General features: G+C 49.5%; 4 protein-coding genes and 5 long non-coding RNA genes across 34 annotated transcripts; 3 read left to right on the top strand and 6 right to left on the bottom strand.

Annotated features, from left to right (window-relative positions):
- Positions 1-51,516: 51,516 nt before the first annotated feature.
- On the bottom strand, positions 51,517-56,559 carry LOC125755994 (uncharacterized). Of its 2 annotated transcripts, XR_007413725.1 has the most exons (4): positions 56,439-56,559; positions 55,886-56,102; positions 55,534-55,647; positions 51,517-54,614 (listed from the first exon to the last, which is right to left on the bottom strand). It is a non-coding gene; the product is annotated as an uncharacterized LOC125755994 (long non-coding RNA). The 2 variants fall into 2 exon arrangements; XR_007413726.1 differs by lacking the exon at positions 55,534-55,647 and having other exon boundaries at positions 51,518-54,614.
- Positions 56,007-133,896, top strand: MPPED1 (metallophosphoesterase domain containing 1). 3 transcript variants are annotated; one of them, XM_025457228.3, is made up of 7 exons: positions 56,007-56,137; positions 69,430-69,725; positions 77,830-78,011; positions 107,598-107,823; positions 127,505-127,620; positions 129,422-129,535; positions 131,501-133,896. In XM_025457228.3, exons 1-7 carry the CDS (start codon positions 56,111-56,113, stop codon positions 131,617-131,619), a joined length of 1,080 nt encoding a protein of 359 aa, XP_025313013.1. In that variant the 5' UTR covers positions 56,007-56,110; the 3' UTR covers positions 131,620-133,896. The 3 variants fall into 3 exon arrangements, with proteins under 3 accessions (XP_025313013.1, XP_025313032.1, XP_025313023.1); XM_025457247.3 differs by lacking the exon at positions 56,007-56,137 and adding an exon at positions 56,695-56,711; XM_025457238.3 differs by lacking the exon at positions 56,007-56,137 and adding an exon at positions 57,184-57,310.
- Positions 61,850-65,934, bottom strand: LOC112666394 (uncharacterized). Its single transcript, XR_003140838.3, has 3 exons — positions 65,697-65,934; positions 65,136-65,223; positions 61,850-62,122 (listed from the first exon to the last, which is right to left on the bottom strand). It is a non-coding gene; the product is annotated as an uncharacterized LOC112666394 (long non-coding RNA).
- An 11,485-nt stretch (positions 133,897-145,381) lies between the features above and the next one.
- On the bottom strand, positions 145,382-379,673 carry EFCAB6 (EF-hand calcium binding domain 6). Of its 7 annotated transcripts, none has more exons than XM_049115749.1 (33): positions 379,542-379,673; positions 377,810-378,001; positions 371,603-371,694; positions 359,867-360,015; positions 352,027-352,238; positions 341,975-342,063; positions 335,306-335,372; positions 317,218-317,354; positions 312,854-312,966; positions 303,492-303,616; positions 297,088-297,236; positions 276,266-276,376; positions 273,655-273,760; positions 267,703-267,870; positions 263,820-263,879; positions 263,568-263,728; positions 258,030-258,203; positions 255,961-256,129; positions 235,108-235,222; positions 232,557-232,690; positions 226,759-226,991; positions 215,879-215,975; positions 210,812-210,930; positions 201,472-201,666; positions 197,273-197,428; positions 190,921-191,116; positions 187,533-187,724; positions 164,145-164,375; positions 155,641-155,871; positions 152,936-153,104; positions 151,767-151,951; positions 148,166-148,315; positions 145,382-145,819 (listed from the first exon to the last, which is right to left on the bottom strand). In XM_049115749.1, the coding sequence occupies exons 3-33, from the start codon at positions 371,671-371,673 to the stop codon at positions 145,697-145,699; spliced, it is 4,587 nt and encodes a 1,528-aa protein (XP_048971706.1). In that variant the 5' UTR covers positions 371,674-371,694; positions 377,810-378,001; positions 379,542-379,673; the 3' UTR covers positions 145,382-145,696. The 7 variants fall into 7 exon arrangements, with proteins under 7 accessions (XP_048971706.1, XP_035577658.2, XP_035577659.2 ...); XM_035721765.2 differs by having other exon boundaries at positions 148,166-148,278; XM_035721766.2 differs by lacking the exon at positions 155,641-155,871.
- On the top strand, positions 206,322-243,651 carry LOC112666369 (uncharacterized). 13 transcript variants are annotated; one of them, XR_007413718.1, is made up of 9 exons: positions 206,322-206,686; positions 207,381-207,447; positions 208,253-208,434; positions 226,812-226,903; positions 227,388-227,569; positions 236,200-236,296; positions 236,379-236,457; positions 240,397-240,454; positions 241,907-242,240. It is a non-coding gene; the product is annotated as an uncharacterized LOC112666369 (long non-coding RNA). The 13 variants fall into 13 exon arrangements; XR_007413721.1 differs by lacking the exon at positions 241,907-242,240 and adding an exon at positions 242,354-243,651 and having other exon boundaries at positions 236,200-236,457; XR_004819301.2 differs by lacking the exons at positions 236,379-236,457; positions 241,907-242,240 and adding an exon at positions 242,354-243,650.
- LOC125755993 (uncharacterized) lies at positions 379,581-380,937 on the top strand. Of its 2 annotated transcripts, none has more exons than XR_007413724.1 (2): positions 379,581-379,721; positions 380,820-380,937. It is a non-coding gene; the product is annotated as an uncharacterized LOC125755993 (long non-coding RNA). The 2 variants fall into 2 exon arrangements; XR_007413723.1 differs by lacking the exon at positions 379,581-379,721 and adding an exon at positions 379,853-380,171.
- Positions 380,938-386,528: 5,591 nt separating this feature from the next.
- On the bottom strand, positions 386,529-391,156 carry LOC112666339 (uncharacterized). Its single transcript, XR_003140820.3, has 3 exons — positions 389,329-391,156; positions 388,304-388,339; positions 386,529-388,190 (listed from the first exon to the last, which is right to left on the bottom strand). It is a non-coding gene; the product is annotated as an uncharacterized LOC112666339 (long non-coding RNA).
- Positions 391,157-394,389: 3,233 nt separating this feature from the next.
- On the bottom strand, positions 394,390-427,903 carry SULT4A1 (sulfotransferase family 4A member 1). 2 transcript variants are annotated; one of them, XR_003140819.3, is made up of 8 exons: positions 427,682-427,903; positions 410,468-410,598; positions 409,175-409,255; positions 408,285-408,411; positions 404,163-404,257; positions 398,617-398,755; positions 397,345-397,477; positions 394,390-395,934 (listed from the first exon to the last, which is right to left on the bottom strand). XR_003140819.3 is itself a non-coding variant. In XM_025457098.3 (7 exons), exons 1-7 carry the CDS (start codon positions 427,848-427,850, stop codon positions 395,822-395,824), a joined length of 855 nt encoding a protein of 284 aa, XP_025312883.1. In that variant the 5' UTR covers positions 427,851-427,903; the 3' UTR covers positions 394,390-395,821. The 2 variants fall into 2 exon arrangements, 1 of the variants encoding a protein (XP_025312883.1); XM_025457098.3 differs by lacking the exon at positions 397,345-397,477.
- Positions 427,904-435,874: 7,971 nt separating this feature from the next.
- PNPLA5 (patatin like phospholipase domain containing 5) lies at positions 435,875-448,333 on the bottom strand. 3 transcript variants are annotated; one of them, XM_025457064.3, is made up of 9 exons: positions 448,042-448,333; positions 447,457-447,689; positions 445,753-445,818; positions 445,278-445,487; positions 443,566-443,626; positions 442,090-442,275; positions 439,989-440,121; positions 437,672-437,788; positions 435,875-437,059 (listed from the first exon to the last, which is right to left on the bottom strand). In XM_025457064.3, the coding sequence occupies exons 1-9, from the start codon at positions 448,232-448,234 to the stop codon at positions 436,975-436,977; spliced, it is 1,284 nt and encodes a 427-aa protein (XP_025312849.1). In that variant the 5' UTR covers positions 448,235-448,333; the 3' UTR covers positions 435,875-436,974. The 3 variants fall into 3 exon arrangements, with proteins under 3 accessions (XP_025312849.1, XP_025312860.1, XP_025312870.1); XM_025457075.3 differs by lacking the exon at positions 442,090-442,275; XM_025457085.3 differs by lacking the exon at positions 445,278-445,487.
- Positions 448,334-480,027: the final 31,694 nt, after the last annotated feature.

The raw sequence follows: 480,027 nt of genomic DNA, 5'->3' as shown, positions 1-480,027 counted from the left end.
CCCCGTTTGGCTCATGGCTTTGGAGAGTAAATCCAGCTACTCACTTTCTCCTGGCCATCTCCATCCTCTGTGCCCCATAGGGAAGCTGGTCAGACCACCATCCTCAGTGGCTCTGAGTGGGTGAGACCTGAGATTCTTTGGCCCTCATGATCCCTCACATGGGTACTAGTTCAGCTTTGAGATCTGGAATTTATTAGTTGATAGATCTGTCTCCTCCTTAGGTCAAGATAAGCAGGTTAGTTAGACTTTCCTGGTCATCTAGTGTCCTTTCCAGATCCAAGACCCAACTGTGAACAGGTGACTCAGGATGGGCCAGTCCTTGTATCCCATGCCCCCAGCCACATAATTGGTCTGGTCAAGGACTTGTGACTAAGCCAAGACAATCACAGTCCTTCTCTGGGAGTCTCTACATGGGCTGGTGGATGTGTCTACTTCCTATGTGGGGATGGAGCAGTAAGGATGGGTGTCCAGCACTGCTGGTCACTGTGGTTCTGCCATGGGGTAGACAGCTGGCCTGAGAGAATGGATCCACCAGAGGAGAGAGATGAGGAGGGAAAGAAAAGAGAGAGAGCAGAGAAGGAGAGAGGAGGGGAATGGAGGGACCCAACAGTATTTGAGGCCCTGGTTGAGTCATCCCTTCTGCTCTTAAGACAATTGTGTTGGTTTCTGTCTCTTGAAGCCAAAAGAGTCCTGCTTAATCAATGCATGGGGGTTGGAATGGACACCATTGACAAATGACACATCCAGGCACTGCTCTGAACACTTGACATGTATTAATTCATGTAATTCCACAATCACCAGATGAGGTAAGGGCTATTATCTTCATTTGCTGGTGTGGAGTGTAGCCCAGAGAGGTTAAGTCACTTGCCCAAGGCCACACAGAAATGAATAAATGGATGAATGAATGAATGAATGAATGAAAGAATTAGTGAGTGGGAAATGTTGCCCTTGGTCACCCAGTCAATAAGAATCAGGATGAGAGGAAGCTGTGGGCTCCTGATTCCCTGTCCAGGGTTCCTTGGCCCCCCCTCTGACCTATAATCTTAGATGATCAGTGGTAGAGTAGAGGGAAGAGCAGGGCATTGGCAGATCAGGACCTGAATCCATGCTCTGTCGGTTACTTGCTGTGTGGCCTTGAGTAAGCCACAGCACCTCTCTGTGACTATCTTCATTGGCAAAACCAAGGATACCTACCTCACAGAGTAGGCTTGAGAAGCTCCTAAGATCACGCTCAAAGTCCCAGGTACAGAGTCGGTATTGAACACACAGTGGCCAGATAGTCCAGTCATTCAGAGGTTGCTTACTGAACACTTGCTTGGTGCCAGACACTGTTCTCGGTCTTGGGAACACAGCAGTGAGCAGGCCAGGCTGGATGCCTGCCCTCATGGAGCTCACCATCCGTGTGAAGGAGGCAGACAACAAGAAACCAGAAACCAGAAAAACCTAAGATAGTGATGAGGGCTTTGCGGAGAGCTGAGGCCAGGTGGTGGGATACAGCTGACAGTGGGGTGGGTGCACTGTAGGCAGTCAGGGGGGCAGTCAGCGAAGCTCTTTCCCAGGAGCTGATATGAGGACCTAGATCTCAAAAGGAGTCACTATGTCAGGATGAGAAGTCTGTCTCAGAAAGTCATGGAGTGGACTTGATATTTAAATTCTCTTAGAATTAATTAATTAATTAATTAATTAATTTAAAGATTTTATTTATTTATTCATGAGAGACAGAGAGAGAGAGGCTCCCATGCAGGTAGCCCAATACAGGACTCGATCCTGGGCCTTCAGGATCACACCCTGAGCAGAAGGCAGATGCTTAACCACTGAGCAAACCAGGCGTCCCAGGATTTTTTTTTTTTTTTAAATTACAATGGAGCTCCCTCTGAGTCCCTGACCAGGATGACCTGCCAGCAATATTTAAACAGCATTGTGGGAGAGGTGCAGGGTTGGGAATGCTTCAGATGCAGGCACGAGTGTGTTCTCACCACATGCCTGGCAAAGAGCTGATTTGCACAGGAACAAACTTTTACCTAAAATTAACACTTTTTTCATGTTAAGAGTTATATCTGTTCAATGCAGGAAAGACCCAGAGAGGATGATAATTAATCTTTTGCTCGATTCCTTTCAGTCCTTTTTCTGTGGGCATTTAAAAACATTTAAAAAACAAAATTAAGATCATGTTACACATACAGCATATTTTTCTGACCCCTGTGTTTGTTTTAAAAATTTAAAAAGATTTTATTTATTTATTCATGAGAGACAGAGAGAGAGAGAGAGAGAGAGAGAGAGAGAGAGAGGCAGAGACACAGGCAGAGGGAGAAGCAGCCTCCATGCAGGGAGCCCGATGTGGGACTCGATCCTGGGCCTCCAGGATCACGCACGCCCTGGGCTGAAGGCAGACCCCCAACCACTGAGTCACCGGGCGTCCCTGTTTTAAATTTTTATTCAAATTATTTTTATACAGGCATACTTTACCTAAAAGAAAATGTGCCGGTTTAAGTGCATGGTTTGTTGAGTTAAAATTTTTTTTGTAGTGAAATATACATAACATAAAATTTACCATTTCGACCATTTTTAATTTTGCAGTTCAGTGTCGTTAAGTGTATTTACCTTGTGCAACCCTCATCAACATCTATCTCCAGAACTTTTTCATCTTCTTCAAATCTGTCTCCATTAAACACTAACTTCCCATTCTCCCCTCTCCCTGGACCCCGACACCCACCACCTACTTTCTGTCTCTATGATTTTGGTCCCTCATGTAAGTGGAATCATTCAATACTGGTCCTTTTGTGTCTGGCATTTTTTACTTAGCATAAGTTTTCAAGATTCATCTGTATTGTATTATGATCAGAATTTTATTCCTTTTTAAGGCTGAATGATTTTTTTTTCCCATATAGATAGCACATTTTGTTTACCTGTTCTTCTGTGGCTAGACATTTGGGATGTTTCTACTTTTGACTACCATGAATAATGCTGCTATGAACATAGATGTGCAAATATTGGTTTGGGTCCCTGTTTTCAGCTCTTCCGGAGATTTACCTAGAAGTGGAATTGCTGGATCATATGGTAATGCTATGTTTAATTTTCGAGAAACTGCCAGAATATCCCACAGACGCTGCTCCATTCAGTGAGTTTTGATGAACGTACACACCTGTGTAATTTCCACCACAATCAAAATAAAGAACATTTACCACATTCCCCAAATCCCTACTTGCCCTTCCCATCGATTGCCCTAACCCCCTGACTCAGGCAACCCCACAGCTCTGATGTCTTTGACTATGGATTAGTCTCACCTGTTCTAGAACTTTGTAAAAATGGAATTGTGCACAGGAGGTACTCTCTCGTCAGACTTCTTTTGCTCAGCATGTTTTCTCAGTTTCATTCCACACACAAGGTTTACAACCTGTTGTCTCTCATTTCATCCAGAATCATGAGCATTAAAACTGGCTAAATAGTATTCTGTTGCAAGGATGCACCATACTAGGCCGGTTTAAGCTGATTCCAATTGCTTGCTGTTATAAGCAACACTGAGTGGAGCATCCTTGTACCTAAGTCTTTGCCTGTGTCTCTGATCATTACTCTGAAATAAACCTGGAAGTGGAATAACTGGGTAGAAGGGAATCAACAGATTTTGTCTCCTTATATCTATTGCCAATTTACTTCTCAGAAAGGTGTTACCATGACCTGCCAATTTTCACCTCCTCAGTGTCTCTTGAACCTGTGGACCCCTCTCCATATCTTCAATCTCTTCTGTCCTTTGGGGTCACTGCCCAACACTCTTCCCTGGGCTGCTGCCCAAGATGCTACCTGCCTGAGCTGTAAGCAACCCTCAAAACCCAAGACCATACAGTTCTCCAAGGAAGAAAAACCATCAGGAAGCCTGACAAGAGCCTCATCGCTGCGGAAAGAGTAGGATCCTTAATTCTAGGTACAGAGCGAGGACCCCATTGGTGAATTAGGGGATCACTAGTCCCCTTCTCTCCCTTCTGACAAGCAGTGCCCAGCAATGGTCTAGCAGAGGAGGCCCAGAGAGTATGTCTCTGGACTCCCCTCAAACATTTTCTTTGGGCTGATTGGTGGCAGCGGTGATATATGGTCAGGAGGCATTGATGCTGGTCAGCGACATCCCAGGGTGGGTCTCCTAAGGTCCAAAAAGAAGTCAAGGGCTCTCCATCCAGAGACCTACAGCTTTCCCACCCTCGGGGCTCTCACCCCGGTTGACTATTTAATGACAGGTGCTAGCCCTTCTCTGGTCCCAGACCTGGTCTAGTTCAATTCAAGAATGTCCCTAACACAAAGGAGGAGGGGCTTGTGTGACCACGATAAAGGTCTCCCACAACCACCCACGCCGGGCTGCAGATGGCTGCGACCGCCCATGTACAATGAGCCATTATGGCATTCTTGCCTGGCAGCCTTATCTCTCAGGAATGTTGGGGGAGTGAAGAAAATTGGCCTGAGAGGCCTTGACCAGGGGACCTGGGCTCTCTGGCTCTGCCCCCAAGGTCAGCTGAGCTCTTTGGTAACTAGTCTCACAGGGCAGGTCATGCTGATAGTGACAATGGGCGTTTGTGCAGGACTTTACAGCTTACCAGACTCATTCACACCCATCATCTTGTTTGATCCTCATAGTCAAAGGCTGAGATCAGGCGTTTCATAACCTCCATTTTGCAGATGGAGAAACTAAGTCCAAGAAAATTAAGTACCTGCCTCACTGCCACCGCCCCCAACCCCAAGCTGTGCTAGTCCTATCTAAATTGTTAGAAAAAGAGCTACTCAGTTATGCTAGTGCTCAACAGAGATGGAGGAAGATGCCTTTCATTTGGAAAGAAAGGATGCCTGATGCTAGAGACACAGGAAGAGATATGGCCTCTGCTCTGATCAGCTCAGGCTGGAGAGGGAGGCTCTGGCACGTGAATGTTGCAGGAAGCAGCCAAGACTCCAGCCAGAGGGCCCTGCTTCCCAAATCCACCCTTGCTACTCTCTGCTATACTGTAGGTCTCTTGCAATGGGCCGGTTGAACGGTTTTAGACGGGGATGGAAACAACTATGTAACTGACTGTGTGCCCTCAAGGAAATTCCTTAGCCTCTCTGAACTTCAGCTTCACCATATGTGAAGCGAGAATAAAAAGCTCTCATCACGGGGGTCCAGTGAGGGAGAGACGAGATGACACATATAAAGTTCCTGGCATGGTTGTTGGCATACAGCTGGCACTCAATAAATACTAATATAAATTTTAGATAGGCTAGAGTGCCAAGAAACATATGTAAAGAAGAGTAGGGGGGGTGCCAATCTGGGTCGGATGAGGAGCATGGCTTGCAGATGAGGAGCACGGTTGCAAGTAACAGAATGTTAGTCTGGATAACTTACAGTACACGAGACCTATTGCAAGAAGGGGGGCACCTTTGAAAAATAAGCGGCGACCTAAAACACAGGCCTCAGAAGGAACAGGATGAGGCAGCTTAAGGGTTCAGGCAGCAGGAACTAGGGCCATGCTCTCCAGCCCAGGATGAACTGGCTTCAGAGATCTCTGCCTTTGTGTCAAGATTCAGGTTCCCAGGAGTGAGTCTAGAGGGTGAAGCTGGGGCCACGTGCCCATCTTGGGCACGGTGGGCTGGAAGCCTTGTCTGATGAACTCACCAGACTGCAGGTTGTAGGAGGCTGGGGAGTTTCCAAAGGGGCACCGCAGATATCTGCTCTAGGAGAGAAGTAAGGAGAAAAAAACCCAACCTGTGCTGAGAACCTACTGTGTGCCTCCAGGAGGGCTGTTTGGAGGAGGTGGCATTGACACTAGGCCTTGGACAGTGGGGAGAACGCTACCCATGAAGGGTGTCGGGAAAGGAAAAGGGAAGCTGTCTTCTTCCTCTCAAGAAGGACCTGCTGAAGGACGCCACCTCCTTTGAGCCTAGGGGACAGTGGCATTTTTGGCAGTCCATTTCTGGTCAAACCAGGGACTGGGCTTTACTTTCCTTTTTGGGTTTTTGGTGCTAGATAATCAGTCCAGTGAGATTGATTTCAATTCTTTCCAATTTCTTCCAGTGAGAAGAAAGTCACATCCTCAAACCACTACTATGAAATCACTGTGCTTTTGTTTGGGAGACGTTCTATTAGAATGACATGCAATCAGTCATTCAACACACGTTTACCAAGTACCCACAGTTTTTGCTGAGCTGAGCAGAGCTGAGCTATGCTGAGCACTGTTCTTGGCACAGTTTCTGTCCTGTGGGACTTCAGACTCCAGTCAGGGACAGAAATAAGTAGATAGTTACCTCTGAGAGAGATACTTGGGGCTTGTCCAAGGGGCAGTTTTAAGGTAGAGGAGGGAGGTACCAAATCAGCAGGCCTGGTAGGATGGGGAAGAGGGCATGTGTGAGGGTAAAATTTCACCAAAGAGGTAATTCGGGTTCTGTAGGATGAATAGGAGTTCGGCAGGTGGCTGGTGACTGAAGAGCATTCCAAACGGAGGAACAGGTGCAAAACATCCTGAGAAAGAGACAACTGCACATATTTCTGTAGGCCTAGAGGCAAAGGCGTGGACAAGGAAGGCCACTCTGGTCTGATTTCATCCTGAAGGTGGTGGGGGGCTATGGGAGGGCTCTAGGCAAGGGAATGGCCTGGCAGATTTGTGTTCTGGAAAGATCCCTCTGGCCTGGGTAGGATGCTGTGAATAGGGTTAAGGCATTTGTTTAACCCTATCCTGAGTCTTCTTTGCAGGTGGTTCTCTCTGAAAGCAAAAGCCCGCTACTCTGGGGAGTCCAGGGGCAGATCCCCTTGGGAACTACCTCACTTTAATCACATCTTGCCTTCTTGGAGAATCGCCCCAGCTGTCAGCCTTTATTAAGGGCTCTAGGAGATCCTGCAGCAGAGATGTCCTATGCTTTTGCTTCATATTGATTTGACCACATTCCCTCACCTCCTTTATTTTAAACATGAGGCACCTATTAAGCTTCTTCGGGACATTTTTTAAAGAACAGCATAGGCCCTTTTTGACCACAAGGGTTTGAAAAAACTGGTTTCAAGTAAACTTTGGGGTCCTCACCACTGTGGACCTTGGAGCCTCTAGATCCCCAGTTGTTCTTTGCCTTTTGGCAATAAGAATCCAATCCAGGGGCTCCATTTTGAACCCAGAGGAAGGGCTAGGAAAATCCGGTAAAGGCTGGAGCTGGTCACCTTTCCAGCTGCTACCATTCACCAAATTCTCCATACCCCCAGCTGGTCACAACCTCACTTCCGTCCTTAAACACCCTTGCCACAAGGTGTGACTATCTCCATTTCCTAGATGGTTAAACTGAGGCCCAGAGAAGCTAAGTGGACATGGCCAAGGTGTTTTAGGGTAAAAACACTGCAGGGTGCGTACCCAGGAGCAAACATGGGTGGACACTTAAACTATTCTTTAGCTAACAGGGTAAAGAATTTGGAAATGTGAAGTTGAGTGCGGGAAGGGGATGGAGCTCAGACCCATCCCAAGCTTCCAGGTGGCCAAGAGAATGAATTCTTGAGGGACCAGAGTAAATGTGCAAATGTGAATTGGCAATTTACAGAGGAGGAATTTCTAAAGCAGAGGGTACTGCTGGAGAAAAAGAAGTCTGGCTCCACTCCCATCAAAGGGGTCACTAGGTCAAGGGGATTGGCAAAAAAGACAAAGGTCAATAACACCCAGTGCTGAAGAGGTTTTTGGGAGACGGGCAGTCCAGAACACTGCTATGGGAGGTAAATTGGAGCAGCATTCATGGAGGGCTTAGCTCCTTCCTCATCTCTAAGGTGGGGGATTGACTGGGAGGGCACACAAAGGAGACTCCTGGGGGTGTTGGAAGTGTTTTATGTCTTGGTCTGGGTGAGATCACGCACATATATACCTGTGTAAAATGTACAGAACTGAATAGTTAAGATTAGCATGTATTGTGCAAATTCATCCAACTGTTGTTAAAAAGGAAAAAATAAAATGCAACAACCTTTGAGACAACAGTTGCACATCCAGGAATCTACAGAAATACTTGCTATAAGATAAAGAAAACTGGAAAACGATCTAAACAGTTTTCAGTCCGGAAATGGCTGAGTAAATCATAACACGGACACAACGGAATATTAATATGCAACCATTGAAAAGCTTCTGGAGAAAACGTTCCTGCTACACTGTAACAAAAGCAAGTTTAAAAACAGGATCGGCTTGGGGAGCTGTGTTTGCAAAAGCACAATTAAAAATCAGCTCTCTGCCTGTGTGTGCCTAAAGAAGTCTCAAAAGAAGAAGAAGAAGAAGTCTCAAAAAGCGACATCTGAACGTTAAACAGCAGTTTCTAACACACTCCAGGGTTAGAAGGGCCCCAGTGGGAACTTTTACTCTCAGCTGTGTACCCATACCTATCATGGAAGAGTCCTGCAATCGCCATTCCTTGCTTTTGCGATCAACAACCAAAAACTCGTAACAATAAAATGAATCTGTAGAGATGCCCGGCACATAGTAGGTGCTCAGAGTCTTTGCTGAAGACAGGGATTCAACTGTGGGCTCTAGGGTCTCATCCCTCAGTTGGGGGTGCGCTGCGGGTGGGCCACACATGATCATGACTGGGTCTGGATCCCTCCCCTGGAGGGCTCTGGGGGTGGGGCGACTGGAGGGGTTGGGGGGCTTGGATGCTTCTGGAATGGATGCTACAGAAGCTGGAAGCTGGTGGTCGCATTTCCCTGGGGGGATGGCTTTCAGGCCAGAGCTCTGTTTGGTTGGTCCCAAGTTTTATTTGTGGGGAGATTAAGGAAAAATAAAGCATTTAAAGCAACTCAGCCCTCCTTTCTGTCCACGGAGGGTGAAGGGTGGGGGTGGGGGCGCTGCGGAATCGCGCCCCAGGGGGCACAGAAGCGGATTCGGTGCAAGGGTCCTCGCAGCCTCCGCCGCCCCCACCCCCACCCCGCCCAGCCGAAGACTTTTTTGAAGTTGATCAATGAAACCTGTTTTATTTACGGGCCCGTTGGGGCAGGGTGGAGGGGTGAGGGGGTGGGGGGTGGAGGGGGGGTGGGGGTGCTCCCCGAGGCTCTCGCTCCGGGCGCATAAAGGAAGAGTGGGCGGACTCGGGGCTGCTAGAGAATGGAGGGAAAATCAGAGTTTCGTCTGCTCCCTGGAAAAGAAAGGGGGAGAGGGGAGGAGGAGGAGAGGCGAAATCGTGGATTTGTTCAATAAAGAGCCCGCGGAGGGAGAGGGCCGCTCAATCCTCTTAGTCCAGACAATGTAGGGCCCGGGCCCGCGGATTCCACCTCGGGATGGAAGGGCCACGGGCTGTTTAAATTGCTACTTAGGTTTCCAGCTGTTTTACCAGTGATTTGCCCAACTTAATAGCTCTTTAAGGCTTTAAACAAGAAAATAGCTCTTCTCACGACTCAAAGGAGCGGCCCTGGTTAGTTCAGACGGCGCCCATTGTCTGAGGCTTAACCTTTCCCTGGGCCCGGCCCCTCCCCCTCGGCCCAGACTTTGTCCGGCGCTCCGAGACTATTTATCCTTTTAACATGCTGGTTTTCTGGGCCTCCGTCCAGAGGACTTCTAAATAAGCACTCATTTGAGGGGACCGCCTGTCTGCGGCCTTTGAGCTTCCCCCAACAAATTCATAACAAATAGTGAGGATAATGATTAGGGCCGTAGCGCCTGCTTTGCGAGCACCTACTGTGCGCCAGACCTCGGGCGCAGCGTGTTTCTTCATGCATCCCACTTCGTTCTCAAACTTGTCTGGGCAGGAGGTGGGTACTCTGCACCGACGGCTGTCTTATGGATGGGGAAGCCGAGGCACAGGAGAAGGAATCACAGCAGGGTCAGGGCTGGTCTGATCTCCAGGCGTCAGACTCTTCATCAGCACCCTGCTGCCGGTTAGCCCTGGAAGCTTGGCCCGGGGCAGAGGGGACTCTTGGGGGTGTGGGGGTCAGGCCTGGTGCCTCTGACCATGGGCACTTAGGGGCGGCTGTGGGGCCCAGTTTCCAGGGAGGCTGGAAGTGGGGGAGGGGCGGAGTGGGCAGGAGAGGAGGGGACCATCCGGAAGGTGGGGGGGGGAGGGGTCTGACCTCAAGGGCCTGTGTCCAGAACCTGTCTTTAACTGCGTGAAACCAAGTCTCCATCTACCACGATTTGACTCTAATGTGCTATAAACAGCAGTTGTTTCTCCCATCACGAAAGCCATACGCATTCATTGTGAATGTGAGCTACCAGCATCATCATCACCATCCCTGTTATCATGATGGAGATCCTTGCACCTAAGGGCATTTCGGCGTGCTGTGTTTCCTTCAGTCCTATATTTCACATGTGTATACATAATCTTGATTGCAATTACACTATGCCCTACTTTGGATATGTATGCTTTTTATTTTTTTTCTTGAAGATTCACCAAGCCAGAAAGCTTTGATGAAGACTTGTCGATACTCCCTGTTGACCCTATGCCCTTTGCTTCTTACACCAGATTATACACTGTAGATTATGTGCAAGGGCTTATAATTGTGTAAAGGAAGTTATTAGAGAAGGACGGGAGACCTTTACAGGTGAACAAAACATAGAGGAAGAAAAGCACCCAGATAAGGTGCGCGTTCAAATCTCAGTTGTTTGGAAGAGGAGACTGTATCTGGCCAAACCATAGGGGGAGGTGGGGCTGGAGTCTGGAGCCTCAAGGCCAGAATCAGTCCAAGGCCTTAGCTTTACTCCTGCAGGCAGTGGGGAGCCATGGACGATTTCTGAGCAAGGGCTATGAGCAGATCAGTGCTGGATGGCCCATACCTAAGATACCAAGAGAGGCGCCTGGGTGGCTCAGATGGTTAAGTGTCTGACTTCAGCTCAGGTTGTGACTCTGAGGTCCTGGGATCTAGCCCAGCTCAGCAGAGATCCTGTTTCTTCCTTGCCCCTCCCACTCCCCTCCCCTCTGCTCCTGTGCTCTCTCTCTCTGTCTCTGTCTCTCAATAAATAATAAAATAAGATCTTTTAGAAAAAAGTATATGTATAAAAAAAGCATTCAAAGCAACTCAGCCCTCCTTTCTGTCCACGGAGGGTGAAGACACCAAGAAAGGCAACCCTGGGGTCCAGCCTGCCTCTTGGCAGAAAAACATCCACTTCTCCAACAGAGTGGAAATTGGCTTCCCGACCTCCCTTGGCCACAGCTGGGGAGTGAGACCCAGCCCTGTCTTCCCCGGGGTTGGGCCATGCTGGAGGCCCCTGTGAGACTGTGTCTCTGGTGTGTAGGAGAGAGGGGTGCACAGAGATCGCTTCTCATCGGCCCCTGCCACTGCAGACTCTCATAGATCAGATCGATTCGCTGTCATTTGGTGAGTAGGTTTAAAAAGGGTCATTCTCTTTCTGTCCTCTTATTTGACAGATGAGGAAACCGAGGCCCAGAGTGGGGAGGGGGCATGTCAAGTATAGCATGGTAGGTAAGTGACAAAGGCAGAACTGGGAAAATTTTCTTACATTTGTACATTTGTACCACAGTTTGTAATACCCATTCATTCCTATCCTGCTCCTCTCGTACTTTTCTTCTTCTTTTTTTTTTTTTTGTAACACACTTAACAAAACAATGTAAATATTCTAATTCTTGGTGTCGGAGAAGGTACAGGGACACAATCGTTCTCACACACAATTGGCTAGAGGATAAATTGCTGTAACCTTGCGGGGAAGGCAATTTGGTAACATATATCAATGTTTTAACGCAAAGCTCCATCACCGAGCAGTATCACTGCCAGTAATTGTTCCCACAAATATATTCATATATGTATGCAAAAATGTCTGTACAAGGATGTTCATCACGGTGCTGCTTTTTATACCTAAAACTTGGGGGAGGGGACCCAGCAACTCTAAATGACTATAAATGAAGAGTGGGAGGCACCTGGGTGGCTTAGGTCATGATCCTGGGGTCTTGGGATCGAGTCCCGCATCAGGCTCCCTGCATGGAGCCAGCTTCTTCCTCTGCCTGTGTCTCTGCCTCTCTCTCTATGTGTCTCTCATGAATAAATAAATAAAATCTTTAAAAAATGTTTTAAAAATGAGAACTGGTTAAATAAATTTTGCTATGTCCAACCATGAAGTATTACACAGCCATGAAAAGGAGTCGACTAGACCAATTTGTATTTCCACTAACAGTGTTTCAGAATGAGTATTTCTCCAGGAGCGTGAGTGTTTTCAATCTTCTAAGTCTTGGTTAATTTGACAGGTTAAAGAAAAAAGTGGGGATCCCTGGGTGGCGCAGTGGTTTGGCGCCTGCCTTTGGCCCAGGGCACGATCCTGGAGACCCGGGATCGAATCCCACGTCGGGCTCCCTGCATGGAGCCTGCTTCTCCCTCTGCCTGTGTCTCTGCCTCTCTCTCTCTCTGTGTGTGACTATCATAAATAAATAAAAATTAAAAAAAATATTTAAAAAAAAAAAGAATAAAGTGTCCTATCATTTTTTGCATGTTTATTAATTATGAGGTTGAACATTTTTCATATAGCTGTTGCTCATTTTAAATCTTTTTTCTGGGGATTTCCTTTTCATATATAGCTTTTGCTCCTTTTTCCTGCTAGGTTTTGAGTCTTTTCCTCACTGATATGAGCATTTTCTAAATTAAAGCAATTAATCCCATGAAATGTCACTTCGTGTGTAGCTTGTGTCATGGTTTTATTTATACTTTTTTTTCTTCACTCAGAAACTTAAAATTTTTATGTCGTCTTACTCTTTTAATTTTGATTTAAAGATTTTATTTATTTATTCATATCCACCCAGGGGTTCCCCCCCCCCCATCATTTTGAAGCCTGGAAGAAAGCTGGTCAATATTCAATTATATTTTTGGTCAGCCTTTTTAGAATTTGATTTGCTTTATAGATAATTTACTCATCAGTATATGTGAAAATGGGTTTAAACTTATATTTTTCCTTACATGGTCTCCCAACTGTCTTTATTCAATATTCCTTCCGTTGGTCATTAGCTGGAGAAGACACTGTTATCATGGTCTGAGCTAATTTTATGTAGGAAAGATTCTCTGCTCTCTCTCTGCTCTCCATTAATCATGCATTTTAATATTGGAGAGGGCTTATCCTCATCTTTTTGAAAATAATCTTTGGATTTCTCACTCATTTATTTCCTCAAATGAAGTTTATTAGGCCTCTGGGTATCCTGCTTAGAAAGATCTTTTTCCCCCTAAGATTATAAATAACTTCACCTATGTTTTCTTTTAGAGCTTTTACGGTTTGATTTTTTTGTGTGTGGTTTAAATCTTGAATTCATGTGGAATTTATTTTGGTATAAGGGGTGAGGTAGGGATTCAATTTAATTTTTTCCATATGGTCGACTACCAGTTATCTCAATGCCCTGCTTTGACTAATATACCTCTTCTCTCTGATATGAAATGCCTCCTTTTCTCCCCACATGCTGAATTCCCACATGTTTCCACAGATTTCTGTTCTCTGGGCTGGACTGAGTGTCTATTTCTCTCCCAGTACTAAACTTTAAAAATTATTGTACTCTCATAATATGTTTTAACATCTGGTGAAGCCAGTCCTGCTTCATTACTTTTGTTTTTCCTTAGAATTTCCCTGGCTAGTCTCACATGTTTATTTTTCCAGATGAAATTTGGTATCATTTTGTCAAGTTCCACAAAATAAAAGAGAATAAAAACCCAGTTGATATAAGGATTTTCTTATTAATGAGCATAGTTTTATTATAGGTTATTTTTATTAATCCTTTGCCATTCACTTGGTTGTCAGCCTGTTTTTCTCCCTGTCAATTTTTCTCCAATTATTTTAATATAGTCAACCCCATTTTCCTTTCCCTTTTGAAAAAATCTCCTTAAAAATTTTAAAGCTTGGAAACATCCCATTCCTCCAGAGATGTGGTCAATATTCACTTATATTTTTGGCCAGTTTTCCTAAGATTTGATTTGCTTTATAAACCATTTCTATTTTCAGCACATGTGAAAGATGGGAGGCCTGAGTCTAAACTTATGTTTTTTCTGTGCTGCCCCTTCATGGTTCCTTGTCTCCCAAAGACAACGTTATTGAATATTAAATTCTTTTACGTGATAGGGTTCTCCGTCTCCATTCTGTCCCATCCATGCCTGCTCTGAAATTTAATCCAGGGATTAATCATCAATTCTAGCATCTGAGAGGGCTGATTGCTTGTGTTTCTCAAAATATTCTTTGGATTTCTCACCCTTCTATTTCCCAAAATACGCCAGCCTGCGTGATTCATTTGGCCCCACGAGAACCCTGTGAAATCAGCAAGAACCATTAATTCCTCCAGCCGTGCGTCCGCTCTGGGCTGCTGGGCTAGGGGACAGACCAGGTGACATGGTTGTCATAGCTCTGAGGGAACAAAAGCGTTCCTTGAGGATCTGAAATTCCCCCCAGGAAGGGACTTGTCTGGTCAGCAGCAACTTTGGTTGTTGAGTTTGACACAAACAGGAAGAGAGTGGGGATGTGCTGCAGCCAGCATCCGATCCTCAGCCTCGGATGATCAGGGGCTGTCACCTGCGAATCTTCAGTAAGAGCTGCCACCCACAGCTGTGAGTCAGCGTAGGGCGTCAGAGAGGCAGACAGGGAGCCCCATCTGGGCTGGAGCGAGGGTGCGAGGTGGGCTGAGGTCCCCGCACCCTGGAGGCAGCCCCCCACCCTCAGGGACGGATTCGACTTTGTCTGTGTGACCGCAGGTGCTGGGGGTGTCTCCCCAGGGCCCAGAGCATCAGCCTGTGTCCCTGTCATCACGGGGGTGGCGATAGCCCTTGGCAGCAGGGCTTAGGGAGCTTGGTTCTGAGATGAGGGGCCAGGCCCAGGATCCCTGTGAGGATTGATCCTTCATTAGCAATTGCCATCAATATGTCAATACCAGCAGCCCCTGAATGAGCTGGACGGTCGGTGCAGATGGGGTCTCAGCAGACCATTACCTGCCAGGACCTTCACCCAATCTGGGGCCATTAACTCTTTGGGGGAAACGGACCGGATGGTGCTGGAGGGTCAGAGGGGTGGCTACCAGGTCACAGGCAGAGTCAGAGGGGACAGGAGAAATAAAGGGATACTTCCCTCCCCAGTCCTCCCCCAGGCCCCGCCCCGGAGGGCCGCTCTGTCTAGGATCTGGGAGACGTTGTTTATTTCTCTTCTTTATTTTTAGCTTTTATTTTGATCAAACTTCTACAGGCAAGGAGTTCTACAAGGTTTGCGAAGAAAAACAGCAAGTGTCCTGCCTCTGTCCCCCACTCTCCCATATGCCCTCCTGGAGGCAACTATCGCGCCTCCTTTATTTTGGCTGTCAGCCTTAGCAGCTGGCTTCTCCCCCTGGAAGGTGAAGACTTTGCCGTTCCCTGCCTCACCCCTCCCCGCACACACCTGCCCAAGCACCTGCCCGCAGACTGTCAGCGCGCTGCTCGCCTCTGTGTCCCATAATTTTTTTTTTGGTAAAGATTTATTTATTTATTTATTTATTTATTTATGAGAGAGAGAGAGAGAGAGGCAGAGACACAGGAGGAGGGAGAAGCAGGCTCCATGCCAGGAGCCCGACGTGGGACCCGATCCCCGGACTCCAGGATCGCGCCCTAGACCAAAGGTAGGGCCACCCAGGGATCCCCTGTGTCCCGTAATTAAGAGCCTGCATCCCCAGCCGCCTTCCCGGGATCCAGTCCTCCTCCCGCCACTTGCTAGCTGTGGGATCCTGGACAAGTTACTCGACATCTGGATTGATGGGGGTGCATCTTGAGGAGCTGGAACTTTCCATGAGTGAATTCACGTAAAATACTTGCTTCAAATAGGGTCTGATAGACAAGGCGCTCCATAGTGTTAAGAGGAGAAGGCTGGATCGATGACACAACCTCTCTGCACAGTGGTCTCCCTGACCCAGCTAATAATTGTCTTGTTCCTCCTTTGCTTGGTTTTCTCTTTCCTCCTCCTCCTCCTCCTCATCCTTCTCCTCCTCCTCCTCTTCTTCTTCCTCTTCTTCTTCTTCTTCTTCTTCTTCTTCTTCTTCTTCTTCTTCTTCTTCTATTTATTTATTCATGAAAGACACACAGAGAGAGGCAGAGACACAGGGAGAGGGAGAAGCAGGCTCCCTGTGGGGAGCCCGATGCAGGACTCGATCCCAGGGCCACTTGGATCACGACCTGAGCCAAAGGCAGAGATTCAGCCACTGAGCCACCCAGGCGCCCTAGTTTCCTCTTTCTTGATTTATCCCCTCCTCCAGTAATCTCCTGAGGAAGGAAGAGTATAAGGGAAGTGCGATTGATTCTCATTTTTCTGAGCAGTCATTTTAATATAGTCACCAGACAATTGACTCAGCCTATATGGAGCCATCACTCCTGGGGGAAATACAGGGTCAGGTTCCTAAATGTCCGTGGTCATACCATTTTCATCCACCGATCAATGACTAACCTTGTTTTATACATGTTTTATGTGAACTTTCTGTCTGAAGACCACTTAACTAATAGATGTTGTAATTCATTAACATTGAACTCATGGCCAACAGCCACTACACACCACGTCCAAATGAAGCATGTCTAACACACTTATTTTTTCTATAAGGCATGTCACTGTCTTCTTGTGCTTAGAAACACTGGACAACTTTTTAGCACTATGCTTGGGACCATTTTAAACAGCAATATCACCAACAAAAAGCCAAAAAATGTGAAATGTTGCGTTTAACAGACTGCAAAAGGACACTTATTTATGATCTGAGGGCTGGAGCAGAGTGTCACTGGAGGTGGCTCATTTTTTTTTTCTTTTGCCACTCTGTGCCCATCTACAAATGACCACAAATGCACCATGAATATCGATTCTGAGGTTACAGCAATTTTTTTAGTGAGTAGGTGAATTTGCAAAATTAGGAATCTGTGAATAATGAGGGTCAACTGTAAATGTCTCAAGACCTCACATACTAAAAATATCTTCATTCTATCCTCACACGGGATTAATAGCTTGTCTGGGGAAAGAAATCTAGCTTGGAAATACTTATCCCTCAGCACTTTGCAGGCATTGCTCCTGTGCCTGCTGGCAGCCTCTGTTGTCAAGAAGTCCAAGGCTTTTCCTGACCCTCATGGGTGGCCCTTTGCCTCTCCCTGGAAGCTTGTGCTTTGCTCCAGCGTCTCAAGTTTTCACGATGATGTGCCCTGGTATAGATTTCTTTTTATGCTTTGCCCAGAGGGGTACTTGATGGGTCCTTGCAATCTATACATTTAGGTTCTTTTGTTTTGAAAAGTTTCCCAAATTGTTGACGAATTCCTTCCCTCCATCTCCTGTGGTCTGTCTTTCTGGAACTTATTTTAATTGGATGTCATACCTCTTGCTCCATTTTTTTCCTCCTATATTATGAGTCAGGATTCTTCAGAGAAAGACAACCAACCTATATCCGTATCTGTACCTATACCTACACCTAGATCCTACTGGTTCTATATCCTACCATCTATATCTATCTATATATTATTGGTTCCCTCTCTCTCTATCTAATCTATCTTTACTTACTAAATTATGGAGGCCGAGAAGTCCTGTAACCCGCCGTCTGCCTGCTGGAGATCCAGGCAGGCCAATACTGTAGTTTCAGAATCCGATGGTATAAGTTCTAGTCTGAGGGCAGGAAGTCTGTGCCTCAAGGCAAGTCATCAGCCAGAGAGAGTGTCTTCACTCCTTCCTCCACTTTTCTGCTCCATTCAGGCCCTCAACGGACTGGGGACACCCACCCACACTGGGGAGGGCTGTCTGCTTTATTCAATCTACTGATTCCCATGCTTTTCGTATCTGGAAACACCCTCGCAGATGCAGAAATAATGTTTCGCCAAATATGGGGTCTGCTGTGGTCCAGGCAAGTTAACATACAATTCACTATCACACCTCCTATATTTCATCCTTGTCCTTTGCTCTACTTTCTGGAAAATTTCTTCAAATGTATAATCCAACTCTTCTACTGGGTATTTACACCTGTACTACATTTAAATCTAGGGGCTTTTTAAAATTGAAGTAACATGTTCCATGTTCCACGAGTTTCAGGTATACAGCATAGTGATGGACAAGTCTGTACATTTTTTAAAAGATTTTGTTTATTTATTCATAGAGACACACAGACAGAGGGGCAGAGACACAGACAGAGGGAGAAGCAGGCTCCATGCAGGGAGCCCGACATGGGACTAGATCCCCTGGGTCTCCAGGATCACACCCCAGGCTGCAGGCGGTGCTAAACTGCTATGCCACCAGGGCTGCCCGACAAGTCTGTACATTATGTTAGGCTCGTCACAAGTCACAGCCTGGTACAGCCTGTCCCCAAGCCTTTTGGGGATTTGTGATTAAGTCCAGTTGGCCTTCACTTTCATCACCATTGTTTGGAAAAGTCCCTTTACCGTTCTTTTCATAGGGGTTTGGGAGAGAAAAAGTAGATATAGGGATTGTTGGATTCGCCACCTCTACTGAAAGCCCAGTTTATTTCTTTAATTGTGTGTTTGGCTCATTTGCTGTGAATTTCCTCAGGATAAGGAGTGGGTCCAGTTCATTTCCAGGTCCCCTGAGTAAGCATAGGACCTAGCATCAGTACATACTAGTTTGATGTTTTAGAAGAGAAAAGCAGAGTTAGCCTGCTCATGAGATCTCAAGCCAGGAGATCTGAGTTCAAACCCCAGTTCTGCTACGGACTTGGTGGAATTGAACAAGTCATTTTATTTCTCTGTGCCTCAGTTTCTCCATCAGCAAAATGGGTATACCTAGGCTGCCTCATGAAGTTGATATAAAAGAGAAGCAAGAAGAGCTGTATGTGAGCTCTGAGTGAGCATCAAATCACTTTGGAAGTTAGTTAATGGTAGTACTAAAAGTAGGATGATAGCATTAGAAACGAGCAATAGTGAGGGAGTACCGGATGAAGTCAGGAGAGCTGAGCCCCATGTGGGGAAGAGAGATTACTTAAAAATAAAATATTTTTTAAAAATGCAGCTTCTGTCATACAAGGAGCACTTACTATGCTCTAGGAATTTGCTAAACACTGTGATTAGTGTATAATGACATGTATAATTTTATTTGATTGTTACAACAATCTTACGAGGTAGGTTTATTGGCATCACCTCTGTTTTATGTTCAGAAAGTGGAGACCCCAGGTGAGCGATCAGCCCAGGTCAGGATGCTGGGCAGAGGTGGGGAGCAGCTTTGTCTGACTCACTAGCTGGCCTCTCTCCTCTGAGCTTTGCTGGCGTTGGGGCCTTTGGGGCTTGTTTCGTTTCTGTGTCTTGTGACTCTTCATGGGCCCTGAGGCCACATGTCCAGGGACTGAGAGGCCACCTCCGATTATAACTTGGGAAAGTTTCCTTTCTGACCCTTATTTTCACTGGTTTTATATCACAAGTGTTTTAAGGTGTTTTTTTTTTTTTGTAAAGTTAAAATACACTTTCACAAGGTTGGCGGATCTGATGCAGACTTTTAGACACTGTTTGGCTTGGCACAGCTTCCAAACGTCTCCCAGCCACTGTTGCTCCATATTTCTTTTTGCCAGGACCAAGATCAGAAATAACTCAACTGTGAAAAAAATATATAAGCTTGCCAACAGCCCCTGAAGAAGATGAATTGCTGGTGGGTTATTTTTCCCCCTTGAGTCAGAAGTGTGAAGGTAGGTGGGAGAAGGAGCAAGGCTTTGAAAGACCTGTGTATATTTAGGTACCAGGATTAGTTCCATTTTAAGAAAGATGAGCTCTGTCAGACAGTCCAGCTTATTGTCTGCCAGGCCCCTGATGCCCGTCAGCCGGGCCTTCTGGTTGGGGCTGCTGCGGTCCACAGGCCCCAAATTTGGTTGGTGTGATTCCAACTGGCAAGAGGTATTTTCATTTTGTGGCATTAAAACTTATTATTTTGCTGGTCAATTTTGAAGCTTTCTGTGACCATATCCTGCTTGAAATGTGGTCCTCTGGACCAAGGTGGAGCTGTGATTAGCAGTGAGTGACGTACAGACATCCTGCACAAATGCCATCCTTTCTCCCAGCATGCCAGGAGACTATAAGACGGGCCTAGGCCACCGGTTGTACTTGCATAGCTGGAGCAGATTAGACATCATAATGAGGACTCATTTATTGGTTGTCCAACTACCTGCACACATTTCTCAGGAGCCTTCACTAGTTCATTGTCCACACCAGGAGGGAGAACTCTGAACTTCCCTTCCTCTCAGCCCTCGAGGAGCCCATGGGCTTGTGTGGAACATAGCAACAACAAACCCACTGATAATTACAGTGTGACATTGTGTTAGAAGAACAGACTGAAGGCGAATTCTGGAAAGTTCTCAGAAAGAACTTCTGTTTCTGGCACTCTGCCAGGTTAGATACCTTTTGCAACTCCCCTGATTATAATTAACACATTGGATAAAATATATTTTTAAAGATTTTATTTATTTATTTGAGAGAGACAGAATGCACAAGGCGAGAGGGGTAGAGAAGGAGAAGATTCTCTGCTGAGCAGGGAGTCCTATGGAGGGCTCAATCCCAGAGTTCCTGAGATCATGACCTGAGCCGAAGGCAGATGCCTAACCAACTGAGCCACCCAGGCGCCCCAAAATATTTTTAACATTTATTTATTTATTTATTTATTTACGATAGATTTACTTATTTATTTATGATAGATTTATTTATTTATTTATTTATTTATTTATTTATTTATTTATTTATGATAGACATGGGTGGGGGGCGGGGACACAGGCAGAGGGAGAAGCAGGCTCCATGCAGGAAGCCTGATGTGGGACTCGATCCCGGGTCTCCAGGATCACACCCTGTGCTGAAGGTGGTGCTAAACCACTGTGCCACCAGGGCTGCCCAACTTTTTTTTTTTTTTTTTTAAACATGGCTGAGTTGATATGGACGTAAGTAAATGATAAATCTCCAAAACAAAGTGAGGCTGGGAGCTTTTACCTCCTGTCTCTGTAGTTGTGTGCGATGCAAGGAACATGAGGTGAACACTGGGCACCTCTCAACAGGAGGACCCACTAGAAGACCTCTTAGAGCTGGAGTCCAGAAGGACCACATCCAGAATAGAGGAAAGAAGGTAAAAGTAAAACCTCGCTTTGCGGAACACAACAAAAAGAAAACTGCCTCTTCTGACCTTGACATTGAGTTGAGAGAAAAAATAGCTCTCTGGAGAATTTGTAATCACAAACTGGCCCTCCCGTGATTTTCAGTTTGAAGTCACACTACTTGTGTGGTTCAAACAAAGCCAAGCAGAGAATTTAATTTAAAGGGGCCCTGCCTGGTGGTGCCTCCAGTCAACTGGTAGAGGCGGATCCTAAATCTCTCTTGAGGAATTCAACTACACGTCAGCCTTATAGAATATCCACAAATAAAGCTCCAAAGAAAAAGGAACAGTGAAAAACAGTAGGCTTCCCAAGGAGACGAAGAAAGCAGCAGAAATAAGAGACAGTAGAAATAGATCCTTAAAGCATTTAGATTTGAAATGATCATGTGCAAACTACACACAAGTTTAAAAGAACTATTTTTGTGTTCTTAAGGAAATAAATGAGAAGTTTGAAAATATGAACAGGGAATAAGAGACTGTAATGAACAGCCCAATTTGGAAAAAGAACCAAAGAAAACTTACAGAGATAAGAAATAGAATGCTTAGAATTTGAAACTCAATGGACAGATTGGGCAGCAGATGAGGTGCAGCCAAAAAGAGGATTAGTAAACTAGAAGAGCCAAGGGAACTATCCAGAAGAATAGAGAGGGCCTGATGTACATCTATTCAGAGTTCTAGGACATAGTAGAATAGGACAACAGGCTGTACGTAGAGATAATGCTTGATAACTTTGTTGAAATGTTGTAGATACCAAACCTCAGATCCAGAAGTCCACGAATTACGCATAAGGTAAATAAAAAGAAAGTCATATGTAGACACAACAGTAAATTGTGGCACTTCAAGGAAAAAGGGAAGATTTAAAAGCATCAGAGAAAACAAGATTTTCACCAAAGGGTCAATAATTAGATTTGCAGCCGATTTCTCACTATCATCAATAGAACCCAGGAGGCAGTGGAATGATATCTTCACTGTGGTGAGAAAAAAAATACCTGTCATGTTAGAGCTCTATACCGTCCTTCAGGAGTGCGAGTATAATAGAGAAGTATTCAGACAAATAAGAACTATGAGATTTTACCACTGAAGGATCCTTCCAAGAGAAAATTTGAAATCAAATGTACTTCGGGCAGAATAAAGATTATTACAGAGAAAAGGCCAAATATGTAAGGAAAAATGGCAAAGATACTGGAGAATATTTGGAGGGAGGGAAACTAAGAAAAATATGGATGGTATGACTCCACAATAATAAAGTCTAATTTATGGGAGGAAAATACAGGCTAGTACTAAAATACTGGATGACACCATGTAATTTTGGAGGAAGTAGTCAAAATTAAGATTTTCAAGTCCCATTATTTGGGAGGAGGGCAACTATACTGATTAAATGTAGACTTCTTTAACTGCTTAGTGTTAAAATAGCTAGGAGAAGCACAAATAACTAGTCATTGGATGTGTAATGACTGAACAGAGAGAAAAATGAGCAGGAGAAAAATAAGATAAAAATCGTAAATGATTGAAAGGAAGGTGAGAAAGGGGCCTGGGGGTGGTGGTGGCAGGGAATGTTAGAATGAACGGAAAATACATGATAAGACCACAGAAATTTTTTTAAATTTTTTTAAGACCACAGAAATTAATCTAGATTTATAGTCTCAGTAATATACATGGAAAGACTAAACTCCTCAGTGAAGAGATGACTGTCAGACTGGCTTTGTAAAATATCTAGGTTATGTTCTATTTATGAGAGACGTATCTCAACCTTGAGGACCCAGAGCTGTTGAAGGTCCGAGTGCAAAGAAATATCCTAAGCAAATACTAACTCAAAGGAAATTGCTGTGGTTGTATCCATGTGAGATAAAAGTAGACTTGGGTGTCCGGTGGCTTAGTCAGTTGAGTGTCTGGCTCTTGATTTAGGCTCAGGTTATAATGTCAGAGTCATGAGATCAAGCCCCACATCGGCTCCAAGCTCAGTGCAGAGTTTGGTTGTCCCTCTCCCTCTGTTCCTCTCCCTGCCCTTTCTCTCAAATAAATAAGTAAATAAAATCTTTAGAAAAAAGGTAAAAGTAGACTTTAAGAGAGAAGAGCATTATTAGTGATAAGATAGTCATTAGACAATGATGGAAGGTTCAAATCAACCAGAGGACAATTATCATAGCTGCAAGAAATATAAATAAAAATGGAAAGAATAAGACGTATGGACACACCCACCTTCCTGCTGGGATATCTTTAGGCTACCTCAATGGAGATACAGAAAATTTGAAGAACACAATCGCAAGTTTAACGTAAACATATGTAGATTATGGAATCCCAAACACATTATTTTTGGGCTTGCATAGAACATTTAGAAAGCACGCCAGCCTATGTAGCTGACCTCAACAAATTTCAAAGATTAGGGTTGCAGACTGGATCTCCTGGGAACTGACATAGAGATTGGGGTGCAGGAAATGTAGGGGGCAATGGTCCTGGGATTGGCAGCAGTAGGAGGGAGGGAAGGATGCAGGCTGGGTAGCAGGAAATGCTGAGCTGTAATGTAGCACCAACGGAAGTCTGAGACAGCTCTGTGGAGAGCTCTGCAGCAAGGCGGTCCTTTGGAGGGTCCTTGGTTGGGGTGAGGGCCCCACTGATTTAAATGCAGGTCACTATGTTGGAAACCTCTGAGCTGTTGTGTTGCATTAAGGACATTTAGATTATGACTTGGTGAATGAAGAGGCCATGTGGGATCAGCAGGTAGCTTCTGTGACATCTGAACTCCCATTCTGGGGAAGTGAAAACCCTGGGGTCTTTTGACTGAAGGTGTGGTTTCAATACACCCACACAAAGGAAGTAGACTCACAAGATTTGTTACTTCCCAATCTCAGAACGGGACCACAATGAGCCCCCGAAGGACAGCCCTCGTCTCAGGCCTACAGCAAACAGAAGACAGAAACGGGGTAGGGAGCCCCTATTATCTATAAGGTGGTTGAGCAGAGGCCACTCATTTTCTTTTCTTTTTTTTTTTAAATTTTTTTAAAATTTATTTATGATAGTCACAGAGAGAGAAAGAGAGGCAGAGACACAGGCAGAGGGAGAAGCAGGCTCCATGCACCAGGAGCCCGATGTGGGATTCGATCCCGGGTCTCCAGGATCGCGCCCTGGGCCAAAGGCAGGCGCCAAACCGCTGCACCACCCGGGGATCCCATCATTTTCTCAGGCTCAGCTCTGAGTGGTCCTTTTAAAAGATGCCCCAAGAAAAGCAAGGCGGGAACTTGTGGCAGCCCCAGTCTTTATCTGAATATCCAGACTCTGGGTGAGATTGGGGTTGTCTCACCGCCAGATGCCCGGGCAACAGCTCAGATGGTGTTTTCTCATCACAGTTGCCCCTGGAACGAGGCATGGCCTTGGTTGGGCAAGGCAACCCCAAAGGCTGACCGTGACGGGCCACCCTGTGGGAGCTCCCCAGCAGCTGGGGCAGTAAGTCCTTCACCCCTGCAGGGGGACCTGGGCAGTAATTGCAGCATCCAGCACAGTTTGTATACAGATCACAATCCAAAAAAGTCAGAAACAGACAACCAGAAAGATAACTAGAAAAAGCCCAGACTTCTGGGAACTTGAAAACAGACACCTAAAACAAACTCACAGGCCAAAAAAGAACTCATAACCAAAATTAGAAAATACTTGGTACTGACCAATAACAAAAATATTTGTATCAAGCCTTGTGATATGTAACCAAAGCAGTACTTAGAGGAGAATTTTGAACCCAAAACACTTGTATTGGCAAATAAGAAATGCCCAAAATTAATCGTGCTGAGCATCCAACTTACAAAGTTAGAGTGAAAACAGCTAAATAAACCCAAAGGAATCAAGTAATTAGGATAAAAACAGAAATTAATGGAATAGAAAACAGACATAGAGAGGAGAATGACAGGATTCTTTAAGACTAAAAGTATTAGATTTCTTACATTAATTAAGATAAAAGACAGCACAAATCAATAATACGAGGAATGAAAGGGCATAATTATAGATGCAGCATAGATTAAATGGATAACGTAAGGATATTGTCAATTACTTTTATGCCATAAATGTGAAGTCTTAAAGAAATTGTCAGATTCCTAGAAAAATACAGTGTATCAAAATTGACTCAAGAAAACCTGAACGGTCCTGTAATTATCCAATAAATTAAATTAGTAGGTTAAAATCTTCCTATAAAGAAAATTTCAGTGCCAGCTGGGTTCATAGGTGAATTCTGCTAAACACTGAAAGCAGAGTATGTCAGCTTACCCAAATTTCTACCCCAGAGTGGAGAAACATAGTCAATTTACTTGATCTTGATCATTAGGTAAAGACAGTATACTAAAGAAAAATTTCATATTAATTTTACTCATGAACATAGATTGAAAAATTATTTTAACACATTAGCATGGTGAACCAAGATATAGAATCTTAGCTTTAGAGAACAAACTGATGGTCACCAGAGGGGAGGTGGGCAGAGGTGGGGGAAGGGGGGCAAAGGGGTAAACAGGTAATGGGGGTTAAGGAGTGCATTTGTGATGAGCACCAGGTGTCGTATGAAAGTGCTGAATTACCATAATGCATGACTAAAACTAATATTACACTGAATATTAACTGGAACTTAAATAAAAACTAAAAAAAAATATCAGCTCAGCTAATTCAAACTTAATAATTGAAAAAATATAGTACATCATGATTAAGCTGTGTTTATCTTATGAATGCAAGGTTGACTAATTATTAGGGAATTATTTAACATAACTCAAAGCATTAATAGTTTTTTTTTTTTTTTTTTTTTTTTTTTTTTTTTATTTATGATAGTCACAGAGAGAGAGAGAGGCAGAGACACAGGCAGAGGGAGAAGCAGGCTCCAAGCACTGGGAGCCCGATGTGGGATTCGATCCTGGGTCTCCAGGATCGCGCCCTGGGCCAAAGGCAGGCGCTAAACCGCTGCGCCACCCAGGGATCCCGCATTAATAGTTTTTTTAAAAAGATTTATTTATTTTATTATGATAGACCTAGAGAGAGAGAGAGAGGCAGAAACAGGAGGAGGGAGAAGCAGGCTCCACACCGGGAGCCCGACGTGGGACTCGATCCCAGGACTCCAGGATCACGCCCTGGGCCAAAGGCAGGCGCCAAACCGCTGAGCCACCCAGGGATCCCAAAGCATTAATAGTTTTAAGGAAAAAACCACAATCACCTCATTAGGAGAAAAAGTTCAATACAGTGCAACATTCATTCATCATAAACATTTCTTAGAAGACAAGAATTACAGGTTAATGTCCTTAACCTGATAAAAGAAACATATCTATCTATCTAGAGATGCTATCATACATAATAATGAGATCTTAAAAGTATTAACTTTAAGATCAGAAACAAATCAATGATGCCATTGTTGTAACACAAGTAAAAGGAATTAAAAAAACCCCATAAAGGTGGAAGGAAGAAATAATACTAATACTATGAATTAATGATAGGATCATCTATATGGGAAATCCAAAAGAATCTCCCAATAAATTATTAGAATCAAGTGTCTAGCAATTTTGTTCAACATATAAAAACACAAAAAGTCGATTTTATATATTTTTAAAGATTTTATTTATTTATTTATGAGAGACACCCAGAGAGAAGCAGAGACATAGAGGGAGAAGCAGGCTCCATGCGGGGAGCCGGATGTGACTGGATCCCTGGATTCCAGGGTCACGCCCTGAGCCGCCCAGGCGTCCCTCCTCCTGCCACTTAGCCCTTTGCTAACTCAGAGGCTCGAGGTGTTATTGCACGTGGCCATAACGGATCCCGCAGCATTGCTGTACAGCATCGTGTATCTGGGATACTCCACCCTGCTGAGTGGTTCCACTGTTGTGAACATTCTGGATGGCTTCCGATCAGGGCGCTAGGAACAATGCTGCTGTGAATATCCTGGGATGTGCCTCCTGGAGCAGAGGTGCACCGTCTTCCTCAGTACCCACCTGGGAGCAGAACTGCTGGATCACCGAGGGTTTGCATCTTCAGCTTTTTGAAGTAAGGCCAAAACGTCCTCCAAAGCGATTGTATCATTATTAGTGTGTGGGAAAGTTCTCGTTATAGCAAATCCCTGCCAACCCTTGGTTTTGCCACAGGTCTTTTTTTAAAAAAAAACAACAGGCAACCCCAGGCTGCCCTGTCACAGGTCTTAAATCTTGTTGAACTGGTGAGCGTACAGCGATATTCCTCAGGCTTTCATTTGCCTAATTTCTAATGTAACTGGTCATCTTTTCACATGTTTATTTATTTTTTAATATTTTACTTATTTATTCATGAGAGACACAGAGAGAGAGGCAGAGACACAGGCAGAAGGGGAAGCAGGCTCTCTGCAGGGATCCCAATGCGGGACCAACTCTGGGACCCCAGGACCACACCCCGGGCCGAAGGCAGGCGCTAAACCGCCGAGCCACCCAGGTTTTCATGTGTTTACAGCCCATCTCGGTTGCTACTTCTGTGAAACTCGTCTTTATTTTTTGACAATTTTTCCATTGAATTGTTTATCTTATTGGTTCTCAGGGATTCATAATCTATTCTGGAGAGCAATCCTTTGTTGGTTATACATGTTGCAGGCATCTCCAACTCTGTAGCTTGTCTCTGTCCTCTATGGACTTAAAAAAAAAAAAAAAAACTTAATGTAGTGAAATTTTATCAGCTCTTCCTTTACCTTTCTTTTTTTTTTTTTTTTTTAAATTTTTATTTATTTATGATAGTCACACAGAGAGAGGAGAGAGGCTGAGACACAGGCAGAGGGAGAAGCAGGCTCCATGCACCCGGAGCCCGACGTGGGATTCGATCCTGGATCTCCAGGATCGCGCCCTGGGCCAAAGGCAGGCGCCAAACCGCTGCGCCACCCAGGGATCCCTCCTTTACCTTTCTACTCAAAGTCATAAAGATCTTCTCTTTCACGTCTTCTTGTACAAGTTGGCTGCTATGCGTTAGTATAACACATCAGATCTGGTATGGTGTGAGGAAAGGATCTATTTTTTCCACATAAATACCCAATTGTCCCGGAGCCATTTCCTCAGTGATCTAAAATGCCAGCTATGCCATAAATCAAATTTCTATATATGGATGGCTTTGTTTCTGGGCTCTGTATTCAATCTATTTGTCTATGTAACACCTTAACTCTCTCAATTTTTATAACTTTGTATTATAATATCTCATAGAGCAAGTCTTTCCCTTGTTCTTTTGCTTCAGGAGAGTCTTAGGTATCCTTAGACCTTCTCTCTTCTACACACATTTTTTTAAAGATTTTAACTATTTATTCATAAGAGACACAGAAAGAAGGCAGAGACATAGACAGAGGGAGATGCAGGCTCCTCGCAGGGAGCCCGATGTGGGACTCGATCCCAGAACTCTGGGATTACGCCCTGAGCTGAAGGCAGACGCTCAACTGCTGAGCCACCCAGGCACCCTGATAGGTGATAAATCTTGAAAAGCAAAGCAGGGATCCCTGGGTGGCGCAGCGGTTTGGCGCCTGCCTTTGGCCCAGGGTGCGATCCTGGAGACCCGGGATGGAGTCCCATGTCGGGCTCCCGGTGCATGGAGCCTGCTTCTCCCTCTGCCTGTGTCTCTGCCTCTCTCTCTCTCTCTCTCTCTGTGACTATCATAAATAAATTTAAAAAAAAAAGAAAAGAAAAGCAGGGCACCTGGCTGGCTCAGTCAGTGAAGCATCCTATTGCCGATTTCTGCTCAGGTATGATCTCAGGGTCCTGGGATCGAATGCCGCCTGGGACTCCAAACTTAGCGTGGAATCTGCTTGTCCCCCCTCCCCCTGCTCCTTCTCCTGCCCCTCCACTCTCTTTCTTTCTTTCTTAAATAAATAAATAAAATCTTCGGGGGGGGGGGGAAGCAAGGAAATCAATGAACGACAAAATTCAGAGTAGCAATAACTTGAGAGGAAAGCAGTGCTCTGTTTTCTTGATCTGGGCGGTGAGTGGCTGAGCGTTTTATTCTTATGCTTTGATAGATCTTGTATACTCTTTTGCGTGTGTAATACAGTCATGATTTTAAACATTGAAAAACAGCAAATCTAAAACCAGGACCATCCTCATTTCTTTCAGGAAAAATATAATTGAAAGGGAAGAATGCAGAGGGGAGTCCCTCCTGGGGCTAGATCTAGAGAGTGGGGAAGGGACAAATTAAGATTTGAGCTTTAAGTATGAGCGGTGCCCCCTTGCAGGAGGAGCATGGAATCAAAGGATTTAATCCAGGGGCTCCTAGGTGGCTCAGCGGTTGAGCGTGTGCCTTCGGCTCTGGTCGTGATCCCAGGGTCCTGGGATTGAGTCCCACATCGGAGTCCCCGCAGGGGGCCTGCTTCTCCTTCTGCCTGGGTCTCTGCCTCTCTGTGTGTGTGTCTCTCATGAATAAATAAATAAAATCTTTTTAAAGAAACAAAAACACACAATCTAGGTGGAGCCTTCCACCATCCAGGGATGACAGAGGTGGCACTGAAGCTGGTGCAGCTCTGTGATTCTGACAGTTTCCCCAGCAGAGAAGGTGGGAGCTCACACAGATCCGGTGCAACAGTGGCCATCAGGGAACCGGGAGTGTCACTGGATACAAGGTCCAGACACTTCCGCTCTTCATAAGAGTTGAGACCAAACAACAAATACCATCTACCCGTAAAGTGCCAACTTCAAATGCAGGAACAGGTAGTCCCACCTTTTGGTGGGATGGCCCCCAAAATGTAAGCAGGTCCTAGGGGTCCATGCCCACTCTGAGTCTTCTCCCTGTCGCCACAGCTGGCCCTAGGGGTTGGCAGAGCTGGGTGGCATGGGGCACCACCACCCGGATGGCTGAAATAGAGGGGCCCAGGCAGTGGGAACTGGATGGGGAGACTGAGAAGGGGATGCATGGAAGTGGCCATGACCGTGAATTAGACTGGAGATGAATGATGCTCCCACCCCTGACACTGGGGACTGGAGAGGAAACCCAAGTTAGCCAAAGTGGCTTGCCTCTTCCTCTCCTGCCCTCCCCATCCCTCACTCTTCCCCACATGCAGCAACTCTGCTCCGCCATTGCCCTAACCCAAAGTTTGCCAACTCCTACCATAGTGGCCTGACAGGTGCCAAAAAAGGACAAAGTGAGCTGAGTGTAAGAAACATATGAACACACGTTGCTTGCACACCAGCCCTTAGAAATTGCCTTCTCTCCCACGAAGAAAGTTGTCTCTATTTTTCTTCAAACAGGCAGCCTTCTCTGCCCAGGGGTCTTTCCTGCTTTGTCAGGAGCACATCAGTGCAACCCAAGATGATACGGGGGGTTTATTCTTATGCTTTGATAGATATTGTATACTCTTTTGTGTGTGTAATACAGTCACGATTTTTATAGTTACCAAGATCAGAGACGCGGTGGGGAGTGATGTGGCCCGTGCGTGTTCCAAAGGACAGCTGCGACAAGGCTCCAGCCAATTTTTGTCATCCTAAAAGGTGGGCCTGGGGGGAACTGACAGGGAGTGGTGACAGTCTGGGTGTGGGGTTAGGGGGACACAGAAAAGTTGAGTTTGAGGCTTAAGGGACTGTGCAGTGGTGCCACTCGCCGAGGGGGAAGGCAGGAGAGGGGCTCTGGATGGGCTGCGTCTGTGATTGGCAGTGGGACATCCTTGGAGGTGGTTGGTGGTGGGTCCGGCTCAGCAAGCAACCCTACCATCTCTGAACGATGGTGGGACTTTAGAAACAAGGGGCATGAATTAATACGGTCTCCCAGCCCTGCCTCTGCTCCTATCTTACACTGACATGTGGCCTCGGACAAGTCATGTCAGCCTTTTCTTCCACAAAATGAAAAGTTTGAACTAGTCAGTGGTTCAAGGATCCCTTGATTATTGTCCTCCCATCCCAGCCAGACCCCACGGTGGGAAAGGTCTGTGTTGTCTAAATGTTGGGCAGAAGCTCACGATGTTGCCCGGAGCCTGGGATCGCACGCCCCAGGCCCGACATGAGCACCCCTCCCATGACTTCCCTTATGGGCTCACAGCTCATCTTGGGGGGATCCAGGGAGTAGAGACCTCCTGACCCCGATGGTCCCCGATGTCCTCTGTTCTGCTGTACTTGGGGGTGCTGCTGACCATCCTTCAATGCGTGGGACAGCCCTCAGACAACAAAGGATGATGACCCAAATCTCCATAGTGAGGTTGAGAAACGCTGCTTTATAGGGCATCACTTCTGGGGAGTCCCTGGTGGTCCCAAGCACTAATGCCTCCTGAAACCCAAGGGCCACAGGAAGGTGGGGGGTTGTATGTGGGGGGGGACAATGGTGCTGGAGGGGATGGAGCTGTCCAGCCCAGCTTGTCACTTCAGACAGAGAGGATGGGCATTCAGTGTTGCCAGGTTTTTTTGTTTTCCAAAAAAAGCCTAGAAATATCTGAACTTGGGTATGAAATCTGTTTTTTCTTTATTTTTATGTTTTTAAAGATTTTATTTATTTATTTAAGAGAGAGAGAGAGCAAGAGCAGAGGGGAGGGGCAGAGGGAGAGGGAGAAGCAGACTCCCTGCTGAGCAGGGATCCGCTGCAGGGTTAGATTCCAGGACCCCGGGGTCATGACCTGAGCCAAAGGCAGCCGCTTCACCGACTGAGTCACCCAGGCGCCCTGAAATCTGGTTTTTAAATGCTGGCAACCAGTTATAATTTTTGAAAAGCTCTGTGTAGGTTGAATAAAACTGCAGCCTTCTACCTCTGTGCCTGGCCCTGGCCTCACCCGGACTCTTCTTCCTGCTGGCCTCCGGTCCCTCTGCGCTGCTGGCCTCCTGTCCCTCTGCGCTGCTGGCCTCCTGTCCCTCTGCGCTGCTGGCCTCCTGTCCCTCTGCCCTGCTGGCCTCCGGTCCCTCTGCGCTGCTGGCCTCCGGTCCCTCTGCCCTGCTGGCCTCCTGTCCCTCTGCACTGCTGGCCTCCTGTCTCTCTGCCCTGCTGGCCTCCAGTCCCTCTGCTCTGCTGGCCTCCTGTCCCTCTGCCCTGCTGGCCTCCGGTCCCTCTGTGCTGCTGGGCTCCGGTCCCTCTGCGCTGCTGGCTTTCGGTCCCTCTGCCCTGCTGGCCTCCTGTCCCTCTGCACTGCTGGCCTCCGGTCCCTCTGCGCTGCTGGCCTCCGGTCCCTCTGCCCTGCTGGCCTCCTGTCTCTCTGCCCTGCTGGCCTCCGGTCCCTCTGCCCTGCTGGCCTCCTGTCTCTCTGCCCTGCTGGCCTCCTGTCTCTCTGCCCTGCTGGCCTCCAGTCCCTCTGCCCTGCTGGCCTCCTGTCTCTCTGCCCTGCTGGCCTCCAGTCCCTCTGCCCTGCTGGCCTCCTGTCTCTCTGCCCTGCTGGCCTCCGGTCCCTCTGCGCTGCTGGCCTCCTGTCCCTCTGCGCTGCTGGCCTCCGGTCCCTCTGCCCTGCTGGCCTCCTGTCTCTCTGCCCTGCTGGCCTCCAGTCCCTCTGCTCTGCTGGCCTCCTGTCCCTCTGCCCTGCTGGCCTCCAGTCCCTCTGCTCTGCTGGCCTCCTGTCCCTCTGCCCTGCTGGCCTCCTGTCTCTCTGCCCTGCTGGCCTCCAGTCCCTCTGCTCTGCTGGCCTCCTGTCCCTCTGCCCTGCTGGCCTCCGGTCCCTCTGTGCTGCTGGGCTCCGGTCCCTCTGCGCTGCTGGCCTCCGGTCCCTCTGCGCTGCTGGCCTCCGGTCCCTCTGCCCTGCTGGCCTCCTGTCTCTCTGCCCTGCTGGCCTCCAGTCCCTCTGCTCTGCTGGCCTCCTGTCCCTATGCCCTGCTGGCCTCCGGTCCCTCTGTGCTGCTGGGCTCCAGTCCCTCTGCGCTGCTGGCCTCCTGTCTCTCTGCCCTGCTGGCCTCCAGTCCCTCTGCTCTGCTGGCCTCCTGTCCCTCTGCCCTGCTGGCTTCCGGTCCCTCTGTGCTGCTGGGCTCCGGTCCCTCTGCCCTGCTGGCCTCCTGTCTCTCTGCCCTGCTGGCCTCCAGTCCCTCTGCTCTGCTGGCCTCCTGTCCCTATGCCCTGCTGGCCTCCGGTCCCTCTGTGCTGCTGGGCTCCAGTCCCTCTGCGCTGCTGGCCTCCTGTCTCTCTGCCCTGCTGGCCTCCAGTCCCTCTGCTCTGCTGGCCTCCTGTCCCTCTGCCCTGCTGGCTTCCGGTCCCTCTGTGCTGCTGGGCTCCGGTCCCTCTGCCCTGCTGGCCTCCTGTCTCTCTGCCCTGCTGGCCTCCGGTCCCTCTGCCCTGCTGGCCTCCGGTCCCTCTGTGCTGCTGGGCTCCGGTCCCTCTGCGCTGCTGGCCTCCGGTCCCTCTGCCCTGCTGGCCTCCTGTCTCTCTGCCCTGCTGGCCTCCAGTCCCTCTGCTCTGCTGGCCTCCTGTCCCTATGCCCTGCTGGCCTCCGGTCCCTCTGTGCTGCTGGGCTCCGGTCCCTCTGCGCTGCTGGCTTTCGGTCCCTCTGCCCTGCTGGCCTCCTGTCCCTCTGCGCTGCTGGCCTCCTGTCTCTCTGCCCTGCTGGCCTCCAGTCCCTCTGCTCTGCTGGCCTCCTGTCCCTCTGCCCTGCTGGCCTCCTGTCCCTATGCCCTGCTGGCCTCCGGTCCCTCTGTGCTGCTGGGCTCCGGTCCCTCTGCGCTGCTGGCTTTCGGTCCCTCTGCCCTGCTGGCCTCCTGTCCCTCTGCGCTGCTGGCCTCCTGTCTCTCTGCCCTGCTGGCCTCCAGTCCCTCTGCTCTGCTGGCCTCCTGTCCCTCTGCCCTGCTGGCCTCCTGTCCCGCTGCCCTGCTGGCCTCCTGTCCCTCTGCGCTCTGCGGGCACAGCCAGCCTCCCATAGGGGCCCCGCAATGGCCGGGATGCTGCTGCCCCCCTGTGGCCACAGTGGGGAGGTGCCGGCTATGATGGGGACGAGGGGGTTTGTAACTTTCCAGGGGACCCTTCCCAGGGCCCAGGCTGCTCCCCTGATGGGTGGACGCTGATGGGTGGTCCCTTAGACCAGGCTCTGATTCCAGAGCTTCCCTGCTTGAATCCAGGTCTGGTGTGACACTGGAATGTCACTCCTCCTCTCTGGGTCTCTTTTCCCACCTGAAAAGCTGGGATAGAAGCAGGGGTTTTGCGAGGTTACAGGGATATCAAAGTACCCGGTACCGTGCAAGGTGATTGGTGTGTGTGCAACCCTTCCTCGCTCAGTCTCAGTCCACGTTTGAGGAGGCTGGCAGGGCCTGGGTCAGGGTTGGGTCCCTGTGAGTGCTAACAATGCCCAATGTCCTGCCCTCTGTGTAGAGGATCATCTGAACACCCCCCCTTCATTTGACCCCCCACCACCCGGGAGGCACATGTGCCCATCGTCGACAAGTTAGGTGACCTGCCCAGGGGCTATAAAACAGTGGCCGGGGTGGGGAGCTGGATTCCAACCTGCCCCTTCTTCCACCACGCTTATAGAGAAATGCATAATTTCCCCAGTGTGGGGGGGGGGTCCTTCAGATCCCCCTCCAGGAAGGTCTGCAGATACAGGGAGCGGCCAAGACGCAGAGAGGGAAGGGCCTGGCCTGCGGGTCTGGCCTACTGAGCCCTGCTGGTGGCCAGGGTTGCATCACCATCCCAAAGGGAGGCAGAGCTGTCCTGGCTGCTGCATCCCTGAGACGCAGGTGGACAGGGAGTCTGGTTTGCCTTCACTGTCCAAATCATTCTGGCTTTAGTCTCCCAAAGATGGGCCACCGTGGGAAAACTGAGGATGCCCAGCACTGCTAAGGGGTCTGTGTCTGTGCACATGCTGATGAAGGGAGGGGGGAGAGGAGAATTATAACACTCAGATCAACCTAGGTCTGGAGAATGTCCAGTCTGACCTCTCACTGGGCAGGAGGAGATGGTGAGTCCCAGGTGGCCCAGGGACCACCACATCTTAGTGCAAGATCCTCTTCCCTCTTGAAGGAAGGTGGGCTCATTCAAGGAAAATGGGAGTTGGGTGGGACAGCAGAAGGTGGTCTCTGGCAGACGGTGTTTGGGGACTCCATGTTCTGTCTGCTTATCTCTTTATTTAAAAAATATATTTATTTGAGAGAGAGAGAGAGAGAACAGCAGGGGGAGAGACAGGGGAGGGAGGGAGACCAGGCTCCTCTCTGAGCAGGGAGCCTGATGATGCTGGGCTCCATCCCAGGACCCGGACCCTGAGATCATGACCCAAGCCAAAGGCAGACGCTTAACCGACTGAGCCACCCAGGCGCCCCTGCTCATCCCTTTAGATGGGAGAAGAGCACCTCCTGTTGATCTAACTCCCAGCAGGGGCAGGGACCCCCTGAAACCAGCCTGGGGCCGTGTTAGGGAAGGTGTGGGGGGCCGTTTCTGCAGCCCTGCAGGGGGTCAGCCAGGGACCCCGAACGCTCCTGCCTCCTGGGGCCTGGCCCACCTGGGTGCCTGTCTGAGCCCCACCTCCTCCTGCGGTGGGAGCCACCCCACCTTTCTGGACTTCATCTGATAAACAGCAATCACATCCTTCCTCGCAGAACTGGCAGGGAGGGCAGTGGGAACAGCGTGTGCTCTCTCCTTCCCATTTCCCAGGACATGACCATGCTTGCAATCAGGTGGTTTGCAAGTTGTTTAATCTCAGCTTCCTGTCTCCAGGCACCACAGGGGCCTCGGTTATCTTGTTGGTCACCATGTCACCAGCGCCTCACACAAGGCCTGGCGCTTGGCATGCATTTGGTGATGGACACAGCTGTAGAGCGACACACCTCCGACAGGTAAAAACGTACCATCTGTGAAAGGCACGTGAAACAGCTGTTGAGGGAAACTTCTGGCGGGGGGGGGGGGTGAGGGGTGGGGTGGGGAGAGGTGGGAAGAGCAAACCACCCGGGGTTGCTCAGAGCACACCTGCGTAGGCTGCCTCAGGCCCCAAGGACCAGAGCCCAGTGGCATCAGATGCACGTCTCCCCTGCGCCCGGCAGGTGGCACCCGTCCCTGCCCACAGGCCCGCAGGCGCCTGCTTTCGCGGTGGGTGGCAGCTGGGGCATCCCATCCCCGCCGCTCGTCTGCTCACAGCTTCCCGAGGGCGCAGGGGACTTCTGCTCCTCCTTCGACGCCTGCGCTGCGAGTGGAAGCGACTGCTACTGGGCGGCCAGCCTGGCCCTCTGTTTGAGGAAGGTGCTCCAATGTGACCTGAATGTTGCAATGAGGCTGGGGAGGCCAGACAGGAGGGCTGTGGGCAGCCCAAGGCGGGAGGCTCCCTGGGTCCCATGTGCCATTTGTTAAAAATGAACAGATGTATAAATATATAAAATCATGTTTTTGAAAGGTAATGAGCGCACAAAGGAGGAGGGAGGAAATCCAAGCTTACAGAAGGGCACCAAGCAAAGACTCAGTCTCCCCATGCCTCCCCCCACCCGCCAGCTCCCTACCTAGAGGTCCCTCTGTGGCCCTGGCTTCTTGAACGTTCTCCCAGAGGCATCTGTCTACCCAGACCTGTGTGCTTGCATGCAAGTGTGTGCATGTGTGGAGGTGTGTGCACACAGGGCCACAATTGCGTGGGAAGAAATGGTCCTATCTCGAAAAGCCCCTTATCCAGAAAGGTTTGGGTTCAACTCGAGAAAGACCTTCTTGGCAGTTGGTGCGGGTAGGGAGCAGGGTGGAAGCTGGATCCCCAGCGGGTGCTGCAGGGCTTGACTCTCAAAGCTTGGGGACTGCACTTTGTACTTTGCAAAGCACCCCCCTCCTTTTTATGTTATGCTCAAGATTGGGTTTGGGGCTCCCAACAGCTCAGTCAGGGAATATTACAATTTCCTCATTTCATAAATGGGGGCCAGGGCCAGAAGGGCAAAGGGACAGCTCTAGGCCACACGGCTGGGACCCTGCGGGCAGAGGAGAAGTTGGGGTGCAGGGTTGGGGTGTCCTGATTGCCTCCCCCTCCCCCCACGATTTTCCGGCTACCAGTGGTGAGGTAAAGGGCAGAGGACTTGGGGGCGCCAACCTCTGTGATGGGCAGGTGGGCAGTGATGGGCAGGCAGGTGGGCCCCGAACTGGCTGCCCACACCAGGGCCCTCCCAACTCAGGGGTTCCTAAAGCCACTTAGCGACCAGCCTTCAAAATATTTCCGTCTCCTCCTTCCTCCTCCTTCTCCCTCCTCCCTCTTCCCCGCCTTGTCAGGAATCTGTAAGAAGAGTGGAGAGCGGATGATAATTGCCCCCCACGGAACTCACCTGCCATGAAAGGGTGTTAAATAACACGCAATTTACATGTCTTCCCTGTAGGAAATTATAGAATCAGAGCTTTCAAATTAGCAATAGATTTTTCTAATTGAATCTATTTCCCGTACGGCAGGTGAAGTGAGAAATGATCAGATAGTTTGGCTTCCCCTGCAAATGGACCACCAGACAATTGAAGGAATTAAATGCTTATTAAAAGTGCAGGTAAAATTGATATCATATTTCTGGGAAATATGTCCGTGGAATGATGTTACAGGTGCATTTGTGTCCATATGATCACTTTTGTGACAAGACAAAGGGTGTCTGTGCTCAAGAGGAGAGGGGACGGATCTGGGAGGAAACCCGGGACTGGCTGGTTGCCCCTGGGCCACCTCCCCTTTCTCCAGCCAGTTCTTGGCACACAGCCGGGCTCCAGGATTTGGGCCTTGCTCTGGTGTGTCTTTCTGAGCTTGTTTTTTTTTTTTTCCATCTATGAGTGGTAACCACAGATGGTGATGGAGTCAGGAGTAAGTGAGACAATGCATGTGAAGCACCTAAAATGGTGTTTGGCATACAATAGGTGCTCGATAACATCAATATATCTTCGACTCATCATTATGATGTTCGCCTTGTGTTGTGTGTTACTGCGTAATTACTCACCACATCAGTGGCTTAAAACAACACGCCACTGTTGTGTTAAGATCACACAGATGTGTGATCTCGTGCTTTTTGTGGGTCAGGGGGCTGGGTAGGGCTTAGCTGGGCCCTCCCAGCTTCAGAGGCTCCCACAGATTAAAATCAAGGTGTTGACCAATGTCTGCAGCCTCATCTGAAGGCTGGACCAGGGAAGGATTTACTTCCAAGCACACGTGGGTGTAGGTGGGATTCAGCTCCTCCCTGGCCGTTGGTTGGCGGCTGCCCTTTGGCTCCTTGCTGTGGTGGGCCTGTGGTGGGCCGCTTCTAAGAACACCCCTGCGGACTCCCTTCAGCGTGGGCAGGACCTGTGAGTTGGTTCTAACCCATGGGCGAGGGCAAGGGTGATGAGATGTCACTTCTGTGATGAGGTTACACAAGATTATGACTTCCGTCTTGCTGGCAGACTCCCTCTTTTGCTGGCTTTGAGAAGCGTGCTGCCGTGTTTTGGGCTACCATCTTGGAAAGGCCCACATGGCAAGGAGCCAAAGGGCCCTGTGGCGCACATTTGGGTACAGAGGACTGGCACCTCGGCTCAGCTGGCTGTGGTTCTTTGCCTGTGGGATTACTCAAACCCACATCTCTCTTTTTTTTTTTTTTTTTTTAAGATTTTATTTATTTATTTGAGAGACAGCACAAGCAGCGGAAGGAGCAGAGGAAGAGGGAGGTGGATAAGCAGATTCCCCGAAGAGCAGGGAACCAGCCACAGGACTTGATCCCAGGACCCTGAAAGCATGACCTAACCGAAGTCAGATGCTTAACTGACTGAGCTATGCAGACACCCCTAAAACCACATTCTTAACGGGTCTGGGCTGTTAGTTGTACTGCCAGACTGGGTTGTTGTCACTTCCCTTGGATGTTTTTCCAGTCCTGGGCCACCTTCAGGCGCAGGGCGCTCAGACTCCCAGAGTGTTTCCTCTCTACCATGTGCCCTGATCTCTGAAGCTCTTTGATGCCAGGAGTCAACACAACATAGGAGAAATGTCACTGCAGGAATCACCAACCCCAAATCTAACTCCCCCACCTTACTCATTTAGAAGTTGAGTGAAGAATCAGAACTTTTCCACCAAATTTAGAGTTTGCAACATCAGTACTTGAAACATTGGCCTTGGTGCAGAAGAACTGCCACCAGAGGAATTGCCACCATGGCAGAAGCCATGATGGACGAGATGTGACACGGCGGAAAAACCATCTGAAAGATGAAACCCCCAGTGAAAATGCCACCGGGCAAAGTACTGATCCCTGTGAAAATAAGCTCAGGGAAGTGAAAATGAAAACAAAAACAATAAACTAGAACCAGTTTAGCCACACATGAGAAGATCAGTCAAGAGACTTAATTTACGGAAGGAGAATCAATCTGGAAAATCTTACGCTTGCAAATTGGTCAGTGAAATTCTGAAAATGTTTTTACTCATAAACAAGAGGTCACAAGGCTGGGCCAGGCATCCTGTTGTCCCTCATGGTTCACACTGTGTCCCCACCAAGCGCCACGTGGACCCCCAGCATGAGGGGCTCGCGGAGATGTGCACGGGTTGTGTCTTGCATCCAATAGCAGTGCCAACCCAGGCACTATTCCCCTTCCTAGATAGAGGGACCTGATGGCAAGGACAGGTGAGCCCCCCCCCTCAGGGACCCTCAGGTAGGGGGCCTGGAGTGTGGTGCTTAGGGCTGGGGCAATGACCAGGTGCCCAGGGCAGAGGTTCAGGTGCAGAGACCCTATGGACCTGCCCTGGGCTCACCCTGGAGGACCTTCGTCCTTGGTCCACCTGGTCCTGAGCGCAGGAGCCCAGAGTGGAGGTGTGCAGGTGCCCGGGGCCCAGGGGACACAGGGGGAGGGGGCCCTACTGTGCTCTGGGCTCCTGGGGTCAGCCCTGGGGTGGACAGCTGAGGCTGGGAGATTGGCGGGCAAGGAGGGAAGAAGTCTAGGAAAGAGGGTGAGGAGAAATGACTATTTATTGAGCACTTACTGTGTGCATGGCGCCCATGTCTGTTACCTACTACAGACTCATAACAATCCCACGGGGGAGGCCCGATTGTTCTTTGTCCGTTTTACACACGAGAATGCAGGCTCAGGGTAAGGAACTCTCTGGTCTAAGGCTGCACGATGGGCAGGCTTCAGGCCCACGTCCGTCCGTCCATCTGTCTTCTGTGTCTCCAAAGTCCCCGTCAAGCACGTGGCCTCCTGGTCCAATCTTCCCTCGGGATCCTGTCTTATGGATTAATCCCCTCACCCCACATCCCCCAACTTTCGCTCTCATGAAAAGCACCCTTGTCTTTCCCTTGGAAACGCTCCCCCTAGGGAAGGGCTTCACTCCTCTCTGGCCCTTTGTCCGGGACCTCAGCCTCCAGGCTTTCCCAACCTGGGCCTGGCCGACCCCCACCCCGCCTCCCCTCCTGGGCCCCCTCTCAGGAGGCCCCGGTGAGGTCATCCCTGTGTCAGCAGGAGCGGCACAATAGGGCCGGGGTCTGCTTTCTGCTGAAGAGGGGGACTCGGGGTGGGGGAGAGAGGCAGGAGCCTGCAATTATAGGTTCTACAATGGGGCGCTGTCAAGGGGGCCTCCTCCAATTAGAGCTGCGGCAGGGGGTTGGGGGAAGGGGAGGGCACAGGGGGCCGGCCAGGCCTGCAGGATCAGGTCAGGTAGGCTCCAGCACTTATTGTGTGTCCATCCGTGCATTCATTCAGCCATGCGTGCACATGCTCACACACACATTCATTCAATCTGTTAGTGTAGTCTGGGCACCTACTATGTGCCAGGCACTGTGCTATAAATGGGGACCCAGCAGTGACCCAGCAGATAAGGCTGGGCTCCAAGGGAGCAAACACTGGGGCAGGCAAGACATGCAACAGACAGATAAATACCCATGACAGACAAATGTGTGTGTCACATTCACGAGCCAAGTGCCACCATGAGAATAAGAGAGCATGAGATCACAGAAAGCAGGCGGTGGATGGGTGAGGGGCAGTATTACTGAGGTGGTCAGGGCAGGCTTCTTGGAGGAGGTGACATCTGAGCTGAGACCTGGAAAGCGAGGCATGGTCAGCCCTGCCACAACCAGAGGAGGAGTGCTCCAGGCAGGGGACACAAGAAGTCCACAGGCCCTGAGTCTGGACCATGCCTGGTTGTGTGGGGACCAGACACATGGCCTGCGTGGTAGGAGGATGGGGGTTGCGGGGAGAGGGGAGAAGAAGGGGGGCTGCGGGGAGCTGTGGGGACCTGTGGGGTACCGGAGCTGGCTCTTGTCGGCTCCCAGGAGCCATTGCACACAGCTGTTCCCAGCTCAGTGTGTAGGCTGGTAGCTTGAAATGGACCGTAGGGGGAGAGTTGACACCCTGGAAATCAGCAAGTGCTGCAAATCAGGGCTTTTCCCCCCGGGAACAAACTGTTAAAAGTTCACCAGCGCCCGCTGGGGGTGGCTGTGAGGGTCCCCCCCGTATTGTCATGGAGAGCCAGGATTTTATTCCCATGTATTTTAACCTGATTCCCACCCCGGGAGCGCCAGGGGGGCTCCTGCCCGCTGCACACAGTAGACTGAGGCTCAGGAGGGGAAGATGTAGTCACGGTCATCCGCTGTGCTGACCCCCTGGCCACCGGCTGTGGGGTGCCCCTGGGAGCCCAGGCTTTTCTCTTCCAGGATTTGAGCACCTCACTCTCCTCCTTTCTGAATTCAGACTCTCCAGGGACTCACACGGCAGGTGCATCCCAGTCCCTCCCATGCAGTGGATCCAGGCCCGGGTGGCCTCACCGTCCCTTGGCGACGGGAGCCACATAATGGCCACTGACCCCTGGGCTTCCCCAGCAGTGGAGGGACTGTGTGTGCAGGGGTGTGTGTGCGTGCACGTGTGTGAGAGAGAGAATGCACAAGCATGTGAACGGGTGAGCATCTCTTTCCAGCTATTCACAAGTTCAAGGCGTGAAGTCTTAGTAAGACCGGCATCAATTCAGCTCCTGCTGTTTGCAGACACCCCCTAGACCTCTTCATCTACCTTTACCCACTCGATCTCCACAAAGAGGGCCAGCAAGGTTAAACAGACGAGCAGGTCGCTCAGCTGGGACATGACACATGTCTGCCTGACTCCTCACCTGGGCTTTTCCCACTTTGCCAGGCCTCTGCCCCTGCCACCCTCCTTTGTAACCCCTGCACATGCTGTTCCATGACTATGTCTCATGCCTACAGTACTTGACAAAGTGTTTTCCCAGGAGGGCTCAGGGGACACATGACAGCAAGCACAATGCACTTCGGCTGAGCACTTACTACGTTGCTATGAATGGCCACCTCTCAGCCCCCATCTTGGGCATGGCTCTCTGCAGTCCTGTGACATGTGCCTGTGAGCAGCCCCGTTTGACAAATGAGGCTCAGGGTGGTTCGTCAGGACCCTGGGCCTCCAGGAGGTGCCCTGGCTCTCAGGAGCCTGGGCCCAGCTGCTCCCAGACCGTGGGCTTCAGCCAGGACTGTCTCCTCCTACCTGCCGGGTCCTGGGGCTCAGGACATTCAAGGGGACGTGAAATGGGCCTAAAGGGGATTCTAGGCAGGAGACCCTGGGAGGGGCCTCAGAGAGGACAGAAATTCCTTGTGGCTTCTTCCCATCTGCTCAGTCTGAATGATATACAGCATCATTCATTGGCTCAGACTGCATTTCAGCAGCCTGGAAGGAAGGCCCTGGAAGGTACGGGGGCTCCACTGGAGCCGGAGCCCTGGGAAACTTGAAAGCCCCTACAAGAAGGAAGAGCCAGTTAGGCCAGTATCCACAGCCCAGTGGGAGGGATGGCCACCCTGACTCCACCTGAGATGTGGCCACGGGGCTCCTGGCCTCCTGGGCCACACGGACACTGGGATCAGCTCTTGGGGAGCCCCCGGGGAGCTTCTCTGACAAGGCACTGTGCACGTCTCCCCCTCCTCCTCCTGCCTGGTCGTTTCCAGCTGCCTGGAGAATCTGGGGTGACCTCAGTTTTCTCTTCTGAATCTGACAAAGGCCAACTAGCAGGGTTTACAGGGGTGGAGGTGACAAGTAGAAGCACCACTGCCCCTCCTCTGGACCCACAGTTCCCAGCACTGATGATGACAGTGACGGTACCAACAGTGACATCTGCTGAGTTCACATGATGTGCCAGGTGCTCTTTAACACTTCACCTGCCCTGACTTGCTTAATATAAGGTGGGGCTTCTGATTAGCATTGTCCCATTTTACAGGTGAAGAAATGAAGCCGGGGCACTGCAGGGACCTGTGCAAGGTCACACAGCCGGTGGGTGAGTGGCAGGCCTGGAGGTGCCAGCTCCTGGATTCTTCTCACAGCTTCTGTTTCTCCCATGGGCAGGAGCTCCTATGCCTCACCCACTGGCTTGAGCACAGGGCTTGGCACGAGGGCAGCTTGGTGAAGGGATGAGGGAAGGAAATGAGTCGCTGGGGGAGAGTGTTGACAGTGAGTGAGGGTGGGGGAATGTTGGGAGCACTGGGGGCGGGAGGGGGCCAGTGAGGCCGGTTAGGATAGGGAGCAGGGAGCTGCTGGCCCTGCCCTGCGTTTCTGCTAACCTGCTCCCCCCACAATGTGGGGGCAAAGTGTGTCCCTCCACCCCCACACAGCATACACCGCCATGACCACAAATGGAGCTAATCAAGCTCTGGGGTTTGGGAGGCAGCGAGGAGCCCTGGGGACCGGGGCAAACACACCCGCCAGGCACCTGGGCGTCTGCACCCTCCCCTGCGCTGAATCTGCAGCACAATCTCTCCAAAGCCTCTGTTTGCAATGTAAACAGCCAGCTTCCTGCGTGCAAGCGGCTGCCTGGTCCTGCCTGCCCTCCCTCCGTGCCAGCCAGATCGGTGGGGGGTCCCCTTGGCTTCCTTGGGCCCCTGGGCCCCTGGGCAGCTGGTTGTTTTGAACAGAGCTTCAAAGGGGGGCCGTCTGTGTGACACCAGTGACTGCTGTCAGAGGAGCTCCGCCAGGACTCAGCTGGGGCAGTGTGACCAGCTCCGTGTTGAGACATGTCAGTCCGGAGGCCTCAGAGGGTGGGTGGGATGCAGGCTCACCAAACGAGGGTGCAGCACAGGCCATGGCACGAAGGTGGGTCGTGTAGGATCACATTCATAGGAAATCCGGGGACTCCACGGTGGGCTGAGTCCCTGCTGCTCTGTCCCGGCAGCTACATGGGGGCAGGTCCTTTATCCTTAACTCCCTTCCCATTCTTGTTGGTCAACACCCAACATACACACGGCTCCTCCCTCTCCAGGCCTGGTAACAATTCAAAGGGCAATCCACTTACGCCCTGGGAGACAGGCATAGAAACCCTAGTTTACAAATGAAGACCTAAGGCTCTGACAGGTCTTCCTGGCCTCAAATGATGAGGTGAGCCTCGAGAAGACATTATGGCCAAGCAGAGGCCCAGTTCAGGCTCCTGGATGGTAGGGCTGAGGCCCGGGGAGAGGAAGTCTGACCCGGGCTCCCTACCCCCCACCCCACCCCATGGCCATGACCTTTACTCATCTTATCTCTTGGAGCAAGGACAAGGTCAGGAGGAGAAAATGCTGGCTTGGGCACCAGGGTCTCTGGTCCCAGTTCTGCCTCTGGTTGTGTGTGCTCCTAGATGAGCTGCTTCCACTTGTTTGCCCGTCTGCAAAATAGGGATAACCTTGGCTTTGCTAGGGGGCCCTGGGAATGGCATACTGCTATCTCCCACACGTTTCAGACGCTGGCTCCTTCTAGCCAAAGAGATCTCTGCCCCTGATGGACATTGTGGTCATTGTTCTCAACATAATGGAGAGCGGCTCCTAAGTGTGAAGAACCAGGGGGCACGGAGAGGTGCCCCGCGTGGACGGAGCGTGTCTCTTCTTAGATCCACCGTTCCAGCCCCTTGGGGACCCCCTCTTCAAGGTCTCCTCTGACCTTCTGGTTGTGAAGTCCAAGTTCTCTTACTGAGGCCCTCCAGTACCCGGGCCTGTCCGTCCCATTCTCCTTTGGCTTCCCTGGCTGCTCCTCCCTATTCTTTCTTGCATGCTCCTCTAGAACGCCGGGCTCCTCTGCGGCAGCCCTGACCTCTCTTCCTTTCTAGGCATCCCCCAGGCAATCTGGACCATCTCCTGACCTTTCGGTCTACTTCTGTCCATGCCAGTTCACCCCCACATCCCTGATGGCAGCCCAGGACTCTTTCCCCTGTGGCCACCACCCTCTTGCCTTCTGTCCCTCAGGCTCCAGATGTTTCAGACCAGCCCCTTCCTCCTCTCCCAAGCTGGCTTCCCTCCTTCGATTCCCCATCTCACCCAGCAAGTATGCTGGGCGTCCTGGAACCCTGGCCAGCAGTTTCCTCTCCCTCCCCTGCCCCCAGGGGCTTGGGTCACAGTTTACTTTCTTATTCCTGTCTGCATCCACTCCCCACTCTTCCTGGATCACCCCCTGGCCTGTCATTACCAGGGTCATTGCTCAAAACAGGGACCTTGTCATGTCTGTCCCACCTGGTGCTTGGAAGTCCCCCCACCTGCAGTCAGGGTCCTCTCCCCCGGGGCCTTGCCCCTCATCTCCCTCCTCTTCACCTGAAGCCTATCTGGCTCCCTCCCATCGCAGGGTCTTTGGGTTGGTCCGACAACCGCGGGACACACCGGCGAGGAACACCTTAACCTGGGGGCCCGCCAACCTCCCACCAGTAAAACGAGAAGCCACGTGTTCGCGGCTGCCCCGCCCACAGACCCCCGGCTCTCGGGGATTGGTCAGGCTCACTCCGCGCTCCACGGCCCCGCCCCCCGCCGCGGCTGATTGGTCCAGGCTGGGCACCTGACCCAAGAGCGGCCCAATGGGATTCCCGGCCGTGAGTCTGAAGGGGACCCGGCGGGCCGGGCCTTGGGGTGCGCGGGCAGGTGCGCACGAGCGGTGCAGGGGCCGAGAGTCACCGCCGCGTGGGTCTTCCCCTTCAACACACGTGTTTCTCGACTTTTGTCAACGCAGCCCCCTCCCGGATGCCAGCCCGGTTCCTTACACTCCTGGGGCGTGTTCCGGTTGCAGAGGCTGCGGGCGCAGGTGGCCAGGTGTCCCGCGGCCCCGCCGGCCGGGCTGTGCTGCTCTGCGGCACCCCTGAAGTGGCAGGCGGAGACCCGACAGGAGGGGCCGCTGCCCTTGCCGCTTCCCGGGGGCCTCCACCGCGCACAGCTGTCTCCCTGGAGGCAGGACAGCAGGAGGACAGGCAGAGGCAGGGCCCTGCGTCTGTCGCCTGCTTTCAACTGTCACCTGCCGGACCAAGAAGAATCCGTTTGGCAGAGGAGGAAGCGAAGTGTCAGGGACTTGAAGGGGGTGATCCTGGAGCCAGAGCTGGGCTCTCGTCCAAGCCTCCTGGCCAAAGGTGTGGGATAGAGATTCCGAAGGCTACTGGCATCTCCGGGGGGATCAGGTGTCCCTGCCCAGCCCTCGGCTGCCGCTGGGGCCTCAGAGTCAGGATGGGGGAAAGAGGTCCAGCCTCCAGGAGCCAAGCACCGCTGTCCTGAAAGGCCAGGCGTGTGCCCACACATGGAGAGAAGCAGCACTGTGAGCAGATGGACGGTGGGGCCCCGAGAACTTCCTTAGACCTGAGCTCCCCACTCCGGAGCCTCCTTAGCCACCGAGTACCCCTTGGGCTGACCATCAGCCAGGCGTCTTCTGGGGTGGGTGCTGTGAACGCGGAGAGGGAGCTTTGACCTGGCTGGAGAGCAGGACCCGCCGAGGAAGTGCTCACCCTTGCTGAGCACGAGGGCCCATGGGGGTTGAATGGAGAGCATTCCAGCAGAGGGGAGGGATTCCACAGACATCCGGTTGTTACCTGGTGGGTTGACAACTTCAAAAGAGGCAGACTGATCCCCAGCCTCAGTTTCCTGATCTACAACGGGGAGGCCTGGATCCCCAGCACTGACCCTCTCCTCCTTCTGCAGCCACAGGCCTGAGGCTGGGTGCCCGCCCTGCTGGCCTGGCGTCTGTGCCTGAGAACACGCGGCAAGCGGCCGGAGGCGGGTGTGTGCCAAAGAAGCTGCTGGCGCTCCCTCTGGCTGCCTCGGGGTGATGAAAGGAGCTGACGGCTTGGCAGTGGCTCCTGGGGAGGCAGCAGCCAGGCTGGCGGCTAGGCGGTGGGGCTGGTGGGAGGGGGCTCCCAGGGAGGAGAACAAAGAGCTGAGGGTGCTGGGCTCCAGGGGCATCTCAGGGGGGAGGAGCGGGGTGGGCAAGATTCTGGGACTGATTTGGAACGGGTAGCCCACAGGGAGGCCACGGCATGGGGGGAGGAGTGGGCATAGGGTGTAGAGTCTACCTCATGGCTGTGTGAGCCCAGGCAGGCCTCTCAGCCTCTCTGAGCCTCGAGTGCTGTACTGCACAACTGAAGCAGTAATGCCCACATTGCAGTTCACTGCAGTACTCTAGTGCTTGCAGAAAGGTGGGGCACACAGTAGGTGCTCAATAAATATGTGTGGAGTCAGTGAATAAAATAGAGTTGATGGAGGATGGAATTAACTAATCTGTTTTAGCACAATGCCTGGCACATAGTTCTAAATAAGCGACGGGTGTGTTATTGCTGTTGTGATTATTTACCCCCGCGGGCAGAAGACTGAGCCAGAAGGGAGTCCCAGAGGCAACAAGAAGGAAGTTGGTCAGTGTGTCTGGAGAACAGGGTGCAGGGTGGGGCGTGGGGCGGCCCTGGAGGTGTCCCCAGGACCAGGACATGCAGAATTGAGGGCCATGGCCAAGAGGCTGGACGCTGTGTTGATTGCAGTGGGAGAGGCCTACATGGCTGAGGGTGAGCTGGATCATCGTAGGCACTGGGAGGCTCTTGGCGACTATGTTCTGGCCTGAGGAGAGGGCAGGTGGGACAGGGAAGTAGAGGCAGCATGTGTGGAAGCCTTTTTCAGGAAACGTTGCTGAGAAGGGGAAAGAGATGGGTAGTAGCTGGAGGATGACATGGGAGGGACAGAAGTCTTATTTGTGACAGCAGGAGACATAAGCAGGTTAAAAGGCAGGTGCAGAGGAGAGGGTCCCCTGGTGGTGCTCAAAGATGTGGAGCAGGGAGTATTGGCTACAGGGGTCCCAGGGGCTGGAGGGGCAGTCTGCGAGGGGGCTTCAGGAAAGGCTGCAGCTTTGGGTTTAGGCTGGGGGTTTCGTGGCTCAATGGTGCAAAAAATGGCCATCCTTGAGGTGGGGTTGGTTGAGGCCCCAGAGAGCTATGAAGAAGGGGCTGGTCTCTGGGAAGGGAGGATGTTGTGCATGGACACCACCAGGACTCCCTGGTCAGCTTCAGACCTGACCTGGCAGGGAAGTGACTGCCTCTGTGACACACAGCAGGGCAGAGAGCTTGGGAGGGTTCTTCACAGTGGCTGCCCGGGGTCCCATGCAAGGATCTAAGGCTGTGTCCCCGGGAACACAGGAGGGCATTGTCATTGATGAGCGATGTCTGCTTTGGGCACCCAGGGGGAGGTGGAGGCTGGAGCTGTTCTGGTGCGGCCCTTCTGGCTCAGGCAGCTGCGGGGAGCCAGAGGCCGGGGATGGAATGGGCCAGGACTGGGTGCCACCGCAGCCCTCTCAGGGACTCAAGATGTGACCTCGGGCAAGTCCCTTCTCTCCATCCCTGCTTGTCATAAGAATGCCACCTGTCGGGATCCCTGGGTGGCGCAGCGGTTTAGCACCTGCCTTTGGCCCAGGGCGTGATCCTGGAGACCCGGGATCGAATCCCACGTCGGGCTCCCAGTGCATGGAGCCTGCTTCTCCCTCTGCCTATGTCTCTGCCTCCCGCCCCCTCTCTCTGTATCATAAATAAATAAAAAAAATTAAAAAAAAAAAAAGAATGCCACCTGTCCGGGTGGTTATGAGGATTCAGAGTATAACGTGTGTGCTCAAACGTAGCGGCTTCTGGCCTCTCTGAGTGCACTGCAGCGGCAGGATGTGCAGGGGACCGTGGGAATGGCAGTCAGGATGGAGGCTGACCGAGTGAAGTTTCATCGGGGTGGTGGCCTGGGGACAGCACATGCACACACAGCCTTCCTTTCCCCTAGGCTGCCTGCAGAGCATTCCATCAAGGATGGGAGCGTGTGCAAGTTGAGGTCAGGGCACTTGCAATGCACCTTTGGTGAGTCACTCACCGGCTCTGACCTCAATTTCCTCATCTGTAAAATGGGTGACTACCCTGATGAATTAGAGTAGTGAGGTTTACCAGCAGTGCCTATGGCCTCAGGCATCAATAATCCCGGATGCGGAATCACAGGAGTCTGTCTTCAGCACCCTCCCCACCCCCACTCTTGACCCTCCTCTTTAAGAACTGTTTATTCTTTCCTTTCATCTGGGGACAGAATATTCCCTCTCCTATGTTTCCTTTGTAATCTGGACCTCAGTTTCCTGTTTGTACAGTGGGGAAATTAGGGTGAGGCTGGACTAGAAGGGCACTGAGATCTCTCCCTACCTAACCTTTGAGGACTCTGACTCAAATATGTTGTTAAGGTGCCCATAAGACTTTGGACACCTCAGACTGGGTGAGGGGTGCTGGGAGAGGGGGGCTTTCAGCAGGAGAGAGATGGGGTGGGGCTTTGGGGTGGCTCAGAGGCTGGCTCCAGGGAGGTATCTGGGTGGTAGGAAGCCCCAGCCTCGCCTGCTGCTGGACCCCAGTCCTGCCCGGCTGCCCCCCTGGCTCTAGATCCCCTCTGCTGGCCATGGGCCGAGCGAGAGGGTGGAGCAGTTACAGTCCCGAGGTGGGCCCAGGAGGGGTAGTTTGGCTGGGCAGGTGCATCCTGGGTGGGATGGGCAGGATGCAGACTTAGGAGCAGTGGGGAGACACCAAGTGTTTCCACGCAGGAGAGGCTCCATGACGGCAGTGAGGGGGGCAGGGAACTCAGGGAAGGCCGTGGAGGTGGGAGGAGTTGGGTTCGGGAGGCGGGGTGCCAGCCGCTTCAGGAGTGAGGGACATGAGGTGGGGCCCAGGGGTGCCTGGGCTTCTGGGCTCATTGCATTAGAAAGAGGTGCCCACTCACGCTGGTACCTAGGGCCTTCACCTCCCAGCTCCCTGCTCCCTGGGGCGTTCATTCCAACATCTGGCCCACCTGGGAGCCCTCCTGTCTGCTGGATCCTGATTGGGCACCTGTCCAGAGACCCAGGCCTGTGTCCTGAGCATTTTATCCAAGCCTTCCATGGGATTCTGGGTGTGTCTGGGGGCAGCAGTGGTCTGGATCTGGGCTCCCAGAGCCAGAGACAAGACCCCACACTCATTCTATTCTTGGGTCCTAGGAGCACCCTCTGCTCCAGCACCAACACTGACCCAGCTCTGGGGTCAGACAGTCTGACTCACCTCCAGTGCTGCTGCTACCAGCTCATAGGGATGGGGTCACCTGTGTCCCAGTGCCCACAAATCCAAGCTGGTTTTGGACAAAGTAATTGGGATAGGGCAGCTGTCCCAGACAGACAAAGACACAGGGGATCCAGCGGATGCCAGAGCCACCCCGAGAGAATTCTGGTGAGCTCCAGCAATGGAGTCAAATGTTCCCAAGGACAGAGAGCCGGATTTTCGGGTCTGGTTGACGGTTGACTCCATCCTCACCAGGACCAGGCCAGCCAGTACTTTCTCCTCTTACTCGGTTGAGGATGCAGAGCTTAGGGATGTTTGAGGAGATCCTAAGCTCAGCTGGAGGGGGATGTCGGCAGCCTGCAGACCCCACTGTGTCCCAGTCCCTGCCCACCACTCCACACTGAGCTGGTGTGGGGTCATGAGGATTGAAGGAGGAGACACATGGTAAAGTGACCAGGACTAGCTATTGTTACTATAGCTGTAGGTCATGGAGTCCTGGCCTTGCTACCTCTGGGGTCGGGCGTGGGGAGTCTCTCTGCCATCCTTGTATCCCCACTTCACACCATCTATTGCCCAAGGGATCCGACCAGGTGCACCAGGCCCGCCCTTCCCTGGGGCTGAGCTCTGGACTCTGGAGGTCCTGGGTCCCTCCCTCCTCTACCCCAAGCTCCCTTTGGACTCCTACCTCCCCGTCTTTGCTTATCTCGTCCCTGCCCCAAGAGTCCACTCCCTCTTCCCTTCACCCTTGTCACCAGGCCCTCCCCAAACACCTCCCCTTCTCTGCCCTCTGGGACCCTGTGTTCCCCCAGCCTGAGCTCCCTTCTGCTCATCAGTGTGTGGTCATGGTCAGTTTCCAGGCCCTACACTCTCTGACTCGTTGCTCAAGAGCAGGGCCAGGGCCAGGCTCTCTGCCACTCTGGCTTTGCCTGGCCCCAAGGAGGTGGCTATCACATCTAGTGCAAGTTTATGGAATATGAGCCACCTCCTGGCCTGCCCCGTGTTGCACCCATTTTTCAGAAAAGGGAGTTGAGTGTGGTATCTCAGGGCTCACAGGGAGCGTAGGCAGTGTAGGGACGGAGCCATGGGGCAGGCTCAACTTCCCATGCTCTCACTTCTTTGATATCCAGGAGGTGGGAACAAGTGGTGGCCAGGAGAGGGATCAGAGCAGTGGCCAGGACCCTGGACAGCTCAGCAGAGCCCCGCAGCCCCTGCCGGAGCTGTGATGGTACCTGAGGTGTGTTGGGGTCTTTAGAGGACTTGGAAGGAGCTGGCCTGCCAACCCAAGTGGGGCAGAGTGGGTGGCGGGGAGAGCAGGTGTTCCGGAGTCTGAAGATTGGCCTTGCAGTCTTTAACATACACTAGCTGGACGGGTCTCCAAGCCTCTCGGAGCCTCAGTTTCTCCATCTGTAAAATGGGCTTCATAGTCTTCCTTCACAGGGCAGGTTGCCCCTAGCTGAGGTCCCAGCCAGGCTGTTGTGAGAAATAAACCAGCTTCAAGGAATCTGGAAAAGTTCTCTAAAAACAATAAAGGGCTCACAGGCAGCGTGTGAGGGGCCGTGGCACGGGTGCTGGGATGCTCAGGGGTGCTGACCAGAGGGTTGGCAATGGTGTCAGGAGGTGACACCCAGCGCCTCCTGCACCCTCCCTGCCCCAGGAGAGCTGTGAGCTGCAGCATCCTCCTGGCTCTTGCAGCCTGCAGAGGGTGGCTGCTCCTGGCTGCGTGTGGCTTCTATCCAGCTCCTGGGGACTCCAAGCCTGGAACAGCATCACCTGGGGCAGAGGACACCATTCCTGAGGCATATCTTGGGCCAATTTTCTAGTGACAAATGCCTTTCCCTCCAGGTTGGTTGGCCCAGAGCCTCCCTGTGGCATGATCAGCTAGCTAGTGTCCTGAAGCTCCCTATACAAGGCCCTTCTCTGTATCCGGCTGTCCGGGTGATGGCCCAAGGGTCGTATGGGGGGAGTGTCCTGGGATGGGGCTTGGGGGGGACTCATTTGGAAGGCAGCCTGGCTGGAACCTCAGTCAGGGGCAAGAGGAGGGAGCTCCTGGGGTCCTTCCACCTCTTCTCATTTCATCTTTGACCAAGCGTGGGAGCAAGCGATTACATCATTTTTCTCCCTAAGCTGAGAAAATTGAGGCTCAGGGAAACATGAGAATGTGCCAAGGTCCCAAGCAAGTTGGCAGAACTGGGTTAGAATCCAGATCCTAGACTTGGTATCTGGAACCGTGAGAGCGTTAGCAAGCACCACTAGCTGAGCGCCAGCTGTGTACCAGGCACTCCACGTGCACCGCCCTCGTGGGTTGAGATTGTTGTATCAGCTTTATAACAATAAAGACTGAGAGGCCGAGTTTCAGAGTCACGAGCTGTAAGTGGCAGAGGTGGGTTTTGAACCAACGATCAGGGCCTGGTTCAGGAGTTGGGGGCAGTCACTGCAGGTTGTACCTGAGTCTGAGAGGAGGCGGGCAGGCCTGGGCTCCCCAACAGGGCATGGCCTTTCCACCCTGGGCCCTGGGTGTAGATGAAGGGCCTGGGTGAGGCCTGTGTCAGACAGCTGCGTTGCACTTGACCTGCCTCTGGGCTGTGTCAGGATCCAGACAGACGTGGGCTGCCCGGCAGAGACCTTGAAGGTTATAATGGGGCATAGGTGGGGGGTGCAATGCCAGGCTTCATCCTTCCAACCCCAGGGAGCTTCTCCCAACCCCTCCAGCACATACTGGCGTCCCCTCTCTGAGATCTTCTGGCCTCCCCTGCCAGGGTGATTGCTGGGGCCTGACACAGTGCTGGCATGTTGTGGGAGCCCAGCGACTATGTGCCAAAAAATCATACCCTGAACATTGGCTGCATGCCAGGCACCACGGAGTACCTAAGGAGGGCCCGAAAACCTAAGCTCCTTTGTCACTGAGGCATGAAAGGTCCTCCAGGGCACCGGCCTCACCCATGCCTCTAGCCCATCCCAGCCCCTGCCCTACACGCACCCTCCACTCTGCTCATACCCCTCCTGAACACTCTCCACTCTCCATGATATTGGTGATCATAGAAAGGTTGGAGGCTACAAAGGGTCCTATTAATCAAGGGAAAAAAATCACCCATAATCTTATTTCCACGGTTATTTTGCTGGACATTCTGCCTACATTCTTTTTTTTTTTTTTTTCTCTTTCTTTCTTCAAAACAGAATCAGGAGCATTCTTGTGTGAGCTACTTCACTGGCTCATGGGATGCGTGCTGAGCATAGACCTCATTTTCCTGCCACATTGCATCTCAGCAGCATGATTTGGTTGCTTGTGATTCTCCAGGCATCCTGTACTTTTTAAAACCAATCCCCTCTTGCTGGGCATTTAGGTTGTTTCTGATTTAGGACGATTTTGAACAACTGCAGTTACTGCCTCGGGACGCCTTCCTGGAAAGTGAATTTCTTGGCCAGTGGATGTCCTACCATGCTCTCTTGAGACTCCTGAGCCTTGGTACAGGGTGATCCCTCTGCTGGGCTGTCCCTCTCCTATTTATCCTCCTCCTGAAATCTAATTCCTCTGATGTGCCCACGTAGCCTTCTTCTGACGTGTCTCTGGGCTGCACCTGCTGCCCTTCTCTCTGTCTTCAGCTGCCCTTTGTTTGTCCCTGGTGTCATGAGCATCTGTCAACCTCCTGCCTCCCTGAGGGCAGATAGCCTGGCATCTTCTCCTTCTCTCCCCAACACATAGTAGGCTCCTGGGAAATGCTTCCCAGATGAACAAGCCATCCCCTGGCTGGTTTAGCAGTATGAGATTGTGTGGTGTTTCTATTAGTCTCCATGAACAAGTGCCACTGTGTTATTAAATTTTTCCAAAAGCAGAATGTCTGCTGTGTTTGCCAGTTGGTTGCTCTTTTAGGAGTGGGTCTACCCTGCCCATCCTGTATGCCTCAATCCCTCTTTCAGAGCCCATTCACTGGACACCTACTGCACCAGAGGCCCTGTGGGATACAGTGCTGGGGCCCGGGGCGAAGCAAGAAGCAACCTGGACCAGGGTAAGTGTGGGTCAAGCTCAGAGCTCAGTGCCTGGGACTGACTGGGTGGTGCAGGTAATGGCAGGCCCTTTAGGTGGGGAGCTCATGCTTTGCTCCAAAAGAAGTGCTGAAGTGTCAGGCCTTCAGTAAGTGCTCAATACGTGCATGTCCCAGGGAGGTAATGGATGGTGTCTGGGAGCTGAAGGGAGGGCTGGTGGGATTGGAAGTGGTGAGGAAGCTGGCTTTAGAGGATGAGTGTCACAGGAATTTCTCTGCTCTCTCCACAGGGACCAAGACCAACAATTCTCCACTGTCCCAGACCACATGTCCTCCAGGGTCTCCTGAGGCCACTACCAAGCTGTGGCTCTGTCTTTGGCAGGCAGCAGGTGGATGGACCACTTTCCTTGGAGATGATGTGCTGGTGAAGCCTGCAGCCCTAGGGTGAGAAAGATGCTCCCTGCTGGTTCAGGAGGCTGCTTTATGCTCCACGGGGTTGGGCAGCCCCGCTGGAGGAGCTGGGTGGCTCTGCGTGCCACGAGGGGTTTGAGGTCAGTGGATCTCATCCTCCATTTGCTCGGTAGGTACCAGTCCGGCGCGCTGGTCACAAGACACCACAGGGCATTTTGTTTGAATGAGCTCAGGGGCCCCGTGGCCTGCTGAGCGTGGCCCTCAAGGCCCTTCCCGACCTGTCCTAGGGCCTGCTTGCATCCTTAGGGAGTCTACACCCTCCTGCCCTCCCTGCACATCTCCTCCTGGGCATCTGCAATTCTACCGTTGGGAATGCCCATCAGGCCATCTCCCCAGTCCTTCTTCCAGGCTCAGCCTCAGGCCCTCTTCCGGGCAGCCCTGCTCCGTCTCCCAGGGTGGGCATCTCTCCCTCCCCCAGCCCACACTCGGTTCCAGGCGGGTCTCTAGGCACATCTCCCCTCTGGCTTTTCACTGGCCATGGCTGGATGGCAGGGGCTGCATCTGGGTGCCCCCTGTATCCCTGGCCACCTCCAGGTTCCCAGGACGACACAGGTGTCCACTGGATGTTGCAGCCCCCTGAGCAGTGGGGCTGACAGCAGACGTGGGCCACTGAGCAAGCCTTGCCCTCGGCAGCAGGCCTGTGTGTTTATCTGACTGCTCCCACACTCTTCTCTTCTTGACTTGGGGAGAGCCTTCCCTGGGGCCCTGACCTTCACTAGGCAGGCACACCGAAGCTGGGCATCTGCAAAGGTCAGCGTGGACCCGAGAGATAGAGCGAGTGATCGTGGGGGGTGGGGGTCCTGCCTGGGGGCGTGAGGGCACTGGGGAACCCGCTTTCCAGAACGGACCCTGCGGGGAGACCGAGTGGCGGCTCCCGGCTCTTGAGGAGAAGTCTAGGGGCTGCCGGCCGGGTGTTCCAGCTGCCCTGCCCGCATGCCTGGCTGAGTTTGTTCTTCTAGCCTGGCCTCTGCCCCCTACCCCCAGGATGGCCCCAGGCCGCAGTGGAGAATTCAGGTCCACAGACAAGGAAGAGGAGGCAGATGCTCACCTGAGGTCCCCTCAGCCATTCTCTGTCCCCCTTGCTGGCCTCAGGGCCCCAGCAGGGCTTCCTTCATCTCCCAGAGTGGCCCCTCCTGCTCCTCTGCCCGGGCAAATGAGAAACCTGACCGAGGCATGCCCCTGCTCAAAACCTGCTGTGGCTCCCCACTGTCCCTGATAAAGTCTACCCCCTTAGGCAGGCATCCAAGGCTCTTCCTGATGGGGCTCCTGTTCCTCCCCTCCCCCACCCTCCTTCCCCTCTCCCCCCACTTCCTCTCTCCAGTCCCATTGAAGCTGCCATTCCAAACATGCCAAGGCCTTTGCATGCACTGTTCCCTCTGCCTGGAATGCCTTTTCCATACCTTCTCTCCTTGGCATACACTTTTTCAGCTGGGGTGTGTCCACCTCCAAGAAGCCACACCAGGTAGCGGTCCCTGCTCCTGCTCCTGCTCCTGCTCCGGCACTGGTGCAGGGGATTCTCCTGGGTCCCTGTCTGCCTCCCTCCTGGACTGGGCTGTCCCCGAGGGCAGGCCAGGCCCCAGGCGCCCACACAGGGTGTCCTCATATTGAGTCTGAAGCCTGGAAGAATGCAGGAGTGGGAGCCACCGTGTGATGTGAGTGTGTTGGGGGAGGGGACCCATAAACATTGTTGGGGTGCCTTAGATGGGCCTCTGAGGGGCCACACCCCCCTTCTCACCTCCCTCTCTGTCTGGGAGGTCCAGGCCTGAGCCGTGCCCTGGCTACAGGCCCTGTGGACGCGGCCCTCCACCCGTGGCAGGGCCTGGAGGTCACGGGGGCCTCTCAAACTCCCCAGGGTGGGACCACCGCCTGCGGGGGGTGTCGCTCTCCCCTCTCCCCGACAAGGCAGGACCTTCGAGCCGGGGGCTAGGTGCTCCGTGGCCTTGACCCGCTTACCTGCCCCGCTCCGGGTCAAGCCTCCGCCGGCCACCGTCTGTACCCTGGGACTGGGGACCTGGGACCCCGGGGAGCAAGAGATGGGGGCGCAGGCGGCGGAGCGGGGCCTCCGCAGCCTGCGAGCCGGGGGGAGGATGGGGGGTGGGGGTCCGGGGCCGGCTGCCCCCGCGGCCTCGGGAGGGGGTCCGGGCCGGAGGCGGGGGCCGCGGCGCCCCGGAAGGAGCCGCGCGCGCCCCAGCAGCCGAGCCCGGCGCGGCGGCCGCGGATCCGGAGGTGAGAGCGCCCCCGCCCCGCTCCCCGCCCACCCCGCGCGCGGCCGGGCCGGGGCCGGGGCCGGGGCCGGGGCCGGGCCGGGGCCGGGGGGCGGGCCGGAGGGGGCGCGGGGCGCGGCGGGGCGGCCGCCGGCTCTCCTCCGCAGCGCGGGCCCGCTCCCCCGCCCGGCCGCCCGCCCCGCCGCCCCCCGGTGCCCGCCCCGCTGCTCCCCGGTGCCCGCGGCGGCGGGATGCGGGGCCCGGGCCGGGCGGGGGCCGAGGGCCGAGGCCTGGCGGGCGCGGCGGGGGCCCCGGCGGGCGGGCGCGCGGGGCGGGGGAGGCGGGAGCGAGCGGGGGGGCAGGGCGGCGGCGGGAGGGGCGCCGGGGCGGCTCGGAGCGGCGCGGCGGGCGAGGGAGGGGGCGGCGGGGAGCCCCCCGCCCCCCGCCCCCCGAAGGAGGAGTCTGGCTCCCACTTGCTGCCTCGGACGCGCGGCGCGGCGGCCGCCGCCGGAGGAGCCCCCGCCCCTGCGCGCCTCCCTCCCCGCAGCCGGGCCCCTGCCTCCCTCCGTGCGCGCTGCTGCTCGCGGCCGCCGCGGCCGCCGAAGAGGAGCCCGGGGCCAGGTAGGGCGGGGGCGGGGGCGGGGCGGGGGCGGGGGCCGGGGCCGGGGCCGGGGCCGGGGCCGGGGGCGGGGCGGGGGCGGGCGCGGCCGGGACCCTCTGGGGCGCGGGGTGACCCCCGCGGCGCGGCGCAGGGGCGCCCGCAAAGTTACTTTGGCCGCCCGTGGCGGGTGCGGGCGCCGGGCCGTGTCCCCCCGCCGCCGGCCGGCCGAGCCGGGGAGCCGGGAGGGGCCGCGGCCGGGGCGCTGGGCTCGGACCGGGGCGAGGGGCGGCGAAACTTTTCCCCGGCTCGCCGGTCTCTGCTGGCTGCCGGCGGAGTTGCGGGAGGAAGGAGCGGACCGGCGGGGCGCAAGTGATGATGAGGGTCCTAACAATAGCAGCCCCCGGTCGCTGAGAGCCTACTGTGCGCCGCGGAGCCCCTGCCGGCACTTGGGGGCGACGGAGGGGGTCACTAATGCGGGGCTAGTGGCCACTTTGGCCGGGCGTTGCTGGAAACTTCATCCACGCATGCATCCACGCGTCCATGCGTCCATGCGTCCACACATGCATGCATCCATCCCTCCGCTCTCTCGTTGCACACACATTTGTTACTATCTGCTCTGTGCCTGGTCCAGAGGATTCAGCGGCTAACCAGGCAGGTCCCAGCCCTCACAGGTAATATTTCCATGCTAAGGAGCAGTTCTGTCTCTTGTGTGTTTATTCTGGGACTTGTTATAGGACAGTGAATTCACTCACAGCCTCCCCTGGTCCAGGTGGAGACAGAGGAGGGTCAGTCTGAGAGCTGATGTGTCCAGGCGTCTGTGGCGGACCACGGCTGGGGGGTCCTAGACCCACCATCTCCCATTCCCTTACATCCTCTCTCCACTCAGGCCGGATGGCCAGAGGCTCCCATGCGGGACCTGGCCCCCAAGTCTGTCCCACTGACCTCCGGGAGATGCGTTTCCCCCCACGCTGGGTCAGACCTCTCCCAGTTCCCCTCCAGTAGCTTGGTTGCCTTCCCTTCCCATCTCCAAAGTCCCTGTTGACCCGCCCAGAGGAGAGCTTGTTCAGTGCCAAACAATTATGAAATTAAACTGGGGAACAAAAGTGGGCGGGCTGGTGGATGTTTGAGCCGGTTGGAGAGGACTTGCATGGTGGGGGGAGACTTGTTAGTGGGGACCAGCCACACGGGGAGCCTCAGTACCCTGGCTGGTCTTTGCAAAAATAAATAAATAAGTAAATAAATAAATAAATACACCAACTTCATGAATAATTAGTCACATTGGCTAAAATGCTCTGGGGGATGTCATTGAGGCCACCAGCCGACTGCCATAGCCAAGTTGGAAGTCGGGCTTGGTCCATGGGAGCCAAGGCACTGGGAGACCATTTGGGGAGGGGGTGGCGGATTTGGCTGGGCTGAAGCAGGCTTCTGGCGGTGGAGAGCACACCGGGGCTTGAAAGCCAGCCGGTGGTGATTGGGAGGCATTCTGGAGCTGGGCACGGTGTACAGGGGACCGTGGTGCGGGAGCCATGCATAATAAACTGTGCTTCACGAGGCTCGGCTCCCTGCAAATTGGCTTTCCAAGTGGCAGCCCCACAACACTTGTAAAATCTTTTTTTCTCAAGATGGGTTTCTGCGAAATGGTTACATCTGTTTGAGTACTCACTCGGTGGAGGTACATTAATTGGCTGATGGCTAGTCGAAAGGCGATAATCCAGTCACAGAGGTTTCATCATGTATTCGGAAGTGGTTCGGCGTGGGGCTGCCTCTCTATTTATTTCTCCACCCCAGACATTTCGCAGGACCTGGATTGAAGTAAATCTCTTTAATGTTGATGCAGGTAGGCTCAGAGCGTCATCCGCATGCGGGGTTCCAGATCTCCGACGTACTGCTGTGCGTGCACGTAGAGTCACTCTCGGGCACCCCAGCTGAGGCCCCGTGGACTGTGTTTGTGGACAGAACATGTCTAAGTTTGGGTAAAAGACCCAGGCTTTGGCGTCTTTCTACTAGTGTGTCTCCACCTGTGTCAGGAATGCGTAGACCAAGATAGAGAATAACCTTTCAAGCAAAGCCTGCTTTTAAAAATTTTCCCGGACCACCCTTGAGACTACGAAATCTTCATCCGATGAAAGCAATTCAAGTTCATTTGTTTTCCTTGAACTTGCTGCATTTCCCTGGCAGTGACAGCCCCTCGTGTGCGCACCTAACACAGGACACATCTTTTTGCACTCGGCTGAGGAATTAAGGATGGTAGCAGGATTTCACTAAAGGGTGGCACTCAAGGAGAAAAATCAGCATTCCAGGCCCAGACTAGTGGAAAAAAGAACTACCCCCCCCCCCCAAGTGCCATCATCTTTTAATCTATCGACATGATTTTGTTTTTCCAGTTTCAGGCCTGCAAACTGATCATGAATAGCAGGGCAGAGGAAAATGATCGGCCAGGCAAAGACTTTTAACAAGTAAATATTATGCACAGAAAAACATGCAATTAGTGGAGGTTAGTTAATGCCTTTCAAGTTGCGGCCGAGCTGCAGTTAGGGGTGGAATTTCTGCGTTATCCCTGAATTGTCTGTCAAAATCTTTAATGTGACAATGTGACATGTCGCTCCCATCGCCCCTCCCTCACCGCGAACAGAAAAAGGGTCTTTTCAAGCATCCCCCCCCCCTCGCCCCCCGCATTCTTCTTCTCTCTGAGATCTCTCTGTTTGGCAATTGGTACCTTTGTCTGCCTGTACCTCTGGATCCAGAGACCCTGGGGAAAGGGGCTCCCCAGGTGCAGGAGCCAGGAACTGGGTTCTCAGGCTAGCTCGGAGCCCACACATCACAGTTAATGGCATCCTGAATGAGGCAGGCTGCTTGTGGGGTCTCCCTCCTGGCCAAACGTCTCACGCCCTCTGGGATCAGACATGCCAAACACTTGAGGGGCCGGGAAGAGAGGGGTGAAGGGTGTGTTTCACGCTGTAAGAGCCATTTAGACTATGCTTGGGTCTCTCTGAGAGCAGATCCCTGCAGCGGTGGGTCCTGGGGTGTGGACGTCCCCATGGAATGAGACCACCAGCTAGCCTCCAATCCAGACTGCCACTGGAATTCTTTGCCTTGAGCCCGAAGAAGTGAAGAACATGTTAAAGCAAAAGCAACCCCAAGGGAAAAAGAGAGATCCCTTTTTTGGGGGTGGTGTTGGAGGGAAGGTATAAATAGTTCTTTGGTTAATTTGATTCACTGTGGCTCTCCCTGGTGATCTGGCCATTCTGCTGCCAAAACAAATGTTTTACTTTATTTTGACTTTTTTTGGGTCCTAATGAGACAAAATTTAGTTCTGTCTTATTTCCATTTAAAACAGCTATGGCAGAGGAGGACAGCCCAACCTCATGAAAAAAAAATCTTAACAAATTGAGATGATACGTTTCAGTTTTGAACTCAGATACGGACTTGAGGTATCCTTCGGTCCTGTCATGCCTTTCCGTCAATTACCCTTTGGGGGCTTGCTTGGACGTGAACTTGGGCACCTTGATGTCACCACTTGGTCACACATGATACATAGAAGCAGCTACAATGGGAAAAGGAAGCGTCCCTTCTGGTTGAGGGTGATACTCAATGAGAGCATCAGAGCCAGGGTCCCTCCCTCCACCACCCAGATCCCTACCTGAGAGTTTGCTTCTCCTGAACACCTTCAGATTTTCATCCGAGAAGGATTTGAGACTCAGCATTGGTGCACATCAAAAGGCTTTTGACATGGCCCATGCTAATTTCATCACTTTAAGGAGCAAATGATGCCTATTTCCAATTTCTAACATTCCCGTCATTTCCCCTTCATTTCCTTCCTTTGCATTTTCTGATAGCGCCACAGCCCGCAAAGCTGCAAAATACATTGCTCCGGTTACCTGAGAAGTGTGAGTGAGTACCTTGTGCCCTGTCTTTCCCCCTTCACAACGAAATGGATTTGGCGTTGCAGTGTTCATTTGTTTGTGGAAAAGGCAAATGTTCCCTCCCCAACCCTAGGCTCCCTGCACAAAGTGGGGAGGGTGGGAGGGTGGGGCAGGGGTGGAGAATTGAGTTTTGCTGTTTGTGTGTGTGTGTGTGTGTGTGTGTATGGCTTTCTTTTTGTCATTCAGGCAGCACATTAGTTAATTGATCATACTTTGGAGATTTAATCCTCAGTCGCAAATTCCCGCATGATCACAAAAAATACTCTGATCATAAAAATGGCAAAACCTCGATCTCAGACTTAAGTGTAGAATTGCCATAGTGCCGATTTGATTATGCTTCAGTGACATCTGTTTAATAGATTTCCATGAGAACTGTAAATCCACATTCACTTTCTTTGCAAATTGTATTTGAATGCTGAGCAGCCAAGACCCTCTTGCTTTCCCCCACTTTCCCGGCCAGGTGGGTCCCAAACCCCCATGACTGTTGAGTGTGACTTGACGTGTATGTGGAAAGGAGATTCAAAATGCTGATTTTTACACATTTACCTCTCGTTTCCTTTTGTGTGTGAGTATGTCTGTGTGTATGTTTGAAACGGATCTGAGCAGCTTCCCATTTCAACTCCGCAGATACGTGAATCTCCAAATGCTTTATTTTGAAAACTAGGACATAGCACTTTGCAGAAGAAAAATCATTCCACTCACTATTATTTATGTGATTGCTGATCTGCTAGATGGATAGAGAAAGCACCAAGAATTATAATAATTTATGGAGCGGAGCGCTGGTTTACAAACATATTTCCCAGCCGGAGCTTTGTGGGTTTCTTGGCGTCTTGGGCCTCGTTTGGTGTTGTGGGAATGGAGAATATTCAGAATCTGAAGACCAGCCGGGTGAACCGACTGCATTCGTATCTAAAATTAAAGGAATAAGTGAGCAGCTATTTGTGGCAGACAGGACATGATCCACTAAGCAGCACTCTTCATCATTCTGAAATAAAAGTACATAATTGGAAAATGAAGCGGCAGCCAGCGCTTGGGGGGTGGGCGGCGAGGAATTAGAAAGTGTAATTTAAAATCATGTAGTCATAATTCAAAATGGGCCCAGCTAAAAGGTTTTTAAGTGGTAAATGCTTTAAAGTCACTCGTGGTTGATCCTTTTTCAAGGAATATGTCTAATTTTCGCGATATTTGTGCGCTCCTTCGTTGGCTTAGCCCATCACTCATTCAGCGTGGCTGCCGATACCAGCTGCAGGCAGGCGCTCTCCGTCCTAGAGACCCACGGCCGGCTGAGAGGCTGGGTACGCGAGAGGGCTGGCATTTTCAGGGTGCAGTGGACTGGGCCCGGTCCCCTCCCACCGCCCCCTCCCCTGGGGGGAAGGAGGGCTGTTTGTTCTTTTTCCTTTCTTTTGAGTTTCTCTACTTTATTATTATTATTATTATTATTATTATTATTATTTTTATTATTATTATTATTTTAACCTCTTGGTGACATTTTTTGGGGGGGTGACATTTTTAACTATTGACTAATCACTTGCAGATTTTCAGGCATGAGCAAGACAAGGAAAAAAAAAACAATTTAAAAGTGACTTTTGAGCTTGTGTGGAAGCATGGCTTGTGAAAGGATTAGCCCTCCCCGCCCTTTGCTGTTTTTCTGTTAATGTTATTTCTCCTGTATTTGGCTTAGGGAGGACTACTTAGGTGTTAGCCTGGCTGCTGCTTTTTTTTTTTTTTAAGATTTTATTTATTTATTCATGAGAGAGAGAGAGAGAGAGGCAGAGACCTATAGGCAGAGGGAGAAGCAGGCTCCACGCAGGGAGCCCAATGTGGGACTCGATCCCGGAACTCCGGGATCACACGCTGAGCTGAAGGCAGGCGCTCAGCCGTGAGCCACCCAGGCATCCCATGGCTTCTCTGTGACATTTCACCACATTGCAGTAAGTACTCGACAAAAGCCTCAGTGAGCTGGCTTTCTCTCAGCGCTGCTCTGGGTGATCGGTGGGGACAGTCACTGGCACTCTGGGCTGACCCGTGGGGGTCCCCCCTGCACTCGCCATGTGGAAAGATGAGGAGTGGGACAGAGATGGCCTTAGGATCCTGGAGAAAGCCCTCTAGGTGTAGGGCTTCTTCAGCATACCGTCCTGGGGAGACAGTTGGGGCAGGTGTTTCTCTGGGACTGCAGACAATACTTGCTGTGTGGTCACTGGTCCTCTGAGTTCCCGACCCAGGACAATAGTGTCATCCTAGCTTCACGGCTCTAGCTGCAAACATGCCAATGACAAGAAGAGAAACATGGGTGCCTTTTGGAGGTGGGTGCCTTCCCGGCCTCAGGTTGGCTTTGTTGATGGGGACCTTTACCCTTTATGAGATTTCCAACTGGGGATCCTTTTGAGACCCAGAGAGGATGCTGGTGATAAAGACCAGCAGGGGACAACTGACATGACCAGGACTGTCCTGGGTCCACCCTGGCTTTGAGGAACCTGAATCGGGTGGAAGTGGATGCCTCAGGCCTCTTGGCAAAGGAAATATCTATCTTTGATCTGCACATCAGCAGTCCCTGGCGGTGCAGATGCTCATGGATTTCCCTCACGTATCTGTTGGACATATTTGGGCTGCCGGAGTGACCCAAGTGTCTCCTTTGCAAAAAGCCACCTGCTGTTAAGATGCTCTGTATAAGCCAAGGCCTTTTGCAGTCTCCCCTTTCTGGGCCTTTGGCACATGCTGGCTGGTCTCACAGTTTGGTGGGGACCTTTCAGGACCCAGAGGCCCCATTCCCTCTCCTTCATCACGACGGGGTTCTGAGCTGCTCTTTTGATCTGTCTGGCTGCTCCTGGGCCCCAAGGCCTTTGTGGATCAGTTACACATCTGAGTCATTTAGGTTGCAGAACAGGGCCCCCCTGGAGTGGGGGCAGTGGGTGTTTCAGGGCTGGCCGGTGTCCTGCAGAGTGCCGGGTGAGGCAGGTGGTGAGGAGCTTGCCTCGAAAAGCTGGTCAAGGGCAGGCTGTGCTGGATGTGTCCGATCACAACATCCTGGGCGGTGAAATAACTGGGGGCTCACTCAGTAACGGGAAGGGAGGGAAGGGGCCAGGAGCCCGGCTTTCAGGCATGGGAGGAGCGTTCCTTAATTATCTGAAAATCAGAATCTCTGTTCGATTCTCCGAAGCTCTGTGCAGAGCTCCTGGGTTTCATCAGAACTTTCTAACCACAGTGGAAGAGACAGTTAGTGAGCACCTACTATGTGCTGGACCCTCAGCCAGGGGCTCTCGCAGGTCCCAGGTCCTATAATCCACCCAGTGGTTCTGGGAAGGAGGTTGAGGGTCCACGTGTTTGTAGAGGAGACACCCAAGCTTCGGGAGGTTAAAGCTGCTTTTAAATCCAGGCTGTGAATTGTGAGGACTTGTGCAGTTTCTCTCATTCATTCATTTGTTCACCAGTGCTTTTATTCTTTGGCTTCTCATTCAGCTCAGACATGGGATCTGTGGTGAGAGAAGACTGGGGGGTTATGAGTGGAGGCACCTGGCCCAGTCTGGGGAGGTCGGGGAGACAGGTGTGTGCCTGGAGGTGGGGTGGTGCACGGCCTTTCAGCAGAGGGAACAGCGTGTGTGAAGGCTCAGAGGTGGGGTTGCTGGTGTGCCGGGGGAAACCTGGAGTGGTGAGCTTGGCCTGAGTGGTGAGACGGAGCCCGGGCACCCAGTGTGGCCTCCTGAGCCGACCTAAGGATCTGGGGCTTTAGCCCAGAGCAGTAGGATGCCTGTGCGGACATGCGGTGAGCACGAGGGAATGGCTTGTTCAAAAGTGCATTTTAGGACCTTCATTCTGGAGCCTGGCCTGGCGCTGGCCTTGACGATGCATAGGAGACCTGACAAGGAGTCGGGCCTCTTTTCTACATACAACCTTTCCCTACACCTGGCGCCTAATGTCTGCTTACCGCTTGGTGCCAGGGCTGACGTCCAGGCTCCTCTTTGAGACCCTGGCTTGACTTGACCCATGGCATCCGAAGACCAGCTAGTGTGTGTCTTTGAGGGGGAAACAGAAAGACAAATCACCCTGTGAGAGAATCAGACTCGAAAAGGGAGCCCTACAAATTGGAGGCAGTCTTTCAACCCAGAAATTCCAAGAATTTTCAACCCTCCCAACTGGGCCGATTGGGCCTTTATGGAGAGACAGGCACCAGGCTCATTTCTGTCTCCTCTGTTAGCCTGAGAGGGGGCTATTGAGGCAGCAGAAGCACAGAGAGGTTAGGTGTCATGCCCAGGGTCGCACAGCTAACGCTCAACACTGGAGACTGAATTTGAACCCACTGCCCCTGACCTGAAAGTTGACCTGACCATTCTCCACTGCAGAAGCCCCAGTGGCCGAGAACAACAATAGGAGAGAGACCATTTATGGATGCTCCCCCTGCCTCAGGGCCTTTGCACTTGCTGTTTCCCCCTGACTTGGTTTCTCTTTCTCCAGGTCTGGGTGTGGCTGGCTCCCCCTCCGCACTCACCTTTGAGGTGTTCAGACAGGCCTTTCTTAGGATCCTGCCGGATTGCAGGCAACAATCTCCTTTTTCCTACCACTACTCAGTATCTGTTACTCCTTCCCCTCTTCTGCCAGGCCCGAATTAGTATCTGAAAAGTATCTTTTCTGTTTACTTTCTGTGATTACTTTATTGCTTCCCCGCCACCCCCTTCCCTGAGGGCAGTGACGTGTTTGCTTTCTTGTTGCTTCTGGAACAGCGCGTGTAGGGCTGTGGTCAGCGGCTGCCGAATAAGTGAATGCATTGATTACTACGTTCGAGAACCCTCATCCCAGTTCTGTTTCCTTCCCAGCCGCGGGCACGAAGGAGGCACCTGTGGCCTGGCCGGGGTGTGGGCATTGCCCGGGGCCAGTGTGCTGCAGGGGGCGTCGGGGCAGGACCCCGGGGTTGCACCGCCCGCCTGCTGTGTTGTGCTGTGGCCCAGGTGTAAACGCTTCCCCCACTAGAAGTCGTTTGTTTGGGAACCGCTGTCCTCCCTCCGCGATCGGCTGTGTTCTCCACACGGCGGCTGACGCGCTGCTGCGGCTCCATAAATATTAAATGGGTATTAAAAGAAGGCTCCGTGTTCCCGGTTTCCCAGATTTCTTCAAGCAGGGCCCATTGCGAACCCCCTTTATGTGAAATGCAGCATTGCACTGCGGAGCGCCTCCCGGGACGCCTCGCCGCCTGCCTTTCCTGGCTGCGTCCCCTGCCGCAGAGCTGTCCTCCTGCCGCTGCAGGCCCGAGGCAGGGCATGTAGGCTCCAGCCCCTGGGGGGCGGGCAGGGACGGGGGAGGCCCCAGACCTCCCCTTTCAGGGGGCTGTGCCCCGCCAGCCAGCCTCCCTGCAGGGTTGTGCGGTGGGTAAGGGGGAGAGGCACCGCGAGGGGTCACCCTCCAGCGGAGGCCTGGGGGCACCCACCCTCTGCCAAGCCTGCACTGGGCGCTGGGGAAAGAGACGGGCGGGACACCTCCTCTGGTCCCCCATCCATCCCTGCATCCTTCCATCCCTCCCTCCATCTATTCATCCATCCATCCATTCATGGATTCCTCCTCCCTCTCCCCCTCCCTCCCTGCAGCCATTCATTCATTAACGAGATGTGTATGCAAGTGTCTGCAGTGGTCCTGGGGTGACAGTAATAATGTCGTGATAATAGCTACCATTTATTGGGCACTCACTATGGGCTGGGTCCTGTGACAAGCAGTTCCCATGTGTCCCCTCATTTAATCTCCATAACTGAATGAGGTAGGTGCTATTTGTCCCTGCGTTTCTTGGATGGGGAGACAGAGCCTCGTGGAGGTGAAGCCACAGGATCAGGGTTGCAGAGCTGGTGGGGGCTGGGGTGGGGGTGGGGGCTGAGCCAGACCCAGGCCCTGCCCCTCCAGGAGAGGAAGGCAGAGGGATCACCGAGCCCTGGACTCAGGCTGCCCGCAGCTCGACCTCGGTGGCCAGCCCTGGGCTGTGCTGGGCAAGAGGCTTCACCTCCCCTAGGTGTGTGCCTTCTCCTCCGTAGGGTGGGAGCTGTAGGGATGTCCGTCTCCTAGGTGGGCGGTGAGCCTTGAGGAAGAAGACTCCTGTGAGGTGTTGAATTGGGCAGCTCCAAACAGGACCACAGGGCTCTGTCGCCGGCGGCCTCTGGGCGCTGCAGGCTACTGGGCAGGGGACTGCACACCAGGTCATCAGAGGAGCCGGGGAGAGCCGTGGCAGGGACTTCAGGCAGGGTGTGATCCTGTTGGCTTGCGTTTGCACACATTTGGGTTCCCCAGGGCTCCTGGAGCTGCCCCTTTTGCTTACAGTGGACACTCCATTCCACAGATGCCCCCACAGCAGGCCCTCGATGTGCGCACATGTCACACTGAGCTGGAGAGCGATGATAATGGTAACGTGGAGGGTTACCTGGGTACTTGGTACCCGCCAGATGCCGTGCTCAGGATCCCCGTTCATTTAACCTGCACAGCTGCCCTGGGAGGCAGTGTTATGATTGCCCTGCCGATTTTCCAGAAGAGGAAACAGGCTCAGAGAGGTTAGGACGTTGGTCTGAGGTCACACGGTGAATCAGTGCAATGCTGGGGTTCAAACCTCTGTTGAGATCTGGATCTTTGGATGCCTGGGCCTCAGCATCTGCTGCCCCTAAGCCTCTCCCAGGGTCACAGATGGGCACAGGCCAGCTGCCACAGAGATCTTGTGAGTCCAGAGGCCAGGACCTCCCCACTTGGGCACCTCAGAGGCCTGCCAGGCCAGTCTCTGCTGGGAGAACCGAATCACAGAGAAACAATTAGCAGGACAAAAGACAGGAGCAAGTGTATCCTGGGGGAAGCAGGTTTTTTCCCTTGTCTTCCCAAGTGGAGAAGAGGGAGGGGTATATGTTGTGAATCAGGATGTGGGGTTTTTTGGTGGGGGTGGGGGAGGAGGAGGATATTGATATTTATTACACCTTGTATGGGCATGATTGTTGAGATTTTTAAAAAATTAATAATCCATTTCTCCTTCGCATGTAATTAAAATGTTCTCCAGTCTCTAATTTTTGTCGTTTTCCTAATCTAATTTGTTTTCTGACGGTGTCGATTCTTCTTGCGTGCGCCAAGCAAGGGGGATTTTTCTTCGTTTAACGTGACTGGGAGATGACTGACCAGGAATAGTTTTAAATTATGTCATTTTCTCCTTAGTTAAATGCAGCGCAAATGGAATCGGAGGGTCTTAATGACCAAAAATTGAAACAAAACGCAACAAAACATCTTCGAGGCCTTATCTGTTTACACAGTCAAAAAAAAAAAAATTAACAATTATGGGAAAAGCAGGAGAAAGCTAGCTGGTCTTAGAAGGGAGGCATCGGCTGTTGTGTGAAGTGCGGGAGCCCATCGGGGTAGGATGGAGACTGAGCCCGGGCCGCCAGCACCGGTCAGAAGGACCTTGAAATCCAGTCGCTGCAAATGCAGATGGCACTTTGCAAGGGAAGACACGGCAAAGGGAATGATGGCATTTGCAAGCTGCTGTTCTGTGTGGCTTGGAGATTTGACTGGGAACCTCAGAATTCCTGACATCCTTATAAGGCATTTGGGAAGATTTTTTTTTTTTTAAAGTAGATCCTCCCCCACCCCCCCCCAGGGCCACCCCCTGAGCTGAGTTGGTGGATGGCAATCTGTCTGGGAAAATCCCTTCTCCAGGCGCTGCTCAGAGATATCTTTAGGCGACATTGGTGTTGAGGCAGGAATTTGCGCCGCGCTCCCACCTGCTCGGGCTTGCAGGGGTGCGGGTGTGGTGTGTTTGGGGGTCTGTGGGGGGAGTGGGGCTTCAGGGGAATCCTCCCCACTCCCCCTGCTTCCCATAAGTGAAACTTAACCTCACCTGTTTGCGAAATACCAAGCCATTGTCCTGCCGCATCTCTGGTCACCCTGTCCTGAGCATTTTGTGGAAGAAAAAAAAAAATAATGTCTTAAGCATTTAAACGTGTGGGACCACGCATGCATCCGTCCTCGGTGTTGTGGGCTTTTTTTTTTTTTTTTTTTTTTTTTTTGTGGTCCCCTCCCTTCCTCTCCTTTTCTTTTTACCAAAGTATATTCATCAAACTGCTGAGTTGGAAAGATCTGTAATGAGTTTTTGAGCTGTACGACTGTGTTTTTTATTCTCCCCCCCCCTTCGTCTTTCTAAATCTTCATCTGACATTAAATAAAGCAAATCCCAAACAGATTAACTGTCGCACGGTTCTGCTCTGTCTTCTCAGTCTGCTCCCAGGCCTGGCTCGGGGCCGGGCGGTGGCGGCGGCGGGAGATGCCCGGGCGGCCAGCGGAGGTCCATGTGGCGCGCTAGGTGGGATCCCGGTGTCCTGAAGGCAGAGGCCCTGGCCCTCCTGCCCTGCGGCCTGGGCATGGCGTTCTCCCAGTCTCACGTGATGGCCGCTCGGAGGCACCAGCACAGCCGACTCATCATTGAAGTGGACGAGTACAGCTCCAACCCCACCCAGGCCTTTACCTTCTACAACATCAACCAGGGCCGCTTCCAGCCGCCGCACGTGCAGATGTAAGTGGGCAGCTCTGGGTGGGACTGACTGCGGACCCGGGGCCCGGCCGTCTCCACCTGTTGGCTGAAGGGCTTCTGGAATCCCAGGATCACCGAGGCTCCAAGTGGGGAGGGACGTGTGAGCAGCTGTGGTCACGGCCTGGGGGCCGATGCTGGCTCCAGTCCCTGTTTCAGTCGGCCAGGAGATGTTTCACAAATATTTAAAAATGAGGTGATGGCACATAAAAAAAAAAAAAAATCCAGACTTCTGGCTTTGCTTTACAAAACCGAAAGGCCTGGCGACTTCAGGCCCACAGGGGCTCCTGGTGATGTCTGGAGGTGGCGAGTTCCAGCTGCCCCCTCTTGGTATTTGGGTTGGTGACTCCTGGGCTAACTCACGTTCCTCATTGTACAGCTGTGGAAACTGAGGCCCAGAGAGGGAAGGGGGCTTGCTCCAGGCTCCAGGCAGGTTGGGACCCTAGTTTTGGGCTGGCTGGCTTCCCTGACCACCACCCCTCCCTTTTGTCCAGACACCCCCCACCCCCACTTCTGTTGAGAAAGCAGGGAGGCTTTCCTGAGAAACCGGGGAGTCCTGCCGCCTGCCCCTTGGGGCTGATGGGGAATACCAGGGCTGTCCCAGCAGGGTACAGACCGGATCCCCTGGGACTGCGGGGAAGCTTCCCCCGCCCTGGGTGGTTTCCTGAGGTCTGGAGAGGCCAAGTGGCAGGGGGGAAGCTCCTTGCATTCCTGGAAGACCCTTTTCCTCCTTTATCCTGGACTTCTTCCAAGGCCCTGAGCACCATCTCCAGGGAGCAGCGGTAACGTGGAGGCCTCGTGGCCCTTGCTTTGGGGAGCCTGGAGAATCAGGCTCGTGCACAACTTTGGAGAGTGAGGCCAGGGGCTTTTCACTCCCGGGCCAGGAGTTTGGGGGCAGGTGGCCGCTGCCCCTGGTGACTCTGTGGCTCCCTCAGGAACCAGCCCCTGGTGTAAAGGGTGGATGCGGAGAGATTCCTCATGGGAGGAAGGGCTCTGGACGGCAGGCGGGCAGCAGGCCTGGGGTGGGCTCCAGCGCTGTCTTCCCTCGGTGCTTGCTTGGGAAAATGCTCATTTCTGTGGGGACTGAGGTCTGGTGTTGTCACTGGCAGCTGACTATTTTTTGTTCCCCATTTCTACTTGGGGAACCACCTCCTATTTCCATGTTGGGGCCAGATTGGCAGATTGGGTCCGGATGGAGGGTCCTGGTTCTCATTACTCGATTTCTGAGGGTGGGGGACCTTGAGGCCTGGTGGGGCTGCTGCAGGGAGGAAGGCCGTCTTCCCTAGCTTGGTTTTCTCTTTTGTCCAGGGGGTTAGTCCTCCTGGGTTGGGCGTGACCAGGCCTGAGGTCCCGGGATGCTGGGCCGGACTCCTGCCCCAGTGGGAATGGGCAAGAGCAGCTGGGTTGCAGGCAGAGCAAGTGGGGCTCATGTAGCCTGTGCCCCTGTGCACCCCCTCTTAGAGGGGTCCCCGGGCACCAGAGATAATACCCTGCAGCACCACGCAGGGCTGTCACTTCCAGTGTCCCTGCCTGGACCCCACAGAACACCCAGCAGGCCCCAGCCCCAGAACAGAGCTAGGGGAACGGGGGAGGTCAGAGGGGAGGAGGGCCAGGGGGTGGAGGAAGGAGGAAGGACAGGAGAAGAGGACTTCTAGGTTGAGACCCAGAGGAGGCTGAGTGGGGGCAGCAGACTGGGAGGGCTGGGGCACCGGGGCCTCTGAAAACTGCCCAGCCGGCAGGGGGGTTTCCCATGCAGGCCCCTGCAGGCCAGGTTGGGTCCTGAGGCAGCGCAGTGAGCAAGCTCAGGAGAGAGGGGTGATGTCTCCCATTTAACCCACCAGCAGCTGTGGATTCAGGAGGTTTGTAAGCAGCTGCATAGCATGCTGGTTAGAAATGCGTGCTCTGAGCTCTCCTGCCCGGGTCTGAGCCCTGGCTCGGCCACTGACTTGTGCTGTGAATCTTGATGCCTCGGTGTCCCCATCTCTAAAATGCTGAGGACTAAGTAAGTAGATCCACACAGAGGGGCCAGGTAGCAGGTAGCAAATGTTCAGTGTTGTTAGTCCACCTGGGGCTGGGCTAGGTGCTTGGACTATGGGTCAGGGACAGAGCCCTGCCCACGCTGAGCTGACATTCCCGTGGGGCGGCAGACGGTTGGCACACATGTCACACAAGCGTGGAATAGCGTATGATGCTGGTATTGTGGAGGAAATGCTTCCTGGCCTGGGGTCACCCAGCTAGAGCACGGAGAGCAGATTCACCCCGGCCAGCCCCATTGCCATCTCTCCTGGCCTGGAGGAGTGGCTGCGTCCCGAGGCAGGGGTTCCTGGCTCCCGTTGGCAGTGGGGCTCAGGGGTTCAGGTAGTGCCCAGCGAAGAGCATGGGCTGAGCCCTGGTTCTGGGCTCCCGGTCTAGTGCTCCCTCATTGCCTGCTCAGGCCAGCCCGGTTCTGAAACACAACTTTACATAAAGCCGGGTGAAGCCAGGGCCATGCAGGGACTTGGGGGGCTGCTGCTTCCCACCCCCCTTCTTCCAGACTGCAGGCACCCAGCACGAGGGAAGCATGCGGGCTGCTGGCGGTGGCTGTGCAGGTTTCCATGGCGAGTCTCCGTCGAGGGAGAGACAGGAGGATGGATGCCGCTTCCTGACACGTGATTTATCACTGCCCTGGGCTTTGTCTCCAGGGTGAGGGAGCATGGGGGCCGTATTTAATAAATCCACAATTTATATTTAATAACAACAGTGACAACCCAAACATGGCCTCCGATTGAGCTGTGTGATTTATGTGGTTGCCCCCAGAGACCCGGTGGTGATGAGGCCGCCTTTGCCTGAGTAATGAATCTCTGGATCTGGGCCTCTGGGTTCAGGGCCCCAAGACCAAAGACCCCTCACCCTGAGGGCCCAGAAACCCTGTGGTGGCCTAGGGAGAGCCCTGGGTCTCTGCCCTGGGTGGCCTGGTGGCCCGGTGGCCGGTGAGAAGGCTTGATGGACGGGGTTATCCTGAGGGTCTGCCCTGGAGGTGCCTTGGGGGCTGGTGCCCGGCACAGTGACTCTTCCCTCTGGCCTTTAAATGGAATCCTGTTGGTGGAGACTTGCGTCATCCCGGTTAAAGGCCTCCAAGCACGGCTTGAGGAATGTAGCAGTGTGGCTGGAGGGTGGCTGTGGCCAGGCCTGGGGACGCCCCTGGTGTCCGGCTGCTGGACCTCCCAGCCGAGTCAGGTCTGGGCGTCGATCCCTCAACGGTGGGCTGTGGTCCCAGCCTGTCCTCACACCGAGAGGCCCCCAGGAGACAGTGGGGGTCAACCTTGAGCCCAGGGAGGCCAAAGGGAGAAAGCAGGAGAGAGGACTAAGCCTAGAACATTCTGGGCCTCTTCCTGTCTGAGTCCCTGCACATGTTGTCACTTCTGTGCTGTACCCCCGCCCCCCACGCTTTGTCCTGCCAACACAGACTCATTCTTCAGATCTCACCCAGCTGTCACTTCCTCGGGAAGGCCCTCTGACGGCTCTTCAGACTGGATCCCTGCTTCCCTCGAACCCGGCCCCAGCTCTAGGGTCTCTCCCTGCCACCAGCATGGGGCTGGTCCCTGGAGCCTAGCATGGCGGGCAGATGGGAAGAAGAAAGAAAAGGGAGTGAGGATAAGGCAGGGAGTACGGCCCTGGAAGAGTGGGGGAGATCAGGGAGGGCTTCCCGGGGGCAGCGGCATAACCCCTGGGCTGGAAGGACCAGCCAAAGAAAGGCCCAGAGGAAAGAAGGGAGGCGTGGGACTCAGGAGGGCAGCTTGGTGGGGTCACCTCCGAACAGAGGCCTTGTGAAGAGAGCGCTGGGCAGCTCTGTGACTCTGAGCTGACTGGTCACTGCCCCTCCTCTGGGACTCAGTTTCCACACTGTAGAATGAGGGGATGGGATTGGCAGGCTCTGCTATTTTTTTTTATTTTTTAAAAACATTTTATTTATTTATTCATGAGAGACATAGAGAGAGAGAGAGAGAGAGGCAGAGACCCAGGCAGAGGGAGAGGCAGGCTCCATGCAGGGAGCCCAACGTGGTACTCGATCCCGGGTCTCCAGGATCACACCCTGGGCTGAAGGCGGCGCTAAACCGCTGAGCCACCCGGGCTGCCCCAGGCTCTGCTATTCGGAAACACCGCGGTTGATGCCCGGTCACATATCTGGATGTGTAGTTTGAACCTCATTGCAGGAGGAAGTCCTCTGCCCCCCACTTCTGGCCTTCAGAGCTCCCCATTTCCCTGGGAGTGGAGATGACAGAGGGGATGGCCCCTGGCTTCTGATGTCCGTGGGTTTTGGGTCCAGGAGCCGCACTTCCAGGGAGCCAGGGGCTCACGGGTGATGGAGCCCTGAGAACGGAGCCAGGGCCCAGGGAGCGGCTGCGGGGGGCACTCATATCCAGCTCTCCACCCCGAAGGTCCTTGAGTTTTCACACCTTCTCCAGGAGGGAGCGGGCCGTCCCCACCTTGGAGAGTGGCCTGGAGGCTGGGAGGGTCCAGGGCACGGAGAGGTGACCCCGTGAGGGTGCCGGCCTAGGTCTGGGCGCCAGAGGTCGTGTTCTCTCTTCTGTGCCCTTCCTGCCACCGTGACCCCTGTGTTGGGCAGGGGAGAGGTGGCGACAGGTTTCAGGTCTCAGAGAGAGAGCTACAGGTGTCACTTCTCTAACCCCTGCAGAAATATCACTGGAGAATAACCACTTTGCTTTGTTTTCTCCTGCGCAGAAGGCATTGAGGTCAGATGTCCAAATTCCTGTTGTGAAGACCCAGGTTCAAATCAACTCTTTAACGTGCTAGCCAGGGCTTTGGATACGAGACTAACTTTTCCAACCTCAATAACTTCCGAGGGTTGCCATGACTCAGGTGTTAGCCAGGGTTTGGCATGACAAGTGTCAGAAGCCCAATGTGAATCGTCTTAAGGATGAAGGAGAGTTTATTGGCTCACCTAGTTAGTGAAGAAGTCCATGTTTGGATCCAGCTTCAGATACAGCTGGATCTAGGGGTTAAATTATGCTGTCAAGCTCCCCTACCTTCTTGGATGATCTCTCTCTTCCTTTCTCTTTCTTTCTTTCTCTTGACTCTTGTTCTTCTTCACTTCTGAACACTTCCAGTCTGGGTTTCTGGGAGCTCCCTGAGGGGACCTTAGTGGGTATCCTGTCCACAGGCATATCCCTTGTGAGTAGCAGGGGCCTGGCCTTTGGGAGGCACTCAGTAAGCATTTGTCCACAGGTTGACTGAATGAAATGAGCTGGAACTGGAAATAGTCCAGCCGGGTGTGAGTTCTGGAACCAAAAACCAGCTTCAAATTGCAGCTCCACTAACCTCCATGGCTGAGATCCTGGTCGAATGTTTTCTTAGCCTCAGTGTCCTCATCTGTGAAATGGGCACACCCATAGTACCCTGCCCGCCTGGTCATTGTGAGTGTGAAGACAGTGATTGCATGTCTTGCACTTACCTGATGACCAGCTCTCGATCTCTGGGAAGCATCAAGCACCCGTCTCATGACTGTTATTATTTCAAGGTTGAGCATTTGTTACAAGCCAAATAGCTGGAGGACTCTGCAGGGAAGTGAGAGTCTTTATTTTTTTCTCTGGGGATTATTAGGTTTGCATCCTCACTGAGCTCAGTAGCCTCGGGGTGGATGGAAATAAGCACACAGTTAATTAAAGAGCCTGGGCTCCAGCAGCGGGCCAGCCCAACTGGAGCCCCGAAACTCGGGCTGCTCTTGGCTGGCTGATGGCAGGTGAGGCTGAGGCCTGCTCAGGCTCCTTGCTGAAGGGTTCACGGGAGGACAGGTTGTTGGGACCAGAAGCGGCTCTGGAGGTGGCATCTTGCTCCCTGTCTCTCTCTTCTTCCTCTCTCTTGTCTCTTTGCGCCTCTGTCACCTTGTGGCATGCTCACAACCTCAGTGTGTATAGGGGTGAATAAATGAATGAGTGAATGAATCTGATTGGCTCACTCATGTTCCTATGCCAGGACAGGAGCCCAGTAGCAATCGGCTGCCCTTGGTCCAGGCTGTTGTGCTGGGGCAGGCAGGACGTACAGGTGATCACAGGCCTGGTACCTGCCACACTGTCTGTCAGAGGGTCAGGGGTGGGGAGGAGGGAAGGGACAGAGGGATGGGAGGGAGATTTTAGCTCCCAGACCAGCTCAGGTCCTACCTCCTCCAGGAAGCTTCTAGGGGGCCCCTCTCTTGGTTTGGGCCTTCTCTGGCTCCCAGCTTCTCTATCGCCCAATCAAAGCTGGTGGCCTTACTGTCACTGCCTGGCCAAGTCTGTCTCCACCATCAGGCTGTGATCTTGTGGCCTGGGATCAGGCCGGGCTCATCCCCCAGCACTGAGCCCCAGGCTGGCCCACAGTGGGTGGGCAGAATGTGCTGGGCTGAATGAATGCATGGATGCATGGATGCAGAGCAAGGAGGAAGAGCGCCCAGGGCCTTCTTGCTGGTCACTATCCGAGTCAGGGAATCTTCCTCTTCTCCCTGGTCACGCCTGCTCTGACCTGTGAGGGGGTCTAACCTGCCTTGACCACCCCCCTCAAGGGCCAAGCCTGCGCCCTCCCGTCCGGGCACCGTGATAGACGCAGAGAGGCTGGCTTGGCGCCTCCGACTGTGGTGGATAGAGCGTGCTAATGCTCCCTGCACATTAGCATGCTGAACCCACGTCTTTCGTAAGGTGTTAATTAAATTTCTTCGAAGTATATTGTCTGAAAAAAAAAAAGGATAATTAGAAAGATGTCTTTAAAAGTATTTATGTAACTGATATGGTACCGCTTTTGGTTTGCCGCATAATTAGATTTAAACACAACTCCTCGAGCGGCATACTCATTTGCAGAGAGCTGCTCGTTGAAATGTCATTGCGTTGTTTTTAAGAGTTTGGAGCCTGGCGAAATCATTCAGCTGAGGAGGCTGAGCGTGGTGGGGGGAGTACTGCACTGGGAAGCACAGAGCTGGGTTCGTGTCCCTCAGTCTACCTTTATTCCCTGGGACGCCCGGGGCCACTTGCTTGGTGTCTTCGTCTGCAGAGCCAGAGGGCTACGATGGGCTTCCCGAAGCAAGAAGTTAACATTTCTGCGGCTCTTTTAATTTTCTGGTAGTTTTTGCTTCGTGAGGTAGCTCCATTTTACAGGCAGGCAGAGCAAGGCCAAGTGGAAGGTCACACATTAGTGGTAAGTGGGAGAGCTGGGGTTCGAAGCCTGGTCTTCTGGTTCCAGGACACTTTTCCTACACATCCCTGGAAAGCCCTTGTTTTTTTGTTATGTTTTTAAAGCTTTTATTTACTTAGAGAGAGAGAGAGAGAGAGACAGCATGAGTGGGTGGGGGGAGAGGGATGAGCAGACTCCATGCTGAGCAGGGAGCCGACTTGGGGCTCAATCCCAGGACACCGGGATCATGACCTGGGCCAAAGGCAGATGCTTAACCAGCGGTGCCACCCAGGTGCCTCTGGAAAGCTCTTGTTTTAAAAATGATGGGACCATCTCAGAGTTTAGAAAAGCCGCTGCCTACCTTTCGTGCCTTGGTTTCACGTGCTCCCGTGAAATCCCTGCTTTTACATGGGCTCTCCCCAGATGCTGTGTGTGCTCCGCACGTGCTGGGGTGGGGGTGGGGGTAGTCAGCTCCTTCACTAGGACAAGAGGCTGTAGCCCTTGCATTCTTGATGGGGCTGATGGCACCCCTGAGGGGCGAAACTGGCTTTTGGGGGGTGAGAAAAGCTTATTCTTATTATTATAAAGCCCAGATAGACATACAGTGAGTGCATGAACAGATAGAGAGCTATCTGTGGTGTTAAAATCTCCTGGGAGGGGAGCAAATAGGGAAAAAACATCTAAAAAGGCCCTGCAGGGGGTGATAGGAAGGAGGGTTAGCTGTCACAATCACACTGTGCCCACCTCCGTGGGCCTTCCGAGGGCCCCGTGTTACAGAGGGGACACTGAGGCCCAGGGGACACCCGTTATTGCCCGGCTAGCAAGCTGGAGAGTTGGCACTCAGACTCCTGAGGGTTCGGGGTGGATGGGGTCTGAGCCGACGGGGCTGAGTTGCAGGTTTGGCCACGGGCCAGACACGGAGCACCTGCAGTGTCTTCTCTCCCTGCAGGGTGGACCCCGTGCCTCACGATGCCCCCAAGCCTCCTGGCTACACCCGCTTCGTCTGTGTGTCTGACACCCACTCAAGGACGGACCCCATCCAGATGCCCTATGGCGACGTGCTCATCCACGCCGGCGACTTCACGGAGCTGGGGCTCCCGAGTGAGGTGAAGAAGTTCAACGAGTGGCTTGGTAGGTGCTGGGCAGGAGGTGGCCTTGCTCTGCTGCCCCGTGAAGCCCTCCCTGTCCTCCCACTCTGTCATGCCTCGCCATCTCCTACCCCAGCACTCGATCCTTTTGGCCTGGGAGATGCCCCCGAGGGGATTTTGCCCAGGTTTGTTAACGTCTGCTTGCGTGTCTAGCCCCCCGCACGCCCCTGTGCCTGGTACAGGTAGGTATTCCATAAGTAATTGGTGAATGAATGATCAAATGGGTGAATGAATGAATGACTCTGGGAATGGCGATGCCGGGGCGGGCACTCGGCCATATGGACCACCCACCGCCATGGTGCCGGCTTCCCCCGGGAGGGGGCCTGGCTGCCAGCAGGGGGCCCGTGCAGGCTCCCCCAGGGGCAGCTGTTGGTGGGGGCTGCGGAGCTCTGTCCCACGCAGTGGGCGATGCTGGGCGGTGATTTATAAGCACATCCCCAGGGAATTGTCTTCAGCTTTTTGCTTTCTTCCCAAACAAAAGAGATAGAAATGTGGAGCACCCCCTGGGAGAAGCGGCTTGCTTGGAATCCAGAGAAACCTCAGAGGGGGTTTGTCTCTGCCGGGGCCTGCAGAGGGCCCCCAGTGGTCCTCGCTACAAGCTTCCGGGCTTGGAGGTGTGGGTGCAGAGCCGGCCACCTCCGTGCCCAGCCCGGCCTGCTGGCCCGCCAGCCGGTCCCACCCCCCCGGGTCCCTCCCGCTGCGCTGTTGGCTGGGAGCTTCGTGAGCAGAGGGCCAGGAGCGACGCGGGGAGGCTGCAGTGAGCGAGAGGCCTGGCTCTGCCAGTCGAGACAAATATTTACAAGCAAGGCCTTCCCCTCCGCTTGGCAGGCTTGGAGCTTTAAATATTGATTTTTCGAATGGGAAATTCTGATCAAGTGCCTTGCTTGGGCTGAAACGTGTGAAGGCCCGGGTGGGAGAGAGCAGAGAGCTCACGCAGGCTGGGTCTGCCACCGGCTCCTACCTGCCCCCGTGCTGCCTCCTAGGAAGGGAGCCTCGCTGGCATCTCACCCCCCCAGCTGTGGGTCCTCAAGGATGTGAGGCTGCGCTTGACTGAGCCAAGACTCCGTGTCCGAGGCAGATGCCAGGCTCCCACTGTGGGCCAGACCCGGTGTGTCGCTTTATTGTGTCCCCTTGCATGAATGAATGGGCGAATGAATGAATGGATGAATGAATGAATGACTCTGGGAACGGCGATGCTGGGGTGGGCACTCAGCTGTGTGTACCAGCATAAGTGACTTTTGGGAACCAGGTGAATTTGGGGACAGGGGCTGTTTTTGTCCCAATGAGGCAGTAGAGGATGTCGACCGAGGTTTTCAAGGGTGGGGACCGTTTCCGACGAGCCCCGGCCCCCCACGAGGTCCCATCCCCTGCAGTGGCTGAACGCACCCCACAGCTACCTGTGTGGTAGGGACGGTGCCACGTACTGTTGGTGCAGGGAAGGGGGCAGCTGAGGCCAGGCGTGTGGCAGGCATGAGAGGAGTCGCCGTGCGCTGTGGCCGGTGTAAGGGGCACTATGGGTGAGGGCCCTGGAAAAGACGGCTGGGCCGGCCACGACTCTGAGCCTCAGGAGAACTGGGGGTCCAGGGGCCCAGGACCGTAAGGTGGGCATTTTAGAAAGATGGCTCTACCTGCCTCTTCACGGAAGTCGGAACAGTGTGCCACAGGAATTGGGGGGGGGGGCTTCATAATTTGCACCTGGAGCTGGATTGATCTATTTGCCTGGCTCGTGGTGAGTGAGGGGTGTGAGCTTACAGAGGGGTCTCCCTTTCAGAAAGGGTTCCTTTCCCCCAGGCTTTTCCCCTTTGCTGCCTCGAAGTGTTGAAGTGCCAAGGCCTGTCATTCATGTGGGGTGGGGTCGGGGGGCTCAGACCCAAGAATGGGGAGCCCCTCTTCTACTTGACCAAGAGGTAAGGAATTCGCACATGAGCGAACATTTAAATAGGAGTGGACTTTTTGGGGACCTGCCTGTTTTTTATTTTATTTTTTTAAAGATTTTATTTATTTACTCATAAGAGACACAAAGAAAAGAGAGAGAGAGAGAGAGAGAGAGAGAGAATGAGGCAGAGACACAGGCAGGAGAAACAGGCAGAGGGAGAAGCAGGCTCCATGCAGGGAGCTGGATGTGGGACTCGATCCCGGGTCTCCAGGGTCACACCCTGGACCGAAGGTGGCGCTAAACCGCTGAGCCACCTGGGCTGCCCTGTTTTACAAAAGTACGACTCAGCCTCCGTGGGCTGGCAGTCCGGGTCTCCCGGGATGTGATCGTGGCTGAGAGCTGGGCGGTGCACACATTAGGTCCACATAGGTTCATCCACCCGGGCAGGTGTGCATGTGCTTTTTTAGACAGCTAGTGTTTGATGAATGGTAATATGTGCCAGGCACTGTTCTATGCCCTTTGGGTGTGTCATCAGATCATTTAATCCTCCCGACAACAGAATGAGGCAGGAGGTGTTATCGTCCCCATTTTGTAGAGGAGAAAACCGAGGCCCAGAGAAGGGAAGTGACTCATCCAAGGCCATGCAGATAGTAACCCTGGCGGTTAGTTGGGCTCCGGAGCTGAGCTCTTGCTCACCTCCATCTCCTTTCTTGTTCTTCTTATGGTGAAATGTCTCTGATCCAATGTAAAGGTGTAGACGTCGCCATGTGGGGCAAGATGTCCTGGGTCTGCTTCCTGCCCAGGTAATGACAGAAGCCACATGACCTCTCTGAGCTTCAGTGGCCTCATCTTAGATGCCGGGAGCCAGGCTCCTGTTGCCCTGCCTACCTCTTTGGAGGTAGGTTGTTTGCAGGCTCCCTTGAGTGGAGGAATTGATCGGATCTTGTAAACTGTGAAGTGCTGCTACATGGTACAGTGGCTGCCGCGAGCTGGCATTTCCCCCCTGGGGTGGAGACAGGCGTCATGGGCGGGTCCCACAGGACAGGGGACATCTGGTCAGGAGGTTGAGCCATGGGGGAAGTCGCTGAGCAGTTTGTGCAAAGTTTGTGGAGTTTGTGGGAAGCGTTGCTGTATGTTCTCAGCTATGTCTGCAGTTTACACACACGTGCACACACGCATGCACACACACACACACAGAGGAACGACCAGAAGGAAGGACTCATTCACCCATTCAGTCTGCTTCACTGAGAACCCACCACGTGCCACCTGTGTCGCGGGCTCTGGGGTGACATGGGGCGGGAGGGACCGAGCAGGCTGGCATTCTGGTGATGGGGACACAACTGCATCTGGGGAGGCAGGCTGGTGCTCACATAGGCCTGTGGGCCGGACACTGGAGTTTGGGGTTGATTCTAAGTGTGATGGGGATTTTGGGAGGTTTGTGTGTGTGTGTGGGGTGACCTTTAAAAACATGTTCAAAGGCCTGGGCTGCAGAGTTAGAGTGGAAGCAGGGAGGCCAGTGAGGGCAAAGTGTTTGGAATGTTCCAGAACTGATGTCTGAGCAGGAGGATCATGGGAGATTTTCCTCTTTGTGGTTTTCTCTCTCCTCCACCTCGATTTTCTATAGGGAGCATGTGTTATTCTGCTGGCATTGTGTGGAGGCAACAGTAAGATCTTATTTTATTTTTTTATCTTATTGTTTTTAAAGAAATCTTGGCCTCTCCAGTATCTGGTACAGAGTGTGTCCCAGGATGGGGGTGGGTCCTGGTGTCACCCAGCCACTCTGGAGGTCTCCTGAAGCCCTTCCCTAGGCCAGCAGGGTCCCACCCACCTCACGGCCCCACTGGCCCAGGCTCTTCTCCTCGGGTAAGAAAGTTATCGGTTTGAAATTCACAGCCGGCTTCTTCCTTGTTCATTGATGTCATGGAAAACATTTAAAACCATATTCCAGGGGCCACCCCCGGATGGACAAGAGGAGATTTAAAAACTTAATAGAGGCCTTCTTTATAAATCAAGTTTAGGCGCCTAACTGGAGGCGTGTGGCTAAATTCAGGCTGACTCTAATTTGCGGCAGGTGCACTGCCCTGGGCTTGGCTGTGAGTGGTGCCCATGCTTTGCCCACTTGCAGGGTTCTGTGGGAATGAGTTCATTGGAGGGGGTGGCTTTGGGGGGTGACCGGGTTCTCCTGAGACCATTAATATCTTTCCTGTTGGCCATTAATAGATCAAATATATTCATGAAATAGAAATGCCAGCTTGATTTGTAAATGTTCCAGTGAACAGCTAAAAAATTGCTAGGGACAGGCTTTTTTTTTGGCTATGAAGAGTGAAAAGAAGGGCAAAACTGGCTGAAAATGGACGAGAATGTGCTAGAAGCTCCTTGCTCCTCCACAGCCAATGATCTCAGTGTCACCCGAGCCGCACTGGCTGACTGCAATCCTTGTTCCCCACTCTTGGCTCATGCTCTCCCGTCAGTGGGGAGCGTTCCCCCTCCGGAGTCCGGCCCACCCCCGGCGTCTGGGAAGCCTGCCCCACCCCGTTTGGCAGCACCGGTCGCCCTTCCCACTGTGCACTCAGAGCTCCCCATTCAGGCCCTGGTGGTGGCCCTCCCCTCGTGGCAGGGAATTTGTCTGTGCCTTCGTGCCCCTGTCCCCCCCAGACTGTCGGTCCCTGGTGGGTAGGGCTGAGCCTCATCCCCAGCAGCGGCCAGCACTGGGCCCTGGACGGAGGCTGTGGGTTCGGGATGACTGGAGTGAGAGGCACCCTGGTGCAGCGGGAGCCCGTCCCTGTGTCCCCAGCAGGGCGGTGTGCAGCGGACTACCTGCCGCTGGGTGGGAACTGCAGTAAGAGGGGCTCAGAGGAGGGCAGGGCTGCGATGCAGAAGGGCGTGAGCTCTGGCTGTCACAACACTGGAACTTAGGGTGAGTCTGAGGAGACCCAGAGTCAGAGCCTGAGTTGGGGTCTCCACGATGAGGCCAGGAGCTGAGGCCCCCAGGGATCTGGAACCCAACCAAGGAGGGCCACGTGGAGATGTGGGGTCCCCCGAGGCCAGGGGTGCTGAGGGCAGGAGGAGAGGTTGAGCCCCAGTAGCACCTACCTCCCAGGGTGCTGGTTGACCTGGGGCCTTGACACCATGCACATTTGACCCCGGGTGCAAACACCGGGCCCTTGGCTCTGAGTGGCGGCTGTGCCCTCAAGACCTGTCAGCGTATGAGCCGAGTTGCCCAGCGCCACGGGGCTTGCTCGCTGACTAGTGGGTGCCGGGCTGGCCTCCTCAGCCCCAGCCAGGAGAGGCCTGCAGCCTTGTAGCCCTCACTCCACCCCCAGCTCCCTGGCCTCAGCCCCCTGCCCGGCCCCGGGAGTGAGCCCCGAGGCTGCTGGCGCCGTGTCCTCACCTCTCCTCTCCTCTCCTGGCTTCTCCTCCGGCCTGGACGCCGCCCCGTCTCCCTTGGGTTCTGCTGCAGCTCCCACGCCGCCGTCCTCTCGCACTGCCGTGTCCGCCCTGTCTGTTCCTTGTATTGCTCCTGAGGGGGCTCCCCGTGGGGCCAGCCTGGGCCCTCAGCTTCTTTCCAGATGACAGTCACTCGGGCCCCCAGCGCTTGCTCCAGCCCAGACCCGCAGCACCTCCAGCCCCCCGTCCGCCGCCAGCTTTCTCTTTGAGATCCAGCTGGTGTATTGTTCACTCTTTCTAGAAGGCACTTCCTCCTGGGCGTCCACTGGAATTTCAGGCTCATTCTGTCCCAAACCTGTGACCCGTTCCCCTAGGCTACACACCCCTCCAGTGTGACCCCCCCCAACCCCATCCACAGATCCTGTGCCCTCTCCCTTCCCCCCGAGGCTGGTATCGGCTGTCACTTAGTGTTATTCTGACCCCACTGCTGTCTGCTTGTCCCCTCCACCTGCTTGTGTCACCTGCTGAACCACTGTGGGGACCCAGGCTCGCCTTCCTCCCACAGGATCCTGTGAGCCCCTGGGGGGTGGACACGGTGCCCCGGTCAGCGTGGGGGGTCTCGCGGCCCAGCCCTACCTGGTGCCTGGAGGGTGTTTGTTGAATAAAGCACGGAGAGGTCTGTATAGCACCCGACACACCAGTTAATTAAGTGGCACTACCCTTAGCAGAATCAGGCAGGGGAGGAAGATGAGGGCCTGGTAATGGAGTATTTGGAAGTTATAATTAACTTTTTACTGGTGCCCTAGCATGAAACGATATATAAGACAATATAAAAGGGGTCCAAGGATTTAGTTAAATAGAGCTGGGTCTTTTGCAAGTAAACCCTTAATTAAAATCTGTGAGGGAGGCAGGGAGAGGAAGGGAAATGCAGAAATCACTCTGAGGCGGAGTCTTTGGTTCCTGCCTCGTCTGCCACCGCATGTTGAAGGCCCGAGGGCCGCAGAAACCCGCGCTGCCCACAGTCCTTTTGTCTCTTTGTGGTGCCGTCCAGCGGCCCATGGAGTGGGCTCCAGGTCGGGGTGAGGGGCCCCGGGAAGGAGCAGGGTGCTGGGCCTCCCCCCAGGTGGGTGCTGGAGGCTGGAGGCTGGAGGCTGCTCCAGGCCACAGGGATTGTTAGAATTTGTGGGAAGTGATGTCTTCCGTGCAGCCTCAGCCACTTCTCTTCCTGGGGCAGCCCAGCTTGTGGCTGGTCCCCGCTCTCCGGTCCACCCTTCCTGTTTTTTTTTTTTTTTAATTTTATTTATTTATTCCTGAGAGACACAGAGAGAGGCAGTGACACAGGCAGAGGGAGAAGCAGGCTCCCTGTGGGGAGCTCGATGGGGGACTCGATCCCAGGACACTGGGATCACGCCCTGAGACAAAGGTAGACCCTCAACCACTGAGCCACCCAGTTGTCCCCCTGGTTCACCCTTCCTGTGGGGAGAAGCCACCCTCCCTGTGTCACCCTCAGCTCGGTCCCCAGCCGTGTAATCCTTATCCCTTTAGCTTGTACTTTCTGCCTTCCACCCTTCCTGCCTCCTCTCACCAAGCACTCCTCACCTGTGTGCAGGTCACCTAGTTGCCGCCCTTAGGCCGTGACCTCACCCCACTTTCACGGCTTCATGCTCCGTACTTGCCACGTGGTGTTCTTCCTGACAGCTGCTGGGGAGTTCTGGGGGGGCATCCCACATTTTAGGTACCAGGCTGCAGAGACAGTACCTGGGTGTTCCCACTCGTGGCTGGCACTGTCCCCCATCCCCGTGCACCCAGCTGTGGAGCGGGATGCTTTCTGGGTTCCGCCAGGCGCTGCCGGCTTGCTCTCCAGGCAACAGAGCCAGTGCACTGTCTGGCAACATGGGGACGGGGCGAGTGAAGGTGGGACCTGGCTGTGGCCCGAATCCCCAGGGGTGTAAGCTGCTCAGGCTCTGCGGGGACAGGGCTCACAATGATCCGTGGCCAGGACCCACAGCCTCTTCACTGAGCAGGGGACGGAGCACTGAGTGGCCAACCTGCATAAAGTGTGACATGTGGACTGTGTGTTCATTAAGACCCTCCTGGTGCTCCTACCCAGCTGTCCAGGCAATAGTGCCCAGTCCACACTCTTGGCTTCTGGGCCTTGGGTGGGTCGGGCCTCCCTGCTGGGCTGGGGCCGTGGGAGGACAGGGGAGGGGTCCTTGCTCACCCCAGTCAATACATGTCTGAACTGCCCATCATGTTCGCTGGCTTGGTGTTGGAGGTTCAAGGATGGCACCACAGGTACAGCCTCTGCCCCAAGGGCCTGAGGACAAATGCAGGATGGGTTATAAAGATGAAACAAAGTAAAGAGACAGGATCGTTTTGGTGATTAGATCAGTAAATCAGGTCAACAAACAGGGGAGGTGATAGTGACTGGGGCAGGGGTTTATCTGACATAAGGTGACCTGGGAAGCCACCTCCAAAAGGGTTCTGAGCTGAGAAGCACCCAGTTCTGAATTGCCTGGTGTGTAGCTTCAGGCCCGCAAGGCTGAGCCCAGTAGTCATGGAGGCCCAGGGTGGAGGCCCAGGGAGGAGGCCCAGGGTAAAGGCCCAGGGAGGAAGCCCAGGGAGGAGGTCCAGGGTAAAGGCCCAGGGAGGAGGCCCAGGGAGGAAGCCCAGGGCGGGGACCCAGGGAGGAGGCCCAGGGAGGAGGCCCAGGGAGGAGACCCAGGCCTGCTAATCGGCAGCCCGCAGCCAGGGTGAAGACATGGATTTTATTCTAGATGTTAAGGAGGCCACTGGGGCTCAGGCAGGGAAGGGACAGGGTCCGACTCAGTGTTTTGAAAGAGTCCTTTGTCTGTTGGGTGGAGCTGGGCTGTGGCAGGCCAGGAGGACACGGGGCACCAGGAGAGCCTATACGGGTGTCAGTGAGAGGCAGGGGGAGCTGGGACCGGACCTGGGGGCAGGTGAGGGGACAGAGCACAGTGCCGGCTTTGGCTGCAGTTTGGAGGTGACATCCACAGGATTGGCTGATGGGAGGTATGGGTGGAGGGTGAGGGCGATTGCTGACCTGGCGTCCACAGAGCCAAAGCGGGCCTGGCGTGAGGTGGGCACTCCACAAGTATTTGTTAAGCAAAGGAAGAAAAGAAAAGAGAAATTTTACAATGCAGTCACATGAATCAAATTGTCCAGCCAACTTTTTTTGTTTTTCGGTTTTTTAAGATCTTACAGTGATCATCACTGAGTACATACGGTAGACCTAAAATGGATCCTGGTTCATTTGCTCGTTAGCTGGACACCATGGCCTGATTCAGACATTTCCAGAAACACGTTATTCTCGCAAAGACTCAAGACTGAATATTTAATACAAAAATATTCTTGGGCTTCGGTCCCCGTGTCGTTTCTGGCAGCTCTGCTCAGGAGCTGGTTGTTGTCTGAGGATTTTGGTTGCAGGTAGCATAGTGGCCAATGTGACTGATGGACGTGTGCTCGCCTCAGTGCAAGGTTGATGCTCAGATGAAAAATGGGTGAATGGTCCGGCAGAGATTTGGTGTTCATTTTAAAAATTGAATTTCTATATTCATAAAAAAAATCATCACAAAGCCAAAGTGTGTTTTGGAGGCTAAAAGAAAGAAAATTACCTTCCAATAAAGATGAAAAAAAAAGGTCTAGAATTTTAAGTTGTGGTCCAATGATGTTAGGTAGCCATAATTACAGTATGTGTAAGTCCCTTGAAAGGTGTGCTTATGTGCTAATTAGCTTTTTTAAAAAGACTTTATTTATTATTTATTTTAGAGAGAGAGAGAGAGCAAGGGGGAAGGGCAGAGGAGGAGGAGGAGGGAGAGAGAGAGGGAGAATCTCAAGTAGACTCCACATTGGGCTTAACCTCCCAACCCTGAGCCAAAGTTAAGAATCAGATGCTCAACCAACTGAGCCACCCAGGCACCCCTTAAGTGCTAATTATTTATTTACAACAGATTGGCTTTGGAAATAAATGAGACCCACTGGTGTGTGTGTGTGTGTGTATGTGTGTGTGTATTTCAAACATGTTTTACAGTATCACCGTCCTAAAAATTTCTGCCTTAGGTTAAAAACAACAACAACAAAATTATGTTTAAACAAGGTACAGATGAACATCCCTGAAAAGCCTGGGCTCTCTGAAATGTTCTTCCTTTGTTTCATTTTGTTATTTTGGGGGATTTTTTTTGGCTTGCTTATTTATGTACCATTTTGTGCTGAAAGATTTAAGATGGTTTATTTTTATTTATTATTTATTTTTTAAAGATTTTATTTATTTATTCGTGAGAGACAGAGAGGGGGAGAGAGAGAGAGAGAGAGAGAGAGAGAGAAGAGAGGCAGAGACACAGGCAGAGGGAGAAGCAGGCTCCATGCAGGGAGCCCGATGTGGGACTCGATCCCAGGACTCCAGGATCAGGCCCCGGGCCAAAGGCAGGCGCTAAATCGCTGAGCCACCCAGGGATCCCCTAAGATGGTTTATAAAAATAGTAAGAATAGTAAAACGGTAGAATATTGATGATAAATTAAAAGCCAAGATTTAAAGAAAAGAAATTAGAGTACTTCAGAAAGAAGGCCCGGGGCTACATGGACCCTGTGAGCTGGAAATCAGAGACTGAGCCTCCTGGGGGCCGAAGTGAAAAGGGAGATGCATTTAACCAATGGCTTTGATGACTGAGAGGAGGAAATGTGCAAGCCCCTCTGACTGATCCATCCCCGTGCCATGTTGGGTGTCCATCTCATTCAGCTGTGAGTATCTTGAACACCAGACATGTGTCCCTATCTTTTCTGTGTAGGAGGATCTTGGTAAAGATTTTTGTATTTGGATAATAACAACAAATATTTGGTGTTTCCCAGTATATTAAATGCGTCCGTTTCTGCCATTCACTGTGTGCCCCACCCCCACCCTTAGGATTGATTGAAGTTTCTTTTTTTCCCCTCTACTGATTTGGAAATTCTACATTCTTTTTCAATTTGTTTAGTGGTTACTCATAAATTTTTAATATGCATCTGACTTAACTCCGTCTAAAATTAATCAACGCCTCCATTCTTCCCTGAAGGTCCCTGGAACGCACCTACCCCATCCCCTCGCTGCCATCTTATATATCTTTGCTGTCTGATGTCTCACCTCTGATTTGTTTTTAAGCCTGCCCTGAAGTAGGCATCATCATGATTATTAATAATAATTGTTTCCAGTTTATACGTGATTGTTTACTCAACATATGTTTGCTGAGTACTTGTTATGGTGCTGGGCATGCCTCTAAGCGCTGGAGGTGAGGTAGTGAATGAACAGAGGACAGGCCATGGGTAAAGAGAGCTCTAGTATGTGGGAGAATCAGGATAAGGGGTCAGGGCAGAACCTTCTGATGAGGTGACATTTGAACAAAGAACTGAATGGTGGAGCTGGTCAGGGAGGGCGTTCTGGGCAAAGGCAGCAGCTCTGAATTAGCAGTGCTGGTGACACCTTTGGGACCCCCTGGGAGGCACATGGCTGGATTGCCATGGAGGGCTTGAGGGAGGAGAGTGGGGGAAGCAGTGGCTGGATGGGGGATGGGAACCAAGTAGGGAAGGCCAGGCGGCTTCATGTAGGAAGTGATACTTGAGGGAGGCCTTGGCATTTGGGCAGTGTTTGGTCAAGTGAAGGCTGGGTTCAGGCCTTCCTGCTCGAAGGGGCAGGCCAACCAAGGGTCTGAGGCTGGAGCTCTGTCTTGCCATCGGTTTGCAATCGTTCACTCACTCAACAAACATTTATTGAGGACCTCTCTTGTCCTAGACCCTGTGCTAGGTGCTGAGGATACAGGTAGCAAAACAAATAAGACTTCCACTAAGAGACGTATATGTAAGAAAACACCATGGCATGATGGAGATGGGGTGAAATGATAGCCTGTGGCCAAGTTAGACCCATCTAGGTTTAAGTCATAGTTCACCTGCTTCCCAGGTATGAGACCACGGGCAGGTGACTTACCTGCCCTGGGTCTTAGGTCCCCGCCTGTACAATGGATCCTCCCAGGCTGGTGGTCGTGGGGAGGAGGGATGACGTGTTAATAACCACAGGGGCTCGGAGGCTTTGCTGGGTTTCCCTCTAGGACCCTCCTCTTCACCCTGCAGGGCATCTTTACTCCTTAGTGCTCATTCGAGGCTGTGGAACCATTGGAGGGAATTGTTGGTTAGTAGAAAAATACCAGCTGGGTCATTCAAGAGTTGGAGAAGCAAGATTTTTCTTGCTGGTGTGCTTCTTTTCTTTTCTTTCTTTTTTTTTTTTCTACCAACGTGGAGAGACGAGTTCGGATATGAAATAAGCCCGTGGGTTTTTTTTTAAATGTCATTTTCATGCTGGACTTCATTCCAAAACAGGAATAGTCAACAGCCAGAACATCCTGGCTAGCACAGAAATGAAATATTCCATCCCCGTGTGCACACAAACTTCTGAAATGTCTGGAAGATCCCACCATTTCCCTGTCCGCACCTTCCCCCGCTTGCCTCCTGCACCCAGACTCAGCATAGACTTTATCGGAAGCTCTGTGTCGGGTTTGGTTTGGAGATTGTGATCACCACCTAGAGAGGGTGTGGAAACGGCCCTGTCCTACTGCTGCTGTTTTTCCCGAGCTGCCCCTGCTCACGGGGCGTCTCCCCACCTGGTGTCTCGCATAAGCCTCACAGCTCGCCCTTCTCAGACTTTAGGCACGTGAGAAGCTGCTGGAGAGGGACTCTTGTTAAAGTGTGGATCCCAATTTTGGCAGGTCTGAGATGGGCTGGAGATTGTGCATTTCTTATGAGCTCCCAGGCAGTGAGTAGTAGCCATAGACCAGCTCGGTCCAGTACGGTGGTCACCGGCCTCATGCAAGTACTGAGCATTTAACATGTGGCTAGTGCGACCGAGAAGCTGACTTTTTTTTTTTTTTAAAGATTTTATTTATTCATGAGAGACACAGAGAGGCAGAGACACAGGCAGAGGGAGAAGCAGGCTCCATGCAGGGAGCCTGATGCAGGACTCGATCCCAGGACTCCAGGATCACGCCCTGGGACAAAGACAGGCGCCAAACCTCTGAGCCACCCAGGGATCCCCAAGAAGCTGACTTTTGTGTTTTAGTTCATCATAATTAATTTGAAATTAAATAGCTACAGGGGGTTAATCGCTATTGTACGGGATGACACAGCTAGACAACCCCTTGAGGTGTCTGCCATTAATGCCTCTGCAGATGAAGAAACTGAACTTGGGGAGGTGAAGAGCTTGCCCAAGATCATACGGTAAATAAAAGTGGAATCAGGATTCTAACCCAGGGTCTATGCTCTTTCTTAAATTTTTATTATTTTTTTTAATACCGAAGGTGACTTTTTTTTTTTAATGTGGGACTTTCCCCTGTGTATCCAGAAAATCCTAGCATTTTCAATTAGCAAATCACTCCTTTTCAAGACTGTTTCGGTATTCGTGACCAGGAGTAACACTTCATAGCATCAGGGTCAACCAACCAAAGTCATGTTTAAGATGCTGACAGGCTGTGAAAATTTGCCCAATACCTTATACTTCATATTCGAAACACATTTTGCTACCAAGCCTTGGTTCCAAGTCTTATAGGGACATAATAGCAATAATGACTTCCTCTGGATGGCTCTTTATGGTTTAAAGGCACTTAACAGTTTAAGGCACTTTACAGTTTAAAGGCACTTTATGGTTTAAAGGTACTTTCATGTTGTTTGCTCCCTCGCAACAAGCAGCCTGGGTTCTTTGTAATGTTGTCCCCACTTTACAGACGAGAAGACTAAGGTCCAGTGTGGGGTTGTGCTTTCCTGGAGGTCATGCAGGTCCTGGCTTTCAAATGACACCTTCTCAGAGAGATCTTCCTTGGATTGGTCAGGCCTCCTACCCCGATGCTTCCTGTCCAGCTCACCTGGCTTGATTTGTTCCGTATCCATTATCCCCACCTGACCTGGTACTAAATTGTTTATTCTTTTATTGCCAACACCCCACAAAGGTCTAGGGAGGGATCCCATTGGGCCCCATGCATGCTTACACTTCAGCACCACGGACAGCCCCCCCCCCCCCCCCCCCCCCGTGCCCTTTATCTTTTATAAATTAAATCAGATTCCTTACATGAGAGAGGAGCCAGTGGGAGGGATGCCGCCTTTGGAGCAGCAAGTGGACCCCCTCCCCAGTGCTGCCTGGCCACATGCCCAAGCTTCTGGGCAGCCTTGAGATAATTATTAATTTTATGCCTCCCTGTATTCATCTACAAGTGGGGGTACCAAGTGGGATGATCCACTTTCTTTGTGGAGCTATCATGTGGATTGGATATGACATTGCGGTTGGGATCCTGCCTAACCAAGCACACTGATCTGGAGAGACTGGCCTCAGTTTTCTCATCTGTAAAAGGGGTCTCATGTTGACAGAGCTCAGTGAGGTAAGGGGTGATCTGGGCTCAGCATGGGGCTTGGCACAGGGTAAACACATGGTAGACTCAGCTACTGTTTCTGTTGTGGGAAGTTTGTGAATGCATCTAAAGTGCGGCACAAAGTAGATGCTAAGCTGACGGCAGCTTTCATGGTTATTATTAATATCATCCAATGAGGCCTTTTTTTTTTTTAATGATCAGATATTTAGAAGTTAGACTTTAGTTCTTTGAAATTTCTTTTAAAAGGAAAGCAGATTTTAAAAAGCGTATAGGTTTTTTTTTTTTTTTTTTTTTTTTTCTTTTAAGAAGAAGACGAATTTCACACCTTTGCCAGTGTGCACGATGCAAATGAAGATCTGAGACTCACCGAAGGCCGTTTGGAGCTAATTCTGGGCTGGTTTGACAGCCACGACACTGAAGGGGAAGCATCGAACTGACAAAACGGGGCTTTCTTTGGTAATGCCCAACCTCTCAAAGTAGTCATTTTCTGGACTACCATTTGTCGTATCGGCATTGCAAAGAATTTTTCATTCATTATGCAACTGTGTCCCCTCCTCCCTTAGCACTCTTCATTGGTTCTCTGCTGTCACCTGGGTGAAATCCAGACCTTTTCCTGGTAGGGAGGGCCCCCTGTGGGTGTGATCCCAACTGTCCCTCCCAGGCCTGCTTCCACCCCATTCTCCTGCCCTGGACTTTTTTTTTTTTTTTTAAGACTCTATTTATCCATTCACGAGAGACACACAGAGAGAGATAGAGGCAGAGAGAGAAGCAGGCTCCACACAGGGAGCCCGACATGGGACTCCATCTGGGGTCTCCAGGATCATGCCCTGGGCCGAAGGCAGCACTTAAACCGCTGAGCCACCAGGGCTGCCCCTGCCCTGGACTTCTAAGCAATTGCCAAATACCTAGCAGGTGGATTTTCCCACCTCCAAGCCTTTGCTTGTATGAAGTGTTCTTGATGCCCCTTCCCTACCTTGTCTGCCTGGGGAGCTGCGATTCATCCCTGGTACATGTTTCTATGATTATGTCTCTCATCCACCGTTTCAGAGCCCTCCCTTACTCCTGGTCAGGGAAAGGAGAGCTGTATGGTTCTGTATGACTTGGTGTCACCCCCACTACAGATCCCAAACTGCTTGCCTGTGTCTTTCCCACACCAGAGGGCAGGAGAAGGGACTGTGTCTGGACTGCTCTCTTCCCAGTTCCCAGCACTAATTAGAGCCAAGGACAAGGATTGTGGAATAAAGGAGTAGATAAACAGGAGTGCAAGATGATTTTACTTTATCTTAACATTCCAAAATGTCTTTTTAGCTTGCAAATGGTAGGTTTTACAAAGAAAGATTTTGAAAATAGGAACCTGTAGCCTTTATAATTTTTTAATACTTATTTCAGTGGCTACTGCAAAGGCCATTGCTTTGGGCTGTTTGTAGCCAGAAGGCACCTGTGAAACCTTTTGGAAAAATATTCAGTGACAGAAGGGCCGTGGATCTGACCCTGTAGTCCTGCCTTTCATCCAGGGCTGTCAAACTCTGGGAGAAATCCATACTGGAAATCTTCTGGTAAGGTGGAAGCAGGTGTGGGCTTCCTGTCCTGAAGCTTCTTGGCCAGGACTTTTCTTTATGGAGGTGAGGGGGCTGAGGCTCTAGATGGCCACTTAGTCCCTTTCCACTTCTAAACCATGATGACCTCTGAAGTTCTAAAATTGTTTGCCTCCATGATCAGAATGATTGGCCTCAAGGGCTGTAAGATTCTAAAAAAGCATTTCTAGGATTCGAAGGTCCCAGGAACCTATAATTTTACCTGCTCACAGTTCTAGTTGTCTGGGATTCAGGGTCCTTAATTTTCTTCCTTGGAGGTTTTAAAAAGATTTTTAACTTGTGGTTAAAATATGCATAACATTTATCATTCTAACTTTTTAAAAAAGTGTGCCGTTCAGCGGCATTAAATACCCTCACATTGTTGTGCGACCATCACCACCATCTGTCTCCAGAACTTTTTCATCTTATAAAACCAAAACTCCATACCTAATCAACTATAAATCCCTATATCCTCTCCCCTCAGCCACTGGCAACCACCATTCTGCTTTCTGTTTTTTTCTTTCTTTTTTTAATATTCTATTTATTTATTCGTGAGACACACACACACACACACACACACACAGAGAGAGAGAGAGAGAGAGAGAGAGGCAGAGACACAGGCAGAGGGAGAAGCAGGCTCCATGCAGGGAGCCTGACGTGGGACTCGATCCCAGGACTCCAGGATCACGCCCTGGGTCAAAGGCAGATATCTGCTCAACCGCTGAGCCACCCAGGGATCCCCCTTGCTTTCTGTTTCTATGAATTCGATTACTCCAGGTACCTCATATAAGTAGACTCATACAGTATTTGGTCTCGTGTGGCTGGTTTATTTCCCTGAGCATATCTTCACGATGCATGCATGTGTCAGAACGAATGCCTTTCCTTTTCTAAGGCTGAATGATATTCCATTGTGTGGATATATTGCCTTGTGTTTGTCTGTTCTCCTATCGATGGACACTCAAGTTGGGTCCACCTTTTGGCTACTGTAAATAATGCTGCCATATGAACACGGGTGTACAAATATCTCTTTGAGACTCTGCTCTCAGTTCTTTGGGGGCATATACCCAGAAGTGAAATTGCTGGATTGGATGCTAGTTCTATTTTTAATTTTTCAAGGAATTGGCATACTGTTTCCCGTAGGGGCTGTTCCATTTTACATTTCCACCAACAGTATACAAGAGGTTCCCATTTCTCCGCATCCTCACCAACACTTGCTTTCTGGGGTTTTGATAATAGCCATTCTAATAGGTGTGAGGTATCTTACCGTGTTTTGATTTGCATTTTCCTGAAAATGTGATGTTTGAACATCTTATGTGCTCATTGGCCATTTGCATGGGTTCCTTGGAGAAGTGTTTATTCAAATCCTTTGCATTTTTTTTGTTGTTGTTGTTGAATTCTGCAGAGTTCTTTATATATTCTAGATATTAACCCCTTATCAGAAATATGATTTAAAATATTCCCCCCATTCTGTGGGTTGCTTTTCACTTGGTTGATGGTATCCTTTGATACACAGAAGGTTTTAATTTAGAGGTATTTTTTTCTCTCGTTGGTATCATAGTCAAGAAATCAGGTGCCAAATCTAATGTCATGAAGCTTTGCCCCTATGTTTTCTTTTAAGAATTTTGTAGTTTTAGCTCTTACTTTTAGGTCTTTGTTCATTTTGAGTTAATTTTTGTGTGTGGCCGGAGTCCAACTTCACTCATTTGCATGCAGATAGCCAGTTTTCTCAGAACCACATGTTAGGAAGATTATCCTTTCCCCCACTGAGTGGTTTTGGCACCTTTGTTGAAAGCCATTTGACCATATAATTTCGGCTCAGGTCATGATCTCAGGGTCGTGGGATACTGTTTAAAGTGTTCTCTCTCTCTCTCTCTCTCTCTCTCTCTCTTTCTCTTTCTCTCTCTCCCCCCGTCCCTCCCCCTCCTCTCCCTCTCTCTTAAAAAAACAAGAAGAAGAAGAAAAGAAAAGAAAAAAATCATTTGGCTATATATGTGAAGATTTATTTCTGGCTTCTCTATTCTGTTCCATTGATCAGCATCTGTATTTAGGCCAGTACCACACTGTTTAATTACTATAGCTTTTTAGTAAGTTTTGAAGTCAGAAACTGTTTGACCTCCAACTTTGTGTTTCTTTTTTGAGACTATTCAGGGTCCCTTGAGATTCCATATGAATTTTGGCTTGGGTTTTCAATTTCTGCAAGAAACATCCTTGAGATTTTGGTAGGGATTGCATTGAATCTTGAGATTGCTTTGGGTAGTATTGATATCTTAACCATATGAACCCTTCCAATCCATGAACATGGGATGTCTTTTAATTTATTGGTGTCTTCTTTAATCTTTTTTAGCACATGTTTTGTAGTTTTCGACATACAAATTTTTTACCTCTTTGGTTAAGCTTATTCCTAAGTATTTTCTTTTTTTTTTAAAGATTTATTTTTATTTATTTATGATAGAGAGAGAGAGAGAGAGGCAGAAGGAGAAGCAGGCTTCATGTCAGGAGCCTGACGTGGGACTCGATCCCAGGACTCCAGGATCGCGCCCTGGGCCAAAGGCAGGCGCTAAACCGCTGAGCCACCCAGGGACCCCCCCCCCTTTTTTTTAGTATTTTCTTCTTTTTGATGCTATTGCAAATGGTGTTGTTTTTGGCTTATTAGTGTATAGAAACACAACTGAGTTTTTTGCACATTGTTTTTGTGTCCTGAACCTTTGCCAAAATCATTTAATTTGTTCTAAGATCTATATTGCTATTTAAAATGGTCTTCAAAAAAAAAAAAATAAAATAAAATGGTCTTCAGGGCAGCCCAGTTGGCTCAGCGGTTTAGCACTGCCATCAGCCCTGATCCTGATCCTGGAGACCCGGGATCGAGTCCCATGTCGGGCTCCCTGCATGAAGCCTGCTTCTCCCTCTGCCTGTGTCTCTGCCTCTCTCTCTCTCTCTGTGTGTCTCTCATGAATAAATAAAAAAAATCTTAAAAAAAAAAGAATCCCTAACTTTATTTAAAAAAAAAAAAAACGGTCTTCATAGGCTGTTTACAGTGGCCACAAGATCTTTTCCAAAGTATTATGTTATTTAAAATAAAATCATTCAGGGTTACTCATAACAGGAGAGACCTTGTAAGGACTTAAATATATGGCAACAGTCTTTTTTGGAGGAATGTTTCATAAAAACAACCTCTGACATGTGTAGTATGTCCTGGGTGCCACACGGAGGGGAAGTCATGGGCTTCAGCTCAGAGAGCTCTGGGTTCAGATTCCCACTTATGTGCTTATCATTTGTGTAGTTATGTAACCTCATTGAGCCCCAGTTTCTCTATCTTTCAAACATTCTGCCCATTTTGCAAGACTGTTATTTTGAGAGTTAGAAACAGAGCAGTGGGGAGCTTGTCTCAGAATCTCATCAGGTGCTACCTGTGATGTCATTAATGGCTGCTTGACCTCTCCAGGTGAGGAGCTGCTTGACCAGATCACCTGTCTTTGAACCTGGATACCAGAGTAATCCCAGCACTTAGATGCTCAGAATATCAGAGAAATCAGCCAAGTAAGGTTTTCTGCCTGCCTGTCTTTGGGTCGGTCTTAACTGTGCCTTGGTTTGATTTGGGTCTAGGTTTTGAGCAACAGGTAGAGCAAGTGAGAGGTCAGGCTACCCCTGGAGAGAATTAGGAAGTGGGCAAGGATGGGATCCCCGGGTGGCTCAGCGGTTTGGAGCCTGCCTTTGGCCCAGGGTGTGATCCTGGAGTCCTGGGATCAAATCCCACATCGGGCTCCCTGCGTGGGGTCTGCTTCTCCCTCTGCCTGTGTCTCTGCCTCTCTGTGTCTCTCATGAATAAATAAATAAAATATTTTTAAAAAGGAAGTGGGCAAGGAGCTTCTAGCCTCCTGTTGCCTTCTTATTTGATTAAACTTTTATTTGCATTAAAGTAATATGTATATATAGTCACAGCACACTGTGATGCTTATGATGAAACCAAGAGTCCTCTCCCCAACCCCTCTCAGTCCCAATTCCCATTTCCTGTGTGGTCCTTGTTGCTCTCATTACCAAGGTGTCTCTAAGTCACAACCTTATATTATTATCTTTTACTTTTCAATTTGAGATGTTACTCTCTAATTTCTTACAATTGAAAATGAAGATTTAGAGACTCAGCTTCCCTACCACACATCTCTTCTCCTTTTTATTCTAAGACTGTTTAAGGTTAAATGTTTGTTGCACAACTTGCTGTTTCCCCTGAAGGGGTTCATTGTTTTGTGTGCTTGCTTGTTTTTCTGTGTACACATCATGGTTCATACCTGTGTCCTGCAGAGTTTTAAATGCCCCTTCGCAGTGTGGGGAGCTGGGCTAAGCCATCTTCGGCTCTTTTTTCTCTTTTTCCCTTGAGCCTCTGACCCCTGGCCCAGTTTGAACTGTTGGGACCTGCGTATAGCCCTCATCTCGGGATGAGGAGTTCCCATCTTTTTTCTGGCCTGGAGCCCCTGGTTCTAGCACCTCATGGCTTTCTTTTTCTTGGTTTACTCTCTCATTTCGGTGGAATACACCCTCCAGTAGCCTTCTGTGAAAGAATACAGTAGACATAAATGTTTGGCAAAGCTGCATATCAGAAAAAGTCCCTTATTCTGTCCTCAGACTTAACTGATAGTTTGCCGAGCTGTAGAATTCTGGGCAGCACATCATTTTCCCCTCAGAATTTGGAAGGTGTGGCTCCAGAAATTTTCCTGTAGCTTGTGGTACAGCCAGTGAGAACCCCACTCTTGTTTGGATACCTCATCCTTAGTACATGAGCTGTCTTATTTCTGGGCAGTGTGCCTTGGGTGTGAGTCTTTTTTTCATTCATTTTTCTGGATACTCGGGCAACCTTTTTAATGGCTCAGACTTTGCCCTTTAATCCTGGGATATTTTCTCATATTATTATATATACTTTTAATTTCCTTCTTCTTTTTTTAAATTTGTGACGTCTCCTTCTACAACTCATACAACTGATTTTGGTATCTTTTCTCACTGGGTACTCATGTCATTGTCTTTCTGTTATTCTCTGGGAGATTTTCTCAACTTTATCTTCCCACTCTTTCACCAAATTTAAAAAATTCTGCTAAGATTTTCTTTCTTTTGTTAAGAGCACCCTGCAAGAATTTCATGGGTGCAATATCTTCTATGATCTCACCGAGGGTGTTAATTATATATTTAGTTATTTCTCCTGCATCAGTACCATTTTCTCCAATTTCCTTTCTTCCTTTCCTTTCTTCAGCTTGTTTCTGGCTCTATGTTCTGCGTGGAGGTTTTCCTCTGAGGTCTGATGATCCTGTGTGTTTGTGCGTTTGAAAGCTGTGTGTGTGCAGGGGAGCAGCTTGCCATGATGGGACCTGGCTGTCCCTGTGGGAGAACTGCCTATATCTGTGTCTGTAGGTTTTCTCTCCTGCTTCTGTCTTTCTCCCCAGAGAGGGGTTCCCCATTTGTAAGCCTGGCTCCCAGGATTTGAGAATTGAGTGAGGAAGGGACCTGGGGTCTCCAAAGCCACCATGTTTATGCATGTCACTGTATCTCCCTCTTGTTCATCCCCTGCCTTTCTGCCCATCCTCCTTTAGGCCTGATGGTCCCTAAATGGGTTTCTTTGGAACTGCTATTTCCCTTGAAACTAAAGCCCCTTCTTCTGTGGAGACTAGGAGGGAAGGGCCTGGTTCCTTTAATGGGTGTAATGGGGGAGGGGCCCAGACCTACTTGCTCCTACATGGTCTAGGTCAGACCACACACCTGGGTCTGCATCCCTGAGCCACCTGAGCCTCTGGCCACAGCTGGGTTTCCTTCCTGTGATGCTCCCCTCCCCCAGTGCTTCCCTTCCCCCATCCCCCTGCAACCTTCTCCCAAGGCTTAGGCTTCAGTTTCAGTTTTTTCTGCTTAGCCAAGCCAGTCCACTCATCCGTTCTTCAGACTCTCAAACTTTTATCCTTGGAGGTCTGTGCTTTTTTGATTGCTTTACTGTTGATTTCATGGGGTGCCAGCACAAGTAGAGGGATGTGGGCATTCAGATGCCATCCTGTGAAAGTGCCCTTTAGGTCGTACCTTGTGACACCCCGTTGGGGAGCTCCCACCCCTGCATTACTTACACACCTGCCTAGAAGGTGTGTTGAGGTACAGCCATCCTGCTGCTTGGGTTGGGTGGAGGAGGTTGTTCATGGCAGGCATCTTGGAGGAAGCAGCACCTGGGCTGACTGTGTAGGGTGAGTGGAATTGGAGCGGCCTCAGAAAGAAGGGCAGGGAGGGGGTCCCCAGGGGTGGAACAGCAGGAGCAAAAGTCAGGAGGCCTCCAGCAGCCGGGGCACGCAGGGGCAGGGCAGGGCAGGGCAGGGGTGTTGTGCAAGGTGAGGTCCGAGCACCGACAGAGCCTGGCCCAGAGGGGGCGCCATAGCCTCAAGTGCCGAGGTTTACCTGCCTGGCCCCCACCGAGGCCCCAGGGCCTTTCCTGAACACCTGTGCAGGAGCCTGTTCTTCCAGGCTGTGGCTTCCCTGGAGGTTCACAAGAAACCTTTCTAGCCACATTTGGACTTAGTTTTGGGAGGAAAACACAAAGTTTCTGGTTGTCCCCTTCAGACTGAAGTCATCTACACTCTGCAGTAGCAGTTGAAACAACTGTTTAAAGATGATTAGGACTGAATGTTCCTGTTTTTAAAACATCTCCCATGAAAAACAAATGTTTGAAAGTTAAACATTTTGGCTATTAGGACGGAACAGAAGAAAAATTGCATTTGCCTTTTAAATATGGGCACCAACGCTGAGTTGGGAATCCAGAACCCTCCCATGCCGGACCACAGGCCAGGGTTAGGTGGGCTGGGTGGCAGGGCCCTCCTGCAGGTCAGTGCCAGGTCTGCGGTCCCAGGACAGCTCCTTCCCACCCTGGGTGTCTCCACACACAGCTCTGGGCAGCCTGACCTGCCAGCGTGACCCCAGGCAGGTGTCCTGACCTCCCTAGGCCTCTTTTCTCATCTCTAACATTTCTGGACACAGTGTTTGGTCCTAACAGCCCTGGAAGGCCCTGGTACTGGCTCACATCCAGGTAGTATCAACAAGCCTGTGATTTTCCCTATTCTGATGCTTTGACATCTCGGGGCTTTGCTGAGCCTGGAGGGACCGCGCCTCCCAGGGTGTTAACCAATTCTGGAGATAGTGAAGGACCCACCTTTGAGCGCGCGCCTTTCTTATACAAACCAACCCACTCCCTCCCTTTTAGGATCTCACTCTCAGTCCCTGTGTCCCCCCACCCCCAACCCTGTCACCCCAGGGCCAGGCACCCGACAAGTAGGGGCAGCCCCTGGATGCCACCCACTTCCCCAAGCCTGCCAAAGTTGTTCAAACCTGCCAATCCTAAACGTGCTTACCCTGCCTCCCTGTCTTTTCCCTCGGAAACCACAACAAAGGCTCTGGTCCAGGTTTCTTCTCCACTCCCTCTGCCCCCTGACCGGGCCCGGCTTCCCCGTGTGGCCAGTACAGCCCTGAATGCCGCCCATGTCTAGGGATCTGTGAGTATAAATTCCTCATTCATGACAATCGTTTCCCTGTCTGCGTGTCATACTATACCTGATTAAAACAAATCCCTGGGTAAGTGCAGCACAGGTGCTTTACACATCTTTTGGGGGGATTGTTGCAAGAACCCTGAACATTCTTCTTACAGATGAAGATGCTGAGGCTCAGAGAAGTGAGCCTTTTCACCCTAGGCCAGACAGCCAGTAGGTGGAAATGGGATTCAGGCTTTTTCAGCTCCATGACTGCGAGTGAGTACCCCTAACCCTTCGGCAACACTGCCTCTCACCTGGGGAACCAGGGAAATCTAGAAGCCTTGAATGCAAATTGCCTGTTACACTACCTAGCACCAGGAAATGCTCACAGAGTTGCGCAGCAGAAAACAAATTTTGCAGGCACCACCCGTGCGCCTGTTCCTATCACTGGGCTCTGGCCCCCCGCCCAGGCACGCATCTTCAGACCTCTCCTGCCATGCCTGCGACACGCAGAATCCCCATCTCCTCTCATTTGCCGGCCCACGTCCTCGGCGTGTGCTTGGCTGTGTGATTCCATCCCCGGCATTAACGCGCCCGGGCTGTGCCGAGACCCACCGGGGGCTCAAAGCTGAGGCGTGCAGCCTGCTTCAGCCCCATCTTATTCTAGACCGTGCACCACACCAAGAAGCCTGCTAATGTGAGTCTCCCAGACATTGGCAAGTGTTTAAACACAGAACTGTCAAAGATGTACTAAAAATGCAATCAGAGATCGTTATGCTGTCTCTTTATTCCATCCCCCTCTGCCGCGTTCTGTGAGATGGGAATGGGCGGGAAAAGCCGTAAGTGGGCATTTTCCTGATTGTCGCTGCATTTAGAGAACACTAAAACTCTGCCGGGCTCAATGCACCGCTCCGGGAATGGCATAGATGACAGAGAAGCGTGCGCATATCTTGTTGAATTTAACAGATTACCCAGTTTGGAGGCAGCACTTTCTGTTCAATGGGATGGTTAAGTGTTAGCGATAAAGAATTGTAACCTTTTGGAAGGAGATTAATCTTGGAAGCACACAAGTAGCAGAGGTTTTCGTCCGCGTCCCTCGCACACCGTGCACGCCTGCTGCTGGGTGGCATCTGTAGGGGGATGCGTGTCTATTTGGAAATATACGGCAAAGGGAAAGTTAAAACAATATGGTCATCCTCTGCTGCTCAGCCGATTCCTACCTAATGGGCTTGTTACCACCAACAAATCCAGGGCTAGCAAATGCCAGGAACTCAGATCATCTGGCCGGGAAGAAAGGACACCTTTGGGAAAGATGGGCCAACGTTGTTATGCAGAATGCGAAGGTTTCCATGAGGTCTTGGGGCTCTGGGTTGGGACCTCGGGTTGGGAGGTCAGCCACCTGGCCCAGGATCCCACCAGCCCCTCAAGTCCATGCTCCGCTCCCCCACCTGTCCTCCTGTCTTTCCGGTCCACAGCCCATCGGGCAGGTGCCACCAGAGGCTGGTGTGGCCGCTGTCCAGACATCCCCCCGCCTCCCTCGGAGGCTGGAAGCAAGGGCTCAAGTCCCGGCTCTCCATGGTCTTGCTGAGTGACCCCAGGCAGCTCCCCTCCCCTCTCTGAGCTCGTTTCCTCCTTTCCCCACTGTGTGGTGTGGACTGGAACCTCTGTGTGTCCCCTCTGGCCCTGACCTTATGACTGAGTCCTATGCGTCCAAGTGTCCCTGATGGTGTCTCGACAGGGCTCATGTTCCATCAGAGCTTGTGGATGGCTGACCGGGCTGGGGGTGGTGTTGCAACAGGGCCCAGACTCGGGGAAGAAAGCGAGTTTCTGGCCTGATGGGCTTTTGGGATACGAGGACCGGATTCTTTGCTTCTGAGGCGCTGATGAGGGGAGGTGGGTAAGAGACATTTCGACCCAGCTGTCCCCTCTCTAGGCTTCACCAGGCTGCCCAGACACCTGCCTGAAGAGCATTCCCTTTCCTGGGGTCCGGGCACTTCTGGCACTTTGCCTGGCAGGTGCTTCCGTCAGGCGCCCTCTTCCCTGCTGCTGGGAAGGACAGCGGCAGGAGGGGGCAAAGGGAACAGCGCTAATTTCCTCCGTGTGCTGAAAGGTTGTGGTCATCTCATCCTTTTACCCACAAAGCCCCTGCCAATTGCTCAGTCACTGCAGTCCCCGAACACTCCCCACCTTCACTGCCTAGACGGGAGGGAGAGGCACAAGCTAAGCAAGTAAGCCTGGGGCCACTGGTCACTGGGTGTTTCCCCCACAGTCAGGTTGGGAAGAGCTGCAGGATCATGGGAGCACCTGGAGGCTAATGCAGCCTGAGGTTCTAACAACAGAGGTAGCGATCCTAGAATAGACTTCCCTCCACCACTGCAGGCTGGTCAGGCCGTTCCAGAGCTTTAGTCCTGGCTCCCCCATCCCCACTCCCACTTGGGAGACAGCAGGTCTGATTGGAGACAATTCAGAGATGGACATTTCGGGGTGTGGGGGAGGGACACGGGTCTGCAAGGAGGTTGGAGAAAACATCTGGAGGAAAGATGAGGGAACCCAGGGAGTCAGGTGGTTTAAAGAAGACAGCCAGGGTTCTCTCACGATGGGTGGGTTGATTGATAGACGTGTTCATCCATCTCTCCCCGTCCGTGCATTCATCCATAACCCATCCACCTCTGTCCTTCCATCCGTCTGTCCACCCACCGTCCGCTCACCGGGAGGCTTGGGGTGCCAGTTCTGGATGAGTTTGATGGGGCCCAAGCCCCAAGGTCTGTCAAGCGTCCAGTGCCGTGCGTGGTGATCAGTCACTTTATTGCTTATTTGTGTAAACTCAGGCAACCTCTTGGAGCCTCACCCGGATGTAAGATGGGGACAGTTACGCTTAAGTGTCTGTGAAGGTCACACTCAGCTGGCAAGTTCCCAAGTCCAAGGGACCATCCAGACACTCACGTCTGTGGGTGGACCTCTCACTCAGGGGGGCAACGGTGCTGGACCAGTGATTTGTTTGCCAGTGGTTGCACCCCCTGCCTCCAAGCCACATGCACCCACTTTGTAGGGAGAACCCCAACAGTATCTGAGTGTACCCTGCAGCATGTTGTGGCTCCCGTCCCCACCTGGCTTTAGGTACAGGAGCCTTGATCCCCCCCGCCCCATCCACTTTTCCCCCAGAGGAGGGGAACTCTGCTGAGGAGAGAGGAACAGGGGTGAGCTGACGGTGTCGAGCTCACTCCCCGGTCCCCAGGAGTCGGGAGCAGCAGAAATAAATGCAACTATACAGTTGGAGTAATTTGTTAATTAGTGTAAGTAACACCCCCAGTCAGAGACAGACCGTAAATACATCACTGCGGCTCCGCTCCCCAGGCCGGGGCGATGCTCAGAGGGGGATGGATGCATCAGAGCCTGGAGGTGGGGGGCAGAGGCCACCCCTTTTCCCCCAACTGCCTGCAGTGTGGGAAGGGGCTCAGTTCGGTGGCCTGGCAGCCTTGAAGGAGTCCGAGTCGCTGACCCCAGGTGTGGGATCAGCTGGACCAACCCCCAGTGTCCCCTCCCCTGTGCACCTGCTGTGGGACCTGGGCCCACAGCCTCATTTCCCACAGTTACAGAGCATATCTCAGAAAGTTCCACGGGGAGTAGAGGGACCAGCCTTGACCCAGGATGGCTGGCCCCACCTTGGGGTCCAGGAGATTGGCAGTCTTCCCCGGGGTGTCCTCCACAATGCTTCCCCAGGTGCTCAGGGTCCCCGCAAACCTCCCTCCCCGCAGGTGGCTGGGGCAGGGCCGCCGGAGGAAGGGTTCTCTGCTTCATGTCACCCCGTGGTGCTGTCGGGGGCTTCGTTTGCCAGGCTTCTGCTGGGACCTGCCAGGGGGTGACGAGCAAAGCACACATGTCTGCTCCTGTGCCCCCGGAGCTGTCTGGCCCCTTGGGAAACAAGCAGATACCCCGAGTCCCCCAGGGCCCCGAGAGCCCGTCCCCCCTGCCTCACCGGCAGCACTGAGGGGCAGGTCTGTTCCCCGCAAGTCTCCAGGACTGGGGCAAGGCCCGGAGACCAGATGCCTGTGCGGGGTAAAGGGGGGCAGTTCCTTAAAATGAGTGAGGGGGGCTGGATGTGCATGGTTGGGCCAGGAGGGGACCGCAAACCGCCATCGGCTGCCCGTCTAAGGGAGGCACAGATACTCAGCGCTTGACTGGGCCAGGAGCATGCACTTTTAAAATTGATTGATCGATTTTTAGAAAACAAAGAATGGCATTTTATTGGGGATTTTTTTGCATTTTTTTAATGTTGGCAGCCAGATTCAAATAAAAACATTTTGCCAAATGAAATGTGCCTGTGGGCAGGTCTGGCCTGCAAACCGTGGCCCAGGGAAGCTGACACTGTGACTGCCAAGTGCTGTGCGTCTCTGTTCGGTATCTTCTGAAACCCCAGCGCGGTTTTGCAGGGCAGGTGCTCTGCCTGCTTCATGGGTGGGGAAACCGAGGCGCACAGCTGGCTAGTGGCAGAGCTGGGTCTGGTCATTATCTCAGGGCTCCCAAGATTTGATAAACACCAAGGAGCAGAAAACCCTCTTTTCTCAAACTTGTGAAGGATTCTGGGGTGGCTGGAGAGGCAGTGGGGAGCATGATTATGGTTTTCTGCCAATTTTCCAGCAAACTCCTATCTTGCTCCCCTTCTGCCTCGTGGCTGGGCTGGGACTCAGGTGGCCATGGCCACAGAGCTCAAGACCAGGCAGGATGTGGAGGTCCTGGTCTTGGGGATGGGTTGGGCCGTGGAGAAACATAACTACTTTCTGGACTCTTCTGTTCCCTTGTGATTAGAATATAATAGTTATAGTACAAAAAACATTGTTGTATTATTGTTTATTATTATCATGATTTATTGTTTGCCACAAGACTCGCCCTGCCCCTTCCCGGAGCTCACACAGGGCTGGGAAAGCACATTTCTTCCTAGAATGCTGAGTCTGACCACCCGTCTGTCACATCCGATCCCATATTGTAGGCGTCAGTTCTCAGTAAGGCAAAATTAGAATTTGGGGCATTTCTGGAAGTGGGTTCCTGACACAGCGCTCGCACAGCAGAGGATGCAGAGGGGCCAAGGGGCGGAAGGTCCTGCTCTTTCTGGACTGTGTTCCACCCCCTGGGGAGCCAGTCACGGGGCAACGGCTCCTTGGAGCCTGGAGGGGTCAGAGAGGTCCTTAGCCCCTAGGGACACCCACCTTGATCAGAGGGGAAACTGAGGCTCAGTGAGGTTAGTTGGCTGGCCCCTTTGAGAGGTACCAGAGCCGGGATTTGAACTGAGGTCAGGCGGCTGCCACACTGAGCTCGTGTGTGTTCTTGTGCGGATCACAGTCACCGAAGATCAAGGAAGATGTGCTGGGAGGCACGGCTCTCCATTAGCTGTGTGATGTCTTGCTCTTCCTTCTCCATGTGCCTGGAGCTGGGAGGCCGAGGACCCTTGGGAGGGCTCCCCTATGTGTCATAGGGGACAGAAGGCCAGGGCCAGAGGCATGGTCATGGCTTTCAGGCGTCAGGACGGGACTCTGCGTCCTGGCCTCATGGAGGGCACTTTCCTGGGCTCTCCCCAAGCAGGTGGAAAGCGTTGGGGTCACACAGGACTGGCTCAGAGGCCAGTCTGCCACCTGTGGGCCGTGTGTCCTCCAGCATGTCACGGCCTAGCTCCCCGAGCCTCAGTTTCTATATCAGCACCATGGAATGGGAGGTGCCTGGCTCAGTGCCTGGCACGGATGCGCTGCAGGAAGCCTCTGGGACCACGGGAGCGAGTCATTTTGCTGAAGAATCTGGGGCGAGAGAAGTGGCTGAAGTGGGTGCGTGGGAGAGCTTAGTGTCCTGTGCTGACTCCCGCAGAAGCCCGCGTCAGAGTCATTTAGACGTTGCATCCGATGGCGGCGACTACTTCTCTGTGTGGTAGCTGTGGCATGTCACCACTTTCCTGCCTGGACTCTCCTATCGGAGGCCCGTGGTGGGCTGGCATGTCACACGTCCCCGTCGTGCTTGCCTGACCCACGGGGGCCCGCCCCACCTGGAGGGGTTGGGGGGAAGGGTCTGGGCCTTCGGGCTGGCTCACCTTCACATTGCATTTTTCATCCATGTCAGGACCCCTGGGTGCCATCATGACCCCTTGTCCAGGCCCGGGGAGCCCGGCAGCTGAGGCTCGTGCGAGATGGGGAGTCAGGGCCCCGAGTCTGGGGTCAGGCCGGCTTCCAAGGGGCGGTAGGGACCAGGGGTGGGTGGTGGTTTACTGAGCCCGGGGGGCTATGGTAGCGGGGAAGGGGGCCCCCAGGCAGGTCAGCCGGGAGGCAGCACCCACACCTTGCTCGGGGCATCTGCAAGGTGGGGCCCCAGGGAGGGAGGCATGGTGCAGAGGAGCTGCCCCGGGTTCTGACAGAGCAAAGCTAGAAGGGCCTTTTGTGTGTGTACCAGGATGTGCTATGCACTGCTGTGTTTTGGCTGCACTTGGGCTTGGCCTTGGAACTCCATGGCTGTCGGGGTGGGCCCCTCCCCAAGTGTAGGGTCTCCAGGGGTTTCACACGAGCTCCGCAAAGAGCTTGTGCTTCCGCAGACAGAGGAGCCTGAGGCGGGCCAGTCCCGAGGATGAGGCCAGGTCCCCCCTGCCGGCCTGGGTCTGCTGCTGGCCTGTCACCCAGTCGCCACCGGCGCAGGCAGGCTGCAGGGGTGAGGGTCGGGCTGCCGGCCACCGCCTCTGATCGGAGGGCGCCAATCGGGGGCCTGCAGCTGGGGCTGCTCTGCGGGGGATTCCGGTGGCTCTCGCCCGCCGCCCGCCCCGGCTGGGTGGTGGCTCCCCGGAGGCCAGCGGCCGAGTCTGTGTGTCTGTGCCCGCCTCCGCAGGCAGCCTGCCCTACGAGTACAAGATCGTGATTGCCGGCAACCACGAGCTGACCTTCGACCAGGAGTTCATGGCTGACCTCATCAAGCAGGACTTTTACTACTTCCCGTCGGTGTCAAAGCTGAAGCCGGAGAACTACGAGAACGTGCAGTCCCTGCTCACCAACTGTATCTACCTGCAGGACTCGGAGGTCACCGTGCGTGGCTTCCGGATCTACGGCTCGCCGTGGTGAGTGCGCGGGGCGCCGTCCCCACCCCAGGCGGGGGGCCGAGGAGCTGGGGTGAACATGCGGAGGGGAGTGGGGCCGGGAGAAGCTCCGGGGAGCTCCAGGTCACCACGAGGAGCTGGAGCTCAGGCCCCCCACATCCCCGTGTGGCCCCCGGTGGGTCGCTGCTGCTCTCCGAGCTTTGGTTGCCTCGTGTCTAGCTGGCAAGTAGTTGTGTCCGCTGTGCCCTCTGCTGTGCACCTCACACACAGCCCCGTACTGTTCTTATCCCCGGTTTCCAGAAGAGCCAACTGAGCTACGGAGAGCATGAGGATCTTGCCAAATGTCACACAGCTAGGAAGAGGCACGGCTGGGGTTACAGCCAGGCACTGTGGTTCCAGAGCCCCCGCGTTCAAGCATTATCCTGTGTGCTAGGAATCTCCCCATTGCCCGTGTCCCCTGACACGCACCAGAGATGCATAGATGAGGGGTGGCGAGTGATGAGCCAGGCTGAGGAAAGGCGGTTGGAATTTTCATGGAAGGCTGAAGACCTGGTTTACCATGTTGGGGATGGCAGTTGTTTCAATCATGAGTACACATCAAGCCCTTACTCCGTGTTGGGCACACAGGACAGTCAGGCCTCATCCCTGGCTTGGCTTGGAGGGGATCAAGGTGAGAATGAGTCATGACTCTTCTATGTGATGGCCAGTGTGTCCATCAGAGCCCTGGTGATAATGACGGTGATGGTGATGGTGATGACAGTTGTGGTGGCCATTATAGTGGTGGTGACGGTGGTGATGATGATGAAGATGGTGGTGATGGTGAAAGTGATAATGATGGTGATAGCGATGATGGTGATAATGGTGAAGGTGATGGTGGTGATAGTGGTGATGGTGGTGATTGTGATGGTGGTGATGATGGTGATGGTGTTGATGGTGATGATGGTGTTGGTGAAAGTGATAATGGTGGTGGTGATGTGATGATGGTGATGTTGGTGATGATGGTAATGATAGTGATGTTGGTGATGATGGTGGTGGTGATGGTGGTGGTGGCGGCAGTAATTCATTCCTGAGCAAATTCAGCAGGCCGGCCCCTGGGCTAAAGTCTCCATGAGTGTTGTTTCTAATTCTTACTCAGCCCTGAGCCGACTGATTTATTGTCCACATTCTATAGGTGGACAGACCAGGTGGCCCTTAGAGGGCTTAGAGCTGGCTGTAGCCACAGGGAGCCAGGTGCTGGCAGGGGGAGGAGGGCACCATACACAGTAAGGAGAGACCACATGTCCTTGGAAGTGTGGTGTGATCCCGAAGGCTCCTTGGAGGAGGGAGGAGGTGAGAGGACCTGAGCTGTGAGGGAGTAGAAGGACGTTCGCAGTTCGGGTGACGCCCGAAGCTGTGCCATCAGAGCAGTACACATGGAGAGGCTGAAGGATGATTTGGGGGCACACGGGACTGTATGGGTGCAGGGACTTTGGGGGGAGCCATTACCAACACCGGGCTGCCTGGTGGATGCCATGTGATGACACCTGGTGGCCAGAGGCTGCAGGCGGGTGTGGGACCTGGTTCCGTCCTGCCCAGGCCTCCTCAGGGGACGGAGCAGAGATGACCCTGAGCCCTGGGTTCTCGCCGTTTCTGGAGTCTTGACCTCCCCGCAGCCTGTGCGCTCCCAGACGAGGACCACGGGGGCCCTCGAGGACGCGATCAGCTTGGTGCCGAGGATGGGAGTGGAGAGGAGGCGTTGAGTCTGCCTGGCAGGCCACTGGGGCCCACACTTGGAGAAGAAGTCTGGCGGAACATACTGGAAGAACTGGAGCGTGAGGTGCAAGAGGGAAGTCAGGAAGGTCGATGGGGAGGCCTTCAGGAGCAAGACGGGCGTCTGCACTGCGCCTCCTTGCCCAAGATTTTGAGCACCCCCCGCCCCTACACACCCACACACACACACAACCTTTTAAAAAAACATATTCTGTAGGAGTTCATGGTGTGGCTGTGGATCCAACCGGCCTGGGCTCCAATCTTGGCCTCACCTTTTATGGGCTGTGTGACCCTGGGCAAGTCACTTAACCTCTGTGCCCTAGTTTCCTTCCCTGCAAAATGGGAGTGACAGTGGCCGTCCCGCAGAGGGTGGTTGTGAAGGTGTCAGGAGGGTTTAGCTGGGCCTGGTGCCTGCCCCACCAAGCTCTCCACCAGCGGAGACCCTGTGGTTGTTATTGCTGCCAAGGCCAGCCCTCCAGCCCTGCCTGGGCCAGAACCAGTGTGTGGGATGGAGGACAGGTGGGGGCGGGGGGTGACAGGTGCACTCAGTGTCCCCCTCCCCCCGAGCAGCTGTGTGCTCCCTCAGGGCTGGGGGAGAGGAACCCCTGTGACAACCTGTCCTCGGGCTCCTGGGTGTGGGGCCAGCCCTGGGGTCCCCTCTGCCAGCTGGAGGCCAAGTGCTGGGCTCCCGAAATGCCTGCGTGAGGCCGGCGGTTGATCCAACTGCTCTGCGCTCCCACTGCCAGTGGTTCCTGCATTCAGTGTCAGGAGCTCGAGCCCAGTACTGCCTGCGGGAGTGGGGGGCTGGGGGGGCTTGGGACAGAAGGGGCCTCAGGAGGCCCTGGTGAAATCCAGGAGGGCTCCTGGGGGGTGGGGGTTTGAACTGCAGTTTCCACAAGTGGAGGAGGCAGGAGAGGAGCCCTATTTCTGAGCCCCGTTCTGTGCCGGCTCCACCTCTGGATGCTGTTTCGCAGGCTTGGATGCCCAGGGCTACGGGGTACCCTGTCTACGCTCCACCTGCAGGCTGTGCGCTCGCCTTCCAGCGGCTGCCCTGCTTTCCCTGAGGCCCAGCCTGGGGCTGGGAGCAGCTGCTGGGAGTCCCAGCAGCAGCACTGGCTGGGCAGTTGGTTGGTAAGGGAAGAGCTATTCAAATTGGGACACTGTGCATATCTAGCTGTGTGACTTTGGGCAAGTGCCTCAGCCTCTCTGGTCCCTCCTTGGCCGGGGTAATGGTGCTGCCCGTGGTAAAGGCAGCTGTGAAGTCTGTGCGAGCCCGTCTGGAGGACGGTCTGGCCCAGAGCAAGGCCCCGGAGGTTGGTTGTAATTCCTGGTACCGGGGAGCTCCTGGGGTGGAGGCCAGATGAGGATAGCTCTTCTCCAGCTGATACCCCAACAGCCCTCCAGGCAGGGCCAGGACTCTCATCCTATTTCACAGAAGGGCAGGTAGAGGCCCAGGTGGGATGTGGCTTGCCCAGGTCGGCGTGATGACTGCTCCAGACTCCTAGTCTGGGCTCTTTGTGCTGCTGCATAGAGGCCATTCCTCAGTGTCCCCGTGAGACACTGCTCTGTGCCAGGCCCAGAACAGCGGATGCAGGGTGTGTTCCTGGTTCTCCAAAAAGCCTCAGATGCACCTAGGCCTCCCTGGCCCAGGGGGATACTGAGGCCAGGGGGTCCGGGCTGTGTTCTCCTCGTCAGCCGGGAATGGCCTACCTCGTTGTCAAGGCTTCCTGAGTGCCGCGTACTCTTGTGGGTCCCGGGACGTGCTGTGAACCAGACAGGTGCAGCTCCAGCCTCACGGGGCTACTGTCCTCCTGGGAGATGCATCGACTGCTAATCCCTTGGTTCACAAGGAGGAGAGGGGAGGAGAGGAGAGGGGCCGGGAGCTGGAGCCCGGGAGGGCCTCCTATGGGACAGGGGCTGGAGCTGGGGCCCGGGATGGCCTCCCATGGGACAGGGGCCGGGAGCTGGAGCCCGGGAGGGCCTCCTATCGGACAGGGGCTGGAGCTGAGGCCCGGGAAGGCCTCCCATGGGACAGGGGCCAGGAGCTGGGGCCCGGGAAGGCCTCCCATGGGACAGGGGCCGGGACCTGAGGTCCGGGAGGGCCTCCCATGGGACAGGGGCCGGGAGCTGGGGTCAGGGAAGGCTTCCATGGGTGAGGCAGCGGCTGAGGGGACAAAAAAGCTATGCAGGGGGGTGGGGGGCACTGGGAAAAGTGTGACAGGCAGAGGGAACAGCTCAGGCAAAGGCCAGGAGGCCGGTGAGGCTGTGGTCATGCTGGGGGTGCTGAGGTGTTCCAGGCTGCATGGGTCCCTGTGGGTCGGCTGGACCATCACCCCCAGCGCTCAGCATCCAGTCCATCACGGCCCCCTCTGCCTGCCCCCCTGTGTCATCAACCATGGGGACCCCGCACATCACCCCCGAGGCCCAGAAGGGCCACAGAGCTCATCGGTGCAGGACTGGCAGTCGGTCAAGTGCTGTTCCCTGGGCCCAGACACTCGAGGTGTGTCCCCAGGCTCTGCCTCTCACCCCGTGTGTGACCTGCTGAGTCCCGTGTCTCCGAGCCTCCGAGTCCCAAACGCACAGGTGGCACTGCCCCTCCAGCCTCGTCCGTGCTTTTCCAGGTGAAGCTGCACAAGGGGAAGTGCGTGAACCTGCCCGGGAAAGTGTTCACGGCTGCAGAACCTCCTGGTCCCGTTGCCGATTGCGCTGCTGAGGGGGTTGCACCCCCAACCTTGTGTGGAGGCTCAGCCCCTCGGCCCTACCACCTGGACGTTTGGCGGCTCACAGGGAGGGCCGCCTGCCGAGCTGGTGGCGACTCTAAGTTTCTTTCTTTCTTTCTTTCTTTCTTTCTTTCTTTCTTTCTTTCTTTCTTTCTTTCTTTCTTCTTTCTTTCTTTTTTTCTTTCTTTCTTTTTTTTCTTTCTTTCTTTCCTTATTTATGTTTTTTCTCACTAAGTTCTGATGTTTGAGTTTCCCCTTCTTTTCCCTGCTCGCCTCATGTTGACTAACAGGCAGTGTTCTCTCCAGCGCTAGAAGTGTGATTGTACCCATGGGGGGATCAGGCCTTGCGTGAAGCCCTGGCCACGGGGGCCCCGAATGGCAGTGGCGTCTGGAGCATGTGGGCGGTGCTGGCCCAGGTCAGGGGGCAGACCCGGCCAGTGTGATCTGCGCAGGCGGAGCAGGGGCGCAGGCGGCAGTGGCAAACGACAGCTGTCATCTGTGCAGGAAGCCTATCCCGCAGGCAGGGGCCCAGAAGTGAGGTGACGTGACCTTGCTGAGTGGTGAGCTGCCTATCACAAGGGGTGTGCAAGCGCAGACCCACTGCGTTTGGGCCTGGTACCAGGCCAGCTGCTGCCCGCTTAGAGGGCTCCAGTCCCTGTGCCTGCACGGGGGTGCCACTGACATGCTGTCAGGCGGGCGGGGACGAGTCCTGTTGGTGCTGCACTTGGAGCCGGGGCAGTGCGACCAGGCTGGCCTGGACCTTGAGGACGGCCCAGAAAAGCCAGGAAGGCGAAACAAAGCAAACTCGTGGTCACCACCCACGGTTGGCTTTTTTCCCTAAGTGGTGCCACTAGGAGAGGCTCTGCTTAGGAGAGCGACTCCTTCCAACTTTTGTTGGGCCGCGTGCTCTGAAGGCCACAAGCGAGGTGAGCCCGGCCCCCTGCAGGGCTCTGCGGACCCAGGAGCGGATCAGGCCTGGCGCTGCCATCCGGGAGCTCAGGATGAGCGTGGTGGTGGGGTGGGGAGTGAGGGGGGGCTCGTACCTGCTGACACCCCATGCTGACCCCGCCTTGGCCCAGGCCAGAACCCGGCCCCGTGCTCGCCCGCATGTCCTCCTCAGTCCCTGCTGTGGGCCAGGGTTACCAGCCCCATCCTGCGGTGGTCAATGAGGCAGAGAGAATAATTTATTTTTTTTTATTTTTAAAAATTTTATTTATTCATGAGAGAGAGAGAGAGAGGGGCAGAGACACAGGCAGAGGGAGAAGCAGGCTCCATCCTGGGAGCCTGATGTGGGATTCGATCCTGGGACTCCAGGGCCACACCCTGGGCTGAAGGCGGCGCTAAGTCGCTGAGCAACCCGGGCTGCCCTTTTTAATTTTTTTAAAAAGATTTTTATTTATTTATTCACGAGAGACACAGGGAGGCCGAGGGAGAAGCAGGCTCCCTGCGGGGAGCCTGATGCGGGACTCGATCCCAGGACCTGAGGATCACACCCTGAGCCGAAGGCAGATGCTCAGCCGCTGAGCCACCCAGGTGCCCCGAGAGAATAATTTCTAAGATAAGTATATCCTATGCAACTTTTGGGATATACTTATGCTAAGAGATTTGTTGTTTATCTGAAGCTCAAACAGAACAGGACGCCCCGTAGTTCATCTGGGCACCCCAGTCCTGAGAGGGTCAGGTTCCTTTTTTTTTTTTAACTTATTTATTCGTGAGAGACGCAGGACTACGCCGTGACTTACTCCTCCACTTGTGAACCCGGCCGCCCTGGCTTTGGGGCCGTGGTGCATGCTCCTGTGTGGCTGGTGTCGTGCCCACCCCTCAGGGTATGGAGACCCGTGCACCCGAACGCATGCCCATGACACGCTCACACGCACCCTTGCGTGCCGACTGTGCGGTCCTGAGGTGGACAGGTGTGCTAGCCCATCCGTCAGAGCGGTCAGGACAATTTTCGTCCCGGCCGGCGGCACCTCACCTCGCGTCCTCGGTGTCGCAGGGCTTCTCGGTTGCGTCCATGCTGCTGTGCTGGCGACCCCGGTGGTTTCGCTTGCTTTGCCCTGATGGCCAGTGAGGCCGAGCGTCTTCCGGGGGCCACTTGGACTTCCTCAAGTGTTCCTGTCTTTTTGCCCGTTTACAAAAAACAATTGGGTTCTTTGTCCTTTTCATTTCTTTCTTTTTTTTTTTTAATATTTATTCCTGAGAGACCCAGAGAGAGACCCAGAGAGAGACACAGGCAGAGGGAGAAGCAGGCTCCCTGCGGGGACCGTGTGCAGGACTCGATCCTGGAACGCCCTGGGCCGAGGGCAGACGCTCATCCATGGAGCCACCTGGGCGGCCCTGACGGTCCTTTTCGTGTCGGTTCATAGATTCTCCATGTATTCCGAGTGTGAGTCCTTCGGCAGTTGCAACGTGACTTGTCCTTCCCTGTGATTCTCTCCCGGTGGTGCCTTCAGCCGCCGGGGTTCTTGGTCTCGGGGTGGCCACGGCATCTGTGTGTTCCTTCGTGGCAAGTGCTTCTCATGTTCCATTTGGGAAATCTGTGTCCCCTGGAGTCGGGAAGGTATTTCCGTTGTGTTTTCTGGAAGATTTGCCGTCTAGCCTGTCGTGCTTAAGTGTGGGGACCCCCTGGGTGAGCGTGTGCTGATGGTGAGCAGGAGGGAGCCCGTCCTCGGCGTCTCCCTGTGACGCCCACTTGGCCCTGCCCGGGCGCGGGAGGTCTGTTCCCTGCTGGCCGCTCCTGCCTGTCGCCCGGGCCCCGTCCGCGCAGCTCCAGGACCGCGCTGACCGCAGTGCTCTGGTGACGGCTTCCTCTGGTGCCTCTTTTCCCACCGGGAGGTTTGAGGCTCCACGAGAACGGGACCCGAACCTCTCTCTTGTGGCCTTCATGCCAGCGGCGAGTACGGTGCCCGGCCCATCAGAGTAAATGTCAGTGGGATGCATGGATGGAGGGATGGCTGGACGGACAGACAGGTGACAGATGCCAGGCTGGGGGGACCCAGTCAGAGCTCAGGCCTGGCGTGGCGTGCTGTCCCTGGGTCCCTCTGTGGCCTCCCCCGGGCCTTCCCCCGAGCTCCTTGCCCACGGGGCCCCTCCTCGACCTCCTGCTCGATGCTGGTCTCCCGGGGTGGAGCCTGCCCGTGCTGTCACCCCTTGCCCTGCGTGCCCTGCTGCCCATCACCCCCAGGCTGAAGGCCTGTCCCCATCTCCAGGTCCCGTTGCCTCCCCAGCTCCAGCACAGGCTCCGTCACCGCGGGGTCGAGTCCCGTGTGTGTGTGTGTGTGTGTGTGTGTGCGTGTGCGCACTGCCACCCCAGGGACACTGACCTCCCAGTCACTGGAAGGCCATGTCCGGGCCCGTTGGGACCGTGACAGCTCTGAGCCTTGGGCAGGGCGGCTTAGGGGATGGGGTAGGACCACCAGGCTCGGAGGAGGAGGAGGGGCTCAGCTGTCACAGAATCTTAAGTGCTGGAAAAAAAACTGTATACATCCCGTATTCATTTATGGGTTTTGGATACATTTTTTGTTCTCATTTAACTGAAAACGGCCTTGATTTAAGAAAAAAAAAAAAACCCCACACCAACCAGGAGTGCGGGAGGGAGTGCAATTGGCATGCAGCTCGTCCATCTGGTCTAATTACTTCTGGTATTTTGAAAGAAGGATTGTAAACCTGCTGAGACATTAAACTTTGAGAAGTGGCTGCCGGCCGTTGCCGGGCGTCTGGGCGCGGATCCTGGTGCTCAGCTTGTCGGCCTGGCGCTGCCTCGAGGCGGGGTGCGGGGTGCCCTGCCCCTCCCGCAGGCAGCCCGGGGCCTCGGGCCCAGCCCTCTGTCACCACCCTGCTACAGGCGGCCAGGTCCCAGCCCGGGGATCTGGGGTCAGAGTCTGGGCCTTCCGTGAAATGACGGCGGGGCCCGCCCCCCCCGTAGGGTGGTTCCTAGGATTCCGGGAGGTCCTGGGCCTATACTGCGTGGGACGCAGCAGATGCTCAGCACGCAGTGGCCCCACTCACTGCCTAACCCTCCAACAGCTCGCTGCCTCGGTTGCCCGGCGGAGGGTGGCGGGCTCGGGGTTCCCTGCACGGCCAGGGGCTGCCCACTGAGGGCCAAGCCTTCCACGTCCTTCCCTCTCTTCTCCGTGGGCACAGGGCAGGCCAGCTGGGTGGGTTGGGGGCAGGCACGGAGCTGCCTGTAACCCAAGGGATCCAGGCTCTGCTTGCTGAGGGGACGGTCGTCGTTGTCACTGTTCCTGCTGCGGTCCCTGAGGCCCGGTGCTCCAGCGGTCCTTGTCCCCACTGGACCGCCGTGGAGGCCGAGACCCAAGAGTGAAGGGACTGGCTTAGGGTCCCCCGGTGCTTGAGGGCAGGATGGAGGCTCCCTGCAGAAGTGGGTACAGAGCGATGCTAAAAGGTTTGTTTTTTTTTTTAAAGATTTTATTTATTCTTGAGAGACCCAGAGAGAGGCAGAGACACAGGCAGAGGGAGAGGCAGGCTCCATGCAGGGAGCCCGAGGGGGGATTCGATTCCCGGACCCCAGGATCACGCCCTGGGCTGAAGGCAGACACTCAACCACTGGGTCACCCAGGGGGCACTAAAAGTTGTTTTTTTAACTTCATCAAATAGGTCTTTGGGAGAAAACCGAATAGAGGCCAATAGAGTGAAACCCCAGCTTCTTCTTTGCCCCGAGATGCTCTCACCGGGACGTGGGCGAGGGCCGGGGACCCTGCCCAGGTGCGACGCCGAGCCCGGCCGCCGTCGGAGGCCGCGGGGGTCATGGGGACGCCGGCCCTGCCTGATCCGGGCCCCTGGCTCCTTCCATGAGTCCCGGCGCAGCGCCAGCCGCTCACCCACACTCCTTTGCTCTTTCTCTTAAGAAAACCCTTAATGTTCCTTCGAAAGCATTGATTCGTTCAGTCTCCCGCCAATGACCGTCCACGGTGTTTGGGGCGCTGGCCGCCCCTGTTCTGCAGAGCGCTGTCTGGGGCAGTCGTGGGCAGCCTGGATTGGGGTGCCCCTCGGACGGGATTGTGCCCGCCCCGGCCTGTGGGTGCGCTCGGTGCGGGGACGGGTTCCTTTTGTTTCCTGGGCCTGCGGGCTCACCCGCCGGAGGACGAGCCGTGGCCCGAGGTCTGGGGTGTCTTCCTCCATCTGGGGTGGCGTCCTGTCTCCCTGTGGTCAGTGGGCGGCCTTTTCTGGCCCCGTCCCCGGCGACCCCCGAAGCCCTCTGGGGGCCCAGCTGTCCCGAGGGGGGTGGCAAGCCCAGCTCCCCCCCCCCGCCGGCCCCCTGGGGCTTCCCGCTTGTTACTTCCCTGCATGAGAAGACCCATGTTCCCTGGTTCCCAGGGGGCCAGTGCCTGCGCCCCTGGAGCTGTGATCTTTCCTGTTCCTCTCGCATTTCTAGGGGGTTTTGGCAGGAGGCTGCGCACCCCCCCCCGCACCCCCCCCCCCCCCCCGTCCGTTGAGGCGGGAGAGGTGGGCCTTCCCTCCCCGCTGTGGCCGAGACCCAGGCCCTGGGGCGGCAAGATCCCCGGGAGCTGCTGCAGCATCGTCCTATTAACCCGCCGCACAACGGGGCACGTGGACGGGGAGGGGAGGCTCGGGGGGCTCCAGCCCGGGGGGGCGGGCTCGCTCAGCTTCGGGGTAGCCTGGAGCAGCCCGCAGGCCTCGGGGGCTGCAGAGCCCAGGAGGGGCTCCCCGGGTCCCTGGGTCCCACTTCTGGGACATCGGCCTTGGATTCTCCCCTCCGTGCAGGGCGAGGTGGGGGCGCCGGGGCCTTGGTGAGGGGCCCTTCCTGTCCTGAGCCAACCGGTGAGGACGGCTGTGTGCCCTGGGGCTGCGTGCTCGAGGGCTGCGACCGTGAGCACTGCCCAGGTGTCCCCCAGCCCCCGGCATGTCCCCCAGGTCCCGGCAGGTCCCGAGGCCCCCGCTTGTCCCCCAGGTCCCGGCTTGTCCCCTACCCCCTGGCATGTCCCCCAGGTCCCAGCATGTCCCCCAGGCCCGGCTTGTCCCCCAGGTCCCTGCTTGTCCTCCAGGCCCTGGCTTGTCCCCCAGGCCTCAGCTTGTCCCCCAGGCCCCTGCTTGTCCCCCGAGCCCTGGCGTGTCCCCCGAGCCCTGGCATGTCCCCCAGGCCCCTGCTTGTCCCCCAGGCCCCTGCTTGTTCCCCGGCCCCTGGCATGTCCCTCAGACCCCTGCTTGTTCCCCGGGCCCCGGCATGTCTACCACCAGGGGTCTGGCTGCCACCGATGCCCTTCTCCTCCCTCCCCTGCACTCCGACAGTTGTCACCCCCACATCGCAGGCAGCCCACGAATTTTGATATTGGGAAGAAATACCTCACGGTCCCCGGCCCTACACTTGCTGCCTCTACACACACACTGCACCACGCATGCACCTGCACACAGCTACACACACAACCCCTGTACCACACACTGCACACGCAACTACGCACACACATCCATACACACAACCCCCACACCGTGCAGACACATCACACACCTACCTGCACAGCCTCACATTGCACACGCACACCACACACACAAGTATGAACACACACGTGCAGCTATATACACCTACACACACAATTCCCACACCACATATACGCACAACACATGCATGCAATTACACACACACTCCTACACACACAACCCCCACGCTGTGCACCCCACACACATGCATGCACACATATGCAGCTACAAAGATGCACACATCTGCATATACAACCCCCCCACACGCATACCACACACACAGCTATACACACAACCCACACACCACATACATGTACACACGCATGTAGCTACACACACGCACACACCTACTTACACAACCATACATACACACACCATACACACATGCATGCACACACACAACCCCCTGATTGTGCACACTCCAGACTCTCTCTCTCTCTCTCTCTGTCTCTCTCGGACTGTGTCCTTTGGCCCTTCCCTGTCCTTATCGGTCCTGATTTCGCGTTGTTGTTATCTTCCCTACAGAGGCCCCTCCACACATATGCGCACCATTCTACATGAGATTAATGTTTGAAACGAATTGTCTGCCTTCTCGGGGCTGCAGAGTCCCAGCGAAACAAAAGATGAATGGTTCTGCACCTCGTAAGGGTGGGGGAAATTAATTAGGAATGACAAAGGACCCCATTCTTCGGTTCCACTTATCTTGCTGCTGACTTGCCGGAACTGTTGTGCGCAGGGCAAGGTGTGTGATTGACAGTCCCTGGGGACGTGTCGCCAGCCTGTGGGGCCCTGCCCCCTCACAGGCAGCAGGCAGGTGGAGCTGACCCAGGGGGCTCCCTCCGTGCCCTCGAGGAGGTGCCAGGAAAAGGAGCAAGGCAAACGTCTCTCCCTCAGAGCTGCGCAGGTGGCGGCCGTGGCTCGAACTGTGGGGTGTTCCCAGGTGTGGGGACACCACCTGTGGGGTGAGGAGTCAGCACGAGCTCTCCTGAGCAACCCAGGTATGCCACTGACTCGATTTCCCCCGCAGTAGACGGGAGCTCCGCTCCCCCCCCCCCCCGGGGCAGCTGGTGGGGCCAGTGACATGGGGACCTCCGGGTGAGGTGCTCTGTAGCTGCCCGTGGGGGTCAGGCCGCCGTCCTGCCCAGGCTGCAGCTTTCACCCTCGTAGGAGGAGGGCGGGGTGAGAACGCCTGGCCCAGCACCTGCCAGGGCAGCCGCCCTCCACCCCCGACCTTGGGGCGCAGGCTGCCTGGGAGGCAGGGAAGGTCCCCGAAGGAGGTGAGGCGGCATGCAGAGGGTGTGACACACTGAGCCTGCTTCCCCTCTGAAGTCTCATCTGTGAAATGGGCACATGGGTCCTGCGGGCCGGTCATGGGATGGTGGGGGAGACTGGAAGCTCAGTGGGTGGTGAGGGTCTGTGTCCTGGTGCTTATGTTTGTTGCAGGTGTCGGAGCTTCGTGACTCCAGGGGTTTGGGGAGGGGGTGGGCTCAGGAGGGAGGGAGCACAGAGGAGAGGACAGATGCTTAGTTCTTCCCACCTGCCCACCTGCCAGGTACAGCACCTGGCCGTTGGTTCTATCGTGTTCATTCGTTCGTGCACACCATGAGCCAACCCTCCTGAGTCCACCCAGGCTCAGCCATCCTTTGGGCAAGAGGGATTTAGGGGTGATTTGACCTGAGCCCACCCTGAGGGAGCCACCACGAGGGCACTCAGAGCAGGGAGGGTCACCTGTGCTTGGGGGATGGAGGTGATCAGGGAAGGCTTCCTGGAAGAGGGGCCTTTAAGCCAAGCCTTAACAAATATTGAGTCATGGACTCTGAAGAGAGGCTAAGGAGGGCTTTTCAGGTGGCTGGAACAGCGGGAGCAAAAGCCCCAGAGGTGGGAAAGGCTGGGCTGTGCTCAGCAAACAGGATTGTTGTGGCTGGCAGGTGGTGAGTTCAGTGGGAAATCTGAGCAGGACGGTTCCGCAGGTGGATGGGGACAGAGCCCAGGGACCCTGTGTGCCAGGCCCTGAGGTCTGTGCTGGTCTTCTAGGCACAGGGAGCCATGGAGGGCTTGGGAGTAAAGGAGCCACATGGGGGACAATTGAGGGGGGGCACCAGGAACCAGAGTCACAGGCTGCTTCCTCTCCGTCCAGCCAGGCTCCACGGGGGCAGAGCAGGGCCAGGGCTGGGCTGGGACCTGGCGGGGGACGTTTAGGAGCTACTCACAGGGGCAGCAGGCGGTTGCCATCGAAGGGGGGGGACCTGCGGCCCGGCCACCCCAGTGGGGGCCTCTCTGGATCAGGCACCTATTGGGCCCCCGATGCAGGAGCCAGGACCCCTGGTCCTGTGTGTCCTCAGGCACACCACTTGGCCTCTCTGTGCCATTGTTTGCTTCTCGTTAAAGTGGGAGCCTCCCAGGACTTTGAGCTGAAGGTTAACTGAGCTGAGGTGTGCAAGTGGCTGGTAAGCGGGGCGCGCAGAGGAAGGGGAGGCAGGAGGAAGGCCTCTGGCATGGAGGCAGGGAGCACGGGCTCTGGGATCACCGTCTGGGTTCGAGCCCTGGCTGTGTCACTTGGTCCCCAGGTAACCCTGGGCAAGCCTGTGACCCTGCCCACACCCCGGTTTCTGCATCTGGATTTGTGCCTGTGTGGCTTTCCCCTTGATGTCGCCGCCACGCCCCTCGGAATCCGGTCAAGGGAACCCCCTACGCCTGCCCTCGGGCATTGTGCCCTGGCCTGGGTGCCCCGCTGGGCTCAGCCCCACCCCGGGGCACCCCAGGCCTCCTCCGCCCACACCCCAGCGTCCCCAGGAAATGGGGTGGCCACCCCCCAGGCTAACTGGCTGACCCCTGGGTACACCTTCCCCGCAGCGCGGAGTGCGCTCCGCTTCGGCGATCTCTGCAGACGAGCGTCCCCCTCCCGTCTGCCGTTGGGGGATCCGGATTCACGCTTCAGGGGGAAATCGTTTAATGATTGGCCACGAGGAGGTCATTTATATTGGCTAAGCGGGCTTAATTAGACTGGATTCGAAGGTTACCATAAGCGCACAAAAAAGCTGTTAAGGGGTTAACCTCTGAGAGATTACATTGTATTCAGCGCTCTGTTAAAGTTTGAATTAATTTTTCCCATGGGTTTGTTCACATTCTAATTTTCAACTAAATGAGACATCTGTTTCAGAAAAGGAAAATTTGCTCTGGTTGTCATGGCAACTATCATTCTGTAAGAAAATTATTCCAATGGTTACTTTAGAACAGAAAGACAGAAATTCAGGACGTAAAGCCTCCTCCCATTGCTCACTCGGAATTCTGATTCATCCGACCTCCTTGGGGCCTGTGCGGTGTCCCGGATGGGGTGTAGACGTCGGGCCCCGGGTCCCCAGCGGGGCCAGGCTGGGTGCAGGAGGCGGGGGCTGGGTTTTCGCAGGGCCCCAGAGTCCCGTGTGGGGCACTCAGGGTCCCGGACCACAGCTGCCCCCGAGGTGGGTGGGCCAGTAGGCGGTGGGCTGGGCCCCGGCTGCTTGGGTGGCCGGCCCTGTGGCCCTTGGCTGCCCTGTCCCCTGGCGGGAAACCAGGGCAGCCACGCACTTCACCTCCGGCTCCAAAGGGCCTTACGAGGTGAGGAGGCCGATTGGCCAGACGCTGGGGCCTCTGGGGCCAACTTCCTCTCGGAGGAGGACCTGCGGCCACCCTTTGTCTCCTCTCCCCCTGGAGGAGCTGAATGGACATCAGCAGGAGGGGCCGGTCAAAGGCCTCTGGGGAGGGGGCGAGGTCACCGTGAAGAGCCCGTCTCCACGCGGGCCCTGCTGCAGGCTGCCCTGGGCAAGGCCCCTGGCCTGCAGAGGGTATCCCCCAGCCCACGGGCCATCCTGGGAAATGTCTCCTCTGGATGTCTGCATGAATGATTTGACGCTTCCTTCTCCTAAAATTTCAATAAAATCTAGAACCTCCCCTTTCCCATTGACGGAGCTCCTGGGCCTTTAGGAGTTTTCATAGTGGGAGTGAAACGCAAGCCTCTTCACCCCCCCTTCTCTCCTCCCCTCTGTGCAGGGTCACGGCGGGCAGCAGGGATGCCCCTGCCCTCGGGGGGAAGGTCTGGGGGCACAGGCATCGTTATTCTGCTGGGACAGGTGAAGCGAGCAGCCCGGGGGCCCAGAGCCGGGAGGTCTGATGCCAGCCTCCGTGCCTTGAGCAACTCAGCCGTCAGGGCCTCCCGGCGCCTTCCCAGGATTTGAGGTGCTGTCTTTCCAAGAACGGGGCAGGTGTCTCCGTGGGGAACCGCTGCCCCAGAGGAAGACTCGGTGGTGCTGGGTGAGGGGAAGCTGAGGCCGGCAGAGGCTTGCGGGGGTCTCCTTCTGGGGGTCTGTGGGGTCTCTGATCTATTTCGAAGTGTCTCTTTCAAGAAGCTACCCCTTGCTGTGGCTCACAGGAACTAACAGATGCCTTTTCTCCATGCAGATGAGGCCTCATCCCGTCTTGTAAATATTTGATTAGATTTTTGAAGAATAGATCCCGGATTTGGAAGGCAGTGCCAGAAACGCGTTGCTTCTTTCCCCAGAGGCTGACAGGCCTTTGGGCTCCTGGGAGGACCACTAGGCTTGGCTTTCTGAGTGGCTTCCAGGCTGCTGCAGCCCTTTCTGCAGTGAGTCTGCCCTGGTTCCACCAAAAGGGGGCTTTGAGTGTACCCAGAGTCTTCAGGGTTGCAGAGCTGTGAGCTCAGACTATTAGGGCAGGAGCAGCCTCGGGTGGATGCGGAGTGGGACTGTTAGCCGTTTCTGACCAGGAACCATGGTAGGAAAAGCACTTTACATTGTGACTCACTACATCCATACGTGGGTGTCTATTTAAATATAAATACATTTAACTGAAGTATCCTTCCCTGCTAGGAGGTACTCTTTTTGATGATGCTCTCTTTTCCTTTTAAAAAAATGTTGTTGTGAGCCGTCAAAATGCAGTTTGAAACACTCTGCCTTAGGTCAAAGGTTTTTCATGCACCCTCCATGGGGGGGCTTCAGGAAGGGGCCACAATAATGATAGCGATAGTGATGATGATGGTGGTGATGACGGTGGTGGTGATGGTTATGATGATGATGGTGATCATCATCAGGTGGTGGTGGTGATGATGGTGGTGCTGCTGCTGCTTGTGATGGTGATGATGATGGAGATGGGATGATGATGATGTTGATGATGGTGGTGATGATGGTGGTATTGGTGATAGTGATAGTGGTGATGCTGCTGCTTGCGATGATGATGATGATGATGATGGAGGTGGGGATGATGATGATGGTGGTAGTGGTGAAGATGGAGATGGGATGATGATGGTGATAGTGGTGATGATGGAGATGGGATGATGATGGTGATATGGTGATGAAGGCAGCTACAATGCATTGAACCAGGCACTGTTTTAAGCACTTTATATGGATTAATGGATTTAATCCTTCCAAACAGCCCTATTGAGATGGTATTATTATCCCTGTTTTATAGATGGGGAAATTAAGGCATAGAGAGAAGTCGAGTCACTTGCCAAAGGTCACACAGGTAGTAAGAGGTGGACCCATTCTCACCCAAGTCCGTCCAACCCCAAGATTGCCTTAAAGATGGGTGTAAAATTGTGTGTGTGGAGGGGGGGGTGCATTTTCTGTGGAGAGGACTCTCACCTTTATGCAGATGTGCAAGGGCAGGCCTATGTGGACCTGCCAGTGATAGGAGGTGTCTTCTGAGGGGACTGTCCCCAGGGCAGCCCACCCAGTTGCTATTTCCCAGCCCCGAACACCTGGTCTCCTCACTTGGCAGGTGCTTCCTATGGTTGGGGATCCCTTGGACAGCCCAAACCTGGGGACTCAGCCCTTCTGTGCCTCCTTCTCACCATCTGTTTCTCCTCCCAGAGCCTCAGAGTGCAGATCCCAGGCCCCCACCCATACAGGTGTTCTTCCGGGATCCACTCATATCTAGGTATGAGGGAATCTTTTCGGCTTCGCCTACAAGAACAAGGCAGGAGCCAACAGACCCCTTCTTCAAAGCCAAAACGTAGGTCAGCAGGGGCTTGGGGCCATGGTGGCCTGGCGAGCTCTGCCCGCTTTTAGTGAGTGTTTCTGGGTAGGGCCTGGGGGCTCTCTTGAATATGGGGCATCGTTTTGAGCTTTGAAGTTTAGGCTGCAATCCCAAGGCAACAGGAAAAGTCCTGACATCTGTTAACAGAGGGATTTGTTGATCCAGGCCTCCGTCACTCACCACCATTCCCTAATGCGACATTTATTCCCCTCTGGGCTGCTGCTGGGTGCAGGAGGAGCGGCAGGGTGGGGCAGGCAGGGCTCTGAAGGATACATGTGGCATGAGGGCAGGGTAGGCAGGAGGGGAAGATCAGGGACCCAGTGTTCCTGGCAGGGGTCCCAGATGAGCAAGGCCGGCAATGGAGGGGACTCGGCATGTGTCTGAAATGATGAAAGGACTTTTGGCGCCCAGACAGCCACCGTGGTGCCCCATCTTCCTCCCTCACAAACCTGGGCTCCAGGAGATGGTACTGCAGGCATGAAGGCTGGGGGGACAGAGACTCAGGCCTGGGTTCAAACATGACTTCTCCCCCGATGAGCCGTGTGACCCTGGGCACCTCACCGCCCCTCACCGAACCTCAGTCCTCTTGTCCAGAATGTACCATGGTGGGACGAAATCAGGGTTTTCAAATGGTGTTCCATGAGGTGCCTGGGGTTCCAAAGAGGTGGCTGGCAACAGGTAGAGCCGTTGGGTCCACAACCAGAGGTCTCAGCCTCACCCTGGAAGGGCGTATGGGCCATGAGAGGGATGTTAGCGGCCACTTTGGGCACGCGACAGACCCTGAAGATGAAAGCCCAGCCTCCCAGCTGACTTGTATGGTATGTGTGGGCAGGTGAGTGGTAGTGAGGTGCCCAGCCTGGGAGTCAGCACGCCCGGGGCCAAGTCTCCAGGTTACCTCACCTCTCTAAGCCTCTGGTTCCTCATCTGTAAAATGGGGATACTGAGTCCTTAATTCACAGGGTTCTTGTAACAGGAAAACCATCCGTGTACTTGGACGGTAGCTGACAAAAAAGTAGGTATGCAGGAGATGCAGGTGATAATTCCTGTTCTCAGTCTCCTCGTCCATAAAACATAAAGAAAGAAACCTGTCTGCCCACCCATGCTGCCTGTGTGAAGGTCCCTGAGGTGGCAGGTGAGGAGGTGACCGTGGTGATGACAGTGATAGTGGTGATGATGCCTGTATCATGTCCTGGGGCCATAGACTGGGGAGCTTAAAACAATAGGCATTTATTCTTTCACGGTCTGGGGGCTGGACGTCTGAGATCAAGGTGTCACCAACATTTGTCCTTTTTGAGGGCCCTGAGAGGGAAGCTGTTCCATGACCCTCTCCCAGCTTCTGGTGGTGCTCCTTGGCTTGTAGACAACATCACTCCAATCCCCACCTCCATTGTCACTGGACCTTTTCCCTCTGTCTCTGTGTTTTTACAGGACCTTCTCATAAGACACCAGTCACTAGATTAGGGGCGCACCCTAATCTGCTATCACCTCATCTTAGCTTGATTATATCTGCAAGGACCCTATTTCTAAACACAGTCACATTCACAGGTATTGGGGGTTCATACTTCAACCTATGTTTTTGGAGGACACAATGTGACCCACAACAGTGGCGACAGTGATGTTGGTGATGGTGAGAGTGCTGGTGGTGATGATGGTATGTGATGATATTGATGGTGGTGATGATGATGATGGTGGTGATGATGGTGATAATGATAATGATGGTGGTGATGATGGTGATGGTGGTGATGGTGACGGTGGTGATGATGGTGATAATGATGGTGGTGATGATGGTGGTGATAATGGGGATGATGGTGACGGTGGTGATGATGGGGATTTTGTAAACATTAAAGGGCTATGTTAATGTGAGATCTTATGACTCAGGCCTAAAGGGAGGTTCTTAGTAGGATGCTTTTGTTAGAAATGGAAGCCCAATCAAATGGCTTTCTTTGGGCCCATGTAAGTGAGAAGTGCAGAGGTATGGTGGGTGACCGGTGCAGTTTTGACCCAGGGGCTCCCCTGGGCCATGTGGTCCAGCCATCGCCCTTTGGGACAGCTTAATAGCTGCTAACAGTTTCTAAGGCAAGAAGCTCACTGGTTGAGACACAGGGTTGACAGCTTCATCTTCCCTCATCCTCCAAAGAAATATCTGGGATTCCCTCCAATGGAAGGATCTGGGTTACACGTTCACCAGTGAGCCAGTTGGCCTGGGTCCCTCTGGCCCTGCCCTTAGAGCTGGGGATGGACGCAGCCTGCTGGGAGCTTCAGGGGAAAGCAGGAATCACTGTCCTCCACTCGGAAGCCACTCTCTCTGGGTGGGGTCCCTGGGTGGTGATGATGGTGATGGTGGCGATGATGGGTGGGGTCTCTACCTGCCCCAGCCGTGGGCGGGAAGACAGAGGAGCGTTTTCCTGGTGAGGGGTGGGTGCGCATGTGCTCTGAGTTTCCTTAGAAGAGCCTGGAGCAAGAGAGGTCATTGGCAGAAGCTGATTCTTTTTAAACTTTCATTTTAAAAAATTATGGAAATAATTCGTCCTAGAAAAACAAAAACTGTGTTGAAAGACGAGGAAAAGGTAAGAGGATGCCAGTGACATCGCCCGGCCCACGAGTCGGTCAGGATTCTGGCTGAGTCCCGGTGGTCGTCACCTTTACTTGAGTTTCGAAGCATCAGGCAGGTCCTGAGGACCTCAGGCCTCCGCCTGCCCCCCCTTCCTGTCCGCGGCCTCTCTGAACCTCCTGCTCTTCTTCCGTAGGCAGCCCTGGTTTTATGGCTGGGGCTTTAACCTCCCTCGAGGCCAAGCACTGCTAGAGAAATGGAACCTCATTCCCGAAGGCGTAGACATCCTGATAACCCACGGACCACCACTGGGTAAGCACCAGGTGGCCATCAGCTGGCCGGCTTGGGCTGGGGGGACGCGGGGGGGTTGGGGGGGCCCCGCCTGAGCCCTGAGGTCAGCCCCTGTGAGCTCCGAGTCGGCTTGCTGCGGCACAGGGGACAGTTCTCCCCAGAGCCCCCCTTGCTTCCCAAGCACCGACTGTCCCCCGTGGGCCCTTCGCAGTGCCCCAGGGAGGGCGGAGTCGCGGCCTGCGTGCTCCACACTGGGGCTGCGGCGGGGCGGGGAGGGGAGGCTGCGCCCTGACTCTCCAGGCCCGCGCGTCCCGGGGCAGAATACTTTCAGGGTGGCTCTCTGGGCTTTGTCCTGCCCCGCGAGACCCCTAGGGGACTGCAGCGCCATCCATCCCGGCAGCCCCCAGGCCCCAGCCTCCTCCCAGGCCCCGCCGCCACCTCCCTGGTCCAGGCGGATGGCAGCACTCCGGTGGCCTAACCGCCTCGAGGCCCCACTGGCTGTCCCGCGGTCAGGGGCTCTCTCAGGCCACCCCTCCCCGTCCCCTCGCACATGGCCTGGCCTCCGCGCGTCCCTCCAATCCCACCTCCGAACTGTGCCCCAGCCCCTTCCTCTCCTCTCCAGCCCTGCTGACCCCACCTGGGGCCGGCGGTGTCTCCGGCCTATTCGATGATTGCCACGGCCCCCTCACTGCTCCCCCTGCCCCCAGTCCTGCCCCTTCCGTTCCACTGTCCCCGCATCCGCATCCGCAGGAGGGAGTCCTCCGAACCCGCAGCTGTGCCATGGTGCCTCTCTACGACCCTTCGTGGCTCCCCAGCGCCTGCTAGCCTCCTCCGCACCCCCACCGCGGGCACGGGACCTGCCGTCCCTCCCGCAGTGATGGGGCCACTCTGGGGGTGCTTGCCTCCAGGGCTTCCAGGCTGCGGGTGGAGGGGCACGGAATGGCCAGGCCCGGTGGGCCCTCCCTCTCCCCCCACCCCCTCCCTCCCTCTCCCTGTCTCTCCCTCCCTCCCCTTCCGTCTTCCCCTCCCTCCTTCCTCCCCTCCCTTTCTCTCCCTCCCTCCCCCTCCTTTCCTCTCCCTCCCCCTCTCTCCTCCCCTCCATCCCTCAGCACTAACACAGCAGGCTGCCTGACCGAGGCCTTGAGGATCCCCCTTCCCCACCAGCAGAAACCTGTTCTGCCCACCCAAACCGAGAGGGGCCGAGATGAACCCCGGTGTCTCGCTTGGAGTAATCAATTATTCTTCGTTTGCGTAGCCATGTGAGGAGAATGAGCAGCCGCCATCTGGGGCGGCTCCGGGAGGCTGGCGGTGCGCGGACCCAGACTCCGCACGGGAGCTGTGCTGCGTGGAATGGACTTCATTCCCTTCATTCCCGGGGTTTTGTGATGTTTGCTTAAGAAGTTTCCAACGTGGAGATCTTGCTCCTGGTGCAGCCCTGCTGCCAGCACTGGGGTGCCCTTGGGCCTCCCCCGTCCCTCTCAGGCCTTGGTTTGCCTGTCTCTGCAATGGGTGGATGGCCCCCTGGAGGCCGCCTTGAGCCCGTGGGGGAGCTCACGTGCCACCCTGAGTGCCTGGCCCACTCTGGGCCCTTGCCAGCTTGGCCCCGCAGAGGACGAGGCTCCCGTCAGGCTTTCCCTCCCCGGAGGCGGGGCAGGGCGGCCAAGGGACAGCTGCGGGGGTCCGGGGGTGGGTCTGCCTGGGGCCTGGAGTCGGGGACCCCGTGACTTGGAGACCCCGAAGCTGCAGCCTGGGGTCTGCGGGGCGGGGCGCCTGGCCACCCGGACCCCGTCCATCACCGCCCTCCCGCCGTCTCCTCACACAGGCTTCCTGGACTGGGTCCCCAAGAAGATGCAGCGGGTGGGCTGCGTGGAGCTGCTCAACACAGTGCAGAGGCGCGTCCAGCCGCGGCTGCACGTCTTTGGCCACATCCACGAAGGTGGGTGACGGGGGCGGGGGCGGGCTCCTCACCTCCGTCCACCCAGTCACCTCCTCCCCCGTCTCCGCTCATTCCTGACACGGGGTCACTGCTTGCCCGGCCCCGGCCGCAACTCTGCCTCCCTGGACAGTCTCTGGGACACGGGCAGGGAGCTTTTCGGAGGAGGGGACATTGGATGGGACACGGAGGATGTGGTAGGTTCGGAGGCACACTGGGAGGCCTTAGGGCTGGCAGCCCGGTCTTGTCGCCCTGCGGCCTGGCATACTTAATAAATAAGTATTAATAAACGTGGAGGGTCACTTGCTCGCCTGAGACATTGTGGTGGCACCTCGCCTCCACCCCCACCACACACACATACACACGTGGCATTCTGGCTCTACTCCCGGGGGGCTGGGGACACCTGCTGGGTCCACCTAGTTGGAATGGTGCGGGGTGTTCACTTCCCCCCAAGGGGCAGCGGGCAGGGTGGCTGTGATGGTGGCGGGGGGTGTCAGTCCAGCCCTGAGTGCCCGCGCCCCCACACCTGCACACAGGGCTTTCGTTATTAGGCCTTGGGCTTCTCACCGTAGCCTGATCGTTTGCACACCTCCTCCTCCTTTTGCTCCCTTTGACCTTCATCCCCCTGCCCCAGGCCTCCCTGGCCCATCCCACCCTACCGGAAAGTGCACAGGCTCCATGGAGCATGGGGACCCAGGTGTTGTTCCCCAGAGTTGTCTTCTGGCCTCCTGAACCTCTGTCTGTGTGAGGCCAGGGCCCCTGGGCCTCACATGTGCCTGGTCCACATCAGATTGTCTCCAGCTCAGAAGCAAACGAGCCTCAGCCCTTTCCCCGAGGGCCGTGCAGGGTGTCGGCAGACAGCAGCACTGATCAGACCGCCCCTGGCCCCACGGAGCTCACAGTCTTCTAGGCAGGAGACAGGCTACCAAAGGCAGAATCTGAGAGGTCAAGGAAGAGGACAACCCCTGTGGGATGTGCTGTGGAATAGCAATAATGGCTGTCATTTTGTGCAGCCCTACCAAGGGCATGTGATGCCACCAGATCTGAGGTTGTGTGTGATCTAGATCACACTTGTATAGGAAAAATGGGGGCACCAAAGAATGGGTAACCTATAGGGGGAGGGGAATGTCCCTTCTGGCTTGGAGGTGACCTGAGCTTAAAGATGAAGATTCTAAGAAGTAGTCATGGTGGGAAAAGGCTATGATGGCAGTACAGGCTAAGACAAGAAAGTACGTGATGATGTTGGTGGTGGTGATGGTGATGATGGTGGTGATGGTGGTGATGATGATGGTGGTGGCGATGGTGATGATGGTGCTGGTGATGATGGTGGTGGTGGTGGTGGTGGTAGTGGTGGTGGTGATAATGATGATGGTGATGGTAGTGATGGGGATGGTGATGAGGATGGTGCTGGTAGTGGTGGTGGTAGTGGTGGTGATGATGATGGTGATGATGCTAATGGTGGTGATGATGTCAGTGATGAGGTCTCACTGTGCTATTCATGTGCTTTTGAAGGACTGGGCTGAACACTGTATGTGGATTATTGTTTTTTAAAGATTTTATTTATTTGAGAGAGAGCAAGTGAGCAAGAGAGAGAGTGCTTGAGGGGAGAGAGGCAGAGGGAGAGGGAGCAGCAAACTCCCTGCTGAGAAGGCAGCCCGATGTGGGGCTGGATCTCAGGACCCCGAGATCATGACCTGAGCCGAAGGCAGACACCTAACCACTGAGCCACCCAGGCGCCCCTGTAGGTGGATTATGATCTCATGTGCTCCTCACAGCAGCCCGAGGAGGAGCATCTGTCATCCTCACCTCTATTTCTAGATGAAGAGGCTAAGTTGAGGGTTTCGGTAGCTTGCCCCGGATGTGTTCAGCCCACTGTAGCGAGTGCTCTCTCACTATCCACTAAGACCACCTCATTGCCCGGCCCTGGCCTCACCCCTCAGCCCTGACCGGCGTCTGCTTACTTTCCAGGCTACGGTGTCATGGCAGATGGGACCACCACCTATGTGAACGCGTCCGTGTGCACCGTGAACTACCAGCCTGTGAACCCGCCCATAGTCATTGACCTCCCCACACCCCGGAACTCCTGACTGCCCCCGCTGTCTCAGCCCTTCCTGCCCACATCAGCTACATCCGCCTGGCCGAGAGCACGGACCCCAACCACCCTTCCTTCCACGCAGACAACCCGTCTGGCCACGGGGACCAGCCCAGCAGATGGGTTGAGGCCTTGGAATGAAGAAACATTCCCCTGACTCTTCGGCCTCCGTCACCTGGAGTCAGGACCCTGGGGGTCCCTGTCAGGGGTTCTGTGCTCATGACTGTCTTCTGCGTGTACATTCCCGCGTGTACCTTGTCAAACGACCTAACAAGCTTGCGGTCCTGTCCTGCTCGGGAACTGACGGACTCATCCTTCTCGGTTGGACACCCTTGTGGGTTTGGGAAGCCGCTGCTCCTGGACACATTTTGGAAGTTCTCGCACAAAATCTCCCTCTGAGGGTTTGTGAGCCCACACAGGCTGCGAGCCCCAGGGCTGGGGGGGGGTAGGTTTTCTAGCCTGGGTGCAAGGAACCCGCCATCTCCTCCCGGGCCGGAGAGGAGACAGGCCTGTGTCACAGCCAAGGCCCTGGAGGGAGCGATCAGGGACGTCTCAGGAATTCGGACTGCACCTGGCCAGGCCAGCAAGCCGTCTGCCTTGCCTTGTGACCCTGCTTTCTTCCTGTGGGCATCTAGCCGTCTTGAACAATGGCCTGAGCATCCCAGGCGCTTGCTTGGAGCCTGGATTTTGGGGGGTGGGGGTGGTTCTACAGAACAAGCCATGTGAGTGCCCAGGACCAGATGGAGGGTCCCCAAGTCATGGACGGCCCCGATCCGTGGGGGCTGCTCGGCCCTGCAGAACTCAGCAGGCTGGAGGGGCCGCAGACGCAGGCCGGGTGTATGTGCCCGTGTGGGGGTGCACAGACCTATACACACACACGTCCTTCTTATCTTAATGGAGTGGACCTCGTGTTTCTCATTACTGCCCTCGAATGGGGTTCCATCCTCATGCGGGTTCCCCACGCACCGTTTGGGTTCTGTGTCTGGGCCCACAGCTGAAGAGGCTGAGTGCTTCCTGGCCCTTGCCTGTGCCAGTCTGTTGTGCTGACGGGAGGGTGGCATGGTGACAGAGCAGGCCCTGGGCTCTGGCCGCTTCACGCAGGGGGACTTCTTTTTTTCCTTTAAATTAGGACTGGGTGGGGGGTTGGGGCTGAATCTGTGAGGGATCCCAAGGGAGCCAGCAGGGTCTCACCACGGTGAGGCGAGAGAGGCAGGATGGCCACGTGCAGGGTCAGAGTCTATCTTTATTCAAAATTTTGATATTTTGTTCATCGTGGCTATTTTTCTGAATAGATTTTGATTTTTAACAACATTGGATTACCTGGCACCACTGATATCTATTGCTGAGCGTTTTGGTGCCTTCTGGAATCTTGCACCAGAGAGGAGGGCTGGCTCACTTCCCCCTAGGCCCAGGCCTGGCAGCCAGCCCCTAACACGCCCTCTTCTCTCATTGTCTCAGGCGGTCCTGCAAGATCGGCATGGTTGGCCCCATTTTAGAGATGAGGGGCTCGAGATCAGAGAGGTGACATAACTTGCCTGAGGGGACACAGCTCAAGAGGGGCAGAAGCAGGCCGTGAGCCTTGGTCTCTGGCTTCATAGCCTCTGCTTTGCCACTGCCCAAAGCTCTGCCCCCACAAGGCCACGCAGGGTCCCCAGGCTCCTTTTTTTCCCTTAAGGGTCCTGTTCAGAGCCTCTCTGATTTGTTGCTCATAGAGAGTCCCTGGAGCACTGTGGGATCCCGTAGTCTGAGCCCAGCGTCCCGGGAGACCCCGAGTCCTTGCCCACTGGCACAGGGCTCCCCACAGGGCGAGGGGCACCATCCGTGAGGGGAGCGCGGCAGCAGCACCACTGCACGGACCGGGGGCCAGCCGCGCCCTGGGGGGGTGAGGACTTCAGGAATCTGGCCAAGCGGTTCCTGGTGGCCGAGGATGTTTACAAGGTCTCTGGGGAAGGCCAGGTGCAGGGCACAGGTGCACGCGCGGGGTGGAGAAGACACAGGCCCTTTTAGTCACCTCTACCGAATTTCTATTCGGACCAAGAACTATAAACTTCAAAAATTTTTTTCCTAAGGTATCTTCAGAATATGGTGTATTTTTATGTGGAAAAGTTATGAAGGCAGCTGTTACTTTGAAAGAAAATTCATTAAAAGTCCTTGAGGTATGAAAGATGATGGCGTGCTCCTCAATCATTTTGGCATAACTTGATTGTGGCTGTAATTTTTTTTTTTTTTTTTTGTCAAGCATGTCAGACAATAAAGTCTTTGTAAAAAGAAAGAGATGTCCATGTGGCGCCTCTTCCTATGCGTCTTTGGGTGTTGTGTGAGGCATGTGGGGGAGGAACGGGGTCCTCCCAGCCCAGGCCTGGGTCCTTGACAGACTTCAGAGGCCAAAAGACCTTCCATGTGGAAGCAACTGGCGTCCTTTCATTTGCTTCAGCTTCCCCAGGGGTGGGGCAGTCTCAGAGGTGGCTGGCACCGGGCCATTCGGTACCCTATGACATTCACGTACTTTGCCTGATTCCTCAAAACAGAGTACTTACATCAAGATGCTCTTAGCGGTGGGCCCTTCCCGGAGGCAGTATGTTCAACCCAGCCCTTATCAAACTACGGTCCAGATGTCACCCAAGAAAATCATTGACAGGTAAAATGACACCAGGTCTCAAAGCCACCTAAGCTGTAAAAGTCTCACCATTTCTATTCATCCATCCATCTACCCACCCATCTGTCCATCTACCCACCCATCCGCTCATCCATCTGGCCATCCATCCATCCATCTAACCATCCATCCATCTACCCGGCCATCCATCCACCCACCCATCCATCCATCCGTCCATCTATCCATCATCAATCCATCTGCCCATCATCCATCCATCCATCCACCACCCACATTCCCATCTGTTGATCCATTCCACATCACACCACAGTCATTCCACTCCACACACATTCCACATCACATTCACTGGTCACTTCCCATGGGGCTGCCTTGGATGAGGGAGGTGGCGCTAGATTAAGGAAGTAGAATTGCTGAGGGGTGAGGTGGGGGGAGTCAAGGATGACAATGGTGTTGGCTGCCAGTCATGGAGGGGGAATGGGAGCTGGAAGAACAGGTTTGAGGAGGGATGGGGAGTTTTGTTGGGACGGGAGCTGGAGGTGCACTTGGAATATGCAGGGGGGGAGGTCCAATGGCTGCAGGGATAAGTGGGCCTGGAGGAGGAGAAGCGTCTCTGAGGATCTCTGATCCTCTCTGATTGCTCTGAGGAGATCTCTGAGGTCAGCATCTGTGAGCCATAACCAAAGCCATGGGTCTGGAAGAGCCCTCCCAGAGGGATGCGTGGAGGGCAGGAGCAGCAGCCTGGGTCAGACTGTGTGTCTCAGCCTCCCCATGGCCCTTTCCTGTCCTCAGACTGCCCCACCTGCCACCTGCCCTCCACCAGGGCCTCACAGGTGCCTACACCACCGTGTCCTGGGCCTCGGCTCTCCATCAGGGGGCCATGAGGAGGAGTCACTTGACTGAGGTAGCCTTGGCTGCCTCTCTTGGCTGGTGCGAGTACAAGCAGGGCACCCGGGCAGGGGCAGGGACCCTCTGTGCCAGCTGCTGCCTCTGGTAGTGCCGTCACGCTGTAGGCCCTCCTGTGGTACACGGGCCCCACGTTCTGCTGAAACTCCAGACGTAGCCACTGCTGAGCCACATGCTCCTGCTGCCCTCAGTGTAGACAGGTCCTCATTTGTCTGGGGTTTGGATGAGTGGTGGTGGTGGTGGGGGGTCCCACAGCAAAGGTGCCAGGGCACATAGTGCCTCAGCTCTTGGTGGCTCAGCATTCAGGGCTCATGTGCACTCACAGCATCTTTGCCCAGGTGACCCCCAAATAGGATGGCATCTCAGACAATCCTCTTATTGTCCACAGGAGTCTAGTGAGCCAATCCAGCGAGCTGTGTCCCCTGCCTACCTTCACTTTCCTGGAGAGACCCCTGCCCAGGCCCCTGAACAAACTGGTGGAGGTGACAAGCTCTGTGGACAAGGACTTCATCCAGAGTTCTCCCCTAATGCCACCCACAGCTCCTGGCTGGGCCCGAGCCTGCTTGGGGCCCTCAGTCCCACCCTCCCATTGAAGGCACAGACTGAAGGTCTCCAAGATGTGCGAGTCAGGCTCTGCTGTCTGGAAGCTCGCGGTGTCCTTTGGAGAGTTCATCTAATCCCAGAAAAGAAGTGGAACCCCTTCAGGCCTTACATGCTTGGGGCCCAGAGAGCGGCAGAGGGGGCAGGTTTGGGGGCCCTGAGGAAGAGCAAGCCTGGTGTATAGGGGAGATAGAGGAAAGCTTCCAGGAGGAGGAAGGAGCACGGTTGGGCCCTGAACAACAGAACACAGTTTTCCCGTTAAAAAAACTTTTTTAAATTTTGAAATAATTTTAGACATAGAGAAGACTTGTAAGGTGGTACAGGGAGTTCCTCGATACCCTTCTCCCAGTTTCCCCTGATGCGAACATATGTAACAGCGATGCAGTTACCAAAACTAGGAAATGAATACTGGTACAACACTATTAAACTATAAGCCTTATTTGGATTTCTATAGTTTTTTATTAATATCTTTTCTCCACTCCAGAACCCAGTCCATGGTGCCATGCTGCCTTTAGTTGTCCTGTGTCCATTATAACTGTTTCCCAGTCTGTCCTCACTTTGCCTGACCTTGAAAGTTTTGAATACTGGTTGACTATTCTGTAGAATGTCCATCAAGTTGGGTTTATCTGCTGTTTTCTCGTGATTAGTCTGGGGTTACGTATTAATGAGAATACAACACAGCTGACTGGTCCTCAAGGCCACTGGGGTAACATGACGTCACCGTGACGTTCCACTGTGGATGCCGGTCTTGAGCACGTGGTGGTGGTGATGTCTGCCAGCTTTCTCCACTGTGAAGGTGCTAGTCTTCCTTTTCCATGCTCTGTTTGTTAGCAGAGAGACACTAGTCCAGCTCATGGTCAAGGAGAGGTGACTCAAGCTCTCCCTTCTAGAGGGAGGAGCAGCAAAGAATTTGTGGACACAGTTAAGATCACCACATTTAAAAAAAAAAAGATCACCACATTAATAAATATTTGGGGGAGGTATATTCAGGCTACGCAAATGTCCCAATTCTCCTTAAAGTTCTGTCTACTAATTTAAGCATCCATCTATGGATCTTGCCTGGAACAATGATTACTGAGGTGCTCTCATGGCAATTTTCTAATTCTTCCTTCCTCATACATTTATTATTTGGAATTGTTCTGTAACGAAGATTTGTCCCTTTTCTGCCATTTATTTATTTTTGATCAGCACAGACTCATGGTTATTTATTTTTTCATTAGGTTAAAATATAGTACTGTCGCTATTTATTTTGTTTACTCAAATTGTTTTAACTTTGCCCTCTGGGAGCTCTTTCAAGTTGGCTCCTGTGTTCTTTTGACATATTCCTATCTTTTGTTTGTTTGACTTCCTTGATTTCTGGCACTACAAGATGCACCCAGCCCATCTTGCATTTTCTGTGCTCTAGCCCTGGAATCAGCTATTTCTACAGAGAGTTCTAACTCCTTTTGTTTAGAAAGCAAGATCTAGGTGATGTGCTAGTTGCTACTAGGATATTACTACTTCTAGGTCCTCACAGTGGTCAAAGCAAGGAAATACATGAGTATACTAATAATCTATAAGCTCATTTATCTTTCCTATGTCTATATCCATCCAACCATCCATTCACCCATTCATCTACCCATTCATCCATCGATCCATCGACCCATCCATCTTACCTATCTATCCATCCATCCATCCATCCATCCATCCATCCATCCAACTGTCTATGCACCTACCTACTTACCTATCTATTTATCTTAAAATAATCATTAGTTCATACTGATACACCACCCTTACCTCAGATTCTAATGCAGCAATGTATAATTTATTCTTTCTTTTCCACCTTGCATATTTGTTACTTCTTCCTTTGACAAGGGGAAGGCTGGTTCCCATATCTGCGATTATGTGTGTGTTCAATCCTAGCACATCCATAAAGCAGTTTCAGAATTTTTGATCTGGCTCCCCCGTGAGAAACATAGTTACCAGCTAGAGTTCAAGGTTCACGTGTAATCCTTTTTTTCTCTTTAGTTTGACAATCCAAACTCTTTTCCAAGGTTAAATTGGTCAGGTCTTCTCTCCCAACCCAATTCAGGGAGGTTATGTCAAACATTAGAAGTACAATTAGATTCTGTTGTCACAGGCTACACTATATCTTAAGATTCCCTGACATCTTAGTTGACTGTTTTAAATTTGCATATAGTCAAGTCACTCTTTATAGTGTGCAGTTCTGAGAGTTTCCAGAAATGTAGACTCATGTATCCACCACCCCAGTACCATAGGGAACAGTTCTATCACTTGAAAAATTCTTGACTCCTTTTACATCATACTATTTTCCAAAATGTGTTTTCACAATCCCACCGGCATGGAATGAGTATTCCTCTTGGTTCACATCTTCATGAGAATTTGGTATTGTTCATTTAAAAAAATTTTTGCCATTTGAGTAGGTATGTCTTGTATTTCATTGTGGTTTTAATTTCCATTTCCCTAATGACTACTGGTGTTGAACATCCTTTTATATGCTTATTTGCTATTCATGTGTATTCTTTTGTGAAGTGTCTGTTCAGATTTTTGTCCTTTTCTTCCTTAAAAACATTTGTTTTGTTTTGTTTTATGGTCTTTACGCTCTGGATACAAGTCCTTAATTGAATATGTGATTTGCAAATCTTTTCTTCTAGTCTGTGGGTTGTCTTTCATTCTCTTAACAGATTCTCACAGCAAAAGTTTCGAATTTTGATAAAGTCCAATGTATCAGTTTTATCTTTTATGAATTGTGCTTTTGGTGTAGTACCTAAAAACCCACTGTCAGGCTCAGGGTCATGCAGATTTTCTCTGATGTTTTCTTGTAGAGGTTTATAGTTTTATGTTTTACATTTAGGTCTATGATGCATTTTAAGTTAATTTTGGTGTAAGATGTGAGGTTTGTATAAGTTTCATGTTTTTACATTCAAATGCTATTTCTCCATGAATTGCCTTTATACATTTGTCAAAAATCAGGTGGCTATATTTGTATGGGTATTATTTTGGGTTATTTTGTTCCATTGATTGATAACTTTATCCTTTTGCCAATATCTTACTCTCCTGAGTATTGTAACTTTATGGGTAAATCTTGAATTTGGATAGTATGAGTTGTCCAATTTTGTTCTTTTTCAGAATTGTTTTGGCTATTCTAGTTCCTTTACCTTTCCAAGTCCATTTTCCAATGGACTTGTTGACATATAAAATAGATCTTGCTGAGATTTTGAGATAATATAGGATTTATAATCAGAGAAGTGATATTTTAACAGTTTTTATCATACAGATCTTGCACACATTTTGTTAGATTTATAGCTGAGTACTTCATTGTGGGTATATTATAAACAGTATTGTTTTTTACATTTTACATTGCAGGTGTTCACTGTGAGTACCCAGGCGCATAATTAACTTTTGTGTAATGACTTTGTAACTCACTTAGCTTTAGTCAGCCTTTTTTGTGGGTTATTTGAAATTTCCTATTAGGTAATCATGTCATCTGCAAAAAGAGACAATTTTATTTCTTCCTTTCCATTTTTATTTTTCCTTTTTTCTTGTCTTATTGCACTGGCTGGGACTTTCAGTATGATGTGGATAAGTGATGAGAGAGGACATCCTTGCCTTGTTCCTGATCTTAGAGGAAGGCATTCAATCTCTCATCATTCACTATAATGTTAGCTATAGTTTTTCTTAAGAATCAATGCTATATTTTGTCAAAAATCTTTTTCTGCATCTATTGAGATGATCATTATGTTTGACATGACAGGTCTAAGCATGGATCTCTTTGAGAGTTTATCCTCTTGAAGAGTTTGTTGAACTTCCTGGATACATAGAGTTATGTTTTTCTTCAAGTCTGGGACATTTTGGGGCACCTGGGTGGCTCAGTGGTTGAGTGTCTGCCTTCAGCCCAGGGCGTGATCCCGGGGTCCTGGGATCAAGTCCCACGTCGGGCTCCCTGCAGGGAGCCTGCTTCTCCCTCTGCCTGTGTCTCTGCCTCTCTCTCTCTGTGTCTCTCATGAATAAATAAATAAAGTCTTAAAAAAAGTTTGGGATGTTATTGGCTATTGTTTCTCCGAATATTTTTTTCTGCTCTGCCCCCTCCTCCTGTGACTCCCACTGTGTGTATGTTGGTACGCCGGATGATACTCCACAGGTCTCTGAGGCTCTGTTCATTTTTCTTATTTTTGCTTTTCGTTCTTCAGACTGGATGATCTCAAGTGTTCTGATTCTTTTGCATTCTCAAATCTGTTAAATTCTTCTAGTGAATTTTTAATTTCAGTTACAGTTTCCAGAATTTCTATTTGGTTCTTTTTCATCTCTTTAATACTTTTGATATTCTCAATCCAGTATTCTCATGACATGGGTTCCTTTAGCTATTTGAATATATTTAAAATAGCCAACTTAAAGCTTTTGTCTACTAAATCCAACACCTGGGCTTTCTCAGGGACAGTTTTTATTGATCACTTTTTCCCTCTGTGTATGGGCCATACTTTGTTCTTCTTTATTTTTTTTAAGATTTTATTTATAAAAGAGAGAGAGAAAGAAGAGAGTGAGAAATAAATGAGAGGAATGGGAGAGAGGGACAAGCAGACTCCATGCTGAGCACCAAGCCTGAGATCATGACCTGAATTGAAACCAAGAGTCAGATGCTTAACTGAACCACCCAGCACCCAGGCACCCCCTTTCTTATTTCTTTTTATGTCTTGTAATTTGTTGATAAACACTGGACATTTATTTTATTTATTTATTTATTTTTAAAATTTTTATTTATTTATTCATGAGAGACACAGAGAGAGAAGCAGGCTCCATGCAGGGAGCCCGACGTGGGACTCGATCCCAGGTCTCCAGGATCACACCCTAGGCCGAAGGTAGTACTAAACCACTGAGCCACCCGGGCTGCCCCAACACTGGACATTTTAAATAATATAATGTGGCAACTTTGGAAATAAGATTCTCTCCCCTCCAAGGTTTGTTATTATTGTTGCTTTTTTAGTTCCTTTTCTTAACTAATTCTGTTAAGTCTATATTCTAAGTCTATATTTGTCCTGTGTGGCCAGTGAAATCTCTTCTCAGCTTAGTGGTCAGCTAATGATTGGACAGAAATTTCCTTAAACACCTGGAACTGGTAAATCTCCCAGTCTTTGTTGATGAGCTCTGTGTGCATGTTGAGTCATGTCTTCAACACCGAGCCAGGTATTGACAATGGCCTTAGCTTTCATTTCCTGCTAGTGCAGAACCTTAAGGTCAGTTAAAGGTGAGACCTTAGGGTCTTCTCATATCTTTTCTGAGCATGTACACATCCCTGGGCATGTGCCAGCCTTATGCACATGCATGGACTTCTAATTAGATTCCCAGGAAAATCTTGGAAACTTTTCAAAATCTTTATGAACATCTTATTACCCAACTCTTCCTTTTAAGCTTTCTTAAATTGGTTGGCTCAACTGTCATCCACTACCTCAAGAAGCCACAAAGTTAAAATACTTGTTTGTAATTGTTTTTGACAAACGTCCCCTCTGTACTCTGGGGAAAAGACTTTTTTGTACCTGAGTAATCTCTGAGTCAGTTCAAATACAGACAGTCTTGCAAATGGAGTCCTCCAGGGAATCACAAGGCAGGTCAAATATGACAACTCTTTGGGAATGAGGCTTTGAAAGTACTCCAGCTCTATTCTACTTCCTTTGGTGACTTTCACTGTGCATTGGGAGTGCAGAGTGTTATTTTTCAAAGCTATCGTGGAGTTGGAGTGTCGCTCTTTGGACTAGAACAAGATAAAATGTCACAAAGTTTGTTCCCCCCCCCCCCAAAAAAAAAAACTCCGCTGTTTTTCTTGAATAAATGCTCCTTGGTTACTTGTATAAATATTTGGTTAATTTCTAGAATTTTGAAAAAGTTGATTCTGACAATTTTTGCCCTTCCTGTAGATGTACTGCTGGGTTAACAGTATTTCTGCCTCTCCTCCAGGAGCAGAGCCTTTTATTTTCATGTTCTGCTCCCCCACCTGCACTGGGTTCCAATTAGTGCCCTCGGGCTATAGCTTTGTCATCCTTCTGCATATTATCATTCCTGCTCCCTCTGAGAGATGGAAGATGGGTTCTGGCAGAGTTTCAGCAGTGGCTGCTGCTCTCTTCTTCTAGCCAGCACCACTGGGGAAACAGGAGTGGGGAAGTCTTCTCCTTGACCTCTGTGAACTCCTGGTGGGGTTCGTGAAGGACGCAGACACCACTATGCCAACAGCCCCCAGAGCATTCACATTCTCAGGCTAGCCTTTAACAATTTGTTAAAAATTTCCAGCTGAATCCTCTTATTGGCTTATACGATGGTTGGGGGTGACTATTCCAGGTAAGCAAATGCTTGGGTCTGCTGCTCTCTGCAGGCACCTGTATCCCCTCAGATTTTAATGAGTTGTGTGTGGTGGACTCCATTCTCAGCTGGATTTAAGAAAAGTCATTAATTTGCATTTGTCCTGTTACCCAGGTGGGAGTGATGCTCTTTCCAGCTCTCTGCCTCTAAGAAGCCAAAAACCACAGGTGCTTCTCAAGTCTCTGTTGTGTCATGCTTGCCAACCAACAGCTCATCATCCAAAACAAGTCACGTGGCTGAGTTTGGATTCAAGGAGTGAGGAAATGGACATCACTTCTTCAGAGACAGGAACTCCAAGATCAAATGCAAGGGGCATGGATATATGAAGGAGAGATGAATGGGGGCCATTTGTTCTGATATGAAGAATTTCATTGGAGGTGGAGAGATGGGGACTTGAACCTTTTAACATGATGGGATTCAGAGGGGATGTTGCACTCAGCTGAGTGTGGCTCAGGGAAGGCTGCCCAGAGCTGAAGATATCTGACTGGGATACAGCGCCCAGGAAAGAGAAGGAGGGAATGAATGGCAGTCCCGTCTGGGATTTACCCATCTTTATTTAGGTAGTAGCCCAAGCCTCTCAGCCTCCTGGCTTTGACTCTGAGGGCTCTGGAGCCCACCCCTCCCTCAAACCCTTGCTAAAATCCTGTGTTGAGGCCTTTGAGCTTAGGGCTGGGGCTCTTTGGGCTCCCATAGACTGAGGGCTTCCCCTACCAGAGCCCTGACCCTCTTCTCTTTCAATTGCTCGTGTCCTACTGTCTTGGGAACTCTAGGGGAGCAGGTCTGTGTGAATCCTTGGCCAGACAAGGGCTGGCCTTGAATGGGCTGCCTGGCTGGAGCCATGGATGGATGGTTCCAGGAGGACGGCAGAGAGGAGTTATATAACTTCATTTTGCAGAGACGGAAATAGAGGCCAGAGGGGTAAGTTGCACAGGGACTAGGGGATGAGCAGGGGAAGGCTGCTGACCTCAGGCTTGAAGGGTCCAGGCATCAGAAAAGTAGCTGGCTGACCTCTTCTGGGGTTAAGGGAAGGGACGGCTAACAGCCCACTAACCCACAGCCCTCAGCTTGGAAGTTCTGCTCTCAAGAAACCTCACCACTGAGCCAAGCCCAAGGGCAACTCACACTGGCTTGAGAAGGAGAAGAGATGTGGGCACTTCCTGGTGCCAAGTTCTGTGCTAGCACTTTCCACATTTGGCTCTCCCAATGTCCTCTGAGTTGGGTTTGAACCCTATTTATGATGTGGAAACTGAGGCTCAGATGGGGTAAATGACTTGGCCAGATTTCATGGTAGAGCTGGAATTTGAACCCAGTTTCACTAACACCAAAGCTGCCCTGAAAATGCTGCCTGTGTGCTTGCCAGTCGTGACCACACGCGGAGTCCTGTTTTGTGCCAGAATGAGCTCTTTGCTTCTCTAGAAGCCCCTTCTTGACCTGGAAGCTCTCCAAACCCTTCAATGACAGACACAAAGGCCACTCGACAGCATGAGATTAAATGTCTGGCTCAGCCTTGGGAGGTCAGGAAAGCTTTCTGCAAGCTGTGGCTCTGAGATGAGATTTGAAGGACAAGTCAGCATTTCCTGAGGTGTAGGTGGGGAAAACAGCAGGTGCAGAGCGTGAGGATGGGAGAGAGCCTGTGCAGGGAAGGCTGAGGTGGGTGCACAGGGTGGCCGGGCACATAGGCAGGGCCTTGAAAGCTGGGGCAGAGGCTCGTGGGAAGGGCATCCCCTTGTGCCCCTCACTCCTAAGAGCCGCTGAGGCCACAGGGATCCCTGATACATGGCACCACTTGGGGGCAGCAGGGGCCACGGCCTCTCTCTCCAGCACCCCGAACTTAGGCTGCCTGAGAGCCCCTTCCCCTGCAGTGGGCATCTTCCTCTGGACCCCCAGGCTCTCTGGGGCCTCAGGGCCCCTGGCCCTGCCTGGTCAGAGCCCCTCAGCTTCATCCTTGATCCCCCTTTGCCAGGCTGGGGAAATCTGACTGAGGGGCAGGAAGCAGGGAGCCAAGACCTCACTCCCCGGGGCCACCCACCACTGCCTGTGCTTCCCACAGGGCTTCCCTCCGCACTGGCCTCAGTATTGCCGTCTCTACAATGGGGATGAGAAGTCCACCTAGCCAGGGGGTGTGGCCAGGGGGACAGAGCACCCACAGCGCAGTTAGCTCTGGCCCCTGTTTCCTGAGAACTCAGTGAAGACCACAGGACAGGGGAGGAGAATCCAGGCCCAGGCCCCTGCGAAGCCACCCTCTTGGTGGCTGCGGCTGCCCTCAGAAGAAAACAAAGTCCTGTGTGTTTTCTTAGGCACCATCTTGCCGAGGTCCTCAGACCCATGGAGGTTTGCTTTCAGCCAAGCAAACTTCCACGACTTCCCCTAGTGTAGACAACCCAATTTAGTTAGTTCAACTTCAGAGAAAATTCAAATGTAGTGAGGCCAAGAGAGAACCCCCCATTGCAGATCCCAACCTGGGGGAGCAGGGGCTACCTGAGGCCGAGCTGGAGTGGGGCTGGCATCCCAGGCCTGTGCCCATCTGTGGGGCAAGCGTCTGGCAGAGGTGGTCTCGTCCTGGCTCGAAGCTGATGTTGCAGCTTCCCCATGAGCCCCCCCCCCCCACTTCAGCCTGGGGTCCGGTCTGAACTGAGGCTAGAACCCAGGACACAAGGAGACAAAGGTGACTGCAAATCCTCTTCAAGGCAAGGGAGGGCCTGTGGCGGCCGGGGCTCCTCTCCACATGCCTCATGAGCTTTGGAGCCCGAAGCCTTCCTGAACTTGGTGCACCTGCGTGGGGGCAGGAGTGGGGGGGTCCCGGCCCACGGACTTTGGCACGGCTTCTCCTCTGGAGCTACCTGGGCTGGGGTCACAGCGGGGGTTCCCTGCTCCCACTCCTCCCTGACAGCCAGCACCCACAACTCAGGGGCAGCTATCCTGGCTGCCTCTCCCTAGTTCCTTCCAGAACCTTCCAGAAGGCAGCAAACTCTAGGTCTCCCTTCCATTTGCCTCATAAAGGTGGTAAGGACTGCAGAGATTTAAAAGTTCTCTTAGCTGTCAGATCCCGCCACATCCAAGGAAGGGTCCCCCCCCGAAACAGTCACTGATGGGTGCCTCCAGCCAGCTGCTGGCTGGGCTGGCACGAGGCCTGACTCAGACCCGAGCTGGTGCCTGTGTCTCTAGGGGCAGAGAGGCGGCCATGCGGACAAGCCCAGCAGGGGTCCGGATCTGACCCAGGACGGAGGGAGGCCTTCTGTGCCCCCCATCTCCCGGGGCAACCAGCAGGCCCTCAGGAATAAAAGCTCCAGAAATCCCAAGATTTTAAGTATTTTATCACTGGGGTTCTTTTGAAGTCTTAGAATCACTCCTGCAAAGACTACCATCTCTATTCGCTCCAGCGGAGTGAGGGGTGTTGGGGCTCAGCGGGGCAGCCCCCGAGCCGCCCGCTGATGCTGGAGCCGTGGGGCGGCTCTGAGCCTCGGCCGCCGTGAAGACACAGGGCTGGGTGTGTTTCTGGAGACGCTCTGACGGTTCATGACCCCCCCACCCCCTGATGCTACGGTTTCATTCAAGTCAGGGACAGGCCCCGTGGTCCCCGTCGGCCAAGATGCGTCCCAGGTCAGGTCACCTACTGAAGGAACGCCCGCAGGAAGTCGTTGTAGGAGATCTTGGAAGACAGCGTCTTGTCATAATACTCCAGAATGTGAAAGAACTCCTCCTCCGAGAGGTTGATGCTGTACTGTCTCAGGACCTGCCACACAGAGCCCCGCCCATCTTGGTGCCACTCCAGGGGATGCCACCTCCAGTGCTCCCCCAGCTCCCTGCCCCCCCCACAGCCCCCTCCCTCTCCCCCCACTTCCCTCCCTCCCTCCTGCCTCCTCCCTCCTCTGGCCTCACCCCCACCCCCGGGGGCCAGAGGATGCCCCCAGGGTGTGAGACCCAAGACTCTCCCTGTGCCACAAAGCTGGGGGATCTTCCCACTGTCCTCTGCTTAATACCAGCACGGCCCTCGGCGGAGGGGGCTGGTCACGGCCAGACAAGGGATGGGCAGGGCAGAGCAGAGCATAGCAGGGGACCTGGCCCAGGGCCCTGACGAGGGGGAGGAGGGCAGGGCGGCAGGGCAGGGTGCCGGGTGTGGCTCATCTGACAGTCGCACGGCCCGGGGCACAGCTGGCCCCCCAGCCCGCAGCGACTGCCCCCTCCTCCCAGTGGGGACACCCCTGGTCTGCACCAGGCCGCTGACTGGCCGGCTAGAAGGGAACCCTTCTCAGCCTCTCTCGGAGCTAGGAATGTTCTGGTGAGTTAAACCTACGTGAGAATGTGCTGTGGGACTTCTGGGAAGCCTCTAACGGGAAGGCACCTGCCCCTTCTCCTCTCCTCTTTGCCTCTTTGCTGCAGGGAATATGGAAGTGATGCTGGGGCTCCAGCAGCCACCGAGGTCCACGAGGAGACTCGTGGATGGAAGCCGGTGCTGGGGCGGTAGAGCGAGAGCAGTGGCGGCCCCGGGACTGTCCAGTATGGCGCTAGCTCAGGCCTCCTACCCCGGGGCCTGTTTTAGGTGAGAGAGAAACAGGCTCCCACCGCCTGGAAGCTGCGGCCCTCGCCCACCCCACCCCAGCGTCACATGGAGCTGAGACAGCTCCTAATAGAGGGGTTCCCCCACAAGTTACAGACTTCCTATCTATGCTTTGTGTAATAATTTGTTCCTAAGAGAAGACTAGAATGTGGGGCTGGAGGAGCCCGAGGTTCCCCTGGGCAGCAGGGAGACGGGCCCTGCCGGGGAAGCTGAGTTTGGGCGTCCCCAGCACCCAGCTGGTCTCCGACTCTGGCTCTGCTGAGGCCACATCTACCTTTCTAGTAACTCCTCCCTACGCCACCCCAAATTCCTGGGATGCAGACAGGACCCTGCTTCCTTCCCCTCTTGGCTTGGAGACTGAAGGAGAACCCCGGGCTGAGAGGTGACTTGAGCTCAAAGTAAAGACAAACAGTGTGACCTGGAAAGCCACTTGGGGGTCCCTGAGGGCTGGTGTCCCAGGGGCTGCTGCGACATCTCCCCCTCCTCCGTCCTGTGCCCTGTCAGCCCACCCACCAACTACCAACCACAGCTCATCTTCCTGACTCGAAAGGGGAGGGTTTCACTTTTTAAATTTTAGTTGAATCAGAGATGAACCTAATGGATATATTTTTTTGTAAGCGCATTTTGAGATCATAACCTTTTGTCTGTTGGATGTTTTGACTGAGTGTTTTCATGACTGTGACATGTGATTTTTTAATCTAAGGTTTGGACCCCAATTCCTTTCTCAATCTCAGTGGCTGGGCAGGGATGGAGAAAGGGGTGGGTAGGGCGTGGGGGCCAGAATCTGCTAAGCCAACAAGTTCTACATGATTCGGAAAGTAGGAGTTCTGACTCACCCTTGAGGGAGGCCTATTTCTTTGGTCTGGGAGGAATGTGCCCGGGATCCTACAGGAAGAGCCAACACTGGGCCCTGGAGGGGCAGCTGCAGGCCTATGGTCACCAGGCTGCCCACAGTGAGGGGTGCCCTGAGGACCTCGTGTCCTCAGGGTGCTGCACACTCGTGGTGTGTCAGAGGCACCAGGGTTCAGACTACAGACAAGCATGGCTGGGCCAGGCTGTGGGGAGGTGGCTGGCACCACACGGAGGGCAGCTGTGGGAGAGGAGCGGGCGGCCGCTGCCCAGGAGGCAGAGCTGGGCTCTGCTGGCAGAGTGGCTGTGGCTGGGACCCTGCTTTATTTAGCTCCTGCGCTAGGGGTCTTGTGAGGTAGATGCAGGCCCTGGCTCCCCCATGGAGACCACGGTCCCAGCCTTGCGTGGGGTGCAGTCTGGGCTCCAAGAAGCAGAGGCCCCTGTAGTGGGGCCCTGAGGGCTCAGGTCGTGTCCCCACAAGGTTCTAGAAACCTCCAGGGAGGACAACCTGGGGTCCACGGTGGGGGTCCCAAAGAAGTGAGTCCAGGACAGCTGTTCATACTTGGGCCTTTGCCAGGGAGAGGAGGGGTCCTCTTTTGAAGTTTCCTGGCCACTGGCCTTTGGCCACTGCTCCCTGTTCAGATGCAACAAACACTCAAGAGATGAACTCACCTTCCTGAAATCAGCCACGCTTAAAAGCCCTGTCCCGCCCTCATCATAGGCTTTGAAGGTACGCCGCATGGGCCTCCAGCAGTGCACAATTTTGGGCTGGATACGCAGTAAAGCTGAATAAAAGGAAGAAGTCTCAGCACCAGATTCTTTCTGGGGGAAAAAAAATACCACAAAACCAAGAAGAGGTGAGAAAGGAGCTTGTGAATGGGTAGCATGGGGTGGAGGGCCTTAATCCTATCCTTGCCCATGCTCATCCCTACCCTGGGCTCCCCTGGCCCACTCCCCTCTGCAACAGGGCTCGCAACAGGGCTCCTAACAGTAAGATCACCAACCCTGCTGTTCAGAACAAGTCACCTACTCCCCACCCCTGCCCTCCCTCCTTCCCCAACCTGGGAGGAAGGTGGCTCCGTGGATCCCCACAGATGGGGAAGTGGGAGGCTCAGGGAAGTGAAGTGGCAGGACCAGGACAGATCCCAGCCCTGCTCCTCCCAGGTTATGGAGGAGAGAGAGGGCCAGGGAGAGACAGCTGGCCCATTTCAAAATAGTTTGAGGTAAAAAGAGATTTTGGTTTGGGTCTTCTTGTAGGTTATGATAATGAACAGAGTTTTTTTGTTTTTTTTTTAAATCACAAGGTTGTAATTATATCTTATAATTAGACAGTACACTACACTGTGATTATTTCATTTAGGTGCTATTAGATTGAAAACAAGGTATTTTAGCATGATTTTGCCCTAACGCATGTCTGAATATCACAGAGGTGAACTGCAGGCAATAACGTGTAACACACTTTGGGAAAGTTTAATTTTAACATGGCATTACGTAAAACAAATTAGTGCAAAGTTAAATTGCTTTCAATTTTTACATCATTTAGCATCTATGATGGAAACTCACCAGATACCCTATAGCTTCAATTAGCTGCCAATTTACCCAATCTGCCGATCTGCACTCGAAAAGGAAAGGATTCCGTGCTTACTGGCTCTTTCCACACCCATGCCTGGCCTGAGAAAGGCTTTTCCCATCCCAGCTCAGTACAACCAAGCCACCCGGAGGGCCTCTGTCTCCAGCTCTGATGGGGAGCAAGAGCAGAGTCCCAGGTGGCCGTCTCTGCTGCTGAAGTTTGCAGAGAAGGCCCCCAAAGAACTAGGAGAAATGGCCCTTTTAGCTTCTCTGTGGAGAGCCAGCTGGCCTGAGCTCTCCTCACTTGAGTGGTGGGGGCCTCGGCAGCCCGTGGGAGGGACGGGACTGGAATAAGGAACTGGGCCAGGCAGTGCAGGGCTTCTGGAGGCGCTGGGCCCGCGCTCTCCTGGGAAAGGCCCCGGGGAGAAGTCTTCTGCGCACTCACACCCAGGGTAGGGATGGGGTGGAAGGCAGGACTCTTTCTGAAGCACAGTGTGGCAGCTGTAGTCTGTCTGGGGGTCACAAGCAGAGCTGGGGGTGGGGAGCACAGGGGAAGTGTGCTGGGATGTCTGCCCAGAGGCATGGCTCCCAGTGGGGTCGTCTTGGAGCACCTGTCACTTCACTGAATACAATCTCAGGAGCCTAGGAGCCAGCTTGTCAGCCCCTTGGGGGAGATGGGCAGTGGGTCTGGAAGCAGGGTGGTCTCTGCACTAGGGAGGGCTCAGGAGGTGTTACCCTTTGCAGGCCTTAGAACCCAGTGGATCTCCCCCTCGTTTACAGAAGGGAACTGAGGCCCAGAAGAGTGGCTGAGGGAGGCCAGAGCTGCCAGCGGCCTTGCAGGCTCTGCAGTCTCCATCGTTCTCACCTCTGCTCCTGGGTCCCCTAGAGATTGACGGAAGACAGCCTTTTCCCTGCTCACAGAAAAATTGAGCTAGAGAAACAACTGTCTTTTAAAAATTAATTTATTCATAAGAGACACACAGAGAGAGGCAGAGACACAGGCAGAGGGAGAAGCAGGCTCCCTTGTGGGGAGCCCGAATTGATCCCAAAACCCCGGGATCACGCCCTCACCCAGACGTCCCGAGAAACAACTGTCTTAATCTTAGGTTTTTCTTCCATAACTTGGCCTAAGCCTTTGATGCAGCTCCGGCTTGTCTAAAGTAGAAACTGCACTAAGATGAGACCTGACTTTGCACAAAATTACATACAAATTCAGTTGCACAGAAACGTTCTGTGTGGGATCAACCATTTTCTGGGTTGACCAGTCATGGCCTTGCTGCTGCCAGGAACAGCGAGGACCAGCTGGGGTGGTCCGGGTCTGTCCCGTGCCCTGATCCCAGCAGCTGAGCCCCAAGGTAGCTGGAATCAGCTGTTCATCCCCCCAGTCGACAATGCCAGCTCTACTTGTTCTTTAATTCAATATTATAGGTGATGGAAAAACTTTGCTTTTTTTTTTTTTTTTTTGTTTTTTGTTATTGTTGCTTCATGTTCTGAAAAGACTGGGGAAAGGTGAGTCAGTGAAAACACTGGTTGGAGTGGGTGTGGGTGAGAATCACAAAATTTATAAATAATTGAGAAAAAAGGTAAAAACCCAGAACAGCCTTCCAACTGTTATTTATGCATCTTTAGGCTCTCATTCCTCTTTAAAAAAAACAAAAAGTAAAATTGCAGACAATGCATTGTGGGTAAAGTTTGTGCAAGAAAGATGATGAGTCTCCTACCCACCTCCCTACACCCAAAGGAAAGGGTCTGGCTTGCGTCAGATGCTAATGCATGAACACCCATTCCTGTTTACGTTAAAACTGTTCCAATCTGCTGTAACCCCCTCACTCAGCTTTGGCTTTTCAGCCAACCGACTGATCACTGCTCCTTGCACTGTATGCGCAGTTGCACTGCTCCTATTTGCCAAACAGGTGTCTTTGGGCTCTGGGGGAGAAGCCACGGTCACTTGGCATCTGCCACCCACATGAGTCTGAGAAGCCAAGAGCCAGGCTACTGGCCCCTAATCTTGGGTCTCCAGGCCCTTATGGGGCTCCAGAATGGAGAAAGGAAATCTCTGAATCATTTCCAAGAAAGAAAAATTTGAGCTGTTCGCAATGTTCTCAATGCCTTTACCTGCACCTCTTGCCTCCCTGAAATACCTACCAGCTAGCTGGCTTTGGGCCCACTGAGCAGACCCTGGTGGTTGTGGGCTTGCCCAGAAAGTGTCTGTACAGGCCTTTAGGTAATGGAGATGGGACAGCAAAGAATTGCTTGACACGTATATATACACACGCATTATACGTGTACATACACACATCATACAAGTGTGGTATACATACATACATCACCTGTGTACACATCCTGGGTGTGGTATACACGTCCACATGCACATCTCACATGAGTACAGTATATGCACACATCACACGTGTCCATATATACCACACACACGTGATATAGAGATATCACATATACCACATGCATGTGATAGGCACATTCATGTGTATAGACAAAAATCTGAGCCAATTTTAAGGATCTTGGGGAGGTGACAGTGAGATGGGGGGACATGTGACAGGTGGGTTCTCGCTGTCCAGTGGCCCCTCCTAGAGTCTCTGTGTCCACCATTTCTATGAAGCCAGATGATCTGAATTTACAACGGACTGAGAGAGGTGAGAAACCCTTTTCGCCTCAGACCCACAGGTTTCCCCAGAGTGACTCCGCATACCATTTTATGTGCATTCTGAATTTTCATCCTCTGCATCAGTGAGGTTTCCTTCGCTTTCAACAGGAGGACACAGCTCTGGATGAAGTTGCAATAAGCAAACTTCCCGTTGTTCTTTAAATCATACTTCACGATGAGCTGCTGACATTCCTCTTTGCTTATGTCCAGATTGAATTTCTCCACAAGAGCTAAAGACAGAAACATGGGTTCAGCTGGTGGCAATCTGTTCACCTGCTCGTTTGTTTGCACCTGCGTTCTTTCCTCTCCTGCCGAGATGCCCTCTGTGCTTTAGGCCCCGGCTGGGTCCCTGCTCACAGGCTCATGGTGGGTGGCAGGGCCGAAACGGAGGCAGACAGGTGCACAGCAACCTGAGTGTGGTGAGGAGGGGGAGGCACCCCGCATCCTGCTGGCCCTCACCGTCCTGTGTTTGGAGCCACCACTGCTGTATGGACAGAGCATGGTGGAAGCTGTGGTGAGGAGCCTGAGAGAAACCACAGGACATGGTACCCCTGGGACACGCATGGTGAGGTGGGGCTGGGCTGGGGAGCCTACAGAGGTGGCCCCAAAATGCCTTTCACGTTCCCACTTGCAGAAGGTCATCGGCAGGGCATGGAACATACAGAATGGCCTCTGAAAATTGCTAAGCATGTATTTCTTACAGTATTGAATTTTGGATGTGCTACTAGAGCTAGACAAGCTGAGCAGGATAATGGTTTGGTGGCTTCAATGGGTTCATGGTTAAAAATTAAAACACAGTGATGGTGATGACGACAAGACAAGCTAAGGTTCACTGTCTCAAAATCAAAAGAATTAACTAAAAGCCAAATGGAATCACATGTGCATTAAAACCAACACTGCTGATTTGGTTTCAGTGAAACATGTTATATTAATAATCAATGGAATGATGCTGGATTATTATTGATTTCATATTTGATATTCATTTTATAAATGGTTACTTTTTGTAGGAGGTGTTCACTTAAGAGAGTTTACCCCTTGCTTTGTTTACACATTTTAAGCCATGATTATCATAAAAGGGATTTATATTAATATTGGAGGTTCCTGAAACATTTTCCTTAAAAGTGGATCTAAAGATTAGTCAAGAGGAGGGGGACTGACTGACCACGGTGGGGCGGGGACTCATGCCAGCAGGTGACACTATCCTAAGAACACACCCAGGAATTCAGCCGTGGTGACCTGGCCCTGCTTATTCACATCCTTCTCTTTGCATTCTTTCAGGAACTCTCGCCAGCAGCCCTGGATTTTCTTCTGGAGCTTGCTTTCTATGGGCTCGCAGTTCTGCAAGGGCAGGGTGCCTGGCGCCGAACTGGCACTAGCGGGGGTCTAGCGAGAAAGGAAAAGAAATTGTCTTGTAATGTGAGATTCAAAACAGAAGTAATCATGCAAACGTACAGACCAGGCTCAGGTCTGGGGTGAACGATTTCAGAGGCAGCATTAGCTCAGAAATAAATGAAGAGCAAAACATAGATGGCTATTCTATTTGATTCTTACTTCCATCAGTGGGCCACATTTGTGCCAAAACACAATAACCAACATAGTTTTAGAAATAAATATATAGCCAAGATTCAGGTATAGGGAGATGTTATCTAAATATATGATGTGTGTGTATGTGTGTGTGTGTGTGTGTGTGTGTGGTGACAATAACATATTTTTCACCAGAGGAAATCTTATCAAAGAAAGGGAGTCACCTGTCATTTTCATGGATGTCTAATCCTGCACTCCCTTCCAGATGTCACATATTGTGAAATTATGTGGACCAAGTATAAGGCTGTTCTTTGTCTTATTGTATTTTCCATTTAAACACAGGGAATGAATTGGTGCCCGGGCATTGCCCCGAATGTCCTATGGTTATCTAATACAGGAACCAATTCAATTGCATTCCTGCTCTTTCTCTCAAATCCTGTACCACCTGAGCCTTCCCCATCTGGGTTGATGTAATGCCCTTTTTCCAGGTGCTCAGGCCAAAACCTTAGAAGCCATCCTAGGGTCTCTTTCTTTCAACCCAACACCTAATCTGTTGGGAAATCCTGTTGGTTTCACCTCAAAGACATATCCAGTGTCTAATAAATACTGGTATTAGGGTAAGTATTCTTTCATGAAACTTTGTTTCAGGTACACACTTTTGAGTAACTAAATCATAAAGTCAACCCTATTTCTTACTGCTGGTCAAGAAGCTTAAAAGTCATCGACAAAAGCCAAACTTCCAAAATACCAACCAGAGACCTCTGGTCACTGGCTCCCCATTGCCCACCTTGCTCGGAGCCAGCAGGCCTCTCCCCTGGACCATGGGAGCCTCCTCCCCACCTCCTTACTTCTCCCCGCCCCTCCAGTGCCCACTCCACCCACAGTCTCTATTCCACACACAGAATCCAGGGGAGGCTTTTTAAAGAGGCACACTGCCCATATCACTCTCCTGCAGGAACACTTGCAAGGGCTCCATCCCCCTGGGAATGAAAGCCAAAGTCCTTGCCCCCTCCCCAGGTCCCCCCCCTCCCCCGCCACCAGCAGGGTTCCTGTGGCTACTGTAATAGGTCTACAAACTTGGCAGCTTAAAACAGCACACAGTTGTTCTCTTATGGTTCTGGAGGTCAGAAGCCTGAAATGAGTCCCCCTGAGCTAAAATTAAGGTGCCAGCAGCACTGAGTTCTTTCTGAGGTTCTAGAGAAAGAACCATTTTTTACCATTTCTGGAGAATCCATTTCTTACCTTTTCCAGCATCTAGAGGTGCCCACACTCCTTAGCTTATGGTCCCTTCCTGTACCTTTCAGGTTAGTAGCATCGGGTGAGCCTTTCTCAAATGGCATCTCTCCGACTCTGACCCTTCTGCCTCTGCCTTCCCGGTCTACAGGCTTGCCTTGGGATTGCCTTGGGCCCTCCTGGACACTTCAGAATAATCCTGCCTTAAGTCAGCTGATGAGCACCTTTAATTCCATCTGCAATCTTGATTCTCCATTGCCAGGTAAGGTGACTTATTATATGTCCCAGAGATTAGGCCGTGGACATCCTTGGGGCACTACTGAACCCCCTTTCATTCTCCTCTCTTATCTTCAACTTGCTAAATACTATTGTTTACTGTTTCTTGCCCATCAACCCCAACAAGAATGGAAACTCCACAAGAGCAAGCACCTTTGTCCCCTCTTAGCTCTAGAAAAGGCTCAGCATGTAGTAGGTGTGCAGTAAACATGTGTTCATTGAATGAGCGTCTCTGAGCACTCATCATGCATGAAGCCCAGCAATGGTTGCCTTATGTACATGATTGAGATCCTCTCAAGCCCCCTTTCCCTGGAGACACAGTCATCTTCCTGCAGATCAGGGAAGAGCCACAGGGAGGCTGGCCTCCTTCCTGAACCCCAGGCTGAGCGGCTCAGCCCAGGGGCAGGGTCACAAAGTTAGACAGGCCTTGGTTTGAATTCAGGTTTCTCTGTGTCTAACTTGAGGACACCTCTTAGAGCCTCGGTATCTTCAGCCATAAAATGGGTGTAACACTTCACAGTAGGGCCCTTGCACACAGTGGCTATCTACCACTGGGCATTTGCTTTCTTGCCTGGTGAAACTCCAGCTTACTGACATCTATAGTCTTTTGCCCCCACTCCTATACCCATTTCCACCCCTGAAGGCTCCCTATTCCTCCTTCCACCCTCCAAACCTCCCTTTCACCCAACCCCTTCCCAGCCCTTCCTCACACCTCCTCTCTCCCCCTTCCAGGCAAGTAAGTGCTAAGGACCCACCTGTGACCTCGCCCCAGGCTTCCCATGTCACCTTCTCAGTCACCTGCCCCTTGGGAACTCTAGGTAGGGTCCAGTGGGGTTTGGGGACTTGGGGACCCGGTGCATGGCAGCACTACGAGAGGAGGACTCACACAGGGGTGGCTCTGTGCTTTCAACCCCGCCTTCAGGTCATGAATGGGCGATGATACTGCAGGCCTGCTTCCATCTGAGATTTCAGGAACACTGCTGCCTCTCTGGGCCTTGGCCGAGCTGCCCGTGGTCAATGGTGTTGGCGCTCTCTTGGAGCTGAACATGCTCAGGAGGTCCAGGTACTTCAGCCTCCCCTTGGCATTGACTGGCATCTTGCTCCACAGTCTGTCAAACTGGCAGAGAAGCAGAAGTCAGTCCCAAGGGTGAGTGTCAAAGCCCAGCGGAGTCTCCGGCGGTGCCCATGAGGAGCTGAGGAGGCCAGTGAAGGCCAGCACTCACGTCGGCAGGGGTCTAGGCCCACATTGATTAAAAAAAATTGAAAAAGAAAAAAAAAAAGCCCATTTGGCCGCTGTTTGATGGAGGCCTCCGGAAGACAGGAATGGCAAAGACAAGAGGATTATTCATGGCTTCCTCAGGACATTTTTTAATTGAATTGGGCCCTGAGTGAGCAGTTGAAGGCCATTAAATGTTGTGATTAGTCACAGAGACTGAGCTGCAGTATAGAAGACTCTGGGAGGAAATGCAAATGGAAGTCCTGGCCCACCTCAGTCCCAGGGAAGCCCAGCCGGATTCATTTCTCTTCTGGGCCGGGGCCGGAGTCCTGCCACCAGCTGGCCAGACACCACTGCCCTTGGCCGCTGGGCTCGCAGCCATGGTGGGGGTCCCTGAAGGGCCAGAGCCGCCCCCATAAACTGGAAAGGGAGGCATTTGGGAACCAGAGAGAAGTGTGGGGCTTTGGGCTGGTACTGTCTGATGTCACAGGCCGTGTCCGGACCACATCAGCAGGGATGGAGCCAAGTGACTCCAGCGTCCTGCATGAGCCACTTTTGATGACTGGAGACTTTCAGGGAATTAAGAAGAGTGGTAACTTACTTCCAATTTGGTTTTTAGAGCCCCTCAGAGCTGGTGGGGCCCCAGCCTCCAGCATGAGCCAAGGGGAGTGGTGTCCCCTGAGAGGCAAGAGGAGCGGCAGCCCCCACCTTCCTGTGGGTCTTGGCTGGCGCTTCCAACCTCCACTGGGGTTTCCCTCCATTTGGTTTCCCCCAAATGATGAGAAATTCTATGGGCTCTGTTTCAAATTCTGGAAATGAAATACTGAGGTGTGAGGAAGAGACGGAGAATGGTCCAGGCCCCAAAAAGGAAAAAAGGTTTAGTTTGGGACAATATTCTTGATTAATGTTTTAAACCTTTCATTTCACAAGGGTTGTAGCTTTGCGGGAAATTCCAAGGATGGCTCAGAGAAGTCCCTATCTGTGTGGAAGTGAGACATCTTGAGAAAATGACCATGTAGTCTCAGGGAGACTCCATTGTCACCAAGGGCAGTAATCACCCCCAAACAGGAGGAGGCCATGCTCCCTGTCTCCTTCCAGGAAAGAGACAAACCCCAAACCCCCAGGACAGGTGACCGATACTCTTCTCTACTCCCCTCCCCCCACCTTGTGCTGGAGCCCCCTCTGCAGGTGACATCTCCCTGCCTGGCCCTGAAGCTCTCTGAAGCTCGTCTGAGGTTCCTCTTTAAATGTTGACCACCTCACAAAAGAGCCGGCATGCAGCAGGTGCTCTAGAAATGTTTGCTCCACTGCTTAAAGATGATCAGAGGGTGGGTAAGACCTTTTAAAAATGAAGAGAGACAGCCGGTGCGAAGCCATATTGCAATCATATTCATCATGAAGGGCTTTAAGGAAGCAGAGCAAGATCCTATAAGAGGAAGAGGGCTACCGAGGACTCTCCTGTCCTCCTGTGTTAGTGACACTGGGGAGGAAGGAGGAGGAAGGTCATCTTATCAAAGGGAAATGCAAAGCAGGGTGTGAATGCTTATGGATGAGGTGAAAACCCAAAGCATGGAAGTGAGGACATATACCAAACCACAAAGGACAACAGTGGTGTCTCCTGGTCTGGCAGGAGGGGCAGAGACTGACCAACTCCTAATGAAACTTTGTGGTGCAAAATGGAAGTCAAGGCAGGACCATGGAAATCCTCTCTTCACTAAAGGAGCCTCACCACGAAGGGCAGGATGCACACCGGTGCAGGATGGAGGCGGGCGGGGTGGGGGGGTGGCGTGGGGACAAGAGAGGCATCAGAAGACCGGAGATGGGCACCACGAGATGGCACTCCAAAATTACAGGTTTGTGAGCTGGGCACGAAACCCGGGCAAAATTCTGGTGGTTTGTGAATGAGCTGACAGCGAGTAAGTTCCCACTTCACGGTGTCAGAACGTGCACTTGCTGAAATGTCCCCTGCAAACACGGAGCTGGGAACCACCTTCTGAACACTTAAAAATATCTGGCTTTGGGGTCCATTTCTGTGATGTGGAAAGCTCCCAGAGAATCCCACTCCCATCCTAACCAGAGAAAGCAAATATCCACAAAATCAGCACCGTTCTAGAGCCCATCGGAGAGCTGAGGCTCCAGGGAGCCCAGGGGACTGAATGCCACGGAGCCCCAAGTCTCCAAGACAGCCAGACGAACCAGCTGTCATGCGTAGCAGAGCTCGGGGAGAAATTGGCTAAAACGTTGACAGATTCGTGCAGGGCAAACATGGGCTGGTGCATGAGGCTGCAATGACCAGGGGCCCAGGTACAGGGGATGCTCACACTCACACACTCTCCACCCGCCTCTGCTGCTCCCGAGAATGCACAGGACACGGGACAGATGTGCGACACTGCCCACTTCTCAGACCCTCCATTCATGGGAAGTGAAAGTCTGAAGCTGCTTGGAGTGGATGGTGGGGGGTGGGCATAGCAAACCCACTCAAGACCAAGACCCCCCCCTAGGGTAGGAAAAGAAGAAGCAAACCCTTCTGCCTCTGGGTGGGTAGGAAACCGTCTGTCAGGGCCCAGCCACAGATCTATGGCCCTGGGGGAAGGGTGCAAGCAAAGCCCTGGAGGAGGGGCGGCAACCCCAGGACCTGTACCTATACAAAGCAAAGGTCAGAGGTCAGCTGCCCCTGGAGAGGAGTAGGAAACCCTCTTGTCCAAGATCCAGGACAGAGACAAGGTGGAGTCTGATGCCACAGAGGGGCAGGAACATGGAGAACAGGCCTGGCCTAAACCAGATATACCACCATCCTGCATAAGCCTGACACTGAGTAATCAGCACCAAGAGCAGAGGAGACACATCCTGTGGGCTGAGGTGTAGGGCCCGCTAACAGCTGAGTCAGGGTACTAGTCCTGAGCAGCCGCCTGGCCCCCCCAGGCCCACACCCCACACACAGTGATGGCTGTCTCCTGCTGGAGGAGTCTGAGCCCGTGCACCGGGCACCCTCAGGGTAAGGACAGCAGCGACACACTCCAACAAAGCCCAGCTGCCGACCAGACTGACTCATTAACACCCCCATGCTCATGGCCGGACCGAAGAAGAGGTTGTGCCCATTTTTAGGCATCAACACTATTTATAACTTGACTCTATTCTTCCTTTTCAGATGATGTTGGGTTTCAATAAGAAGGAAAAAAAAATGGGGATCCCTGGGTGGTTCAGTGGTTTAGTGCCTGCCTTTGGCCCAGGGCGTGATCCTGGAGTCCCGGGATCAAGTCCTGCGTCGGGCTCCCAGCATGGAGCCTGCTTCTCCCTCCTCCTGTGTCTCTGCCTCTCTCTCTCTCTCTCTGTCTCATAAATCAATCAATCAATCAATCAATCAATCAATCTTTTTTTTTTTTAAAAAAAGAAGGAAAAAAATTGAGATATACAAACAAAAGGAAAACTGACCCATGGCCAAGAGATACAGCAATCAATAGACAAGATTCAGAGAGGACCCCTTTGTGGGCATTATCAGGGACTTCAAACCAACTGTGGTGAATATGTTAGTGGATCTAGTAGAAAAGGTGTGTAACATGCATGAACAGATGGGCAAGAAGAGATGGAAACTATTTTTTAAAATGCACTGTCTTGGGGCAGCCCGAGTGGCTCAGCGGTTTAGCACCTGCCTTCAGCCCAGGGCATGATCCTGGGGACCCGGGATCGAGTCCCACGTTGGGCTCCCTGCATGAAGCCTGCTTCTCCCTCTGCCTGTGTCTCTGCCTCTCTCTCTCTGTATCTCTCATAAATAAATAAATAAATAAATAAATAAATAAATAAATAAATAAAATAAAATCTTAAAAAAAAATGCACTGTCTTGAGACACCTGGGTGGCTCAGTGGTTGAGGGTCTGCCTTTGGCTCAGGGCATAATCCCCAGGTCCTGGGATCGAGTCCCGCATCAGGCTACCCACAGGAAGCCTGCTTCTCCCTCTGCCTTGTCTCCGCCTCTCTTTGTATCTATCATGAATAATTAAGTAAGTAAGTAAGTAAGTAAATAAATAAATAAATAAATTTTTAAAAAGAAGATTAAACCAGAAGTAGGAGTGGATGACAGATGTGGCTGTGTGTAGAGAGATCTGTGGGACCCTAGTGGTTCCCCCCAACCCCCATCCACAGCACCTTGCCTCTGTCCATGGCCCCTCTGTCCTTTGGGTTCCCATTGTCTATTCCCCCTTTATCCTGTGCACCCAACCTCCTCTGTTCCTAGGCTTTTACTCAGATGCCACCTTCTCAGGGAGCTTTCCCTGACTGTCCTACTCAAATGCTCCCACCCCAGTGCCCCGCCACTACCCTCTTTTCAGTGTTTAGGGGACCCTATGGCATTTCTCACCAACACCCTTCCTCACACATTCTGCTTGCTGTCTATCTGCCCCTAAAAGAGCACAGACCCCACGAGGGTGGGGTGTGCCTGTGGTGCCCACTGGTTGACAACACCTCATCTCATCCAGCATGCTTTCTGCTCCTGCTTCCAGAATGTTCCCTCCACCTGCACTGCTCTCTCCTGTCTCCTCTCAGTGGCAACTCCCATGATCCCAACATCATGTCCTCAGGGAAACCACCCTGACGTTCATTCTAGGCCGGGCCACCCCATCCCAGCAGGGAGCAGTTTGTAATGTACCGCTGGCATGTAACCTCTCTACCCGCTGTGGATGCAAGCTCAAAGGAAGCAGGGGGTAGGCCTGCCTTGGTTGCTGAGGACCTAACATCACCACTTTGTGCACAGAGGACCCCCGATAAGTGAAGGAGCAGATGCACGCTGCCTTCAGGCATTTGCTACATCATTCAGGTGGCTTTGTGTTGAAGAAGATGCAAGAGTGTCCTGTGAGCTCAGTGAGGTGACCGAGGGCTCAAGGTGGATGGGGGAGGCCAAAGTGGGGCGTGGTCAGTTCTGTCAGCTATAGGTGTGGTCAGGAAAGGGTCTCCTCAGCTCAGCTCCACCTGAGTCCTGAGAGTGGTGCCCCCTGAACTAGATGCAAGGGTGCAGGGGCAGGGAGAGATAGCAATGAGCAAAGAAGGGAAAGGCTAGGGATGCCCAGCTGGCTCAGTGGTTAAGCGCCTGCCTTCGGCCCAGGGCGTGATCCTGGAGTCCCGAGATCAAGTCCCACATCAGGCGCCCTGCATGGAGCCTGCCTCTCTTTCTACCTATGTCTCGTGATCATGGTATCTCCCCTGCCAGGTAAGTATTCTACCTATGTCTCTACCTCACTCTGTCTGTGTCTCTCATGAATAAATAAAAATCTTAAAAAAAAAAAAAAAAAAAGAAGGAGGAAAGGCTGAATTGCAGCCTGGTCGGAGGCGAAGGCACCTGGAGCTTCAAGAGTATTGTGAACTCCCGTTTCATAGGGAAAGACAATGAAGCTCAGAAAGGTTGAGTAACTTGCCCAAGGTCACACAGCTGGACAAGTGCAGATGCACAGCACTGAAACCCAGGTCTGCCTGCCTGAAGGGCTGTTTGTTCTTTGCCTGTGTTCGTCTCACCTCCGAGAGGTGTCTGTTTAAGAAATACCAATTCTGAAATGTTCAGAAATGTTTAATGGTTCCTTTCCCTAACATAGCTGCAAATACAGCCAAGTTCTCAGGCAGTTACCAGGACTGATAGAAATTGCCTCACCCAAAGAGGCTCTCTCCATGGGTCCCTATCTTCTTAAGTCATATCCAAGTTAACCCAGTTCCTATGGCCTTTTATATTGTATAACACGCTTTCAGCAGACCCACCAAGACCCATCAGTTTCCAACTCCATCTGCTCGGAAAGTCACTCTGCTTTTCTGAAAGGTTAATTACACCAAAAGGTTTCAGAAGATGTGGCACTTGCCCTACTTACAGAACTCTGTAAGTCAAGAAAGCTGACCTCTCAGATTCATGAGAGGATTTTTTTTTTTTTGTAGGACGAGATACTTTTTATAATGCAGATAAACCAAGACACGAGATCTCTACTTGGCTGCTGGTTGACATGGCTGGAGATGCCCAGTATCTACAGGGAACCCTTCTGAATGATGGCAAGAGAGGTCTAGACATGTTACAGAAGCCGAATTACTTCTGTGTCTCCCCTACAGACACTGTATCATCCAAGAAAGAAGGTCACACGGTATATGATGCATGCAAGGAGAGAATATGTGTGGATCTTTGTGGCTTTGGCTTTCTGTGTGCCAGCCCCAAATAGAGCACAATTTCTGCTAATCATCACCCAACTTAAACCATGGTACTTATGCCAGACTTTGATGCCCTTGATGATGCAGACTATATTTGAGATGTGTCTGTGTATTTTTAGAAGACAGCATTTAAAAATAAGTGCTTGATTTTGTTGGAGAGGTGGGGGGCTTGATGTGCTGGGGATGGTGGAGCTTTCCTAGTGGACAATTAAAACCCAATTCTCTGTTATAAATGCCAGATATGCCAGCATGTCATTAATTTATATCGATAATTAGAGTAAAATTTTACTCATTTAGATGAAATGAAAAATCTTTATTATTAAAACCTTTGTTAGTTGGCCCCATAGCATAACAAATGCAACTGGATTAATTTTAAAGGTTTCTATCCATTTATAGTAATGGAGAGAAGTATTTGCAAATAGCGATCTCGCTCAGCTTTGATGATCTATGGGACTAAACTGTTGGGGAAAAGCATTTTAATTTGCTTTAGCAAAAGTGATCATGATGCTTTTAAAAAAAGTGGTATTTTAGGAAACTGAAATCTGACATGCATGTTATTAATTATTAATGAATTCATTCTGTAGGGTGGGGAGTGCAGAGGCCTGAGTGGGGAGAGGGTCGGGTGTGATGATCACCCCTCCCTGTGAATACTCTTAGTCCTTAATCCTGAAACCCCAAGAAAATGAGGCCTCAGGGTAGAGTGACCCAACTTGGGAGCAGAGAGTGACCTTCCCATCCAGGAGTTGCAGGAAGCTACCGAAGCTGAGCCTGAGCAGCATCAGAGCAAGAAAGGAGGTGGGGTTACTTTTGGAAGTATTTTGGATTTCAGTTTTCACCAGAGTTATTCTCTGGGGATAGGGCACTGGCTTGTTCGATAAGTGGAGAATGCTTGTAGTGATGCATTATCTGTTGGGGAGGGAACTCTGCTTCCATGCTTAGGTCACTGGTACTCAGTGTTATCCCAGCTGTTCAGCCACTGGACCATGGGGATGGAGAATGTGGACACTAAACCGGTGACACTACCCACCCACCAGGACTTGTTGAGCACCTGGTCTGTGCCAGGCTCTGTTTTGGTGTTTGGGTCATAGTGAGATTAAGCCACCCAGGAAACTGCCCCCTCAACGGCACTAGCATTTAGTGATATTGACTGGAGTCAATAAGCAAGGCAGGCCCTCAAGATGCCATCCTGATGGGAGCTGCTCTTGGCCCTGGAAGGCCATGGAAGCCCAGTGCAGCAGGTTGCCAGAGCTAGAAAGAACATGGTTCAGTTTTTGAGGAGGAAACTGCTGAGGGCTCTGTGATGGGCAAGAGGGCCTCAGAGAGGGTGGCCTGGGTCCAGCCTGTGGGATGGGCATGTCACCAGCATGCCCGTGGCAGGATCCCCAGGGCATCTGAAAGCACTGGCAACAGAACCTGGGACAGGCAGCAAGAGGGGACGTGGGAGGTCCAGAGCAACTCACAGGCTCTTTGTTGACCTGTTCAGATGTGGGGAGAGACTGGCTGCCTCTTTGGGTCACACAGCCCAGGGATCATCCAGAGAAGGAAGAGGGAGAGTGGTCACCAGGGCTGAGTTTAATCTGATTTTAAAAATAAAAGTGATGCCGGGCACCTGGGTGGCTCAGGCGATGAAGCATCTGCCTTTAGGTCATGATCCCAGGGTCCTGGGATCCAGCCCCATGTCGGGCTCCCTTGCTCAGCAGGGAACCTGCTTCTCCCTCTCCCTCTCCCCCTCCCCCTGCTTGCGCGCTCTCTCTCTGTCGAATAAATAAAATCTTTAAAAAAAAAAGTGATATTATTTGCACCCTGATTGAAAATGTGCAATTCATACTTGTTACACAAACAAGAGGCTCCTGTGACTCCTCTTTCGTTAGCAAGACTGAAAACAAAACAAACCACCCCCCAAGCCCCTCAAGTATTTTCAAAATAGAGAACAGCCCTAAACTCTGGCCTGATGCTCATACAAGCCACTGCTGAGGATGAAGAACCAAATACATTTCTTACTTGCTCATCTGTCAGAATTTGGACATGGCGAGCACAAATGGCCCTGAATTCATCCTTGGAGGCGGTGTACGTTTTCATGGTGTCGAAGTTGTCAAACTCCTGAGCAATCGCATGGTAGTGGGAGCCCACCGCCTTGTGGAGCTGAGCCAGCAGCTCCTGGTTTGCTGTTTCCTTGGGAGGAGATGTGGGCGGTGGGCCTTTGGGCATTTTCTCAGCCCACTCGGCAGCAGTCTGGGGGGGAAAAAAGGAAGATTGATCCATTTAATAAGTAAGAAATCATCTCGTGGCTCTGGGCCCACCATCCCCGGCAGGTCCCAGGGGACCCCCAGCTTGGTGAGGAAAAGTGCCACCCAGATGTGGGTCTCAGACAGGAGCCAACCAGAGGTTAGGACTTGGCTGAAGGGGAGGCCTGGGCTCCCTCGCCATGGGGAGAGAGCCCCAATGAGTCAGGGCCACTATAAGGGAACATGTGGAGCTGGCCCTGGGGAGGGCAGACCTTTATTCTCATCCATTCACTAATTTGGTCTGTCTTTGATTCACTTCACAAACACACAGTGAGTGTCTCCTCTGAGATAAGGGAATGAACACGTCTCCGACTGCTTTTATTTCTGGACATCAGTGTAGTGGATTTATACTCAGAGCAGTTAGGACTGGAAAGGCAGTTTTGATGGTCCTTACTACGTGATGCTGCAGCACCACTGCTGGCTAAGTGTTCCCTTAAGCCTAAAACTTCGAGGCCCACAGGGATTTAATCCTGGCAAGTGCAATTTGGGGGGCTGCAGGTTGAGCGGGGCAGGGGAACAGGTCTCCTGACGCCTGGCATTCTAGACCTCTCCCTGGGACAGTCCGAGGCCCAGGGCAGGGCCTCGGGGCGCTGTCCATGGTGCCAAGGAGCCTGAAGGAGGGACGAGCTGCAGCCTGGGCTCACAGCCGCTTTCTGGAGGGAGGAGGAACAGTCTGTGGGGAAAGGGGGTAGAAATAGACCTTCTTACTGGATGTATAGGTTTATGTGCTGGCAGGAGTGCCAGGCAAGATGAGCAGGGAGGAGCCTGGGGAGGACCACAGCCCACGTTCCATATAGGGTGATGACCACTATGGTGGACAGGCAGGACAGGTGGTGGACAGGTGGGACAGCAGGAATAGCAGACAAGGAAGTTACTCAGTGATCACCAGCTGATGCTAAGATGACAAGGATGTCTGTGTTCACCCTGGGGCCAGTCAGGAGGACAGACTGAGCTCGTGATGAAGCCAGACTTGGGAGACGGGGGCTCAAAGACCAGCTATGCCCTAAGCCTCCTGTGAGAGGCCAGGGGTCGGGGGGAGTGGGCAGGCCCAGGGAAGCAGCCCTACATCCACCTACTTGCCACGAGAAAAAGGCCCCCAGACCAGACCTGTGGTGGCTGCCTCAGCAGCTCAGCTTCTGAAGTTTGAAGAAGGGGTGAGTCTGTGGGATGGAAGGGGACACTGGGCTCCATGAAAACACACAGCTGATGATGCATGAGAGCGGTCTCCCAACCAGGGTGAATTCTGGAATCTGGTGCACTTCCTCCATCAAAACCTGTCGTGACTGTTAGCTGTAACAGCTCTCATGACTCGTAGCACTGTGCTAAGACCTTTAAAGATTTTCACATTTAATCCCCCCAACTAGTATTAAAACTTGGTCATGTCTTATTTTCAGCAATTCCACAGCAACACAGGTCTTCTGTGTTACTATCCTTTAGGATAGTATAACGCTACTTTATGAAGTTGCATCAAACACAGGATGCTGCTGGAAATATCCTCAAGAACATGACCCCACACACTTGGACCACAGCCTGTCTCATCTTCAAACACAGAAAGGTCAACAGAAGCTTTAAAATACATCCACTTGGAGCCATTCAAAGCAAGTGAATGCCTTTCTTTTCCCATTCTAGAAAATAAGACGGACCCTTTCTGCAGATATGATACATTTCCCAACAGTTACAGCTCACCTTCCATAGCTAAGCACATGGTTGTTTCCCTAAACATTCCAAGGGGTGTTGGTGTTCAGATTGCAAAGAAGCCTCCTCCTCTGGAAGGACAAGTTGTACTCAAAGTCTGTCTTGACACTTGGCACTTTGTGCCTGAGAAGGATGGGCCCCCAGTGGACACAATGGGGAAGGACGTGGGTGGACAAGTCTAGGATGAGGAGGGGGAGGAGTCCTGGGTCTGAGGCCACGTTCTGCTTCTAATATGTTGTGTGGCCCTGTGCAAGCCGTTAGGCCCCTTCCCCCTTGGTTTCCTCATCTATCCAGGAGGAATAAGGGCTAACACGAGATGGGATATGCGAGAGCTCTTTGAAAGTTTCAAAACACAAAACAAATAGGAAATCCTCTCATTTTACCAACAGATATAAGAGAATTCTTACAAAGTAGATTTTGCAACCCTGGGTTAATATGGTTTCAACTCCAGAGGAAACAGAATCATTTTTAAGCACAATAGAGATTACTAAATTTGAGTATTAGAAAGGCCTGAATAGACAGGTACCCATAAAAGAAGCTGAAAAAACTGTTAAAAGAGCTACCATCTATTACTAAAAAGGTGCTAATCCTAGCTGATTTTAAGGGCAAGCTGTATCTCACTTTTAAACAACAGATAATTTTTATATTAGTCAAATTATTCCAGAACACACAAAGGAATATACAGTATTCCAACTCATTATATATTTCCCTAATTCTAAGATATGATAAACACTTGAAAAATATAAACCAACCTAATTTAGGGACACTAATGTGAAGACGTTAAAACATTTTTCAAAGACCATTAGGAATATTTAGCACCATTATTTTTAAATAAAAAATCAACGAGGGTTTATTCCAAGTATAAGAATTCTTCAAGAACCAGCAGTCCTTCCAATTCCTTACATTAGCTCACGTATTGCCAGATGGCAAAAAGGCATTTAATAAAATTCAGCATCTATTCCTGATAGAAATGGTATACAAAAGAATACAATAGCTATACCACATAGAAATGAAATGAAGCTCCTATGTGTAATACTCTCTCCCTAAGTGAGAGGATTAGTCAGACCCCATCTACAAACATATTAAATGGGTAACAAATTAAAGCATTAAGGCATTAAGGTCCGAAACAAGATAGGCACGCTCATTGTCAGTTCTATTCACATTTTTAGAGGCTCCAGCTTTCGAAATAAGACAAGAAGATGAAATAAACAGTATGGATGTTGAAAAACAAGATTCATCAGGATTTGTGGATGTGACTGTACAACTAGAAAATCCTCAGACAGTGAGTAAAGTGGCTGGAATAAAGCCAAAAATACAAAAAAGCCCTACCATTTTTGGGGCAGTAATTATAACTCATTAGAAATTGTATTGTGAAAACAACCTACACTTACGTTGCTGATAAACTCTTGAGTACTTTGGGATAAACTTCATATAAAAGCATAAGATCTACATGGGGACAGCTGTGCACGTTCTATGGAGGGGCTATCATATCAAAGCAAGGTTGGAATACAAAGGGACGTGTACTGTGATCCCAGGTGTGAAGTCTCCATTTCAAACGATCTCAGATTATAAATAAAGTTAATAAAATCCTAATAAAAATCTCAATGACTATTTGGGAGAATCATCAGACACAGGGAACTTAACGTTGATATGGGAAAATAAATGTAGAATTGCCACGAAATTCTTGGGAAAGGCTGGAAATGAAGTTTTTGACCTGTCAGATATTAAAATGCCATAAACTTGATATAATCAGAGTAGAATAGCTTGGTCTAGAAACATGCAAGGAAATCAGTGGCCACCTGCTTATTAGGCTGTTAGTGGGTGAGAAATAGGTCCCTAACTGTGGCTGAGCCAGAACACCACTAAAGTAGTAGGGAATGGTGTGGCTGACTCCAAGGCGGCTTTGGGTAAGAGTGACCTCATAAGCAAGAAAGAACATCCAAGTTCCATAAAGGAAAATTCTTTCTTGTCTTTGACTCATCAACTTCAAACCAGTCTTCTGAGGTCTCTGCCTCAGTAAACGGAGACTGTCTTCCCAGTAGCTTTAGGCCTGGAGTCACCTGTGAAATATCTACCACCACTTCCAAACCACCCACAAGTCCCGGTGGCTCTGCTTTCAGCACATTATCTGGAAGCTGACCACTCCATCCTCACCTCCTGGCCCAAGCCACCATCATCTCTTGCACCAAGGACAGCAACTGTCTTCCTGCTTCCACGCACAGTCATTTCCCTCTGTGGATGATCTTTTTAAAGTAAATGTACACGCACACACACAAGTACTAACACTTGTTCTCTCGATGGAGGGATAAGCAAGGGCAGAGCCATAATCACAGAGCCATAGTCATTTTCCTCTGAGGATGATGTTACTAAAGTGCAAATAAGATCAAGCAAAACCCTCAAAAGCCTTCACTTATTGCCCAGAGTAACAGGCAGAGCTTCACAATGGCCTTTCCCGGCCCATCCCCAATACTCTCTGACCTCACTTGTGACTCTTCCTTGCTCACTCTGCTCACAGCCACCAGGCCTCCTGCTTTGCTTCAAATGCAGCAAGTGCCTTTCTGCCTCAGGGCCTTTGCACTTGTTGTTCTCACATGTCCTTCAGGGTTTTTAGAACATTCCTGAACCACATCCCACATCCCCCTCCCCTCTTCTTGCTTGTGTTCATGGTGCTTATTGCTTTCTGATCCCCTATATATTTACGTCTTAACTGTCTTCCTCACCCTAACAGAAGAGAAACCTCATGAAGGCAAGGACTCTAGTCTTTTGTTCACTGCTGAATTCCCAAGTGCTTAGCACAGGCTTGGCACACAGTGGGATCTTGATATTTGTTCAAAGAAAGAATGAATAAACAATGCATCTATACAATGGAAAACGTCACAACCAATAAAATGAATGAAGTGGGAGGATTCCCTGCACTCTGCTCTGGGCCTGGTTAAGAAGTTCTGACCTTGACACGATGCAAAGACATGGAAATGAAAATAAGACTCAATTTTTTTCTTCTAACACATTGGCACATTTTTGATCGAAGATATCATTACTGGAATAGGTGGAATGATTTATCTGAAGCCATAAAAAGTTCCTACCTTTTGACTTAGAACCTTTCCTTTTAGGACTCTCCTTAAGGAAATAAACAAGGTGAGCTCATGGAATTATGACCATTACAGGATTATTTACAAAACTGACAAGATTTTAAAAAATTGGCAGCACTTTAGATGTCTGACAGTAGGAAAACAGTTATGGATTTCTTTTTTTTCTTTTCCTTTTTTTTTAGGATTTTACTTATGTATTTGAGAGAGTGTACGCCAGTAGGGGGGAGGAACAGACACAGAGGGAGACACAGAATTTCAAGCAGACTCCCTGTTGAGCATGAAGCCTAACGTAAAGACCCTGAGATCATGACTTGAGCTGAAATCAAGAGTTGGGCGTTTAACTAACTGAGCCACCCAGGCCAGGTGCCCCAAGATATGATATTTCTATAGGGTGGATTACAATGTAGCTATTTAGAATCTTTTAAGGAATAATTTAATAATATGGTAAAATGTTTGTGATGTACTAAGTGGAAAAGGACCATAAAGTGGTCCCAATGACCATGTGTGATGTGTGCACACACATACACATGCATAAACACACACATAAACACACACAGAGTATTAACGCTTGTTCTCTGGGTGGAGAGGGAAGCGAAGCAAAGTAAGAAGGATGACTGGAGTTCCCTAGATGGGGGCTTGCTGTCCCCGACAGTTAGGGGTCCTGATGTCTGGGGCTTGGGACAGTCTGGTTGTGAATCACACCCCTGCTCTCCACCTGTGCATAGATCTGAGTAACACCGGAGTCCTAAAGCCCCGGGGGGATGGGTGAGCACCTGTGCTGGGCACACATGTGGCACACGTGCACACACTGCCCTCACAGAGAATGAACGCTCACTGCAAGCCTGGGAGTACTGTCCTGAGTCTTTTGCGAACACTCGTGGGATGTCTGCTGTGTGCCAGGCACTCTTCTAGATACCGGGGAGGTAATCCCTACATAAGATCTCTACCCAGGTGGAGTCTGGAGGGGAAGAGAGACACCAGGGCAAAGTCTGACAGGTGTGCAGAGATTCTAAGCCGGTTGTGTGCACTTGGAAGGGGGCACTGTGCTGTGAACACAACTGGCCTCCCTCAGGAGGAGACGACTGATCTGGGAAGCAAAGGAAGTGCAGGTGCAAGTCAGCTGAAAACCCGGAGCCCAAGGCCACATCCTCACTCGGCAAGGTCAGGAGGCTGAGGACACCTGTAGTCAGGAAAGCAATAAAGGCGGCTGGCTTGGGGATCCCTGGGTGGCGCAGCGGTTTGGCGCCTGCCTTTGGCCCAGGGCGTGATCCTGGAGACCCAGGATCGAATCCCACATCGGGCTCCCGGTGCATGGAGCCTGCTTCTCCCTCTTCCTGTGTCTCTGCCTCTCTTTCTCTCTGTAACTATCATAAATAAATAAAAATTAAAAAAAAAAATAAAATAAAATGTTTAAAAAAAAAAAAAAAAAAAGGCGGCTGGCTTGCAAAGTCAGGGCTCTTCCCACAGGCCCTGAGCCAAAGCCGGAGGCCCCCCACCCTCTCCTGGGCCAGGAGGGCGGGATGGCCAGGGGCACACACGGACACTCTCAAGGAGAACAAAGCAGCACGATTTCCTGCCCAGGCACATAAGCGTGTGGGTGACTAAAACTTCTCACCAAGGTAGTTTTGCTGACAGAAATGTTCTTCTGGGGCACCTGGGTGGCTCGGTGGTTGAGCATCTGCCTTTGGCTCAGGTCATGACCTGGGGTCCTGGGATCGAGTCCCACATCAGGCTCCCTGATGCCTCTGCTTCTCCCTCTGCCTCTCTCTCTGTGTTTCTCATGAATAAATAAATAAAATCTTTAAAAAATTCTTCTGCTGCCTGCAAAAATAATTATTGTGTGTTCACTGCAGGAAACTCAGGAACTACAAAAACAGTACAAAGAATAAACAGAGATCACCAATAACGCCACTCCCTGCGGCACCACCATCATCCCCTCGGTGACCAGGGATGCACCGCTGACCTGGGGGTCCCTGGGCCCACAGACATGACCGTCCTGCTCCTCTTGCCACGTGGCCCAGAGCTCGCCGGCCTGTCAGGGGCAAAGCCTCCTGGCTCTTCCATCAGGGCACATAGGAGCGGAATCTGTTAGGCGCCCATATTCTGGTTCTCGTCCTGCTTTTTAACAAAGCCACTCAGCCACCAAACAGCCTCGCTCCGAGTGACTGAAGACGCCAGGGAAGAACAGATGGCTCTTGGTCTGGCGCTTTTGTGTCCCTGGCACTTCTCACGTGATCATTATATCTGAATGGGGAAAAAATAGTGCTTTTTTCTATAACTAGAAGGAATGTTTCTCCTAATCAGAAAAGACACCACTATCTTCTGATGCAAATGTCACTTTTCAATACTAACTAGGCTTTCCATAAAAGGCATCCTCAGGCTAGGATTAGAGCTGTGACACCAAGAACTACAGGGTAGGGACCAGGCGTTGGGCACCCACCTTTGTCCACACTGTTGTCTGGAACAGGAACCGCAGAGCCTGCCCCTTGTGCTCCCACCCGTGGCCTCTCATCTGACACCTGTCTGCACACCTGGCTGTTCTGGACACTTTTAAAAAACAACAATAATAATAAAAAAAAAAGTGGAATCTTACATATCATAGGTCTGACCCAATTAGAGAAGGAGTAACATATATTGAAGGAATTTTCTCTCATCTACTCAAGGGCATTCATGGAGCCTTGTTTTACCAAACAATTGTCCCTCTTGATGTTGCAGAGAAATATGGACCACCACGGCCAAGAAAAGAACTCCTGGTCCCTTCTGTGACTTTATAATGTTAGCAGAATATGTAGAAGAAATCAGGTCCCAATAAATGAAGCACACAATCATCAAAGAGCCTATAAATAACACGGAGTGCTTTTCAGTTTCAAATGGATCCATAATCTCATTTAGTAAAAAGCACGGCACAGTTTTACAGTCTAAACCTGTGGTTCTAAACCCTGCCATTGCATGGAATCACCCAAGAGGCTGCCCCTGTGAGTGGGGGTCAGAGGGAGGAGATCTGGGGTGGAGAGGGTCAGAGGGAGGCAGCCTGGGTGGAGGGGGGTCAAAGGGAGGAGGTCTCGGTGGGGGTCAGAGGGAAGAAGTCTGGGTGGGGGTCAGAGGGAGGTGGCCTGGGTCGGTGGGGGTCAGAGGGAGGAGGTTTAGGTGGGGGTCAGAGGGAGGAAGTCTGGGTGGGGGTCAGAGGGAGGTGGCCTGGGTGGATAGCAGTCAGAGGGAGGAAGTCTGGGTGGGGGTCATAGAGAAGCGAGCACGGGCCTACACTGAATTCATCTGGGGCCCATGCCTTCCATCCAGCTCCAGGGCTCTTCTCTGTCCTGCAGCCTGGTATCTCTGACACAGTCTTGGGCACTGACTGGGGTCTCTCCCAGCGCACACAGCTTCCGGCTGAAGAGCTGGGGAGAGCCCTGCAGGCACAGTGCTGGGATCCCTAGCCCATGTCCCTCCTCCCAGGCCAGGTCAGACCTGCCATCTCTGTGTACCTGGCGCCAGCACGTGAAGAAGGGGCCGGCCTGCCCGGCTGCTGCGGGAGCACAGCTGGAGCAGCGGCCCTGGTAACCTCAGTCACAGACCTGGATGGAGTATCGCAGCCAGGGACACTGCTCAGGCAGTGGGTGCCGTGGAGGGCGAGGACAGTCACCATCAACCAAGGGCTCTGGGGCTGGCCAGAGCTGAATGGAGCTAAGCTCTGCCTTTTTCTTGTGACTTGAGGAAGACACACACCCCTCTTTGCCTCATTTTCCTCCCAGGGATAAAAACAAAACCATCTCAAAAGGCAGGCCCGGGATTTCAACAAAATGACACTACACTGTGCTTGGCCCCATGCCTGGCAAACATGGGCCACCGTTCTTGCTGCTGCTGCTCCTGGGGGCTGTTATTCCAGATATTTCTGCCTGAGTCTGACAGACCTGGGTTTGAGTCCCAGCTTCCGGCTAACACGTTTCTATGTGAGTAATCACAGAGGCAACCTGGCCCATGCTAGTGCCTGTAGGTCAAGCCACCTGCCAGGGTGGTGGAAGCCAGGTCGGAGATGTGGTCACGTACCCCAGGAGCCTGGGCAGGAGCCCAGGTACATGAAGCCCTGGTCTTCTGACCAGCTGCCCTGGGCACTGGGCAGCAGAGGGTGCTAGAGGCAGAGTCACAGGCTCAGATTTAGGATGGCTGAGTAACAGCACTGCTCTGATATCCTCTGGCTGGTGACTTCAAGGAAGTCACTTCACTTCTCTGGGGGTTGGTTCTCCATCTGTAAAGCAATGATAGCCACAGCACTGGAAGAGAAGTGCCCTGGAGGAATCATCCAGGAGAAACCTGACACAATCGGGGAGCACACCATCCATTCCAGGAAGGCACTGTACCAACCCGTCTGAGATAAAGATGAATTAGCCTGTCTCTGCTGCAGAAATGCACAATTGAAGGGGTGGGGGGAGCTCCAAGTGAGAAGCTTGCTGACCTAGCCCAAACCTGACCAAACCAAGGGGAGGGAGCAGCACCTGGGGAAAGAGTTAAGCTGATCGCAAGAACCAGCTGGAGACAGGATGTGCTCCAGAGGGTTAACTGGGTTTGTTAGCTCACATGCTATGTATCATACTCTTCTTCCAACAGTTTGAAAAGGGAATGATTCCAGAAAAGAGCCTCCTAGCATCCTGTCAAGTTATGTCCAGCCACGATCTTGGCTAACTCATGAAATCAACTTTCCACTAAGTCATATTCCAAACAACTCTTCTAGATAACAGGAAGAGAGAACACAATACGGAAGAGGTGGACTGTTGTCGAATAATCCAGGAGAGCAGGAAACAGAGGTACGCATACATTATTTCCTGCGGAATACTGCATTCAAGGCTCACTCTTCACAACTCTCCCTGTGTCCATGTCCTTTGCCATGTGACTTTGGGGTTCCTCCCACTGAAGAAGGTGGGAATATGGCTTTGGATTCAGCTATGGGACTTGCTTTGGGCAAGGGAATGTCAGCAAGTATAATGTGGCCAAAGAATATAAAAAGCACTTGTGTGACTGGGCAAGCCCTCCTGTGCCGGGGGCGCTGCCTTGAGAACAGGCCCTGGGCACAGCACTGGCCTGAGGAGGTGAGAATACGTGGACCAGAGATGTCCCAGGCAAGCCAACCGAGCTGGGCTCGCCTGGATCAGCCACCCTACACAGGCAAAAATGGAATAAATGCTCATTGTCATGGAGGTTTTGTGGTTGTTTGTTACCTACTGATAGCTGACCAATACAGCTCTGAAGGTCTAGTTAATAAGAAATAAAAATGGGTGAACTCAGAGTATAGAGAAAAGAAGTAAGCTATTTGGCTCCGATGGTTTTTTGGCTATTGGTGTTCCTTGACGATGGATAGTGGACCCATTGCTTGGGTCCTTTTCGACTGGAGCAAAAGGCCAGACAACATGGTTAGCAAGTCCATTCCAGCTGTCGGATGAGAAATATGCTGGCATATTTCACTATAATGAAGGTTAAAATTAGCTAATCAGACTGCATGATTCTTCCCCTAAGTTTTGTTCTGAATACTTAGGGATACAATTACATAGTTTTTCTATGATTCCTTATAGGAGAAAAAAAAAAATCCTAAAACTCAGAGTAAGAATATAGCAGGTAGCAAGACTCCTAATTAGAAATATTCAGTAAAGAACTCCTCCACTTCCTCTTAAAGAATAGCACAATTACTTCTAAGAATTGAAAAATTGCTTCATTTGATCAAATATTTTGATTAGCAAAGAAATTAATTGTACTGTATCTTCATTTGTATTTACAGTGAATAAATGAATGTTAAAAATAACAACAGTAGCAAAACTGCCTGTCAAAAAACAAAAAACAAAAAACAAAAAAATAGAACATAAAAAACCCAGATGAATATAAAGTGGAAGCTCTGTGTGCAAGCACACTGCCATAGACCCTTACCGCCAGACCGAGAGCCCCCCCCACACACACGCACGTGACAGCAGACTCTTGTCTATCAGGAGGTCTTGAGATTTGAGTGATCAGTGAATTGGTGCTGATAACCCAGCATGCTGTCTGCCGAAGTTGGGGAACGATACTAGAATTCCAGGCATAGACAAGGTTTCCCGGTGGCATGACCACTGCCCAGACCTGAGATCTCTTACCATGCCAGAATTCTTTATGGGCAACAAACAACGGTCAGTTCAAAGATGCTTCCTTTGGAAAGGCTGCAACCAAGACCAGCTTCTGGTCATCTGAACAAAGGTTTCCCTGAGACCCAGTGCTGGAGGCCACCCCTCACTGCACCTCCATCATGCAGCTGCTTGGCTAGGGTATTACAGAAGTTTCTCTAATTCTCGAATTGCCCTGTTGTTGTTTTTTAAATTTTATTTTTATTTTTTTAAAGATTTTATTTACCTATTCATGAGAGACACACAGATTGAGAGAGAGAGGCAGAGACACAGTCAGAGGGAGAAGCAGGCCCCATGCAGGGAGCCTGACGTGGGGCTCGATCCAGGGTCCCCAGGATCACACCCCGGGCTTCAGGAGGCACTAAACCGCTGCGCCACCAGGGCTGCCCTGCCCTGTTGTTTAGACAGAGTAAGCAGGCCTGGGCTTTGAGAGGTCAGGACTCTCCTGCGGTTGGTCCCCAGGCTACTCTCCTGACGGTGATAGAGCTCAAGATGGTCTGATGTCAAAGCTATGCTCTTCCCACTCCATCATGATTCCAGCCACCTACCACATGCATGAGAACTCAAGCACCTACCAGTAATAGGAAGGTGACAACTCACACATACGATGAGGGCTTAGCTGCTGTGCATCAGGCACTGGTCCAGGCCCAGGGAACAGGGTTAGTGGAGGGCAGGCTGACTCCCTGCCCTAGAGGAACTGGAGCTTTTGGAGATGCCTGAGGAAGCAAGCAAGGAGGAGAGACATGCCCTGAGCCTGCCTCCCAGAGCCCTTCTCCCTCTCCCCTCATCTCAAGTCATGCTAGTCATGCCACAGGGTGGGCCTTTCCCCACCTGCGTCCCTGCACATGCGGGTCCCTGTGCCCAGGAAGCCCCATCTCCCAACATCCAGACTTGGCGCAAACTCATCAAAACTGTTTGCACCTGTCTTTGCCCTGATGATGTAGAGTAAATCCTCCTTCTCCTTCGGTTCCAAGCTCACTTCTGTCCTACAGCTCGGCACTCACAAAGGATTTATCTGGATGCCTTTGCAAACGCCCAATTCACAAACCCTTCAGTAGCGTGAAATTGCCATAAAATGCAGAGAAATAAAGCAAACATTGGAGCCACCCCTTCGACCCTTTAATGATTCAATAAACTCATGGATGAAGTCATTTATGAAACTATTAAAATAAATTCTTCCACTCAAATAAATTCCACACCATATAATCACATCATTACTAAACATTAAATGTTACACATGCACTCACCGAAGTAGGAGAGAATAAAAAAATAATGAATGCAAACATTTGGGGTTTGCTCTGTTCAGAACCATGCAAAGCTCTTTCCACATCAACCCACTTAACCCAAGTAGCAGCCCCACGGAGTGGACGTGAGGACGGCTCCCATCTGCCAAGTAGGACTCTTGAAGAGCGTGGGCCTGCTGGCCCCGCACTAGCTGTGTGACCAGGAATGGATGCTGTAATCCCTCTGTACCTCACTTTCTCAACCACAAGATATGGATAATAATACTACCCACACCTTAAAAGGCTGTTAGGAGGTTGGCTTGGACCAGTGCGCGGCTCCAGAGCAATATGCGCATCCACAGGGATGCTGGAATCTGACTGCGGGTGACAAGATGGCCATAACTGGCCAAGTACAATCACTAAAGGGGTGGGTGCCTTGCTCTTTCCTCTTCATCTCTCGGCTTGGGCCATCCAAATTCAGGCCTCCGAAAAAGGCAAGAGATGGAACTTTCTGGTTTGCATACCAATGGTCACAGCCCTTTCTGCCGGAGCAGTAGTCACTCCCAGGTTGAGTGTGTCTACTTTTCTTCCCACCTGCCCAGCCCCCAGGGCGGGTCCAGTGCCTGGCACACATTCTTATCCATTTGTGCTGAATATCGAAAGTTAAGATTCTTTCAGCTGAACGGGGCATCTAAAGCCAGAGCATAAATAGCTCACCTACAAGTTAAACACCTAGGCATAGGACAAAAACGAAGACACTCGTGCCATCTATATTTTGGATTTTCTCCACAAGACTTCTTTGGGACAATGACTTCTTGGGTTGACTCCTGGCTTCCTGATATGGTCATGACCTTGTACAATCAATGGTACAATTCAACTCTGGTTCTTAAATGACTCATTGTAATTAAATTAGACTGTCGTGGCTCTGGAGGGACAAATGAATGGGGGCCTGCTTGGACTGGCCGGGCCACAGTCCATCTATTCTGAATACCTAGGTGCCATCCCACTGAGGCTAGGAATCAAGAAAGGATGCCAACTCAGATTGGAGAGGGCACGCTTGTGGAAGTGTTTTGAGAATGCCAGAAGGAGCAACAGACACAGGGTGGAGCCTTGGAGGAGCTAGGATACAGGTGGACAACAGCCAGTCCCTGCCCCCCAGGAGCACGGAATGTTTGGGTCTGAGAAAATTTACTCAAACTTATAGTAACTACCTTACTAGAGATTCAATTTGGGTATGCCTTCTTCCAAACCTTGCAGACTGGACATGATCACATCATTGTCTGCCTGAAATAGTTTGAGAGGGGGTCTGTTAGATGGAGAAGAGGGGACAACGTGACCACCCAGGGAGAAGCCAGCCTGGCGTGGCGCCCTGCACATTTCTGCCAGGGGCATCAGAAACCAGGCCATGCTCCCTTTGGTGGCCATCCCTGTCCTGCTTCCAGCAGTATCCTACCTGGCAGCTGCTAGAACAGAGCGCCCAGCCCCAAATCCTTCCCGGGAGGTGGCTCCAAACCCAGGCGCCACCCAGGATGTGTGGGTGGAGGAGCCATAACAGATGCAGATCTGGGATAGTTTTTAACCTTGAAAGAAAGATGCTGTGTATGCCAAGTGGCAGTCAAGGTTAGCAGGTTGTACACCTAATTCTTTATCTCTTGGAACAATGTTATTTTCATTCTGTGGCTTTTATCATTACAGATGGCTTTTAGTGGGCTGTCCGCATTAGTGCAAATATTGGGTCAGCACTAGGACTGGTGCGACGCCAATGCTCAGAGGAAAGACATTTGCTTGTGCCAAGGTACCAGGACTCTCCACCAGTAGGGCGGACAGATAGTTCACCAGAGTCAAAGGCCCAGGGAGGGGAGGTGGATGGGTCCTGTCTGTCTGGTTCTATGAGGTGCCACCGATATTCAAGCTTGGGTGATAGTATTCCTCTTCCTCCAGCTTAGGCACGGTGAGCCCAAAAGTCCCTCCCCCTGGCCTGTCACCAAGGCCACCCCAAGTGCCTGAGTCGGCCTGAGCTCCCCCTCACATCCTGCCACATCCTCAGTGGTCTCTAGAACAACATTGGTAAATGTTGGTTGGCAAGTAGAGAGCAAGCGAAATTTAGAGGAAACATTTAAAAATCACTGAAATTATATCAAGAGGACTTACCCTTTTTTGCCATCAGGAGCAAGAGTAAATAACAGTAATGATACATCTTAATACTTTACTTAATTCATCCCCAATAATCTTAGAGCTCTTTCTTGAAAAGGGAACTCCCCCATTTTTTATCCATTCATTAAAAATACATGGACACCATTATATTTACAATAAAAAGAAAGATAAATCGAAGTAACACTGTTGGCAACTAACATAAATACAATGTTCATAAAAGATTACAAACATTTTGATGGCTTTACAGTTCCTTCTGCGGTTAAAAACTACAATCTTAAATTCTCTCTCGGAAAAGCCCGTCTTCAGATTATTTAACATCCCACTGAATGACTTTGAAGGCTGTATATTATAAACACAAAGTAAGGGAAGATCTCATTGGCTCTCCGTGCAGTATGATGTGACAAAATAATTACTCTGCCTTAAATAAGGATGCGTTTTGTTAAAAAAAATTCCATTATTTCCATGGTAATAAAGTAGAGAGATTTTATATGGGTTTCTGGTATGTCTTTTAAAAATTCTATTTCTGCTCTGAGCGGTATGTTTATATTCACAGAAGATACTGAAAGTGCACTTTAAGACTTAAGAGAAATGTTAAGCAAGAATGATTTTCTAAAAACAAGGTGATCCACTATATTTTGCACATAGCATTTCGAATGTAAAATGTTTTCCCCAGAAGTGAAAAAGGAGTATTTGCCAAGGATGGAAATTCAGATAATGTTTTCACCCAGTTTGTGGGAATCATATGCAAAAGGTACCAAAGCTGTCATTCAGTATTTGTCCTTTGTCTTCTTTTAAACTAAGCCACTGGGTAAGATCTCAGTTTCGCTTCTTTGATGCACCCTAGGTGACCGTTCTCATCTGGGGGTGTGATGGTGTGGCAGGAGCAGGGAGGCAAATGCCTTGCTCCTGTCTGCAAAGAGGGGTCCCCTTCCTTTCCCCCAGCTCAAAGGTCTCTGGGACCACAGGAAACCCTAAGAGTGGCTCTTAAAGCCGAGTGTGGCACCACAGGAACCAAGCCTGGGCTGGGGCAGGTGGATCTGCACTGGCCCCGGGCCTGTGACCCCTGCTTTGAGTGGTGCTTAATGAAGCAGCAGAAGGAGCGAGGAGGAGAACACGCACCACGGTGGAGCTGCGTACCAGGATCCGAAATTAATGCAGCATCTGTTCTGAGAAGCGCTCAGATGATTTTCACATGTCATGTGTGACAGGCATATGAGACAGCAGATCAATAGAAGTTTTGGAGGACAGATTTAGCAGGCTCTCCAATATAAGAAACGTATTGTGAGTAGGTGTAAAATTGTCATCTCTACTCTCTGCATACTTTCAATCTACTCAAGGCCTTACAAAACATGTTAACTACAATTCCAGTTGTTCCTTTTCCAAGAACGGACTGGGTTTGGCGAGGGATTATTCACGGTGAACCTCCTTTGCAAGAAGCGGTGCCGGCTGTCTTAATTACATTTTGGTGATCTCCTTTTAATTACTTGCCTCCCGTGCGTCCCCTAGAGGGAAAGGATGACTGGTATCATATTTAATGAGCGTGAGGAGGATGCATTAACTATTCCTATTATTTGTTACTTCTTTTCCTTCTACTAAAAACACCAGCCCAGGATGAAACTTTAGAAATGTCATGATGAAGACAGGCTCGGCTCTCCCACAGCCTCCTCCCCATTCCAGCCACCTCGACTAAGCTAACTCAAGTCCTTGCTCAGACGTCTCACTGATCTCAAAGGGACTAAGCTCTGGTGCAAAGATCAAAGGGCAGGGGTGCTGGTCTGTCCCTGCCACCACCTCCGCAGCCATCTGCAGATAAGCAGGAAGAAGGAAAACCCCCACATGGCTTGCTCTGCCTCAGGCCGCCCATGGTCACACCACATCAAGGGCCCACACCCCACACTCTCATGCTTTCAGCCTAGAAGTCCCTTGATCTGCCTGTCCTCCTGGCTAGCGCACCTCTGCCCAAGGATAGGCTTCTCAACAAAACCAAGGAAGAGCAGGAGGAAGGCCATGAGGTGGGCCCCAGTGGTGCCATCGGTGCCCCCAGCCCGGGCTCTTCTGGCCCAGTATACCTGCGCCTGTCCCTAAGCACCTTCCCCATCATCACTCACACTTCAATTAATCAGAATGCCTCCCCACAACAATGTTCAGCTCAGTGTTTTCAGAGGTGAAGGAGACGCTTTGAAGGAAATCAGGACACATTAGGGAAGCAAGCTGGCAACACGTGAAGCTTTACCCTCAGTAGGGTAATTCCAGAGTGGGCAGAGATGCTTGTGGAGACCCATGAGGGAGGAAGGCTGTGACCACACTGAGGCTGGAGCCCTCCCTCCACTGGCGGGCCGGATGGCCTCTGGACACCGGGCTGCAGTGAGGACTCCAGACCGTCAGGCACTAAGCCGCTAAGAGGGTCTGGACTCACACTTCCGAGTGCTCACTACTAGGGGCACACCAGCAGCGTTACCAGGTACCTGCAGGGCCAACACCAGGGGACGGACTCAACCCATTAGCACAGCCCTGTTCCAGCAAACCACCCTCTCCTGCTTTCTTCCTTCCAGAAGCCAGGAAACTGGGGTCATTCCTGACCCTCACTCCCTCACATAGCGTGGATCAGCAAAGCCTGTCTGTTGTACTTTGTGTCTAGAATGGAGCCACGCTGGCAGCAGCTCTCCCCCGGGCCGTGAGCTGCCTCCCTGCTCTGGCCCTTGGCCTCATGGTTTCTTCTCCACGCAGCTGCCACAGTGACTTTTCTAAAGTGTAAGTCAGGTCACCATTCTCCTTGGCCCCACATCATGATGCTCCTTCAGCCCTTGCTTCTGTATGTTACTGAGAGTCAAAGGCATGACAGTCATTTACCATGACCCCAAACGACAAGGCGCCTGTCCCATCCCTCCCCGACTGCATTTCCTTCTCTCAGGCCGAGGGCAGCCACACATCAAGCTGATGCGATACCCTCCTTGGACTAGTTGTGCCCCCTGATGCCCCTCCCCTAGAGATCACCTGCTCCCTCCCTCACCTCCTCTGGCTCTCCACAGCAGCCTTTTCAGACACTCTCTCTTTCTGTCCTGCTTTATTTTTCTTGGCAGCATGTACTGGAATCTGCACAGGATACATTTCTCAGTTTGGCTCTCCCCGCTCCCTAGAACACAAGCCCCTGGAAGGCAGGGACCATGTCAGTTTGGTCCACTGCTGGCCCAGCACCAGCCCAGTGCCAGCACATGGCAGGCCCACAGGAAGCACTGCTGGATGGAGGAGTGAGCAGATCCACGCAATGGGATGGCACACATCGAAGGCAATCTACGTTCTAGAGAAGAATCAATAGCATGGAAGAGGCCACTGACAGCGCAGTAAGTGAAACAGCAGGCTCCAGGGGAGACCCTGTGGGGGGATCTGGAGGAGAGGAGGGGAAGCAGGGTGAGAAGGCGAGGCCTCATGTCTCTACCCACTGGTCTGTGAACAGCGTCCGGGAGGGTTGTTTAGGAAACTGAAGGGTGACCCAGAGGTAAGAAGGATGCAGCCACTCTGGAAAACAGTATGGAGCTTCTTCAAAATGTTAAAATGAAGGTATCCTATGACCCAGCAATTGCACCACTGGGTATTTACCCCAAAGATAGAAATGTAGTGATTCAAGGGGCACCTGCACCCCAATGTTTATAGCAGCAATGTGCACAATAGCCAAACTATGGAAAGAGCCTAGATGTCCATCGATAGATGAAAGGTTAAAAAAGATGTTGTGTACACACACACACAATGGAATATCACTTATCCATCAGAAAAAAAATTTACCATTTGCAAACGATGTGAGTGGAACTGGAGGGTATTCTGCTAAGCAAAATAAGTCAATCAGAGAAAGACAATTCTATGATTTCACTCATACTTGGAATTTATGAAACAAAACAGATGAACATAGGGAAAGGGAGGGAAAAATAAGATGAAATCAGAGAGGGAGACAAAGCATAAGAGACTCTTAACTCTAGGAAATAAACTAAGGGTCACTGGAGGTGAGGTGGGGGGACGGGGTAACTGGGTGATGGGCATTAGGAGGGCACGTGATGGAATGAGCACTGGGTGTTATATAAGACTGCTGCTTCACTGACCTCTACCTCTGAAACCAATAATACACCATATGTTAAATAATTGAATTTAAATAAAATTTTAAAAAAGAAGATTTGCAGCAGCAACAAGTTACAGTGACTGCTTTACAGGGAGCAGGGCTGAGGGGTGAAGAGTTGATCCAGTGATCTCTCCTTTTAATGCTCTCTCCACCATTCAATTTCCTCTCCATAGGGCATATATTACTTTGATATAAATACAAAATGATTGTTTAAAAAAAAGAGTCTTGTAAGAATTGAGAAAATCCCCAACAACCCCCAAATTAGCAGCATATACGTTCTGTCCTTGACCCCATTCCCAAAAGATACGCGTATAGAAAACAGGATCAGAAGTAAATATACCAAAATGGTGACAGTGGCTGTCCCTGGGGGCGACTTTAATTCTGTCCTTCAAAATTACTGGAATATTCCAAGCCATGTAAAATGGACATAAGTGACATCTACAAATTATCAGCTTAAACCACATGAAATTGTCAGTACTCAATCACTCATAGCTCTAAATATGGGGATTTCATATGCTTCAACCCAACAGAAAAAAATATTTTAAAAAATACGGGGCTTGGGGGATCCCTGGGTGGCGCAGCAGTTTGGCGCCCGCCTTTGGCCCAGGGCACGGTCCTGGAGTCCCGGGATCGAGTCCCACATCGGGCTCCCGGTGCATGGAGCCTGCTTCTCCCTCTGTCTGTGTCTCTGCCTCTCTCTCTCTCTCTCTGTGCGACTATCATGAATAAAATAAATAAATAAATAAATAAATAAATAAATAAATAAATAAATAAAGTTAAAAAAAAATACGGGGCTGTTTTCAAGATCAATAAAAGTATTCCTATCTTTTGACTTTAGTTATTTTACTTCTTTGGATTCTTTTCTTTAGGAAAGAATCCAAAATGTGGCTATAGATTTACACGTTAGGTGTTCATGGCAGGGTAACTTACAATGGCAAAAGCTGGAAAAAAGTCTTAATGCTTAAAAATCAGGAAGTCAATGGAATGCTACACAGACATTTTAACCCATGTTTGGAAGACCTTCCAGTGACACAGTGCAATTTAACATGAAGGAGAAAAAGCAGGATCCATGGATATGCAGCCAGTGTTGCCTCCATTGTGTGGAAGAATACATTTGCACACCCGTGTCCACGGCAGCAAGATTCTTAACAGCTAGGACGTGGAAGCAACACCAGCATCCCCTGACAGATGAACAGATAAGCAAAACATGGTGTGTCCCTACCATGGACTATTATTCAGACTTAAGAAGGAAGGAAATTCAGACATACGCTACAACATACATGAACCTTGAAGGCATGAGGCTAAATGAAGTCAATCAGTCACAGAAAGACAAACATCGTGTGATTTTACTTACTCAAGTAGTCAAAACCAGAGAGACAGAAAGTAGAACAGTAGTCACCACAGGCTGGGGCACAGGGCTGGGGTGGAGGGGTTTTGGGAGTTAATTAGTGTCTAACAGGTACTGTTTAAGTTTTGCAAGATGGAAAGAATTCTGGAGGACGATGTTGATGGTTGCACTGCAGTGGGAATGGATTCTAATACCACTGAACTGTTCACTTAAAAATGATTAAGATGGTAAATTTTATCTTAAGAGTATTTTGCCACAATAAACGAATTGGGGGGAAATGCATTAAAAACAGAGAGAAAAAGATGTCCAAGGCAGTGTGGCACATAGAAAGGTGGTCAGCTCTGGAGCTGAAGCTGCCTGGTGTCCATGCTGGGGGAGGAGGCTCGGTGGGAGCCTGTCTTTGGAGCCTGTCCGTGTCTCCGTGCCCTCCCCCATCGGGAGAACAGTTGGGGTGGGGGGACTGGCCCCCCACCAGCGTGGCTGTCTTGCCGGCACAGCATCATCATGGGGTTTAGAGCCCTGTTTGCTTTTTCACACATTCCTGTATTTTCTGAAATTTTCACAATGAATATGTCTTTCTTTTAAAGTCAGGAGAAATGGTAGGAAATATCAGAAAGGGAGACAGAACATAAAGACTCCTAACTCTGGGAAACGAACTAGGGGTGGTGGAAGGGGAGGACGGCAGGGGGTGGAGGTGAATGGGTGATGGGCACTGAGGGGGGCACTTGACGGGATGAGCACTGGGTGTTATTCTGTATGTTGACAAATTGAACACCAATAAAAAATAAATTTATTATTAAAAAAATAAAAAAATAAAGTCAGGAGAAAAAGTATAATCATTAAAAATAGTGAGGGTCACCACAAACAGAGAGAAAAGACGAGTCACAGGCCAAGAGGAGGTATTTGCAACTCACATCCCAACAAAGGACTGGAAACCCTTTCACAGCCATGAAACCTGAATGGCTCATAACACAAGAAAGCGTCCAGCCTTCCTAATATTCAGATGGGTAGGAATTAAAACATTTGATGGTATCACGGATTACTGGGGACCTGGAGTGTTAGGAGCTCTCATGAGAGGCTGGCACGAGTGTGCACTGAACGGTACAGCCCTGGGACCCTGAACACACACCTGCTCCCCCAATCCCATGCAGGATAACTCCTGAGTGTCACAAGGGGACAGACACAGAAGGCTGGCTGGTGCTTTGGTTTTAATGGAGAAGACGGCAAACAACCCACACGGTCATAAGCAGGAGGATGAAACTGAATGGGGCGTGTTCACCTAATAGAATATACTCATTTGATGGACTAATTCTATAGCAGAGTACTAGGGAATGAACGAAAGCCAGTGGAATAACATGGTTAAATCTGGAACACATGATAGTAAACAAGAAAAAAGTGCAGAAAACAATACTCGATACTGTACCTTTGATATAAACTTTTAAAACATGCAATGTGATAGTATCTATTGTTTAGAAATGTCCATCTAAATAGCAGAGATGAAAAAAGTCACAACGGCACAGCACTGAGAGGCCTGGAGTTGGGAACAGACTTCTTGCTCACAGAGAAGCTCTATTGCTTGCCATCGGGGTGACTATGCACAGATCACAGGGTCCCCACCTATAAAAAGGGATATTAATACCACACACCGGGTGGTGCATCAAAGAACTGAATGGGTTGGTGGCTCAGCTGGTTGGGGATCTGCCTTCAGCTCAGATCATGGTCCCGAGGCCCTGGGATTGAGCCCTGTGTCAGGCTTCCAGCTCGCTGGGGAGTCTGCTTCTCCCTCTCCCTCTGCTGCTCCCCCTGCTTGTGTGCTCTGACTCACTCTCCTGCTCTCAAATAAATAAATAAATAAACAAAATCTTAAAAACAAAACAAAAACGGACTGAACAGGTTAATATATGTAAAGGACCAGGAAGAGAGGCCCTTGGAAGGCACTATATAGTGTTTGCTGTTGTTATTAGTATAATGAACCTCAAACCTTAAAAATGTTCACACCATTTGCTCTAGTCATCTAGTTTTCAAGAATTTGTCCTTGATCAGTGATCAAGGATTTATGAACTTGGGTATTCATCGTACATAAAAGCATGCAATTAGAAATGATATTAAGTGTCCAGCTGCAGGGGGACACGTCAATATTCTGTAGGACAGGCCTGCTGGGATTTGACTGTTGCATTAGTTTTGGATTGTTCATGTTTATTTTCATCCCCCCATCCATGTAGGCAGGGTCCGTGGCACTTGTGTGTTCACTTTTAGTACAGAACGGTGATCAAAGAAATCTGTGTTGCCTAAAACTAGATTGTGACTGTTGCTAATGATGTTGGTCTATTTACATTTAGAGATCAAGAAATAGCCTCAGAATGAACAATTTGTACAGCCAGCCAGAAATGCAGTCTGGGGGAGGAGCAAGAGCCCTGCAGTCAGCCACACATCCTCTTCCAGGAAGCCCTCTCTGACTTTCCCAGCTATCTTTCCTGCTGCTGAGCCTGCCTCTGTGAAAGCTCACTCCCTTGGGATTCTTGGGTGGCTCAGCGGTTTAGTGCCTGTCTTCAGCCCAGGGCATGATCCTGGAGTCCCAGGATCGAGTCCCGCATCTGGCTCCTTGCATGGAGCCTGCTTCCCCCTCTGCCTGTGTCTCTGCCTCTCTCTCCTCTCTCTCTCTCTCTGTGTGACTCATGAAATGAATAAATAAAATCTTAAAAAAGAAAAAAAAGCTCACTCCCTGCATGTTTCCCTCCACCCCAGGTGGCTCATACATGTCCCAGAGCCCAGCACATAGTGGGTCCTCAAAAAAATGTCTCCCAAGTGAGTCCCATTTCCCTCATTTCCAGCTCAGAGTCTAACATATTGTAGGACTCACTTCCTTGGACATCAGATCATCTTCAGGGATCTAAGCTTCCTGAGAATTCTGAAACAACCAGACAAAAGCAAACTCCCAAACTTCTAATAAAATAAAAATAAGGGACGCCTGTGTGGCTCAGCGGTTGAGTGTCTGCTTTGGGCTCAGGGCGTGATCCTCGAGTCCAGGGATCAAATCCCATATCGGGCTCCCTGTGAGGGCCTGCTTCTCCCTCCACCTGTGTCTCTGCCTCTCTCTGTGTCTCTCATGAATAAAATCTTTAAAATAAAAATAAAGATAAAAATAAATAAAAGTTTTCAATAAAATATACATATTTACCTTCTAACACTCTATGTAGAATTCATACTGAATTTTCATTTGGAATTAGCTAATTACTTGAGGTGATTGCCAATTTACTTGGTATGATTTTAATCAATTATCCATTTTGCAAAAAATACCTTTAGCCCCTTTTCAAAGAGAGATGCTTGTGTGTTGCCGACATCCTTACCTCTTCAGAGAAAGAACTGAAGTTCTGGAGAAAATATTTCCAATTTATATGGGGGGTTAGATGAATTTTCAGTTTTCTCAAAAAATAATGATACTGGTTGTCTGTTAGTTTGTAACAGAAATCCTTAAGAACTTGTCCAAAATCTGAAGCCTTTACAAACCCAGTGTCCTCTTTATCCAATGCAGAAAATGCCTAAAAAAAGAGAAAAGGCAGATGCTACTGTCAAGTGAATATTTCAAAAATATTTTTCTTAAGTTGTGCTTTTCTGAATGCAAATGAAATCAAGCGTATTCAAGTCCCCTGTAAATTCTACCTTCCTAATGAGATGCACCATGATTCAAAGACCGGGACAGGTGAGGCACGGCCCGGTGTGAGAGCTGAATTGCAGGGAGAAGTCACTTCACTGGCTCCTCACTGGATTCAGAGGCAGAACAGCGAGGAGGAGCCCTGGTCCCCTTTCTGCAGTGGAAGCTGCCCGAGCTCCAAGGAGGGCTGTCTGACAGAGGATGGGAGAGCTCTGGGGGTGAAACATGTGCCCAAAGTCCCCCCACCATGATATCCCAGCTCCTTGGAGCATACATCACTTGTACAGGGAGGCTCAGGTGCAAGCCCACCACGTCGGGGTGTGGGGCAGGGTTTCCAGGTGGAGCCCGATGTCGGAGGCAGTGAGGAGGAGGAGTCAACGGACTACCTCATCCCCACCTTGGGCCAGTGCCCATGTGGCCTCGCCTCACAGGAAGACCCCGGCGGCCACGTGCTAGTGCCGGAGGCACTGGGGCAGCCAGTGCCAACCCAGCAGTACAGTAGTCAGACTGAAAAAGTGCAAAAACGTGCTATAAAAAGAAAGCACATTTTTTTCCATCTGTCGAAACAAAATCATTCATTTTTATTGCACTAGGAAATCTGTATCAAGTGGTAGGTTAAGATCTTTTTTTTTTTTTTTTTAAGTAAGAATTTAATGTGCTTGCAGACCCAAACCCAATTCCCTTGTGGTTAATTCTCATTCAGGGCTAATTAGGCACATCCCATCAGCCCATGGGGGTGGTGATATATGTGTAACCAAATTAACCTTAAAATACTGTCTAGCTTCAAAGTTTTTATTTAGCCTGTGGTAAGAGGACAAAGCTGTGGATAGTAGAAAAAAACCTCTGACTGATGTTCGGAAGTGGACTTTGGACCCTGGCTCTGTTACCTACCATATGACCTTAACCACTCTGAGCTTAGCTGCACTGGTATAAAGAAGAGGGACTTCATAACTCCGATTGTTCTGTTTTACTATAGCCCCAAAACACACCTAACCATGTACGTGGCACACAGTGGACCTCAATAAATGATCATAAACATGAGCACAGTCAACTGAGCATTTGTGTTACAAGTACATTAGAAGGCGGCGTGCTGGAAAGGGAGCACCAAGTGGCGCTCCACGGACCTGAGGCAACCGGCTCCCTCTGGCCACAGGACCTGCACTTCCCCGGGTCTGCGCAGCTTCCCTGTGTCTCTGTCCAGCCCACCAAGCCAAAGGACAGGGGAGAGGATCAAAATGAAGAGGCTTAGAAATCTGTAAAGTCTACAGAAACGTAAGATATTGTTATGTCATTTTAGAAACAAGATGCATCTGAGACGTGTCCAGTGATCTGTAGAGATAGATGCATAAGTGTGCCAGGTGTCCTCTCTGATGGCTATCCTCGCACATTCCTTCCGTTCCTCACTGCCTCAGATGTCCTCTCTCCCTCCAATCCATCTGCCACTCACTTGGCCAGAGACTCTCACTCTCTTGCTTAAAACATCATTGCCTAAACAGTGGTTCTCAGAAGTGAGAACCATGGTTCCCTTCAAAGGTTCCACGGACCTCAGTCTGAGAAACATCCTGATAGATGTTTAGTGGTGCTCCTTTAAGTCAGAAGGGGGCAAAACCATCCTGCAAATGGATTTATTTAGCCGATAGAGTGCTTTTGAAAAATCTGGAATATGTGCTGACATTTAGAAATCAAGAAGTTTCACAGCTTCTCATGAAAAATGACAAGCTTTAGCAAACTGGGGCCCATTTTCGGCTCAGCAACAGTCGGCTGGGGCTGAGGAGAAGCTGCCCTTATGACAGGGCTGTGTCTCCAGCCTGCTATGGTCGCCACTTGGCCCCCTTCATTTATATTGCCCCTGGTCCCGGTGCACATCTGAGTCTGCAGTGCTCACCGGGTGACTGCTAGGCCCAGGGCCATCCCAAGTACGAGCTCTGGTCTGAAAGGCACAGAGGTGGTTTTCCAGATGACCCGTATGATTTCTAGATGACCCACAACATGTTCAGACTAATTTTTATCTTTTGATAATCATTAAAATAAAGACATAAAAATCTTAAATCCTCATAGAGAACTTCTAGATGTGAAAAATGTCTGCTCTCCAGCATAAAGGTCAAATTCACTAACATTCCAGAACTTTCACAGGCTAGCTAGGTGGCACTTGCCTTTCCCCTGCTCTCTGATCCCTTATGCTTGAGCTCCAAAGAACACTTGGCCTCCGTATGCTGAGGGGATTATTCACACGGAGGAGGGGGGGATTTAGTGAACATGGTCCTAGGTTTTTGAGAGGGGCTGTAAGTCCACCTATTGCAAACATAAGGACAGACCTGCTCTAACTATGCCCTGCATCGCACAGGATGCTTTGGATTCACCACCTCTTTCAACTATAAGACCTGCCCTCTGCAGACAGCATTTTCACTTCTTCCTACTGTTGCAGGGGAAACTGAGGGGTGGCTTAGTCTGGGGGAGCATGGCCACCAGGAACATGGCCAAAGCACTATTTTCTGAGGACTCCAGTGTGAGCCACAGAATCATCCCCACATACACAAGACTGTCATATAGACCTTAGTTATAAAATGTCACTGTACTCAGTGTGTGTGTGTGTGTGTGTGTGCGCACGCGAGCGCATGCGCATGTTTTCTTGTTCCTCCCCTGGCTCCTGGTGGCCTTCACAATGAGTCTTTGGGCAATAGTTGGGCCCTGGCCAACATCTCTGAGGCCACCTCATGCTATGGGCCCAGTGCTCTTGGATGTTCTGGGCCTGCACACCTGAGGACTCTGTGATTCACCTCTGCCCTCCTGACCAGGAACCCCTTACCCTCATCCAGACATAGCACTGGCTATATCCTGGGCACCTCTACCTCAGACAGCACGTGCTAGGTGCAATCGTGGTAGCTTCCGGTAAGGCAAAAATGGACACACATTTGCTCAAACACACAAGCTGACCTTGCCTGACCCATGTGAGTTCTGATGCCCCACGAGAGGGAAGAGAGGTCCAGGGGTCTAGGAGGAGGGGAGGGCTGAGAGCCACTTTTCATGAATAGACATGAGCACCAGAACTTCAGTTTCTAGAATAAAAACACTTTCAGTCATACCGTTGACAAAGCCATGTCGGAGGAGGCAACAACTTCCTGGATGTTCTTTACAACCTCCTCTGGGTTCAGTGTTGAGAAACTGATTGGCACACTCTCTTCTTTTTTCTTTGGCTGAGGTCTTGTTGGCTTGCTGCTCTCCACTGCTTTCAGGAAGTCAAGGTAATTGATGGAGTTATCATGCCATTTGATTTCCCAACTTGTCCCAAGAGAAAGACAAGAATATATTAATTACAAAAAAGCCCCTATCACTTACTGGTTCAGCAAAGAGCGGCTGAGCACAGAACCACTCTCTGCCTGTGGGTACACGCATGCCAGTTAGTGACAACAGCAGACGGGCACCCAAAGGTACCAAAATATAATGGAGTGAGGTGAGGGACATGAGGAGTAAGGGCTGCCAGAGCCGCAGACTGTGCTGCCCTGAGGCTCTAGGACTTGAAGGCTGGACAACAGGGTTCATGGCTTTGGGGGGCAGAAGATGGGAAACGGAGGCCCGGCTAAGGCACCTGATCCGCTGACTGGGGCAAATGAAGGTGCCTCAGCAGATGTGATGCTTGCAGAAAGGTGGTATGGGGAGATACACCTGGCAGTGGTGTCAGGGACGGTCTGGAGGCAGGGCTGGGGGGTGTGGGGGTGCAGGGCTGTGATCATCGAGACCTTAGCTTGTGAGCACTGGGCTGAGAAATGGCAGTGGGATGTGGAAGGAAGGGCAATGTGTCAAAGACTGTGAAAAGGCAAAAAGGAAAGGAGTAAAATGGATGTCAGATTCTTTTCCAAGATCGGCAGAAACTAAGTTATCAGACTGAAAGCGCTTAACAGATAGTTTTTACAAAACCTATATAGCTTATTATTTTCTCAAATAGGAATTCTGAGTGCATGTCTCAATGAGGACACACCATGTAGAAACAGAGGCTTCTTGCTGCCCTCAACTCTAATACAGAAGAAAAGATCTTTAAATTCTAGAAGAATATATTGTGAGAGAGGATCTCAAAGTTTCGTAAAAACACAGAGTATTTTTAAAGATGTAAGATAATTCAAAATAAAGTTTAACTGCATTCAAAGTTCACATTTTTGTCACTTAAATTCTCTGGGGATTACTGGCACTGTAACACTCAAACTTTCTAACAGCAGGGTGGAGTGCACGTCAGAGAACAGCGTGGAATGCTGGTAAGCCAGAGTGAGAAGTTTCTAGAGACTCAGAGATCTGCTTCTAAAGAATATGAGCCAAGAGCTGTGCTTCCAACCCACAGCTGCAGAGCGGCCTTCCACGAGCCCTGCGTCGCTGGCTCACATGACGGAGACATGGAGGAAAAGGCTAATCAACTCTATTTCATCAGCAGGATAAATTGCCAACTTGGTATTAAAATTTAGTAATAAAATCAAATGCATATGCTAATCGCAGTATTATTTAGAAAAGTCTATTTTGGATCTGGAAACGAATAATCTACATATAATTACAAATAACAGAGATGTTTATCATCAAGAGGTCTTTGAGAAGAAACAAGCAACCGAGCATTGGATCCTTATTAAGGTTTCAATTTGTAAAAAAGTTGATCACCCCCATTGAAAGGTGGACTACAGAAATCCCACAGTCTTTTTGTTGTTACTTAGAAAAGTATCAAGCCTAAGTATGTTTTAACAAGACTCTCTTACAATCATTTAGTTAATTATTTATCCGGTGCTGTTTTTCTATGATTTATTCATTGAATGCATATGAATTCTCGTTCAGCTGGAAATACATTTAGTGAGAGGAGATCCTGTTCAAGGAAGAGCAGAACATATAGGCATATGAGGATGAAATGGTCCTTCTTTTCATTACAGACACACACACACACACACACACACACACACACACACACACACACACTGGCACTGAACTTCTTTTGGGTCAAACACAATGGAGCAGCAGCTTCATTATCTTAAGGAAAAATGATTTTCTCCCTAGGATTCTATGCTCAGACCAGCTAGCAATCTGTGTGAAGGAGATTAAACAACACTTTCAGACATAGAACTCAAAGAATTTGTTTCCTGCCCGCCCTTTTTTAGAAAGTTACTTAAGGAAGTACTCCAGCAAAGTGAGACTGTAAATTAGAAATAAAGAGGTATGTAGTATAGGAACAGGGGATCCAACCCTGTTGGGGAGCAGGAGGGACAGACCTGGGACAGGACAATGTTGGGGCAGGAGGTGGGTGGGCTGTAGGATGAAGGGCACCTGGGGGGAACCTATCAGATGGAATGCTGGGGAAAGCTGAAGGTTGACAATGTTGAATTTTGGGGAACCTGAACCCCATGTTCCTAGAAAACAGCTCCTTATATTCCTGGAAACAGCTTACACAAAGACCCACCTTTCCTCATACGTCTTAGAAAAAATGCACGGATACCCAGGTTTGCCGAGAACACGGTGGATGTGGAGGATCAGGGATGGTGAGGGATGGTGCCGCAGGGAAGAAAGGTAATTACCTGGGCACTGAACAATATGAGTCATAATTGTGAAATGCTGATTAATCGTTTTTCAGTTTCAGAATCAACTTATGAACCAAGCACAGAAGACCTGGTTATGGCTCCAGGACAAAATATTACATTTAACTTTTTTCCCCAGAGTAAAACTGTACCTGACAAAAGAGGGGACATGGAAGCAGCAGAGAGAAACAGCAGTAGAAAGAGGAGGGGGTGCTGTCATTCTGCCCTTACAATAAGAAAAAAGCTGAACAACATGGAAACCAATAGCTTTTTTGTCCCATCAGAGAACTGACATCAAAGGGCAAAACATCACCCCTAAATCTGGAGGGATCCAGGTCAATATAGAGAATTACAGCCAAAGTTCACTTTCCAGGATCCAAAGCCTTTGGAGCAAGAAGCTGGAACACTCCAAGGGTCGCATGAAAAAACCAGTGGAGGCTGTGTATGGATTGCGTGCAGGTGAAGAACTTGTGGGGGCCTGTCTATATCTAGAAGTAGGAGTGAAAATGGGGTGAAAAAGAGGAGGACTGGATGCTCCACATTACTCAGCATCAGGCAAGGACACGCAAATCCAAACCACTATGAGGTATCACTCTACACCTGTCAGAGTGGTTAAAATTAACAACACAGGAAACAACAGGTGTTGGCGAGGATGCGGAGAAAAAGGCACCCTCATGCACTGTGGGTGGGAGTGCCAACTGGTGCAGCCACTGTGGAGAACAGCACGGGGGTTCCTCAAAGAGTTAAAAATAGAACTACCCTCTGATCCAGGAATCACACTACTGGGTATTTACCCAGAGAATACAAAAACAGTAATTCAAAGGGATACATGCACCCCAGTGTTTATAGCAGCATTATCTACAACAGCCAAACTATGGAAGTAGCCCAAGTGGCCACTGACTGGTGAATGGATAAAGAAGATGTGATATGTGTGTGTGTGTGTGTGTGTGTGTGTGTGTATAAATAAATATTATTCAACCGTAAAAAAGAATGAAATTTTGCCATTTGCAGCAACATGGATGGAGCTAGAAAGTATTATGCTAAATGAAATATGTCAATCAGAGAAAGACAAATATATGATTTCACTCATAAGTAGAATTTAAGAAACAAAACAAATAAGCAAAGGAAAAACGAGAGAGAGGGAGACGAATCAAGAAACAATTAACTATATAAAACACACTGCTGGTTCCCAGAGGGGAGATGGGTGGGGGAGATGATGTGTGAAACAGGTGATGTAGATTAAAGAGTATGCTTATCATGATGAAACAAATAAATGAAAGAAAAAATAATTATGTCACAAAAAAAGAAAAGAAAAATAGGACTGGCTAAGGGTCTGTGTGGGAAGCGCTGGACCCCATGCCCCTCCTGGAAACCGAGTGTGTGGGTAGTGGTCCCCTCCCCCAGCACACACAGTGGGAACTTTGGAATTCGCACCCTCCAGAGTCAGTGTTTCTGACCTGAAAAGTGTGCATCCTAGTGCAAGATAGGGAAGGTTCTTAACGAAAAGGGGATTAAGTGGAAGTTTATATCCTGACTTTACTACCTAGTTTCCTATGGCTCTGTAACAATATACCACAGAGTAGTGAGTAGCTTAAAAACATCACACACTTCTCTTGCAGTTCTGCACACCAGGAGTCAGAAAGCAGTTTTGCTGGGCCTAGGTCAAGGTGTTGGCAGGACCGTGTTCCCATCAGAGACTATGGGAGAATCTGTTCTTGCCTCTTCCAGCTTTTGGTGGCTGCTGGCGATCCCTGGCTTGTGGCCACACCACACCAATTTCTCCCTCTGTGGTCAGTTCTGGGTGAAACCTCTCCCTGACTCCCTTTCATAAGGACTCTAGTGATCTGAGGCCCACCCAGATAATCCATGATCATCTCCCTATCTCAAGACCTTTAACTTAATCACATCTGCAAGGACTCCTTTTTCTGTATCACATAACATTCACAGGTTCCAGGAATTAGGACCTGGATAGATTTGGAGGGTATTATTCAGCTTGGCATTCCAACTGTTGAAACTTCCAGGCAGCTCCCAGAGTGCTGGCAGCAGGGCAGCAGGGCAGCAGGGCAGGTCTTCTCTGATTGGGTTGCCAGATTTAGAAAAACAAACCAGCAAATACTTAACAGGGCACCCAGTTGAATTAGAATTTCGGGGATCCCTGGGTGGCTCAGTGGTTTGGCGCCTGCCTTTGGTCCAGGGCGCGATCCTGGAGTCCCGGGATCGAGTCCCGCATCGGGCTCCCGGCATGGAGCCTGCTTCTCCCTCCTCCTGTCTCTCTCTCTCTCTCTCTCTCTCTCTCTCATAAATAAATAAATAAACAAATCTTAAAAAAAGAATTTCAGATAAACAAAATAATTTTAATATAAATTTATCCCAAATACTGCATGGCATATACCTAAACTGAAAATATTGTTTATCTGAAATTCTAATTTAACTGGGCATCCCTATATGTTATGTAGCAACCCTAGTCTCTGGGAAATCTGATCAGCCCAAACGAAAAATTTTGAAGATCCTGATACTGGGGGTCCTCCAAGGAAACCACCTGCCAGATTGCTCTACTACAGTAGTTCAAACCAGAAGTTCAAAGTGAGTAAACTCCACCTATCTGCCCAGAACTTCTAATCTGCTTCTTAGACTCTTCACTCTTACAGTAAGCATATTTTTGAGGAGAGTGTCTAACATGGAAGATAGTAGAAAAAAAGCAACACTGAGGAGAGACCCCTCAGGCGAAGAAAACTTTTTAAGAAATCTGTTGTTAATACGTTCAGAGAAATGAGATCATGGTCCATGACATAAGAGCATGATGCTCTAAAAGAGGAACATCTGAGAGCAAAGACAAGCTCTGCTCATTAGAAATATGATAAGTACGATAGCAGAAACAAAACTCCCAAAAGAAGGGTTGAGAGCTAAAATTGAGGAAATCTTCCAGAAGGGGAAGCAGAAAGAAAAAGATAGAAGATGGGAAAGGTTTTAAAATAGGAAGAAACATCTTACGTGGTCGAATGTTCAGTAAAAATAGGAGTTTCACAAAGAACAGGAGAGGAAGTCGTTATTGAATTAATCCAGAAACTTTCTCAGAATTAAAGAGCATGAAAAAGGCCACCCAGGAGGATGAAGCTGACAGATGAGCTGATGCGTCTGAAAAAAGATTTTACAACTGGGGGCGAGGAGGGGGTTTAATCAGTGATAGTAAGCACACAGAAAACTATGCAAACAGACAAAAAACACTACTAATTCCAGGCAACACAAAATGCTACGTAGGAAAGGAAAAGTGGCCTACGAAGCAGGTCACAATGTTACAAACCCTGAATACCAATCTACCCGAAACTGTGATGCGGCAACACGGGGATCTGCAGAGAAACGTTCGTGGGTCCCCACGGAGAGGTGGAGGCTGAGTGGGGTGAGGTGGTAGGTGCTACGTGATGGGTGAAGGAAAGTTAAACCCACATCTTCCTGGTACGGAATCAACAGACACTGCCTGATCATAGAAGCTTGTCACTTAGAAACGAGTTAAGTACCAAATGGTATCAGTGAAAGCGTCAGCTTTGTTGACTATGGGGACAGGGAGATGCGGAGTGGCAGGGTGAAGGGGCTGCTGTCTTTACCAAGCCTTCTAGAACCATCTGACTCCCGCAAAGTGGCATGAATGCCATGGGGAAAACAAAAACTAATGTTAAGAGAAGAGGAGGATGCTGCTGAGAGCCATAGGGAAGAGTGACATGCATCCTCCTTGTGCTGTGGGTTGACTCAATGGAGCCTGGCCACAGGGATGCCCGGAGGTCACTTCAGTGGCGAAAGGCTGTGTGAATGGACAGAGAAGAAGAAGCAAAAGCAATGTGCCAGGTAGTTTTCCAGTCCCGACCATGTGAGAAGCACAGGTAAACCAGTGGAGGAAAACCTGTTCAGAAGATTGGTCAGCTCCTCCTCCTTGAGAGAGCAGCCGAGCTCCTGCAGCACTTTCTGCATCTTGCACATGGATAGGTAGCCATTTTTGGATTTGTCTAGTTTGGTGAGTGCTTTGCTGATATCTTGATAATGGTCCTTAAGCTTATCCCTGAAAGAGAAGACATTTTAGACACACTAAAACCAGGAAAACAAATCATTTCTTTAAAGCAAGAGTTCCATGATTGCTCTAATGATGATTTGCTGGTTCGTCGAAGAACTAATTTTGCAGACGTTCTGCAGCCTTGGTGTAACATTTGCATTAAAAGGTATTCTGGAAAAAAATAATAAGTCTGTATCACTGTTGTTTTATTATTATTATCATTAGCAAAACTGTGTTAAATTACAATCCTTTTTCTTTCTTACTAGAATTGGCACTTTAAAAATAGAACAAGGAATTAAGACCTACAGTGGTATTATAATCACATGAAATATACCTTGATTCTCTCAGTGAAAACCCGCAGAGCACCTCTTATGTGCCAGCTACTGCTCTGGGTGCTGGGATGCATCTAGGGATTCAAACGGGCATCCTTAGAGGAGCTTAACATCCCTGTGGGGTGAGGCTGGCATGAGACAGAAGCGGTCAGTGCAGTGGGTCAGTAGAGACTGTGGAGGGGGATTGAACACTCGCAGTGGGAGAGGGCTGTGAGTTCCATGGGCAGGTGCAGGTAGGTCTCACTGGAAAGGTGGCCCTTGAACAGAGGTGAGTAATCACCAGGGACAGCCAGCGCCAAGGCTCTAAGCCAGAGGTGCAGGAGCTCAGGGAGTGAGGAAGGCAGACAGGCTCTCAGTGTTAGCTGGGGAGAAGGGGTACCCTAGGACTCCTGGCTTTTTATCAGGTACTGTGTTGTTAAGAAACACAGCCACCATCTGTGCATCAACTGGCAAACCAGGAGCTGTGCTGTCTTCACGTACATTCTCCCACTGATGCTTCTCAACAACCCTGCGAGGGAGGTGGGTAACTATCACCTGCTTGACAGATGTGGAACAAGAGTGCCCAGAGCCATGGTGGAGTCAGAGCCCGACCGGGCCCACCCCTCACAGGGACAGAGGCAGTGTCCAACTGCAGCTCCTGCTGGAGGGCAGTTCTTCTTGCAGAACATATTCAAGTTCCTGTAAATTCATTTTTAAGGAAAATTATTCCCTGACCAAATATATATATTATATATATATTATAGGACTAAAGGGACTTTAGTTAAGAGACTAAAAAAGTGGAAATCTTTAAGAATGAACCATCTTGCATCTGACCTTGGTGGACTGATTATAAACTCCATAACCTTGGCTCACCCAGGTCTCTACAAAGTGAGACCTCCTTCCTACTGCCCTGAGCAACGTACTTGCCTGGCAGACTCAGACTAGGGCTCGGCTGTGGGGTTCTTTTTCAGGGATGAAAATGTACTATAAATTCCAAACACAAAATCTCTGCTGGTAATTGTCTACCACCTCAGATATGTATTTGTGGAGAGAACAGTTCCTTGAGCATGCCTAGAAAAAAGAATCCAAAGGACAACAGTCCAGGAGAGTGGAAGTTGCGTGGGAGCACACAGGTTAGGAGGGGGGAGTGGCAATGACTTTGAAGCTATGTGCGGTCATCCGCCCCCTTCCCTCATCGGCCCCCAATTTGGAGCTGGCTGGCTGAGCATTTGAGCAGCTGATGCAAAACAAATGAGTTGCATTAACTGTTCTGCAAATGTATACCAACAGCAGCGACATTTTGGATTCCCTTACAGGTGTATGCTGAATTCAGTCCCATGTCACAAAATGACTACTCGTCATCACAACTATTATATTCCACTTAATCCTTCAAAATGAAAGCAAATGAAGGTATAAAAAAATCAAAACATTCTTTGAGATACATATTTTTAGAAAATTGAGACATTCAGCATTTCTTGGACTGGTTTCTAGGCAGTAATTATTTCCCTTGCAGAGTAAATGTGTGCACAGAGTAAATGAGGGTTTAGAGCATAGATCACACCACACTGCCGAACAGAAATGGTGTGAGCCAACACTCGGGAACGAGCTCCTGCTGCTCCGGGTCCGTGTCTGGTTTGGTCTGGACAATGAGTCAAGGGACCAAAGAGGGCACTGTCATGGCCAGTGGGATGGCCACAGAGCCCTGCCCGACACAGCCTTGCTGGGCTGGGCTCCACCAGATTTGCTCATATACCTCCCAATCTGCATCTCGGAATGGGCCAGGGCTAATGTGGCTAGTACACTACTGCCACTCTGGTTCCAAATCTTCAACTCTGACGTGGGCAAAAAAGAACAAGGCATGGAAAGTAAACGTGAGCTTTAAAAAGGATTTTTCTTCATTTTCACAGTGTATTTAGGGCACTGCCAACAAAATAAATTCTCTTAGATTTAAGAGGCAGATATAAATTTTGGTCACTTTACATGAACCTGACTCTCATCTTTCTCATCAGAGGAGGGAGGAGATCCCGGAAACACTGAATCTTATGAACCACCAGGGAGACACACTGACACCAAACCTCAGAAGCGGGCCATCTGAAGGGCCAAGTTACTTGCCAGTTTTACAATCTGACATCTTTGAGAAAACAGAAGTTGGTCATGCATTTTTATGAAATCAGGCTTGTCTTCTTTGGTAAGAAAACGTGATTGTGGCAAAGAGGACAGGGCGAGTGTGAATTAATTAACTGAGCTTGGCGATCTGAGATGCACGGTCTGGTGGCTCATAGTCGCACAATAAACAGAAACACAGGAAGGGAAAGAATGTGCCGTGAGTGTGCCGAGGATGTGAGATTTCTCTCGGAGCCTCATTACTCACAAGTGGCAGGAGGGAAGACACGAGTGGGTAATGAGGCCAGCCCTGTCTGGTAAAGATAAATTCCATTTTTTCATTAGTTTTATGGCATATTTGATTTATACCAATCTTGCGCATATTTTTACTTTAAATTTCACAGACGTGATTCTCTTCCTTCAGGCTTTGTAACTCAGTAACTTGGACATAATTCAGGGGTACGTTTGAACTGCTTTTCTCTTACAACCCCATTTAGCCATCACATTTCTTCCCTGTGTCCTTGGGAGTTCTTATTTCCTTTGCAGATTCTTTAGCAACTCATTTACTCATTCAGGTGCCATTTGAGGTGGTGGGGACAGAGAGCAGAAGTGACAGACAGGAGACAGACAGACACACAGAGGAGAGCATGGGGCTAAGGCAGCTGTGGAGCGAGGATAGAGTCCCAGGCGTGGCAAGTGCTGACAGGTGACCACCAGGACCTAGGATGGATCAAGAACATCTGTCCCACTGCTTTATGGGTACATCGAATGTAGGAACATTTTCTCCTGTGTTGCACATTTTTTAAAAAGGACATTGGTAACTAGTTTGAACTTTGAAAATGGTGATGTAAGGGCCCACCATCCAAATACAACACATTACCTTTGTCACAGCATCTTTTGGTCCCTGTGGACAGGCACACACACGTTTGACATAGTTCTAATCACACTACCCATACTGGTGAAAATGTCATTTCCAATTAGCCCTTGTCACAAACATTTTTCACAGTCTTCGTGATGCTAAAGGAATAGGCATATACTTTTTCATATTCCTTGGGGCCACACTTTATCAGCCAGTGCACTCACTGGGATTGGCAGGTGTCCCTTGTTGTTGATACACAGTACAAATCGTATCATCCCACCACTTAACTGTTGGCCTCCACCACATTATTTCTTTGGGATATAGTCCCCAAAGTATTGAGTTAAAGAATAGGTCAGTTAGTTCATTTATTCATTCATTCGACAGAGGTTTACAGGGTGCCGATGAGGTGTCAGGTACTGTTTTTGCACTGCGTAAAATCAGGCATGTCCTTTTGGAACTTGCCTTCTTGTTGAGTGAGGGGCAGGGCCCAGATGTGTAGGTTAATAAACACCTAATATGTTCTCAAGGGTGACATACAAAACAGGAATTGTGAGAGACTCTCACTGGATAAGGCGGGGCTGGCTCATAGCTTTTTAGCTCCTTTATAGCCCTGGGACCTAGTGCCCATTTCTAGAATCTGTAGCAGCAAGCGAGTATCATAACTTCACAACAGCTTTGCCAGCACTGGCAGGTACCACTTTGAAACCAGTCTTGCTGCAAGCAAGGGTATGGGTCGAACAGGTGACCAGCTCACGGACCCACAATACTCACGCACTCACCTAACTGGCGCAGTCCTGTCCACGCTCTGCTCTAGCTGTCTGGCCTCCTCTTGCATCTGCTGGGGTTTTGTGAAATGACCCATGAAGTTGAAGTAATCCTCTGCATAGGGCCGATGAATGTCTGCTGAGTAGTTAATCCCCAATTTCTGTAGAAATTCTTGGTAAGTTATGTGCCCTCTTCCCTCGGTGTCATAGCTTTGAAAACAAACAAGACCATCATCAGTAGCCACCATGGGGTGGATCCTCTGGGTTCTGACAGTATCTGCACTGTGAGGGCTTCATCTAGCTCCCTACCACTCTGGTCCCCTCTGCAGACCTACAGTATCAGCTCGGCCGGGGGAGCCAGAAATGTGGGTTTTCTGGGGGGCACCCAGACCTAGTCTGAATCTGCACTGGACAAGAGCCTCAGGCATTCACCAACTCATTGAAGTTGATCTCATCCACAGAATGGTCACACCATTCTGGTGTGAGGTGATCTTGGCCACTCCAGGAGCGAGCAGCCAAATTCATTCTCTTGTCATTCAGCTGGAAAAAATGGTTGTGACCAGAGAAAATTAAAATCAAACCTGCCATTCATTCAACAGTTTTTCTTTCTTCTTCTTCTTCTTCTTTTTTTAATTTTTATTGAGTACCTACATGTAAGGGAACTATGCTAAGGTTTAGAACAAAGTCCTTCAAAAAGCATATTCAATCTTAAAACTTAAATAAATGAATGCCATTTGATTCAAATCCCCCATTTCCTCTTTGAAGAGATGCCAATTATATACAACCAGCGAGCACGACCAGTAAGGAAAACAAGATAAGAATTATGCTATGTACCTTTTATGTCATTTTCTATTATTGAGATGTTTCTGAATTATAATTCATTAAAAAAGGCATAATGGAGGGTTTTTATCTCCCAGCATTATTCAAATAGAATAGAATTACTTCAATAAAAAATTTTAAGGCAAATTGCCAATTTTCTTTAAAGGAAAAAAAAAAGCACTTATTTTTACCAAAAAGATCTTGGTCCTCATCTGACCGATAAAAATGGTATTTGCAGACGTGATTTTTCCCAGGTGAACTCTGAGTTACAAGGACCAAGACTATATTTAAACAATGTTGTGGGCATAATCCCCTAGCCAGCCGGCCGGCCGGCTCTCTGAGCACAAGTATAGCGGCTTTTATGCGGCCGAGCTTTATTCTGCTCGTTAACTGACAAGACGTGGAAAATCTGCAGAATCCACGCTGGCTCGCCTCCGACGCAGAGACCTTTGTGGCTGTTTCAGTTGAGCAGCAGTGAAGAAAATGTATTTATTTACCCGACTTTCTCGTCCTGGAGGGGCGGGTGGTGGGAGGAGGGTGAGGGGCAGGCAGTTTAGGCAAACACCCCATGTACTTGTGCTAAACCTGAAGAGCCGGCGGGGCTCAGCAGTTGAGCATCTGCCTCTGGCTCAGGGTGTGATCCCGGGTCCAGGATAGAGTCCCGCATCGGGGTCCCCATGGGAGCCTGCCTCTCTCTCTGTGTCTCTCATGAATGTATAAAAATCTTTAAAAAACAAACAACCCTCAAGAGCACCCTGGGAGTTGGCATGCCATCCACCCTTCCCCAGGGCCAAGTGGGCTGTTCCCTGAGGTGTCTACAGAGGGTGGGGGGCCCTCCCTCTCCCCTGCTCGTGACTTCTGTGCCCTACACCTCTGCAGCTCCCGGCTTTCTTCTGCCGGGGGTCTGACTTCCAGCCTCCCTATCAGCATCCAGACCGTTGTTATCAGGTACTCTATCCTACAAATAAGGAGATTCCGCTTGGGCGATTGTGAGGCAGCACAGGGTGGAGGACTCCAAGTCAAAGCCACACTCACAGGCCCTGAGACTCTGGCAAGGCCTTCGGGCCACTCTGGGGCTCTGGTCCCTCATCTGTGAGCCACTGAAGGCCTTCCTAGACCTAACATCTCAGGTCAGTGCCCTGATTGATGCTCTTACTATATTTGTGAAACGGTCTGGGGCCTTCCCAGGTGTCTGTTGTTACTGTAACTTTAGTACTTGCAACGCCCGCCCCCCCCCCCCCCCCCCCCGGAGTGAATTTGGTTTCTAAAACAAAACAAGGTGACACACCCACAAAAGAAGGCCTGTGGGGTCTCTGGCTGCCAAGGCATGTCCTGTGGTTCCAGGGTTGTGATGCTCCAGGTGGAACAAGGGGCTCTAGCAAACAGCTCTTCCTGATGCTGGTGATAAGATTCGAGCTGCAGAAAGGGTGGTTTATTTTCCATCAATGTCCCTAAGAAGGGGAAGGAGTGCCACCCCTGAGCTCCTCCAGTGATCCCAGGGCCATGCTTCTCCCCCTGAACTGCCTCAGGCCTGACTACCCTGGGCCAAGCAGAGCGATGTAGTAACTCTGCAGCAACTCTGGTCAAGACACCCCTTGAATAAAGCTCACCAAGGCTCCCTATTCCTACAGGGGGGCTCCTGAAAGAATGGTAGGCAGAATGACCCCCCCATCCCCCTTCCTAAGTCAAAAGTGCTCCATTTCAACCTTCCTCTGGATTTCTCTGGGCCATGGTGAGGATCGATGGGTAAATGCACACAGGGGCTTGGACCAGGGCCTGGCACCCAGTGAGTGCTGGTGTTTGTGGCTGCTATTCACCACCCAAAGGCTCAACCACATTTTAGAACATGCCTTCGCTCCCTGCTGCACAGCAAGTTTCTTGAGGAGCAACCATGAGCAACCAGGCTGTGTTAAAACAAACTCCCAGGGCCCAGCAACAGGCCTCACAAAGCTTTGTTATCAATACTTGTCTGCTGAGCTAATGCATGCGAAGGACGTGTGTTCCTAAGGACGCGCTGCCATCCTGGCATGTTACGCACAAGAGATTACTGACAACAAACTCTAAATCATGACACTTGAACTGAATGAAAAGACACTTCTTAATTACTTCATTAATAAAGATCATAAACATTCTATTCTCATCGCAAAGGAACAGAGGACCAGATTGCACAATTGCAACTAAAATATTGTTATGAATGTGAATAATAAGAGAGTTAATTCAGCTTACATAACCTCACCCTTCATTATATAATCCTTTGTGTAACATTTTAAAAAATCAACTTGCCTATAAAGGTTGAATTTTAAAATGGCTCGGCAACAGATGTGCCAGGAAAAATGTGCACATAAACAGAGGACCCATAAAAGTTTGCATTTGCATGTGGCAATGGCCACTAATTTATGATATAATCAGATTACTCTGCCCATTTATTGTACATCCAGCAATTCAGTTATGCACAGGATTTGTGGACTGCTTTGCTTCCCTTGAAGTCTCAGTCCTTTATGCTCAGCTGAGACACGTGATCATTACATCAGTGACAGACCTACCTTCCACCACCTCTGACCCAAGAGTTGGAGGGTCTGGGGTCAGCCTCACTGATGACGCAGGCCAGGCAGCAGAAGGAGACATGACACCTTCTGTGGCTTGGGCCATACAGAATCCTCATAGGTGTCACCTGTGAGGGTGGTCCGATGGCTCATATCCCCACCCCACCCCCGGTACAGTGTCCCCCTGCCTGAGCTGGCCTCGGCATGTTCAGCAAGTCCTGGTGGAGTCACAGGTTCTGGGGCCCTCCAGGGCCGTGACTCCTTCCCCGTGCCCCCCAGTGAGTGGTGGTCTGGCCTCGGTTATGTCAGGAGGGGGACCGCACTCCGTCAGAGGCCGCCCACTGGAGTACCAGACAACTTGGATCCTGAAAAGCTCTCTTAGGAGCTAGGAGCCTACCCAGCCAGTGCTCCCTGAGGGCTTCCAAAACCCCTTCCCTGCTACTGTGTCCAATAGTGTCTTCTAACCTGAAGACCAACTCATGGACCCTTCTAAGTCCTTTCCCACCTGGGGGTTCTCCTTGTCTGGGTGTCCCACAGCACGGCGCCCAGCCGGCTCTCACCAGGTGCCTCTGAGTCCATGCAGATGATCAAGCTTCCTGGTGACTTCAGGGCTTCTTCCCACGAGTGGGTGCATACGGCACAGGTATCTTTGCACAGTCTCTTCTTTTTATGTTGGAATACCGAGATACAGCTTACCTACCATATCAAAAAGTGTGCAAACACTGGGGACCAATTCTCCCCCAAAAAACTTTCTATCAAGTCCACTTGGTTAGCTGGCTTTAGGCAACTAACCGTACACTGTTAATTTGGAGACTTGCCTTCCTATGCTAGCCTTCTGTGCGTTTTTAGAATTCATTGTCTTCATGGTTTTCAGCAAAGTCTGTTTTAAATCCAAAACAGTTGAACTCTGTCTGATGAAATGAGGCTACAGAAGGTCTTCCGCATGCTGAACACGTCCCCGAGGGAGTGGCTCCCACGGCGGGGCCCTGGGCAGGCCTGTCGGGCACCCTGGTGCCAGTGGTCCCCGGGCCGGACAGGCTCTGGATCTCAGGCTCTGTGCTGGTGGACAGTGTCCTTCCTCTCCCCTCTCAGACATCCCCGCCTCTGGGCTCTGGGCCTCTGCCCCCTGGGATGCGCCTCCCTACCTCTGGATGATGACTGTTTATTAAGACCCAGCTCAGGCGTCGCATCTCTGGAGCGGTGGGGGCGGACCCCTCCCTGAACACCCACGAAGCTCCCACGGCCCGCACCATCATGTTCCGTGCTTACCCTCCCTGCCGAGCTGTGAGCAGCCTGAGACTGGGAAAAGTCTCTGGAACCTCGTCTCTGGAACCCCAGCAACTTAGAAAGTCCCCCCAAATTCCTGCTTTGTGATTGCTCAGATGAATGAAGAAATGAATGAATACACTTTCATCATGGAGTTCATTCTTAGCAAGCTCTCCCAAACCACACCAAACACCCGCTCCCGAAATCTCATCCTCACAGATCCTGATTTGGCTTCAGTGAGCAGGTTCCTCTTCACACCAGCCTCCCTCAGGCTGGAACATTTTGTTCCTTTAATCCTTGATAAACCAGCCTACGGCACGGCTCGCTTCACACTGTGCAGATCGGGCGGCGGGGGGGGGTGCAGTGCCGGGATCCGGCAGGCCCCCGTGAGGTTAGTGGGGCTGAGGGCCAGCCCCGGGCCCCCCCCGGCGGGAGGCTGTCACCCTGGGGCGGGAGCCCACCCACGCCCCCGCGATCCTGCAGCTCCTAGGTGCCCCCCCCAGAGCCCCACGAAGCCACAAACTGGAAGTTGGCCGGCTCCTCAAACCACAACTTGGAAGAGAATCGTCCAGGAGAGCTGGTAAACATGCTGGAGACACTGGGTGAGTGAGAAAGGAAACACTGGTGTGCTGCGCCACTGAGATGTGGGGGTTAATTCATTAATTTACTTCCACAGCATAAACTAGACCCTCCAGACTAATCTGAGCCTCTAAAACGGTGCACTTCACAGGTGCTTAATAAATCTGGAGTGAATAATGGATGCTATTCTTTCCTGACTATATTCTATATTCTACCCTAGTTTTTAATTTTATATTTTCTGAAGAGCAGAATGTTATTTGTCTACTCCTGCCTGCCCACCCACTTTAGAGGGCTTTCCTATTCTGACGAGCAGACCCCCGCAGCTGGCGGAGTGTGTCATGTGGGTCCCAGCCGCCCCCGACCTCCTAGTTCCCCGGGGGAGAACGTGCCTCCCATTGTCAGGGAGACCGCAGGTGGACGTGGCACCTGCCGTCGCCAGCAAACACGGAGCGGCTGCGGGGCACAGGCCAGGGTGAATGGGGGTGAGGATCAGCTGAGATCATGGGAATGTGGAGAAAATGGGTGGGAAAGCCTCACCACCAGGTCACCATTTATTCCGTCTGCTGAGTGGGTTACGGCCTCTTCGTTGTTGTCTTTTCTTTCCCTTGATGCTTTTCTGGATTTTCTGAGACTCTTAAAATGAGTATGTGCAATTGGAAAAGAATTTCAAATCTATATGATTTTTCCGCTACCAATTTTTATGCTTCTGTATGCCAGGTACTCTGCATCTATTATTTGGTCCCCACTGCCATCACACTTGATCGATGACTGAAGCCCAGAGAAGGTGAGCCACTGGCCCGTGGTCACACCGCTCAGTGTGGAGTGCCATGGGACCAGGTGCAGCTCTTGCTCAGAGCACAGCCCTTAACTGCAAGCCCCTCATCTGCCTCAGGTTGTCTTCCCAATTTCTGCTGGAGCATCTGATCTCCTCACACAGCCTCTCCTTCTAGGCTGCTGAAGGCTCGCATGCTCTTCCTAACTCTCTCACACCTGTCACCTCCTTCCCAGTCCTCACTGCATTGCCAGGAAAGCTCTCACTTCTCACTTGGACCACTGAAGACAGTCCCTAATTTATCTCTGTGTCTCCCACCCAGTGTCCTGCAAGTCATCCTCCTCCCTGTGGCCAGAGTGATCTTTCTAGAATGCAGGCCTGCCTAGGTCCATCCCTACTATACACCTGGCCTTAGGATAGGGTCCCTACCTTGTCCTGACCTTTACAATTCGGTTCGGCGGACACCGAAGTCTGCTCTCCTGCCCATCCCAGGCTGCCTGCATCCCGGGCACCCAGGTTATTCTGCAGTCCTGCAACGTGACACCTTCCTTTGCCCATTAGCCGGATGTTCACCTGGTAGCTCTCAACCCCATGCTCATCCTTCAGCACATCTTTTGAGTTACGTACTGGGCTGCTCTCAGGGAGGTGTGCCCAGTCAGAAGGGGAAAGAGGGCAGCGCAGGCTGTTTGCAGTGGTGCCTCCTGCCATGGCTGTGCAGCGCACAGTGGCTGAGCTTCTAGCAGATTCTGAGGCAGCGTTGGGGTGGACACATCTTCTTGACCTCCAAGAATTACCCTGTTTCTCTTTCGCCCTCCAGTCCCACGCTGGGGAGCAGTGACCCCCCCTCCTCTCTTACTCTTCGAGCCCATGGGGCTGCAGCCTCTAGCCTCTGAGTAAGACCACATTCCCCCTTCAGACTTCCGGCCCTCTGACATCTTCGTTACCAGACACTGCGTGAAGAAATATTCGAGTGGTTTCTGCTTTCCTGCCCAGACACTGGTATGTACATTCCTAATTTCCTTTGTTTCAAATATCCCTCTTGCTTCTCCCTTGGAGGTAATTCCACATGTGCCAGATGCCGTCATGGGTTTCCCTGTCACCGTTTCTTTCTGTCCCTGGACACATATCCATGCTGCTTTTCCCAGACTCCCTCGCAGGTGGGAACAGCCATGGGAAGGAACTCTGGCCAACAGAATGTGGGCAGAGTGACAGCCACATTTCCAGGCCTAGTCTCTACAAGGCTGACCACATGGTCCTCTGTGCTCTTTCCCTTTCTCTGCAGGTAGACATAAAAGCTCCAGAGGGTGGTGGGACTCCTGGTCCCTGAATGATTTGGCACATCCCCCAACACCCACATGAGATCAAGACATTACTGGGGCTAGCCCCTGAGATGCTGGCCTCGTTTGTTACTGCAGCGAGGCTACCCTAACCAACACACCATTCTAACAAATTTAGAGCAGAGGGAAGCACAGAGAGGTTGAGTAACTTGATAGAGGCCACACAGCTGTAAGGATGGAGGCAGGAGCCACAACCACATGCATGGTGGCTGAGCTCTCCCTCTTAACCCCTCACCATCCATGGGGTGCAGTCAGCTGAGCAAACACAGATAAAATTCTGACCTCACAGTTTTCAGCATAGGACATGTGACATGTGTACATTTAATAATGTCGAGAAATGTATTCAGGAACGTTGGCCAAAAGCAACAGGGAGTATCTCACTCTCATTTAAATGGACATGTGCTCTATCCCACCTTCAAAAAGACAAGTGAGTGTCCTCTTCTCTACATGGGAGCCCTCAAGGGGGATACTTGGCTCCAACAGTCCTCTTTCCTATGGCCTGCGCCCAGCTCAGGAGCTCATCCTGCCCTACCCTGATGGAGACAACAGTCTCCCTGGGCCCACCTATCCCTTCTCTGGATGGGCCTGGGGAGATGAGTTTCCTGACTCATCTTCCTAAAGCATGGCAGGGTGACACGGTGACTCCACTCAGCCTTCACTCTTCCCAGCTTCCTGGCTAATGATGCCTGAAAACTAGGACCATGGGGCCGTGATAGCCTTGCTCCTCCTTTCTCACCCTGAGAGCCCCAGGCCGGGGCTTATGGAATGCCTCCCCGACTGTCCCATGGGTCAGACAGTCCTCCTTCCCCTCCGGCCCCCTGGAACCATTCCAACCTCATTCCTGCCATGACAGCTTCCAGCTCCTCTATGGCCCCCGGCATTCCCGCTTTTATCTCCCATTCCCCTTGCTGTGTTTCCTACTCTGGCATTTATCATAGGTGACACTGTGCCCCAGCATCTGGATTCCTGCTTGTGCCCCCCGACAGGTCCCTGACTATTGGGACCACACAGTCACCTCTGCATCATCCAAAAAGCCTGCAGAGTGGGACGCCCGTATGTGTGCCAGTGTACCCCAACCTTTTGGTTACTCAGTGGGACCTACTCATTTAATCTACTGAAAGAGAATATGAATAAGGAGCCTAAATTGGCCCTGTGTTGGAACTGATCTTAAAAAAATAAGGATTCTGTAAGAACTTCAAGTTGCTTTTCTAAATTAGACACAAAACAGCCCACCTAATTCTAAACTCGGCCAACATTTCAGCCTTCCACTTTGAACAGATGAAAAGCTAAAAAATTACACGAGCTGCTCCGTAAGCTTGCCCCTGAGAGGATGCACAATCCTGGTGTGCCGTCCTGGGGGGATGCGGGCAGCAGCGAATACATCATGAAGACGGAGGTAATTCAAAGATGGATCTGGAACTTGGAAATGGACCGCATTGTTAGTGTACTTTGAAACTCAGACACCTACGTGGGGAATATTGCAACTGGGGGCCTCATCCAAAACAGCTAAATCTAAAATACATTCTGAGAAATGTAACCAATGTTAGATATTATTTTCAGTTTAAGAGACCCTCGGGAAACTACTCCAAGTTGCTGAAAGTTTGGTTATTTTCTTTCAACAAATTACGTATCTATGAAACAGTTGTGCGATACTGAGTTCCATCTTTGGGCAATGGGGAGAGACTGCTTCTCCCCTTAGCTGTTGTGGCTCTGTCTGCTGAGCTGCTGTATTAGGATGACGTCTTTGGAGAGTGATTCAGTTTGGCCTTGAACTCCTGGTCCCTTGCAAATGACAACCTCTCAAGTCTGATATTGGTGGGGAGTGTTTACCCTGATCCTCCATGTTCCCAAAGACCAGACTCTTTTTCCAAGGCTTCCTCGGGGGAGCAAGGATACAGGATAGACACAATCAAGAGGAAACCTTTCTGGACCCCGCACCTCACCTCCAAGTAGCAATGCAAGGCTGGCACTGAATTTCCTACAGCTGGCAACCCGGGATTGTTGGGATGGAAGGGAGCCCACCCTCAGATTCCACTTACCTCATCCAGAGCTTTTCAAATTCCCTCGGTGTCAGAGGAATATCAAATCCATAGAGCGCATTCTTTATATCCCGCCGCCGAAGGATGCCATTGCCCTCATTATCAGTTTCTATAAAATTCTAGAACACGACAACATTTAGTAACATATAAAATGTGTTCATGGCAGTCCAGAGGATTGTCAATAGCCAATAACTGGAACAATATAAAACATTTCTCTCCCCGTCTACCTGCTCGGGTACCCTTTTTTTTTTATAAATTTATTTTTTATTGGTGTTCATTTTGCCAACATACAGAATAAGACCCAGTGCTCATCCCATCAAGTGCCCCCCCCTCAGTGCCCATCACCTCGGGTACCCTTTTTAAATCAAAGTTCCAGATACCCTCATCATTCCCATAAAGAAGGCGACAGAGCAAAACGTGATCAAGTATCACATAGTCAAAGGGACTTGTTTCCCAGTAATAAGTAGTCTCAGGTGTGTGATCTGGATTCTTTTCCTGATCAACAACCTGGGTTCAAAAACTATGAGAAATAAGGGTCAAGCAGAGCATGAGACTGTAGCCCATGCTGCCTGAGGTGTTCATCCTGACAATGGATTGGGCTCTCTGACCGTATGAGGGGGACGAGGTGCAGAAGACCCAGCTGTTGTGACAAGATGACATGGTACCTTCTAAATGACCCCAAGGGGTGCAAAAGGCATCTGGGGATTTGTCAGCCATTTAAGAGGCCCACAGACCAGCAGGTAACTCGCGTACTCAACACTGACTTAATCTGTTTGCACATAATAGTGCGTTTGACCCTTCTAACAAAGCTGTGGAGTAGATACAGTGGCACGTGTACAAAGTCTTCTGCAAACATCACACCCGATGGTGAAGGTGGAGACATTCTCTTTAAGATCAGGAACAAGGTGCTATCCCTGCTGCTCTCTCTTCAACATTGTACTGGAGGTGTCAGCCAGTGTGGTTAAATAAGAAAAGGGAATCAAAGGTGTAACAATAGGACAGGAAGAAATAGAGCTGTCATTATGCACAGATGACATGGCTGTATGTACAGGGAGAAGCCCCAAATAAACTACTGTAATAAGAGAATTTAGCAAGAAATCTGGATTTTATATCAATAGGCAAGCTCATCTGTATTTTTATGTATCAGACACAGAAAACAAAATTTAAAAAGTAATATTTATAATAGCGTCAAAAATAGAAAGTCCTAGGAACAAATCTTACAAATGATTGTAAGACTGCCACACAGAAATGTCTAAAACTTTAATGAAAGATATTAAAAATATCAAAATAAATGGAGATATACTATGTTCACGAACTAGAAGACTCAAAATTGTAAAGACATTATTTCTCTCCAAACGAATATCCCATTAAGTTTCGTATCTTTGTGGAACTTGACAAACTGATTCATAAACTCTTAAAGAACGAGGAGGAAGGACTTGCCTACCATCTAATTAAAATGTATTACTGAGTTCTGGTGACTACAAGAATGTGGTATCAGTGCCAAGACAGATAAAGCAACCAGTGAAACAGAGTGAGGAGCCCAGAGACATGCAGGGGCCTTGATGCAGGATGGTGGTGATGCCATAGATCAGTGAGGGAAAGGATGGGCTTTACAGGGGCTAGACAGCTGGGTCTCCATATAGAAGAGTGGGAGTGGATCTCTGCCTCCCAACACAAAGGAAACATCCAGTGAGGATTTCAAGACCAGGATGTGAAAGACTACACTGGAAAGCTGCTAGAAGGACATCTTCATGACTTTGGGTGGGACAGTTACTTGCACAAGACCTACAGGGAAATGTTAACACATCTGAATGTCTCAAAAAGAAGAACTTCTATTTACCAAAAGATATCCCAGGACAAGGGTGGAAACACAGAGCACAAACCAGGAGAAGACAGTTGCATCACAGATCACTTACAAAAGACCAGTAGCCAAACTGTAACACGAGCTCCTACTGACCAACGAGGAATAACCAGACAATCCCAGTGAAAACTCACAAGCAGGCACTGCATGGAGAAAGGAAATCTGACTTGGGGATAAGTGAAGAGATACTCTCATTAGTAACTCACACATGCTACTTAATGCTACAGTGAAATACCATCATACATCCACTACAGAGGAGGAAGATTAATTGTAACACTACCAAGTGCCACCACAGTAGAGCCAAGGAGCTGGGATTGGAGCTGATGGCCCACGGAGCCAAAGCTAGTCACTATCTGGCCCTTTACACACAGTGTGCGGCACCGTCTAAGACATGGACAGTGTTCTCCTCCTTCATCTGGATGGTGGTGATGTGCGGGATACAACTTGGGATACACAGTGACACTATGTATGCCCTTAACTATGGGACACCTAACTACACATGTACATTGTTATTATGTGTATTAAATATATATGTTCATGTATATTATGCACACATGTATATGTACATACATATTATTTATAGTACATATAATATGTATTAGCATTGTATCCCATCATAGAGCCACAACTTAAAAAATAAGCTTAAAAACAAGCCACTGCAATTGTAATTCACACAATTCTTTAGCACCCTTATTGGTATTTGTACCACAAGTCTCTTGGGGACAGAGATCCTGTCTTTTTTGGTCACAGTCTCTTTACTACCTTACAACAGTGCATAGTTAATTCAAAGTGTTTGCTGAAGAACTCAATGAACTTATTCTCCAGAAACATTTTGGTGGAAACGACCAGGTTAGGCCGCCCAGAATGGGATGGGGGCTGCGCGTGTCTGAGTGTCCGGCTGGAGGCATCCTTGGCCCGGCCCAGCTAAGCGGCTCACCGGGGGCCCTAGCTGAATGAACATGGCTGGATGGCTCAATACTAGAATTCTTTTTTTTTTTTTAATTTTTATTTATTTATGATAGGCACACAGAGAGAGAGAGAGAGAGAGAGAGAGGCAGAGACACAGGCAGAGGGAGGAGCAGGCTCCATGCACCGGGAGCCCGATGTGGGATTCGATCCCGGGTCTCCAGGATCGCGCCCTGGGCCAAAGACAGGCGCTAAACCGCTGCGCCACCTAGGGATCCCCCTAGAATTCTTGTTCAAGTTTCCCACGCAGTTTTACCAGAGACTACATCCTTTCTGATACTTGCAGGTCCCATTTGGTGAATCCTCTACAGCAATGCAGCAGAAGGGAGACGCGGCCCCAGCTTTGCCGCACCCCAGAAGGAAAGAACAGGAGTGTGCTGGTGGTCAGAGAACACCTGTCTCACCACCAGGCAGCCATTGTGAAGGCTCCCGGCCTTATCTACGCCTCCCCGTAGGTTCAGAATTTAGAACGAATGCCTTCAGAGCTTTATTCAAATCAAATCAAGAGAGTGGCAGAGATGTCCAATATAATACTAATAAGACATGCAGGGTCATTCAGTCCTGCAGGGGGTCAGAGAGAGGTGTGGGGATGGGCAGGAGGTGACCCCTGACTCCCAACAAAGTGGTTCCATGTACCCCTATGGAGCTGCTCTGATTGCTCTTCCTCTGTAACCTTTCAAGTCTTCTTCCCTCCCTACACTCCCGGCATGCTCAGTTTCCAGAAGAGACAGACCTGAGGCTGCACTGTTTAGCAGCAGAGCATTCTGGGTCCCCATGTCTCCTCTGAACACACTTGGGGTTCCCCAGAGCTTCAAGGATAAAGAAGACTTTGAGAGGTCACAGGGATCAAGATGTGGAAAGGCAAATGAAGAGGATGTGCCTGCAGGAGTGAACATGGAGACAGAGAGGGGTCACCCAGCTGGAGAGGGGACAGGCCCCAGGCAGGGAGCAGAGGAGGCCCAACAGAACTGCTAGAGAGCCAGGGGAGGAAGTATTTCAGGAAGGATGGGTGCCACAAGGCAGAAACAAAGACCTCTACAGCCCTCTGGCCACTCCCCAGCATTTTCCCCAGGGTGCCCATCTGCTTTGTTAATAATCTGCCTTTGCTCCTAACTGCCACCTGCCCTGCTCTGTGGGCTCCGAGAGGGAGAAACAGACAGGCCTTCATTACCACCAAATCTGTGGCACAAACCCACATGCCCCCCTGAGACACACTGTGTAAACCAAAGTGAGGCAAGACGAAGCTGGGAAGGGCCTGGAAGTGGCCCCAGGAGCCCCTGGGCCCATGGAGAGCAGCACCAGCAGAGCAGAGAGAGGAGGAGGGGACAGAGGTAGCAGGGAGGAGAGGAGGCTGGTGTCATTCAGTGTGCTCTCCATCCCGGCTGGCATGGCTGTGTGGCTGCAGCCTAGCAGCTTATAAGCCCAGAGCTGGCCCTGTATTCCCAGAGGACGGCTCTGGTAGGCCAGCCCTGCCCAGTGGGTACGCGAGGACGTTTCTGTGTGATTTGCCACCCTGGGCCCCACAGTCAACTCTGAGGACAGAGGACTGGGGATAGGCAGCCTGGGGGGAGGCACGGGACTTATAGAACAGGAAGTCATGTTGGGCACAGGCCGAAATAGGCATAGAAAGAAAATGATCAAATGAAACCAAGTGGAGGCATTCTTCACAATAATGTGAAAATACCTCCATGGCGTGGTTTTAAAGATACTCCCTCAGGTGAAGTTACTGTGTCCTTGCTGGATTATGAAATGATGATCCCACATTCCAGACTTCTGGCCGAACCCAGTCCTACATGCTCAGTTCTACTGTCCTGGGGGTACAGCCGTCGTTAGATTATGTTCCGGTCTCGGAATCAGTGTACATGACTGCCTGTTGAGGGCATTCACTTTGTTCAAAATGTGCTTTCTAGAATTTTGGAAGGCAGGAGGAAATACCACTTAAAGATGCATGTTTTTAACTGTGTTGAAAATAATATGACAGTGTCATTTTTTTTCACTTAAATTTTTAATTCATACCAAACCTGAGATTAAAGCTAGGCATTTCTGTCCTACAATTACTCATTTTTCTAAACACTGGTTGACCTTGAATGTGAGAACTTATTTTGAATAAGTACTTGAAGAATAGAAAGAGTCACCGATTAGGTATCCAAAGACTGGATCTAAACAGCTTGATCATCCCAATGATCTGGGAACACTGAAATACATTCCCTTTCCTTTTAAGGAAATAATCATTTTCTTACCTTAGATAAGTCTGACCATCTGGTTTTTGCTTTGGTAACAAGATACTGATGAGCCTGTTCACAAGCTAGTTCTGAATCTGCGACCTTCTGTTTTGGTCTTCAAAGAAAAAAAAATAGCCGTGTTTAAATTTAATGGACTCATTAATCTCCCAAGGGGTTCCCCATCCCCGTTTGTTTCAAAGACACAGCTAAAGTCTGTTATTTCACATCTGGTTTAACTTAATTCTTAAAATACAGTCTTATTACCCCAGCTGCATGTTAGGAAAGTCTTCTTAAATTTTATAAGTCCTTGTTTATTTTCAGATAAATGCTGTTCAACTTTTTCTGCAGCTCACAAAACAAACAGGGCTCATTTATTCTCAGAAGGGGAAAAAACACAATAGAACGGTGTCTTCAGAGGAAGACAGCTAAAAACTTTTATTTCTGAACTCACATACTGGAATGATTGGAATGCAGACTGAGCAACAGGTCAGGAACAACGGGGGAGCATTACTCACTCTCTCCCAGCTGATGTGCAAAGGTGGGGCTCACAGTATGTAAAATGATCAAACTTCTGTTTATTTCCTCACAGAATGATGGACATGAAAGACACTTTAAAAAACACTCTGTGTTTACCACCGGGCTAGGCCACAGTGAGGGCTGTGGTTGCAGCTGGCTGAAGTGCCCTGTAGTCTTCCACTCAGGCAGGGAGGTGTATGAAAACCTATAAAACCCTTCCCGACTTGTTCCTCTGTAATTGCTCTGCTCTGGGGGCACCTATCACTCCATTCCTGGGCACCTGAGCTTTCCACACTCAGATCTGCAGCTGAAGTATTTTCCCTGCAGATACAAGAGCACTCAAGACGTTCTTCCAGCAAAACGGACCATACACACACCACCCAGATGGTTTCCTGAAATGGGATCACATCTGGGGCCCCACTTGGAACCTGCACGTATTCATAGGCAGGTGATACCCACAGGCATATTCATGTGGGTGATAAGCACATCTTGCCTAAGAGTGGTTAAGAGGGACGCCTGACCGAGGCCCATGCAGACATATCCTCATATAAATTTTGTTATGGGACCCAAGAAAAACAGTGTAGGGGACAGACAGCAAACAAGCTCCATGCAGCCCCTTTAAAAAGTATTATACTTCTGCATATGAACTGACTATAAGAAATAAAGTCTAAAGTCAACCACTATGCTGTCAGTTGAGAAAATGCAGGAATTTGTGTTCCAAATGATGGAAGTCAAAGGTTTATGTAATCCCCAATGAAGGGCTGCTTTGACTATGACCCTCCATGTGTGACACTTGGTAGCACTGTGAGGGTTTCGGGGGTAGTGATGACCACCAGGAACTCAGGGACCAGTGAGGTGACAGGCGACACCCAGAATCCTGAGTTTTCCTGGCAGTGCTGGCGTTACCATCCCACTTTGCAAAAGAGGAAGCTGTGGTTTAGAGGGGTTAAATAATTTGCCAAAATCACACAGCCAGTACCTGGGAGCCATTCAAACTCAGGTCTCTGATGCCACAGCTGGCTTTCTCACTACCGTTTTCACTTCCATCTGAAGCTACAGGTCTGATGCTCCTTTAGCTTCACTCTTTGTAGGAAAAGATCCATTAAATATCACTTTTTTTTTTTTTTTTGTAAGTAGTCTCCACATCCAGCATGGAACCCAATGAGGGGCTTGACTCACGACCCTGCGATCAAGACCTGAGCTGAGATCAAGAGTTGGATGCTTAACCGGTTGAGCCCCCCAGGTGCCCTCAAGTATTAAATTTCATAGAGGTGAAGGCCACCATTGATTTTTACACACTGGGGGTCATATTCCCACTTAGCATTTCTGTTTCAATTGAACAAATGCAATGTCGCCAGCATGCTGGCGAGCAAGTGCCAGGCTCGGTGTGAGGGCTGGAGAAGCGGGGCCTGCAGATTCCTCCCACCAGACAAGGATCTCCTGGAAGTTCCACGCTGTCATGCATTTCAAAAGCAGACCACAAGCCAGGTCACGGCAACTAAAATCAACAAAGTAAGCAGTAATAATTGCTCTCCATGTGGCTTCTCCTTCAAATCCCTTCTAAGAAATTCTGCTGCTCCCAGACAGTTGTCCCAGACAACTCCTCCATTCCTTGATGACCTATGGTGTCCAGCACCTGCTAGCCACCTGCTAGTTCACTGTGGCCATCATTAGACCAGAAATCTACCCTGGGCTACTGACCTGTGTGCCACATAGACAAGGTGTTATTTTAAGCATGCTTCTTTGGTGAATTACATAAACTGTGACTCCCACAGTTTGGCAAACACAAGCTCTTGCATTTACTCAGTTGGCAGCGTGTTGACGACGAGCGGCAGATTGGACAGGGTCTCTTCCCTCTTCCTTTGTTACCGTTCAGATGGACCAAACGAGAATGGGCCTGGAAAATGCCAGCTCATGAGGGTACACAGATAAACTACGGCTGGCACACTTGCCTTTATTGAGCCCACCCCAGTCTTTAAATTCACCGACTATTTCTATTTTGCCAAATCCAGGGGTCTTTGCTGACTTCTCTATTCCATGTGTCACTGTTAATCATCTCTCCCTTCTCCGGCTGCCTTCATCATGCTGCTCTTGAAATGACACCATTGAGGGGGAGGAGGACACCTCCCCTGGGGCCAGGCAAATGTGTGCCTTCAGTGTGCTTTCCCCTCCCTACCTGGCTACCCTCTATCCTTGACCACTCCTCTTTTTCCATCCCAAAGTGTATTTACTCTTCTGAAAGGTCATCCCTTCTCATGTTCCTAACCACACCATGATGCCATTTACCCACACATCTGTACCACTCGTGTGATAACCTCACCTCCTTTTCTGTTCCATCTCTTTCCAACTGCCTACCGGACTTTACAGAATCATGGAATTTCAAGGGTGGAAAGGGATCAAAGGGTCAAATAGTCTAATCTTCTCTCACTAGTTCACCATGAAGGTTTTGGAAGGTTGGCAGGATTATGTTGCATTTTCACAGTTATCCCTTAAGAGGATGGTAGGTCCTAATGATACATATTCCCCTGCCTTCACCTTTATGCTCCTCCTAAATCCAACCTGCACCCAGAGATCTCACCTGAACTTCCCCCAAAGGATGCAGATTCTACATCTGCAAAGTTAATGTGTCCAAACTGATCTCACCATTTAAACATGTCTCCAAACAGCCCCTGCCAATCTGATTTCTCTTCGAGTCCATAAATCTTAATTATTTTTTTAAGATTTTATTTATTCATCTCACACACACACACACACACACACACACACAGAGCCAGAGACACAGGCAGAGGGAGAAGCAGGGAGCCCGATGTGGGACTTAATACCGGGTTTCCAGGATCACACCCTGAGCTGAAGGCGGCACTAAACCACTGAGCCACTCAGGCTGCCCAGTCTTGATTATTTTCTTAGGTAACCATGCTCAAGTCAGACTCCTACAATTTTCCCATCCATTTTTTCCCTGTCCCGTTTTACATACTCATCTCCTCTAGAGAGATCAGAAGGTTTTTCTATGGCCTTTTCCAAAAGTCAATGATTTCCTCTCCTATTACCTGGCTCTTTAGAACTTGATAGTCAGGAAGGCACAGTCTGTCAGACACAAACATATACAAACTCTTGCTACATGCTGCTCTAGGGCCTACAGACACACTGACATGGACAGAGCTGACGTCCTCAAGGAGCTCACGCTGCGATGGTGGGAACTTACAGCAGACACATGGGGGAAATGAATGAAATGGGTAACTTCAGGAACTGAAGATGGGTGAGAGGGAATCCTCAGCTGAGAAGACCAGGGAGCAGCTCTTTGAGGCATGAGTGATGATGAGACAGCTGTGTGATCTCAGGGACTAGCACTCCAGGCAGGTTAAAGTCCTGAAATGGGGCTCTGGGCCCAGGTAAGATGGAGTATGCACATTCCATCCTCTTCCTCCCCTGATTACAACTGAAAACTCTAGACTGAATACATAAAGTAACCGAAGACACAGAAAAGTAAATAATAGGAGGCTGATGGAGAAGAAAATCAAAACTTGAATGACTGATAGAGTGTGAGTTTCACGGGTTCTTTTCCACACAAATTCCCATCTTAGGCTTAAGGGCAATCCTAATTCTAGAACTGTGTAGTGCACACAGGCTAAAAAAGTTCCAAAAGAAAGCATGTTCTGGGCACCTGGGTGGCTCAGTTGGTGAAGCATCGGCCTTTGGCTCAGGTCATGATCTCGGCAGGGAGTCTGCTTCTCCCTCTCCCTCTGTCTCTCTCCTTGCTTGTACTCTCTCTCTCTCTGTGTCAAATAAATCTACAAAATCTCAAAAATGAAAAGAAAGAAAACCTGTTCTTTTGACCAAAGAACTGGGAAGGAGGGTCCTGGAGTACAATGAGTATGGGGGTAGAATGCCTCTTTTGTTTCTTTCCACCTTCCTGGTCCTGATCCAAGGACTCCCAGTTACAATATTGCATTTTTGTGACAGGGCCAGCAGGAGTAGTGGCCAAGTGGAGTCCTAAAACTGAAACTCTTCTCTTTCACCCAAAGATACATTCTGTGTTCAAGGATCGTTGGAGGTATCCACATTATTCTTTTTCTCTCACTTAGTTGCCCTGGGGGTGGACCCAGTCATAGGAAGTATATACAGTACAGATAGGCTACAACCTAGTTCCTAGCCATAAAAACAAAAAATAAGGGCCTTTCTGGGGGCTGGAGAGTGTGGGGAAAAATAGAGAGGGGAGATCTGGAAAATGAGATGCCCAAATCTGTGCAGGAAGTCCCAGGTTCACCTCTGCTGTGCACACGTGAGAAACTAATCCAAAACAGCATAGCAGAAGCCTTGAGAACTTGACTGCCATGTAGTGAAGATTTGCCCCAGGGTGCTGCACACATGGGCTGGCCTGCTCATGGTGTTGAAACTAAATTCACATGGAAACCACAGAAGGCAGGTCAAGACTTGCAGTCTGAACCTAACTGGATTGATTTGTCTGCTTAAAAAATAAATAAAAAACATATCAACACACTACTGAGGATTTTCACAGGGCCAGAGGATCATAATATAATACTAAGAATGTCCATGATACAATCCAAAATCACTCGATATACAACCAGGAAAAATCCCAATTTTCAAGGTAAAAGGCAATAGAAACTAAACTCCAAAATGACCCAGATGTTGAAATTATCATATTTTAGAGCAGCTACTATAACCAGGAAGTAACAGTAAATGTCCTTGAACTAAGTGGAAAGACAGATGTTGTGAGCTAAGAAATAGAAGCTTTGAAAAAAGGGCTGGGGGACAACAAAAGCCAAATGGAAACTTCAGAACTGAAAAAAAATACAACTGAAATAAAAATTTCACTGAGTTGGCTCAATGACATATGCAGATGACAGAAGAGTGAGTCACTGAACTTGAACACAGATGAATAAAATCAATCAAATCTGATCAACAGGAAAAAAAAAAGAGAGAATATAGCCTCAGGGACTAATACAAAGACCTGTGATACAAAACCAGAAAGTCTGACATTCGTGTCTTTCAGATACCACAAGGGAAGGAGGGAGAGACTGGTACTGAAAAAATTTTAAATGTGAGGAAATAATAGCTGGAACCCTCCCAAACTTGAGGAAAAACATGAATTTACAGATTCAAGAAGTTTGGTGAACCCAAAAAAAGATAAAGAAAGTTATGCTCAAACACATCATACTAAAACTACTCAAAACCAAAGATAAAGAAAAAAGGTCTTAAAAGCAACTTGAGGAAGACAACAGGTGCCACGTGGGGGGAGGGGAGCAAGACCATCAGAATGACTGGAGACTTCTCACCACAAACCATGGAAGCCTGAAAGCAATGGAACAACAGCTGTTGAAAACTGTGATAACCCAGAATTTTATACCCAGCAAAGATGATCTTCTGTTAGGAATGAAGGAGCAAGAGAGATCTTCTCTGTGAAGGAAATGAAGGAGCAAGAGAGATCTTCTCTGTGGAGGAAAACTAAGACAGTTTAACTCCAGTAGACATGCTCTAAAGGACCTGCTGGAGGAAGTTCTTCAAAGGAAGGAAAATGACAGCAGAGAGAAACTTAGAACTTCAGAAATAAAGGAAGAGAAGCAGAAATGATAAATATAAATATATGATCTTTTTCAGATATCAAAATGCATGAAGCATAAGTGGGTAGAACTGGAAGGAGGTATAGACAAATGCATAACAGTTGTTGGAGAGTTCAACACTTCTCTTTTAGAAACTCACAGAATGAATAAAAAATAAGCAAGAACACAGAAGACCTGAATGCTATTAACCAACTTGATCTCATGAGCACACTCCACCCAGTGACAGCCAAATATACATTCTTGTCAAATATTCATGGAATCCTCACCAACACAGACCATCTCTAGGGTCATAAAATAAAGCTGAACAAATGTCAAAGAATTAAAATCATACACAGTATGTTTTCTGACCACAACAGAATTAAACTAGGAATCAATAACAGAAAGCTGGAAGCTATCCAAATATTTTGAAATGGACAAAAACACATTTCTAAATAATTGTGGAACAAAAGAAAGTCTCTAGGGAAATCAGATATTTTTAACTGAATGAAAATTAAAACTGTAACATATCCAATTCTGTGGGGTGTAGCCAACTCAGGTCTGATAGGGAAATTAATAGCATTTAGCATTTAGGGTTTCTCTTAGAAAAGAAAGAACTCGAATAAAAAAAATCTCAGTTTCCAAACTTAAGAAAATAGAAGAGCAAACTATACTCTAAGCAAGAAGAAAGGAGGAAGTCATAAAGAGGAGAAATCAACAAAACATAAGCAGAAAAACAACAGAGCAAAATCACTGCAACAAAGAAGGGGTCTTTTAAAAATATCAATAAAATGATAAATCTTTAGCTAAATGGATCAAGAAAAAAAGGACAGAAGATACCAACTACCAATATCAGAAATGAAAGAAGGGATATCACTAGAGACCCCACCAATATTAAAAGAATAATAAGGAGGAATACTATGAACAACCATATTCCCATAAATTTAACAACTTAGATGAAATGGACCAATATCTGAAAAAACACAAACTGCAAAAGCCCATTTAAGAAGGAAGAGAAACCATGGATGATCTCACCATTAAATTTATTAGATTCATGGTTAAAGTCTTTCCAACAAAGGAAACTCCAGGACCTGATCACCTCTTTCGTGAATTATATCAAAAATTAAAGGGAGAAATGACAACTCTATATAATCCAGAAATAGAAAAGAACTGACATTCATGACTTTCAGTTTTTCTTAGAGATCTTACAAAGAACAACAAAAAATTATTTTATGAGATAAAACTCATTCTATCTTGCAATACCATATGGGTCCATTGACCCTCATACATACTATAGGGTCTTTAGTGATCTTGATTTCAATTAGACCTATTTCATTATCCTAAGAAATGGTCAATCATACTCATTAATTGTTGTCAATTATACTAAAAAAAAAAAAAAAAGACTAAAGCAGTATTAAGAAAACAAAAAATGGGGGACTTGCCTAGCTGGTAACATGATATTGAAATGAATCACTCTCTAGTCTCCTGATCATGCTGCCCAAAGTATAACAGCATCTTTTGAGAAGGTATAAAAGGAGACAGCAACACCATCTTTGTTATGTTAGTTTTTTCATCAATCACCGTTAGAAATTCAGAATGCTTATTTCATGCTCAAATGGCAAAGGGAAGAAAATTGAGATAAGAAGATGATCAGATGAACCAGAAGAGAAATGTACACAGAACAGCACTGATTCCAGTGATGATTGTGCAACTGATCATATAAGCCAAATCACTTGACAAGTGAATGATATATTTCCAAGAACAAAAGGGAAATTTGGCATTTTAAATTCACCTACTCATTCAACAAGAAAGACCTGATCATACAATATTTTGTGACAAGCTGGAGCATCTAATTTTGCTAAAGAGACACGTGATAGTGTTGTTCCATCTTTTATGATGCACACGCACCAAAATGGACTTGATGTGGGTTGTCAGCAGATAAATGGACAGGCAGGTGTGTTTTAAACAAGGGAACAGATTGGAAGGGAAAAGATGATATAAAAAATGAAACAGGCCAATGGACCGATCATTCTAATTGGTATTTATCCATCTAAAAATGAAAATGTTTTGTGAAACAAACAAGATGGTCTTACTCTCTTCAACAAATTTATAACCCTCAAGGTTTTCAAAAGTATTGTGTTTTGATAATGTCGGTGGAAAGCGAAGGCCCAGAAGGCAGAGGGGCCCCAGTGAGAGGGTGGGATGGTTTCCAGAAAGGGAGGGGATCAAGGTTTGGCTGGTGGCAGAGAGAGGCTGGTGTGGTGGGTTAGTGAAAGAGGGTGAGGTCTCTAGGCAGAGAAAGGGGCCCTTCCAAACAGGTACCCTGGGTTCACATCTCGGCCCACCACCCATTACCTGGGTCCTTTATCTGGGAAGTCAAGTAGTAGTGAAGTAGTAGAGTATTAAAGGATATGTCTTCACAAAGCACAGGCATGGGGTCTGGTCAAGGGAGGGTCTGGCTTTTCTAAAGTAGTGCCTTAACTGGGGTCTCTGAGCCATCTTCACCAGAGCCTTGGAGGCCACACTGAGGTCTACTCAGGCTGCACACTCTCCTCCTTTAGATCCATCCACTACTCTGGGGCTGCTAAAGGATCTTTCTGCAGCACAATGTGAGCCCCTCCCTCCACAGCATAAAACCCTCTCCTGTCTGCTGGTAAAGGATGAACTCTTCAGCCCGGTTCTCTAGCTCCTTCTCAGCTGGCCCTCCTGCCTCTCCAGGACTCCCCTCCCAACATGCCCCACCATGCATGCCACTTTTGTACCTGGATCCTCTCCCCATTTCCCCAATGTGCTGGACATTCCCACCTCTAGATTTTGTAAATGCTGTTCTCCGGCCATTTGGTAGCCTGCACCTGACAAACTCCTACTCACACTTCAAGATCCGACTCAGACGTCTCACTTTTCCTGTGCACATCAAGTGGGCTTAGCCATCTCTGTGGCACTTCAGACATCCTTATATTTCAGTGTAGCTCTTTACTTTTGTACCTGTCTCATGTTCAACCATGGGCTCCTCAAAAGGAGTCTTATTCATCCTTGCACCATCTCATCCTGGGACAACATCTAGCTCACAGCAGACCCTCAGTAAATATTTAATGAATGAAGGCATACATACAAATAAGAAGGCTGAGTCATTTGAATGAGAAGATGGCGCTTTGTGGTTGAAATTGTCTAGGTTCATTCTGCATACATTCTCCAGAAAATTCTTTCTGAAGGATATTTTTGTATTGTTTTAATGTTAAGCAATCAAGTCTCATATTAAAACTCCTCAGAACTTGGGCAATTGGAAGCAGGTGTCCAATTCACATGCTACATGATCATTTCACTTAGAAAGAGACTACAGTTGTTTTCTTTCTGGCTGGCTTTTCTTACAGTGCAGGCAAAATAAAACCAACGAATTCAGAGAGAAAAATTAAAGACCAGTATCGGAGGGCCTCTGCAGCCTAGCCAAGAATCCTGCAATCTGGCCCAGCAATGGGGGCTCCTGGAGGCTCCCCAATCCAGGGAGCCCCTTCCTGGTGGAAGGAGTGGGCCACGATTACCTCAAGGGCAGAACAGCCGAGTGAATGTTACTACCATGCAGAAAACACATCTCTGTATTATCATAATAGATGGTAATGCTTCAAAAAATAGTAATATTATACTTGTAACAATTGGTCAAGGCTGAATGGCTTCTTCATTCATGCCTGTTGACAGTCAATAGATCTCAACAGGGTAGATGGTATTGGCACTGCTGTTCTTGCTTAAAGGGGCATGTGCTCTTACTGAGAAAAATGGAGGAGACAAATGGAGTTCTAGCCAGGCTGGACATGCAGACTCCCCTCCTCACCGTGAGGGAGGCTGTTATGGAGCAGACAGGGGCTGGGGGTGGAGCACTGCATGGGAAAGGGCTGGAGGGTTCCTTGCATCTCCCTAAACAGTTTCACAGCTGACTCCAGATTTATAAAAAGAAAAAGATATACAGTCAACCCCTGAATAGTGAGGAGGTGAGGCATGCCAACCTCTACACAGTCGGAAATCCCTGCATAACTTTTGACTCCCCTCCAAATTAACTAATAATAGTCTTACCAATAACATAATGCATTAGCCAATATTTTGTATGTTATATGTATAATACACTTTATTCTTACAATAAAGTAAGCTGGGGAAGAGAAAATGTTAAGAAAATCATAAGGAAGAGGAAACACATTTATATACTATATGGTACTTATAAAAAAAGAAATCCACCTCTAAGTCAACCTGCAGAGTTGAAGCATCTTGTGTCGTTCAAGGGTCAACTGTGTATACATGTTTACATTCATAAGAAAAGACTGAAGTGATACTCAGTTTCCACCAATTACTATAAGGTGTTCTATGGTTCCCGCATTCATACGGATTGTGTGGATTGCACGGGCTGGTGTGCTAGCGCCTGGACTAGTGTTCTCTTGACAAGCAGCCCCCCACGGGCCCCCCACAGCTCAACAGGCAGGGTGCCGAGAGGTCTTGGAAGGCTGAGCAACATGCATATACATCTGACCCCAGCTTTGTAAAAGAAAAAAATATAAGTCCATGCCTGTAGTTGTGTGCCTGGAAAGAAGACTGGCATGATTCATGGTGAAATGCCAAAACAACGTTCATGGGGGACTAGATCAGCTATACCTTCTAATCTGTGCCCGTATTTTCTAGCATTTTTACATTGAACACATATTCCTTGTGTGGTTTTTCCTGAACCCCAAAAAAGACAAAATAATCGCTCACGGGGGGCAATTCTGTGCCCCACCCCCTCCGTGGGCACGGTGGGAACGCAGGACCTCGCGTGGGCAAAGGCGCTGAGCTGCACTGCCCTCTTACCTGATTAGTCTTTGAGGCGCGTCATCTGTTCTCAATGCTCTCTTCTCACACAGATTTCGAAATTCCCGAAAATTGAGAGTGACGCTGAGTCTCAAGCCAAGAAGGCCCAGGAAACGCTCAAATTCTTTGTCTTTAAGATTGAACAGTAAGTGCAGTAACAATCTGTGAAGATCATGCATGTTGATTATGCCATCCCTGTCAGTGTCTATTTTAAAGAAGGCAGAGTAGGGGTCCTAAAAACAAAACGCACACGTCAAAGCACTTCCTTCTGAACCCCGACAACCACACACTTAACAACCCTGCACAAACGGGCTCCTCTCCAAAATGAGGAAGGGCCAGTGTTCCCACTACTGCTTTACGGAGAGTTCACTCCTCCAGGAATATCCTTGGCATGACAGGTTTTTCCAAGATGATGAACCATGTTCTCCGGTGCCCTCTTTTAGGATAGAGCCCAGGAAAAGGGGCAAGAAAAGGCTCTTCTTTCCCTCCCTTCCACTTTCTGTGTTTATGGAACCTCTCCTTCTAGCACCAGAACTAAGAGGATGCTGGAGCTTTTTGGGGCAGAAAAGAAATCTTGCTCTTAAGGTTTCTACAGAAGTTTCATGATGTTTGACAACTTTTGTCTACAGGAAAACAAGGGCAGTACTGGATGGCACACCGAGGGGCCATTCAGAGGCCAGGGCTCAGTTTTTGAGAACTAAGCTGAGGAGCCAGCGCTGTCTGAGATCGCATGCCTGCTGCACCTGAAGGACAGGGAACACCTGCTCTGTTGGTGGTGTGGCACGAGGGCACGGCCATCTCCATCCTGAAGGTGAGGACATGGAGGCTGCAAGGGAACATGTGATTTAGAGGCCATGCTCCAACACCTGGAGGCGGGTTGCTTAGTTTGCTTAGGTTGCTTAGTTTCCAGCTCTGTCACTTAATATTGGTGTAAACTTAGGCAGGATATTTAACCTGGCCACACTTCCATTTTCTCATCTATAAAATGGGAATTGGGAAAGTCCCTACTTCCTAGGGCAGTGGTGAGGGTTGAATATGTAATATATACAAATCCCTGGCATGTTTTCTAAGTGCCCTAACATGTTGCCTGTTACTATTACGGTTGCCTGAGACCATACAGCCAGGGCCTGGCCCTCGGGCTTTGAACTGGTTGTCTTGGCCGATGTCCATGCTTCCGCCATATGTACTTCCTAAGTCTCAGGCTTGAAAAGTCGATGATGTGGCCCCACACCCCTCATTTCCATCAGTACCTGACACAGCCCCCACCTGGAGGTTCGTCTGGTGACTTTGGAGGCCCTGAACTCATACCTGTATCTCCCAGGATCTGCCTTAAGAGGTTACAACAAAGCAAGGCCCACTAGGATTCAAGTGTCTAGTTAAGATGTTTTGGGATTTTGTGGAAAGATCTATCTTCACTCACACATTCATTCAGCACCTAATATGTGCAGTCACTGTGCTAAATAGTACTGGGACCAACTTAAAGTGCAGCCCCTGTCTCTTGGGGGCACCACCATCCGGCAGGCAGGGGCCTGTGTCTCTAGTAGCACCACCACCAGGGACTTGCTCCGGGTGAAGGCCATCTCTTTGCTGCTGATTCCCTAGCGGGAAATCACGGTCAGCACCAGGCCCTCCCACCCGCTCCAGGCTCACATCTGCAGTGGCTTTGGGGCACCTCCGCTTGGACACCAAACCAAGCAAGAAGCAAGTCCCAAGTCAAACCCTTGACCTCCAAGCCCCGTCCTCAGCCTGCTCCTCCTAGGCCTTCCCACCTCTGCAAACCTTGGCTTCGTCCCCGGCCCCTCCCTTCCTCTCCTCTGCCACAGCCAGTGTGTACACACAGATCCCGTCTCCACCCACCCCCCTGCTTCTCCCCATTCCACCAATTCTCCCCGAATTCCATAGAAGCTCCCAAGGGGCTTGCAGTCCCCACCCCTGCTGCCACCGCCTCCTAGCACAGCAGCCGGGGTGATCCCACTGCAGCTCAGGTCAGAGTCTGGGGGCTCCTCTGCTCCCTACACTGGCTCTCCACTGCACGCAGAGTCTGATCCTAAATCCTGCCATGACCCCCAAACCCTGCAATCCCTCTGCCCTCCTTCCTCTCCTTTGCCCCCTTGCTGTCCTGTGGACATGCCAAGCCTGCCTTGGGCATCTCGGGAAGTTCTCCACAATACCTGCACCCTTTAGCGTGTCTGCTCCAATGTCACCTCTCAGGGAGCATCTCCTGAGCCCTGTGGACAACGGCACCCCGATTGGTCCCTGACACTCACCCTGCCCTATTTTTCTTCATGGAACATGCCACCACCTGACAAACGAGACTTGTACATTCATGGTTGGCTCCCTTTCTGGAAGGTGACCATGTGACCAGGGCTCTGATCTGTTCCTTGTACCTCCAGCTTGGAGTGGTGCTTAATACACATTGTGGAATGAAGCTGGTGGGTCTGGAGAGGGCAGCAAGGGTTTCCTGAGCACCTATTATATGCCAAGCACTTTGCTGGGCAGATACCTGTTGTAACTACAATATGGTCCCTGATATCAAGGTTCTCAGTCTAGTGGGGCAGAAAGGCCTGTAAGCCAGGCATGAAAGCCGTGCTCACTGCCAGCCTGGACTGCTGGATGACAGGGACAGTCCAGATGCCATGGAACCCACATTTACAATCTTCACAAATCTAAAAACCTCCATCATTCCCCACACCTCGGTCGTTGGCTTCCCAGAATGAAGACTCCTAATTTTATTGGAGTCACACGGATGCAACCTCTACTAGACATGTGGCTTTGGGTAAGTTTCTCCCCATCTTAGACCCCTGGTTTCTCCATCTGTAAAATGAGGATGCCAAAGCCTACTTGACAGGGTAGTGTGAGGATTTAAACAGATGGGGCCACTTATGTAATCTTTCCAGTTCAATGTCTGGCATGGAACTGGAGGTTTTTTTGATTCATTCAACAAACACACATTGATCACCTATTACATGGATGGCCCTGTGGTGGCCATTTGAGGTACTGTGGATGGTTCAGGAACAATGCAGCCCTAATGTCTCAGAGGATCACAAGTCCACATGCGCTTGTGCTGGGAGGAGGACGGCCGGCAGCCGATCTCCCCACAGATCTGAAGGCGAGGAGGGAGGACCGAGGACTGAAGAAAGATCAGAGCTCCAGCAGGAGTTAGGCTGATCAAAGGGGTTGGACTGGCAGTCCAGGCAAAGGAACAGAATGTGCAAAGACATGAAGGGAGGAAGAACACTGGCTGGAGTGTGAAGTGAGGAGGAGAGGAGTCAGGTTACAGTGGGAGAGGCGGCCACAGCCAGTGCAGAGCTGGGGACCGCAGGCCAGTCAGGCAGGGACGGGGGCTGGTCCTAAGGGGACAAGCAAAGGGGACACTCTGATCAGGCCTGCATGCCGAGGCCACTCCGCAAGGTCTGGTGTTGAGGACAGACCGTGGGGTGAAAAATGAAGTTGGGGAATGTATGTATAGAATGATGCCGTGTGTGTGTGTGCGTGTGTTTGTAGGGGGTGGTTAGATCCTGATGGTTTAAAAATATACACCTGAACCCATGGACACATGCCTGACCCTGCAGAGATGTTATCTGGAGGGTAAGCCCTGGGCTGAGGGAGCCCCCAGGGCACAGGGAACCTGTGCTCACGTCGTGTCCCCGGGTCACCCAGGGCCTCTCTATGCCTGCTTTCCTCACCAGGGCAGGGAGAAAAGACGTCCCTTTTTCGGTCACGATGTCTTTCCTCGACTCCATGGTCTTCGGCCTGAGCTGTGGGCGTGTGACTAGCTTACCTGTGACCCCCGCTGAGGGCTGAGAGGGCCTCATTTGGCTACAGAATTACTGGGCAGACAACAGCAACAGCTGTGATAGTATCTTACACTAATACAGGTTGGGTTTTTCATTATTGCTGAGGAGAGACTTTCAAGAATTTCGCACAAAGAAGAACTCAAAAAAAAGTAAAGCGCTTCCCTTCCCATTCAAAAAATCAAGGCACACACTTTGTCTCATTCACATATACCTGTGAGGAGAACAAGCAAATCTCCAGTGACTTCAAGTGTCACCTGAATCCTAGGGCGGACCTTGTAAACTCTGGCAATTAGAGGTTCACTTCTTTGTCTCAACCACTAGATTATACATTCTTGGCAGGATAGAGTGGGTGTTAGTGAACGTTCATTGAATCAGTTCATTATGTAATTATTTAAAATAAAGATCACTGGGAAATATGGGACACATGTGCACTGTCACCAAGCCACATGTATACCAAAGGTAGGAAAACAGTGGTGTTAGTACAGAGCATGGCTCTGGTGTCCCCCCACTGGGAAAGGGGTGCAGAGGAGACAGGTGGAGGGCAAGGCCAGAAAAAGGAGGCTTGCAACAGAGTGGGTGAGTTAGCACCTGGGGTAAGGGCAGCAGAGGGGTGCTGGTCTGGGACCCGGGCCCCTCCAGTGCTCTGCTGACTGGCACAGAGGGAACACTTGCTCCTGGTGTCTCTCTGCTTCCCCTTCTGCCCTCCTGCCCTACAGGCAGGCCTTCCTTCTTCAGAACAGCAGGCTCTCAGCCCTTGCCCGACCCCTGTCTGCTCCGTGCTCCCCTGGCCGGGGCACTAGCTCAGATTGAACACTGAGGACCAGCCCTTCCCTGCGCACGCTTCCGGGGACTGTAGATTTTCAAGCCCAGGATTAGGATGCATGGTCTGACGGCAGGACAGAATGTTCAAAGTCAGAACCATCCTGCAAATCCACGCCAGACAGTCATCATAAATACATTTATTTTTAAATGAGAGCTTGGTAACCAAAATGCATCTCCACTTGGCAGTCAGTGCTGGGAAGAGGTTTCAGAAACACAGGGAGCTCGGGCTGCCCCTGCCACTCGGGGCTAGCTCCACCCCCAGCTGCTCCCCACCCTCCTCTTCTGGATTCACCGCCCCCCTCCTGGCCTACTTGCTCCTGCACACCCTGGGGCCGCCGCCCTGCAGCAATACAGGCTTATTAAATTGATCTCCCCCCTTTAATTGCTCTCTTACTTCTCAGCACAGAAGCAGTTTGGATCGTTCTATGCCTGCCTCTGTAGATTTCTCTCGTCTTATCCATTACAGCTTCCACATGCAACCCGTCCTACCAATCTGCGAGCTTCTCCCTGAAGCCCAGGACCTGTCCGCCACCTGCCTTCAGCAAGTTCCCTCTTCTATTGTTTGCTCCTTTCTTTTTCCAGTCGGCACATGCTGAGGGTTTAGGATTCAGTTCAGGGGCCACCTCTGCCAGGAAGTCCTCCTTAGTGGGGTCTTTTCCCTGTGTCCCCATGGCACACTACTGTTCCCTCTACAACAGGCAATCCAATCCCATGTGTCTGTACTTGGATGCAGATCCTACCTTTCATCCCCAGCTTTTAGCAGACATTCCAGCATATCCTAAGCATGTAATACTCATCTGGTGAGTGAATGGGTGGTTTAGAGAGAATGGACAAATGGATCCTAAATTACCTGTAACTCAGGATGTCCTGACCCATCCCTCCCCACCGCCCCTCCTTATTTCTCCAAGGCCTTTGAGAGGCAGAAGGCAGACCCAGCAAAGTGGCAGGAGGGAAGGACCTCAGGGAGGGGAGGGGATGGCAGAGTGAGGCCCGCCCGAGTCCCCTTCCCCAGGAAGGAGAGAAGGGGTGAGCCTGAGTCTATGGAGAGAAGTGCTATGTCCCGTGATGAGCAGAACATGACAGGCTCCAGGAATCAGAGCCAGCATGGCTGAATAGCTGGGAGCAAGGTGGGTTGGGGGGTGTCCAGATAAGCCAAACAGCAGACAGGTCATAATTTACCCGGAAGGCTTCCTTCAGTCTCTGGGGGAACTGCTTCAGGCACTCTTCAGCGGTTATAAAGTATCTGTCCAAATTAGTCTTGGAAAGAACTGGAGTCTGCAATGGGATCACTTCTGGCCTGCTCATTTTAGCATCTGAAACAATGACATAAACCAGAAGACTTCCATTAGTGGCACACATACCTCTTTATTTCTGTTTCAATACTGCATTTCTTCCTGCCCCAAATCCTGCCAAAATACAGAAATAAGGCTTGTGAAATGAACTTAAGCATTAACGTTGTTATGCTCTGGTTTCTTTTCCTTCAGTGTCTTAGATATCACTGCAAAAAGAACTTGTTCTAGATGGCAGGGCCGCGCTCCTGTCCAGCACACAGTGACCACCATGCCTATTCTTCCAACAGGGCAGGACTACACCTTGCTCATTTCTCATTCCCAGAAGCAGCGAGTGAGAATTACTGCCTGGTTTTGGTTCCTAGATTCATGTCCCAAACATAGCAATGTGTAAGACAATCACATTTGTTAATCCGCCAGGTGTTTCCTGACCACATATCTGCTGGACACTGTACGAGGGGCCTTCAAACATTTTTTGGTCTTTCAACAACCTTAAGAGGTAGATTCTCTTCTTGTGCTTCATTTACTCACAAGGAAATCTATGATTACGCCCATTTTACATATGAGGGGATGGAGGCACAAGGGGTCCCCCCCCCCACTTCCCCAAGGTCACGACAGCAACGCTGAACCCTGGCCTGCCAGATTCCAGAGCCCTGAGGCTAATTACTGGGTTATATCCTTTCTCTCCCCTAAAACTGAGGAAGAAACTATAGTCTCTACTTAAAAAACAAGCCATTTCAAACAAACAAACAAAAACAACAACAAAAAAAACCACAAGCCATTTCCATCAGGTTGGGATTACTGGAGTGTGGCCTTGTTTAAAGCCAGGCTATAAACCTAGGACTTTATTTTAGATGTGGTTCTCTGCAGGTGTCACAACCACCCTCTCCCCACTGCTGTGGTCTGCAGGATAGACGGTGGGCAGTGTCAGGAGCTCATGGGCATCCTATGGTCCAGTCTCCTTGAACCTGGCTTCTATGTCACCTCCACCTGGGCTTGGAGTGGCCTCCCTCAGGTTCACTCCATCTGGCAGATAATACTATCTACTTAAGTCCCCTCTGCCATGCACACCCCAGACCCCTAGCCCGGGGCCAGCTGGGGCCTGGGTCTCTATCCCCACCCCTGTGAGCACCTGGCTATTAGAGGAGACAGGTAGCGCTGGGAGACTGATGAGAGGTGGAGAAGGAGGAGGAGAGCGGAGGGAAAGAACAGAGGTGGGGAGGAAGCCAAGAGCAACTGATGGCTATTGAGTCAAATTTCCATCCTGTAAGGGACTCACCGCCCCAGGACTCTGGGCAAGTGACTGATACACCCGGGGCCCCCATTTCCTCACTTGAAAAATGAACTCACCTAGCATACTGGAAGCACTAAAATAAATGTGAGTTCCTTTTCCTTCAAAAATGTCAAAATATATACCCAAAGTGTCACCATTCTAAAATTCTATGGCTTCTCGAATTGCCTGTTTTCATGCATGTGGGACCTCTTCTCCCCTAGGATAGGACAGTCAAATGCTCATCTGCCATGGTCAGATGGGTCCTTTGCATTTTCCCGGGGAGAAGTCCCAGCTGCCAGTCTCTCTAGGAGAGACCCATCACACTGCCCAGTCATCTCCCAGACAGAATGTGGGAAGGATGGCAAAACGCAAACAGGGCTTCTGCATCCTGCTCTGTCCAGTCTGCAGTGCATTCGCTGCAAAATCATAGAGTATTCCATCAACATGTTTGTGTGATTTCTGCAGCTTTTCTAGAGGGCTGATTTGTCCATTTAAATGTCAGCAAGAGTGGAGACCAGGGGGAGGATGACTCGGCGGAGAGAGGGGAGGCCAGCTGCTCATCATGTCTCTGCCAGGTGTGTGGCCAGGGGAGAGTAAGAGTGGGTGACAACAGCTTCCAGGCCTGAGCGTACCGCACGTGAAGAATTTCCTGGCAACTGCTTTGGGGCAGCAGGAGGTGAGGGCCAGTGGCTGAGTGATCTTGGGCATGTCATTGAATTTTTTAGCATCTGTGTGTCCTTATCTACAAAAAAGGAGGAAGGATACTTGCCTTGTTGGTATATGGGTGCCACTAACCACAGACAAACAGTATCTATTCTCAGGAGGAAAATCCCAAAGGACAGGAAGCGTGATTGAAGAAGCATAGGCTTTGAAGCAAATTTTAGAAACCATTTGTGCTCTAAGTCTGTAGAAGGCTCTGTCAGGCAAAATTCTGCACTCACAGTTTGGTTTAGCGAAAAGAAAAGGCCGAAACACAGTCAGATAAAATCAAACAAAAATGTCTGTTGCCAGTCTTAGAACACACACTGTTTGAGCATCTCAGCTCACACTGCTTCAACCCAGTGGCCTCGAGGCAGGGCTCAGGGCTCGGGATGACTGGTGGCGCTACCAGTGTGTGTGTGTGTGTGGGGGCTCTGTCCCTGCGGGGCTTGCGCTGGTGATTAGCTACCTTCAAATCCTGCTGCAAAATCAAGATAACTCATCCCTTCTCTCTTATATCCTATTTTTGCCGTCAGCAGAGCGTACTGGTCATCATCCATGGGCATTCCACTAGCTTCCAGTACCTGGCAAGGAAGAAAGTGGAGGGAGAGGCAGTTAGGTTGCGGCAGGCTCCCTGCCTCCCTGCCGGCTGAGCTCCTCCAGCCCCGCAGCCACCGCCCCTAAGCTCCAGCCTGTGATTGTTACTTGTCTGCCTCCACCCACAGTCGCCCTGTGGGCGGGGCCCGGGTGGCCTGGCTCCCTGGCCCGGGGCAAGGTCTGTTTGTTGAGTGAGTGAGTGAACAAAGGAGTAAGTGGGCTCCCAGCCTTGGTCTCAGTGGGCATGGCACTAGGGGCTGCAGTTGGCACTGCAAACCTTTCCAAAGGCCATGCCTTCCAAGACATCTAAATTCACATAGGCTGTGACTGCAGTGAGTTTCGAGTCTCCTAAGTTAGATTTATATTCACATATACCCTAGGAAACATGAACAAAATAAAGCAAGGTGGTTTGGGGAGGGAAAACAAAAATTTTTACTCAAGTTTCATTATGATCTTCAGTTGAAACTGCAAGCTACAATGGTTTTTTGTGGGGGAGAGGGCATCCACGGACCCTTTCCTCTCCTTATGTGAGTGCACTCACTGAAAGTCATCCATGAATTCCCTTCATTCCACCACACAGAGCCCACTGCTTACTAATGGTTTCCATTTTGTGTGAGTAGTGGTGGTGGTGGGAGGACAATTGAAAAAATGCACTTCCCTGCATTGCAAACAGTGAAGCAGAATTATCTAGTAATGCCTTCCTAGAAGAAACTGATGAGTTGGACTGTTCAAGAAGCAGATGATGTTGGCACCCCCTTTGTCAGTGGCCAGTAGGCCAGCAACCTGGCTGGTATTACCTGCCATAGGTAAATTCCCCCCAGAAGGGATGCTGAGGAGAATATAAGCAGGACAAAAGAGACCATCCCTGCTACTCTCAAAGCACCACAATTTAAATTTGAAAACATGGGTTTTCTTCCAAAAGAGAACACTGAATCACACTTTAAAATGTGTTTGTGCATCAAAGGGCCAAAGACATCCAGCATGACTGAACTCGCCCAGGACAGATGAAGGAAATCTGTCTGGGAGAGCAGAAGAGTCTGAAGACCAGTTTTGAAAGAAAGGTTAGTCTGTGTTTTGAGAGGAAAGGGGGCAGGAAATACACAGACCAGCCATTGACATATGTCGGGGGCTATGATGCCACAGGAAGCCACAGCAAGTTGGAGAGCAGAGGACAGAAGGGTCAGCATCACACTGACTGCATTCTGTGGAGGAAGCTGAAGGGGTAAGGAAAGGGGGTGAGATGAGACAGTACTCATCACTGCTACCACCAATTTCATTACCATCATCAACACCATCATCACCATCACTACCACCTTCACCATTATCACCATCATCACCATCATCACCATCATGACTTCATCACCACCACCACCATCACCATCATCATCATGACATCATCACCACCACTACCACCATCATCACTACCAACACCACCATTACCACCATCACCACCATCACCACCATCATCACCACCAACACCATCATCACCACCGTCACCGTCATCACCACCATCATGCTTATTCTGTGTCACATGTCAGGATGGTACTGAGGCCTTTACAGATACTGAGCCTTCTGCTACGTCCTCTTCAGACTCGAGCTGCAAAATGTAAACCCGCTGAGCGGCAGCAGGGTATCCACAATTTGTGTGCAGTCATTGGCTCCTTCTGTTTGGGCACCTCCTTCTTGGTGTACGGCACTAGGACCCAGGGGGCTGGCATCATTGGCTGGTTCTTATTCTCACTGTCAGTGTCAGTAATGCACGGAATGTGACAGTGGCTCACTGTATCTGCACTGGCCCAGTAGGTCAGGCTCTGGCCTTGGCTTGGCTTGTGTGTATGAGTTGATGTCAGCAAGCTGCAGGATGTGTTTGGTGCAGGATTGGAAGCCGGGTGGAAAGGGAAGGGAATGTAGCCATGTGGTGTCGCCTATAGGGACTCGGTGGAGAGCAGGGCTAGAGTCCAAGGCTATCCCAAAGGCCTGCCTGGGGACCTGTGCAGGCAAGTGCTGGCTGGGAATGCTGACAGCTCCATGCCGTCTGCACACACACCCTGTCCCAGCTCTGTGGCAGAGCCTGGCCCAGTGCGGGACGGCATGAGTGTTTCGATGGAAAGCTGCGGCCCACGCAGAAGCACCCAAGTGGCAGCAGGGGGACTCCAAAATGGATAGATTGGTTGCTTTCTTTGAAAAATAACTTTATATTTTGAAAACAATTACACATGAATTATTCATTGCAAATTCCTCCTGCTCGGTCCTTTCATAAAAACATATGCAATGGATAGTAAGGAAATGTCTGTAGGCAAATGTCTCACAGCCTGCAGGCTTGTGAAGCACCAGGGAGGCTGGGCATGCCGTAAGCAGCCGGCCCAGAGGTTGCAGGATGCAATCCCTTATGGGCACAGAGAATCACACAGGACGCAAAACCCAGAGGGTGTGATGGCTAGAAGAGGCACTATGCACTTTACCAACACATGTCTCTAGAGCTTCCCCTTGCACACTCTCATTTCTAAGATGAACACAACAGCAAATCAACTAGATTTATCATGACCCTTGGAGACAGTTTACCATACAACGTAAACCTAAACCGCAGCATTAATAAAGCAGATTTCAAAATGTTTAACCATTCAAGTCAAGTCCTTTCGTCTCTTTAAAGAGGCATTTCCCTAAGAAAGTTCCTCCAAGAGTGACAGTCCGTGGCCTAGAATAATTTGATTCACAAAATTGTCACTTCCGCCATCCCTGGGATGTCCCTTAGATTGCAGACTGCTTCTCCCACACGATGCCACATCGTTCCGTGGAAATACTGCTGGCTCTCTTGGTGAAGACAGGCATTCTCAAGTGGTGCCCACAACAAGAAGTTGGGTGACTGACTCTGTCTTTCCAAGCCCAGCCACTGCAGAGCATCTGAGGAGAGAAACATCCACCAGTCTCTGTGTGAAGAATATTTGTTTGCTATGCCTCTTTGCATCTCCTTTTTGATGGTTGCTCTGGGGATTATAATATAGACCCCTACCTATTCACAGGCTATTTAGAGTTCATATTGAACCACCTCACATAAAATGAAGAACTCTTGCAACCATATAGGCCTTACTCTGCCACCTGTCCACTAAGCTACAGTTGGCCTTTGTTCTAGATCTACATAGATTATAAGCCCAAGCAATGTTACAATGCTTGCTTTAAGCACTCATATGCATTTTAAAAGATTTTTCCATTTATTTATTTGAGAGAGAGAGGGAGAGAGAGAGAGAGAGCGCCACACAGAGGGAGAGGAGAAGCAGACTCCCCACTGAGCAGGGAGCCTGATGTTAGCTCAATCCCAGGACCCTGAAATCATGACCTGAGCCAAAGGCAGATACTTAACTGACTAAGCCACCCAGGTGGCCTTCATATACATTTTATAATTACAAAAAAAAATAATAATAATAATAGTCGGGATCCCTGGGTGGCTCAGCGGTTTTGCACCTGCCTTTGGCCCAGGGCGCGATCCTGGGGTCCCGGGATTGGGTCCCGCGTCGGGCTCCCCGCGTGGAGTCTGCTTCTCCCTCTGCCTGTGTCTCTGCCTCTCTCTCTCTGTCTATCATAAATAAATAAAAATAAATCTTTTTAAAAAATAATAGTCTTCTATATGTAATTGGATATATACCATTTCCAGTGTTTCTTATTCCTTCTTGGTCATCTGAGCCCCACCCAGACTCAAACTCATTCATCCTGAAGAGCCTCCTTCAGCATTACTTACAGCAAGTATCTGCTTGCGTGTTCCACCTGACAGTGGCTCAGGTGTGAGAGTTCAAGCTGGCAACCATCTCAAGCAGAGTCCCAGCACTGACAGCCTAATGACAAGGGCCAGAGCTGGTCTCACAGCCACTTCTCAGGAAGCCCACTCCTTCCTGACACCAGGTGGTGATGGAAACTTCACAGGTGTCATAGAGAAAGAGACCGTGGCTAAAGTTCTACTAGGTGCTGGCCGCTGTACCCAGTGATTTCCATACATTATCTTAAACTTCACAGTGCTCCTCGACAAAGCTATGACATATTCCGTCTTACAAATAAGGAGATCAAAGTTTAGGCAGAAGGCTCAATAAACCAACTATTTCCTGGAGACACAGCTGTTGAGTGGCAGAGCAAAGGTGTGGACACATGCCAGCTGGACACTGTGGGACAGCATTGTCTTGTGACTCAGCATGGGGAGGGGAGTCTGATAGCATAGCTGCCACTTTACCTCTTACCCATGAGGAACCCAGAGCCCAGGGCTACATGGGAGTAGTATGCAGACACTCCAGTGACTCAGGTATGGGCTACTGCCCAGAGATGCTTGGTGGCCAGTGACAACAAATCAGCACTAGTGACTGAGTCTGAATTCACAGTTGTAGCTCTAGAAATAACAGGCACAGCCGCAGGCTGGGAAGTGTGTCACTCCCCATTCAAATGACACAGCCTGGGCAGCCTACATAGGACTGGGTTTGGGTGTTCCTGAGCCTTTATGTACCACATGTTTGGAAACTCCATGAGCCAGCTTATGCACGACAAAGCCCAGTGGCTGACAAGAAAACAAACATTTATTCTCACACTTGTGGGTATGCAGGTCAAGGGCAGTTTGGCAGATGTAAGATGGGTTTCACTAGGTATTCCTGATGCAGGCTGTGGGTTGACTGGGCTTGGCGTCAGGCTGCAGGTTGGGTTTAGGCCTGTTACATGTGCATTCCTTCTGGGGATCAGACTAAAGGGATGAGAGCTGTCTGGGAAAGCTCTTCTACCAGCAGGTCTCTGGGGCATAAGGCCACCCTAGAGCACACAGCAGATCTAAGGCTGCTGCTCAGGTCACATCTACCACATACCATGTCAGAGAAAGCCACACGACCAAGCTCAACATCCCTGCCCACTGAGATGGTGAACAACAGAGGAGCTGGGGTGAAGAGGGGATCATGGCAGGTATATGAGCTCTGAGGGCCTTTCCAACTCTTTGCATCTATGAAAGTCCATACATTTGGTGACAGTGCTGTGACCACCAGAAACCTACCATGATCATAATCCGACCACACCTCAAATCTAGAAATTTCTAGTCTATAGGCTAGATCTGTCTGGTCCACCTGACCTAACTCCACCTCATCCCCCAGCGATGGTACTGCCCTAACATTTTCAAAACCAATCCTTTCTCCAACCTTAGCGCCCAACTCTGGACCTTCGGGACAGAGGAATGCCTTGTCAACAGTGATCACCAAGTGGTAAGACAGTAGTTTTTCTTTTCTTTTTTGCTGCAAGCATGATGATGACAATCATGATTTGGTTCAGACTTTTAAAAATACATTATCCTTGTAGAACCCAACAAGACTAAAATTGTGTTCCGATCGCTCAGAAGGACAAAATGCTGAACCAAAATTAACCTTCAAAAATTGTGAAATGAGACAGCCTCAGTCTGAGAATATAAGACACAGTGATTTGACAGCTTTTCAGGGTCAAGCAGAATTCCAGGTGTAACGAGTAAATCGACCAGATGCGTAATTTTAGAGGCAAATATCCAGAACCTGCTCATTCTTGCATACATGTGTAAAACCTTAGTGTTCCATGAGCAGATGAGTAACGGATTGTGATGACTGAAGATAAGGGCAGATGAGCCATTCCTCCTTCAGACGGGGCTATTCTCAAGTCCCAGGGTCAGATCTGTGGTCCAAAGGGCAAGTGGACACAAGCTGTGAGTCCCAGAGCTGAGAGCCAAGTAGAGTGCAGCAGGAGAAAGGGACACTGAATGGCCACACTCCCCTGTGGAATGACAGGCTCTCTGCTCTTGTCTTCTGCACATTCTGTTACGTTCTCTCTTCCTGATTTCAAAAGCAGATACGTTTTTAATAAGTTTAGTGGAAGTCCAACTGTGATCCTAATAATGCATTTAGGGAGATCCTAATAATGCAAATGGATAAAGTTCATATGGACAAATATAAACACGGCCTCAGAATAGCCAAAAAAAATGTAAAAAGGGAGAAAAATGAGGAAAGATCAGTTTCGCTAAAAAATAAAAGCAAAACCCCACCACATTGCATCGATATGGAAAAGATGTATAGATCAGTGTAACAAGGTGGAAATTTCCAGACTTAGACCCAAGTATAATGAGAATTTCACAAATGATAATCCAGCGGGAAAATATAAAAGACCCCCATCTTACACCATATACAAAAACTAATTCCATATGGATTAAGCATTTTATTAAAAAAATAAAACAGTAAAAATTCTCGCAAGAAAGTTCAGGAGATTGTCTGTAAAATATGAAAGAGTGGCCTGGGGGCTCGAGGCATGACACTTTATTAACCAAGGCTACAAACCCAGAATCTATTTTTAAAAAAAGAAAATAAAGAAGACAGGAAAGAAGACAAATATACTTGGTTGTACAAAACTTAAAACATTTTAATGGAAAAGATATAAAACAAAAAGATGAATGATAGATTTGAAAATATCTTTGTAGTGCAGTAGACAAAGTGTTGATCAATTAATTAATTCAACAGATTTTTTTGGACACCTATATACCAAGTACTGTTGAAGGCAGTAGGGATACAAGAGTGAACCCAAAGACCAGGCCCTATTGGAAGAGTTTACACATTGTACTGAGTTGAATTATGTCCCCCCAGAAGATGTGCAGACATCCTAACTCAGGTTCTTGTGCATGTGACCTTTAATGGGAACAGGGTCTCTGCAGATGTGATCAAGCTAAGATGAGGTGTACTGGATTAGGGAGAGCCCTCAACCCAATGAATGCAATCCTTCTAAGAGGAAACTGTGGACTTAGACACACAGAGAGGAGGCACCAAGTAGAGACACAGAGACACCAAAGGAAGATGTCAGATATTGGATTAATGGCAGCTACAAAGCCAAGGAATGTCAAGGACTGCCAGCAACCATCAGAAGCTGGAGGAGTAAAGGAAAGGAAGGATCCTCCACTACAACTATGGCTGCTGATACCTTGACTTCAGACTTGTGGCTTCTCTCTGTGAGAGAATAAATTTCTGTTGTGTCAAGCTATCTAGTTTGTGGTAATTTGTTACAAATCCCTAGGAAACTAATGCATATATGTGTGCTCATTTAGTTCTAATAACAATTCTATGATGTAGCTACTACTATGATTTCCATTTTAGGGATAAGGAAACTGAGGTCCAGAGAGGCTTGCCCAAGGTCATGTAAGTATTAAATAACAGAGCTGTGATTTCAGGTCTGGTGGCCTGGCTCCAGAGTTTACATTTTAAACCAAAACACTATCATGCTTTTCAAAACTGATTGAGTTCATTCAAAAAGTATTTATTGAGCACTTAAGTGCTGGCCCCTGTTTCAGATGCTGGAGATGGGGCAGAGAATGCAAAAGACACAGACAACTGCCCCCGTTGACCCCACATCTCAGTGAGGGAGATGGGGCTATGGGGAAGCAGTGCCCTCAGGAGAGAACCAGGCTGGAGCCTGTCAAATGGGAAAGTATCAAAGAAGAGCCATAGAAGCTGGGAGGGCAGAGGCTGGGGTCTAATTAAGAGAGATACAGCACTTTACAGGGAGAAAGTTCCAGGGGTAGGAATCCAGAGGATGGGGAAAAACTGGGAACTCAAAGCTTCTTAAGAGCACAGGATAAAAAATGATATCTATAATAAACATTTCTTAAATGTGGACAAGAGGGCAAAGGATGTAAATAGGTCACTCACAGGAAAACAAATCCTAATAGCAAAAACATTATACATTTACAAGTAGTCAGGGAATAAATACAAATTAAAGTTAAACTGAGCTATTACTTTAAAACTACCAGACCAGCAAAAATTTAAAAGAGCTATCATGCCTATTGCTAACAGGGGTTGGAAAAAAAGATACTCTATTACATAGCTATCAGAAATAATAAATGCTATAGTGTGGTCTTAAAAAGCAAACAGGGGCATCTGGGTGGCTCAGTCAATTGAGTGTCCTACTCTTGATTTCGGCTCAGGTCATGATCTTGGGGTTGTGAGTGGAGCCCTGCATGTGGTTCCATGCTTAGTAGGGGGTCTGCAGGAGATTCTCTCTCCCTCTGCCCCTCCCACATGATCTCTCTCTCCCCCAACCCTTCTCAAATCAATCAATCAATCAATCAATCAATCAATTAATCATTTTTTTAAAAGGCAAATAGACAACATGTATTTATATGTATTATGTCAGACCAAGCAGTCCTACTCCTGGGATTTTATTCTATAGAAATAAACACATTAGCATGTTAAAGAAAGATAGTTTAAAGAGATTTTAAAAAGGAAAAGAGGGGACACGTGGGTGGCTCAGTGGTTGAGCATCTGCCTTCGGCTCGGATCATGATCCCAGGGTCCTGGGATTGAGTCCCACATTGGGCTCCCTGAAGGGAGCCTGCTTCTCCCTCTGCCTGTGTCTCTGCCTCTCTGCCTGTGTCTCTCATGAATAAATAAATAAAATCTTAAAAAAAAAAAGGAAAAGAGAAGTGAATGCTCATCAAAAATGGAATGACTGATGTTCTGTGTGTTGGAACAACTTTCCTTACAGTAGGTCTATGCTTCCAGTGAGAACAGAAAATCCAGATAAAATATAGCAAAACATCTCTTTGAAGTACAGAAAGCTGCTGAGGCAACTAGGATTCAAAGGGACAATAATCTGAGAGGAGGGGGAGCCCTCAGAACTCTCCCTCATGCATTGTGGGGGCAGGGCAAGAGGCTTAGGCTGGGGCTGGTGGTCCAGGCAGTCAGTCACTACCAGCAGGTGGAGAAGCAAACAGAACTTGTGATGAGTTCATGGAACCTGACAACAAAACCAGAGACTTAAATAGATGATTCATGAGAAGGGAAAGCAAAGAACTGAACCCAACACTGCCTGTTATCCCCTCAAGATGTTTGCTGAGTTTGGAAGCTGTGCAAGGCAGAAGACTAAGAATCAAGGCAGAAAGTCTCTAAAAGAAAGATGGGATTTTGTTTGTCACCTTGTGGTCCCGAGAAAACAAAGGTTGAAGTTCAGGATTTCTCAGGAGCAAGGGCTCAGAGAATAACCCAACTTCTCTTATAAACTTTAGAGGCTATATTAGGAATAGGAGGTTAAAAAAACCCCAAGCAAATGGAGCCTTGAGAAACTGCAATCCAGCCTCAAATCAACTCAGTCCCTAACTAGGTTAAGGTCATCAGTCCCCACTCTATCTGATCAGCAGGGAAAGGGAGCCACTATCTAGAGCTTCTCTACTTTCTTAACACAATATCTCATCTTTAATAAGAATCTGTCTGCCATTCCAAAAGACAGGGCCATGTGACCCAAAATCAAGGGGATAAAAGGACAATAGAGGAAAATCTACAGATGACCCAGATTCTGGAGTTAGCAGGAAAAAAAATGAATTTTTAAAGGAGATATAAATATGTTTAAGAAAATACAGGTATATGTTGAGACAACAGAAGAAAAGACACAAATATGGAATGTATTAAAAATAACCAAATGTAAATCCCACAACTGAAAAAAATACTAAAATTAAGAACTATATGAATAAAATTAACCACAGATTAGAAAAAGTAGAACACAGAATCAACGAACTGGAAGACAGGTCAGTCAATGGAAAATTCTGGGACTGAAGCCCTGAAAGAAAAATAGTGAACAGGTCTAACATACATATCTGGAGGCCAAGAAAGACAGACAGAACAGGACCTAACAAAGAAAAGAGACAAGAGCTGGGAATTTTTATTAAACACATCAACCTACAGATTCAAGATCTGCAAACCCCAGCAGAATGCAAACAAAGAAAGCCACACCTTAACACATATAGAAAGCTGCTAAAATCCAAAGACCAAAAGAAAAAAACCTAAAAACTGCTAGAGAAAGAAAAAGACACAATCCACTTAAATGTGCAACATAAGACTGATGGTTTATTTATCCACACACCTGACAGAAGCCAGAAGACAATGGAATGATATCTTAAAAATGCCAGAAGAGAGTAATCGCCAACCTAAAATGCTATTATTCCCAGCTAAAATATCTTTAAAAAGACTGAACTTCTGCATCCAGATTTAACATGTGAAGAGTTTGAAAGTTATCACTTCCATTGTTACAACAAGAAAAAGTCTGAACATACTGAAAATCAGTAACTTTTTAGAGCCATCAGAGAAATCTGATATCTGGAAGACAGGTGAATACATACAATCACAGCCAAGATCAGCTAACCTGGAACAGAAGCCATTAGAGCCACAAACTGGTAGGAACATGTAAGTGGTAATTTTGGCAAACTGCTGGAGGGTGAGCAAGGATTAGCCTAAGACTCAGAAACTCATGGGGAACCAGTCTTTGGAGGTGGCCATATTTTCACAGATTTTACCACTAGGCCTTCTACCAGGTTCTCAAGGTGAGCCTGCCAAGAAGAATCCCCTTATGTGTCAGGAAAATTAAACCCCAAGGAAATAAAAATAAGTAAGTAAAGTAGAAGAAAAGAAATGAGATAAGACCAGAAATGACTGAAATAGAATATGGACAAACAATTGAGACAATCAATGAAAACACAGCTTGTTTTATAAAAAGGATCAATAAAAGTGATAAACCATCAGCTAAACTATTCAATAAACAAGAGAAAAGATTTTAAAAATTTACCAAAATCAGTAGTAGAAAAGGAAACCCTATTAATGATCATACAGACATTTAAAGGATAATGAGGCATGAGTGGATACTGATATAAACAAGTGAATCAATTGATACATGGGATAGAAGATACAAATCTCCCATGCAGAAGAATTCCAAATAATTTATGTAGATATTCTCCCTTAAAGAGGTGGAGCATAATAGGTTCCCATTCCTTTACTGTGGGCTATGCATAGTGACTTCTCCCCAAAGAGCACAGAATGCAAAGAGAGAGAGAAAAAAGAGTAAGTCTACAGTGGAAAAGAATGAAAGCTCAGCCAGGTGACCAAGGTCAATATCAACAGTAATCAGCCATGTTGATGGCATATCCCCTGATAGAATGCAATGAGAAGGGGTACTTTACCTCTGGTCTTCCTTCCAAAACATTACTTTGGTCTAATCATGAGAAAAGTATCAGGCAAATCCCAACAGAGGACATTCTTCAAAATAGTTGGCCAGTAATCTTCACAAATGCCAAGGTCAGTCAAAAACAAGGGAAGTCTGAGAAAGGAACTGTCAGAGCCAAGAGGAGCTAAGGAGATGTGACAATTAAATGTAAGGTGGGGTCCTGGAGAGAAAAAGGATGTGAGGTAAAAACTAAGGAAAACAGTGTAAACCATGAAAACTCAGCAAGATAGCTGTCAGTACTCTTGCATTAGCAGAAGGACAAAAGGGAAGTCTTTAAAATAAAAATGAGCGTAGGTGCTAGCACAAAAATGTAAGATGGAAAGAATAAGAGCAGCATACACACGTAGACACATATGGCAGCTTATTTACTATAATAATGGTAATAATAATAGTGTCTTGTTTAACCTACATGTATAATTTAAATGCACAACAACAATAACACAAAAGATAGGGGTAAGTGAAATTAAAGCATTTTTAAAATTTAGCATTTTAAATCTAACCCTGTTAGGGAAGTAGTCAACATAATAATCTGTGTTTAACTACAAACTATAAGACAAGGATGCATGTTGTAATCACTAGTGTAGCCTCTATACCAGTGGCAGAAGAATGTTCTCACTGACAAGCTAACAGAAGGGCAAATGGATTAATAGAAATAGTAGGATATTCTAAAGAAAGGCAAGAAGACCCATGAAAAAGCTGGGTCAAATAGAAAAAAATATTAACATGAGAGATATAAAACCAACAATATTAGTCATTAAATACTCCAAATAGAAGACTGACTGTCACAACCTAACCTTCTAAAATATCAGCTATATTCTGCCTATAAGACACTAACTTGAAATATAAGCACCCAGAAAGTTTGAAGTGAAAGGACAGAAAAGCAGACACTATGCAAACAGGAATCAAAAGCTGAAGTAACTATGTTATTATGAGACAAAAATAGGCTGGAAGGCAAGTAGCATTACTCTGTATCAAGAGTCATGTCATAATGATAAAGGAGATAATTCACAGGAAGTTGCAGCAATTCTAAATCTATGTGCACCCAATAATTTAGCTTCAAAGTGAAAAAAGCAACAATCAACTGAATAAAGAAGGATCTTCACTAGACAAATTCACAATCAGATGGAAGAGTTCAACACACTTCTCTCAATAGCTAATGGAGTGAGCAGGCTTAAATTTGATAAGGATACAGAAGTTCCAAAAAAACACAATTAATGAAATCAATCTAATTGACATACTTAAGAAAACTGAAGGACCACGGTGAAGTATGCATTATTTTCATGGGCTCATGGAACATTTACCAAAATTGTTTATATGTCAGGTCATAATCCAAGCCTCAATATATTTCACAAGATAGGTTGAAGTCATTTAGACTTTAGAATTTACTCTCTGTTCACAATGGAATCTATTTTAACATCAATAATAAAAGTGAATTAGAAAATACCAACTGTGTGGAAATTAAACATTACACTTTTTAAATAAACCACTGGAAAAAAGAAATCACAAGGGAAATTATAACATATTTTAAACTGAATGACAATGAGTGATATACCAAAATTTGTAGATATGGCTAAGCCTGTACCTAGAGGGCAACGTGTAGCCATCGAGTCATACACGAGAGAAATAAAGGCTAAAGAGCAACAATCTAACATTTTATCTCAGGAAATTTGAAAAAAAAAAAAAAAAAGCAAATTAAATCCTGATCAAGTAGAAGGAAAACAATCATTGAGGTAACAGCAGAAATACACAAATGTAAAACAAATATAAGAGAAAAAAATAAAGTTATTACTTGGGAAAGACTAATAAAACTGGCAGACTTCAACTGGTTCAGGATAGGATGGAGTAATTCCTGGTGTGCTAACATTCCGGTTGAAAACAACTATAAGATAAAATGAAGGCATGGGAGAGCCAAGGAAGCCATGAGGTCTGAGAGATGGAAGTTCCAGGTGAGAAGGACTCTTCACGGGGGATCTGAAGCTATGCAATTGTGTCTTCCCTGAAAGAGCTGATGATTCTGGGAGTGGAACTGAGGCTGAGAAGCAGGGTTGGGCCAGGCAGGGGCCCACTTAGCAGAGCTCTCACTAGGTTGGTGGTGGTGCTGGAGTGGCTACACTGGAGACTCGGACTGGTTCTCCCCTTCCAGACTAGCACTGACCTCGAGAACTGAATGCAAGTCCCCACACTGTGGTACTTAGGAGACAAAGGCCATCCAGGAAGAAAAGCCCTGAGAACTCAAGGAAACATGGAGGCCCTCGAAGTGTGGTTGATTGACACCAAAGGTCTGCAGCTGCTCCTGCCCTGGAAGATGTAGCCAGTTGGGGCACAGCCAGAGGCTGCGAGAGTCTAGTTTTGGCCTCTGGCAGAGGGTGATGGCCAGAAGATGGAGAAATACAGACTTCTAATGGTTGCGTTGGCACATGGTCCAACAAAAATGAACATGTGAGGGACCTGGAACACAGGGCTGGTCACCCCTTAAAACATGAGCACCACTGGGAAACTAAAAACCAGATCTACTCATCTGGTCCCCACCACCAGTCCTCAAAAGAGCACTTCATCTGTTTCTCCCTAAGTGTTTCTTGCCGGAGTCATGAGCAACCCCCCCACCTCCAGCAAATATAGAGAGCTGGTACCCCATGTGCTGAATCTGATGGGGTCTCAGAGCTAGCGTGGAGAACTCCTCTTTTTTACCTACAGTAGTCAAAATGCAACATGACCTCAAAACCCTTTAGCAGCAAATGTGGGGAGATGACCCCATGAAGATCTCCTGCTCTCGGGGTCTTGGATTCTATGTGAATGTACCTGCATCTCTTATTACAAAAGTTTCTGTTTGTCCTTTTTTAAACTTTTTAAAACTGAAGTATGATCGACATACAGCATCCTAATAGTTTCAAGTACACATCACAGTGATTTGATGTTTTTTTATACATTATGAAATGATCCTCACGTTAAGTCTAGTTACCATCTGTCACCACACAAAGCTGTGACAGTATTATTGACTATATTCCCCATGCTGTACATTTACATCCCCAGGACTTAACATATTTTATAACTGGAGGTGTGCAGCTCTTCATCCTCTTGCCTTATGTCACCCCCCCCCCGACCCCCCTCCCAGGCCTCTCCACCTCTGGAAACCCAGTTTCCTGTATCCATGAGTCTCTTTCTGCTTTGTTTTGTTTGTTCCTTTGTTTTGTTTTTTAGATTCCATAGGCGAATGAAATCATATAGTACTTGTCTTTCGCTGACTTATTTCACTTAGCCTAACATCCTTGAGATCCATCCATGTTGTTGAAAATGGCAAGAATTCAGTTTGTCCCTGTTATGGTTCCCTCATTTTTTTTCTTTTTCCCCTCACAAAGGTGACCACAACACACAATAAAAAGTTTTTAAATACTTGTTTTACTTACCAGAATTGTATGCTCCCAATAGAAGTTTTAAAACCAGATGGAAAATATTTACTACTCGACTGTAAAAAAACTCAAATTCTCCTTGAGTCACCATAGTCACTTAATTTGTTTGATTAACCACACCCAAGGCCTATGAGATGCTCAGTGGTGTTTATGGGCTTGGTTTATATCCTAGTCCCTGACCCCCAAGGGGGAAGGGCTGTGTGATTAGGAAGTGATGGTCAAGGGTGGGAGGGAGCTGATTTCTGGACATGGGAGTCTGACCAGCCCCCAAAGGGCATGGGGTGCTCTGCTGGGAGGAGGAAGGAAAGGTCACCTCCTCCCAGGTAAGGCAGGTGTGAAGCAAAGAGCCACGGGCATCAAGAATCTAGGGCGCTGGGTTGGGCTGTTACAGACTCTTGCTTCACTAATATGCGTCTCAGGGGCTCTGTATGTTTGCTGAGGAGCTCTGCAGCCCCATGTCTCTCTCTAGGGGCCTCAGCTGGGACTCCAGGGATGAGACTAAGGATAACAGTGAACTGAACAATGTACAGTGTATTTACTGAGGATAAAGAACAGTTTACCATCAGGAACAGCCAATGACAGGCAACTGGAATGTAAAGCTGCCCTCAGATTTCTGATGGATGGACTAGCTCAATTAGTCTAATTACACAATTAGACTAATCTTGACTTCTGTGTCCTTGGATGTTTTGTCATTTTATATTCCCTGTGGGTCACTGGCCCCAAGCAATGAAACTTCTGCTTTCTCCACGTCCCCATGTGGTTTAGTCCTGTACCAAGTATGGAACAGGCATCCTCAAACTGTTTACTGAGAGAGAGGATGGCAGGGACTTACAGCTGCCTGCCTGATGTATACTCCCTCCTTCCCCCCTACGAACAGAGAGCTTTGCTTTTTATAAAGGTAGTTATGTACCCAGCAAAAAAATAAAAAATAAAAATTTTTTTTAAAAAATCACCCTTTTCTCTCTATAAAATCTCTATGTAACAGAGCCTGGTCAATAAAATGAAGCTGCTGAGAGAAGCTTCCAACAAAGCCTTTAAAAAAAGAAAGACTTGTCTGGCTCAAGCCTTTTGCCTACACCTTTCCCCTTCTTTATGCCTGGAACATGTGTGTGATGGCTAGTCCCAGCAGCTGCATTCCAAGCATGAGAATGAGGCTGAATGAAAAAGTTAGCAGCGGCCTGGGCCTCTGCAGACACTGTAGAGCTGCCTCAATGGCCCTGCACAGACCACGTCTGGACTCCTTATCATGAGAGAGAAAAACAGTCACCTCTCTTATGTAAGACACGGCTTTGGGGCTTTGCGGTTAACTCAGCATGTGTGAGAGAGGAAGACAAGAAGGAAGAAGCATCTAGAGGAGGAATCTAGAGTCTCCATCACTCTGAAATTCAAAAACGGTCTTCCTGCATCATCACCAGTTCTTGACTTGTCATTTAAATAAAACGACACATTATAAACTATGCAAAAGTCGTAGGCCATGGGGTATAGTGGCCAGAGCAAGCAATGAACCAGGGGAGGGGACATTTCCTGGGAGAAAGAATATGCCTTCAGGGTTGTTATGAGAGATGATTTAATGTCGGATGCAACATACCCAGACCCGGGCTAGTGCCATTCCAGAAAGAGCAGTCCCTCGGCCTCTTCCCGATAGGAATGACACATTTAACCAAGGAAAGTACACTGAGTCCATTAAAAGCCCGACAGCTCTGCCTCTGGCAGGACTGGTGGCTCAGTGTGCTGTGGCTGGTCACCTCACACTCTCCAGAAACTCTGATACCTTTTACATTAAAGAGAGGGAAAAAAAGGCGGGGGTGGGGGCAGATCATTAGTAAACAAATCTGTATAGCAGACAAAATCTTCCTGATCATGGTGGTGAAAACTAGTAACAGTGTTCCCAGCAATGACAATGCGGAGACCCACTGGATTTGGTGACCCACGAGTTCCCACCCGGCTCCAGACCCTATTACAGCTCTCCCTCATTGACCCTGTACAGCCAGCCACCTTCTGCCCCCGCCACAGGTCAGGCAATGGCTGGTGAGGATAAATATTTAGCACTTCCAGTTTAGAGTACAAGGTATCTGGGCCAATGGTAAGCGCTGCCGACACTCAAATTATGAACAACTCCAGGCATGCATAATTGGGCAAGCAGGTATATGTGGCCGAGAGCCTCATTCCCAGTTCCTCTGGGACGAAACTCAGCGACCACTGCACCACTAATTGGCCTGAGACAGATTCGGGGAAGACAAGGGCAAGAACACTGCATATCCACGACCAAATGATAGGGAGAAGTTAAAGGACATTGTTATTAAAATTAATGTCCTCCTCTCAAAATTCTGAGGCCAGATACAATCTCAGAGCTGCCATCAATTACACCCAGGTAGCCAGTACTGCAACCCAGCTGGTGCATATTACACCCAGCAAGCCCACATTACACCTGGCCAGCCCATATTATACCCAGCGAGCCCATATTATACCCGGCCAGCCCATATTATACCCAGCCAGTCCACATTACACCCAGGTAGCCCATATTATACCCAGCTAGCCCACATTACACCCAGCCAGTCTGTCTTACATCCAGCAAGGGTCTGAGGTTAAGAGACTGACGTGGATCCCAATCCAAGGGCCTGAGTGGCTTACTAGCTGAACAACACTGAGCCACTATCCTAAGCCTTGGCCTCCTCATTTGTGAAGTGGGCATAGTATCACGTACGCCCCACAGGGCTTCTGCGGGGATTAGAAACAATACACGTGAACCAAGGTCCATAGAGCCAGAGGCCACAGGGACCCGATCACTGGCGTGGCGGCTGTGGTGATGAGTACTTTCATCACCGCCGTTTTCCCAGGGACAGTTGTCGTCATCATCACAGTACTGTAACCACACTTACACAGTTGTCATTCGTCACTTATACTTAAAGATCGCAGAGAATTCAATTCCAAAGGCTTCATCGCCACCGAAGTTCGACATTCCCAAACCTTCAATATCTGGGTGCCCTGCATTATGTCTAATTTGAATTCGTGTTTCTTTCTACGGCGTAAGATTTTGATTTCTCTAGCTCGACCTCACTGGTCCAAGAGGCACCCTGATCTATAAACAACCTCTTCAATTAACAGTGAAGTTTATATTTACATAATGCTTTGAAGTTATCAGCTTATGAAGTTCAAAACCAGGTTCCCAGTGGACTGTTTAAAATCATCCCAGAGTTGTTGATCTTTGGGCTAAGAGGTTGGTCACAATAGCATGTTTCCCAAAGCTTAAAGCCAATAAATCCCTGGGGGAGGGAACCAGTCAACAATCTGCCTAATTGAGTTCAGAGCGAATTGGTGATTGACACAACAGCAACTTTTCTCCCTGCACGTTGGTCCTGTCCTTTCATGGCTTCACCGTTCCTTTCCTCTCACATGGGCACGTCTTCAGGAGGCAGGGAAGTCTGTAGGAGGCCAGGAGACTAGAGGGAGGGGGGAGAGGTATGCAGGCGCCGCCAGGAAGCAAGCAGCAGGACAACCGTGCAAGTAGCTGCCCCTCAGGGTCAGCTAGAACGCAGAGCAAGTCAGGGGCAGGGAGGGGACGAGGGTGGGCTCGCGAATTGCCACGGACGGGTGTGGGAACCAGCCTCATGCCTGGGAATCCCGACGGGCTTCTGTACCTGCCTCCCTCAGTTCCCAGGTGGCACCCATTCTGGGCTCTACTAGGGATTCTAGTTACTCTTCAAATTCATCCATTCATTCAGCCAATGTTGGGCCCTGCCTTGTGCCAGGCACCTGGGATGCATCACTATCCAAAAGAGAGAGATGTCCACCTTTGGAGCACGTTTTATTGGAAGAAGTCAAGCAACAGCAGAATGAAGAAATGAAAGGAAGGATTCTAAGCACAACATGCGTGGCAGCAGGTGATAACACCGAGAAAGAAAATGGGGGTAAAGAAGATCGAGGTGGGAGAGCAGGTTATATCTGCCCTGGGAATGTCAGTGACACCTCGAAGTGCAGGTGGACAAAGGCTTGGAGAAGGTGAAGGGGACAGTCATGCAGCTATCAGAGGGATGCCCTCCAGGCGGAGGGGACAGCCAGTGCCAGGTGGTGTGAGGCAGGGCAGGAGGCTGGTGTGGCTGGAGCGAGGTGAGCAGTGGGGAGGGTGGTAAGAGTGGAAGTCAAAGACACAATGAGGGGCTGGGTAGTGTGCTGGACCCTCTAGGTCCTGTGGGGACTCTGGTTTGTATTCTCACGAGGTGGGGGGCCATGAGAGGGTTCTGAGCAGGAGAGGCCCCCTCTACAGACCTGTTGGGGAGGAGGACTCTGGCTGCTGGGTTGAACAGACCCTGTGGCAGGAAAGGGCAGGTGCGGGGAGGCCAATGGGGTGGTGATGGCTGGAAGTGGCAGAGATGGGACAGCAGTCACTGTGTCCTGGGGAGACTTTCAAGGGGCTTTGTTGATGCACTGGGGGTGGCTATGACAGGAAGGGGAGAGTCCAGGAAGACCCCAGAGTGGAGCCCCGAGTGACTGGGAAAGGGCTCCTCTTGAGAACGGAAGGGCTGCTGGCAGACTGGCCTTGGTGGCAATACACCTTCTCCGGACGCCTCAGGGAAGAAGTCAAGTGAGCAGGTAGGCACCTGAGACTGCAGTTTTAGGAGGACGGTCTGGGATGTGAAGCAGAGATGCCAACAGGAGAGCCAGTGGCTTAGCGATGGCAGAGAAGCCCTAGGATGAAAGAATCTGCGGCTGAGCTTACAGACTTGTGCTCAGGTGAGCAGAGGTAAGCAGCGGTCCTTGCAGTCTGTGGTCTGGGGTACTAGTCCCTGCTTTGCCACCACCTCCTGCCCTTCCCTAAGATAACCCTCGAAAAATCAGTGGCAGCCTAATGGATTCTTTTTTTTTTTTTTTTTTTTAGATTTTATTTATTTATTCATGAGAGACACAGAGACTGAGGCAGAGGCACAGGCAGAGGGAGAAGCAGGCTCTAGGCAGGGAGCCCGACGTGGGACTTGATCCCGGGTCTCCAGGATCACGCCCTAGACCGAAGGCAGTGCCAAACCGCTGGGCCACCGGGGCTGCCCAGCTTAGTGGATTCTTGATCTCCTGGGAACCTATGAACTGACTCTGTGAATTAAGATCATTGACTGAACCATGCTTGTTCAAGACAGCTGGGCATGAGGGGTCAGGACTGGCTGGTGCCAGGGGACTTGGGGGCAAAAGAGTCTAGGACAAGGTGCCCTGGGAGTGTCAGGTGATTCACACCCACTTACCACCACCCACCCTGCTGAAATGGGTCACTGGAGATGTCAATAACTGACCATCAGCCACCCAGTACCCCAAACCAAAGATCCAGGAGCCGCTCCTTACCCATTTTCCTCTTTCTTGTCTGTTATCCCTTATTCCCAAATATTTCCTGAATCTGTCCTCCTCACCATGCCCTGTGTGCCCTCCACATCCCCCAGTCTGGGCTTGGGGGGGCGGGAGGTCTGGGCTGGGTTGGTAGCTACCCAATCCCATCCCTGTGCGTACACAGCCCTGCTCTCTCCTCCAACCAGCCTCAGGGACGCTGCCAACTTGGAGATAAAATAAGTACAGAGCCTATTGCAGCGCCTGGCACGGGGGCAGGCACTAGATAAATAGTAGCTACTAATATAATTATTCTCTTCTTGGAAATATATTTCATTTCATTCTTCTAAATTTGTGCACACAGACACTGCTATGTATTAGCTGAAATGCTTTCCTTAAAAATAGCTGAAGATGATTAGCTAGAGGGGTCGTAACAGGAATTTTAAGCAATCACTTAAATTAATTCCTTGAGAAGTCTATGCAGAACCCTTCAAGCGGAGTCCTTTCTGGCACAACCTCCTAGTTCCCATCAGCACTCCAAGCTTCCCGTTTTTACTGCCAGATTCTTTTTTCACTTTCTCGAGGAGCAAACCACAGCCCTGTTATCACAGCCTCATTGGGACTCCTCACCATTGGGGAAGGGGCCGGAGCAGCTTTGCTGCCCATCCCAGTTCTGCCCCAGGTGTACTTGAGGCGCCAAGCCTGGGGCCAGGTACTCCCAGCCAGCCTGCCAAACCCCACATCCACCAACACTCTGTCTAGACAAAGCTTAAATGCCAACAACTGGTCACATCCATACCAAAAGTACTCTCCGAAGAAAGTTGCCAAAGATGTTTTTGGCCAAAAGAATCCTTTTACATTGTTGGAAGATGCCTCGAAATGGGTCCACTTTGCCTGGAAGGGAATAAACCCTTGCTGAAAATATACTGCCCGTCCTTGAAAGCCTGACCTTCTCCAGGAGTGAAAGAAATAGAGAAATACACGGACACCCATTCTCCTACCTTCTTGAAGTCACGCACATGAATTTTGCCAGTGAGCTCCTTGCTATAGTCAAGAAAGAATTTTTTGAATGCTGGGTCCCGCTGCTGAATACAGTTTTTTAGTTTTTCGATCACTTCATCCTTCGTCATTTTCTTGGTCGAGGTGCTTCTGTCCTCCACGGGCTTGGTTCTAAAATCACAATCAAGCATTTAGATCCAGCAGAGTGCTTCCTAGAGACCTCGCCCAATTTCGATCGGACCCAGGACAACAAGGAGGTCCACCGGCCCCTTTCTCCCAAACCAGGAAACAGATGCACAGCTAGATGGCATGACTTGAGAACCTTTCACTTGCCTGTGTTCCAGAAAGGCCCACAGCACTGCATCCATCAGGTGAAAGCTCCTCCTGTCGTGCTGGTGGGGCCACAGGCCAGGACAGGGAGCTTCAAGGTTGTGGATATGGTCATCCCTGTGCTAAGCCCTCCAACTGAGTTGATGCTGGCTGAACAGGCGTGTGACTGGGCAGACAAGGTGGGGAAAATAAGTATCTGTGTGAACTGGGAACATAAAAAGCCAGAGCCCATTACCAAGCTTTAAATGAAATGGGCTGTTTTGTGGTAACTAGGCCAAAGAAGTCATCGAACATTCATGGGAAGGAAGGGAAGTTCCCAATTATTCCAAGTTGATTTATCCAGTCAACCGGATTTAGACAATCTAGATTTTATGTGATGTGCTATGTGTATGAGAGAGATGGAGTGTGATGATGAATAATTATTTCTTCAGCTCTCTCGGAGTCTCTGGGACCCCACCGGAGTGGGAGGAGGAGAGCCCGAGTGACAATCGTGGAGAAAGGACTTCTCTCCTGCTGCTTCCACCTGCAGCTTTCAAGAGCTCCACAGGAATGCCCACATTTTAGAATAAGCCTAATTGCCATTACTTTTTCCACTGGTTTTAGGAGGCAGACGCATCTCATCACAGAATATTTAACCTTTCTCTTAAAATACCATCCCTCTGCCCATTTATAAAGCAGCTACCACTGAAATGCCCAGATATTCAAATTTCATTACCATAGCATTAAAATATTCCCACTGCTCGATACTTAAGAATTTTTTTAAAGGGAAATGACAGAGTGAAGTCGGCTGAATAGGTCTACATTTTACCTTTCTTCGTGGATTTATTATAAGCTATGAACCGGCAAGTTAAAATAATATCTTTTCATTAGACTAAACCTATATTTTTCAAAATGAGGACAGGCTAGAATATTCATCAGCCCAATGTTTAACAGATTTGCTAAGCATGTTTTATTGTTACAATTCAATTTGGTGATCATTTGAATAATTCTATCATTCATGTCAGAAAATGTTAACTGGTTTAATGGGGATGTTTTGCCATAAATATTAAATGGTGGTGAGGAGCCTAAGTTTCTGGAAAAGAACAAATGTGAACCCAGGCATGTAATGGTTGAATGGCAGACAGGTTCTCTGGGATCCAAAGACCCTGGGTTTTCTTTTTAAAATTTTTTATTTAAATTCAATTTAGTTAATATGTAGTGTACTGTAAGCTTCAGAGATAGTTCAGTGATTCATCAGTTGTATATAACACCCAGTGCTCATTAAGTGCCCTCCTTTAAGGCCCATCACTCAGTTACACCCCGCCCCCCTGCCTCCACCTCCCCTCCAGCAACCCTCGGTTTGTTTCCTAGAGTTAAGAGTCTCTTATGGTTTAGTTCCCTCTCTGTTTTTATCTTATTTTTTCCTTCCCTTCCCCTCTGTTCACCTGTTTTATTTCTTGAAGGTCCTGGGTTCTTAACCCAGGATGGCCACCAAGTTTGTGAATAACCTGAGGCCAGTCCTTAGACCTCTCAGACCTCAGTGCTTTCATTTCCAGAATCAGCAGGCCACATAATAATCCCAAAGATATCTGCTTGCTCTCAACTCCCCTGGCCCTAACCGCTGTATTTATATTTTGCCATATTTCCTCATTTCAATAATAAAATATTAAAACACTCATTTAGTCAACAAATATTTACTAACCACCTCTCCCACAAAAGGCATGGTGGTTTCCATATGCGTTTGCATTTCGTTTTGTTTTACCTTTCAGAAAGATCCAACTTCCGCTGTTCCTCTCTTTGAAAATGGTCACTCAATAGCTGATCCTTTGGAGTAATAACCGGAGAGGGGGGTGGTGGGCCACTCATCCCCATGGATGCCAAAAATTTCTTATAAAGGATTCTTCCTGAAGCAATATCCTGAAACCTACTACAGAGTCTGGAATTTAAAAACAATTCGAATACACCCATTAGGTTGGCTAAAATGAAAAGGAATGACCCTACCAAGTGCTGACAAGGATGTGAGTACATACAGCTCTCTCTCACTGCTGGTGAGGCACAGAACAGTGCAACCACTCTGGAAGACACCTAGACTGTACACCTTGAATATACACTCACCCAGAGGAACCAGCCCTTCTACCCCTGGGCATCTATCCAAGACAAATAAAGATGGAACACTGGAAACCACCCAAATGCCCACCAAATGCTCCACAAGATGTACTAATGAATGGAATAGTACTTAGCAATGAAAAGAAACCAGTTGTGCATTCAGGGAACAACCGGAATGAATCTCAAACTCGTTACGCTTGGGGAACAGAGCCTGACAAAAGAGAACATCTTGCATGCTTTCATTTATATAAACCACTAGAAAATGCAGTTATCTGCAATGACAGATGCAGGCCAGTGGTTACTAGAGCTGCGGAAGAGATGAACTGCAGGAGGACACAAGGATGCTTGAGGTGGGGGTGGGAGGGATGAAAATATTTGCTATCTTGATTGATAACTTGCAGTGGTTTCATGGATATATATACATGATGGAGATGCTCAAACTATTTTTTAAAGATGTACATGAAGGGGTGCCTGGGTGGCTCAGTTAGGTGGCCGATTCTCGATTTTGGCTCAGGTCATGATCTCAGGGCCTGGGATCGAGTTGGGCTCTACAGTCAGCGGGGAGTCTGTTTGGGATTCTCTCTCTCTCCCTTTGCCCCTCCCCCAGCTCAGGTGTGTATATGCATGTGCGCGTGCGCTCTCTCTCTCAAATAAATAAATGTATGCAGTTTATAGTTTATAGGAATACTGTAATAAAGATACGGCACATGTAAAAAGAATAAATTTTCTGAAATTGCAAGTTCTGGGATGGAATTGTGGAAATACCTATACTGGAACTTTGGCACATTGCAAGTATTTTAGAAAACTGTAGGAAACTACTAACAGGACAAGAACTACTTTTTTCCTTTTCAATATTTTGTTTGTTAGTATTTTTCTAATCATAAAAGTTGTACACACCCATCATAGCACACTTGGTAAAGCCTGGGGACCAAAATAAAATGCCACATATTTGTTAGAACCCATATGGCAGCAGAGCATGTAGCTGTGGGTGTGGGCCTGGAATCGGCCTCCCGGGGCCGGAATATCAGCTCTGGGCCTCACAGCCCTACGAGTGAAGGCAGCGTTCACGAGGTGTGGTCTGCAGCTGCTCCTGGAACTTCGGGAGGCCCAAACCATTCTCATATGGACACGAGGAAGTCTTTTGCCTTTTCTACCCTGCACCTCTGGAGCACAGTGGGTTTTTCGGAGGCCTCATAGCATGTGACCAGAGGGAAAGCGTGCACAGACAAGTTGTATTCTCTAACGTTTTCTAAGACTGTGGAAATGTTTCAGGTACAAACGAGGAGCTGGAGTGAGTTTTCAGAGATTAGCTCAGTTTCTTTGCAGCCCTTCACTAGCTCACGACCAGCTACCTTTGGTTGCACCTGTTATAATTTCTGTAACCTCCTTATCATCCAAATAAGTCATTATTTTGAAACTCCAATGTTTTGTCTGAGCCTACAGGGAAACATAACAAGAAAGTACACATTCATTTTTGTTTTCTGCAATAACATTTTTAACATCTCACTTTTAATTTCTAAGGCAGCCTTGTCCCCAATAATTTTTAAGCCTATTAAAGGATTGAGAATCACCAGCTGGCACATCATCCTTTCTCTGCTTTAGTTTCCTTGTCTATAAAATGCACCCACCTCAGAGGATCACTATAAAGTAAGAGGATCCATAGAAAGCTCCTAGCTCTGGGACTGGCTGTATGTACACAAGCTCCATAAACTGCAGATGTAATAATCACAGTACGATTATCACGATGCTGCTTCCCACACAGCCAGGGGCAGTTCTGGAAATACTAGCCATTGATATCATTGCTTCAGGAAGTATTTATGCTGCAGGTACTAAGCACGGTGCTGAGTAGTATGGCTACGACTGTGAACAGACTACATACACAACCCCCGCTCCAGGGAGCCAAGTGGTTGTGAGAGTGTGCATTCAGAACCGAGGGAATGGGCCATCTAGAAGTCCAGGGGTGAGAGAGAGCATGGGGTTTTCAGGAAACAGCAGCTTAGTCGGCACTGAGTAAAGAGCAACAGCACCAGCCAAAGCAAATGTTTCTTGAGCTCAGTACCGGGTGCAGGGCTCTGCGTCTAGGATCTCCCTTGACCCTTACCACACTCTCCTAAGTAACGTTAGTGTGACCAAATCGGGGCTCAGAGTGGGTAAGTAACTTGCCCAAGGGCACAGCTAGTCCGGAGCTGAGCTGGGATGTGAACCCAGGCAGTCCAGCTGCACAGCCTGAGCTCTGGAGGGTACGAGGATCATGAGGAGCCCGGGAAGCCACTCTTAAAAAAAGCATCTGGATGTTTTCCTAACAGCAGTAGGACACTGGGGTGTTTTCTGTAGGGTTTTAACATGAGTAGATCTGTGGTTGAGACAGATAAGCCTGGCTGCATCATGAAGAAGGGATTAGAGAGGCTTCTATCAAGTATCCAATTACCTGCATGACCAATCCACTAGATTTCTTTCTTTCTTTCTTTCTTTCTTTCATTCATTCATTCATTCATTCATTCATTCATTCATTTCATTTCAGTCATTCATTCCCTCACTCAACACTTAAGCAGCCCTGACCATGCACCAGGCACTGTTCTAGCACCGGTGCAGGAGCTTCAGAGGTGAATCCAATCCTCAACACTGCATTTCCCACACTCCTTGCACAGTCACTGGCACACTCTGGGTCCACCTTGCCCCTCGCGGCCTGGTGGGGCCCTCTCCCACCCGCCCCTCTCCTGAGGCTCGAGGTCACTGATGAGCTGGCGGTGCTCTGCTAGGTCCGACCCACGCCCTCTCAGCTCAGAAGGCTTGCTATCTGCTTCTAGATCAACGCCTGCTGAACGAGCGCTCAGGCTGTCAACGTAAGGAGAATCACGTCGCAGCGCAGGCCGCCCTCTGCGCCCACGTCCTCTGGAAGTCTCCTGCTGAGGTTTCACTCGACCTCCTCCGTGTTTCCTAACTCCAGTGACACTGCCTCTGGTCATCATCTGAGCCCCCTCCCTCCTTGCGCCCTCACTCCCAGAGTCACTGAGTCTTATCCTTCTGCCAAGCTGGTCACAGAGCCCTCTGCAGAGCCACTGCCACCCCCTGTGCCACGTACCTGTCCTCTTTGCCTCTCCCTGCCACAGTACCTTCTCCACACTGGGGCCACAGTAACCCTTATAAAGCACGGATCAGATGTCCAAGGCCACCTCACAGGCTCCTCACCCCCTGGGCTGTGCTTCTCCACTATGGCTGCACATCAGAGCCAGCGGGGACTTCAGTATAACACTGCCTGGCCTGGCCTGTGAACAGGGCATGGGCCTTGGGATTTTTCAAAGCTCTCCAGATGATTCTAAGATGCTGGCATGAACCAGTGCCCTGCCAGATGGCCCCAGTTCCTCACCCGTCCCTCAGTATCATCCCCCTGCTGTTTCTCCCTATACGACTGCCTGCCCCAATGGTCCCAGATGGCTTGCCAGTCCCCACATGTGCCCCTACTCCTCTGTGCTTTCCCCACTATCCTATGTCCTGGAATGCTCTTCTTTTTCTCCTTTGGCCTCAGGCATCATGTCCGAGAAGCTTCACAGATTCCCTCCTGCCCAGCTGTACGTGATCGTTCCTCTGAACCACGTTCACATGCCATGCTGGGTTTGTCTCCATCTCTTTCCCCCACACTAGAGCTCCCTGGAAATAAAGGGATTTCTGTTAACCAGTTAAGCAGGAGCAGGAATGCAGGAGGCACTCCCTAATACCACCCACGGAGTGGAAGACTAGGTGAAGGAATCAGTGGGTCCCACTGCTCTTGACTGCACAGACCAAAGGCCATAGCGGTTGAAGCCCCTGCAGCCTGGCTTCTTGCCCCACAGAGGCCTCGTCCAGGCCCCCTGAGGTCCCTCTAGAACCCTGTCTCTTGACTTGCTGCCCCATCTCACCCCCTTCCTGGGTTTCCCACGCTCCAGCAAGCTGGCCTTTCTGCCAACGTTTGAGAAACGGACAAATGCAAACACCACGCTCTGTGTGCCTCCTGCTCAGGAAAGCCTTGGCCTCACCTCCTCTTGTAAACCCTTCTTCTCCTGCAAAAACCAACCACAGGAAAAATGGGTAACAAAACACAAACATTCACAGAAAAGAGACTTGAGTGGCCAACTACTGCTAGATCAACCGTGTCACCTGAAATCAATGTAATCAAAAGCAACAAATACAGGATTTTTAACATTCTAGTCAGAAGAACTGAAAGAAAATCAGAGTAACCTTCTTCCCTGCGATTCAATCGGATTTCCACCCAGCCTCCAGATCACTGTCCATAGTAGGAAACGTGGACCAAATGGTCTCTAAGGTCAGGTTCTGGACCACAAGCTTGAGCACATGGTGGGGCATTTGGTGGTGGTCAGGGAAGCAGGATTCAAGCTGAAGGTTCTCAAGGTCACCACAGAGAGGGAAGCAAGAGGGCTCTGTGCCCCCAGAGCAGCTGAGTGGGGGTAATGGGAGTAGTGAACAAGACACTCAGCAGGAGACCTACAAGGCCTTCAGGGCTCTGTGCTCTTCTGTCTCTTAAGATCCTTGTCCCCTCCCAGCTTCGCTCAGTCGCCACCAGGTAAGCTTTACTTTTGTTTTGTTTTGTTTTCTTTTAAATATTTTATGTACTTATTTGGCACAGAGAGACTGAGACAGCATGAGCAGGGGGGAGGAGCAGAGACAGAAGAAGGAGCAGACTTATTGCTAAATAGAGAGTCTGATGTGGGGCTCAATCCCAGGACCCTGAGATCATGACCTGAGCCAAAGACAGGTGCCCAACTGACTGAGCCACCCAGGTGCCCTGGGGTAAGTTTTAAACTAAAGTAAAACAGAACTATAATTCCAGCCTCTGCACAGGACGGCTGATGGCAGCCTGGCACCCTGGGAGGTAAAACAGTATCAGGGTTAAGAGCAAAGAGTCACAGAGACCCGGGAGGCCTCCTAGCTACGTGACTGTGAATAGGGACTTCTTCAGACCTCAGTTTCCTTATCCACAGGAAGGAAAAGCAGCCACCTTCCGTGGCGGTTGTGAGGACTAAATCATAGAGCGTGTGGCAAACTCCCGACCAGTGTTCTGTGTTAGTAAGGACCCAATAAATAGCAATTATCAATATTCCCTATCGATACTGCAAACACACATAGAAAAAGTTTTAGGATTATAAACAGACTCGATGAGAGACATGACCCGAATTAATTTCGTTACCAGAACACTCACTTCAGTAAATGTTCGATTGTTAAAAATGGGCAGAAGATGCGCATGATTTTCTTGAAATTATTTCGACCAATGAGCCCTGTGTCTCCGAGGTCATATGACCGTAGCATTTTGTAGAAGGCTTGGAGATTCCTAGCAATTGAGTCCTGAATGATTTCTTCCACCTAACACAAAAAACAAACACATTTAGCAAGCGGGACCTTTGTAACCTGGGACGGTAGCACCCTGGGACCACACGAGGGAAGTGTTACTTACCGAATCCCAAGCCAGGAGGAGAGGCACCTTGGTGTCTGCAGAGGAGGAGAGTTTTTGTATCTAATTGGGAAAGAGAAAGTGTGTAAGTACGAATCTCTCCTAAAGGCAGTAGGAGCCTTGGAGGCAGACACATGGCTTTGTCCCTTTAGCCAATTAACTCTTGAGGTCATAAGCAAGGGAGTTTACCCCCTAACCCCCATGTGGAAATGGGGATCATGATTTTTAACTTACACTCATGAAAAAAAAAAGTACTATAAACATGAAAAAAAAAAATCTATCTCCCAGCCTAAATAAACTCAAAATAAAAGAATAGTGAGTTGGCATTTTTGCCTTTCAGAATGGTAAAAATTAAAAAGGAGGCAAATTGCCAGTGTCAATAAGGGATACCATTAGACAATCTGATAATCTACAGACTCCAGGGCAATAGTGACCGCCTCTGGGGAATGACGAGGGAACAGAGCTAGAAGAAAAACTTACTTCTCACCATGTTCCCTTTTGTATCTTTTGCATTTTGCACTTTACACATATATTCCTCTGTTAAAATAATAAAAATAATTTCAGGGATAAAACGTATATTCTTTGACCCAATCATTTCTATTTCTGGAAATCTGTAAGAATGGAATAATCACAGAATGGTGCAAAAAAGCAGGCACAATATCCATTGTAGCAAGATTTAGAAAAGTGGGGGGAGAAGAACATGTAGTTTACAACAGGGAATAGTTTACTCTGTATCTTTTAAAATCACACAGCAGAATTTTTATTGACCGTGTTAAGGACATGTTAGGGACAGCATGGACTGAAAAGTCATTAGTTATAGGATCTCATTTTAAAATAAAATAGGTATCATATATGAAGGTATGTATCCAATCTTCAAATTGCATACATCTGTGCAGCTTTTTGTATATCAATTATACCGTAATAAAGCTGAAAACAAAGTGCGTGCAGGTATACAGCACAGGTACAAGGTTCAGAAGAATGTACAACAAAGTATAATAGTGGGTAATGATCCCTAGATGTTAGAACTAGTGGTGATTTTCTTTTTTTTCTATTTGCAAAACTGTGTTTTCTAATTTTTCTCCTTCATTCCTGTATGTTCATTCATTCACTCACCACACTGTTTCATGAGTTGGCCTGGCACTGGGCTAGCACTCACGGGTACAACAGGCAGTAAAAACAGAAAGGCCTGTCTTCATGGAGGCATGACCACACAATGACCAAGTTGTGATACTGTGACCGGGCAGGTGTGTGAGGTCAGGGGCTGTCAGACAGGTTTTGGCAGAGGTATCACGGAAAGTTCCTGAGAAAGCTGTGGGTGCACTGAGACCTGCAGAGGAGCATGAAGGGAATCCTGGCAGGAGCCACTGCATGGCCAGGAGGCAGGAGGGGCCTGGGGATACCTGAGGACCCGAGCCAGTGTGGCCCACGAGGATTCTGGGAAGTGGTCAGCAGGGCTGGACCACATGGGCACTTGCCATACTGGTTCGGAAGTTCTGCTTTCTTCTAGACCCTGGACAGCCACCTGAGGCTTTTAAGCATTGCAGCCAGCAGGACGTGGTTTATTTTAAACAAAGATCATGTCACTTGTCATGTGGAGAGCAGATTGTTTACATGTCCATATTCTGCTTTTAGAGAAAAAAAACAAACAAACAGCTATGTGCTGGGACAGCCAGAGGCCACAATTCTCAGGAGCTAACACAGCGGAGTTCAGTGAGAGGTACAATTATTCTTTTCTGTGTGCGAGAGCCCTGCGACTTAATTTCAACCTAGGGTTCAAGGAGGACCAAATGACACTGGTTTAGGATGTGGTCACCACTTTGCACAAGGTGGGCGCTCAGGAAATCATATTAGTGAAAAGCTAATTTGTACCTGCGAAAATAAGTCTATAACAAACATTGCAAAAAGAATCTGTTCATGCCAGAAATCTCACAGAGGAAGACATAGACATGGCCAACACGCACATGAGAAAATGCTCTGCATCACTTGCCATCAGGGAAATACAAATCAAAACCACAATGAGATCCCACCTCACACCAGTGAGAACGGGGAAAATTAACAAGGCAGGAAACCACAAATGTTGGAGAGGATGTGGAGAAAGGGGAACCCTCCTGCACTGTTGGTGGGAATGTGAACTGGTGCAGCCCCTCTGGAAAACTGTGTGGGGGTTCCTCAAAGAGTTAAAAATAGATCTGCCCTATGACCCAGCAATTGCACTGCTGGAGATTTACCCCAAAGATACAGATGCAGTGAAACACCGGAACACCTGCACCCCGATGTTTCTAGCAGCAATGTCCACAATAGCCAAACTGTGGAAGGAGCCTCGGTGTCCATCCAAAGATGAATGGATAAAGAAGATGTGGTTTATGTATACAATGGAATATTCCTCAGCCATTAGAAATGACAAATACCCACCATTTGCTTCGACGTGGATGGAACTGAAGGGTATGATGCTGAGTGAAATAAGTCAATCAGAGAAGGACAAACATATGTTCTCATTCATTTGGGGAATATAAATAATAGTGAAAGGGAATGAAGGGGAAGGGAGAAGAAATGTGTGGGAAATATCAGAAAGGGAGACAGAACGTAAAGACTGCTGACTCTGGGAAACGGACTAGGGGTGGTAGAAGGGGAGGAGGGCGGGGGGTGGGAGTGAATGGGTGACGGGCACTGGGGGTTATTCTGTATGTTGGTAAATTGAACACCAATAAGAAATAAATTTATTACTAAAAAAAAGGAATCTGTTCATGCCTATCACATTCACTACCTGACACTAATTTTTAAAAATTATTAAAAAAATAAATAAAATAAATAAAAATAAAAATTCTTAAAATTTTTAAGTGCTAATCATTATTGAAGTTATAAAAAGCATTCCGAATAATAAAACCGTCAAGTTTTCAAAAACCTAGTATGGATCACTAGAGGTAATAAACAGTTATTTTTTAAAATGGGTAACTAACAGGGTTACTGGGTGGCTCAGGTCATGATCTCAGAGTCCTGAGATGGAGCCTCATGTCAGGCTTCTTGCTCATGACGGAGCCTGCTTCTCCCTTTCCCTCTGCCCCTCCGCACCGCTCATGCTCTCTCTCACTCACTCTATCTGTGTCTCAAATAAATAAAATCTTTAAAATGGGGAACGTAAAAACTCTTAAAATATTAATGAGAACCAAAGGAGTAATTAAAAAACATGTCCACGCAAGACATGGTTGCAGGAGGAGTGCTGCAAGCACAGTGTGAAAAGAAGGTACATCCTGTACACACAGGTGCTCTCATCCCAGGATGGGTTTCCAGAAATGTCAAATATCACCCTTCAATATGATTTAGACACTGAGAATTAAAATCAAACAACTCAAACACTTAACTCTTACTTAAAATGAAAATTAGAGTAGCTCAGTTGGTTAAGCATCCAACTTTTGATTTCAGCTCAGGTCATGCTCTTGGGGTTGTGAAATCGAGCCCCACATCAGGCTCTGGACTCAGTGCAGAGTCTGCTTGGGACTCTCTCTCTCTCCCTTTGCCTCTTCCCCCATGCACACTCTCTCTAAAACAAATAAATAAATCTTTTTTTAAATGAAAATTAGGGACACATGGGTGGCTCAGCAGTTGAGCGTCAGCCTTTGGCTGAGGATGTGATCCCAGGTCTTGGGATCGAGTCCCAAATCAGGCTCCCTGTGAGGAGCCTGCTTCTCCCTCTGTCTATGTCTCTGCCTCTCTCTGTATGTCTCTCATGAACAAATAAAATAAAAATCTTTAAAAAAAAAAAAATTAACTCAGCTGAAAAACATGAAGTCCTCAAGACTATTTCACCGACCACCTCTTATTTCACTAAGAATACTTGAGTTTCGCACCATCAACAGAAAATCAAACATGAAGTCATCATAAAACTCACCTTAGGGGTCTCTTCAAGCAGTTCAATAAGTGTGTAGATGTTAACCCATCCGGTGTCCCCAGGGTCAAGCATTTGCATGAGCTCTTTGAATTCTGAATCACTGATTTTTACAACCATGCAATTTAGAATATATCGCAATTCTTTCCCCGTTATCTGTCCATCAGGTTTCTGAGCATGAGAGCATAAGAGAATCTCATTAAAATAGGAAAAAGGAAGGAAATGCATTCCATATACTAAGCATCACTGAATAAAGAGTGAGCTCTGGCCCAACAGAGTTATGATGAAGCAAGAATCCCTCAGGTGGCAGTCACTCTATAACACTGTGAGCCAAGAGCAGTGTGCTGGGTGGGTGCCGGGGGACTAAGTCTTTTCCAGGGACTGTCTATCAGGATGTGGGCAGGAGATGGCCCCAAGTGAGGAAAGAGGCCAATGCTACAGGCACAGGCTGACCGCTGCCTTGGACTCGGGCTGAGTGCTGGCTGTCTCAGCAACTCCTGCCCCATCCCCACCTGAGGACTGCGTGGCTCAGCAGCAGAGGGCACAGAGCTTCCCGGCAATTCAATTACAACTTGCCAATTTACTAAAAATATTAATTATGCTTATTTTAACTCCCACCAACCTCATCAATTACATAAATGGACAATTACTTAGCAAGAAAAATTTCAGCCATGCTGCATAAAGAAAACGTATTATAAGCAAAATACTGTGAGGCAAATTCTTCCCCCAGAATAAAAAATTACCAATAAGCAAATTGAATATCAAAATAAAAGATACTGTTTACTGGAAAAACGGGGGAAATAAAGAACCCCTACCTTTCTCACAGAGAGACACTGTAGCTATTAGTGTGACAAAGGGGCTAAGTCATAAAGCAGCATATAAATGTCAGCCATTACTTTGGGTCCAAAATCAGAAAAAGATATAAAGTTGGTTTAGGGAAAATTAACTAATTTTAAATTATTTATTTAAAAATAAATAATATGCCTGCTTGCTTTTTGGTTTGGGAGTGATCATCAAATTTTTAATGTCCAAGTAGGAAAATTATGATTCTTAATAAATTTACAGCATTATGAAACCATCACCATTGACTGGTTCCAGAACGTCCCATCATCTCATGTCTGTTTTCCCAACCTAAGGTAACTCGTCTATTTGCTGCCTCTCTGTATTCACTTTTTCCTGGGTATTTCAGGTAAACAAGCATACACTATATGCATCGGTATGCATTGCGCATCTGGCTTTTATCGCTTAGCGTAACGCTTTTGAGGTTCATTCAGGATGTATCATGAATCAGTATTTTGTTCTTTTTTTATCCTTGTTATCATCCCACTGTATGGATATGCCACATTTTGTTTATCTAATCACAAGTGGATAAACATTTGGATTGTTTCTGGCTTGGAGATTAGGAATAATGTTGATAGGAACATTTGCACTCAAGTCTTTGTGTGGACATGTTTTTACTTCTCTTGGGCAGCTACCCACGAGAGGAACTACTGGATCATGTGGTACATTTCTGTTTAAATTTTAAAGAAATGACCATGTCGTTGTTTTAATGGCAACTTTACCACTTTACATTTCTACCAGCATGAGAGTGGTTGAGAGTTCCATCTCCACATCCTTGTCAACACTTATTACTGACTACGTGGGATGATTATCATCATCCCAGGGCTGGAAATCCCAGGGCTGGGAATGCCAGGGCTGGGAAGTGGTGTCTCAGTGTGTTTCGGACTTGTGTTTCCCTGATGTCTAGTGATGATGATGATCTTTTCATGTGCTCGTTGGCTATTCATGTGTCTTCTTTGATGAAATGTCTATTCAAATATTTTGCCTTTTTTTTATGATAGAGAAAGAGAGAGAGAGGCAGAGACACAGGTAGAGGGAGAAGCAGGCTCCATGCATCGGGAGCCCGACATGGGACTCGATCCCAGGTCTCCAGGATCGCGCCCTCGGCCAAAGGCAGGCGCCAAACCGCTGCGCCACCCAGGGATCCCTATTTTGCCATTTTTTACACTGGGTTGTCCCCTGAGTTCTAAGAGTTCTTATATATTCTACATGCAAGTCCTTTACCGAATATATAATTTGCATACATTTTCTCCCAGAGCATGGCTTATTTTTTGGAGCACAATTTTTTAATTTTGAGAAGTCCAATTTACCAGGGCTTTTTTTTCCCCTTTATGGATCATGCTTTTAGCGTCATATCTAAGAAATCCTTGCCTAATACAGGTCATAGAGATTTATGCATATGCCTTCTTCTAACAGTTTTGTCATTTTAATTCTTATATTTAGGTTTATGGCCCATTCTTGGTTAATTTTTGTGTATGGGATATGGTAGTTCATCTTTTTGCAAATGGATATCCAATTGCCTCAAAACCATTTGTTGAAAAGATGATCCTTTCTCACACTGATCTTGTAAAAAATAAATTGACCATAAATGTCAGGGCTTATTTCTGGACTCTTAGTTCTGTACCATCAATCAATATGCCTATCCTCATGCCACTGGCACACTCTCCTGATATCATAACTTTGTACTAAGAATCAAAATCTGGAAGCTTAAGTGCTCTAACTTCATTCCTCTTTTCCAAGATTGGTTTTGGCTATTCAGCAACCTTTGCATTTCCATATGAATTTTAAGGTCAATTTTTTAATTTCTGCAAAAAAATCCAGTTGGCATTTTAATGGGGTTTGCAGCATTGAATCTATAGATCAATTTGGAGAGAGCTGCCATCTTAATAATATCGAGTCATCCAATCCATGAATATGGAATGTCTCTTTGTTCACTTACATTTCATTTAACAGCGCTTTGGAATTTTCAGCATTTAAGTTTGGTGCTTTTGTTAAATTTATTACTAGGTATTTTAGTCTTTTTGATGCTATCATAGAAATGCTTTCTGAAGTTCATTTTCAGATTGTTCATTGCTAGTTTATAGAAATATAACTGATTTTGTATATTGATCTTAGATCCTACAACCTTGATGAACTCATTATTTCTAGAAGTGTATGTGTATCACATTGTGAATAAAGACATTTTTCTTTCTTTCCAATCTGGATGCTTTTTCTTTTCTTTTAAGATTGCACTGTCTAGAACTTCAATACAATGTCACATGGAAGCAGCAAAAAGCTGACATTGTTGTGTTTTTCATGATCTTGGGGGAAAGTATTCAGTCTCTCTTTTTTTTTTTTTAAGATTTTATTTATTAATTCTTGAGAGAGAGAGAGAGAGAGAGAGAGGCAGAGACACAGGCAGAGGGAGGAGCAGGCTCCATGCAGGGAGCCCGACATGGGACTTGATCCCGGGTCTCCAGGATCACACCCCGGGCCGAAGGCAGGTGCTAAACCACTGAGCCACCTGGGCTGCCCAAGTATTCAGTCTCTTAACATCAACTATGGTTAGCCATTAGTTATGGGTTCATTGTAGATGCCCTTCCTCAGTTTAAGGAATTTCCCTGCTATTCTTGTTGAAAGTTGCTATCATAAAACAATGTTGGACTTTTCAAATGTCTTTAATTCTACTTATATTGCACTACTATATTAACTGATTTTTTGGAAGTCAAACCAACCCTGCAATCCTGAGATAAATCCCACATGGTCAGAGCATTTAATCTTTTTTATATTAGTTGCTGAGTTTGGTTCACTAATATTTTGCTGAGAATTTTTGCAACAATATTCATGAAGGATGTTGTCTTTGATTTTCTATTCTTGTAGTCTCTTTGTCTGGCTTTAGTATTAGGATCATATTGGCCCCAGAAAATGAGGTGGGAAACACTCCTTCCTCCTATATTTTCTGAAAGTTTGTGAAGGATTGTTATTATTTCTTTTATTAGGTATGTTTCTAGGCATTTGATTTTTTGAAAGATGTTGTTAGAAATGATATTTTTAAATTCTTTTTCTAATTTATTGTAGTTTATAGAAATAATATTGATCTTCAAAACAGTGACCTTGTTTCCAATGACCTTCTAAATTCTATTACTAATTCTAATATTTTCTGGAAGATAATTCTGGACTGTCTATTCAGGAAATAATGTAAGCTACAAATAATAACACTGAGAGTAAGAGTGGGTGAACAGGCAGGGTACAAATGGTTTCTGGGTGTTGGAAAGGGAGCCGTATCAGGTTTAAATGTGAGTGACTGAGGTAATTGGGTCCACTCAGAGGGAAAGTGGCAGCGTGCAGAGGTAGCACATACAGCTACTTGGGATACATGAGTTGGAGCAGATCTAAAGCAGTCTTTCCTACAATAATTCTGCATCCCTCTCTACAGCAGGAGTGGGACCTGCTTCCCCCTGTTGTCCTCTACAGCCAGGCAAAATGCCTTTTCCTGCCTACTCCTAGTCCCAAAATGTGCCCAAGACCAAGGCACATGGTAGGGGGGTTGGGAGTCCCCATGTATCTATGCACTCTGCATGCACCATGCACTGTGCAACTCCACGGTTTCTGATGGTCACTGCTGTTATGTGACACTCTAGAGTGTGAGCTCATCATTGGCAGGGCCTTTGTATTACTCATCTATGTGTTCAGTGTTAAGTGCCCAAGGCTGGGCCCAGCGTGGGGCAGGTGCTTGATTCCTCATTCACATGACATGTTTGTTGATCAGCTCTGTTTGTACATCAATGACTGGTAAATAGTCCAATATTTGGAGTGGTTAGCATGATTACAGTCCTCCATTAACAGAGATGAGATTTCACTATTTTTGATTAAATTACTTTAATATACCATAGTAGGTGCTGAGGCGGGTAAACACACAAAAACCTTCATTTATCTCCAAGAGGAAGCCCAGCCAGCACACTCCCAGGCAGCTCTGCCCAGGGTAGTTGGTTTGAATCCTGGCCCCACCATTCACTAGCTGGGAGCCTGAGGCTGGGTACTTACTATTGATGCTCCCTTTCCTTGGCAAATGAGGGCAAATAGAAATGATCAAATGGAGATAAAATTAGTGTCTACCTCACAGAGGTGCTGAGAAGCTGAAGTGAGTGAAGACAAGTAAATCACTTAAGACGGTATCTGGCATATTGCAAGCATGCGATATTCTTGTTTGTTCAATAGAAGAGACCAAATCATATATGTCTATAGATTAACTAGTACAGCTGAGCTAACTAAAATGTTCCCCCCTCTCCCGAAAACAGAATCCCAAATCTCTGAGTCTACGCTATGCTCAGAAACCCTAAGCAATGGCATTCTAGATCAACAGGGGTGAGGAGTCTCCAGTACAAAGAGGAAACCTCTTTGCCACCTCCAGGCCATGTGGGCCCCTTCCCATAATGCTGTCCTGTAGCTGTCTTTATAGGAAGACTGCCACTGAGGCCAAGTACCTCCTCTTTTATACACAGTCATACTTGAGTCTGAGGCAAAGCAAGTCCCTGGACTCCTCCAGATTTAACAGATTCAGTTACTGAATATACTTAGTAAATAACAAACTTGGGAAATGTTGCATGTTTCAAAAGTATCCAAATGCTGCTTTCTAAAATAAACATTAAAGTGGGACAGGAGCTAATATTCTGAGCAGGTTACAAATTCAAGAATTAGCCTCCTCTCTGTAGTACAATTAAACCAGGTAGGCTCTTTGGAACAAAGAAAACGTTCCTGTGATGGGCTACACATTGCTATGAACCCACACACTCTAGGCTGGGGTGGGGAAGGTTCAAGAGGTTAAGATTACTCATGATGGGCAGCCACTGTCTCCTTAATGACCTTGCCACACTCTGTTCTCTGCCCCTGGCGTCTCCCTCACTACCAGGCAGCACATTTTATGTCATCTGATCCCCTCAACTACACCCAACTCCTGAGGTCGGGCCCTATAGTCCTAAATGCTCAGAATAAGTCCTCGCATATGATAGGAGCTCAAAAAATGCCTGTTAACTGGATAAATGAATGAATATACAGCTTTTTTATTGGCCTTGTTCTAAGTGTTCACATTCTGAGAAACAATGAGGTTTTCCCCAGAGAAAGGTTTCAAAATCTTACAGTGTTGGCGATCAGGAGTGCTTTCTTCAATGATGTATAGTGATCCTCTTGTCTAGATAACTTTGTGATAATGTTTTCCTTGCAAGATTGATCTCTAGAAGTGATTCTACAGGAGGGAGAAGAGGAAAACAGGAATAAGGTTATGTTCTTGTGCTTTGTTCTTTCTTAATGCAAAGGGGGAAAAAAGCATCTTACTGTATCATAACACTTTATTTGTGGCTCTTCTTCCTGAAGGTGTAATGTGCTTGTGCAGGCCCACCTGTCATTCAGGGGGGTGGTCTCTGACAGGGGACAGGGTGTGGACACCATTACTCTTGCTGTGGCATCACTGTTCTCTCCCCATGCTGGCTAACTGTGGCCAGCCATCTTGCCAGTATGTGCCTTTAGTTTCAAAGAGACCAGGAAAGAGGCACCTGGGTGGCTCAGTCAGTTAGGTACCTGACTCTTGATTTTAGCTCAGGTCATGATCTCAGGGTCGTGGGATCAAGCCCTGCGTGGTGCTCTGCACTGGGCATGGAACCTGCTTGGGATTCTCTCTCTCCCTCTCCCTCTGCCCCTTGCCCTGCTCACTCGTGCTCTCTCTCATAAAAAGAGAAAGAGAGAGAGACACCAGGAAAGAAAGTGTGGTCACTGCTGAGACCATCACCTCCCTGTGTGTATGGGCAGTATCCTGAGGCACACTCACCTACATGATAACTGGGCACACACTTCCCATGTTAAAGTAGTGGGAATGTCAACCTTCACAGCCTTCCCTTCCCTGTTGACAAGGGCCACAGCCACCTACATTATTGGAACTCTCTCCTTTTCTTGCCCCTTCCATCCATCCCCTGAGTGCAGAGCCATCAGCCTACACATGTGCCCCTGAAGGCTTATGACCACCCACTCTGGAGACCAAAGCCAACTTTACTCTGGACTCTGATCAGAAGAGGGCTGGCTGCAGAATCCTGTAATATGAAACTACAGATGCCTCAGTCAGCCTCTGGTTTTCAGTGTTCAGTGGGACAGGATGACATTTCCCACCAAACAAAGAATGATGGTGAATCAGCTGAACCATTCTCAAATTTGTTGGGGGGATTTTATTGCTGCATCCACACAGCCATCTTAGCTTTTTCCAGTTGTATAAAAACTTATAAACACACACACCTACTACCATTTTTAAGAAACATATAAAGTAGCAGAATTCATGACTCTGAGTTGCTCATGTGACTCACCGGAGCCTTTTTTCTACAGATCACTAGCGTAGGAATGAAGGGAGACTTCTGCGGTAATTATTACCTTCTACAATACCAGTGATGTTGGGGCCCCGTAGTTCTATGGGGGGGGTGTGGGGGGGTGGGGACTGTCTCATGCACTATGGGATGTTTAGTGGTATCCCTGGCCTGTACCTGCTAGGTATCAGTAGTATCCCCAACCCAGCTGTGACAACCAAAATGTCTCAGGAAATTGCTAAAGATCTCCTAGGGGGCCAGGGTTGCCTCTAGTTGAGAATCACTGTTTCAAAGTAAATAAAATTCACATTTTAATTCTTTCCTATCTTTCAGATAAGAAAATCATTTTAAACTCCCCCCCCCCCCGCCCCACACACAAAAATAGAAGTAACTTCACTTAAGAAATAAACTCTGAGAGTTGTATCTCAGGGATTGGAATGGGGGTGTGGGGGATGGGGAGGGAGCTAGAGCTAGGTATTTAGAAATACCTAGAAGGCTGGTAACCAGGGCAGTTCATCAAATATTCATAAATCTGTGAGACAGGAATAGGACCTAGTGAAATGGGAATTAACTCTGTGGTATATTTTACTTTACAATAGAGCATAGTGCTTTCAATGAACGTGCCAAGATTATAAAAAGCCTGTTTTTTCCTTTAAGATTTATATAGGGCGATCAATACAGGACACACATCAACATAAACAAAATACTTCTTAGAGCAAAAGCCTAAATTCTAAAATGTCATATTATTAAGTACTTTTTTAATATTTTGGGCCCTATCGCAGTTTATGTGATCATATAAATCTGAAGTTATAATAGACATTAAAGTACAAAGGAAAAGAAAAAGAAAAGAAAAAAAAGAAAAAAGGAAAAGAAAAAGAAAAAAATAAAATACTTGTCTGCCTTCAAAAAAAAATAATAGACATTAGAATGAAAATAGAAATAATGGTGCTCAAGGCAAATAATCCTCCCTGACCTGCAATACCTGCATCATGCAGAGAGGGGTCAGGAAGCAAGTGAACATGGATTGTTCCTTTCTAAAGAACACTTAACCAAGCACGCTTCCACAATTTTCCAAGAATACACTTAAAGCTCAGTATAACGTTGGGAGTGTTGATATGCATACCTAAAACATTCAAGCTCCATTTCTGCCTCCACTCACCGAGCATATCTAGTTAAGACCCTTATAGTCTTATTTCCTCATTTAGAAACTATAAGTATACCCACCTTATAGCTTAAGGCCATTTTAAATAGGAATACCGTATGGGAAATAACTGACAAACTATAAATCACTTTGTAAAGTTCATAATTATCCAATGAAGACTAATTTGTTATTCAAAAAAATGAAGAAAAAGTAATTCAAATATGTGTAAATAAAATTTAGTTTTTGTTTTTTTTTAACATACCTATTTCTTTTTGTTGGAGGAACTGTATTGTTGACTTCCAACCACTGGGGTTCATAAAGTGATGTTAGAAATTGTTTCCAATTGATTTTGGTGGTGGTTTTAAGTCCAAATCTAGATTTAAAAAACATGTATTATTTTAAACATTTTTTCTATTATGCTGCATGGATTAGTTGCTTGATAATGAATTGAAGATGGCAGGAAATGAATTTATATGAAGTTTCAAATCTAAGGTAAACAAAATAATTTAGTAAAATTTTACTATAAATTGACTTTCAAAAAGCAAGGAAAATCAAACTCATTCTCCATGTCTCTGTATTCCCTTAGCAGTAGCAGACGTTGAAGGAAGAAACAAAGCAATTTGAATAAAATTCTCATGCCCACCAAATAGTTCTTTCAAAGTCACTATCTGGAGAGCTCAGTCACTGTGGGAGGCCGCATAAAGGCCCAAGGCATGCACATACTGATTCCTGGGATCTGTGAGTGTGACCTCAAAGGGCAAAAAGAACTCTGCAGATGCTATTAAGGATGTGGATGTGGACATGGGAGAGCACCCAGCTTACCAGGTGGCCAATCTAATCATAGGAGTTCTTAAAATCAGAGTGTTTCTCCCAGCTGCAGCCAGAAAAAGATATGAGGACAGGGGAGAGGCCAAAGAGGAGGCTGCAGATGCAGGAAGGGCCACATGCCCAGGAACACAGGTGCTTCTAGATGCTGGAAAAGACAAGAAACAGACTCCTCACTTCTCCCCTAGGCTTGTGCTATTTTGTTATGGTAGCAATTGAAAACCAGTACAGATTTTAAATCTCAGCAAGAATAAGTACCCGGAAAATTGTTCAAGAGCAAATGGCCAAAGTTAACATGGCCCCATCATTCAGGGCCCAGGGATATCAGCAGAGCAAGATGCCAGCGGGAGCAACCTGATGAGAGCTCAGAAAGACCAAAGTGCAAGTCCCTGCTCCTTTGTTCCTTACCTATGCGACCCCAGACAAGTTGCTTACTACTCTAATTGTCTATTTTTCTCATCTATAAAATGATGAGAACCCTCCCTTACTACTGGGAGGGTTGCTATAAGGATTAAAGCTGCTAGATCAACAAGCCCCTCCTGCAGTACTAGATCACCAGCACACCCTTCTCTACTGTCCATGTGGCTTATACACTACTCATCATCCACACTTCCATAACAGGGGAGCAAAAAGTATTTGGGCTGAGATCCTTAAACAACAGCGTGAGATGCAGAAGCAGGAGACACCACAAGATGGACCACCCTGTTTTGATTGCTAAATTTCGTGGCTGTAAGGAAACTGGTCTCATGTAGATCAAATGTGAGCCACATGAGAAAGTGCAAGTGTGCACGTGCATGTGTACATGCACGCACACACACAGTCATACAGCCATGCTGGCCCTTTGGTTCTTCAGAACGGTTGGTCCCTTACGTTTGCTGCTTCCTTTGCCAATTGCCACACTCCCCACCCTGCTTCCCATGCTTTAGTTAATTCTGCACCTGTTTTAAGTTCAACTTATTCATTACTTTCTCAAGAAAGCATTCTCCGATTTCCATAACCAGGGCTCTTTGCTCTATTACCTTGTCTTATAAGGAGGCACTATGCCTCCTTCCTTTATAGCATTTATCACTAAGGATTAATATTACTAGCATTTAAAACTTGCATAGCACTTTGATCATGTTTGTGATTATAGCACCTAATGCTTGATAAATGGTTATTACTTCCACTTCTGATCTTAGCATCATATACGTATTCATGAGAAAGAAAGATATTGACTGATTGATTGATTGGTTGATTTTCATTAGGTATACATGGCAACATCAATAAGTACACTGTGACAGTGGCCTAATGCCCTGCTGTTTACATACAACACAGTTTCATCATTTGTCCCCAGCCTGCCTTCCTCACGTTGCCTAAGATTTTGATAGTTTGTTAATACTATATATTTTCATCTTAAATTTGAGCAAGTTAGAAATTAATTTTCTATAATGGAAACACTGTGCCTACCATTAAAAGTAGAATCAGCTTCGTATATTATGTTTAGGAAATTACCTTACTCTTTGGGAAAAAAATCAAATTAGATCTTCGTATGATATACTAAATTAAATTCAAAATAGATGAAGAAGTGAAAACATAAATGCTAGGACCATTAAAAAAGGAAAATCCATGTACCTACTCACCTAGTGTTGGAATAAGAAAGGGTTTTTAAGCAACATTTAAGAGGGGGAATCACAAACTTCCCCAGTTAATAATGTCAACATAAAAAAAAATCCGTATGCCAGAAATATTTAAACATTTAAGAGCCAGACTTGCAAAAATTATCTATTATTATGTATAACAAAATGGTGATTTTCTTAAAACATTGTACAAATTAATATAAAAAAACTAAAACTTTATTTCCCTTCCCAGGATCTCCAGGATCACACCCTGGGCTGAAGGAGGCGCTAAACTGCTGAGCCACCTGGGCTGCCCAAACTCTTCTTAATTTATTCATAGTTATTTAAAGCAAAAAAGAGGGATCCCTGGGTGGCGCAGCGGTTTGGCGCCTGCCTTTGGCCCAGGGCGCGATCCTGGAGACCCGGGATCGAATCCCACGTCGGGCTCCCGGTGCGTGGAGCCTTCTTCTCCCTCTGCCTATGCCTCTGCCTCTCTCTCTCTCTCTCTGTGACTATCATAAATAAATAAAAATTAAAAAATAAAAAAAATAAAGCAAAAAAGAAATAACATTGTTTTGTGATGTTTATCACATAGGTAGGTATAATACATATAGTACCCACAGTATAAAGGACACGGAGGGCAGAATGTAGACCCATATTGCTTATGTAGGTTCAACAATTTATGTGAAGTGGAACAGTATTAACTGTACACAGGCTGAGAGCAGTAAAAATGTATACTATAATCCCCATGAAAAATTATACAAAGGTGTATAGGTAAAAAGACCATAAGAAAATTAAAATTGAGTTCTAAAAAAATTCCAATATCTGAAAAGAAGAAAACAAATCTGAAGACCAAACAAAAAGCAAAAAAAAAAAAAAAAAAAAAAAAAAAGGAAAACCCAAATCCAAATATATCAATAATTACTTTTTTTCAATAATTACTTTAAATATTAATGGACTAAACATTTGAATTGGATTTTTTTAAAGATCCAAATTTATGCATTCACAAAAAAGGCACTGTGTTTTGTTTTTGTTTTTTTTTTTAAGAGAGAGAGAGAGTGAGCACATGTGTGATGGTGGGTAGGGAGCAGAAAGAGAAGTAGAGTGAAAATCTTAATCAAGCTCCACACTCAGTTGGAGCCCGATGTGGGGCTCAATCCCAAGACCCTGAGATCATAACCCAAGCCCAAATCAAGGCTCAGACGCTTAACTGACTGAGCTACCCAAGAACCCCAAAAGGCACATTTAATATAAAGACATAGATAGGTTGAAAATAAAAGGACACTATCTTAAGCCACATGGTCAAGGTCAACCTCAACAGTGACAAGTCATATTGATACCATGCATCCTTGATACAATGTGACAAGAATGATACTTTACCTCTGTGGTCTTTGAAAAACACATTACCCCAGTCTAATCAGTAAAATTCCAGTTGAGGACGTTTTATAAAATATCTGACCAAAAATCCTCAAAACTAGCAAGGTCATTAAAAAAACAAGAAAAGTCTAAGAAAGTGTCAGAACCAAGATAAGCTTAAGGACACATGACTACTAAATGTAATGGGGTATCCTAAGTGATAATCCTGGAACAGAAAAAGGTATTAGGGGAATACTGAGGGAAGATGAATAAAGTATGGACTAACAAAATAGTTACCACTATTAACATAATATTAGTTACATCAATACATCAATATTAGTTCATTAACTGTGAAAAATGTACCATACTAATGTAAGAGGTTAATAATAGGGGAAACTGGGTGTGGGGTATATGAAAATTCTCTGCACTATCTTCATAATAATTATATAAATATAAAACTGTTCTGAAATAAAATGGTTATTTTTTAAAAGGATAATGAGGGAGGGCAGCCTGGGTGGTTCAGTGGTAGCGCCTGCCTTTGGCCCAGGGTGTGATCCTGGGGGCCGGGGATCCAGTCCTGCATTGGGGTCCTCCCTCCGTGGAGCCTGCTTCTCCCTCTGCCTGTGTCTCTGCCTCTCTTGCTCTGTGTCTCTCATGAATAAACAAAATCTTAAAAAGAAAAAAAAGGATAATGACGGAATATTATGAATAGCTTTGTCAATACATTTGACAATTAAGATGAAATAGAATGTGTTGAAAAAACACAAATTACCAAAAATGACCTGAGAAGAAACAGAACACTTGAATAATTCCATATTTAATTTTTTTAATTTAAAACATTCCCAGAAAGAAAACTTCAGACCTAAATGGCTTCTCAAGTGAATTTTATCAAACATATAAGGAAAATAAATAATGCTGGTTAGAAAGTAGAGAGGAAGAAAACATTTCTCAACCGATTTTCCAAGGTCAGTGTTAATCTGATCCCAAACTGAGGGAAGTATTTTACAAGAAAGGGCAACTTTAGACAAATATCACATGAAAAAAGATGCCAAAAAACTTTTAACAAAATTATAGCAAATAAAAGCAAATATACAAAAAGGATACTATATTATGATGAAGTGGGGTTTAATTCCAGATGCAAGTTGGCCTAACATTTTGAAGTCAATCAATGTAATTCACTATTTAATAGAATAATGGAAGAAAATGACATGATATCAGAGTAGATGCAGAAAAATCATTTGACAAAAACACACATGTGAAAAAAAATTCAACAAAATAGGAATAGAAAGGATTCCCTTAACCTAATAAAGGGCATCTATAAGAAATCCATGGCTAACATCACACTATGGTGTAAGATAGAATGCTTTCTACCTAAGATCATATCAGAAAAAGGCAAAGATGTCTAATTTTGCCATTTGGACTCAGCATTGGACTTAATGTATCACCCAGTAAAATAAAGCAAGAAAAAAAAAAGGCATAAAGATTGCAAAGGAAGATACAAGCTTGCCTTTATTTACAAGCAAAAGGACTGTATTTCAAAACATTAGAAAAATCTATTAAGAAGACATTTGAACTAACCAGTGAATTTAGTAAGGTCACAGAGTTCTAAGTTAATATACAAAATTCATTGTATTTCTAATTATTGGCCATGAATAATTAGAAAATGAAATTTTAAAACATTTCATTTGCAACTGCATAAAAATACTTAGGAATAAATATAATACATAAGATTTGAGCATTATAAACAAAATCTTGCCTAGGGAAATTAAACACCTAAATAAATGGAAAGATATACCATGTCCATGGAGTAGAAAACTGAATATGGTTAATGCAGCAATTCTCCCCACTATATTCACAATTAAATTCCTAACAGGCTTATTTTTTTTAAGCATATTGAGAAACTGATTCTAAAATGCATAGAAAGGCAAAGACTCTAGAATAGTCAAACAATTTTGAAAGGGAAGAACAAGTCTGGAGGAGTTGCACACCTTATTTTAAGACTTAACTATTTAGGGATCCCTGGGTGGCGCAGTGGTTTGGCACCTGCCTTTGGCCCAGGGCGTAATCCTGGAGACCCGGGATCGAATCCCACATCAGGCTCCTGGTGCATGGAGCCTGCTTCTCCCTCTGCCTGTGTCTCTGCCTCTCTCTCTCTCTCTCTCTCTCTGTGTGACTATCATAAATAAAATTAAAAAAAAAAAAGACTTAACTATTTAGCTACAGTAGTCAAGACCGTGTGATATTGATGTGAGAATAAACTTATAGAATAATGGAAGAGACAGAGTCCAGAAATCTACTCACACTTATATAATCAGTTGATTTTCAACAAAGGTGCAAAATAGTTCATCAGAGAAATGGCAGCCTTTTCAACAAATGATGCTGGAACAGCTGAATATCTAGACAGAAACCGAGTGAACCTCCACCCTTACCTCACACCATACACAAAAATCAACTGAAATGGATATCCCGTAAAAATTATCTGTAACAGATTTTTAAGTAGATAAAACAGACTTCATTAAAATTAAAAACTTTTGTACTTCAAAATAGAGCTAAGAAAAAAGAAAAGCAAGCCACACTGAAGGTAAATAAGAAATCATATCTAGGATATGTAAAAAACTCTTACAAATCAATAATAGGGACATAAACCATACAATAAAATGGACAAAAGATCTGTACATATACTTTTTTAAAAAGATTATTTATTTATTTATTTATTTATTTATTTATTTATTTATTTATTCATTTATTTATTTATTCATGAAAGACACAGAGAGAAAGGTAGAGACATAGGCAGAGGGAGAAGCAGGCTCCCTCCAAGGAGCCTGATGCAGGACTTGATCTCTGGACCCTGGAATCACACCCTGAGCCAAAGGCAAACACTCAACCACTGAGCTACCCAGGCGTCCTCTGTATTTTTTTTTTTTAATTCATGAGAGACACAGAGAGAGGCAGAGACACAGGCAGAGGGAGAAGCAGGCTCCACGCAGGGAGTCCGACATGGGACTCGATCCCGGGACTCCAGGATCATGTCCTGGGCTGTAGACAGGCGCTAAACCACTGAGCCACCCGGACTGCCCTGTATATAAACTTTTAAAAAGAATATATATAAATGGCCAATGATAACATGAAAATAGGTGCAACATTATTAGTCATCAGGACAATGCAAATTAAAGCAGAATTCAAAAAAAAAAAATAAAGCAGAATTCAATATCTTTACACACTACTCAAACAGGTAAAATTAAGAAAACTGGCAATACCAAGCATAAATGAAGATGTAAAGCATCTGGAATTCTTACATGTTATTGACAGAACTGCAAAATGGTATAGTTACTTTGGAAAAAAGTTTGACACTGTCTCATAAACTAAACATACACTCAAGCCTACAATCCAGCAATTTTATTACTAGGTATTTACCCAAGAGAAATGGAAACATGTATCCACACCAATAACTGTACGTAAATGTTTACAAAACATCTTCTGTAATGACCCCAAACTGAAAATAACCCAATTGTCAAATGGTGAATGGATTAGCAAATTGTGGTAAACAAATAATGACAATAACAATTAGAAATGTTAGGATATGTAACAAGATGGATGAATCTTAAAAACATGGTAAGTGAGGGGGTACCTAGGTGGTGCAGTCAGTTAAGTGTCTGCCTTTCGCTCAGGTCATGATCCTGAGGTCCTGGGATTGAGCCCCGCATTGGGCACTCTGTTCAGTAGGGAGCCTGCTTTCCCACTGCTTATGCGGTCCCTCTCTTTCACCCTCTCTCACTCTCTTGCTCTCCTTCTATCTCAAATAAATAAACAAAATCTTTTTTTAAAAAAACATGGTAATTGAGGAAAGTAGTCCAACACAAAAAAGTACATCCTGTATTATTCCATTTATGAGAACTCCTAGAAAAGTGAAAACTATACTGACAATGATATAGAATGATCAGTGGTTGCTGGAGCTGAAGGTCAGTGAAGGGGGTTGGTTACAAAGGGCCAAGAGTAGAATTGTAGGGTCAGGGAAGTATTCTATATATTTACTGTGGCAGGGGTTAGATAAATAGATATAATTGCCAAATTCATTAAACTATGCCCTTGAGAATGAATTTTGTTTTATGTAACTTATATTCGAGTAAAACATTTTTAAAATGTAGAAGATGGTTAGAGGACATGGATGAATAATTACTCACAGAGAAAGTATGTAAGACTTTTAAACATGAAAAATGTGCAAGCACAACATCAACCAAGGACCCGCAAATCTAAACAGCAGTAGGGAACTCTCCTTTCACCTGTCAGATTCTCAAGGATCTAGAAGTGGCAATGTGGAACGCCAGCAAAAAGCCTCTCAGAAGCCACCCTTGTAAGAATAAATTAACACCTTCCTGAAGTGCATTTGAGCAATATATAATGGAAACCTTAGAAATGTTTAAACCTTTGACTCAAGGGTTAACAAAACATACTGTGGCCATTAAAAATTAATTTCAACAGCTTTTTAATGACATAAAAAATGCTCCTGATACAATACCGTGTGAGTAAACAGACCACAATTTGTACCTCAAATGACCTCAACGATGTTAAATGTGCATGGAGTGTGTGTACATGTGCACACAAAGAAATTCTGTAAGAAAACATACTAAAATATTAGTAGCAGTTATCTTTGGCTATTATGATGGGTAATTTCTTTTTCTTTCATGGTTTCCCCTATTTTCCAGTTGGAGCCTGTACAGCTTTTTTCAACATGAATAAACACATGAATGAAACAATTTTTGGAAAATCAGCACCAATTTTGCTAGAAATCACATGAATAATCATTATCCAAAGGTCACAAAGATATAGCTGAGTCTTTTAGTCTTAAAAATGTCCCAAGGACTTTTTTTTTTCTTTTTCTTTTTCTTTTTTTTTTTTTGCTTCAGCCAGCTCTCCCTCTGGATTCTGATGTTGGGTGCCCAGGAGCATTCCCATACAACTTTCCCATCCCATGAATTCAGGTAGAGACTTACAGCAGCACATGGCTCCATCTATGGAGAAGGGAACAGAAAAACACAGATGTGTCATGTTGTTCCAAAGAGTCTGGATTCCATTCAACAAGGGGGTGCTGTCAGAGGACGCGGCAAAGAGAAAAAGGGTGGAGAAACTAATCCCATGAGCCAGAGGGACCAAGAAGTTTCAGCTAAGAGGAGGGTCATCAGAACTGAAAGGATGGGGAGACCTGCGACAGGCAGGGATGATGATGGTAAGAGACAAAAGGAAGATGTAACAAGTGTGGGGAATGAACCTCCGTTCAATCTCTAATGCTAACAACGCCCATCTCTCACTCCTCTTCTCTAACCACATGCACTCTCTTGGCAACTTCTTCTATTCTCTGGCTTTAGCTACCATCTACATTGATCTATAACAAAGCTGATGCCCGTATTTCTGTCTCTAGCCTGGACTTCTTTTTCTGAGCTTCCAACAACCTACTCAGCATCAATAGTTTGGATTTCTAACAGGCATCTTAAACTTAACACATCCAGCATTAAACTATTTTTGACTTCTGTCCCCTAATCTGTTTTCCTTCCTCCCATCTTCAAATACACCAAGTTTCCACTTCCATGAAAGCCTCTGCATAGGTCTGTTGGCCTGGGATGCTCTTTCTCCCACAACAAATACAACATGACTGATGTGCTCTAAGTTTGCACAACCCAGCAGACTTCCTTTCTTCATGCCTGATGCTTTAATGAAAAACTCATCTTAAATGCCAACTCCCCAAGAAGTCTTCCCTGATTGCCTCATCTGGGGTAGGTTTGCCCTATGCATCGTGGTTTAGAATTGGTTTGTTTCTAAGGTAATGATGTGTGTGTTGTTAAGAAAAAGCACATTCAATGACTTTAATGAGTGTAGAGGTGAGCTATGCACATTGCTCCTAGGACCATCTAGGCCAGCATCATTCTGCAAACAAATAAGTTTGGGAAATCCCACATATTCCCCTCATAGATATTTATGATGTTGAGTTAACCTATTAACAGCCATGAGGTGTCCTCATAGTTGGGAGTTGGGAAACTTCCTTCTATAGCTACACCTTGGGAGTTCTTACCACAATAAGCTAGGGAATAATCAGGGTGTTTCAACCCACAAAGTTGTCTGGCACTAGCTATCTGAACACAAGGTCCTTAGGAAAGACCAAGGTGCTGCCTGGTATTTACAGAATACAGGGAAAATTCTAGGTCTGATGGGCAGAAGCCTGACTTGAATTGTTAAAGTGGGAATTCATGACCTGCTGCTCAGGTCACAGAGACCAAAACCAATTCACAGACCCAGAGCCCCTTAATTAAGGGGGAATCTGGATACTTGAGGAACAACCCTACCATATAGCCATATGCATATACTGTAAGTCTTCCCTCAAACCTTGCCTAAAAGATCCTTCAGCCATTTACCAAAATGACTATGCATTAAGGGCAAGAAAACACTGAGACCACTCAAGGTTATTAAATAGTAGCTCTGAACTAATGATAATCCATGGAGAGCCACAGTGCCAGCACAGGCTGCTCGGTCAGAGTGGAGGGTTATGGGGGATAGATGAAGCCTAAGTCTATGTCATAGTGGGCCTGGTAAGGCTACAGGCTCATCCTGTGGTTACTTCTCCAAGATCAGAATACATAATGGAAATAATCATTCCTAGTCACTGCAGAGCCCTCACATTTGTTCTTTGATCCATGAAATAAGGGGCTATGATAGTAGGAAGGACCAAGTGGAAGACCCAACAGATAGTTTAAAGAGTATACCACCTCCCTGGAGTGCAACAAAGATTAAAAGATGAGGGCAAGAGGTTGACTTCTACAATATTCCATCTAAATTACTGTGTCCCAATGTAAAAGCTACTTGGATATTTGAAAATGACTGTAGATTATTGTAAATTTAATCAAGTGATGATGCCAATCACACATGCAAATCAGCATAGCCTCTGGCATCTGTGATGTAGCTATAGATGTATCAAATGCTAACTTTCCAATTTCTTTCTAAAGTTTCCCTTTATGAGGGCAGGGAGATCAGTGTACCTTCAAATCTTATCTCAAGACCATGTCAACTCACCTGCTTCCTGCCATAATATAATGTGAGGGAACATATATTCATTCATTCACTCATTTAGGGTGAGTGAGCAGAGAGGAGGGGCAGAGGGAGATGGAGAGAGAGAATCTCAAGCAGATTCCATGCTGAGCATGGAGCCCACCATGAGGCTTGATCTCATGACCGTGAGATCACAACCACAGCTGTAATCAAGAGTTGGACACTCAACTGACTGAGCCACCCAGATGCCCCACCAAGTAGCTATATATTGTTATGGTGTGTGACAACAAACACGCTGGCCCAATGCATGATGATATTATATTAACTGGATTTACTAAGGATGAAATTACAAATACCCCAGAGGCCTCAGAAAGGGAAAGAAGATAAACCCCATGGAATTTTAAAGTTCTTCCAGTCTGGTAAGTTTCTAGGGATCCAGAAGTCTAAGGTATGCTGGAATAGTCCCTCTAGGATGAAAAACCAATTAATTAGCCTTTTGCCACCCATCACAAAAAAAGACTCATATGCTTGAAGGGTGTCTCTGGATTTTGGAGACAATTTTGTCATGCTGTTCTGATCTGCTGTGCTGTTCTTGGGTAACCCAGCAGTTCTGAGTGGGGCATCGAGTAAGAAAAAGCAATCTGCAAGGCCCAGGCTGTAAATTGTCATCTAGCACAGAAAAGCAGCACAGCTTATAAAGGTATTTATGTCGTATGTAATGTCTACTGGGAGGCATCCATGGGGATTATCAGGAGGAAAGCTGACCTATTCCTGAAGGTGCAGGTCTGTCACTTTGCCCAGGTAATCTGGCACTTGTTCATGGGCTTCCATACAAAAGTGGTCACAGAGACAGGAACGGATACTGTGCATTGGTTTGAAAATAGGGACTTCTCATCACTAAAGCTGTGCTGACTACTGCCCAGCTAAGTACCCAGGCTGCCAATGGCAGGGGCGAACACTGAGCCCTTTTATGTCCCCTTTATCCAGGTGGGCTTTCCAGTCACCTGGCAAAGATGACATTGGACCTCTTTCAACATGGAGGGAGCAATGATTTGTCTTGACAAATTTCAGATACAAATTTGCCTTTCTGACTGAAACACTTCTGCCATTTACCATCATCTGTGGACCTCCATAATGCTTTTGCATCACCAGGATGTCCTGCGCATCACAGAATTGAACTAAGGGACTCATCTGATGGTGGTGACGGTGTAGCAATAACTTCAGAACCACAGAATCCACTGGTCTCCCCACATATCCCATCGTCAGAACAGACTTACTAGAACAGTTGGTACCTTGCTGATGACTCATCTAGAGTCAGCTGAGAGGAAATCCCCAGGGGTTAAGGTGCTGTTCTAAAGAACTTATCATGCCTTAAGCCAGTTGAGGCAGCCAAATGAAGAAATGACCATCAAGCACTGAGATCTTGTGAAACGAAGGTTGGGCACCCCAGCAGGTGAGCAACACTGTCCAGCAAGATGCTGGCAGAGAAAGTAAGGGGGACACACAATGGACACTGTAGTTATGACCAGTTACAGTAATGTGAGTTTAGAAGCTCCTTCATATGCTGTGTCTTCCTATCTCTCCCACTGCTCTATGTAAAAAGCAGTAATTGTAGGTAACACTTTAGATTTCAGGGGACTGGAAAGCAAGAGGAGAGAAGGCAGGCTAGTTACACCCCCAGCCCCCTCCCTGCTGAGCTGTAGCGTGGCCATGGCCACATTCTACCTTAGGCCTTCCCTGCCCTCCAGTGACCTCCCCTTTAGCTATCCATCTTGTTCCTTTCAGTAACTGCTCCCTTTCCTGCCCTTTCAGGCCTAGGAGAGAGAAATGCTTCCCCATCTGCTCATTTCATTTAATCTTGCCCTCACATGAGTAAGTGGTCCTTCAATAAACTCATGTCCATCTGCTTTCTGCCTAGACTCTGACCAACGTATGACCAGATTATGATGACCTATGGCAGGATACAGAACAGCTCCCGTACCCCCAAAAAGCTCCCTTGTGCTGCCACCTGGAGCCACACAGTCCTCTGCTCCTAGTCCTGGAAATTACTGATCTCTCTTCTGTTCCTATTGCTTTGCTTTTTTCAGAATGTCACATAGAGATTTGGACAATAACGGAAAATATACCACTGGGTGCTGCTTCTACACTTTATGTAATTTGAGCTAAATGGCTTATTGTTTCTGCTTATATAGCTTCTGTTGGGCTGTTATTGTTACCAGGATGAATGGGAAAATTCTCACCAGAAGATGTTTCTGAGCAAGAACCTGCTTGTGTGATGGGTGAGGAAGTATCTCCAGTGAATACACAAGTCATAGCAAATCACTGCATTTATTCCATCCTCTCAGCTCTCCCTCAAACCCCACTCTTCATGTTTAAACACTGATTTTATTTTTAACAGATGTATTTTATATAAAAGGCTAGGCAACATTGAAAAGCACAGCACGTTAGCAATAAAGGTCAACTTAGCTGTTCAATTAAAGTCTACCATTACATTAAAATATAAATATATATGGAGAATGGCTTTTTAAAGTCTCTGAAACATTATTTGGGTCAAGATTTTATGCCTTATTAGCAAGATGTTAGGGTTTTTAATTTACGCCCTTGAGTATTTTTTACGAAATAACAAATTCGAAGGATGTCTTTTTTCCCCCTATACTATCCATTCTTGAATTGAATAATCATTTCTCAAAACCATGTTATTATGAAGGTTTAGATTTTATTTTACTTCCTGCTTTATTCTTTCCTGTGTTGTTTGCCTTTTTAAAAAAGGATGTATTTTTAAATTTTATTTCTCAAATTAAGATGCACTAAAACGGACTTTTTTTTCTCTTGGTGTACACTTTCACGAGTTTTAACACACATACAGATTCACGTAGCCACTGCCACGCACAAGATGCAGAGTGGCTCCATCACCCTACAATCTTCCTCGTGCTGCCCATCTGGAGTGAGGCCTTCCCCACCCTGAGTCCTGGAAACTACCGACCTCTTCTTTGATCCTATTGGTTTGCCTTTTCCTGAATGCCATATAAACAATCCTACAGTCGCAGCCTTTGAAAGTGGTTTCTTGTGAATGTCTCTCAGATTCATCCATGTTGTATGCATGGAAAGCTGATTCCTTCCTTTTGCTGAGAAATAGGCCATCGTATAGATGGACGAGTTTGCTTATCTGGTCACCTGCTGAAGGACATTTAGGCCTGTCCCCATTTGGGTCAATTATGACTAGGGCTGCTAAGGACATTCTTGTACATTTTTTTAGTGAAATTTGCAAGCATTTTTAGATACAAATGTCATACAGGATTTGCCCAACACAATCACAGGCCCATGACGCTGGGAGCGCAGGTCAAAGGGAATTCGGGGCACTCACTTGTAGCAACATCAGGTGTGTTCTTGTCCCCACATTGTCCCTCCTACTGTGCTCTGTACTGTACCACCTTCTTGGTGGCTGAAGAGGAGAGCAAGGCAGAGAGCAAACAGCACTACCCCAGGGCCAGTGCCACTCACTGCCACTGGGGGTGACACTAGTCTCACCTCTGATGACTGTTTCATGGGTGCCAGTGCTGTCATGGTAAAATCCAGGAGATCCTCTAGTCCTAGGACGCAATATAATTAGTGGTCAGTTCCCAACAATCACCATCTAAATTCAAGAAAGCCACTGTGATAGTACAGGAAACCCAGTGTTCTCTCTAAAGGTGAGACAGAAAACAACAGGGCAGGTGGATGGACCAGCACAGGCAGCATAGCACAGAAACATCCATGTACAAAAGAACGGTAGAGCGATGGAATGATAGAACGGACTAGAAGGACACATTCAAGCAAATCATGGAGAGAATTGAATGTATGACAAAGCAGGCATTAAAAACAATGGGGAAAGAATAATAAGTGGTGGTGGTAAAACAGATTATCTATTTGGGAAAAAAATGTGAATTTGGATGCCTACCTTATGTCAGGATGGATTAAAGTGTTTTGTTTTCAAAGAATAAGAAAAACAAGCATAGTAGAAAGCGTTTTTACATCAAGTCTGGGCAAGAATGATGAATTTATAGATTAAGCAACAGAAGACATTCCAAAAGAAGATTAATGTATTTGATTATATTAAAACATAAACTTCACAACGATGAGGTGTCACGTGAACGAAAGGAAAGCAGCAAGCTGGGAACAATACTGTGTGGGAGTATCCTGCTTACAACAGAAAAGGGTTATCTTTTAATAATTAATTATAAACAATTATTAAACAAAAAGGTGATAAAATTGACTTAAGAAAACACCAGTGAGGGCATTACCCAGCCAGGACATGAGGCAGATTCACATCAGGAAAGACACGATCAGCGCTCAGGCTCACAGAAATGTCCAAGTCCAATGTTGCTCCAAGAAGTATAAATTAAGAGGATAATGAGGCACCAATTTATACCTCTTAAGCTATCAATATTTTAAAACTATGTTAATATTCAATGCCAGAAGGAATATGAAACTAGAACACTCATACAACATTGATGGTAATATAAATCATTATTATCTTTTCACAGAACAATTTGGCAATCCTTATAAAAATGCACATAAGTATTCACACTCTGGCCTTGAATCGGATGCAAAACCTGTCCCTGACCCCTCCTTGACAATGGCCACAACCCCAGTCCCCTCCCAGGCTCTTGCCCACCCTCTACCCCACCTCTGGCTTCCTTTTGCCCACTGACTTCTGCGAGGCCCCAAGAACCATGGCATGGAGGGGCTGCTCGTCCTGGGGCTCTTGTCATGGCACCTCAGGTCTCTGTTTAAAGCTCACCTTTGCAGAGAAGCTTTCTGAGGTCCTCCCTGCCACTCTTACTATGGCTCCGTCACACTGCACACCTCCTTTCACCCTGGGTGTGTCTGTGGACTGTCCTCTCCTCTGCCAGCAGGTAGCACTCTGAGGGCAGGGATCATGTCTTCCTTTCCAATGAGTCCCTAGCACCTAACACAGTGCCTGTCCCATAGTAAGGGCTCCAGAACTCTCTGTGGATTGGCTGAGCAAATAAATGAACAAACAAACATATGCAAATCTAAAGAAACTGAAGACTTGGGGCGCCTGGTTGGCTCAGTGGTTGAGCATCTGCCTTTGGCTCAGGTTGTGATCCCAGGGTCCTGGGATCAAGTCCCATGTTGGGCTCCCCACCGAGAGCCTGCTTCTCCCTCTGCCTATGTCTCTGCTTCTCTCTCTGTGACTCTCATGAATAAAGTCTTTTAAAAAAAAAAGAAAGAAAGAAACCAAAGACTCAACAGTGAAATGGTCAGAAACATTCTGGGCTATTGAACTAAAGAGCCCGAACAAGCGGTCATTACCCCATCAACTAGCCCCTGTGGAATGCTGCTTGTTCCTTTTGGATGGAACGTTCTTCTCCAGCCACCCATGTGGGAGACTCTTCAACTCTTGAAGCTTCCACTCTGCTCTGTTTACTCTCTGGAGACTTTTCTAACTTCCCAGCCAGCATGAACATATTAAGGTAAGATTTCTGGCAACACAGTGGATCTCTCCCCAACCTCCTGGGTCTAACCATAGAAATATATCAACAAATACATCAAATATATCAACACCTACTGGAATAAGTATATCAATGAAATCATTTTAAACATATGGTGGAAGTTGAAACCAAGAAAGGGAAAATCCACAGGTGCTGGATGCTGAAAGCATGGAGGGAAGCAACTCTGGAGCAGAGAGAATGTGAGTTATTCCCACAAGAGCCCGGGGAGGGTGTGAGACCTGGATGCAGCAAGCTGTGTTAACGGCAGCCCTGGGATTTCACGCAGGCAGTAACAGGCTGGGGTTTAATGCCCACTGGGGGCTAGGAGACCAACCACTGCAAGACTGGGAGAAGACCTGGCACAGATGACAGTTAATAAAGCAAAACAGGGATCCCTGGGTGGCGCAGCGGTTTGGCGCCTGCCTTTGGCCCAGGGCGCGATCCTGGAGACCCGGGATCGAATCCCACGTCGGGCTCCCGGTGCATAGAGCCTGCTTCTCCCTCTGCCTGTGTCTCTGCCTCTCTCTTTCTCTCTCTGTGTGTGACTATCATAAATTAAAAAATAAAAATAAAATAAAATAAAGCAAAACAGTCAAGGAAAACAGTCAGGATGAAGCCCGGACAGATAAAAACATGGGAAATGCAAGAGAGGCTAAGAGCCAAGGAAAGTGGAAGGAGGAGTTTCAACAAATATTTAGTGAGACCCAGAAGAAAAGACTGGCAAGGAAGGGTGGAGGCAATACCTAAATAGTAGCAGCTGGGAACGTTCCAGAAGTTATGAAAGATACGAATCCTCGCCATGAAGACGGCAGGAGTCCGGGGAGGTTAGATAAACAGACATCTCTAGCAAGATGCATTGTAGGGAAACTGTAAAGTAACAAAAATAAAGAGAAAAATCTCAAAGGCAACCAGAGAAAGAAAAAAAGAAAAAGAGATCACCCAGAAAGTATTGGCAATTAGACAGCCGACTCTCAACAGCAACACTAGAGGCCAGAAGACCGTGAAGAATGTCTTCAAAGTGCTAAGAGAAAATAGCTCTCAGACAAGAATTGTACTCCTTGCACAATCTTCATTAAAGAGTAAGTGGAAAATAGACATTTTTTAAAACAAAGACTACCTTCCCCCCACACACAACAGTTCACTTAAAGGACTACTACAGGATATACTTCAGGAAATTGAATTCTGAAGGAGGGGTGAGATGGAAGAAGAGTGATGAGCCAACAAACTGGTAAACTTGGGAAAACCTAAACAAACACAGATAGTAAAAACAAACAAACTACTAATAGTGACAAATTCAGACACTATCAAAATAAGGCTGGATTGAAACACTAGCCAGTGGTAACATGTACATTGAAACTGCTTGTTTTATTCAGGACGGTAGAAACATTGTGAACTTTCAGCTTTTTAAGTTCAGAACGCATGTTAAAAATTTAAGGGTAACTTCCTCTATAAGAATAGAAATAAAATATTTAAGTCTCAAGACAGTGGAGGGGAAAATGTGTGATAAGGAAAACTGAGATGGAACCAAACACAGTGGAGGAGGGAAAAAGGAAAAGACAGAGCCGAGGAAATCAGAGAGGTAACAATAAAGCAGAAGGAAAAAACTCAAACATGCTTGTCACATGCTACACTTGACCGCTAAAAAGGCAACGATGTTCATTTGGAATGTTTTAAATACAGATAACGCTATTTTACAAGAAACACACCTAAAACGTTGTGATGGTGACAGTAAACGGTGGGAAAAAGATATATCAGACAAACACTCATCCAAAAAACTGTTATGGGTATTTTAGTATCAGAGAAGATAGGCCATAAAAGCCAGAGGCATAGAAAGGTAACTACATAATTATAAAGGGAAGAGTTGACCAGGAAGATGGGACAAATCTTTACTTGCAGATGTGCACCAGAAGATAAACCTAATTAATAATTCAAAATATCAGTATTTGGGTATTCACCTTGTTATTGTCCCTTGTGACCAGTTCTACTAGGAATTCTGGGTGAATGCGACAGAGGGCACAACTCAGAAATCCCTGGGTCTCTGGTTAGAGCAGATTGTCACAAGGCACAACCCTGTCTGTGTCCTTAGTGTCCTACCATGTTCACTTTGCAGGCCCATAATAGTCTTCACAGCTGCCATCGCTCTGGTGGTTCCTGCTGCCCTGGGACTATTTGTTAGTTATTTCTACATTCTTAGCACCTCTCACAATGTCTGGCATAGAAAATGATTCAATATGCACCCATTAAAATATAATTTTGAGGGTACCTGGGTGGCTCAGATTCTTGGTTTTAGCTCAGGTCATGATCTCAGGGTCCTGGAATTGAGCCCCATGTTGGGTTCTGTGCTCAGTGCTCAGTGTGGAGTCTGCTTGAGATTCTCTCTCTCCCTCTGCTCCTCCCCCTCCCCTGCTTATGCTCTTTTTAATAAATAAACAAAATCTTAAAATAAAATTATAATTTTGAAGATGATGAAGCCAGCAGAATGAGTGTCTGTGATACACATTCCTATTTGAAAAGCACAATATAAAACTGTAGATGTGCTTTAATTAAAAATACATAAAAATTCTTTATGCATGTGGATATAGGTGAGGAGTGTGAAAATGTGAAAGCAATAAATTTGTTACATAAGGTGGATTGTGACATTTTGCTTTTTATTTTTATTATGGCTCTTAAATATTACTTGCATAATTTTGAAAACGAAATAAAAAGAAATGACTCTCAGTCATCCAATGAACTGTTTCCTAAAAATTGTCACCACATATAGATAGAACAACGGAGCTGTTTTCTGAGCCATGGAAATATTCACTCCTAGGGCCAAATCTTGCCTTTGACTCTAGAAGCCACAGGGGCAGGACACAGTGATCCTCTCTAGATATAGAGAGGGCCAAGAAGGAAAGAGGAGACTGTGAGGAATGGCTCTAGCTGGCCCCACTTAATACTGTTTCTCCCGGGGCACCTGGGTGACTTAGGTAGTTAAGTGTCCAACTCGATTTCCATTCAGGTCAGGATTTCAGGGGTATGAGATGGATCCCTGTGTCAGGCTCCATACTCAGAGACTGCTTGAGATTCTCTCTCCCTCTCTCTCTACCCTTCCCCACTCCCTCTCAAAAAAAAAACCAATTCCCACTCTCTCTTGCCGTTCCTAGGAAATGTTAGATGTCCACCAATGATCCAGGGTTTTGCAGAATAATCTTTCCACTAGCCTCTACCCTACTTCCCATGAGACAAGGTTCTCCAAGTTACCTGGACAGAACACCAGGTAAATTAAGGACAGTATTTCCTATGCAGAGTCTGGTCTATGTGTACCATTTCCAAAGGAAACAGGGATCCTTAGAGAAATGGCTGATGCCAGGTCAGGAGCAAGGAGTGTACCCAAAGAGCCGGGTGCACATCAGAAAGCAGGAGAGCTGTTGAGGACCATCAGGGTCACACTACTAGGATTGAGCAGCCAATATGAAAGTCTCCCACTGGCCAAGATGAATATTAGTGAGAATAATGATGAACTTAAATATAGCACATATGTATATGTTCATGAGTTTATGATAATCTTTTTTTTTTTTCTTTAAGAAAAATCACTCATTGCTCACTTTTAGAGGATGCTTGGGAACCAATTCATTATTCTGGAAGGCAGTAAGTGAAGGGAAAGTATTTTCTTAGACTGTGTGTCATTGTCACTAAGCAGCTTAAGAGGGGAAGCTGTCATTACAGAAGTACTCCAATCAATAAAAGAAGAAATGATAGATGTGGCATTTCACCACTTTTTAATCCCCAGTGAACTAACAGATGTAAGTAGGACCAACCATGGCCGCTAACACTGCGAAAAGAGAGACCAATAAGGCCACAGATGCTTGCCACCACCTATGAGGTATTCTTGCCAAGATGACTGAACATCTATGTGTTTATCTATTCATTCAGAGGCAGAGGGGTTGGGAGAGGGAGACAGGAGGAAATGCCAAATGTCACTGTAAATCAGTCAGATGTAGGTTGTAAGAAATTCCATATAAAAAATACACCATAACAGATACATCATAAGGGAACAAATTAACAAATGGAGAAAGACCCTATAGACTAAAAGCAGTGGGGCAAGTCAGTCGATGGCAATGTAGAGACCTTATTTGGATAATGATTCAAATAGTAAAAGAAAATCTGTGACAATAAGTTAGATTTGAACCGTGGTTGGACATTTAATACTACTGATAATTCTATTATGTGCAAAACCAGTATTTCTCCCATGTTTTTAAAAAGTGTTCTTATATTTTAGAAAGACTTAATGTGAACTTTTTAGTAAAATATGATATCTGGTATTTGTTTCAAAAATATCTGGGGTTGGGGCGCTGGGTGGTTCCATCAGTTAAGTGTCTATCTTTGGCTCTGGTCATGATCTGGGGGTCCTGGGATCAAGCCCCGAGTTTGGCTCCCTGATCAGCGGGGAGTCTGCTTCTCCTTCTCCCTCTGCCTCCTTCCCCTGCTTATGTGCTTGCACTCTCACTCTCTCTTATGCTTGCGCTGTGTCAAATAAATAAGAGCTTCAAAAAAATATCTAGGGTTAATGGAAAAATAGGCAGGAAGAGAAATAAGATGATGGACCATGAGCTGAACACTGAAGCTAAGTAGTAGGTACGTTAGTGGATTCATTATAGTATTCTCTTTACTTCTGCATGTGTTTGAGATTTTCAAGAAAAAAAAGTCCAAGGCATTAATAAAAAATAAGTGAAGCTGCTCCTTATTCTCATGGTTGACGTTTGTGCGGGGGGATGTCAAGGAAACAATGGGACTCTTACCTTTTCATTAACTGGATAAAAATTCTCCTTGGTAATCGGTATACAAAGGTGTCGAGGACAATCTTTAGGTAATTCAAAGATACATATCCACTTTTGGAGGGGTCCCCTGCACTCAGGGCTTTTTCAACCTTTTCATAGCACTTGGGAAGCTGCAGGGAATGAAAATTCAAGTGTTGCATTCATAGAAATCCACTTCACAGAGCTGTTCAACCAGTTTATTTTTACCAAAACCTCGTCACATTTTCCCCCTCCAAAAACTGATCAAAAAGGTTACGATGGCATGTACTGAACTTCAAATGTTTAATTGATGAGCTCACTACAGAACACTATCCCCAGTCACAGCTACTCAACTGACAAGGCAGACAAGTTTCTCAGGGAAAAACAGCCATATAATAGCTCCACCTCAAATTTCAGAGCTAAAAATATTCAGTGGATCTGCCAGTTTGATACATCTTTCTTAATATACTTTCAAGCCATTCCCACTGTGAGCCCATGCTATGCTTCTCCTGATTAAGTCAGGTCAATCAAACAAAAAAAGCTGGCAACATTTTATTAAAACACAAGTAGCTTTTAGAGTAAGGAAAATCATTAATGTAAAGATTATATAAGCAGAATACACACTGTACATTTCTTTAATTATTCTTTTTTTTTAAATGGGGAATCACAAAGGATCATGGTGAATGAGCTTTGCTTATGGGACTTCTAAAATTCAGTAAAGTAGGTTAACCACTGATTTTTATATGACTCATAAAAATACTATGAAGATTGGTTTTAATTCCAAAGGTTTTCCTGCTGTTTATTATTGAGTAATAACAATATTCTCCAATATTTCCAACCCTCTCCACTTTGTCTGAATTCAGTTTTTCCTGCTAACTGCAATGAGAAACAAAATAACCACACCTGGTACATAAGGTAACTTAAAAAAAACCTGCTGGAACATAGAAATATATGCACAAGAGTCTCCACCCACCAAAGGAATAAGAGGTGATTCACTGAAATTTCCATAGGGTACACAAGCATATTGGAAATCTAATGGGAAAATCTTTCAAAATATTTACAGAATTGCAGGTCCTAAACTTTTTAGAAAGTTGCACACACAAAAAAAATTGCACAAAACTAGCCCAAAATGTGGCTAAATTTGCCCCTATCTCTTTCAGGGAGGTGGATTCACAAGAGAAGTCAAAGCCAGATGTGGAGTACAGTTTCAATGTGTTCACTGGATTAATGAAATCCACTTTCAAAATCTTAATGATATTGGTTTCCAATTAGTTTTTTTTCCAGGAGAATGTTTTTGACATAATCAAGAGCTTTTAGGGAAAAAAAAGCAGGGAGTGAAACAGAAATAGTATCTTGGTGACATGTATAAACCTTTAAGGGATTCTCACTGTGACTGTTTACAATGACACAAAAGAGAAAAATGCAAGCAATTCAGCAAACTAAAAAAAAGGACATAAAGATATCTAGAAGTTTTTCCATCCAGTTTTTTTATAGTGTTTCAAAAACTCCCATAATGATCATATAAACATATAATTTTACAAAAATGCGATCATAGCTATACATTCAGATTTGACAGGTGCTTTTTTTCATTTAACAATATATCATATTTTTTCTGTAAGAACTTATATCTACATCATTCTTTTAAATGATGAATGATGTGTGGCATGCTATCATGTTATTGACAGACTAGAGAAAGGTATGCTTATTTTGTTTGTGCATTTAATGTATGTTAATGTTCCACTGATCTCCAATCTAAATGAGGTTCTTTTCTGTATTTATTACATTTATGAATGTGTTTAACACCTATCTCCCTGATGTGAGTTTGTGTAATCTCCATGAGAGCACATTCTATCTGTTTTGTTCACTAATAATTACCTAGAATGAAGCAGAATTTTGCATGCTGTAGGCACTCAATAATTATTTAAAATGAATATATTTTTTATCAAAAATGTTTTTTTTAAGATTTTATTTATTTATTCAAGAGAGACACAGAAAGAGAGAAAGGCAGAGACAGAGGGAGAAGCAGGCTCCATGCAGGAAACGTGATGTGGGACTTGATCCCAGGATTCTGGGGTCACGCCCTAAGCCCAAAGCCAATGCTCAACCGCCGAACCACCCAGGCATCCCTATCAACAATGTTCTAAAGAAAGGTTGTAAAATGTAAAAAGCCATGACACATAAAAATTAAAATCATAGCTGAGATGCCATTCTATGTGCATCAGACTAAAAAATTTGAAAGTCTAACAACATAGGGGCACCTGAGTGGCTCAGTCAGTTGAGCGTCCAACTCTTGTTTTCAGTTCAGGTCATGATCTCAGTCGTGGGATCAAGCCCCACGTTGGTCTCCATGCTCAGTGCAGAGCCTGCTGGTCCCTCTCCCTCTGTTCCTCTCCCTGCTTGTGTACACTCTCTCTCTCAGATAAATAAAGTGTTCAAAAAAAAAAAAAAAAGTCCAACAATATCAAGTGTTGGTGAGTAGAGAACACAATAGGAATTCTTTCTCATATGTTGGGAGTGTAAATTGATATTTGAAAAGTAATTTGATACGGGCAATGAAAGCTGAGGAGCATGTCTGCTGCAACCTAGCAAGTAATTCTACTCCTAGGTTTAATTCCTAGAGACCTTTGCACACGAGCTCCAAAAGATGCGTATGCAACCACTCACAGTGGCATAATTTGGATTTAGCACAAAACAGGAGGCAATCTAAATGTCCACCCATAAGAGAATGTGTCATTTGTGTATATATGTAGGCAATGGAAAACTACAGGATGAAAGAAAGATCTGGTAAAACACAAAGAACCTAGTCTGTAAAGAAACATAATATAAAAAAATATATAAACACATCACCTACAAAGGTTTCATGCCATAAAAAGAAACTAAGAATATGAATTCATTATAAGAAAAGCTTGAAGTCAGGATGATGAAACAATGCAAAGAGAAGGGATATTTCAAAGTGAGGAAGATAGAAAACAAAAATACTATCATTACAGAAACTAATACACAAATTAGAAACAGCAAGCATAAAAGGCAAGGTGGAGATTCAAATTAATAATAAGAGAATGATTTGAAAGAATCTCACCAAAGGCAGAGGAGAAAGACAAAAGTATTGGAGCAAGTTGGGAGCAGGTGCTAGCTGTCCAGGACAGACCAAGAGGACCCAATGGGAGGGTAACTGGGAATAACCCCAAAGGAAGGCAGGACGCAGGGAAGATGGAGGGAAGGAGGGAAGAAGGAGGAGGGAAGGTGAGGGAAGATTTTAGTGACTCAGACAGAATAAGTTTTCTGGAAATGAAGGAAGGACTGTCCTCCATCGAAAGAATACCCTGTGTTCCAGGAAACTTTGACAAAATGCTTAATGTCAATATGGCTTAGTTTTGCTTTTCTAATTTCAAAGATCCAACAAAAACCCCAAAAAACAAAAGATAAAACTTAGGCATCCAGGTAGTAAAAAGGAATCATCTACAAGAGGAAAAAAACTGTTGACCTCAGGCTTCTTCTTCAGAATGCCCAGTGCCAGAAAACAATGGAGCAGGGCTTACAACATTTTGAGGAAGAGAAAGCAAGATGGAAGAGCTACACCCAGCTACACTGTTCCAGTGGGAAAGTCAGAGGCAGATAGTCTCAAATATGAAAAAACAAAGGGAATAAAGCACCCATGAGCCTTTCTTAAGGAAATTACTTGACAATGAAATCCAGCCAGCCCCAAAATAAATCAAAATAATGAACTCTGAAAGGGATTAACTATGGTAAGCACTGGAGCGTAGTGACGTGCATTAACTCCACGTAAATACAAAACAAAGGCAAAACAACAGAGGGAATTATAGAACAGAACTGAGTGTAAATATCATTGTAAGCCCCGACTAAGAACAAAACAGAAATGACGAAACTTGTGAGGTGGGATGTAGGGGTGGGAAGGAACACAGGAAGTGAGAGCCCACCCTGTGCTGCCTGTAATTGAAAGATCCTTCAAAAACACCATCATTTCTGGGACTCTTAATGACTTTCTTAATCTCTTTTCTTGTCTTGAAGTCCCTTTTGGGACCTAATATATCTTGTGGTAGAGAAATATTTATCCAAAGTGCAGAAATATCTTCAGCTTCATTTGAAACTGGACTTGGCAAGCACTTAGCCTTATACTTCACTCCAGGCCTTACTGGCAGGATAATTTTGGGCTGGTCATTGAACACCTACATGCCTCAGTTTCCTCAAGTTGAAGCTGGGATGATAACAGTGCCTCGCTCACAGAACTGCTATGAAGGCTGAGGAAGGGAATGCCTAACACTGCCTGGCACACGGGAGGGCCCCCAGGAGGGTTAATGACAAGGGCGGCCATGTCTCCCTTACTTCTGGTAAATTCAAAGACATTTAAGTTAAATATGTCTTATTTGTAAAAAGGAGCGTGATTCTCTTCTTATAAAATTATTTCTATCTATGTATCCACCCACCCACCCACCGAGGCAGCCATCCTTCTATATATATGAATAAAGACAGACCTAGAATTATGTTCGCCAAATGTTGCCTTTGATTATTTCTGGGTGGTGGATTTTGAATAATTTATACTTTCTTCTTTGTACTCTTCAGAATTGCTTACTTTTTTTGTAATGCTAATGTATTTTGTAATGGTTCTGTTTTTATGAAAACAATAAATTTATTAACAACAATAACAGAAAACAAGTTTTACTAATTTACCAACACAATATTACATATACTCACTTCTCCAACACCTTGATCAACACTGGCTTTTGTTAGTTTTTTCCTCATTGACATTTTTCTCTTGAAAATTTTATATTCATTGTTAAAAGTTCTACATACCTTTGGAATAGTTATGATTTATCTCTTGTTTATGTGGCACATATTTTGTCAAGTTTCCCATTTGTTTATACAAAGTTTTGCTGTATAAAAGCTTTTCATTTTAATGTAATCAGATGTATCAAATCTTTTTCTTCATGGTTTTTGGTCTTCAATTTCAAGATTACAAAATTTTCACCCACATTATTTTAAAATTTAAATAGTTGACATATATAGAATTTATTCTGATGTGAAGAAGGGAAGGTTACAGGGATGCCTGGGTCGCTCAGCAGTTGAGCATCTGCCTTTGGCTCCGGGTGTGATCCGAGAATTTCGGGATTGAGTCCCATATTGGGCTCCCTGCATGGAGCCTGCTTCACCCTCTGCCTGTGTCTCTGGCTCTCTCTCTCTCTGTCTCTCATAAATAAATAAATAAAATATTAATAAAAAAAAAAAAGAAGGGAAGGTTACAAAGCTTTTTCCCCAAAGGGCTGGCTAGTGAATTATTCCCATAATAATTATTGAATGAGCCACTCCCCAGACCCAAAACACTTTACTGGAATGCCTAATATTATATGCTAAATTCACATATAAAGATCGATCCACCACCTAACAATAGTTGGGTAAGACAGTGCCATGCTGTCTTAAATATTACACCTTTAAAGGTTTTGTTTTTTTTTAAAGATTTTCTTTTGGGCAGCCCCAGTGACCCAGCGGTTTAGTGCCACCTTCAGCCGGAGTGTGATCCTGGAGACCCGGGGTTGAGTCCTGCGTTGGGCTCCCTGCATGGAACCTGCTTCTCCCTCTGCCTGTGTCTCTGCCTCTCTCTTTCTCTCTCTCTGTGTCTCTCATGAATAAATAAAATCTTAAAAAAAAAATAAAGATTTTCTTTTTGAGTAATCTCCACACCAAATGGGGGCTTGAACTTACAACCCTGAGATCAAGAGTTACATGCTCTATCTACTAGGCACCCCTATAAATTATTTTTTATATGGTACTGTAGGTCCTCTATTCCTAACTTTTCAGAAGAAAATATACATATATTTCCATCCAGATATAGGGAAAGCAAGTATTAATACTGAATCTTCCTTTCCAAAAACCAAAAAAGAGCACTTCACTTACTAAGTTTTCCTTTATTTTACTCAATAAAGTTGTCTCATGTCTTTATGGAAGTCTTGAATATTTTTTACCAGATTTAGTACATGACTAGCACATCAGAGGTACTTAAGAATCAGCCTCTCATCACCATTACTACCACCAATGGACTATCATCAGAAGTTGGAGGAGGCCTCGAGGTTTGGGGAGATGGAGGTAGGATCAAAATAAATCTTAGAAATCACATCCAGGGCAGCCCCCGTGGCGCAGCGGTTTAGCGCCGCCTGCAGCCTGGGGTGTGATCCTGGAGACCCGGGATTGAGTCCCACGTTGGGTTCCCTGCATGGAGCCTGCTTCTCCCTCTGCCTGTGTCTCTGCCTCTCTTTCTCTCTGTGTCTCTCATGAATAAATAAAATCTTAAAAAAAAAAAAAAGAAATCATGTCCATACCTAATGGTTTTCCACAACCGTCAATCTCTTCTGTTTATGCTTTAGAGAACCCTGCCATTAGAGAGACAATCTTACCTCTTGGCAAAAAGTTCTCTCAATTTCGTCTAGGTTGTAGTTTTTCCAGACATCTTCAGATGAACCAGAACTGTGGAGGCACTCCCCTTTGGAATTTTGGACTGGTTGATTCTTCCAGGAGATATCTATTAAAACAATAGAATTTTCGCTTATTAATGTTGTCAAAGGTATATTTAAATAATCAGTGTTCCCTTGTCATCCCAACCAAACTGGTAAACATTCAGACTAGAATGAACCAAAAGCATGATGAGCCACAGAATAATGGTCTCGAAATAACTGGCCAAACATTTTAGAAAAAAGTTACATTAATCTTCTTGCTATCTCGTGCTAGGATAAGCCTTAGAGTAAAAAGTACACCAAGTAGAATACTAAAACCATGAAAGCAGAAGAAAATTAAGATGAATATTACACAGTGCACAATTTCTATGTGCAAAATCCTTTCCAAGGAATGCATTATAGCCCCCAAATCATTTAAATAATGGATAGGTCTGACAGTATAAATATTTATTTTTTGTTTGGTTAAAAACACACACAAATCACAATGAAAGAAAAATGAGTGAGAAACACTGTAGGTTAATTACCATGACGCATGAGTAGCTCTTACAAATCAATAAGATAAATACTTAACAGAACAATAGACTAAGGTTATGAACAGGTAATTCACATAAAAAGAACTAAAAAATCCAACAGATACATGAAAAAGTACTCAAACTCACTGGTAATTGTCTAATGAAAATAAGTTAACAATTTTTTTCTACTTGTCAAAGAGGCACAGATAAAAGGGAATGACAGAGAAAGAAATCAGCTCTAGTTTATGTATAGAAACCCCAATACCTGCATACTCTTAAGTCTCCTTCTAGAATTTTACAGAAATAGAATCATAGACTACTCAACAAACGTATGTAAGGATATTTTCTGAACTGTTTAAAGATTTTAAAAATTGAAACAATTTAAATGCCCATTAATAAAGGATTGATTTTATAATTATGGTTCATCAAGCCTCTAAAATACCACCAGACATTAAAAACAAAGATGCCTATCTAAATTAACAGGCATGGAAATTTTTCCTTGATATATATTGTTTCATGATTCAAAGAAAGGATGACTAACATAACTTAATTTTCATTCTAATACTTATGTTGTGTTTTTGCAGGTCTATCCATCCATATATCCTCCCACCTATCCATCCATCTATCCATCTATACATCAGAAAAGAAATCTGGGAGGATAATACACCAAAAAGAACACAGTGGTAGGATTCAGGTAGTAGGATTCGTGTTTTTGTGTCTTCTGCCTTTTTTTGCAGCAAGCATGTATTACTTTTATAATAAAAGAGAATAAAATAAATCTAAAATATAGCCATTTTCTTTCTCAAAGTCGACTGCTAAGAATCACAAATGGTTTCCCAGATTTATTTCCTAAAATGTCTGCAAATAAGCTTCACTCAAATTAAGCATACTTACAACGATTCAGCTGCAGTTAACAAACTGCCAGTCATCTGGAATTCCATTTCCTACCTCAAAAAAGAAAAAAAGAAAAGAAAAGAAAAAAGTAAAAGAAAAACAGCCTCCCCCAGTGGACCCTGCTGGCTACATGATGAAATACAAAGGCAGAACTTGGTCTGGAATTCTTTGGCCTTGGTGGGCCAGGTATTTGAAACTGGGATCTGTGAACATGCACACTGAAGAGCCTCATATCGAGTGATGGGGAAACAAACCCACAGAACAAGGCTCTGACTCAGTTGGGCACACAGAGCCCAGTTTTGTGACCCTGCATCCTGTGTGGGCTCCACTCTGGGGCACTGATGCTCTAATAGCGGTTCACAGGGACACACAGCACATGGAGGGAAACCTATTCTTGTTCTATAAACCAAAGGCCAAGCTCTGGAGGGTTGTGGGGGCGGGGGTAGCTGGGGTGTGAGGCCTGCCCTCGGGGAGCTCCCATCCAAGGACGTGTGCAATTATACTGCTGCCCCAGGCTGGCTTACAGAATTCAGCTTTGCCTTGTTCAAAAGTATGCCTCTCGTCACAGTCATGCCAGGCCTTACCCATCAGCCCAGCTTCATAATTCCTGCCACCTGCTCATTTCCTCCAAAGGGGCTTTGCTGATGTGAAATGGGGTAGAAAGAACATCCAAAGCTTGCACTTATGTATGTCATAGGTGCACCAAAAGGAAACCCAACCCCCAATGTCATTTCTTCAGCTGCCAAATAGAGCTTTTGACAAACAAGATAATGGCTTATTGGGCAGACCCGGTGGCCCAGCGGTTTAGCGCCGCCTTCAGCCTGGCGTGTGATCCCGGAGACCTGGGATCGAGTCCCTTGTCGGGCTCCCTGCATGGAACCTGCTTCTCCCTCTGCCTGTGTCTCTGCGCCCCCGCCTGTGTCTCTCAATGAATAAATAAATAAAATCTTTTAACAAAAAAGATAATGGCTTATAAAGAATATAAACATAGCAAAACCAGAAATACCAAAGTTAGTAAGAAACATTGTTCCATATATTTAGAAAGTCAAAAGATGTGGTTCCTGCAAATATATGAACTAGAGATTCCCTGATATGGGTGAGAACAGCATCAAACCCACCAACAGCTCCTGGCAATGAATCCTTGCTTGTAAAACATTTTCCCCAAAAGGAACCAACATGAGGAGACTGTATCCTTATCATTTATAGTTCATAGACAAGAGAAAAGCAGGAGTTCGTATGAGAAATAAAAACGGATATAAAGAAGTACGTGGAATCACGTGCTTACTTAAGAAAGTGAAATTTTGGGAAAAAAGTGCAAATAGGTGACAAATTTTTTTAAAGATTTATTTATTTATTTATTTATTTATGAGCAAGAGAGTGCAATCAGGGGGAGGGAGAAAAATGAGTAGATTCCATGCTGAGAATAGAGCCTGATGCAGGGCTCAATCTCATGACCCTGAGATCATGACCTGAAACAAAATCAAGAATTGGAAGCTTAACCAGCTGAGCCACCCAGGCGCCCCGAGGATATATATTTTAAAATTACTGCTCCCTTGAGAATATCTTCCCCAAACCACCATATAGAAAATGAATATTATTAAAATGCTAGTAAAAACTTCAGTCTAGAAAAATCAGCAATACAGAATGTACTTATCTGTCCATGTGCTTTAAGGTTGGAGTGCCAGGAAAAGAATTTCTCAGGGGAAGCTCTGAAGTGAGTACGATTCAGAAACTCTGAAAACCATATAAAGATGAGGAGTACTCACTCTGGTTCCGATCAACTCTGCAACCTTTTGTTAACTAGCTACGCAGGCTTGGGCTTTTGGGTCCTCATGTGCAAGAAGAAATGGACAGAAATGCCCCCAGAGTTGCCAGGAAGATTTGCTGTGGTGATGAATGAGCAGGCCTGGCATTCACTAGAAACTCAGCACGCATTAGCTATCTATTGGTTAATGAGAAATGTTTTAAATGATAGGAGACAAGGAAGAACAGTACCAATCAGAGCTTGAAAAACTGAAATTAAATGATAGAGCTCTGAAGCAAATTAGAGATAAAATCATCTCAGAAACAAAGACTGGACTAAAAAGAACCCAAAGTCAGAAAAATAAAATGCTGAATCAAGTAAGTAAAAAAGAAAAAAAGCAGGAAGGAAGGCTTGCAAGAAAGTTATGGTCTCAGAATGCCCGGGTGGCTCAGTGGTTGAGTGTCTGCCTTCAGCTTAGGGTGTGATCCTGGAGTCCCAAGATTGAGTCCCACATCAGGCTCCCTGCATGGAGCCTGCTTCTCCCTCTGCCTATGTCTCTGCCTCTCTCTCTCTCTCTCTCTGTCTCTCATGAATAAATAAATAAAAACTTCAAAAAAAAAGTTATGGCCTCAAAAAGAAGATAGGAAAAAAGAAATTCAAGATACATGTAAAAGATATAACTGGGAAGAAAATCTAACAACGGAATGGTTCGGATAAGTCACTGGTAAGGGAAATAAAGCCAGATGTCATCAAACTTTTCTTAGGAAAACTTGGAAGTCACCAGGCAATGGGTAGAGATACTTAAGATCCTTAAGGAATGAAAATCTGAGCTCAGGATTTTATATCCAGACAAATTGATTTTTTAACTGTGCAGGCCATATACAAACTGTCATGAACATGCAGGGAATCAGAAACATCATTTCCAGGAGCACAACACAAGAAATCTTCTAGAGGACAAGCCTCAAATAACCAAAATGATGAAAGAGCCCTTGAGTGGATATGATAAAGTTTCACTCCTGATACGGCAATCATACAGAAGCAGGGTCAGTGGCATGGGAAGATCTACTTTTTTATGACTTACACATGGAGAAATTAGATGAGTCAAAACCTCCAAATGGCCTTTGAACTGTTCTATATAATGTCACTGTCTTCATTGATTGATACCCTGAGCAACTATTTGGATCCTTGGCTTTTCCCAAAACAAGTTAGTAAGGTGGGACCATAGTCAACCTATGGTCAAAATAAAATCATTTCCATGATGGGTCAACCCAGAAAGGATATGCTGATACTATAATATTCAAACTATGGGGCTGAGGATTCGGAACTGATAGGATGGCAAAGGGGATAATGACAAGTTGACACCATTGATTCATCCTTCCCCACTATACACCAGTAAATAGACCTGTGTGTTGACAGCCACAGTATAGAGCTTTCATATAATGCAGCCCATAGCCCCAAATAACTACAGCTGATCTCTGAACAGCATAAGAGTTAGGGGTGCCAACCCCCACACAGTCAAAAATCTACATATAACATTTGCCTCCTCCGAATTTAAATACTAATAGCAATTAGAACTTGAGCTAACACTGCAGGAACAGAAATATACAGGAGAATAACCAGACATCTATCTCATAATGAATCCAATCAACACTGCCTCTCATTGTGAGATGCATCATTTTATGTATCCCTAACAAACAAGTTGCCAATTATTGATAATAAAAACAATTCCACAAGACTTCCAATGTTGGAACTGAAACTGTATTATTTAACTTACCTACTTAAAATTCCTAATGAAATAAGCAAAAGAAAAAAATAGCAAAAATTAGAAAACAATTTTACCAGCATAGACTGAAGCAAGAAGAAACTCTGAGTTTGGGCAGCCAGAAAGTTTTGCTTCCAATTACAGTGGATTGAACCTATCCTCACAGCGGATTAACAATTATAAACTCTGGCCAAAATATACACCAAAAGCTATCTGAAGGCAATAGAGAGCAACTGACATAAATTGGAGTTGACACTCGGAAAAACAGTAACACCTGATGCATTTCTTGATATCTGGCTTTTTGCCTGAGTGCAGGTCTCAGCCGACATGATGCTAAATAGACAGAATTCAGACATAAACCCAGGGTCCTCCTGGCTTTAGGAATCAGAAAACAGAGTTCAAGACTCTACAGCAGCTGGAAAATAAGAAAGTAAGGAGAGCTCAAAATAGAAAAGCATGGAGGAGGATTTCTAAAGTTTGTGCATAGCCAGGATCTCTGGCTAACCCCTGCCCAAGATGACAAGCTGTATAGAGCAGTCAATAAGACATCATGCTAAAGCGACAGGAACAGAATAAAGAGTTCCAGTGTGAAAGCCCTCAGGAGAGACAAAGATTAGAGTCCGAGTGCAGCCAAATAAACTGGCTAAAACAAATACTTAAATTCTTCAGAGGCACGTAACAGAATCTACAATCTCTACAATGCAAGATTTACTATATCCAGGATAAATTCCAAAATTGCTAGACATAGGAAAGACAAAACAAAACACGAACCTGTGATCTCTACTCAAGAAAAAAATAATCAACAAAGACCAGACTCTGGGGGCGCCTGGGTGGCTCAGTTGGTTGAGCGTCTGCCCTCAGCTCAGGTCATGATCCCAGGGTCCTGGGATCGAGTCCCACACAGGCAGCCTGCTTCTCCCTCTGCCTATGTCTCTGCCTCCCTCTGTCTCTCATGAATAAATAAATAAAATCTTAAAAAAGAAAAAAAAAAAAGACCAGAATCTGAGATGACCCAAATGTTGGAATTAGCAAGATGAAAATTTTAAAGTATTTAGAAGCTTAGATTTCAAAATAATTGTTTGAGAATATATAAAGGAAAATACACCCTTAATGAGTGAACAGAAAAATCTCAGCAGAGCAACAAAAGCTGCACTCTGCATTGACAGTGTTTGTAAAATTACAACGTATAACAATATAACTAAAGACGGGAAAATACTGGTTGTGAAGTCCTTATACTTCATGTGAATTAGTATAATATTATTTGAAAGTAGATTCTAGTTAATTAAAGAGGCATAATAAACTAAAAAATTATCAATTTACCCAATGGTCTTGAAATTATGAAAATTCTACTCAAAAAGTAGGTGTAGGTGAACTAGGAAGGAAGGGAGAGGAGTGTAAGGCAAGAGGCAAAGATCCCATCTTGGAATAAACTGGAAAAGGCACAAATTACTTCACAGTACATCTTAATAAGAACATACATCCAGTAGAACAAGATGATAAAACAACAAAATGAGAGGGAAAGTAATATCATAGATCAAAGAAATGCCATGATAGAAATAATAAATAAAGTAGAAACAGCACAGAATAAGAGACCTTGGCAAAAATCAAATTACAGGTATAGCTAGAAGACCTGAGATGATCATTGTGACCACAAAGGAAAAGCGAAGAGAGGATACAGCACTTTGCCATAATTTAACAGATACAGAAGACAAAGACTATCCAACATTAAGGATAATTTGTATCACTTAAGTTAAAGATTAGAAAAATGAAAGCAAAGATTTATTCAAAGATATATAATATTCAAAAAAATCTTGAAATGAAAAAATAATTGGATCTGCAGATTAAAAATACACTGTGCTTTGGAAAACACGCAGAAGGCTCAACAGCAAGACATATCCTAGCTGTTTCTGAAATTCAGGGACAAATAATTCTTTTGGGCAGCTAGCTAGAAAAAGCACACCATGAATAAGGGAGAAAATGAGGCAAACCTCAGACTTCTCTATAGGCAGACTCAGTAGCAGAGGCAGTGGGTTAAAGTGTCGGATGTTCGGGAGTGGGAAAGTGTGACCCACGGATATTATAGATATCTTCAGTTTCATTTCAATTCCTATTCTTTAACACTCAAGGAAAAGCAAAAACTTAAATAAAATAGAATCTATATGAACCCATTTGTACAAATATATTTCCTCCTATCTGTCTCTCCGCTTTCCATGGATCTGCATGGAAGGATGCCAGGAGTCATGCTGACAGTGGTTAATTCTGGGTGGTAGGATGGGCTTGTTGACTTCAATCTTCTCACTTATCTGCCTCACTGCCTGCCTCCCAGGGCTGTGGTGAACACGGGAAGAGACAGTACAGGAATGAGCTTAGCCTAAGGCCTGGCATGAAACAAACGTTTGGCAAGTGGGGTGGAGTATTACAGTTCTCAAATTAGGTCTATAAACTTATTTGTAATGAAAATTCTCTATAATCAATCAAGACACCACCCTTATATCCCACTTGGGCAAATGCACGGTCCCTGCTTCAGCCCAACAAGTCCCATTAAGAGGCCCTTGGACTAGAATGTTTTCATTCCCTCCATGCTTGTCACATGCATCCTGTGAATTTTGGTCCTCCAAAAGTGTCTCCTCCCTCTTACTCGAACACCCGTCTTCCTTGGAGCTAAACAGTTCAAATCTCAACTCCACCAAAAATGACCTATATGACTTTGGGGCCTTCATATAGCACGCTTAGGTCCATGTCTCATCTAAAATAATGGGACAATAATACCCATCCCAAAAAGGTATTGAAAGAAATAAAAATTAAAATAAAAGCATATACAGTATCTATATAAAGCACAATAAATAAATGTTTTGTGGGCAGTCCCGGTGGCACAGCAGTTTAGTGCCTCCTGCAGCCCAGGGCGTGATCCTGGAGACCCTGGATCGAGTCCCACATCAGGCTCCTTGTGTGGAGCCTGCTTCTCCCTCTGCCTGTGTCTCTGCCTCTCTCTCTGTGTCTCTATGAATGAATAAATAAATAAAATAAAATCTTTAAAATAAAAAAATAAATGTTTAAAAAAATGAAATAAATGTTTTGTTATTATTTTTTTTAATTATTTTATTTTATTTATTTATGATAGGCACACAGTGAGAGAGAGAGAGAGGCAGAGACATAGGCAGAGGGAGAAGCAGGCTCCATGCACCGGGAGCCCAACGTAGGATTCGATCCCGGGTCTCCAGGATTGCGCCCTGGGCCAAAGGCAGGCGCTAAACCGCTGCGCCACCCAGGGATCCCTTTGTTATTATTTTTTATGTGACTTATTTTATGCCTTACCTGCCCTGTTTTTTAAAAATACATACACACACACACACATACACACATGCATACACTCCTTAAAGACAGAGTATGTTCCTTGGCTTGGAACCCAATGAAGAGCCGAGTGGTATAAGGGTCTGCACAAGAACTAACAAAACATAAGGAGGAATGGGTCCTTTCAAGATCACCTTGCCTAGTAATTCCCAAAACTTGAGAGGCTTGAAGAAGAGCCCTGGAGTCTGCTATCAGTGATCCTAGTGAAACCAAGCTAAAATCGGAGAATTTGTCATTGTTAAATTTGCTAGTGAGGCAAACCTGAGAATCACAGAAGACACTCAATGAATAGCTGCTGTACTGACTTACACTGAAACCAGACAGTGACAACTCATCTGGAATGAGCATTTGCCTCAAATGACCAAAGGCCTAGAGGTGTGCATGTGTGTGTTGGGGTGGGTGGGGGGGTCTTCATAAATTCACCCTCAGGGAACTGGACTCTGCTCTCTTCAGAACTGTTCAGCAGGTCAACAACTCTGGGCACTTTGTTGATAAGGCTGGGATAAATGCCACCAGCCCCAGGAAGAATTTTCCTTCTCAAGGTTATATGCCTGTGCAAGCCTGGCTCTAATATAGTGTATAAACTACTCAGCTGTTTGCTCTTTTAGATTAAGATTTTTCCCATCATTAAAGGAGTAACATGTTCATTAAAAATTTTTCTGAAAATACAGAAGCAGCAGAAAGAAGAACCAAACAACACCCAGAGATATACTATGTAAAAACAATCTGTTTTAGAATTTCTTTCCAATCATTTACTAATACTCTGCATACACCTTCCATTTACCATTAACTTTATGGAAATCATTGCTCACAGCTCCACGTTTTACCGGGTAGGTAAGGTGGATAAGATACGCTGTGACTCACAGAACCCTTTTTCTGTTGTTAAACATTTATGTTATTCTTCTAAATAACAATGCCATGGCTATCTTTGTGCATAATGCAGTTTCCATATTTGAAAGTATTTCCTCAGAACAGATTCATTGAAGAGGAATTATCACGCCAAAGGATATTGCAGCAATCTTTAGCAATATAAAACACTCACCTTGGTTTCCCATATAATATCTAAGGTTCAAGTCATTATTTGCACTGAGGTTCTTCAAAAAAACATTGTAATCCACTGCAGTATCTTTATCAATGTTGTAGTGTTTTGCAAACCTGGAATAGAAATGTTCTTTGGTAATCAGAAATTATGATACAGAGAATCTAAAATGAAGCAAGGGTATCCTTTAACACAGGGGTTGGCATTCATTTTAATGTGTTTCTAGCTAGAGCTGAAATTAAAAACTGAACCCTAGGAAGTGTTACTGTAAGATTAAAATACACAGACACTTCAAAGGAGATCACTGTACTTGGCCTACCGATGCGTGCCGAAGATTCTAACGGTACAAGCCCTTCTCAGGCAGGAGGAGGGGGCCACCAGGACTCAGGCTGCATTCAGATGGCAAAAGCAGGTCTCACTTGCTTTTAATAATTAGGGGGCAATGATCTGGACCTAGGTCAATTGGCAAAAAGCCTCTATAGCCAGAGAAATCTAAAGCTGGGGTTAGGGGAGAACATGACCTACCCTCTTGACAGCATATCACAGAGATAAACTGAGGCCTAGTTCACTGCAGCAGGGGGAAAACTTTCCTTGGAGCATTCTAGGATTTCCATAGAGAAAAAGAACATTTTAAAACATTTAACCAGGGACGTCTGGGGGGCTCAGTGGTTGAGTATCTGCCTTCAGCCCAGGGCGTGATCCTAGAGTCCTGGGATCGAGTCCCACATCGGGCTCCCCGCAGGGAGCCTGCTTCTCCTTCTGCCTGTGTCTCTTCCTCTCTCTCTCTCTCTCTGTGTTTTTCATGAATAAATATATAAAATCTTTTTTAAAAAGTAAAAATAAATAAATAAATAAATAAATAAATAAATAAATAAATAAATAAATAAAACACTTAACCCAGTGTTTTTCCCTGAAATATACGGAGATACTCTTTTTTTTTTTTTTTTAAAGTGCAGAGAAAGGGCAGCCCAGGTGGCTCAGAGGTTTAGTGCCGCCTTCAGCCCAGGGCCTGATCCTGGAGACCTGGGATGGAGTCCCACGTCAGGCTCCTTACATGGAGCCTGCTTCTTCCTCTGCCTGTGTCTCTGCTTTTCTCTCTCTCTCTCTCTCTCTGTGTGTGTCTCTCATGAATAAATAAAATCTTTAAAAAAAAAAATAAAATAAAGTGCAGAGAAATAGGATGTTTGGATTTTTTTTCCTTCTTATAATGAATTTTCTATTATTCAAATCTGCCACTTGATAAATGGTTTTCTAGATGATTTCTGCATTATTACATTTATAAAAAATTGACAGTTTTTAAATGTTTGGTTATATTATCTCCATATGTGTTGGTTTCTATAATTACCTAATTTCATGCTGCTTTCTAAAAATTTAGTAATTATCACTTAAAGTATTTGTTATTTTTCTGTTTTCCAAATTTAACAAAGAGTAACGTCATGTATTCATTTCAATGCATACCTTTTTTTTTTCCCACTTTGATGAATCTTGCCTATTGTTCTAATGAGAAAAATTATCTGGAGATAGGATAGCTGCCAGATGCTAACACTGAAACTCCCCCAAATAGCCACATCTTTCATCCACAGTCTCTGCCTTGTGAAAATACGACTGTAGGCTCAGGGACCCAGGAGGCTGACCTACTGTGCTCCTTTCTGTTTGAGTTGCTGTCCTATAAGAAGCGTTGAATACTCTGCTACCCCAGCAACATGTCAGATACTGACAAAAATCTTGTCCCCAACTTCCCTGTTTTCTGTAAAAATCCAACATTGCTTCAGACTGGTATCTCTTCCTAAGAGAGTCCTAACCTCTCCTAATGCCCAGCCCACCTGTCTTTAGAATACTGACCACATATTCATTGAGGACAGACAGACAAAATTCCATGGTAGTATTTCCTACAAATAAAAATCTCAAAAATCAAGCCTCAGTACTGCCCAGGCATGCAGTATCTCAAGGGCTTTGAGGCAGAACTGTTCCTGAGATTAAAGGGCAATGGCCATTTTCCCAGAGATCTGTGCTTGGAGCAAGAGAGCTCACACGTCTGCGCAGACCCTCAGGCGAGTGGGTCATGCAGGAAGGCCAACTGTAGGGTGAAGGGAATGACACCCATAGACCCGTAAACCTCTCCAGTACCACACCTACAACTAGCCTTGGGCTTCACTGCTCTGCTCAGGCAGCAGGCTGACCTCCTGAGAGTGTTGGCTTTTCAGGCTGCTCATGCATTATTTTACTGGGATTCAAATACTTCAGCCTGGAGGGCAACAGAGAGGAGGATGTGAGAGATGGGAAAGGGAAAAGAAACCCAGTGGGTCCCAGGGTGGTATGATGAAGTATAAAATCAGCGATGATTTTCTTTCTCGCCTCTTCACACACACTGCCTGGTGTTCTGTAGCCTAAGGGGAAGTGTTTTCCAAGGAATAAAGCACATTCCCAGAAGCTTTATGAACCATGACAGAGTCACTGTGGGACAAGAACCTACTATGTGCTGGGCGCATCACAGGCCTGCAATGCACATTACGGGGAACCTTAGCACCAGCCCTGCAAGGTTGGCTCCTCAGCCTCCACTATTTATGAGAAACCTGAGTCTCAGAGAGCCCCAGGAGCTTCCCCAGGCCCTAGAACCTGGGAGGGAGCCACACAGACCTGACCCCCAAGTGTGCCCGACTCAAAGGCTAGGCGCTTTACCACCACCCCAAGAGCCAGAGGCTGGTATTCAATAGGAGGCTGTTTTCGATAAAAGAAAGGATTCAAAAATGCATTGTGTCTCCTGCTCAAAAACTAAAAAGGCCAAGCTAATACTGAAGCAGCTTCTCAAGGAAAGAGTATATTCTTGAGCTTCAATAAGAAAAGCATTAAAGCAATCGAAGAAATGGTCTACGTTTGATCTTCTGCGTTTCTATTCTAAAGAAAAGCAATTCTATTATGTTAAGTTTCTCAAGCCTTATCATGAAAACAGTATTGTTTTCGAGGCTTAAAAAAACCTCAAATAAAAATTTGTGGAGTTCTTTATTATTCGATACTTACGAGATGGGGAAACAGACAGTAACATTTTTTATAGATTTACTAGGTTGGAGACTGCAGTGCCAAACACAAGGTTTATTGTCAAATAAAACACTGTTTTGTTTTTTGATTGCCTGTTTTAGAAGAGTGTTGCTTCTGTTCTATAATTGCGTGCACAAAATTATTTAATTTGTTTTGTTTGGATCTTATTCTGGACACTTTCCCAGTCGGAAAGATGTAAAAATTAAAACATCTATTATGTCCTTTTATATTCTGAGGTGGGTTATAAAGAGGAAAAAAAGAAGAAAATATCCCAAAGACCAGGAAACACCTATTTTTAAAAAGTCTCCTTGCTTCTCAGACCCCACAGTGCCTATGCCATGGTCACCTGCCCCCATACACTTCCTTGCTGTAGGAACAAGTTCTTCCTGTCCTTCCAGAAGCAACATTGTCTTTATGGACACCATGCGAGCAACCACAGCCACCAATGTCACAGGGATTTATAACTGCAGTGTGATGTGAAACTCTTCGGCTCAGAGTGAAATAATAAGGCTTGGTACTTCTGTTAACAGCCTGGGGGATACTTTTAAAAAGTAGGAAGAGGAAGAGAGCTTCTTGGCCAAGTACCACAGAAATGAAGTTAAACCCCCTTCTAGTGGCTTCCATTCAAAACTCAGGTAGCTACAGAAGCCAGGCATTTGGCTTCTTCTAAATGATCTGGAGTTTATTGGAGACTCAGGAAAAAAAAGAAAGAAAAGAAAAAGAAAATATGCCCATGCAGGCTTCCACACATGGCCCCCGAGTCAGGAGCAGGTGGTGGTGGGTTTCAAAAGCTGTGAAGCAGTGAGATGTTCAGTTTTTCACTGTCTCCCTGGCTGCAGTGCCCCCTAGACCCCAGCAACAATGGTCCTTGGAGGAAAATTGCGTTTCTGTTATTATATCAGGATGGAGAGCCAATAGGGAGCACATCAACCAATGAATAAATCCTGAAATTTGTTCTTCTGTAACCCCAGGCTTTGAGTAAAAGTCAACTGGGAACTGGGAACACGGGGGATGGCGGGTGTGGGGCCAACCAGGAATGGAGAGACAACTGGTGATGGATTACTTAAATAATCAAGATGTGTTCAGATCTGCAGGCCAGATGACTGCCACCCTGGGGACTCTCAGAATTAGAATCATTAGCTCTTGAATTTGAGCACTTGTAGAGAGCACCACAAACACAGGAGAAACGCCATGAGTGCCTCTTCTAAAAACAGTCAAGACAGAGAGGGCAGGAGGGGACGACGTCTGGCTCCACTGCACCTGCCTGGTCCCACTTTGAAACGGGGCTAAGTTCTACTGAGCAATCTCTCACCTGACCTTCGTTTACTTACTTTTTGTATTCATCATCTTTCATCTTCAAACAGAAGGTCTCGAGAACTTTCCTCAGTTCACAGGACTGGATCAGACCAGTCTTGCTAACATCAATGAGCTTGAAGGCTTTGAAAATAGTTTTAATGTTTCTGAAAATCTGTGCAGAAGAAGTGATTTAGGAGAAGTCAAAAGACCCAGTGTTAAAAACCAAAATGATCATTAAAAAAAAAATGAATGTTTTTAAATACTTCTGGTAAAATAAAATGTTTTCAAAGACTCACACTTGAGGTATTGCAAAATGACATGTCTATGGAAAAAAAGAACACTTTGTATTTATTGAATGTTTGTAAAGCCATTTTCTCTGTAAATGGTCTCAGTAAGTTCTTAAAAAGTCTTTCTGATGTAAAGCAGTAAGTCTCATAGACAATTCATTCCCTTTTAGAGCCATGAGAAAAATCTTTTTTGTTAATTGGTACTCAAAAACTATAGTTCAGGTAGGACTGAACTTGCACTATCTTCATTTTTCATGGCCATATGCAAACTGTTTTTACTAGGAGCTGCAAAATATGACTATACATTTCAACCCCTCTGAATTTTTTAAAAATATTATAGAAAAGTTGTATAGACATATTTCCCAAATTCAGCAAACGCATATTTATTGGGCACATAAATGTGACAGGCATTTGGAGCAGCCCTGTGGAGATGCAGAGTACTAAGCTGTGTGCTTACCCCAAACCTACTTGTACCCAGGACAGGAACATCCACCGGGGTTCATGGGTGCCAAGCTCGGAGCTATGTCATTGAATCCCCCCAACCCACAGGAGGAAAGTACTGTTCCCCAATTTTTAGATAAAATGGAGGTTCAGGGAGGCTACATGAGTTACCCGACATCACCTCCATCAACAATGATCACCTGGATTCTAATGCAAGTCTACCTACCCTTTACCCACACTTCCCGAGGAAAAGACAGGATGTAAAATAAGTGTTTGCTGAAGCTGAGCTGTGGAAACAAGAGCCAGAGAACAGAGAATGCAGAGCTGTAAGCCCTTTCAGCCTGAGTCATCTAGGAGGCTTCCTGGAGGAGGAGGCATCTAAGTTGAGGGGGGTGGCTAGGGCAGGACAGGACGGCATTCCGCACAGCAGAACACAAAGGCCAGGGTTGGGATTGTAGAGGAAAAGTGATGAAGGTCTGGCATGACTGGGCTTCGGCAGGTCTGACTCTGCTGCCCTGGGCAAGGTCAAGTCCATGCCCAGTCTAGACTCGGGTATGTTCGGTGCCTCCCACGAAGAGGTCAGGGGAAAACCCTAAGAAGAGCAGGTTTTCTTCTCTTTATTAACATCACCTACTTCCTCAACACTCCTCTGTGGGTTCCCTTCACTGGACTCTGCGTGACGTGGGAGGAACCCCTGACAGCGCTCTCCTGGTGTGGCTGCCCTTGTGCTCACAGCTGAGGAAGCACTGGGCTGGTGGGAGGATGGCTGCTGCTCCCTCTTCTCCCCAGCTGCTTGGACCTATGAGCACCAGGCCTCCCGGCTAGGCTGTTAGCCCCTGACATGCCAGCCCTGCTCCCAGGACCACTCAGGGCTCCCTATGGACAACCTCTGAGCCTAGGTCTCTTAGCTCCTGGTCCTCCTCTCAGCCAGAGGTCACCGTTGCCTGCTCGGACTCCACACCGTGTCATCCCCAATGACTGCCACTCTCCAAAATCAAGCCCCATGCTCCAACCACCCCATCCCTCTTCCTCTTGCGCCTTGCTCAAGCGCATGACCCCACAGCCTTCTCCTCAGCAGGGCCCCCACCTGCCGCTCAGTTCCTGTGCACAGCTCCCCCTCGCTCCCTCCCAATGGCTCAGTCTCTATAATCACCACTGCATATGTGCTTCCTCCTCCCCCCTCAGCCCTGGCAAGCCCCCATCCCTGGTTAAATCCAACACACTGCCTCTTCCAAGCCCTGCTGTGGCCACAGAGGGCGACCCTCCAACACTCAACTGGGTCCCCTCACTCGAGGGCACTGTGTGATCCTGCTCCACTGCCCGTCACTTGCCACCCCATCCAGAGCTTCTCACCCCTCCCAACCTCCCTTCTCAACCCCTGCTCCCCTCTTCCACCCACTGAGAACCTCGCTCCTTATCTACAGGAAAAACAGAAATGGTTATAAGACAATGGCCGGTGGCACCATGCTCCCGGGCATCTGTCTGACTCCAAACCCACATGAGGGGTCTCCCCTCCTGGTCCATGATGCTACCTATCAGACACTCATGAGCCAGTCCCCCACGACCACGCTGCCTCATTCACATCTCCCCACAAGCTGTGACCTGCCAGGCCCCACAGACTGGCCCTGGCAGCTCTCCCAACTCATCTCCCCTACTTGTCCCCTGGCTCGCTGCTTTCAGGCCACACCAGGTCCTTTGCTGCCAGGCTCCTCCTGCCTCAAGGCATTTGCCTTTGCTATTCTTTCTGTCTAGAACATTCTTCCCCAGATACTAACTGTCCCATTCCCTGACTTTATCCAGATCTCGGCCCTCTTGTCATCTTATCAGAAAGGACTTCCTGACCACAAGTATAAGTAAGACCCCACCCTACACACTCTGATCCTTGTCTTCAGAGTACATCTCACCAACCGATTTAATACTCATCTTTACTATCTCCCTCCAGAATGTCAGGTCCCCGGAGTTGGGTTCAGAGCTTCGGTTCCGGGATCTGGCTCAGTTAAGTGTCTGAGTGAATGAATGAACCTGCCTTTTCACCTGCTTAGGAAAAAGCCACATTCTGAGGAAGCCTGGTTATACCTCCTCAGGGCCAATCCTGAATGTAAGAATGGCTCGGTCTGCTATAGATGGAATAATGATTGTAATATCATAACTGAACAAATATTAATTGGATGTTCTGTGCAAAGCCCCATGCTAAATTCTATATACACCTCTCGCTTCTAACAACCAGGGAACACTGGCTGAAACCATCTTAATCTCCCAAACTGGGAATGCCCAGCAGGGAACAGTGGGAATTGCATCCACCACCGTGAGGCTGGCTTGTGCGTCCACCCTCAGCCCGACCGCTTTGTCTAAAAGAGCGGAGCCACTTGCTCCGTGGTCAAACAGAACCCTCAGCACCTTGTCTGCTGCCAAATTTCGATTCACCTCTTTTGATCAAATGGGGGACAGGAGGCGATGCGCTTTTTTAAACCCCCAAAGCAGCCCATATGGGTCTCCAGCGTGGAAAGCCAGGAAGCAGCAAGTCTGGCACAGAACTCACACCCACCAGAGGTATGTCTCCAAGTTTCTTATCATTTGTCAGACTGAAGTTTGGCAAGATCTGAATTGAGCTGCAGATGGTAGGGCTTATCGGAGGCAGGGAAGTTAGGGCCACGGTGTACAAGACTCGTCCCATCCAGGACAGGAGAGCAGGAAAAAGCATAAAGGAATCAAGTGGCTGGGGTCAGGGGAGTGACCGTGTCCATGTCCCACCCCATTTCCCTGCTCCCTTGAGAAGGGAGGAGAGGCAGGAGAGGAGAAGGTAAAGACTGAGAAACAGGATGGCGTGGGCAGCATCTAGCCCCTTTCTAGGCCAGCTAGACGTGTGCCATTTTGGTATAAGTGGGACATGTCTGTATTAAGAGCCACCATCTCTGAGCCTCCTGCTTACCCCCCACGCCAGCTCCATATCCCACAAAATCACCCCCTCCCACAGTCCCTGGGCTCCAGCCACAACGAACTACTCAAATTCACCAGCACGGCAGGCTCTCTCTTACATACTGGAAAGTCCTCACCCAGCCTGGCCTGCGAAGCCCTAGTTGATCTGCCCTAGTCAATCTGACCCCCACTACCTCTTGACCCCGCCCCTCCATCCCTCCCCTACTCTCTCTGCTCCAGGCCTCCTTGTTCTCCCCCACCCCTACCAAGCATGCTCATCCAATCTCCTCCTCCTGATAGCTATCTCCGGCCTTCATTCAGGTGTGTCACACTGCCACCTGCTCCAACAAGCCTTCCTCCATGGCCCACACGAGAGCCTGCACTCATCCCTTTCTGATCCCTCACACTTTCTCTTGTATTCATCTACACTTGGATCACTTCCTATTTCTTTTGTATGTTTATTGTCTTCCTTCCTCCACTGAAATGTAAACTCCACAGAGAAGGACTTGGTTTTGCTTGCTGCTATATCCCTGGGGCTTAGGACAGCACCTGGACAGAGTGGATGTTCATGAACATGTGCAGAGTGAGTTAGCATGCTGTGTCTGCTGCCCTGACCCCTTCTCTGGCCCTGCCACTGCTCCTTCGGGGTAGGATCCTGTGCACTGCCTCTGGCTTTCCCAATTACACTTCCATCCCACTGGCTGCGGGACTTTGATCTAGTCATCTGGGCATATTCCTGCCTGCAACTAGTCCCCAGCTCCCTATCTGGCCTCTGCTCTCCTGGGCTCCAACCCTTAATCCCCACGGCTTTGAGGGAGTAGTAGTCCTGAGGGCCAAACCCATGGACAGAGGCAAAAACTGGTGCACAGTTAGCAAAACGAGAGGAGCCACTGCTTCTCGTTTCTTCCCCCAAACCCAGGCTGCTTCCCAGGAAAGAAAATGTGCTCTCACTCCCCTTACCGCACAGAGATAGGCCTGAAAGGGGGTGCTCTTCTCTCTTGGCTTCCTTGCCTAGGAGGCCTGACTACCTTTGCGTATTCGGCATGCAGCAGACTCCTGCCTACCACCTATTTTTGTATCCCTGTAAGCTAGAAATAGTTTTTACATTTCTTAATAGTCAAAAAAAAAAAAAATCAGAAAAAGGGTATTTGATGACAAGGGAAAGGGGAACTTCAGATTTCGGTATCCATAAGGAAATATTATCGGTGCCCAGGCAGGCTCACTTGTTTCCACATTGCCTCTGGCTGCTTCCCCTACAAATGGTGGCAGAGTTGAGCAGTTGGACAGAATGTCTGGTCCATAAAAACAGCAAGACTCACTATCTTTCCAGAACAAGTTCATGACCCCTGTTCCACTCTCCCCCATGCACTCCCACTTCTCTCTGAAGGTGGTGGCACATGTTGGGGAGCTTTCTGTGCACAAACACTGGAGGAGAAGCCCCGAGGATTTAAAATAAAATCAAAACAATAGCTACTTACAACCTTAAATTAAAGACAGGGAGCCAGGATAAAGACAGGGCCTGAGGCTATGAAGAAGCTGCTCAAAGTCTTCTCTTCCCAACCATCTTCCCCATCCTGGGGAGGAGGGGAGCAGACTTAGTCCTGACACCCTCCCCGCCCATTCTCCCCAGCCCAGGCCCAGGAAGGAGCTGCTTCCCCTCCACAGCCCCGGCTCTCCACCCTCCACCCCCCAGCTAATCCTAGCTAGCAGTCTCGAACAGCACCCTGGCCTGCCACTTCTCTGCTCCTCCTCCCCAGCCCCCACTGCACCCAGCCCCCCTTGCAGTACCACTGACCTCCAAAGCAGGGCAACATGTGACCCTCTCCATGTTCTTGGAGCCCCAGGCTGGGGAGATGCCCAAGGAGGAGGGGGATGGTGGGTGATGAACCCAATATCTAGGAAGGGAACCAACGTGAGGACAGACTAAAAAGCCTAGATTCCATGTGGACAGTAGGGCTGGGGAAAAGCCGGCTGGAAAGCTTTAAGTTCTGCAGGGTGCCTACACAAGCCAGGACTCATTCACCTAACATTTCCAGAAAAGAAATGAAGCCCTATCTCACACAGGAGTGAAGTGAAAAAGAGGAAGTGCTTACTGAAGTGGGAGGAACAATCAGAGCAATATTAAAACACTCAAAAAAAGATTTAGGTGAATTTATGGAGGACAGATTCTTAAGTGCTATTACAAGAAGCAGAGAACGTCCAACTGTAACAAGTAAAGCGGAGGCAGGCATGATGGTAAGCCACACTGAGAACCATAGAAACTGCTCTGGGCTGCAGCCAGCCCCCACCCTCACCACAGCACTGGCACTTCAATGCTCCCCTCCCTCCCTCTCCACAAGGGACCTCCATGCAGTGTGGCGCATGGCCCGACAATGGCCCTGACATGAGACTTCAAATCCCAGCTCTGCGCTATTTTTCAGGTCACCTTGGAACAGTACCCTGACAACTAAACTTCAGTTTCCTCATCTGTGAAATGGAAATGAGTAAGGACCTGTGTCAGAGTGTGGCTGAGAGGAAACAAGCACATGTATGCAAGTGCCTCATGTGGAACATCATACATGGCCGCATGATGGGGATTGTGGACTGGGACCAAAGGTTAAGGACAGAGTCTCAAATAACCACACACCCATGTCAAGAAATACTGAGTAGCACTACTCTCTCCCACCCCAGCCAACTCCTCTAACCCCTTCACTGCCCTCCTTGACCAGCCTAATAGGAGCCTTGAGAGGATATAAGGTCTTCGGTAGGCAGGAGTCCAGAACCAAAAAAAGGGCCTGGACTAATGAATATTTGTTGAATGGATGAATGTATATATGTATGAATAGATGGGAGGATGGATGGATGGAAGATGGCTAGCTGGCTGGATAGATACATAAATGGGTAGATGGAGAGATGGATGGATGATGGATGCATGGATGATGGATAGATGAATAATGGATGGTTGGATGATGGGTGGATGGATGATGTATGGATAAATGAATGGATGGATGGTGATGGATGGATGGATGGATGGATGGATGGATGGAGTGACTGCAGCATTCATGGGGAAGAAGCTTTAGCAGGCTAAGGAAATTCTTGTACAGACAAGGGCAGACACCTGAAAGAAGGGATATGTAAGCATCTCATTTCCCAGTGGATTCAGTGATCCACGGTACACCTTCCAAGGAAAAGAAACTGAGAATTGGACAGAGATAGCAGAATAGAGTGGGAGGGGCAGATGAGCACAGTGTGCATGCCTACCGTTGGCAGAGATGGCATGTGTAAATTTTCAGTGGGTTAAGTGGAGACCAAAAAAGGCAGAAGGCCTGAGTTGTCCTGCTCCCAGAGGGGCTGCTCCTCAGGTGAAGGGAGCCACACAGCCTGAGGATATGCAGAGAACCACCAGGAGTAGAGCTGACCCTCCTCATCAGGGAGCCACTTAGTTCAGAGGCCCCCAAAACACGGTCCTAATAATTCCCCATGGGCTCCATAAGAGAGTAGCCTTTACATGCTGCCCAGAGAGGACACCAGTGAAGGAAGAGAAAGACACACTCCCTTTCCTCAACCCTCAGCACAGGACAAGTGCCCCAGTGAAGAAGGAGAGGAGATGGCCAACTGAGCTGGATATGAGCTCAAGGTCCGAAGCTGGATTGGCCTGTAGTAGTTTTATTTATAACTAAATGTGACCAGAAAGCCACAAGATCCGCCTATCTGATACCCTTAGGGGATGAAAAGGCAGATTTGCTAGCGCCTGCTTGAGAACAGTGAGAAGAGAAAAATCAAACTGCTTCATATTTGTATCCCACTGAGTTCAGATGGTTCAATAAACTGCTAACAGTGGCTGTTATTAGTACTCTATAGTTCTTTGTTTAAAATTCTTTTTATAGCACTTTAAGCTCCAGGAAGGAAAGCTGTGAACCCAAATAAATATGACCACCCAGACGTTAAAGGAGGTGAGAAGAGGCCCAATGTTGCCTCCCAGAAGGCCAGGATTCTCAGCCAGGCTGCAAATAATCCTTCCCTAGGCCCAGCTCCGATGTGGCCCTCCCAGACGAAGGCCAAACCTCTTCACGCCAGAGCACAACCTGCACAGTAAATTAACTTAAACTGTCCACAGTGTTATCTTACTGGCTCCTGCTAAGCGGTCTTCTGTGCAGTTCCTCCCCCAGAAGCAGCCTTCCTTGCCCAGTTTCTAGCAGAAGGGGGTGAGGACGCCATCCCCCCTCCCCCCACCTGCTTAGGGACTGAACCCCAAGGGGAGGGGGCTTCTAGCAGCCTCTAGGTCTTGGCTCTGTAGCACAATGGAGGGGTTCAGCATCCACGGCTGTCAGTCTGGCACCTTTCTGTCACCACGACTACATTCATTTTAAATTTAAGGAGTAAATTTTTTAAATGAAACCGTGAAAGAGGATTTTTCTTACAATAAACACATCAATGCTCATTTTCCTTATTATTCTACTTTTGGCTATTTCGTATAAAATCTTTAATTAAAGTTTTTCTTTGAAATTGTCATTATCAACCCAGAAGAAAGAAAGAGGGGAAAAAAAGAACAACACAGCTGTGCAGATATGAAGCGCTATTCAGGACTAAATGAACTGGAACGAAGCAAGTAGCTTGACTGTTATGTTCTTACTTTTGGCTCTGTATTCTCCATAGCACAGTCTAGCTTGTCACTTTATATCGATTCCATCTGTTTACACTCTGCAGAGTATTGGCTTCCTACCGTGAACATTTCCTATTTACCAGCTGGTAGAGATGAGCCAAACCAGATAGGAAAAAATTAGACTACATTCAGAACCCCATAAACACAAACTTTCAATTTGGGGACATGTGGGAGGAGCGGTGGCCGGGCACTGCTCACCTTTAACAAAGGCTTTGCCTCTCTGCCCGGGGCTGATGCTTCCTCTCACTGCTCTGGCGCCTGCCCCCATAGGCCCAGGATGATGCCGGTAGTTATTGAACTCATACAAATTCTGCCTTTACCAAAAACTGAACAAGCTTACATAAAAAAGACATCTAAATGAGATCCATGGAAGCAGAGAAAAAGGAGCTTAAAAAAAAAAAAAAAGCTAAATAAAGCAACGTAAAAGTCAGAGTTGCTACAAGGGAGCAAAAATCCGAAAAATCTGGCTTTGGGTTTCCTTGCAGCCAAGGTAAAGAGGGAAACTTGCTGTTACATATTCCACAGGCCATGTAAATCTCCTCCCACATGTGATTTTTATTTTCAAAAGGCTTCCCTATAACATATAAAAACTTCTAATAAATTTTAGCTGTCACTGAACTTCTGGGTCAGAAGTTTTAAGCCCTAAGTCTAAACACCAAGGCCTTTTAACATGCGCCCAAACTAGAGGAATCATTTCCTGTACCTTCTTTCTTTCTAACCCAGCCCATGCTCATAGGATGGGAGCTCCATCCCAGGCACTGCACGAGGAAAGCTGAGGTCCCTGTCGCCGTGACCCCAGACCCCTCACAGGACAGAGCTGCACACACCAGGAGGTACAAGCTCACTCCTTCCCGGGACTCCACGGTATCCCCCCAACACCTGAGGTGTTCAACACATGCAGGCTGCCCCTGGTGCTGAGTGACCTCCAAGGCCTACTACCAGATACCTCAGATTCCAGCTGGCCTCCACGACACTGCTGACAGCCATCTCCAAAACATGCCCCTCGTTGTGGGAAATCGGCAGTGAACCTCCAGCACCACCACCCTGGCCCCATGCTTTAGGGTTCACACCTGACCTTCAAATAATTCCATCTTTTTCTCCATTCTACCTTTCAAAAGTGTTCTGTCCCACCCTGCCTGGAGAAACAGACCTCTCCACAGGATGGTCACAGAGCTTGTCTCCCCATGGCCCGGGCCACATCTCCACTGCCACCGTGCCCATGTCCTCTTCTTGTGCCAGAGTGCAATCCTGAGAGCTACCCCACATCTCAATCCCCTACTCCAGCCTCACCACACTGAAATACCATCCATGGCCCAACTCAAGTGCCAGTCTCACCCGTGCCATGCAGTGTTTCCTGGCTACTCCGACTACTGTGAACTTTCCCAATGGAACTGTTTAATCAGTCGATGTTTCCTGAGGTCATGTTAACTGCCAGGATCTGTTCAAGGCACTAGTTACAACAGCGGGCAAGACAGAGAAGGCACCTGCTCCCAGGGAACATAGATCCTAGTGATAAACAAGTAAACAAAAATCTCAGGACAAAAAAAAAATATCTCAGGACATTCCCAAGTGTCAGGGAAAATAAGGAATTTTAGATAGATTAGTCAAAAAAAATCTCCATGATGAGAGCCATAAGCCAGGATGTTTGCCTGATGTGTCCTCAATGGGCAACCCAAAGCCACAGGACTCTTAACCAGAGGAGTCTGATGATATCTGACTTATACTTTGAACAGATAATTCTGGGTGTCATGTGGAAAAGAGATTGTGCGGGGCATGGGCAGGAACCGGAAAGGCAGTCCATGAGCTCCTGACAAAGCACAGGCTGGGACAACGGTGGCAGTGGATGAAGAGGTAGATGGGTTCTGGGTATGGCACATAGGACACAGCAGACGGGACTCACCGATGGACTGGATGTAGAAGCGGGGCCAGTAAGGAAACGTAGGAATCAAGGCTCATCCTAGCTCTCTGTGTGAACCACTCCATGAATGGTAGGGTAAAACCATTCACCCCAATGTGGAGCTGACCAAGGGAAGAAGGCTGCCTGCGAGGGCGAGGAGGACCATCAGAAGGTGTGGTTTGCTCTGCCGACAACAGTGAGTCCGGAGCCCAGATGGAGATGTAAGTGTGGAGGGCTTCAGCACACAGCCCTTGCTGTGGCCTCAAGCCAGGAGTGACCACATACTGTCATTTCCCCTTCCACATGACAACTCATGTCTTATCTCCTCCAAATGCAAACTCCTGCTGTTTTGAGTAATTTCTATGGCCTGGCACTATGGTAAGATCATTTTACATTGATTCTCATCAAAAATCTCAAAAAGATTGGAAAAGCTTTGCAATATTCTTTCCCCATTTCACGGCCAAGGAATTGGCCCAGAGGGACTGGCTTGCTCAGAGGCACGTGCACAGTGAGGGCTGGTGCTCGATGCACACCCAGCTGGGGAAGCCCAAGTGCACTAGCCAGTGTCCCCTATGATCTTGATGGAACTACTGAACATGTGATAAAAAAAAAAAAAAAAAAGATAAACTTAGTCTGAAATGACACAAATTCTGATATAACAGAATCTTTGCTTTGGCTTCCTGATGAAGCCTTTAGTAAATTAATAATAGAACAACCAAAAATAGGTCCTGGGGTAGAAGCATTTTTCAATATAATTTTTTTCTAAAATGCCAACTGATTATTTTGTTATGTGAAATTCTCTAGATCAAAATGTAAGCACTCCTCTTCATTTAGTTGCACACAGACATGCGAATAAGAGCTGTGACATTATTAATCACTATATTCAGTTATGATTGATAGGCTTTTCTGCAAGGAGGAAAAAGTGGCTCAGATACAATCTGTCCCAACAGCTCTACGATATGCTAATATTTTCTTCAGATGAAAGAGGAGATGTGTTCAAATACCTGCTATAATAGGCAATTAATACCAAGTGCACCAAAGTAGAGCTGATAAAAGTGGGATTAGGAGAATATTATAAATTAACCAAAAGCTTGTATGTTTTAGTAAATGGCCTCATTTTGAGTTTGACACAGTCTTTTTATTAGGCAAACAGACTGCATTCCGGTACATTCGTTCATGCTAATGTGGTGTTATAATGTTAAGGTACGTTTATGAAATGGTTGCGATTCTAATGACTATTTCTTTATTTCTCAAGCAATAATTTTTTTAATTTCTTTTTCAGGAAAACCTACCTATTTAAGAAAATGAATCTCCCCGTCACTTTTGTGCCTTCCATGCGAGGATATTACAGACCAAGTGAGCAGCTTAGTACCTCTCATTATTTACTAATTGCTTCCGAAATGACTGAGGCTGCATCTATACAATTCCAAGGCACCAGGGTAATCCCATAAAAAGTTGTATCAGATCACTTGGTGTCCAACAGACACGCTAGTCACGGCTGACTTGGTGGACCAGATGTTCTGACATCATGGTGCCCAGGCTTAAGAAAGCATCCCTGACTTGGGTGGTGACGTGGTACGAGAACAAACAGCCTGAGGCTTTGGATGTCTTTAACTGAATTAATGTCTTTTTTTTTTTTTAATGTCTTTAACTGAATTATACATTCTTGAATTCTAATCTTAAGAAGAGTTCATCTGTATGTAGGGGAGGCGGGGAAGGGTCCTGACAGTCCCACACATATTACTATGGTCTCTCGGTAATTCCCTATTCACGACTCCCAATGAGCCCCACCTCCAGTAGCAAGATGAGATTTTCTGGCACTTTACCCTCCTGCGAGGAGTTGACAAAAGATACAATGGAGTACCAAGACCAAAACTTGGTTAGCCCACCAACACGCTGAAGCTTTGCTTTGGTCCTTTCTTTTTCCTGGTAGGTTCTTCACCTGGAGAATGTGAAGAATCTAAGTCTCAGGCTCTGGCCCCTGCCACCACTGCAGAAGGAAGCTGGGGACCTGCAGGACAGGCAGGAAGTGGAAGACTGAGGATGTGGGAAGAAGTGTGAGAGGGCAGGATGTCAGGGTGAGGGAGGGAAAGAGAACTCCCAAGTGCCCACTTGAAGCAGATGCTACATAGATGATAAAAAGGACCCTGTGGTCCAAACAAAAAGTCCACTCACAGGGCACCTGGGTGGCTCCATCAGTTAAGGGTCTGCCTTCAGCTCAGGTCATGATCTTGGGGTCCTGGGATTGAGCCCCACATCAGGCTCCCTGCTCAGCAGGGAGTCTGCTTCTCCCTCTCTCTCTGCCCCTCCCCTGCTTGTGCTCTCTCTCTCTCTTTCTCTCAAATAAATAAAAAATCTTAAAAAAAAAAAAAAAGTCCACTCGTGTCCGGTAAAGGTGTGACTTCTCTGTGATGGACTGGGTCTACCTGCAGCATAACAAAGAGTCACATTTGCTGAATGCAAAGGGGGCATCAACACCTTCTGTGAAGGGCCCTCCAAGAGGCAGGATGGCACTGGTTAAGGGCAAGAACTCTGTAGCCAAACTGCCAAGGCACGAAATGCAGCCTCTGTGCTCACCGGCTGTATGCCCTTGATCAAAATGCTCACCCCCTGCTCTAGTTTCCCTCCATGTCAATGTGGGATAAGGATGGCACCTGCTTTGAGGGTGGAAATTAAATTGTTTAATACCATAAAACACCTAGAACAGCCCTTAGTAAGTGCTCTATCAGTGTTATTATTTTTTTAAGATTTTATTTATTTATTCATTAGAGACACAGGGAGAAATTGAGAGGTAGAGACACAGGCAGACGAAGAAGCAGGCTCCATGCAAGGAGCCCGATGTGGGACTCGATCCCAGGACTCCAGGATCATGCCCTGGGCAGAAGGCAGGCGCTGAACCGCTGAGCCACCCAGGATCCCCAGTGCTATTATTTAGAGAGCTAGCAAAATCCAAAAAATTACAGGGTCCACTGTCACCTTCTGCAAATTCACTCACCCCTACCCCTCCTCCTTCTAAAAAAACCCTCCATCTTTCATTTTGTTCAGCTGTCTACCCTCTGGTGGCCCGGTGCTTCAGGGCAGGGAGCCAAGCCACCACACCAGTTAGTAATCAGGGTGGCTTCAGGATACTCATGGTGACCAATGCCGTTACCAGGGATTGGTTGAAGTGTGGGACATTCTTCTCAGCTGTGAGTCAGCAGCAGTCTCCCTGTGTTTATAGAGTCATATTGGAAGAAACGGCATCTGGAAAAAAATTTGACATCACAGTACCTGAATGGTAGCAACATCCTGGTAACCAGAGAAGACATGAGTTGGCTGACCTGCACTTGTGCTGCCTTCTGACTTCTTAGGTGAGAAGAGAAGCACCATATGGTCTCAGCTAGCTGGGCTGGGGGGTTGCAATTTCTTTCAGGGCAGAGCAACCAAACACCTCCATGGCAGAGGCGGTGTGACCTGGTGGCAGGAAAAGCCTACCACAAGAGAGGTTTCAGTGGTGCCCGACAACCATCCTCATTCACTACAGATGGAGGAAGGGATTAACATTTACTGAGCATCTACTGTACACCAAGGGCTTCCTGTCTATTAGTCTCGTTCATTCCTGTAACTACCCTGACAGGTTGCTGTCTCCATGTCAGAGATGAGGAAAGTCAGAATGGCAAGAGACCTGTCCAAGGGCCCCCGTAGGAGCTGCAGAGGCTGGACTTCAGCCAGGTATGCCTCATTCCCCCTACATGCCTCTGCTTCCCTAGGACACTGTGAGAGAAGAGAACGCAAAGATCGGAGAACTCAAGGACCTCTCAAGCAGATGCCAAGTCACAGCACAGAAGAGGAGCAAAGGAAAGCTCGTATCTGGGACAGGGTGGCTCCGCGGTTTGGCACCTGCCTTCAGCCCAGGGCCTGATTCTGGAGACCCGGGATCGAGTCCCATGCCGGGCTCCCTGCATGGAGACTGCTTCTCTCTCTACCTATGTCTTTGCCTCTATCTCTCATGAATAAATAAATAAAATCTTTTTTAAAAAATTAAGAAGGCACGTATTTGTGACTAAATGAAAAGCAAGGGCCAAGGGAGTAAGAGCAAGTGAGGTGAGCACAGGACTCAGAGTGCTACTAAGGGGGACCCATGCAATGCCAACCAGGGACCGGGACCAGCTAGAGCCAGATAATGATGCTCCGAGGACTACCTGGGCTCACGGTGCTTCTCTTCTCCCACATACGGAGCCATGGATCACAATCACCAAAAGTTGGGAGAGATGGGACCCAGTCTGGCCCCCAACCCATGGCTTACAGAGAAAACGAGGCTCAGAGACCCCAAGCGTTCAAGTGGATAATGAGAGGAGATGTGAACATATGTTGGAGGGTCCAAGTGCATGTGAGGAAGGGAAGGCCAAGGAACCAGCCATCGGACCAAGTTCACTGCAGAGGGAACACAAGCACTGGGGTTTGATAGGTTTGGGGTGCCAACTGTTAATTATTTGTTGGTTTAGGAAGGCTAGACCACACATACATTTAGCAAAGTCTGGCTCCCAAAATTCAGAGACATTTGCATGCATTCTTGGCTCTAGCAAGCCATGTGGACTTATATTTAAAACAAAATAACGAGCATTCTTGCATTCCCAAACTATATAGATCACCCAGCAATGACAGCATATGTCTAAAGAGAGCCTTCCTTTAATAGCTCCCAGGTATTCATCGTCTCAGTCTCCAACACTCGTGTGTGGACCATTTGCAGGGTAATACTGGAAATACTCTACTCTGGAAATACTCTACTACGCACAGCAAACAGGTGAGTATATTTGGTTCGTTCTGTTTGTTTTGGGAGTGGGTGGGAAGGGATGAGAGTCCCTGGTATTCCTACCTTCCTTCAAAGGAAGCTGCAGTGATAATACCAGTGATAGCTGGCACTGCCCAGCTGTTCCGAGGGCTTTATGCTGGACATTTTAAGCCACCAACGGTGCTTCTGTTAACTAGGATGCAATGGGAAGTTACTCAAATAAGAGGGCTAAAAGCTGTCAGCAGAAGGGAAGAAGGGAAGGGACAGAAGCAGGGAAGGAACATGTTTTGTTTGCAGAACCAACACCCAACTAGGTGTTTCACCTGAGAGCCCCTTGTTATGTGTGTTTTGCCTGACAGCCCCTTATGTGAGCCAGTTGGAGGTGGACTGGAGTGGAGGACCTATGCAGATGCCCCCAAGTGGTCCCGAAGTTACTTTTAGCTCATTATATTACTGAGTCCCCTCCCATGGGCAGAGTTTTCCGCCATTTTGGGGGGGGGACATCCGATGTATGCACTAGCATATTGACACACTAGGTATGTGCAATTGAACCAAAAGTGCCTGTGCGAGCTCCCTGCCCCTGCCCTCAATACATGAATACAAGGAATAAAAGCTTCCTTTTTTTTTTTAAAGATTTTATTTATTTGTTCATGAGAAAAACAGAGAGGAGGGGAGCAGGCAGAAACACAGGCAGAGGGAGAAGCAGGCTCCATGCAGGGAGCCCGACATGGAACTCGATCCCGGGTTTCCAGGATCACACCCTGGGCCAAAGGCAGGCGCTCAACCGTTGAGCTACCCAGGCTGCCCAGAATAAAAGCTTCCTGTAGTAACCCCTCAGGGAGACAGTGCTTTGAGAGCTATCTCCCCGTCTCCTTACTTGTAACAGGTAATACCAACTTCTTTGCTCTCAACAAAGGCTGTGTGTTCAATTTGATGCACCCCAAGGGGTGAACCCCTTGAGTTTAGTTGTATTTCCAGGTGGGTGTTATTATCCACACTAATGGATGAAGAAACCCACTGACAAGAACTTGTAAGGCCTCCCGGCTGGTAACAAACAGAACTCCAAGATGGAAACACAGATTTAACCCGGTCCTGGTCTCATTAAAAAGAAAGTTATAGGCGGGGGCACCTGGGTGGCTTAGTGGTTGAGCGTCTGTCTGCCTTTGACTCAGGGCGTGATCCCAGGGTCATGGGACCGAGTCACATCGGGCTCCCTGTGGGGTGCTTGCTTCTCCACCTGCCTGTGTCTCTGCCTCTTTCTGTGTCTCTCCTGAATGAATAAATAAAATCTTAATAAATAAGTAAATAAATAAAAATAAAGCTACAGGCTCTCAATGGAGTCACCTGTCCTCAGCATAGCAAACCAAGACTTAATTGAAGTTTCAGCTTCTCCAGGACCGGAATTTTAAACCAATCAATCTGGAATTTGCTGGTCAGCACCAATGAGGTAATCTTGTCACGTGAGCCCTCTCGATCCACCCCCCTGCCCATGCTTAAGGAAAATGAGGTAATCCATCTAATAAGACCCCTTGTCCTCCCCCTGCTCCAGGGGAAGGTGACCTGTCCTGAAAAAAACCTTTGTTTCCTTTGTTAACAACCTCTTGCCCTGCCCTCCTCTCCCCGTAAATCCTTCCCCTTTGTACCTCCCCTCTACTTTGCTTCATGGGATGCTGCTCAATTCATGAAACTCAAAAAAGCCAACTATTAGATCTTCAAATTTGTTCAGCTGTGTTTTGTTTTGCTAACAATCCCAAGGTCAGTCTTGTCCTACTCCACCTGCCTGCCCAGAGTTGGGGACCCAGGTAGAACTGGGGCTGCAGGTGATGCTGGCCAGAACGCCTGGCAAGGAACTCCCCGCAGCCACCCCGGGATTTAGTGCTTCCTCAATCACCCTTCCCCAGCCTCTCCCCAGAAGTTGCTTCAAAGCTGCACTGGTAAGCCCACTGATTAACTCACCCCTAACCAGTGGGAGGGCCTCCCCCACGGTTAGGATGAGAGGGAGGGGCTGGGACAAAAGAGGAGTTAGGTGGAGGGAGGGCTAGCAGTGGAGTTCCCTTGTAGCTTTCCTCATGGAAGCCTTCTTGGGAATTGAGAATCCCAGCCGAGGTCCGTACACACCACACTCACTGAAATTCTGCATTATTGATCCATGACAGTGTTTATGTTGATATGATGATTGTCATAAAGGGTTGACTTTCCCGGGAGTATTTCATGATTAACACAGTTTAGGAAGAGACAAATTAAAGACGTACCATAAATAACATCAATCACATTACATATTTCTTACAGAATAACAAATGAACCACAAGAGAAGCGGCAAATAATTACACCGGGGTTCTTACTAACATATAGTGACACCAGATTTTCAGGAATATATAATGCTAAAAAAGTAGCACATTAAGACGAATTTTCTGGTGTTAATGGTATCAACCAGGAAAATTCAGACAAACATTTTGTGGATTTCTGGCTATTTTTTATTTTGAAATGTATGAAAATCTCAGAAGAGTTCAAAAAGGAAAGAAAATTTGTCACATTTCAAACCAACATATTGAATCGAGTAAATTGAATCATGATTCTCAAACTGCTCGTGTAACTGACAGGCTCAGATGCATTTTTAAAAGGGGTCTGATTCCAACCCCCAAAAGCCACGAGCATCTCCTCCCTCCCTAGCTGTGGGCGATGATGTCTAACCATAATCAGCAAGAGGGACAAGGCTATGTGCTTCTCTTCTAAACACATGTAGTAGCTTCTGTGGCTAAATTACTCAATACTTAAATATACATCACTTTGAGTTTTACTGGTTATTTTTACCGTGCTGCTTTTGATTGGCATTTACTGCTAAAAAGCAGAAGTTTTCCCTTTCTAAAGAAGATCCTTGCTTCAGTCTTAGACAAAACCAGAAAGGGCAGCCCTACTACTACTGATTTAAAGTTAATACAAAAGTGATTAATATTCCAGGACTTCTGTTGGTGTCATTCATCCAAAGAGACGCCACGGAAGTCATCTGAATACAAGCTTTCACAGGGGCTCCTTACAGGATCTATTCGTCAGACGGCTTTGACGGGAGGGCGCAGACGACAAGATGTGGCTCATTCTGCTTCATCTACCTCTCCTAACAATGACTTTTGGCGAGGGGGTGGGAGGAAGAATTTTAAAAGATCTCTATTACCTTTTCTCCTATTTGTTTTTCAAGTTCTTTTACTGTCCGACTGCAACTCATTTCATTCCCACCTCCCCTTAAAAAAAAACAAAAACTTTTTGTTAAAATGTTTTAACCAAATAAATGCTTATGTAGGATATGCAGAGATCAAGATTATAAGGATTTCTAAATTATTTTCAAATGCAAGGTATTTCTTAGGCACTGCCATCTGCCGGCACTGTGTCAAGTCCTTAGCTTCTCCATGCCTCCGTTTCCTCAACCATAAAATGAAATATAATAACATTTATTCCTCCCAGGGTAGTGTGGGAGCTGAGTAATTACAGCTGACACCTAATGAGCATGGTGAGCCCCATCTGATTTCATCCTCACGACGGTCAGGGGCCATCATCGCCCTATTTGCAGACAAGGAGTCAGGGAGACAAAGGTGCTGGGTCACACTCCACCCCTAACCCCTCCTATGTAGCACTTTGTTCTGACCTCTGAGGGGTTCCCAATCCACTCTGGAGGCACCCTTAGCCACTCTGTAAAGGACTTCCTGGTGGATGTGTGCCTATACCACCATCCTCTTGGCTCTTTTTTTTTTTTTTAGATTTTATTTATTTATTTGAGAGAGCACATGCACGTGTGTACACACACACACATACACACACACACACGCCCACGCGCGCGCGCATGCGCGCGCGCAGGCAGGGGGAGGGGCAGAAGGAGAGAGAACTTTCAGCAGATTCCCCACTGAACCTGCAGCCCAATGGAGGGCCCTATCTCATGACCCTGAGATCATGAACTGAGCCGAAACCCAGTCGGAGGCTCAACCAACTGAGCTATCCAGGCACCCTGGCTCCATCTGCTTTTAGTAACTATTTTTTATTTCATGTTATTCATATGTCTATAAACTACATCAGAGCCCCTCTTTGGAACAAGCTGGTAGACACCCACAAGGTGAGGAGCCAGGGGCGATCCACTGGAAGGAAAAGCTCTCTGGACAAAGCCAAGGGAGCACACAGTGGCATGAAGCCGAGGGGCCTGGAGCTCAGCACATCCCAGCGTCGCTACTGTCAGCTGGCCAGGGAGGCCAGAGCCTACCCAGCAGGGCAGGGGACACGGCTGAGTTCCGAGATGGAAGTGGTGGTGTGGTGCTGACCTGTGGTGGTGTGGCCATAAGGAATCTGGACTTCACACTGGGGTAAGGGGAAGCCATCAGAACATTTTAGGTAGAAATGAACTTCATTTTACACAGGGAGAAACTGAGGCTCAGAGGGTCAAGTGCCCAAGTTCGAGGCGGAAACTCACCAGGAATCCAGCCTTACGATTCTATGTTAAATGTAATATTGTTTAGGTTTTTATTGTGTATTGAATGGACACAGGACACTACTGCTAACATGTTTAGGATTTAAAGAACAGAGATCAGACAAATGCCTGTGTCCCCGCCATCAGCTGAAGAGACAGGGCAGCTGCGCTCCTGGCCCCTTTGGGAGCCCCGCACACGCCGCCCCCCCAGCCCCAGGGCAGCTCCCCAGCGCAGCCCCACTCTGGTCCTCTTCCCCTCACAGCTGCCTCCCCAACTCCATCTCAGTGTCGCCTCTAGGAGACACAGCTTATTGTCTGACACTCAGCGACACAGCTTTCGTGAGATGAGTACTCACTGGAATGGTAGGTCTTTAAATCCTTCCACTTTTAACCCTTCTGTAAAATTCTGTTTAGGTTTTTCTCTTAGTGGATTTTACTAGTTCTTATCTAATCAGACCATCTCTGTCTTTTAAGTGGACCATTTATCACAACTACCCACATACTTGGGATTTCTACTAGTTCTTCCTATTCTGAGGCTCTTTGCCGTCTTTTTGGTCAATCCTATTTTTATTCCAGTTTGTTTGTCTGTCTCCATTTGTAAATTTAGGACTCAATCACTCCATTTTTAATTTTGTGATAGCTGCTCGGGAAATTATAACCTGCATATTTTTCCAAGTCTCAAGTTAACCATAATTTTTTTTTAATTTTTTAACCATAATTTTTAATCTTCCTGATGGACAAGGTAACAACTCTAGAACATTTTCACTCCAATCCCTCCTCTCTGTATAAATTGCTACTGTCATATATTTTAATCCTATTCTATTTTTAAATTCCCAAAGTCCTCATTATTCCCAGTCCTTAGCGCCCCCTGAGGTCAGCGGGAGCATTTGGATCTAACAACACACTCTCCACCCTCTGGCCCGCATCGCCTCCAACTGTCCGTCTAGGAGTGTTTTCCTTCTACCTAAAGTACACCCTTTAAAGTTCTTTCACTGGGTCTACTGGGGGCCAAATTCTATTTTTGTTTTACAGTATCTTTATTTCAACCCTGAAAATACTGAAAGATCCCTTCTTCACACATATTATTTTTTTTAAGATTTATTTATTCATGAGAGACAGAGAGAGAGGCAGAGACACAGGCAGACAGAGAAGCAGGCTCCATGCAAGGGGCCTGATGTGGGACTCGAACCTGGGAATCACACCTTGAGCCAAAGGCAGGCGCTCAACCGCTGAGCCACCCAGGCGTCCCCACACATAACATTCTAAGATGGTAGTGATTTTTCTTTCACCACATTGTGATGGTGGATTCGCTGTCACCTGGCTTCCCCATTACCACGCAGAAGTCCCCTCTCTGCATGCTGCCCTCTGGCTGCGCTGAGGGTCTCTTGGTCTGTGGGGTGGTTGCGCCCCCACCTCCCATCTTTAACTTCACCTGGGGTTTCTTGGGCTTCCTGAATGGGTGGACTCAATCCCACCCTCAGTTCAGGAAAGCCCTCAGTCACTGTTCCTTTGGGTGCCTCCATCCCATCTCTGAGGACTCTCTTCACAGAGCTCCACTTACACTTCTATGTCTCTGGGCTGCACTCGGCTTATCTTTCTCTGACCTATCTTCCAGTTCACTTATTTCTTCAGCTATATCAATTTTGTTTATTAAATTTATTGAGTTCTAAACTGTTATTATGAAATAGGACTTATAGGTAGTAACATACATACAATATGTGTGCATGTTTAATCATAAGGCAAATGCCAATTATCCAAATCAAGAATTAAAGCCAAACCCAAAGGTCCCCGATCTTCCTCCTCCACCTGGAACGCTCCCTGCATCCTACACAGATGGTTACAAAGAAGAGGCAGGCTTTGTAGGATGAAGAAAGAGAGGATCAGCTGGAAGGTGACCATGAACACGGCAGGCAAAGGTGCCACATGTTTCTCCTTGTCCCCACAGCCTGACATCAGTCCTTGAGGCTCAACTATGACAAGAAGAGGCAAAGGGCCCCTGCGTCCCCACAGAAAGAGATCTCAGTCTCACAAATTCTAGGCTGGCAAATGCTTCATTCCCAGCGTGTGGGAGAGATGGTCCCACTGTCACACTCAGACGTCAGCTTCAGTCTGAGTGTCGGTCCTAAGTCAACCGAGTACCTCCTCTCACTGCTTTACTGCTCTCATGCTGACGTTGACAATGGCGCTCCGCGGTCTTACTGTGACACATCTACACGGCCATTTCTTTTCATTCGTCCAGCTTAAGGTTCTCCACCATCATCCTTTCGAATATTGGCTCTTCCCTATCCTTTCCTCTAAATATCTGGAAATCCAATAAGAAATTTCTTAGAATGCAGCACCTGAGTGGCTCAGTCAGTTAAGCGTCTGCCTTCAGTTCAGGTCATGATCTTAGGGTCCTGGGACCGAGTCCCAGTCCCTCATTGGGCTCTCCTCAGTGGAGAGCCTGCTTCTCCCTATGTCCCTCCCCCACCACCCCTCACTCATGCTCTCTTCTTCACTCTTTCTCTCAAATAAATAAAATCTTTAAAAAAGAAAGAAAGAAAAAAAAAGAAAGAAAGAAAGAAAGAGAGAGAGAGAAAAGGAAAGAAAATAAAAGAGAAAAGAAAAGAAAAGAAAGAAAAGAAGAAAAGAAAGAAAAGAGAAAGAAAAGAAAAGAAAGAAAAGAAAAAAGAAAAGAAAAGAAAAGAAAAGAAATGAAATGAAATGAAATGAAATGAAATGAAATGAAATGAAATGAAATGAAATGAAATCTAGGCCTCCTCTCTCCCTTCCATGTCTCCTATACTTGTCCTCTGTATTTTATCTTCCTTTGTCTTTGTGTGGCTTTCTGGATAACAGCTTCGGACCTATTTCTACTCCCCCAATGCTCCTTTTAGCTGTGGTTCATCCACTTTTTCCGCCCAGCCACCAAATTTTATATCTACGGTTATCTTATCTTTCACTACCAGAAGTTCTGTTCTGTATTTCTTCAAAAAATTTTTTTGCTTATTTCATATTTATATATGAAGTCCATTCTTTGATTTCTCCGAACATACTAAAACAGAGATTCTAGATCTGACAGTTGCAGGATTTCACATATTTGGATATCTGATTGTACTGGATGTTGTTTCTACTCGTTTGCAGTTCTCATTCTTTATCTCTGCATGTGTTTTCAATATTTTGTGAGTATGGCCTGATTTTACTTGGCACTTGATCTGTGGAAATTTTTTAAGGTCTGGGTTGCAAACGTATTCCTCTACAGAAGGGCACACTTAGCCCAGCCCCAGTTTTAAGCAAATCTTAGCCTAAGACTTTCCAGACCACACAGGAAGCATTATTTCAGGCACAGATTTGCATAAATACTGACTTATAATTACAATTTTGTCCTCTATTCACCCAGCAGCAGTAGTGGAATTAGGTAGGTTTCCTTATGCCCTTCTGGGATGCAAGTTTATATTTGTAACCTATCCTCACATGAGGGTTTAGGTGTCTCAACTTTATATATCCTGATCTTCTATTAGCTTCCTCCACCTTAGGCAGGTCCTCTAGGTTTTATCCCCTGTCTCCTTCACTCCAAATAGCCAACCAGACTGAAACACAAATTCACCAGGATTTAGCCACTATTTTCGAGGCAAAAGCTGGCTTTATAGAATGCTCACCTCTCTGGATTCCATCTCCATTTCATGTTGGCTTCTAGGGGAGTACTTACTGTCTTGCCAGTTCTCTAGTGAAGGAAAATGCATGTATACATTTTACCTTCTATCAGTCATTTCATTTTTTTCCATGGAAGTGCTATTCATGAAAACAGTCTACCATGTCACCCAAAGAAGCAGTGTCCACTCACTATAATGCATCATCTCCAAGAGTAAAGAAAATTCAGCCCCACAAATAAGCTGAATCTTTCAAATTTAGTTAAAATATTTAATCTTTTATATTTAAAGTGGTACCTTGTGATCCTTTTCATCTCAAATGAACTATTAGACTGATATTTCACAGTTAAAGGAACAAAAACAAAAGACAAAAAAAGAACTCTCCTGCTTCCAGTTTTTCTAGTCATTTAGCTTTTTCGACAGAGAATCTTCAAATCGGTTACGGTCCACCCAATAACCTTATCACAAATGGGGACTGTTTTAGGTTCAGAGTATGAATATATAGTTTGTAAAACAACCAATCATTCTTTCGAATAAACCTGGAGATTATCTCAGCCCCCTACTCAGGGATCGTTAACTAAACACAGCACAGAAAAGCCCCCGACCATCCAGGAGATACTTTGTCATTCTTGTTGGAGCTGTTGCACTGATTCTTTTTTTTAATTGTGGTTAAAAAACAAAACTGAAAAACCACCCCCCAGATAACATAAACTTTTCCATCTTAATCATTTTTACGTGTGCAGTTCAGTAGTGTTGAGTATATGCAGTGTTGTGCAACACATCTCTAAACCTTTTTCATCTTATAAAACTGAAACTTACACTCACTGAACACGTCCCCATTCCCTCTCCCCTCTGCCACACAAATTCTTACAACTACACTGTGTCCATGACAGACTTAGGCAGGAAAGCTATCATACCAAAATCTGCTAATTTTTCAGGATCAAATTTAACTCCTATTTCCACAATTCCTGAGAAAATGAGGTTTATTCATTTAGAGTCAGACAGTCCGAGTGAATAATTTTGGTCATTCCTAAATCGGATGCCAGAATCAAAGACCTTTCCAGCAGAGACAGACATTAAGAGTTCATACTCTAACACTCGTTTTGCAGTTCATAAAACAAATGAGTCCCATTCATATGCTACAGTTGAGACACAATGGAGCTCGTACAAAGATCTCTTTAAAAAAAAGATTTCATTTCTGGGGTGCCTGGGTGGCGCAGTCAGTTGAGTAGCCAACTCTTGGTTTCAGCTCAGGTCGTGATCGCAGGGTCCTGAGATGGAGCCCCATGTCCAGCTCCACACTCAGTGGGGAGTCTGCTTGAGATTCCCCCTGCCTTTGCTCCTCCCACTCGTGCACACTCTCTCTCAAAAATAAATAAATCTTTTAAAAAGATTTTCTTCTAGCTCTAAAACATGATCACTTTCCAATGAAAGATATTAATATTCAAAATTAACATTTATTATTTCCAAATCTGAAATATATTGCATATAATATATGTTTATCTGGTTTTAATTTGTTATATTTCTATTTTCAATACAATATTATTTCCTTTATTCTGAAATATATCCTACATAGAGGTTAGAGTCTTCTCAAAATAACTTTTTGACTGATGATTAACTCCATTAAATTCTATACAGACAAACTCTACCAATTCCTCTTCCCTATATATCTGTTGACATGATTAGCTCTCCTGAGCTTATGCCCTCTCTTTTATCATTCCAAATTTCACAGTTTCATATGAGGGGGAAAAAAACTACTTACCTCTGTATAACATTTATACTTAGGTCCATTCCACCAAACCAGGACAGGAATTCAAGGTATGGAATGGCCCCAGAGCTGGTGAGGGGGATCTACATTCGAACAAGAAGAATGATGGCCAGTTAGAGGATTCAGATCCAAGTAGTAGACAGCACAGGAGCTTTCATGATGGAAGACAGGATACTATTACTGAGATGGTCATTCTAGTAAACACAACCACTTCCCCCAGGTGTCTGAGTTGACATGCATCCCCAGTAAACCAGGTACAAAAACACCTAAATGCCAGAATGCCAGTTTGTGCTCAATTAAAAGTCAACAAGTTATCTATAAAATTTTCTGAAATCTAGTTCTATCTACAAACTAAGGTTGGTAGAAATATATTCTAATATACATTTTATATATGTATATGTATTTATATATGCATACATCACATATATTTTTTCCCCAAGAGGCTTAAGGCCATGACATAATTTTACCCTCTGAATGGCATTTGAACTTTCTGTACGTTATATACTTTCAAGGTAGAAAACAGCCATTTTTTAATTGAAAATTCTATAAAGGACATTACTAGATCCAGTAGGTCAAAATGGGCTATAGATTAAGGAATTATCTCAAAAAAAAAGAATTAGGGATCCCTGGGTGGTGCAGCGGTTTGGCGCCTGCCTTTGGCCCAGGGCGGGATCCTGGAGACCCGGGATGGAGTCCCACGTCGGGCTCCCGGTTCATGGAGCCTGTTTCTCCCTCTGCCTGTGTCTCTGCCTCTCTCTCTCTCTCTCTCTGTGACTATCATAAATAAAAAATAAAATAAAAAATAATTATCTCAATGTTTAATTTACTAATGTTGATAATGGTACTGTGATTATGTAAGAGAATAGATCTTATTCTCAGGGAATACACACTAAAGTATTTGGAAGTAAATAACCACAATATAAGCAATTGCCTCTCAAACAGTTCAGAAAAAAATTATGTATACACTACATACCCTGTAAACTGTTTGCAGATCCACACATACCCCACATGGATAATGAAAGATCACAGAAGCAAATGAGGTTAAATGCTCACAACAGGCAAATCTGGGTTAAGTGTATGTGGGTATTGTATGTATGTACCATATGCGTACTATTTGTACTGTTCTTATACATTTTCTGGAGGTTTGAAATTATTTCTTTTTTTCAGACTTATTTATTTGAGAAAGAGAGAGAGAGCATGAGCATGAGAGGCAAAGGGCAAGGGAGAGAGAATCTCAAGCTGACTCCACACTGGGTGTGAAGCCTGATATGGGGCTCAATCTCATGACCCTGAGATCAGGACCTGAGCCCAACCAAGAGTCTGATGCTCACTAAGACACCCAGGCGCCCCTGAAATTACTTCTAAATAAAAAGTCAAAAATTTTTAAAAGTGAAAATAATTATTTCCCAAAAAAAGGATTATGAAACTAAAGTTAAAACATATAATCAATACAGATGTATTTTATTAAGCTTCATGCAAATACACAAAGTACAATTTCCCATACAGCTGAATGGCTCCCATGTCTATATAATCAAGTGTGATGTTCACTTAGCCCTTAAAATTCAGCCTCAAAGCCGGGCATGGTTATCTCCGGGCTCCCCAAAGGAAAAATTTCTTTTTACTACTAAAACACATATAACTAGGAAATGGGACCAGAGGGAGAGCAGCTCACAGGGTGGGCCTTCGTGAAGCCTTGTCCTGGAAAGGACATTCATGATTTCTATTTCAGATGTAATTTTGGGTAGACACCTCAAAGTCTCCCTAGCCTTACAGCAGAAGGGCAAGAACGGGGTATGTGTGTTGCTCCAAGACTAGATGCCCTCATGGTTTTGGTAGTTAAGAGTTTGTGAGGAGGGAAAGAAACATACAGAGCTCATACTCAGGAGATGAGCACAAGCTCCACTCTTGATGTTTTACATGATGAGTTAACTCATCTAGTCCCAAAACCAGGTCCTCAGGCTGTGGTCGTCTCCACATTTCGAGGAGCAGAGATGCGACCTCCCTGCATGGCACTACCATCATATGCCTCCAGAGCCCATGTTCCTCTCCCTACACTAACCACAAAAAAGAAAAAAGAGAGAGGAAATCCATCAACCTATTGAAGCTTGTCACATTTCATATTATTACTTGTGGTCTAATAAAAATTCTAATGTGGTAGATACATATTTGCAAAGTTCAGTCTCCAAAGCTAGTAACCCCTTTAAACAACTCACAAATCTTGTCTAAAAGGAGAAGCAGGGGACGCCTGGGTAGCTCAGCAGTTGAGCATCTGCCTTTGGCTCAGGGTGTGATCCCAGGGTCCTGGGATCAAGTGCCAAATGGGGCTTCCTGCATGGAGCCTTCTCCCTCTGCCTATGTCTCTGCCTCTCTCCCTCTCTCTCTCTCTCTCTTTCTCTGTCTCTCTCATGAATAAATAAATAAAATCTTTTAAAAGGCTCTGCCTGTTTAAGAATCATAATCATCCAAAGATGAATCGCTAAAAGTAAATTCTTAGAGTGGGGTACAGGAGGGTAGTGTTTAAATCCACGTCCATCGTGTTGATGAGTGTCTTCAAAGACGTCTCTTTCCCCAACCCAGCACAACCACTAGGACCAGAACAGAACTATGTTTTTCTTCTCCGGAATCTCTTTGCCAATTCATCCTCTTTTATAAAATTTTTGTTAATTTTTAGAGACTGAGGACACAGCTTTTTAAAAAATTCACATTACCATGAATGGAAACTAAGGTACAAGACAGATTATTGTAAGCAATGCCTCATTGTTCATGCCCTGATCAATCATCACAACACTCTGACGTTCAAACATACTCAACATGGTTCTTAAAATAAAATTAAGGCTAAAGCAAATTCACTCTAACTGGAAAATTCTTTTCTAATTTTAAGTGTGAAATTCCCATGAAGTGTTCTACAAGTTTTATGTTTCCAGTTAGGCTTACATTCACCATTGGAAAGGGATTTGTTGGTAAAAGATATTGAAAACTCACACACACTCTGAATTCCAGCTACTGGAAAGAGAAATCCTCCCCTTCACTCACTGTGAACTTGGCCTTCTGAAAATGCACCACATTTCAGCCTCCTTGGTTTACACGTGGGTCACGGAAGCTTGAGGTTCTAGAAAACCTATGCTTAGTATTTCAGATAGACTACCAGGACTTGTTTTTTTTTAGTCTTTGAAGCGCTACAGTTCTCAGTGACTTCTTTTAAAAACAGATGTAGCTTTTAAAAACGGATACACATTTCACATTTTCTGTACTTTTCCCCTTCCTGCATAGTTGATTAGCTTGGGAAGGTTGTCAAAATTTTAAATTAACATTAGATCATGAATATAGGGAGACATTAGCAGGAAAAATATCTTAACTCTCCATTTGGTATAAATAAAGTATCAGTTAAATCAAGCTTATAAGGAAACTGATGCAATGTTTGCATGGACAAATGTTCTTTACAAGCAAGAGAACATTACCAGTTACACTCATCATCAGGGACATGCAAATCAAAACCACAGTGAGATACCACCTTGCACTTGTCAGAATGGCTAAAGTCAACAACACAAGAAACAACAGGTGCTGGTGAGGATGCAGAGAAAGGGGAACCTTCATGAACTGTTGGTGGGAATGCAAACTGGTGCAGCCAGTGTGGAAACAGTATGGAGGTTCCTCAAAAAGTTAAATATAGAGCTGCCCCATGAGCCAGCAATTGCACTACTAGGTATTTACCCAAAGGATACAAAAATTATTTATTGAAGGGATACATGTACCTCGATGTTTACAGCAGCATTATCTACCAAATTATGGAAACAGCCTAAGTATCCGTCTATTGATGAATGGATAAAGAAGATGTGGCATATATACACAATGGAATAATACTCAGCCATTAAAAAGAATGAAATCTTGCCATTTGCACCAACATGGATGGATCTAGAAGGTATAATGCTAAGCAAAGTAGGTCAGTCAGAGAAAGACAAATACCATGATTTCATTCATGTGGAATTTAAGGAAAAAAACAAATAAGCAAAGGGGGAAAAGAGAGAGAGAAAGACAAACCAAGAAACTGACTCTTAACTATAGAGAACATACTGATGGCCACCAGAGGAGAGGTGTCTGGGGTGATGGATAAAATAGGTGATGGGGACAAAGGAGAACACTTGTGAGGAGCACTGGGTGTTGCCTGTAAGTGATGAATCACTACATTGTACACCTGAGACTAAGATTACACTGTATGTTAACTAACTGGAATTTAAATAAAAACTTAAAAAGAGAGAGAAAGAACATTACCACATGACATAGCAATTCCACTCCTAGGTATGTACCTTAGAGAAGTGAAAGTATACACCCACACAAAAATTTGTGTATGAATTTTCATCACAACCTTGTTCACAAAAGCCAAAAAGTGGAAACAACCCAAAGGTCCATCAACTCATGATAAAAAACACAAAAAGTTGTCTATGCATATACTGGAGTGTGATTCAGCCATGAAAAGGAATGAAGCACTGGTTCATGCTACAACATGGATGAACTTTGAACACAAGATGCTAAATGAAAGAAGCCAGACACAAAAGATTATGTATTGAATTATTCCATTTATATGAAATGTCCAGAAGAGGCAGATCTTTTGTGACAGAAAAGTATATTAATGGTTATCAGGGACTAGAGGAAGGGGAAAAGGGGAGTGACTACTAATGAATATGGGGTTTCTTTCTGGGGTGATGAAAATGTTCTGGAACTAGACAGTAGTAATGGTTACCCAACCCTGGATACACAGAAAACCAGTAACTTGCAAATTTTTAAATGGTGAATTTTATTACATATAAGTTCTATCTTAATAAAGTTCCAATAAAAATGTAGATACAGTAAAAAAAAGTGACATGTGAAATCATTAGTATGTATTATTTGTGAAATTTTTAAGTGAATAAATGGGAAACTTTTTTAAAAAAAGGAGAAAAGCTCATCTTTCTTCCCTTCTTTCCTGTCCCCTCTCTAATAAGTCCTAAAGTCTGATGGGGAAGAGAAAAACAGTGTCTGCCACGTTGAGGGAAGCCATAGGAGTCCAGAGTGGGATGTAACCCAAGTGGAGGGAAGAGAGCATCCACATGGCAGGGTGGGGCACTGGGGATGGGAGATGGTCTTATACCAGGGAAACTGATCAAATAAATAAATATACTAAGAATAACAGAAGCCAAGTGTCTCATCTGAAAAGGTAATTACAAATCTGAACAGCAAGGGCAGCCCGGGTGGCTCAGCGGTTTAGCGCAGCCTGCAGCCCAAGGCGTGATCCTGGAGACCCGGGATCGAGTCCTGCATCGGGCTCCGTGCATGGAGCCTGCTTCTCTCTCTGCCTGTGCCTCTGCCTCTCTCTCTGTGTGTCTCTCATGATTAAATAAATAAAATCTTTAAAAACAAAAGCAAAACAAAACAAAACAAAAAAAATATGAACAGCAAGAAAGCTGGAAAGAACCCTGAGGTATAGGATTAGGATTGGCAGTACTGGTGTGAACTCATGGTTTTCAATATAGGGAGAGGTTGATATAGAAATAAATGTATATGTAAATGTATATCTGTATGTGTGTGGGTACGCATGTGTCCCCTGGAGCTCTGCCCACTGTGAGACCTGGGGTGTCATTCCAGTGATAATGGGCAGCCCCAGTGCCCAGACCCTGGATTCTGAATATCTTTTCATTTAAAGGAACCAGAATTTTCTGGAGAAATGGAGGATTTCAGGACCAAAGCAAGGAAAGTAGAGATGAGTTTAGAATATCTTATATCATAGAGCAAGTGCTCAAAGAATGACGGAGGCATGTCAAAAGCACACAGAAACCAGCTTGAAGGGGCTCCTAGTAGCCAAATTACAGACAATTTAAAAATCAAAATGCAAAATGAACATAATGTATCACAACCACTCGATAAAACATGCAACCTTGAGTCCCTGCAAATATAAAAATAATAAATGAATGAATTGAAAGTCTAGTAAGGAATGAGATACAGTTTCAAAGTTTCTCCACAAAACGCTTATTAATTACAAAGTGGATGAAGAGTCTCTTACCATGAGAAAGCCTGACAGATTCCACTTTAATCAAGTGATCGAAGTAAACAGCAGCAAAGGGACAAACTAGGATCCCGTGCGATCGTAAAACACAATGAGAATACAGCATTTCTGTGATACTCCCGCCAAAGATGCAAGCCTAGACCTAGTCATCAGGAAAACATCAGATAAACTCAGATGGGGGACATGCTGCCCTCTGCAATCTTCAGAGTGGAGGGTCAGGAAAACTAAGGCTGAGAATTGTTTTGAAGTGAAAGACACTTGGAATTCACGTTCTGACCTGGATCATACGAGACAGGCATGGAATGACCGGCCCAACCAGGCAGGGGCCCGGGGCTGAGATGGTAGTAGTGAGTTCATGTTAATATCTGTATTTTGATGGTCAGACTGTAGTTATGCAGAACACTATCCTCTTTGAGAGACACGTACACTGAAATATTTGGGGTGATGAAACCACTTACTCCATAATGGTTCAGGAAAAAAACTCCTTCCCACTAAACATCCAACTTCTCTGTAACTTTGTGGTTGCTTTTTAAAAATGATGAAGTAGGGGATCCCTGGGTGGCTCAGCGGTTTGGCGCCTGCCTTTGGCGCAGGGCGCAATCCTGGAGCCCCGGGATCAAGTCCCGCGTCGGGCTCCTGGCTTGGAGCCTGCCTCTCCCTCTGCCTGTGTCTCTGCCTCTCTCTCTATGTCTATCATAAATAAATAAAATCTTAAAAAAAATAAGAAGAAAATAAAAATGATGAAGCAGAAGTTGTGGTAGAGACGGCTCATAACAGACCAACCTCCCACAGAAAACAAAGTGGATGAAGAGTCTCTTACCATGAGACAGAAAACCACCATAAATTCTGGCAAACACAAAAAAATTTATAACTATCTAAAGACCTTGGAGAGTAAACAGAAACAGGAAGACTTTGGAGAAATTCAAAACACAGAAAAAGGGACGAGTATTGAGGGAGTTTCCTATTCATAATAGCTTTAAGCCTGAGAACAAGCCACACTGTCTCTCTGGCCTGAAGAACTGGCATGCTGAACCCAAAGCAACCACAACCACTAAAAATGTGAGGGAAATCTCAAACAGGAGAGACAGAGGAGACCCACTTTCTGTGTATAAATTCTGTCCAAGTTTCCAGCTGATGCCCAAAGCTGGCGTGTGCAGGTCAGACTCAAAGAGAAAAGAGACCCACTTAAAGATAAAAGAGCCAAACTGAGATGCAAGCAACTGCTCACTGCAGGTGAGACAGAGTTTGCAGGTTAATTCCTGCCAGAGCAGAAGCATCAACAGTCTTCAGAGGAAGGTAAGAGGATCCAGTCTCCACAGCACCGTGTTCACAATGTTTATTCCCTGTACTGTCTAATGTGCAGCCACAGCCACATGTGAATGTCAAGCACTTGAAACGTGGCTAGGGCAACTGATGAACTGAATTTATTTTAGTCATTGTTAATTAATTTAAATTTTAAAATTAATTCAGTGATTAGAAAACCTTTAAGTATGTTTGTAGTGACCAGGTATCTGAATCTACTGTTTCATGAAATCTAAATAGACATCAAGTATTTCCAATGGAAATTTAGTGTGTGAACTGAAGTCAGCTGTAAGTATAAAGTATACATCAGGTTTAAAGACTTAGTACACAGAAAAGAATGCAAAATAACTTATTGTCAATTTTTAATAGTGATAACACATTGAAATGAGATAATATTTTAGACATATTAGTTAAATAAAAATATTATTCAAATTAATTCTTTTTAACTTTTTTCATGTGGCTACTGGAAAGCTTAAAATCAAACATGAGCGTCACATTATATATTTTTTTATGATTTTATTTTTAAGTAATCTCTACAACCAACATGGGGCTCAAATTCACAACCCCAAGATCAAGAGTCACACATTCCACTCACTGAGCCAGCCAGGTGCTCCTAACATTATATTTCCATTAGACAGCACTGGTCTAAGATATAATCCAAATATACTCTAATATGAAGAACCAGAATAATGTGACTCTTGCCTGTCAAGAGTAAAAAAAAGAAAAAAAGAATCAATGCAACCCAACCCTGAGACAACCCAGATATTAGAATTATCATTCAAGGACTTTAAAGCAGCTATTTTAACTATGCTTAATGAGTTAAAAGAAACACACTCATAATTGAAGAAAAAAATAGGAAATAGATAAACATGAACTATAAAAAATATAAATAGAAACTATAAAAAAGAACCAAATGGAAATTCTAGAACTGAAAAATACTATATCTAATATTAAATATTCACTGAATGAGCTTAATGGCAGAACAGAGACATGAAGAAGGGGTCACTGAACTTTGAAGACAGATCAATAGATATTATCCAATCTTAAAAATAGAAATAAAAGACTGAAAAAATGAAAAGAGCCTTGGGATGAGCCTTGGGACAATACTGAAATGTCTCAGGGAGGATGAAGTAAAATATATATATTTAAAAATAATGGCTACAAGCCTCAAATTCAGTGAAAAAAGAAAATTAAAGGAAGAGAAACCCTTGAAATGGCACCATGGTATGCTCAAGAAGAAACAACAAATAGACCTACAAATATTTTTTTCCTAAATCTGTGAAAGGAAGGAGAGCCAGTCCCTGAGGTGGCCTGGAATTCAGGAATATCTGAAATTCCCTGGGCTGTTTGTTTTCCTGCCACATAATTCCCCTGTGGTAGAAGTAAGCAAAGTGGGTTGGGTTGACGTAGTCAACAAATTCTAGAAGGAAACAGACTTTTAAATATTATGGAATGCTCTGATTAAGAAGTATTGAGTAAACACATGTGTATTTCTGTGTGTGTGTGTGTGTGTCTGTGTGTGCATGTATATTAGTTAGTGGGTTACTGGGTTGAAGGCACACTACTGATTTTCCCACTTTGGTATTACTATATTGATCCCTATGGATTTATTCTGAGTGTTTAATTCCTCCTGTACTGTGTATTCCATTGTTAAAGGCCCTGACGGCTCAGACCCCACTAAATGTCTACTATTGATAGCCCCCTGGTAGGATACCCACCAAGGGCTTGTCCTCCATATCCCTCCCCAAGTACTTGCATCACCCCTGCTGCAAACCCTTCCGTGGGCCCTACAGCTCCCAGGACTGAGTCCCAACTCTGTGTATGGTACTCTTCAGGCCTGGCCCCTCTATCCACAACCTGACACATATCCCCTCGCTTCGGGTATAAATAATACTACCCTGTTCCCTGAATAAACATGCCATGCTGATCCAGACATCTAAGCTTTCACTTGAGCTGTTACTCCCTCTACCTATAACCCCCTTCCATTTTTCTTTCATCTGGTTAATCCTACTCCTTGGTCAAAATCTGCCTAAATACACCCCTTCCTCCCTAAATGCTGCCTGGACCACCACCCCAATTTTAGATAGCTCTCCCTCCTCTAGCTTTCCCTCCTACACGTACCAAACACATCTCACTGGGCTGAGACCCCCCTGGAGGTCGGGCCCGTGTCTGCCTGCTGTCTCCCTTGGGTCTAGAATACAGTAGGTGCTCAATAACCATTTGATACAAGAACAAATGCCAAAATACTAAGTTCCAAAATATAATACTTCTATACGGAAGCTTAAAAAAAAAACACTAAAGAAAATGGCAGTACCAGTACTTCACACAAAATATGACCCACACACATGTTGATCATCCCATCCACCAGAATTTCACTGAATTGTGAAAAATAAACAAAACTGTAACTGCTAACTTAGAACTATCGGGTGGTAGGGGGTGGAAACCCAGAATAGATTTCATGCTCCAGTAACTGACTCCAACTTTTCTACAGCTGGGTTTGGGGGGGGGCGGGCAGGGGTGGTGAGGGGCAGAAGGAGAGAGAGAATCTCAAGGGTACTCCCTGCTGAGCACAGAGCCCAAGTTGGGGCTCAATTTCACAACCCTGAGATCACAACCTAAGCTGAAATCAAGAGTTAGATGCTTAACCAACCGAGTCTCCCACGCACCCCCGTAGTTGGGTTATTCTAAGTCGCCATGCATACTGTACCTGAGCCAGTACATCCTGAAACTGTTCTCTCGTGAGAGGCATCAGGAAGGTTGTGATAATTCTTCTCAGTTCATTCTTTGATACCGTCATGTTGTGACTGGTGTCAAGCAGCTCAAAAGCCTTTTTCAACGCATATCCTTTATCAGTGATTTTTTGAAATAAAAGCCGTTTAACATCTAAGAAGGACAGTATCGGATTTGCAATAGCTGTGGCTATAGAAGAGATACAGTTGTTTATTAGATGCGCTTAAAGCCAAGATCCCAAAAACCAACTTCACTGTGGACTAGAATCCAACAAACTTCCAAAACACTATTTCTCCTACTGTATTCATTGCTTTATGCATCTAAGCACTGCATGACTTGCAATGGCAAATCCATGGTCATTTTTTACCTCTGAAATGTGGCCAATGTAAAATGAAAATAGTAATGGTAAAAGGAAAAAAAAAAAGAGAGAGGAAAGATCATCCCCCCTATATAGGACATGTGTCATGACAAGCAAAAACATGGATTTTGGAATAAAACTCAGTTAAGAGCAATATCACTTCAAACAAATCTTTAAAATATATTAACTTTTCATCCCCTGGCCAATTTTTGAGGGGAAAACATGTAATTCTTAATCTAGATTATTTCCCTCTCCAAGACAAGAGATGAGAATGGCTAGCCCCTTTGAAAGGTAATGAAAGAATGTTAAAAGGCACCACATAAGCTTCCGGGAGGCCTGCACTTCCTGGGAGGAAAAGCACTCAAGTGGGACTGTGGTGCTGTGGGTCCCAAGGGTCCCCAAGTCACCAGGGGAGAGACAATACACCCCAGCCTCCTTCCCCTCTAAGATGAAACAGCCATAGAAATAAACACAGTAACTGCAAATCAACTCAAGGCATGGACTAGTTTCATAAGCATGGAAATGTGATTATTCCACTTTGGTATTTTGTAACCTACTAGAGAAAGAGGAGGCTAAAAATACAAGTGGTTTGGTAAATCTCTTCTATCTATTTATGAGATTGCAAAGGCATGGTGACAACTTATTTAGTAGCTGTCTTACAAAGTAAATTCTGAATGTATATTAAATGCCTTTAATGCTGTTTCATCTTTTATAAATTCATTTACAAACAGGACCTAAGGAAGGATGATTGTGGTTATTTCCATTCAAATGAGAATTTCTTATCCAGGTATTGAACCTTTCTGGCACAAGCTGTCACCAATGTTCATCTTCCCTGACACTCGCCAAGCACACAGGAGGCCTGTGCCAGGTGCTAGGGATGCCTTTCACTCATGATGCCTACTGCCTCTTTGGGTAGGGGCATATATAACCAGGAACACATTGGAGAAAAGACAGTGGCTAGTTTGGGGTGACAGGCTGAAGGTCTCAGGAAAAGTTGCTTAGAAGGAAGAGGTGATACTTAGAAGGAAGAGCAAGAAGGGCTGGAAGTGGGGGTACCATGGAGGACAGCCAGTGGAGACAAAGTGGGGAGAGGACAAGTACAGGAGGCATCAGCTTTAGAGATTAAACCACAAAGTCAGGGATCCCTGGGTGGCGCAGCGGTTTGGCGCCTGCCTTTGGCCCAGGGCGTGATCCTGGAGACCCGGGATCGAATCCCATGTCGGGCTCCCGTTGCATGGAGCCTGCTTCTCCCTCTGCCTGTGTCTCTGCCTCTCTCTCTCTCTGTGACTATCATAAATAAATAAAAAAAAAGATTAAAAAAAATAATAATAAAAAAATAAACCACAAAGTCGCCAGGAGCCAAGTCCCTGGTGCTCCCATCCAGCTTTGTGCTCTGGTCATGGGACACCGAGCTGGGACTTCCATCAAGAGGATAACATCATCCAATTTTCGCCCCAACATCACATGTAGGAGGGATAGAGAGGGGACAAAAGTGATAGTCTGAAGACATGTTGTTAACTACAGCCTGCTCAGACAAGTATTAATGGAGGTCTACACCAACATGATGAGCATGGAGGGAAAAGTAGAGGTGAATGAAAGAGAAGTTGAAATAGACCAAGTAGAGTCCATGGAATCTTCTGATTAGACAGGCAGGGTGAGGCAGTGGAAGAAGATATGGCTTGTATATGTGGTGTAAGCGGCCAGGTGGGTGGTGACACTCTTCGTTGGGAAAGGAAATGCTATAGGACGTGGCAAAGGCATTTTCCAAGATGGCCACAACCAGATCCCCGCCACACATGCTTGTCCTACAATGCCATCCTAACCCTCCTCCCATCGAGATGTGGAGCGTATATTCCTTCGCCTTGAATTTGGGTGGGCCCGTGACTAGGGCAGAATGATCTACATGACTTCTAAGAAGAGGTCACAAAAGGCGTCGCAGCTTGTGCCTCATCCTTGTAAGATGCTCATGCCAATTGCTGAGATGTGAGGAAGTCAAGAAGTCACACAGAGAAGCCACATGTAGGTGTTTCGGCCAACACCCCCGCTGAGGTTCCAGCCCACAGACGAAGCCAGACTTCTGATGATTCCAGCCCCAGGTGTCATTACCCACTGCCTTTGCACCTCCCCTCACGGAACTGCCTGGAATAGAGGCAAGCTGTCCCTGGGACCTGCTCAAATTGCAGATCTGTGAGCAAAATAAATGATTCCAAGCCTCTATGTGTGGAAGAGTTTGTACATAGCAATAAATACCTGGAACAGGAGAAAAAAAGTTTGTGGGAAAGCTAATGAATTCAGTTTGGGATCTCTAAGTGGAGATGTCCATTTGAAAGGTGAGCACCAAAAAAAAAAAAGAGAAAAAAAAAAAGGAAAGAAAGAAAGGTGAGCACATAAATCTAGAGATCAGAAGTGGATGCCACTGGACGTGCAGGTGTGGGAACCAGCCACGTGGAAGCCATGGGAGATGCATGCCACGCTGGAAGAGAAGGGAGACTTGTGAAACACTGACTTTTAAAGAAGGAGAATTCATTCATTCAAAAAATATTCACTGAATACCCGTGATATTTCGGCACTGCTCTAGGCACTAAGGGCTACAGTGAACAAGACAGGTAAGATCTGCTCTTGTAAAGCTGATAATATGCAGGGGAGAAGAAAGACAAAAAACAGATAATACATAAAAGATAAGGTAATGGTAGAAAAGATTACAAAGACAGTAAGAAAGAACGGGTTGGAGAGAGGCTGTTTTAGGTGGAGTAGTCAGTGAAGTCCTCTTGAGGAGTTTGATGAGCTGAACCAGAATGATAAAGTACGGCAGCCAGAGAAGCAGTTGGAGGGGACACAGCACCAGTAAAGGGTCCCTGAGCAGGAATGAGCTTGATGTGTCCAGAAAAGCAAAAGGTAGACAGAGCATGTGTTTGTCATGTGAGACAGAGGGCAGAAATTGCTAAGAGTGGGGTGGGGTGATGCTTTAGTGTCAGCGCAAGGACTGGGGCGGTCTCCACATGCAGTGGGAAGGCTCAGGAGAGTTCAAGCAAGGCACTGATCTCCTCTAATATATGCTTGTGTTCACAAATCACTCTACCTGCTATGTAAAGAGTAGATTCTAGAGGGGCAAGAAATGAGGGCGGAAGCCCAGAGATGAGGCAATTCCAAGGGTCCAAGAAGAGGTGACTGTGGCCTGAACCACGTAGCAGCCCTAGATGTGGGGGCGGGAAAGGGGAGGAAGCAGACTAGAGGTAGCCTAGAGACAGAGCAGATGAGGTTTTGCTGATGGACTGGCTCAGCAGGGCAGGGCAGGAAGAAACCAACAATAACTGAGGCCGGGCTAGAGGAACCACATAGATGATGGTGCCCTTTCCTGAGAAGGAGAACACCAGGAACCAAGAGATCTGGTTGGCCGGCTCACGTCTGAGACGCCCAGCAGATGAAGCCCAAGCAACTGGAGACCTAAGCTGAAGCTCAGGAGGGAAGTCTGGATGGGGCTATCATTTCCGTTATTCATGGTATGTAGGGACGTGGAGCCAGCAGCTCGCCTAGGAGGGGACAGACTCGGGGGAGAGAGCTGGGCACACAGCTTGGAGGGAAAAGAGACTTACATCTCCCACAAGACTCCCAGGGATCCTGTCATGCTCCCCTCTCCATTTCTGACTGCTGCTGGGCTCTCAGAAGCAGCTGACTCGCAGGGAGGAGCTGCCTGATGCCACATGGGCTGGGGAACACGATTTTTCCCTCTGCGCACCCAGCCCAGAACTCCTCCTGCTGCCTCCAGTGTTGTAGAGGGAGCCTCTCCTGTTAACTTTTGTTCACCTTGAAATCTTTTTTCAGACTTTTCGTATATATTATTAGTTGCTTTCCAAGAAGCCGCATCTTTGCAAATCAATAATTCTAATTTAAATGTATCATAAATATTGGTTTGAAACTCCTTGGCATTTGAAGTGAAACTTTTTCTTTCACGTGCCTAAGGCACTTTCCCAGATTTAAAATGAAAGCAGTAACCACACTTGCATAACCTGCTGGTGGGAGGACAAATTGATATAATCTTTCTGGAGGGCAATTTGACAAAATCTTTTACATCCGATTAGAATCTACAGTCACAACAGACTGTCACTCTCACCCTCACAACGAGAACAAGTGGGATAAGCTGAAGTATATAGTTTTTAAACCCACCGGAGAACTGAGGAAGGTAAAGAACCTAGAGATCCCAGAAAGGGCAAGCCACTCCTCCAAGAGGAACAACCCAGAACACTTTTATCCTTACAGAGTCCGACGGAGTAAAGCAAATTCATTCTAGACTAGGGTGCAGAAAAGAGAACCAGCTATTTAGTGGCCACACGTGGACAGGTGTGATGGGTTCAAAGGCCGGGGGGCTTCAATCCACAGAGCGAATCCGAGCCCAGCCTCTTGGGTCTTCCTGTGGGGGTAGAAGTGGTAAACCAGAACTGCGGGCGAGGTGCAGAGCTGTGCAATGTGGCCCCAGGAGGGTGGGCTTTTCTGGAAGTGTAAGGCAGGTGCTCCCCAAAGGCTGAGGACAGGGCAGTAGTATGGAGGCGAGGCCTTCTGAGGCACCCTGCCCTTCGTGGAACTGACCTCAACGGCCCACTGAAACCTGGGGGTAGTAGGATGGCAAAGCAGAGAGAGGCTTTCTGAGGTGCCAAAAAGTAGGAGCTGGGCGGGGGGACACAGAGAGGCCCCCCCCCCCTCCAGAGACCCTCTAAAACCAGCAGGGTGACTGTAATGCAGAGCACTCTCCCCGATGGGCCAACCCAGAAGGAAGCAGAAAAGCCTAGAGTCTCACCAGGGCTGTCTCTAGAGTGCTGAAAGGCAGTATTTGAAACCAGTGGCAATTGCGACCGAGTCCAGACACAGCTCGGTCTGGAGATGAAACCACGCCAGCCAAGCTCATGTGAAGCCTAAGAGAAGAGGCATCCTCTTTCCTGGCTGTGCTAGTCACTTGTTTCCACTGCGCTTCATACAAATGTCTGCTATTAGATCTTTTTAAAAGTGCAAGACAAATGAAATGAGGAAAGGTGACCTAATCAAGAGCAAAAACAGAGGATCCAGAGAGAGAACAGATGGAGGAAGGATCAGGTATTTAAGGGAAGAATGGTAAACACGTTCAAGAGATTACAGGAAAACTTGACAACGCGTTGCATGTACAGGGGATTTCAGCATAGAAAAGGAAACTGTTTTGTTTTGTTTTGTTTTGTTTTTTAGAGCACACGTCAAAGCCTGAAATTAAAAATACAATATCAGAAGTGAAAAACTCATTTGATCTGCTTAACAGCAGACTATATGTGATAAAGAATAGCCTAGTGAATAGACAGACAGGTCAATAGAAATTTTTCAAATCTGAACATAAAACAAAAAACATTTTAAAAGGAAACAGGTTATCTCATCTGTGGTTTACTCTGTGAGCAGTGCCAATTTAATATACAAGTTACACAAGTATGTCACCTCCATCTACACGTGCACGCATGAGAGAGGGACCAGCCAAATACCTCATGGTGACCACCTCTGGGGAGGCAAATGGTTCTAGGAGACTTAATTTAAACAAGAAAAGATAATTCAGTATTGAGAATTACCATCAGTAAAAATAGAAGGCAAATGACAAAAGGGAAAAAGAGACACTGATGGCATGTAAGGCAGATGAAGGGTTAACACCTCCCGCACAGGGAGAGCTCCTACAAATCACCAGAAAGACCCACTGCAGGTAAATGGGCAAAGGGTTATCAATAGGCAGCTCAGAAAAGAAACTCAGAAAGCTGACAAACTGGAGAATCAAAACTACCTTGACTGTTACAGAAAGGCAAGAGGAATCACAACAGAATATTGTCTTTGCACATCAAGTGGAGACGATGTAAAAGATAATAATCTGTGTTAGGATACTCCAGGACAAACCCTTCTAAGTCTTATTTGTGGGCATGTGCCCAGGCACACACTTCTAGAGGGCAGCGTGGTGGAGCTCATCAAGAGCCTCAGTGGCGAAGCCCTTTGATCCAGCAATCTCACTTCACTCCAGACTTCTCTGTAGGAGCAGACAGGTGAACTCAGATGTGTCCAAAGTACACTGTACTGTACACGTGGAGCTGCTGAATGGTGCTGGAAGCTGCTAGCTGAATCCATTCTCCCTTCTTCCCTTAGAAACAGAAACCCTGTAATCTAGGGAGACATTCATCCATCCTGAGGTCTGTATTTCCAGGCTCCTGGGTAGATGATGCCTGTGACCATGTGATTCAAGTCTTGCCCAGTGAGGAAGCACAGTGTCCAGTATGACTTGACTAGAATGCCTCCCCTTGGCCCCCTCACAAGGCAGATTTCAGGGTATCCTTGCCTCTATCCCCTTCGAGGTCTCCTAGAGCCTCAGGGTATGCACCCACTGTGCTTGCTGTGCACAAGCTTCTGTTCTGGTAGCATCTGGCTCACGCAAGGAAAATTCTTTATCCCCCTCTCTAGACCATGAGTGCCTCCTGGGCAGGGGCTCCACTGGACCCATCTGTTTATCCTCAGTACCTACGACAGTTCTTGTCACATATCGGGGTTTGGAAAATGTTTATTGCAGTTTTATTCACGATTGGCCAAGATGTGAGAGCAACCAAGACGCCCTTCAGGAGTGATGAGATAGGCTAACTGGGGCACATCCATAAAAGAGAATATTATTCAGAGATTAAAAAGTGAACTATCATACCATGAAAAGACAGGAAGGATCCCTAAGTGCACACTTCTAAGTGGAAGAAGCCCATCTGAAAAGGCTACGTACTGTACCACTCCAATTCTAGAACATTCTGGAAAGGCAAAACTCTGAAGACAGTAAGATGACCAGTGGCTACTGAGACTAGGGGCAGGAAGGGATGAGCAGAAGGAATATGGGGGATTTTTAGGGCAGTGAAACGATTGTGTGATACCATAATGCTGGATACATGTCCTTAGATGTTTATGAAAACCCAGAGAACATACAACACAAAGAATGAGCTCTACTGTACACTACAGGCTTTAGTTAATAACAATGGATCAATAATGGCTCATCCATGGTAACAAAGGTACCTCACTAATAACGCAAGGTGTTAATAATGGGGGACACCGGAGGTGGGAAGTGAAGGGGTGTATGGGAACTCTCAGCACTTCAGCTCCATTTCTCTGTAACCCTAAAACTGCTCAAAAAATTGTCTACTAATTAAGAAAAACTAAGTGAGGAGGTATAGTAGTTAAGTCCACAGATTCTGGAATCCCACTGTCTAGGTTCATATCCTAACCCTGCCTCTTTTAAACTATGTAACTTTTGGGCAAGTGGTTTAATCAACCCATCTCAGTTTCCCCATAAAGAACACAAGGACAGTAACAGAATCTACTTTGTAGCTCTACTGCGTGCGGTTAAATGATATGCAAAGCTTTTGTGGAGTCTGGTGCATACTAAACATTTTTAAATGATATCTACTGTTAGTGTTATTGCTTCATGAATACTCACTTGAAGAAGAAGGTCTGAACATATTTTGGAAACTGTTCCTTGAATACACTCTACATGGTGAAGAATGAGGTCTTAAATTCTTGAGCTTTCCTGTGTGAGGATACGAAGTTTGCCAATCTGGTATAATTGCCATTTTGCACATTAAATCCCTGTGACGTAAAAGAAAACAGATTACATTATCTTTAAGCACACATTACAAAGGTGGCCAACCTCTGATCTGTTCCTTTTCTGAAAGGATTGCTGGAGACTCTAAAAATGCTAGTCATGACCTTCTTGCCAACGTTTCAAAAACTCCTCTTAAAGTGAATACAAAAATCATGATTTTAGACTCGTTTCTAGCAGATCCAATAATTTTCAAAAATGGGAAAATAAAGAAATTCTCTAATAGGAAAATCCATCTGTCTCTGGACTACCACTGACTCATTTCTTTGGTGGGCAATTAAGGTGGAAAGTTGGATTCCCTATGGTCTCTCAAACTGCCTCACTGCCTATCCATCACTGTCAGAGGAGAGCAGGAAACAACAGCACCAAAAATGGTGCAATAAGGACCTCTGAAGATCCTCTCTTCCATGAAAATAATAAGAAAACTGGCAAAAATGGTCAGAACCAACTTTTTCAGAACTCTGGAAATTAACCAAAGGTTTAGAGCAATCTAAGAACACCTTATTCATGAAATATGGTGATATCTCAGTATGAACACCAAGTTCTGTGACATTTCAACTTTCCCTTGTCCTCACCTGCCCCTGCCCCCAAATCAGCAGAAGCCTAGAAACTAACAGCCTGTAATTTCAGTGACAACCCAGCAGTCTTCCCATCACTGGAAAGAGCAGAACAGAGTTGGAAGCTCCTTCAAGCCCAGAAAATGATAAAAGGCATTTGTTGAAAAAAATCAGACACGACTATTGTCTCAACTTCTGGGCTGCCTGAGGAGGTAAACAGATGGAGCAAATAAATAATAGACTAACCAGAAACCTTCAAGGACAAGTTGGGGAATGAAACACCCACATGGGCTTTGAGAAGCTCTCACATGTCCCTGGACCTAGAAAGCCACTCACACATGCAGAGTTGTAAGCACGCCCAGGGCTGCCCAGGACTGTGTGCTTGCTCTTGCTCGGGAAAGAACTGAGCAAGGCCTTATGCTCTCACCTATCGTTGACCGTGAGGCTCTGCACAAACAGGAAGTGAAGCCTAAGGAAGGGGTGTGAACTGCCTGGCAAAGGACTAAAGGAATCTCCAACACACTTGAAGGGCCCCTTGGCGAAGACTGGAAGACTGTTGTTTACAGGCATTTAAGGATATATCTCTCTGGTCATAAGCTGACCACTCAGCTAATCCATCACACACTTCAGTGGCCATCCACGACCAAACCTACAGACTTCACAAAGTTGGTTTAGAAGAGTCAGAAAACAAAATCCAAAACATGAAAAGTGGAAAGAATATGATTTCAAAAATTGCCATGTTATTGAAAGTGTCTAGTTTTCAACAAAAAATTTATGACATGCAAGAAAAAAAGGAGAAAAGAAGGAAGGAAAGAAAGACTCATACATACTTACCTTTAGGAACCATGCAAGCAAGAAAAGAGTGGGGTGAAATATTTAAAGTATAAATTTTATATTTATATGAATTTACGTATATAAATTTATATATTTGTATATATACATAAACATAAATATATAAAATATATTTTGTATTATATAAATTTCTTTATATAATGAACAAATAAAGCATATTTTCTACATTTGAAATATAGAAAGAAGAAAAACCCACCAACCTAGAATTCTGTATCCAGCAAAACTTTCCTTCAAAAGTTAAAGGCAACTAAATACCTTTCTTATACAAACAAAAACTAAGGAAATGTGTCACCAGCAAGCCTGCTTTAAAAAAAAAAAAAAAGAGAGAGAGAGAGTTGGGGCATCTGGGAGGCCAGTCAGTTAAACGTCTGTTTTCTTCAGGGTCCTGGGATCAAGCCCTTCCTGCTGAGCATCTCCCTCTCCCTCTACTGCTCTCCCTACTCATTCTCTCTCGGTCTCTGTCTCTCAAGTAAATAAATAAAATATATATTTTTTTAAGTTACAGTCTTCAGAAAGAAGGAAAAATGATACAGGTCAGAAATGCAAATTTACATAAAGAAAAAAAACATTAGAGAAAGAATAAATGAAGGTAACATAAACACATATGTACCTAAGAACAGAGCCCCAATATACATGAGGCAAAAACGGATAAAACCAAAAGGAGAAACACATACTTGCACAGTAACAGCTGAAGACTTCAATGCCCACTTTTAATGGTGGACAGAATAACTATATAGATCAACAAGGGAATGGAGGGCCAGAACACCATAAACCAATCAGACCTGACAGGAATTTAAAGAACACTCCACCCAACAATGGCAGGATATACATTCTTCTCAAGTGTACATGGAACATTATTCAGGATAAATCATATGTTAAGACATAAAACATATCCTGATAAATTTTAAGACCTTGAAATAATCAAAGTGTGTTCTCTAACCACACTGGAATGAAATTGAAATCCATCATGGAAAGAAATTGAGTAATTCACAAATATATTGAAATTAATACACTCTTAACTAACCCCAGAGGATCAAAGAGGGTAAAAAAAAAAAACTCATAAGTGAAATTAGCAAATATTTTTGGATGGATGAAAATGAAGGTACACATGCCAAACATTATGGGATGTAATGCTTAGAGGGGAATTTATAGCTATAAATGCCTATAGCATTTTTAAAAAGAAGAAAACCTCAAATTTATAACAATCTTCTTTCTTAAGAAGCTAGAAAAATAAGAGTAACTAAGCCAAACTAAACAGAATAAAGGAAATAATAAAGATCAGAGCAGAAATGAATGACATTGAAAAGACAAAGCCAACAAAATGAAGAGGTAGTTCTTTGAAAAGATCAGCAAAGCTGACAGTCTTACCTAGATTCTCCAAGAAAAAATGAGAAATATTGCATATACAAAAATCAGGAATGAAAGAAAGAATATTACTACAGATCTCACAAAAACAAAAAGGTTAAGGGAATACTGAAAACAACTGTATGCCCACATATTAGCTAATCTACACAAAATAGAAAAATTCTTAAAGACACAAGCTACTTAAACTGACTAAAGAAGAAACAGAAAATCTGTAGACCTATACCAAGTAAAGAGATTAAATTAGAAGTCAAAAGCTTCCTACGAAGAAAGGCCAGAACCAGATGCGTTTCCTGGTAAGTTCTACCAAACATTTAAAAAAGGGCAGCCTGGGTGGCTCAGCGGTTTAGATCAAGTCCCACGTCAGACTCCCTGCCTGGAGCCTGCTTCTTCCTCTGCCTGTGTCTCTGCCTCTCTCTCTCTTTTAAATAACGATCTTTTTAAAAAGTTTAACAAAGCATAATTAAAATCAATCAATCCTTCAAAAAACAGAGTAAGAGGGAACACTTACCCACACATTCTATGAGGCTAGTATTACCATATCCAGATAAAGACATCAGAAGAAAAGAAAGCTAAAGATAGGGGGGGAAAAATCTCTGACAAATTGCTTGCAAATAGGGCAACCTGGGTGGCTCAGGCGGTTTAGCGCCGCCTTCAGCCCAGGGTGTGATCCTGGAGACCAGGGATTGAGTCCCACGTTGGGCTCCCTGCGTGGAGCCTGCTTCTCCCTCTGCCTGTGTCTCTGCCTCTCTCTCTCTCTCTCTCTCTCTCTCTTCTGTGTGTCTCTCATGAATAAATAAATAAAATCTTTTAAAAAATTGATTCCAAATGGAATCCAACAACATATAAAAAAATGAGATGTCATGACCAGGTGAGATTATCCCAGGAACTCAGGGGTGGTTAAACATATAGAAATCAATCACTATAATACACCACATTAATACAATCAAGAAAAAACATGACCACCTCAATAGATGCAGAGAAAGCATTTCACAAAACCTTATACCCTTTCATGATAAACACACTCAATAAGCTAGGAATAAAATGGAACTTCCGTGACCCAACAGAGGGCATCAATGAAAAACCAATAGCAAATATCATACAGAATGGTAAAAGAACAAAGGCTGAAAGCCTTCCCCCTAAAATCGGAAAAAAGGCAAGGATATATTCTCTCACCATCTATTCAACATTGTACTGAAGGTTCTAGCTGAGCAATTAAGTAAGAAAGGAAATAAAAGGCACCCAGCTCTAGTGCCACAAGGAAAGCTTTACAGCCTCACTCGTCTGAGGTTCCCAACTTCGCAAACCTTCTCAGGAAAGAAAAAGAAAAGGAAAAGGAAAAAGAAAAAGAAGAAAAGGAGGTTTTCCCTACTGGACTTCACATTTAAATGCAAGTGCATAATTATTTAATATTCAAAAATAGATGGATGTGTGTGGCACTATTTCAGTATAAAGAATCAGTTGACAATGGCACTAAAGTGCTAGACTTTAAGAATCTCAAGTTTACAGAGTTAAAGAAATGAATCAGAATTTTTTTTTAATGTGTAAGAAATACACACTGGATGGTGCTCTGGTCTACCTCTCTTTGGGCAGTCCCTGACACCCTGGCATGGTATGGGTCTAGATTTGTCTCATATGCACAGGTCCCTGTGAGCAGGGGCCATACCAGGGCTGAAGCCATGCGCATCTGACAGCAGAGTCCCACATGCATCTTTCATCAAGTAGATAAATTTATCTGAAACCTAGAATCATAGCATGGGTAAATTTCCAGAAGAACATGGCTTAGTATGTGTCCATACAGTCAAAATACATTTATTGAGCTTCCTTCTAGAGGTTTAGGGGTCAATGAACAAAACTGGCAAAATCATGGACCTCATGGGCCTTTTATCCTAGGACTGGAAGACAAACAATAATTAAGGAAATGATACAAGTTAAAAAGTACTATGAAGATACACAGAGCAGAGGAGAACAGATGACACTGAGCACAGGTAGGACAGAGGCCAGAAAGGGAAGGATGCATTAAGAGGACAAAGAGGCAAAAGGAGGCCAGACAGAGGAAAGCCGGGTAGGCTCTGGTGACGGGCTCACTCCGAGAGTTATATGTGAAGCCATATACAGAGAAGAGGGCCAATTAAGTACAGGGTTATGATCTGGCCTTTGCATTTAAAGGATCCCTCTGGCCATACATCAAGAATGGATTTAGAGGGGCAGAGGAGGAAACAGAGGCACCAACTATAAGTCCACTGAAATAATGCATGCAAGAGAAGATGGTGGCTTGGATAGAGGTGGTTTCGGTGCAAGTGTTGGGAAATGTGAGATTCTAAGTATGTTCTGAAGGCAGGGTCAATTGTATTCTCTTACAGGTTTGATCTGGCTTGCGGGAGAAGTGGTAGTCATTAACTGAGAGGGGAGAGACCCTGGCAGGATAGGTTTGGAGGGGAAGATCAGGAGTTCCACTCTGCGCATGTTAAGTCAGAGATGCCTGTTAGATCTCCCAGGGGAGATACTGAATAGGCAGCTGGATATACGAGCCTGAGTTCTGGGAAGAGACCAGGGCTATACGAGCCTGAGTTCTGGGAAGAGACCAGGGCTGAAGACACAAGTGTGGGGACTGTCAGCACACAATGGACATGTAAGGCGCAAGAAGGTGTGAAGAGAGAACATGTGCCAGAGCTGAGCTCTGGGGTGCTCCAACACTCAGAGTTCTGGGAGATGGAGAGGAACTAGCAAAAGATGACAAAGAGCAGCCAGTGAGAAAGGAGCAAATGAGGAGGAGACTGGAGTGTCCTGGAAACCAAGTGAGGAACATGTTTCAAAATGGAGAGATGGTGTGTGTCCAACGCTACAGTGATCAGCACAGAAGGTAAGGACCAAGAATAGCTTTGGATTAAGCCATGCAGGTGGTCCTGGGAACCGGAAGAGGCGCCACACTGGTGGAACAGGGCAATTTCGCATGTAAACTCAGAGGACTGTGATAACTGGGGCGGGATAGGGCTCCAGGACAATGGGGAGCACGTGTGAATACTCCAGGTAGCAATCCAGCAGGAGGCACAGTACGGGCGGGATGGAAAGGAGAGGTTGCCCGGTCCCCCGGCTTCACCAGTGAGACAGGATCCCAGCTCATGGACGAGCCCTTTTTAGGAGCACCATCGGTTCATGGCTCCTGATGGAGAAGGCGGTGGACACAGATGTGGCGACGACTGGGTGGGAGGGTTCCCTGGGGCTTGGGCCTGTTTCCTCCGGGAAATAGGAATCTGGCCACCAGTGGCAAGCAAGAACAGAAGAGGCGTCCAGGATTGAGAAATGACACAAAAAGTCGTCTAGAAGAGACGGCCAGGGGAAGGTGGGAGAAGTAGAACGGCGAGCAGGGAGCTGTAAGAGCACATCTGAGGTCCATGGGCATCAGCTCGAGAGCCAGGCCCGGGGGGGGGGGGGGGGGGGGGGCGGGTGCAGAGTGCTGGATCCACCCGGAGGCAAGGTTTTGAAACGTGGGTGTGATACAGGAAGGGGCGAGTGTGTGCTGGAGAAGGGATGCCATTGTGCACATCCTGCTCAGAAATGAGCCCTGAGAATGATGGCAATTCTCAGTATAACTGAAATAATTGGAAGGGACCGAAGAAGTGAAGAGACCAGAAACTCAATCAATCTCATGAAGAATTTGAAGAAGGAAAAAAATGACTCATTCAATGAGCATCTACCGGCAACTATGAGCCAGGAAACGTGCTTAAGATTTATGAAACCCCATCACTGAAGCCTCCTCATGTCCAACCACTTACTGCGCTTCCCATTTCTCCGGGGAGGAGGCTGACACTCGGAACAGGCCAGCAAGGTGCCCAGGATTGCGCAGCTGCTGAGCAGAGCCGGGTCTGGGAGGAGAGCTCGTCCCAGGCATCAAGTTCAGACGGTCACCGTGACCAAGGCCTTCCTGGTGCTTTTTACAGAACTCATAACATGCTCCTTGCACAAGGTGGCACATCTCTGGCTCCCCAAGCTGCCTGGCTGGTTAGGAGCGCTCGTCCCCTGCCTCAACCCACTCTGCAAGCACGTAGGGAGGACCTGCTGGAACTGCATTCCTGGTTGTGGTTATTGCTGATGCAAATAACCACTTGCTTTATTTTATCCATAAATTCCCTTCCTAATAACAATAAGGCATGCCAGGGCTTTGGCCTCATGCCTTATTACACCACCTGAGGAGTGAGATAATCACCCAGAAATGTACTGCCTGTTGTGCATTTTATTACTTGAATACAAAGTGATTCAATTCAAGAAACACTTAGTTGAAGACAGCATGAAAAAAAATAATAATCATATGAAAAGTAATTCTTCCTAATGCTACTGAGCACACTGCAGGGAATAATCCTCTTCCAGCAGGAGAATGGTCTGGATGACCTGTTGGGTCTTCTCCAGTTCTAATTTCTACCGATTGCAGGATCATAAAAGCCAGTGAGACTTCACTTACAATGTGAATATTCCAGAGAGCCAGATCCAGGTAGTTCTGACAACAGAGCCTATTTGGTACTCGACCTGAACATTCATGGTATGGACATTTTCCAAGCAACTATCCTCTCAGCGATTCACTCATTCTTCAGCAAATACAGCCAGCCACGCATGGGTGAGGGTGGAGGGATGGAAGGAGAAGTATGAACTGCCCGACTGGCAGCAGCTCACCGTCTAACTCAGGATTTTTGGAAAAATGCAACATGCGCTTCAAGTACAAGAAAGGGTATCCCCACTGTGTGAACAACGATGCTGACGCAGCAGGTAGAAATGCAAGTGTCCTGTCCTCAAGTGGCTGAGAATGTGACCTAAATTACTCTCTCTCTGGGGTTCAGGACTTTTCCTGAGAGATGCCATCTTCAGTTCACCCCAAGGAGGAGAAGAGCTAGTCTGTCTGTAGACACCTCATGCAGAAATAACATGGATTTTTATTGTCACAAATAGTATTATTTGAAAACACATTTCCTTTCCACCTTTAAAAATTAGTTTTAAAAGGCTATTGAAGAAGACACACAGGGATCCCTGGGTGGCGCAGCGGTTTGGCGCCTGCCTTTGGCCCAGGGCGCGATCCTGGAGACCCGGGATCGAATCCCACATCAGGCTCCCGGTGCATGGAGCCTGCTTCTCCCTCTGCCTATGTCTCTGCCTCTCTCTCTCTGTGACTATCATAAATAAATTAAAAAAAAAAAAAAAGAAGAAGACACACAGATATGTACAGTAGCTTTTTTTTTTTTTTTTTTTTTGTACAGTAGCTTTAAAAGAGTGGTTCTCAGAGCATCTGGGTGGCTCAGTGGTTGAGCGTCTGCCTTCGGCTCAGGTCATGATCCCAAGGTCCTGGGATTGAGTCTGCATCAGGCTTTTCACGGGGAGCCAGCTTCTCCCTCTGTCTATGTCTCTGCCTCTCTCTCTCTCTCTCTCGGTCTCTCATGAATAAATAAATAATTTTTTTTAAAAGAGTGGTTCTCAAAATATGGTAGTCCCCCAACCAGTAGTACCAGCATCACCTAGAACCTTCTTAGAAATGCATTTTAGGGCAGCCCGGGCACTCAGCGGTTTAGTGCCGCCTTCAGCCCAGGGCCTGATCCTGGAGACCTGGGATCAACCCCATCACTGAAGGGGTTGGTTCCCTTAACACGTCAGGCTCCGTGCATGGAGCCTGCTTCTTCCTCTGCCTGTGTCTCTGCCTCTCTCTCTCTCTCTTTCTCTCTCTCTGTCTCTCATTAATAAATAAATAAAATCTTTTAAAAAATGCATTTTATCAGGCCCTGCCCCAGGCCAACAAGAAACTCTGAGGGTGGGGACCCAGCCATTTGTGTGTTAACCAGCTGAGACCACTGCTTTAGGAGACCCTAAAGTTGATGTATGAGTCTATAGTCTTTGAAGGAGGCTCTGTAAAGTTCCCTGCGTAATATCAAAATGAAATAAAAGACCACAAGTTTTACATTGAAGCAATTCTAGAAGATGCGCCTAGCAGTAATTGAGTGCCTATTTTGCTGACCATCAGTTCATCATCAATCCTGTGACAACCCTGTCAATCAGATACCATTATCCATATTTTTAGAGGTAGAGAAATTAAACCAGAGAGAAAAGCCAAATTCACTCATGAGGCCCCAGACTTGAACTCTCCTGAATTTAATGCTAGGCTTTTTGCCAGCTGTGCCAGGGGTGTGTGTGTGTGTGTGTGTGTGTGCGTGCATGCACACTTGCATGGGTGCACGAATGACTTGTGTGCCTTCTCACATAAACACAAAGATGAGCACAATGAGGTCTACATATGTTGATAGAACAATAAGAAAACTTGCTCATACTCAAGGGATACCTTGTGTTTGCCAAACAGTCTAACAATTCTGCAACCCACTCAAAAGAACATGTAGAAAAGCAAAAGCAAGTCATCTACATAACAATCTAATCAACTATTAGGATTCTGGGGTTTGTGCCCCCTCCCGGATCCCAGCCTCACACTCCCCTCAATATCCTAGACTCGGCTGGCAACCCCTCGTCTACTGTTCTAAACATAGGGATTGTAAGAATGCAAGCTGATTTACAAATATATTCCAAATGATAGGGTATCGTAAAAAACAATTTAGCCAGTCAACTGAATTCAATTTAGCAGAAAAATCTGTGGTTATAAAGTGACCTGCCTCCGGGGCCTGCAGCCCCACGTGTCTGAGCCACAGGCTTCCTCCACCAAGGGTCTCCTCTACTCACGCGCTCCCCACATCCCCACACGGGTTCTCACCTTCCTCCTGAACCTCACTTTAACCAATATCACCTCTTGCAGCATACATTCCAAGCCTACCCCCCATCACACACACACTACAAGACACACCCACACAAACTCAGAAATCAAATTCAAAATACAACACAAACATCTCAACATTAATATGCTTTAACAGAGTAGTATAAATAATGATTATAAATATGTTGAAAAGTAAAAATGTGTTTAGGATGATGTTAAGAGAAAAGGTACAATGGGGTAGATAACTAGGAACACAATGACAGAAATGTCCTCCCTCCTGTTTTCACGGGAGGACAGGGGCCACAAAAGGGACAAAAGTGGCTATGTGACATGGGGACGGCGGGGGGGGGGGGGGGCAGGGATCTTTTCTATTTTAAAGGTCTTTAATAAGCATCTCGCAGCATGTTAGAAAAAACATGGGGATCCCTGGGTGGCGCAGCGGTTTGGCGCCTGCCTTTGGCCCAGGGCGCGATCCTGGAGACCCGGGATCAAATCCCACGTCGGGCTCCCGGTGCATGGAGCCTGCTTCTCCCTCTGCCTGTGTCTCTGCCTCTCCCTCTCTCTCTCTCTGTGACTATCATAAGTAAATTTAAAAAATTAAAAAAAAAAACAAAAAAAGAAAAAACATGCCTACCGGGCCGCCCAGCCAGCCCGTGGCCTAGCTCCTGCCTCCTCACTCTCCCCTCCTGGCCTCCCACAGTCTGGGGGTCCCTCTCGCCACCCAGTAAACTCCTGGTACCTACAGATTGGGATGTGACCATCACCTCCTCGGCGAGGTCTCCTAGATCACCCTGTCTACGTGCTCCTCTGAAGCCTCTCATCACAGCTGGCCCTTCCCGACACTGCTCTCCCTACAGCTGGGAGTCACACTCGCATTTGGGAAACAACAACCTGGATTATACGCTCCGTGAAATAAAATGGGGCTTTTACTACACCTCTGAACCCCCAGCCCCAAAGTTTAGGGTCACCTGGATCCCGTTTAGGGTCATCTCCCGCCTTCTCGCCACCCAATGCAGAAGTTTCAGCATCACTCCTGATTTCTCACTCTTGGTCCCTCCGGAGAACTGGTGACCAGCATCAGAAAGGTCTCTTCAATTAACACCCAAGACCCTTCTGACTGTCCCGTGCCTGTCTTCCCTGTTAGACGATTAACATCATGACGGCAGGGGCCACATCTGATTTTGGCAGTCCAAAAAATAACGAACGTTAAGTTTAACTGAACCGAGTGTTGTGGTTTTGTGATAACTTCTATCAGCGGGAACACAAATCCTAAAGAAAAAGCTGACACCATTTTGTTTGTAATGTGCCTTCTAAATCACGGACACAAAAATCTAATTTCAGAAAGTGTCTCAGAAAATCCACTACCTAGTGACCATGCTCAGTCTCACCCCCACACCTAACTCGATGACAGATACGGCAACAGGCAGCAGACAAACAAGTGGTGTCAGGAAAACTGACCGCCCGTCGGCTGTCAGACAGCTGTTCCCATCTCAAAAACTGTTTCCCTGGCAGCCTTTTGAAACGGACGAGCTGGAAACCATTCCGCTCCCTCCCCCAGCTCCTGTGAGCAGACAAGGAGCGGTTAACACATCCTATTTATAGTGCAGCCAGGCCCAAGCTAGTCCTAGGATGCTGGCAAGGCAAAGTCGCCACGGTTGCCCACCGAGTTCAGCAAGGGAAAGTTTTGCTGCTGCTGCCACCTATCGGGGGAGCTGAGCGTGTGGCCACCGGGAAAACCTGCACCGCTGGCCCCGTGGTGAAGCAGTTTTCTGATGTCCCCAGACTTGTGGAGTATTTGTAGTCACGTTGAGCACTGAACTAAGAACACTCAACTGTAAGATGTATAGACACTTGCAGTTCTTAGACAATTTTGGCCCCAAAAATCAGCATTTAGCATGTGCTTGCTGCACAAATGACACAAACCAGACAGAAATGATACTATCATCATCAGCTTGTAAGAAAGCACTTTCTCTCCAGGGAGGCCTTACACCCAACACGGGTACGGCGAACTGGCCACCTTCTGCCCCGCCGGCTGACACGAGCGGTCAGGGACGCGAAGCGGCTCACCTGGCCTTGGTACTGCAGGATTTGGTGCTGTTGATTGTGGAAACGTGTGTTTTGGTGCTATTCTGTTTCATTTCCTTCAAAATTAACGACTTCTGAATTTGTGGATTTTGAAAAATAAGAGAGCAATGAGTTAGCACAGATTGGCAGGCAGATTTTCTTATTTACCTTACCAAGCTGCAAGAATGGAGTCTCTGGAAAAAAAAAAAAAGAATGGAGTCTCTGGGTCTGCAAAATAATCAGCTGATTTTGCAATTTACTAGAGAATTGTGTCAAAAACCTGAGGCCAGGGGCACCTGGGTGGCTCAGTCCGGGAAGCGTCTACCTTCAGCTTGGGTCATAGACCCAGGGTCCTGGGACCAAGCCCCGCATAGGGCTCCCTGCTCAGCAGGGAGCCTGCTTCTCCCTCTGATGCTACCCCTGCTTGGTGCTCTCTCCCACACTCCCTCTCTCTGTCAAATAAATAAAATAAAATCTAAAAAAAAAAAAAAAAAAAGCCTCAGGCAAGTCCTCTAAACGAATTCATACTAAACTGTTGGTTTCCCAGGGGAGTGATCTTATGTCAACACAGTAGGAGCACCACTCATCTGCCCATGTGTAGATCACACACACACACACACACACACACCCCACAATCACACACGTAACCCTACAAAGTCCTTCATGGTATCACAAGGCCATGCAGGACGACCCTTGCCTACTTCTCCGTCTGTCGTACCCCTTCCCCTGGCCTTGGTACTGCAGGATTTGGTGCTGTTGATTGTGGAAACATGTGTTTCCATTTCCCTGAGCCTTAGCCACAGTGACTGTTGGCTGGCCCTCGGACAAGGTCTTCCTACACCGAAGCTCTGTTTTCAAGGGTGGTAGCGCCCCCCTCCAGGCCACTCATCCTTGTCTCGGGTCTGCCTAATTGCACTCTTCCTCCTTGCAAAGATCAGTGGGTTTGAGCATCCATCAGAACCACCCAGAGGGCTGGTTAGGAACAGATGGCTGGGCTCCAGCTCCAGATCCCAATCCTAGATCTAGATCTTGGGAAGGGTGGGGCCTGAGAACTCGCCTCCCTAGAAAGTTCCCAGGGGATGCTGCTGCTGTTGCTCCCGCCCAAAACCAATGCCACAGATGTCAGTTCAAATAACACTTCCTCAGGGAGCCTTCTTTGGTACCCCCACATTAGGCCACGCCCCCATTACACACTTCCACAACGACCTCTGTGGTCCTTTGTAGCCCTTCGCTCAGTTTTATCTGTATGAGGATAATATAGTTAATGCCTGTCTCCGTAGACTTGACATTCCAAAAGAGCAAGGGCCAAGTTAATTTATGTCATCAGTATACCTCCGGATCCCAGGCCAGGGGCTAGCAGTCAGGGGTATTCAAACTCACTGAGCAAAAGAATGAACTTGCTTCCACTTTCAAACCTTGGTAAATCAAGGCAGGAATCCCTGTCTTTGATTCTGGCCTCCAGCTCTCTGACCAATTAGCAAAGACCGTCAATTTACTTGCAAAACACTTGTCTATCTATTCCTTGTCCCTCTCCACCCTTAACATCACAGCTGCATTCACTCTCACTCATCTGGATTCCAGGAAGAGCCCCACACATTGCTTCTGGGTCCCACCTTCTCCCTGTAACCCATCCTCCCCCGTTCCCACTATTTATCTTTCTAACACGCAGAAATAGTTGTGTTACTCCCTGGCTTAAAAACATGCCGTGCAGAACTCTACATGTGTTAGAATCTCACAGAACGATGTGCCGAGAGGAAAAAAAAAATGAGTGCATGTCAAACTACTGAGACTTGAATCCAGTCTGTGCTTTAGTGACGAGTGCTGTCCTGATGGCGTCATCCTGATTTTGATCGTTGTACTATGATTATTCTGTAAAATGTTATCGTGGGGGCAGAGGGGAGACTGGGGGCACAGAGGAACTTTCTGTACCAATTCTGCAACATTGTGAGTCGAAAATCATTTAAGTTTAAAAAAGAAAAAAAAATGCAATACTTCTCCAGGGTATCCAGAGTAGTCAAAACCCTAATTGTGGGGGGAAAGATCATTCATTCCCAACATTAGTGACCTGCCCCCTCCCTGAGCGACCACCAGATGCCAGTGCTCCACGAGGGCTGCCTTTTCACACAGCCCTCCATGGGGGCCGTGTCCTTCCTCACCTCTGAGCTTGGTTCATGCTTTTGCAAGGATTCCCCCCAGCTCCCCTGCCTGCACACTGCAATTCACTGGTCAAGATGGAGGGCACAGCCCCTCCTTCGTGAGGCCTTCCTTCCTGTCTTCCTTAACCGACACTAATCATGCTTTTACAGAGAATTTGGTCTCATCATTTTGTTCTGCCAGTAGTTTCATTTAATAAAGAAAAGGACAAAAAGGTCAAAAATACTATAATCCCAGTCCTTTGCTGTGGGGCCAGGTGGGACAAAAAGCATAAAGTAAAAGTATGGGTACCTCCCAGGCCATCGCTCTAGCCCTACTTCTATGTTCACTCTGACTCTCTGCTTCCAGACCTTTCCGTTGGCTCTTCAACTGTGGCCCTTGCTGATTGGTGAGCCCCTCCAGTGAAGGGATGGGCTGCTCTTCACACCCGGTGCCTACCCCACAGCCAGGTACTCAGGGAGCTTTGTTCTCGATGGACCACAATGGACAACACCTAACACTGCGAGGGCAAGAAGACTGGGCTAATCTAACTCTTGATTCTGGAAGCTAAGCAGTGCCCTGGGCATAAGTGTGGCACTCTGATGAGTTCTATAGGTCATCACTGGCTTCACACCACTGCAGTTTAGAATTCTCTGTATTTGGAGACATTAATTAATGACTTCAGGGGTGCCTGGCTGGCTCTGTGGGTGGAGCATGCGACTCGTCTCGGGGCTGTGGGTTTGAGCCCCAGGCTGGGCACAGAGATTACTAAAAATAAAATCTTTTAAAAAATTACTTCAGAACTTGGTGAGGTAGAAATTAAGAAGGCTTATGAATCCAATGCCCCTACACAAGCACCAAGTCAGAAACCATCAAATACACTTCTTAGCCACAGGCAAACACAATTAGAGGGCTATTTCACGGATACATTTGTTTATTTGCCAGATAAGTATTAATGTCCAGTTTTTAACAGATGCTATTTATATCAGAATCATAACAAAAGTGCCATCCATCTGCCTTGGCATCCAGAGAAAACATAATTCAACACAAGAGTAAGAAATGTGTGCAGCCAAACAGAAATGGCATCAGAAGCAAAAATTGTTGGAACTGGTATCATGGGGTAGGAGGGGAGAGATTGTCACTTGGAAAAAGTTGCAAGCAACACAAAAGATTTTGGCAGCTAAACCCGAATACTTGAGAAAAATCTTTCTGCTTGTCTAATCTGATATCATATGGATGTTTTATCATATTTTGGGACACATCCCCTATAAAGTTCTCTTTTTAGCCTTCCATACACTCAGTCATTTACTGAGCATCTACACTTTGGACAATGGAAAAAACAAAGAGTTTAAAGTTAAACGTGGGGTCCAATTGGTTCCACTATTTCCCATCCAGCTCCCAAGTTAATTAGCTTCCCTGGACCCAGTTTCCTCATTTGCAAAACAGAAACAACATCTCTCTTAAAAGCAAGTATTCTTAACCTGGAATTTAGGGTCCATGTGCGTGTTTCTGGAGATCCTCAACCCTCTGAGATTATTTTTGTTTAAAGATTGATTGATTGATTGATTGATTTGCAAGAGAGTGCAAGCAGGCAGAGGGAGAGGGAGAAGCAGACCCCCCGCTGAGCAGGGAGCTTGTGTGGGGCTCAATCTCAGGACCTCAGGATTATGACCTGAGCCAAAGGCAGACACTTAACTGACTGTGCCACCCAGGCGTCCCAAACCCTCTGAGATCAAATGCAAAAGTGTTGTGAAATTTTCTAGAGAGAGGATATATTGCTTTCACCAGCTTTTCAAAGGTCAAGGGAACCAAAAATGGTTAAGTGCCAGTGCTCTTCAGGCTGCAGAAGAGTCCGGGATAACGTATCTAAATCACAGGACACATAGTAGGTTGTGGCCACTATTTGGTAGCTGCTGTTATATTTATGTCCTGGGAACACACAGAACGTGGATCAGAGGCGCAGAAACATGCACAGTTACGGCGTAAGTGGTGAGTGTCCTCTCAGGGTTTTATAAAACCACAAAGGAGGGAAAAACTGAAGTTGGCCCAGAAAAAACCCAAGCTGTAGAAAGTGACAGGGCAGAGGCATCAAGAATATCAGGACAGTGACGTGACCCTCACTGCAGTATCCTTGATGCCTAAACAGGTCCTGGCATATAGCAAGGGCTCAATAAATAACTGTTAAGTAAATAAGCAAACAAATTACTAGAACTGACCCAGGGTACAGGACAACAGTATTTACAAAGTCCTAGGGGAAAAATAAAATTCAGGTGTTACTGAAAACCATTAACCATGCAGAGTTCTTTCATCACACACAAATGTAGTAGTTCACCTCCTCTCCCTAACTGTGAGGACATGGAGCGTACACCTTAGCCATTTGGTAGTAATCAATCCCTGTCCAGGCTTTGTGATCAAGACCTACACGTTAGAAAAGCTTTAGTTTTCCAGAGGAATTAAAATGCTTGATTTGCAGGGCAGTGCGGGGGGCACCTGGGTGACGGCCAGGCGGCTCTGACTCTTGATATAGGCTCAGGTCGTGATCTCAGGGTCATGAGATCAAGTCCCACATCGTGCTCTGCACTCAGAGCAGAGTCTGCTTGTCCGTCTCCATCTCCTTGCTTGCTCTCACTCTTTCTCTTTCAAATAAGTAAATAAGTAAATAATTTTTTAAAAGATGCTTTAGTTGTCTGGACAAAATAAATTCAATTTTCTCTCTCTCTCTCTCCTAACTTTCTTTTTTCTTGAGTTTACAAGAAGCACACAACTAAATTGGCAACCCAACTATACTAACAATTATGGACAATCTGAGTATTTTCTCTCCTCCTGATGTTACTTTTCTATTCTATTTGTAGTCTTCGTGAGCTTGATTACCATGTGTTTATTTTATCATATTACGTTTTTTTTTAATTTTATTTATTTATTCATGAGACACAGAGAGATAGGCAGAGACATAGGCCGAGGGAGAAGCATCTCCCTCCCTGTGGGACTCAATCCCAGGATCACAACCTGAGCCAAAGGCAGATGAGCCAACCATATGCCCTACCGTATTACATATATTCTTAAAGGTCATCTCGAAGTCTTGGGGGACTAGAGAGCATATAAATACTTGAGTGCCAAAGCACTAGTCAAGAACACAGACGTTCTGCGATCCTGGAGTAGAAGGCACACTCTACCATCTCTCTGCTTGGAAGATCCTCCACTTCTCTGAGTCTCTTGCTTCATCGACAAAATGGAAAAAGCAACTGTTCCCTTCTGGAAGGAGGTGGTGAGGACTGAACTTGAACATGGACATGAGGCCCCACCAGGCTGTGCCTGGAACACAGTAAGTGCTCGGTAAGTACTAGCCAGGAATAGCAGTGGTCACTGTAGGTCTAGCAGCAGAAGCAGAAGTTATAAAAGTACAAATAGATGCAGAGAAGAAAAACAACCAAAACAAAGTGAACCAAAAAAGAGATAGTAAAAGGTCAAAACCAAGAGATAAAGAGGTAGAAAACAAAGCTCCTCAGTACTGGAAGTTGAACATACTGATTGTTCTGTTTAGACTTTTCTCAAACAGAACCCTTTCCTTTAGAGCTCCTCTCCCAAACAGTGTGGATCCTGGGTAGTATTTCATTGAAGCTGAATTAATATTTAAAAGTTACAAGAATCAGGGACGCCTGGGTGGCTCGGTGGTTGAGCGTCTGCCTTCGGCTCAGGAGCTGATCCCGGGGTCCAGGATCGAGTCCCACATCAGGCTCCTCACAGGGAGCCTGCTTCTCCTTCTGCCTGTGTCTCTGTCTCTGTGTGTCCCTCATGAATAAATACATAAAATCCTAAAAAAAAAAAATGATAAAAAAAAGTTACAAGAATCCAATCTCTGTGATGGTGCAAGCCTACATCTAAACACACTTCACAAAAAGGTCAGTTCGCTTGTGTATTTGAAGGAAGAGAGCAACTGTTAGCTTCTTGCCTCACTTGCAGTTTCTCGCGTGCATTGTACAGTTTATCTGACAATCCTGGCAGGCGAAGGAGCCTCCAGGAAGACCTACAGTGACTCCCAGCAACTGCTACCCTCCAACGTTTACTCCTGATACACACCTGTGAAGAAGCTGTATTAGAGCAACTGTCTTGTCAACAGCCAGTTGCCTCCCAGTGGCTTCCTGCGCTGGGCGGGCACCGGCCCACTGAACATCCTCCTGGAGCTGGTTCTGTCTCCATGTGCCAGTCAGCTGCAGGAGTCACAGCGAGAGCACCGGAGAGATCTCTGTGCACCGGGAAACAGGTGGATGGCTGCAAAAAGGGGAGGGAAAGGCCAAAGTTGGAGAGCAAATTTAAAGTCTCAAGTAAGCATTTCTTGACAGATGTCTGCAAGCACCTCCCGTGAGCCAAGCACGAAATCGAAGGGGGAGGGAAAATGAAAGTACAAATAACAAAAATAACCCTGGGGCTCTCAAGAAGCTCCTAGTAGGCTCCAGTGGGAGGCAAATGTTCCCAGATAATCCAAGGGGCCATGCTTGTTCCACTTTCACAACACCTCGCCCCCCACAACCAACCAACCTAGCCAAGGAAACATTGGTTGAATTAAAGACAATAGATAAAAGAGTCGAAGGGACTATGGCATGTGAGAGACGAGTTCATTTACAGCATTTCTGAAAGTCCACCCATTTAGAGGCACATAGGACTCGAGAATCATTAAATTGCCTTTAAAAAAATTGATAAGAGACACACAGAGAGAGGCAGAGACACAGGTAGAGGGAGAAGCAGGCTCCATGCAGGTATCCCGACAGCAGGACTCGATCCCGGGTCTCCAGGGTCACACCCTGAGCCGAAGGCAGGTGCTCAACCGTTGAGCCACCCAGGTGTCCCTAAATCTCTTTTTTGAGAAATAAGTAAGAGTCCTCTTAACTGGGACAAGGCATTCTGAGAGGCAATGATTTTTAGGAGGGAAGGAAAGGGAGGAAGGAGGAGGGGGAGGAGGGGAAGGAGGAGAGGGAGGAGGGGGAGGAAGGGGAGGAGGTGGAGGGGAAGGAGAGGGAGGAGTGTAAAGAGGGGCAGAGGAAGGGGAGAGGGAAAAGGGGGAGGGGGAGAGGAAGGGGAGACAGAGGAGGGGGAGACGGAGGAAGGGGAGGAGGGGGAGGAGGGGAGGGGGGAGATGGATGAAGGGGAGGAGGGAGAGGGGGAGGAGGGGAAGGAGGGGAAGACGAGGAAAGGGAGGAGGAGAGGGAGGAGGGGAGAGGGAGGATGGGGAGAGGGAGGATGGGGAGAGGGAGGGGAGCGGGAGGAGGGGGAGGCTTCAGCCAATGCTCTTCACGCTCTGGGCAACAGCACATTTCAGAAAGCGCTTTCCAGATAAACTGTCTGAGGGAGACCAGGATGATGGTGCTCTGGGTACACAGAATGTTCTAGAATGACCAGGGATGATATATATATATATATATATATATTTCTTTTTCTGAAGCACGTGACACAAGTGCCAGGTGTGCCGTCTGGCCCTGCAGCTCGCTAGCTGCGGGAGTCCGGGCAGTGCCCTTCTCGCGTGGGCGCAGGACCCCTGTACCAGGGGGAGGTCACGATCCTTGAGACCAATGAGGTGGGGGTGCGAGAGGGCGAGGGCACCGCCAGCACTTCTCGTGGGGCCCCCGGGACCACGGCGACGTCAGCCCGTGCGGGGCCCGCGCCGCCGCCCGCCGCCCGCCGCCCGCAGGAGCGCCAGCGCCCACCACGGCGGCCGACACGCGTGCGGGCCGGCGGGCCCCTCAGAGCCGCCCGCCCCGGCCCTCCGCCTGCCCTCGGCCAGCACGCGGTCTGGGCGCCGAGCCGGGCGCCTTACCCGAGCCCCCTCGTCGATCCTCCGCCTCGCGGGGCCGCCGCACAGCGCGCCCCCCAGGCCGCGCGGCCACAGGAGCCCAGCCCACTCGCCGTCTCTAGGACGCTGTTGCCCGAGCAACGACGACACTCGCTGATTGGACGAGGGGTCCGCGTACCCTCCAAGAAGCGGGACTCCGATTGGGTAAGCTGGCTTGGCCGGTGCTCCGCCCCCGCGGGAGGCACTTCCGCCGGAAGCCTGTGCCTGGGGCGCGGGAACCCGCGGAGGGTCCCGGCCACGGGCGTCATGGAAGCGGGTTTGTGTGACGTGCCTTCGCGTTAGCTGGCGGTCGGGCCGGCGTCGAAGCGCGGGGCCTGGGGTCGGGAGGGAGGGAGGCACGTGGGTGCGGCGCGGAGCACGTGCCGGCGGTCTTGCGACGGGCCCGCGGGAGGCCGAGAGCCGCCGGGGGCGGTGGGGGGGACCGGCCGCCCCCCTCCCCTCCCCTCCCCCCTCCCCCCTCCCCTCCCCTCCCCTCCCCCCTGCGCGCGCAGCCCCCCTCGGACCCCGCGCTCCGGGACGGTCGCCCTGATGAGTCCCATTTGGCAGATGGGAAGCCGAGGCCGGGGAGGAGTTAGAAGCGCAGCTTGCTCGCAGGTGCGCAGGGGCGTGCCGGGGCGGCGCTGCCGAGGAACCCCCTGCTCCTTCGGGGCCGCGCAGGGGCGCCGGCCGCACACCGCGGGGCAGGGGCAGGGCCAGGGCCAGGGGCAGCGGCAGCGGCAGCGGCTCTTCCCTCCCTGCGAGGGGTTCGCCCTCCGCGACCTCCCGCGCAGCTGCCGCGGCCTGGGCCCCGCAGCTCCCGAGGCGCGCATCTCTTGTGCTCTGGTCCCAAAGGAGGCCAGCCCTCCGCTTGTGCCCCGAATCCCACGCCCGTTGGCCATCCCCATCCCTGGGACCTCGTTGCCCAGCGCGGCCACTGTGCGCCCAGAGTGTGCCCTGGGAGCCCCTGGGGGTCCTGAGGCCCTTGGGGGTCGGGGGGGTCCAGAATCGGCAAAACTAGTGTCAAGGGGGCCCCTGGGGGCTCAGCCGGTGAAGCGTCTCTGCTCTGAGCTCAGGTCCTGATGCCAGAGTCCTGGGATCGAGCCCCGGGTTGGGCTCCCTGCACAACGGGGAGTCTGCTTCTCCCTCCCTCCCTCCCTCTCTTGCAAATAAATCAATCAGGTCTTTTAAAACAAGACTTTTCACAGTAGTATGAAGATGTGCCTTGCCTTTTCACTCTTATTTTCTCGTGGGTGTGTGCATTAGCGTTTTCCAGAAGCTTCAGGATGTACGACACTGCCACAGATTGAATGCAGACGAAGACCAGAGAATCCAGCCGTCTTCTATCAAGTCAGATATTAAAGAGATTTACAAAAATCTAGAACTGCCTCTCTCTTCACTAAATGTTTTTGGGAAGCGTGATAATTTTTCTCGAAAATGTTAATATGGTATGGGTTTATTAGTATTTTAAATGAATTTGTAAACAAATACTTAAAAATGTTTATCCGTTAAGCTTTCTGATAACGGCAAATATTGACAGAACTTGCAAACATCAAAGCTCTTCGGGGTCCCCTGGACTTATCAAGGGTGTAGATAGAACCTGAGGCTGAACGGTTGGGTCCTTAGATCAAAACTTAGGTCACTGCCTCTCTCCCGTAATGACCAAGAGTCTCCTTCCATCTCTCTTTCTCTCTCTCTCTCTTCCTCTCTTCCTCCCCCCACCTCTTTCTCTCATAAAAATGCTCTAGAATCTCACATCTTTACAAAAAAAAAAAGGGGTGCCTGGGTGGCTCAGTCAGTTGTGTCTGCCTTAGGCTCAGGTCATGATCTTAAGGTCCTGAGATCAAGCCCTGCATCGGGCTCCCTGCTCAGCAGGGAGCCTGCTTCTCCCTCTCTTCTGCCCCCCACACTTGTGCTCTCTCAAATATTTTTTAAAAAAAGATTTTCTTCTAGTTTCCACCCCATTTCTCTGCTCCCATCTACCCCACTTCTCTGTAGAGTTGTCTATGCTTGCTCTCTCTTGTGACCATTCACCTTTGCTCAGTCTTACCCGATCTACTCCCTGGGGCCTGTTCAGTGTTCATGAACATTTCCTCTGTATCTGACTTTGCCTCCCTTGACCTCTCAGTAGCATTCAGGCCAGTTGATCACCCTTCTACCTGAAACACGCTCTCATCACTCCTCTGAAGCCAAACAATCCAAGGTTTCATCCTAAATCACCCAACTACTCAGTTGTCAGTCCCCACTGTTGATTTTTCCCCTTTGCATGGCCTTCGGACCCTGTGGTTCCTTTGGCTCTGACCCAGGTGGTCCTCTTACGCTTATCGCCAGCCTCTGTCCCTCCATGGTGTGTATTAGAGACTCCCCGGGCTTCAGCCATTCACACAGCCCTTGCTTGATCCTCTGACCTCCCTCACTGTTACAATCTGTGGCACCACTCAAACCAGGAAGCCTTGTGGTTATCCATCTATGATCATTGCCTCCTCTACATCTAGTCCTTCAAGTCCTCTTGGTTCTTTTTTTTTTATGATTTTATTTATTTATTCATAGACACAGAGAGAGAGAGAGAGGCAGAGACACAGGCAGAGGGAGAAGCAGGCTCCATGCAGGGAGCCTGATGTGGGACTTGATCCTGGGTCCCCAGGATCACACCCCAGGCTGCAGGTGGCGCCAAACCGCTGTGCCACCGGGGCTGCCCGTCCTCTTGGTTCTAACGCCAGATGGAATATGTATGCTGTGATCTTGTTCGTTCATTCTCTCCAGCCTCCCCACGCTGCCCTGCCCCCTGAGGAGCCTTCACTGTGGTTTCCAAGGGAGAGAGCCAAGGCAGGGTCAGCAGGCTATTTTGTGTAGTTTCAATAAGACCTTTATTACCTATGAAAGTGGCTCACCCTGGGAGCAATGCCCACTACAGTGTTTGCAAGTCCCATGATGTCAAAGCATCAGGAAACACAAAAACAGGGAAAATACATGTTATCCCTTTGTCTATTGATGGGCACTTGGGTTGGTCTTTTCCCTACAACCAATAATGCTGCTATGAACACTGGCATACAAGTATCTGTCTGAGTCCCTCTTTTCAATTCTTGTGGCTGCATATCTAGGAGTATATATCTTTTGGGTGTATATCACTAGGTCATGTGATAGTTCTTAAGTTTTACTCTTGGAGGAATCACTAAAGTTTTTCTATAGTGACTGCAGCATTTCACATTCCCACCAACAATGTGTGAGGACGGTTCCAGTTTCCCCACATCCTCACCAACACTTGTTATTTTCTGGTTTGAGGGTTTGGCTTTATTACTACCACAGCCATCCTAGTACCTTGATGTGGTATTTCATTGTGGTTTTGATTTGCATTTCCCTAAGTCATTAGGGAACGCTGTTGGCCATCTTTTTCATGGGCTCATTGGCCATTTGAAGATCCTCATTGTAGAAATGTTTATTCAAGTGAATAAATGGGAAACTTTTTTAAAAAAAGGAGAAAAACTCCTTTCTTCCCTCTTCCCTTCTTTCCTGTCCCCTCTCTAATAAGTCCTAAAGTCTGATGGGGCAGAGATAAACAGTGTCTGCCACGTTAAGGGAAGCCATAGGAGTCCAGAGTGGGATGTGACCCAAGTGGAGTGAAGAGAGCATCCACGTGGCAGGGTGGGGCACTGGGGATGGGAGATGGCCTTGTACCAGGGAGACCGATCAAATAAATAAATATACTAAGAATAACAGAAGCCAAGTGTCTCATTGTCTGAAAAGGTAATTACAAATATGAACAGCAAGAAAGCTGGAAAGAACCTTGAGGTACAGGATTAGGTTTGGCAGTACTGGTGTGAACTCATGGTTTTCAATATAGGGAGAGGTTGATATAGAAATAAATGTATATGTAAATCGGGCAGCCCCGGTGGCTCAGCGGTTTAATGCTACCTTCATCCCAGGGTGTGATCCTGGAGACCGGGGATCGAGTCCCACATCAGGCTCCCTGCACGGAGCCTGCTTCTCCCTCTGCCTGTGTCTCTGCCTCTCTCTCTCTCTCTCTCTCTCTCTCTGTCTCTCTGTGTCTCTCATGAATAAATAAAATAAAATCTTAAAGAAAAAATTAGGTTTCTATAATCAATTAAAAAAAGAAATAAATGTATATGTAAATGTATATCTGTATGTGTGTGGGTACGCATGTGTCCCCTGGAGCTCTGCCCACTGTGAGACCTGGTGTGTCATCCCAGTGACAATGGGCAGCCCCAGTGCCCAGACCCTGGATTCTGAATATCTTTTCATTTAAAGGAACCAGAATTTTCTGGAGAAATGGAGGATTTCAGGACCAAAGCAAGGAAAGTAGAGATGAGTTTAGAATATCTTATATCATAGAGCAAGTGCTCAAAGAATGACGGAGGCATGTCAAAAGCACACAGAAACCAGCTTGAAGGGGCTCCTAGTAGCCAAATTACAGACAATTTAAAAATCAAAATGCAAAACGAACATAATGTATCACAACCACTCGATAAAACATGCAACCTTGAGTCCCTGCAAATATAAAAATAATAAATGAATGAATTGAAAGTCTAGTAAGGAATGAGATACAGTTTCAAAGTTTCTCCACAAAACGCTTATTAATTACAAAGTGGATGAAGAGTCTCTTACCATGAGAAAGCCTGACAGATTCCACCTTAATCAAGTGATCGAAGTTAAACAGCAGCAAAGGGACAAACTAGGATCCCGTGCGATCGTAAAACACAATGAGAATACAGCATTTCTGTGATACTCCCGCCAAAGATGCAAGCCTAGACCTAGTCATCAGGAAAACATCAGATAAACTCAGATGGGGGACATGCTGCCCTCTGCAATCTTCAGAGTGGAGGGTCAGGAAAACTAAGGCTGAGAATTGTTTTGAAGTGAAAGACACTTGGAATTCACGTTCTGACCTGGATCATACGAGACAGGCATGGAATGACCGGCCCAACCAGGCAGGGGCCCGGGGCTGAGATGGTAGTAGTGAGTTCATGTTAATATCTGTATTTAAAAAAAAAAAAATCTGTATTTTGATGGTCAGACTGTAGTTATGCAGAACACTATCCTCTTTGAGAGACACGTACACTGAAATACTTGGGGTGATGGAACCACTTACTCCCAAATGGTTCAGGAAAAAAACTGTCCTTCCCACTAAACATCCAACTTCTCTGTAACTTTGTGGTTGCTTTTTAAAAATGATAAAGCAGGGCAGCCCCAGTGGCCCAGCAGTTTAGCACCACCTTCTGCCTGGGGTGTGATCCTGGAGACCTGGGATCGAGTCCCGTGTCGGGCTCCCTGCATGGAGCCTGCTTCTCCTTCTGCCTGTGTCTCTGCCTCTCTCTGTCATGAATAAATAAATAAGAAATCTTAAAAAAAAAAAAAAAAAGTTTGCCAATCTTTGGTCATTTTCATGAAAGAGAATGACCAGTAGTTTCCCTTTTTTGTAATGTTCTTATCAGATTTTTAAAAAGATTTTATTTATTTATTCATGAGAGACATGGAAAGAGAGAGGCAGAGACACAGGCAGAGGGAGAAGCAGGCTCCATGCAGGGAGCCTGATGTAGGACTCGACCCCAGACCCCAGAATCATGCACTGGGCGGAAGGCAGGTGCTCAACTGCTGAGCCACACAGGTGTCCCTCTTATCAAATTTTAATAACAAGGTTATACTAGCCTCGGAATCAGTTGGAGAGTGCTTCTACTTTCCCAGCTCTGTCCAAGTTTATGCAATATTTGTGTTTGCCTATTTTTCTCTGAAAATTTCGGGAAATTAACTGGTAAAGGCATTTTGTCCTAGAGTTTTCTTTGTGGGAGGTTTTTAAATAATTGGTTCAAGGTTCTGTGTTACAAGACTACTCAGATTTTCAGTTTCTTCTTGTGTATATTTTGGTAACTTATGTTTTCCAAATATTTTGTCTACTTCATCTTAACTGTCAAACTATTGGCATAATATTGTTTGTAATGTCCCTTTAGTATAGTGTCTGTGGATCTAGGGTGACCAACCAAGGGATAGGGGGCTCTCCTGGGACATGAGTCCTTCAGTGTGGTGCTAGACCTGGAACAGTCCAGGCAGATTGGGACAGTTGGTCACTGTAGTCAGATCCAAAGGGATACCTTGTCTTTCTTTGGTTTATCAATGGATTAGACTTTTCAAATAAAATCACATCATTGAGTTTTGCTCCCTATTTTTTTCTTCCTTCTTTCTTTTGGATTTAATTTGCTGCTATCCTTTTCCTAGCATTATGATATATATAAATCACTGTTTTTTACCCTTTCTTCTTTTTAGGGCATGTGTTTAAGGCTATAAATTCTCTATAAGCATGATTGTACCTGCATCTTCTAAATTCTGATATGATAGATTTCAATTAATATTCGATTCAAAATCTTGCTTGAATTTCCATTGCAATGTCTCTTTTGACCCATGGTAGTATAAAGCTATATTAAATTACAAACATTTTGGCATTTTCTAGCTACATTTTTGTTATTGGTTTCCAGGTTAATTCCACTGTGGTCCAAGAACACAAAAGTGAGATTTCAGTGTGTTGAAATTTTTTGAGACTGACTTTATGGCTCACTATATGATCAATTTTGGTAAATATTCTACGTGAACTTGAAAATAATGTGTTTTCTGCAGTTGTTTAGTGAAGTTGTTGGGTTTTTTAATACAGTCAAGTTTGTGAGTTGAAGTTTTCCATTTTTCTACTGATTTTTTTGTTGTTGCTGTTTATACTTTCAGGTTCCATCAGAAATGACACTAAATTGTATTTAGTGTAGGTCTGCTGGTAATGAATGAATTCAGTTTTTATCTATCTGAAAATGTGTTTATTCACCTTCACTTTTGAAGGATCATGTTCTGAGTGTAGATCTCTAAGTTTGCAATTATTTTTGTTCAACATCTTAAAGATACCATTTAGCTATATTCTGGTTTCCATCATTTCTGCTGCAAAGTCTTCTGTGTCATTGTTACTCTTTCTTTTCTCCAGAAGTCAAGATGTGCTTACATGTGGTTTTCTGTCTTTATCTGCTTGGGTTTTATAGCAAATCTAGAATTTGTGTCTTAATGTCTTTCATCAGCTTTGACAAATTCTCAGCCAGTATCTCTTCAGATACTGCTCTGCTCCATTTTCTTTTCTGTGGCAGTGAGCCTTGTTTTTAAAAATATATTCTGTGGCTCTTTGTAATCTCCAGGATTATCTCACTATTGTTTTATTTAAAGTATGCTTTTGAAGGCATATTTAAAATGACATCTAACATGTCCAACACCAAAAAACACAATGACATAGCCTAGAAATTTACTAAATCTGTGTTAAATTTCTCTCTCTGTCTTTCTCTCTCTCTAATTCCATCAAATGTCTGCTTGTTCAAAACCAGCATAGTTGCAGCAATATATTGTTCAAAATAAAGTGTCATGATAAGCTGCTACATGAGAGCCTTTGTAAGGATTCTAGTATTTAGAAACACTCTTTTCTGAGGGAAAATTATAAGTGAAATATCCTGATAGTTGCTGTGTTAGCAAACAAGGAATTTAGCAGGGACTTAATATATGTCTTTTGAACTGGATCTGAACTCAGTAGGTGAGTGAAACATATAATTGGGGTAACATAGCCAAGAATTGGGAAACTCAAAATCCTCGTTTATTTCCTTGAACACAAGGATGATTTTTTTCATGAATTTAGGTGACTAATTAGATCAATCTGACATGAGATTTAGTCACGTTTATCCTCTTTTTCTTTTTTTCCTAAGAGCATCTTCACTCCAAAGAGTTTTCCCTGCTCCTGGAAATTTTTTCACTTCCACAAAGAGTTAACTTAGGTGTTTGTTAGTTACAAGATTTCAATTAACTTCACTTGTTTATTGTCCTGATAAGCCCCTAAAGTCCATTAGATTCGGTTTGGTCTTTGTTCACCCAGACCAGAGTTCTGCAATGTGACAGTGGCCCAGGGAGTTTGCAGGACACTGCTGTCTTCCTTGACCATACCTTCCACAGAACATTGACAGCCACCTTAGATGCCTGTAGTAGATCTACTTTCAACAGCGCTGAACCTATTACCTTGGTCCAAAATACCATTTGGCATCCTTTAAATTTCTAATGCTCCCTGCCCAAGGAATCGCTACAGTCTCCACCACTTATTCCTATGCAGGAATCTGCTGCTCAAAACCTTTAATGGTAATCTGGAGAAGCAAGCCATGGGAAGTTGGAGAAAATATTTGCACACTTTCAACAGCCAACAGACAGCTCATCCCCTCAGCAATCAAGAGGAAGCTCGGGATGACGGAGAGCTGTGCGGCAATAATCCTCGGTTCCTCCCTCCAGGTTTTGAATACTCACCACAATTCTGTACACCTCAGGGACTTAAGTTCAGCCTGAAATCATTTCACGTAATCAATAATGATGTTGTAAATGGAAGTTATGCCTTCATGTGGAGAAATACGCAGCAGGAACTGATTAACCCCTAAGAAGTTAAGTACTGTTTTCCACTTTCTCTATTAATAAAGGAAGGAAGGAAGTGCAGACATGTGGTAGAGATACATAATGCACCTAAATGAGAGTTGACAACTTCCCTGGAAATCCACTATGAAAAGATTGCTCCGACTGCTGTCCTTTTGAGGGCCTCATAAAATGGAGATCAGAGTTTTCTGAGCTGTCCTTTGAAGAAAAAAAAATTAAATAAAAATAAATGAGGTATAAGTAGCTCCTTTGGAAAAGCTACTGTGGTTATTTTGTTCTTTACGAAAATAGATGCTTTCTCTGATATTTACCTTGACGGCTGCTGCAGCTGCTCATTTTAGTACAATCTGCCAGAAATTAAATGGCACATTTTAAACACTGTCACTACAAATAATTATTATTTGTAAATGGGGTCATTTTTGCCCCTGCTTTAGGGTGACGCGTGGACAGAGACTATGTGCAGGCTCCGTGTAGCATGTCTGCATGTTTTCATTCCCCTGCGGTGTGCTAACGCACTCATGAGCTTTTGATTTCCTGTAACTGGTCGTCTCCTTTCATGGAACCAAGAATCAAAACATCAAAATCCACTTATCTTAAAAAAAAGAAAAAAAAATCCACTTATCTTGCTCCTGAACAAGACTCCACAGTGTGGAATACTGGCATTTAGAATCTTAATGAATCCTGCCCTCTGAACATTATGTTACAGCAATCTTGGAAGAACGGCCCACCCCTTGGAATAAAGCAGCAGTTGGAAAATAATTTCATGTTCCTACACCTGGGCAAACCCCCGACAATCACAAGTAATTCTCTTTGCTAAGAGCCAGGATCTTGCAACAGCTTGTAATTAGTGCTGTTTAGCATTTAATTTGCCTTTAGTTAGGTAACAAGCATTTATTGATTACCTGATAGGAATGGGGCACTGTGCTAAGCACAGCGTGGTGACAAAGTGACAAATGAGCACCGTCTCTACTTACATCTACTTGGGGCTGAGAATATAGATCTTGGAAAGGAAGCCTGAAAAGTTACAAAATGTTTTCTTAACAAATGTAAGCCAATATACTATTCCAGGGGATTAACACTCCTTCAGAATTGAAGGTTCTAACACCTGGCACGCTCTATTCTGGGGAGAAAGGTGCTGGTTGCCGCATCCTGTCTCAAGGTGGGAGTGGGACACAGCAGTCACCCATTCTCCAGGCTGAGGACGCTTCTGGCCTTCTCTGGAGGCCTCACGTGTGGCAGAGACTCCAGGGTAGAGGCAGCCCCCAGCCACTGAAGGTCTGGCTGCTATAACTGTCAGCCCTCCTAACATCTCTGGTAAGCAGGGAAGCCCCAATACCTATAGGACAGCAACATTGGTGAGCTAAGACTGAGTCATAACAGCCTCCTAAAGGTTGAGATTTAAGGCCAACTCAGATTAGGTGGTAGACATGAATCGGCAGCCCTTAGAGGTAGCAGGGAAGGTTTTCCAAGAGGGCAAAGTAGTCCATCGGGGGTGGGGAAGAGAGTCTTGGGAGTGTAGGTCAGGGCGTCGGAGTGAGCGGCAGTGCCAGGCCAGAGAGGGCCTGCGTGGCAAGCAACAAATGATGTGCTTGCAGTCAGAGATTGTTGGATGACCAGGTGTAGCTGAATTCGGCAGTCAGCGGGCACAGTCCTGCCATCAATGCTTCACTGGCCACTGCTGACTTCACCACCTCTTATGAGCTAACTCCTTCATGCCAAGGAAGAGCCATGGCCTAGCCTGAAGGAGCATGTTATGAGAGGCAGCATAGTGGCTCCGACCCCCTGGCAGTGCTCAAGGAGCAGGAGGGGGCCATCGGGGTTCTTGAATTAGGACCATGCCTGTACTGAGCTCAGAGCCTAAATCAGCATCAACCACGTTATGTTGAGGAATGGCAATACAGGCAGAGGGAACAGCCTCAGTGTGGACCCAGAAGTCCAAACAGCCAGTGGTTCTTGAGCAGAGTGAGACGAGTTCCAAGCCACCAACGTATTTGAGATTTTTTTCTGGAAATCACATGTACCATGGAGTATAAAGGAGAGAACTGAGAGACAGGAGCACTAGGGAGAAAACAAGATCTTAACCAATCCACTTCAAAGTGTTTTGGGGATGCATAAATCGGAGGAGAGAGAGTCTTGTTGGCTCTGTTGAGAGTCTTTCCTTCTGCAGAGATGGCCTTGCTTGGGTATTTTAGGACTTCTGTTCCCAGCTGGTGCTCAATACCATGGAGATATGCAAAGATTACAACTTTCAGGAGAATAAAATGCATTTTCTGGTTGGTTTTTACATTTTAAACACATTTAGCATTCTCTGCTGTTTGAAGAATGCTTTTAATAGAGCACAGATTCCTTCCGTCAATGGTGAGGGGCTGATTTAGGGACTGTGGCTCAGACATCCGGTGCCAACTAGCTCACAGGGATCCAAGTGTGAGAATCAAGTTGTCATCTGATGTGTAGATTTGGCAAAGGCTCAGCAAGCCTTGGAGATGGCGGTCGTAGGCTCAAGCTGTGTGGCAGGTGTGTCTGTGACTGATTCTCTGCCCTTGCTAGCAGAGTCCATCACTGGCTTCAAGTTCACCGGTCTCCCCCATTCGTCAGCCCCACCTGGGTGGAGTCAATGGACAGTTGGACCACTTATGAGTCACAGAATGTTTGTGCTGGGTGGAATGTCAAGACTCTTGGGTCGAGACATCCCCCTTAGGGGAGGATGAAATGGGGCTTCCCTCATGGTCCCACAGATACTGGCAGAACCAGAATCAGAGCTGGGGTGCCCGACTCATTTGAGTGTATCTTATTTCTTTCTACCTGGCGTGCCTCCTGCTGGCCTCTGCCCCCATCTACTCCCACCTGTCTCCAGCCCCAGCCCGTGGCCTGGTTCTGACATGAAGCAGTCTGCCTGCTGTCCTTGGTGGCACCTCTCTTTGCTTTGGATCTCCCCAGTGCTGGCTCTCCGCACCACTCCGCTTGCCATTTGTCGAGAAGCTGTGCACATACGCTGGGAGAGCCCACTGAGCCGAAGGATGGAGACCTGAATGAGCACAAGAAATCTTAGAGACTGTTTACTACAAAACATCTATCTGGGAGGGATGGAGACTCAGGCTGAGAGAAGGCAGCTGGTTTGCCCGGGTCACACTGCCAACCGACAGAACCAGGACTCCAGAGCCCAGGTCCTCAGATCCCCCACCTGGGCTCTCTCCATAGGTATTTGGGTGATAAATGAGAGCAGAGGCCCCAGGGAACAGAGCAGTGGGGTGCTCAATTTGAAGGGGAGAGTTACTGTAATCTGTGTCTCCAGGACCCACACTGGGACAATACAGTGTAGATGCTCAATAAACACCCAGAAAGGAGATGAAGGAAGAGGGGGAGGTGTGCCCAGCGAAGGGTCTAAGCCGTTCTTACAGGTCCTGTGTTTCTGGGCTTTGAGACAGAGGGAGAAAGACGGGGATAGGATGGGCACCAGAAACTGTCCCTCCCACAGTTACACCTACATCTGAGAAGCCAGTGATTTGTCACGAAGGATGTTCCGGGGAGGGCACCTCAGATGACCAGAGCAGGGCCCGGTTAACAGCAAAGAAAGAAGCATGTAGTGGAGGGGGCAGAGGCCCAGAGTGGTGGCTCGGGGTGGGCAGACAGGAGAGCAGCCCGGCTCTCGTCTCGGAAGACACAAGCTCAAGGGCACGCAGCAGAGAAGGTGCAGGGCAGACAGTTTCAGAAAAAGCAAAATCCACCCTAGCAATGAAAGTTGCCACTTCCTCAGCAATTATTAAGTGCTGATTATATGCCAAACTCCAACCTATGGAAAGGCCTGGCACGGCCCTGCCTTTGGGCGTCACTGTCCACAGGGGGAGACAACGGCAGCGCAGTGAGGTGGGGGAGGACCAAGGCGGGGGCAGCGGAGCAGAGGGGCCGCTCCCCAGGTGAAGGCAGGGCTGCTGTCCCGGCGAGGGAGGCCGGAGCAGAGGCCCAGGCTGGGGCAGGGGCTGGAGGACGTGGCTGAGGGCACCCCAGCAACAGAATGGCCATCGCAGGAGGGGGCAAGCTTGTCAGGGACAGGGTGACCAGCCGTCGGGGACGTCAGAGGGCACTCCTCAGTGGGCGAGGCCAGGCCATCCGACCAACGTGCCACCGCAGTCTGAAAATGCTCATTCTACAAGGAAGAGTGGGCAAGGATGTTGCACGGGTGGGGGCAAGCCCTACAGGACAGTGACACTCACGGTGCTTGCCCAAGGACCCGAGGACTCCCTCCACCTGTTTCGAGCAGCAGTCACCCGCTCGGAAAAGTGGGGACCTGTCGCACACCTGGACCTGCCAGGCTGGGGACTGCACGCATGGCCTGTACACGCGGAGCTGAGGCCCCACAGTGGCGGCAGGGCCGTCCCAGCGGTGGCCTGATGAGGCTCCTGGCGGACGGGCCGCGGCCACGGGGGGCATCTGCCCAGTGGAGCCAGCTCCTGACGTGGCTGCTATTTCTGCTCAGAAGCCACCTCGCTCCTTGTGAAGAAGACCCTTCTGTGAGGGGGACGTGGACGGAGATGGTCTCCCGTGTAAATCATGACACCGGATCAAACCAGCTCGGTGGGGGATCCCTGGAGGGCTCAGTGGTTTAGCACCTGCCTTTGGTCCAGGGTGTGACTCCTGAGTCCCAGGATCGAGTCCCACGTCGGGCTCCCTGCGTGCAGCCTGCTTCTCCCTCTGCCTGTGTCTCTGCCTCTCTCTCTGGGTCTCTCATGACTAAATAAATAAAATCTTTAAAAAAAAACAAAACAAAAAACCAGCTCGGTGGCTGATCCGCTGGGGTGGGAGGGCTGCTGCGTCTGCTCGGAGGCCTCCCCACTCCTCTCAGGGGAAGCACCTGGACGGGTGGAGGGACACCCATGTTGTACCCCGGGTGGCACGGGGTCAGAGTTAGGAGGACCCTGGGATGGCCCCGCCTGCCGAGGCCTGACCCCGCTGCGCGGGAGCAGGACCCTGAGCTGGGCCCTGCGATGCTTCCTGCGTCCCGCTGGTCTGTGAAGCCAAAAAGCTGGGCACCCAGCCAGCACCTGCCACTCGGGACCCCCATGGCGGCTGGTCTGGCCAGACTGCTCACCCTCATGGCTCTACTCAGATCCCACCTGCCCTCACCGGCCACTCTGCCCCATCACTCGTCCTCCCCACCGGCTCGGCTGGCGAGCTTCACGCACCCGTGCCTCAGATTACGTCCCCCTGGCCTTGGCTCCAAGTGTGCAAGGCAGGAATCGCAGATAGCGCTGAGCCTGGCACACGCTGCTCACGAATGCTCAGACCACCTGTCAGGCCAGGGGGACCCCCGGGGGGGATCTAACACGGCACCGCCCCCCTTTCTGCGGCCTGAGTGAAACCCACAGCCAGGACCAAGGCCCTCAAGCCGTCCAGTCCGGGGAGCCTGTAAAAATGCAAACCAGACAAGTATTCCTCTGGTCAAACCCTCCCGGGGCTTCCGAGTTCCTACTACCGGACCCCAACTGCCAGGACCCGAAGGCCCTCGGAGAGCTGGCTCCTGGCTGCGCTCCCACCAGAGCTCCTGCCGCCTCAGCCTGCCCTCCCGCCCTCCCAGGCTCCCAGCCTGGCCCTGTCACTGCGCCCCGCTCCCTGCTGTCACGGGTCCCTCTGGTCCTCGAGCTGGAACACATACAGGGGTTGTGATGGGGACTTCGACTCCCGCCGAGTGGGAGCCGGTGGGGCCGGGCCCTCCTGTGCTTCCTGCTGGACTCCAGTGCCCACAGCAGCACCGGGGCCTCGGAGGCTCTCGTGCTTCCTGAATAAATGAGTGGGTGACAGGAGCGACGCAAGTGCGCGGGGCCGGGAGACACCGGCCGCCCCTGGACTCGCGGCTGACTTGCAAACGGCCCGGGAGTAGAGCCTCTGGGGCAGCAGACCGGACGCTCCACGGACTGACCCGGGCCCAGGGCTCAAGGGTAACTTCAGAGCCCAACTTCAGCTCTGGGGGTTCCCCCCAAGACCTAAGGGAACTGGCCTGTTTGAAAATAACACAACAGGAAGCCCGAGCTTTGTCAGGTCAGACGACATCCTGGATGCTCCTGCCACTGGCAATCAGGAAGGTGTGCTTTGGAAGTCAAAGTGGGCAAGTGCAATCGGCCGGGCCCGTCTCCAGATCCGGAACACGAGACCCTCCCGGGCAGGCCCTGCACCCCATCTCCTTTTCTCCACCCCCCTTCAGCTTCTAAGAAAGATCAACAGTGAATGGACAAACAGTGAGGGAGATTCACCGCTTGGAACGTCTGGATTGGAGGGAAACAGCCAAGACAACGCGGGTCTGCGACCCCTGTGGTCAGCCCCAGGGACCTGGCGTCCAGGGTGCCCACATCGAGTTGCCCTGAAATACGGCCCCTCTCACCCATCAGCAGACGCTCAACACAAGGCATGGGACGTGTCTTTATTAAAGATGCAAGCAAGCACAGACGTATCATGTGTGGTGCTCAGTAATATCCATACAGTACTAAAAATAGAAAAATAGAAAAGAAATTTCACAGAAAGCAGCCTCCCTCACAGATACACAGAAAAGGTGCTGCCAAGCCCACCATGCGATGCTGCATGCCACCTGCCCTGTTCAAGCTGCTCCTTTACAAATAAAACACGGGTGCGTTTCCGCACCTTTTCCAAGACAGCAATGCAGCACGGAGACCCTCACACAGCGGCGACCCTCCCGCCACGTAAAGATCCAGGACAACGCCAGTCCCACCAGCGCGGCGACACGCATCTGAACTGGCTGCCGGCCCTGCTGCTACCTGGCCGGGTCTCGATGCTTCTCCAGCCAAATGGGGGCCACACAGTGAAGCAAGGTTAAGACACCCCCTCTGCTCCCTCAGGTACACCGAGGTACAAAGGTAAGATGGCCAACCAGTCCGAGCGAAAGAGGGCGTCACACCCGCCAAATGGTTCTCCCGTGGCCGAGAGCCGCAGGTACAGACGGAAACACCGAATGGTGATCAAGTCTCAGGAACTTACTGTCAAGCATCTGCTTGCCTGCAGAAATGGGTTTCTGCCTCAGGGAAGAAGAGCTCAAGCGGAATGAGAACTCAGATTCCGCACAGGCTCGGGGGCAGCTTCTTCGGTCACTGCATTAGACCCCGTGTGCTGGCCTCACCGGACAGGTTCCCTCAGGGAATGTTCCACAGGTTCCTCGGGACTGGGCCTTTGAGGCCGCCCGCTGGGAGTCACCAGAGGGGCGTCCTTTCTGCAAATGCCCAGCGGGCAGTCTCTGCTTTGTTCAGGAAGGTTACAAAGAACTGAACTCATCAAAAAGAACAAGCGCCCCCCACCCTACTCATCCTGTGTCCTCACCCACATCCCGGGCCAGGTGAGAACAGAAGGTCTGTGCCTTGCAGAACAAAACTACAAAAATAAAAGAGTCAGCCCTGAGATCTCTCTACCATTCGGGTGTGGCTCGCTCCTGAGTCCCCTCGGAAATGAACTTTTATTTGGTTTACTGACATTTATTTAATTTCCAGTGAAAAGCTCTATAAAATACAATAAATAATGTGGGGTTGTAAAAGGTAGACATTCTAGCTGCATATGTTACAGACTTTATACTGATGATACGGGCCATCAGAACTGCCCTCTTTACCACGTTTGTAATCAGACATGTGGAGACTTCCAATCCCCAAGGCAAGACAGCTGCTCTGGGTCGGAAGCAGGGCCCCTCTCCCTCCGGCGTCTCGGCTGCTTCCCTCCCTCCCCTGGGCCTCACTGCTTCCGGAGTTCGTCCAGCAGGGAACAAATGAGTGCATACGGGACTTTTAGCTAGTAGAGTGTCTGGGTATTGTGAGCATGCAAGTTTGCTGTTGCTGTTATTATAAATAAAAGTCAAACGTGAGGTCACACTTTCCCATCTTCTGTTTATACACCAAGTCAAACTTCTCGTTCATGGAGACGGTGAAGATGTCCTTCCACAGCCCGACTCTTCCTGGAACACAAACGAGAGCAGAATTTGCTGAATTCACTTGCTGTCGGGCCAGACACCGAACCAAAGGAAGCCTTGGAAGTGGTTCTAGAAGGTTCCAGATCTATCCCCAGATCCCTCTGACCTTGGCCTATGGACAGGACAGGCCACCTGAACCAACCATCGTCCTGAACCACGGACGAGCTGAGCTCATTTCCCTAAGTCTGGTTGTTGAGGTGTCCCTTCCCTGCCGCGTGAGCCCAGCAGCACAAGTATGCAGAGCTGAGGCTCCCGAGTGAGGAGGGCCTCTGCTCTGTTCCCTGGTGTGTCGCTGGCACCCAGGCATGCAGAGGGTGATTCATGACACCCCAGAGGATGGACCCTGTCTGTAGAATGGATCTACAGCTCTGGGCATCATGTGCACTGGGGTCCTCCGTGATATCATTACTCACTCACGACTCAACAGCTCCACCAAGGCGGCATTTGGTTCTGGAGAATTTGAAAAGGAAAAACAACAACAAAAAATCATCCAAAAAGGCAGAAACCTTTTATGGTGAGTAGGATGCCTTCTGACCGGGTCAAGGGTGAAGATTTTGAGAAGCATGCCCATGCAGCCTTGGGGAGGAATTTAAAGGGAGAAGAGTCGCATTGTAAACTGGCTTTTGGCAACTAGATGCCAGAGGTGCTCTTGGCTGACTCAACCCCCACATCAGTGAGTCCGGGCCGAGGCCCAGCTGCAATGCGCAGCTTCAGCTCAGGGAGACTCGGCCAAAACAGACACCTCTCCGGGCTGACATGCAGGAGCCCGGGGCCTGCGGACTAATGAGGGGGCACGGGCTACCTGTTCACTTAGGAAGGCTTAGCAGGGAAAGTCAGCTCAGGATGCCCGAGGCCACCAGACCCACTTTTCTTGTAACTACAAAACCTTCAGATGGTCTGGTCAGACACGAGCGGCGCCCGGGAGGATGTCAGGAGCGGGGGTTCCGAGCCCCCAGCTCCAGGAGCAGTGAAGACCATCCCCCAAGCGTCGCCACCGGGCTTTTAACAGCCTCAGGGGACTGAAATGGTCGATTCGGATTCCTTCCCAGTCAGCATCTCTGAGGTCAGAGCCCTGGCTGTCTGCAGCAAATATCCTTCATTAGGTCCCTTATTAACAGAAGTCCTTGTCCCGGCAAGACCTCAAGTATGAAACTGCAACCCCGCAAACGCTGAGCCGCCAGATCTAATGTGCCAACAGCTTCCTCTCTGGTAATGAAAAACTATGTCGGTGTCAGAGAGGGAAAAAAAAAAAAAATCCAAGAAGAGAAATTGTTCTTGCTACCCTCTAATGAGAACTCAGGGACAAAATGAGAAGCTTCTAGACCAACCACACTATATATATATTTTTCCCTGATTATTTTTCTCAGCTGAGAGCTCATCAAAGGAGTCACCCACCTGGTTTAGGGTTTGGAATCAAGACAGTGCAATTTATGCTGTGATATGAATCAAATCTAAGCAATGCAGCTGGCTACTCCAGCCCTGCGTTCTCACCAACGAAAGGAGGTCTTCTGAGCAAAGAGGCAATGTGCTAAAAGAAAACAAAATCAAAGAACTGAAATAAAGCAAAACCAAGGTAAACAATGATAAAGCAAACACATCAGAAGGAGCATATGGGCACGCAGTATGTTCTCGACACTTCTTTACCACGCAAATGAACCAAAAGGGGTATTTTGGAGAGAAGGTCACATCCAAGGATAACAAAACACAGCAAAAGCAAAACTAAAAAATAGCAAATAAATTTTAAATAATAAATATTTGTGAAGATGCAGCCAGGAAATCACTGGTGAGGTACCGTGGTCTCATTGGATCGCTCACCCCCTGACCTTCGGAACTGCCCTGTCAGCCAGACAGCCGCCCCCACCAGCCCCTTGGTAGAGAAGAGCACTTTCTAGAGAGGAGCTGGAGAAGCTCCCAAGGCCCCTCCAGGGACACGGGGCCCGGCCCCGCCCACCAGCCCAGGCTGCGGGCTCCAGCGGCACCTCTGGCCCGGTGCCTCAAACACTCTGCCGCCCGAGGAAGCTCCGAATCCACACAGCTGGGAACCAACGGCAGGTCCACAACACCGAGTGTCACAGGGAATCCATACTTGCCAAGAGGGCGTTTATGTGGCCACGGCCACCACCTAGGAGTCGAGCCATTCTAAGGCCTGATGCTCCACAGTCAAGCCGTTTCGAGTGTCCCGAGCCTTGAAGGACGGACAGCACTCCAGGCAGATCCGCAGGGGCTCCTGCCTGGCCTACGTCCCTGCCTCAAAGGGCCTCATGCGCAGGAGAAGCGAGGGCCGGCCTCCCCGGGAGCAGCCCTGGGGCAGCCCCGCGACAGGCCACCCCGGCGCTGGACCCACCGTGCGAGCACAGGGGAGCGGCAGTGCCCGGCATGGGGCCGCGAAGCTCCCCAGCCCCAGCCCCGGGCTGTGCCCCGAGGGGCTGTCCGAGAGGGCGCCTGCTTGAAACAACTTGCCAACGAAATCCCGGCCGTCACCCCGCGTGCCCCACGAGGCCACTTGCACAGCCGCAGGTGCAGTCCTGGCCACGGGGCCCCCACACGGCTCTTGGAGGACCTTCCTGCCCTCACGGAGCAGAGAGCCCTGGGGAAACTGGGCCCAGGGCAGGGAATGCTGCTGTGGGGGCCCCAGGCAGCAGTAGGGGAGGGGGGCAGGGCGCGTACCCCGGCCCACGGGCAGGGCCTCAGCGTTGCAGCACTGGTCCACTAGCTGGTGGCAGTGCTCGCTCAGGGCCTCCAGCTGCGCCTTGTCACAGGACACCCCCAGGAATCTGGCCAGCTGCTCCACCATCGTCACCAGGTCCTGGAACACAAGAGCAGAGAGAGGAGCCTGTCAGAGGAGGCGCCTCTGCCGACCTAAGACTCTCGGCTGGTCTCTCGCCAGGTACTCTGCACACACTTCCTTACTGGGTCCTGGAGACGAGCCTGATAGTGGTCTTGTCTGGAAATAAACTCAGGTTAAGAAATTGCCCCCAGGCACTCAGTTCTCAAGTGGCAGGGCTGGAATTCAGACCCCAGGCCTCTGGGGGACTTGCAGCAGACGTGAGGTCTTGAGAGCACTGTGGTCATTTTAAAACAGCAGTAAGACGTAAAAATTCACTTCCGAACCGTGCCAGGGCCCAGACCGGCTCACTCTCTCCTTCCCCTTCCTTCCATGCAGTCAGCTGGAAAAGCAAGGAGGCCCCTGGGACCCCACACAGGCCCCAGGGCCAGCCTACCTGGGCCAGCAGGAGGAGCTGACTTGCTGGGAGGATTCAGTTACGCTGGACTCGACGGACATAAAGCCATGTCTGGACCCTGACACCCCACCCTTCGGGATAGTGGGAGCATGAGGGACACAGCCTGAGTCTCAGGAGGGGCACACACCTGCTCACCACACACAGCCCTTCCCCATCGCCGCTCTTTTCCCTGGGAACTACCAAGGCGCCTCATATTCTCAATCTGTGCGTGGCTAAATGTTGTGCCCAGAACCCTGACCTGCCACCAGGCAGTCCCCCAATTCTGGCAACATCCAGGTTCCACTCAGGGAAACGCTGGAGGCTGTTGCCTCCTTGGTGGTTTATAAAGCAGCTAGCAGAGTAAAGCCCCTGAGAAGTCCTATGATAAAGAAACCCATTTAATTTCTTTGCTGTGGTAATTTGCAAACCTTAAAAAAAAAAAAAGGTTCTGGGAGAGCTGAAGGTTCTGGGGATTGAGTGTCGGCTTCTCTCTGGATTCCCTCGGTAATCACCACTGGGCTCTGCGCCCTGCTTTTGCAGCTGTCCCCGCTCAGGGGCTCCCACCGGGCAGAGGCAGAGGCGTAGGTGCTCGGCTCTAAGCCCTGGGCACATGGTTGGCCAGGATCAAAAGCGCCAGAAATGTTAAGATAAAAAGGAAGAGAAAGAGTTCCTCTCGCTTGCCCTGTCACCCAGTATCTGTAACTGAAAATAAAAAAGCAGCAGCAGAGATTTAAGACACCAGCCCTCAGAGGGGACGGCACAGGAGAGGGACCCAGACTGCTAGAGCAGCCAACGGAACCCTAATGGGGACAACACACCACTGGTGTAACATCCACCCGGGGAGGAAGGCACGTTCACCAGCGTGTGCCCAGCGTAGTTCCGGGCAGCTTGCAGGACCTCTCAAGCTTCATGGCTCCAGCCCCAGCACGGCCACCTGGTCATAGTCAAGACTCCTCACCTGTGGCTGGCAACAATACCTCACGGGGGACCGCAGGCTTTGTGGGGTGACACACCAGGGCAGTCCACAGCACAGGGTGAGATGTAGGAGTTCCTGGGGGAATGCACCGGGGCAGGGGAGGGGGGGAAAGGGGGACAGCAAGAGCGCAGGTGCTAAGTACTATCATCTAGCCCCAAGGTGAGAACGTGCCAGGCCTGTTCACACTCCTGGAGACCAGTGATGTTCACTTGGGGGCTATTTTTTTGGAATAAAATGTAAACAATGTGAATTCCTAAAAATGGGACGTACAGTCACTTCATCTCTATTAAACACATCCAGGCCCTTACCGAGGTTTCTGGAAAAAGAGTCAACAATTAGAAATGATGACCTTGACCGCAAGAAATGCCATTTGGTCCCTTTGGCATTGGAAGCACCGGTCCAGGCGGAGACAGGTGCAGGTGGGGCTGGCGGTCTGGATTTCAATCGAAAGCAGCTGGTCTACATTTTTCCCTGAGGGGCCTAGTAAGGCAGAGAGTGAACACTCACCTTTAACCGCCTGGCCTGAACCCAGAGGAGGCAGGCACAAACCTGTGTTTTAGCTACGGAGCCTACATAAAGGTGGCGTCCCACTCCCGCGTGCTTTAGTAACTACAACAGCCAATTCTCCTGCAGCTCTGGGAAGAAGCTGGTCTCCGGGCCCCTGGTCCCTGCAGCTGTTTGCAGCTGCACAAGCTTCTTCTTCCACACCAGGCCTGCAGCCCGGGAGTGCACAAGGCATAATGTAAGCAGCGGAGCTGCACGCCCAGCCTCAGCACACCCACCCCGGGTAGGCACCCAGGGAAAAAGAAAGCTTACGTCCACCAAGATGTGAGAACGTTCACAGCACTCCACTCATAACCACCCCAAACAGCAACACTGAGGGACTGATAGGCAGTGGCGATTCCTGCTGCAATGGAACAAATACCACGGGGACAGGAGAACCACCCTGCCACACAAAGCACACGAACCTCAAGACGCTACACTGAGCAAAAGCAGCCAGATGTCAGCGCGCACACCCAGGCGCCCATTCCTGGGAGGTTCAAAAACAAGCGCAACTAATCTGAACCAGCAGAGGTCAGAAGAGTGGTTGCCTCTGGGAAGCAGAGGCGTTAACCAGAAAAGGCCAGAATGTTCTGGATCTCGATCTGGATGACGATCTGGATGACACGCAGATGTGTGCTTCTAAGAAGTCTAGCAAGTTGTAGACTTGCAGTCTGTACACCTGACCTCAAGTGTGCGCTGCAGCTCCCTGATGGGTGGGAAGAACAGGGACAGATGCTTGCTGAGGGCCCACCAACTGCCAGGCCTGCCCGCGTCAGGCCCTGTTCCAAGATGATGCCTCCCGATCCTCCGTCTCGTCTCCCGGCTTACAGGGCCCACACGGGTCCCAAGGTGAGATGTCCACTTCCAACACCAGGTCAGCCCCTGCACCCTCCTGGGGCCTGGGAACCCCGTGGTGGCCTTGCTCACATGCCTGTCAGCCAGGCAGGGCTGGCGGCTGGGCCACCTATTCTCCTCCCCGTGGCGTCCCTATGTGTTCTGCAAGGGCCAGCCCCAGCACACGGGCCCCCCAGCCCCTGCTTGCAGCGTACCTATCCAGGTCTCCAAACTCCCGTGGCCCAGCCCGGCGTCCGTGTGGGAGGCTGCATGAGGACACAGGCAGCAGAGGCAGGACTCACGGGGGGTCCCAAACCACTCGCCCCCTTTCTGAGCTTGGGTCATGTGGTCTGCTGCTCACGGCACCCCTGCTTGGCCTTACAGTCCCCGCACACTTAGCAAGGCCTAAAGTGAGCTCTCTGTCTTCACATAGAGCCTGCTCTTCCTTCCGTGTTTCCCAGCGGATCTCCAGTATGATCGAGTCCAAATTCCACCCCAGGCCCTGCTGACCTTGCCCAGCGTCACTGAGTCCCCACTCCCACCACCAGGAACCACGGGGACTCTCCCGGACCCAACAGGCAGATGAACGCCTTCACCTGGGCCACCGCCTCGGTCAGGACACCAGGCTGCTCGGCCTGGTGCCGTCCTCCCTGCCTGCTCACCACCACCAACTGCAGGGAGTGGTCAGGGCCCCGGCAAGGAGCCAGACCAGGCCCTGCTCCCCCACCACCGGTCCCACAGCTCCCCGGGCCCCTGGCTTCCTAATAGGGAGAAAGGGCTCCTATGGTGAAGCCATCCATTCGACCCACAGACACTCCCTGAGAATCTTCTGCGTCAGGCTCGGACTTAAAAGCATAAATAGGCTCCCAAACTCATAGCCCCCGTGGAGCTTATTCTGGTGGAGGGGACAGTGAGCAAAACACAGACACAAAGAATAAAATACAGGATGGGATGGTAAATGCGGCAGAGAAAAATGCGGAAAAGAGAAGTGCTGGGAGCGGAGGGGCCGATTTCAAGTGGGGACCAGGGGAAGGGTCATTGACAGGAGCCAAGACCCAGATGAAGTTAGGGAGTGACCCGTGCGGACACCAGAGGGGAGGAACATTCCAGGCAAGGCCACGTACAGGTCCTGAAACAGAAGGCCACACACCAGCTGAAGGAATGGCAAGCAGGCCAGCGTGGAGCCGGACGCCCAGGCACCGGGCCACCAAGTGGGCCCTGACCTGCACCCAGAGCAACGTGCAGCCAGAAGGGGCGCGATCTGACCGGCGTGGGCACCAGCGGAGCAGCCGAGGCACAGTGCGCAGGCCTCAGGGGACGCAGGGAGAACACCCAGGAGTCCACGCAAGCGATGATCCAGGCCTGAAGTGATGCTGACCCGGACCATGGAGACTGCAGGACACATGGTCAGATGAGGGAGTATTTTGAAGACAGAAGCCGCAGGATTGGGAAGATGGACACAGGGTGTGAGAGGAAGTCAGAAGTCGAGGATGATTCTTGACTTTCGCCCGAGTGACACAGACAGGCTTGGCTGCCACGACCTCACATGGAGGAGCTATGGAGGATGTGAGGGGAAACCTCTAGCTTGGTTTAGACACGCCGAGTTCACAGCCTCCACCAGAGGCTCACGGGGAAAGGTGCAGGGGGTTCCAGTGGAGGGCGAGTCTGGGGAGGGGCCACATCTGGCCTGGGGTCACCAGGAAGGGGCGAGGATGGGACAAGAGCCATGGCCTGAGGGCTGGGCTTCCATCATGGAGCACCCACGAGACAGCAGCCGGGGACACAGGACCGTGTGGTGTCCCGAGTGCAGGGGGAGGCCAGGTGGGATGACGTGAACACTGCCCGCCAGACTGAGCAACATGGAGCGGCCCTGGTGCTGCATCCTGGGGGGGATGGGGCGAAACCGGCCAGAGTAGGCTCAGGAGGGGACAACTCCGCGGGGACTGACAGCAAAGTGGAGCAGAAGCCCCAGAGACGGAAGGTACACGGGGAAGGCTTGTCTTTTGTCTGTCGTAAAAAAGAGGAAACCTGACAATGTCCCTCCAGAGATGCTCCAGCCTCAGCAGAGAGGGTAAAAGGCTCCTAGAACTAAGTGAGCCAAAACACGCACAAAGAACTTCAGACAGGACTCAGCACACAGTACCTACGGCCCTCAAAGTGCTAAGGGCAGTGACGCCGTGGCGTGTGGCCTGTGTGGCCAGTGGGCCCCTTCACATGGTGAGGTCTCCAGGGCTCAAGCAAGGTCCTGCCTTCAACTGCTCCAACAGCACGGCCGAGCCTGGAATGTTAGGTGGCAGCCACCTCATGCCATTCCCTCCCCCAAGCCCCACACCAGGCACTGACGAACATGCCCCGTGTGAACAGCCTGATGCTGCTGCTGTAAGGCCAACAGGCCGAGAAGAGAAAATCGGACCCTGCCACCTCAGCCCTTAGCCTTGGCGCCTGGAGCAGGGTCCCTCCTGGGCCAGCACAGCCCGAAGGCCACAGCACCAGCCCGGGAGCACTGTGGGCACACCTGGAACTTCAGACTCCTTTCTCTGGAAGCCGAGGGATCTGGGAGAGGCTGTGCAGTGCAGCCTCCTGCATTGGAGCTCAGGGCCGGGGCGCTGGCCCGCACCCCTGCCCCCTGAAGCACTCACCCGGTGCATGTCTTCATACTTGAGGAAAAGCACGTTCGAGTCCATGCGGTGCTCCCAGAACTCCTGCACGTGCTCAAACCAGGAGCCGTAGCCTACTGTGGAGACAAGGGGACAGGTGAGTCACAGCCTGGGGGGAGTAAACATGCATAAGTGGGGTGGCCTGGCCCCTGCCTTCTGGAAGGCTCCCCTCTTATGGCCCAGGAGCTGTGGTTCAGGAAGAGAGAAACAAGCTCTCAGCTCCAGGGGCATCCCACAGAGGAGCCCCTCCTCAAGTCCACGTCCCTTAGGCTTCGTGTGCAAGTCTCTCCTGCCACGAGTTCCCAGCCTCCCTCCCGCCCCCACCTCCTGGAAGCCTTGAAGACCTGGCCACTGGGCAAAGGCCTCTGCTCACGTGGGGGATGGATGCTACTGGCACCCAAGAGTTTCTGTTTGATATGTGGTCACTGGGAAGAGATCGACGCCCAGTGGAACTGAGACATAGGGCCAGTTGCTGCTGCCGGCAGAGGTGTGGGAGGTACTGAGACCGGAGCATGAGGCCCTGCCAGGCAAGAGGCCTCAACGCTGAGTAGAAGAGATGAAGACAGGCAGCAGGCTCCATCCTGATGCACGAGGCTCACACCCCTCACCACAGCCCCTGCACTCCCTACACTCCTCAGGGCTTTGGTTTGGGGTGAGGGTCACAGGGGCAGGTGGGGGATGTGCCAATCAGCATAGCCAGGCCGCTTCAAAACGTTCTTTATAAGAACTAAAGATTCTCACCCAGCTACTCACGCAGAGATGAGACTTCCAAGGGGGCTTCTGCATTAAACAGAGGAAGGCCTCTGCCAGAGAATGTCTGGCCCCACCGGCCACCAGCAAGCAGCCCAGCTGCATACCAGGTGCCAGCCAGGAGTGGTGGCCCTTCTGCCCTCACCCCGGCTCACCTGGGTGCCTGTCCACCTCACAAACATTGGGCCTATGGATCCCCCTTCACAGTCGGGCTCGAGAAGTTCCCGGCCCTGGGGGAATCTCCAAGGACACAGGTGGTGAGGATATGGAGTGACCACTGCTGGGAGGGGGGCACAGAGGGCCCACCCCACGTGAAGACAAACCCTGAAGCGTGCACAACAATTGCAGATGGGCTTGACGGTGTAAGGAACACGGGGCCATCAAGGTGGCTGGGAGCACAGTGCCCAGGTCAGAGAGACAGAGGGAGCACAGCAGAACAGCAAAGGACACAGCCTCTGTGTTCTGCACTGGCCGTGTGACCTGGACAGGCCGCTTCAGGTTCTGGAGCCTCGTCCTCCTCAAGGGGAGTGACACAGAACCTGCCTCCCGGAGTGGCTGGGCGCGGCGAGAGCGCATGGGCCTGCGGAGGGAAGCGCGAGCTCCGTCCCCTCTGGCAGGACTCACACTGGGTCCCGAGGGGTGGGGTGGCGGGGTGGCGGGGGACTGCTGCTGCCGCTGCCAGGGCCACACCTCAAGCAGAAAACGCAGCCTCCAAGAAGCTTGTAGACTTAAACACCTGACGGAGGCTGCGAAAACCCAAGACCACCACCGGCCGCCTGCCGTCTCGCCAGCAGGTGGCAGTACCGCAGCAGCCTGGCCCCACAGCCCAAGGGAGGCGCCGAGGCTGCCCTAAAGGCGCGATCTCAGCAGAAAGGGCCCTGCAGCCCAACCAGACCCCAGCCGGCATTTTACGAGGAAGGAAGCAGGGGCTCTGGCACAGTCGGGGGACAGAGGCAGAAACGACAGAACAGAAGGGACAGGGATTCAGCCAAAAGGCCTGGTTTGGGACCCACCGAGGGGTAAATCCTGGCCTGCGAGGGCCTCGGTCTCCTCACTGAAGAGGTCCAGCTGCTGGGCCTGGGGTCCCCCTCACTGCAAACACCCTGGGGGGCCCTCCTTCCCACTGGAGGGAAGACAAGGCGGAGGCCAGAGAAGGCGATGAGGACCCACTCACCGACAGGCTAATGGTCACGGGGGCCCCGAGAAGAGAACCGGCCTCCCGAGTCGGGGCCCAAGCAGGCACGCAGTCCAGGTGACCTGAGCCCTGGGACAGAGCAGGAGTCCAACAGCCATGAACACACAGGCTAAGAAAACCCTGTCGTTCCAAGGGGCTGCGTGAGAAAATTTGCAGAACAAGCAAGCAGAGCCCACAGGGGACACCATGGGGGCTGAGCAGGAGGGGTGACGTGGGGACAGTGAGGGCTGAGGAGAGCGGTCGCTGCACACGAGAACACAGGTGGTGGAGACAGGGAGGCATGGGGACAGTGGTCACTCACACGGGGTCGGTGATCACAAGGCCAGCACGTGCCTGCGTCTCTCCAAGCTCTGGTTAGCAGGTGCAGAGAGGGGTACAGACCTTGCTGGCAGGGACACCGCCTTTCCCACTCAGGATGTGTCACCCTGGGAAGGCACCCCCTGCCGCCGCCCACCTGGGTCCCTCTGCTCCTGGAGCCCAGTGTGCTCACCCCAGCAGATGATCTGAGGGACCAGCGGCCCACCCTGCCTACAGGGCGAGTCTCCCATGCTCCTGGCCCCTGGGCATGCAGCCCCAGGCACCCCCCACCCCAGTGCACAGGTCACAACACCCCAACCATCAGCGGGTCCTCCAAGCTCACTCTATGAGTAAGGATGGCCGTGCCACTGCTCCTACACCTCATTCTTCAAATTCTTCAGAACCACAGGAGACAATGCGAGCCTCCAGGGCCCAAGCTGCAGTACGCTGGCAGCCAACACTGGGAGACCCGAGGGGATGTGGGGGAGCTAAGTGTGCGTGTCAAGAGGCTTTGGTGGGATCATGGCAAGTGTGTGTGACCTTGGACTTCAGTGTTGGGCTGGGACCTTTAAAACATGGAGAGGCCTGAGGAGGACTTGTAACCACTCTGGCCTGAGCAGGAGGTAATCTAAGACCCACACTGGGAGGCAGTCTGAACTTGGTGGCCACCTGGTCTTCCTGGGGCGCCGTCCCCGTGCCACTCGCTGCTTCTCTAGAGGCAGGAGAACATGCTGAGACTTAAGAACATGGTTGTGGAAGCCGCAGTGACGGCTTCCTCCGAATGTCAGGCAGACCATGAAGGGCCTGAGCCAGACGGTAGGGAGGCCGGGCGAAGGGCAGGCTGGGCAGAAGGCCTTCCAGCTTGGGGGCGGTGGGGCAGGTGCTGTGGCCTCCTCCCCTGGGCCCTCCCCCAGCACCGCTGAAGCAGATTCGGGGGGGCTCTAGCACTGAGGGCCCCGGGAGCCCCAGTGCATGCATGAGGGTTGGGCCTTCCATCCCGCTCGGCCGCCTGGAGCTCATCTGGGGCACTATATTCCAGGCTTCACCCCCCTGCACCTCACCCCAGGCTGGCCACACAATCTCACTGCAGAACCTCCAACTGGGACACAACCTGGACAGCGGGGCCAAACACTAAGACTTGAGTTACAAAATAAAACAGAAAGTGTATTTTCAGACATGGGTATGGAATCGTCTCAGTCCAGATTTAATCAAAGTGCTGATGTGGCCATCTCGGGCCTTCCGGGTGCAAGCCCCCACTGAACTCCCACTTGTGGGTCCTGGAAGGGTGCCTGGAGAAGCCACGGATGGCAGCAGGGGAGCCACCTCGGGCAGGGGCTGCTGACCTCACCACCAAGGCCGCTGTGCAGTGGGTGTGACCCGGTCTCTTCCTGCCCCGAGGAGGGGAGATGCAGAAGGGCCCTGGCAAGCTGCCTCCCCGCCCCGCATCTGCTGCAGATCACTGCCTGGCCCCTCACCCAAAGCACACCTCGCCCATCATTCAGCCCGGGGCTGGGGGCCACGTCTCCGGGCCTCTGTCACCAAGAACAGAGTTATCCAGGCCTCTGCTTTTACTGTCCGAAATCCAGGCAGGAAGAGGAATGCTTCTAACTGGGGAACGTTTCAGGACCCCAATGATGCAGATGAGAGAGAAGGGCTTCCGACTTGGACGCCCGCTCTGCTGCACCCTGGCCACGACTCTTGACGAGCTTCCCAGTCACCCCGCAGCCCTGCTCCTCCACCCGACAGCGGGAAAACAGGCCCAACCTGCGTGGTCATCACAGGACTTGTGGGGAATGTGGGCAAAGTGCAAGGACACACAGGGGTTCAGTGAAGGAGCCGTCCGCGCAGCCTGAGACACTTACGCTTGTCGTTCATAAATCGCCGGCAGAACTCCTGGAAGGTGCCTCGGTAGCTCATGGTCCGCAGGGAGCGGTGGAACTGGTAGTAGGACACCACCAGGTCCTTGGGGTTCCGAGCCATGTATATGACCTGTGGCGGGACAGAGGGACGGCTCAGGGGCTGCTCCTCCAACCCACTCTGAACGGACGACCCACCTCCAGCCCCGAGGTCAGCCCCCAGGTCAGCCCCAGATGTGCACAGCCTCGGCTCCAGCAGAGGCTCACCCTCCTCCGTGTAACAGCATCTGGTAGAACCGTGCCTGAGTGTGTTACTACATTTCTGTCCTACACCACGACTTTACAATGAGTGGGACACAGAAACAGGCCGGTCCTGACATCGGTGATGAGAATTAGAGGCCTCATCACGCTGAGAAAATGAGAAGAACCAGAGACCATGAAAGCAGCGCTGGGGCCTCAGGCTAACACAGGAGCAGACGCTGGACTAAGGCTAGTCAAGCCCAAGTTCGACTGTAAGGAAAAACCCAAATTAGAAACATGGACAAGGGACGCCCAGGTGGCTCAGGGGTTGAGCGTCTGCCTTTGGCTCAGGGCGTGGCCCCGGGTCCCAGGATTGTGTCCCACATCAGGCTCCCTGTGTGGAGCCTGCTTCTCCCTCTGCCTGTGTCTCTGCCTCGCTCTCAAATAAATAGGTAGGTAGGTAGATAGATAAATAAATAAATTCTTTTTTTTTTTAAAAGGAAACATGGACAAAAGGCCATATAAGCTCAGGGACGGCCTCTGCTGGGTCTCCACACACCTGTGCCTCGAGGAGCTCAGGACGGTTGCCCAGAGCACCGCTGGGCTGGCTCTGCCTGTCGGGAGCTCTGCCAAAGGGGGGTGGGGAGTGGGGTTACCTTAGAATCACCGTTGTGGAGATCAGAGGGCAGGAAGCGGTAGGGAAGGTGGCTTTTGATGAGGCGGGGAGACGTCAGCTCCTGCAAAGGGTCAGAGGGAGAGGCATTCAGAGGACATGCAGCTGCTCACTTATCTCAGGGCCTTTCTAAGGGTCAAGACCCGCACTCCACCTGAGAAACTTCTCACCCGAGATCTGGCTGCCCTCCAGACTGAACAGGACATAGTCCGTCCCTGGGCACACGGAGCATGAGCCAACCAGTCACGGTCATGGGGGTCTGCTCAGGGGGTCTGCCCAGACCGTGAAGGGCAGCAAAGGAGGCCGAGGCGCACAGCAGCACCGCTAATAACTCAGTCACATCAGCGTTGGGTCTTCCTGCTGCTCCTGGAACGTGCCAGGCCCACGCGCACTGCTGCCCCTGCCCCAGCTCGCCTGCCCAGCCTTTGAGGACCGTACTCAGCTGGCCCCCAGGGAGGCCTGCCGTCCTGTGTCCTGTCCCACGTTGGTCCCCACACAGTGCTGACCACCATGTAACCACGGCTTCTTGCTCTTCCTCCCCTGCTGGTCTCCCTCCCCAGAACGCAAGTTCTCTGAGGGTCACGACACAACATTGTCAGTTTTGTCCTCGGCTGCACCCCAGTGCCAAGGGCAGCGCCCTGCTGGGTGCCCAGCAAGGATCTACCGAAGGGCTCCACAGATGCATCAGCACAGGTTGGAGGTACACACTGGGGTGCAAACACCCAGATGCAGCTGGACGAACACTGGAGGCTGGGGTGCAGGCAGAGACGTGTAGACAGCCTCTGGACTGGATACTGAGAGCAGTGAAACGGGGGCAGAGGCGCTCTCAGAGCTCTACATCAGAATGCTCACCTAGTGAGGGAATGGACAGGCAGTCCACGTGGGAAATGAGGCCTGAGCTTCGAGGTGACAAGGATAGGAAGGGGGTGGGGACGATCCCAGCTGCATCTGAGCACCAGGATGGACAGCCCTTCGGGATAATGTTTATCCCATTCCTGATACCAAATGCTGGATGCAAACGCACCCTCCTCAGCTCCCACGACAGATGGGGTGAGCCACAGTGGGGAGCCTCCTTTGTACCGCCAAGTCACCCACATCACCCACTGTTCCAATCTTAGGGTCACTGCCAAGGGCTTCAGGCCTATAGGTCTCTCACCTGGCTGTCACTGGGAGCTCTCTGCCCTCCCTCCGCCTGTGGGCCCCTGTGCAGGAGCAATCATCACTCAGGGTCCCCAGGGGATCCCCAGGGCTGGGTGCCGCTGGCCCAGAGAGGTACCTTGATGATGTCCAGGCCCGGCTGCGGGTACTCCAAGACCGGGAGCTGCTCATCAATGTTCATCAAGCCGATTTCATCAGGGTCGGCCCCCTGGCTCACCAAGTAGACCACCTCCTGCAGCAAGCTTGTGCCTGAAGGGAGAGAAGCCCCAGGGAGCGGTGCTCAGAGGAAGCCCAACGGCCAGCCCCGCTCTCTAGGCAGCACCTGCTGCCCCAGAATCGGGCCTGAAGACGCGTAGGTTGATCACACACCTGGCCAGCCACCAAGTGCCACCAGAGCCCTGCTGAGTAGGACAGCCCAGGGACAGGTGGGACACCCCACCAAGAGTGTCACCCCTGGGAGGAAGGTGGCTCCTGGTACCTCTGCTGGGCCCTGTGTGCAGACCCCACTCTGCCCAGGCTTTCAGCTCCAGGTCACCAGTGAGCCCAGGGCTATCCCATCATCACCCCACCTGACCTCTGGGAGAAACAGCTACGGCAGGCTAGTGCCTCTTCCTCAAGACTTTGGTCCTTTTACTCCAAGGATACTGGTCTGTCCGTAGTTCCTCATCTCCCCACCCTGAAACACCGACTGCCCCAAACACTGCCTCAGACCCCTGCTCTCCTGGCTGCTTGCGCTCCCCAGAGGGCCTCATACTGCGTCCCCCGAAAAGCCAGCTCCACCCTCCACCCAGCTGTCCGCCCAGGAGCACCCGCCACCCCTTGCCCCACCGGGACCAGGCCTGCCCTTGCAACAAACGGCCAGCCTACGTGTGCCCTGATTGGGTCTACACCTCAGCAACCTCTGGATCTGCCGTCAAGGTGAATGCAGAGCTGGCCCTTCCATCCCAGACCGCGCAGTGAGAGCCTCCCATAGTTCTCTGCTTCGGCCCAGCTCCCCCCACCTGTCAGTCTGGTTTCAACAAAGCAGATCCACCATTCCAACATGGGCGTCAGACGGCATTAGCTGGCATCCCTCGTCCACGACGACCATCCGCAGCGGCCTCACGTCTCCTCAGAGTAAGGTCTTCCCCACGGCCTGCAGGCCCTTCCTCCCTCCCACGGCCCTTCAGGTGAGGACTCCCCGCCCCCCACGCCAACTGGCCAGGAACAGCTGCACATTCCTTTACAGGCTCCCACTCTCCTACCGTAAAGCTTGGTTCTTTGCTGTACCGGGAGAGCCAGCATGTGGCTGTGCTCAGTTCCTGTTTTCTGAAGCAAACCTTGGGTGCTGAGTAATCAGAAGAAGATAACTTGATCCAGGAAAACTTCCTGGAGGAAGCAGCTTTGGAGCAAAGGCACTGAAGAAAATAGTGTGATGGTTTTTAAAATTCAAACAGAAATAACTTTACCTGTTACCCACAGGATCCTCCCACCAGCCTGAAAGGTGGAGACTGTGATCACCCCCATTTACAGATGAGAAGCCCGAGGCCAAGCTGTGCCCCAGGTCACACGGCCAGTGTGTGGCTTCCACCCTATTCCTCCTGGGGAGGTCCATTCACCCAACAGCCCAGGGCACCTGCACTGGGGAGCCCATGCCCCCCGAAATCAGTGTGTGGGCAGAGTCCCTGGCCTGTCTGGCGACATCCTCAGGACCTATTTCTAGTGCTCCCTGCCCCCACAGGCAATGCCCCAGACAGACGCCCTGCACATTAACATCATCTCACATCGACGTATCAATTCCACAAGCCCCATCCTCATCTCCATTAAGTACCTACGCCGGAAGACCAGCCTCGTTAGAGCCCATGGAAGCTCTCCCCTGGCCTCCCCACTGGCCTGTCCCCACCGGCCCCGTCCAGCACGTCCACTTCCTGCTCAAGCAACTCGGCCTGGCCTTCCCCAGCCTTCAGCATAAGCTACTGGAGGGCCTGCTGCGTGCCTCTTGCCTCCGGGCAGCCAACGGGGCACACAGGACCAGTACGGCGAGCAGCCCCTGGCCTCTCCAGGGCGGAAGCCAGCTGGCAAGATGTGACAACATGTTCACAGGAAAAAACCAGCCAGAGATGATGATGACAATGACACTGGTGGGTCACCATAACCGAAGACCAAACACAGGCTGCGCTGTCCACGGGGTCTGCACCAGGTGCCAGCTGCACCCATGCCTCTCCCCGTGGGCCTCTCCTCTCCACGTCCACTGCCACCACCCTGGCGGTGCCCCAGATGACAACATGAGCCCAGCTGGCCCCTCTCCTGGCATCCTTGGCTGCGGCGACCCCTCCATCTGCCGTGTCCCAGAGGCTCTCGGCCCCCTCCTCTCTCTCCACCCCTCTGGCACTCTGGGCTGTGGCCGGGTCTCCCATCTCCCCCAGAACTCAGCACCCCGTGGCCCAAGCCTTCAACAGGCCGCCCTCCTGCCTCCAACTTGGACGTGATCTTGGAGCTGCAGCTCCCAGAAGCCTTCCCAGGCACCCCGTCTCATCTGTGCCCCCCCAACCACACCCCCTGCCTCTTGTCTTACTGCATTTGATGCACTGGGCATGAGCTTTTGAGGACAGAGAAGGCGTCTTGATGCTTATGGCTGCTGCGGCTTCCAACAACAGCTACCACCCCACAGCTCTGGAGGCCAGAGGCCAACACAGGCCACATGGGGCTCAAATCAGGGTGTGGGCACCACTGCTCCCCTCCGGAGGCTGCAGGGGCAATTCCTTGTCTTGCCTGCAGCTGTAGCCACACTGATCGCCCTGTCACCTTCCTCCTCTGGCAGGAACCCCTGTGAGCACACCCAGGATAACCTCCCATCCGAACGCAGCCTCCAGCCTCCTCAGCACAAAAGGTGAAATACTCACAGGTTGGAGCATTAGGACGTGGACATGTCTGGAGGCCATTACTCTATTGACCATACTCACGTCACAATCCTAACGTGGTAGGTGCTCGGAAGCCCATGGGCCTGACGACTGAATGAGACTCTAGAGTCTTCCCCACCCCACCTGGGAAAAAGGACTGGTCGTGCGTGCTTGTGTCTGTGACCTCCTGCAACTTCCACACATCCTCAGCACCCAGTCAGCCTTCCCCTGTCTGAGCCCTTCCCACCCTGGGCACCCCAGCTCCCTGCCCAGCTGTTGGGACACCCCCACTCAGTGGAGCCATGTGTCTCCTACATGGCAATTAGGTCAAAGTCCTCACTTAGGATCTGGTGGCCATTCAAGGGGTAACCCCCACCCTCCCCTTTATTCATTTAACAAGCCTGCACCAAGGGCTGGCCCTGGGGGTCCCTGCTCCCCCACCAGAACATGTGGCAATGCTCCCCCCTTCTTCACAGGCTGTTGAGCACAGGGCCAACGAAGTGACCTGCTCCAAGCCAAAGAGGCTCAATACAAATGAGAATCTCTCCGAGCTCCTAACGCCGTGACAGGCTCCATTTACCAGAACTACCCACACTTGAGGACACAGCACAGCCTCCTGCCAACCCAGCCCACCCTCATCCCAACAAGGGACACAAGCCGTCAGGCCCTTCGTGTCAAAGCCACGTCCTGAGCCAACACGTGACATGGGGGGCAGCTCCTGCACAAGTCAGGAGGAGCGTTTAGGAGCACCCCTTACACCAATAAGGCCACAGAATCTCAGAGTTTAGGTTACTAGCCTGAAGTCACTGAGCTGGGAAGGGGAGTGCTCCTCTGGAGTGGGGGACCCAAGTGTGGAAGTCCCCCCCTGCCCCCCACCCCCGGGGGCCGCTGAGCATGCCCAGTGGACATAAGGGCAGAAAAGCCAGCCCCGTGTGAACCCACCACGTAGCCTGCAGGGAAACGGGGGTGAGGAGGTGCTGCAGGGGCTGCATCCAGGCCAGAAGGCCCTCCACTCCTGCAGCCACTGAGCCAAGCAAGTGGGGGTGAGGTGGGACCCGGCACCCCCAACTGTCCCACGGCAGCGGGAGGCCAGTGGGGGAGGCGGGTGCAGGAGGAACCCAGCAGCAGGAGCCAGCCTGACTGCCAGCAAACCCAAGGTGAGGCAGAGGAGAGCCAGGCTTTCAAACCTGGGCCCGGGAGGGCGGCAGGGCAGCGCTGCCTTCCTGGGGGAATAACGCCTCGCGCTTTCCAAATCCACTGGACATGATCCTTTCCGGAAGTGCTTCTGGGGACTCCAGCCAGATCCCTGCTCCCACGGGCAGGGGCAGTGTGTTCTGACCCTGGGATGCTGGGTCCAGACCCCTCGGAAGCCAGTGGCATTCTGGGTGGAACTCCCCAAAAATCAGTCCTGCCTCACCACAAGGGGGGAGAGCCCATCAAAATTCCCACCAGAATGCTGGGGGCAGAAGGAACCACTCACTCCTCCAAGGCCAGGACCAATCGGAACTGGGCCCCAAACCACCAGGATCCTGGGGCTGAAACCCTGTGGCATTCTTTTATTTTCACTGTTATCGTTTACTAAAGAAAGTCACACACATACTTGTTTAAAAACTCACAGAGCACTAGCGGGCGAGGAACGGAAAACCCAGTTCTCCTCCCCACCCCCAATCCCGCGCAGAGCAAACCGCTGGTTGATTCTTCTCTTACCCTCAATTTTCTGATGTGCTTAGATCTTTCACAATCTTTTTTTTTTTTTTAAAGATTTTATTTATCTATTTATTCAGACACATAGAGAGAGACACAAAGAGAGAGGGAGAGAAAGAGGCAGAGACAGGCAGAGGGAGAAGCAGGCTCCACGCATGGAGCCAGACATGGCACTCGATCCGGGGACCCCGGGATCACATCCTGGGCTGAAGGTGGCGCTAAACCACTGAGCCACCGGGGCTGCCCATTCTTTCACAATTTACACGGTTTCCACAGGCTACTGATTTTCAACAGAGGAAGACAAGGACTTGGCCAGGTTCACTCACACGAGCTTCCCTCCTCCCGGCGTGGGCCCAGCAGGAGCGTGGTCTTACCTGGGCGTTTACCGCGTGTTCTGCTCCACGGTAGTCCACACAGCGATGGCACTTACCTTCTCGGCCAAGACTTCATTCTCCTAGAGTAAATCACCGCTCGTCTGCTTGCTTCGTTTGCCTTGTGGCCACTCGCAATCCTGTCCCGGGCTGCAGCAAGGCCTCTGGATGCTCTCAGTCCCACGGGTGACCCGGGGTCTCCTCGGGCTGGATGCGGCCACTCCCTGAGCTCCCCGCTGGGGTCTCCCACGCGCTGCGGAGCCCACCCTCTCGCTGTGTCCCAAGCACGGGCCTGACCAGGACGAGCATCGGCGTCCACCTGGCTGTGCCCGGCTGTTCGGCTGCGCAGAGAATTCAGGGCTGGAGAGCCTGGGCCCCAGAACCGCGTCCCGACTCCCGGCTGCCAGTGCTGAGAAGTCTGGGCGCCCGCTCCCCGGTCCTCGACGGCGGCCTGGCCTCTGGAGCCCAGAGGCTTCCCAGGAGCGGGCTCCATGCTCCTCCTCCCATCTGTCCGTCTGTCTGTCATGCCAGGCACTGAGGGAGGGGGGCTCCCTAGCTCCTGCCCTCGGGTTCTGGACACCCTGGGTCCCTAAACGTTCTCTCCTCCTACTCTGTTCTCTTCTCGGAACCCCGAGATCTTCCGATTTTCTTGTCTCTGCCCCTGTCTGCCCTCATTCCATAAAGACTTTTCTTTTACTTCGGGAGATATCTCCCCACCTGCCCATCCAAACCTCAGCACGGGGTTGTCAGACCTTCCACGCCCGAACTCTCAATCCAGGCTCTGTCAAGATGTGCCCTGGCTCCCGTCTATCCTCGGGGAGGCACGTCTGTCTTCACTCTCCGAGGCGGCTCCAGAGACGCAGGAGTACAGGGGGGCAGGGGGACTGCCCTCCTAGGTTTTCCTCCGTTTGTACGTCGCCCTGGATTCCTCCGAGCTCCCTTTCCACCTTTTGAGTTTGCAGGTCTCTGTCCCTCGTTTTGGAGACTTGAAGACCCGGTGCCTTGAGTCCGTCTGCAGGTAGGATGAGCCCCCAGACGCAGCCATCTGGGGGGCCTCCCGTGTCCATGGCAGCACACTCCCAGGGGCATGGCACTGCTACAGCCTCGGCTCGCTGCCCTGGGGGAGCACCTGCCTCCCGGGAGCCAAGCAGCACTTCTCTCACAAGGATGCAGCTTGCCCCTGAACCCTACTTCCGATATGGCACTGCATCCCAGCCTACAGCTGTCTGTGCTCGACATCCCCGAATCCACATCCCGGTGCTGTGTCCCCCCCGCAGCTGCCACCCCTCAGCTGTCCGGTGCCCCCCGCTGCTGGAGCCCCGCAGCTGGAAACAGTTCATGCACCCCTGCGGCCCTCCTGCCTCCCGTGTCTCGACCCTCCACCTGCTAAGTCAGTGACATTCGTCCACCGCATCCGATCGTGGGGTCCACGGGCATCCGGCACCCCAAGTCCCTGCCTCTTCTCCTCTGAGGGTTTCAGACCTTTCGCCTCCTTGATCATCACACAGTGAGGTCTTAAGAGGAAGCAGACATGAGCTCACGTGTTCAATGGGCACCCCCCCATCAATGTGCCATGGTCTGGAGTCACCGGACAGTGACGTGTTACAGCTGGGACTGTCCAGGAACACCGACAGCCAAGCATCTGAAGCTGTACCCCAGAGTGGGCCCGGGCCACCCAGGACCAAGGTGCTCCCAGGCCCCGCCCCAGGCTGTCCCCACACAAGCTGAGACGGCCCCCAGGATGCTCCTGCCCAGAAGAGAGAGCACAGGGATGATTCACAGCCAGGTAAGCTCCTGTCGCCCCTCCTGGGAGCCTTCACATGTGCCCTCTCAGCTCTCACGGGAACCTCCAGACACATGAGGGGACAGCGTGCCCCAGACAGATGCAGCCCAGTCCCTCGGCTGCAACGGGTACAATGCGAGACCAGAAGCACTCCGTGGCTCACACAGGTGCCCGGTGTTACCTTAGCAACAGTGGGAATGGTGCTCAGCGTCCCAGGCACAGTCACAGCAACTCAGCCATGTCCTCATTCGACTGTCACAAGCCCCTCGGTGACCACCACCATCAGATTTCACACGCGAAGAACCAGCGCAGAGGTGAACTGCCCCAGGTCGCAGACGCCAGCAGGCCAGGAACCCAGAACCCAGCCCCTCAGCTTGGACCCCAGAACCCAGTGCTTCCTCACACACACCACACACACACACTCATACACGCCACCACATATACATATGGCACCCCGCACACCACACACATTCATACACACCACACACACACGATACACACCACACTCTATACACCGTCACTCATACACGCTGCACACATATACGCATCACACACACACCACGCAGAGCCATAAACACCATACACACACACACAAATGACATATATACCACATGCCACACATTCATACACACCACACACATACGTGACACACACACCAGACTTATACATACAATACACACACACACCTTCATACACATCACACACTTACATGACACACACACCACATTCACACCACACATACCACAGTCATACACACCAAACACATGACACACACACAACACATATACACTATATACAACACACATACCACACACAAAGATAACACATATGTATACAAACACTGCACACATACACGTTACAGATAAACACACATACACATACAATATACATACACTCCTCCAAAGCTTACAAAGCAAATAGGCAGCAAAACCAAGGCTCTGAGCCACGTGTTCTCACTTCCAGGCCTCAGCTCTCACCCTGAAGCCCCCACAGCTGGGGATGGAATGAGGCTGAGGCAGAGGGAGGAAGCAGCTGGGACTGCCCCCCACCACTGAGGGAACTTAGCTTCTCGGCCCACAGAGCTCCCCATGCCAGCATCTGTGCCCCTGCTGGACACAGCACACACACACACACCCCCACTGAGATGACAAGGTGTCTGTAGCACACCTGACAGCCCTGGCTTCCCACAGTCCCTGTCTGATGAGGCCCCTAGGATCTGGGGCCCAGACCTCCAGCCGAGCTCTTCCTTCAAGTCTGGCGGGCCTGACACGGCCACCACACCTCTGGCCCTCAAGCTCCAAGCAGGAAACTCTCCTGGGCTTTGAGTTCCTGGGATCACAGATGTTGACACAAGTCCAGGCCCCTACACACAAACCCCTCCCAAGAGGGTGCCAGTCCACCAGGCAGATGCTGCGGCTCCACCCACGAGGGAGAGGCCCCACCTCCTATGAGGGCCCAGCAAAGTCAGGGGAGGCTCCTCTTAAAAAGTATCCTCTGACAAAGGACCCTCAGGACGGGACAAGCCAGTGAATCATAGGGGACACTATGGTGGACAGCAGTGGGAGCCCCCGTTCTCCACCATGCCCCACCCACACTCTGCCATGTGGCCTCACAGCTCCTCCTGAAGAAGGCAGCGCCTCTCTCTGATGCTGGGCACAATCAGTGGCTCGCTGTGGCCAAGCAAGAGGCAAAGCCACAGAACTCTGCATACTTCTGCCGCCACCGAGAGGGGGACATTCCCTGGCTAGCCCACACGTCGCAGCACGAGGAGAGACACCTGGAGCAGAGCTGCCCCGCTCAGCCCAGCCAGGCCTGAAGCCTCCACTTGACCCGCAGGCGCGTGGGGGTTTGGCCGAGACCAGCGACAGCAGACACTACAGCAGGCTATAGTAACAGTCTTGTTTCAAGGCACTGAGTCCAGAGGGTCTTTCACGCAGCAACAAACCCAAGATGTTCCAGGTGGAGCTGACACGAAAGAGGGACAAAGAAAACAGGGCCTAACAAAGTACTAGGCCCAAGCAGGGCGCTACAGGCACATTACCACATTCAACCCTCCAACCGCTCTGCGAGACAAGGCACATCACCCCCACGTCCAGGAGCAGGATGCAAAAAGGGTGACGGCCTCCCCCAAAACCGAGACTCAGGCCAGGTGGCTGTAAGCCGCCCTGCCTGCAACAGACCCTCTCAGTGCCCAGCCGCCCACCCCAGCCACCCTGGACGTCATCACCTGCAGCTCAAGCAGACGGGCCCCACACAAGAAGGCTCTCGCTTCCCACTCAGAGGGAAGTGCCAGGAGCCAAGGCCCCAAGCACCCTCACCTGCTGAGAGACAGGACTGGCCAGAGAGCACTGGCCTCCTCCCCTCAAGAGAGCCCCTGGGCCATATCTGCACCCTCTCTGGAGCCCCCCGCAGGCAGAGCCCCAGGACCCACGAGGGCACCACTCCTGAGACCACCTCCCACCTCACTTCTCCATTCAACCCCTGCTTCAGGCTCTCCGGGACTGGAGCACGCCCCCTCGGGGGAGAGGCAGACCAACCAAAGGCACGCCCCTGGGGCACGGGCTTATAGACGTTGTGTCTGAAATCCTGGCTCGGCCACTCCCTAACACCCGGATGCTGAGCAAGAATGAGCCCTGAGCCCCTCTAGGCCTGTCTCCCCAGCGGCATGGTGAGGACCACCACGTGGATTGCATGTCGTGATGTCTGCTGCCGAAGGCATCAGTGGTGGTGACCGTGGGGCTGACCATGGAGGTGGAGTAGGTTTGTACCCAACACATGGCCCTGGGAGCCAGCCCGCCCAGAGCCAGGGGCTCTACTGCCAGCACCTGGGCCGGCTTCTCCTTAGGCCGGCCCAGGCCTTCACTTCCTCACCTGCAAGTGGGCCTTCCTCACCTGCAAGTGGGCCTCCTTCCCAGTGAAGCTATGGCACCCGGCACAGATACAGGAAATGCTCACACCTCCTGGTCCTGCTCTGAGGCTTGAGAAAGACAAACAGCCATGGCCCAGTCCACTGCCCTGTCACCGGCGGGTGGGGAGTGCAGGCTCAGGATGCCCTGGCTCATTTCAGGCTGAGCCAGGCCTCCTGAGAGCTAGCTGTGCACCACAGAACACACACAAGCCCAACCTGGGGTCTCTGGCTTTCTACTCCTTCTGGAAATGACTTATTTGGCTCCCAGAAAACTCCGTAACTCTGCAAAGCATGCCCTGGGGAGGTTCCACATCCCAACACCCCCTTTGCTAACCTTTATGCCCTCCATAAGCCTGTGCAGGGTCCTCGCTCCCTACTAACAGCAGAGATCATGTGATACAGCACACCACCTGATGTTCCAGAAGCTGCAGGCCTGCCTACTGCCTCATCTGACTGTCAAGACACAAGGAAGTGGTGCCGCTTCCCCCAGGGTACAGGGAACTGGGAGAAGCATGGCTCTACACTAACAAGGAAAGACTAGATGGACAAGATCCTCCCCTGACTCCAAGTCCATCAGACAGCTAAAGCTGCAGGACCACCAAGAAGCAGAAAATCCTGAAAGACAGGCCCTCCAGATGGTCAGGCAGAGACGCAAGGCTCCTTGCAAGTGGGAAAGAAGAATTCAGGTAAACTACTAACTGCAAAGACTAAACTGTGAGCTTGCAGAGCCAGACACAAGGAGAGGGCTGGCATCAAACACACTCAGGTCTGGTTCTCACAAGGACGAGGGCTGGCAGGCTGGAGACAGAGTGCCTCCGTGCTAGGGCTGCAGGAAAAGGGGAACCGTGCCAGGGTCCTTCTCTCTCTCTGGGAAAAATGCTTTAAGACACTGGAGGAAGAAGAGCCAATCCTGTTGCCCCAAGAGCCCCAGCTGAAGAACCAATGTGGCTTTTGAATGGGTTAAAGAAAAATACCTCTGCCCTCAGTGGGGAGCAGAAACCATCCCCGGGGCTCTATCAGAGACCCCTAAATACTGCAAGAGAGAAGTAAAACTCTCCTGTGCAAGATCCACCATCAAGGCTGAGTTGGCTGCTGCCGGGGTGGTGGCAGTTGCGGGATCTCTGAGAGCTCCACCAAAACCCAGGAGCTCAGAACCTGCCTAAGCCTGAAACTCTAAGGCTGCAGCTGGACCAGATGACAGAGCACATCCCTCTCAAAATCCTTCCTCTGTAAGCCAGCAAATCAGAGCAACAAGTAACAATAGTTTACCCCTGGGGGAAGGACAAGGGTGTGGGGATCAGGAACAACAGGGAAAGAACCTCCAGAAAAGCCCCATGCTAAGCACAAGGTGATGCTATAGGAATTAAGACGAGTAGGTCATTCAAGTGACCAGAGCAGCAGTAGAACCCAAATACAGCCCAACTCATACCAGACTGACTCCCCTCCAATGCTAACGGTGTGGCAGAAAAAGGCAGGCCCATTTCCAAGCATAAATACAACTGACCTTTGTCTCCAGAGTCAGAACACTGTGTCCAGCATTCAATCAAAAAGTATACTCCTTTTAAAAAGACTGAAGAAAAAGGAATCAATCTCATGTCAAGAGACAAATCAATCAAAAGAATCAGACTCTGAGAATTTAAAATAAGTCTGTTTAACATGCTAAAAGACTTCACAGAAAAGGTGGACACCATGCTTGAACAGATAAGATATTTTGGCAACGACTTGGAAACTAAAAGTGAAAAAGCCAGAGGAAAAATCAAAACACAGAAACAGAAACATAGAATGCTTCTGAATGGCTCACAGACTTGACCTCATAGATCTGACACAGTGGAGGAAAAAAATCAGTCAACCGAAAGAATGGTCAACGGAAATTTTCCCAAAGAGAAAGAATGAAAAAACATCCAAGAGCTATGGGACAATATCTATCTCACACATACGTAACTGGAATCTCAGAAGGAAAGAGAGAGAACAAGACAGAAGAAATATCTGAGGAGCTAATAGCTGAGAATTTTTCCAAAATAATGAAAGGTAACAAACTGCAGATCCACAAGGCTCAGAGAACCCCAAGCAGAAGTTATCAGCCCCCCAACCAAAAAATAGATATCTGGATATATCATATTCAAAGTGCTGAAAATCAAAAGAGAAAATCTTGAAGGCACTCAGAAGAAAAGAGACCCACTCCACAAAGGAACAAGGAATTATAACCAAACTTTTCATCAGGAATGATGTAAGCCAGAAGACAACAGGGCGACTCCTCTAGAGTGCTGAACGACACAAGGAGGGGGACCCAGGAAGGAGGACAGCTGGTCCCACACTTAACAGATGAGTAGCACCATGAAGGTGAGAAGTCCTCATCAGGATCAGAGGGAAGGGGAAGGAGGAGAGGGACGGGGAGGGGAAGAGTACACCAGACACAGGAGCAAAGGCAAGAAAGAAAGAAAGAACCTGGTGCCTTCCGACGGTTCCACGGGCCTGGCAGGTGAGGAGTCCAGGTCCCAGGAGAACAGGCTACGGAGCTTATCGTTGCCTGAAGCAAAGAAGAGTCAGCGAAGATGTCTAATGAGGGAGCAACCAGGATCAGGTTTGTTTCTAAGAGGTCACTTCAGCTACAGAGTGAGAGGTAGACTGAAGGGGGGAGGCCAGACGATGTTCCAGGTGAGAGAGGGAGGATCCCAAGATGGGAGCAGGGGTGGAGGGGGGCAGGCACACCTGAGAGCCCACTAGGTGCGGTCCAACAGGACAGCCACGGGCTACATGCAGTGACCGGGCACCTGGGATACGGCAAGTGCTCCTGAGGAACTGAATTTCTACTTTTGCTTCATCTCGATTCATTGAATTTAAAAAGCCACATGTGGCTGGAGGCTACTGACGTGGGCGGCGCAGTCTAACCTGTCACCTGAGCTGAAATGTCAGAAACACAGAAATACTCTCAATAGTGGAGCGCTGCAGAAAAACCAGGATCTAATTACTGCTTTAACCACCAGAAAGGCCCGGCCCTGTGAGCCCCAGCTCCTCATCAGTGGGGACAGGGAGGGGACAAATAAGCAGACCGGGTAACAAAGTGGATAACAAAGTGCGTGTGGGAGGAGAGGCAGGAGAAGTCGTCAGAGCTGAGGAGGAAGGCGCAGTGGGGAATGAGGATGGGGCCCTGGAGCTGGGGGCGGGGGAGGGGGTGTGGGGCTCTGGGAGTCTCCTCCTATTCCACAGGAGTCAAGGCGCCCCTCCTCCTTTCTCTCTCCAGAGCCCTGGGGGCCGCTCTACCAGGCCCACGCAGCGGTAAGGAGAGAGGTCCCCCTCGCCAACCCAGGAACCTGGACGTGCCACCCTCCTCCCCATCCCCATCCCCAGTGTCCTGCTTACATGGAGGCGGCAGGAGAGGAGCAAAGGGAAGGAGCAGGGGGAAAGGAAAGAGGAAGGGCACAGCTGCTGGGGAGCAAGGCCTCGCCCTTCGAACCCCTGCCCGGCTCTCCGGGACGCAGGCCACCAACTGCCGTGCTGAAGAGCACTAGTCACCCTGAGCGGTGAAGCTGAAGGGCAGGGGCCGGCACGCTGATCCTGGAATGAACGTGAGCTCTCAGTGGAGACAGGCCCCCCAACGTGTCCTAGCCTGCCTCCTGGTCCACGCACCGAGGCCGTGAAGGGCCTTCTCCCCAGGCTGTGGGAAAATGATAGGAGATGCCATACGTGAACACCTGGGACACACCTGGGCGCCCATCGCCACTATCTCTCCTCCCACTCTCTGGGGCTCGATCACCTCCACCATCAACAGGTAAAAACTGCACACTCAGATGCCGGTTCCACCTCTTCCCCTCCTCGCCCCTCACTGGACTGTATCCATCTACAAAAAAGAGACAATCACAAGAACACAGGCTCACTCTGAGGCTCAAAAGAGGTAGACACTGGGACTGTAGCTGTATTTGGTAATCCCGCCCAGCCCCAGGCCACCTCCTCCATGCAGTCCTCCAGTGATGCTCCTTCTTGAGCCTCTGACTTGACCCTGAGAATAACCACCCCACCCTGACACGTCAGTTAGCTTTCAGCATCAGGAGCCCGGCTTCCTAATGTCGCTGTCAGCTCCTTGAAGAGAGTGTCACCACATTCACAACACTCCCCAACCTGCCTTTCCTAGGCTTGGTGACATGTGCATATAAAGAAAATGATGTCATCCACGTAGCCTGGGACCTGCGGGTCTCCCCCGCCAGCCTCCCCATCCCAAGCTGTCTTAAAAGTTCAGACTTAGATGCATCCATCAGGTCCAATCCCCTCATTCTTCGTGGGCAAACTGAGGTCACACGGCGACAGGGCCAGAACTGGGAGCCCGGTGCTCTTACCCCCCAGCGGTGATTCACTTCTTCCCTCCGAGTCAGTGACAGGAGAATGTGGATGCCCTTCAGAGCTGGTTGGAACCAAAATGAAAACAACATCAGGAAGCGGGCGCTCTGGCTCAGCCAAAGAGCATATCCCAAAGCTGATGCTCCATGACTTCAGGGAACCGGGAACCTGCTGACAAAACCAACAGCAGTGCTCACTGCCGCCCAGCACGGACAGCTGCTAGATGTTTCCACAGATGACCAGATTTAACACAACCATCTTGGGATCAAAGAGCAATAAGGTGAACGATGACAGACAAGGACAGAGATAGAACAGGCCTCCTCAGAAGGCACAGTGCCTCCCAGTATCTGGACCACGGTTTGAACTGGTGCCATCCCAGAGAACTGGCCACGATGGAAGCTTCTAACATCCCTGTAGTCTAATATGACAGCCACAGGCTACATGCGGTGACCGGGCACCTGAGACATGACAAGTGCTGCTGAGGAACTGAATTTCTACTTTTACTTCATCTCGATTCATTGAATTTAAAAGCCACACGTGGCTGGAGGCTACTGACCTAACCTGTCACCTAAACTGAAATGTCAGGAACACAGAAACGCTCCTAGAGTGTGGTGGGTGTTGAGGGAAAAAACAGGATCTAACTACCACCAGAAATCCCCCAGAGCTGTGAACCCCTGTTCCCATCAGCCAGGGGGCAGGAGGAGACACGGGGCTCTACAAGCCCTTCCAGCTCTGGCCGCTTGCAAGGCCATTCCGACCTCCCAGACTTGGGCACTGAGAACCCAAGGGGCCCCGTGGGCTCCCTCAGGGGCCTCTGCTAGCCCTGGCTACTTGTCCCGATTCTGGCACCAACCACCCCGCTGTCCCCCAGCAGAGGGTGAGCTCACTGAGGGCAGGCAGGCAGCAGACAGGACTTCTCCCTGCAACCCCAGCACCTAGAAAAGCATCTGGACACAATGGGTGCCAGGGAGCAGAGGCCAGCATGAATGACAGGACCCTTCCTTATGCTTACCATGCACCTGGCACGGGGAGGGGCGCTCATGCATCATCCCACTTCCTCCAAAGATGGTACAGTGGCCTCCCCTGCCCCAGTGGAAACCACGGCCCCAAGGGGTGGCAGGGTACTTGGCATACAGGACTCCATAAGCGGCTGCTCACCTACTCCCAAAGCATTCGGGTCCATCCCAAGCTGCTACCGGCCTGTGTTCAAGAAAATGGCCCCCAAGACCCAAGGGCTCAGCGACTGCGCAATTTAAGCTGCAAATTTCACGGCAGAGGATGCCAAGGCTCGGCCTAGCCCAAGGGCAAGGGCTTGCTGGAACCAGCTCTTCCTGCTACCGGAGGCCACTGGCAATGACTTCCAGGGCCCTTTTCTCTGGTCGAGAGAAAAATCTTCATGGCCGACTTTGGGGACTGGTTTTTACACACACACACACACACACACACACACACACCCCGATCATTCCATGTAACAAACTTCACGAACAGCGGGGCGGGGAGAATGAAAGCCTTTGGAGGCACTGGTAAGAGCCTGGAAAGGCCATGAAGGGCTTCAAATTTTTTCTAAGTTTTAAAGAGGTGGCTCTCTAGGGCTCTGCGTGTAGGGATCTCACACAAAGCACCAGGGGCTCAAGACCACCACTGGGTTTTCTGTCACCAAGGGAAAGGGCCCTGTTTTGTCTTCTTATTAAAAAGTCTAGCATGTGCTTTTGTCTGTCCTTGAAAGATTCAGTGACAAACATGATTTGAGTTTGGGTCCCCCAGAAAACTTCTTTAACAACCGCATTCCCCATCAAAACAGCCAGAAATGTCCCTGCAGAGCCAGGGTCCCTCTAGAGCATCCCCCACAAGCCCCAAGTACACAGCGTTCCAAGTGAGCCTCCTGGCCTGTGCCTCCTCCCCCTCCAGCTTCTTAACTTCGTAAAATGGAGGAAAGGAACGCCAAAACCTCCATCCCTCATCTGCAATTCAAGGGTCCTAAATCTGTGGCCAAACCAAGTTTTTCACAATTCATCTGGAGGCAAACCCTGTCCTAAACTGACATGAGATGACTTTTAGTCTTTATTGCTCCCACGTTTAAGGTGGGGGTCCAAGTACAGCCCCACCCCCCGGTGGGGGTGGTGGTCTTTCAGCTGTATGTTATATGGGGCTCTGAAGTGGGAAAAACGCTGAGCCCCATACCCATGGGGCTGTGGGGCTGCAGCAGAAGGAAAGCCCCTGGCCATGGCACGCGTCCTGGGTGCACCTTCTCCCCTTCCCCCTTCCCAAGGACAGCCTGGCAGCATTTCCAGATCTTCAAGCTCCCCCCCTCCCCGCCCCAACGCGATTCCCCACCCTCCCCAGCACTGCTGGCCCCTTCCCCAGCCTTCCTCAGAGAATCAGGCCTCCCCCTCAGGGGTCTGGGACCCTGCAACAGCTCTTCCAGCTGAGAGCCACGCATACAGCTCGCCCAGCAAGCTGCACGGCTGCTGATCCCACATGACCTCCAGGCTGGCCACCTTCTGGCCCAGGCTGTGGACACGCTGCACGGCCTGGATTCAGGTGTCTCCCTCCTTCTGCAACACAGTGGCAACAGGGGAAACCCTCAGCTGTGACCGAGAACGGGGAAGCTGCCTCTTTTCCCTGCGAACCTCAGAAGAGACACTACATAATGATCTCTGACACCAAGTCCCGGGCAGACCGGCCTGGTTCTAAAGCGCAGCTCTGCCGGTTCCCAGCTCCAGCTGTGTGACCTTGGGCAAGCCGCCGGCCGTCTCTGAGCCGCACCGCCTAGACTGGAAAGGGAAGATGACCGACCGTCCCGTCCCTTCCCTTCCCTTCCCTCGCGGCTGTCATGATCTGAGGTCAGGTAACGCCGGGAAACAGGAACGCCCTGGGTCCTGCCTGACGACACCGGCGTGCGGAGCCTGCGGAGCCGGCGCCGAAACAAGGCAACACCGGGCGTGCACTCGGAGCACGGCGGGCCCATCCCCCACCCGAGCCCACGCACAGGACGAGGGCCCCGACGCCCATCTCAAGCCCCTTCCCAAACCATCACCGCACTTTGCGCGCACCCGAGGCTGAAGCGGGCCCGGAACAGAGAGGCTGCGTGGCTGTCCAAGGTCACACAGCCCGCCCGGGGGCAGGGGAGGCAGCGGAGCGGTGGCCGCCCGGGCCTGTCCCCCTGGCCGCTCCAGGCACACGGGCTGCATCCCCGGGGGCCCACCTCGCAAGGTCTCCGGCCTCGGTTTCCCCAAATGCCGGCCGACCCCCCCGCCCCGTGGAGCTCCGGCCCCCGCCCTCCCCGCGCCCGGCCGGGCAGCCCCCGCGCCGGCGCGCCGCAGAGCAGGGCGGGTGGGGTCGGCGCGGGGCTCACCGGACTTGGGGTAGGTGACGATCCACACGTCGCTGGGCCGCACCGGGAAGTTGGCGATCTCCTCCATCTTCCCGCGGCAGAAGGGCGGCAGCCGCACGCCGTGGAACTCGAAGTACTTGCTCTCGAACTCGCCCGGGGTGCTGGGGGTCTCGGCCTCGCTCTCCGCCATGCCGCCGCCGCCGCCCGGCCCCGGAGCCGCGCCGCCCGCTCCCGGCCCGCCCCGCGCCCGCGCCCCGCCCGCGCCCGCGCCCGCGCCCGCGCCCGCGCCCGCCGCCAGCCGCCGAGCGGCGCTCCGCAGGCGTGACGTCACGGCGCCGCCCGCACCTCCGCCCCGCCCAGCCGCCGCCCGGCGCTCCGCAGGCGTGACGTCACGGCGCCGCCCGCACCTCCGCCCCGCCCAGCCGCCGCCCGGCGCTCCGCAGCCGTGACGTCACGGCGCCACCCGCACCTCCGCCCCAGCCGCTGCGCGGCGCTCCGCATGCGTGACGTCACGGCGCCGCCCGACCCCCCCCCCCGCCCCGCCCCAGCCGCCGCGCGCGGCGCCCCGCAGGCGTGACGTCACGGCGCCGTCCGCATCCGCGCCCCGCCCCGGCGGCTCTCCGCGGTGTGACGTCATGGCCCCGCCCGCCGCGCGCCGGCTGCCCTCCGCAGACGTGACGTGGTGGGCCGCCCAGGCCTCGCCGCCCCTGCGTGCCCTTACCCTCCTCGGATGGCCCAGGCCCCGCCGCCTCGACCTCCCCGCCGGTACCCCACATCCCCTCCACCGCGCGTTCGTCCATCACCCCGCTGACCCCATCACTCAGCAAGTGCTCGACACAGGCCTGCAAACACTCCCCCTGCCAGTGACCTTAAAGATTCACCCCACGAATATTCAGGGACCCGATCCGGCCCGGGCACCGGCCCAGGTTCCCGAGGTACCACCAGGCAGAAGCCCGGCCCTCTCGGAGCCGACATTTGCCAAGAACCAAGATAGTCTCAGGTGGTGACGGGTGCGTGAACAACACGCTTCGTGGCCTCCTGCGGGCGGGAGCCGGGGGGTGTTAATTGCAGATTCCAGGGCCGACCCTGGACCTCAGGAGACAGGCTCTCTGGGGATAGCGCCCCCAAAACTGCATTTAATAAGGTACTTCTTTTTCATGCTGCAATTTGAGAGCAACCGAATTCTAAAGAGGTTTTAGTTTAACCCCTCATCCAGTTATTCACTCAACAGGCGTGTGTTGAGCGCCTACCACATGCCTGGTGCTGGGGAACAGAAGGATGAAAACAGTGGGGTCCTGGTCTGATTCTCGGCGTCTAGATGTCCTGGACGCTGGAAAGGGAATAATAAACTCTACCCCTAGGTTCTATAGCTGGGCTGGTGGACACAGATAACTACACCAGCAAGAATCCTGAGTAAATGAGGTGGGCAGGACCTACGTGCTCTGTCTCCTTGCTCTGGAATGAGACACTTGCAGTCTAGCAAGAGAGACACACGCAGCGGCACCTGGAGGGCTCAGTGGTTGAACATCTGCCTTTGGAACAGGTCGTGATCCCGGAGTCCTGGGATCGAGTCCTACATCGGGCTCCCCGCAGGGAGCCTGCTTCTCCCTCTGCCTGTGTCGCTGCCTCTCTGTCTCTCATGAATCAATAATTAAAATCTTCTTTAAAAAAGAGAGACACACACACACACACACACGATCTGGGAGGCATAGGCCATGTGTACATGTTGGACGGAGGGAGGAAAGAGCAATTAACCCCAGCTCTGGAGGCTTGTGGGTGTCTTTACCAAAATGAAGGAGGACAATCCAAGCACCCGAGACATTAAGAACAATTAGGTAATGACACAGACAGCTAGCCAAAGGCTGGAGGAAATAGGCAAATGAATGAAAATGTCCTGATGTTTCAGATGAGAGGGCTCTCACTACTGGAGAAGGCAAGGGAGATGGTCTTGGGTTGGAATCTGAGGTATTGACATGAATTTGTTATTTTAAAAAATACCTATTTCTTTGCTGCAAAGGCCCTTAGGTACTGGTATTCCAGTTATAACTAGGCACACCCAGTGCCCAGATCTTGGTTCCTAAACACTTCCCCACCAAAAGGAACTGGGCTTTCTTGAGAAGAAAAAAAAAAAGGCCAATTCTAGGGCTGGAGGGGAAAAAGTACAAAATGAGCCTAAAACATCGTGTTGGGCAAAATATTAAATGTCAAAAAATGATGGGATAGTTCAAGAGGAAACGGGCTAGCCTGAAAGGCCAAATTAGGAAAACTCTGTATTCACTAGACAAAAATAGGAAACAGCTCAAATGTCCATCAGTGGTACACTGGATGAATTGTCATATATTTATACAGTGAAAATATTTACTAAATAGCAATAAAAAAGTGCACATGCTCGTGTGTATGTGTATGTGTGTGTGTGTATGCTGGTGATGGTGTATGTTTGTTGTTTTGTTAGTTTTCTATTACTGTTGTAATAAATTATCACAAACTCAGTGACTTCAGACAAAAGTTTATTGTCTTATAGTTCTGTAGGCCAGACATCTAGTGAGGGTGTCACTATGCTAAAATCAAGGAGTCCCCAAAGCTACACACTTCTTTCTGGAGTCTCTAGGGATGTATTCACAGTCTTGCCTTTTCTAGCCTCTAGCCCCTGGCACTCCTTGGCTTGTGGCCCCTTTCACGGTCTACAAGGCCAGCAATGGCAGGTATAGTCTCGCTCTCATTCTATTAAGCTGACACTGACTCTTTTTTTGTGTCCTCTTCCACTTTTAAGGACCCTTGTAATTACATTGGACCTACCCAACAATCCCGGATAATCTATATTAAGGTCAGCCAACCAGCTACTGTATAATTCCAACTGCAACCTTAATTCCCTTTGACATGTAACATATTCATAGGTTCTGGGGATTAGGGTGCAGACACAGTGGGGGATAAGGGAGTGTGTTATTCTGCTTACTTCAGTTGTATGACTTCTCAAAATTTTTCTATAGGTTCAGATTTTTTAAGAATAAAAATCTGAAGAAAAACCCTTAAAATAGAAAATCCTGGGGAATTCTACCCCAAAATCTACTAAAATTAATAAGTGAGTTTAGTGAGATCACATGCTACAAGGCCAAAAAACAAAAATCAATTCCGTTTCTACATACTATCAACAAACGGTTGGAAATTTACATTTTTAAAAATTGAAATTTAAAAAATATCATTTGCAATAACATCAGATAACATTAAAGGGCTTAGGAATATATCTAAGAAAATATGTGCAAAATTTATATAACAGAAGCTACAAAACATTGACAAGAGAAATTAAAGAGAATCTAAGGAAATGGAGACATATACCCTGTTCGTGGATTGGAAGTCTCAACATTGTAGGATGCCCATTCTACTCAGAGTTATCTATAGGGTCTGTACAGTCCCAGGCAAAACTCCAATGGGCTCACTTGTAAGAATTGACAAGCCGGTGATCCTGCGGTTCTGGGATCGAGTTCTATATTGCGCTCCCTGTGGGGAGCCTGCTTCTCCCTCTGCCTATATTTCGGCCTCTCTCTGTGTGTCTCTCATGAATAAATAAAATCTTAAAAAAATAAAAAAATAAGTATAATCTATATGGAAAAGTAAAGAACCTAGAAATAGTCAAAACAATTTTGAAAGTGAATAGTAAAGTTGTAAGGCTCACAGTACTTGTTATCAGGACTTACTACAAAGCTTTTAACCTTAAGACTATGAATCAAAAGAGCATGGGATTGACATAAGCACAGACATATAGATACATGCAGCAGGATAGAGAGCTCAGAAATAGACCCATACATAGATGATCGATTGATTTTTGACAAAGGTATCCTTAAGGAGAAAATCAGAAATTTCTTGCGAGACCAGCAAGGCCTGGTCTACCCCATGAGTAGTGAAGACCCCACCTCTGGAGGGGTGTAGGAGGCCGGGTGGCCCTCTGTCCTGCGCAGACCCCTCCTAACCAAGGTGGACGCACCAGGCCTCAAGCCCGGGATCCCTAAGCTGCCCAAGCGGAGGGGAACGGCCGCGGGTTGCTGTCCGCGGTGCTGAACGCGCACGGTTCCCCGATCCTACTGCCCTCCCGGTCTGAGAGGCTGGATAACCACGACTCCCCACGACCCTCGTTTTCTTTGTTATATGTTCCGTTTTGTTGCATATTTTCCATTTGTCTGTGCTAATAATTTTTAAGGCTAAGTGCTCACTTATTATGGAAATATCAAACATATACGAAATTAGAAAAAAGTTTAGTCAATTTCTATGAACTCATCACCCAGTGTCAACTGTTACCAACCCACATTTCATCAATGCTCAGCCCCCCCCAGATTATTTTGAAACAAATCTCACGTATTATTTCATTCAGAAATACTTCAGTAGAGATCTCTAAAAGATAAAAACTCTTTGAAACCCACGTTCCCTATATATTAACACAGCTAAAAAATAATGAATGTTTCTTAACATCACCAAATACTTGGTTAGGTTAGTATCCAAGATCAGATTTATGGGTGGGATTCAAAGCCCAGAGGAGTTGAGGTATCTTCCTGGGGATGCCCAGTGTAACCAGGACTTAGTGCTGGGGCAGAGGTCAGCCCATTAGCATCACGAAATCCCAGCCATAGATTGGCACATACCAGCCTGCTTGGCACAGATGATATTAAGCAAGTCTGAGGCACAGATTGCTGGCTCAGGCAGGTAGTCACACCCACGGAGTGGTCCGTGAGGACACCAGTGCCCAGGGACTACAGGCTCCAACACACTCCTACCCAGACAGACGTCTAGGTCAAGATCAGTTACATCAGAATTTCTGCAGAAGGCTTCCTCAGTATTTCCACTCAGCATTCTAATGTTCAGACAGAACAGAATCACAGCTTGACCTGGGATTGAATGCTACCCCCACCACTGACTGGCTGTGGAACCTTAGACAAAGCACTTCACCTCTCTGAAGCTCAGATTCCTTGTGGGTTTAACTTACCATAGGCCACCCCCAGTATGCGTTTGCATCTACAGTGTCCCCTCCTGGAATAACTTGTTTGCCAACCCAAATTTTAGGCTCCCATGAAGAGCTAGTTCAGAAACCACTGAACAGTGGTTCAGTTCCACTGTGGTTAATCCCCTCCTGGAATCATCTCTAATATGGTGGTATTGTATGTGTTTGGGGCTCAGAGCAGAGCTGCAGGCGCCTTAGAAACCAGCTGGTCCAATCTCTGATTTTAAAGACAGGAAATGAGGAATTGATCAAGGACAGAACTTGCCTGGCATCACAGAGCAGGTGAACAATGAAGCTGTAATGATCGAGGGGTCTCTCTGTTTCCTGGAGCACAGATTTGGGCCTTTCCAGTTCTACCACTTACCAATCAACATAACCGTTTTGCACCTCCATTTCCTCATCCATAAATTGCAGAGTATATCTCCAAACTCCCAGGGTTGCTGTGAGAACTGAGATGATGGGCTTTGAAACATGTAGAGTGAGTGGTCTTGTAAGGGTTAGATTCCCTATTATTTCCACAGAAATAACAACAGAGGCATATGAGCTTCTTGGGGCAGGGATCTGCCTCAGGCACCTGGATACACTCTGCAGACAACAGGCTCTCAGAAAGCCAGCATGGGGCAGGGGTTTGCAGTCAGCCTGGGAAGGTGGATTGAGAATGAGAGCCATGACTGTGTCAGGGCTCCAAGGCCCAAAGAGGTCCTTGGTTGGAACATTGGGAGAAAGAGGATGGTGGTGGACACATGACTTTAGCTCCGATGATGGGAGACCATGGCATGATAGAGCTCTGATATCACACAGGTCTGGGCCCCATCACCACTACCCTGAGTTTTCTCAGGACTATTCCCCACCCAGCGGTGGTGTGAGGCTCAGAGGAGGCCCAGTGGTCCTCCTAGTCTGGTGCCTAACAAAGAGCAGATGTGAGGTTAGTGCATTTCACTTCCTGCTTCCTCTTTCTGGGCAGTAATTCCTACCATATGATGTAGTCTACAAGGAGCATTTACTTTTCTCAAATAAATATTTCATGAGGTACATGCTGTTATCTCCATTTTATGCAGGGGGGACCCAAGACTCTAAGAGGAGAGGGAATTTTGCTAGGTTACATTAATGCTCAATTGTGGAGATGGGACTTAGACCCATGTGGACCTCAATTCAGAGTCCTAGATCCCTCCTCTCCTCTGTAATGCCCTGGGGCTCTATGCTGGAAGGCTGTATGGGTAATAAGCCAGGGAACTCTGACCTGGATCAGCTCCTGGGCTGTCTGCTTTGTCAGCTGAGCCACCTCCAGGCTTAAGGGAGAACACAGCACTGTTGGTGGATGGTAGCTCAGTGAAACCCACAGGAGTTGCCCAGGCTAAGCCCATTCATTCTGAGACTACATTAATAGAGGAGGTGACCAGGAGGTGAGAGGTAAAAGGCAATTTAGGTCCAGTACTGGTCATCTCATATCATATCAGGGGCAGCACTGGACTCCATACTCCTAGGGAGACTTGAACAAACTAGGGGTATGGGGTTGTAGTTTACCACGCAGCAAGTCTGGGTTGGGGATGTCCCTGATGAGTGGTGGTAAGGCACAGGCTATTCACTGCAGAAAAGAGCAGCCTCTTTTATCCTTCTATCCCTTCTACCCTTCTACCCTTCTATCCCTGGCAGGCTGTCCCCAGGCAGAGGGAGTAGGCAGGGTGCATTGGCCCAGAGCACAGAGCTGGGATCAATGGAGAAAGCCACAGGCAGTCGGATTTTTTTTTTAAGATTTTATTTATTTATTCATGAGAGATACAGAGAGAGAGGCAGAGACACAGGCAGAGGGAGAAGCAGGCTCCATGCAGGGAGCCCGATGTGGGACTCGATCCTGGATCCTGGGATCACGCCCTGAGCCGAAGGCAGACACTCAACCACTGAGCCACCCAGGCGTCCCCTGCAGTCAGATTTTAAAGCCACATGAGAAAATGTCTAAGAGTTCAATAGGAGAGAAATCGGGGAAGTACTTATAAACTGTAAAGCACTGTGAGTGATGCATGTGAATAATCTCTGCAACCACAAGTTGTGAAGACATGACCCTGACTCAGGAGCCACAAATAATAAAGACAAAAAGAAGTGCTCAGAGCAGAGTATTATCTGCCACTGAGATATTCAATCAAATAAGCTAGAAACATTTAGCAACATGCTGTCAGGAAAAGAGGATGAAGATGAAGATGGGAGAGGCCTATTATCTTTTTCCATCTAAGACACAAAACAAAGCAATGGGGGCAAAGATGGCCCTAGGGAAAGCCCCAAAGAACCGGTGAGAGAAGGGGTGATAAAGGGAGGTCTGTGGGCACATAGAGGCCCATGTCCTTGATAGGGGATAATTCTCAGAGGCCTCCTGAGCCTCTAGATCCTCAACCTGGAGCCCCAGGAGGCCAGTCTTCCCCTCTCCACAGGCAGGGGAAATCCCAAACCCAGTGCCTGGGAGCGAGGACAAGGCATCCCAGGTCTGTGGAGAGAGGAAACTTGGGGCTTGGAGATCACCTGACTCAAGTTAGGACAGCCCCCTTCCTGCTGCAGGGGACAGTATCTGTGCCTGCCCCCACCCAGGTGACAGCAAGAGGGGACAGAGGCCAGCTCAGCCCCAGTGGGTCCTGGAGATGAGTGGGGAGGTGGACCCTCCCACAAGTCCTCGCTCTCGGTAACCTCTCCTCTCCCTTTCAACCTCCCACCCTGACCCAGGCCCTCCTATGCTCTGCTCTCTCACTCTGCCCTTGGCTTTTCACTTCTCTGCTCCCAACACCTCCCCTGACTGCCCACATCCGAAGCTCTGATCACCGTGACAGTGGCCTCTGCGACCCAGCCTCTGCCTACCCTCCGCCTGCCTCATCACGCTCGGTGCTCCCCATCGCTTACAAGGCCCCGACCACACCAACTACTTGCTGTTCCCTCTGCTTGCAAAGCTCTTCCCCCGGCTGTCTGCCTCTCATCTGAGGCCCTGCCCCTGATGTCACCTTCTCAGAGAGGCCTTCCTGGACCACTGACCCAATGTTGCTCCCACCCTGACCGCCGCTGTGTCCATTCTCTCTCGCTCTCTTCACGCCACTACTGCTCCTCAGATCATCTCATTTTCAGCTTCTGGTTGGCTGTTTAGCATCTCCTTCCCCTTACTTGCCCCAGAATGCAAGTTTTGTTCACTGCTGTGACCCTAGAACCTACAACCCATTAAGCATAAATCAAATGAATGAATGAATGAGTCATTATCTCTTTTGTTTGGATTTATTCCTCTGCTCTTTTTTTCTCTTGCTGATGTCTCCATCTCCCCACCCTCCCCATCCTTACTCAGGCTGAGTGTGTCCTAAGGGACTAGCCAAGATACAGTGTGGGTTCTACTCTGAGGACAAGAAGAGGATCGGCTCCCAGGAGAGGCCAGAGGGCTAGGGTCCCAGTCTCCTCTCTGCGAGAGAGGAAGGGACCTGGGGGTGGCGTGTGTGGAGGCACTGCTACACCATAAGCCTTCCTGAGGAATAAGGGGGTGGCGCCACAGTGCTGGCAGCCAGGGGTCCCGGGCACCCCAGCAGGACCCACGTAGGTGGGATTCTGAGAAGATTTTGAGCCCCCTCTCTCTTTCCACCTTCACATTCCCTGCTGGGGGGTCCCCGCTGGATGGATGAGTAGGAAGTCAGAGATCAAGGTTGCTAGAATGAGACAAACCATGGGGTCACCACGGGGCTAGTGCAGGACCAAGGAAGTCAAAGGAAGGGTCTGAGGGGAGGCACACCCCAACCCATCACTTCCATCTGCCTTCTAATCAGGAGCACATGGCACTTTCACTGTCTTCTGCAAAGTGCTCTGCAAACAGCTCAGCAACAGCATGCGGACCCTGCTCAACAGACGCTGCCCCTGAGTCCCCCACCACAGAAATTCAAGAGCCAATTTGTGTGTCTCAGCTCCTACCTTCCTTTTTCCCTCTGATAAGTCAGGGGCCGGGTGACCTGGATACAGTGACCAAGGGACATACCAACCAGCTGGGCCTCTCCCAAAAAAGAAGTCCCCGGGCCCCCGGGAGACACCCCTTCTCTCACTGGTTCCTTGGCTCCAAGGAACAGGGGCTCCAGGGGAGCTGGTGGGACCTGTTCTGGTTCCCGGGGGCCACCCACCCACACAATCACGGGTGAGTCTGAGAGGAAAGGGAGGCTGTCCCCTCAGTCCTCCACTCAGCAGATAGCACCACTCTGGGCTCTGAGCCTCTGGAAGACTAGTCAGGACTCAAGGACTGGGAGCAGATGTCGGCACAGGATGAGGGCCAAGACGGGGACCAGGGGAGGCCAGACCCTGGGCTGGCCCTGCATTGTGCCCCTCAGGCCTGATGGGGAGGTCTGGGATCCTTGGCCAGGTCCACGAGAGGAGCTGCCCCAGGCTGGAGGGGGCTGGTGACCGGCAGGCTGTGGAGGAAGCAGAAGCCGGGGAGTACAAGCTTTTAGAGCCCGGGGAAGGGTGAAGGTCAGGGTGGAGCCACGTGGGGGCAGCCCTCGCATTCAGAGAGCCCTGGGTCCCTCTTCTCCCAAGATCCTGCCACAAGGAGAGCCCTGAGGCCCTTATTCTGGCCCCGCTGAGACGGGCAGGAAGGTTCCAGGGATGGCTGTCAAGTAGGCTGGAAGGACACCAGGGCCTCTAGCCAGTAGGGAGGGCAGGTTGAGGAGAGACAGCAGACCCAACTCAGACCCCACACAGGACAGGCAGGGACATCTGGAAGGCTGCTGGAAGGCTGCTGGGGATCTGGCGGGGCAGGGAGGCCCACTCGTCCTCTGGGAGCTCAGGCTGCCTCGGTGAGCAGGTCCTGCGCACTGACCAGCGTGACTGGTCAGCTCCTACCTCCGGCCCAGCATGGGCCTGGCCCCCAGTGGTGACCAAACATGTGCCAGGGCCTGCACGGGTGGCTGGAGAGAAGGACATGGACAGCGCGGACCCTGCCCAGGGTCCAGAAAAACAGCCGGGGCCTTTCCCCACAGGGGAAGCCTTACCCGCTCCGACCCAGGCCACGCTGCCCACCTCACCTGACCAGCCTGAGGAGTTGGTCCTTTGACCTGGTGTAGATCTCAGCAGCCAAGCTCTGCAGCACGCCCTGCATCCACCACACGTCGGCTGGCATATCGGGCAGCCACGCCACCAGCCTGGACGAAGGGGCAGCAGACACTTCGCTCAGCTAGGCCAGAGCGTGCAGCCAGCCGTGCCCTCCTACCCCAGGGGCCCGGAGCAGGGAGCCAGAGGCTCCTGACCCCGAGGCACCAGGCCTAGTGGAAGCCGAATAGGGGGCGAGAAGCACCCAGCAGCGTTGGCCCCGCCACAGAGCTGGCTATCGACTCCACCGGGGAGTTGGGCAGGAAGGGGCAGGGCTCTGGGGCCAGGCTGGGGTCCGGTTGCCGCCCAGCTCCCCTGCTCATCGGCTGTGTGACCTGGGCAGGTCAGGGAACCTCTCTGGGCCTCAGCTTCCTCACCTGCCAGAAGAGGACCATGACCTTGCGTGCAGGTGCCCTGGACCTGCCCTCCCTACTCTCCTGGCCTCCAGTCTCCTTCCTCTTAGCAGCCAGTGACTTCCCTGAAATACAATCCGATAGAGCCTTTCTTGCTCAAAACCCTCCCATGGCTCTCCGTGCGAACCCTGTAGGGTCAAGAGGACCAGGCCATCCAATTGTGGCTGAGACAGTGCCTGGCTGGGCACCTTCTCCGACTCATTGGGCACGGCAGAGCCTCCCCCCAATATGTTGCCTTCAGCGGAGCCTCTAAACAGGGCCTCAAACTAGCAGACAGTCCACAGGGTGGAGTATGAGAAGCAAAACGTAACCTGGACCATCACCTCCCTTGCTCTGGACTGTCTGCCTCTATTATTACAACCTGCATGTTGAACATGTACGTTACAAAAAAAAAATACTAAGTATGAAGTTGAATTTCCCTGTGACCTGGATAGGTTTCTCCATCGGTGCTCATATAGAGACTTTTTTTTTTTTTTGAGCTGAAAAGTCTAGACTTTGCACTTCTCCTCTTTGACTCTGACCTGTGGTTTCAATCTAACAGCTCAGCATGAGGAGAATCTGAATTAGCGGAAAGCTCTCTTCCTGGCTTTGGGCCGCTGGCAATGCCAACAGCAGGGCTGATCCAGTCATTAACTCATCGTGGAGCGAAACAGAGACCTGTGGTTCATCGTCAGAGACCTTTTAGGGGATAAAGAGTTTTTAAAAATACTCTTCTCCATGGAAACGCTTTGCTGCCTTCCCACTGCTGTTAGGATGCAGACCACACTCCTCGCCTGGCTGCAGAGCCCTGCGTGTCTAGCCCCTGCCAGCCACCGCCACGTCGCCTCACCCCTGCTGCATCTCGTCCCGGACTCTACCTTTTGGCTCCTGCCATACTGGCCTCCTTTTCTGCTCCTCCAGTGAGCCTTACTGCCTCTGCCTTCTACCTCATGACCTTTGCACATGTTGTTCCATCCCTCTGGAACTCTTTTCTCCTTCCCTCTTTCCCTGGACTCCTACCCATTTTGTCTGGTGGACTTCTACCCATTCTTCAGGTTATAACTCCAAAGTTACCTTCTTTAGGCAGCCTTCCCTGACCAGAGAGCCCCCAGGGTGAGCTATCTCGGTTCACAGCCAGTGTAGACCTCTTTGAGGAATCACAGCCAGTGTAGACCTCTCTCGGCATCACTAGGCACAGGTGTGATTGCACAGATGAGCATGTGACAGTTTGTGGGTTGTGAGCTCCACAAGGCCGGGGACTGGGTCTGAGTCAGTGCTGCCTCCTTATCCCCAGCCAAGGCCTGGCCCTAGGTAGGCCCTCGATAGCTATCGGTGGAATGAATGAACAAACAACGCAGGTGATTCATTCATCAGCAAAGTCAGAATGGTTAGTGAGGGCTTAACCACAACCAGTCTGCCCTGGAAGGGCCTTATTTTATAGAAGAGGAATCAGAGGCCCAGTGGGGTCAAGAGACCCGGCCCAGACCACACAGCAAATCTGAACCAGACCAGCCCCTAGAGTTATTTCTCCAGAAGCAGCACATTTCCTCTGAGGCTCTAACAGGTAGAGCAAAGGGCCAAAGGTCCTAGAGACAGGGGAGGGCCAGAGCGTTGACCAGGACGTCCCGTTTCTGATCCACCGGTCATCCCCTTGATAGCCCATCTCCCCATCAGTCCCATCTTGCAGAGGAGAGCACCGAGACGCCTCTGGGTTGTGCAAGCAGCACCATGCAAGCAGGCGGAGGCCAGCCAGGCTCTGCCTACCCAGCGTGCCAGCTGCCCTTCCTGCCATGGGCGCTCGTCTCTACCACAACCTGGGTGACAAGCCAGGCCCTGTCCAGGGCCGCTGGCTCAGCCTCACCTTTTGCTCCGGAAGTAAATGTACTCGAAGGGTAGTGTGCAGGGCAGCAGCAAGTAGGTCAGTGCCCGGCCGGGCCTCGACCGGCAGAAGCGGGCCCAGGTGCTGGCGTCTCTCGTACATGCCTTCTGCAGTGCTGCAGGAGAAGCCACGGCATGACCACCACCCCTCCAGCCAGCCCCCTCACCATCACCCCCTCCGCCTCACATGGTCCACAAAGCATGCCCACCCCCCCACCTCACCCCCATCTGCAGAGAAAGAAGCGGCACTGACCAAGCCCCTAGTCTGAGCCAGCAGAGGGCTAGGCACTCGGCCTGCACTCTCTCACTATTGTCCCCAAACCACAGGGCGTGCCCCTTTCACAGATGAGGAGACTGAGGTTCAGAGTGGGGAAGTGACTTGCTCAAAGACCATCCCAGGAAGTGGCAGGGGTCCCAAGATGGAATCAAGGTCTCAGGCTCTCCGAGATCTTTCCATCTCTCTCACCCTTCTGCAAAGTCTGTTGTGGCCTCTCACCCCAGGATGGGACAAGTGCCCATGCCAACCTCCCTTGATGACAGCAACACATCAGTGTCATTAGCAACAGCGGCAGCAAGAATGACATAACCACTTCCCGAGCCCCCCATCTCCTGACATGACCAGGGTAGAAGGGACTGGCATCCTGGTCAGGGCAGCGCCGGAGCCCAAATCCTAGTTTTCAGACCAAGTCTCAGCCTCCAACCCGGTCTCAGGCTAGTGCTGTCGGGACAGCCCCTGAGAGGGGTCACAGACACCCCAGCTCAGAGACCAGCTCCTCCTCACTTACCTGCGTGTGTCCCAAGATGCAGGCAGACACGCATGGATTAAGAGAGGTCTGCAAGGGTCCAGCAGGTTAACACCTGTCCCAGGGACCAGCGGCCTGTGCGGCCCCATCACGAAGGCGGCTCTCCGGTGCCCCCAGGTGGCCGCAGGGATGCTGCCTTGGGTCCAGAGCTCCAAGCTCAGACCTCTGGGCTCAGCACAGATCCAGGCCTGTCCCTGCACACCCCATATGGTCTCCGGTGCAGAAAGAGACTCCGTCTCCATCCCCTCGCTCACCCAGATTGTCCTCGCTCTAACCTCAGCCACTGTCCTCTCTCCTCCCAGTCTCCCCCCACCCACAGCCCGTCCCCTCCCAGCCAGGTGCAGAAAGCTGTATCTAGACTTCGGAGCAGCCGTGAACTCTGAAAAGGAGGGGCTGCCCCTCGTAAGCTTCCCCCCACCTCCAGTGCCTCCCCATCTCCCTCGACCTGCAGCTCTCAAAGCCACCTGCCTGACGCTCCCAGCCTGCCAGCTTACCTCTTCCCTTGCCCCTCAGCCACCACGCTGCAGCCACGGGGCCCTCCAGCAGCCCCCACCAAACCCAGGACATTTGCACACACTGTACCCTCTGCCTGGATGCTCATATTCCCCCCCTTTGTCTGGCCAGCTCCTCCTTTCTGGTCTCACTTAGATGCTGTTCAAACCCACATCCCCACCACCATTACACACACCTAGACTTTTCTGCTGCTGCATTGTGACTTTTGGGTCACTACGAAGGAGGGCAGAGTAAGTGGCTCAGAGCAGAACTCCTGCTTGGGCTATTTGTTAGCTGGGTGACTTTGGACAAGTCACTTCACCTCTCTGTGCTATGGTTTCCTCATCCATACAATGGGGACAATTCAGTGCCATCCTCAGAGTATTGGTGGGAAGAAGAAATGAGCCCATCTCCACGTGGAGAGTCCAGACCCCTCTGTGTGGGCCTCTCTCACGTCCTCAGTACTTTCTGCTCTTCCCTGGCCTTGTGGGCAAAGGCCTGGCTTTCTGAGGCACAGATTTGGGTCGGAATTTCCCAATTGCCTCTCCGAGCTTCAGCGTCCTCATCAGTGAAATGGGGTAAGGAAAACATGTAAGCCCACGGCTGTGGTATGGAGTGAATGACACCACTGTATAAAGGTGCTGGCGCCACACTTGGCACATAATAGGTGCTCAATTAAGGAGTCCTGTCCTCTTCCAGCCCGTGAACACCTGCAGGGCAGGGTCTCTGCCCCCAGGCTCCTGTGTGCAGGGCATGTGCTAGGTGAGCAAGCACATGAAGGGGCAGTACCAGCCTCCAGCTCTGGTGAGAGCTGCTCAAAGTTGGGCACGTCCTTGACCAGCACATTGGGCACCGCCCAGTTGAGAGACAGGCCCCCCTCCTGGCCTCTGTTGTGGCCGGTGTCCTGGCTCCCATCAGCTGGGGCTGGAGGCTCCTTAGACACCAGCATCCAAAGCACTGGCTCCTTTGTAAGTCCTGGATCAGTGGAGAGGAGGGATGTGACAGATCAGCACGTCTGGAACCCCCTGGTGACACGTCCTGCCTCTCCATGCCACCCGAACCTGCCCCAGTTCCCAAAGCCAGCTCTGGGGACCTGCTTGGTCCAGGGTGGACCCCTGGCTCCTCCTGAATGAATGGCCTCTTCCCGTTGTCCCCCGGGCCTTCTCTGATCCTCATTTCCTGTGTACTTTCTAGTGGCTAATCAGAGCCTGGACCCTGAAGACACAGCCCAAGGTTCAAAACCCTGATGTCAGGCAGCTCCGGTGGCACAGCGGTTTGGCGCCGCCTGCAGCCTGGGGTGTGATTCTGGAGATCCACGTCGGGCTCCCTGCATGGAGCCTGCTTCTCCCTCTGCCTGTGTCTCTGCCTCTCTCTCTGTGTCTATGAATAAATAAATAAAATCTTTAAAAAAAAAAAACAACAAAAACCCTGATGCGAGAGCTGCTAGCTCTGCAACCTAACTGCTCTGTGCCTCGGTTTCCCTCTTTGAGAAAGTAGAAAATTAAAATCTGCTTCATGTGGTTGTTCCGAGAATTAAAGAAGACAAGTATGTAAAGCTCATGCCAGATCCGGGCATGTGTCAAGTGCTCAGCAAATTCTCTCCTGCTGCTGTGTGTTTGGGGCTGCAGCATGGGGGGCAAAGGGCGTGGGTTCTGGAGCCAGATGGCCTGGGTTCAAGTCTCCGCTCTACACGTTGGACAGCATTGCCCAGTGGGATGACATGCAAACCCTCCAGCTGAGAAGACCCCCCCACTACCCCACGAACACACACACACACACACACACACATACACACACGCTCTCCGGAGGCCACACTGAGTTATGGTGCTGGCCTCCGTTCCTTTGCTGTTGTTCATCTTCCCTCTGCTCGGAATGCTCTCTTCCCGTCTTCAGCCTTTCCAGTCTTTGTAACTCATCGAAGCCCAGCTTACCCGATGCCGCCTCCAGGAAGGCCCCCTTGCCCACCTCCTAAGCTGGGTCAAGCGCCCCCTCTGGGCTCCCATAGGCCTGAGCATCCCTCCATCTCCATGGGGAGAGGTCTCCCTCTTGGTCTGTCTCCCAGCACCAGGCTCAAGGCAGCTCAAGAGCAGGACGCACGTGTGATCCTCTCTGGGTCCCCAGCCTCCAAGCAGAGGCCAAGCATAGAGCAGAGGCTGAGCATAGAGCACAGTGAGGGATCTGAGGTCCCCAAATACCAGGAAAGCGGGTTCTACTTGGGGCTCACAGGAAGCAGGATGCCCCTCTACTCTGGGGGCTGCCACCTACCGCGTCTCTCCAGGAACCTGAGGGCATCCAGGTAACCTTGTCTGCAGTTGTCCGCTGCTACCTGCAAACACACAGGTCAGGATGGGGTGGGGAAGGCCTGGCCCTGCCCCCTGAGCTGTGTTCACAGGCCAGAGACTTGTCTTCACCTGGAAGCCATCCCTGCCCAGCCTGTGCTCCCCAAGAAGCCCCTCAGCAGGACTCAAGGACCTGTGCTAGGCGGGGATGGTGACAGGACCGCAGGCAGGACAAGCTGCTCCATCAGCTGCCCTCCCCGCAGCTCCATGTCACCTCCCTCCTCTCAGACTCCTTGGTGGGGGCTCTTGCTCCAGACTCTTCTCTCTGGTCTCAGTGCGCTCCTCTGGACAACACGGTAACTAGGCCTGGCCCAGGATGCCCGGGGCGTTCCCTGGATCCCTATGGGTCAATGCAGGGTGGTTGCCTTTGCCCTTTGCTGTTTATTCCCAGAACCAGCCTGAGATAGCAGAGGACCCCAGGGGCCCACACCCTGTCTCAATCAGGGCTCCACTGGTGGAGAAAAGCCACCTGCAGGTCCAGGAGGGAGCCCTGCCTTCCCCCGCTGTGTGGCCTCAGGATGGCCACACCACGTCTCTGACAGCCTCGGCTTCCTTGTCTCTAAGATGGGGCTGAGATTTTCTGTCCACCCCACAGCTATAGGGAAGATCAGAGTAAATGAACATGATCTTGTTTCATAACTTCTAAAACACAACAGAACCAAGGTGCCTGGCTGGCTCAGTTGGTAGAGCATGGGGCTCTTGATCTCAGGGTCATGGGGTCGAGCCCCACGTGTGGCATAGAGATTATTTATTTATTTATTTATTTATTTATTTATTTATTTATTTATTTAATAAATTTTTATTTATTTATGATAGTCACACACAGAGAGAGAGAGGCAGAGACACAGGCAGAGGGAGAAGCAGGTTCCATGCACCGGGAGCCCGACGTGGGATTCGATCCCGGGTCTTCAGGATCGCGCCCTGGGCCAAAGGCAGGCGCCAAACCGCTGCGCCACCCAGGGATCCCGCATAGAGATTATTTAAAGTCAAAAACAAAACAAAATGCTACAGAACCATAGAAGGTATGAAAGAGTAGGAGAGGAACAGGACATGGTTGAGGTAGAGGAGCATGTTATGGTGATTGTTTGTGGTCAAATTACCCATTTTCCAGAAATATCAAGGGAAAAAAGCAAATGTAGATCTATTGTCCATTTTTGTCTATGCTTTTGCCTCCCCTCCACAGGAATAGTCAACTGGCCACAGTCCAGGGCCATAGTTAGGAGCATGGGTCGAGGCTAGCTGAGGATTTGGAACTGGGCTTTGCTGCCTCCAGGCTGTGTGACTTTGAACAAGGTGCTTAGCCTCTCTGAGCCTTGATGTCTTCCCCCTGAGTAACAGATGGTAGTAGTATCTTCTCACGGAGCCTGACCCAGAGGAACACCAGCGGAGGCCTGGCTCACACCCCAGCTTTGCAGGGTTGGCATTGATGTGGGGCCAGCTCAACATTCACTCAAGCAGCGGAAACTTGTAAGGACACAACCTGACTCCTGTGCCATAGGTTCAAGAGCTTGGCTGTAAGACTCAGAGCATGTATCCCAACTGCCCTGAGGTGGGGTCGGGGGAAAGTCTGACTCACAGGATCCTTGATCACGGTCAAGCCTCTAATACCTTCAAAGTGGGCACTGGGGCCAGGCCTACCTCAGAGTTGGGGGATATGAGGCAACTGAACCCCAGGAAGAAGTTCTTGGTGGAGATCTGGAGACTGGCATTGAAGGCATTCAGCTCATGTATGTTGGCCGAGGTGCTCTGGGGGCAGATGTCCACCGTCCCATGGAAAGGGGACACGGTGATTGTGGAGGGCGAGTCCGAAAAGGGAAGGTGGTTGCTCAGAGCCCCATCGATGTAGCGCTGCAATTCAGGTGGGTTATCTGCTCAGGATCCCTGCCCTCTTCCCATGCTGCAGCTGGTGACCCCTAGCTGCCCCCGAGCCACGAGGTCTCCTCTAGCCCAGGATGCTGTGAGCACCCCCCAGGAGCAGAGGGAGGGCCTGGCACACAGTAGGTCCTCAAGGAGCACAGGTTCCCTCCAACCACACGCCTTTCAGCAGTAGGGACACTGGATACCCAGAGCACGGGGCAGGGACTCAGTCATCAAGCCCCCAAAGTGCACTTACCTCCCCTCTGAATTCGGGGGGAATTATCCCACAGTAGAAAGGAAAGTACACGGTGCAGATCAGAGCCTGGGAAAACAAGTCAGGGGAAACACAGTTGTTCATGCTCCTGGCGTTCGGAACGTGCTCTGGGTGTGGTGTCTAACCCCAGAGCAGCCTGCAAAGGTTGTGGCATTAGCCCTGTGTTCAGGGGAGGGAAACGAGGCCCAAAGAAGTTGCCATGTCCCAGCCAAGTTCTCAAGGTTAAGAAGGTATTTGAATGCAGAGGCCTGCATGACACCCACCCTCCTCTTGCTTCTCATGGGTCCTTGCTCACTCGATACCGCTGCTGGGATTTTTTTCCCCCTAAAGACAATTTCTCCTCCACCTACCTGGAAGGAATTCTTCACCAACAATCTAGATATGTCTCCCAAAGTGTGTTCCCTGACCCAACCAGATGCATCTCAAACAAGAAACCTTGACTTCTTTATCCACTTGGAAAACGCTGTCCATTCTTCCCAGTAGAGGCTCTGACAAGTCCAGCAGTGAAAAAGATGCTTACCATATTGACATTTGGGGCTTGAGAAAATTCTGTCTTGGGAGTAGGGGACGGATGGAGTGGGAGGGTGCTGTCCTGTACGAATGGGATACTTAGCAGCATCCTTAGCCTCTACCCACTAGGCGATAGTACTTTGTGCATGCGCGTGCACACATACATACACACACACACAGTTGTGACAACCAAAAATGCCTCCAATGTTGCCAAATGTCCCCAGGGTGACTACTGGCCTAGAGCTTACCAAACTCCTAGAGCATAGAAACTTGTCTTGAGGTCTACTTGGAAACATCCCTCCAACCCTCTCTGAGGGACACAGAACTCATCCTGGCTCTAACCAGTTGGAGATGCAAGCGGCAGTATCTCATTCCCCCAGATTAATAATAATAGTGACAGCAGCTAATGTTTACTGAGTCCCTACTGTGTGCTATGTGCTATGTGCCCTACAGGCAAAGATGCTGGGATAACTTTTAGGGTCCCTGACTGGCTTTCTTGAGAGCCCATGGACATCAGCTCACAGCAAAGGATGTGGCCCCTCTCCTGCACACACTAAGAATTCCGATCATCACAGACTCAGAAACAGTCCCCATGTTGGGTGCTGGGGTCACAAGGTGAAGCAGATCCCGCATCAGGGACCCTAGTCTGGGTGTCAGGCACAGACCGTGATAAGAATGGGGAGCAGAGCTCTGGGCCTCCCTCCCGGTCTCCCTACCTGCCTGAGCCCTCCCAGGGACCCAACCCACGTGACCACTCCCACAGCCTGTCACTGGCCTCCCTCCCTGACCGTGCAGCTCTCTGTCACAACCTCCTATTTTATAACAATCCTGAACTGTTTCCTAATCTATGGCAGGCAGGCACTCCTTTGGAAAAACAGTACCTTCAGGGACCCTGAATACCGAAGCCTGACTTTGCCCCCTCCCGAGCCGTTCCCTTGTGTCCAGCCAAGGGGCCTTCCCAAAGCAAGCTGGGAGTCTCCGTACTCACCCTGCGGCCCCTCTCTGTAGCTCTTACAAATGAGAGATGCAAATGTAGACTCTTACAAATGAGAGCCTTAAGTGACACCGCCCCCCTGCCCTTGAAGGAGGGTCTGCCTCTGGGAAGCACCTGGAAGTTACTGCAGAGTCGAAGCCCACTCACCTGCCTCCAGGCCCTGGGTCCTGCCACACACTCACCTGGATGACTTCATTGCGGGTTGCGAAGTTGGTGACAATGATGTTGCGGCCATCCGACCAGCGGGTCATGGAGATGCCCAGCCGCTGGGAGGCCAGGATGTGAATGTTGGGGGGCAGGCTCTCCTGCAGCTGCTGCCTAATGTGCTCAATGGGGGCGAAGGCGGGGTGGAAGATGCCCAGGCTCAGCTGCTCCAAGTGCTTGACCATGCCCAGGAGATTGGAGCAGCAGAAATCTGGGGGCGTGGGGAGAGGAGAGAGTCCTCAGACACCCAGGGGGCCTGCTCACGTCTGTCCCGAAGACTTGACCTCCCTCCCGGGTACCTGGGGAGTGGAGAGTCTTCCCCTCTCCGGCTCAGAATTTCTGTGCCCAGCCCTGCCTTCAACGCTCTGTCCACCTTTTTTGATCTTGGGAACAGCCTCCCCAGCTCTGATCCGTCCCCCGAGAAACAGGGTAACCCTACCCCGAGTCCTCGGGGTTCTCACGAGGGTCCAGTGGGCGCATGCTGGATGTAAGGGGCTGAAACCGCGTCTCCAGCGTGGGGCCGGCGTCCCCCGCGCCCCCCGCCCGCGCCGGCCCCCACGCACCCAGCGACTGGTCCGCGATGATGCTGACGGCGTTGAGCGCCCCGGACGAGGAGCCGTAGATGCGGCGGGCGCCCTGGAGGAGGCGCGGGACGCGCTCGCGGAAGCAGCGCGTGACGCCCACGTGGTAGAGGCCCAGGAAGCCGGCGCCCGAGAAGGACAGGTTCCAGCTGCCCTCGTCTTCGTAGCAGCGCATGGCGGCGGGGCCGGCGGGGCTCGGGTGCCGCACCCGGGCACAGGACTAGGGCGCGGGACACACGGCTCCGAGGAAAAGCTGCAGCTGCAGCCGGGGCCCCGCCCCCGCCCCGTCGGGCCCCGCCCCGCCCCGTGGCCCCGCCCCCTCGAGGCCCCGCCCCCTCGAGGCCCCCGCCCCGCCCCTCGGGGCCCCGGCCGCGTCACCCGCCGCGCCAGCCAATGAGGTCCCGGGGCCGCGACGCCCCGCCCCCCGGGTGTGCGGCAGGTTGGCCCCAGAGGTGCCCGCTGGCCCCGGGCGGGCAGTGGGCTGGGGGCGCCCCCGCACGGCTGCGGGGGGTGGGTCACGGCCCCGAGGCGGGGTGACCGACCCGGGGGAGAGGCGCCAGCGCCCCGCCTGCTCTCTGGCAGCGGAAGCAGATGAGGGAACCGAGGGCCGTGAAGGAACGTGCTAGGCTGGAGGTGGACCTCGGGGTCCAGCTGGACTTCCTTCCGCAGCTGTGCTGGTTCGGGTACCGGGGACAGCCAGCGTCAGCCGCCGCGAGCTGTGTGGCTTTGCCCATACTCCTCCCTCTCTGGGCTGCAGTTTTTCTTATACTATGAGGGGCTTGGGTGCGAGGACCTGTTCTATCGCTGCTCCTCTGGCCCCGACTCCCTCCCCATCGACTGGCCGGGGCGGGGCGGGGGATGGGGTGTCGGCTGGGACAGCGGGCACAGGCACTGAGCTGAGTGCCCTTTGCAGTCACCTGCGCAAAGCTGTGTGGGTCAGGACCACTGTACCTATGTTCATTTGGGGACACTGAGCCCTGGAGAGGCTTAGACACCTGTAGGGCCAGGAAATGCCTCCCAGAAAACTTGCCCATGCCCTGAAAACTGGGGCAGTGGTTCTGGAAGTCAAGCAGGCAACGGGTAAAATTAAGTTTTAATTTTAAACAAATGATCTGACCCGTCCAGGAGGGTGTTGCAGGGGAGGGCGCGAGGAGGAAGCGTTGCCTGTGATGGTTCGTGATAGGTGACTCTCCCTACTGCTACTCCCTCCCCAGAGAACGGATGAATAACCACAATGGGACAGTTCACGGAAAGTCATAGAGCATCAGATGTGATGAGCAAAAGAAGAATGAGGTTTATTGCCTGGCTCATTTATGCAAACATGTAAAAACATTCCCAACACTTTGCTATGTATTTTTTAAATGATATATTAACAGCCTGGGAGATGGATTGCTAGGTCACACCTTATATATGTGTGAAAGGATGTGCCCTTGGGAGTGGAAGGCAAGAGAAACAGGTGAGGGGAGGGGCAATGAATAAAATAGTACAATAAGGGATCCCTGGGTGGCGCAGCGGTTTGGCGCCTGCCTTTGGCCCAGGGGCGATCCTGGAGACCCGGGATCGAATCCCACGTCGGGCTCCCGGTGCATGGAGCCTGCTTCTCCCTCTGCCTGTGTCTCTGCCTCTCTCTCTCTCTCTCTCTCTGTGTGACTATCATAAATAAATAAAAAAATTTTAAAAAAAATAGTACAATAAAACAAATGTGCATGGAGCGCCTGGGGGGCTCAGTGGCTGAGGTCTGCCTTCGGCTCAGGTCGTGATCCTGGGGTTCTGGAATCAAGTCCCGCATCAGGCTCTGCATCGGGCTCCCCGCAGGGAGCCTGCTTCTCCCTCTGCCTGTGTCTCTCCTCTCTCTCCCTCTCATGAATAAATAAATAAAATCTTTTTTTTTTTTTTTTTTTTTTTTTTTATGATAGGCACACAGTGAGAGAGAGAGGCAGAGACACAGGCAGAGGGAGAAGCAGGCTCCATGCACCGGGAGCCCGACGTGGGACTCGATCCCGAGTCTCCAGGATCGCGCCCTGGGCCAAAGGCAGGCGCCAAACCGCTGCGCCACCCAGGGATCCCAAATAAATAAAATCTTAAAAAAAAAAAAAAAAAAAAAAAAAAAAAAAGATGTGGACCTGAGGAGCTAAAAAGAAGGGGGGGTACACAGCTAGGAAACAGCATCAGAGTGGGACCAGAGGCCCGGGTCAGCCAGACTTGCACGCAGGCTCAGACCTGTGAAGGCTGACAACCTTTGTTAGCAAGCATTTGCCTCCTGCCTGACACTGTCTCATGTTATCCTCACAGTACCCCCGTGAGATAGACGATACTACCAATCCCATTTTGCAGATGAAGAAACTGAGACATAAACCAGGAAATCAAAAGAACCCAGCCAGAGAGGGCTGAGTTGGCACTCCACCAGCCTCCTTGTCACCTTAACAGGAGAGAAGGGTGGGAGTAGGAAGTGGAGTGGGAAGGCCTAAGCTTCAGGCCGGGGGAGTCCACAGAGACCAGGGCATGAGGTTTCACGACTCGGGAGTGGAGGTCTCTCTGCAGGAATCAGAGCAGATCCCATTAGGCTGACCCTGGAACATTTTCTTAGGCCAAAAAGCAAGAGAGTGTTTGAAAAGTGATGAGGACATGTCCAAAGGATACAGGAACCGGCTTTGATAATGCAGATTAAGGGACATCCTACTAAATAACCTGCCTGTGCTCTTTTAAAAAATGTTACGATTGTGACAGATAAAGAAATGCAGACCAATGAAAGCTAAAGAGATGGGACAACTGGGTGCAATGTGTGCTCCTGGATTTGACCCTGGCCTGGGAAGAGAAAGAGCCATGAGGATGGGGACAATTGACAACATTTAATGTGAACCATTGGTTAAATCATAGTGCTGTTTTGATGTCACATTTACCAATTTTAAACATTATACTGTGGATACACAAGAAAAAGTCCTGTTCTTAGGGAACACACTGAGATAGGGGTACAGAGGCATGGTGTCTACAACTACTTTCCAGTGGTTCAGAAAAATGCGTCTAACTATGTATCTGCTGCTACTTTTCCCTCTGCATCTATATACAGAGGAAGTGAATGTGACAAGTGTTAGTGATCCAAGACTGAGTAAAGGGGACATGAGACTCTTTTCTTTGCACAAGGCGTGCCACCTCCTTGAAAATGTGAGATTGGCAGCCCGGGTGGCTCAGCGGTTTAGTGCTGCCTTCAGCCCAGGGCGTGATCCTGGAGACCCGGGATCGAGTCCCACATCAGGCTCCCTGCACAGAGCCTGCTTCTGCCTCTCTCTCTCTCTCTCTCTCTCTCTCTCTCTCTCTCTCTCTCTGTGTGTGTGTGTGTGTGTCTCATGAATAAATAAATAAAATCTTAAAAAAAAATAAAACGTGAGATTGTATCAAAATAGAAAGGAAAAAAGGCAGCAAGTAGCTATTTCCTTCTGGTCTGGCTTGTGGGAATCTAGAGGGTGTCCGTCGCCACCATAAGTGGTGAGTTCTGCCCAGCGCCAGTGTTTTAGAGGAGCCTTGAGATTTGACACATTTCAAGGATCAACAGAGGATGCAGTGGTGCCTCCATGAAAAGCAGGTGAGTGGATCTGACCTATGGCCAAGTCTCCTCTTCCATGGATTCTGCAGAGAGAGGTGGCTGCAGAGGCAGTAAATGTCCCCCAAGAGAAGAAGAGTATAAGAGTGAGGGTGAGGAGACCCGTCGGTCACTCCCTAGTTGAGCAAGAAGGAAAAGAAGGACAAGGAGGCCAGAGCTGCTGTAGCTGCTGGATGGGGACGGGGACACCAATAAAAAGAAAAAAGGGAGGAAGAGGTTTCAGAGCCATGAAGGCCACTTTAAGGAACAGGGCATAGATCCCGAAAAGGGTGGAAAGTTCCCGAACATTGTACTGCTACCAGACACTTGGGCAATGCTCCCACGTTGTCCTGTTTTAAGAAATGGGGTGATGAGGTCGGCCTCTTGTGCAGCTCCCCTTGGCCACTGGGGGCTTCCCCACACCCCGCAGGCCTCCAGACCCCCTCCTCGCTGGGGAGCAGAGCCGCAACCACATCTGCCTGCACATCTGCCCAGGCTGCACAGTGCAGAGGCACCAGGAGGGCCTGGGAAGCTATCATGCCCTGTGCTAGGTGCTTGGTCTAGCACGAGCTGTGGGGTCCACCATGGGCCAGGGGCTGCTCAGGGGTCACCGATCATGGCCTTGTGGATGCGCATCGCCAGCATGATGCCACGTCTGTTAACAATGACATGGCGGTCACTGACAGCAATGGTGCCCTCAGGTTCATGCAGTTGTGTAAATGTTGGGACATGAGAGCTTCCACCTGTGACAACTGGAAATCCCACATGAGCACCTGTAGCATCACATCCATCTGCTGGAAGCCGCACGAAGCGTGTCTGACTGTCTGGAGAAAGAATGAGAACATAACACCAGGGATTGTTTCCCATGACCCAAGGACACCTACTGTGGAATTGTTCTCGAAGATGCTGCTTCTCTGAAGTGTATGATGAAGCAAAGGAGGTGTTGGGCCAGACTTTCTGTGTCCCTATGACTCTGATGAGCACAGCAACAACAGCGTCGTCTCAGAAGGTTTCCTGAAAGCGAGAAGGGCCCTATAGAGAAGATGTAACCCAGACTGGCAGCCCCAAAAAGAATTCAAGCATCAGGGCAGGTGGGGGAGACTCCAAAACCCAAATGGAAGTGGTCAGAAGACTGTAACATGAGGAAAAATGCTGCTCCACGGAACTTACACCAGGCTGATGCTCTCTGTCTGTGGAGAAACAGACATTCATGAGGTGGGTGATCATTTCTTGGGCAAAGCCTGGCCGTTTTAATGTTGGTTGCCCTCCTAAAGCTACAACACCACAAGTAGCAAGGATCTATCTCCCAGGAAGGGACATGAAGGATGATGAGCACGACAGAAGGAATGCCTAGCGCAGCAGAAACAGACCCAGGGTTTTAAACTTTTTTTTTTTTTAATATTTTTTTTTTATTTATTTATGACAGTCACACAGAGAGAGAGGCAGAGACATAGGCAGAGGGAGAAGCAGGCTCCATGCACCAGGAGCCCGACGTGGGATTCGATCCCGGGTCTCCAGGATCGCGCCCTGGGCCAAAGGCAGGCGCTAAACCGCTGCGCCACCCAGGGATCCCCAGACCCAGGGTTTTAATTGCCTGGAATGACCAATAATATGACACTGAACTGATATATGTACAGTCGGGCATATGAGGTTCACACCGTCAACTGCAGAAGAGCAAGTGATCAAAAAGGCAGCTTGGCATCTGCTCATGGGACAAAGACCCCGGGGGGTTTCAGGTGAGTCAAGGTCATTCTGAATTCAGGGTGACCTGGCTGAGAGTCTCAAGACAAAACAACAGAGCCAACCAAGCAAGCAGCAGTAGTCTTCAGCTGCACTCCTTGGGGGTGGGGGGGTCGGTCCCGCCATAACCTCTGGCACACGGGTGTGACATTCCAAGTGTCGCAGCTGGGTCTAGCGAGACATGGAGAATCTGGAGTGGCAAGATGGAGTTCGGAGAACAGATCACTTTACACTCAGAAAGCGTAAATTCTTTCCACCCAGCATTTATGGGGTGCCTGTTAGAGTCTGAGACATGTATGCCTCTCAAAGAGCGATTGAAGGGAACAGATGTTCCACCCGAAGAAGAGATGATTGAGGACAATGGGCTATATGCCCGCCAAGAGTCTAAGAGCTCTCATCCATCCCACAGAAGGAGGTTGTTGTCTTTTGCTTTGAGAAGAGCATGAAAACCAGTAAAGAGACCAACAAGAAGGCCACATTGGACTAAACACTAAGAATAAATTTATTTTATTTTATTTTTTATTTTTTTCATCATGAACCGTGTACTCTTGAATCCCCATCGCCTACTTCGCCAGTCCCTTCACCCACTTTGAGAAGAAATGTTTAAATACCCCGCTGTTTAGACTCTATCCAAATAGATCTGCCGATAAATGTATTGGGATTAAATTATGGGATGATTTACAGAGGAGGGTTACAATATCTGTTGTAATGTTGCAGCCAAAGGTTTTATCTCTACCCCTCAGGAATATTCCAGAAGAGGTTGTCACACCAGACTAGACCACACGCAGGGTCCTTTTGTTGGGGACAGAAGAGGGAAGAAAATCATGTAAGGCAGACTGTCGAATAAAAGGCAAGAGGCGGGGAATGGCATAGTTTTGAAATATATGTAATTGGAATAAAAGGATCACATGGCCTGGAGGGAAGACTGCTCTCAAGGTCTCAAAGTCCAGAACATGGAACAACCCTGTTACTATGATGCCAGTTAAATTCAACCCTGTATGCCCAGTGAGCCCACTGCCCTTCTACTGTTTAATTTCAATGATTTCTTATTGATTGCCAAAAAAAAAAAAAAAAAAAGGAGAACATGAGGGATGAAGGACGCAGATTTGACACCACTGACAGGCAGGGGAGCCCGCCCCTCCCACCCTGTGCTGCCCCGGCCACCGTCCCAGGCTGCTTTCAGCATCCCTGAGCTCTCTGGTTTGCCTCTCTACCCGCGTCTGTTTTCTGAGCTTGTAAAAATGAAGCCTGCATGGTTGGCTGGTGCAACCAAGCCACGCCGGGCACAGGGTACAGTGGTCTGTTTTGGTGTCAGAAAGCCACCCTGTCCTGTGGTGCCCGTATTGCCCTTCCAGGGACAGGTGCTGTCACCTGCCCCTCTGGCCTGGCGGCCTTCCATGCTCCTCCCCGCAGCTCCTGCGTGGGGCCTCGATCTCCTGAGGTCATCACAACACAACCCGTGCTTGTGACGGAAACCAGGTCATACCCTCCTAGCCCCTATTTGCTTTTAAAGGATGAAATTGCTCATTGCTGGGAGAATAATACAGTAACTTTTGCTTATTACGGTTTACTCGTCGAGGTTTTGAAGTTACAAAGAGAAAAGAGAGAGCAGGATGGAACCCACAAGGGCCTGATGGATCACGATGGGGTGGCGCAGAGGGCATGGGTCTTTACCAGCCCAGCAGGCCTGGCAGGCTGGCATTGGCAGGAAGGACCGTGGCCGGCGGCAGGTGGGAGGAATGATCTGGAAGACCATGAGAAGCAGTGGTTTAAACTGGAGAGGTCGGGAGATCCCTGGGTGGTGCAGCGGTTTGGCGCCTGCCTTTGGCCCAGGGCGCGATCCTGGAGACCCGGGATCGAATCCCACGTCGGGCTCCCCATGCATGGAGCCTGCTTCTCCCTCTGCCTGTGTCTCTGCCTCTCTCTCTCTCTCACTGTGTGCCTATCATAAATAAATAAAAATTTAAAAAATCTTTAAAAAATAAAATCTTTAAAAATAAATAAATAAATAGGAGAGGTCAATGAGCAATGTGGTCCAGGCCAACAACAGAAAGAGTGGAGGCGATGGCATTAGCAGCTGGCAGCTTCTGTTTCCTGCCAGCCCCGGTTCCCACCTCCACCTGAGGGGCCGCACCCAGATCCTAGTGAGCCAGGATCTCCAAGGAGGTCATCTTACCCAGGGTGCAAGACCCAGATTTGAGAACCGGGCTCCTGGCTACTTGAACCCTGGAGTGGACTCTGCCCTTGAGGTTTGGGACAAGACGCTTCCTCTCTGGGCTTCAGTTCCCCTGACCTATAAATCAGGGATATTGAACGACATCAGCAGACCCCAATATTTTCAAGAATGAAGGACCTGCTTAACACACACAGGCACATACACGTGCACACAAATGCCCCTGGGTATCATATGACAGTTGCTGTCATTGGAACATCCACTGAGAAAACACCGAGCAACTAATTGCTGCTGTGAATTCAGTAACACTTCGGAGAAGGTAAGCAGTTTCTGGGTCACAAAGAGCGTTGGAAGAACATTCGTCTGGGTGTGTCAAGAATTGTATTGATAAATAAATAAATAAATAAATAATAAATAAATAAATAATAATAAATAAATAAATTGTATTTACCTGCCCACACGGCTGAGTGGTGCGGACACACAGTGCAGGGCCTCGGCGGGCTCCCCCCGGGTGCCCGCTGCCCAGCACGCAGCCTGGTGCACACGAGGCGCTTGTGAAGTGAACGAGTTGCCCCCGATGAAGTCCGGAGGAAGCAGGCCGGCGGTGGGGATGCTGGCAGCCTGCCTCCAGACCCACCTCCCCGGAGAGGCTTTGGAATCAGAAGGCAGAGCCGAGCCCCAAGATAAGAAGCCAAGAGGAATGATTTCCTGTGGAATATTTAGAAAAAGGCTGCAGGCCAACCAGCTCAGAGGCTTTGCACTGGAGATAAGTGGAGGCTGAGCTGTTCTGGACAAACGGGACTTGTTGGGCTAGCAGGGCTGTCCACAAGCATTCAGGGAAGACAGACAGGCTCACTGCGAAGGCAGGGGAGGGGCTGGGATGGCGCCTCAGACCCCTTGAGGACACTGGAGCCGACCTCCTGATTGTCCCAAGGAGGAGGCCAAGGGTAGAAGGTCCTCATGGGGTGGCTTTCCAGGGTCAGGCGCTGAGCAAAGGGCCTTCCCACGTAGTCCCCTAATCCTATGAAGCAGGGTTATTATCCCCATTTCCCGGATGAGGGGGACTGGAGCCCAGAGACACCACGGGCTTTGCCAGAGCTGCCCAGCTGGTTAGGGCCAAGGTGAGGCCAGACACTGGGCCTGCAGACATGTGCTGCCCCCCAAATGCTGACTCAATTCTGCGTGGGAAGGTGCGACCAAGGCTTCACAGCGTCACCAAGACTCAGCCCCGAACGGCCCTGGGAGCGACCCTGTTACCAGCACCCCGAGCCACGCCAGCCTTCGTTCCCACCCCTGACCTCACCCGCCCCTGCAGGGCCAGGTGCAGCTTCTGCTTCCCTTCACGAAGCTGGGGAGCCGACCTGGCTTCTGTACCCCTGTCCCAGCCTCGAGGAGGGGCCACCTGACCCGCCATCTGACCCGTACCCACCCCCTCCTCCAGGACCTGATGAAAGGGAGCCCTGGTCCTAGGAGGCCCTGGCCATGAGAGCTGGGAACTCAGGGAAAACAGTATCCACCCATTTTATAGATCCAAACACCAAGGCCAATCTTCCTTCCTTCCTTCATCTATTGGGTCCCAACTCCACCCAAAAAGGACTTAAGGGGACTTAGAAAACACGTCCTAATTGTGATTTTTTTTTTTTTAAATAAGGGAAGTGCGGGCAGGGGAGACATACTAGAGATGAGATTGAGGTCGACAATGAGGCCCACGGGAGTGGATATCTGAGCTTTGCCCAGAGAAGAGCAGAGAGTGTTTCAGGGAAAATCTTGTGGGCAAACACCCAGGAGTGTGAATACTGAGCTGCTGGGTTTCGGAGCTGCCGGTGTCTCAGGGCAGCCCAGGCTGACCCTGGAACTCTCTTCCCATGGGCACCCTCCCCTCCCCTCACTGTGGTCACCCCTGAAAAAGCATCTGGGCTATAGGAGCTCCCAGGAGGGGCCTCACTATGGGTGTATCAGGGTAGGCTGCCTGGAGGAGGAGTCTGGAAAGGGCTTGAAGGGGGAAGGATGGGGGGAGGTAGAGATTCAAAGAGGGCATTCCAGAGAAAAGACACAGCAATGGGAAAGCACAGGGTTTGTCCAGGCCTCAGGGAGGGGAGCCACGGTATAGAACAGAGGGCAGGGATTTGAAATAAGACTGGCCAGGTTGTGGCGGTGGCGTGGGGTGGACATGGGGGAGCAGGGATCTGAGCCCCAGGGCCCTCAGTCCTCTAGCACCTGGCTTTCACGTGGCCCTGCGTGGCTACTCCCTTTGCACAGAGGGGACACTGAGTCACAGACAGGCAGTGGGCAGAATTTGCATGCAAGCTGCTGGCTCAGCCCCAGCCCCAGGGACCCCACGCACGGGTCAGCCCCTCTGGGATGCAGGGCCCAGAGCTCCAAGAAGGGGAGCAAGAAGGAGTCCCCAGCAGCCGCGAGGTGCTCAGCTTCCTGGGTCTCTCCTCCACTTCAGCCTCCACCCACCCCCGACCCCCACGGGTGAGAGGCTCTGCTCCGTGAACTTGTCTGTAGGTCATTGGTGCAAAGGAAATAGCAATGGTGTCTCCACCTGGCAAATGCTTTGCAACATGTGCATGCTTGTGGGGGCTGGTGACTGGGCTGGGGTCACCTTCCTGTCCCTGTGCTAGGGATGCACCATGGGGAACCTGGCTTGGGGGGGGTGGGGGCCTTTGGGGTGCAGGAAGGAGAAGGGCCAGGACAGCATGCTCAAAACATGACACACGGCAAGCTGTTTGTAAGGAGCAAGTGAGGCTGCGGGCTGGGCTGCCGTGGTGGGGGGAAGGGGCGGGCAGCGTACCCCTGGGATGGCCCCAGGTGATTCAGAGCCCCTGCCCTTGTGCCCGGCCAGGTGACTGGTCTGACTGGTCCCACGTAGCCAGGTGCCCCCCAGCTCCCACCGAATAAGCTGCAGGAATGTCTCTAGTGCAGGACCCAGGCAAAGCGAGGCCCCACAGAGAGGTGAGCCCCCATCCTGGCCCCACATTCTCATCCTGGTCTTCTTCCCCTTTCCTCCTGGAGGAGTCAGCCCTCTCCCACCAGCTTCACATACCTGCCCCTGTCTCTCTTGCATCTGTACCTCCAGCCTTGCCTCTCAAGCTCCCGGCCTGGAATTTTCCATCACCTGTATCAATACCCCCACCTCCCTGCCTCCTCCCATCCCTTCCCAGTGCCAGGCACCACTGGGCCTCTCCCTGCCTCCCCCGCTCATGCCCTCACTCACCAAGCCCTCACCTCTCCCTCCTCACCCACGCCCTGCTCCATCACCCTCTCACCCCATCACCTGCAGCAGCTTCCAATCGCCCCCCCAGCTCGTCCCTCCCACACACACTGCAAGGTGGCTCCAGTCCCTGCCTCCCAAACCTCCCTCCAAACTCCCACTCATGCAGGTATAAACCCAACTGTGCCAATACCCAACTCCCCTGGCATCTCCAGAACCCATTCCTCCACCCTTGCCCCGGGCGTGTGGGGGTGGGGGCTGCTGCTGTTGCTCTCAGCCTTGCAGAGGCAGAGCTGGTGGGAGCCTGGGGTGCCACCGGAGCCACTGACTCAGTTCTCCCACACTGGGCAGCACAGGCCAGTCACCCCTCACCCCGAGCCTGTTTTCTCACCAGGTAGGGGTTGATAACACCTGCTGACCTCACCGCCACCAGACAATGGCCTTCCAATTTATGAGATTTATAAACCCCTCAAAGAACAACTCAGATCATAGAGGGAAAGATTAAAACAAGAATCACTGAAACAAAAAGGCAGGAAAAACCGAACCCAGCGGACAGACCAACAAATCCGAATGGATCAGGCTTGGGCATAAACACACCACGGAAGGTTCCTTAGCTGCGGAGAAAGGGGGGCGGATCCACGTGCACTGACAGGGACCACTCCCAAGAGAAATGCCAATTCTTTCAAAGTCCCTGCGCATAAGAGTCAACCACTTGGGTGATTTTTCTTAAAGGAGGATTTTAGGGGCACGTGGGCAGCTGAGTGGGTTAAGCGTCTGCCTTCAGCTCAGGTCATGATCCCGGGGTCCTGGGATGGAGCCCTGCATCCGGCTCCCTGCTCAGCAGGGCATCTGCTTCTCCCTCTCCCTCTGCTTCTCCTCCTGCTTGTGCTCTCTCACCTTCTCTCAAAAAATAAACTTTTTTTTTTAAAGAAGAATTTTAGGGAACATAAACATAAGAAGATGGAAGGATAGAATGTCTCTGGAAAGATCCACAAGGGGTGAGAACACTGGTGCCCCTGGGAGCAGGGACTTACCGGGAGACAGACATGTATTCTCTGTGTACTTTTGATTTTAGCATGTGCATGTATTAACCATCTTCAAAGAATTAGGACACAGGGGATGCCTGGGTGGCTCAGGGGATGAGCGTCTGCCTCTGGCTCAGGTCATGGTCCTGGGGTCCTGGGATCGAGTCCCATGTCGGGCTCCCCGCAGAGAGCCTGCTTCTCCCTCTGACAATGTCTCTGCCTCTGTGTCTCTCATGAATAAATAAATAAAATCTTTTAAAAAATTAGAACACAGGACAATAGCATCTTTCTCCCGGAACTGCAGATTACACGAGATCCATACAGATTCCCACTGAGAGGCTGGAGAGGATCAGCAAACCCCCGCAAATGCTTTATAAACTGTAAAACCCTATGCATGTAGCTATGGAGTGATTAAGGGTCCCTGGATTCTTTTTTTTTTTTTTTTTTTAATTTTTATTTATGATAGTCACACACAGAGAGAGAGGGGCAGAGACACAGGCAGAGGGAGAAGCAGGCTCCATGCACCGGGAGCCCGATGTGGGATTCGATCCCGGGTCTCCAGGATCGCGCCCCGGGCCAAAGGCAGGCGCCAAACCGCTGCGCCACCCAGGGATCCCGGGTCCCTGGATTCTAATTCCATCCCCAGCACTTATTGGCTGGTGACCTCAGATAATTTAACCCATTGGGGCCTCATTTCCCTCACTCTTCACATAGGATAATAACACTACGGACTCAATAGGACTGGCATGTGGATTAAACGTGTCAATGCAGGGAAGGTATTGGAGCAGCCCCTGGCCATGGCAAACAGCCAGTCTGGGTTTCCTGTTACGGCATCAGTTATGTGGCACACATTTCGAGGCCTGTGAGGGTGGGGTCCATGCCCTCACTTGTGTGTAGAGGAAATAGGGCCCGAATGTTTGCAGACTGAGTGTTTGACATGCTGCCTGGATGGGTCACTTCCACAGGAAGAGGTGGAAGGACTCACTGCCCTTGGGCACATGAGAGCCAGGGACTAAGTTCAGCTTACCCTCATGAGCACTGGGAGCAGCAGGCACTGGCCCGGCGTCCCTCCCGCCCAGGACGTCAGTGCTCAGCTCTGCCTGGGGCATCCATCTGGTGCGGAATCCCTCTTCCCTCCTGCTCAGCCCAGCGTGAGCGTCTCCCAGTGAGCAGTTCCAGTAATGGCAGGTGCTTGCTGGTGCTGCTTCTGCGCCCTCCCCCAGGCCAGGTGCAAGCCATGGAGATGAGGCTGACCCATCCCTGGATGTGCTCTGGTGAGAGTGGATGAGGAGGGAGGGCAGGCTGGGTGCATTTGCTCTGTGTGGGACCTGTGTGGAAGCCTGAACGCAGATGTGCCAGCAGGAACAGCAGACAGAGGTGGTCGGAGGGCCCTGGTGTTGTGTGTTCCATTGCACACAGGTGGACAGATGGGAGCCCGTAAAAGAGGCCATGTGGGAGGTAAGGGAAGGAAAGACTCCCCAACAGGTCATCTGAGGGGACCTGGCATCTGGGCCTGAGCACTGGGATACAGGCAGGCAGCCCTGCAGGGGATGGAGGCAGGTGGATTCAAGGAATGTATCACTCGGGGCCCAGGCAGCTTGGTTGTGGGGCCCCTGGGGAGCAAGGGGAGCATGCTCACTCTCTCTTGTTATTTGGCAGGACTGATTGGCCACCATGGCTCCATGAGGACAGAAGGGACACTACTGGGGATGCACAAAGCAGAGGTGCACTGATGGAACCAATGTCCAGGCAGTGTGGACCCCCACTGGCCGTCCGTGGCAGCCATTATCCTTAACTTAACAAGACCAGCGGGTATAGGCATCAGGATGGAACTTGTCCGTCCACAGAGTCATTGGGGTGACAACTCTGAGGGGTATAGACAGTCACAGAGAACCTCAGAAATATTTGGGGAAATGGACCTTCCTCTAAGTCAAGCAGATGGAGGTTTGGGTGTCAGATCCAGATCTTAACATAAGCATGATTTCCAGTGGGAGAAAGGGGAGAGGAGCGAAACCGGGGCTGGGACTGGTGCAGTAGGCAACAGAGGGGAATGTGATGATGGGGCTGAGCTTAGGATAGCCACTGTGGAGGACGCTCTGCAGGGGGAAGGAGCCGAACCTGCACCTGACGACACGGGGCAGACACGGAGGGATTGGTCTGGATGACTCCCCAGTTTCTGATATGGGTGATGGGGTGAACAGCAGTGCCATAGGTTGAGATGGGGACCTGGGAGGCAGAGCAGCTTTGGGGGGTTAGGTGATGGATTCAGATGGGGTCTGTCTCTGGGATTTAGAAAACACCTGGTGTGGGGCCTGAATTTCCCACTGAGGCGGGTAGAATGCCCCAGCTCACATAGCCAGGTGCTGGCAGCCCCCAGGGGACTCTCAGCCCCACATCCTCACTATTGTTAAAAGGGCCTAATGAGCAGACAAAGCAGTGTGGCTTCTTTAAATAGAACCCCAGTCCCCAACCTCGTCCCAGAGGCTGCCCCCTTCACCGCACATCTGTGGCTCACCTCTGCAGAAGGGCGGTGGTGCGCGAGGCCCGTGATACCAACCTCCCTACTGGGGCCTCGGCTCGGCCATTTCTACAATTAGCAAGTTCCACGCAGACAGGCCTCGTGCGTGAGCAAATATCCTACTATTCCCCTGGTGAATCTCACCGTAGTCACCGCTCTGGGGTTGGACTCGGCATTTCACAGGCTCTTCATCCACCCCACCACCCTGCTCAGGAGCCAAGCTGCCTTGGGAAGCCTGGGTGGGCAGCACCCTGTCCTCCACTGACTCACACATGCTGGTGGCAGGTGACCCCAGCTGTCTCCAGAATGGGTCCTGGCTTGGGGGCAATCGGAGGCTGGTTCTGGCCCTGTGGGGTGAAGTGGGAACCAGACCCAGGACCACTTCACCCCACAGGCATGGCTGTGCTGGGCCTCAAAAAGCCTCCACCTGAGACATCAAAGGACCCTGAGAACCTACAGGGACCCAGCTCATTCTCAAGCCTCCTGGCCATCACCCCAGGGGTCCCCCGGCCTTGCTTGAAGACCTCTGTTGACAGGGAACTTCCTGTTGGTGAGGAAGCGAGCACTCTTTCCCATAAGAGAAATCAAAATGTTAGAATCGACTTACATGTGCTTCCACTACTGGTTCCAACTCAACCCTCTGGGACTCTAGACTTGCTCCCTCTACTTGGGGCAGCCTTGAAGAGGCAGGCACCCAGCACCTCAAACAAGTCCAGTAGGTCCTTTGAACCTGTTCCAGGTGGTCAGTGGCACTCTAAGATGCAAAACCCAGAACAGAAACCCTTACTCCCGGGATAGTCACAGCTCTGACGTTCACCTCGTTCATTATGGACACTCTACTTCTGTTAATGCGGCCCCAGGTCTCATTAGCCTTCCAGGAAGCCTTATCACACTGACATCTCACAGGCAGTGTGCAGCCACTTAAATGCTCAGATTCTTTTCAAAAGGACCTTTTCATGCCTTCTCCATTTTCTACATGGGCAGCTTTTTGCCCCCCTTAAAGTCTAGAACAGCACAATCCAATGTAAATGTAATGCAAGTCATAGGTGTTACTTTTAATTTTTAGCCATATTTTAAAAAGTCAAAAGAAAGAGGGGAGATATTTTCAATAATGTATTTTATTCTATTCCCTATATCCAAAATATTATCATTTCAACTTGTAATAAATATTAAAAAGCCATTGATAAGATTTTATTCTTTTTTCCCTAACATCTTTTGCTCTTAAAATATGTCTCAATTTGAATATTAAATTCTCAACAGCTAAAGTAAAATGTAATCCTACCAAAACAATAAAAGCATTTCATGAGAAAATTTTACACAGCTTTTGGCTTGTCAATTTACATTTTAATCACTGAAAAATAAAACAATGTAGTTCCTCTGGGGCATTAGCCCCATTTGAAGTGCTCAGTAGCACAGGTGGCCAGCAGTGACCATATTGGAAAGTGCAGATCTAGAATTCAAGAAAGAGAAACTGGCATCTCCCAGGACATACTGCTTCCAAGGTCCCTGGTGTCTCTGAGAGGAGTGAGGAGGTGGCTGCCACCAGGGAGCCCACCATCCATGTATGATTGCCTGGCGGCAGGCGGAGGCACACGATGACAGCCAATGTGAGTCCAGAAGAAGGGGGAGTTCAGGGGCCAGGCGTTCAGGGGAGACAAGCCCAAGAGGCTCTAGAGAAAAAGCAACATTGGAGTTGGGCTTTGGAGGTTGAGTGAGGATTCACCAGGCAGGGAAGAGGAGACAAGTGCTGAGGGGAGAGCATGAGCAAAGGCCCTGAGGTCAGGAGGAGCAGGGAGGGGTGAGAACCTGGTCAGGCAGGAGAGCAGGCTTTGGGGATTAGGGGGAGAAGGAAGAAAGGTGAGTGTGCATATTGTGCTTCAGGAGTTGGGGTTTGCAAATTTGAGGTGGCTGGCAGAGGCCTCCTAGAGATAGTTACCCGAAGACCAGTCTTGGGCAGAAGCACATCCAAGGGGAAGTTGGCTTTGCCCCCACAGAACACCGTCCACACACACACAGCCCGCCACCGCCCTACACCTGCTGCAGCCAAGCTTGCTTGAAGCCTCCACTCCTACCCCTGCACACACTCCCTCTCTGTTCCTGGGCCCTCCTGCCAGCCCCCACTCACATTCTGTCCGTCTCTCCAGGGGCAGGTGACTGGGAGGAGGAGGGGGCTCTCTGGGTGATGGAGATACAGCATAGTTCCATCTGACTACATGAGTGTTTCCTGGCTGTGCATTCACCGTCGGTGCCCCCCCCCCACAATCATAGGTATATCACTACCCAATAAAAAAGCTTTAAAAATAAGCCCCTCCCCCAGCCCCCCAGCTCAGTTTGTCCCCTCTACCTGGACGAACTGGACCCCTCCTTTCTGCCTCGGGAGCCCCTCCATCCCCCTCCATTTCCTGGGATAGAACAACCTGCTGAGGGCCCATTACTCTGCTCAGCACCCCCATGTGAACATCATTTCCAGAGCCTGGGCTCACATTCTGGTTTCAACAACTGTTCACCACGTGACACCTTCCTATTGCTGGACGTCAAGCACCCCAATTTCCTCCATCTGTAAATGGGGATGCAGAAGGACGTCACTCATAGAGTCATCAAAAGGATTAAAAAGGGTGATGTTTGTAGAGCACTTGGCAGGTCCCTGGTCCATTTAATCTTTGAAAATCCCTGTCACGCCACGTAGAGAGGTTCTGAGCACCTGTTCCGGCCACAGTCTGGGGGAGTTTAGGTAAACAGGATCCAGTTCCAACTATCATCCAATCTGGGAGACAGGTATAAATAGTCAGTGTGGCCCGTCCTGTGACAGCTCCACAGCCGGACCAGCCGGCTAGTAGGGCCCTACTACGGTAATGCCCTGCTGAGGGCAGGGCAATGGGTGATCGGGACGGGGCACCTCGCTGCCTCCCCATACGTGAGATGGGCATGAGCGTCATGTCAGCAGTGCCAAGGCTGTCGTGAGGGCTGGAATGGGGCTTTGGAAACTATAAAGGGCTGAACGAATGTGCACCTCCCTCTGTGTCCCGGCTCAGGATAGCCAAGGCACCTATCTGTTCCCATGTAGACCTGGAGACGGGGAGGAAGGTGTGGAAATCTGGGGGTGGGGCAGGGTCTCTACTGAGACCCCAAAGGCATGAACCACTAACTACCCCAATCTCAGCTCCTCTGAGTTTCCCAAGGGCAGGTATGGGAAAACATGCTTGGAGGCACCCGTGGGAGTGGGGGAACCGGGCACCCACCACGTGGGCAGGGGACTCCTGAGCAGTGTGCGTGCCATCTCCAGGCGGGCTGTGGACGGTGAGTGGCCAGGCCACTTTGGACCTGCAGGGTGGCCTTGGAGAGGCCAAGGATGGGGTGGAGGAAGGCTACTCCCAGCTCTCCAAGGCCCGGGTTGGGGGCGCTGCTGGGGCCACGGAAGAGTAGTGATGGGACAGCGATGGGGCAGCGACCGGCTGTGGGGCTCTGGGCGCACCGCCACCGGAGTGGGACGCCCCTGGCGGTGGAGCCGGACTCTGGAGTCCCCGGAATAGGGTAAGGAGCCAGGGACGGACCGGCTTCCCCACTGGGCGGCGTCTGAGTGGGCGGCAAAGGCTGAGTAGGCATTCCCCAGACAGACAGCCGGCTGGGAGCCCAGGACCCGACCTCCAGCGCACGACCGTGGGCGCTGGGCAGTGGGCCCTGGGCAGTGGGCGGTGGGTCCTGGGTGGCAGGCGGTGGACCCTGGGCCCTGGGCGCTGGGCGCTGGGCGGTGGACCCTGGACCCTAGGCGCCGGGCGCTGGGCGGTGGACCCTGGACCCTAGGCGCCGGGCGCTGGGCGGCGGGGGTGGAGCAGTGGGGCAGGGTCCCGCACCCCCCGCCTTGGCCGCTGGGTCGGGGGTCGCGGCGGCAGGAGCGGTCCTCCAGCCTGTCCTCCTGAGGCCAGTGACGTCGGAAAGCGGGCGGGGAGCTCCCGCCGCCTTAGAAAGGCGCCACATTCCGCTTACGGAGCGGAGCGGAAGGGTTGGGAAGCCGGTTCGAATCCCAACGCGGCCGCTGGGGATGCGCCGGCGCGGCTGGAGCCTGTGGCGGGGTGTGGCGGCCCCTGGGCTTCTCCCTGGCGGGGTGACCCGCTGCCCGAAAGCGCGCGCCCCGCACCTCGCCGCGACCTCTCCCCCGCGCGGGCGCTGCGTGCTGTCCTCTTCCTGGCCCAGGCCTCTGGCTCCCGCAGAAGAGCCGCTGGCTACGGGATGGGGACACTGGGACGCCCAGGAAGGCCAAGGTCACCCCGCGACTCCCAGTTCTCCCTCCCACTCCCACTACTTCCATGCGCAGGTGTGGATGGACCCCAGCTCCCCAGCACCCGCCGCTCAAGTCTCCCCTGCGGCCCGGAGGCCCCGGGGGCTGCACCAGCACCAGAGCAAGTCCGAGGGCTGGACGGGGCTCCATGACACAGAAGCCACAGGAGGTGCAAGTGCAAGGACACGCCCCCCCCCCCCCCCCCTCACATTGACAGGTAGGGAGGATGCCAGCCCTGCTGTGGCACCCACAACCCCAGGCACGGGCCGGCCCAGCGAGGAAAGCTTGCACAGCCTTCTCAGTTGGGGTCACAGAACCCCACTTCCACTCACCCCTGACCTGGGCACCCAAGTCCCTTCCCCCGTGTCTAAGTCCAAACATGTCTCCTGACCCCTTTGAATAGTGCAGGCCTGCAGGCCACCGGCTCCTGGACACTGCCAGGAGTGAAATAGCTCTTCCAGCCCAGGGCACCCCAGCTGCCAGGACCCAGGCCAACCGGGCCCTGAAGCCAGGAGCACCAGCTGGCACTGCTGCTACTTCATGTCAGAGGCCTGCCCTGGGATGGGGTTGAGGCTCGCAAGTGGCCGAGTGAGCAGTGTGGAGATGGGAGCTGGCCTTCTCAGAGGGAGGACTCACCTGGCCCCGGAGCACCACTCTGGGGGTCTGAGTCCTGGGTATGCAGCTGAGACCCTGATGGGGAGGGCCCCTGCTCTCATGGGGTGCCCATCCTCATGGGGCAGACAATAAGCAAATAAATACACTTTTAAAAAATCAAGTGAGCAAGAGATGGCTCAGAGAGTAAGGAGAGCAGTCACCGGAGTACCGAGGAGCAGCTGCTGTATGTTATGTATCATCCGGGAGGCTTCCTGGAGGAGGTGAATGGGAAGCCCAGACCTGAATGGCGTGGGGGAGAAACATTGTCCTAATATGGTCAGAAGGGCATGGAAATGGGCAACGGAAGCCTATGAATTGTGACAAATCCCATTAAAATAAATGGGGGGGGGGAGAAGGACTTGGGGAAGAGGGTGAGGGTCCCCCCAGGCTTGGGAAGCAAGTCTGAGTGGGCCTTTGAGCTGGGCAGGGCTCTGGGACCCCCGCCCAGGCTGGTCACCTCTTGCAGAGCTAGTTCACAGGGTGTCTGAAGACTGCACCTGGCAGGGTGGGAAACCCCAGGGCTAGTTTTCTCCCTCCTGATGGTTACTCAGCTCATTGTACTTTACATATTGTGGATTTTTGTTTGTGTGTGGTATTTGGGTCAATCCAGAGTTTCATTTCTGTCTTTGGGTTTGTTTAAAAAGCTCAGTTCAAGGGGCGCCTGGGTGGCTTAGTCCATTGAGTGTCCAGATCTTGGTTTTGGCTCAGGTCATGATCTCAGGGTCATGGGATCGACACCAGTGTTGGGCTCCCCGCTCGGCACAGAGTCTGCTTGAGATTCTCTCTCTCCCTCCCCCTCATCCCTCCCCCTGCTCACTCTCTCTCTCTCTCAAATAAATAAATCTTAAAAAAAAAAAAAAAAAAGCTTACTTAAAAAAAATTGAAAAGGAGATTCATTCACAAAATTACTCCAAGGTTCCTACCATGTGCTTCCAATTTCCAATGAGGGGTGACTTTAAGTGGCCCCCCATCCCTTCCCGTGACTCTGTCTACAGGGCAAGCAGGGCAGGGAGTGTGAAAGCTATGACAGGTGGCGTGGTCCGTGGAGAAGCCCGCTCACCAGCGCAGGGGCAGGTGCAGCTCCCAGGTCTTGGCTTCCTCTCAGTCCTGACAACTGTCACCCTGCATTTCCTAATCTGGAGTTGGCACTTCGTGGGATTTGCCTGCCATGCCAGAAGTCTGGGGACATTCAGCAGCCAAATCCCCGATGGGTGGCTTTCAAGTGGACTCTCAGGGCTCCCCATGGTTGGTTGTCTCCTCTCTTCATTTTGAACCAGTTGTGCATGGGCTACAGAGTGGTGCCAAGCGCCAAAGCGGAAAAATAACAAATAGCATGCTGCTTCGAAACCCACGACTGTCCTTTCCCCATCAACAACATGCTTTTCCTCCCTTTGCTCACCTTCTTCACTGAACTGGGCCTTTTTCTTTCTTTCTTTCTTTCTTTCTTTCTTTCTTTCTTTCTTTCTTTCTTTCTTTCTTTCTTTCCTTTTTTTCTTGAACTTTTTGTTTTGGAATTATTTCAGATTTTTTTTTTAAGTTGCAAAGATAGTAAGAATTCTCGCAGACCCTTCACCCAGCTCCCCTGATGTTAACATCCTGCAGAAACATACGGTCGAAAGTGCTCTTTGCCTTTTGAAGTGAGAGCTGCTCTTGTACAAAATGAGATGAAGGGGGCGCCTGGGTGGCTCCATGGATGAGTGCCTGCCTTCGGCTCAAGTCGTGATCCTGGGGTCCTGGGATCGAGGCCTGCATTGGGCTCCCCACAGGGGGGGAGCCTGCTTCTCCCTCTGCCTGTGTGTCTCATGAATAAATAAATAAAATCTTAAAAAAAAAAATGAGATCAGGCCCCTGCTCCAAAGTTTGCAGTTCGTGTCCCCTCTCTGCTGGGTCCTACCCAGGCCAGACTATGCAGTGAGGTGACCGGGAGGTTCTGAGACAGGGAGACCCTCAGCCAGAGGCTGGAGGCCTGGCCCAGGGCAGGAGCAGTGGGCGCAGAGGCAACCAGGGAGTTGGGCTGGGCAGGGCCTGCTGGATGGGTGGGCGGGAGGGATGGGGCTCAGAGGGGTCAAGGGAAGGCTCCAGGGACCTCCTTTCAGCATTCAGTGCCTCGTAGTTAGAGCCCTTGGCCGTAAGGGAAAGGTGGCTCTCTTGGAGTGTGAGGGGGATGCGTGATGTTGTTGGGGGGCAACGAGGGGAATGAAATAGAGGCCCTCTCGTTGTGGCAACACAAGGATGTGCCAATCTCGGGGCTGAATCCCTGCTCTGCCACTGTTATCCTGGGCGAGACCCGTGACCTCTCTGCATCTGTGAGATGGAAAGGACGCCACGCCTGGGAAGCAGGGTGAGCCTGGCACGGCACCTTCTCTCTGTCCCTGTCTGTGTCACCTCGGCTGTGCCCAACCTTCCCTTCCATCCCTGCTCTTCTCCCGACGTCCCTATGGAGACATGGGAGTACAATTGCTTGGCGCACTGGGGAGCAATTGGAGGTTAGGTGAGCATAGCTTGCATGGATTGCGTTCCACACCCAAAACTCTTCTCGTGCATTTATTTGTCAAGCGTGCCACCTTCTGGTCCTCTGAAATAGGCCCTGTTGCCGTCGGAGGCCTACTTGACAGAGAGGTTACGTGAGCTGCTCGGGTGGTCAATGAGGCCGTCCTGGCCTCCTGGTCTGGGCCCCCTGGAAACAGCTTCCCTCCAATCCTTCGGCAGGATGGACGGTGCAGGGACCAGGGCCACGAGCTCTGGCTTGTGGTTAAAAAACCCCACAAGAACTGTGCAAAGAGGGCTACAGTGTGTAGATGAGGCTCCTGCCCTGTAGCACCCCATGTCGCCCGCCCCCTGGGCTGGTCCTCGTTGTCCCTGCTGATTGCCTCTTCCAGCTCAAGCACCTGTGTGCACTCATGCCCTCTGCCCAGGCTGCTTTCCTTCTCAGTCTGCAATAGGCTGTGCGTGCAATTCTGAGGCCACTCTGTGGCAGACAGCCTGTCCCACGAGGCCCCGATGTGTGTTAGGTCCCTCCCTCCCCACCTGCAAGCCCTTGGAAAGTGAGAAACAGCCTAGAGCAGCAGCCAAGACATATGGTTAAGTAAACAGAGCAGGGCGGGGGTTGTAATTTCCAAAAGATGGTAAAACCTAAGTGCTGCTAGACCTCAGTTGTTTAAAGCACTAACTATCCAAGAGATCACGGAGGAGGCCTGGATGGTCTCTCCCAACAGTGATGACATGAGGACCAGGTAGCCGCAGGGGCGTGTGGACGCTGGTGAGTGCAGGAAAGCAGGCCACGGAGGCGTGCATTCGATCCACCTGCACTCCGCAGCGGTGAGCGGCCCACGAGCAGCCCACGCCTGCGCTCCTGGGGCACGCGCGATCTTTAACCCTCACGAGAGACCTGACTGGTAGGTTCCTTTATCCCCATTTTACAGGAGGGAAAACTGAAGCAAGGCACTTGCCCCTAGCCACAAAGCTTTGGGGTCAGGCCAAACTTTAAAGGCAGTCTTTCAAAATAAATGTTGAGGGTCAAAGGTACAAGGTCATCGGTTTTCTAAAATGTCCTCTTCTGATTCTATAGCTTCAACAATTAAATTTTTTTTTTTTTAAATAAAAGGGCAGTGAGTCATCAGGGAGACTCAATAGCCTTTGGTCCTCTCCTTCCCTGGGATCTTTTTTTAGGATCCTCGGAAGCGTTATGAGATTTGCTCGGAGGACAAGCATGAGGGCACCCCACCCTTCCTTTAAATCAGTGTGGTCCTTTGGGGCATCTCCTGGGCAACGCTCAGAGCTGCTCCATGGAGGATTGCCATCTCTCTAAGTAGGGTGGATGACCAGAAAACCATCCTGATATCACAGGGCTGCCTCCAAAGAGGAAGTCGCTGACATGAGTGTCTTAGTCATGGCTGCAGCGGGGGACTCCGAGGGCCCTTGTAGCACACAGCACCTTTCCAGTTCCCTGGCCACGGGGCTCTGGGTGAGTGTGGACTGGCTCTAGGATGTTGGGCTAGCTGAACAGGTTGAGCACTCCTGGGTAAGTCTCCCTCATAGAAATCATGTCGGGGGGTGGTGGATTGGGGCCTCCCTGGGCCTCGCACTCTGTCCCTCTGTCAAGATACAGAACATCACCATCTCCCCAGGACAGTCGCCATGGCCGCTGATCTTCTGTGTCCCTCACTGGCCGCCGACTGTCTGGTGGGAGCATGCATAAGCTCCTGTGTGAGGTGGTCCCCCTTGGGCAGAGAGTAATTCCTGGGGAAGGCGGCCAACAGTTACAGGAGCGGGGGGGGGGGTGGAGGGGACAGTTGCTCTGCTCAGTGAAAGCCATCAGATGGGGAACAGCATCACCTGTAGATGCTAATAGAGAGTGAGTGACATGTTGGTATTTTTAAACCTGTGAGCCCGATGCCTGGGTGACTCAGCGGTTGAGCATCTGCCTTTGGCTCAGGGTGTGATCCTGGAGTCCCAGGATCAAGTCCCACATTGGGCTTCCTGCATGGAACCTGCTTCTCTCTCTGCCTGTGTCTCTGCCTCTCTCTCTGTGTCTCTCATTAATAAGTAAATAAAATCTTAAAAAACAAACAAAAAAACAAAACAAAACTGTGAGCCTGCCATGGTTGCGATAAACTAGGGGGAGGTCAGGGAAGGAACACCCTTCTCTACACGATACCAGCCAACAGACACAGAAGGAATAGCAGAGGTAGGAAAACACTGCTGTGTAGCCCATCATGAAGTAGTGAGAGGCGTGCACAAGGGTCACTGAAGGGTTAAAAATCGCTCCATGGAGGTAGTTGAGGGAAGGATCTCCACAAGGCCTCCCAGTGTCCCCCAGTCACTACAAGAGGAACGTGGTGCCTCAAATGCAGGTGGGCCCAGGAGTCCCGCCTCCCCCGGGGATCCACCCTGAGCACTGTCAGTGACCAATGACCATGACCGCTGGCACAGCCTGATGTCGTCGGGCCTCCTCACACTGTGTGGCAGGAAGCAGGAGGCCGCTCTGGGGCATTCTTCACGAGGGCCTAGAATCCGAATCCTGTCATGGGGAAGGAACCGCACCATGTGGCCAATGGACCTGCACTCCGAATAAATGGAAACAAAAGACAAGATAGATGAAAGAATTGAAACTGAGGTTATGAAAGATTTGGGGGGACCATGAGGGAATTAGGGGGGCCGGCCATCTGTCAGCTGATTGTGCCAGGGAGTTGCTGTGAAATCTCACTGGGTCATCCTCCTTCTTCCTTAGGAAATAAATGCTGGAGCATGTGGGGTAACACATGCTGTCCTTTCAAATGGGTACATGAGAGAGAAAGGTATGTGATATGTTGTATGTGATGCAGGTGTGCAGAGAGAGAGCATACATGTGCAAATCAACAAAAAGTGTTCCCTGTTGTAAACTCATGAAGGACACTCATTCTTCTAGACTTGCAACTTTGTAGCTGTGAAAATTTGAGAGCTGGGGTAAAAGATCAAGTGAGGAGGAGAAATCTGTCCCCGTTGGGTTTCTGGGTTTCCCTGAGCTGACCTGAGAAAACCTCCTGAGGAGCCACGTGGTGTTCACCAAGCACCAGCTCTGTGCCTCCAGCAGGAGGCCCCTTGGGGGATTCAGAAGGAAGCTATCAGGAATTGCTAATATGTATTGAATATGGTAATATATATTTGTGTTGCTAATATCATCTGGCTCCTCCCGGATCTCTCCAACTCAGCACTATTGACATTTTGAGCCAGATGGTCCTTTGAGGGGGAGGCAGGAGGGATGCCACCCTGTGCATTGCAGGATACTCAGCTTAGCATCCCTGGCCTACACCCACCAAATGCAAAAATGCAAGGTGGCTTCCACGAGGTCCCCGATGTACATGCTCCCCCTGTCAAGTTGTGATAGCATTTAAAAATGTCTCCAGGGGCTCCTGGGTGGTGCAGTCTGCTGAGCATCTGACTCCTGATTTCTGCTCAGGTCATGATCTCAGGGTCGTGGGATCTAATCAGCTGCTCAGCACAGAGTCTACTTCTCTCCCTCTGCCCTTCCCTCCACTCATTCTCTCTCTCTCTCTCAAATAAATACAGAAATAAATCTTTTTAAAAAAATAAAAATAGAGGCACCTGGGTGGCTCAGTTGGTGAAACATCTGCCTCCAGCTCAGGTCATGATCCCAGGGTCCTGGGATTGAGCCCTGCATCAGGCTCCTTGCTCAGCAGGGAGTCTGCTTCTCTCTCTGCCTCTCTCCCAGCTCAAGCTCTCTCGCGCTCTCTCAAATAAACAAATACATAAAATTTTTAAAAATAAATAAAATTAAAATACATTGAAAAATAAAAATGTCTCCAGACGGGTGCCTGGGTGGCGCAGTCGGTTAAGCATCCAGCTCTTGATCTCAGTTCAGGTCTTGATTTCAGGGTCACGGTTCAAGCCCCATGATGCGCCCCACGCCCATTAAAAAAATGTGTCCAAATATTGTCAAATATCTCCCAGGGAGGGAGGGGAGAACAGAATGGCTCCTGTTGAAAACAGTGGACTCACTCTATAGATTCTCAGGTAGGTTTTGTTGTTGTTCCCATTATGGAAGATGAGGCATCCACAGCACAGAGGGGTTAGGTGACTTGCCCATGGATGTCACTTCTGATCTGTCGCAGGACCTGGGGGATCTGTGTTATCAGAGCTCCCTGGATCCCCTCCTATTCCTGGAGGACTGGAGCCAGGGGCTCAGGTGTCCCCTCCACAGGGGCATAGGCTGGACTTGCAGGGAAGCACGGCGGCCCCTTGTTGTCTAGACTCCTGCAGATACGCAAGGTGGCCGTGTCCCAGCGGAGCCTGGTCACAGAGCCTTGGCTGGAGGAATACTGGGAGAGTCCGAGGGAGGGCCCTTCCCCTCCAGTTGGGGAGTTGGATCAACTTGGGAACTCTCATCAAGAAGAAAGTACTCCTGGCTGTCCTTCCCCAGGGCTCACCAGCTCTGATGAACAGGCCACAAGGAGCCTTCGCTGCTCGTAGCCATCTGCTTGGCCTTACAACCCAACTATTTCCCCAGCCCCTACCTTTTGGTCTCATTCATCTCTTTATTTCCTAAGCAGGTCTTCTCATCACTTTTCAAACTATTAGCTCTTCTAATCCTCATAACAACTCTAGGAAATGAGGCATTCAGATGATCTGCATTTCACACTGAGGTCCAGAGAGATGAAGTCACTTGCCCACGGTCACACAGCTGAACACTAGCAATGCCGGGGCTGGAGCCCAGGTAGTCTGGCTTTAGTCTGTGCCCTGCACTGCTGTGTGTCCATGTGTCCAGAAGGCCCCAACCTACCCAAAAGCATTGTGCATGGGTGGGCTGGTCCCTCCCCTGACCCCAGAAACTCTTGCCCTGATTACCTTTACTGGCTCTGTTGTAGGGCCGTAAGCAAGGGCTCTGGAAACTGGCAGATGTGGTTCCTAACCCCAGCTCTGCCATTTGCCAGCTCAGAGACTTTGAATAGGTCACTCTACCTGTCTGAGCCTCCATTTCCCCATCCGTAAAGTGCGGCTGATGGGGCTCCTCCTTCCCAGGATTGTTGTGAGGATTCACGAAATAGGTAATGCACAACAGCAGACAGGTGCCTAGGAAGCGACAGCCCCTGCCCATGCCCCAGCCTCCCCAGGGACCCCCCCGGAGGGGGGCAGTGAGGATGGCAGCTGTCTGCTGTCTGTCCTGCCCCCAGCAGGCTGCTTCACCTTGCACTGCCAGCCATGAAAATAGTCACAGCCACCAACTCTGGTGCCTTCGGAGGGCTCAACGTCACGGGGCATTTAAAGCCCAAGAACCCTACCAGTTGGTAGGTATCTTGTCCCCACCCTAACAGTGAGCAAACAGAGGACCTCTGTGTAAGTGATCCAGGGCCCAGCACCAGGAAATGAGCCCTGATTTGGGTACAAAAGTGGTCAGCATCTTTCAAACACACTCCATGGGGTCCCTTTGCCCTCTCCCCCAGTCTCCTGCCTGCTGGTCCCATACCCACTGAGCAAGCCCAGTCCTCCTCCACAGCACAACGGCAGCCCTGCCTCAGAAGGCCAAGAGGAGGGGGCAGAGGCCACTGCAGACCTGCTCTCAGGGACCCGGGGTATCCAGCCCCAGCCCCACAAACTCCCGACCCCCAGCTCTCCGTCTCTGTGGACTCCTCATGGGTGAGGGTGGGATGAGCGTGGCTTCAACTGACAGGCTGGCCAAGGGGACTCAGACAGTGGGAGTGCCAGCCTTCCCCTAGCTGGTGTGCCAGTCAAGCCAGGCATGGTCTGGTGGCCCTGGGAGTGGGCAGGGGACCTCACGGGGACAGAGACAGCAGCTGGGGGGTGAGGGGCCAGTCCCAGCCTGCCAATCCCATGCAGACTTCCAGAGTGACCTGTGCAGAGCCACACTGCAGAGCCACGCTCCCCCCGTAGTGCTCTCTGCCCTTAGTGCCACCCCCCCGCCGGCCTCTGGCACAGAGTAGGTGGCCATGCCGGCAGCCTGTCCTGCCTGCTGTCTGGATATCTGGGCAGGCCCGGCCCATCTCTGGGCTGTTTCGAGGGGGCAGAGTACAGCCAGAAATTCCACCCCAGGAGTCTCTTAGGACCTGACGCTCTTTGCATGGGGGCAACTCTTTGTGTCCAGCGTCTCCCATCACGACTGTGCCCTGTGCACCGGGTGAGCCCAGCTGCTACCATTCTAGTGCTGCCTTTTCTCCCAGAAAAGTGGGCCAGGCACCCCGGCCCTGTCTTGCCCTCCTGAAGGCCTGTCTGGCCCTGAGATGCCACCCAGAGGACGCCAGAGTAAGGGACATTCGGGATCTGCAGTTGGCATGGGTCCTGCTCTGAGTCGTTCTACGGACGGGCGTGTATGAGTGTGTGTGTGTGTGTGTGTGTGTTCTTAAAGCTGGTTTCGCCTCCTCGTCCTCCCTCTGCGGCTGTCTTCACAATTTCTTCAAGGGGAATCTGTTTCCTTCAAATGCCTCCAGGCAACTATAAATAGATAGAAGGCTTTTTTTTTTTTAATAAAATTATGGGGACACCTGGGTGGCTCAGCAGTTGAGCATCTGCCTTCGGCTCAGGCCCTGATCCCAGGGTTCTGGGATCAAGTCCCACATGGGGCTCCCTGCAGGGAGCCTGCTTCTCCCTCTGCCTGTGTCTCTGCCTCTCTATCTGTGTCTCTCATGAATAAATAAAATCTTTAAAGATAGAAAAGTTAAAAATAAATAGATAAATAAAATCATGTGTATCTATGTACCAATCCACCTGTTTGAAACTCAAATTCTAATCTTTTCATTACACCTTAAACTATGCCAGTTTTTAAAGTTGGATTTCAAGGTGGAGGGGGGCATCAGAAGGATTGGGGTGCTTTCCCCAAACCACATGGTCCCTGCACTCTCTGCTACTTCAACACGTACACACAGCTTCTCACATACCTGGCGTCACCTCTCGCTGGGCCCCTGCCCCGGCCACCTGCCTGGGCTGGTGATCAGCACCAGGGTGAGCCCGGCAGACACATCGCGGCAGGAGTGGACTGGGGACCCGGGTTCACGGAGATTCACAGTAGAGGCAAGAGCCAGCAGGCCAGTAGTGCAGAGGCAGGGCCCAGCTGAGGTCTCCGGGAGGCGGGCTTGACTGAAGTGGAGGCGTCTGAGGCGGAGGTGGGGTGGGAGCCGGAGTCAGGAGGAGCTGGTTCTGTTTGCAGTTGTTGCAGTTTTGTTTTTTTAAAGATTTTATTTATTTATTCATGAGAGACACACACAGAGAGAGAGAGGCAGAGACACAGGCAGAGGGAGAAGCAGGCCCCATGCAGGGAGCCTGATGTGGGACTTGATCCTGGGACTCCAGGATCATGCTCTGGGCCGAGGGCGGCGCTAAACCACTGAGCCACCAGGGATACCCCTGTTCACACTTGTCAACACACATTGATGATCCCTTTTGGCCTTCCAGCAGGAACACCGCCTCCTCCCAGTGAACGTACTGTCCTGTGAAAGTCTCCTGGTTTTTGTTTGTTTTGTTTTGTTTTGTTTTGATAACCCTTCTTGCCCAGACGGGGTTTATGGAGTCAGGTGCCCTTTTGAAGCAGAAAATGTCCAGAAGGGTTGAACAGAGGGTGTTCCTCTTTCCCACCCTGAATGTCCTGCGCTAGTTCCTGAGAGGGAGAGGGATGTGTATGTCAGAGAGGCCAGGAGGGGGCTCACTTGTCAGAGGAATTGGGGTGTCAGCGATGGGGTGGTGGTGCACCTTTACACAAATCTTAGATACCTAATGAGACCCAGAATGTTCATTTTCACCATCATTTTCCCACTGAATTCCAGATAGGGGAGACTTGGGCCTCTATGTTTTCCTCGGAGATGAATGCAGAGTGCCCAGGCGCCATGTGCTAGGAATCTGTCCATTTTACAAATGCAGAAACTGAGACCCAGCAAGGGTAGGTGACTTGCCCAGGCCACAGTGAGTCGCTTGCAGAATGTGCATCCATTCCCACTAGGATGTGTGGGGCCCCCTGGCTTGGTGAGGGAGCTGAGGAAGGCTGGAAGAAGGGCCCAGGAGAGTGGCCGAAGAGGTAGCTATAGCTCAGCCCCCGAAAGCACAGATCGGGGATAAAGATGTGGAGGTGACGAGCCCAGAGCCCGGGACTGTGTTTGAAGTGCTCCTGCATCGCCACCACGTCCAGGGCAGACCTCAGCACTCTCCCTGCAGCCCCCGGCCAGCCCTACCTGGGCCGGATCTTTGGGGCTTCATCATCTTCTTGTTGGAGATCATGCATAGGGCACAGATGGGGATCACCATCTCCTCCACTCTCATCCTAGAAGCGTCCCTGACGGGGCTGCTTGCGGGGACCCATGGGCTCCATCCAGCCCAGGTGGGAGCACGGAATGCAGCGGGAGCCAGGCATGCAGCACGCACACCTGCCCCGATGCATGCAGCGTGTGCAGAGGAGCGGAAGACAGAGCTGTTGGCATCCTAGGTCTGCCCTAGATTGCCATGGGGGATGTGGTTTTGTGGCTCATGCCTTGCATTAAAAGACCTAGGGGACAGCAGGTGATGGGGGAGGGGGCCACAGGCTGACCTGAGCCTTTGTAGGCCCCTTCCCCACACTGCTTCAAACCCGCGCCGCTCCCCAAGGTGGCTAGGGCCTTCAGTCACACCCTCCCCAAAGTCCCTGACATCTGAAACAAAGCCATGGGCTCCTCCTTTGGGGGGGGCAGGCGGTGAGGATGCTGTCAGCTGGTTCTTATCGTCACCATGCCCCCTGACCGAAGTCCCCTGATCTGTTTGCACCCCTCGGGAGGACAAGTTTCACACCACTGAGTGTGCTCAATGTGTTCTGCTTACAGATTTGCTGCCAGAAGCCTTTGTCTCAAAAGGGTGCCAGCCTGAGCTTGGCTGGTGCTTCTTGATGGGTGGCCTTGTGTGGACGGTCAGCCGTGCCCTCCCCCAGTGGCCACTCCATGCCAGCCCACCCCTGCTCCGGCCAGGGAAGGGAGGGGTGCTCCAGCATCTCAGGGGTGCTTTATAAAGCAGCGCAGGGCAGCCCGGGTGGCTCAGCAGCTTAGTGCCTCCTTTCAGCCCAGGGTGTGATCCTGGAGACCGGGGATCGAGTCTCACATCGGGCTCCCTGTGTGGAGCCTGCTTCTCCCTCTGCCTGTGTCTCTGCCTCTCTTTCTCTGTGTCGCTCATTAATAAATAAAATAAAATAAAATAAAATAAAATAAAATAAAATAAAAAAAAATAAAAAAAAGAAAATAAAATAAAGCAGCGCACTCAGCCGCTGTGCTGAAGCCTACAGGGAGTCGCCCTTTGATGGGTCCCAGGGCTCTGCGCCTCCTGAACTGCAGCCTCGTTGGAAGAGGGTTAGGTGTCCGAACTCACCACCGATTCTGACAAACACTGACACACCTGTCTCAGGCCTCACCCCTTAGCAGGTGACCTTGGCTACTTTGGCTCCTTCATGAGAAACCAAGCCCTGAGTCCCGAACTCCCGCTGCTTGGCTCTCTGGGGCACCTAGAACACTGCGGCCCCATTGTGCCCCACTCTGCACATACTCTGTGCCCTGCTGAGCCCCCTTCCTACTCTGACCCCCCACCGTGGTCGTCAGCAATCCCTCCCATCCTCAGCCTCTGCTCCCCCACCCCACCGGGAAGCTGGGTTCTTTCTTGCTCCTCACCTCTGCTTCCAGTCTCTCCTCTTTGTCCTTCAAACCCCCTGTGCTTTCGCCCCCACGCCCACTTCACCGGCCATACCTGAGCCTGTCATTGCCAACGCCTGTTGACGGCCTCACGCCCTGGCTCGCTGCATTCTCTCCATACCCTGAGCTCCTTAGATGGCCTCGCCTTCCACCCCACACTCCCATCCACCCATAGTCATACCCTCACGTGATCATCACCACCGCTAACCGCTCCGCCCCTGGGGCCCCATTGCCATCCTCCCATCCCAGGACCCCCACCCGCTCCTCTGCAAGCTGCTTCCCCGCTCAGCCATGCTGCAGCGCCACTGAGATCCCCAGGCCACTGACCCTACAGCCTTGCCACCACCCGCAGCCCCTTTCAGGCTCTCACATCCCTCCTTCTCCTGCTTAAATGTCGTGGCCCACCCATTAAAAGGTAAACTGAGGCAAATTTAAATTGTTAAGAGTTTATTGAAGCAAAAATGGATTTGAATTGAGCAGTGCCAAACGTGAAGTGGTTAGGAGTGCTCCCCAGTCGGAGCTAGGGACAGACTTTACAGAGAGGACAGAAGCAGAGCAAGGGCTTTACTTACATTGGCTGCAGCTTAGGTGGCTGGCTTACTTAGGAAAGCCTTGTGGGTCATTGTCCTTGGGTTTGATTTC

This window comes from Canis lupus, chromosome 10 (assembly GCF_003254725.2).
Source record: "Canis lupus dingo isolate Sandy chromosome 10, ASM325472v2, whole genome shotgun sequence".
Taxonomy (NCBI): domain Eukaryota; kingdom Metazoa; phylum Chordata; class Mammalia; order Carnivora; family Canidae; genus Canis; species Canis lupus.
This window is presented reverse-complemented; position numbering and strand designations above follow the sequence as displayed.

Bases quoted from the DNA above. Each gene is read 5' to 3' on its own strand.
- MPPED1 (XM_025457228.3), top strand. From the start codon at position 56,111: ATGCAGGAGTGGGAGCCACCGTGTGAT. The intron at 56,138-69,429 runs GTGAGTGTGTTG...CTGTCTTCTCAG, and splicing joins AGTGGGAGCCACCGTGTGAT to TCTGCTCCCAGGCCTGGCTC. The intron at 107,824-127,504 runs GTGAGTGCGCGG...CTTCTTCCGTAG, and splicing joins CGGATCTACGGCTCGCCGTG to GCAGCCCTGGTTTTATGGCT.
- EFCAB6 (XM_049115749.1), bottom strand. From the start codon at position 371,673: ATGAAACAGAATAGCACCAAAACACACGTTTCCACAATCAACAGCACC. The intron at 273,761-276,265 runs GTATGTTAAAAA...TCCCTCCTGTAG, and splicing joins CCTCCAACAAAAAGAAATAG to AATCACTTCTAGAGATCAAT. The intron at 191,117-197,272 runs GTTTTCCTCCAC...TCTTGGGACAAG, and splicing joins CTGACCAATCTTCTGAACAG to TTGGGAAATCAAATGGCATG.
- SULT4A1 (XM_025457098.3), bottom strand. From the start codon at position 427,850: ATGGCGGAGAGCGAGGCCGAGACCCCCAGCACCCCGGGCGAGTTCGAG. The intron at 408,412-409,174 runs GTAACCCCACTC...GTCCCGCCACAG, and splicing joins TCCACAACGGTGATTCTAAG to GTCATATACATGGCTCGGAA. The intron at 398,756-404,162 runs GTGAGTGCTTCA...CTTGTGTTCCAG, and splicing joins AGTATGAAGACATGCACCGG to GACCTGGTGACGATGGTGGA.
- PNPLA5 (XM_025457064.3), bottom strand. From the start codon at position 448,234: ATGCGCTGCTACGAAGACGAGGGCAGCTGGAACCTGTCCTTCTCGGGC. The intron at 440,122-442,089 runs GTACTGCCCCTT...CTTCTCCTGCAG, and splicing joins CTCACCAGAGCTGGAGGCTG to CACTGCAGAAGGCATGTACG. The intron at 437,060-437,671 runs GTGAGGTGGGCA...CTTCCTCCACAG, and splicing joins CAACTCCTCAGGCTGGTCAG to CCTGCCGGTCACCAGCCCCC.